Genomic DNA, 576716 nt, shown 5'->3' with positions numbered 1-576716 from the left:
GGATTAAGTAGTACAAATTGTTAGTTACAGAATAGTCACAGGGATGTAAAGTACAGCCTAGGGAAGTGGTCGGCAAATTGCGGCTTGGCAAACTGCAGCTCGCGAGCCACATGCGGCTCTTTGGCCCCTTCAGTGTGGCTCTTCCACAAAATACCAACTTCTGTGCATGGGCCATGAAGTTTCAATCGCACTGTACGTGTGCGCCTGCATGTGGTATTTTGTGGAAGAGCCACACTGAAGGGGCCAAAGAGCAGTATGTGGCTCGCGAGCCGTGGTTTGCAGACCACGGGCTTAGGGAATATAGTGAGGAATATAGTAATAACTATGTATGGTGTCAGATGGGTTTGAGATTTATTGGGATGATCCCTTAGTAACTTATATCATGTCTAATCACTGGGGTGTATACCTGAAACTATTATAATATTGCATGTCAATTGTAATTGAAAAATAAAGAAATATTTTAAAATGTAATTATAGCCACTGATCAAAGGACAGCTTTAACATATAAGAAACTTGATAAGACTCCTGATCTTATTTTAATGTTTTATATCCTACCTACCTGCCCAATAGCATTACGTTCAGGATGCTCTCTTTTAATGAAAAGTTATTTTTTCTTCTCACACTTAGAAGAGTATGCTATATGTCATTTGCATATCTGTATTTTTTTTCTTCTTGAATCGCTCAATTTTCTTTATTAATATTGTACTAATGGATCATAATTTAAAATAATATATCAGGTATGCTAGGGTGACAAAAAGACTCCATTTTCCCCTCTAGATTTACTTTCCACCCTTCTGAGCCTTAACCTGTGCCCAGAAAGCATGACTTCCACCAACTATACCGCCTGGGATCCCTTGCCCTCTGGCTTCCAGTTGGGTTTGGCCAAGAGGAGAGAAAGGTTGGGGTACTATTATCCTTACTCTCTTCCAACTGGGTTGCAGTCTAGCAGGGGCTGTGTTCCTCTGGAATGGACATATTAGAGGGCCCCTGTCATGTGACAACAACTCTCTTCACATTCCAGTGGTAGCCTCCTCCCCTTGATCATGTTGGCCTCATGGTGGGGACAGCTTCCTGTCATTCCTAGACTCAGAGGCTTCGCAAATTTATTTTGGACTCCTTAACCCTGCCATACTTTGGTACAAAGCCTCATTATATTTTCTTAAATTATTCTTACATGTACAACATCTCCTTTCCTTTTAGAACTCTGATTAATGAATTGGCAGAGAAACGCCATTTACTGTAACACCAAATCTGAAGAACCACAAATCTATTACAAGCAAAGTCAATGCAAAATGCAGTGACAACAATCCCACAAAGAGTATATTTACAGAAAGCAATATGGTGTAGTGAGTGTACCAGTACTTGGCTTTTCATACCAGGGTTCAAATTCTCATTCTGCCTCTTCCTAGATCTATGAACTTGAGCATATCTTGTAGCTTCTCAAAAACTGTTTCTTCCTTAATAAGATGAAGATAATAATATCTCATAAAATGTTGCTGGGATTAAACCAAAATGGTTTAGTTTGAGCTCATTGCATGCCAACAGCAATAAAACGAATGGCCTGATAGCTATAATTGTAATAGTGGCATTAAAATGATCTTTCCAGTCCTAGACAGTTTGGCTCAGTAGATAGAGCATCAGCCTGTGGACAGAAGGGTCCCGGGTCTGATTCTGGTCAAGGGCATGTACCTCGGTAGCAGGATCCTCCCCGGCCCAGGCCCTAGTCAGGGCATGTGCATGAGGCAACCAATCGATGTGTTTCTCTCACACCAATGTTTCTCTCTGTCTTTCCCTCTCTCTTCCACTCTCTCTAAGAAATCAATGGAAGGATATCCTTGGGTAAGGATTGAAAAAAAATGATGTTTCCAGGGATGAAATCTTAGCTGAGGGGAATAATCTAAACATTTTACAGATGACTTTTTTTTTAGTGACCAATACTAAGGAACATTAGTAGTACTACTTTAGTCAGTTTACAAATGGCCACAGCATTATTATCACTACCAAAGAATAATAAGTAATATCCTGAATTGTTTTCTCATTTTTTCATTTAGTCTCAGGTCAGAGGAGGTTGCAGTCTTTAAATATCTCCTTTCCCCATGGAGGTAAAAATGATGAAGATGGTGGTGATGATGATAACTCTTATAGAAATTAACTATGTGCCACCACTATTGTAAGCATTTTACATGTATTAAATATTTCAATTTTCATCACAATCATATAGTGCTGTGTATTATTATTTTCTCATTTTATAGATAGAACAGAGGCAAAGATTAAATAACTTGCTCATGGTCACATCTAGTAACATCAAACCCTGGACTCCAGACTCCAAGTCCATGTGATAATCAGCCAGCTCTATTGCCTCCCCCTATAATTTTTGCCCCATTTTTTGATGCTATGGATATCTGGGTTCCATCTTTATAAAAGCAAACATTTTATTTAAAATCATAAGACCACTGAAACATTTTTGTCAAGCAAGCACCTTATAGAGCAAATATCAGTAGGCCAGTTTAATTTATTATTGAATTTCCTCTCCGGCAGAGTTAAAACATTTTTATGTTTACTTTTGTGAAATTATATTCAGCAGGATCATTTTTCTGTAAATTGTACACTGAACAAACATCTGATTTATTGGTCAGTCATTTTGTCTATATCAACTGTGACTGATTGTAGCGTCTACCCTTCGGACTACTCTTTTATGGTTATTATAATAGAGCTTCAACAGACCCACATCTAATTTACATAAATTTAATCAGCTTGGCCAAAAATTAAAATAAATCTAAAAGTTTCAGTGATTTTCCAAATCCACCCCCAAGGGATTTCCAAACATTGAAAGATTTTATGCATGGTGAGAATAGAATCTGGTACTGATTTCTCCATAAAGAAATTAAGGAATTAATTGAGGGAGAAAAATGATGTTGATGAGAAACAGGTTATTAACATAATCCCAAAATATCTCTCTACAAATTATAATTGACAAAAACTATACAGTGGACAAACCAAATAATACTTTAACCAAGTGACAGAAATTAACACCATGAATAAAGGGACAGACAGATATGATTTGCCTACAGGTGTGATAGCCTAAGAAGCATATAAAATCACTTATTTAGCATTCATGCCAAAAAATACATAATCAAAATCATATTATGAGGGAGGACTAGGTAAACGAAAGAGAAGGCATTCTGCAAAATAACTGGTCTGTAATCTTCAAAAATATCAAGGTCAGGAAAGACAAACAGCTAAGGAGCCATCCCAAATTAAATAAGACTGAAGAAACAAGATAACTAAGTGCAATACCTATGTGATCCTGGACTAGATCCTGCACTGGAAGAAAAGTTGTTGTGAATATTATTGGGATAATTGATGAAACTAGGAATGGACTACAAATTATATTAAATTAGTATAGCAATACTAAATGTCCTGAATTTGACAACTAGACTGTGGTTATGTAAGAAAATACCCCTGTTCTTGGGAAACAGGTACTGAAGTATTAGGTGATAAAAGTTAAGATGTATGCAATCTATTCTTAAATGGTTCAGTAAGACACTGTGTGTGTATGTGTATGTGTATGTGTATGTGTATGTGTATGTGTATGTGTATGTGTAGGTGTAGGTGTATGTGTGTGTGTGTGTGTGTCTGTCCCTGTATGCACAGTGAAAAAGCAAAGGTGGAAAAATATTCCAAATCAGTGAATCTGTGTAAAGGGTATACACTTATTCTTTGTGGTTTCAGGAAACTTATCTTCAAGTTGGAAATTACTTCAAAATAAATTTTTTCTTTTAAAATATTACTTGAAGGTCTTAAAGAAACACTGACCAAAACTGAAAAAAAATTATTAAAATCTGATGCAAAAAATAATAATGCCAGAGCTGGCAATTTGGAATTTTCACAAAATTATGTGAACATGTTGCAAAATACGGGAATTACTTACTTGCTGAGTATTGGTCCTTCTATGGAAATGCATATTGCATGTTATCGTTATACATACATATTACTGTACAGCACTATCTTCCAGAATCTTTGTCCTCTATATTTATGGGTAATTTAGGGATTTTCCAGGGTAATTTCTACTGCACATGATTTTCAACTTATTTTAGAACTTAAAACCAGTTTTTAAAATGCTACTTCTGTGTATTTCTAGAAAGTCCAGTTTTTCTAGGTCAGTTTTTGCAGACCTACATTTTTTAAGGATGCAGCTTAAAGTCTGTGTTGATTTTTACTCTGGTCAGCGTGATGGATAGTCTCCTTTTACTCGCCAGATTTGTGTTTCACCTTTTGCTACCCTACTCTGAAACTAGGGTTGCATCCACAATTCCCATCCCCTCCGTTTCCCAGTTTCCCAGTTGGATGTGAACACAGGGAGACACCAGCAGGAGACCAGAGGCTGAGAGCTGGGCGACATTGGGTGTTTATTCCTGGGCCTACCCAGACCTGGACAATAAAGGCTTTATTCCTCTACTATAGAGGCCTCAGCTCCTGTTGGGTGTCCATTGCCTATACTGAAAGCATTTGTACCAGCTTCTTGTAGGAGCTCTGTCAAATGCTGGCTGGTGAAAATATTACCAAGATAATCTGTTGATAAAGCAAAGCTGAGTTTTCACTCATCGAGATAAGACAGATCCCCACCTTCACAGATTCTTAGCAAGGACTTGCAGGAGAATAGAGAGTAAAGTCAGGTCACATGTGAAGTTTTGAAGGTCTGGTTTAAGGTGCATTTTTCAACGTGAGGGCTTGGTTAGGATTAGGCAGAGCTCATAATGTCACAGTTTAGGATTGGTGGATATAGCAAGATGAGGCCTTTCCAGGTGAGTTAAAGAATAAATAATTGCTTCATAAGTGTGGCTGAGCTATCTGTTATCCTGAAAAAGGGACATTCATTCAAGTGAGGATAAGCTAAGTGGGATGGTATTGAGATGAATGATCTTTCAGGAAGTTCCTAAAACAAGCAATAAGGTTATTTGAAATTTCATCTCCCTGGGCCTGAGTTGCCTGAAATAGCAAAGTCATGTTAAGGTAGAATGTAAGCTATGTGGGTGTAGATGCTTTTGTTCTCAGCTCCCATCCTTTCTTGGGATGGCAATGGCCCCACTGTTACAAGCCACGGGGTGCTTCATCCTCCTGTGGTGGGCTTCCTTCCCTGCCTACCTCTTTGTTGGTAAGCTATTAAACTTTTTCAATTACCCCATTAGGATGTGCCATCTGTTTCTTACTGGGACCCACACTGATAAAGCTAATTATGTGTTGGAAAAATGTTTGTTCATTTGTATATACTTATTATGTACTCAACAACTCCCACAGTGTTGCTGTGTTGCCCAGTATTAATCAATGGGATTGCTAGTCCAAGTCAATATCCTCATGTAAGGTTTGTTCACTGAGGGGCAGCCAAATGCAGACCATGGAGTAAAAGTCCGTGCTGTGGGCCTGGATCTATTTGACCCCAACTTCAGAAGTAGTCTCTTTGATCTTTTGCACTCGTTGTGACAGAGGACAGGAGCTACTGGGAATGTAGGACCTGTGGGCTACAGCTCTGCCCTCTGGCCTGGTTCTGAAACTGCACTTCTTTCTGCTTCTCTCTGGGTCTCCACCTCCATCATGATAACCTACTTAGTGACTCCAAGTTGCTTTATTCTTGGCATTCCCTGCTTCCAAGAACGGGAGACTTGACTGTAAGTCCTAGCCAAGTGCAAAGGTGGCTGGCAAACAGCTGACTGACTTGCCCATTGCTGCTGGCCTGTGAGGGGTGCTAGACACTACCACTCCTTGAATCTCTCTCTCCTCCAGCCACCTCCTGGGGTAGGTGACTCTGGGTGTGTGTGTGTGTGTGTGTGTGTGTGTGTGTGTGTGTGTAAACACATGTCTAAGCATATTTCCTATGTGGAAGCTCCGAGTCTTTCTCCTTCCTACCAAGAATACCATCAGTTCGTATCCGAGTCACGGCACCAAAAAACAAAACAAAACAAAACAAAAGGATACCGTCACCTTTAACATACATACCCCACGAACATCTGCAAGCGCTGTAGTGAATTATTTAGGATGGTTTAGTATGGCTATTTGTTCTGTGTTATACCTGCTTGGAATGAAACGAAGGAAAGGACATAAGACAGACACAGAGGAGAACAATTATAGACAAATCACACTAGGCTTCATTCATCATTTTTTGCTTTCATGTCAGAAACGATTTCCATTTAGTTATAATATTCACATTGTATTTATTTCAAGGAGATACACAAACTCATATAATACATATCCCAATACTTACAGAGATAAAAGTGAACTCTACATAAAAACCCGTGTCATGTGCAATTACACTGGCACTGAGAGAGAGAGAGAGAGAGAGAGAGAGAGAGAGAGAGAGAGAGAGGGAGTTTTCTAAAGAACATGTTATGAATACTCAACATATAAGTAGGAAATATGAGATCTCCCTTTGGAGGTCATATTGGACTCTACCCTGAGAGCAGAGTCACTGAAAAACTGGAGTCACTTCAGGGACTCCCCAGGCTTCTCATGTAACACATTACAAGGGGACAGCCTTCCTGCTGAGAATACTTTTAATTTTTATTGCATAAATTATACAGTATGCAATCTAATACAGTGATTAAATGCTTTGCTTTTCAACTTAGACAAACCTGGGTTTGAATTCCAACTCCTAATCTCTCCAGCTCTGTGGGATTTTGCAAATTAATTTATTTCATTAAACCATGGTCACCTCAACTAAAAATGGGGAAACAGCACACATTCATAAGGTTATTGTAAGAATTAAATGAAATAATGTATGAAAAACACAAAGCATGATTCTAGCGCATAGTAAGCACTTAGCACAACTGGGTCATTCAAAGTAGATGTTTTAATATTGAATTTGTACTGGGGAATGGCCAATTTTCATATATCTCCATTCAGAAAAAAAGCCAATAAATAATACTTGCTAACTTCTTCCTGCTAATATCCAAGAGCCTATTAGGGATTTTCATGTGGAAGTTACATCAGCACAGCATAGTCGTTGTATCTAAAGTCAAGTTTAACACCTTCCACCTAAAAACAGTTCTTTCTCCTGATTTACCAACTGTTGTTAAACTGGAAAGATTCCCTTGCTCTCAAAGATAGGCAGAGTCATGAATTTGAATTGATTCAATTAAAGACTAAGGAAATTGGAAAACAGGACTACTGAACAGGCCATTGTTCTTCTCCAGATATAAATGTAAAGTCTGGTCTTTGCTATTAGTATATGTAATGACTGTAATTTATAAAATGTGAAGAAAAATATCAATAACAATTTTTTCAAAAGGTCAATCCAAATTAGAGCAAAAGTTCATCAATATTTAAATTCAGACCTGGCAGGTTTGGCTCAGTGGATAGAGTGTCAGCCTGCAGACTGAAGGGTCCAGGGCACATGCCTGGGCTGTGGGCTCAATACCCAGTAGGGGGTGTGCAGGAGGCAGCCAATCAATGATTCTCTCCCATCATTGATGTGTCCATCTCTCCCTTTCCCTTCCTCTCTGAAATCAATAAAAATATATTTAAAGGACTTATGTGGAACACTAGTCTGATGATTTTAGTGTTGATTCTGAGGAGCTATAAGCAAAAAAAAAAAGAAATTTTTATGAAAAATCAATAAATTCAAAGCCTTTGTAAATTTCTTACGGTTCTCTCAGAATTATAAAAACAACCAAAACTCTTTATATTTGCATAGTACTTTAAAGTTTACCAAGATCTTTCACATATAACTCTTCAAGGATAGGAGAGTTGGGTTATTATTCTTGCTTTACAGATAATAATGCAGAAACAACACTTTAGGTTGGACTATCCGCAAAGCCAATGGCACTGATAAGGTAGAGAAATCTACATGAAGTGAGGGGCAAGTCATGCCGCATTGTGAAGGAAGAACTTTCCAGGGAAAGGGGGCGGCAAGTGCAAAAGTCCTGAGGCAGGAACATGCTTGCTGTGGTGAGGAAATGGCAAGGTGGACATGGGCTAGCACAGAGGTAGGCAGGAGTCCCTTAATGTAGGCACTTGTAGGCAACAATAACAGCTTTTGAATCATTCTCTGGACCCTTCCAAAGAGCTCTCAACTAGAAGATGGCAGGCCTGGAGTATAACTTTGAGTCTTCTAGTTCAGTATCTGAGATGGTGACACATAGAAAGGGCGACTTTGATAAGCAGATAAGATCGTGGCCTGGAAGGCATCTTCATGTACTACCACAAAGTCCTCCTCTACAAAGCAGTATCCAGCATTCTGCCTGGTTCCAGCTCTCCTTTGTACCCAGCCCACATTCTCAGGCATCCCTTCTCCCTCTCCTTTTATTCACAACTGGCTTGTGAGAACACAAGGGATGAAAGAGTGATCCTCAAAGGGATGATCCTTTCCGTATTTTCTGCTTTAGTTACTGGTCAAAATTTAGTTCTAATCCGAACTCTGCCACACTCAAGCTGTGCCATAAGACAAGTCATTCAAACTTCTTTGTTTCTCTCTCTCTGCAAAATAAAGGTACTGATGCTATTGATATTTTAAATGTTGCTATATCTCAGAATAATGAGGTAATAACTGCATAGCTGCATAACTATAAAACTGTTTTGGTCTCTTTTCCAGGAAGATTGTATATCAGTAAGTATTCATTAAGCAACTCTATATTCCAAGCCTGTGCTTGAAGTAAAATCCCCAAACCATGACCACAGAGAACTCAAAATTCTCTTCAGGAAAATAATGTGTCTCCACAAGCAACTAGAGTTTAAGGTTCTTAAAATTAAGAGAGAGGCCCTCGTGGTTTAGTCAGGTCCCTTATGCCCGCACCCTAATGGGACCTTAGAAATCAGCTGACATCAGACTGGGCTTCAGGCTTCTCTGAATTAATAGGAAGCATTGGTCCTCATTCCCCCTTTCAATGTATATAAACTCTTTGTTAAAAGAAAAAATATATCAGGTTTTACAAACAGAATTAGGATGTCAAGGTCAGTTCGTCTCTTCAAGGAGGTCAGGAAGCTAATGCACTTATGTTCTGTTCAACAAGGCAGACAAGTGGCAGTTTCTAAAGATTTCTGAGAAGAACTCAGTACCCATCCCCACCCTCAACCTTTCCCACTGGTCTAAATAAAGTGCTTGCAATTTTTTATTTTAGGGGTCACTCCCTTGGAATAAATATATTTATTGAAAGTCCTTGTTAGAATACAAGCAAGTTAGTGAGAAAAAGTAACCCATTAACTGATTAGCATAGATTAATGTATCATTTTCATACCAAGGAAAAGGGCCTTAGGAGACTACAAATATGAAAGGTTTTGGAATAATGGGTAATATTTGAGAAAACTAGAACAAAGGAACCCAGAATCAGAGACCTAAGACTTTCATGGGTCTAAATAAAAATACATATTTACTGGGTGGAATGCTCAGAAGAGAACAGAGAATGTGAAGAGAAGGTAAGAGCACATAAGACCAACTCAGGGCCCTGGCCAGGTAGCTCAGTTAGTTAGAGCATCGTCCTGATATGCCAGTGCTGTAGGTTCGATCACCTGTCAGGGCACATACAAGAATCAACCAATGAATGCATAAATAAGTGGAATAACAAATTGATGTTGCTCTCTCTCTCTCTTCATGCCCCCCCACCCAAATCAATTAAAAAAAAAGATAAACTCAGAAAACTTTCCAATTTTGTGTAGGGCTGCTCTTGTGTTTTAGAATGAGACTGAACAGAAGAAGCGACCTTGGAGACGCCCTCTTCAATTCCTTCACTTTATGTGTAGAGAAAACATTGTCTGGGACATATGAGTGGCTTGCTCTCATCCACTCAGAGAGTAAGCGATAGAATAAAGATTAGCAATCTAGACTTCTGACTCCATCTGCTTTGCTAAATTAAAAAAAAAAAAATTGGCTGTTCTTAAGATTAGGATCTTCGGTTAGTAGGGTTTTTCCAGATCCTATTTTCAAAGCTTTTCAGTCTTTGAATTAAAGGTTCTTTTCTTTTGTCTCTTCTGAATGTTTATTCAAGAAAAGGCTATTACACAGGGCTCAACTTGGGATTAGCATCCGCAGAAATGAAAAGCCCTGAAAGAGTGCATCTCAAGATTCAGAAGCAGAAAAGTCCTCCTGGATCAGAGGGTGCAGCAATACACAGACACATTTCCTCTTTTCTTCCCACACTCTCATCTTAAAAATAATACCAGACAGTACCAGACATCAAAGTCAGCCGCTGAGACAGGAGGAAGTGACTGTTTAAACAGGGAGGATTCAGCAAGGTAAGTCCCTAACAAGCTCTGCTGATAAATGGGACAAAGTCATCATCGAATTTATCCAGGTCTCCAGAAACATATGGATCTAGCCCACAAACATCATGAAATGTTTTCTGGGTAATGTTGGTGATCAATTCAGTTTTGTAAAAGAATTGTGCTTGATGCAAACAGCTAAAAAAATGTCCCAGGTTTTTTTTTTTTTGTTTTGTTTGTTTGTTTTTAACCTTAAGGGAAGACTTCATGGTAAATTAAAAAATAAGACCAGTGTTGAATCTCATAGAACTATTTTCTCATTGTTTTTTTATGTTTTTTTATTAATTTTTATTGATTTTATAGAGCGAGGAAGGGAGAGGGATATAGAGAAACATTGATGAGAAAGGAAAATCACTGATCAGCTGCCTCCTACATGTCCCCTACTGAGGATCGAGCCTGCAAGCTGGGCATGCACCCTAACCGGGAATCGAACCAGGGACCTCTTGGTTCATGGGTCAATGCTCAACCACTGAGCCACACTGGCAGGGCATTGTTTTGTTTTGTTTTTGTATTCTTGGTCCTAGGATTAAAAAAATATCAAAAAGAGAAGTATGAAAGAGGAAAATCCAAATATTATTTATTTTGCATATTTATCCAGAATGTGTATCTTTCAGAGATGTATAGTGCCTTGATTAAGGGCAGTAGTGAAAAGCTAAGAAGACCTGGAGTCATAACACAAACCTGCTTTTTGCCGGCTATGTGACCATGGGCAAGTGATTAACCTTGCTTCTCTTAAAATAGTAATGATAAAAACCAGTTTATCGGATTGTCATGAGAATTAAAATTGAAAAAAAAATCACATGTAAGGTATCTAGCATAATACGTAGCACACAGTAAACACTGGACAAAAATTTAATTTTGTTAAGCTGATAGACAAAATAGTATTGTTTCACTTTGTATTTTTTTTTGTTATTGAGTTTAACATGTTTTTGTGTGTTTAGTGACTATTTGCAGGGCTTTTGTAAATTGCCTATTCAAATCTTTTACCCCTTTGAGAGTAAGTACTCTCTTTCTGGTGCCCTCACAGGAAAATCAATTATCTACATATATGAAGTAACTTATGAAATATTTGTTTATATATCCTAGCCCTCTAAATATCTTCTCAGTCATTTAAAATTGGAATTATTTGCATTTTAAAAATTTCTTGGTCCTTGAAAATACCACTGAGAGGAACAACATCTGGGATTTTAAGATATGAAAACTGGGAGGCATTCAATTTAAGGGTGATGAAAGTGATGAGATAAAAATGTTAAATCCTTATGTGGAAACAGATGTCATAAGCAAAGTCAAAGATAAATAGCAAACTAGAAGGACATGTTTACAATGCAATGGTTAATAGCCCTACTTTTATTCACAGCTCCTATTAATTCATAAGAAAAATACAAATGTCAATGAAGAAAAGGTCATAAGACTTGAATAGACAACTTACAAAAGCCCTACAAATAGTTACTAAGCACATGAAAACATGTTTAACACAGTAACAAAAGAAATACAAAGCAAAACAATATTATTTTGCCTATCAGGTTGGCAGCGCTAAGGATGTCCGATTGACCGCTTAAGCCCGCTCCCCAGAGGGCTCCCGGACTGCAGGCTGCGAGAGGGTGCAGGCCAGGCTGGGGGACTCACTTCCCCGCCTGCCCCCGCCTGCTGCCAAGTGCACGAATCTCATGCACCGGCCTCTAGTAGATTGATAATATTCAAAAAGGCAAACTTAAAAGACAAAGAAAAGGCAATATAGAAAAATATGGTAATATTTACAAAAAACTAGATGCTTATACCCTTTGACCTACAAGTTCAACCACAGAATGAATTGTAGACCTAATCAATAATAAATATAAAAGCATATTTGCTGCAATACTATTTAAAACAATAAAATCACTGAAAACAACTCAAACATCAATGTGTCTTAGGATGCTTTTGGCTGCAAGTAATAAAAACATTTCAAAGTAGCTAAAAAATAAGAAAGTTTTATTATCTCATGTGGCAAATATTTAATGGGGAAAAGTCTCTACTGTTGGCTAATGTATTAGCTCAATGATGTCATAAAGAACAATAGTTACAATGGTCTTTTTCCTCAGCTTGGCATGTAAACTTTGTTCACACAGTAACTCCACTCACCAACACATGGTACCACAAATCCAGACTTTTAACAATGCTGAGCAGAAGATGAACAGCCATCTTCTTTTTTTTTAACCTAAGGAATTATCTTTCCAAGCAATGTTCTGCTAGACTTCCTCTTATTACCCTTTGCCACAATCATATCACATATCCATTCCTAAGCAAATGCCTAGAGAGGGGAATGGGGTTCCCTTTCTTTGTTTAAGGAAGAACAGGGCTTCCTGACAGTAAGTGGGTTACCCAAACTATATCGGGATCTCAAAGAAATAAGAAGAAGCCATAGAATGGAAATAGTCTATTTTTGATTTAAAAACTGGGTAGTTACCTCTGTTAAATAAGACTGAGAGGTAAACTAATCAGAATAGGAGAGGTGATGCTATAATAACAAATAAGCCTTAAATCTCAGGAGCTTAATGGGATAACAATATAGATTTTCATTCACTCAACTCAATTCTGTGCAAGTTGCCTGGCTCTCCTGGGCAGCGCACCTTCCAAGCAGTGACATAAGGACCCAGGTTTCTCCTTACTTGTGGCTCTACTTAATCTCAAACACGTCTGTCATGCCCAAGTAATTGCAGAAGGGAAAGAGAGCATGATGACTGCACAGGATTTTCTAGGCAGCTTCGGAAGTGGGTTACATTACTTCTGCTAACACCTCATTGCCCAGAACACACTTACACAGTCCTGCCCTAACTGCAAGAGAGGCTGGGAATGTAACTTGTGTGCCCAGAAAACGAAAACAAAATCCCAGTTTGGTTATAAATAACTTTGTCTCCATTAAAGGAGATTTTTAAAACATAGTTTTTATTTTTTACTTTATATGTTTGTCCAATTTTTTTTTTTTTTTTGCAAACAGCTCTTATTACTTCGTAAATTAAAAGTTATGCATGTAAAGGAGAGAACAACAATCCTGGGGCATGCTTTTATTGGGTTCTGATCACTTTAACCCCATTTTTCTTGTATGGAAATCGTCTCTCTTCTTTTTTTCCCATCATGGGGACTTCGATATAGTGAATATTATAGTGAAGAGTCTGTAGGTTATGAATTCACCTCAGAGCATCTTAAACATCAACATTTCAGTATTTGTGGAGACTAAGGAAGTTAGGACATTCTGATCAGAAGTCTTAGGAACACACATGGAAATATGGAAATTGGATTTACTACTTGTTTTTTGTTTTGTTGTTGTTTTGGCTGTTTGTATTTTTGTTTACTTTTTTTATTGTGGTAAAATATCACTGTGACAATTTTAAAGTGTACAACTCAGTGGCATTAAGAACATTGACAATGTGTGTAGTTATCACTACGATCCAGTTACAGAATTTTTCATCACCCCAAATGGAAACCCCATATTCATTAAGCAATCATTCCCATTTCCCTCTTCCCTCAGCCTTTCACAACCACTAATCTGTTTTCTGTCTCTATGGATTTGCCTTTTCTGGATATTTTAAATATATGCAATCACATCATATGTGGCCTTTTGTGTCTGGCTTCTTAGATGATTTAACATAAGTCAGTTATGTGATCATGTGCTAGTTTATCTGAAGCCAGCCCTGTTTACAAAATGGACTTATTTCATTGTGTGGCCCTTTTAAACCATTTCTTTTTCTCTGCACAAAGAAAAATAAGCCCCAGAATAGTTGGAAGAGGTACACATATAAATAGGAAATTGTAGTAGCATATGATAAATGAAATGACAGATATGTATGGAGTGTTTGAGAGGATCACAACTATTCCAAATGGAGCAGGCTGAGAGGGGTTCAATAGAGGTGATACCAGGTTATTACATTAAGAAATGTTCCATGGTGGGTAGTTTAGTTGGTCAGAGGGTCATCCTAATACGCCAAGGTTGTGGGTTTGATCCCCAGTCAGGGCACATACAAGAATGAACGAATGAATGCATAAATAAGTGGAACAACAAATCAGTGTTTCCCTACCTTCTCTCTCTCTAAAAAAATCAATAAAAAAATCTTTTAAAAATTTTAACAAAGCGAAGTGGTCTGGGGAAGAAAAAGGAAGGCTTTGTGAGAAAGAGAAAATATCTTGAAAAAGATACCATGAGAGGCTTAAGCAATAGGCAGCTCAATAATCTCCTAAATGAATTATAACTCAGAGGCAAGGCCCCGGGACATGTGGGATTAGAAGGAAGAATGGTGACATTGGAAGAACGGGTCATGGCAAACCTCAATTGCATCCCCATGAATGTTGGGGCCAATACTTCACACATGAGCTCTCATCTTTCTCAAAATCTTCATCACAATTAATTCACATACATTTTAATGCTTGAGAGCATATTGCCTTGTGGTCTTCTTCGTGTGTGTTATGCACCTTTGTCTGTTCCAACTCCTGGTGACCCTGTGAATGCGGGATGTCCACCATGTCCTGTCCTCCACAGTCCTGGTCAGCTCCTTGGGACTCATCCAATATGGCTTTGCCTATGGAGTCACACCAGCACCTATTTCGACTTCCTCTTTTCCTGCTGTCTTCTGTTTTTCTCAACATTTTTGTCTTTTCCAAAGAACCCTGCCTTCTCATGATGTGCCCAAAGTAGAACAGCTTTAGTTTCATCATGTTTGCCTCCAGGGATGTTTCAGGGCTCATTTGCTCGGGGCCCCACTTGTCCATCTTTTTTTAAAATATATTTTATTGATTTTTTACAGAGAGGAAGGGAGAGGGATAGAGAGTTAGAAACATTGATCAGCTGCCTCCTGCACAATTCCTACTGGGGATGTGCCCGCAACCAAGGTACATGCCCTTGACCAGAATCAAACCTAGGACCCTTGAGTCCTCAGGCTGATGCTCTATCCACTGAGCCAAACCGGTTAGAGCCCCCCTTGTCCATCTTTATTCACACTTCATTTCTGGTTGTCACTAGACGATATTATTTCCTCCAAGGCAGAGATACATACAAGGCATGCATTGGATCATAAAGGAGTGCCATTGTCACTTACAGGCATGTAGAAATGAGTCCATCAGAAAGATGGCGAGTTAGAAATATTTCATTTTACTTTTTAAAATAAATAAATAATACGGTATGTCCTGCCCCATCTAGGATGGCGATTAGTAACTAAACTAAACTAAACAATTGTGACCAATATTTTCTTTGGTTTTTATGGGGTTTCTTGCCTGTGTGGGACATCCTTTTCCTTTGGTAATTTCAATCTGCTTACACTTCCATCAGATCCCATAGCTTTTCTTGTTCTGTCCATCAAGGCTTTTCCCATCCTCAAGCCAAAGAATGCAGACTTGAGCCCAGTAGGCTTTGCCACCCAGAGCCCAGAACTTCCCGGCAACTGAAGGACAGCATCTTCTCAGGGCCACCTTTGGAACTCAGCATCATTAGAGTCACCTTAGGATTCAAGCTTTGGGGAAAGTGCGTGTAAGTAGCTAACGTGGGATCACATGCAACCCCCCTTGACTGCTCAGATCCTAGTTTATCCCAGGGCTACGGCGAACATCCAAGGATGCATTCATTGCTGGAGAAATGCTTCCACTGAGCCTCTATCCTCTGTACCTGCACCACCAACACTTGGAAAAGTTAAAAATCACCTCCATCTCAACCTCTCTTCATGACACTAAGCCCAAACCAGGAATTTCTTTCTCTCTGGCCAAACTCAAATCTCTTGGATATATATATATATGGAAAGTCACTGGTGTGTGCACACTTTATATTGGAGTCATTTTCACGGTTGTACACATGAGAATCCTGGAAGATTCATCTTTTAAGACGAACTAACAATCATCCCCAGTGCACATGGTAACCAACTTCTTTAAATCTTGTTGCTTTTTAAAATATATGAAATAAAGGCAGAGAGACATAGACTTCGTTCTGAGCAACAAAAAAAATGCAGAGGCACCAAATTCTTGGAGAAGTAGAAAAACATGCAGGAAGGAATGTGGAATCTTACCACATATAATAGATTCAGGTAGCTCCAGGATAATATTTTCTTTTAAAAATATTCATTACACTTGTCTGGAGACCAGAATACCATTGTTTTTTGGCCAAACAAAGCAGGGGAAGAATTCTGGATTGTATGTCAACTCATTTCCCTAAGCACATAGTGCTGGATAACCAAAATAAATATTTTAAAATACCCATCGTGCTTTTGGCACACAGAGAAGATAAGTTAATGTGTAAGGGACACTGCTTCTTCTTATAATGCAAATGGGGGGAATATGTAAAATTAGACAATTGGATTCTATATCATTATTTTTTTAAACTCTTTTTAAGATATATTTTTATTGATTTCAGAGAGGAAGGGAGAGGGAGAGAGAAGAGATGGAAACATCAACGAGGAAAGAGAATCATTGATTGGCCACACCCCGCACACCCCCTACTGGGGATCAAGCCCGCAACCCAGGCATGTGCCCTGACCGGAAATCTAACCGTGACCTCCTAGTTCATAGGTTGAAGTTCATGCTGAGCCATATTGGCTGGGCTATATTATTATTATTATTATTATTATTATTATTATTATTTTTAGGTGGAGGAGGGATGAGGTTTTTTAGCAGTGATATTAACATTACTTATAACTACTACCAACACAAAGTGCCCTATGTTGGGTACTGTGGTGGGTAGGACAACAAGCTTTGAAGTTGGGCAAATCTAGACTTGAGTCTGGAGCCTTATTTTCTCACTTGACTTCAGACAAGTTTCGTAATGTTTTTGAGCTTCATTTTCCTATTTGTAAAATGGGGACAATAACAGTATCAGTCATATTGTATATGGATTTGTTGTTATATTTAGTTACTGTTGTGATAATAATTGGTACCCCATAGCGTGTTTGTGAGGATTAAATGAGATACATATATTTTTATCATTATATATTTATCATCATATATATATATATATTGTTCAAATAGATGAACAATAAATGTGTGTTATTATAATTTGTTTTGGTGCCATTGGTCAGGCTGAAAATCTAAATTGCCTTTCTTAAGTTATTTTTATTGTCTTTCTTAAGTTACCTTTCTTGCTATGAACAGGAAGAGTATCTTCTTATCTTCTCTTGTCCCTTCACTGTTATCACTGCTATGGCTCTCCAACACTTTGCAATAAAATATGGACTAATCTAGTGTCAAAAATTCAGAAATAGCCTACGCCCCAATTCTCCAAACATCCTTCTGACAACCACTCTAAGACACAGAGCAATAAAGAATGAAGGGCAGGAAAGAGAGTAGCCATGGATAAACTTCGAAAAGAAACACTTTGTTCAATATAAAAAAAGAATTCTCAAACAACCAGAGCTGTCAAAATATGGAATAAGCAGCCAAAAATTGATAGAATCTTATGGTTAAAGGGGACTCCAGAGGTGTTTATTTTCCCCTTGAGTTTGAATTATTTCTATACCATCATTGAAGGTACACTCTAGTTCTATCTTAAGTGCCTATGAGAAATTATTAAGCACAGAAACTCACCTAGGATGACATCCCATTTTGAGAAAGATGTTCAGAAGTTCAAAAAAATTTTTTGGACAAATATTAAATATTTTAAATTTAAGATTAAATATTTTTTAAATTTCTGGGCCACACAGAGTATCCATTTCTCCTCCTCCTCTTCCTTCTCCTCCTCTGATTTCTTCACTCACAATCTGTTATGGATTGAAAGTTTGTGTCTGCCAAAAATTCGTATGTCAAAATCCTAACCTCCAGTGCAATGGTATTTGGAGATATGACTTTTGAGAAGTAATTTGGTCATGAGGGTGAAGTCCTCCTGAATGGCATTAGTGACCTTATAAGAAGAGACACAAGAAAGCTTGTATCTTCTGTCTCTTATCCATGTGAGGAAACAAGGATAAGACAGCCATCTACAAACCAGGAAGCAGGTCCTCACCAGACACCAGGTCTGCAGCACCTTAATCTTGGACTTCCTGGATTCCATAATTATGACCAAAAAATGTTTATTGTTTAAGCCATCCAGTCTATGGTATTCAGTTATAATAGCCAAACTGATTAAGATACAGTCCATACAAAAACAGCCCATGGGCGAAATCCCACCTGCCATAGTTTGCCAACTCCTTCTCTAAATTGAAATGACTCTTCCCAGAGTTAAGCAAAACCTACCCTCACCACAATATTTTCCTCTCTTAGCCCTACTTACATACAAGTAAATATAATCCTATATAATAAAAAGCTAATATGCAAATTGTCCCTATGGGCGGGAGTTTGACCGACCAGGAGTTCGATGTGCACTGATCACCAGGGGGCGGTGTGGAAGATGGCAGGTGTCGGTGATGCAGCACTGGCAGCGGGCGGCAGTGGAGGCGCTGCCCGCCCTGATGGGCCTCAACAAGAGTGGGACCGCAGTGGGATGGTGGAGCAGGTGAGTGGGCGGTGACAGCCCAAGGCAGGTGCAAAGGGAGGCCCCGACCAGCGACCAGCAGCCAGCAGCCAGCAGCCAGCAGCCAGCAGCCAGCAGCCAGCAGCCACTAGGGCCCCTACCAGTGCACTGGGCCTCTAGTAAAATATATCTTTGAACTACTACTTGGGTTATCATTCTATCAACTCTATGGGATCTATACTATGATTATCCAGGGTATAGACAGGGAAATGAAAACCTAAAGGTATTAATTTGCTTTAAGTTTCCCAGGTAGTTAGAGGGAAAATCCAGGATACAAAGAATGTCTTTCTACTTTGAGGTTCTACATCTGCCTCCAGGAATACACAAAGGCATCAGAGTCCTCTTCTTGGCAGTTATTGAAACACCTATGGAAACTCACAAAATATTATCTTCTTCATGTTAAACATCAACTGATTCCTATTGCTCAAATAACATGGTTTTAACTCACTGTAGTAGTAATTCTCCTTTAAGTACGGTCTTTAAAAAGTTTTCTACCCATCTCTTAATAGTGAAAGCCAACATTATTCTTTTGCTTTCTTACTTAACAATATACTTTTGCTCCATACCCAGTATATAGGATACAGATTTATGAATACATATATCTGGGTATAGGATTATAATAATTTTTCAACCCTGCCTTCCTTTTTCATATGCAAGGCTCATATATTCAAAAATTTGTTTTGTTCTGTCTTAATTGTTACGAGTTTTGCCTGTATAAATTTTTCTCCTCTAAATTAATGTAAATTCTTTTAGATGTGCAGTGGGACAAGCAAAACCACCCTTTAATTACCAGAGATTGCTCAAAATTGGATAATAGATCCTTAAATTGCCACCATTTTTAAACAGAAAATATTTGGAGAAAGCCATGCCAAAGCATGGTAGGCCACCTCTGAGATGACGCTCAATAATCCCTAACTCGACATAGTGGTCATTCACGGCCTTGAATAATCCTCTCCCCTTGAGTGTGGGCTGGGCATCATAATTGCTTTTAACAAACAGAATACAGAAAAAGTGATGGGATGTCACTTCCAAGATTGTTTACAAAAGACTCTGACTTTCATCTTGCTGGATCTCTCTGTGCCTCTCCCTATTTCTGTCTCCCTGTTTCTCTCTCCCTATTTCTCTATCTTTCCCTGTTTCTCTCTCTCTTCTCAAACCCTCTCTCTATCTCTATTTCTCCATCTCAATATATCTCTCTCTTTCTCAGAGTCCTACATTATTTTTTCACTTGCTTGCCACCTGTTCTGATGTGAGCTTCCCTCTGGAGAGACCCACACGGTGAGGAAATGAGGCCGCCCTCTAGCCAAAAACCAGCAAGGAATTGAGGGCCCTCATACCAACAGCCTGCAGGGAATGGAGTCCTGCGAACAGCCATGTGAGTGAGCTTGGAAACTGACCCTCTTCTAGTCAGGCCTGGACATGACTTTAGCCCCTGACACTATGATTAGCCTGTGAGAAAGCCTGAGCTGAAGTCTAAGTTGTATCCAGGTTTCTGACCCCCAGGAACTATGAGAAAATAATGATTACTGATTTAAGCTGCTATGTTTCAGTCATTTGTTAGATAGACATAGACAACCATACAGTAAGTACTTGGTCTTACCAAAGAGTAATAAGACTGCTTAGTGGGTAAGGGGTTTCCTTTTTGGATGATGAAAATGTTTTGGAGTTAGACAGTGGTAATGGTTATACAACACTGCGAATGTACTACATACCACTGAACTGTAAACTTCAAAGTGGTTAAATTTATGTTAATTTTACCTCAATAATTTCTTTTAAAGAAAGCACAAAAAGCTAGGAGAAAAATAGGAAGATAAAAGGAAAAATAAAGTTTATATAAGAACATCCACAAGAAAATCAATGCATCCCAATGAATAAAAACTATGATCAAAATTTGGTATAATTTACTTAACATGATGAATCCATCATCTCACAAACATGAGACAAATACGGACAACAGGGCTCAGTTAAGAAAGGGCAAGATTACAAAAGGAGCTGACATTTACAAAGTGGCACTCAGCAGCAAATGTTAAAAATGCTTTTCTGGCCCTAGCCTGTTTGGCTTGGTGGACAGAGTGTTGGCCTTCAGACTGAAGGGTCCAGGGTTTGATTCCAATCAAAGGCCTGAGGCAACCAATCAATGTGTCTCTCTCACATCGATGTTTCTCTCTCTGTCTCTCCTCCTCCCTTCCACTCTCTCAAAAAGTCAATGGAGGGAATGTCCTTGGGTGAGGATTAACAAAATAAAATTAAAAATGACATTAAAAAATGTTTTCCTATGGGACAAGAAAATGAGATGAGATGCATGAAGGAGCTGCTTTTTTAAAATAAATACTTCTGTAGCCATTTAGCCCTTTAAATTATGTAAATGGGTAACTTGATTCAAAAGTAAACTTTGAAAAGCTGAAAAAAAGTAACGAAAATATTTTTAATTTTATAACCCCAGCAAATTTTTTGTGCACTTAAGTGTATAACTCAGCATAGCTACTTCTGAACTTGGTTTTTTTCTATGGTACCCAAAGCCGGCAATGTACAGTCTGTATTTAGGAATCCAATTGACAAACTGAATATAGAATCTTATCATAATGAGGTAAGATGTTATTTACATCATTGGAGGGCAGGGATAATTTTTAAAATTATTTTGCAATTAGGAAAATATTTCCTCGTCATGGTATGCATTTAGACTGTATTGTCAGGGACGTAATGTTTCCTTCTGGAAAAGGCATGTGCATCTTGTACTTGGAATATCCAAGTCAGGCCTCATCTTGCCATTTCTTATGTTGCTTTTCTAAATTGGTGGTTTTTTAAATCTGTTGTAAAATCACCTGGGAGCTTAAAAAAAATCATGGTCGGACTCTCAGGAATTCTTATTTGGCTGAGCTAGAATTTGACCTGGGCATTGGATAGAAATAGACCATTGTTTCTAAACACAACAGGGAAATAGAACCAAACAAATCTGCGTTCAAGATTGGAAGATATCAGAATTTGGGAAATACACCTCTGAGGATTACATTGTTTCAACATAACCTGGAACTGTGGGTGGGATTGATGGAAAACATGAGCACCAAAGTTTATGAATAATAGGGGATATATAGGATGAATTCTCAAATTGTGTAGTTGGATAAAAGGGGCACAGAGCCAAGAATAGGATAACAAGGCAGTCTGGTGTGTCCTAGTGGGAATTTGACAGTGAGTGGGAATTTGACAGTGAAAGAGATAATTTATGGTGTTTTCTTCTTAAACTATCCACACTCTACATTGATATAATATTTAGTCTATAATAAGTCCTATTTATGGCTCCACACAACATCTCTCATAATAGCCCTTAGTGACTAATTCAGAAGTGTTCATCTCTCCTTAAAAGTCAAACCAAAAGCAAACGGGCTATTATGGGTTGAATTATGTCCCCCAAATTTTATTTTTTTTTAATGTATTTTATTGATTTTTTACAGAGAGGAAGGGAGAGAGATAGAGAGTTAGAAACATTGATGAGAGAGAAACATCGATCAGCTGCCTCCTGCACACCCACCACTGGGGATGTGCCTGCAACCAAGGTACATGCCCTTGACCGGAATTGAACCTTGGGACCTTTCAGTCGTCAGGCCGACGCTCTATCCACTGAGCCAAACCGGCTATGGCTCCCCCAAATTTTATATGTTAAAGCTGTAACACCCAATATCTCTCAATTTGGAGGTAGCTTTTTTTCCCTAATAGAACTAATCAAGTAAAATTAAGCTCATTAATGTGGGCTCTCCAATATGCCTGGCGTCCTTACAAAAAGGGGAAACTTGGACACAGCGATAAGCATAGAGGGAAGAAAAGGACAATGGGAAAAGACAAAGACAGGGCCATGTACAAGCCATGAAGAGAGCCCTGGAAGAGATCCTTCCCTCGCAGCCCTCAGGGGAACCAAGCCTGCCCATACCTGGATTTTGGACTTCTGGCCTCCAGAACTTTGAAACAATAAATTTTTGTTGTTTAAGCTGCCCAGTTGCGGTACTTAGTTCTATCAGCCCTAGGAAACTAACTAAGGGGACATTGGCCTTTTCCTTTAAGTTAGAGAGATTTATTCAGAACAATAATTCCTGGTTTTGGGGGGGGAGGAGATATCAGATTACCTCTAGAATGAACCAAATGACTTATTCCAATGTAACCAAGAAAAGTCTCCCCCCTCTAAAAAAAATTTCAATTTTTAATATCAAAATATGTATAATGGGAAATATATATTTTGTCTTTGTCCCTAGTTCCTGGCACAGAGCTCTTAAAACCCATGAAATTTCCTGAGCGAGATAAGTGTCTTTGGATATTCATAACAAGCCTCTCTCAACCATACCTGAGTTATGTTCAAAAGGGAACTCTTCAGTGACCCTAGAAACCTTCAAGATGGGGGCTGACCCCTAAAAGACCAAGGATGATTAGAAGCTTGATTCCAATCCCATGATCTCTGGGGAGTGAAAAGGGCCTGGAGATTGAGCTCAATCACCAATGGCCAGTGATTTGATCAACCAAGCCTGCCCAATGAAACCTCTGTACAAACTCTTCAACAGTGGGATTCAGAGAGCATCATACTATGCCCTGTATATCTCTTCCTGAGTTCTATCCTTTATCATATATGGATAATAATATAACAAGTGCTGCCCTAGCCAGTTTTCTCAGTGGTTAGAGCCTCAGCCTGCTGACTAAAGGGTCCCAGGTTCAATTCCAGCCAAGGGCACATGCCCCGTTTGCGGGCTAGATTCCCCCCTCCCCAGTAGGGGGTGTGCAGGAGGTAGCCAATCAATAATTCTCTCTCATCATTGATGTTTCTATCTCTCTCCCTTCCTCTGTGAAATCAATTAAAAAATATATTTAAAAGAAAAAAATAAAGTGCTTTCCAGCATTCTGTGAGTCCTTCTAGGAAAGTGTTAAATCTGAAGATGTGGAAACCCCTGAGCCTGTAGCCAAGTCAGATATTAGTACAGGTAACCTAGTATCCAATACTTGCAACTAGCACTAGAAGTGGGAAGTCTTTGGAAATGAGCCCTTAGGTTTGTGGAGTCTAACGTTAACTCCAGGTAGCTAGTGTCAGAATAGAATTTAATTGTTGGACACCCAGTTGGTGTTTGTAGAGTAAGAGAACTACAGTTACTGACATCCATATCCTGCAAGGCACATATGATCATACTGTCACTCATTCATTCACTTACCCTTTAAGGGACACCTACCACATAGGAGGCTCTTGTTGCTGCTACTGTAACTCAATGAGATGGCAAGGAAGGGACACATGCTCCCCAGGAAACCCTATCACACATTCCCTAAGAGTCACCCTGAGCTTGTGCGCCATCTTCAGCCTCCAGCTTCCTCCTTGAAACCCAGCTCTCCCTAGCAGCCTCTGCCTGGGCAGCAGCTGGGTGCAGACAGGAAGAGTGGGAGAACGTGGGGGAGGTCAGGAAGGAAACCAACCTTGGCTCAACCTCCCACCAGCTCTTCCTTTCTTCTCCCTCCTACTCCTGTTCTTCAAGGACTTTTTTTTCTCCCGTTGGACAAGAAATAAAGGTAGGACGAAGTGCAAATTGCTAGTTGGAAGCCACCGCAGTTTTTAAGTCACCCACATTTCTCACTCCCAAGCCAACTAGATTTCCCCAAGTCAATTTTCTCTCGTCTCTTCCATATACTTATCCTACACGAAAACCTCACCCCAATCCACATGCACCCCCAAAGCACAAACGTAAGCCCTCTGCCTTCCCTGCCTCGCAGTCTTCTGCTCTTTGACCTGCTGGGTTGGTGAATCTGAGAGTTGCTTTGCCAGTTTTCTCCTCACTTTCCACTAAAGGTTGGTGCATGTGGAGAACTGTGCAGGCTGGGCCTAGGTCTCGGGCAGGTATGGACTCAAATTCCCCTGTGCTCCTTATTACCTATGGGTCCTTATATAGGTGACTTTAAAGCCTATGAACTACGTTCTGTCTTGTAAAACGGAGATTTTAATCCTACAACCTGATAGGTAGGCAGATTTATTTTGATTGTCAGCTAGGTTAGAGCTGTCATTTAATGTAATCATATAAAGCCATTAAGATCATATCACTTTTAGAAGTAACCTTAGAGCCTAAACTACACCAAAAAAATTCAACTGGGCTATTTTTACCCTGACAATAAATCAGTGTATTATGGTTTGGAAACTAAATATTAAACTTGAATGGAGTAAACGCTACAGCCCAGAAGGAATATTCAGAATTCTACGTTCATCTCTCCTCACCTTTAGAGTTCATATGGCTATGTTAGAGCAGAGCGGTTACATGCCAAGATACCCGCAGAGAGACTTCCTTTGTTCCTCCTTAGGATGTTTCATTTGTAAACTTTAATGTGCAAAGTATTTTATAGGTTTGTATGCTGGAAATCAAGTGTTATGTACTTCATGATATAAGGAATTTTTAATTCTAACTATACCCAATTTTTACCTTATGCAATGATTTAGAATTTCTTTTTTTTTCCATAAATGTATATCTAATATTTAACATAGAACAGAAAACTGATTTATAAATATATATATCCTTTCAGTTTTGGTGTTTTTCAAATATCCAGATTAAGATATTCTTTTTGCTTGTTTGTTTGTGTTTTGTTGTTATTGTTGTTAATCCTCACCCAAGGATATTTTCCCATTGATATTTTTTTTAGAGAGTGTGAAAGAGAGCAGGAGAGACAGAGAGACAGAAACATCAATGGAGAGAGACACATTGATTGGTTGCCTCCTGCACATACCCCAACCAGGGCCAGGGATCGAGCTTGCAACTGACCTGCAACTGAGGTACATGTCCTTGACCAGAATCGAACCTGGGACCTTTTAGTCCACAGGCCAACACTCTATCCACTGAACCAAACCGGCCAGGGCCAGAGTAATATATTCTTATAATATGTAAAAACAACACTATAAAAGAACAGAGAATGAAATTCACTGGATGTTACCACTCAACAAATTCACTGGATGTTACCACTCATACACTCACACTCACTCAGAGAGTAACCAGTTTGGGGTATATACTTTCAAATCATTATGTCATCTAATTTTTACATTCATATAATCATATTCACAGGAGGTTTTTCATTTGTCTTTATTGTTGAAAGTATTAAAGATGTCCCCTTTGTTTGTTTGTGTTTTTCTCCCCAATGATCCCTCTAATAGATCTAATTTAATCTGTTTCTAAAAACACATATATTCACATACATTAAAATTTTTATACATACAGGTTCATATCTAACATTCTGGAAATTTTTTGTTCAGCTTTTATTTTTTTCTTGTTTATTCTTTTTTTAAATTTCCCTACACCTCCCTTTTGCTTTTAAGTCTTCAGATTCATTATATTAATTGTAAGTTTAAGAATTTTACCATATGATTTCTTGTTTCTGAAAGTTTTCTATTTACACCCTTTGTTCACATTCTTTCGAGTTATGTTTTTGTGTCAGTTTTAACCCTATATATTCTTTCTATTCTATAGATTTTAAACTGTTTCCTGCATTTTTGTTGCAGATTATTTTACAAATCTATCATCTATTCATTGATTTTGGTATCTTTTGCCATATTACTTATAATGATGTAGCCAGCAAATTTGGGGGCCTCCTGTCAGATCACCTGAGGAAATCTACCAGCTCCTTGGTCTCTCCAAGCTTTCTAGTGGCGTGGACTCAGTTTCTCTTCAGATGGTCATATATGACAGACCAATGATGACCTATCTCAGGATCTGGCCCCAGTGCTCATCTGTACTGGTCCTGGACACTCATCGTGTCCAAAGCATGGTAAGTCCTGCAAGAGCCCTCATCGTTCACATCCTCCAGGCTCTGGATGCCTTCTTGTCCCAACAGCCATTTGGTTCATGAGGAGAAAGAACTGAAGTGGAATTTGGGAATGGCAGGGAACCAGGACGCTTTTGCCAGCATGTTTTCATAACTCCTTCCTGTCTTTAGAATTTATTTCTAACTAAAATGTGATGTTAATTTGTGTCTAATACATGGTTTAGTCAACATCCCAACCCCCAAGCATTCTCTTATTTGCATGCAAATAGAGAATTTTTGAATGTTGTCTGTAATTAGGATATTTCTGATATAAGCCATATTGTAAGAACAGATGATAGCTGTTGCTGATGTATGAGAATATCAATTTTAAAAAATCTCACTTTTCCTGGCTTCAGTTTTATATCAAATGGAAATTAAAACAAAACAAAACAGTAAGGCAGATGAAGACACAGTAGCACTTTAGTTACTAATTTAAGGACAAGGCTTAAGCATGGTGGTAGCTAGTTTCTAAAAAAGACACCCTCCACCCCAACGTTTGTATCACCTTCTGGTATTAACATCCTTGTGTGGTCAACCCTCCCCTGTTAAATCTTGGCTGGCCGGTGACTCACTTTTAACCAAGAGAATACATCAGAAGTGATGGGGTTAGAGATTAAGTCAGAAGACTTTCAGCTTCCACTTTGGTCTCTTAAAATGCTCACTGTGGGAAAGCCAACTTCCATTTTAGAAATCCAACTACTGATATCACCACAATGTGAGAAAGTCCAAGATAACCTTGTAGTGGCCATGTGGACAGGTAGAAATATCCAGCTAGCCCTAGTTGGTTTAGCCACCGCAGCCCAGGGAAAGTTATGTCAGCAAAAAGCTTGGTCATTCTGGCCTTGGTAGATATGATGTGGAGAAAAATGGAGGAACTCAACGAATGGTTAGAATTAAGGACCAAGATATATGGCTCCAGTCAAGCCAACTGAGCCAATCTAGCTAGTTGAATCAACCTAACCAAGGGCTCTAGTCATTGTAGAAGAGAGGATACAGGTCCTCTTTGCTGTGTCCTGCTCAAATTTCTGACCCACAAAATTATCAACTTAGTAAAATCATTGTCATTTCAAAAATCACTAGGTTTTGAGACAGTTTGTCACACGGCAATAGGTTTTGAGAAAGTCTGTCACACAGCATTAAATAATCAAAGCCTCTCCAAGCACAGTGCCCCAATATAATGAAGGACACACTGGGCCAGACTGCCCTCCATGACAATGAGGAAAGGAACAGGCCAAGGTACTCATACCCAGTTCCGCTCCCAATCTCACCAATCAAATAGCTCACCACACTTTTTGGGGAGAAGTAAAAGGAATGAGGAAACCTAAGACACTAGGAAATTTTAGCAGAATATTCCTTCTCATGGGAAGGAATGGGTACAGAAGACTTTTTCCCCCATCAAGGGTCCCTGATGCCACAAAGGAAGAGGATTCTGGCCCAGTAAGATGTAGCTAGCCAATTAAGAGGAGTTAGGAGGTGTTAGGAGAAGTGGTGGTTTCAATAATGTGCCTGCCACAAGACCTACTTGGATATATGCACTTCAAGAAAACAAGCTCATTGGAAGCTGAAAAAGCAGCCTGTAGAATTTGGAAATTATATTAGTTTTCTAAGGCTGCTGTAACAAAATACCACAGACTGGATAGCTTAAAAAACAGAAATTGATTTTCTCAAAATCCTGGAGGGTGGAAGTCTAAGATGAAGGTGTTGGCAGGTTTCCTTTCTCTGGAGGCCTCACTCCTTGGCTTCTTGTGGCATTGTCCTCACATGGCCTTTTCTCTGTGCAATGCTCCTGTCTCTTCATACATCCTCATCCCCTCGTCTTATTAGGATACCAGTCAGATGAGATTAGGGCCCACCATAACAGCCTCATTTTAACCTAACTGACCTCTGTAAAGACCCTAGCAGTGATGGTGAACCTTTTGAGCTCGGCGTGTCAGCATTTTGAAAAACCCTAACTTAATTCTGGTGCTGTGTCACATATAGAAATTTTTTTATATTTGCAACCATAGTAAAACAAAGATTTATAATTTGATATTTATTTTATATATTTAAATGCCATTTAACAAAGTAAAACCAACCAAAAAAAATGAGTTCACGTGTCACCTCTGACACGCGTGTCATAGGGTTCGCCATCACTGCCCTATAGGCAAATCTGGACAAAAAGATGGGTTTGTTTTAGCATCAGGATCTTGTTTGTCCATCTTGGATTTTATTTCTCATGCAAATTGATTGCTTTGTGACTTATTCTTCAGTCTTGATTTCACTATGACATGACCCTGGATAGCAAAGAAGTGGGGGGCTTCCACTTACTTTCAATCATCAAAGTATTCTTTACCAAAAGAACTGACAAACATGAAATGCCAAATTGTATCACAAACCATCAGCTCAGCTCAGGGACCATTTCAGCTGTATCACCATTTGGTAAGATACAGGTGAAGGGATTTATTCACCAACCCTACCATCTTTACCCAACATACAGGGCCTCTCATCATTATGGGGCCCACTGGATATCATGAAGCTTTGGGGCTATGCCCCATTCCTTTTTCTACTCCCCCTAATCTCCAAGGTGATGGTATTAGGATGTGGAGTTTGTGAGAGATGAATAGGTCATGATGGTGTAGCCCTCATTAATGGGATTAGTTCCTTTATAAAAAAGACTCCACAGCAAGCTCCCTCATCCTTTGCCATGTGAGGTTACCAAAAAAAGCTGGGCTGCCTAGGAAGCAGGTCCTCAGTAGACATCAAATCTTCCAGTGCCTTGATCTTGGACTTCCCAGAATTATGAAAAATACATTTCTGTTTTGTATAAGCTACCTAGTCTATGGTATTTCTATTATAGCCGCACAAGTTGACTGCCAGATTTTTAAGGTTTTTAAAAAGGTATTTAGTAGAGTTTATATTTTAGAGCACTTTTAGTTTTAGAGCAGAAAGTACCCACTCCCAATACATTGTGTATTTTTATCTGTCTTTTCTCTCTTATTTTTAAAAATAATATTTCCATCAGCCCAAAATGATCATTTGAAAAGTTGGTATTCATTGTAGACTGGGAACATATGGGATTCTAGTAGGTACAAGTGATGTTATTGGAGAAGGAGGCACAAGTTAGTATTTGGGTTCAAATGTGGCCTCACATTGGACTCCCCCAGCCCTGACACCTGATCCCCAATGTTGGGGATTAATTGGTCTGGAAGGCAAAATCAAAAGTTACTCAGATGATCCTAAGTGTGTCAAAATTTAGGATCAAGGAGACAACCACATTTAGCCATCATGGGGAAGATCAGGCACAGTTAAAGGTGCTTCCTTTATCCAGCCTGGAGCTTTCTCTCAGCTGAGAGCCCACTGAGCTTGGTATGTATAAAATATAAGTTGAAGTACCTGCAATTCCCCACCCTTGGGGATGTGGACATTAGATCAAGTCCACCCTGGTTCCCTGGCCTCAGTCATCACACACTAACAGTAAGCCAGCCTTACTTTCAATCCTCAGAGCTAATTTCTTCAAATAGAGCTTTGATTTTCCATTTCATTCTGAAAACTTTCTACCTGACTGAAGGAATGGCTTAGGTTTTAGCGATTCTTTCTGGAGCCTTGCAATTGTGAATAAACTAGTTATTGCCTGAATCTCACTGACATCTGCCTCTTTACAGTTTCCAGCTATAAATGGAAGAAGCGATTGAAGAAATGTAAAGGGGATAGTCCATATGACCTCTAAATCTCCATTTATGTCTAAATCCTCTGGATTTCTGAAGCCTTTTATGAGTAACCCCCTGAGGCTTCATATAAAATTGATTCTTGCTTTAGTGTTCTGATAAATTTTGTATCTTTTTTTCTCTCTCCTTTTTTCTACCTGCTTTGGCTATGCCCATTTAGCTGTTGGCAATATAGGACTCATGATCTGAGCCCCAACATTTCTGGCGTTTTCTGAAATTGCCTGGAAAAAAAGTGGTAAAGTGATAATTAAGTGGGATATGGGCAGGACTTTCTCCTTGCTTGTCAGCAATAATAATCCACTCCCACAGTAGAGTTTTTCAGGAAGGGCATGTAAAATGATGGGTTTTGGTCTTGCCATTGTGCAAGCCTATCCCAGATATGTGCAGATGGAAGTTCAGACGTACTGTTTTTGAAACCCTCCAAGTCAGGGACTGGCACTGAGGAAGAAGGCCAAGATCAGAAGTGTCCTGCCCGTATGAATGCATATAAGCATAACCAATGGACATAAGACACTGGGGGGTAGGGATGGCCAGGGGATTGTCAAGGGCGGGGGGAAAAAAGAAAAGGACACATATGTAATACCCTTTGTAATATTTTAAGCAATAAAAAAAAATTAAAAAAAAAAGAAAGAAAGAAAAAAAAGAAGTGTCCTTCCCAACAGATTACTGACCCTTTAAGGACTCAGCACAGAGCCAGCTCTGCAGCATCTGCAGGCACCTCCATCCAGATCACTGCATGCAAGCAAGGCCCCGGTCTTCAACGCAAAGCCCTGATATCTTCCTGTTCTGGAGAAGCTAGCACTGGGTATCCCTGGGCTTTTCAACTCCCCAAACTAGCCTCTCTCTTCTCTCCTTCAGTGAGTGTTCACATCCTTACAAAAGAATTCAAGACTGGGAAGGAGGACTTAATTGCTTCTGAAGGCCTGGAAAGTATTTCTTGGCTTGAGACCAAAGCTGCAAAAGAACTTCTGAGGCAAGGAAGCCTAGCCCCTGTTTGATTCGGAAAATCTGTCAGCATACTTAGGCTAGGGAAAGGAAATAAGTGCCTCTCATTCACTTAAGGAGAACAAATAATCTAACACATCAAAACCCATCTCAGAATGAACACTAACCGCTTCCTCATGCCACAGCCTGTCTTGTCCAATCCAACCTAACCAGCCCATCCAGAGCAGTTACCTTGTGTACTCCTAGTTTGAAAATTCAATCAATTACTTTGGCATTATCTAGTCACATGTATTTGAGTCTTCATTTTCCTCATTGGGATATTAAGTCCCTCACAGGCCAGGAGCAGTGTTTGCTCCATTCTTGCTTATGCATAAAAGGTGACAACAATGACGATTTCCCCTTATACCAGGCACCGCGAAATAAGGACCAAGCCTTTGTACCATTACCAGAGCTAGTTTTATTTCTCTTTGGCTTATTATATCACACAAACATAGAAAATACCTCCAACCATCCACTTCTCACCTGTTCTTCCTCTTTGCCAAAACAAGGGATGGAATCTCCCCCCCCCCCCCCCGATGAATACTCTTTTGGGCTTGGATTTAATTTGATTTAATAAAAAAGGATATCTCTCACATCCAAATTTTACAATTAATTCAGACCTGTAAAAACACATGGACATCAATGCCTTTTTCTCCTAGGCATTAGATGACCCGCAAATGTTACATATCGACACTTACCTGTAAATTTGATAAGCCAAACTCCCTCTCTTTAGACAGAAATTCTCTATATTTTTCTACCTTATCTATAAATAGTGTCAAATATATATGCTGTGAAGTGGAAGATTATGAAACTTTCTATCTTTGTTCAAATATTGTATTGAGAGTAAAGTTATGGTTTTAGCTGATGCTTATCTAATAAAGTTCTATCCCAATCACTGCTTTAAGATTTAGGACCCCTGTCATTCCAGAAAGCATTAACACAATAGAACAATTGTTACACTAATGAAACTATTGCAAAAAAAAACAACAAACAAACAAAAATGAAAGCTAGCATTTGGATCTTAAAGCTAATTCTAAAAGGAAATTCACATAGCATAATGAAGATTTGATTCATATCTTCAATTACTCCCCAGTCACTTACTTAAATGTTCTGCATGAAATAACATGGGATTGCTTCACTTTTATAAAATTTAGTATTGAGATGTTACATTGCACCTATCACTGATCAGATATTTTAAAATTAGGGTAGTAGGCAAGTCCTAATGTTCAGAGGTGAGGCTATTTCTTTAAGTGAAATAATTTGTTTCCTAGTCCACTCCACTTCACTGCACCCACTCATGTACAGCCCATATTACTGCAACTGCATCTACGTGACTATTAGCAAACCCAGTGCTGAGTTATCAGCAAACCCGGTGATTCATCAGTGGGTTTAGAGAAGCTACAATGCTTTAAGTCTGTTCACAGAGCCATTTTTCATCCCCTCCCCTTGTTTGGCTGGAGCAAGAAGGGATAGAAAAAGCAACTTAGGTGAATGTCACAAAAGTACTGATACTGCCAGCTGGTGTGGCTCAGTGGTTGAGCATTGATCTATGAACCAAGAGGTTGTAGTTCGATTCCCAATCAGGGCACATGCCCAGGTTGTGGGCTTGATCCCCAGTAACGGACATCCAGGAGGAAGCCGTTCAATGATTCTCCTTAATTGATGTATCTATCTCTGTCTCCCCCTTCCTTACTCTCTGAAATGAATTTTATATATATACTAGAGGCCCAGTGCACAAATTTGTGCATGGATGGGGTCCAGCCAGCCTGCCCAATTGGGCCTAATCAGGCCGGGCCTGCCAGGGGGAGGGGATATAGGAAGTTGGCTGGCCAGGGGGAGGGGTCCTTGGTTGAACTCCCTGTCGAAAGTCGAGGGAACAATTTGCTTATTAGCCTTTTATTATATAGGATATTTGAAGAGTACTGATACTAATTTCTGTTTTCTTTGGTTGTCATGTAGACTGACCCCTTCTCCAATGGAGTAGAGGGTCATTGGACTTGATACCTCTGTACCAACTCTGTTCTTTGGTCATACTACATAATCAATCCAGCTATCCACTTTAGCTCCCTCATCTGGATTTTGTCCATGGCATGTGCAGGCCACAGGTACCGAGGACAGCCTCTGCCTGGAGACCACATGCCACTCTCCTGTCACTCACCCCCATCACAACCATGAGGACTACAGCTCAGCCAACTATCAGAGAAAGCATAACCATCTATTCCTCAAACCCCCTTCTTGGAAAGACCAGTCAAGAAAATGCTGCAAACTTTTTAAGCTCCACTGGGGTAGGGCAAAAAAAAAAAAAAAAGAAAGAAAGAAAGAAAGAAAAAATGGAAAGAGAAATCTCTTTGCCTCTTCATGCCTGTCCAATGTCACATTGGGAGTGATATCCTTTTGGCTTTATCTATTTAGGGCGTGGCATTTTTGTTCTTGACAGTGAGCATCCACCAAAGCAATGCTCACCTTTGGAAAAATGTTTAACAGATAAGATGGGGAAAGGCTTAGCCGGTCATACAAGTAAGGCATAGGGATGTTTTCAGCTAATACTTCAGATGTCATCAGCCTCCTCATTAACAATCACCTAATCTTTTCCTGTGTTGACTTTATTTGCATACTATAATACTTTCAGATTTACGATACCTGTGGGAGACAGTGAGCTATGCCATAATATCAGAGCTTAGGAGCCAGACAGATCACGTTGTCTTTAACTAGCTCTATAAATACAGGGTGTCCCCCAAAATGTATACACACTTTGAATGATTACAAAGTTAGTGTTTATGAACATATAGTGTTAGTGTTCATTTTCAAAATGTAAAAGAATCTACAGAAATGAATAACTTTCTGCCAATGTCTATTTTCAAACTGATGACTGTTCTGGTCCAGGCACTGCTGATAGGCGAAGCAATGGAATTGCAAATATCAAGAATAATTTTGTTCAGTATTTGTGCGCCCTCAATTTATCAACTCTTACTGGTTTTGTACTGTAAACTTTATCTTTTATATATCCCCATAAAAAAAGTATAGCGGCACTTTAGGAAAAATTTTCTTTGTTCAAAGCTTAGTCTGGCTTCGCCCATTATTTCAAATCAGTTAAACCTGAAAAGGAGTGAAAATTAAGTGAGTTCCCAGCTGTTAAAATGTGCATACATTTTGGGGGGACACTCTTTATAAGCAATTTAGTCTGTCTCACAACTGGTTTGTTCATTGTTACACTGGATAATAATTAAACTAATCTCTTGAGGTTATAAAACTTTGGTGAAGTTATCTTAAGTACTAAGCATGTAGGCACTTGAGAGTAGTTTTTATTTTAAGCATTAATTAGAAATATTAAATTAGCCAATAATCTTACTATTCAATTCAATTGGCCATTCTAAAACTTCTGCTCTAAATTGTCAGTTCTAATATACAGTATAAATTGATTCAGCACTAAACTGTCATTGACCAGGTGTTGGCAAAGCTGTTCAGAAACTGTCAGTCTCATATGCATAGCTCATTGAAAGGAAATTTGCCAGGAGAAAATAAAATCCTTAAATTATGTGCACTTTAACCTAACAGTTACAGATCTAAAAATTTATTCCAGGAAAATAATTAGATCAGTGTACAAAGATGGATGTATAAATACTTTTATCATAGCACTTATACAGCTTTTAGGATAAATAATTGTATATTTATACAAGCTATGTATATTTATAGAGGATATGTACAGAAGGATGATGTAGTTATATGTGTGACTTAAAAAGATATTCACCACACAGTCTGGGTCTGTATATGCACACACAGAAACACATGCTACATGCATATGTACACACATACACACAAACACATGTCACATATGTGATTCCATTTTACATAAATGTTTAAACAAACATGGAAGCAAGGAAGACTATACAATCATCAGTGGTAAACACTGTAAGGTAGGACTATGAATGACTTAGAGTTTTCTGTAGCACTGAAATTTGTGTTTGAGCATGTACCTTGTTTTGAGTTTCCTAGAAGAAGGGATTCTTGTGTAAATGCTTTATTGAAGGAGAGCTCATGAAAAAACATGGAAGAAGGAATCAGGGTAGAAAAGTTCCAGCTTCAGCTTCATTCAACAGAGAGCTTTGGAGCATGAATAGCAATACAGAATAAGACCCATCTCCATGTCAGCGACCAGCCCCTTGTACACCAGAGAGTCAGCCTTTGGTTGCAAGCCACTCAGAGGAGTGGGTGTAGCCTCCTGGGCAAGGCGGCTCCCATAGGTTGAGGGCATCTCACTGGTGAGAGGAGCAGCTGTGAGCTATGAGTAACTAACACTTACGGGAGCTGAGGGGCATCAGAATGGAATACCAACAACATTCTCTGTAATCTATACTTTGCACTGCTCAGAACCTTTTGCTTTCTCAATCTAAGTTTAGTCCATCCAGGCACAGCTTCTCCAGAACTCTTGTTGGAACTACATGCCGCTCTGTTGCTATAGATTCCAAGACCATAACTGATACTCATCATCTCCCTCATCTGTCATCGGTATTAGACTTTCCTCTTCCCCTGAGACTTCTAGCAGCAGGTGACGTGCCTGGTGGTCTGACCTATTCCCAAAGAGCCCGTCCACTGCTTGGAGTGTCCTTATTAGGACAAAGCTATTCCCCTTCCTCACAGTTAAAACTAGTGATGCCTCCTTGGGTCATCTGAGTGCCAAATGTATTCCTTCCTGCCCTACACTATGGAGCAGCAGCCCCACTTCCCCCAAATGATCAGGGTTAATGGCTTGGCTTTTATGGTGGCTCCCTCTTTGACTACTGGCCTGTTGGCATATGAATCCTAAAGCGACCAGTGGCAGCCACAGCTTTGTGCTTAGCAGGGCTCTTGCTGGCCCCTAGGGGAAGTGTCTGCTTTCTGAGGCCCACAGCGCCCAGAGTTGCTAAGGACTGAAGCTCAGACTGTTCTAGTGGGACACTGAGAAGGATCATAAATGAGATTATCCCTGGTTCTACCCTATACTCCTGCTCCCATGTTTAATACCTACCAGAACCTCATTCTATCCATCGTTTTAAGGTATATACCAGAAAAATGGTGTTGTTGCAAATTAATCTGGGTAATATTTTCATCATAAATTCTTTTTTGTTTGCTAGCCCTCACCAATTTAGGGATTCTAAGGCTAATCCTAAATTATCTCATTTTATATGGACTTCTTTTTATCCCCTCCATCTATTGATACCTCCTCTTTATATCCCTGCTCTAGCCGGCCTTTTATGCAAGAATCATTTTTAATGTTCATTTGTGCCTTTTTCCCTACACTGTGAGCACCCAGGTGACAGTCACCCTTCTCAGTTCCTAAAACAGTACTGTGCACAGAGTCACTTCTCAATAGATAGTTGTAATAAAATAAACCATCTCAGATCTTGACTTTAAAGAGCTGATACATGTTTTTAGTTATTTTATAGTCATCCCTTTCACCTTGCCACAATGACAAACTACCTCTTCCAAATTCAATACTCACTTTTTACCTAAACTCATAATTCCCTGTAAATGTTGGTATAAAACCACATATAGGGCAGAAATACAATTCAAGACATTGGGTACCTTGCTTACCTGCCATAACATAAGCCAGCCCAAAACTTTTAGTCTGGTATTTTCTGTCTAGTATTATTTCCTTGAAGAGAATTACACAGTTTATACTTTCTCTGAACACTGGTACGAATCGTCCAGCACTCTGTAGAGTTTGTATTATGGAAATATTTTATCCCATCTGTCTGAAATTATATATTGCTAACATGAGAGTCTATAAATCATAGATGATCTGAAAGAGGCATTCTAATGCTTAATGTATGTTTTAGTATATTCTAAGTCTGAGCAGTACAGTCACAGAAACTGTTTTTGCCATTAACCTTAGCAGTCAGTGACCTCATCTCTGAAGGTTCCCAAAGCATTTATCATTATATTTCACCACTTCCCAACCTCCTTGCCTCCGAATATGTTGTACGTTGTCATATTTTGTTTTCAGGCCCTCTAAGACTGCAGAGTATACAGTTCTCTATAAAAGTACTCAGTATATCATTAATCTGAATGTCTCGATATTTGTCATAAGGGACAAAATTGTTTTATTTTCAATTTCAGCCTGTTAATCTTACCTAGAAGCCTTTGTAACAATCCACACCATTTATCTCCCATCTCAACCTATAAAGGGATCTGTGTTGTTGTTAGAAATTTTACATTTTGTAGCCCTTACTCATAAATCATCTACGTAGGCCCATAGTTAGTTAATTTTCCTCTTCAGGTTACTCTCTCTAGGCAGTGTGAATAAGATTCTTATGTTATGTATTTGCAGGTACTCTCGGCCTCATTCTACTGATGAAGTATCTGAGGCTCAGTGTAAATAGGAACTGAGTGTGAAGATGAATTCAAACCCAGATCTTTCTGTCCCCAAAGCCATGCACTTTTCACTCTGCCACATAGTTTCCCAGGTAACATTTGCCTTCTTTCTGTGAACAGGTGTGTGCACCCAGAAATTCCTGAAGGGCTCACCATATTGGTAGCAATTTCAGGCATACATTCATCTGGCTTGACATATCTTCCAATGAGCAGGTCCATCACCACCCATTAATCAAGTCAAGTAGGCATAATGTTCAACCAGCTATGCAGAGTGTGAGTCCTAGAAGGACTCTGAAATATGACTTAAGAAGACAAGTATTCCTAAGACCCAGTGCCAATCACTACTATTCATGATGAAGTATTATGATCACTAGTGGAAGCCTAACTTGCTTTACTATATCCAGTAGCATAAATGAGACATCAGTTCCTGCTCAACTCTGAGTCAGGTCACTCATCTCTCCTTGGACTTAATAAATGCAATGAATCTTATCTCTATAAATTATTTCTTTATATGGGGTATCAGGGATGAGAGTAGCTTTCTGTGCTCAAAGAGGAATACCTTCTAAAAATCTCCATCTTTATCCCATGGTTCTAATTCATAAATAGGTTTTAGGAGGTCCATGTTTATACATTTTTATACATGTATGCATTTTTCTTATAATTTATACACGCTTTCTTCAAATCCTCAAAGGTAACTGTGGTTCCTGATTTTAGATATCCTAACCTTCAGTGCTTGCTTCATAATTTCTGCTCCTACTCAACTAACCTGAATTACAATACAAAGGATTTGACTTTGTAATTCTAGGTATGTGAGGACAGGAAGCAACATTGGAGCTGTAACTCTCCATCACTACATGTCTAGATATTTGGGAGATCCCCTGGTCTTCATCAAGAAATTGCCTTTGAGTACAGGAAAGAATTGGTATATTAATAATTGATGTTATAAATCAAATGCCACAGAGTAAATGTGACTTCCTTCAGCTTGTTTTTGGGATCTCTGTGTGAATGCAGTAAAAATAGGAAATGTAAAGCTTTCTGTATTCAGTGGCACTATTCCTTGTGACAGCTCTCTTCCCAAGGAATAGTCACTTTCTATCCTTAAAATATTAAATATCTTAAAATTTAAAGAAGCCATAAAAATCCAACTTCCTACCCAGAGCAGGAATTTGATCATACAATATCCCTTGCTGAGAGAAAGTCATCCTACCTACATTGAGGCCCTCTCAATAAGGAGGTCTTGATTTAGTTTGTAAGGCAGCCTCATTGTTTTAGAGAGAGTCTTAGGTATGCAGACCTTCACTCTTTTGAAGTAAAATATGAACCTACTTAACACTAATTCAGTTGATTATTTAATCAAATATTTATTGAGCACCTACTTTGTGACTGGTACTATGTCTGACTCAGGAAATACAAGGCAATTGTGAGAGACACTCTCCCTAAGCTATTGGAGATTATACACCTAGCTACTGATTTTCCTGGAAGTGAGCCAGACTGAGTCAATATCCTCCCTCACAGGACAGTCTCAACATTTGAGGTTACAATCAGGTTTCCTCAAGTTGTCTATTTCTGGGCTCTATGGCTTCATTGGAAGTGTTTTACAGACCCCTTCATTATCGCAGTCAGCCTCTTCTATGTGGGATTCTGTTTCTCAATGGCCATCCGAACAAAGTGTTGCCCAGAATGAAACACAAAACTCAAGTCTGAGACATTGATTTATGGAGCAGAGCCTCAGTTGAAACTTCAAATACTTCCTCCAGATGATACTGATGTTCAATTAATTTCTGATCAGTGACAAGAACAGTGAGATCCATGACAAATGCCAATGTGTCTGTCCAAATACTCAACCAGTCCAAGCACAGCCTACGTTCTCTCCCATAGACACTACTGTTTTACATGATGGTGATGAACCATCACTACTGAGCTCTTATGCCTGCTTCTGAGCCAAGCAGCCCAGCTAGATGCAGGCTTCCATCTCAGCTCCAGACTCATAACCACACCCTCTGCCCAGTCCCACTGTTGTCAGTCACTCCACATATTGATACTGAGAATACTCCCCAATAAAATTCCTGAACAAAACATGTCAGAGTTTATTTCCTGGGAAATCTAGCTGAAGACAGGGGCCCACAAAGGTTCAGGTTTAAGTAAGTTCAATCCAACAAACTTCTAGAGCTAAAATGGCTCTTCAGAGTAGTCCCATGCTCCTACAAGTAGGCCAGGCTTATATTCCCCACTTTGCCCAATCCTTCCATGGCAGCTCCATTTAACTGTTAACAGAGCATGGATTGCTCATAGACCATGGATTCCCTATCTTATATTTATTTCTCAATAGGTTCATGACTGGTGTTTGAATTATTCGCCCCTATTTACATTCAGCAATTCTCCCCAACGGGATCTGATCATCTCTGAATATTTCTAGGCATATCAAAAAATTTCTATCTAACAACACAAAAGTCCCAACCACCAAGGGGATTGAGTATCTAAGCCCTATGAGTGATGATCCAGAGCATCTACTCCAGCCCCTGGGTGACTACACAGAGCAGAGACCCATCTACTTACACAGGACATGTGCATAAATGAAAATAAACCACGTGTGTGTGTGTGTGTGTGTGTGTGTGTGTGTGTGTGTGTGTTCAACACAGAGAGTTCATGGTTAATTTCATGGCCTAGACCAGCCGTGGGCAAATTACGGCCCACGGGCCGGATCCGGCCCGTTTGAAATGAATAAAACTAAAAAAAAAAAAAAACTGTACCCTTTTATGTAATGATGTTTACTTTGAATTTATATTAGTTCACACAAACACTCCATCCATGCTTTTGTTCCGGCCCTCCGGTCCAGTTTAAGAACCCATTGTGGCCCTCAAGTCAAAAAGTTTGCTCACCCCTGGCCTAGACACTACCCTAATAAACTTATTGAACAACTTTGCTGGAGATGAACACATGAAAATGAATGTGAAGCACCTTGTATGATAGGGGCCTTCTCCATCTTTTTCAGTGTATGCACTTCTCTATTCCCTTTATGATGACAGAGTTCCAAGAACTGATTCCATGTACAATGTTCTCTTCCCATTGCTTCCTGACTCTCAAAGTGTGTTCCCTAGACCACCAGCAGCAGCATTATGTGGAAACCGTCAGAAGTACAAATTCTCAGGCCCATCCCACACCAATTAAATTAGGAATCTCTGGGCAAAGGGCCCAGCAATGTGTGTTTTAAAATCCCTGCCAGGTAATTCTGATTCACAGTAAATTTGAGAAGCACACTGCTCTAACTCATTTTCTTAATTGCATAGACAATGTTCCTGCCATCCAAGCCAAAGCTGTGAGATCATTTCATTATCTTTCTTGCTTCTGGTTGCCCCATATTACGCTTTATATTCCTCTATTCTACCCATTTTCATATTATAGTTTACAATTCCTAGAAATGTGTCTTTGCCCGACTATGCTCCCCTCTAGGGCAGGTGTTAACTGTTATTTGTGCATACCCAATGCCTTACCTGGTTCTGACACATAATGAAGACTAAACAAACTCTTTTCATTAATAAATATGCAGCACATGTTATTTTCAATAAATATTTATTTCTAGGCATATTAAAAATTTGTCTATCTAACAGCAAAAGACAGACAACCATGAAAATAAATGCAATTCAGAGATGCAGATGCTATGACAAAATATTATCAGGAATGATTTCTTTGTGTCCAACACTCTCCTCAGTGGTGCGTATGTGTCTATTCACTCAGTCCTCACAGTAATGCCATGAGGTACAAGTCTAAAAAAGGAACACTTTATTAAGGGAAAATATCTCTTTTATGTAGTATTATTTTTAATGAGATCTTTGATTGTACAAGGCAAGACCATAACCCAGTCTGGGATAAGGAAGATAAAACAAAGGTAACTAAAGTGAAAGATAATGTAAAAGGCTGGCCTCCTTGGAGATTGATGTTTTGATGACTGTTGTTTTTTGTTTTGTTTTTTAATCTTCCATGCATAAACTCGGAAGACAGAATAAACTGATATACAGTAAATGTTTTAAAAAATCAATAAACTCTTTGCTCAAAGAGTAACTCTCTAAGGGTGAAACGTTAGACACTGGGAACAGGAAGGGAGACATTGGGGTAAGACAATCAACCTGCTTTACCTTCAAGGTTATCTTCCTGTCCTTTCTCAAAAATACGGAAAACTTCTTCCCCATGTGGTACTTCAATTAACTTTTGTTTTATAACCTGGAAGTGTTGTTGAAACGTAGTGGATTTTACTACTGTTAAAACACAAAAGAATTCTCTGGATTCCCTATTTTGAACTTATTTCTCAATAGGTTCATGACTGGTGTTTGAATTATTCACCCCTATTTACATTCAGCAATTCTCCCCAATGTGATCTGGCCATCTCTGAAAGGCTATATTATCAAGCAAGGAAAAAATCCATAATATTGAGCATCTGAAATGATTTTGTAATTAGCATGACAAGATTTTCTATAATGTCCCATTACTTATAACTATGAAAAAAACTGGAAATAAATTGAGCTCCAAGTGTTAAGTAGATCCTTTTTCAGCATATGTGAGAGAAACTATGCACTATCCATATGTTACATATATCAGAATGCCTATTGGTATCAGAAATGTAAAGCTAGGTACCTTTGAATTACAGAAATCCCAGGAATACAAAGCAAGCAGTGTGGTAGATTGTATGGGTTGTAGTGGATAGGCCCCGTTCTTCACCTCTCCCTCTATCCATACCCTTGGTTATGTGATTCTGTAGTTTGCTCCATGTAACAAAGTAGAGTAAATTTCCTTGCCTTCTGACTTTGTGTTTGGCTAAAAGGCTTGTTTTGGTCAATGGAGCAAAGCAATGGTGACAGTAGTCTTCAGTTCTGAGACTAGGCAGTAAGAGATAGGCCTTGTCTGGTTCAGTTTGCTCTCTCGACCTCTGCCACCTCGGTAAGAAGAGCATGCCCAGACCATAGGTACCAGGAAGAGGATGGGAGACCCAAGGACCAGAGCCACCGCAAGTAGCTGCCTAATCAAGCTTCTTCTAAGTGAGCAAGCACCCACCTCCACAGACATGGTGTGAGAAGTAAATGCTCATGGCTGAATGCCAGGGGTGTTTGATGCTAGTATGCAGCACGACCATGACCACCACTGATTGACACAGGTGTCTATCTGCTTTTGTTCCAAGATAACTTCAAATGCAAACCTGAAAGTGAGCAAATAACGATAACTGAGTTTCACCTTGAAATGTGCCCAAATAGGAAAACTAGAAACAAGGAAAACAGAAACAAAGACTAAGAAATATAAATGGCTCCATGAATTGGCTTTCATTTCAAAGAGAACAGAGAAGAATCTGGTTCTCCCAGTGAAACTCAGGGGCTCCGGCTTGACACTTTTAATTAAAAAGACATTAAAAAATTAACACAGAACGCTTCCCACATTGCTCCAGGGCAGCTCATGAAAGATTGCCGCTTCGCCACCAGAATGCATAATGTCTACTAGTATGTCCAGGCCCATCTGCGTCCTTCCGTGGGAGAGAGTGTGTGTAGGCGCCTCCAGTGAACAACTGTCCTGCGGAGGCTTAATTTCCTCAGCACTGATAACCTAAAAGCGATCTGGCAGAATAGATGAGCGGGTGATTTCAAAACACACATTTTTGATCTTCTGCCATATTCCTGACAGAAATCATAACAGTCAAAATATTTTTCACTACCAAGAAAGGAAAGAGGCCTATTTGAAAAGGCACAATCTTGTTTTTGTCTGAGATGCTGGGGGGCATAACTTCTTGGGCAGTGCTACTAACGCACTAATCTACATACAAATCACCAAGATATCATGTTAAACGTACAGCTGTCCCCGCTTATTTGTCGGGGGGGGGCGGGAAGGTGTTTCCAGACCCCCAAGACCCCCAGTGGACACCTGAAACCACAGATAGTACAGAACCCTCTATATACTGGTTTCTTTTCTATAAATATATATCTATGGTAAAGTTTAGTTTATAAATTAGGCACAATAAGAGATTCACAACAATACCTAATGATAATATAGAACAATTATAACAATATACTGTAATAAAAGTTATGCGAATGTGGTATTAAGTAAAATATGGGTTATTTGAATGCAAGCCCTGTGATACCAGGACAGTCCATCTGATAACCGGGATGGCTACTCAGGGACTGATGGGTAGGTAATGTTTACATCACAGATATGCTGGAACAAGGGAGCATTCCCATCCTGGGCGGGATGGGGCAGGAGAGCTGCAGATTTTATCATGCTACTCAGAAGAATGCACAACTTAAAACTTATGAATTGTTTATTCCTGGAAATTTCCATTTTATATTTTCGGACTGCAATTGACCACAGGTAACTGAAATGGTGGAAAGCGAAACCTCAGACAAAAGACTACAGCAGATTCTGATGCAGTAGGGAAGGAAGGAGTTCAAAGACTGTGAATTTCCTGTGTGTGGCTGGTGCTGCTGATCCAGATATCTCTAGAGGGTTATTCTTTATGTACAAGGAATCACTATGAAATGAAGTTATCCTAAACTTTAGAAATGATTTTAAGTAGTAGGAGAGAGTATAGAGTAGTAGAAGAAAGAGTTCAGAGTCAACCTAACTGGTTAAGTAGGGGACTCAAATTACGCCAATTCATCAATGTGTTGTATATTTTTAGGCACATATCATTCAGCCTCCATTTTTTGGCAATAAAATGGCAATAACCATCGTGGAAAATGATTTAATTTACAGAAAGTCTAGCTAAATGGTTGTCAGTCAATAATGTGAGTTCCCATTTTTAATACAGTAAAATTTCAAATAACCATAATATCACTTTTCCTAATTAACTGTCTGCCATCATATCTTTGGAACGGAGTTTATTCTTATTCTGTTTCATGTTTGTCTGTTTGTTTATTTTGTGACAAAATGCTTTAATCATAAAGAAACATGGAGATTAAGACTTTCTGAGATGTCTGAGATGTTTAAATGCTATCCATTTGATAAAATATTTTATTGATGGCACATTCTTTGCTAAAAACTGTGATAAGTGCTTTGAAGTATACCAAAGATAAGATTTCACACCCTGAGGGAAGCTAAATTCTAGAAAGGATAAGATTGGACTATGTTTGAATGGTGTTGTCCTCCTCTCTAATCTGTTTAAGACTCCCCAGTATTCTGAGACCGAATATATTTTATTAGGATTGTCCCTGCGTTTTTAAGAGGTATAAGTTTTGTAGGATCAATTATTTCCCCATAGAAAGACATTACCAAAGCTGCCTTGATCAGCTACTCTGTTGTATAGAAAAGGTGAAGTAATCTTCATGCCTTTCAAACTGGATTCTTCCGTATCTAAGCAGTCCTAAATGTAAGTCACTGGTCAAATATCTTTTTAAACCAATAGGACAAAATAGAGGCAAATTTTAGCACTAAACAATTCTTAGTGTATATTTCTTAATGGGAAAATGTTGAACTAATGGATTCTTGGAAGTAACTTCTTAGTTCTTGAACCTTGGGCAGATCATGTAACATCAGTAACCCTCACAGCCCTCATCTGTACAGTAAAATTAAGAATACCTACTTTATATAATTTAGGAGGAACATAATAATTGTCCAATAAGTGATGGCAGTTACTTGTTATTCCCGGATCACTTTTTCTTACCCTTTTCATTTAAGGTAGCAGGTATCTTGAGGCGACGAAAGTTAGAAAAATTGGTTCAGACAGTTTTACTTTGCAGTCTCCCATGTAAAACACAAAGATGAATGTGGGGCTTTATTGACCTGGAACTTTTTATTAAATTCAATCATTACTCTTTTGCTTGTCAGCACACTCTCCTTGAGGACCCCCTACTTCCTCACAGAGATCTTATATCCCAGCTAAGCTATATATCCACTTTGCTGTTACAAAGCATCTTTTCCCCCAGAATTGGAAAGCCCCCCACCTACATTCTGTCCCCACCCCTAACCTGTGCCAGCAGCTGCCAGAACTGGTGAGGTGCCCAAGAGGACCTTAACTAATAACAAAGCCTGAAGCTATGAAAAACTCACACGTTGGAAGGCTTCTCAGGAAATGAATTGCAGAGATGTGAAACCTAGGCTCAGGGTTGGGATATTATTTTCAGCTATGAATGCCAATCTTGGGCTTCTCTAAGTTAGCAGCGTTTGTAATTCAATTATGAACACTCATATTATATATCTACAGACTTGTAACTGGATTAAACCAAAGGATAGCCAACCCACGCATCACCTTCTAATATTGGCATGAAAAGGTCAAAGAGAATGTGGGAATTGGAGAATATTTATGTTTTTGTAATAGTTGCTTTTCTTAATGGGTTTGATTTAGATTCCTAGTGTAGCCAATTGCCTCCATTTATGGAGTGCCTACGGTGCTTTATATACATACTTATCTTATTTTGACCCTTAAAATAACATGAAGTAAATACAGTTTTATCATCCCAATTTACAGATGAGGAAACTGAGACTGGGAGTGGCTCAGTATAACTTTGCCCACATCAGAGAACCGTAAAGTGGTAAAGCTGGAATTTATAGTCTCTCTGACTTCAGGACCAGTACTAACCCCAACATATAAAATTGTTTATATATTATAACACCAATATAATATATAAACAAGAGAGGTCCCCCTATTCCACTAGAAAGTGAACTTTGGAATTGGTGAAATAGGGAAAAACAAATAAATGTCAACTTCCAGGCCAGCTCTCATCACCATGATAGCTTCTCCTTTCAGATCTTGCATGAAAATTGCACATAAAACATTTGGCTGATTTTAGTTTCCCATACTACCCATATATCCTTATCCAATGTATAGGGAAAATGGTGAACTAATGAGCAATAGAATATCAAGATGGTTGAAATCAAGGAAGATGACTGGAGAGTGGAGATTTTGGAGAAGATTCAGAAAGTAAGGGACAATTGAGGAATGGATGATTATAGTAGGTCTATAAATTCATGAAAGAAATTGCTACATGAAGAAAATTCATTCTATTAGCAACAAACAATAAAGCCCTCCCTTCAAGAGATCTGCTTTGCTGGGAAATATTTCCTTAAAATCTCTTCAGGACAGGATTGGGAAGGGAATGTGTAGAGGTGAAAGCCAGAGGAGGGGGAAGGTGCCACCCCAAGAGATAAGGAGCAAGAATGTGGCAGATGGAAGGAAAACAAGAACCTACAGATGGAGCTTGAAGACAGGAAAAATGTTGGATGGAGAATGTACAAAATGAGATGGAATGTGCTTTCTGAGGTGACCACAGGCCATTATCTCAAGGCTTTTCAGTAGAGATTTCCAAAAGTACTGAACCTAATGAAGAGGTGGGTCCTTGTGACAATTGATGACGCTGGCCAAGAGAACATCGACTTTGAGTCACATGTAGCTGCTGTCTGGCACCACAAGAGTAAAGGATTTAGACTATACCTGAGGAGGGTGGAATTAGATCTTTGATTCCTCTGAAATGGTCAGTGCTTAAAACTCTCACATGGCCCATGCCTTATACTGTATTGATCACATGGCTCTGTCCTCATCATATAGCTGTGTTCCTCTATGGAATCCTGGTGAATAAAACATTCTCCCCATTCTTATATGTTATTACTACATAATAAGGAACTCTCTGATGGTGAGTTTCATTAAGCCTATAATAGGCTTGCCAGGGCAGCTACTGAGATTTTCTCCTTCTCTAGGGTTCTTCACCAGTTGATGTATATTAATGTGTATGTGCAGAAGGGAACTTGAGATGCTCTATTTCCCAGCCGGTCTAATAATATAAGATCTTGACTTTATAAGAGGGGTCTTGCATAAATGATCTCAGCTAGGAGAAGTTGGATTCACCTAAGCTCTGACAGCTTCAGATACCTAATTAATGGCAAAGACAAGAAATGGGGTTGCCTGACCCCTAGTCCTGTGTGCCTCCCACTATATATTACATTATACCCAATGCCCTAGATCAACCAAACCTCTGTAGAACTCTGATTACAGACCAGGAAGTGCCTTCCTTCCTGTTCAAGGTTGACCTCAAACTTTGAAGTCATTTATTCCTTTTTTGTTCTAAAAAAAAAAAAAAAAAAAAAAAAAAAGGCATCCTTTTCTTTTAAAATGATGCAGTGTTTGGAAATATCCTCATGAAAGTACATTCCTTTTTTCAAAAATAAATCTCAGAGTCTGGTTTTGTTTGTTTGTTTGCTTATTCTTGGTGAGGTTGCTGTTCAAAAGAACCCGATGCACTTGGGTTGTGCAGCCATCTGCCACTACATGCTCACGTACTGCGGTTTAAAAAAATCTGGCTACCCTGCCTTTGATATAGAAGAACCACATGGAGTTGAGTCATATGCTGTGGAGAGGACACAGCTAATTATGGCATGTGCTGGGCCCAGAGAAGATGTTAACTGCTACATAATTACTACTGCAATCCAAGGGGACAGAGTCATGAAAATCCAGTTAATATAAAGAAGTCAACATAAAAATTCTAATCCACAAACTACTGAACTATAGTCCCATTCTTGAAATTTTATTCCCATAAATGTCTAAATTTACGATCTGGTTTTTCATCAGGGATGTCCATGATCTTGAAGTACTTTTTGTCATCAAATAAAATGGTGTTTTAACAATGCAGGGTTTTCATTATTTGAATGAAGATGAAAGGATGTAGCACTAGCCCAGGATACACAAGACCTTGGTTCTAGCCTCATCTCTCTAATTGAAAGGTCAAGAGACCTTGTACCAGTCACTTAGCTTGGGGAGGAGAGGGAGGCTGGAGGAAGGTTAGTTGGAGGAAGGTTGGTTGACAGAATGTCTTAAGTTTCCCCACCTGACAAATAGAAATAGTTCATGTCAAAAAAGTTATTGACCATCAAATTCATGTCTAGCAAGTATTTGTAATTCGAAGATGAATAAACATAGTCTAATAGCCAATTTTGCAAGGTTATTTCACTTTTTCTGACTGTCCCATAATTTAGAAAGCTCATCTATCTATATAATAAAGAGCCAGGGTCATAAAAACCGATTATGACAGAAGGTTGGACCAGACTGGAAGTCAGTGCTGGGTTGCCGTGGCCACCCAGCACTGACTGGGACTGCTGCGGGCACCCAGACCCAGCACTGACTGCCTAGGGGACTGCAGATCAGGCCGGGAGAGAGGCCTGCAGGGAGAGAAGCAGGGTCTAATCCGTAGCCTCTGTGGCAGCCGTTGATCAGAACCTGCCTCTCTTTCTCTCCCAGCCTGGCCAACAGCTGCTCCTCCATTTCTCTCCAGGCCTCCAAAGGGGCTGCTGATCAGCCCCACCTTTCTGATCAGGCCCCATTGATAGGCCCAGAGATGATGACTGGCATAAAAACTGAAAAATCAGAACCAAATCTGGGTAAATGTAAGGAGCCAATGGCTGCCTAGGAGGTGGAGCTTTTGATGCTGACTGGCATAGAAACTGGCCAATAAGAACCAAATTTTAAGGCAGAGGAGGGCAGTTGGGGGTGAGATCAGGCCTGCAGGGAAGGGCAGTTGTCAGGGGAGGGCAGTTAGGGGTGATCAGGCTGGCAGGGAAGGGCAGTTGGGAGCGAGATCAGGCCGGCAAGGGAGGGCAGTTAGGAGTGATCAGGCAGGTAGTAGGTGGGTGGTTAGGAGTCAGCGGTCCCAGATTGTGAGAGTGGTGGGATCAGGCCTAAATCAGTCAGACATTCCCCGAGGGGTCCCCAGTTGCAGTGGGTGCAGGCTAGGCTGAGGGAAACCCCCTTCATGTCACCACTGCTATCAGTTGGAAGCCGCAGCAGTAGCCACCCTTCTAGGGAGACCCCATTGAGAGGAGCTACTCCTCTCCCTTCCTCTCTGAAATCAATAAAAAATATATTTAAAAAAAAATCCAGTCACAGCATATTAACCAAAAAGAGTTTATTTTTCTATTATGTAATAAGGTGCAAAGAAGGGTAGTGCAGGGCTGAAAGAGCTGCTCATGAGAACCCTCAAATAACAAGACTCTTTCTCTCTCTTAACTGCTTGTAGGTGTTGCCCTTTGTGTTTCCCTCATCTTTCTGCCTACAACTCAGGTGAAGGTCGAGCGACCTTCTCACAACCATGAGAATGATAGTGGCACAGTCTGAACCAAAAGCTCTATCCAGTAGACTTCCCCTTACCGTATATTTCATTGGCCAAAAACAGGTCCCATGGCCAGGCAAGGCTTTGCTAAAAGGAATTCTGTAGAGGAAACGAGAAAGTTGTTGCTTCTCCAATAAAAACCAGATTGCATTAATTGGAAGCAGAGAGAACCAATATGCAGGAAACTAACAGTGCCTGTCACCATCCGTCTTTTCATACACCCCCATAGCTAGCTGTCAGCACAAAACCTGATCTAAAATTCATGGATTTTTTTGTTAGGGTACAAGAAATTACTGACTAGTGCTAATTCCAATTCAAAGCTTCCAGTTCTTTTCTATGTTACTCTATGAGGTTGCAACTCAGAAGGAAAAAAAAAGTGTGCAGGTTTGACACTGTAAGTTTTTAAAATTAACAGGCTGCCTCAGACATGTATGAGGCCACTGTAATTATAATGCTTTATGTATAGAACTAGAGGCCCGTTGCAGGAAGATTCCTACAAGAATGGGACTTCCTGCAGCTGGAGCGAAGCAGAGAAGGGAGTGAAACCCGCCGAGGCGGGCTTTGCTCCCGCCTCCACCTCCCCGCCTGCTTCCCTCCCGCCTCCGCCGCCCCGCTTGCTTCTCCACAGCTTTGCTCCCTTCTGCAGTGCTTGGCTTCCTTCTATGTTGTCTTCAGTCTTTGCTCTGCACCTGTGTATACAAATTAACCACCATCTTTGTTAGGTTAATTTGCATACTCATCTGATTGGCTGGTGGGCATAGCCGAGTGACACCAATTTGCATGTTTCTCTTTTATTAGTCTAGATTCCCCATATCCTCCAAAGTGTGATTGGGATGGGTTTGAAAAATGAAGTTATTGTACTTCCAAAGCTTGGCAAACTAATCTAAAATATATAGCACCTTACAAGCAACCATGCAAAGCTGGTATCAGGTTGCCTAAGAGAAGATCAGTGTGAACAAGAAGCTCCAACCAAATATCTTCCTTAAAGTGTTTAAAGAGTGATGGAAAACAGAGAATACTGAGGACTTTCTAAAGCACTGAGTGTCTCATCCACAGGCACTGGGGTGCAGAAGGACATCTGGCTTATGAGGAAGGGACTCTGCAGCATGTTGCTTGGCCCCAGGAGGAGAAAGTGACACTCCAGTATAGGCTTAGGGGATCCCCCGAAAGTTAGATGTTGAAGTCCTACCCCCATATCTCAGAATGTGACCTTATTTGGAAGTAGGGTCACTGCAGATACAATTAGTTGAACTGAGGCCATACTGGAGTAGGGTGAGGCCATAGTCGAATATGACTGGTATCCCCATAAAAAGGGGAAATTTGGACAGAGACAGTCACAGGAAGAGTGGCATGTGAAGATGAAGGTAGAGACCAGGGTGATGCTTATACAAGCCATGAAACTCCACAGAGTGATAGCAAACCACCGAAAGCTAGGAGAGAGGATCCAACTGTCTGTCACAGTTCTCAGAAACCAATACCTTGATCTTGAGGTAGCCCCTCAAACCATGGGAGAAAATATATATCAGTTGTTTAAGCCACCAAGCTTGTGGTACTTTATTACCACAGCCCTAGCAAATGAATAGATCCCCTAAAGAAAGGTGGTACTGGTTGGCTTTGGCTTTTTTCACCCAGAGAACAGATCTAAAGACAGACCTAAGCAAACAGTGGTTTTCCACGGTATCTTCATCATGCACTTTACCTACTCTGATGGTTTAGCAGTGCTTCTAAGTTAGTCTACAAAAGAAATATGAGAAAGTCACGGCCTTGGAATCTGAAAAGACTCTCTAATTTGTGTTTAGTAAATTCCATACGGAAATTGTTTTGGAGGATAGTTGGGGAGGCCATGATTGCAATCAGATATTAAAGTTTGATTTCCTACTATGCTGATTAATTGACTGAAGGACTTTCGCATGTCACCTAATCTCTCTAAAATTCAGTTTTGTTTATCTTTAATTTGGGAATAATATCTAGCCCAAAGAAATGTTCAGAAGATTAGATACAGCAACTTACATGCTTAGTTCTATGGCTGGCATTAGTGACAGTTTAGGAATTATGATAATGTGAATACTTCTGAATTATATCTAGAGGTGGTGTTTCAATAGAAGAAAATATGATTTCTGAGGTATAGTCAATTCTCAATAATCTATGGTAACAAGAAAAGATTTTTGTAGTACGTAATATCATTAATAATCTAAAAATTACTTTTTCCAAAATCAAAATCTTTATTGTTTTTATTATAAAACTTACATATGCTCACTATAAAATTTTAATTCTATAAATATGAGTAAGGTGGAATTTTAATTTTATACTTCCAAACTATAATATTAAGTAATTATTTTTCATATTCCTTTAGGTACGTCTGTATGTATATTTAATAAACATGTTGCTTTAAACAAAATGAATCATATTATATATGCTGTTCTACAGATTAAGTCAGCTCTGTTCAGTAATATATCTTAAACCTTTCCTACCATTACATATTATAAATAATTTCTCATTGTTTTAAAGTATTTATAATATAATGTCCCAATGATATACAAAACAAACAAACAAAAAAAAAAAACACAACTATTTACCTAGGCTGTTTAAACATTTAGATTGCTTGCAATTTGTAAGAATCACAACAGTAAATCACAATAAGTTAAAACTACACTTTGGCGAATAGTACCTATTTTCTCCAATCTTTAGAGAATAAATTAAGGCATTGTTGGAAGGAAGGGGAAAAAAGTAAGGAAAGAAAAAGTTAAAAGTTTGTTAATTTATCTAATAATTTGGTGTGCATAATGTCAAATAATATATTTGAAAAACCTTATGTATAATTTTGTCTATAATTTTTCTGGGTGAGAATTTACTGAAATTGGTGGCACTTTTGGAGTTTGCATAACCTCAGATAAAAGCTATACAATCCAATAAAATTGGTATTCATTAAAAATATGATGAATCTAATCAAATGAATTTAGTCCCAGGTTTCAAATTCTATACAAAAAATTTACCAAATCAAAACATAATGTTATAGTTATTAAAACATTGTGGTAACTGTGTCAGGAATAGACACATAAATTGGAACAGAATATAAAAGTCTCAAAATGAACATATGTAAGAATTTATTAAGTGATAAAGGTGACACTTCAACTTGGAGGTAAAATTATGTGCTACTCAAAATGCAGTTGGAAAAATTAGATATCTACCTGGAGAGAATAAGCGATATGTTTTAATTTAGACTCAAATGAAAGACTCAAATGTATAAAAAAAACTTTAAAATTATTAGAAGGAAATTGATGCTAGTAAGAAAAATAATGATTAAATTAAGAACATAAAGCACTAGAAAAAAAACTATAGGATATACATACATTTCCCATACATAAGAGAAAGTCTTTCTAAGCAACACGCAAAACTCAAAGGACATAAATACAACAATTGGTAGAATTTACTACCTAAGTCATTCAACTTAGATACTTTGAAAGATATCATTAAGATCTTCAGAAAACATGGAACAGTGGGAGAAAAATGTTTATTTAAAAAGTCAATACTTGATATTAAAAGTTCTTACAAATTTTTAAGAATAGAGTAATAAACCACTAGAAAAATGCACAAAAGATTTGGACAGTTCAAATGTACAAGAAGCAAATTACCACTGAACATGAAAAGATACTCAACCTGTAGTAATTAAAGAATTTGGAATAATTAAAACAACACTAAGATACCCATCAGATTTACACAAATTCTACCAATGGTAAAAGTGCAAGTGCAGGAAAATGAACACTTTCATACACTCTATGTAGAAGAGCAAACAGAGCCTTATTGCAGTGTAATTTCATAATGTGCATCAAATTCAAGAGCATTTATACTTTGGCCTAGCAGTCTCACCTTGCAGTTTCTCTCCCATAGATTACTCACTTCTGCTTAAAGATACTTTTTCAAGGGTGCTACAGCAGCATTATTTTCATTGTCACCTGTATGACACATGCCAACTACCGAAACACATAAAATGGGTGACAAGATAACTAGAGGGCTCAGGAGGGCAAAAATACCCAGGAGAAACCTTGCTTGAGTGGATACTCTACTATTCAGTTTACTACTAAAAAGGCTGGAGGAGATGTATGAGAAGGGACAACACTTTTCCAGACACTCCCTCATTTCCAAGAAAGATCCAAATTCTGTATACTGAACATTCATAGTCATGCTTCTATTTTGTACCTTAATCTGTGCTTCTTTTCCATTTAAAATCAAGACCATACTTCAGAAAACTTAAAAGAAAAAGGTATCACATCAGTGCTTTCTAGTCCTGATGTCAAAAGCCAAAATGAATACTGACTACACACTGAAAACTACATACTGAATACTGACTACACATCTTCAACTGAAAACACACTCTTTTGGAGCAGAATACAAAGTCACATATTCGCTAAAGCTTGAGGGTAGAGCTATCATCAAGGAAACAATGTCCTTTTGGCCATGGACAGAATTATATCCTCACCAATAGATGACTATAATAATCTTTTCTCTGCTGTTTGTTAAAGGTCCATGAGTTGTAACTTCTACAGCCATGTTTATCTACCTAATTATATAGTGCAACCTGTGTTTGGAAAGCTAGCTTTGTTTTATTATAGTTTCCCACAGACAAAACAAAAATCTTGGTTGAAACTTATCCATTGAACAAAAAAACAACTGTTTGTTTTCCTATTCAATTGATACCGATGTTGGATTTAAACATTGAAATGATGATAGTGATGCCTGTCTGGCTGAGCAGAGATTAAGAGATCTTAGGTTTAGAACTATCACCATATCCCCTCTTCCAAATGAATTCATCAGTAGGATATGAAAGTCAGTTTCTTGGATCAATGGGTAGATACCATTCTCAGGCCTTCTAATCACACACCTGCTCCCAACCGCTACTCACTCATTTGACTTATCCTTTCTCCCCAAACCAAGGGAACACTATTACCCCAGGATGGCCCAGTAGCTTCCCTTTCTCACAGTTAGCACTCCCACAGAGCTTCTGGATCCCAGCATGGTATACTCCTAGAGTTGCTTGCAAAGAGGGTCTCCACTTACCTGTGTGAGGAAGACTGGATATCCAGGAGCGTAGTGATTAAGGATTGCCATGTCAAGTTGGACTACTGAAGGGAATCCCAACTCTGCCACTCAGCTTGGGTGCCCTGGAGCATAGACTTACCCTCCCTTAGCATCAGTGTCATTACCTGTAAAATGGGAATAATAAAAGTACTATGTAACTGGAAAATCAATGGGTCTGTGCTGCCTGTCACTACCTAAGCCAACTAAGCAGAGACGGGGGTGAATCATATATGAGTGTTTATTCTAATACTGCCCGCAGCGTGGGAGAGCAGCAGGTCATCCACAAAAATCTGCTCTATCGCTCCCGATAAGCCAGCTGCTTATATTGGGTAGAAGGACAAAGATTATATGGGGAAGTAGGCAATAGGTTATGCCAAATGGGCAGTTAACAGGTAATGCAGGCTGGAGATTTACAAAGGCCTGGGGGTATGCAAAAGGCTGGGGGTTTTCAAAGGGTTGGCGGCTCTGGTTTCTGCAACAAAGTTGTTAATCTTTCCTTGATAATAGGCAGCTCCCTGATGGGGAGGATGGGCTGCTCCCAGATCCCATGTCCAACTCTCAGCCAGGTTAGAATGTGCTTTCTTTAATCAGAACAAAACAATCATGGTTTACAGAGTATGATGAACATTTATTACAATTATAGATGGTCTCCAATATTCTATTTCTGCCCCTATCATTTACAGGGTCAGCAAGATTATCAAATAGACTGGTGGTATCCGGTACATAAAAAGTGCCAAAAAATATCGGTTTTCATTCCCAGCATTCTCATTATCTACCTGCACACCCCTGCCTTGGCCAGGCTTACTCAGTAGAATGGTTACACAAATCCCCACAAGGCCAAGGTACTGCTTGCAGGTTTCCTTAGGCCACAGTCAAGTACCACACTGAAGGCAACTCCACCAACAGAGAGGTGAGATGGACGAGTTCCACCCAGAGACCCAGCCATGCCTACACCCCCTCCCCTTTTCCCCCAGCTTCTATTTCATTTTCTTGGGATTCAGATAAAAAAGACGAAAGTTCCATGGCTCTATGCCACTGTGTATACACCCTCCTTCTAAAACCAGGCCCTCTGCAGTCTTCATTGTGCAGATATGTTTCCCTTGGTAGACTGTGACCTTGAAGGAGGAAACAAAGTTTTCTTCTTTGTATTTCTTTGAGTGACTTGTACTGTGTCTGGGGAGAGTTAAGGCTAACTAAAGAATGAATGAATAGTAGCAATATTTGTAAGCAAAACAATGGGACCAGCCTAAGGAAAAAGGGAATTTGCCTCGTTATTTCCCAACTCCCTTTGTTTCCAGCTGTGAGAGATGTTCCCCTCTTGGCTGTCACTGATTTTCAGAATGCCTCAGCGTGTCTTCACGCAGGCTCTGGACTCCTTCCCTCCATCTCTCTGTATCAGAAACACCTCTCTGCCCACTCCCTCTCTCTCTTTCTCCCCCAACCCCAACCCCATGTGGCAATCTGGTGTGAATGCATTAATCAACCAGGTAAGCAGCCCTAAACAAAGTACTAGTCAAAGTACTAATAAATCAAGGTAACAGAAAATCAAAAAAATGTCATCCAAGGAAAGCCTGTCTGCAAAGAACCTAATATGCGTCATTATAATGGGACAATGCCTAGTTCCATACCAGACAGGTGAGAGGAAGACACCTATTTGATCATCCATTCTCCCTGGTATCCCCTGAAGTGGCTCTGAGACATGCTGTTGTCTATGGAGATCTGAATAAGTCTAGGTGGCTGCTGCTATACCAACTCTATCTTCTCTCTTTGTTTTTTTCAGAGTCACCCTTGAAAGAATCTAAGTTCATGCAGAAGGCACTGTTTGAAGTACGGTTTCAGAAAAACTAGAGATAGCAGAAAGGTTATCTAGTTCCTCCTCAGAGGCCAGCAGCAGCATTGTTCCAAATACAATCAAGGGTTTGATTTCTTTGGATGACCACATGTAACCCCTGGAGACAGCCAGTGAGTAAACATGACCTAAGGCCGGTACTTTCCCTCTCGGTTGAAACTTCCAACTAAAAGAATCACAGCAGTTCTGTGAGAAAGTGAGGGGAAAACCCACCAATAACTGGTCAAGAAACGTTCAAGTATAACTGAAGAAATAACTGGGAGGAGAGGCAGAAAACCTAACAAATCACTTGCTTTTCTGATGGCATCTCCGATGGATAGTACATCCAATCACCTAAGAGTTGCCTGGATTGGAGCATGGATTACACTATAATGATTACTCTATTTGATGAGAGTACATACTCTCTGAGGACAAATCTCCCATGGCATAGCAGTAACAGTGGATTCGGTGAGTCACAGTGCCTGGGTTTGAGCACAATGTCTGCTACTTCTATGTCTATAAAGTCTGTCTAGTTATTCCATCTCTCTGGCCTTCATTTTCATTTTTTCAAAATATGGACAATAATACTATCTACCTCATAAGATTATTGTTGGTATAGTATGTACTAAATCATCCATCTAAAACTCCAAGTCCAGGCTCAGGTACATATTATCACTCAATCTCTACCAACTGTGACCATTTCTGTTCTCTAACTACAGAGCCCAGGGACCAAAAAATTCTCAAGTTTTATATGATTTTAAAAAATAAATCCCAAGAGTTGCCCCATGGAGCTGCTACTTTGGTGAATAAATTAGTCTAGACAATTATATCATTACTAGAGGCCTGATGCACAAAATTCGTGCAAGGGGCTCTGCCCTTGCTACATCTGGAAGGTCGTCCGGACAGTCGTTCTGCTGTTTGGACTAATTAGCATATTAGCTCTTTATTATATAGGATAACATATCTCTGCTTACCTTATTAAATAATTATATCTTTTATTCATTCAGTGACATTGTATTAAATCTTGTGGCAACTGTATAGGGAAAACAGGAACTTAGAATATGTTAAGGGAATAACTTGCTTACTCAACAAACATATTTAAAACAGATACAGTTTTCCAGACACTGTGAAAACACTAAGAAATGAGAAAAAGATGTAAGTTTACTTTAATAACATCTTACATTTATTACTCAACATAAAACAGGCAGTGTGTTAGGCTCTTTACCTATATTTGCTCATTAGTATGCTGAAAAAAACCAGCAAGGTGATTATTGTGTTCATTTTGAAGAGAGGAAAACAGAGACTGAAAAAGACTCAGTAACTTGCTCGACATTTTTCAGCTAGAATTTTCCTTCACTTAAACCTCCTCTGTATTTCCAAAGCCTGTTCTTTTTCTACTCTTTTACTATTCCTCTTTCAACATCTCACCATAATGTCAGGCAGAATGAAATAAGTAAGTGATTGTGGAACCCAGGGAGGTAATAATGAATTTCGGTGGTGGGGGTAAAGAAAGACTTGATTCAGGGCATTTAAAAGTGAACCAGGTAAGTGAGATTACAGAGGAGAAAGAAGAAGAGGAAAAGAAAGAGGACTCTAGGAAGTAAAAACTATACCAACAAAGGCCCAGCAACGTCAAACTCCAGGGAGAGTAGATGCGTGCTGGTACATAGAAAATAGGCTGAAAGTAGGGGCACATTAGATATAGATAGAGGAGGAATTTTCAGTGTTGGAAAACACTTTTCTTAAGAGTACAGAGAAAGTCTTCCTGTATTTGCAAAGCTTGTTGCATAACTGAAGCAAAATGAACTTGAGCCCTGCCTTAATTTTGGAGAACCATTACAATTCCTATTTCAGCAGGTCTGACTTAAAGATGTTTGTACATATCACACACACATGTACACACACTCACACTGATATTTAAATAATCAGACATTGGTCATTCACTCTCCATTCATATTATGCCATCAGGCAAATTACCCAGAGATTATTCTCAATTCTACAAATAATCTATGAGAAAATATGTATGAGAAGTCAATCTGTTGTAAGACCTAAAAGAGAGAGAGTTGGAGAGAGAGAGAGAGAGAGAGAGAGAGAGAGAGAGAGAGAGAGAGAGGGAGAGTTTGCTTTATTGGTGGCCCAGAGCAGCTGTTTTAAGCAGCAGATAGGGTTTAGGAAATGATGGGCCTGTGCATTGCTATGCAGCATGGGGCAGGGGGAGTATGGAGAACTGTGGTCCTTCAAGATGGTCTATTTCCCCCAGTTTTACAGACAAAAGGTTTAGGAAGCTCTGGATCTACACAGGGATTTAACACTCCGGTTCTTCACCATTTAGTGGTTCTGAGAGTAGGGGCTCCTGCCTCTAGAACACGCCCGTTTGCCTCTAAAGGGAAGGCTTTTTTTGGCTACAAAGAAAGGAAGGTGGGAAGATAAAACAAACTTTAATTCATCTGTTCTTACTCATAGGCTTCCCATCAAGGACGGGTTTTATCCTTATTTAGAATCAATACTAAGTAAAGGAAGTATAAATATACCAATTGAAACACACTTTCTGTGGATGCCTTGGCAGCCACAGTTAAATTTGCTTGAGGTTCAGAGACACCATGCTCTTTCCCTAGATCATATTCTGAAACTCTCAAGTGTTAAACTCAATCATTTCCTGAGATCCTTGATACAATAGCATCTATGATCTGCTAATAGGTGGTATTGTTTGTGGGGGTTTTTGGGGGGGGATGGGAGGGGAGAGAGTGGAGTTATAGATCTGGGACAGAGTTAGGTAAATCCCTAAAAGACCACTGGAGTTTTTAAACTCTGACTGCTTATGTTGAATGTTTCCCCCAAGAGGTAAGAGCAGCTATATTTAAGTTGAGCATTATATTTCTGCAGAGTAAGAGGATCTAAGTGAAAAGGGGGAACTTCCCCTGGGGATTTCCCATAGGTTAGCCTCTTGTGAAGGGAATCAACCCTCAGGGTGCTCCTGGGATCTCTGTATGCCACCAGAGGAAGTGTCACAGACTCTGAACCAGGTGATTTTAATTCTCTACTGTCCCTCACACTAACCAGTTCTATGACTCAAAGGAAAGTCAAACTTCAAAGACAGTTGAGAGTCTTCCTCTGTAAATTAGGAGACCTGAACTGAAGTGTTTCCTTAGGACCTTTCTAGCCCTAAATCTACTCCATTTCTTTGGGTTGCCCTGGGAAAACACAACATGAGCCACAAGGTAAAGGCTCAGTGTTGAGTATTTTGAGAAAATAAAAGGGGTATACATATTGGAAATCCAAAGTGTTTATGGCTGCATTTGTTCCTAGTTTAGGAAACCAGAAATCCTTTGGCCAATTTATTCTCTGGGTCAGTGAGTAGCAAAAAGGCTCACTCCATTGAGAACAGTAGGAGTGGACTTATTTTCATAGAAGGTGGAACCAAAACAGCCTTGGGTGATGAGCCCAGGTCTTGGACTAGTCTCTGGTCACTTTCCCACCACAATATACTGCCTAGATGTCCTCCTCCAGAACTTAAAGGAGAAGAGGTCATGGAATGAAAAGCAGATGATCTGGAAACCATCAAACCATTGTTCTCAGATTTCCAAAGACTAGCTCCAGAAGATGTTGCATATGAAAATGTCTCAAGGTGCAAAATGAGGAAAACCAGAAAATTCATTTCTATTTGGAGCTTCAACATTAGCATTTAAAAAGCTCAGTAAGGCCCTAGCTGGTTTGGCTCAGTGGATAGAGTATCAACTTGCGGACTCAAGGGTCTCAGGTTTGATTCCAGTCAAGGGCACATGCCCGGGTTGCTGGCTGGATCCCCAGTGCGGGGAGGAGGGGCGTGCAAGAGGCAGCTGATCAATGATTCTCTCTCATCAATGATGTTTCTATCTCTCTCTCCCTCTCCTTTCCTCTCTGAAATCAATAAAAATATATTTTTTAATAAAGCTTAGAAAGGTCCTACTGCAAAGAGTCCTGTACATCTTTTTAAACTAGCATTTCCTAACTTATTTGGCCAATGAAGACATATTCTACACAAATCACTAATTATCACTTATATGATTTGTAAATACATGGAAGTGATTACTTGTACAGATGTATGGAAATGTCATTCTCCCTGCAGTGGGAAATGATCATGTCACTCGTCTTAACATGTGCTCATTTGCAACTCTTTTTCATAATTATCTCACTCAAGTATGAAAGTACGAACAGGTTTGGTTTTCAGTACAGTATTTGACAGCCTGCTCCCAGTAGTCTTGTCATTCCAGACTTTGGCCTCACACATCAAAAGGACCTAGCAAAATACCTGCAAGCCAGGTTTACTCAGTCACTTGTGATGATCCTGTAACTGATCTTTACAAAATATTTAGTAATTTTAGTCAGTCAAAGGTAAAGGTCCAAGCTGATCACTTATATGTGGTATAATCGACTTCTACAGCCTTTGGTTTTGTGGATATCATCCAATGATGCATACCCAACCTTTCATATGCCAGTGAGAGGACTGCAGCAAGTTAATCTTCACTTAACTATAAACCCAGAGTAAAAAGAAGCCGCAAAAATCCTCCCTCAAAGCCAGTGTACACAGTCAGGGTCAGCAGTTAAAGGCACATGTTCATCTGCTTAGTGACCTATCTTTACCCTTGGGAGTTGGTTCAGTTCCAGATAAACCCCAGTGGGGAGGAAGAATGGTCCAGACCAGAGTGGCCAGAGGGTCCATGTGGCCTGGAGTAGCTCCATGCAGTCTGGCCCAGCTCCAGGCCATCCTTGGCTGGAACCCCAAATGATAAGGTCACAGCCAATAACAAGTAGAAGATACAAATGGGCACAGGTAACCAGCCTTAGTCATATGCATATGTTGATCAGAGGGAATAAAAACAAATTATTTAAGATGAAATATGTTGGCGAGTACAAATATATAGATGGAGAAATTGGATCCCTTTTACAATTGTTGTGGAAATGCAAAATGGTATAGCCACTATAGAAAACAGGTGGGGGCTCAAAAAATTAAAAATAGAACTACCATATGATCCAGCAACCTCATTTCTGTTTATTTATCCAAAAGAATTGAAATTGGGATCTCAAAGAAATAGTAACACATCTATGTTCAGTGCAGCATCATTCACAATAACCAAGATGTAGAAGAAACCTAATTGTCTATTGACAGATGAATGGATAAGGAAAATATGGTGTACATACACATACAGTCAAATAATATTCAGCCTTTTAAAAAGTAAAATTCTGCCATATGTGACAACATAAATGAACCCTGAGGACCTTATGCTAAATGATATAAGCTAATCACATAACAATAAATACTGCATGATTTCATTAATATGCAATATCTAAAATAGTCAAATTCATAGAATCAAAGAGTGGATTGGTGGCTTCCAGGGACTGGGGAGTGAGGAAGGGGGGAGGGAGAAATGGGGAATTATTGATCAATGGATGTAAAGTTTCAGTCAAGCAAAATGGAAAAGCTCTAGAGATCTGCTGTACAACATTGTTCCTAAACATAGTCAACAACAATGCACACTTCAAAATTTAAGAGGTTAGCTCTCATGTTAAATGTTCTCACCACAATAAAAAATAGTTAAAAGTTGAAGTAAAAGTACTTGGGACATTGTAGGCTCTCAACACATCGCATTATTATTCTTACTCAGCGGGTTCTGACAAGAGGGCATATCTTTGTGAGTAAGAGGGTTTAGAATAGAGTCTGGTACACTGCATCCAAAATCCTCCTGATCCCTCAATTTTATCATCTATAAAATTAAAATTAAATGGAATTCTATAGGACAGATAGCATGTCAGCAGTATGTTAAATTTAAAAAAAAAATAGGATAGTCTAAAGGCCTCACCACTTTATCATTATTAGCTGGTCATTCTTTGAAGTTTACAAGCTCCAGATGACCTCGACACATCTCTCTTGACTTACTCCACTTTTCGCTTTTCTTTCTCTCCTTGTCTCCCTTCTCATTTCTCTCTCTATTTCTTCTCTTTCTGATCTCTTATATGCCAAGTCAACCATAGTCATTCAAATGCCTACTCCCCTCCTGTAAGAGAGAGAGAGAGAGAGAGAGAGAGAGAGAGAGAGAGAGAGAGAGAGAGAGAGAGAGGAAAACAATGTCCCTGTTGGGGAAGCAAGTGAACAGGTTCCCTTTCTATATATGCTAGCCATAGAGTGAAGAAGAGGGACAAGCTCTGGTGATAGAAGGTGCCACCCATTTCAGAATCCGAGGGACAATGGGATAGAGATCATTTTTCTTAATCTACAAAAAATTCCGGTAACGTACCCCACCACTCTCCTCCTGAACTCATTAGCAGTGCACTCAGAGCACTTGATTCTTGGCTTAACTGCCTTTGATTGTGATGAGGGTGCACATCAGCCCCTAGTACCTAGGGATCTGTCCAACTGCTGTCCAAGACATACTGGCTCTTTCTTTTACCTGGAAATTATTTACTTAACAAATATCCCCCAGAATTCATGTCAGGCAGCTACTAACAGGAAAAACAGGCAAATACAATTGCTTAAAAGTTTTTATGGATCCATAATAATATATATGCATGCGAGCATCTCTCTTATGGACATAAACAATGTATAAGTCATCTTTTTTAAATTAAGTGAAAATGTATATAGAAAAAAAGCACAAATTACAACTTCACAAAGGGAACACACCCATATAACCATCACCCCAACCAAGAAATAGATCATTTCAAACATCTCAGAGTATCCTATCACTCTTTCTTTCAACGACCACCCCTCCAAGGGCCACACTATGCAGAGTTCTGTAATCGTGGATGAATTTGTCTGTTTTTGAACTTCATTCAAATAAAATTACTCAGTCTATAGTCTCTTGTGTTTGACTTCTACTTCTCAACATGTGGCTACATGCAGCAAAAAGCCATTTGTTTCATAGATATAGATTAGTCCTCACCTGTAGATTTCAATTAACTTGATATATCAATCCTGGCATACTTCCGAGTGCTTATAAGCAGGCGATATGTAGAGACAAGATCAACAATTTCCTTAATTCAGACAGTTCTACTTATTCTTTCTCAGAAAGGCTTCCACTTGGCAATAGCCTGAAAAGTATTGTCAAATTATATATTTCTTGTCTCCCTTTACTAAGCTCTGCCCCACCAGTTACTGGACACCTCCCTCCACCAGCTCTTGTACTCCACTCAGAAATTCCCAAAGATATGAACATCAGGGAGTCTGAAGTGTAAAGTTCTCCTTCACTATCAATATAGAAAAAAAATACATGGGCAGAGAATGTCGGACACTTTTCAACCACTGGCTAACTGGATCTTCACGCTCAAGATTCACTATTTACCTGAGGTGCCACGGATGTCCACATGATTATATATAAGAAGCATTTGTTATCACATAAAAATTATTTAGCGTTTATCTGTACCAATCCTTTTTCTACCAGCTGTAGTAGGTGAAGATAAATGAGATCTGACTGTAATGAACTAAAGTCAGGGTAAATATTACACCAAAACAAACGGATGCTCAGAGACCATGTATGTGGTTCACTCAGCCATGGAAAAAACCCTGGGGTATGAAAGACAGACACGCTAAAAATGGAAACGAGAGAGCATACCAGGCAATACGGCCGCTCCACAATGTCATTCTTGCCCATCCACAAGGGGCAAAAATAGAAGTATTTTGGAACTTAGCACCAGTGATATTTAAGCCTAATTTCCAGCAAGGTCAAGACTAATAGTGCGCTATTTGTTTTACTAACTTAGGTTGTGAGCGCCTTGGGCGGATCCGGTGCCTTCTTCTATATCTCACTCAGCGCCAAGAACTCTGTTAGCCATCAACAAAACCATAATAGACCTAGAGTCTTCTCCAAAGGCCAATAAAAACACACACGCTGAGCTAATGGAGACATTTACAGGCTGAGGAGCCCAGTTTCCTTTCTGAAAATGCCACCAAGGCAGCCGAGCTAATTAGGTTTTAGTAAACGACACTGACTGACCGGAATGGCCCACCTGTCTGGAGCTCGGTGTGTGCACCAAGACTGTTTTCTACTTGTTTTTGTTTTTGTTCTTCTATTTTTGGAGTTTCAAAAGGTGCTCTCTGAGATCTAGTCTGTGAGTTCACAGTAATTTCAGGAAAATGGGAATATAGGACTTAACACTGCAAAGGATAAATTTATTCATTTGGGACTGTTTGATCATTCTTCTCCCTCCCCTATTATATTCCTTTTGGAGAAACCTAAAAAAAATAATTTTGCCCAAGGCCACTCTGAAATGCAGTGACAATTCCAGGAATGAAATTCAGATGTTTTGTGCAGCCTTGTCTGTGACCCCGCCTTGGAGTAGTCATAATGTTCCCAGTATCCTTACCATAAGTGTTCTTTAACGGTCCAGCTCAACCCTTGTTTGTGTTTCTGAAAATAATGCAAATTGATGGAGATAGGGATCACAGACATGAGATACCAACACAGACTCAAAAATTAGCAGGACTCTCCGTGATCAAGAATGACTTACACCCAGAGAAGGAAAGACCACATCTGATAAATGCGAATTGCTGAAAACTCAGTGTTTTAATGGGGTTTCTATTATAAATACTTAGAACACAAATGTTTCTGTGTCCCTCATATTTTCTTCCTCTGACATATTAGTAGAAAATGATACAACTGCAAGTCATGGCCTTTACCCACCAAAAATAAATAAACGACAAGTTTTAAAGGAGTCAAGATATACTGGCAGAAAGCATACCAGAAAGTTGCAATGCAATATGAGAGGGCAGAGAGAGAATGAGCCACGGAGGCAGGTAAACCTGACTGCCAATTCAAGGTTTTTACAAGTTTTGTAGTTTTCTAAGCCTCTCTCAGCTTAATTTTCTCATCTATAGAACTGGGATTAATATATTTATTCAGAGCTCTTTTCAATTGCACATATCAGAAACTTAAGCTAAACTTGCTTAAGAAAAAAAAAAAGTAAAACTAAAAGTAATGTATTGACTATGTAATAGAAAAGCCAGTTTCTGGCACACCTGATTCAGGTGCTCAATACTGTCAGGAAGTGACCTTTCCTATACACCTTCTTTCTAATGAAATGGCTGAATTTTTAAGAAGGCTTTTCCATAATGACTGTGCCCAGAACTCAAGAATAATATCTTCCCAGCCCCAAGTCCTGTTCAATGAAAACTTGTCCTGCCAACAGTTTAAGAATCCAACCTCATTCCGATCATTTATATGTCCACACCAGAAAAGAATCCCAAGGTACCCCAGACTGCTATTACCTGGATAAAGGTAATGGCTTATAGAAAGACCAAAGCAACCATTGTTCCCTATAATGCAGCTCAGGGTTGTAAAAGCAGGTAAAACTTAACCCAGGACCTATAATTTCCATTAAGATAATAATAAAGTAATTCTTATAGGTGACTATTTGACATCCAGGAAATATTTGCCTGTATTGACACCTGCGAGCATACAGCACACTCAGTAGTGAAATCTCCATGATCTACACAATATTCTGCCAAAATTAGGTGAGGCTGCAAGGGTGAGACTTTAGATGGATTGAAGGGAGCAGAAGAATGAGCCCAGCAAAGAACAGAAAGGTCATTCTAAGGTGAAATAAAAAAACAAGCTAATGACTATATATTTTTCATATAAGAAAGAATATTGTGGGTAAGATGAGCATTCTAACTAATAGGAAATGACATATTACAACCTAAATTTGTAAATATTAGTAGGAAGAGTTTGCATACCCAGAGCAAAAATAATAGTTGCAGGATTAGGTTGTATAAAATGTCATTAGCAAAGAAAGATATGTTTGAAGTACTCATTCAACATAGTTCTTTGAAAAGATACTCGTCTATCTTAAGCTGGTCTGCTCTCAGTGAGTAGCCTGTGTGCAAACATAAATTTTACAAATGATGTTCAGACCTCTTCATTATAGAACACAATCAGCTCCTTCCAGTAAAGATGAGGATTTATTGGTGTAAGCATGTTAATAAAAGCCTGGCTGCAATTGAGAAACAGAAAGTAGTTTCAAATGAGAAAATTGCATTAATATACATGATGTGGGTTCTAACTGGGGCCAAAATGAAAACTATTTCCTGGATTTCAGATAGAGGTCTGTCCAAAAACAACCTTATTTTTAGCATTTTGAAGGGAGACTTCAAATAAATAACGAAAAGCAAGACAGGATATTTAACCAAATGTGAAAAGGGGTTTTGTAAACACATTGGGCGTGCCAATTATAAATAATTTTTGCAAGCAATACTAAGCCAGAGTTATCATCCTTCCGGTAATGCACCTACATCAGGCACCAAAAATCTTTATTTCTGGCTATGACGAATTCAGATAAGTTATCCCATTCTCAAAAAGATGTCTACCGGAGGCTCTGCTGCCTGCCAGAAGCAGTATTCTCTCAAAATAAAAACCTCTTCTCAGTTTGACTTATGTCTGTTATGATAATCTCGGGGAATTTACCAGTCTGAGAGATTTATTGCATGGAAATGAAGTGTTTTCAAAGTTTGAAGAAATTCACTCCATATTTCGGGAAATGAACATGTGATGCATTTTGCAGGTTGTTTTAACAGAGGCAATAGCTCTTTCCACGGGACGTTATGAGTTGCTGATTATAAACTGTGACAGGTTCACAGTCAAGAAGCAAAAACAAAGCATTAAAATAAATGAATATAATAAACTAAAATCTTGAGAAAACGAGGGCATTTAAAGGTCATAATAGCATCACCACGTTAGGTTCCAAAACAAAAAATTCAGTGATTCATCCAATTACTAGTATATTTTATTGGTATAAACTTACAAATATGAACACACTGAGGAGTGTCTCCACCAAGTATTACTGGATTCTATGATGCCTCCCAAGCATCTCTGTTGCTATGGGTCCTATATCTTTGTGTTTGCAGTCTACAGGAAAGGGACCATTCTTCAACTCTTTCCCCAGCCAAGAGCTTGGAAGCCAAAACAGAGTTAACGATGTGGCTCAACAAACAGAAAATTTTGATTATAAGAAGAGTGTGCACGGCTTTCTGGAGTCTGATTAGCTACAGAAAATCAAGTCAGCCTTGGTGTATTGCTCATAGGAGAGACACCTAACCTGGTCTCCAGAAAATGGGGAGGCTGCTATGAGCAGGGGAAATGTAAGCCAGAGCCTAAAGGAAGAAGACGAGGAGCTATTCAGATAAATAAGATGGGACAGCCATGTGCAAATAAGCATTAGCCAGGGGAGACATGGCTCTTTTGGGGAATTGGTAAGTGTTTAATAGAGAGAAAGAGCGAAGTACATAATGGGAAAGCCTGGGGAGAGAGGATGTTAGAAATGTAAGCAGAGACAATATCATGCAAAATCTTGTAGGTCATGATCAGGATCTGCACTTTATTCTAAGAGCAATGGAGAGTTATAAATCATCAGAAAACCGTACCATCCCTACATATAAAATGTATGCAGAATTGACCATATTTTTTACACATTTTCATCCCAACATGGTCCAAGCCACTACCAGCTCCTGCCCAGAGTCTTACAGTTGCCTCCTAACTGACCTCCCTGCCTTCCCTGCTCCCTTCAGGCTCTTCTCCTCTGAGTACTCCCTACACCTCGACCCTGCAGTACTTTTCTCCAAAACACCATCTTCTATATTGACTTAGAAGTTCCTCGTCTGTCTCTGCTGCCAGAGGGCAAGAATAAACCCATTTTGTTCAATGCTATATCCTTTGCTTTTAGAGCAGTGACTTGCACAAAATAGATGCTCACAAAAACTTTGATACTCGAGGATGTGCTTATGTTTCTTATATTCAGAACTGGCTTACCATTTCACAGTTGTGAAAAGTTAGAATCTAACCATGGCTCCCAGGGCCCTACAGAATCTGGTCCTCCTGCCTCCTCTCAGCTTTCATCTCCTCCCAATTTCCCACTTGCTCCAGAGATGCCCTGAGCTTTCCATTCCCTGACTACATAGCAAGCTGGCTTCACCTGCCAGGGCCTTTGCACTTCCTGTTCCCTCTTGTTCAACAGAGCTGTGTAATTTGATTCTATACTTCCTTCAAATATGCTCAAATGTCACCTGCCCAGAGAGGCCTTTCTCTACCACCCCCATAAAATAGCAGCCCCTTCCTGCCACCTACTCTTCTATTTCTCCTTACCTAGTTTTATTTTTTTTCATAGCAATAAAAAAATAAGCATAATGCATATTTATGTGTATTGCCTCCCTTTCTCTACAAGAAGATCTATTCTATGAAGGCAGTGGATTCATTTAGGTCATGACTGTTTGCTGGCACTTAGTACTATGCCTGATCCATATTAAGTAACTGCATTACTGAGGAGCCAACTGGGAATCAGGAAACATCAGTTATGTGAGGATAGGGAATCTACACTAATAAAAGACAAACATGCAAATTGACTGTACCTTCGCTATGCCTTAAGCCACGCCCACCAGCCAATCAGAGCGATTATATGCACATTAACCCAACCAAGATGGCGGCCGGCAACCACAGAGCTGGAGCAAGCAGGAGGCTTGGTTGCCCCAGTGATGGAGGAAGCCAAGCTTCCCGCCTGCTGTGGCTGGCTCTGAGCTCCACTCAAGGCAACAAAGTTTCACTTATAGAAGATAAATAAACCCCAGATACCTGCTTTCAGCCGGCTGTGGCCACGGAGCTGGAGCAAGCAGGAGGCTTGGGTTGCCCCTGGTGATGGAGGAAGCCAAGCTTCCCACCTGCCCTGGCAGGCTCTGAGCTCCACTCAAGGCTACAAAGTTTCAATTATAGAAGATAAATAAATCCCAGAATTTAAAAAAAGAAAAAAGAAAAAAAGGAGAGGCTGGGAGCTTCCATCGCCGGGGGGCTTGGCCAGCCCGAAAATGGCCATCAGCCCCTCACCCAGACTGGCCAGCGACCCCAGTGGGGACCCCCCACCCTAAAGGGGGTGTGGCCAGCCTGCAAACAGCCATCAGCCCCTCACCCAGGCTGGCCAAACCTCCATGGGGTGAGGGTCCCCATTGTGGGGGGCTTGACCAGCCTGCAAACAGCCATCAGCCCCTCACCCAGCTGGCCAGGCACCCCAGTGGGGACCCCCACCATGAAGGGAGTGTGACCAGCCTGCAAACACCCATCAGCCCCTCACCCAGGCTGGCCAGGCACCCTAGCGGGACCCCCACCCTGATCCGGGACACCCTTCAGGGCAAACCAGCTGGCCCCCACCCGTGCACTAGGCCTCTATCCTATATAATAAAAGGGTAATATGCAAATTGACCCTAACAGCAGAATGACTGGGAATGACTGGTCACTATGACACACACTGACCACTAGGGGGCAGATGCTCAATGCAGGAGCTGCCCCCTGGTGGTCAGTGCTCTCCTACAGGGGGAGTTCTGCTCAGCCACAAGCCAGGCTGATGGCTGCCAGCACAGCAGTGGTGGTGGGAGCCTCTCCCGCCTTCTCAGCAGCACTAAGGATGTCTGACTGCAGCTTAGGTCTGCTCCCTGCTGGTAAGTGGACATCCCCCGAGGGCTGCTGGGCTACCAGAGGGATGTCTGACTGCCAGCTTGGGTCCGATCCCCCAGGGAGCAGGCCTAAGCCAGCAGGTGGACATCCTCCGAAGGGTCCCAGACTGCAAGAGGGCATAGGCCGGGCTGAGGAACCCCCACCGAGTGCACAAATTTTTGTGTGCCAGGCCTCTAGTTTAATATAAAAAAGTGTTGCCCAGCCGGCATGGCTCAGTGGTTGACGGTTCAATTCCTGGACGGGGCATATGCCCAGGTTGCAGGCTCAATCCTCAGTGTGGGGTGTGCAAAAGGCAGCCAATCAATGGTTCTCTCTCATCAGTGATGTTTCTCTCTCTCTCCCCCTCTCCTTTCTTCTCTGAAATCAATAAAAATACATTTTTTAAAAAGAAGTGTGAACTATTGTATGATTATTACCAGAAAGGATACAAAGAGAACCCTCAAGTGTCCCAGAAGTAAAAACAGCAGAAAACAACTACCACCCCTCAGTCTGGACAAAAGGAAGATGTTGGAGTTATTAAATCTTAGAAACCTGGAGGAGGATCCTTGCAGAGCTGAAAATCGGGGTTCTGAGGAGGGGTCTCTCCATGGGTGGTGCCTCTGAGCTCCAATGAAGAACATGGGCCCCAGATCTTTAAGGAATGGTCTCTGCAGGCTAGGCAGCTAGCAAGATGGCAAGTGTGATGAAATGGGCTCTGTTCGAACTGGAAGAATTAACTGCATGTTGGATCCAGCTGTTGAAATGATAAGGAAAAACTGCTTTGGAGTGAAGAAGTATTGTTTGAGTGATTCTACTGGAAGCTGGGAGGAAGACTATCCCTTCTTCCTCTTCAGGCCTTGCCGTCTCCCTCTGTTGCCCCTTATTGGTGGAGCCTACCATGGAGCCACCTGGCCAAGCCAAAATATTTGCACAGTCCCAACTCAGGCAGCATCACAAAGCTGAGTATAGAAACATGGGTTTGAAACTGAGACACAATAACGTAATAACTGCACAGTTCTCAGTAAATTTCTGTTGAAAGGAGCAATTGGAATGTCTTCAAAAATTATTTTAATTCCTTAAAAATTAAACACACTGTTGAAAGTCATAAACAGAAATTTTAAAAAATTATCCAAAGGACACAGCGGCAAGTGAGGCTTGTCAACAGGGTAGGCTCAAGTAGAATAATCAATTTGTATCGCAGGTAGTGACTACATTCTGTTTCCTGGCAGCTGAGTCAAAAATAGAAATTTCCCATGCATTCAAATTTAATTAGAACAGTCTAGAGAGAGCAGCAGGGAGGTGTAAAAATAATTTTTTTTCAGAGCAAAGATTTGATTCTTTCAGTATGTCTATTTGTTTGAAAGCTTAGAGTTCAAAACCAGGCAACATAAAATAAGATTTAGTCTTGTTTAAGGTTTATCTTACAGAACTGTGTGTGTGTGTGTGTGTGTGTGTGTGTGTGTGTGTGTCCAGCTGCTGGCCTCATCTATAAAAGAACATCAATAAATAAACTAGCAAAGATCTCATTTTAAAAACTAAGATCCTCAAGACCCACCAGGATGAATTAGGAGCAAAATGCATGCTTGACTAAGAGAATAAATCTACTTGTACACTAGGAGGGACTAAATCCCTACAAAAAAAAACCAACAACAACAAAAAAAAAAACCCAGAATAAATTGACGTGTTGCCTGAGGATATTTAAAATTGAATGTCTACTAGATATAATGATTTTTTGTTTTGCAGAATTTTATGCTGAGTTGCTCCTTATGAAAATACAATATCAATAGACCCATACTTCTTCTTACGTTCATTCTGAGTGAATAGGACAAGGTTAACACATAAAGGAGGACACTTGTAATTCTGTTACAACAGGGATAGTCAATTCATTTCATACCTGTACTATGCTGATAAAGATTGAAAACAGGTGCTAGAACTTAGCCCTATGTGACATTGCCTCAGACTAGATTGCCTTTCATCATGAGAATATTTCTTCCTACTCCAATTTTGGAAAATATAATGAATGAAAGAGATAGAAATAGCTGAAATGGACTGTCTGCGTTGCATGAATTGGCCCATAGACAATTGTTGTCCATGGAATCAGAGGTGGATGATGGAGCAGTGTTGAGGTTTCCTATATTCAACTATAATTGAATGTCTAATGGAGCAGACATTCAATCTCAAATATCCAAATTCAAGCCTTAAGAGGGTCTTAAAATTGAGGCATATCAGTGCAAGTGCATTTAAATAAACAGTAATATTTTCAATTTCAAAAACATGGTTTAGACCAGGGGTGGGCAAACTTTTTGACTCGAGGGCCACAATGGGTTCTTAAACTGGACCGGAGGGCCGGAACAAAAGCATGGATGGAGTGTTTGTGTGAACTAATATAAATTCAAAGTAAACATCATTACATAAAAGGGTACGGTCTTTTTTTTTTTTTTTAGTTTTATTCATTTCAAACGGGCCGGATCCAGCCCGCGGGCCGTCGTTTGCCCACGGCTGGTCTAAACATTATGTCCACAAAAGTGCACATGGATGTTTACAGCAGCTTTATTCACAACTGCTAAAATGGGAAAGCAACCAAGATGGCCTTCAGTAAGCAAGTGGATCAACTGGGCTATATCCAGACAATGGATATATTTGGTGATAAAAAGAAAAGATCTATCAAGCTATGAAAAGACATGAAAGAAACTTAGATGCATATTATTAAATGAAGGAAGACTGTAACAAATATACCACTCTGGTGTGGAATGGGGGAAGTCAAATGTTGGGGGGGGGGGAGAGAAAGATTATGGAAGCTCTATATTTTCTGCTCATAATTGCTGTGAACCTGCCTGGCCAGTGTCGCTCAGTGGTTGAGTGCCAACCTATGAACCAGGAGGTCACGGTTCAATTCCTGGTTGGGGGCATGCAGGAATTGAAGACAGCTGATTAATGATTTTCTCTCATCATTGATGTTTTTATCTCTCTCTCCCTCTCCCTTCTTCTCTGAAATCAATAAAAAAAATATACATATATATTTAAAGTTGATGTGAACCTAAAACTGCTCTAAAAATTACAGTGTATTAATTTTTTTAAAAGCATGGATTGATTGGCTACTACACTGAAACTCATATTTTATCATGACTTGCTTTCTTCCTCTCTTACTTATGGGGGAGGAGGTAGTGGTCCAATGTGTCTATTTCTCACCTGTAGACCAGCTGGCTCATAACTTACTCTATTTTCCATCATTTCCTTCATTCTATCTCCTATACTTCTGTTAATGACATGTGTTACATTTTTTTTTTAAATTGCTCCCCTGGATAGCAATAAAAAGTTTTACTTGAGCCATAACTGGTTTGGCTCAATGGATAGAGCGTCAGCCTGTGGACTCAAGGGTCCCAGGTTTGATTCCGGTCAAGGGCATGTACCTTGGTTGCGGGCATATCCCTAGGAGGGAGTGTGCAGGAGGCAGCTGATCGAGGTTTCTCTCTCATCAATGTTCCTAACTCTCTATCCCTCTCCCTTCCTTTCTGTAAAAAATCAATAAAATATATTTTAAAAAAGTTTTACTTGAAAAGTGACCGAAATTATTTAAATTGGTGCCCTGGAGACTAACTAGTTAGAACTCTTTAAGAAATTCTGATCATGCCAGCCTTGCCAATCTCTCTTCTCATTATTCATCGATTCCAAATTCCATTAATCCTCTTTCCAGAAGTCTTTATAAGAAATGCTTTCTGCTTCATGGTATTTCTTACATATCATTCAGTCGGCTTGCCCTCAGGAGGCCTGATCCCAAGGTGAAATGGGAGAGAGAAGGTGAGCTGGTCAGATATATTCTATCACTCACAGGAGCACCTTGTTGATGATCATAACAGCTACCTGTTATGAATCATCAAGCATGTGTCAGACACTGTGCTGGGTATTGAAATGAAAGTAAGTATTGTGTCCTTTGTGGTTAAGGAAACCAAGGCTCAGACCTAACTTTTTAAAAGGATATTAACCTGGGCTCATTTCTGGATCCTCTGTTTGCAAGTGTCAGAAATAGGATTCCAATTAATTCAGGCAAAAGGGGTAAAGTTCGACTAAAAATTCCAAAGAAGTTTAAACAAACAGACTGAAAGAAGGTCACAGGTCAGCAGGGCCTCAGGAAGGCACAGAGCCAGCAGCTTGAAGCTTCCCAAGACTTTGTCTTGCTCCTGCCTGGACTGCTCTGCATGGGTCTTTATTCCCTCATTCCAGACAAGTTTTCTTTTGTGGCAAGAAATGGAGCTATCGACAGGTCCAAAAATTTATATCTCAATTGTTTGGCCCTGGAGAGATACTAACTCTCTTTGCACTTATCAGTTCAAAAAATTCTGGCAAAAAAAGTTATTTTTATCCTACGTACCCCACTAGGCTAATAAACTCATCCTACTCCTAAAGAAACCATATGGATGTCAAGAAACGGGAGTGGGACGAGAAGGAAGATCCAGGTAAATTGGAAACAATTATCATAAAACAAACTCTCAGAGATGCTCACTACAAAAACCATGACGTAGGGCCTGCAAGTATTATTCTCATTATGCAGATGAGGAAAATAAAAGCTAAGAAATTCAAAGAAATTAAAGTGTGCCCAACACAACCCAATAAATAAGTAGGTGGACTTCACACAATTTTCTGTGTTTTTGTCTCTATCTGTTTCCAATTCTAAGAAGAGAAAATGGTTCAGAGAAAGCTATTGCTAGAGGGGTGATGCACAGAACTTCACAGGACTAGCTGATGCCAGTGGAACTTAAAGTCCACATGTTGGATTAAAGTCCAGTTCCTCTGACATCCATGCTGTGTGTATTTATCCTGAATTACAAGACAAAGACAGCCATGCAGAAGTCTGGGTAGGAGGTGAGGAAAGGGGAAGAAGAATGGGATCGTTCCAAAGAGAAGGAAGTTCAAGTGCAAAGACCTTTCAAGTGCAAAGGAAGTTCAAGTGCAAAGAAGTGCAAAGAAGGAAACAAGCCTGACCTGTTCACAGGGCTGAAATAGAGGAAGGATGATTATATCTCAGCAGCTGAGTTGAGAAATATGAGAAGAGGTTTGACAGGTGAACATGATCTGGATCCTGCAGGGGTTAGTAGGCCAAAGCCAAAAGCTTTACATGTTTAATGGGAAGTCATTGAATAGTTTTATAGGAAAGTAACATAATCTGATTTGTAGTGTAGAATGATGACTCTGAAGGAAGAATTGTGTGAGGGGAGGACACATGTGGAGGCTGGAAGCCATTGTAGAAGAATAGGCAAGAGGTGGTGGAGGCTTGAACTCAATTTTAGCAGTGAGATTTGTGACCAGTAGACGGATTCCAGACACATTTTGGAGAAAAAGCTCACATTGTGCATAGAGTGTGAAGAAAATAAAGTAACCAGCTCTCTCCTAAATCCTAGATATTTGGCTATACAACAGGTTGTGTGATAAGGACATTTATTGAGATAACAAAACTTTATGGTAAAGCAGATAGAGTGGGTGAGTGGGTGGGTGGGAGTGGATACTTCTGTTTTACTTCAGTGTTATGACTAGTATGCCTACTAGACATCCAAGTGGAGATGTCCTATAGGTAGTTAGGTATATGAGTTTACAATTCAGGAAGGGGCTGGAATTGGAGAAGCTGTAAAAAGCCATAGTCTTCAGTTTATAGATTTCCCTGGAATGAATGAATTCCCTAAGGAGACACTGTAGATAAAGAAACCAAGAGAGGGCATGTGCCAGGGGGTAGGGGAGGCCAGGGAAGGTCAATGGTGAAAAAAAGGAGACATATGTACTACTACATGTAATACTTTAAACAACAAAATAAAATAAAAATTCAAAAAAGAAACCAAGAGAGATAAGGGTAGAGCCTTGTGTCACACCAAAATTTAGAAGGCTGGGGAAGAGGGAGCAGACAACAAGTCACTCAAGGTATAGTGTGTTTGGTGGCAGAAAAAGGGCTTCAAAGTCAAAGAACCCTAAAGAAAAAAAGTGTTTCAGGACGGAGGAAGAAGTCAACAACAATAAATGCTACCAAATGCAAGAGATCAAATAAATAAGGACAGAGACATTTGGATCAGAATTCTTTCTGCTGCAAGCTACAGAAATCCAATCAAGATTACCTTCAACAATATGGGGCTAGTTATCTCACATATCAATATATCTAAACCATGAGTTGTCTATATTTCCTTTATTCAAAGGATCAATAACACTACCATGAAACAGATACTTTCATCTTGTTTTTCTGCTATCCTCAGAGTGTGAACAATGTCTTTTTATATGCTAGCAAGATCTCATATAGATATAACCACATCCAAGAAAGGAGGGTTTTTCTTTTATGCTTCTCTATTTAATAGGAAGTGCCCATATATGCCCCATCAGACCTTTACTCAAAACCCATAAGCTTAGTTTGATCTTAAACTAAAGTCTACACCAGTCATTGGAAAGAAAAATTACCCCCTCCTTTTATATTTTGCTTAGATCAATTACAATTCACATTCCAAGGAATAAGAAGGGGTTTGGTTATCTTCCCTTATCTCATGAGGGGGGAAAAAAGTCCAAATATCCTAAAAGTCTTAACTAAAGTAAGTAGAAGATGAAGACTAAAAAGAAGAAGAGGTTGAGAAAAACAGAGGAGGAAGAAGAAAACAAACAGGTGAAGAAAGAGAAGAAGAAAAGAAGAGGCAGGATGGAAATATATTTGGGATAGATAACTAACAGTATCCACTTCCACAGTTTTATAAAGACAATGTCAGTGGAGAGTGGAACTAAAAATTCTATTAGAGAAACTGCAAAGAGAAGGGAACGTGAAGAAGACAGTAAACATAAACAATATTTTAAGAAGTTCTAATGTAAAGGGAAGGTCAACCTAACAGCTTCCAAAGAAGGATATAGTCAAAGAAATTTGGGGTTGGTTTTAGTTATATTTTTAGGGAAGGTGATTTAGTGGCATTTTTGTATGTCGGTATGAATTACCCTAAAATGGGAGAAAATTTATGTAAGTAATGTGACAACTGTAGAAGCCAACTCCTCCAGAAAATGAGATGGAAAAAATCTGAGACGTTAATAGAGAGTTTGGTGTTAGTAGCAAAAATAAGCCTGTCCTTTTAATAGGATGAGTAAGTCAGTAGTTGAGTACAAATGTTGACAGGCTCATGGAATATTTAGAAGACAAGGTTGTTCACATCCAATTGTATCTAATTTCTCCATAAAGTGAGCTTCAATATTATGGAAAAAGTATGCAGATGAAGAGGGGACGTTTGAAATTTGGGGAGAGAAGATAAGTGGGAGGCTCTGAGACCGAGGAAATGCATTGACTATTATGGGGCAGGTAGGAAGAGTTCAGATTTTCAAAATAATTTTTACTGTTACAACACTGGCAATGACTTAGTGGATAGTTTGGTTTGGTTGGGATGGGATTTTTCCAGATAACAAGAACAGTGGAGGGGAAAATGAAGCAAAGGAAGTAAGAGCATTTTCAAGAAGGTGTTATAGTACTAGATCATGAAATTTTTAGGCTAAATAAGAAGAGAAGTAAGGCCAATGCTTTGAAAATCTGAATGAAGTCAGATAATGTTTGTTGTGGGAGCAGTAAAAAAAATAAACTGAAAATGTAGAAGGTGAGTAGAAGATAGTCAGAAAATGGTAGGTTTGAAATTAAAATTTTGAAAGTGGGCTAACTATTGATGATGACAAGACAGCTGATAGTTGGAGCTAAAGACACCCAGGATCTGGGGGTCTAGGATGTCCACTTCCTGGCTCTTCCACTTATTAGCTGGTGATCATGGATAAGGTACTTTACATCTACATGTCTCTGTCTCTTTATCTAAAAAAGAAGGATAATAATATAAGCTAATTCACAGAGCTGTTTGAAACCTAAATAAGTATGTATATATATATATATATATATATATATATATATATATATATATATACACACACAGTGCCTTCAACAGTGTCTAGCACATAGTAAGCCTTCAGGAGGTATTAACATTTAGTACTGTCTGTATTTGTATTATATATGTATTACTTTATGTTTAAATGATAACGAAGATTATGAATATATTGAGTATTCACTCTATGACAGGAACTGTTCTAAGCACTTATCTTTTAAAAAAATCTCATTAATCCTCACATGTCTTTACAAAGTTGGTACTATTTTAATGCCCATTTCATAGTTTCAGAGACAGAGAACAAATGGGAATGGTAGAGGCAGGCTTTGAACCAAGTTATGTGATTCCAGGTACTCTGCCCTTTGCCACCATCCTATGTGGTGAATTACAGGGAAATAAAAAAGGCCAGGAGGAGGCAAGGACACAATGAAAGAGGAGAAGCCATTGGAGGTAGAGACATGAGAGCTACGGGAAGGGCTGTGGGTAATGAAGTCCAGGATGTGCACTTCAAAGAATCTGGGGTTTTGAGAGAGGAAGGAGGCAGCCTGAGAGTGACAGTGAGGAGTAAGGCTTACAAGGCACAGAAGCATTTCAAGCATTTCCGACCGAAAGGACAACAAGAAAAAAATAACTTCAAATATGGGCATCCAGAGGACTTGGCAGTTCCTGAGGGGGCTGTCCCCGTCATTGTATTTTTATCCCAGGGAGAGGAAGTGCTTGTCCTCTGGTCCCATCTTGCTGAGAATCATACTCGGTTCAGGAGTGAAGCTACCAAGTTAACCAAGAGGATACCTAGGCATCTTTTATTGTTACAGATCCCAGACCAATACCTACATAGAAGTATTTTTGAAAAAACACATGAAAAACTCTAAAACTTGGGACTTTCCTGCCATGTGAGATGTTGCAAATAATGTGATCAGGTCCACATTTTCAAATTCCACTCCCCAAGACAGATTTGAAAACTAACAAACAAATGGATCGAACACTTTTCAAAGTAGTAGGTATCAGCAAGGTGTAGTCCAATGGCCAAGTCTTGTCCATCACCTGTGTTTCTCGGGCCTCAGAGCTAGGAATGCCTTGTACAGTTTTAAATGGTAGAAAAAAGTTAAAAGACAAATAATATTGAGTGACATGTAAAAATTATAAGCAATTCAAACTCTAAATAAAATAATTAAAATCTTGTTAAATATCAGCATTAACACAGTATTTGCAAAATATTCTTATGATAGGGAACCCAATTAAACAAAATGCTATTTCCCACCCCCCAAAATTATCTTTTTTTTGTTCTATACTGTTATTATTATATTTTAATCTCATCAGTAAAATATAGTAGAAATTTGTTTTCCCTCATGTGACATAAGCACCTACATAATATTCTCAATTTTATCTCTTAGCCTAACAAGTGTAAAGTCTTTGCTATCTGGTCCTTGATAGAAAAATTTTGATGACTTTTGGTTATAAATAATGGGTAGACAAAGTTTATTTTACTGTAGGTATCACAATGAAAAACATATTATGATTGTGATATGTGGACATCTGTATATGTGGACAATTGTATAGCCATTCAGCCAATAGACAATTATTGAGTACCTACTATATACTAGAATCTGTCTTGGTTGTTGAGCATATAAAATTGAACATAAATAGTAATTGCTCTCAAGAAAATCAGTCTCACTATTTTATTGCCATCGTAATTCTAGTAGAATTTAAGAAAAACATAGGATTTCTACAGAATTCCACTTCAAATGAATATGCCCCCCTCCCCCACCTCTTTCACTCAGTTTTCAGCTACTATTGGTTATTGACTTTCATATTTCTATGTAACAGTCAAGTGGTTCTCTGTTTTCTGTTCAAGGATAGAAAACAGGAGTTATAGCAAATGTGAAATCTCTCCCCCACCTTTAACTCCACTGGAATGCTTTTTGACCTCTCCTTCCTATGCTTATTCCCTATTATGTCATTTAATTTGTTGGGGTCCTGGCATGCCACTTGGATTAAAGTCACTCAAGGCATGTGCCTCTGCCAAGCAGAACTGAGCTGATGTCTATTGCCATAGCAATTGCATTGCTCATCTACCGACAGCAACAAGACCCAAAGCCATTGCCATATTTTTCAGTAGCTAACTCTTATCCTTTTCTTTCTAAATTGCCCCTGACATCAATTGCCCAACAGGATTTCAGTGTGGGTTTAGGTGACTGAACAGCCAATGAGTATGGGGCATTCTTATAGCATGCAATCATAACTTGTGTTTAGCTTTCATAACAAAATCTTATCCAAAACCATCTCAAAGAAGCCAAAACCAATTCAAAACCACTTCCTAGGTCCACATTGCATAACAAGTGGATATGTTCTTTCCCACATCATGGCCAAGGGCACTAGGTAACTGGTTGTCTGGTCATATGAATGGTGAAAGTATTTATCTATTATGTTTAAGCTATAAAAATTGCAAGCTATCTGGTTCCGTGTTGTTTACTAAACATTTTTTCTATTCATATTCATTGCTATTCTGTCTTTGACTCTTGGGAAGAGTATGCTGCTCGCTCTCTCTCTTTCCTCACATCCTGGCAAAAATATAACTGTGGGGAGTAGAAGAACGGGGGATGTAAGGCTTTCACTGAATACCTACAGATTGAGAAATAGGGGAGAAAGAGAATTAATACGTAAGAGGCACATTGACAGGAAGAAAAAGAACCAAAGACATTCAGCTTTTTAACATTAAAACATGTTTCACATTTCTCAAGTATCTTACTTCCCTGAGCTCTATCAACACTAATGAGCTTATGTGTCTGGGAAATAGCAAGGATTTGGGAATGTTTACTTGGTTCAGTAATCACCTCTCCCCCAAAATGTCTTCGTTGGTAGCAGTAGAAATTGCCAAAATCCTGAGTCCATGGGTAAGAAATCTTCATCCCTTTCCTTTTAGAGAACAAATACACAGAGCTGGGGCATCTCTCCCGATATAGCCAGTGCACTTCCACAGAGGGGAGGGTTTGGGTTGTGCTGTAACAGGAAGGGATAAAAGAATGAATTAAAAGCTAAAGTGTACAGAAATTAGAGGGTTTTTTTGTTGTTGTTTTTTAAAGTGAGAGACAAATTAGGCTTGCAGAGAGGGCGGGATCCCATGTTAAACCATGATCAGAGGTCAGATGATGCAAATCGGTTCTGAGTAGCTCTATATAGTTCCACCCCACCATTCAACCAAAAGAACATTTCTGCAGTTGATTTATCATGGTCTCTGAAACTGGCAGCACGTATTTTAACTTAGTGAAACCAATCTGATGCCAATTTGGTAAGAAAGGAACATATGAACCGATTAATGATGTTCTGAGCTTCGGTTAAACCTCATCTACACCCACCACTATCAAAATATGAATCTTTAATCAACTCCACTTTCTGCATTCCACGTCTCTGGGAAGGCACTAACCTGCCCTACCCTTCATCAGAATCCTCCATCTCCCTCAAGCCTAATTTGTCTCTCACTTAAAAACAAAACAAAAAAACAACCCTCTAATTTCTGTACACTTTAGCTTTTAACTCATTCTCTTATCCCTTCCTGTTACAGCACAACCCAAACCCTCCCCTCTGTGGAAGTGCACTGGCTATATCGTGAGAGACGCCCCAGCTCTGTGTATTTGGCATACAGAACCACCAAAACGTGCAATTTGTACTTCCTAAAATATCTCACACATCCGCCCCCTCATCTCTATCCACACTGCCACCGCTTCAGTCTATCTAGGCATCCCTACCTCTCACCTGGATTTCTGATATAAACTAAGTGGTCTTACTCCCTGACTCTACTTAAATGGGAGACTTTTCTAAACTGCAAATCTGATCTGGTCACCTTGCGTAACTTCCCTGTGGTCTCCCACAGTCCTCGGGATAAAGCTCACACCCATCTCGGTCTCCACAAGTACTCTTGCTTAGTGGCTTTTCCAGAACAACTCCAAGCATGTGTATAGGGCTCTTTCATTCTCTGCCACAGTGACATTTTCCCCACTGTTTATGCTGCCTCATGCCTTTGCATCTTCATTGTGACATGGGGTAGTCTTATTAATCTGTCTCATGAAACTGCTCCATAAGCAAAGGGACCATGTCTTGTTTACTAGTGTAGCTTGTGACACCTGACACAGTGTCTGACACAGGATAGAATAAGACAAAGGACTGGCAACTTTTAAAGAGAGTTGACAATTCCCAAAGGAAGCAGCAGTGTTTCCTAGCTGAGTGCAGGTACCACAGTGATGACGGTACAGTTACCCCTCCCAAATTTTCGAGGGGCCTGAAAATTTGGGCCCTAGGGGAGAAAGATAGGGTGAGTGATGGGCACCAGGGGGAAAAGGAATGCTTAAAAACAAACTGTCTACTGCATAATTTTGCAGAGGGCTGGCCCTGATGTGAAGGGTGGCTCAAAGGGAAATTACTGCCCAACACAGGAGTCAAGAATACCAATTATTTTCCTCTTAAGTAGGGCCAGACCAACGCAACAGAAAACCAGAGAGAATGGGCATTGCATTCCTGGAAGGAAGCTGATGGTGTTGGTGCCATCAGCCTGGTTGACTAAGGAGACATGATCCAGGAGCCACCCAGCAGAAGGCTGGTACACCACAGACAGACATGCTTCTTGGAAAAGACCTGTGGCAATTAGGAATTCAAGCTTAGCCCCAACTTTTCAAATGAAGCCTTCTAATTTTCCTTTTCCCTCCCCTAAGCTTCTTCCAGGAAACTTGCCTTGTCCTACTGTGGTCGGGAAAGATCAAATGTGCCTTTTACCGAAAGGGCAGAGCTCTCCTCTCCTCCCTGCTCCTTCGTGTGTACCCACATGTGACAGCTCATGCAGGGACACTCCTGGGGCCTCCGACACGGAGCCTCCTCCACCCTGTGTCTATGACCTTTTGTGTAGAGTGCAAGGTGGGAGGCCAGACCTGCTATCCAAGACAGTAAATGATGGTAGAATAATGTGACTATAAAAACCACCATTGTGAATAGAATGTTTCTGTGATATACTGTGCGCTCAGATATATTTTGTGCCATAGCTTCATATTTTCACTTATGCTCAATAATTTTAACCCACACCTTACCAAGAGAATTAGAAAAAATCTGAAAAACCACATGGCCTATCCTACCAAGTGGAAATAAAAAGTAGTTATTAAAATGGGAATTTGACTCCACCTTAGTACCCAATCTTTTCTCCCAATATCCCAAAAATACCTCCAAATTCTCCCGATGTTCTCTATTTACTTGCAATGGAAACACAGTATAACTTTTCAGTAGGTCTCTTCAGTAAAACCACTTTCTCTATCCTGCCTGATGGTACCAGTACTTATAACCCTTAGAGCACAGAACCATTCCCCTTCCACTTCACTCCTCTCATCATCTTGTGGATTTTTGGAAGATAGAAATTCATCTCAATTATCTTAATTTCTCATCATTAGGTCACACTTTTCTTCCAAACACTCCTTCCTATGTATGACTCTTGGCTATCACTCTTCATGGGTTGGGATCATGGCTGAGTTCAGCATTTAGGAGATAATACATAGGTACTGGTTGCAAATACACTGCTGCCCCTTTCTGAAACCTTCATTTTCTCACATTAAGTTAAATACTGCAGCCCCGCCGGCGTGGTTTAGTGGTTGAGCATCGACTACGAACCAGGAGGTCATGGTTCAATTCCCGGTCAGGGCCCATGTCCAGGTTGCGAGCTCGATCCCCAGTAGGGGGCAGGCAGGAGGCAGCTGATTAATGATTGTTTCTCATCATTGTTGTTTCTCTCTCTCTCTCCCTCTCCCGTCCTCTCTGAAATCAGTAAAAATATATTTTCTTAAAAGTTAAATACTGCAGGTGGAAAGATTTCATCATTTCCTGGTGTCAGCCCCTGAAAGGGCTGTGAGGGTGCAGGTGTTAACATTTCACAGGATATTGAATTTTGAGGCATTGGATGGGTGGTGATGGTCTAAATCAGTGGTCAGCAAACTGCGGCTCAGCAAACTGCACCTCGCCAGCCACACGCGGCTCTTTGGCCCCTTGAGTGTGTCTCTTCCACAAAACACCGACTTCTGCGCATGGGCCACAAAGTTTCAATCGCACTGTACGTGCGAGCCCGCATGTGGTATTTTGTGGAAGAGCCACACTCAAGGGGCCAAAGAGCCGCATGTGGCTCGTGAGCCACAGTTTGCCGACCACAGGTCATATCTCACTCAAAACACTCACAGCAAAACTTCCACAGAGCTCAATCAGCCCCAGTGAGGCTGGGCAAGCACTAGTCCTGGAAGTGGAGAGACCACGGGGTCACTACCAAACAGTCAGGAACGGAAATGTGCTGTGTTTTATAAATCATAGGGTCCCTGACCCAAAGAGCAACTCAATTTCTCTGACGATCCCACAGTATTTTTAGCCATCGAGCTGGCTGGTTCCCTGTCTGAGTAATATTCCTCTCTTGTTTGGTCGATCTTAATTCTTCCTTCCTTCCTTCCTTCCTGCTGTGAAGTGGTATGTTTACTATGTACTGCTAAATCACTACCATATTTACTTGTATTTTTATTGCCAAGATGCTCACAACACTTTTTTTTCCAATCTGGAAGGAAAAACCATAATTTAAAAAAAGAAAGAAAGAAAAATGTGGTTCTTACATGAACAAAAATGCTTCACTTTATTTTCTACACACATTCTGAGCACTTCCAGGTTATCAGGTATCATCATTAAACACTTAACACATATTATCTCATTTAACACTCACCGCATTGATAGATAAATACCTATCGTTATCCTCAGTTTTATTTATGGGGAAATAAGCACAAAGCAACTTTCCCACAGTCATCTGCTTACATATGGTAAAGTCGGAATTGGAACCCAGGTCAGCAACACTCCCACATTTAACTTGGCTACTAATCTCTATGACTCTGAAGTCTGTATTTTCATTCCCTATAGCTCCTTCCAATTCTGGCCATGTTAACCAGTTTCAAAAGAACCCCTACCGTAACAGAATTGTGTATCACACAAGAGCCCAGAAATTATCGATTTCTTCACATTGTAGATGATGTAGCAAAGACATAAGGAATTTAAATGACTTTCATAAGATGGCAAAGGAACTTCATGCGATCTCAAATCAAAACTAGGTTTTCTTGTCCTGTGGGTCTTTTATCCGTGTTACAACATGGACTTCTTGTGCCCTCCCCCTGCCCTGGCTTTTTACTATGGTTTTCTTTTCCTTCACTCAAGAAGCTCTGTTTGGCAAAGGAGAATGTGACATCTCAGAGCGAGCGATCCAGATACATCATTTGGAGCCATCATGCACCACAGTGGATACATGAAACCTTTCGGAGGCTTAAGACATCTTGGTTGTAAATGAAGATGTTAATTTATATTTTCTCATTTTATAAATTACCCACAGGAATCCACTTGGCTGCTGGCTCAGACTACCAGGAAGACCAATGCTAGGCAAGCTTCAAAGTAGGCATCTATGTTGTGGGTGGCCTGCACTGCCCCTTCTACCCTCCTCACCTCCCAGCATTCATCTTCTTCCCTGCTCATCTGTCACATGCCCAAAGCATCTCACTGACATGGCTACCCAAGCACACCTTATATGAACTTCCCCCTGCCCCTTCTCCATTATCCTTCTCTTCTTCTCTCCTCCAAATTCTCATTCCCTAAGCTGAATGATCTTCAAGGTTTTGAGGGCCTCTATCATTCTTTCCCATGCTTTCTCCTGTCCCCCTTTCTATATTCTGAGAGCATCTGTGGCCTTCCTATACTTCCTTCAACCCAATCCCTACAAAAGGATTCCACCAAAACAGGGCAGTGTTGAAATTCTGGGATATTTCCAATACCTCGTTTCCATGATGACCACCCGATCAACACTTAGTTACCTGAATGCCATTTCTTTATGTCCTGCTCTTTCCTGGTCTAGACCCTCTTTATATTCTACCCTGTGCTATTTGTCCCCTCCCTTTCTATTCCCATTGAACCCACTATACCCCATACATGGTTCTATTATCAGCACACACTACATTAGTTCCCAACTACTTACTTTTGGTGGGGCTATGTAAAGGCAGATATTTCATCCCATTCATCTCTTTGCCTATCCAAACATCAATAGATTTTAAACTTTTAAAAATATACATATTTTTATTATTAATTTCAGAGAGGAAGGGAGAGGGAGAGAGAGAACATCAATGATGAGAGAGAATCGTTGATTGGCTGTCTCCTACACACCCCACACTGGGGACTGAGCCCGAAACCTGGGCATGTGCCCTGACCGGAAATTGAACCATGACTTCCTGGTCATAGGTCGATGCTCAAACACTGAGCCACGCCAGCCGAGCAACATCAATATATCTTAGATGAATGGATAGACAGTTGTATATCCTCCCCCATCATCAGGATAGCTTATTCATAAACAAATCTCTCAGGTTTCATCCCCAGCCACCCATGGACAGAGAGATGAATCAATAAAAAACTGTGCTTTCACTATACTGAAAACTCAAATCAGTATAGTGAAATCATCACAAAAAGTTCAAGCATTCTACTACTCCTTATGTGAGTTCCTCTCAAGGATGGTTTGCCCACACTATACCCTGTCCTGACAACATTGTGTACATTGTTATCTAGTGTGTGAAAAGTGGTCAGAAGTATATGTAATAATTGAATTAGCAATGTCAGGCAGGTTCTAGGAGAAAAAAAAATTCAAGAAAATAAAAAGCCAAGTTGGAAATAGTTTAACTGTGGGGTGTGTGAACTCTGCGGAGCTGTTTTTACATTCCTGGAATCATAAGAATGCGATAAGGCAGCAGGGCTTTGGGTCCAGTCAAAAGTCTCTAAAAAGGTGACACTGTGCCTGGCCAGACTGAACGGTCCCTGGTTCAATTCTGGTCAAGGGCACATACCTTGGTTGCAGGTTCCCCAGCCCTGGTCGGAGGAGGCAACCAATCAATGTGTCTCTCTCACATCAATGTTTCTCTCTGTCTCTCTAAAAATCAATGGAAAAATATCCTCAGCCAGGGCAATAGTGCTGACATGGCTCCGTTGGTGGGGCATTGTTCCATGCACTGAAAGGTTGCTGGTTTGATTCCCAATCAGGGCACGTGCCCAGGTTTTGGGCTTGATCCCCAGTAGGGGGCATTCCTGAACACATCCGTGTTTCTCTCTTTCTTCCTCTCCTTTGCTCTCTAAAAATCAATTTTTTAAAAAGTGACACTATCTATGTCTGTTCTGCAACTAGCAGGGTGGTCACGAACATCTGCCCTCATCAATGATATCATGGAAGAGAAGCCCCATGCAAAGGAAGCTAACAGTAAATTGGATGCTTTAGTTGGTTCTGCCTCAGGGCAGTGGTGGGGAGATTTGGGAGAGATGTAGAGGGACTCCCAAGTATAAGATCACCAAGGTTTAGTCTTGGGTTATAAGACAGGCCTCCAGCCCGCTTGTACAGTGCAGATGTCTGCCTCGGCCGGTCAGGACAAGTAAATTAAACCTTCTCACATCCGTGTTGTGATGCCAGCTGCCCCCAGTGGCCTTCCGTGCATGGGAGGAAATCCCGGAACTGGGAGGAAGCTCCTTCCCCTGGCATGGCTTTGTTTCCTGGAAAGTAAGGCAGCCTTTGGGCTTGACTACTCTTGGTGGGCCGTGAGGCCACCGAAGAGCTAGACAAGAGGCTCAACCTATATCTTTAGGTATAGAGAAAAGGGTTCTTTCTACACTGTTAATATTGCATTGCATATTCAACTATGTACTTAGAGTTTTTCTTTTTCATTGTATGAGAATTCTTTCCCTTGTCAGAGCCTCTATTACAATTTTCCTGATGCCTAGTATGCACTGTTGAATAAGTAAAAACAAACTGAACCTTGAAAACAACGTTTAAAGGTGGCATATATGAACATTCAGGCTGAAATGAGTAGGAAACTTCTATGAAACATTAAGTAGAGCGGAATAAGATAAAGTTAAAATGTATTGGGTAGGGTGGGACAACCTTACATGCCAGGGTTTGAACTTTAATCTCTCTAAACAACACGCCCTGTTTTAAAGCACTAAAGGCTTCACTTTGTTTCTTGCGATGCTTTTCAACTTCTGTTCATCAGAGTCCAGGAATTAATTATGCAAAGGTGACTTAGGGTCCCAGGAATGTCTGGGGTGGGCTTGGAGTGGAAGCTGAGTTCATAAAAAGAGCAATTAAATAATGTTTCTGACTGCCCATGCCTACTCCAACCAGAACAGCTATGTATATATCTATTTTTACTCTATTGGTTTGCATAGAATCTTGCATTTGGAAAGAAAAAAAAAAAGCAGTTCACTTGCTTGATTTGAAAACCATTGACTGTTTAGCTGTACTCTGCATGGTCAGGAACAGGGAGGGACTGCGGAAACAATATTCAACAAGCTATCGTAACAGTAGAAAGTTGCAGGAATAGCAACTTGAACACAGATGGAGGGACAGAGCTGACTAGTTGCTAACCAAGCTTGCTCCCTCTTCCTTGTCATACAGAAAGACTATTTCCCAGCCTGCTTTGCAGTTAGGTTGGTACCAGGTGGCTGGATTTGGCCAATTCAATGAACTTGGGGTGGTGTATGTTATTTCCAGGCCTGTCCATTAGATATCTTGCTCCATATTCAATATTTTCTCATCCCCATATCTCCTTCCCCATGTGCTAGCTGGATGGTACCAGGGCAACTCTGAAGTGACAATGTTATAGAGACTCAAGATCCTGTGTCCCTTAGTCTACACTTGCAGAAAACCACCAAGGATTGACGTCCAACCAGGAATGTCCATATTGACTTTCTGCTAACAAGATGCAGATTCTAACTGGGGTAAGCCATTGAGATTAAGAGTTTCTTTGTTACTATAGCATAGCCCACTGTGATGAATAAATATGGTAAAAGGCCAGTGGTCTACCTAGCATAGTTGATATCCGCAGGATCATTTTTAATACCCTCTTCCTCAACATGAGAAAATTGTTTTGACTTACAACATGAAAAATAAAAAAGGTCATAAAATAGAAGCAGAGTGAATTTTTCTATTTCATATAATTCTTTATATATTATGTCTTAATTTTTAAACAAAAAATAAAATAAGACAACATAAAAAATCATTTTAATTGCATTATTGTATTTTTTAAATGGCAAAAGTATACACCTACATATTGATCTAGTCTAATAATAAGCAATAAAATCATAGCCTCCATTTTTCTAGGTTTAATGTTCTATAAATTTGTCAATGATTTTGTCAAAATTAATTTTCTTCATCTATTTCTGTTAATATATAGATTTGTCAATTTGTGTTCACTAATAGTTGATAGAAAAAATACATTTTTATCCATTTCAATGTCATAAAGTTTCTTTCACATGAAGCAACATATACAAACAGCTAAGAAATCTCTTAAACAGCATAAGCCTGGCCAACTTTCATAAAAATACCATTTCTTAATAAATTTCAGAATTTGCATACTGTCCATGTCTTTGTTCTTTGGTATTAATTCTAGTTACTTCCATTTTGTTATAGTCATAAAAGTTCTACTAAAATACTTTCACCAGAAATTCATCTTAAACTTCTATTACATTTAGTAAAATGTAAATGTAAATTTGGTTTTCTTTTTCTGCTTTAGAACTTGTGTCTACATCTTGGTGAAATGATCAGGTGTTGCTGTTTTATTTCTCCAACAATCTAAGCTTAGCATCTTTTGTTATTTCTCTGAGTATTTTTCTTCTAACTTGATTCATTTTTCACTGTGAAAGTCCAATTTCTACATTTTGCATAGTTAATAAATAGCCTTTCTCACCATGTCTGTGCACCAGTCTGCAAGGAACAAGCTAATATTAAACTGATTCTGGCTGTTTGCAAATATTTTTATGCCTGATTTCTTCACACCAGGCAAAAAAGTATAATTCAGAAAAGAAAAATCAAGTACAGTTATCTTTGTTTATTCCAAATGTACTGTTTGAATGCAGGAATATAGGGTGCCACGGGAGTTGGGAATATAAACTGTACCGGAAGCAAGCTCCAAGGATTCTGAATCATTAGGGTTTCCTCTGGAAATGAACTTGGTGGCTGAGTCCACATGTGTTGGAGGCCAATTACCCAGCTGGGAGTTCTCTAAATTAACTTTCATATAGAATCCAGTGTTTTTTTTTAAAGAGGTCATTTAAATGTGCTGATTTGAAGCATAAATATATGTTATTGAAACTGTGGCAAATGTTTCAAAAGTAGACCACAAAAATATTTTTTTTTCACTGACAGTGCTTAAGAATTGCTGGGCATGGTGGTAATTTAAAAGCAGACCGACTTTTAGTTTCAGTGTGTTTTAAATTCTCCACGGGTAATGCACCCCCTAATTGTACCCCAGGTGGATCGTGCATCCAACCCCTGCCCAAATACGGATGGATGATTATGTAACTACCCACTTACTGGAATGGAAAATGTGAATAGACAAGAGAAGGGCAATGGAACCAGGAATCTGTTAACACCTCTACTGATGCCTGTATGCTTGAATCTGTGAAGGTTTTGAGCACATTTTTGTGGATAGCTCTGTTACTGTGTATTCCAGGGTCTCCCTAAAACGTTGAGTCAGAAACAAAACTCCGAGTTTGGATAGTTCTCTGGGAGAGAAAACATTTGCAGAGATTCCTGATTCAGGTAGTCCTTTTCCATGAGAGCCAAGCCTTCTCCTTAACAAGAGATTGTGGCCATTTTCCTTAACCAGAGCCTCATTCCCACACCATCCCTGGGGAGACACACTCAGAAAACCGAACTAAACATAAACAGAGACAAATTGCGCCCTTTGCTCAGACAAAGAAAACACACTGTGGGTGGAGAAATAGGAATGTCCTTTGAATGCCAGGTAACCCTTGTACCTGTCCCAAAGTCGGCACACCTTCTACAGAGAGCCAAGCAGCCCCTTAACAGGTGGGAAAAGAAGAGAGACCAAGACCAGCTGGGTGTGGCGGCAGCAAGTCAGGGAAGCGTGATGAAGTAGAAGCTATGATGATAGCAAGGCATGCAATGTCTCCCTTCTAGCTGGAGAAAACTCCTATTCTCCCTGTAAAGAATTCCTCTGGAAAGATCATCCCTATGGAAGAGAGAAAAGTTCTTCTAAGATTTCTAGTTTCATCTCTGAGTTTCTTGTATTTTTCCCCCGACCCTGTTCGGTTGCCCAGAGCTCAGTTAACCCTCCTCAAAATAAAATACTTTTGCAGTTGTTTCCAGCCTATTCTCTTGTCCATTATGTTTTCACGCCAACTCCTTGAGTGTGATTACATTGACCCATGAATCATTGAAACAAAGCCCAGACTAAGCCCAAGACCTTGGGATGTTCACCTCGTGGCTCATTTTGACAGATTTATTTAAGGAGTTTCTGTTGTTGCTGTTGTTTTACTTAATTTTTGTTTCCTTTTCCAACTAAGTCTATCTTCCAATTCAAGGCCAACTTCACATATTTCTGTAGTGGATTCCCTGGAATTAGTCTCCATACAAGTTACCTCTTCTTCCAAGGCAGAGACCATTAGACCCTCCCTTTGTGGACAGGACGAATTCTCCCTGTTCAAAGCTGCACCTGAATGCCAAAGCGCAGTGTGGTGTGCCTGCCATCTGCTGGCGAGGGGCTGACATTACAGGATGGACCACCATGCACTCTGTGGCAAAAGAATCTAGTGGGCACTTGTTGCAAGAACAAAAGCTTTCTCTGAAGAAATGAAAACCATTTCTTCATAAACCTCGTCTATCTTCAGCACCAAAATTTTTTTTACACTGGAAAATCTAAAGAGGAGTAGAAACTTCGTTTATAGCAGACCTCCAAGTGCTAAAAACATTGAGACAACAGGGTTATCCTAGCCTCCTCACGAGGCAGAAACCATTATCATAAACCCAGAGGCAAACCTCATCCAATAAGGCAGCAAGTCCCTATCCTGAGAAGCCTGCTCTGGGCTGACATTAAAACCAGCTGCAGGGTGAGTATCCTCTTCAGATAATGACAATTACCATGACCAAGTTCCCTTTAAATGAAAAGATTTTGTTTCTTAGAACCCAAATGATTGAAACGTAAGCATTGGCGTGTGGACAAGGGAATTGTTTTCTCATTATAAGAGCCATTTTCCAGTGTTTAAGAATAAGAATCATGCTTTAGAAATGTTTATACAGGCTCACCCTCGAAATCAGAGCCAGGCCCTTTTTCTCAGCCCTGACTCTTTTCCCAACTCTTATCTTCAGGATGTGTGGAACTGCACGATCCACAGCCAGGGGAGCCAAGTCCCTATTGCTGACCTCAGTGGGTGTTGCCACTCATTTCCATGTCAAAGAATGGGACCTTGTGTGATTTTGAATAGTGGACTACAGGGAAGAATTTCCCAGAGAGAATACCCTGATGGAGGAATAAAACTAAACTTCTTGAAAGGACCTTATTCATGGTAGGAGCAACTCATTCAACACTGAAGGCACTGTCTGCTATGAATCAACATAAACTTCTTCATGAAAGGCCATGGGAACCAAAACAACTTTCAAATTTTATAAAACTAAAGGCATATGATAAATATTGTATTTTATACCTATACGAATATGACTTATCCCATCCCCCAAGCCTGTTTTTCCATCTCAGTCAAGGGCCACATATCTGCTCAGTTGCTTGACCCCCAAATGCATGGAGCCATCATGCAAGCTCTATGCCCTCCAGAGTGGCTCACAGAGCAAGAGATTGCCCTAACGATGGCCCCTAGAGGCATGTGAAGGTCAAAGCTCCAGGAAAATGTTGAAACTAAGTGGAATACCCTAAAGAGGAAAGAGATGACGGCTTTACATCTTAAAGATTGGCAAGGGAAGCTCCCAGACTCCTGTGAGATATTCAATCCCTGGCTTGAATAGAAAGATGATGCAGAGGCTCTTCTCAAGGCCTGGCCCCTCTGAGGTGAGCCAGTCCTCACCAGGGCTGTCCCTGTGCCTGTTTATCGGGACATGGTGTTAAGCATGTGGCCTCAGGAACCTCAGCAAAGACGCCCTGTGGTTGACGTGGAGAAGACCAAAGTAGAGCAGGCAGAAACAGCTCTCCCAAGATGAATCACAAGACCAGGGCAGCAGTACTCATGTGGAGGGATGACCAGGGCCATAGCCACCCCAGAGCCTTATCAAATATTAGAGGCCCAGTGCACGAAATTCATGCACAGGTAGGGTCCCTAGGCCTGGCCGGTGATCAGGGCCTATTGGGGCCTTCCGGCTGCCAGCCAGGGCCTTCCTTTGTTCTGTGCCACCCCCTGGTGGTCAGCACACGTCATAGTGAGCGTTCAAACTCCCGGTCTCTTGGTGGAACTCCTGAGGGGACACTTTCCATATTAGCCTTTTATATATATAGATAAAAGCCAGAGAAAGCAGGAGAAAGGGTGGGCTTTCCATCAGTATTAGCAACAAGAAGCTGGGAGCCATATTTGATTTGGTTTAAAGGGACATGTAAATATGGCATTATCTGTATCCCAAGCAATGCGGAGTAATTACAAGTGTTATTTTCATAAGGCTTTGGGAAAAAAATGGTTTTAATCCTTTAAAAAAAATGTTAGACAAGCACTCTTGTTGGACCTTGCCACTCCCTCTGACCACATGACACTCTATCTGCTTCAAGGAAGGATTCCATTGACGAAATTCTCGGTTCTCGTGGGTTCCACATCTGTAGGCGACACACACGCACAACTCTGCCAAAGTCTAACAGCAGGAACCACGAGGGACATTCTAGGCCCCTGCAGTGAGGGAGAGAGGAAAGTTCTGAGACAGGGAAGAATCAGAGGAGCAGCATCCACAAGGATACTGAATACTACACCTTCGGGATAGCTGGGTTTCATTATTGTCTAGCCACTCTGCTGTACATCTGAAACTAATGCAAAATAATACTGACCGTAAACTGTAATTAAAAAAATAATTTTAATAAAAAAAAACAACAAGCTGCGTTCCAGTAAACTGAAGAATACCTTTTTTTCTCTCCTTCATCTCATTCCCATCAAGCTTTGTTTGCACCCTTAGTCTTTTTTAAAATGGTGAAAATACACTGGAAAATATGGCAAGCCTTGGATTTTCACCCTCTGATTATTTCCACCCCAGGAAAGAACTGCCATGAAATGCAGCTTCTAGTGGCTGAAACTGAGGCCATGTAGGAATTAAAATAGTCCAAGGAAAATAAACAGCTGATAGCGCAAGTCTAGCGATTAAACTCCCATTATCACTTTTGTAAAAGTTCAGGGAAAAGTGTGGAGCGGCGCCACTGAAGCAGAGCCAGAAGCCACTCTCATTGCAGAACAAGCAGCTTCTGCTGCTTTTTTCTTGATGCAATTTATCATGAAAGCCTGGCTTCCATGCCAAGGCAGAGGGGAAGCTGGGAGTCGATGTTATCCACCTCATTTGAAAAGGGTATCATGAGTGACCAAGGGAATGAAAAAAAAACAACCATACCTCACACCAGGAAAAACAAGATTCAGCAGCATAAAGGAGACAAGTACCACTATTATGTCTGGAATTAATGAAGACGTGGGGCAGCCTATGAAGTTTTTTTTTTTTTTAGAGAACTCAATGGGATGTTAAGTGACTCTTTTAATAACCAAAGCAAGGTAGGCACCCCTTCTCTAGCACGGTGGGCACAAGGAGAGGTGGTCTTCCTTGATTATGTCATCTTCTTTTTAAAAATATATTTTTATAGATTTCAGAGAGGAAGGGAGAGGGAGAGAGAGAGAGAGAAAAACCTCAATGATGAGAGAGAATCACTGACCAGCTGCCTCGTGCACATCCCCTACTGGGGATTTAGCCTGCAACCTGGGCATGTGCTCCAACCTGGAATCAAACCATGACCTCCTTGTTCATAGGTCAACGCTCAACTACTGAGCCACTGTGGCCAGGTAATTACGTCTTCATTTTCAATGAATTGTCTACATTTGTGACCCAGCTCCCTGGGCAAAGTGGTAGAGGGTTGGAAGAGAGAAGATGGATTATTTCAGGGAAAATATGTCAAGTTAGATACTTGCCTCACACATAACATTTAAAATAAAGTCCAGGTGGATTAAAAAGTGAGATGCAAAAAAAAAAATAGCAAGACCCAGAGAAAATAGCTAATGTAGTTAATATTGATAAAAATGTTATAAGCAGAAAGCACAAAGGAATATTTTAATAGGATTTGTTACATAAAAATTTAAATTTCCACATATCATGAAACATTGTAAATAAAATCAATAGGCAAATAACCAACACAGAAAATATTGGAATGTTTAAAATAGACAGAGATACGTATTTATGATATATAATTAGTTCATATAAATCAATACAAGAAACCTCTAGGGGGGAAAACAGACAGAGGAACTAAATATTCAACTCTCAGAAATTCAAATTATCAATAAGCATATGAACAAAACTTCAATCTCATATATAATCCAAGAAGTATTGACTAATAAATAATATTCTAACCAACTGGCAAAGTTTGTTTTGAAATGATAAGTTCCATACTGATAAAACTTGTGAAAAACAGGTCATGGAAAATGGTTAGAAAACTTTTTAAATAAATTGAAGAATTTATTGTGTAATAGAAGACCAGTTAGAGAATTAGGAAAAACGGGTCCTGCCAAGTCACGGGAAGAGCAAAGTAAACTCTGTGACATTGTACCTCCAACACAAGACCACACTGCTCCTGAGGACTCACTTTGAGGCAGGGGTGTGAGTTTCCCTTCATCACTGGTAGGGTATCACTGCCTGAGTCATGTAGCAATGGTTAAACTTTACATACACCCCATCCTATAGGAAGTATATCATGATAGCCAGTCTTATGTGTCTACGGAAATGCAGGAGAATGTCACCCTAAAATATGCCACTTGGCATATCCTATCTAATAAAAGGGTAATATGCAAATTAACCATCACTCCATCACAAAGATGCAGTGCCAATCCTCTCAGCCCCACTGGAGTCCCCCAGTCCTGGGGGTACAGCCACTGAGAGCGGGCAGCATGAGTGGCCTGGTGGAATGCTTGCTTCGTCACCATGGCGATGAGGCAAGCGTTCCACCCCGGCTGCGGAGGGCCTCTGGGCAGTGGGCACAGAGCAGGGGCAGGGGGAAACACTTGCGTTGTTGCCCCAGTGAAAAGGCAAGCTTTTCGCACCTGGCCACAGAGGGCCTCTGGCCAGGCCAGGCATGGAACACTTGCATCATTGCAGGCTGGGCTGAGGGACACCCCCCTCCTTCATGAATTTCATGCACCGGGCCTCTAGTTTTGAATAAAAGGCACTTAATAGCTGGTACAAGGACACTCTGACCCTCCTGTCCTCCTGAAAGCAAGAGCTAAATCTCCCTCATGATAGGTTACCTCCGTGCCCCAGGAGGAGGAAAGACATTCCAATCACCAGAGACAGGGGATTTGGGGCTGAGAAGTCAGACCAAACTAACCCTATCTTCCTAGTTACTTCTTTACCATTCACCACATCTAGCTCAAACTCCCTTGTCTTGTCAATTCCTCACAAACGTATTGTCTAAAAGGTATAAAAGCTCCTTGCTCTGGTTTCTTCAGGTCTTCATTCTCTTGTCAGGGCTACCAGTCACATATTAAAAATGAATATAATGTATATGCTTTTCTCCTGCTAATTTATCTTTGTCCACTGAATTTTCAGACCCAGCCAGGGACCCTATGAGAGCCAAGGAAAACTTTTTCCTATGCCACAAAATCTGGGGCCACTATCTTAGGATACCCAGCCAGGAATGTCCACAGCAATGTCTATTACAAGCCCTCACATTAGCAGACCCAGTAATTCCACTTCTGGAAAACTGACCTGATGACATGGAGATGCAAACAAAGAAGTCCTGCCCAGGGCATTGATGGGAGTGCTTTCTATTACTGAGAAAAACCTGGAAATAATCTTAATGCTTTATACCGAGGAATATGAGGAGAAACTCAAATGATGAAACACTAAATAATTAAAAATAATGTTTTCAAAAAATATTTCATGATATGTGAAAGCACTCAAGATATATATTAAAAGAAAAAAGTCAAAATAATAATTTTTATATAGTTGGATTCAAACAAACAAAAAAACCCCAGAAGGGCCCTAACTGGTTTGGCCGAGTGGATACAGTGTTGGCCTGCAGACTGAAGGGTCCCAGGTTCGATTCCGGTCAAGGGCATGTACCTTGGTTGCAGGCACATCCCCAGTAGGGGGTGTGCAGGAGGCAGCTGATCGATGTTTCTCTCTCATCGATGTTTCTGACTCTCTATCCTTCTCCCTTCCCCCTGTAAAAAAAAAAAAAAAAATCAATAAAATATACATTTAAAAAAAAGGAAAAGTAACAAATTGTGAATGGTTGTTTTGTCAGATACAAGAGATTAATGTTGCTTTGCTTAATTATAAAACTATAATTTTAAAAAATTGTGTAATTATAAAAGTAGAACACGACAGTTAAAATCAACACAAGGAGCATATAAAGCCACAAGTAAAGACCCTGGCACCTCCACTCCTCATTACTGACTCACTCGAAGCAAGAATGTAACAGTATACGTCCTTCTAGATGCTTCCCTGGGTAAACTCCACTCATTGTATTTTAGGAAAATACACATTAAGAACGTATCTAGTGTCCTAAAAATCACTTTTTATCACTCCAAAATACTGGATATCTTCCATGAGTGTGCCAATAGATAGATATGCTTGGTCATTTTTTAACAGCAAGCTAAAGGACTTTATTTAATCTTTAAAAAAAATCATTCTTTTATAATTTTACTTTTATCTTAATGTTCAAAACCATTCTATTCAGATATTGCTCTTAAGATTAGAAAAATTTATAAATATATTTTTAAAGAAGTGGAATCTACTGTATTAGAAAGAGTGAGAAGTTAACTCCCTGGAAATATCCCCTTGCCATGTAAAGGAGGGAAGCAACTACTGGGAAGCCTTACGTAGCTTAGCCATGGAGCAGATGTCGATGGAGGACCCGCTGTGTGCCAGGCACTACTGTGGGCACTGGGGAGACAGGGCATGATCCGAGTGCCTGACTCTCAATAAGAGACAAAATTAAACTGTGCGGCTGCTGCTGAAATGCAGCGGGGAGCTCCCCACCCCCAGTGAGAAGGTTAAAGGGGAGGAAGGGCTTGGAGTTCTCCACAGTTCACTGATTCTTCTGTGAATGCCTACTAGGGATGAGATAAATGCTTTCCCCTGCCCCCAGACTCTGGTTATTTAGTTTGACTTAGCAACCAGTTTGTAGTCTCTAAAGTAAGAGTGATAATGGGTAGGAATTAAGGGAGAATTGGGTGAAATGCCCAGCAAGGGCGTGATACATGGTGCATCTCAATGAGTGACTCCACCCAGAGTACCTTCCCATCTCCACCAGCTCTGCAGGGAAAACAGCTCTAACTAGACCTGAGTCCTCACTCGGATTGTCGCTGAAGTGCCATGTTCAAAGGGCTCGGATGCTGAGTCTAGGCCCAGCGTGACTATACTACCATAGGCACTGGAGAAGGGAGTGGAATAGTTATTTGTTCTCCCCAAACCCAGATACGTGTGTAAGCTTATTTTAAAATTGCCCCAATGCAAATAAAACAGGAAAACAGTCCTGTTACTATGAAATGATATTTAAGTATAGTTATAGGATGTAGGATTATCTGCAATTTTGGCTTATAGGCAACACCTTTCCTACTATACCGCACATATTTCTCAGAGCCACACTTGATGATGAAAATACAGAAAAGAAAAAAAAAAATGCTGAGTTAAGAGATGAGCCTAAATGGGACTAAGAAAGTGATTTCAGCCTGGCTTTGAATCAAACCTACTGTGATCACTTGGATTTGTTTCCCCAACTGTCATCAACAAAGCCAACAGTTTAGCATTTTATTGACCACTGCTATTGTTGTTAAAGAACATGACCTAAGATTGGATCAGGAAAGGAAATAAGTTCTTCCACTCAAAGTGAGATTGATTCTTTCACAGGGTTGCAAATGGACTTAAACAAAAATTTAAAAAGCAGTTCATTAAAAGGATGTAGAAGACTAAGAGCCACTCAGCAACCCCAAGCACATCAATTTTGTTTGTGAAGATGAGTATGCCACTGAACCACTTTGCAACTAGAATTCTGACCTATACAATCAAGAACAGTTTTGTGTAGCTATCAAAATCACATCAGTGGGGTTTATCCGGAATCAAATGTTTCTATATTAACAACCACCTGTATGAACTTCTTAAATACCCGAGGCATTTAAAAATAAAGCTACTAATTTCTTTTTAATTCTCACCTGAGGATACGTTTGTTTGTTTTTTATTGATGAGAGTGAGAGAGAGAGAGAAACATCGATCTGTTGCCTCCTGTACCTGCCCAGATCTGGGATCAAACCCATAACCTACGCCTGTGCCCTGACCAGGAATGGAACCCTCAACCTCTGTGTTTGGGACAATGCTCCCAACAACTGAGCCACCTGGCCAGGGGTAAAGCCACACACACACACACACACACACACACACACACACACACACATTTCCTCTTTACTGAAGTCTTCTTAATGTCACTCAGATTGGAGTGGTCTTGCCCTGCTCTGAGCTCCCATGACCCTGCATTGATCAGTGTCCTGGCTCACACCAGGCTACAGCTTGTCCATAATGATGTGTGCGTGTGGTATAGTTCTGCTGGAACATACGCTCTTTAAGCAAAGTCTATGTCTACTGTCTTCAGGTCTCCGATTGTATTTAGCTTGGTGCATAGCAGATGCTTGGTAAATGTTTATGAGATGTGTAAAAATGAATGCATACGCACAAACCACTCCAGACAAAGTATGTACAGCCTCTGTCATACTCACCCTAAGCCAGGTTTCCTTCACCAACTCAAATGTCGACCTGAAGGGGCCAAGCAGCTGGAGTGAGTGAGGAAGGGAGGAAGGTGGGCCTGCAGTGGGGCATTTCAGTGAATGGGGGGGTGGAGGGGGGGGGTAGTGGAGGGGCAGGGCACTGCTCCTCAGCTCTGCATAATGGTTGCTCTGCAGGGATTTGCATGCAGATTTCCCAGATCTTCCCCTTTTTCAGGAGCTAGAAATGTTGACCGATGTGAAATCTTTTGGTTTTAAAGTGTTATTAGCAGGACAAACACAAGCTGCCGGCAGTCCAGATACTGACCACAGGCTGCCAGCTTACGCCCTCTTTATTAGGTACACATGTCACCATGCCCTGCACCCACACAATTTTCTTGTTTAGCTCTCCCTACCCTGCAGCCTATAAACCTGTACCCTTGTCTCCCCCATTTCTGTCCACTTCTCCTGCTGGGAGGGTTATCTCTAAGACTGAGTTTGTTACTAATTGGCTGCCTTCCCCTGCTTTCTCTAGTTAGAACAAAACACAATCTATGCCTGTTGCACCTACCTTTTAAATAACTGTCTTTTTGTGTTTTTACCAAGTGAAGGCCACCTTTTCTCTTTGTAACTCAAACCACTGAGAATGTCCTTTTAAATCTAATCTTTGAAATACATCGATCTCAGCGAGGCTGAGTTTCTTTGATTCTACTTTAACGTGAGTATCCTTTTGTGTCAATCAATCCCTGTCTATATTTGAAGCCTGGGTTTTCTCCTTGGCCATTTTTCCTTGGGAATAGTTTTAAGGCTTCATGTTTCCCCTGGAAACTGTGCCCTTGACTACATACGCACCAGTCTAAAGGTTCACCGGTTCCCTCCTTCTAGGTGGGCGTGTTCATCCACTGTGGGAATATTTGATGAGTAGCCATGCTGACTTCCACAAGACACCATGCAACATACTGCAACCCTGATCATCATGTTATCAATATGGTGTGACTCTTGGGACTCAGAGATGGCATCGGTCTGTCCTCACCTTAAGATGTCTCTAACGCTCTATCTCTTCTGTGAACACACTGGAAGGGGCAATTAATTCTGACTCCACTGTTTTTAGCAAAAAAACAAAAAAAAACAAAAAAACAAACAAAAAAAAACCAAGAGCTTCTGGGCAAAGTGTAATAGAGACATACAGAATTAAAGTCTTCCTGTATGATCTTGTCTTATTTGCCTTTTCAAAACCTTTCCCCTGCTCCCAGAGCCATACCTATCGATACAACCTGCCATATTCAAAGCCAAAATGTTGATACTCCCACTGAGATTCCTGCTACTCAGCTGAAAAGTCTTTTCACCCTTAAATACTTTCCTGTCCTAATACAGATGGCAAGAGACCCAACTTAAAAGTCTCACTGTTCCTATCAATGAAAGATGGGTCACAAAGAACTTCACATGAGTGGGCTTGAATATTGGGCTAAATAAACAGGTTTGGTTTTTTTTAAATCACAAAGAATTAGAGATGAGCTAAATGAAGACAGACATATTTCATGGCATTTTTAAGCACACAAAGATAATATACAATAATCAAAATACCATCCAATGTAGCCTGTAGGAAAACTAGCCTGCAGGGAACATAAATCATCTACAACAGTGGTCGGCAAACTGTGGCTCGCGAGCCACATGCGGCTCTTTGGCCCCTTAAGTGTGGCTCTTCCACAAAATACCGACTTCTGCTCATGGGCCACGAAGTTTCAATCACACTGTACGTGCGCACCCACACGTGGTATTTTGTGGAAGAGCCACACTCAAGGGGCCAGTTTGCCGACCACTGCCCTAGAGGATGGGAAGATATGTCACATTTCCCTAGTTTATTTGACCACAGAATCTCTTTTTTGTAGAGATTATTTTGCAGTTTGCCGACCACTGATCTACAACACTCATTTGAGGATACCTAGAAGATAGGCAAATGTCCTACATACTCATTCCATAATTAGTCTGGGCTCAGTTAAATGAAACTACAATTTTTGTCAGAGAAAAACAGATAACTCCAGAATGAGATTAAAGGCAGTAGTGGGGAGTGGAGGATAAAGGGGGTGCAAATTGAGAACTGGTGACCTTCTGAAAACTATCTGCCAATATTTGAGCTTCAAGTGAAATTGGAGCTTGGTAAACAGAAGTGAGGTTGTGGGCAAATTTAAAATCAAACATCTACTCAGCATATAGCTTAAGCATTTCTGAAGAGCTCCCAAAATCATTTAAAAAGGAAACTGAACATCACCTCTTAACAACTCTCCTCTTCAAATACTGAATTCTTCAGGAGTCTCAAAATGTCTAAGCCACTGAAAGAGTTTATTTGCCCAATTTCATTCCCAAGCATACAGTCTAAACTATCGCAGAAAATTGCAATTGTTTGTTATGGCTTATTACCAATTCTACATCTGGTTTAGTGGTTCAAAGAACCCCCTCTCTGGAGAAGCAAGAACATCTACCTGAGAACTCACCCGAGCCCACTGAAAATGTCAACTTGTCTTGTCTCCAGATCAAGAGTAATTATTCCATTTCCCTAGGCACCACAGAGATGATTTCTAGTGCTGACAACAACTGCTGCTTTTATTTATTTTGAAATTTTCTTTTTTTAAAATATATTTTTATTAATTTCAGAGAGGAAGGAAGAGGAAGACAGAGGGACAGAAACATCAATAATGAGAGAGAACTGATTGGCTGCCTCCTGCATGCCCTCCAGCTGGGGATCAAGCCTGCAACCCAGGCATGTGCCCTGACCTGGAATTGAACCGTGATTTCCTGGTTCATAGGTCAACACTCAACCACTGAGCCACACCTGTTTGGTTATTTTGAAATTTTTCTTCATCCTATCTACTCTTCACCATGAGAAAGTAACTTGGGTTTTAAAATAACAGACAAAAATTTTCCACATATGAAAATAAATCAAAATATTCCAGGTTAAAGCTATGTTCACTTTGAAGCAACTTGAAAGTGTCTTTTATTTAAGAGTGACTCTCTTCCCGAAATCATGTTAGCTCTAGCTTTTAGTTTATAGATTTTGTGTTTGGTATTCAAGGTTAACTTCTTAGTTGATTATACGTAAGCCAATATTAACAGCAATGACTGCCACTGTGAAAATGAGATGCAGCACAATGTTTGGTCTTAAAAGTCAAGAACCTGTGCGTTAACTCGATGATCTAATCTAGCTTCAAATTAACCACATTAAAATAAATTAAATGTTCTTTCTTCTTCATGTTGCAAAACATTTTATGTCATACTCTGTAATTTGAGAATGACTGCTCTCATTTGATTCGGGAGATGGTGTGGTGTCTTTAATTCCTTTACCAATATTATCCCAGACCAACAGATGGAAGATGAAGCAATAAAGGAGAAATGAACATGTGCTATACTTATCGTGTGCTTTTCCCCCTGAAGTTTGCTTACTGCTGGCTGTTTTCCCATATTCATCAGACAGGGGTATTTGCAAAGACAAAATTAAAGGCCTGAGAGAAATCTATGCTATATCAGAGAGGCAGGGACAGAGGACAAAGTCACCTCTCTTTTCTCAGTCTATTCCTCTGTTGCAAGATTTTTATTCTAACAGACAGGTATCCAATAATCCTTGAAATTTTTCCTACATGAAGAAATTGTGACCTAGATTTTGCCAAGATAGGAAGTCAGTCAGAAAGTATTTATTGAGCATCTATTATATGCTGAGCACATTGCTAGGTTCTGTAGACACACTGGTGACACACAGATAATGGCCCTGCCTACTAAGGGAGCCAGAAAACTAGTGCGGAAGACATATATTAAGGAAATCATTTCACTTATTAAATATAAAAGGAATGAATTTAGGTCACAGCTCTAAGGATCAAAACAAGTTACATGCTGTATTACTTTGGGTCTCAGCAAGAAATAGCACTTAGATAGCTAAATGAAAGATTTTAATAAACACGCTATTTATAAAGGTGTGGGCAGGATTTAGTCCCCTACAGGAATCATGGCATCTTTCAGGGTAATAATAAGAAATGGCTAAGTATCCTAGCAACAGCAGGGAGCTAGTTATTACCCCCAAAGCCTTCTCTCTGGCCCCCACTCTCACCCCACCTACACACTTAAAGGGGTAAGAGGACCATACTTAGGGGAGCCCGGAAGAAGAACTGTATGGCGAGGCCTGACTGATAGGAACCATGGTCTCACTGGAGGAATGCAACCAACCCTCAGTCACCAGCAGGGAGGGCTGAGGATTACATACCCCACCCTCACTCTCCTCCATCCTGACTGTTATTGGTGAATACAGGGTCAGGACTAAGCACAAAATTTAAGGAGGCTCTGGGGACCTTGCTCCTTAATCTGACCCCGAGTAAACCCCATTAAACCAGAGAGCAAGACAGCTTGTGGATGTGGTCATGTGGGCAGGCTGAGAGAAGACAGAGTAAATTCACAGAAGAATATGTGGAATATCATGCACACCTAATTTTTTCTTCTCTATTACAGTATACCTGCTTTCAATCTCTTTGGAGAGAAACTTAATTTCAGTAAATGTTTGTCCCCCAATCACTTCCTCCATGAGATTACAGAGGAATCCTAGGCATCTGTGGCAGAAATATTGGGAGAGGGTCCAGGTCTTGGTGGTTGCTGCCATCGTTAATTTTGCTCCTTGGCCAAGTCAATCTTTCTTCCCTGTTTTAGGGCATTCACGTATCTAGGAACAACCTAAATAATTATTTTCTTGATCTGACCTTCAAATCAACATATTTCATCTAAAAAGGTAATGACCATAAAATAACAGTTTTAATGTGCAAGGTATATGTATTTCCTACATGCATTAATGTAAATAAATAAATATCGCCTGACACCATCCCTCACTGTTACCACTGTTCGGGCATTTTTGGCTTTCTCGGTTTTTCAGTGCATCCTCCCAAGTACAAATGCCCTGGACAAGCTCAGGGGTGCATCTCCTAGGAGTCCCGCCCTCTCCCCCAGACTCTGATTCCACAGCCTCCCCCTCCCACAGAGACACAGCAGGGTCATGTTCTTAGCCTCAGAGGTCTTTCTAACTCTGCCCATCTGAGCACTGGCCTCCTTCTCTATGGAGAAACCTACCCTTAATCCTTCTGAACAGACCAAATCCTCAAAAGCTTCTAACTCTTCCCTCTTCCACTCCAAGAGAACTCAGACATGTAGAAGCATGGTGCTGGCTTCTCTCTCCAGTGCTAGGAGGGGAGAAAGGAGTCATTCACATCCCTTAGACCAGTGGTTCTCAACCTTGGCTGCACATTAGAATCACCTGGGCATCTTTTTAAAATCCTGATTTCTGGGCCTCATCCTCCGGAAATTCTGTTTCTTTGCTATGGGGTGGGGCCACAACATTAGTACCAAAGAAACAGAATTTCGGGAGGATGAGGCCCAGAAATCAGGATTTGAAAAAGATGCCCAGGTGATTCTAATGTGCAGCCGAGGTGGAGAACCACTGCCTTAGACTCTGTTCTTCCTCATCATTCTCTTTCACTAAATAATAACAACTGTTACCAGGAGACAAGCAGCGGTGAAGAAAGTTGCCCGAGAGGGAGGGGGAGGGTAATGACCTGTATAAACTACCAGCGAACTGGCCGCAGGCAGCCTAGAGAAAGGTGTCCTGAAGTCAGAGTGCCTGAGCTTGGCAGGCATCTCTGCTAATTTTGCAGGAGACCTTCCAAGTTTTCTTGGTATTTAGCTTCTCAGCTCTGCTAATGATGACAAACTCAGGACCCATAGCCTACACTTCACATTGCACAGGGGCTCATCACTGTTAGCCTCTAAAATATCTGGTATAATATAAAAACTCACAGATGCTGTTTTGAACCTGAGTGACATCAACATATAATTGACCAGGTTTTGGGGGGAGCAGATCTCCTGAGAAATGTGTAACAAAGCTATGAATTTTTTTTTAATTGAAAATAAATTTGCCACATGAGCCAGCGCTCTTATGGTCCATGTTTAGAGTCGAACTAGTGAGAGATTTGAACTCAGAGGAGGGACTATGGGGCTGGGCTGTAATCACAAAATACTGCTACTGCACAGTAGGGGCACTGACGGGCACTGACAGACACTGGGAGGCAGCAGGGAAGGACTTGGCCAATCTCTTTCTCCTTTCACAAGCTCACTCCCTTCTTCTTATCTCCCATTAGCTGAACCCAGTGAAGGCCAGCCAGAAGGGGGCAGGGAAATGCAGTCAGCCTTGCGGGGCACAGAGCAGAGAGGGGATCAAAGTGGATGGGCAGTGGGATGATTAATTTAGTTCTTTTTCTCTCCTATATTCAGGCTCTGAAGATCCATTTAGTCATTTGAACCTGACTGGCATCAGAAATATGGCTAGCAGAGAGTAGAAAAAATGGTTACTCCCTGTCAGCAGAGTCTACAGAAGTCATGTTTCTTCTACAACTTTAAAGGTAACATACTGACGTGGCTATATGATTATGATATAAAGACTTAATAGGAAGAAATGTGTGATCATGAGACACATTCAAAAAAGTATTAAAGGAACCTTTTATTATGGTTTTATTCCTTTAACCCAGTGGTTCTCAACCTTCCTAATGCCACGACCCTTTAATACAGTTCCTCATGTTGTGGTGACCCCCAATTTCATTGTTACAAATTGAACATAATTAAAGCATAGTGATTAATCACAAAAACAATATGTAATTATATGTGTGTTTTCCGATGCTCTTAGGCAACCCCGTGAAAGAGTCATTTGACCCCACAGGGGTCGCAACCCACAGGTTGAGAACCGCTGCTTTAACCACTAATGGTATAGGTACTGGATACTGGGTTAGTAGAGAATATTCCATAATAGGATAGCAAAATGGTATTTCTAGAAAATTGTTTCTCCATGAGTACTCCTTTCAGGTTATGCAGAACACAGTGAAGGATCATCCAGATTCCTCAGCAGGAGAAAGATCTTATCGCCCCACCCTGCTACCCCCAGATGCTGGAAATGGTGTTGGCCAATGGTTCTCAACCATCGGTGCCCTTCAGGGACTGCCTTAGTTTGAAGAAAGACTTTCACCCAAGGTCATGCACATCTTCCCAATCCCAGAACAGTGCACATCCAAAGACTGGTTAAAACAGACCTATAAAGGGCCAGGCCTCTCGGCTCAACTAGGGAAGTTCTGAAGGGCAATGCCATCTTCAGAACTCCCCTTAGAACTGCTGAACCTTCCACTGAGCCTGCCTGAACCTGACTTCTCCCTCTGCATATTCCTGCTTCTTCCACTTCCCTTCCATAGGTTGATCCCAGGAACACTCCCTAATAAAAGCCCTCCAAGCTAATCTCCATCTCACAGTCTGCTTTTCTGGGACCCAATCGGCATCACAGAGGGATTATCTGGGAACAAATAAGCACTGTATTTCTCTATGTTGTTCAATGTGCCTTCTATGGTGACACAACTAAACAAAGGAACTATTTTCCTGCCAGTATTTCATTAAACTTTCTGCACATTAGCCTCCCTTTCCCAAGTTTCTAGTTTAGCTCTTGAGTTGTACTTGAGAAAATGAATAGACCTGGATCCTTTCAAATAAAACCCAAAGCACATGCAGTCTTTTGCCAGAAAACCAGAGTAGAGGGCAAAAAAGGAGAACCAAGGGGCATGTTAAAAAGAGATGAAAGACTTAAGAATATCTAGTAGATGAGCTAGACATACAATAAAATATGTTTTAAACTTTGGGGAAAAAGGAGAGAGTATAATAAATTCACAGACTTACACATCTAATGAAAAACACAAAGTGGAAAGTGGATATCTGGCCCCATGGACTTCTTGCACTGGAAACCTACCTCTGTTTAGAATCAGAAACCCTTTTCTTCTGTGGCAACACCACAGGAGCACGCAAAGTTCCTCCACACTTTCTGAACTCCACCCCCAAAGGATATCAAGGCCAGTGAGGTCAAGACCCTTCTTTAGTGGTTGATGGGAATGGTCAGCCCTGCAAAATGATAAGGCAAACATATCTGTGACAACAGAAGAACAGCTAAATTTGAAGTGTTATGCATGTACAAGGCACTGCGTTAAATGCTTTAATAATATCTCCTTTAAGGAAAAAAAGAGGAGATGCTGAGAACACAAATCATGTGTTGGGTCATGTCATTTATTAAATGACTGTGGGAACCAAAAGAAAGAAAGAAATTAATGAGGAGGTATAGTGGCTCGGCAAGGTGTTAGGTTGGCTTGACAGAACAACATTTCCCCAAATTCCTTTTCCTGCATGTTTCATGTTAGCTTAGACCACAGGAGGTTCTTTTTTTTTTTAATATATTTTATTGATTTTTTATAGAGAGGAAGGGAGAGAGATAGAGAGAGTTAGAAACATCGATGAGAGAGAAACATCAATCAGCTGCCTCCTGCACATCTCCTATTGGGGATGTGCCCGCAACCCAGGTACATGCCCTTGACCGGAATCGAACCTGGGACCTTTCAGTCCACAGGCCGACGCTCTATCCACTGAGCCAAACCGGTTTCGGCCACAGGAGGTTCTTGTAAGAGATTCATAAGGAGGTCAGTCCTTTCATAGCTCATATACATTGCTGCTGGTCTTCTTGTTGGCATGAGATAGTGGCTGGGCCTTCAACTGCTCCACCTTTTCCTGGATCCTCCAACTTTGTTGTGGTTCGCCCCACAGAGGTGGGATGGATCTGCCTACACATAAATTTGGTTCAGACATTGGGATTACACATGTACCATAAGAGGCCCATTAGGCACATAATTAGATTTTTCTGGATAGAGCAAGGCAGGCTTTCAAGCAGGTTGGAAAATGGCTTGAGAGAAAGCAAAGAGATTCGCTTAGGGTTTTATGGTGATAAAGGGTGGAGCTGGGGTGATCACTCCCACAGACAGGCTAGGGCTTATGTGGTTCCAACTTCCCACAAGTGCCACCTAGGCTCTCTTACCTGCTTGCCCAGCTATGTGGCAGAGGGGACAGGAGGGGGGGGCGGGATTGAAAGCTGTCAGCATAACAACAAAAATGGAGTCAATCTCTTTATCAGAAGTGTTGCTGACTCCTGGGCCAGGTGTGTGTCTTTTACCCCATGACAAAGAGCTGTGGCTTCTGTAGAGCACTCACACCACCAAGGTCAGAGGCACTAAGTACCAACACAGGTTTCATTCAGGCAATAAGAACAGACACAGGTTTCATCCATCCTTGTGGGCTCCAGCTTGATCTTGCTTGACCCCACTTTATATCCATAGTCCATCAGGATTGCCTGACTTCAAGCTGTAGTAGCAGGTGCAAAATAACCACCTTAAAACAATGCTTAAGCAGCTCCCCAACCCCACTGCATAGGACCAAGTCCCTGGGAGAAATACATGTGCACACACTAGTGGATTCTGCATCCCTGCTTAAAATCTGACTGATACAGGAACCCAAAACCCTACTTTTTTGGGAGATGGGAATATGGTTGGAGACAGGTTTAGAGCTCTGACCAAATGATATGCCTATTCAATATATTTAATGATTCTCAATGGGCCCCTAATAAAGAATCCAGGCGTTTAAGGCCCATGGGCCTAATTTATACCCTGTATTGTAGCCGAACTGATCAGATAGCCATAGTCCAGTGGTTCTCAATCTTGGCTGCACATTAGAATCACCTGGGAATCTCTTTAAAATCCTGATTTCTGGGCCTCATTCCGGAGGATTTTAAAAAGATTCCCAGGTGATTCTAATGTGCAGCCAAGGTTGAGAACCACTACCATAGTCACATACCCAAAATGCAATGGCCTGGGAGGAAGGCCAACCCCAACCACCACCAGATGAGAGACTTTGGCCAATCAGACCCTGTCAGCCATGATTACCTTATGTGTATGGTAGTCCTTGGGTAATCCTCAACTTTTATCAGCCTCATTTTGAAAAGCATGAGGTTGTGTTTCCAACTGGTGAGATTGTTTTTAAAAAGAAAGACTCTATACACGGAGACTGTCTTAATTACCATTTTTGTTAGAAACCAATTCTCAAGGCACTCATGATGCAGAGTCCTTGCTAACTTTTTGATCACAGGGTCTGTCACAATATTGACATGGGAATTAATTTCCTCCCTTTTGTTTTTCTTTCACTTCCTTTACTTAACATATTACCATGGCTATTTTCTACAATGCCCAATTTGTGCCAAGTGAAGATTTTTCATATTTTCAGATAGGACTTAAAAGTGCCAACATTTAAAAGCTTAAGTTCTTATCAAGGTGAATAATTATAGTCATTTGTGTAATTCTTGCTGACAGTTTTCTTTAACTTTGGTCTCCATGTCATAAAAATTAATGTCTATAATTTGCTTTATGGTTCCATAGAGAGGGACCAGCAAAAGCAAAAGAGAGAAAAAAAATACCTGTTCTGTTAGAGAGTATGGCCAGAATTGATCATGTGAGTGAAAATCTAGAATAAAATTAATGCTACTAAGAGACAGAAAAAAAGGAAGTAGAATTTAAAAAGCATTAAACAAATATACCAAGGGAGAAATATAAACTCTACAGAAGACAGGTAGGCTAATAAAAATATAGACTGTTAAATTATTATGGCTTGAAACTTAGCTGAATGATAGTAGTCATTTTTCAACTCCTATTTACCAAGTCAAATTAGAAAAATAAACTAGCACAATAAGAATAATGGAGACTCTGCAAAATAAGTATTGGCAAAGACCAGGTGGGGAGTGCTTAGAGTAAATGGGAACATAAACATTTGGTCTGGATAATATGCATCCCAACATAATAAGAAAATTAGCAAACATCTATTGAATTGCTTATAATTGTTTGAAACACAAAGCACTCGAGACACACCGTAAGATTAGATACAAACAAATGTGGTATCATTCCATGGAGCAGGTAAGAATGGCTGAGGCAGCTATTATAATTCAGAAACTCTACCTTAGCAATATCATGAAGCAAATATAGTAAGATGAAAAAATCTTTAAACAGTTAGAAGAGAATGGGATCCTAAGCAAAAGATAAGATGGGCTTATAAAGAAAATATCACGTGAGGCTGAAGTCATAGATTTTTGCCAACAAATTAGAAAATCAATGACTGAAGGAAATGAAATAGATGGTTCATAATTGGCCTTTGCTGAAGCTAGACACAAAAACCTCATAAAATTCTATTTGTTAGATTGGTTTGAATTGGCTCGGAGATTAATATAGTCACCTGGACTGAAAATTGGTTGCCTTGTTGAAGGAATATGCCTAGAAGGCTCTGACAAGGATGAGTATTTATATTTTCCAATGCTCCTAAATCTTCCTTCTTCCTTTCAAGGTCTCGATGAAAATGAGGGTAAAGTTACAGATTCAGGTACTACTCACATACAGACATTAAATTTCATAGTTTTTGTCAACTCAACATTAGTGCACCCATTTGAAGAATGCAGATGTAGAAGTAAATCAAGGAATAGAGTAAAATGAAATACTTCTGATGAAATACAAAATGTTGGCTGTTTCTGATAACATATATGCAAACAAGTGCAGATAGGGTTTGTTTGGGCTTTTTGCTTTACTTTGCTTGAGTAATCATCTCAACCAAACATTGCGGAGTAAAAATAGCTGGAGTCTATGAACTTAACCCTTGAATGATTCCCTTCTTTTACTGCCCAGCTACACTGCTTCCCACCCTCCCACCTGAAAATCCTCCCTGTCAATCCCATAGAAAAAGAGTTGCCATGGGGAATCTTCCAAAGAGGTGCTTTGGATAACAACTGAGATAAGAGCGCTGCTCACACAGCTATTTTGACATGCAGCAACTTGAAGGATTCCCAAGAAAATTATCATGAGTGAAAAAGAGCCAATCCCCAAAGGTTACATATTGTATGATTCCATTCATATAGCATTTTTAAATGTCAAAATTTTAGAAATGGAGAACAGATTACTGGTTTCCAGGAGTTAGAGATAGAGGGGGAAAGCAGTGAGATGCTGTAAGAAAAGTGTGGCAAATGGTGTCTTTGTAGTGTTGAAATTGCTCAGCATCTTGACTATAGTAGCGGATACATGAACCCATATAATGTAAAATTATATAGAATTAAATACACATACACACATGTGAAAACATAAATGAGCACAAAAAATAGTGGGGAATTTTGAATAAGATCAGTGGGTTTTGCCAATGTCAATATGCTACTTGTGATACCATGCTACCGTTTTATATAATGCCACCACTGGGGAAACTAAGTAAAGAGTACATGAGTTCTCTCTGTATTATTTCTTATAACTATATTAGAGGTCCGATGCACGAAATTCATGCAAGAGTAGGCCTTCCTTCCCCTGGCTGCCAGCACCGGCTTGGCTTACCTCCGGCATCCAGGACCCAGGATTCCCTCCGGCACCCGGTACCTGGGCTTCCCTTGCAGCCCGGGCTTCGTCTGGAAGGATGTCTGGTCTGATTAGCATATTACACTTTTATTATTATAGATGTAACTCTAAAGTTATATATACAAAATTTTCCATTAAAAACTTGTTTGACATGCCAAAGATACCATATTTTTCCATGTATAAGATGCCCCAATGTACTAGTATAAGATGCTCCCCACTCAGTGTATCAGATGCCCCTTGATTTTCAGTCTAACGACTTTAGAAAAAAAATAGCGTCTCATACATGAAAAAATATGGTACCTCTTTGCATAAGGAAGAGAATCTATCAGAGCATGTTTAAAGGCAGAAATATAAAAAAGATAATTTCCTATTTTCACCACATCAAGTCTAATCAGTTCTATACACTGTTATATCACATCATTCCTCATTTATTTTTGTGTACTTTGATGGATTTATTTTTGCCTTATTTTACTGTAAGCTTCTCTATGGCAGGACTATGGCTGGTTTGCTCATTATTTTAGCTCTAGGACCTGACAGTTATTAAGTGATCAAATATTAATCAATAAATTAATTAAGTTTTAAGAGATGATGTTAAGAAAGCAAAACCTAACAATCATAAATATAATATTTTAAGCAGTGATAAAGCAAGAACTGTAAAGGAAGTACACCTAAGTGTCAGACTGCCCAGGGTTCACATTTTGCCTCTGGCACTTGTCTGATAGGTGACCAAGTAAGTCACATGGTGACCAGGAAAGCTTCAACATCTTGCTTTCCTCATCTTTGCAGCATGAAGGTATTAATGGCGTCCATCCTAGAGGGTTTGTGAGAATTGAGATTATATTAGTAAAGCACAGTAGCTGAGACACAGAAGGTACTCAATAAATGCTGCTGCTTCCTCTATTAAAATTATTAATACCACTATGCCGAAACCGGTTTGGCTCAGTGGATAGAGCGTCAGCCTGCGGACTGAAAGGTCCCAGGTTAGATTCCGGTCAAGGGCATGTACCTGGGTTGCGGGCACATCCCCAGTAGGAGGTGTGCAGGAGGCAGCCGATCGATGTTTCTCTCTCATTGATGTTTCTAACTCTCTATCCCTCTCTCTTCCTCTCTGTAAAAAAAACAATAAAATATATTTAAAAAAAATATTAATACCACTATCAAGACTCATTCTACAAACGCAGTTATCCCAACTAAAGAAAAACTGATAATGGCCAGAGGGTTTCAGACAGATAAAGAGATTGTTTTTCAATGTGTCTTTCAATAGTGAAAGTGTTCTATAAGCACATTTTTTAAAATTGGGAGATAGCCCTAACAGGTTTGGCTCAGTGGATAGAGCGTCGGCTTGTGGACTGAAAGGTCCCAGGTTCGATTCCGGTCAAGGGCATGTACCTTGGTTGCGGGCACATCCCCAGTAGGAGGTGTGCAGGAGGCAGCTGATCGATGTTTCTCTCTCATCAATGTTTCTAACTCTCTTCCCCTCTCCCTTCCTCTGTAAAAAATCAATAAAATATATTTTAAAAAATAAAAATAAAATTGGGAGATAAAAATAATAAATTAGTTAAATAAAATCATTTAAAAAGTTTAATATTCACCACATTCTGTGTCATAAAATATAACAACAATTTTTTTATTGAATGTATTGGGGTGACATTGGTTAATAAAATTATATGGGTTTCAGGTGTACAATTCTATAATACATCATCTATATATTTTATTTTGTGTTCACCATGCCAAATCAAATCTCCTTCCATCCACTTATCCTTCCATACCCTTTTCTACCTCCCTTTAACTCCTATACCTTAACAAATTTAAAAGAACAAAACTCATATAAAGTATGTTCTCATCTCACAATAGAATTAAGCTAAAAGTCAATAATAGAAAGATAGCTGGAAAACTTCCCAAATATTTGGAGTTTGAACAAGAAAAATAAAAAAGTACTTTGAACTAAATGAAAAGTGAAAACCCAACTTAATCAAAAACTGTGGGATCCTCTGAAAACAATGCCTAAGGGGAAATTTATAGCATTGAATGATATTAGAATTGAAGAAATATCTAAAATTAATAACTTAACTTTTCACCTTAGGAAACTAGAGAAAAAAGAATGTATGTCTAATGCAAGCAGGGGAAAAAGTAATAAAAAGCAAAAATCAATAAAACTGAAAACAGAAAAACAATAGAGAAAACTCAATAAAACTAAACATTGGCTCTTTGAAAAGATCAATAAAATGGATAAGTCTCTAGCCACGTTAACCAGGAGAAAAAAAGGGGGAAGACACAAATGTACTAACATCAGAAACAAACAAAAGTATCCTCACTATTGATACAATGAATATTAAAAGGACAATAAAGAAATATTATGGCCAACTTCTTTATGTCAACAAATTTGACAATTTAGATGAAATGAACAAATTCCTTGAATGACACAAACTTCTCAAACTTACAAAGGAGAAATAGGTAATCTGAATAGGCCAATATCTATTAAATAAATTAAATCAATAATTAATAACTTTCCAAAAAGAGAAGGCATCAGGTCCAGACAATTTCACCGGTGAATACTAGCAAAATAGTAATGAGGATGTGACACCAGTTCTCCATAATCTCTTTCAGAAATAAATGTGAATGGAAAACTTTCCAATGCATTCTCTGAAATCAGCACTGTAACCCTAATACCAAAACCAGATGACATTACAAGACAGAAAAACTACAAACCAATTTTTCTCATGAATACAGATGCAAAAATCCTCAACAAAATATTAGCAAACAAAATATAATGATGTATAATAATAACTATACCTGAAAACTGGGATTTATTCCAAATATGAAGAACTTGTTCAATATTTTAAAAAATCAATGTAATCCACCAAAACAACAGATAAGAGTAATATATATATATATATATATATATATATATATAATATATACACACACACACACACACACACACATACACACACACACATACACACACACACACTAGAGGCCTGATGCACGAAATTCGTGCAAGGGGCTCGGGCCTCACAGCCCCAGCTTCGTCCAGAAGGTTGTCTGGACAGTCGTTCCACTGTTTGGCCGTCCAGTCTAATTAGCATATTAGCTCTTTATTATATAGGATATATGATCCTATTAATATATACAAAGAACTGGCAAAAGCCAACAACCATTCAGAATGCAAACCCTCAGCAAATTAGGACTAGAGGTGAACTTTCTTATCTTGATGAAAAAAAGGTACAAAATACCTATAGGTAACTTACATCATATTCAATTGTAAGAAATTAAACTCTTTCCCCTAAGATGGGGAACAAAGCAATAATATCACCTCGTACCAATTCTATTTAACATCATATTGGAAATCCTAGAGAGTGTGATAAGACAAGAAAAGAAGACAAATAATATACAGATTTGAAAGGAAGAAATAAACAGTCTTTATTCTCAAGTGACAAGATTGTATTTTCTATGTAGAGAATTCCAAAGAATCAGAGAAGGGACTTCTGGAACTAATAAAGAAGTTTTGCAAGGTCACAAGATACAAAGTTAATATACAAAAGTCAATTGCTCTCCTGTATATTAGTACTGCACAACTGGAATTTAAAAAACAATACCATTTATAATACACCAATGAAGAAATCCATATAGGTATCAATTTAACACATGTACTGGGTCTATATGAGAAAAATTATAAAATTCTGATGAAATAAAGGAAGATCTAAATAAATGGAGAGATTTTCCATTTTCATTCATTGGAAAAGTCAGTATTATTAAAGTGACAATCCTTCAAAAATTGATTTATATATTCAATGATCCTAGTCAAAATCCAAGCCAACTTTTTGTAGATATTGATTCTAAAGTTTATATGGAAATGCAAAAGGCATAGACTAGCCAGCACAATACTGAAGAACAAAGTTGAAAAACACTCACTACTTGAGTTGCAGACTTATGATAAAGTCACAGTAATCAAGACAGCGTAATATTGATCACAGAATTCAATCTCTAGAACAAAATAGCTCAAAAATAGACTTATACAAATATAGTAAACTGATCTTTGAAAAAGGAGCAAAAGCAATGCAATGGAGCAAAGACACTGTTTTCAAAAAATGGTGCTGGCCCTGGCCGGTTTGGCTCGGTGGATAGAGAGTCGGCCTGCAGACTGAAGAGTCCCGGGTTTGAATCCGATCAAGGGTACAAGCCTGGGTCACAGGCTCGATCCCCACAAGGAGGAGTGCAGGAGGCAGCCGATCCATTATTCTCTCTCATGGATGATGTTTCTATCTCTCTCCTTCTCCCTTCCTCTCCGAAATTAATAAAAATATATTTTAAAAAATGATGCTGGAATCATTGGATGCCCATACGCATAAAAAAAGAATATACATAAACACAGATCTGACCTTACACCTTTCACAAAAATTAACTCGAAATGGATTATATACCTACAGGTAAAATGCAAAACTATACAACTTCTAGAAAAGAGCAAGGAAGAAAATCCATGTGAACCTATGCAATGGTGAGCTTTTAGATACAGCACTAAAAGCAGGATCCATGAAAGACAAACATAGTAAATTGGACTTTATTAAAAAGTTTTGCTCTGTGTAAGATGCTGTTAGAAGAATGAAACAGCAAATTACAGCCTGGGGGAAAATATTTAGAAAACACCTATTTGAGAAAGAACTTGTATCTAAAATATACACAGAATTCTTAAAACTCAACAGTAAGAAAACAAACAACCCAACGTTTAAAAATGGACAGAAGATCTGAACACATACCAGAATAGAATGCATATGAAAAAATTCTCAACATCACTTGTCATGAGGGAATTTCAAATTAAAACATTAGTAACTTTATAGTTTAAAACCCTGTCAATCACACTTAGCCAAGTGATCTAGATCAACATCAACAGGAAGTCATATTGTTAGGATGTACACAACTCTGAGTCTAATCATTAGAAAAGCATCAGACAAATCCACATAAAGAGAATTCTACAAAATACTCAACTAGTTCTCCTCAAAACTGTCCAAATCATCAAAAACAAGGAAAGTCTGAGAAACTCTCACAGCCACAAGGAACCTAAAGAGACATCAAACTAAATGTAACGTTGACCTTCAATGGGATCTTGGAACAGAAAAAGGAATATGAGGTAAAAACTATGGAAATTTGGAAAAAGTACAAACTTTAGTTAATAATGTATCAATATCATTAATTGTCACAAATGTACCATATTAGTGTTCCATGTTAATAACAGGGGAAATTGGATGTGGATATACAGAAATTCTCTGCACTATATCTGTAAATATGAAATTATTGTTTAAGAAAGTTTGTTTTTAAAAAGCCTTGTGTAAAGGGTATGAAGTTGTTTAAAGGGTATGAACTTTTTCAAAATGAAAAAGTTCTGGAGTTCTGGTATACAACAATGCAAACATACTTCATATTGCTGACTTGTACATTTAAAATGGCTAAGATGGTTAATTTTTATGTTATGGGATTTTTTACCATAATTAAAAAATGTAAAAAGCCTCATTTTCACTTTTAGCTATATAGTTGAGTTTCTCTTCAATCACCTTAATATTCAATATTAATTGTTACAATATTATAGTTATTACTAGGGGCCCACTGCACGAAATTCATGCACTGGGGGGGGGGGGGGGCGGTGGTCCCTCAGCCCAGCCTGCCACCTCTCACATACTGGGAGCCCTCAGGGGATGTCCTACTGATGGCTTAGGCCCGATCCCTGCTCCCCTTTGGGAGCGGGCCTAGGCCACAGTCTGGCCAACCTTTGTGGGAGGCGACCGGGCTGATCAGGGGAAGGCACCAGCCCCATCACCCCACTGCTGCAGCCACTGCCAGTCACCACAGCCACCAAGGTGTTTTCATCAACACAGACTCCAGCCCCTTCACCATGAAAAAATTACAACTTTCTTTAGGCATTTTCAAGATGTGTCTTTCATAGGATATGACATGTCTTTATTATTATTTTGTATCCTCACCTGAGGATATGTTTCCATTGATTTTTAGAGAATGTGGAAGAGAAAGGGAAAGACAGAGAGAAACATCAAAGTGAGAAGAACACTTTGATTGGTTGCCTCCTGCATGAGCGCTGACCTGGGCCCCAGCCAGGGAAGAGCCTACAACCTATGTACATGCCCTTGGTCAGAATTGAACCCAGACCCTGTGGTAGGCAGGCCAAGGCATTATCTACTGAGCCAAACCAGCTAGGGCAGGATATGATATTTCTTAGCCCCTCCAGCAGCAGACCTTTGTTTTTTTCTCCAGGAGTGAGGTGGAAAAACCCTACATCACCTTCTTGGATTCTTATTACCCAAGTTACTAACAATATTACTAGTGGCATACAGGGAGCTTAGCCAATGTGTGGTCAGAAAAGGTGTTTCCTCTGTAGTTGACACCAATCGCCAGTTTGGCCCCTGCCCAGGCCTAAGGCCTTAGGCTGGGCATTAGGCCTGGGCAGGGGACCCCCAGCCCTGTGCGATCGCCAGCTCTGCCCCTGCCCAGGCCTCAGGCGTCTGGCTGGGGTGTTAGGCCTGGGCAGGGGACCCCAAGCCCGCTCCAATCACCTACCCAGGCCTCAGGCCTCTGGCCGGGGCGTTAGGCCTAGGTAGGGACCCCCAACCCTGTGCGATCACCAGCTCTGCCCCTGCCCAGGCCTCAGGCTTCTGGCCGGGGCGATCACAGGCTCCACCGCCCCGGGTGGCATCTGGCACTGTCCGCCCCGCCTCCCCGGTTCCCAGTCTGCAGCCCGGATCCTGCGGGTGGTGTCTGGCGCTGCCCGCCCCACCTGCAGTATGCAAATTTAACAGCCATCTTTGTTGGGTTAATTTGCATACTCTTCTGATTGGCTGGTGGGCATAGCGAATGTACGGTCAGTTAGCATCTTTGTCTTTTATCAGTGTAGACTAGAGGCCCGGTGCACAAAAATTTGTGCACTCGCGGGGGAGAGGGGGTCCCTCAGCCCGGCCTGTGCCCTCTTGCAGTCTGGGACCCCTCGGGAGATAACGACCTGCTGGCTTAGGCCTGCTCCTGGGTGGCAGAGGGCAGACCCAATCCCTAGGTGCAGCCCCTGGTCGGGCTCAGAGCAGGGCCGGTTGGGGAGTTGGTGCGCCGCCCCCTGTCATGCACAGAACAGGGCGGATCTGGAGGTTGTGATGCCATCCCTAGTCACGCTCAGGGTACGGCCGATTGGGGGGTTGGGGCACCGCCCCCTGTCACACTCAAGGCAGGGTCGATAGGGAAGTTGTGGCACCACCCCCTGTCACCCACAGAGCAGGGCCCATCAGGGGGTTGGGGCTCCGTACCCTGTCATACACAGAGCAGGGCGGATCAGGGGGTTGGGGCGCTGCCCCCTGTCATGCACAGAGCAGGGCCCATCAGGGGGGTTGGGCTCCGTACCCTGTCACACATAGAGCAGGGCCGATCAGGGGATTGAGGAGCTCCCCACTGTCACTCACAGAGCAGGGCCCATCAGGGGGGTTGTGGCACCGCCCCTCATCACACACAGAGCAGGGCGGATCAGGGGGTTGGGGCGCCGCCACTCTCACACTCAGGGCAGGGCCTATGGGGAGGTTATGGCTCTACCCCGTCACACACAGAACAGGGCCCATGGGGGGGGGGGGGGTTGGGGTGCCACCCTCTATCACCCACAGAGCAGGGCCAATCAGGGGGTTGGGGTGCTGCACCCTGTCACACACAGAGCCGCAGGGCGATCAGGGGCTTTGGGCGCTGCCCCCTGTCACGCTGATCCCGGTGCCCTGAGGCCGCGCGGCTCCGCTGATCCCGGTGCTGGGAGGCATATTACCCTTTTACTATATAGAATAGAGGCCTGGTGCACGGGTGGAGGCTGGCTGGTTTGCCCTGAAGGGTGTCCTGGATCAGGGTGGGGGTCCCACTTGGGTGCCTGGCCAGCCTGGGTGAGGGGATGATGGCTGTTTGCAGCTGGTCACACACCCTTTAGGGTGGGGGTCCCCACTGAGGTGCCTGGCCAGTCTGGCTGAGGGGCTGAGGGCCGTTTTCAGGCTGATGGGTGACTGAAGCTCCCAACCGCTCCTGTTTTTCTTTTTTTTTCTTTTTTTTTATTCTGGGCCAGCTTTAGCTCTGAGGTCTCAGCTGCTGAAAACAGGTTTCTGGCCTTTGTTTACCATCTGTATTTGATACAATGTTGTGGTCTGGCTGGCTGAAGCCCTGCTGAGTAAAGCAGGTTTCTGGGGTTTTGTTTATCTTCTATATTTGCAACATAGTTGCTTAGAGTTGCAGCTGAGAGGCGGGCAAGTCAGGTGGGGAACGTTGGAGTCCTCCGTCACTGAAGCAAGCAAGCCTCATGTTAGTTTCAAGCTGCCTGGCTGCCGGCCGCCATCTTGGCTGACAGTTAATTTGCATATCGCCCTGATTAGCCAATGGGAAGGGTAGCGGTCGTATGCCAATTACCATGTTTCTCTTTTATTAGATAGGATTAGTGTAGCCTCTAGCATTGATAGAATGCTTAATGTATATAAGAGCTGTGCTAGCATTTCACAATAATTCTTCAGTTGAATTCTTGCAACTCATTAGGGTCTTAGTATTCTGTTTCCCATGTTACAGGTGGTGAACATGAAAGTCAGAAAATGTATGTAAATTGCAGTAGTCACATTGCTAGTAAGGGGTTCTAATTTGCAGAGAAACTTGACTACAAAAATCCACATTCACAGCTACTTTGCTATAATTGCAAACTTCATTTGAAACAGTTCAACCCACACCCCCTGCCCCCCAGTCCCAGAAACTGAAAAAAAATAAATAATGAAAAACAAAACAAAACAAAAAACAGGAGAGTATCAAAGGAATAAATGCTAAGCCAGCAGGGCAGCCTGCCACTTGAGTGGCTTTGAACTCCTATGCACTTCCCATTTTATGGATTACAACCGATATTGGCTGCTGTGATATAAACCATACTCCTTATCACTCACTCATATTCAATTCACTTTATAAAAAGTGGGAGGGGGAAAATGCTATACCTTAGAGACCGGAAACATTCTAAAGGATTTTAACAAATGCAGCATTAAAAAGAAAATGCTAGGAAAATTAGGCCCCAAGAGCTCCATCCTAAATGTCATTTCCCTTGTGGGGAGGGAGAGTCTGAACAAAGAGAAGTAGTGACCCTAAGAAATAGCTTAATCCTTCATTTTGTTTAAAAAGACCTGTGTTTACCTGTCGAACTAAAAAGCGCCATGCACTTGTCAGGCATGGGTTGTCACTGATGGAAAAGCTATTTCCCTGCTTTTAAAATTTCATACTGCTCTCTTGGCATTTTTTAAAAGGCAGAAAGCTAATATGAGTCTACACCGGATAGCTGCTTGCAGGTTAAAGTTGGAAACCTTTGAGGAAAAATATTTCAAGCTCGGCCTGATGTAAAAATCAGCACCAACACTTACTTTTAATATGGAAAGTCATAAATTGCTAGAAAAAAATCTGTTTGGGATGGGGCAGGCCATGTGAATGGAACATGGAAAATGCATAAATAATTTTGAGTAGGAAAAGAAATGAACATTTTCCAACTTTCAAAGTCCTACAGGATGTTAATAAGCCAGGGTTCAAGCTCTATGAGTTTTTTCCCCATCAGCTTTCACTAATTTCCGTTCCAAAGACTTTCACGTGAAAGGAAAGAATAACCTCTCTTATCAGGGTTCACATTTCAATACAGTTATTAGCTACACATTATTGGTGGTTTGTCCTCTGGCATTCCCAGGATGGAGACAAGTGCATTAAAATCTCTTTTAGTGTGTCTATTTCTCATCTCTAGTAGTTTTTGCTTTTTGAAAGTTGTTGCTGTATTATTGGATGAGTAAATAGTAATTTTTGCACCTTCTTTATAATTTACAATATTAGTATTATACAATAGCCTCCTTTATTTATTTAAATACTTTTGGCCTTAATTCTATCTTGTCTATATCAAGACCACTGTTTGTTTGTTTGTTTTTATTGTATTTGTTTATCCTTTTATTTTTAACCTTCGAAATCATGTGGATTTCTTTTAAACAGAGAATAGTTTTGCCTTTTGGGGCAATCTGAAAATGCCTTTCCCCCCCTATATAATAAGTGAGGCAACCCTGTTATATTTGTTAATATGATCTATATGTTGGTCTTTGTTCTGTCATATTGTTTTATGATATTTTTATTGAATACAAATAGTGGTCCTTTTTCTTGCCTCCTCCCTTTTTTAAGATCCAGACTGTAAAGTATTTGATAGTAAAATAATATAATGTCTGGGGTTTACTTTAAAATACATCAACATAAAAACATGGTAGTGGCAGAGGAATAGATAGAATATGTACACATATTGTTCATGGTCATTAAAGCTAGATATTGGAGTTTATTTACATCTATTTGGAAATTTTTGTTTTCAAAAGTGTTGTACTTGAAACAGTTATAAAAAATAATTTCATCTTTTCATGTCATACATAAATTACATTTTTTAAATTTACTTTAATAAAAAGCCAAGTTATATCTTCTTGAACAGAGATCTGAAATAATTAAAATTTAAAAGCTTCATAAAAAGAAGTGTTAGTCTCTAAATCAAATAAAGACCTTCTCTACTGCCTCAAGTTCTGTAGTAAATTATACATACTGTAAATGAACACAGCTTCTTTTAAACTTACAAGAAACAATTTTGTCTTTGTGAGAGTTTTATAACTACACCCAACAGCCTATAAAAAGCCTGTCTTGATGCGGTTCCCATGGTGACAGGACATAATATATGTGTCCATTAAATTTGGAAATGTAATGAAGTGTAATAAAAAATCTACTTCAGAAAAATACACTTCTCAGCATATTTTTATTAATTAAAACATTGCATTGAGCATTTTTCATGTCTGCGTGCCTGACAGCAAATAAAAGCTTTGCTACAGATTAACTGTGACTCAAGTTCCATCCAATATTAATTGGTACAAAATGGAAAAGGCATCTTTGCAGAGAAAATATTTTGACTAGTGGCCCAGAGTGATTAATGGGTAAATAGTTATGCTCCCTGAACTGTGCATATACCATTTCAAATATCACCAGCAATATGGATTTTGACATTTATGTCCACAGGGGCAGAAACAAACTAGAAAGTGGATATCTTTAATCCTTGGAAAAGAAGAGTTTTTTTGTGTTCTTTTTTTTATTGCCTTGCAGAGAGTGACTATTTTGCTTGTGGGGGAGGCATGGTGTTATAAAGGCAGTTAAAGAAAACCCTGCATCAATTCAACTAACAGTAACAAAAGCAAAGATCACAAAAGCCATCTCAGTACATCAGTAGAAGCACAGGAGTTGCAAAATAAATAAATAAAATGGGGTTAGGGGAGAAGGAACCAGGGAGTAATGAGCCAAATCACACTCCCATTCTACTTTGGTTAGTTAAAATTTTAAGCAGAATCAGAGGAAAGAGTTTTATTCTCAAGATGATTAGCCACTTATCTTCAGATGAGTAGAAAGCTCTCATCAGCTACTTCTGAGTTCCTCCCTGTGTCTGTCCTCCCAAATGAACAATATCTGAATGATTTTGACACTGAAGTCATATGGAAAATATGACTGGGGAAAGTGCACGTAGCTTCTGCCCACCCACCTCCAAATCAAGAACAGCATGAATTACCTCTACATATTAAATTCATCTGAGAGGCATTTGCCTTTTGAGTTCTTATGTCACACTCAAATGCAATAATTATATAAATCTTCACTGTCCTGGTTGCTGTTCCATGAAGAGCCAGATCGACTAAATCACATTGAGCAACTACTCAACTGAAGAACTAATGAGATGGACTTCCTGGGTCATAAACTCTCCCAAAAACATTTAAAATAAATACTCTTACAGGAGGCCCATTACTCACCCATACTTCAATCCCCTGCTCATGTTTTTGTTTGTTTTTTTTTTTAATAATGTAAAACACCTAAAAATACTATTTCCCCCCCCCCCCACTTCTATAGTGCCATACTCAAAAAAAGGAAGGATACACTAGAGCACAATTTTGATACTGGAACCATCACTGAGGGCAGAATATCAATACTATGTCACTACTAGATGGTGCAGACTTTTGCCTACTATTGCAGTGAAAAGGCAATCGATGGCAATCTACAAATGTTTGGAAGTTCCCCCAAAGAAATATTTTTTTTCTGTTCTGACTCAGAGGTTTTTTTGGAAGTGGGAAACTGTAGGAGCTGCACATAAAACATAAAATGGGAGGCAAAAGAAGTGAGAAGACTGAAGGCTTTCCAAATCTGGAGGCTCCTGGAGCCATAGAGCACAGCCAATTGCCAACAGCCACTCCCCACTTGGGGAGGCAGGAGATATAAAAGCATGCTCCTTTCACTAACCAAGTGAAGTGTTTCTCTACCAAAATGCATCAGAGGGCTCTTTGAGAGTTAGAACTTCTGTCAGCTTCCTGATTTCCAGCAAATTCACTCCAGCTCCTGTCTGTTCCAGAGTTTCTCTAAACTGCCCCCCTGGTCCCTAATGCTTCAATTCACACTGAAGTGCTCATCAGACCATCTTTAATGGTCTTGTCTGTGAGCCCCTCGATGGAGGGAATGCATCTTCCTCTTTTTGGTAGTCCACCCTGTTGAATATTGACCTCATAAATGTTGATTTATATAGATGGAGAAGGTCTTAATGATCTGTTTGTAGAATATTGTATACCTGTGCACACTAATTTCTCTCAAATAATTCAAGAACACACTGTCTGGATAGTAGACACATAGGAATGCTTATATTGTTCTCTGTACTGTTTTGACTATTTGAAATATTATTGAATTATTAAATTTGAATATAAAAAAAGGAAAATACACATACTGGGTCACTACCTCTGCCTATTTGTAACCATTCATCCATAGTATATATTTTTGAGCACCTATGAAACACTAGGTTTGTAGAAATGCCCTTTGGACCCCTGAGCTTACATTCTACTGTGCTTTGGAAAAGACAATAAACTAGTAAACAAAGAAAGGTACCAGGCAATCTCAGGTTGAAATAAGTGCTTATAGAGAAAATAAACCAAATGATAGAATGACTGGAAGGAGGGAGAGGCTGCATTCATAGGTAGGCAGGAAAGGCCTCTTTGAGGTGGTAACTTTGACCAGGATAAATGTAGAATGAGGGAAGGAAGTGGAGTAGCCTATGAGGTCACAAAATGTGCTGGGTCAAGCTTGTAGAGAACGCTAATTTAAAGAATGCTACAAGGACTTCAGATTTGATTGCAGTGCTATGAGGGGCCACTGAAAGATTTAAATAGGAAAGTGACAGCATCCTATTTTTAGGAAAGACCACTATGCCTGCTGGGTAGACAGTGCCTGCCAGGAGGTGAATTGGAGGATCTTTTAGGAAAACTGGGCTACATTTACTCTGCATTTACTCTAATGGTTCTCAGTCAGGAGTGACTTTGCCTCCAACAGGACATCTGGAAACATTTCTATTGTCACAACTAGGAGAGAGGGGTGCCACTAGCAACAAGTTAGGAGGGGCACGGATGCTGCTAAACATTCTTTAATGCACAGGACAGAGCTGCTCAACAAATAACTATCCACCCAATGGTGCCACGGTTGATAAATCCTGATTTATCTATGCAGATCTGCTCTTTGACTTCTGGATTACAAGATAGAAGCAACAGGAAAAAACAAGCTATGTAAATTCTAAGCTGTGTGTGTTCCTGGGAAGCAAATAAGCAAACTAAGCTTAAGAAGCTGTAAGGCCAGACTCAGAGTCACTCCAAACATGAAGTCATTCCAACATCTTTTGTACCAAAAACAAAGATTCTTTGCTCTTGAGACCAGTTGAACTCCCTTTAATTTCAACAAGGTGAAATTATTTTCCTTTAATTAAATAGCATCCATTTAGATTACATTATATTGACACTGGGAAATCCTTGATGAATGGCATTTCTTGTCCTTGGATGTCTTTCTTTCTACAAGTTGATCACTTGCCTTCGGAAATTGAGCATTTTACTAGTGACAAGAAGCCTGGTGCACGAAATTCGTGCACTTGGGGTAGGGGGAGGGGTCCCTCAGCCTGGCCTGCACCCTCTTGCAGTCTGGGAGCCCTTGGGGGATGTCCAACTGACAGCTTAGGCCTGCTCCCCCCAGAAGTCAGTCAGACATCCTTAGCATTGCCTGGAGCCTCTCCTGCCACCGCAGTTGCACTCAACAGCAGTGAGCCCGGCTTCTGGCTGAGCAGCACCCCCACTGTGGGAGCACACTGACCACCAGGGAGCAGCTCCTGCATTGAGTGTCTTCCCCCTGGTGGTCAGTGAATGTCATTGCAATTGGTTGTTCCACCATTTGGTCAATTTTCATATTAGCCTTTTATTATATAGGACAAAGTTTAAAACTTTGTGACAAGACCTAGCCTTTTCCATGAATATGTGTAAAAGTAGACAGTATTCCACAATGGGCAGTATTGTCAAATACATTAATCTTAGTCAAGTTGGACTTACTTTTTCATAACGAGAATATTGTGTCAGGATTCTTCCCACAAATTATTATGCTGAGTCTCAGAAGGTTTCACACTCAAAGGGAGCCCCGAAGAAGCTATTATTACTCTTTGAAGGACACTTGACTTTCACTGAACATCTGCCTTGCTTAATGTACCTCTACTAAGTGTGAGCACCTGAACTGAATATGTTAACCAAGGAAAACAACCAGCAAGAAGCCAGTTTGAAGACCTGCTGCCAGTAGGCTACAACTGAGATGCTTAAAAGAAAATCCCTTCAAAGAGGTTTTCAGGGGTTTTCTTTGAAGTCTGCATTTCCTGGATGATCACATTTAGTAAAACTCAACAAAAATTAATGGAAAACAAAGATTACACATTTGTATAAGAATGTGAAAATTAAACATACTAAAATAAAATATGAGGCAATATATAGGCAAACAAATATACTAAAAATATACATGAAAGTACAGGTTAATAGGATGGGTACACTCATACTCTGCTGCGGGGACAGAGTTTATAAATTATTACCATCTTTCACAGAAGCACCCGTAAACAACTTTTTAAAAATCCGATAACTACCCTTTTATCTTGAGTGATCAAAAAAGAACACAAAGATTTACAAATAAGGGTACTTGTGGCAAGATTTCTAATAATAGTGTGAAATGGTAAAAACAACATCCAGGAATTTGCTAAATGAATTATAGTTAACCTAAAATTTGAAATACTAGTAAGTCATTAAAAATCAGGTTTTCAGGAAAACATTCAAAATACCGTTTACCCTAAATGTATCCCTAAAAATAGTGCCTGGTACATGATATTAAGCCCTCTGGATACTTGTCAGGTGAAATAATATAACACTGAATAAAAGAGGGTACAAAATCATTTTTTAGTATTATCCAAATTCTCACATAAGCATAATTTAGAAAGACAGACAGAACCCTACCCATGCATAGAAAACAATCTGAAAGGAAATACTCCGAATTATTTACAATGATTGTGTTTGGATGGTAGATTTGTGAATTATTTTTATGTACTTTAATTTTTAAAATTTTATACAACAAATATTCATGAGTCCTATGAAAAAGAGAGCTGTTGTTAGTGACAAAAGGCATGTGTGCATTAGAAACATAAGTCACTATTCCTTTTGGCGGTGTTTCTTGCTATACTTGACCCCATTTCTCTAGTGGAGTTCCAAGTGTTTATGGGATCAATCAATTAATTTAGTTTAACAAACATTTGTTGACACCCTGTTAAGTATCTGCCATAATCTGACATGCATGAACAGTACATTTCCTACTCTTAAAAATAATACCGTGCATATAAAGCAATATTATTTAGTTACATATTTAATACAAAGATACTATGGTTAAGAGAACATTAAAGAAACATTCCTCGTTACCTGGGGCTAGTATTATAATGGAAGCAAGTGGCATAGGCCACTATGGAAGCAAAGAGCAAGGGTGTCTTCTTGAACCTGCGACCAGAAGGAGCAGTTAAAGCCATAGCAGAAAAGCTATGAGTGTAAGCAGTTACAGAAGCCAAGGAAATAAAAGGAGCCTAGAAGGAAGCCAAGTTGGCACACAGCCCAAAAAACAAGTAAGACAACACCTGGGATGTGAGCTAAACAGCATGTAGCTTTGCTTTTTGGTGTGTATTCTAGTCACATCTTCACTGCTACCCAAGGAGAAATGATAAATGACATGTCTACTGCCTTCTCCAACCTCAAGGCCGATTACCATCCCCTCAATCTGACTCTCATTTGTGAGTAAAACTCCCTTTCTTGGTTATGTCTCCACCACCCTGATCACTCCATTCCCCACTCCTGCCACATCCCAAATCTTCCAGCCCCCTTCCCTGCTAAAGAAACACATTCTATAACACTTTCAAGATTTTATGACATTTTAAGACAAGAGAAAAGCAAATTAGGACAAGGAATTCAAGACTGAGACCAGAGAGAGGGCCAATTCAAAGGAGATTTAAGTAACTGGTAAGATGATAACTTTCAAACAAGTTATATTGCTAAAACCAGGAGCCCTTTCCTGCTGGTTGTCAGGTAGGGCGCTAAAGATGAATGGCCTTAATACCAGGCCCCTTGTGTTCATAAATACCAGGTCCAAAGGGAATGGCCCAAAGAAAAGGTATCTCCAGCAAGCTTCATACCAGCATGTACTTTATTCAACAGCCACACAGATATAACAATTCCCAATATAAACTGTGTGACCAGTGAGAGCTTAGTCCACTTTGTGATGAAATGTGTAGATAAGCAACTAATATGAGAATTTCCTTCTTTAAACACAAATTACAGAAACAAATCAACAAAGCACAAAGCAGCAAAACCAATGTGTAGAATGCAGAATGCTAAAGTTTTCATGAGATCATAATCACTGTTATAAATGAGGATCCTGGTTAAAAATTCTGGGAAACTCTAAATAAGACAAGCTCCTTCAACCATTGTCTTTAGCATGTCAACGTGAAGTCAATTTCCCCTAGAGCAGTGGTTCTTAACCTTGGCTGCACATTAGAATCACCTGGGAATCTTGTTAAAATCCTGATTTCTGGGCTTCATCATTAGTAACAAAGAAACAGAATTTCCGAAGTTTATTTGACCACAGAATCTCTTTTTTGTACATTATTTTGCAGGTCTCGGGTTTTCTTAGGGAGCATAGCTTTAAAAATCATAGAACCAGGTTACATTTTTAAATTACAGAATTAGATTAGAATAGGTCTCTATTCTCATTCAGAAGTGATTTTACAACAGCTGTCCTCAATTAAGTCTGTGCAATAGAATTACCTGAGAAATCTTTAGAATCCCCAATGCCTAAACCTTACTCCAGATTAAAGAAATCAACATTCCTGGGACTAGGACCCAGGCATCAGTATTCTGTAAACACCCAAGGGAATTACAATAGACAACCGCATTAAGAGCCACTGCCATCTAGTCTCCCACAAACACAGGCTCCTTAATATCTTGTTGTGCTAGCTCATCACTGTGGGGAACCTCTGTGGCTCCAGGAGACAGTGGCACATTCCTCTGCTATGTTAAACACAAGATGAAGTGCATTGTGTCTAAGATAACACTTATCTCAGTAATATCTTGTATTGCTAAAACTGTGGGGCACATGCTACATTCCTATCTTCCATCAACAAATGAATGGCCAATATTTTTCCCCTTCATTGTTTGAACCTAGAGTTCCAGATAAAATTTGCACATAGGGGAAAAAAACAACAAGCTTCAAATTTATTAATAAAGTTCTAATTGCAAATATGGAAAAGCACATATCAAGACAGAGAGTACAGAATATTAACTGTGACATGTAATATTTAAGGGCAGAAAATTTTTATTAATATGTACATACCTAATATGCACAATCTAGAAATCTAAAGAGCAGAAATGCATTTTACATTATGCAGACATAGGCCTAGTGAATCTAACCAGCCTGGAGAGCACAGAGTAAGGCTATTTTAGAGGTAGGAGCTGACAAAGTCCCATTACCAATCTCTGCCCTGGTAGAAACCTTAATTAAATTTACTTACAGTTCTCCCAAGTACTAGCTTGCTTCTTCTCAATGAATTCCTTAGAACTCATATGTGGTTGTAAAACAATGCTTTCAGTTGGGTAATTAAAATAAAAATACTTGAACTCCAGAGATTAGCCACACAACCATTCAAAACTTGGAACCTAAAGAAAATAGCTTTCGCTGAATGACACTCTACAAAGCATTGTTCTGATTTGGGGTGAGTCAATATGTTATAGAGGTCTTAAACTTACATAACACAGTATAATCCCTTGCTACCCATGGGTTTCATGCAATGTTTGCATCAAAGAAAACAAAAATACTGAGTGCTTTATCCTTCAGACTGGAAAGGTTTATGACAAGGGTGTGATGGTATTTATTTGAATAATATGATAGAGCCCAATTTCAAACCTGACTTTCTAAAACAAGCTATCTGATTTTAGAGTCGCCAATTTTATTTCCTTCATAATCCAATTTCCTTTGCTTTGCTAATGACTGTTTTGATTAAGGAATTAAGGATAGAAATGATAATGCTGTATAATTAAGTATGTAGATTTGGAGCTTTTTGCTTTTAAAAGCAGTGTATTCAAAGAGCCAGACACAGTACGAGATAATTTGTGAAATTACATATTGCATTAATGATGTGCTGAGATAGTTAAGGAGCCACGAATTTCAGGATTATCCCAGAGTCAATGGCTGGTGGCCCATAAATATATCAAGTGAATCTAAGTAGGCCTTTAAAAAATCCAATTTATTGAATTAAGTATGAGTTTTAATATCCCAATAAAACATCACTGAAAGATAAATATTGCAAATTACATTGCCCAATTTCAACATAGCAATTCATTGAATTTTATCTCTCTAGGAAAAAATAAATATTATAATTAGTTTTCATGACAAATTTGTATCTAATTTAAATTATACTGCTTCATGAAGCTGATAGTATCTATAATAATGGACTAAAGGTACCTGCTGTTTCCAACACAGTTTGTCAGGTGTTTTGAAACTGAAATATAAAGAGGGCCTAAGGGAATGTGCAGCACTTACGTTAAAAAGAGGGAAGGCAGGGAAGGAAGCTGAGAAGGTGGGGGAGTTTATGGCTGAGTTTAATCTTGTGGTTGAGCTGCTGTCATTGCTGTCATGTATAATAGGGATTTGATCTCGATGCTCTTGAGGGCTAGAGACCATGTAGAGATAGATTACAAATCAATATCAGGAAATATTTTCAAGCAGTCAAAATTATTTCAAGACCAAAAAAATCCCTAAAAGGAAGTGAATCTTTTATTAATAAAAGTGATTAAGTCTAGGCTTGATAAACACAAGCAGAAATATTAAAGAAGAGGCGTAACAGCAGATTCAAAGTCAACTGGATTACTGTGTGTGTGTTTATTAATCCTCACCTGAGAATATTTTTTCCATTGGCTTTTAGAGAGAGTGGACAGAAGGGGAAGAGAGAGAGTACCATGGATGTGCCTTCTGGACCTTCTCCAACTCTGGCAACTCTCTGGGCTGCATGGACTTGTTCCAGCCCAGTGGCTATATCTACACCTCCCTATCTATTGAATCAACCACTCTAAATCTCATCCAGGTCCCAGTAGATTCCATTTATGGGTCTTGGTAGAAAAATAGTTTATATGTTCCCTCCCAACAGCTGCAACATCTTCTCTTCATGCATAGGAGTTACAGTGGAATAGGCATGTAGCCACCATTCACTTTCAGAAGTGTGGTTCCCCCTGCATCCCCTCTTTGCCTTCCCCAGATTGGGAGACCGGTGGTTACCCCTCGCTGGAGCACCCAGAGCTCTCCTCCTTTCACGCCTCTGCTTTCCGAAACAGACAAGGTGGGACAAAAGGAGGTTTACAGTTAATCATATCTGAAAATCTAACTCCATCAATTCCGGAGGATGAGGCCCAGAAATCAGGATTTTAAAAAGATTCCCAGGTGATTCTAATGTGCAGCCAAGGTTGAAACCACTGCGTTAAGGTCTCTGCTGAGTGTATACTCAGGGAGGCCTTCTTCCTCTCATTCTAGATAAAATAGCATGTCATACCCATATCACACCTTGTTTCCTCATCTTGCTTTACTTTTCCTGATAGCGTTTGTAATTTATTTATTTACTTATTGCCTGTCCTCTCCCAGAGGATGCAAACACCCTGAGGGTAGGTAGGGACTTTGTATTCTCAGCTCTTTGCACGGTGCCCGATACAGGGCAGGCTCTCGCTATATATTTATGGGTGGTTGATGAAATGAATGAAGGGTACGCTTTTGTTCCCAGGCTTCCTCAGAATGGAAGCCTGCATGTTTGTAACTCTTTGCCCATCATCTGGAACACATCAGACCTTGATCCAGGCATTTACAGTGTGCCAAAGACGGAAAATCTGGAGCTAATTGTCCTTTTCAAATTGGCACTGCCCCGTGGGCATTTTGTCACCCTTCTAACCAAGACTGCTGGAAGAATCCAGACTGAGCAATTAGCATGTTCTCCTATGGAAGCCATTTGCTGTTCATAAAACTCTAAAAAAATAGCATCTGGGGAACAAAGAGGCTGATGCAGCGTGGAGATACAGTATCCTTACAGCTGACCGTGGCTTCCAGGAATGGGCTGGACCGAGTAATCGCACAATAAGCCGTCCATTTCTCATTAAAAGGAGACCGAGAGAGCAACAGGCACCCGGCATTTGTTTTTAAAGCTCTTTCGTGGAGTTGCTCTCATAGACACTAACTGCGGGCTTGACGGAGAAATACAAGATTCAAAAAGAACTTCTAACACCTGGGGAAATCGTCAAACTATCCCATGCCTTCTAAATGGGGATGAGACAACGAGGTAGTGGAGAACAGAGGGGAGAAACTGCTGCAGGGAATTCAGCAAGTGGGTTTCACACACACCTTTTACGTTTTCGGAAGGAACGGACTGGTTCCGTGCAGCCCGACTCCAATCAATTGTTGCTCAAATAAACCCTTAATATTCTTCATATGCCTCGGTTTCTCTTTTAACAGTTCTGGTGTCAGAACAGGGAACTGAAGTGACCCCCACCCCCCAAGATGCCCAGGAGCAAGGAGCAACCAAGGGCAGGTACCTGATGAGGCCCCAGGTCCCTGCTTCCTCGCTGCCTCTGCGGGTGGTGGCAGGTCCTGCTGGGTCCTAGGTCCTAGCTCCACAGCTTTGCATTAGGCACTTTCAGACTCTCGGAGCATTTCTCTGTCTGAACTGGGTGCAGAAAGCGGCTGGAATCCACGGGTTCCAATTTAGAAACTGGCCGGTCCGGAAACGGACTAGTTCCGACTAGAAACCAGGCCAGGTCCAGGAATAGACTGGTTCCGACCAGAAACCGGACCAGGTGCAGTGCGAGGCTTCAGTCTTGGGACTGGAGTTTGTGTGTGTGTGTGTGTGTGTGTGTGTGTGTGTGTGTGTGTGTGTGTGTGTCGGGGGCGTTGGGGGCGGGGGTTCATTCTGGACCCTGCAGGCAACATCCTGGGCAAACTTGCAGAAGCCGAAGCCGGCAAAGGATAACAATTCTTGCCAACGTCAGCTTTCCAGGTCTCTCCCTGTGCTGCCTGGTCCAGAGAAGAAGAAGGACTGACCTTGAACCTCTTTGGAGGGCACCCTACCAGGTCCCCTCACTACCCAGACAGCAGTCAAGCTTCAGGGAACTGAACATTGGGTCCACATGCCCCAATCAGAAAGGGCTCCTCCAGGCTCTTGGCACTGCATACCAGCCAGGGATGCGAAATTAAAATTGACCGGGCAAGCTCCTCCCCAGAAGCTGTTAGAATCTTGAAGGGGACAGCTCTCCTAAGATTTTCATCTCCAAAATGAAACCTTCATTCCTTTTCCTTTTTTCTCACTTGCTTTTTCCCTCTGTTCAGGCATGGAAGACAATGATCCTTAACTCTGGCGACTGTCATTGAATCTACTGCTCTGGCCATAGCTATACAACAAAAGGCCTTAGGCTTTCTTGCTAAGTTGGCTTTAGTAATACAATTGCTTTACATTATTTCTTAGCTGAACAAAAAGGTGTCTGTGCCATAGCACATACCTCTGGTATTGTAGCGAATACAGAAAATTAACAAACAAGCCACTTGGCTAAAACAGGTTAATGCCCTTCCAGGCATATCCTTGAGTTTATTGGATACCAGTTGATTTGATTTATGGGGACCCTGGCTAAGTCTCTTGGTATGATCCTCCTAATAGTCATCATTACCATGTCGCTGGTGCGTTATGTTTTCTCAAAGGTCTTACATGTACATTCACAGCCATCATCAGGACATCAGCCAGGGCACATATAAGAACCAACCAAATGAATGCATAAATAAATGAAACAACAAATCGATGTCTCTCTCTCTCTCAAATAAACAATAATAATGTCATAGGCCATACATAGATTTCCCTGCTTCATACCTGATTTTGTCTTATTAGTTATGAGTCGCAGAATCTTGGCTTTAGTAGAACCTAGGTAAGAGACTGGAGGGCTTCCCAGAAATAAGAATTCAAACAAGAGACTGCATCTTAATATCCTGTTATCAACAAATACCAAAAATTACAGCTTTAAAAAGTTAGATACTAATGATTGAACCAATCTTAAGAGACTCACTGGAATTTGAATAATCAAAGTCAGTTCTAAAGTTGGATCAAATCCACTTATCCATCCTGATTTAAAGCTTATGGGTTTCATTCTTCTAAGGATCTGTAATCCAAAATATCTCATTTGGGGCTCCTGGGGGAAGGTGCAATAAAGTGTAGAGAATGCTAGGAATTCAAATGGGGAAATTCCTAACTCCTTAATTAAAATTGCAGGACTAATGCTTTCTGCATGAATCGGATTCATAAAAGTATAATAACCACCATAGATTTATAGCCGGACAACAGATATATGTCATAACTCTGAGTTACAGCTGTGAACAGAGTTTGTTTAAGCTGAATTATGGCAAATGCCTTCAACTGAAAAAAATGTATGCATAAAATATTAGTGGCCATGATACACACTTATAATAAAGACAGTTTCTTTTAAAGGCTATAAATTAAGAATGTTTCCTTTTGAATGAATTACAATGATCACTTTCTTTTTAAAAGTGGCTGAACATGTATCTTGTGCCTATCTCCTATTTAAAGGATAAGTCCTTAACCTTAAATTTTCCTGTAACTTTCTCTAGGGTCCCTGGATTTCAGGCACAATGCTACCATAAAAATGAGAAAGAAATACACCTCAGCTATTACAATCAGTACTTATTATGTTCACTACCAAGCTGCTTTATACATTCTTTGATTCAGTAAGCACATTTATAAGTATTCAGAGCACTCCCCCCCAACCCATTCTTATTAGTTCAAGAAAATCCAGATAGGAATTGCCTAGGACATAAATATTCCTTGGACACCCACCATGAAGGCATATTTCTTCCTCCAAATCAGGAGATGAGAGGAGAAAAATGTTCAAAGCATTTGAAGGTACATTTTCATTAAGAGACATGGGGATTTGAGAACATAACTCACCCCTCCAGGATAGGGAGTGTGTTGGGGGGAAAGGGACCCCACAGGCTTGCAAGGGGCTCTGTCACTTAGCTGTCAGGTGATGGAATGAGTTTTGCTACATCCAGCTGTCAGATTTGCAATAACATTTATTCTTTGCAAATTACTTTAAATTCCCAAGATCATCAGTCTGTAGTTGGTTGTTGTATCTTTCCTCCCCTGACACTTAGCTTTGGTACCTACTGGTCTCCTGACTTGAGTTATTGCTGAGTTTATCTAAAACTCATCAGCTTTTGCTTCCTCACCTCCTGGCCAGGGTGTGATTCACCACTTCAGCCACTTCTCCTTAGCTTTCATAATATTGGCTTATTTTAACCTTATAATGCTGCTATTGTTATCCTTATTTTATAGATGAGAAAACTGAGGCAGTCAGAATAAGTAATTTCACCAAGTCACACTGTAGGTAGTGGAAGAACTGGGCTTTAACTCAAGTAAATGCTCCAAGCTGCCTGCTAAGAAAAGTTGCCAGGCTTTTCATAAATACTGTCAATTTTTATAAAGATCATATACTATGCAACTACGTATGAGCAATACTTTACCTTCACCAACACTGAATATACTGCTATTAATGTCAACTCCAAAATTTTATATTTTAAATTTGCATTTATTTAATTCAATCTCTTTTTTATGAATTACATAGATATTTTTGCCCTTTGAGAAAGTAGTACTTTGGACATAGTTGGAGTTCAACCAAAATTTGTTAGTTGATCGATTAATTAGTGAATTGAGAAAAGACAATTAATTCAAGCAGATCAATAATACTGTTTCAGACTACTTGAATATAGGATAGCAGGCTTGAAAGAACAGACTGGCCACCTGATCTGTTAAAGACAAGGCAAATATCTGATAGTGTATACAGAAAAACTCACAGCATCCATGCTTCCATTCAGTGGGGTTCATTTCTTAACTCAGACACAAGCTGACAGATGCTCCTTCAAGAAGCTTATCATTCCTGAAGGGTCAGAGAGAAAGCAGTTGAGAAATAATACAAGATAGTACCCAGTTATGAGCTAAATGAAATCAAATGTTATAGTAGATCTGAGAAGGGAGAAAACTTGCAAAGGCTAGAGCTAGACCCTAAGCTGAACCCTGGCAAATGCTGTGAGATTTGTCTTATGTGATGATACTGAATTGGTTGAGCAATAATAAGCCCACTCTTTTGGATGAAACCTAATTCAGGAAGATTAAAAATGTTTGCAAATGGCAATATTTTTTACATTTTTATTCATTTCAGAGAGGAAGGGAGAGGGAGAGAGAGTTAGAAACATCTATGATGAGAGAGAATCATTGATCAGCCGCCTCCTGCATGCCTCCCACTGGGGATTGAGCCAACAACCAGCAATGTGCCTTTGACCAGAATCGAACTTGGGACCCTTCAGTCCACAGGCTGATGCTCAACCACTGAGCCACACCAGCTGGGCGCAATATTTTTTTTTTATTCTAAGTGAAATAAATCAGACAGCGAAAGGCAAATACCATATGAATTCACTCACATGTGGCAGCAGAAAAAAAATAAATGAACAAATAAAACAGAAACTCATACATACAGGCAACAAATTGATGGTTGCCAGATGGGAGTAAGGTTGGGAAGATGGGTGAAAAGTTGAAGGGATTAAGAAGTGCAAATTTCCAATTATAGAAATAGTCATAGGGATGTGAAATATAGCATAGGAAATATAGTCAATGATATTGTGATAACTATGAATGGCGCCAGGTGGGTATTAGATTTATTAGGGTGATCACTTCATAAGGTATATAAATGTCTAACTACTATGGCATACACCTGAAACTAAAATAATATTGTATGTAAACTATAACTGGGGAAAAAGCAAATGGCAATATTTTAATTGCCTTTTATTTTCAAGCAGGAAACAGGGTATCTACAACTATACATAAATGTTTTCTAAATTCACTATCATCAAAGTTGTTCATTTGGGTTTAATTCATTTTATTTCAAAAGGATAGAAATAAGCCAGTCAATGAAGGAAAAATACCACATGATCTCACTCATTCATGGATAATAAAGACCATTATAAACTTATGAACAATAATAGATACAGAGGCAGAGCTGCCTCAAACTGATTGTCAAACTGCAGCGGGAAGGCCAGGGAGCATTGCGGGGCGGGAGGGAGGGGGGTAAGAGATCAACCGAAGGACTTGTATGCATGCATATAAGCATAACCAATGGACATAAGACACTCAGGGGTAGGGGAGGCCAGGGGATTGTCAAGGGTGGGGGGGAAAAAATGACACATATGTAATACCCTTTGTAATACTTTAAGCAATAAAACAATTTTTAAAAAAGTATAGAAACTATATAAATAGGCTGATTGTATGCTGTGCTTCTGAACACATTTTGAGTTTGATTAAGATATAGTGATGTTGCCGAAACCGGTTTGGCGAAGTGGATAGAGCGTCGGCCTGCGGACTGAAAGGTCCCAGGTTCGATTCCGGTCAAGGGCATGTACCTGGGTTGCGGGCACATTCCCAGTAGGAGATGTGCAGGAGGCAGCTGATCGATGTTTCTCTCTTATCGATGTTTCTAACTCTCTATCTCTCTCCCTTCCTCTCTGTAAAAAAATCAATAAAATATATTTAAAAAAAAAAAAAGATATAGTGATGCTCATGTAAGTCAGCCAATTATGAAATGTGGCTTGTTCTAGTTGCATTTTTTAAAAATGTGTTCTCTAGCCCTGGCCAGTGTGGCTCATTTGGTTGAGTGTCATCCCATGCACCAAAAGGTCACCAGTTCTCAGGTTGTGGGTTCGGTCCCTGGTCAGAGGCAACCAATCAATGTCTCTCTCTCTCTCTCTCTCTCTCTCTCTCTCTCTCTCTCTCTCTCTTTAATAAAAACATTTTAAAAATAAATAAAATAAGTGATCTTTAAAATGAGATTATTTTTTGCTGCAGAGGTTACTAACAGTAGATTTTAAAATATAGGACTCTTTATGTTTATGGAAACATGGGCTAATTTCTAGATGCTTCTTGAGAAAAAATATTTTAGCAGTTTAATGCTATACTACTTGTTAATTATGTTTTATAGTTGTTAAGAAAAATGTAATTATAGAAAGGTTAAAATTTTTTAAAAAGATTCAGATACAAACATCCATTTTTTCCACTAGGCACCAAATGCACGATACCTTAGGTTTATAAAAATTTCAAAACCCCCACACACAAAAAAAGAAAACAAAAATATATTGACTCTAAAATTGGAAAAGAATATTGTAAAATAGGAATTAAGAAATGCTATTAAACCTACAGAATGCATCATTTTGTTAACTATTCAATGATAATGAAATCTTAAGATGGTTATATATAGGCATACATGTGTCACTTCCCTTATTATTATTATATACACACACACATATATATGATTTATATGTGCTATATATAAACTATATATTATGTAGGCTTCCAAAAACAAGAAAGGCTAAGAAATGAAAAGATCTTAAACTGGCTCTAAGTTTAAGGTACTTCTGTCTGATCAAGCTGTTTTCAAGCACTGTTCATTAAACATGGTTTTCATTTCTCCATTAAGTAACATAGATTATACCTGGTATAACATACCTAAGGTTCACTTAAGATATCACATTTCTACCTTAATTAATAAACGTCAGTTGCTTGAAGCATTTGCTTGTGGGAACTATATTATTTGAGATGTTTGCAATATTCTTTTCTCTATTTTAGTCACTGTTTCTTCTTTTTAAAAAAATATGTTTTTATTGATTTCAGGGAGTAAGGGAGAGGGAGAGAGAGATAGAAACATCATTGTTGAGAATCACTGATCAGCTGCCTCCTGCACACCCCCTACTGGGGATTAAGCCCGCAACCCAGATATGTGCCCTGACCAGGAATTGAACCGTGACTTCCTGGTTCATGGGTTGATGCTCAACCACTGAGCCACACCGGCTGGGCAATTCTTTATTGAATATACTAGGGGCCAGTATACGAATTCGTGCACCTTAAAAGGAACTGTGGGCTGCAAGGCTGTGATGGGCACAGGGGCAGGTCTCAGCCCATCCTCCATGCCCCCGTCCAGCCCCTCCCACAGTGGCCCTTGGTTCCCTGCCGGCAGTCCTGCTCCAGCCACCACCACTCCCACGCACTGGCAGTGCTGTCCCTGCTCGCACCCGATTACGGCACGGAGCAATTGGGGCTGGTGCCAGCAGTGGGTACAAGCGGGACCGGGGCTATCAGAGGGTGCGAGTGGCAGCTGCTGCCCCAAGTGCCCCTCAGGAGCAGGGGGCGGTGGAGAAGCCCTGAGGGGTGATTGGGGACAGCAGCTGCCAATCGGACCCGCTGATGCTGAGAGATCAGAGCTGGCACCAATCACCGGCAGTGGGTGAGAGCGGTGGCTCTGGCACTGGCAGCAGGTGCGAGCACCGGGCGGGATTGCAGCATGTGGGAGCAAAGAATTTTCAGTAACCATCAGAGGCTCGCCTCGATGACAGTGACCGGTGCCCCGCCTTGGTCTGGCACCCCCTCTCACCTGCTCCACCATCCCACCATGGCCGACGCCTGCCATGTTCCGCATGCACCTCTTGGTGGTCAGCGCACCTCATAGCAACTGGTTGTTTTTGTTGTTCCACTATTTGGTCTATTTGCATATTAGGATTTTATATATAGAGAGATAGTATCAACATTCTTTTGTTCAGAACCTGGAACAAACTATTCGTTGCTCCTCCCCAGTGGGCACCAAGTTTTTGGTACTTTGTTACAACAGCCTTAGCAAACTATATTTTGTCTCTAGTTTTAAATGGCAAATTCCAGCAAGAAGAAAACTAGTCCATCTTAGGTCAGGTGTCCTTGTCTGTTTTAATCAACTGTGCTCATGGAGGCAGGATTATAACTTCTGCAGGACAAGTGTGCATGTAAGACAAGGAGGGGTCTTAGCCTGTTCCCCATGGCTATAGCTTTGTTTTTGTTCTTGCCTTTCATTTGTATTAACAATTTCCATGGAATATCAGGTTTGGAAGGTGTCTAGTTTTGGGTTTACTGACAGAAGAGTTTCTATAGTCCTTTTTTTATTTTAATGTACATTTCACAAAATAACTAAAACATCAAATGTGCAACATCTAGTTTCTAAATAAGTATATCTAATAAAAATGAGTGAATCATGTAAAGAAAATTATTCAATAAATAATTACACAGAGAGCATTAGAGCAAAAAAATGTGGGGTGATTCACAAAAGGAATTCACTCATAAATCCAATCTTGAATTACTTGTGCAACGAGCAAGATGCAGTTCAGCTGCCCTAACCGGTTTGGCTCAGTGGATAGAGCGTTGGCCTGCGGACTCAAGGGTCCCAGGTTCGATTCTGGTCAAGGGCATGTACCTTGGTTGCGGGCACATCCCCAGTAGGGGGGGTGTGCAGGATGCAGCTGATCGATGTCTCTAACTCTCTATCCCTCTCCCTTCCTCTCTGTAAAAAATCAATAAAATATATTTTAAAAAGTCAATGCAATATATTTTTTTTAAAAAAAAGATGCGGTTCAGCTTGATCATGAACACCTCCAATAAACAGTTTCTCCTTACTACCCTTTCCCCATGCCTTAACAGGTCTTATTCCTGTCCTCCACCCCCTCCCCCCTGTTGGTCCTGACTATTCTCCAGAACAAAAGTCATACAAAAGTGTTCTATAGTTTCTTCTTCATGGCTGTCCTTTAAATACTTAAAGTCAATAATCAAAGCCTTCTTTTACGGTATTCAGAGCTAACTATTCTTATGGCCCTTCCTCATTTTAAAACTTTATATTCTCTTCTCTGTCATTTTATGAACAAAGAGAGAGAATGCCCACATCTCAGGAGCATGTATTTTTAACACAATCTACTTGTGAAGACTTTCAGGAGAATAATAAGCCTCGGCATTTCTATGTGGCCACAAATTTTTTAAATTCTTACATAAGAATATCTCACTTGATCCCCTCTGTAACTTTGCAATGTAGATGGGTAATATTTATATAGCCTCATTTATTGGAGTAGAAAACTGGGGAACAATAGCATTGAGTGATTTTCTTTCATTAGAGGACAAATAATAAAATTTCTGAGCATCAAAACAGAGCCTCCATACACTCAGCCTGCTATTTATATAGTCTCTGGCCTCATGAAGTTCACACCCAGCATGTAATCTAAGGCCCACAGATAAGACAGAGGGAGGACTGAACCTGCATCCCTGGAAAACAGAACCACAGAAAATGGAGAACAAGAAGGAAAAAGTAAGCCAGGAAATTAAAAGAGAAAACATATGGGATCTGGAAAAAGGCAGATGTGCAAACCAGAGGAAAATGATGGGTATAAAAGAGGTATGCTATTATATTTCAATATTTTAGAGTGGATTGTCTTTCTTCATATTGGCTCCCGAACCTGAGCTCCCTGAGGCCATAGCCTGCTGCTTTTGTGGTGATAGGGATGGCACTAAGAAAAGAAAAGAAAACAAATATATTTCCCCTAAGAAATAGAAAACGCCTCAAGACCAGGCCCAGGTTTGATGATTTGCTAAGAGGAATGACATGACTCAGGATATAGTTTTACTCGTGGCTTAGATTTATTACAGTGAACGAATATAAAGCAAAACCAACAAAGGGAAAGGCTCATAGGACAAAATCCAAAGGAAACCAAGTGCAAGCTTCCAAGACACCTGTCCTAGTGGAGTCACACAGGACGTGCTTAATTCCTGCAGCAACAGGTTATACCACACGTGTGAAATACTGTCTGCCATGGAGGCTCACTGGAGACTCCAGGACCAACGTTTTTATTGGAAGCTGGGCACCTGGGCACCACTGCCTGGCATGTAGCAAAATCCCAGAATCCAAGTTGAAAAGCAGGTGTTCAGCAGGAATTATATAATTTATACAGACAGTTTAGGCACAGTAAACCAATCTTATCATTTGGAGGCAATTTTATATCAGTGCAGGGAACTATTCACCATTCAAGTTCCTAGATGCCAGCCAAGGCGGTCTCCGGTCTGCTATATTAACTTTTTGTTGTTGTTAATCCTCACCTGAAGATACTTTTACATTGAATTTGAGAAAGAATGAAATGGAGAGGGAGAGACACACAGAGAGAAACATCTATGTGAGAGAGACATGTTGACTGGTTGCCTCCCGCTCATGCCCCAACCAGATCTGAGGCATATGCCTTTGACCAGAATCGAACCCAGGCCCTTTCAGTCCTCGGGCCAAAGCGCTATCCACCAAGCTAAACCAGCTAAGACTACTATGTTAACTTTTCTTCACACCCTGTACATATTCCACCAAGCCAAAAATTTTATTATGGATGATTAGGCTCTATGACAGAATTTATTTTTTCCTCTTAGGAAAACAAAGCCCAGAGAGTTCCTATATATCAGTGGTTCTCAACCTTCCTAATGCTGCGACCCTTTAATACAGTTCCTCATGTTGTGGTGACCTCCAAACATAAAATTATTTTCGTTGCTACTTCATAACTGTAATTTTGCTATGAATCATAATATAAATGTCTGATATGCAAGATGTATTTTCATTGTTACAAATTAAACTTAAAGCATAGTAATTAATCACAAAAACAATGTGTAATTATATATGTGTTTTCCGATGGTCTTAGGCGACCCCTGTGAAAGGGTCGTTCGACCCCCAAAGGGGTCGCAACCCACAGGTTGAGACCCGCTGCTATCTATGAATACCAGTCGTCAGAAATATACTGGGTTAGTAAATTCAGGAGAAAGAGTCAGACCATGTAGCAAATAACTAAATCCACTGATGGATACACAACTCTATAGTTTCATTGATGACCACTAAAGAACATTACTTCTCAGGCACTTGAGCGTTAGTACTGGCAACTGAGATATTTCTGCCCCTTCAATCTAACTTAAATCTTTCCTTCTTGTTGAACAGGGTCATCCTACTGGGCTTAAGAAAGCCTTCTCTATTTCCTGTGGAAGCTGAGTTGGTGGCAGCAGCACAGATCATGGGGCCATGGTGACGTCTGTGTTGAGGCATATCAGGAAGAAGAAAGCATTTTGATCCTCATGTCAAAGGAGCAGGTTTAGACGCATACACATTTAAAGTAAAGTAGTGGATTCTGATTACTTTAGAAAAGTGTGTCAGGAGATCTGACTGCCTTCAGAGAAAACTTAGTCACTCATTAGCTGTGTCTCTTTGGGCAATTAAATGTCCAAAGCTCCGTTTGTTTGTTTTTTTTTTTGTTTTCATCTGTAAAATGAGAGTGGCAAGTTACAAGGCCTGCAAAGTCCCTTCTGACTCTCAATCTCTGATTGTGTGGGTTACACAACACTGTCATACACAATACCATCGGCATCATTAAAAAGTCACAATGTGCCCTAACCGGTTTGGCTCAGTGGCTAGAGCGTCAGCCTGCAGACCCAAGGGTCCCAGGTTCGATTCCAGTCAAGGGCATGTACCTTGGTTGCAGGTACATCCCCAGTGGGGAGTGTGCAGGAGGCGGCTGATCGATGTTTCTCTCTCATCGATATTTCTGGCTCTCTATCCCTCTCCCTTCCTCTCTGTGAAAAATCAATAAAATATATATTTTTTAAAAAAAGTCACAATGCTCTTGACTCAAATGCCTTTTATCCATTTAAGTTCAGGGGTAGAATGGGCAGCAGCCAAGGAGGTGAGGTTGGGGAGGATTGACATCGAAAGAGAAATTTGTGGGGATTAAAGAGAATCTGAATATCAAAGAGGCTCTTCCAAATATTCTCCATGAGCAGAAACTTTTATTTGGATCATAGAGAACTATTTCTCTGTGCTCCAGCTGAAGTTCCCCTTCTTGGTTTTTAATAATAAAGAAACCAGCACATTAATTTTTAAAATAGGAAATGATAGGGCAAAGACTCCATAAACAGCTGAAATGTTAATCACACAAAGGCTCCCAAAGCAATTTCACTGTGGACTCTTCATGGTTATGCATTACAATAAGAATTTTCATCAGAGCACTCGCTCTAGGACAGGCTGCTGGGCAAATGACACCTGTGGCTGCCTGAGTCCCTGAGCTGGCTCTTGCAGGGGCAACCAGGGCAGAATGTGCCAGAAAAGCCATAGGCACAGATGGTAGTGCTGGTGGGGCTGAGGCAATAGAGGGGGTCATTACTCCATGTTGAGGGACTATGAGGTACCCTGCATATATTATCTCAAGTGATTTCAACACCAACCCATGAGTGGATAGGATTATCAGGTTCACTTTACAGGTGACGAAAACGAGGTTCAGAAAAGGTAGGTAACTTTCCTAAAGTAACACAAGTGCATGGTGTGTTCGTTTTCCATTGCTATGTTCTTGCTGCAGAATAAATTACCATACTCTCAGAATCTTAAAGCAACACAATTGTATTATCTCATAGCCTCTGTAGATCAGGAGGGCAATTATGAGTTAGCCGGGTCCTTTACTCACATCTACAGGGCTGACATCAAGGTGTTGGCCTGGGGTTTTAATTCTTGTCTGAAGTTTGTGGTCCTCATCCAAGCTCACTGGTTATTGGCAGGATTCCTTTCAGCTAGTAAAGGTCACACACTTCCTTGCCACATGGCTCTAGTAGGCAGTTCACAACTTGGTTATTTCCTCCCCAGCCCAATCTGGCCCATGCAGGATTATCTCACTTTTGGTTAATTAGAAGGCTAGTCACCTAATCACAGGAATGCTAACCAATTGTATTCACCGGTTCCACCCACACTCAGGTAGAGGGCAGGGAGATTATGCAGGATGTGGGGCACTGAACGTCATCTCAGAATTCTGCCCACCATAAGTATAGCCAGCAAATGGCAGAGCTAAGGCATGACTCCAGGTCTGTTCATCTCCAAAGCATGATCTTGTCTACACACCTGAGCCAGCTAGGGTTGAGGTGGGAGTCTAGACAGATATTCCCAATAGTGGCAGCTGTTCAGAGAATTAAAAGACAAGGGTAAAGTCCCAGTTGGCTGGAGATTACTCAGAGGAAGGGGTGGTGGCAAATCCTAGTTCTTAAATTTCCCTGCCAAGTGACACCTCTGAATGGAATCATTCTGAGATTCCTCAAAAACAAATGTTCCCAGTTGTAAAGGCCCCAGACCATCAAGTGGAATCTGGTTGCCCTGCATCCTGTGGCTAAATTTCCTTACCTGTTGGATGTCCCCAAGGCTCCTTTCCTTCTGCTCATCATCACTGTCGTTTTTATAAGTGTCTTCTGCTATGAGCAAGAACACCGAGAGTCACCCAGGAGGCACAGATGAAGAGACAAGGCCCTGCCCTCATGATTTTTAGGTCTTAAATATTGGGAAAGGGATGAAAGTGCAAAAGTATAACATAAATGTGTTCAGGCAGATATACCTAGATCCATATCTCTGTAGCTATCTATCTACTACCTACCTAAAATTAGAGAAGAAGGAGATATACGCCTGGAAAGGTTCCATAGAGTTCAATCGGATTCTTAAAGAGGAACAGGTTGCTGAGTAGATTAGGTAGGGAGTATAGGGGTTGGGCGGGGAGGGCATTCAAGGCACAGGAAACATCTTCCTTAAAACTCTTCAGTGATTCCCCATTGATTCTTAAGATAAAATCCAATGCCCCAAAATGATGTAGAAGATCCTACATAATCTGGCTTCTCTTTCCTTTCCAAACAATGCCCCATTTAATACCTGCTGTTTAGACTCACCACTAATCTCACACGTGTGGGTTCCTGAAACATTCTTTACCAGTGTACTGCAACCACACTTAATTCCCTAGCCTAGCTATACACACACACAGCATTCTACTGTTAATTAGCATTTGTTCTTCAGGTCTTGGATTAGACATCACTTACTCTGGAAAGCCTTCCTCAATGCCAAAGCTCTGATTTACAGTGCTCACTGTAAGTGCTCCCATAACATTGCATGCATTCCCTAGTACAGCATTCATCAGGGTCTTGTACCTGTCTCCTTGAGGCTAGTGGAAAATACAACACAACCAAGTTAAGGGACCAGGCCTATCTTTTCACTCTTCTATCTCTAGTGCTTACCAGTTACTTAAGTGCTCAAAACATTTGTTGGATAAATAGTTAAAAGGCATAGAGGAAACACTTGTCCATGGAAGAAATTTAAAGGTATAAGAAACTAAATAAAAACTAAATTGTTCATATCTTCCAGAGCCTAGTGCCTGCACTGGGGTACCTGATATGGGCATTGACAAGAATTTAGATAGATAGATTATAGATATAGGTATAGATATAGATAGATATAGATGATATAGATATAGATATAGATATAGATATAGATATAGATATAGATATAGATATAGATATAGATATAGATATAGATAGATATAGATGGATAAGATAGATATAGATATATAGATATATAGATATAGATATATAGATATATAGATATATAGATATATAGATATATAGATATATAGATATATAGATATATAGATATATAGATATATAGATATATAGATATATAGATATATAGATATATAGATATATAGATATAGCTATACTTCAGTGAAGATCAGAGGGAAAAAAAGACTTCTTAAAATAAAAGTTTGGAGTTCTGATTTTCTGTTGGAATCATCATTAAGAAATCAAAACTGCTTTTCATAGTTGGCCAGTCCTAGAATACAGGTATGTCAGTCAGGAGAAGTGAGGTTTTGCTGTGGTATCAAATGGTCCCCAAAATTGCAGTGGCAAAAAAAAACAAAGGGTTATTATGTCTTGCTCCCAATACACAGTCATTAACTGTTCCAAATGTAGGTCACCCTAGTCTCAGGCTAACAGAACCTCTTCTATCTCTGATATATCTACGGCCAACAGAGAGAAAAGACATGATAAATAAAAAGTGTTAATCTTGACCCTGGCTGGTTTTCTCAGTGGTTAGAACATCGGCCTATACAGCAAAGGGTCATGGATTCGATTCCCAGTCAAGGGCATGCATCTTAGTTGTAGTCTCAATCCCAAGCCATGTAGGGGTGTGGGGGGGAGGCAATCAATCATCAATGTGTCTCTCTCACACCGATGATTCTCTCTCTCTCTCACCTACCTCCCTTCCACTCTACCTAAAAGCAATGGAAAAATATCCTTAGGTGAGGATTTTAAAAAATGTTACTGTTGGAAGTGACACACTGAGTATTCCATTGAGTAAAGCAAGTTCACATGGCCAGTCCTGAGTTCAACAGGGCAGACATATAAATCTCCCTTAAGAGGGGTCCTTCAAGGAGGGAGTGTAAAATATGACAAACAGTCATATATAGTCTATTCCAGAGACCAGCAGATGGACATTTGGACTGGCTTTTCATTTGTCAGCAATTAAACGTTACAATACTTCCCTGCAGTTGGAGTACAGAATACAACGTGAGATTCTAGAGGAAGGAGAAAGAAAGGATCTGAATGCTCAAACTGGAAAGATCCCTATAGCATACATAGTCACAGCACCATATTTTATGAATGAGAAATCCAGCTCAGAGAAGCTGATGGCCTTCCCCAAGGCAACCCTGCGTCATGTGAGAGCTAAGACCAAATCTCAAGCCCCTGGTCTCAGGACTTAGAATCACACATCATTGCCTACGTGAGATAACGCAACTCTCTATCGAATGTCTACAAGTCAGACCAAAGCCTTTGCATGGCATGGATCTGCTTTCTGCCCTTGAACATGATTTATGGTGCTGCTGCGAGAATCCCCCTAGTGCAATGAGTTACAATGGAGATTTTCTCAAACCAATTCTCCTTGCTCTGTTGAGAGAGGCTGTAATTACGCTCAGCTCTTTGCTTGTTTTATAGCTTAGTACTGACATAGTGAGAACATCTACAATAAAAATGTCTATGGGGCTTTGTTTCCTTTTGTATAAATTCATTGTCTAAAATCTAGTAAGCCCATGTCTTGGTGATTTATCAGAATTAGGCCATTTAGGAAGGAGTGTTTTTGCTCAACTGAAATCTGTTCTTTTTGTTTTATCCACACACTGGTATTGTCATGTAGCTTAACCTAAGCTCCGGTATCTATTTTAAAGTAAAAACGCACGCACCAAAAAAAGCCCTCTCTGGCCCTCACTCAGTTGTTCTCCTAAAGCCTCTCTATGCCAATCTTCATGTTTCTTGATTGTACAATGAACACTATTTCTTCATTGTCTTCTTTCCTACTGACATTCCATGTAATTTGACAACATGATCTGATTGGCTACCTTCACTTATGAATTGGTCAAATCTTAGAAATGGCAGAAAATGTAATGAAACAGAGAGCCATTTTAAAAGAACAAACTGAGTTTTATTTAGACTTTTGTCCTCAGTTTTTACTATAATGTTTTTAATATATCATGGATTTTATGACCTGTAAATTTTCTACGTAAAAACAAGGAGCACATACACCAATGTTCTCAAATCCTTAAGAAAAAGATACATGAATATTAATGCATAATTTTAGCATTTTGTTCACTCTCTGAGTTTTAGTCCATTATTTTACTACCTCTTGTTTTAGATATTTTTTCATAAATTTATGGTTGCACTTTTTCTTCTAATATATTCATGGTATTGATGTACAAGGTTTAGTGCTAAGAACTGAGCAAACAGTATACATGTGAAGAAGTTTAAGGATAGAGAAATTGGGCTATTATAAGAAATGGAATAAATGTTTACTGCCTGCAGAGATATTTAAATCTAGATTTTAAAAAACGGCTCCTGACACTTTCAGAATTTGGAGGTGAAAAGGTTGTTTTGGGGTTCTCCATTCCCCAATTGGATTTTGACTGGCATCTCCTTATTTGCTGACTCCAGCAAAGGGTGCATGCATATGAAGAGTTTATGTGGTTTACCTTTAAACAGCTCCACGGACTGGGAATTTGATAAGTGAGTTCTCCTTCTAAAGATTTGTTGTTCTGCAGTTTATATCCACACACACAAACATATATAACACAGGTGTAGTAGTCCCCTGAGGGTTCTCCAACATCAATAAACTAAATGATGTAATGTCTGGCAAGAGACATTCTTCATAGAAAGCCAATGTGGCATACAGAATCCAGACATGGGGAGCACATATAACCAAACTGGCAGACTGTGTGCTAAAATGCTGCTTCTCTGCGCCAGGGTTTGGAAAAGCTGAGAAGTTGGGCTATTGGGTAGGACTATTCCTAGAAGACGTCATCAATTAGTGGAAAAGTGACTGGGCTAGGATGAGGAAGATGTAATTATATGCTAGAGGTCATGGAACTTAATCTGCTCGGTCACTTAATTTCCACAGCTCAGCCTCCTGTGATTTCTGTCATGTCCATGTGAACTACACTGTGACTCTTTCTCTCTTTGACTAAAGCAGTGGTTCCCAACCTTCCTAATGCCGCGACCCTTTAATACAGTTCCTCATGTTGTGGTGACCCCCAACCATAAAATTATTTTCGTTGCTACTTCATAACTGTAATTTTGCTACTGTTATGAATCGTAATGTAAATATCTGCTATGCAGGATGTATTTTCATTGTTACAAATTGAACATAATTAAAGCATAGTGATTAATCACAAAAACAATATGTAATTATATATATGTGTTTTCCGATGGTCTTAGGTGACCTCTGTGAAAGGGTTGTTCGACCCCCAAAGGGGTCGCGACTCACAGGTTGAGAGCCGCTGGACTAAAGTGATATTAAATCTACTGTTAAACATGACAATGCTAATCCACAATATCTTTTATATTTTATTTATTTGCCTTCATATAAAAGTATCACATGTTCACTGTAGAAATATTGGAAAATGAGAAAAGTATAAAGAAGAAAAATTGCATGTAATCCTATTGCTCCGAGATAAAACTTCTAACATAGTTGTGTATTTCCTTTCAGCCTTTTTTTCTAGGCTGTCTCCATCTGTATTCCCATATCTACACATCCCACACACAGAACCCCACCTCCAACACACACACACACACACACACACAGGCATCCTCCATCACTTATTGGAAAATCACTTGTCACTCCTTAGTTTTCTCTTATCTGTAAAATGCAGATAAAAATAACGCCTACTTCATGGAAGTCGTGTAAGGATTAAATGAGTTAGTTTATATAATATCCTTACAGCCTTGTCTGGCACATAACAGATACTTAATACATGCTGGCCACTATTACCTTAACATATATACATTTTTATTTCCTTTTTTAGCTTTATAAAATATACTCAAATTCTGTCTCTCCATCTTTATAACCCTAGTCTAAGCCAGCATCATCTCTCCATTGAATGACTGCAATGATCATCTACTTAATGTCCCCTCTAGTCTCCGTGTAGCAGATATGATCATCTGTTACAAATATAAATCTGACATATAGCTCTCCTGCTTAAAACCCTCTGACGAGTTCCAATTACACAGAACAAAATGTAAATGTCTTCCTAGATTTATTACTTAGGGGTTGGGCTCCAATTCATGTCACGGAACCCCCGGTGAGAGTGGCCAGACCTCACGGGGATCGGGAGGCAGTATTCCAGAATGAGTGTGACAGCCACATGATGCCCTCAAGATCCCAGGCACTTTTATCTTCCTGCCCCAAGCCCTTGGCCTAAAGCAGTGATGGCGAACCTATGACACGTGTGTCAGAGGTGACACGCAAACTCATTTTTTTGGTTGATTTTTCTTTTGTTAAAGGCATTTGAATATATAAAATAAATATCAAAAATATAAATCTTTGTTTTACTATGGTTGCAAATATCAAAAAATTTCTATATGTGACACGGCACCAGAGTTAAGTTAGGGTTTTTCAAAATGCTGACAGCCGAGCTCAAAAGGTTCGCCATCACTGGCCTAAAGCTCCCACTCTCCTGGTTGCAAGGCATTCCTCCATCCCAGCATCGATCCAGGTTTCAGAGAGAAAGAGAAGAGACATGCTAAGGGACAAAAGTCCAGGAAGATGAGCTGCAGAATCTGTTTCCTTTGCAGGAGCCTTCCTAGAAGCCTCCCTCCACACACTGATATCATCATACAACTTTACTGGCATGGACAGTGTCACAATGCCCCTAAACATGACTCAAGCTGTGAGAGACACCAGGAAAACTGGTATCTTAATGATGCACACTAAAGTGGTTGCCTCTGTAAGAAAGAAGGCAGATGGGACATTAGGGGGAAACAACTAGCAGTGTTTGCCACCCACTGGCTACAACATTCTTCCTAGTGCCTACCTGCCCTCTTTCCCTCCTTGCTCAGTATGCCCAGACACACTGGCCTGAGCCTTTAGACACACCAGTCTTCTGCCTGCCTCAAGAAGGGTGATGGCCTGCCCAGCCAGCGTGGCTCAGTGGTTGAGCGTTGACCTGTGGACCAGGAGGTCCTGGTTCGATTCCCGGTCAGGGCACATGCCTGGGTTGCAGGCTCGGTCCCCAGTGTAGGGCATGCAGGATGCAGCTGATTGGTGAGTCTCTCTCATCATTGATGAAAATATGTATTTTTTTTAAAAAAGAAGGATGATGGCCCTTGCTTACTTTCTGCCTGGAAGGTTCGGCCTTCTGGTCTGTAGGTTGCAGCCTTCTCTTCATAGGGTCTTAGTGGAAATGCAACCACTTCAGAAAACCTTCCTTGATTTCCTGTGCTCCCCCCATTTGCTTCATGGCACTTAATCGCTAGCTGGAATTACTATTTATTAATTCATTCACTTGTTCACTCTCTCCTTCACTAGCACATAAGATGCCATGGAGCTGGGCCTTTGCCCTGGACCATTTCCCCAGTGCTCTAAACAGGACCTGGAACATATGAAGTGTTAGATCTGCTGAACAAATGCTGAATGAATTATAATTTTTTGTGTTCAGTAAATGATATTCAAGAGATTTAATGCTGCATAGCATTGTGTTGCATAAATATAACACAACCACTTCCTCTGTTTTGACATTGTAGTAAACTGAATAATGGTCCTCCACATCTTAATCCCTGTGACTGTGACCTTAGATGGCAAAAGGGACTTTGCATATGTGATTAAGTTAAGGGTCTTTTTACTTTATTTTTATTACATTTTACATTCAATATTATTTTGTATTAGTTAAGAATCTTAATTTTATGAGATTGGGATTAAAAAATGAGGCTATTTACCCTGGATTGTCTACATGGACCTGATATAATCACAACAGTCCTTTAAAAGGGGCACAGAAGACAATGTGAGCACAGGAGTAGAGGCTGAAGTGACACCCTTTGGTGATAGAGGAAGGGGCTCCGATGAGCTGAAAAGGCAAAGGAGCAATTATTCCATCAAAGATCCCAGACGAACCAGCCCTGGCCCCTGGACATTAGCCCAGAAAACTGATGTCAGACTTCTGACCTCCAAACTGTAAGAGACTATATCTAAGTTATTTAAGCCTGGCGGGTATGAACACGGACCTATGAACCAGGCAGTCATGGTTCAATTCCAGTCAGGGCATATGCCTGGGTTGTGGGCTCGATCCCTGGGGGTGGGGGAAGGCCAATGGGATAGCCTATCAATGATTCTCATCATTGAGGTTTCTCTCTCTCTCTCCCTTTCCCTTCCTCTCTGAAATAAATAAAAATGTATTTTGAAAAAAGGTTATTTAAGTTTGAATTTGTGACAGCAGCAACGGAAACTAACATAGATATTCAGGACTTTTTCTCGTGATGCTGTGAACTTCCTTTTACACGTGGTCTGTCTGCCTTTCCAGTGATTTCACCTTGGATCCTAGAAGCAGAGTTCCTGGAAGCCTGCACCACCTTACATCTCCATAGGTGGCTGGGCTAATCCGTGAGCAGCCTGGCTGTCTAGAAGAGTCTGCTCCTTGGAACCACAGCCACAGGGCTTACATACAATGAACCCACTTTATGCAACAATCTCACGAACACGCAGATTGCTTACCACGGGAAACCAGGCATATAGGAAATAAGGAAAACACAAGGGTGCTTCCCCCGCCCTCACTCTCTCTTTATTATTACTGTAACTAGAAGGGTAAGCAGGAAAGGGTTAACCTTTAAGACCAGAAAAAGCTGCAGTTCCACTGCAAAGATCTATACCAGTGGTTCTCAACCTTCCTAATGCTGTGACCCTTTAATACCGTTCCTCATGTTGGGGTGACTCCCAATTTCATTGTTACCAATTGAACATAATTAAAGCATAGTGATTAATCACAAAAACAATATGTAATTATATATGTGTTTTCCGATGGTCCTGGGAGACCCCTGTGAAAGGGTCGTTCGACCGCCAAAGGGGTCCAACCCACAGGTTGAGAACCGCTGGTCTAGACACACCTTTGAAACCTGCCAGAGGGCCCTCTAAAGTGCTGAATAGGACCAGATCCCTAAGGGAAGGCTGACACAAGCCCCAACCTGTGAATTAATCAGAGAAGCTGATTTGAATTCTCTTTCCTTAAATCATTTCCTTTAAAAATTTTAATATGAAAACTTCAAATATACACAAAGGATTAAAAGGGAAAGAATAATGAGCTTTCATTATCCATCATTCAGCCCCAAGAATTATCAACATATTGCCAAACTTGTTTCATCTATACCTCCCACTCTTCATTCTGTGTTGGTTATTTTTACTTAATAGCTGTATTGAGGTATAAAATTCATAGAATTCACCCATTGTAAGATAATTCACCCATTGATCTTTTTGGTATATTTAATAGATGTGCAAATATCACCAAAATACACACTTTTATCACCCAAGTCCCCCCAGCCTAGCTCCCCACCCCCCACTCCGCTACTTGTTTATAGTTGATTCCTGCTCCCAGTCCTGGCCTTGGCAAGCATCAATCTGTTTTATGTCTCTATAGATTTGCCTCTTCTGGACATTTCATATATAGTTACCCAATATGTAATCTTTGTTTCTGAATATCTTCATTTAGCATAATGTTCTTGAGGTTCATCCCATGTTGTAGTGTATATAAGATGTTCAATTCTTTTTATTACTGACAAATATTCCAATATATGGATATACCACATTTTGTTTAAGCATTCACAAGTTGATGGGCATTTGGATCTAGTCTGGGGGTTTTGTGTTATAATAATAATACTATGACATTCATTTAAAAGTCCTTTAGTGTACACATTTTCATCTTTTTTGGGGGGGAGGGGCGTAGATACATAGGTTGGAATTACTGAGTCACCTGGTAGCTTTTTAAGAAACTAGAAACCTGTTTTCCAAAATGGTTGTACCATTTTCACCCCTCCCAGCAATGTGTAAGAGTTCCAGTTTCTCCACATTTTCCTCAACACCTGCTTTTGTCTCTTTTTTATTATAGCCATTCCAGCACATAGAGGGTGGTATGTATTTGTGGTTTTAATCCGCATATCCCTAATAACTAATGATGCTCAACATATTTGCATGTACTTGCTAGCCCTTCATATATCTTCTAAAGTGAAAAGTCTATTCAGGTATCATGGCCATGATGCAAGAGTTTAAAATATAAATATATTCATATTTATATTCTGAACATAAGTCCTTTATAAGATAGATGATTTATAACATCTTCCTCAAGCCAGTCTGTGGCTTGTCTTTTCATTTGATTAATGCCATCTTTTCAGCCCCTCTGACCCTGAATGGTTATAATATCTGCTCACTCAGGATATACAAGGGCCTAATTTCATTATTTTATCTGTAACATATGACTGGGAAGCCAATTTCAACTGGAATTTTTCAACCTTTACAAATTACAAAGATGTGAATATAGAGAAACTAACTCTTGGCCCAGTTTCTAGCTAATGGGCCTCTCTTGTGAGAGCAGAACAGCAAGGATGCCTGCTAGAATTTTCATAGTGACTGAGCAGAATCACCATCTTCCAGTACATAATGGGGATGTCTCTTCATTTATTTAGATCTTTAATTTTTGTCACCAATGTTTCAGAATTTTCAGTCTACAAATCTTACACCTCTGTTAAATTTACTCCTAAATTATTTTATTCTATTTGTGTGCCATTGTGAATGGAATCATTTTCTAAATTTCATTCCCAGATTGCTCAGTCAGTATATAAAATTGCAATTGATTTTTATAAATTGATCTTGTATCCTGGGACCTAACTAATCTCATTTATTATTTCCAGCAGTTTTTCTTTTTTTCTGGTGGATTCCTTAGGATTTTCTATGTCACACACGGGTGACATATTTTGCACTCATGTGTTTGTGGAATAAGATTCATAGCAACCTAATTTTAAATTAAACAAGTTAGAATGCACTCAAGATGATTGGTGTTATGGTGCTGTGTCTGTCTACAGAGTAGAATGGGGAGGTGTCCCTGGGCCATGCTGGGAACCCCATGTCACTGCAGCCGGTCTTATCTCTGCTATAGCAATGGGGACAGCTTCTTAGTTCAGAGTTTTATTAAAATGTGCTTAAACCAATAGGAATGTGTCAGACAGGAAAATCCCTGAGAACTGCTGCATTTGAAGTGTGCGTGGCCTGAGACGTGTCCTTGGAGAAGATTCGAGGGAAGCACAGAAGCAGCATGGCAGAAAACCAAGCGGACAGCAGTGCACTTTGATGCACCCGTGTGAAAAGTTTAAGAAGAGGCCCCTTCCCTCCTTCACACAGGGTAAACAATGGTGCCAGAGCAGCATTGTGAGTCCTGGACAGAGTTTACATTTCCAAGAATTAGATAAAGGCAGTGAAAAAAAAGAAGAGGTGTGGTAATGGCTAAATTGTTGCTGTGAAAGTCACAAAGTCCTTACATTGTAATATAATTGAATCCCAACCTATGACTAAGTTAGTGTGCCCAATGAACTTAGTTTGCTTAATAGCAAGTGCTCAATAAATAGTAGCTGTTTATATTATTACTATTACTTTTAAAACTGAAATTAGCAGCGTTCTGTGACTCTCTCCAGCCAGTATTTATAATGCTAAGGCAGTTCCCTGCTCAATTTGATGGTCATTTCAGAGACAATATCAGGGGACTTTGGAAACAAAGAAGGCAGCTCGGGACAGAGATGGGCTTCAGAGGAGAAGGTGGCAAGGAAGGTGACAAAGAGCTTTTACAGAGTGCTTTTCCTATGTCCACTGTGCATAATGCACAATAGTGAAGCTATGGAAACAAGGTGTTCATCACAGATGAGTAGGTAAAGAAGTGGTATATGAAACCACAAGAAATAAGGAAATCCTACCATTTGTGATAACATGGATGGGCCTTGGAGGCATTAGGTTAGGGGAAAAACAAATATTATATGTAGAATCTGAAAAAGCTGAACTTGTAACAACAAAGAATAGAGTGGTGGTACTAAGGGCTGGGGGTTGCGAGAATTGGGGTACAAACTTCTAATTGTAGGACAAATAAGTTCTGAGAATCCAATGTACAGCATGGTGACTATCTATACTAATAAAAGGGTAATATGCTAATTAGGGTGGACGTCTTCCAGATGACCTTCTGGATGTCCTTCCAGACAAAGCCGCCACAGCTGCAAAGGGCTGAGGCGCAGCTGTGAAGGGCCCAGGCTCAGGTTGGCAGTGGCAGCAGCAGCAGGGTAATGGGGGCAGCACCTTCCCCTGATCCGCCAGGTTGCCTCCTGCAGAGGGAGGCCAGACTGCGGCTTAGGCCAGGGCTGAGGCAGAGGTGGTTAAGGGTGATCAGGCAGGCAGGGGGGCAAGTTAGGGTCAATCAGGCTGGCAGGGGGGCAAAGTAGGGGCAATCAGGCTGGCAGGCAGAGGCAGTTAGCCCAAACTGGCAGTCGGACATCCCCTAAGGGGTCCCAGATTGGAGAGGGTGCAGGCCGGGTTAAGCCCCGCCCCCTGCACGAATTTCATGCACTGAGCCTCTAGTTGTTAATAATACTGTATCATATACTTGAAAGTTGCTAAAAGTAATTCTTAAAAGTTCTCACCATAAAACCATGGCAATTATGTGATGTGATGGAGGTGTCAATTAACTCTATGGTGATAATCATTTTGCAAAATATGTCTATAAAACCAACACACTGTACACCTTATACTTACACAATGTTACCTGCCAATTATATCTCAGTAGAGCTGGGGGAGGGAGGGAGACTACAAAGAGCTAGTGAAGAAACTAATGAATAAACCTGAAATGTGTACAATTTTACCTGTGGGTATTTATATTTAGAAAATCTATTTTGAACCCTAGCCAGTTTGGGTCAGTGGCTAGAGTGTTGGCCTGCCGACTGAAGGGTCCCAGGTTTGATTTCAGTCAAGAGTGTGTACCTCAGTTGCAGGTTCCCCGACCCTGATTGGGGGTGTGCAGGAGGCAACAAATCCATGTGTCTCTCTCACATCAATGTTTCTCTCTCTCTCCCCCTCCCTTCCACTCTCTCTAAAAATCAATGGAAAAATATCCTCAGCTGAGGATTAACAACAACAAAAAAATCTATTTTGAGCTTATCTGTAATCTTAATTAATTACATCTTTTATTGCCAGATTAAGAAACAGGCTCCCTTCTCACTGAATTTGAAAACCTGACACTGGAAGTGCCTGTCCAAAAGGAGGCCATGAAGTGGCCAGGGACCACAGCCTGAAGGGGCAGTTTCAGAGGGAGCCTTCCTCTCTCCGCCCCACTCCTCCCCTCCCCTCTCATCCAGTCCTCTCCCCTGCCCTAGTTATGTGAAGTCATCTGACCCTAGAAATTACAGTATCACTGATTTGGGGAGAAGGGTTCTTTTATTTTATTTTTCTCTGTCTCTTTCAAATCACTTAATTTTAAAATTATTTTTTAAATCTTTATTGTTGAAAGTATTACATAGGTCCTCCTTTACCCCCCATTAATCTTTTCCAGCTCACTCCCATGCCCCTCCCCCGCCCAAGACCCTCACCACCCCACTGTCTGTGTCCACAGGTTATGCATATACGCATACAAGTTCATTGGTCGATCTCTTCCCACCCACCCTGCCCTACCTTCCCTCTGAGGTTCAACAGTCTGTTCATGGTTCTATGTCTCTGGGTCTATTTTTGTTCATCAGTTTACTTGGTTCATTAAATTCCACACATGGGTGAGATCATGTGATACTTACCTTTCTCTGACTGGCTTATTTCACTTTAACTACATTTAGTTCATTTGGCTGCAATGTGTCAGCCAAAAACCAAGCTCAACCTGGTAGGAAGGTTTTTAGACACTACAGAGCACAGCTCCTGTGCTCCAAGGAAACCCAAGCCAAAGCTTGTCTGATAGGATGGCTCAGGGCAGGGCGCCCAGAAGAGTCCTGAATGTGGTCAGAGGGCAAGAATGCTCAGGCGGCCACTCCATCAGGAGAAACAGTGTCAGAGCTCCCTGGTAACAAGGAATTCCCTGCCCATCTGGGCTTCTCTGTTTCTAAGCAGACAGGCAATCCTATCACCAGCAGAGAGAAAGGCCCAGGTTGCTGAGGGAAGCAGGGAGTGGGTCCATTAATTTCACCCCCGTGTGATCCCTGGCAAATGTGGCTGCAACCTCAGCTGCACTGAATATAACTAACATTCTAGAGACTCACTGTGCCACTTGGCAAGTCCTTTCATTTCTCCGAGCCTCTGTTTCCCTTTCTGGATAGCAGAAATGTAATAATTCCTACCTGCGGGGCTGCATCAAGGATAAAAAAGAACATGCTCTAGAATGGTCTGTGTGAGACCCAGAGTACCACACAGATAGGAATCAAAACATGACAGGCCACCTGTGTTGCTGTGCCTAAACTTGACCCACATATTAATATTTAATTGGCTAAAAGCTGGGAAGATTTTCTCACTGACAAGTCTTGTAACAAAGGTAATTTAAGAAGTAAGAATGTTATTTTCATAGAATTCCATAATATTTTCATTTGGAAGAAATGAGTATGATCATAAACGTGTTGCTGTTGTTTTCCTGACTGGGTCCCTTGTACAAAAAATACATTGTTTATCATGGCTCTAATTGGCTCCCTTGTTTCAGCCTGACACTCTCTTAAATCCATCCTTCACTCTCATGCCAGCCTGCTCCGGCTCAAAGACAGCACTGAAGCTGACTCCTCTTCTTCCCAAGACTCAAATCCAATCAGTCAAGTCTTATGGATTTGGCGTCCATCATATCTCTCAAATCCACCCATTTCTCTCCATCCCACCTGACATGTCTCAATATTAAGTCACCATCGCTTCCCACTGGAAACTAATGATTGTTGATGGCTCAAAGCCATGTCCCTGGCTGGGCAGTGCCCTAGGCTACACAAAAAACCCTTCCTTGCTCCTGGTTAAAGTCCTTCTCAGAGACCCTGGGCCACCAAATAACCATGGCACAAATGTGCAAAGGCCTGGCCTCCTTGCCTCTGTGAGATCTCTCTAAAGGGTTATCTCAGCTCCAGAGCCTTGAGTAGGAGAGACTAGGCCTCAGTCACAACCACATTCAGTACCTGCTTCTCTCCCCACCCATTGCTGCCATCCTCACTTTCTTTCAGGTATAGCTCCCAAGAGTGTTCCCCCAATAAACCTCTGCACATGACGGATGATTCTCTTAGAGTCTATTTCTGGGGAGTCCAGTCTAAAGCACTCCCCACCACCCAATATAGTACCTGTCATATAATACCTGGCACGTAGCAGGTACTCAGAATGTACCTGATATATGAACAAATGAATGGACAAATGCCTTTAAAAGCCAACTCTCAAGAGCAGGAAAAACCTGTATCATGTGACCATTTCCAGTGTCCACCACAGGGCCTGACTACTTATTTGCTTAAATGGTTCTTCAAATGTTCTCCTGATAAGGGGGCAGTCTTCTGGAGGCAAATGCCTCCTTTCTTTATCGACTAGGCTCAAAGTGATACAAGCTAAAAACATGGAATGTATGTAATATTACTCTGCATAATAATGAAATGTACTGCTTTCAAAGGAAGAAAATGCTATATTGCAAATTACAAAGCAGTTAGAAAATACCTTGCTTTTCATTAAAATTTAGAGGGACTGTGTTCTCCCTGTGGATTAAAATAACTCTAGGACAAGCTATGTGCTAATAGGACTTTTTAAAGTCAGAAAACCAGCAAAAAGATCTAACTTGCCAGGGTTGGGAGGCATGCCCACTGGAATGATGCTGTAAGATTTGGAGGACCAAGACCCTCTTTCTGCCTATTCCGGTGGTTGGCAAACTGCGGCTTTCGAGCCACATGCAGCTCTTTGGCCCCTTGAGTGTGGCTCTTCCACAAAATACCATGTGTGGGCGCGCACGTACAGTGCGATTGAAACTTCGTGGCCCATGCGCAGAAGTTGGTATTTTGTGGAAGAGCCACACTCAAGGGGCCAAAGAGCCGCATATGGCTCGCGAGCCGCAGTTTGCCGACCACTGGCCTATACCATTCTGCAGCTCTTTGGGTGATCAGAAGAAATCATCAACTGCCCTAATAAAAACTCCAGGATGCTATTTGGGACTCAGTGACTTGGACTTGGGGGAATGTCCTCAAATGGGCCTTGGAAGGAGCCAATAGGTAGGAACTGGGGTTTTCCAGAACAAGAATGGGAACTTCAGTGGGGAAGTCTAGAAGATAAGGCTCGCTGGGATAGAGGGCAAATCCAGGGGTAGGGAAGTCAGATTAAAACTAGATGCGCTCGCTGAAACCGGTTTGGCTCAGTGGATAGAGCGTCGGCTTGCGGACTGAAAGGTCCCAGGTTCGATTCCAGTCAAGGGCATGTACCTGGGTTGCGGGCACATCCCCAGTAGGAGATGTGTGGGAGGCAGCTGATCGATGTTTCTCTCTCGTCGATGTTTCTAACTCTCTCTCTCTCCCTTCCTCTCTGTAAAAAATCAATAAAATATATTTAAAAAAAAAAAACAAAAACAAAAAACTAGATGCGCTCAACCCCCATCTACTGAAGGGCTGACTTCTTAGCAACACAGACACATACACACACACACACCTTTGGACCCTTAGGAAGGTATATTTAGTACTAGGATGTAAATTTTTTCTTTTGAAATAGGCTTTATTTTTTAGAGAAGTTTTAGGCTCCTAGAAAAATTGAGTAGAAGGTACAGAAAAGTCCATATACTCCCAGCCTCTATGCATGCATAGCCTCCCACATTATTAACCTCCCCTGTCAGAGTGGCACATTTGTTGCAATTAATGAACTTATACTGACACATCATTATCACCCAAAACCCATAGTTTCCATTAGGGTTCACTCTTGGTGTGTTGTACATTCTATAGACTTGGACAAATGTATAATGACATGTGTCCACCATTATAGTATTACTAGAGGGCTGGTGCACAAATTCGTGCACGGGTGGGGTCTGGCCAGCCCGCCCAGGTCAGGACCGATTGGGCAGAGCTGGCCAGGGGGAGGGGCCGCAGGCAGTTGGCAGGCTGGCCCCACCCCCGATGGGGGTGGGTGTTGATCGAAGGTGGGGCCAGCTGGGGGGAGGGGCCGTGGACATTGGCCAGCCGGCCCCACCCCTTGCCAAACTCCCTGTTGAGGGAAAAATTTGTATATTAGCCTTTTATTATATAGGATAATATCATACAGAGTAACTTATATGCCCTAGAAATAATCTGTGGCTCAATTGGCTTTTAAAATCGCACAGTCTTTCTGTAAAGAGAATTATGTATATGTATGCATACACAAACAAACACATCTTGGTATTTTGCAGTGGTTACTCTGAATTCAGGAGGCTGAGGGTTGGACAGTAAAGGAGAAGCAGAACAACAGCCTATCGAGAAATGGCTTTCTGTAACTTTCACATGTTCAAAGGGAGAAGTGCCTGGGGAGATGCACAGTTGTAAGACACAGCTTTCAAATGGACACCCTGAAACCTGTGCTTGCCCACACAAGCCAGAGAGGGAGAACTTCAGGATTCACATGTACATTTGCATATGAGTCTTCAGGACATTCCATCAATACTGGAAACTACTCAACTTTTCAGACTGTATTCTCCAAAAACCATCTATTGATATGTACTAATATCTGTCTGCGGTCCTCCATGGAAGGACTGCTACACAGCCATTGAAGGGCTTGCATTTAACACTGGAAGGGCATCACAAAAGAGGATATTCCTGGAGATTTATGTGATCACGGGAGATCATTTGGAGGTAAGAATGACGGGACTTGTTGAGATACTGCTAACGTTTCCTTTCTAGTCCTTATCAGTGGCTAATGAATGAGAAGAGGGCAGTCAAGAGAGAAACTGTTAAGGAGGGACTGGTCTTGGTCACTAATTTCTGTAAGAATTAGGAAGCAGGAAGAAGGAGGACTCACACAATCATAAAACTTTAGAGCAGGAAATGACCTTAAGGTCACCTCGTTTGGTGGTTTTTCAAACTTGCATTGCTCCTTAGGACCTTCATACCTCTAAGATGAGAATATCAAGGCCAAAGATGGTAATTACTTAATTTCCAGCCAGCCAGCTGGTATGTGGTGAGAGGCAGATTTCAAAGCCAGGTCTGTACGCTTCCAGGGACCTTCAATTTGCCTCCAAAGGCAGAGTCAACAAAGCATACCGCACCTGTGAGGCAGCCTCCTAAGGAACCAGGGCCATGGGGATGCTTCATGGTTACCTTTGTTCTTTTCCTGAGACCAGCCCAGGAGATGAGAATGAAGGGCCCCAAAGGGGTCCACCTTAACAATAACACCCTGCATCACTGAAGACACCTAACAGATACCACCCCATCAGCCTTAAAAACAATGGGGCAAAATTCAGCTCACTATTTACCCACCCCCATAGAATTTGCATTTCCTTGAATAAAACCAGACTGCACAGAAATCCCTTTCACATGGCACATTTTCCCCTAACAGTTACCAGGGGCTGGAAAAGGCAAGGTGGGAGCAAAACCGGGGCCTGTGCCCGGCGAATGGTTGCCTTATCTCACAAGGCACATCTTGGGTGCGCTGCATTCCTTCTCTCCCAGGTGCAGTCTAAATCATGTCCTCTGTCCCCATTTTTCTTTCACTTCTTTGAGTTTGGCAGACATTAGGATTGAGCCCTAGATCATGCCTTCAGGTTTATGAGGACAGTAATCTGTCATCAGCACCTGCAGTGCCTTTACTCGGGCACCGATGGCATGAATTCCCCCAGACTCTCACTTTCTGACAAGTGATGGACCTCTCTCATCTCTAATCATGAAGGCTCAACTCCATCCTTTTCTTTTGTGACAACACAATATGTTGGGGTTTTTTTTGTTTGGGTTTTTTTTCTTTCTTTCTGGCTCTGGGAAAATAACAAAGCACAGAGTTTCCCCAAAGAGAAAAGGCTGCAGAGGTTTTATCCATGTTACTCACCCGCCCTTGAAGATGAGAGGCACAAGGAGATGCTCCTTGGGGACCACACCTGATATCCACGTATCCAGCCTCTTGCTTTGACTTTGGTCTGCCACTCTCCAAAACTGCCTGTGGCAGAAACACGGTAATGTGGAAAATAAGAAAGACAGCATAGTGTAGTGTTTAAGCACATGGGTAAACTTACCATATTTAATAGACTTAGACTTAGAGTCTAAGGACATATTCTTTTTTAAAATATATTTTTATTGATTTCAGAGAGGAAGGGAGAAGAGGGAGATTAAAAACATCAATGATGAGAGAGAATCATTGATAGGCTGCCTCCTGCATGTCCCCTACTGGGGATTGAGCCCACAACCCGGGCATGTGCCCTGGACCAGAATTAAACCCAGGACCCTTCAGTTCTCAAGCCAATGCTCTATTCACTGAGCCAAACCAGCTAGGGTCACATATTCTTTTTTAAAACTTTTCATTGGAATGTAACACATCCACAAGCATGACCAACTTCCACAAATCATGCATATTCAGCTAAATATATATTCACAAGCATTATACATAGGTAGAAATAGCATCAGCTCAAGAATCAGAATACCCCCAGATGCCATCACAGGGCTTCCTTCCAGCAGCTAATTAGGCCCCCTTTTATCACCTCCTCTACACTAAGAAGAACCACTATTCTGACTTCCAATGATACAGATTAATTTTTTTCTGGCCTTTGAACTTTATAGAAATAGGATTATACAATATGTACTTCTTTTTGTCTGGTTTGTTTTGTTCAACATTCTGCTTGTATGTTGTGGTAGGCAGCTGACCCCTAGTGATCCCACCTTTGGTTCATTATGGCCTTATCTAATTCTCTCCCCCTGGAAAAAGTGTATCTATTAGAAGATGGCAACATTGAGGAGGTGGCATTTCCATGATTAGGTTGTGACTTCCGTCTTGCTAGCAGGCTCTATTGCCTTCTTAGCTCGCATGCTTTGATAAAGCAGGCTGCCATGTTGGAGATGCCCTTGTGGCAAAGTGCTGAGGGGGGGCTCTCGTCAATAGCCAGAAAAGAACTGAGGCCCTCCACCCAAGAACAGCCTGTGAGGAGCTGAAATCTGCCAACAGCTATGTGATCTTGAAAACAGATCTTGTCCCCATGAGCCTTCAGATGACTTCAGCCCAGCCAACGCCTTGATTATGGCCTGTAAAAGACCCGGAGGCAGAGGGCCTAGAGAAGCTGTGCCCAAATTTCTATCTCATAGACATTGAGACAATAAGTGGGTATTATTTTAAACCACTATATTTGGGGGCAATTTGCTACCAGCAATAGGTAACTAATGCATATGGTTCAACCGTGTTTTTTGTTGTTGTTGTTTTAGGGTTTTTTTGTTTGTTTGTTTTTAGAGAGAGAGAGAGAGAAAGAGAGAAAGAAATATCAATGATGAGAATCATTGATCAGCTGCCTGTTGCACACCCGCTCCTGCGGATCAAGCCTGCAACTCAAGCATGTGCCCTTGACTGGAATTGAACCCAGGACCCTTCACTCCACAGGCCAACGCTCTATCCACTGAGTCAAACCAGGTAGGGCTCAACCGTGTTGTTTTATTCATTCATTCTAATTTTATGTAGGGTTTGAAAAACCTTTTCTCTATAAAGGTCCAGATAGGAAATATTTTGGGTTTCGCAGACCAAAAAGCAAAATTAAGAATATTATGTGGGTATTTCTTTATAATTTTTATGAGTCACAAAATATTCTTCTTTTGATTTTTTTGGTAACCATTTAAAAATATAAACACCACCCTTAGCTTATGAGGGGGTGGCTTATGAGCCATACAAAGATAAGCAGTGAGCGATATTTGGCCCCTAGGCCATAGTTTGCTGACCCCTGCTATAGAGGATGGTTTGGTTATACCACAATTTGATTATTCAATCTATTGTTGATGAACATTTGGGTTGTTTCCAGTTTGTACCTATTCAAATAATGTAGCCACAAACATTTCTGTTTACGTCTTTTGGAAAATTGTATGCATATATGTTTGATTGAAACTGCTGGATCACGGAATAAGCCAATATTCAGCTTAACATGCCAAATGGTTTTCCAGAGTGGTTTTATCAGTTTGCACAGTATACATGAGTCCTTACTGGTCCACAATCTTGCCAAGAGTTGGTATTTCCTGTCTTTTTCTTTTGACCATTCTACTGGAAATGTGTTTGTTGTTAAAGCTTCCCAGGTGCTTCTAATATTTATCCAGAATTGAAAACCCCTGTTTAACTGCTGTTTATCCTTCAGTAGGTAAAAACACATAAAATTGCTCTGTTTATAGATTTTTTTAAAGTTAAAAAATATTGGCTATTTCATATGGTTAAACAAATATTTCCTTCACATCTTATGTATGTTTACACTAAATGAAATTCAAACTGTGTATTGGTTGAGAGAGCTCTTAAAAACTTCAGGTGAAATGATGTCTTTATTCCCGACCTTAGCCTAAAGGCTGAGAAGCAATGAAATGAGGTTTTTAAATTAAAAATTAATTTCAATGATTTTCACATTTTAGTATCACCCAGATCCTCAAAGGCTTGAGAGCAGACCAATAGTTTTTGCCCTCGCTACAGAGTAGAATCACCTGTGGATTTTTAAAACTTTAGTGTCCCTACCCAAACCTCAAAAATATCTTCATTCTGTAAGACTAAGGCTGGGCTTAGGAAAGTGTGTTTGTAAAGGGCTGATGAGCAACATTGAGAACTCTTGATGTTGCCTCTCCTCCCATGACTTTTTTTCCATTCATTCAATCTAAGGAAATGAATGCTTTGGTCATTTTGTATACTTGAGAGGAAAGACAGCACCTGGATTTCAGTTCCTTCTAGAGTTTTGGAGAGCTTGGTTGCATATGTGGTTGGAAAAATGGCGCTGTCTCACTGAACAGGTCTCTTTACCAAAGCTGGAAGCCTTGGGTTTGATGTGCACAAACTCTCCCGACTCAGAGTCAAAGTATCATTAATGGATGCACACAGGTCTTTTGAAAAGACTGAGACACAGCTATGCTACCTAATAAGAGGGCTAAACACATAGGTACTTAGCGGTAAAGAAAAAAAAAAAAAGAAGAAAAGAAAGAAAAGAAAAAAGAAAGAAAAAATATTATGACCAAGACAGAAAAAGAAAATTTGTCATGATAAGGGGAAGAATCAGATCTTTGTACTTCCTTAGAGTTATTATTTAGTTTGTTCATTCTTTCTTGCTTTCTTTCTTTCTTTTCTTTTTTTTAAGTATATATATATAGGAGGACAGAAATGCTAGGGGCTGGGTGGAAGTGAAGTGGTACCATGTACAGTTCCAAACTCAAGGCCTTTCAAAGGAACACTGCAATCCTGGGTCCATTTTATCCCGAAGACCATTCCCTCACTCTCTACCAAGCCATACGTGCATCTGTATTTCCACATGCAGGAGGAAAAAAGTTTGCGAACTTCCACTCTGGAATTCTACGGCCCTCCACGTGACTCTCTCTTTCCTGTGTGTTCCAGGTACCCCAGCACCTGTAATTGGGGCACAGGTTCAGAAGTTGAAAGAACACTAATTCCGAGGCACTGTTCATTATTAGGCCCCATCACCGACCACCGACAGGCCCAGGGCCAGGCAACTGGAAAGCTTCCTACCTTGGAAGCCAGACAGGTTTCCCTCGCTGACATCCTCGGGTGGAATCCTGGTTCCCAGGTATTGCTCCTTAGGAATGATGCCTGGTTAGGAATTTTAGGCCACCCGCCAACCCTTTGCTAAGTGTTAGCCACCTGAACCACACTTGCCAGCATCCAGCCAAACCCCACAGATCCCAGGGAGCAGAGGAACAAGTTTCAACAGCACCCTGTGCAATGGCTCTCTGACCCAGGCGATGAACCACAGCCCGCTGGTGGCTCTGCTGTCCTCATTAAGCGGGTGGCCTAGGAGGCCAGAAAGCAAGCTCAGGAGATCACACCACAAACCCTGCCTCCTTCCGCCTCCCACTCTAGCCGCGCCAGGTGCTTACTCCCTTCTAATTGAAGGGAGGATCTCAATCAAGTCTCTACTCTAAGTGCGGAACGAAATCCAGCTCAGGGCATCTTGGGAAATGTAGTCCCTACCACCTCCAGGGGGTCCCCCTGTCCGCTTACGAGACCCCCCAGGAGGGATTTCTTCGCGTGGATCAGCTGAAACCATAGCTGCAGTCCGAGTGTGGAGAGAGGGTGCGCCTCGCTAAGGACTCGGAGTGTTTTCGAGGGTCGGAGCGAAGGGTGGGAACTACATTTCCCATGCGGCCTTGCGCGGAGCTGGGAGCCGGCAGCCTGTCTGCGTGACCGCGGCAGGTTGGTCCCGGAGCAGATGAGCGCAGAATATTTAGGCGAAAGCGCACGGAGGGGGGTTGTGCGGGGAAGGAGGAGTACCTCGGCCAAGAAAATTATGCATGCGTTAGGGAAGCTGTGAGAGAATGGCTGTGGAAGGTAAGGGACGCTTGGGCATTTTATGCCCCCTCTTAACCCGCGCACCCCAATACACACATCCCCGGTGAATCTTGGAGAACGTGGGGAGGAGAGGAAAGAGGGTGGTGGCGAGCCGGCCCTTTCCTCCTTCACCTCTTGGCGCTCACCTGAGCCACGGAAGGCTAGTAGGCGCTTTATTCAGTTGCTTTGGAAAGACACGTAGGTGCGCAGGACTTGACGCTTGCAGACGAAGTGTCCCTAATGTGAAACGATGTGCCGGAAATGGGGGGAAAGCCTGAGAGACAGGCAGGAGGTCTTAGCCCCGAGGTGCCCCTTTCGCGGTCCCCTCCCTCTGGGGCCGGCTAGCTGGGTGATCAGCGGGGCGGCCACTGGGCAGGGGATGCTCGCTTGCGCCCCACACCTTGGCGAGGACCCCGGCAAGGTGCGTCATCAGGAAGCATGCACTGCGATTGGGTCGAGGAACCCAGGGCCCCTCGTCGTCTGCACAGGGCAGGGGCAGCAGCAGATGTGCCCAAGGGAGTAGAGGTGCCCCTACACCTGTCTCTGTTGATTCAACCCTCCCGGGATTTCAAAGTTTACAGAAACGAAATGGAATTAGCCAGGGGTAAAAAGGAGAACCAACCTATTGGATTTGGGTGAATTCCACCCCCAAAGACCACCTGCCTCTTTCCTGGTATAATTCTGAAGCCTTTGGCTTTGCAGTTTGGGCTCAGCAGTCCTGCCTCCTTTAAACTTTCTGGTTGAAAGCAGGGATAGGCGGTTTGTGAGGGATCCCATTTTCATTTCAGATTCTCTTAGCTCGGAACACAGGCTTTCTTGTGGAGGGCAGTTTCTGGGGGGAAATATGTAGACCAGGCATGGTTGTGATGTCAGATTAGAGGTCAAACTGATAAAATGAAGAAAAAAAAAATCATGGGACTAAAGGGAGCCTAGTTCACCCACAGAATTGTGGTTCCTGAGTGTGGCTCAGGTCAGAGGAGAAGGGGTTGGGGCGGGAGGTAGGAAAAAGAGGGCATGCCTGCTAGTTGCATCAGGCTTCCTGCCAAGGGGAAATGAGCCTGTTCCTTGTAAACTGGAGGCAAGAAAGAACCATAAGGGCTTGCTTGCTTTCCTCTCTGCTCCCCACCCCAGGTGAGAGAAATGAAACTAATTTGACTCTTGCGCTTTATAATTACTTCACCTGAAGTAGCAGCAACCCAGCTCCTGGGCTCAGCTCCCACAAATGCAGGAAACTACGGCCTTTGGGCTATCTCAGGTTCAGAGATCCCCAGCTGGCCACCTCTGGATATCTATCTATCCATATCTAATATATTTATTTCTGTATTTGTTGTTTTTAATTATATATAACATATATGCCTTTGAAAAGAACAAACCAATAGCCAAAGTCGTTTCTAAGTTTTCTGTGCAAATGTAATAATAGGGTAAAGATCTGGCTTTTTAAAAAATGTATTTTTTTAATTGATTTCAGAGAGGAAGGGAGAGGGAGAGAGAGATAGGAACATCAATGACGAGAGAGAATTATTGATCGGCTGCCTCCTGCATGACCCCCACTGGGGATCTAGCCCCCAACCTGGGCACGTGCCCTGACCAGGTATTGAACCATTACCTCCTGGTTCATAGGTCAACACTCAGCCACTGAGTCATGCTGGCCAGGCAAGATCTGGCTTTTTGCATGTTAGAGTTGATGATAAGTGAGACATGATTTCAGATTAAACAAACTGACAAAAAACACACACAAAAAACCAACAAGGTAAAGTTCATCCTGAGCTTGGGGTCAAGGGTATATTGGCCTATGGACACCCCTCTACCTACCTCATTCCTCAGATGACATTATTACCTCTTCTGTTCCCCACTTTTGTGTATCCCCAATGAGGGACACTCCACAATGTGCTTGAAAGCAATTTCCTGCTCACTGGAAGAAGTATAGAATTAGTCGTATTTCTTGTCTGATGAGTTATTATACCCACAAAAGCAAGGGCCTTGGAAGGAAATACACATGGACAGCGGATAACTTATAAGGAAGATAAATCTAGTGACTTATTTGGTTAACCTGCCTTTCTAGTAAACAGGAGATCCTGAGTTTGAATCACAATGAGGTCTCCACTTGAAGAATGAAGTAGTTTAAACTTTGGCTACAAATATGATTCCTCTCTTCTCTGGTTTTGCAAAGATAGTTTTCTCTGCCCAGACTGGGCCCTTCCTGGCTACTTTCATTTGGTCTTTCGACATTCCTCTGGGAACCTGTCCCAGCCCTCCTTTTTGTCTGCCTTCCAGCACTCTGTCCTATCTATGGGAGGTGCCTTCTGCACTAAGCATCCCTACCCAACACCTGTGCTTACTTCTGTCCTAACTCTTACCATACTTAATCTCTCTCTCACTAGACTATGAGACTGTAACCTCTTGGGGATTGGAACCATGCTGTCTTTGACTTTATATTCCCAGCACAGTACCTGACCCATAATAGGTACTCAATAAATGCTCTTGGAATGCATGGGAATAAATGCACAGAGCTTTTGTAAATGACTCCACGGAGCATGGGACTTGCTTTGGATTCCAGAGTTTGAAAGTAGGGGGCACTTTTAAAGGATGTGCCCCGCTCTTTGGTATTGTGTCTTGATACTCAGCCTTTTAGACTAGTGGTTCTCAGCTGAGGGGGCATTGCCCTCAGGGGTGTGTGGATATGTAGGGACTGCTGCTGGGGTTTGCTGTTGGTATTTTGTGTTCATGAGCCAGGGATGTTAACACTCCCTCCAGGCAGGGTCATCATATACAAAGTTCCCAGCCCAAGACCAACTAATGACCAGTGTCCACAAGCTCATTGAGAAACACTGAATCAGAGAATAAGAAATTTTTCCAGAGGAACTGGAATCGGAAATATAATGTATGTTAATTAACACCTGAACTTTAATTTTTGCATCTGGAAAAAAGAATAGGTACATTACTATGTACTTTCCAGAAAACTAGTGAGGAAAAGGCTTGTATGAGGGTGACTGCAACATCGATTCTCAACAAATGTTATCTGAACTCCCTCCCATTCTTCATTTAAAACAACAACAAACCTATTTGGCACATGTTTTTTAATCCTAAATTCTCACTTATTCACACCAGTCTTCCTAATTACTAACAAATTAGAAGGTTCTTGGGGTATGTAACCTGTTTTGTAAAGTAAACTTGAACTTGTAAAAGTGTTAATAGCAAGTAGGGAGCTCATTCATTTTGTTGAAGCTTGAGTTTGAGAGGAGAAAAAGGTGCCCTTTGTTTATTGTTTGATGGATACCTTGATTTGTGTTTTCTTCTTTGAATTTATTGACAACAGCCTACTTCTCTGTTCCCTACCCTGACCAATCAATGCCTGTTGCACCTATGGGCATCTGGGCACCTTGGAGTTGTGCTTTCTAGCCATAGGACATGTGATGGTCTGCATTCACATTGGGATTATCCTGGAATCCAATGTCTCTTAAAAAACAACAACATTGTATTGTAATAAAGTACCCCAAATAGCTGGAGAACTAGGACCACTAGAAAGAAGGTAGCATGCAGAAGTCACAAGGCGATTCACTGTCCGTGGATAGACGGTGTGTCCATTGAGGCATTGTTGAATAACAAAAGTGGGTTGCAGTATTATACAGGGAGAAAAAGAGTGGATTCATTAGGGACTGTGTTGTATTCATCTCATTACTCCAAGATTGGTGCCTGGCACTTAGAGGGCTGCAGTAGTTGTTTCATGAATGAAGTATAAACGCTCCTAAGCAAGAGAAGGGTTTTCCAGGCCCTTGTCCCCAATTTATCTCCTTGCTTCATCCACAGAGCTTCAAGTAAAGTGAAGCAGATGAACATGTACATAGTGTTTCTATTCCAGATCTAATAGGATAGCCCCTCTTACTGGCAGAAAGATAATTTCTAATATTCAGCATCCTCCGCCTGCCCCCCCCCCCGCCCCCCACTAAGCAAAGATTGCAATCAGAAGGCTATGTGCTCTAAATGACATCTGTGTTAGGGAATCAGAATTTTCCATCTTAAAGTGAACAAATTGACATATCAAATGGTCTCTTGATGAGTCATTCAGTGCTCAGGTTCTACAGTTTTTCTCCTGTAAAAGAGTGAAAAAACTGCCCATTATCAAATATTGTTAAGATATGTAATGACAGCAGCTGGGAATAAGAGCAGATGAGAGAGACACTTGCAGCGGTTGGAAGCAGTTGGAAATGATGGTTCTGGACCCTGCTTGAATTCAGAACTGAGTCACAGAGAGTGACAATAGGAGATAAAAATGTCATGTTTATTGCAAGGCCACATGGGTCATTTTTTCTGGCTTTGGGTTGAATGATAAAGTGGTACTAATATTGTACCTCAAGAGTGAAACTACCCTCACAGAAGTGCCTGACTGTGATACTGACAGCTGGACAGCAGAGAGAATGGGGCTCCCACAGCAGGCGGGGGGACCTCAAGGGAAGGAGGGAGGCCCCAGCCACCTGTGCTTCGTTGTCTTCTCCTCTTTTGAGCAAAGCCCATAAGGGCGTGGAGAGAGACCAGAAGTGTCATTCTCATGGCTCTCCCCTTGTAGGACGAAGGAAGGAGGAAGATGGCTGTCTCGGTGCTAGCACCCCTGTGTCTTTCTAACTACATTTCCTTGCTGGGAATTATTTGTTGGCACCTCTTCTACTTGGTGGTGGTTTCTGAGGGCGGCACTATGTCTTAGGCCTATGGTAGACCCTACATGAAGTTTGTTGAATGAATGAATGAATGAATGAATGGGTAGGATTATGGGTGCTTCTGATTTCCACAGAGCCCCCTTTCACCCCTACGGTAAATTCCCAACTGTGTTCATCTACAGAATAGATGTTGTAAAGCAGTGGGACTATGGACAAGTTTCCCTAGCAGGTACTTATGGTGTTACTATTCAACTGACTGCTACCCCATTTCACTTACACCAAGGTCTTTTTTACCCTCTTTCTAATTTTTATTTTGTTCCCTAGCCCCTAAGATCTGACCCTCCCTCACCAGCAGCGTCTATGAACCACTCTTTAGGGCATGAGAGTGGTGGATAGAAGCCCATCGCTGACAATTCCTGCCTAGTGACTGAGCAGTGGGGCCTCCGACTTGCTGTGGTGGTGGTTTCTGCCACTCCCCTCTCTTCCTGGCTGGGGACCTCACAGCCAGTTCAGACAGGGCTTCAGGCTAACCCCACTGTTGCATTGCCCAGCCCAGCCCAGCCCAGCCCAGCCCTTACTAATTCCTTTCAGCCCACCCTTCCTTTCTCATCCTTCTTGCCTTACTCATACACCAGAAGGAACAAGGGCTGGTGCTAATAACGGGAGATTGTGTGGAACCTTTGCGGGTGTCGCTGTGGTCTGGAATGCTGAGTCACAGTGGGTGCGGTGGGGGACCTGTTACAGGAGGGGCCGCAGGGATCTGAAGCTGATCCCTGGTACTTGAACTCTGGGGAGTGTCAGATGTGCATTTAATGAACCAGGAGAGAGGGGTGGGGGTGGATTGCAAACTCTTCCACTGGCTTTTAGGCAGGTTTTGCATTTTCTGTTGATAAGCAGTAAGAGTGCTGCCTGTGTGCAAGAAACTAGTAGACTGAGGCCAAATCTAATAACTAAGGGAGCTTAGCCCACTCTGCCCCACCCCCACCCCCTTTGGTGAAGGAGACAGAGAAGCAGATTAGGCTGGATGATATAAGTGCTAAATAAAAGTCCAAGTGGCATAATGTGGGAGGCCTGAGAACAAATGGAGCATTGAGTTCTGGGCTGGATGGGGAAGCCTAACCAAGGCAGTAGCGTTTGAGTGAGCCTTCAGTAGGAGATGGATGGGGAAATGGGAAAGGGCATAACAGAGGGGTGTATGTAGAATATGTTCTACCTAATGGGTTTCCCCCCACGTCCTGATGTTATGGTGGCTTAGCCCTTTATAGGTAGGAGGGTGAATGAGGATGCTCCTAAGTCGTGTCTAGAACATTCCTTTTCCCACAGGCTCGATCCTCTGCTGGGCCAAATCGTCAGCACTCCCAGGCCCAGTTGGATCTTGCCTATAGTCCTCTGGAAAGCAGGGGAGCAAGCCAGGAAGCTTCTCTCCTGTAAATCAGGCCGATTCCTCCCCAGTTTTCTGAAGAGGAATGCAGCAGCTCTACCAGCTCTGAGCTGGCTCAGGAGAGCACACTTGGCTATATTTAGTCTGATTTTACTAAAGTGTGGGTGCAAGTAGCTGCCTGTACAGCTCCATTCCCGATGAAGAGCACGGAGGGGCGGCAGCTGTCGGGTGACAGGGAAGGCCGCCTCACTGCCTCCAGCAGCCCTTTTCCAAGGGCACTGGGGCTGGGAGGAGCCAGCTGGCAAGCTCAGGTCCTTTGCTCCCCGGCTGCCCTTGCTGCTGTGGAAGGTGTTTGGTGATGTTCTGCCCAGAAAATCCCACGTCTTCAGTGATTTGACAGCTGTTAGAGGACTGGCCATGGGGTATGAGCCTCAGAGCTGTGGCTGACTTGGAGAGCTGGGGCCCAGAATGGGCTCAGGACAGCTCACTTCGCACTGTTGGGGGGTGCATACCACTCGCAGTGCTGTCTTTAAATGTACAGGCTCTGCAGCCAGCCTGGGTGTGAACCCCATCTCTGCTAAGGACCTGCTGGGTGGGCCGAGGCCATTCACTCAACAGCTGGGAGACGCCTTTGCTCATCTATCAAATTGGAATGTTAATAATATTCATAGGCATGTTGAGAGGTTTATATTAGTGTCAATAAAGCTCTTAGGACCCCTTCTGGTAGTGGCTCAATAAACACTCAGTAAATGTTAGACAAAATGATGGTGATGCTGCTATCTGTCTCTCCTTGTCTTCCTGCCACACTTAAGAAAGTATCTAAGTCATTTTTATGGCCCCCTGGTGATGTAGCGTCTGGTATAATAATAGAAGATACTCAATGAAGGAATGTAGGCTCTCAGAGTTGGGATAAAACCAACAAAATATATTTGTTAAACTATAAGGCATTCTTACGTTTAAATGTGTTACTTGATTTATAAATTATCTAATTCCTGCAGTTATGAGGTAATAGTGGGAAGTAAATGTATTTATAACGAGTATATTCATGAGGACTCATCATTTAAATAATTTTACACTCCAAAAATTTACCTGCCCTATAACACCCACAATTTTGTAGGCCGGGCTCTCTTTGATAGTCTGATAATCACCCAACCATACAGTACAGTATGTATGTATATTGATTGCACAGAGAAAGGTTAGGTCTTTCAAAAGAGAAAAAATTCCATGGTCTCTATGGAAGTGACTTTGGAAAACAGGTGGAATCATACAGCTGTGACTCAATATCTGGCTAAGTTAAACCAGAAAACCATTAAAGAAGAGAAAATTGAGGAGAACCAAGATGGCGGCATAGGTTAACGCCGGAGTTTGCTGCCTTGAACAACTACTTCAAAAGTGAAACTAAAAAACGGAATGAACATCACCCAGAACCACAGGAACGCTGGCTGAGTGGAAGTCCTACAACTAGGAGGAAAGAGAAACGCATACGGACACTCAGAGGAGGCGCAGTGCTGAAGTCAAATTCTGAGGTGCGGAGTGCGCGGAGCAGGCTGGCGGCGGAGGGCGCGGTTGGCGTTTTCAATCGGGAGGGAGTCGCAGACTCTGAGCTCCAGATCCGGGCGAGTCTTTAGGGACCCAGACTCAAACGGGAGAAGCGGGACTGTCTGGCTTCAGTCAGAGCGAGTGCAGCTTTCTCTCCGAGGTTTGCAGCGGGTGCTGGGACTCAGAGAGGCAGAGCCCCTGGGGACAGGACTGAGAGCCGCCATAACTGCTCTCTCTGGCCCACCCTGTTGATCCTGTGCGACCCGCCCCGCCCAAGCCCTGCACACAGGCATTTCCCGGATAGCCTCAGGCAAAGGCTAGATTAGCACCTCCCTAGAGGACAGAAGTTCTCTCACTGCAGACACAGCTGATTCTCATAGCCACTTGGCCTGGAGGTCAAACCCTCCCTGGTATTAGCTACAACAATCAAGGTTTAACTATAAGCTGCGCACAAAGACCACTAGGGGGTGCACCAAGGAAGCATAACAAAATGCGGAGACAAAGAAACAGGACAAACTTGTCAATGGAAGATATAGAGTTCAGATCCACACTTTTAAGGTCTCTCAAGAACTGTTTAGAAGCCGCCGATAAACTTAATGAGATCTACAAGAAAACTAATGAGACCCTCGATGTTATATTGGGGAACCAACTAGAAATTAAGCATACACGGACTAAAATAACGAATATTATACAGACTCCCGACAGCAGACCAGAGGATCACAAGAATCAAGTCAATGATTTGAAATGCGAGGAAGCAAAAAACACCCAACCGAAAAAGCAAAATGAAAAAAGAATCCAAAAATGCGAGGATAGTGTAAGGAGCCTCTGGGACAGCTTCAAGCGTACCAACATCAGAATTATAGGGGTGCCAGAAGATGAGAGAGAGCAAGATATTGAAAACCTATTTGAAGAAATAATGACAGAAAACTTCCCCCACCTGGTGAAAGAAATGGACTTACAGGTCCAGGAAGCACGGAGAACCCCAAACAAAAGGAATCCAAAGAGGACCACACCAAGACACATCATAATTAAAATGCCAAGAGCAAAAGATAAAGAGAGAATCTTAAAAACAGCAAGAGAAAGAAACTCAGTTACCTACAAGGGAATACCCATATCACTGTCAGCTGATTTCTCAACAGAAACTTTGCAGGCCAGAAGGGAGTGGCAAGAAATATTCAAAGTGATGAATACCAAGAACCTACAACCAAGATTACTTTATCCAGCATAGCTATCATTCAGAATTGAAGGTCAGATAAAGAGCTTCACAGATAAGGAAAAGCTAAAGGAGTTCATCACCACCAAACCAGGATTATATGAAATGCTGAAAGGTATCCTTTAAGTAGAGGAAGAAGAAGAAAAAGGTAAAGATACAAATTATGAACAACAAATATGCATCTATCAACAAGTGAATCTAAGAATCAAGTGAATAAATAATCTGATGAACAGAATGAACTGGTGATTATAATAGAATCAGGGACATAGAAAGGGAATGGACTGACTATTCTTGGGGGGGGAAGGGGTGTGGGAGATGTGGGAAGAGACTGGACAAAAATCGTGCACCTATGGATGAGGACAGTGGGTGGGGAGTGAGGGCGGAGGGTGGGGCGGGAACTGGGAGGAGGGGAGTTATGGGGGGGAAAAAGAGGAACAAATGTAATAATCTGAACAATAAAGATTTAATTAAAATTAAAAAAACATTAAAAAAATAAATAAAATAAAAAAAATAAAATAAAATTTCATGAATACAAAAAAAAAAAAAAAAAGAAAATTGACATCAGATGCTGACTTGATAGGCACCAACAAAAAAATGTTAAAACCAACTAAGAATTAAAGAAGTCTTTGGTTAAAAGTGATGCCCTGAAATATTTTTTGGAGGGGAAATGATATTTTCAAATGGGCTATGGAAAGTCAAGTCTGAAATGACAAGTGTCTTGTCCTGTTGACATAAATATTATTGCAGAAGTTATATACTTTTTAAGAATTGATTTTTATATGTTTTTATTGATTTCAGAGAGAGAAAGGGAGAGGGAGAGCAAGGTAGAAACATCAATGATGAGAGAGAATGATTGATCAGTTGTCTCCTCTCTCCCCCCCCCCCACCCTTACTGGGGATCAAGCCCCCAATCCAGGGATGTGCCCAGACCAGGAATTGAACCATAACCTGGCTCATGGGTGGATGCTCAACCACTGAGCCACAACTGCAGGGCTAAAAAAATGGATTTTTGTTAAGAATGAACACACAATTAACTAAGTTTGGTCAAATAGGAGATAATGTAAATTCAGTTTCTTGTCTCAAGATAAAATATTATTCAACATATTTTACTATTAATTTTGAAACTTGAATTCCTATTTCAAATATCCTCTCTCTGTTCTGTATTAGTATTTAACATTTTCTTTAATTTGGTATAATTTACATACTATAAAATGTACCATTTGTGGTTGCATTTTGACAAACATATAAATGTATGCAGTCTCCTAAGCACCATACAATCAAATTAAATTCCTACACCCCAAAACGTTTCCTTGTGCTACTTCACTATACCCACACTCCCTGACAATCACTGCTTTGAATTCTGACCCTATACTTTTGCCTTTTCCAGAACGTCACATAAATGATATCATATATTATGTTGCCATTTGAGTCTGGCTTCTTTCACTTTAGTGTAATGCATGTAAGATTGAGCCACATCCTTGCAGGTATCAGTAGCTGAGTCCTATTAATGACTCTGTTTTATTTCATTGAATGGATGTACCACCGTTTAGCCATTCACGAAGTACATTTGGATTGTTTCCAGTTCTTGGTAATTGTGAATAAACCACTATAAGTAGGTGCATAAAGGTTTATTTATCTTGTATAAGTAGCTAGGGTGGGATTCTTGAGTCATATACCGTGTTTTTAACTTTTTAAGAAATGGCCGGCCAGCCTTCTAGAGTTACTGTGCCTCACTCGTATTTCCCTCGATGTGGATTTTTTTTTTTTCTCTGTATTAATCATCTGACCTCACAAAAATGAGAGAATGACATTAATGGGGACTGTGCAGGCAGTCGGGTGGGATGAGAAGGAAACTCCTTTGCAGAAGTGGGTTCCTTGAGCTGCATGATAGACGGGCAGCTTAGCTATAGCAAACACACACTGGTATCAGGCCTTCATGCTGGGATATAAGCCTGAAGTACCACTTGTTTTGCCTCCAGAAGAAAGCTGTTACATTCCCTTCTCTAATAAAAAAAGAAACACACCAGAATTTGTCCTCAAGTTCTGGATATTAATTTTTTGTGTGTGTGGTGGTGGTAGAAAAACAGGTAAGGAAAGCAGCCCAGTTCGGGGAAGAGCTTACCTTGGCAGAAAATTAGGCAAGAACATGAAGGTAGGAAGAGAGAGACCATGTCTGAGAGGCCACTAACTGTGAGTTAGAGGGGGGAGTGGCGCGGACCTTGACCTGCCCTTGAAAGGAATTGCTTTTGCCTGCCCAGGGGATTTATGGACTTCCTTAAGCAAAGCCTGAAAGGTTAGTTGATTCCATCTCTAGTGTGATTTAAATTTGGAGGATGGCAGAGGCCAGGTTTGTTTGCTGCCCAGTGTGGTTCTGACTTGGGATTTGGTGTTTCATCAGCTGTCCTCGTAAACAGTGGGAGAAGTGCTCAGTTCATAGGCAAGACCCATTGTTAGCCACAAATCGGGTATAGGGCCTGACTGCAGAATCTGCTATTGCTTCCAAATGCAAAGGACAGGCTTGGTTGGGGATACAATTTGGGTGCAAACACACAGGATTTCCAGGATTTTCCATGGTCTGTGGAACCAGGGGATAGAACATTGGAATTTGGAATTGCTACTGAACTCCTAGATACATGGTTGCCTTCACTGTAAAATGTTGAGTTCAGGGTTTGTTGCCTTTTTTAAAATTTTTATTTATTTTTGAGGAGGAGGCACCTGAACATTATATGGAGGTAAAACTATGATATCAACCAGGTTTCCCTAGATGTACTTTACAGGTGACTTTGTGTGGAGTTTCGTATTGCCTCCTTGATGACCAGTGGTTTATAGGTGCAGAGAGCAACCAGTATTCCAGAAGTGGAAGTGAGCGCCTGGCTTCGCTGAGTCATCACTGAGTCATCGCCCTGTCTCCCCTTCGCTCTCAGAGAGGAGCCGCAGATGTGTCAGGATTTTCAGATGCCCGAACTCTTGCTTCCTGTTTCTTTTCTGCTCTCTGGGAAACTTAGCTTTTTAACTTTGTGGTTGTTTACTAAACATTTCTGCCTGGGAAAACCGTAGGGCTGACATTTGGTGTTAAAGTCCTCTAGGAAACTTAGGCGGCTATTGCGTTTACTTCCTGTAGCTTAGAAGTGGAATATTCTTCACTTTTCATTCACAAATAATGTATTGAGAAGCTGTGTGCCAGGCTCTAGTAGAGTTTGATTTACTGTCCTGCAATAGGGTGGGTCAGCTTAGGAAGAACAGGTGTGGAGACGGATCTGCATAGATCTTAGTTCCTGAATGATGAGATTGCCCTGGGCCCTAGATAACATCTGCATCCCTACTCCCTCCCTTTGGTTGGTTTGTTTTCTTGTAAATCAGAAACATGTGCAATTAGTCACTCTTTTTTTCTGTTAAGCGTTGCCACAAACCTTTAATATATATATATACCTATAAAAAACAAAGTATCTGTGAGGCACAATGAAACCAAGGACAATAAACCGAGGTTTGCCTATACCTCTCTTATCTATGACCTTAATCATTTTTTTAAAATATATTTTATTGATTTTTTACAGAGAGGAAGGGAGAGAGATAGAAAGTTAGAAACATCGATCAGCTGCCTCCTGCATATCTCCTACTGGGGATGTGCCTGCAACCCAGGTACATGCCCTTGACCGGAATCGAACCTGGGACCTTTCAGTCTGCAGGCCGACGCTCTATCCACTGAGCCAAACCGGTCTCGGCATATGACCTTAGTCATTCTTAATAAAATCTCAGCAAATCCCTGAAATAGGGGTTTAATCTAAGATCACAAAAAGAACCTGAAGGTTTCGTGAGGTCCTTGACCCCCTTACAACTGTATGCACGACTTGTATATGGGCATTATGTGTGTTCTTTATGAGGGAAAGGCCTAGGCTTTCATTCTATTCTGATGGAGGCTAAGGATGAATCAGATGAATTCCATGGGAACATGCATTTGACTTTTTTATTGTCCGAAACATCCCCAGTGCCTGTAACCCTCTCTGAAACACAGAGAGCACTCAACTGTTGGTTGAATAGACAAGAGAACTAATGTTATTTTGTGCCTATGCTCAGCCAGCCTCTTGATGTCCAGTCTGTAAACATGAGTCTTCATAAGGCAGTAGATAAGTGGTCCCCGCCTCTCCTCAATCATTGAAAGACTTTAGGTCCAGAGAAGGTAAGACATTTCCCCAAGGCCACACAGCTAATTTGTGGTACAGCTGGGCTTTGTTGCCAACTCGGCCATATTCTAGAGCCCTTGCCTTTTCACTGTTGTGTGTTGCTTTCTGGTTTTGGTTTTGTTCCAGTTTGGTCGTTTGGTTCTGGTTTACTATGTCTTTAGGAAACTTTGGTAATTTAAGAAAAAAAAATTATAATAAAAAATTGTTCTTCAATAGGGAAAGTTCTTTTAGGTTTTTGGATCAAATCTCTCATAAGGCGTAGATCTCAATATTGGCTCTCTACAGTTTTGCTTCTCTCTTCGTCAGGAGTCCCAGGTCTTTGAGTTTTTGTTCTTGCTGCTGTTGTGTCATGCTGTCTTCTGTGTTCATTGCCCAGCACAAATGAGTGTGCATTTCTATTTATATGGTAATAAGTTTTCATTGTGCACCTGCTATAAGATAACAGCTGTGAACAGCATGGAGAGATGTAAAAGAATCTAAGGCTATGAACCCTCCCCTCAGGAGGCTTACCATTGAGTCAGATTCCAGGCTCTGGTTGTAAATGTAACCTAGTAAAAAAGGTATGGACTCCGGCAGGGTAGGCTGTGTAGGGGTTTCATCAGGGGAGTTGCCAGGCCCCCAGAAATGGCCTTCCCGCTGAGATAATACAGGAAAGAAAAAGAACAGGGAGAAGCAGATGTGAGAAACACTTCATAGGGGGGTAAAATATAGGATTTGGGATTGTTTAAATTCTAGGGTATGGCAGACACAGAATTGCTCCCAACTCTGCAGCAGCTCTCCACTGCCAATAAAATCATGTCCAAGCTCTCTAGCATGGGTCATAGGGGAACTATGTCAGAATGGACTGTGTCAGCATCGCAGGATGCACAGCCAGCCAGCAAGGCGTGTGCTGTGAAATGCCCATGGGTCTGGCAAGTAGTAAAGGCATTTTGATGAGATGGGGAAGCAGATCCATATTAGAGTAGTTTAGAGACTAAATGGGTAATCAGGACACTACTCCTGAAGTAAATGTATAGAAATGGAAAGAAGGAACTAGATAGAAGTGGAAAGAAGGGAGAAATAGTTGGAGGAAGAGAGAGATCAAGGTCAAAAGAGTTTTATACATGATGAGAAATTGGAAGAAGGAAGACAAAGGGCCTTGCCTAGATGGGAAACAAATTCAAAGAAGCTCATATAGGAAATATATGAGAGTGTTTATAGACTGTGTGAGTTGACCTGGTAGAGAGGGAGATTTTAAAGACACAGAGGATAGGAGGGGTGACTGTTAGAACAGGACCATCAAGAGTTTAGACATATTACCTCGGAGAAAGTGCTGCTCTTTTTGGAAGGGATGAGTGGTGCAGATAAGAAGTGTTGTTAACTGTAACATAAACACATAACTAAAAATAGTAATGCCTGGACTATGTGCTAGGTGCTGTTCTTACTGCTTATCTATTAGCTCATTCTTCTTCACATCAGTCCTACCAGGTAGGCCCATTAGCATCTCTTATAAATAACAAAAGGGGCACAGTGAGGTTAGTAACTTGGCTGTGGTCACTCAGCTAGTAAGAGGCAGAGCTGGAATTGGATATAAATAAAAGGCACCCATCCAATTTCCTAGTTAGGACACTTTGGGGAATACTGGATTAAGACATCAACTTCAGAATTTTCTTTAAAAATTAGACTATTAAAAGATGACCTACTATTATACTATTATATCAATTATATCTCAAATAATTTTTAAGGATGACCTATAAGAACACGTGGGTCCTTGACAATTTCTTGTGTATTCATTTATTTTGTAATAACTGAGTTAAGGTGAGACAGGGATGAAATAGGAGGACCTCCAATTATTAAATGTTGGGGGAGGGTATAATTTTCGGAACATCAGTCATTTTCTAGAGAGGTTAGGCCTTGGTGGGTGCTTGCGTGTGGAGCAGGGGTTGGGTGCATAGGCCAACCAGCAGGCACCACGAGGGAAATCTGACCCTACAGCCTGGGTTCGGGGTTTCAGGAAACCAACAGCAAATAGGGCTGATGTCAAAAAGGAAAGGTGAAATGTGCTGAAAATAAACTTGGGCAACTTAACCATTTTGCCAAGGCAAGAGCATGCTTCCCACACTCTTATCCTATCTCCTGCCCCCATCCTGCTTTTGAAGGCCTTAAGAATTAGGTTTCCAGGATGCTGAGGCATTGTCCCGAGTCTCATAGTGAGGGAGAGTGATCTTCCCTGGCTGATGCACGGTCTGTTGCTTGCTAAGTGCCTCTCTACCACCCCAGAAAGCTCCTGCCTCCCTCTGGCCTGCTTTGCTTGGCCAGGGTTTCTTAATTGAAACTCAGTAGCTGGTAGCTTTGGCACCCGCATGTTTGCTGGGGCTCACCCCAAGGCCATCAGCGTTGAAATCATACCACCCTGGCTTTCCATAGCACTGTGCTTTCCAAAGTACAGCTTCTCATTGGAGCCACGGCCGATCCAGCTGGAACAGGTGCCCTTGTCCCCATTTCATAAATGAGGATGTGAAGGCTCCTTTGCCCGAGGTCACGTAACTCATTAGTGGCCGAGCTTAGTTTGAGAACTTGAGTCTTTTTATTACAGCATCTGTCATTGCTGCTATGATTGGGAAGAATGGCACAGTGCCTTCTTAAAGGGGTTTCCAAATGGAATGTCCTAAATGGGATCAAGAATTTTTCTTAGATATTGGATGAAAGCGGCCAGAGTGGGCCTGTGGCTTTGTAGATTTCTGGCGGTGCCTAATCCTTGGCTCAAGGAACAAGAGATTAAGTTTCCTTTTTTTTCTTCTCCCCTTATTTTCTTGATTCACCATCACTCTATCTTCCAAGTAGCTATATTAAAGTAATATTTAAAAACATATTTGTCTGGGTATGAAAATCCTTTATTATTTACCATAGGAAGAAAAAATGACAACACAAATAAGAAACTAGTAACAATAACTAACATTTATTAGGCATTGAACTAATATTAGCATATGCTGTACTGTTTGTTGATAGCAATGAGTGTTCTGATGGGTTGGGGTTCAGGCCATACTAATAATTGTTTATTTCGAATATTCTATCTGTTCATGATAATCTGGTGAAACAGTTATTAACCTAACATTAATATTATGTCCATTTCCTCCATGAAAAAAATTAAGGCTGAAAGAGATACTATCTTCAAGGTCACCAGTGGTTTTGGGTACCTTTTCTGAGGCCACTCAACAAAACAAGTTAGGAGTGAAGCCTGTGTATGTATGTACAGTATGGTTAAAATCATCACTATTTGCCAGGAAGTATGATAAGCACCTTATAAACTTAAAATTTGTATTTTATTTTTATTAAAGTTATGTATGAGCATACTTTTAAAATTAGGCATCTTTAAAACGCTGCTTAATAATATTTTACTGTTCTTTGCTTAGTGTCCAATAAACTTACCACTAATTTTAATCCAAGACTTCTCAGTTAAATCTCCTCCCAGAAATTCAAACATTAGGTATTCTATGATTTTCTTTCAATTGAAGAAATTTTCCCAAAAGAATTTTGACTTGTTTCAAATAGGTCTAGTTGTTCTCTAGACTTGCTTTAGGGCTGTTGTGTTTAGGTTTTCTTTCAACTGTTCTTGGGTGCCTTTCTTGGTGTGAGATCCCCTTTTCCCAGGATCCTGAGTATTCCTCTCACTTTCTTTTAACCTTGGTTTTGATGGAGCTCATCTTCCAGTTATCTGCAAAGAAAAGGCACATGCATAACTATATCTGAAAAAGTATATCTTCTACCCTTGTACTTAATGATTTGAGTAGATTTTCAAACGTTGGAAATTATCTTGTCACAGTTTTGAAGTCTCTACTGAAACGGGGAAATTGAACTGTAACGTGGTGTTCCTCTGGGCAGGATGGTTCCTGAATTCTTGTCCAGTGGAGTCGAAGAATGAAACCACGGACGAAAGGTGGTATAGTAAAAGGTGGAAATTTATTGAGAAACAAGCACAGGCTCCCACGTGGGAAGGGGGAAGAGTCCCACTAAGTCACTTTTTTCCACAGTTTTTAAAGGCTGCAGTTTTTTGTGCCTTGATATCCCTTCTGATTGGTCATTATCCCCTCTTGATATGGTCACTAAAGCAACTTCAGAGCTCAGACCTCTGAAGGCTCCCTCCTCCTTCTCCCTTATTGTTTTCCTATTCCCTTTGGGCATTCCTCTTCTCTCTCTAAATGAGGGACTTCCTTCCCTTCCCTTTATTCTATAAATATATACCTTTTGCAGCTCCTAGCTCCCTTATTCTATGGAAATGTACCTCTGCTATTCCCAGCTCCCTTATTCTATGGAAATGTACCTTCTGCAGCTCCCAGCTCCCTTATTCTATGGAAATGTACCCTTTGCAACTCTATAGCGCTGTGCTTTTTCCTTGGGCCCCTTAATTCCTAATATTTCCTAAACCTGCCTATTTCACCCCTAAAAACTTCTTTCAGTACTATGTTCAATTTTCCAGTCTTATTTTTGAGAAATCCGAAGCCCTTCTGATTCTTTATCTTTTGTATGAAATATATGTTAAAAAAATTTAATCTTCTTCCTATCCCTGTATTGAGAAATGTAATGAGACTATGCTTGGTGTGAGTCTGTTTTCATCCATTGTATTGTGTATTTAGTGGTCTTTCCAAATAAAAGCGGTCTTTCAATATGTACATTCATTTCGGGGAATTTTTATTGAATTATTTATTTGATTTTATCCAATTTGCTCTGTTCTTTATTTCAATAACTGCTATTTTTGAAATGATAAATTTCCCAGACTGGCTCTTATTTTTGAAGTGTATGTTTCCTTATGTCTCATGCTGATTCTTTTTGTCCTGTGTTCTGGTAGATTAATTTTGTCTTTCAAGCTTCTATGGCACTTTATAATTCCTATTATTTTTAAAGAGATTTTTTTTCTTTCTGAAGTTTTTATAGCACCTGATCTTATGTTGTGGATGTAACCTTTACATATTTCACTGAGGATATTAATGCTAACTTTTTTATTTTTTAAATAAAGTTTACTTTGCTCTCCATATTTCTTTCTTCCTTTCCCCCCCAATTTGTTTATTTTGGTTTCCTTTTATGTTATATAACCTTAAATGTTTGTGTATAATAGGCTCTCTGCTCATATTTGAGTAGCTTATTTAAAAAAATGGAAAGCTATCTATGTTTGAAGGGGACCAGTTAATCATGGTTTTCATTGTAAGATGAACTAACTGGGTATTTTTAGGACAAGAAGAGGTATCTTCTCCCGGCAGAATGTTTAGGTCTTTTTTTATTGGGTTGGTTAATTACTGAGAGAAGACCCAATATTTAAACTCCAATTCTGATTCCATAGTATGTTCCCTTATCCACTCATTTTATTAACTTCAGATAAGGTTCTAGGTCTGGGTATATTTCATTGTATTATTTCTAAGAAAGTTGGCAATCTCAATGTAGATATTCTAGAAATTCTCATTTCTGAAGATGATTCTTTTAACCAGAAATTTCCCTTCACTACAGTTATAATCTCCCCCCTCCCCCCTTAAATGTATTTGAGCACCCAGAAGAACAGCTGGTGCATAGTAGGTGCTTGGGAAATAATTGTTGAATGAATTCATATTTTGCTTAGTGCGTCAGGCTTTCTGAACAATATGTAAGAGGGCGGATAAAAAGCCCAAGTTCCCTAACTCCCATTGTAGTGCTGAGTGTACGTGCTCTGATTTGCCAAGGGCAGCCATGCAAACCAGAATAGATTCAACACAGGAAGAGAGGTTTCCTATTTATGGAACTTCTTGGGGCAAGGGTATATTTCTTTATATTTGAGATTGGAAGTTATTATTGAGGGGGCATTGACCATAAGTTGGCCGGAAAAGAGCAAGTGTGAGAGGGCTGGCTGAGGTATAGAACTGGTCCTTTTAGGGACTTGCGCGTACTTGTGTGTTCAGATGAGGCATTTTTGGATCTCGATGTAAGCATACGTTCTACTAACTGCTTCCTGGAGACTTTCCCACCTGCTCCTTTCTGCTGGCGGTGTCTTTTCAAACTTAGAATGGAGACATGTCCCCAAGGGTCATGCACAGCTGCCCTCTTTCCATCCCAACTAGCTTTTCTCCTCACTTCCCCCCTGTGTCTACCCATTATTGGAGTGGGAATGGGGGTCAGAGCGGGATAATGCTGAGCTGGCCTTTTTGGAAATGCCAACTGTGAAACCAAAAGGACTCAGCTGTTGGCACAGCCGCTGCTCTGTGGTATTGCCTTTGTCCTCTATTTTGACATCTGGGCTCCCAATTTCAGGGAGAGGTCAGTGGGGTCAAGATTTCCTGAAAGAAACAGGAAGAGAGCAAGTCCACAGCTCAGGGAATTCTCTCCTGATGAGCATAAGGCAACCATTTTTTTAAAAGATAATTAATTGTCCAGAAAAACTTGAACTTATGATACTCATTCAGCCAACCATGGTGGGTTTATTTGTCAGGAAATGAGAAAAAAGGGTGCAGTACTGGAAAATAAGATAATAGTGAGGAGGGTATGGTGTCTTGGAAATACTTGAAGAAAAGTCATTCACTGAGCATGAAGGAAAAAATAATTTATCCAGCCACAAAGCTATATCAGCTATTTATACCTGAAAGCATACTTCATTGTAACTGTAAAGATCTTCAAAATTTTTTACATAATTTTCTGATAATATTTACATAGTGCATTCTGTTAACATCCTAAAGCAAGATACATTTTAAAAATGCAATATAGTAACATTTTTTTTAAAATTAACCTTAAAACATAGTAATAATTACATGCTTGGTATATATGTCCTCTGGAAAGTAGAAAAGAAAAAAATTTCCATGGATTTACCTTCGAAAGCCACTGTTAGTGCTTGGCATATTTTCTTCTAGCCTTTGTCTCTTTGTATGGCTTTTGGTTTTGCATAACAGTCAAAAGGCATTTTGCTTGCCTGTTAGTGAGATTTATTTATTTATTTTTTGTCTTCAATTGACGTTGACTCTGGTTACGTTCTGATAATGCATGGCTGTGATTTATTCTTTTCATGAGACTGAGTAAGCCGTGATTTAGATTTAGTTCTTGGCTTGAATAAATTCTCTGTGTGCTTTTCACATAAAACATTATTCAGATTAGAAAGTGAATAATCCTTAGAGCAAAGAAATAATGATGTATGTTTCGTGGCCACTTAAAAAATATCAGATCTTAAAAAAAAAAAAATCAGAGCACAAAAATGGCTTGGGGAAATGTGTATAACACTGATAAGACTTTAAGGTCCCTGCAACGGGAGACAGTCTCTCAGTGGTCCTAGGACACGTGATAGATGTCTAGTGATATTTATTAAATACTCAATAATTAATATTACATGTAATGTGGTGGTCTCAAGGCAGAGAGAGGAAAGATCTTTTTATCTAGAGGTATTGAAGAAAGGGGTGCCATGACCCCAGAGGGAGAAACTTAGGTTTTGTTTGTGCTGCTAACTAGTCACCACCTCAGAGTCTCCTGCCTTCAATATCATGACCAATGAAATGAGGCTGTTGAACTATGTAATTGTAATGAGTTCTGATCCTCCTCTGACATTCAGTTGACTCAATGAATTGTTGATTCTGGGACCAAACACTTGTGAACAAAAAGATCAAAAAGCCTAGCAGCAACCTTGACTCTTTAGTTCCTTCCTGCCGCCTTTCTAGTCAGTGACCAAGTTTGACCTACTTGACTGTCTAGATTAGGAACTGGCAACCAGCCACCTCTTTTCTTAAAGTTTTATTAGAACACAGTTATGTTCATTAGTTTATTCTCGCTTTTGTGCTACAGTGGAAGAGTTGGGTAGTTGTGATACCGTATAGTTTTCAAAGCTTTAAATATTTATCATCCAGCCCTTACAGAAAAAGATGGTCAAACTCTGATCTAAATTATTTGGAAACTCATCTCTTCTCAGTCTCACTACCTTTGTTCTAACTTAGGCCTTAATCTCTTCTCCCTTGCACAAACCAAAAGCCTCTAAACTTAGTTTTTCTGACTCCAGTTTTGAGCCTCGCAAATGTACTCTGTACAGAAACAGTGTAATTTTTTTTAAATATGCTTTTATTTGCTTTTTTTTTATTTTTATAGAGAGAGAAAGGGAGAGAGGGAGAGACAGAAACATTCTTGAGAGGGTAACATTGATCAGCTGCCTCCCGCACATCCCCTTACTGGGGATGGAGCCTACAATCTGGACGTATGCCCTGACTAGGAATTGAACTGGCAGGCTCTTGGTGCATGGGACAATGCTCAACCAACTGAGCCACACCAGCTGGGTGAAACAGTATAATTTTTTAAAAAATGTTGAAACACTAGTTTGCTTGCTTAAAACCCTCAGGGCACCTGTTGAACTCAGGATAAGACCCACATTTCTTACCTAACACACATGGTTTGAAAACCACTGCACTTGACATACCTGAAGACCCTGTTGGTCATAAAAGACAGGATTTTGTTTGACATGACATACGCTGTATGAACTGCAAGTCTCAAAAAAGCCAATCCCTCTCAAGTGGACTTTAGTACAAAGAGATTACATGCTAGCTCAACTGAGAAACGCAGGTGTTGATCTAGCTCTTGGAAAGGTGTGATTCAGGTTCCTAATTGTCACCTGGACTCCATTTCTTTCTGTTGGTTCTTCTTCTGCTGCATTAGCCTTATTCAAACAGAGGCATTTGTCTGTGGCAACGGCTATAGCATTTACTACTTCGTATCTTTCTGTGTAGCCCACTGGCAGGAGATAGAACAAATCTTGTTTTCAGTAATTCTCAGAGTGAAGAAGGTCCTCTGATTGGACAGCATTGGTCATGTGGTCAAGGGTAGTGGAATGTGCTGATTGGCTTAAGGCCAGCTCACACACTTAAGCCCTGGATTTGGGATGAGATCCCACCTGAGCAATTAGGACTGGGAACAGGGGAGGGATTATCCTCAAGCTAATATTGGGCTTTTGTGGAAACAGGGTGAATGGAGGTGGCCTGGACAAAATAGCCAAGATTCACTGAGAGTATCATGAGTGGGAGCCTTTGACAGTCAGATGCAGTAGCAGTTGCCATCAGTACCTGGGGAAGCCAGCAGTCAGAGTATCACAAGGTTTGGGAATTGTGGTTGCTTCACTCAATGGTTCTTAATTCCGGCTGATGATTAGAAGTACCGTATGCCTGGCTTCTTTGGGGACCAACTAACTTGGTTTGCCACATCTGAGTGACTTTACAAATTCTCCAAGTGATTCTAATGTACAGCCAAGATGAACTATTGACTGGGTTTAGGTCTTGACTTTATTTACTAGTTCTGTGGATTGGGAACAGTCCTCTTGATCCAGCAGAATATTGGGAAAAATAAATGAAGTGATGTGTGTAAGGAATACAGCCTACTTAGGTGCTCAAATAAATGGTAGTTTTTATTAGTGGTTCTTAACTGTACAGGGATATTATATCAGATGCCTTGGGCTGCCATCACAAAGTACCACAGACTGGATGACTGAACCAACAGAAATTTATTTTCTCAGTATTTTGGAGGCTAGAAGCCCAAGATTAAGGTGTTGGCAGGTTTGGTTTCTCCTAGGCTGGGAGATTGTCTTTTTTCTGTGCATACACATCCCAGCTGTCTCTCCCTCTTTTCATAAGGACACCAATCATATTGGACTAGGGCCCACCCTTATTGGCTTCATTTAACTTTACCTATTGAAAGGCCCTATCTCCAAATATAGTCATGTTGGGGATTAAGACTTCAACATATGAATTTGGGGAGGCATAGTTTAGTTCATAATAGATATGGATTCCTTGGTTCTCTGATGAAAATTAGGATTCTTTTCTTTTAAAAATTTATTTTTATTGATTTCAGAGAGGGAGAGAGAGAGAGAAACATCAATGATGAGAGAGAATCATTGATCGGCTGCCTCCTGCATGCCTCCCCACTAGGGAGCGAGCCATACCAGCCAGGGGAAAATTAGGATTCTTTATCCAGAAAAACGTAGACATATACAAATTAAACCATGTGCACAGTGATAAGACTTTGCAGATCCTTATTAAACAGGAACATCTGAAACAGAGGAAAACATACCAGAGAGAAGGATGTGTCTAAAAGAAGAGGACATTCCATTCTCCTTCGTTTATTCAGGTGTTTAACAATTATTCCCCGAGTGCTGCCAATGTGCCAGGCACTGTGCTGCAGTTACTAGTATAACAATGAACAACTCAGGCAAGACCCCTCCCTCTCATGACTTACAGTTTTTGTCTGAGGAGATAGACAGTAAACACATATGCCATTCAAGGGTGAGCATACCAAGTACCATGAAGAGAATTAAAACAGAATGATGGGATGTTGTTTGCCTGGAAAGCTACTTAGATTATGTGTTCAGGAATGTCCCCACTGAGGAGATGTTTAAGTGAAGGCTTGAATAAGAAGGAATCATCCATGCAGATGGGGGCAGAGGGTTTATGGCTGATGAAATGCCTGTTACTCTCTGGTTTATTTTAGAATCCGCTGGCAGAGCCACCTCCTCTCACACCAGCTGCTTTCCAGATTCAGTGTTGCTGCCTACAGAGTAAGACTTTAGGGTCTGCTCTGAGCCAGGCATGGTTACTGTGGACTGCTCCCCTAGCTGCGGATCTTTCTCTCATCCTGTCTCTGAAGTGCTTGGACATATATCCAGAGGAATAAGACCTATCAATTCTAACATATGTTCCTCTCATTTTTCTTTGACATGACCAGAGTTTAATCACTGTTGTCCTTTAGCCTGAGTTAGAATAAGCATTATGGAGGGAGAAGTCAGCATTGATGGTATGATAAAGGCATAAGCAGTAATTGTATCATAGTACATGCTTCTACGCTAGTAGGCTGCACCTCTAAAGGATCACAGACACCAAACAGCATCTGAGTAGAATGGAGAGGACTTCCCCTAGAAGCTTCATCCTAAATGTCTCCTATGTCCTTATGAAAAAGAGCAAAATCCTGCCATGGCCTACATGTTCCTGTGGGTCTGACACCTGACACACTGTCCGGTTCTCTCCACCTCCCTGCCAAGAGAGGCTCATCTTGGCTCTAGACTTCGGGTTGGGGTCATTTTTGCTTTGTGTATCTCATTCTGGGGTCCAGGTTGAAGGGGCAGCAGCCCCTGGGCATGCTCTTTCCCTGGTTACTACAAGTGCATGAGAGACCAAACCAAACTATAAACACACATTTAACTCCTCGGCTCACATCTTGTCCACTCAGATCCACTGGCCAAATTCACTCACATGGCCAAGGCCAACATCATTGTACAGGGGCACACACTGTGCTCCAAGGGGAGGGGAGTGACTAGTATTTGTCAAACAGTAATTTGATTCACCCTAGCATCTAAATTGCTTAGAATAGTGTCCATACAGGTCTTCCCAAGATATCTATATATATAAAAGCCTAAGTGACTGAACAACCGAACAACTGGTCAACCAGTTGCTATGACTTGCACTGACCACCAGGGGACAGATGCTCAATGCATAGGGTTGGGCTCTCTCCTGTCAGGATCAGGCCTTCGGGGATCGGGCTCCCTCCTGTCTGGATCAGCCCTGCGGGAATCAGGCCAAAACCAGCTATCCAACAACCCCCAAGGGATCCCGGATTGTGAGAGGGTGCAGGCCAGGTTGAGGGACCTCACTGGTGCACGAATCTGTGCACCAGGCTACTAGTCCTATATAATAAAGAGATACTATGCAAATTGATCATCACTCCATCATACAAGATGGCCGCCCCATGTGGGCACAAGATGGCCAGCAGGGGAGGGCAGTTGTGGGCAATCAGGCCAGCAGGGGAAGGTAGTTGGGAGGGATCAGGCTGGCAGGGAAGTGGTTAGGGGGTGATCAGGCTCCAGGCAGGCGAACGGTTGGGAGCCAGAAGTACTGGATTGTGAGAGGGATGTCCGACTGCCTGTGTAGGCCCAATCCCAGTGGGACATCCCTTGAGGGGTCCCAGATTGGAGAGGGTGCAGGCTGGGCGGAGGGACACCCCCCCCCCTTATGCACGAATTTTGTGCACTGGGCCTCTAGTAGACAATAATGTACTTTTTTTTTTTTTTTTTTTTTTTTTTTTTTACAGAGAGGAAGGGTGAGGGGTAGAGAGTTAGAAACATCAATGAGAGAGAAACATCGATCAGCTGCCTCCTGCACACCCCCCACTGGGGATGCTCCCTCAACCAAGTTACATGCCCTTGACTTGAATCAAACCCGGGACCCTTCAGTCCGCAGGCTGACGCTCCATCCACTGAGCCAAACCGGTCAGGGCAATAATGTACTTTTAACAGTCTTACTCTAGGGAAGGGGAAAAGAAGGGAGTGGTTTGTTAATAAGTGAATAACAAGAGCTAGGGAGGATTATTAGAAAGGGCAAGATTTGAGCATGTTAATAGACTTATGGGAGGAGCAAGAGGGCTGGTCGAAGATGGAGGGCAAATCTTGAGGTTTCAGCTGAAATTTGGAAACTAGAGTGGTACCATCTTCCTCATGGCTATTGCTATCAGTGGCCAAGGAAGCAAGAGTGATAGACTTTCTGTGATCTGAGCTTTATGTACTTGATTTTCCCCCTTTCTCCCTAATCTTAAGGATACATTTAGATGGTAACAGTTGGTGTTTACAGTGCTTTAATGGCTGTCATATTGAGAACTGACTAGAAGCATCTTTAGAAATAATTTATAACACCATAAAATGAATTGCCAATCTTTCAGAGTGTATTTTTTAGAGTTGTTTTTGTTTTTGTATACCAGCCAAGAAGATCCAGAACAGTGAAGAAACTGGTAAAATATTTTAGAAGCATCGTCTGATTTGAAAAGCTAAGTAGGAATATAAATCCTCTCTCAAATACGTAACCACACACTCTGCCATTTGCTTGTGGTTGTTTCTTTAGTTGGCTCTTAGGACCCTGTGTGTGTGTGTGAGATTCAGATGTCCACAGGGTGCCTGCCTGCCCACCAGTGCTCAGCTGTAGGACTCATAGGTGGGATCACAAGGGCTATGGAATATGTGTTGGCTTGTCATTATTTGACCCCTGTTATGGGCCCAGTATTTAAAGGGACACAGGGAGTGATGTTGATAATTAACTACAATAATATGATTTTATTGGGTGCCTAATTTTGTGATGGTGACTTGATGAACTGATAATGTGCTGTCCTATGTAGTGCAGATAAATGCTTTGGGAGTTCAGATTAAGGAAGCTAGGTATGTACTGTAATAAAGGAGAAGGTTTTTAATGAGACTTAAATTGAATCTTGAAGGATGCTCACATATCACCAGATGGTTATTGTCATTATGTGTTTATCCATGTTACTGAGACACAACACTGTCTAAGTTTCCCCCTGCTTGAAACATTTATTGACTTTCCAACTGTTTAGTGAAAAAAAAATAATTCCAAATTTCTTATCCTAATACCCCAAGCCCCACACACTCATTGCAATCTGCTCTCAGATTACCTTTCTCTCATTTCCATGATTTTTTTCTTGTGCTTTAAATTCCAAATGATTTGCTCTTCCTTGTAAATGCTCCAAACTTTCTTCATCTGTACCTTCTTTTAAATTGGTCCCTTTGCTTGGACACCTACCCCTGAAATATAAGTGCAAACCTGGTCTGACTTCTTCAAAACCTATTTGAAATGCCAGGTTTCTATCTTGCCTGATGTATATGTAGGTGTGTGTGTGTGTGTGTGTGTGTGTGTGTGTGGCTTGGAAGTTATCATTTACTTGTTCAGTTTTTGGAACCTCTCATCATTATTTGCTCTGTAGCTCTTATTTCCCCCATCTCTTACCCTCATATCATCTGCAGATAATTATTGGCCTGCTTATTTTGGGTCAGTAGCGTGGAAGTTCTGCTCGAACCTTGAGCTTTCATAGGCAAGTAATTTTTTTAAACTGGGGATCCTTAGTTTCTATAACTTTTATTTTGCTAACATTGAAACTCATGTGCATAGATACATACACTCACCATATCTTATCTAATTTGATAAAAGATAGGCAGTTACCATAAAAATTCCAGGAAGGACAAAATCAAAATAACATATGGCCAGTGGAAAACTCACAAGGCTGTTTTTTTTTCCATCTTGCTGAGGACCAGTGAAATTTTCATCACACGTCTCAGTTCTGGGCAGACATTTGGGAGCCACTATTTTGGTAGACGGCGAGCTTTGCCAGAGCCGACTTGTCTCTGACTCTCACTTGATCTCTCTCCCTCAGAGATCGATAACCTGGGGTCTCCCAAAGCTTTTAACAGAAAACAAACTGATTTGTGGCACAGAAGCAGCCAGGTTGGGAGATAGGTTATTCCAAGATCTGAAAGTTGTCTAACTAAACAGAAAAGCTCTTGCTGAAACGTGTGTGAAAGTCAGACCTAGACACGTTACAAGGGCTGTTTATTCCCATAGAGCAAACATGTTAGTAAACCCCTAATTCTGATATTGCATTTAATTTTTCTTCTTATCTCTAAAAAGTAGATATGGATATTTACATCACTAAAACCAATTAAATGAATGTAGAAAAGCAAATAATTTCTGATGTCAAATTATTGCTTTCTCTTCTTTTTCAAGTAACATGTATTGGGAAGAAAGAATGATTTTTCAAATTGGTGCCATCCAGTAGATCTTTCGGGGATGATTGAAATGTCTCCAGTCATCTGCACTGCCAGTGGGGTAGTCACGGCCTCCTGTGGCTGGTGTGACTAAGGAACTAAATTTCCAATTATATTTAAATATCATGAATTTAAAACACAATAGCCAGGTGTATCTTTTTGGCTCCCACATTGGACAGTGTGGCTTCACAAACGTGACCAAGGTGCCCTCAGGAGTATTGACTTGCAATCTGGGATGCCAACTTGGATGGCATTTGATCAGTTTTCTTAGTAAATTCGGGAAATTTTAAAAGGACCACTTTTTTTCTCATTAAGGAATCTTTAGCAAGTTATATACCTATCAATGGCTCCATTGAATTTTGAGCTATTTTTTTGTCCGTAAATTAAGTTATATTTCCTCCATTATATTATAACTCTTCTTTTAGAGAATGTGACCTTTGATTTATATATACACACATATATATATTGCATATCATATATATTACTGAAGATCAAGTGAAACAAGGAATAGGGTATGTTAAATTTGAATGTTCCTTTAGTCTGAGGAGCATTTACTGTGAATAGAGAGAGTGAGCAAATGAAAATGCCCACTAAGATGACCTTGCTTTGTGTACGGACACGCCTGCGTGTGCGCGCGAACACACACACACACACACACAGAAAGGGAACACTAACATTCATCAAGTCAAACCAGAACCTATCAAGCCTTTCTCATGTTTCTGTGACTTGACAGATAACTTAGTTTTTGCTGAAATAGTATTCTTTCTCCCTTAGTTGACAGGATACCCCTTTCAAGAGAATGTTAAGCTTCTCGTTTTTTCTCAGATGCCTTTATCTGACCCTTTATCGCCTCCACTTTCCCTAACCACCCTGACCAGTCACCTCTTGCTTTTTTTAGTGGAGCTGTCTGTGCCTGTGCATTTCAAGGGTCAAGGTGTTTGCTTTTGAAGAAATCAGTGTCATTAAGATGATATGAACAAGAACCAAGGAAGAAATACCTCTAGCTATGGTATACCATTTGTTGAGCACTTAATTAGTGCCAGGCATTGACAAAGCACTTCAAATATATTTTCATTGGTTTCTTCTGAAGCTTTATTTTAAAAAGTGATGATTATTCCAATTTTATAGGTAAGACAACCCTAACCTAAAGCTAAGTAACGTGCCTGATGCCACACAGCTAGTCGATGGTAGAGCCAGATTTGTTAACTCCAAAGCCCATGATTTAGAGGGGAAAATTGTATTCCCTGGAGTAGCTTGGTGTGGTGGGAACAACATGGAACATGAGGTGAAACAGCTCTTGTTTACATTTCCTCCTTATGATGGCCTTTAAGAAGTTGCTTAGCATCTCTATGTCTTTCCCTCCTTCTAATATCGAATTCCCTCCTTCTAATATCTAATACCATAGTGATAGAGGATGAAGAGGCCTCCACAAGTGTTAGTTCTGTACTCCCTCCTCTCCTCCTGAAATACCAGGTTGTAATATGTCAAGTCATTCTAAACAGAGTCAGGTTTGTTTCATTTGCTGGTTTCACAAATAACAAAAATACAGTCAGTAACGAGTATGTTACAAGGGGCAGGCACTTGCTTTTATCTTTATTTTTAACTTCATTCCTCAGTTCTCACCAAGGTTGTTTATATAACTGTAAAGCTATTCTTTTCTCCACTGGCTTTATTTATTTTTATTTTTTTTCAAATTGTTGCTTATTTTTTTTATTGCTTAAAGCATTACAAAGAGTATTACATATGTCTTCTTCCCCCCCCCCCCCCCCCCGCACCTTGACATTCCCCCAGCCTCCCTTACCCACCAGTGTCTTGTGTCCATTGGTTATGCTTATATGCATGCATACAAGTCCTTCGGTTGATCTCTTACCCTCCTCCTCCCACCCTTCAACCCTCCCCAGCCTTCCCACTGTAGTTTGACAGTCTGTTCGATGCTGCTCTGCCTCTGTACCTATTTTTGTTCATCAGGTTATAATGGTCTTTATTATCCATAAATGAGTGAGATCATGTGGTATTTTTCTTTCATTGACTGGCTTATTTCGGCTTTATTTATTTTTAATATTTTTACTGAATTTCACTTTAATTTGCCCTCCTCACTTGGATTGCCACTTGGCATTTTTCAAGTCTGTACTTGTCCTTAAAAACTACATGGCTACTCTTCCTGTAGCGGCCTGAGGTGACCTCTCAAAATGGGTCGCTCGTCACTTGACCCAGAAAAACCCACAGAATTATGCAAGTCAGGAGGTTCAAATCTTCTTGTTCACTTTAAGAACACTTGTGAAACTGCCCCGGCCATCAAGGGTATGCATATCCGAAAAGCCACCAAGCTTCTGAAGGATGTCACTTTACAGAAGCAGTGTGTGCCATTCCGTTGTTTCAATGGTAGAGTCGGTAGGTGTGCCCAGGCTAAAGAGTGGTGCTGGTCAGAGGGTCAGTGGCTCAAAACGAGTGCTGAATTTTTGCTGCACCAGCTTACAAATGCAGAGAAGAGTGCTGAACTTAAGGGTTTAGACATCGATTCTCTGGTTATTGAGCAGAGCTCACGGGTAGATTAACCCATAGTGAACTGTCCTTGACGCATGGAGATGATCTTACTGAAAAAGAGCAGATTGTTCCTAAACCAGAGAGGAGCTTGCACAGGAAAAAAAAGATATCCCAAAAGAAAGAGAAGAAACAAAAACTTATGGCCCAGGAGTAAATCCAGCATAAAATAAATGCCAATAAAATAAATTACATGGCTACAATTTTGTTTAAAATTTTTTAAAATTGCCCTAGCTGGTTTGACTCAGTAGATATAGCATTGGCCCATGGGCTGAAGGATTCAATTCTGGTCAAGAGCACATACCTCAATTGCAGGCTCATTCCCTGGCCCTGGTTGGGGTGTGTGCAGAAGGCAACCAATTGATGTGTCTCTCTCACATCATTGTTTCTCTCTGTCTCTCTCGTTACCTTCCACTCTCTAAAAATCAATGGAAAAATACCCTCAAGTGAGGCTTAACAAAAAAATTTTAAATTGATGCCAATTATTCCTCCATTATCACGGAGGAGGGCAATAGGATAAAATGGAAGATTGATGTTCATGAAACAGGTGCTATCAGGTATTTTTATGTGCTATCTTTATCAACACAATAAAAAAGTGAGAATTAATAATGTATTATTGGTATCCCCATTTTATGGAAAAGAGGTGATATTGCCCATACATAAGTACACTCAGCAGGAAAGTGGTAGAGCTTGGACTTCAATTGCTGTGTCGTTGCCTCTTGGGTGGGGGAGAGGGAAGTGGATGAAAACACGTCATTCAAAAATCACTCATAAATTCTTTCTAAAAGTAATGGAAGCATATCCAGTATCTCCATTTAATTGTTTTTGTTACATTTTAAAATTATTTTCTACGCAATGGAAAGCGCATATTTCAAGTGTTCAGTTCATTGAGGTTTGATACTTTTCAGTATTGTATAACCCATGCAAGATGTGAAGTATTTCCATTTCCAAGAAAGTTTCCTTTACCCTTTCCTTTATCTCTTCCATTCTGCTATTGAGCCATCCACTGAGCTTTTTATTTCACTTATTGTATTTTTCAGTTACTGTATTTGTTTTAGTTCTAACATTTCTATTTGGTTCTTCTTTGTCTTTTATTTCTTTGGTGAGACTTTCTATTTCTTGGCTGAGGCTTTCTTTTTTAAAAAAACTCATGTCAGTTAGTTGTAATTGCTTTTTTATTATGACTGCTATAAATCCTTTGTCAGATAATTCTGTCTCCTCTGTCATCTTGGTGTTGCTATTTATTGATTACCTTTTCTCATTCCATTTGAGATCCTCCCATTTCTTCATTATGAGTGATTTTTAAATTAAAATTTAGATATTTCATGTCACAAATCTCTGGACCTTTAATCTTCAGTTTCACTGGCGAGGCTTTCTTTAACACCACTCTGGCCCAATGGAGTTAGAAATCCAGGTGCCCTGCTCTGCCTCAGTTGGTACTTGGGCGGAGGGGTCTGTTATCACTTGGTGATAGAAACAGTCATCAGGTTCCTCTGACACCACCTCAGGAAGGAGGAAGTCCTGTCTCCATGCATTACCTCAGCTGACACTGCAGGGATGAACAGGTGGCCTTATTAATCAGATGGCAGAAATGAAAATCTCCTTACATGGCCTCCTATGACACCAGCCCCTAGGGAGTCTCAAGGTCCATATAGCCTGGAGAGGGTAGAAGTCTAGGCTTTCCACTCAGCCTTCACTCAGTGGTTGGGTCATATTCTTTTCTGTGATGTTGGAGCAGAGCGGTTTTTGTCTAAACTTTATCTTGCCAGGCTGCCCCTCTCATGGCGCTTTGGCTAGAGAGGGCAGGCTTTTGTTGGCTTGTTTCTGTTCTGTGCCCTGTGGCATTTCTAGGTTGTGGGCTGTTTCAGCTCCAAGCCTAGAATAGATGAGGTGAAAAGAAAGCCCAAGGAATTTACCACCATATCATTCCGTGGCTTCCAAGCTCCCTTGATATCTTCCTTCTTCTACCTTTCAAAGTCATTTTTGTGTTATGGATAATGTCCAGCATTTTTATTTGTCCTCAGTAGGGTAAATTAAGAAGAGCATGTCTATTAATTTTTCAGAAGCATCGAAGAGGTACTACTTTCTATTAAAAAATAAAGGCTATACAAAACCTTAGAGTAGATCATCTATAGTAAGTAAAGGAAAATATTGTTCTATATAAAATCTCCAATTCATATACATAGATATAAATGTTTGGGGGCACTGGTTCACAATGGAATCTGGTTCAGATAGTATCATAGTTAAAAATGTCTTAAGGTCACCTGTGTCGTTCACTTATCTGACACCTGAATCCTGTCTAAAATTTCATAGAAACTCTAACTATATCCACTTTCGTATTCTCTTCATGAATGTTTGTGTGCCTTAGGGAGAGCCTTTCCCCCACTCTCCCGAGGTTGCAATAGGTAAGTCCAGCATTATTTTACTTTCTGCTATACTTAGATTATCTAGTCCAGATATCATGGGCAGGAAGGGTGAGTATCACCTATAGTGATTACTCTTAAGCAGACTTTGGGGAATGAGGAGCTCCGATAGCAAACTGTGACAAAGATAAAATTGTCTCTGTAAACACCAAGCCAGAGTGTGCTTCACGTGGCACAGAAATGCAGTGTTGTGACACAGATGCACGTGGTCTGAACATCTGGCTGGGACAGAGTCATCCAGGCCCAGCTCCAGTGCCCACACAATGGACGTCAGGGCTGCCATCTGGCAAACGGGTGAGGATGATAGAGTGTGCTATTTTGGGGTCCAACTCTTCACATTCATGTATTTCTTCCCCAGTCTTCTCATTGGCATTTGAATCCAATTGAATAGGGTAAGTCACCTCCATTGATGAAACCCATATTTGTAGAATGTCTATTAACGGTATATTTTATATGAGAGAGGTATGCAACATGGGCTAGGGATTTTATCTCTAGCTAGAAGCAAGACATACCCATGAAACTGTACACAGTGTATCTCAGTTCTAATAGCTAATAATGGGATTGGAATATATGTGTTTCTAAGGGCATTCATTCATTTAATAACATTTATTGGGTGCTGAATATGTACAGCTGTTTAGTCGTTGCGGGCACACGGACACACAGGGACTGTCTGCTCAGCAGAAAGCAGTCAGGTAAATCAGTTTCAGGACAGCTCTACGGTTCTGTGATTTAACATGTTCTTGGTGAATTACACAATTAGATTGGAAGCAGCTTTTAGTTGTCCTTTTGAAAAAGAGATGTACATTGCTCAGAAGAAGGAAATGGCAGTGAGTAGGACTGAATCAGGCTCTTTTCAACATACTTCAGCCCATTCTGTAAGCAGTGACTGAGCACCTACTGTAGGTTAGTCACTTGGCTAGAGGCTGGGTTTGTAAAGCTTAGTCAGAAGTAGTCACTTGCTTCAGGGGGTTCCCAGCCATAGACTAGGCAGACATGTTTGTAAATATTTGCAGTACATGGTACACACACACACACACACACACACACAGAACATCTAGTAAGAAAAAGAGTGATTGTCAACATTGCTTAGGAGGCTATAATGGGTGCAAAATCAGTTAAAGCTCCATAGTAGAAAGGAGAGAGCCTTTGCTATTTCCTGAAAAGTTATCCACAAAAATAGGAAAATGTATATTCTGTACAAAGATGGGTTCTGACAAAGCAAAGAAGCCAGAACATCTCAGGAGCTGCGAGCAGTTCCTATGTGATGGTGGAAGCCCTCAGTGCAGGGGCCAGCGCAGCCTCCAGACCGGTAGGAGTGTTTTCCCCCTGTCTCTGTGTACAGAGAAGCTCAGGATAAAGGGGCCTTCAACTTGAATGAGGCTCCATCCCTTGTTTCACTGCAAGGAGAGTGGGGTGTGGGTGGGGATCAAAAGGACTTCACAGGAAGCTGGGTGACTTCTTGGCAAATAAGAGACACTCATTCCCCCGAATGGATGCAGCAACACCAGCACATCTTATTTCTCTTCTCACATCATCTTGAGGAGAGTAAATGAGGCCTGGAACTCCGGGATAGTCTGTGACCTAAGGCACGTGAGAATGGGATCCCTGCGAGGTCAGGGTCAGGTCCAGGAGGGCCAGGCTCCCTTCCAGCAGTTGAAGATGCTCTCTGCCCAGCAGCCTGGGACTGGTTGTGAGAACACGCCCTTCCTGGGGAAATTTTAAAGGACTCCATTGAGCTGTCATTATTACCATTTTTTTAAAAAGTTCTAACTGAAAATCACAGTGAGATTATCAATAAACTCTCAAAACTTGAAACAAAGAAAATATCTTTGGAACTTCTCTTTTCACTTATGGAGGCTGTAGAGGGATGAAATGAGTGGGTGTAGGGTTTTTATTTAGTTATTTTATTGTAGAATAAACATAACATAAAATTTACTATTTGAACCATGTTTAAGTGTGGGATTCAGTGGCATTGAGCACATGCACATTGTTGGATCACTCCTGTCCATCTCCAGAACGTTTTCATCATCCCAAACAGGGCCTCTGCGCTAAGCAATATGCCCCTTCTCGCTCTCCTCCAGCCCCTGGTCACCCCTGATTTGCCTTCTGTCTCCATGAATGTGGCCAGTCTAAGTATTTCATATAAGTAGGATCATACAATATATTTGTCCTTTTGTGCCCGGCTTATTTTACTTAGTGTAATGTCTATAAGGTTCAGCATGTGTCAGACCTTCATTCCTTTTTAAGACAGAATAGTATCCCACTGGATGTACCATCTTTTTTTTATCCAAGTATCTGTCGATGGACCTTTTGGCTTATTATGAATAATGCCTATGAACATGGGTGTGCAAATATCTCTTTGAGTCCCTCCTTTCAATTCTTTGGTTGAGTGGCTGGGTCAAATGGTAAATTCTAGGTTTAACTTTTTAAAAAATATTTTTGTATTGATTTTTAAAGAGAGAGGAAGGAAGAGGGATAGAAATATAGAAATATTGATGAGAAAGGAACATCATTGATTGGCTACCTCCTGCACAACCCGTTACTGGGGATTGAGGCCACCCGGGTATGTGCCCCGATAGGGAATTGAACTCTGACCTCTTGGTTCCTGGGTCAGTGCTCAACCACTGAGCAACACTGGCCAGGCTAGGTTTAACTTTTTGAGGGATCACCTGACACTTTTCTGCAGCAGTTGCACCATTTTTATGTTCACACCAGCAATGCATAAGGTTGGAATTTCTGAGGAAGTGGGTTTTCACACATGAAAAAGAGATGCCTTCAAATGGCAGCGCAAAACAATGCTAAAACATGTGCATTTGCAGTGAAACATTTTCCTGTTAAATGTAAAAGCAATATTTAAGAAGTCTGTTTTGATTTTCAGCTCTTCATTTTGAAGTGCTCAGTATCAGCAGCATCAACATTAGAGTGACAGCACTTTAGGTAGAGACCGCAAGCAGCTTGGAGTGTCTGTTCAATCAAGATAAAGACATGAGACTGGTCGTGAAGATCAGGGGAACATGAAGAGGGTCTCTAAGCCGACTTGTGAGCTGCAGGGCCCCTACAATGGAGTAAATAACTTTATTTACTTCATCAAGAGGGGCATTGATGAAGATGGAAAAGAGAAAACCAACTGGGGCACCTTTTACATGATGTGCAAAGAAATGGCAATCGCAGCTTGCAAGAGGGCATTTGAAAGTTGTTTGATATATAAATGTTAGGGACATGAAATTTCAGGGAAAACAAAGCAAAGGCTGTCAGAAATGGTTTTAAATATACAAACGCAAGCACAGAAACCTAAATCAACTCCCGGGTTTGCAGGTGAGGCAGGAACAGCTCCTATGGAGGATTAAAATATTTGTGTGAGGAAGGCGGCTACGTGTGTAGAAAATCAAAATACCGCATTCTGCCTCATGTTTATAAGATCCCTTACATTTTGAATGCTAGGTATTTACTAGCAGGGAATAATTTCCCTCAGACTTAAAGGCATGGTTGTGAGGAAAAAAAGAGGAGATGGCTGGTTCATTCAGCAGCTGAACAAATGTTTCTTAGATGTGTACTGTGTGCCAGGTTCTGGACTGAGGGGTGGCGGTCACGGAGATGAATGAGACGTGGAGCCTATGTGGAGGAACTTGCAGTTGTGGCAGGTGGGGCAGACAGATCAACTAGGTAGACATCCTCATTACAGCCAGGAGGTCAAGGTCCAGGATACTGTGTGCATAGAGGCCTGGGGCTTCTCCCTCTGGGAGCCAGTGACCCCTAGAAGAAGCCGTCTGACCTGACACATGGGCTGAGGAGGAGCTAGCCTCCCAAAGAAGGAAGTGGGATTCAGAGGGAGTAGAACTCTTTCTAGGAGGAAGGACCAGCTTGATCAAAAGTGAAGGATGTATTAGAGTCTGATTTGGTGGGGAGGTGATGGGGAGGGAGGACAGGAGGTCCTAGAACAGCCGTGGGCAAACTACGGATCCTGCCCGTTTGAAATGAATAAAACTAAAAAAAAAAAAAAAAAAGACCGTACCCTTTTATGTAATGATGTTTACTTTGAATTTATATTAGTTCACACAAACACTCCATCCATGCTTTTGTTCCGGCCCTCCGGTCCAGTTTAAGAACCCATTGTGGCCCTCGAGTCAAAAAGTTTGCCCAGCCCTGTCCTAGAAGCTGCCAGCAACTCAGTGGTATTGCTAAGCCATGAATCGCAAGACAGGAAGAAGTCAGGGATCAGGCCAGAGAGAAAGATTTATTTTTCTTTTCCTCATTAATGCTTAAATCCATCCCACATTAATCCCCCATCTCCCCCCATGAGCACACCATTTTTTAGTAATTACAATTTTAGTTTTATAGGTGATGGAGTGTTCAGTGTAAGTAGGCTGTTCTTTGGAGTTGGGGAAGCTCGTGCTCTCATGGGCTTTGTCCTCTTTCTACCACGGCCTGAATTAGGCATTGTGGTTGTGTCTCCAGCACCCATTTTGTTCCTGCCTTGTTGAGTAGCAGCAGTGAAGTTTTGGGGATTGCCTTTAGCTGAAGGTTGGCTGGTTTAAGGGTGATCCCATCTCTACTGAAAAGTTTCAGTTCACTAATGGGCGTGTGATTCACGAGAACAGAAGGAAGTTTGGAGGAAAGAATGACCAACCAAGCGGTTTCTTTTGCTAGATGAGAACCAGAAGCTTGTAGCTCGATGTGCCCTGAGGGGACCTAGGCTGTGGGTAAAGGTCACATTATGGATAGCAGAATGGAGAGATTTAAACATGTACATCAGAGTCCTCAATGACCCTGTTGAACTGTGAAATAGCTAACTCTGAGCTTTTGTCATTACTGAACTTCCTGTCCCAAAAGCTAATAAATTGTCTTATTATTTAATTCACTTTGGGTTTGTTCATCTGAAACTTGAAATTATCTGCATCCTACATGATACTTGATCATTGTAATCTTTAGCAGACACCTGTATGACTTTTTGTGAAAGTCTTTGAGCCTCATTTTTATCTGTGAAATGAATGTAATTATGTCTCAGTGTTTCATGAAGGTTATTTGAGATCCAGCACAAAGCCTAAGGGCGGAGCCATGGACTAATATATGTTGAGTGCCTACTACATACCACATAATAGTCTGGTCCTTAGTTTTAGGAACTTTAGGGACTAGAAGAGAAATATATGGATAATTTCATATAAAGTGGTATAAAGTGACATGCATATGGACCACTGTACAATCGGTTTCAGATCATCCAACATTTGTTGAATACTACTTATTCCAGGCACATGATCTAACATGGGGTGGAGGCAGGGGTGGGCTGAGAAAGGGGATTATGGGAAGGCATATCCGAAGAAGTGGTATTTAAACCAAAACCTGAAGGATGAGTGGGAGTCAGGTGAAGAATGGGGAAGATCATTTCAGGCAAAGAAACTTGGACAAAGTCCAGGAGGTGTGAAAGAACTTGGTGTGTTTAAGGAATGTGTGGTCAGAGTGGAGTGAACAAGGAATAACATGGTGGGAGATGAAGGTGGAAAGGGAAAAAGAGGAGAGGTAATGCAGGGCCTTGTTGGCCATGTTAAAGGTTTCTAATGTTCTAGGTACAAAAGAAAGCCATTAGAAAGATTGAAGCAGGAGAGTCTCATGATCTGGCCTCTGCGCTTTTTCAATGAGATGTCAGGGTTTGAGTAGGCAAGAGCAGTTGGGCTAGAGAAGTTGATGGGTTTGAGCAGCATTTGGGTTAGTGCTTACGGAATCTGCTGATAGATGGAAGGGATGTGAATCATGGGGAGAGTGAGGTCAAGAATGACTCTTGAGTTTCTGTGTGAGTAACTGGAGATGACTGGAAAACATGCATTGTTTTCATAGGAAAACCAAGGTTCAGTTCTGAACATGTTAATTTTATGATACCTGTGATACTTTGAAATTGGGAAGTTGAGTGACAGTGTTACTTGTGTCTGAACATCACAAGAAGACGTTCTAGGATGGAGTTGAATGTTGAAGTCACTGGTATGTTGATTTTATCAAAAGTGAAGGGAATGAGTTAAGGAGGGAATGGAAGGTGGGAGGAGGACACCTTAGCTCACTTTGTCTGGGAAGCCTTCTCTCACCTCTCAGGTGAAAAATATTTAGAAGCCTGGTAAAGAGAAAAGGAAGCCCTGACCTGGATGGGGAGCTGAGTAAAGGAAGAATTTTAAGAATCACAGAAGTTGGTTGAAGGGGGATAATGATGAGAAAGGGCAAAACTGAAGATAATTGGCTAAAATGAATTTATCAGTGAAGTAGAACCCTGAAGGGGATGGAGTGTGTTTGTGTGGTGGTGGTGGCCGGCGGGGGTGGGGGCGGGGGTGATTTAAGGTCATGGCTTTAAATCCTCTTGACACCCAGGGAAGGACTTAAAGATGGGAATTTAACTAATTTTGAAGGTTGGGGATGCAGGAAGGTGAGATAACTTCCTACTAGAAACCTCAAAATACACGTAAGCCATGTGTGTGCATATACACACCCACACACCCCACATCCCTGGTCATGCATGGGGGTCATTTAGGTAGAATGTATGGCTCCCATAACATTCCCTGCTATTTCTTTGGTAATTGTGTGTACATAGGAGGTGCTCAGTAAGAATTTATTGACTAAGTATGCCCAGGAAATGGGCTATACATTTGATTTATGGGAATATTGATGTCAGAGAACATGGAAAGATCCATAAAATTAGAAGCCATTAGACTTGACTCCCTTGTACCTTCCACTCTGCTTTTCTTGTCCATGTAGTAGTTATCACTCTGTTTTATTGATTGATTGATTGATTGATTGATTGATTGTTATTGAACTTATTGAGATGACATTGGTTAATAAAATTATATAGGTTTCAGGTTACAATTCCATAATACATCATCTGTATATTGTATTTGTGTGTTTATCACCCCATGTCAAATCTCCTTCCATCACCATTTATCCCCTCTTTACCCTCTGCTACCCTCTTTCCCTTTGGCAATCACCATACTGTTGTCTATATCTGTGAGTTTTGCTTTTTTTCCTTTGATTTATCCCTTCACCCTTCTCACCCAGCCTCTAAACCCCTCCCCTCTGACAGCTGTCAGTCTGTTCTCTGTATCCATGAGCCTGTCTTCACTTCGTTAGGTCATTTTGTTCATCAGATTCCACATATGAGTGAGATCATGTGATACTTGTCTTTCTCTGACTGGTCTATTTCACTTAGCGTAATACTCTCCAGGTCTATGCATGATGTCGAGAAAGGTAAGATTTCCTTCTTTCTTACAGCTGACTAGTATTCTATTGTGTTAATGAACCACAGCTTTTTTTATCTACTCATCTACAGATGGACACTTGGGCTGCTTCCAAATCTTGGCTATTACAAATAAGGCTGCAATAAACATAGGGGTGGATATCATCTTTTCAAATTAGTGTGTCAGGTTTTAAAATCACTAGGTCACTGTCTTTCACCTGCTTTTTCACTTAGATTGTGAGTTATCTGATGTAACAACCGTCATATATCCTGTATCCATGTTTCCAGAATCATGGGCTGACATGTAGTAACTACTTAATAAATATTTGTTGAGTGAATGCATGAGGGTGGTGGGTTTGAATGGACACTTGAAACAGAGAAGACTCAGAAGGGGGCAGAATGAGCACTTTTTCAGATAAAGGAAGAGCTATCAGCTAACCTGCAAGGGTTGAAATAATTAACGAAGGTGCCTGATTTGGTATTCTGGTGTGCAGTGTGATGATCAGTAACTTGCTGAAGGTCCAACAACTTGGAACTGATGGTTTCTGGATTTGCACTTTTGTCTTTCTGACTTCAGGGTTTCCCACCCAACAACACTCCTTCCTCCCCAAATTTCTTCCCATAGTTACCAGACCACCGCTCAACTCGCTGCAGCCTTGTCTCTTCCCACTTAGGCCAGCTGAAATATTGTCTGCCCCAGACACCACCTTCACATGATTTGTTTTCTGAATTATAATTTTTCCCTCTTGCCTAGCTCTCCACTGCGGTTTGAATCCACGGGGTATTGATCATCCTGCTCATACTGAAGGCATTAAACTGCAAATTGAAGGTGAAGGTGTTGAGTCTCAACCCATTAAAAACAAACATTTCCAGAAGGTGCTTGACCAAAAAGGAACCCCTAAGCGACTGCAGGCAGAAGCTGAGACGGCTAAGGTAAGCAATAACCCGATACATTAAGGAGACTCTGAAACTGCAGCGTTGCTGCTCTGTGGTCAAGCCACAAAGAACTGATGGTGCTCTCACTAATCACAATTGTCCCTTCAGTTTAACGAACACTGCTTCTGGATTATAATAATCATAAATGAAAATATTGACTGCTTCCCCATTGGGGTGAAATCAAAACAGAGTTGTGGTCAGTCTCATAGCATGAGATTCTGAGTATGGTAGAGAATGGGCTATAGTGAAGACCGCCTTGAACTTAAAGCTGAAAGATTCGTTTGCCAGGCTCAGATTTATCATTTTATGATGTTGGGCAAGTCCTGTGACTTTCCAAGCCTCAGAGTCTTTATCTATAAAGAGTGTATCATAAAAGCTGCCTCCCTCATCAGGTTGAGCAGATGAAATAATACAGTGTGTCTGAAAGTATTTTGAAAAAGGCCCAGTTGGCTGCATGAATATTGAGGGATTTTTGCTGACAAGCACTGTTAATAACTGACATTGGAAAATAATTTTTACTTGATGGGGTGAGGGAGACTTATGCGGATTTAGCTTAGTCCACTTGTACTTCTGTAACAAAACACTTTGACTGGATGGCTTATAAACAATTAAAATTTATTTCTCACAGTTTTGGAGACTGGAAAGTTTAAGATCAAGGTGCCACCTGTTTCAGTGTCTGGTGAGGGCCCACTTCCTGGTTAATAGATAGCTGTCATCTTATTGTGTCCTCACATGGTGGAAAGGGACATGGAGCTGCCTGGGGTCTCTTTTGTAAAGGCACAAACCCATTCATGGGGGGCCCCACCCTTGTTATCTAAGCACTTACCAAAGGCCCCACCTCCTAATACCATCACATTGGCAGGTAGGTTTGACATGGATTTTAGGGGAATGCAGACATTCATTCTCTAGCAGTCTTTATGTGGGAACATGAGTGTGGTAATATTTAAAGTGGGGAAGGGACGAGAAGGGCAGGTTACTGCACAGCACGTATAGCATGTTCCTGTTGATGTAAAAATGCCTTTCACTGCATAAGGGCATCACTGAGTCTGGAAGAGTTTACTCCACAATTTGAGCAGCAGTTTATATCTGGAATTGAGATTATGGAGAAAACGTTTTGAGTTTTTTTTCCCCCCTTAAAAAATTCATTCTTTTAGCCCTAACCGGTTTGGCTCAGTGGATAGAGTGCCTGCCTGAGGACTGAAGGGTCCCAGGTTCGATTCCGGTCAAGGGCATGTGCCTTGGTTGCGGGCACATCCCCAGTGGGAGGTGTGCAGGAGGCAGCTGATCGGTGTTTCTCTCTCATGGATGTTTCTAACTCTCTATCACTCTCCCTTCCTCTCTGTAAAAAAATCAATAAAATATATTTTTAAAAAAATGCATTCTTTTAAGAATGGTATTTATTTAATGGTATTTATTTACAGATTGCCCTATTAACTTAGTAGCTCAACTATGGCTTTTCCTGTTTGGTGGGTCATATTCTGCCTTTTACGGTGCTGTATTTCCTCCCATGGCTTCATATTCTTGCTGGTACGTTATTGGCCAAGGGAGAAAGTTATCTTGGGGACTCTGAATGGTGGGTGAAAGCCATTTGATTAGGTGTCTTTTGGTATTTGTGCTGCTGAAGCGAGCACTGATGAGGCGTTTTATGCCTGTCTCTTCCTGAATCTTTTGGGATGGAACATCTTTGACCAGGTGTTACATTATGTTTCAATTTGACATTCTGTCTCTTGGCTACTGACTGACTATGCAAATCAGGTTCCTTCCTTTGCACTTTCCCATTTGCAGGCTTCACACTGGGAACTTGGTCCCCACTCCCTACCATGCCTGTAGGCTCTGACATTGAGTCTAGCCATGTTGGGCTTTGAAACCAATCAATCCTTAGCATGTCAACTGTTCCAACCGGCACAGTGAGCTTTGTGCCTTCTCACTGCTGTGCTTTCCTGGTGTCTAGAGATTTCTCTTCCTTGATTTTAAGCATGGTATTACATACATTAAAAATATTTTGTAAGTATCTTTTAAGTTTTGAGAGCCTCAGGGAGGGTTTGTAGCTTGAGCTTAATCTAGCATCTTGATCTTGAAACTTGTATTACTTTCAACACTTAAAAATGTATCCCTCTATATCTACAGGGTGAAACAAAAATAGGTTAACAGTTTTTCATATGGAAAATAATATAATAATTAATAAGTAATAATACAAGAATAAATTCTGTGTTTTGTGTACTCACAACTGTAAACCTTCTTTTGCCCCACCTTGTATATCCATTTTGGGAAGAATCACCCTTTTTGTCTCTCTCTTAGAATGTGGCTTTGGCTTCAGTTCCTCAAAAGGCTAGAATCCTAATTCTGGAAGGAGGTTGTCTGTACCACAAGCTGCCTCCAGCTCTCATAGACCAAAGGCAAAGCAATGGAGAACCAAGCTCACTTTTAAGCCTTTCAATCTAGTTGGGGGAAGAAATGGATCCAATTGAAATGCTGATATGCAAAGGTTATTTGCCAATATAAGTCCTAAATGCCTATGAGCACTTGGGAATCCAGAGAGCGTGTGCGCCATTCCACAAGTTCTAGATGCAAAACTGTGTTAACTTAGCTTTCAGGTGGGTACAAGGCAAGAGAGAGAGGAGGTAAAGCAGGTTCATCTAATTGGGAGGCACAGAAGTTATGAAGGTACAGCTTCCCACCCAGGGGCATGTACAACTACCCCAGATGAGAGCCAAAGTAGGAATGAGTCTCCTTGACACAGAGAAGGCACAGCCTCTGTTTTCCATCAATCTCTATTTATCTTTCCAGTCATGGAGGCCTGAAGGCAACTCACAGCTCCCAAAAGACCAGATGTAGTTCCAAAGAACTAGCCCTGTGATAGACTGAGGTCCTTCTTGGATTGGCCAGGCCTGAGGTTAATGAGCCCTTTCCTCACAGAGGAAGTAGGGATGGGGCTTGCAGTAAAGGTAGAACTTGATCTGTGTTGTGAAATATGGATACAGTTCAAATACACAGCAACAGGAATGGAAGGTGCGCTTAGCAATGAAGCCTAAATACCTTGAGCTGGGGTGTGGCAGCAGACATCCTCAGTTGTGCTCAGCAGTCAAGGTTCCTGTTGTAGAAACAGGATGGAACAGTATGTTGGAGCCAAGTTGTATGGGATGTGAATGCTAGAATGAGGAACATGGATTTATTTTCTACCAAAACAGGGCACTGTCCAATATGGAAGCCACTAGCCACGTGTGGCTAGTTAATTGTATTAAAATAGAATAAAATGAAAAAGTGAATTTCCTTGGTCATCCTAGCCAAATTTCAAGTGGTCAGTTGCCACATGTGTCTCGGGGCTACTGTTTTGGATAGCATAGACAGGGAACATCACAGAAAGTTCTGGACAGCGCTGTTCTGACCTGTGGGAAGCCATTGATGGTCTCTGGTATGGGAGCAAGATGAAAAAAGGAAAATGGTGTGGTGTTAACATTCTCCCTGACCCTTGTCCTTGGTCCTTGGAGGACATGTGCCTCAGGCATAAGAAAAATGCCAAAGTAAGAGTCTGCTTTGAAAGTGATATTTCTAAATGCTCTAAAGGCTGGAATTGGAGTTTCCACAGCAATTTGGAAGGTGACTATCATCAGGAAGTACCCTGGTGGTTCCTCAGCTTGGAATGCTGGGATCTGTCCTTATACATGGCCTAAAGACAGTCTTGGGAAGTTAGAAAATCTAGACTTCTAGATTTGATTTTCTTTGTTCTCACAAGGAAACTTACCCTTTCTATGTTTTTATCTGTAAAATACAAGTTTCATAAGGTTACACCTTTTTTTTCCCCTTGCGAGCAATTTGCCAGAGCCTGTAAAGTGGTGAGTCAGAATGACAGTCAAGAGTCTCCCTGGCTTTTTGAGGGTGGCTTTTGAATGTCCCTTGTATATGTGAGACTGCCCCATACTTTTTGTTTATAAAATTTGTATCCCAGTTTTATTGCTGAGAAAATAAGGAATTTAGATGCCTTGCTTAGTTTCTCATTAACAACTAGAGGAAGATGAATTTCAGATCAGAATCTAAGTCTCATGACTCCAAATCCAGGCATTTCTCGTTCCCTTAACATTAAATGTACAAATGATTTATTTATTTGAAAAGAAAATGTAAGCTGTTCTCCTGAGAATCTGGCCTACTAGGCAAAGAACAGGTTAGAACGCTGCGTGTCGCCTTTCTAACTCGAAGAGAAACACGGAAAATCGTGATTGCTGTATTATATAATGGAGAAGCCATGCCAGCATCTGAAACAGTGAATAATGGCCCGTGTTTGGCTTTGGGATGCATCATGCAAATCTTTGGCAGCAGATGGCCTTTTCTCATTAGGCTAATATTAGATTTAGTTTGTATTCATTTGGCACAGAGTTAAAGGAGCCGGCCTGGAACCTGGTGCTGGAGGCAGGAGGAGGAGAAAGCCTGGTGCTTTGGATAAGCCACAGGCCGATAAATGCGAGTTGACTGGAGGGCAGCTTGTAACAATGAGCAGGAAGCATTACTCTGGGATTTGAACAGAAAGCTAAAAGAATTTTGACTTGGGTTAAAAGATGAAGGGTGGGTTGTACTTAACCTTGATCAAATTACATTGCTCAGCTGTATCTGAGAAGGTCTGTGGCACTTTGGGGATAGAATGATCTAATTCTTGGCTATCTGTGTTGCTTGGCTCAGGGCGCAAGTGTCTCTCCAAATGAAGCTGCCAACCCAATATAATGTCACTAATGATATGAAAGGACATAATGCACGGGTAACATAATGAGCACACACTTTGTTAGGAATTGTCAGAAGGGTCAGGACAAGTAAGGCAAGACCAAATGACATCATCCTATGTGAATGCCAAGGCCCCAGTACACATACGCTGGGCACTTGGGAAGATCTCAGCGAAAATTACAGCAAACCCATGTTTGAGAAGGTAAGCATTTATTACTAAAGAGTTGAGCTCTGGAAAGGGTTTCAATAATAGGGTGTATTTGAGCCATAGTTTCGTGGTATAGTCAACAAAGAAAGGAACTTTAGCATTCTTCTGACCTTTTATAATTTGTTTTATAGATAAGTGCACTGAGACTAAGATGAGATGAAATGGCTTTTCCAAGATCTTGACACCTAGAGCTTAGTTCTTCTAACTCATGGCTAGCGCTTTCCACTCTATTATGCAGTCAAATCTATACAAAACAACAAGTGTTTGAAGCCATTTGGTTAATTCGACTTTTCTGGTGAATTAAGACTGAGGTGTATGCCACTTAAGGATGCAAAATGGATAGTGGGCCCTAGCCAGTTTGGCTCAGAGGATAGAGCATTGGCTTGTGGACCAAAGGGTCCCGGGTTCAATTCCAGTCAAGGGCATATACCTTGTTTGCAGGCTCCTCCCCACCCGGGCCCTGGTCCCGGCATATGCAGGAGGCAACCAATCGATGTTTCTCTTACATCGATGTGTTTCTCTGTCTTTTCTTCTCTCTTCCACTCTCTCTAAAAGATCAATGGAAAAATATCCTCGAGTGAGGATTAACAAAAACAGACAAACAACAACAACAAAAATGGAAAGTGGTTGGTGTTCAAGGAAATGGAGCCCCTAACAGTGGGTGGATCAGAGCACAGGTACAATTCCATTGACAGTTTTGACACCTCAAAGACAGGCCTCCGGAGAAAAGGGCATTTGAGTTCTAGGGAAGGCTTATCTGGCAGCACTCTGCCCAAATGCTTCCCCAGCCCGAAACTCTGAAGATCAGTAGGGAAACCTTCCAACCATGTGGCAGCAGTTAAAGAGGCATTCCAGTCAGAAGTGATTGAGATATTGCAGGATTGCATGTGTCTCTATAAAGACATAGGCAGCTTGTACCTAAGAGACAGACACGACAGCAGTGAGCTTAGTCTGTCCTTGGGATGAAAAGATTCCCAGTCCGTGATGAGTGATTCTAGGTATCTATCTACAAGCCCTGGTCAACCAAGCCAAGTGAAGAACTCAAGGAGCAGATAAAGCCAGAACCGTGAGGCAGAGTAAGGTAATAGCCAAGGGTGGCGGAAGAAAGTGGGTTTTGGCCTTTGCCTACACCAGCAGTTCTCAACCTGTGGGTCGCGACCCCTTTGGGGGGGTCGAACGACCCTTTCACAGGGGTTGCCTAAGACTATTGGAAAACACATATATAATTACATATTGTTTTTGTGATTAATCACTATGCTTTAATTATGTTCAATTTGTAACAATGAAATTGGGGGTCACCACAACATGAGGAACTGTATTAAAGGGTTGTGGCGTTAGGGAGGTTGAGAACCACTGGCCTTCACCAAGCATGTCAAACTCATGGCCCAGCCCACAATGAATTTTTTTTCTTTTTTTTTTTAAATATATTTTATTGATTTTTTACAGAGAGGAAGAAGGGAGATGGATAGAGAGTTAGAAACATCTATGAGAGAGAAACATCGATCAGCTGCCTCCTGCACATCTCCTACTGGGGATGTGCCCGCAACCCAGGTACATGCCCTTGACCGGAATCGAACCTGGGACCTTTCAGTCACAAGCCGACGCTCTATCCACTGAGCCAAACTGGTTTCGGTAACACAATGAATATTTTTGTGGCCCAGCCAATATAACGGTATGTAAGAAATATTTTAATAAAAATTTCGTAATTTAATTTTTACAATATCTTGTTATACATAATTATTAATAATGAACTACAATGTTCGCTAATGACTGATTACTATAATCGTGTTGCGTTCATTTTCCTTATGCGCCTTAAGTGCAGCCACACCATTTCTCTCCACTAATACCAGCAGCGAATATTTTAGCAGCCGATTGCCACATCATTAGTCTTGTACTGGCTTGTTTGGTGTGCGCAACAGGAAATATTTCGCTTTCAGAGAACAAGAAAAATAGGTTTATTTGCGTTATGCTTTTTAATGTGTGCAGTTTTTCAGTGTCTGGTAAGTTACTGTTCAAGAAAAAAATATTAATTTTTATTAAAATGTTCTATTATTTTATGTTAATGATTACTCATTTATTTCAGCTCTTTGTATTCAGCATGTCTTTATCAAAATAAACCTGTTTCTATGAAAATTGAAGCTTTTTTTTTTTTTTTTGCGGCCCACATAAACTTAAACCTTGTTTATTTGGCCCATGTTAGCCTTTGAGTTTGACATGTTTGGCCTACACCAATAGCTAGAGGGCTGATGACAGTTCCTGGTGAGAGCATTATAGCTAAATAAATAGTCATCATCTCAAAACATGCAGTTTCCACACACACTAAAAGATCTTCTTTATAAAATGAACATTGTTTAGTAAGGTTTTCAAGTAAGTCTTTGCCTTGCTTTTCCCCAAGTAGTTGCTATTGAACTGTGACTACTTGGACTCAGGTGTCCCCTTAGAACAGATTTGCAGAGATTTTCGGTAAAAAGGCAGATGGTAAATGGCTCTACATAGTGGGTGTCACTATTCCCACATGACTTCGAGGAAGTAGATGCATTTCACTGAGATAGTAAGCAGTGAATCTGTGACTTTGATGCGTGTCTGCATATCTTCACTATTCTGCATCACCTCTGCTGTGTCTCAGCTGATGGGAAGTCTAGACAGCTTGACTTTAGATGCTGCACACCCAGTGCTAGGGAGAATTGTGGGGAGGGCTGGGAGGCGGGAGGGGTACTTCAAATCATTGTAAAGGAACACCCTACCTTCTTTTCTTCTCTGTGAATACACACATATCCATAGCTTATGGTCTAATTGGGTTTAAGTTGCCAAGAGTTTATGACTGCAAAGGAAAAACAAAACAAAACATGGTCATGAGTAATAAATCATTTAAAATTGCCCTGGTATCACTCATATATTGAGAAAGAAAAAGATTTTGTAATATTGATTGAACTGGAAAAAGATTATTCCATCATGAACAAATATCCAAATGGTAATTCTTTTGTTCTTCTTGGATTATTCATCAGCAGGTCATGTTGGTTCATTCTACCCCCACTGTGTATTCTGGAATCTATTCACATTCACGGACATCACGTGGGTCCATCTCACCATCTCTTCTCCCACAGACCTCATCAGTAGCCTCTTACCTGGCTTCCACCTCACTCTTCCCCTCCTGTGATCCATTCTACACACAATAATCTTGAATCAGAGGATGCTATTCACCTGCTTAGTGTTCTTGATGGTTTTTCAGGCTCTAAAAGTAAACTCCAGATCTATTATCACAATTGTGAAGAACCCATGACATTTGGGCCCTGCTTACCTTCCCAGCCTTGCCTCATACCAGGCTCTCTTTTCATTGTCCGAACTCCAGACATACTTGCCTTTCTGTTTCTTGAATACACCAAGGTCATTCTCTCTTGAGAGCACTGGCAAATTCCCATGATCTCACCCCATTTCCTTGAAGTCAAAAACTTGAGGGAAATGGAAAGCAACAGCTTTTCCTTACATGATGAGGATCAAACCACCAAGTACCAATCAAACATTATTTCCAGGGCTGTATGAATTAGAAATAGTTTTCAGATGTCACTTTCACACATAACCCTAGATATATGCTATCATAGCTTGGGCTGCTGTACAACATACCATAGACTGCATGGCTTAAACAACAGAAGTATAGTTCCCACAGTTCTAGGAGGCTGGGAAGTCCAAGATCAAGGTACCAGCCCATTTGTTTCAGGTGATGGCCCTCTTCCTACAGATGGTTACCTCTGGCTTTGTCCTCATATAGTGGTGAGAGATTGAGCTTGGTTCTCTTCCTCATCTTAAAAGGGCACTAATCATATCATGGAGAACCCACCCTCGTGACTTCCTCTCATCTTAATTATCTTCCAAAGACCCCATCTCCAAATACTATCACATTCAACATATGAATCTCTGGGGGCACAAACAGTCCATAAAATATACCAAATACGTATTTTGGCCAAACGGCTGAGCGTTAAATCACCGTTAGGCTGAAGTTCAATATCATCATCATATACTGAAAGTCTGGCCTACAAGAATACACCTGTAATATTAATAAGGATGCCTACTTATTAAAACAATTAAAATTATACCAGTCAGATTTTTTAATGGCATTATAGTGCAGTGGTAATAACCTCTCAGAGCTGTCAGTTCCTGTGGTTTTTATATTGTATGTTTACCATGTTAAAAATATGCTCTCTGTCAACTGAGGTCAGCGAAGGAGCAACAGATGTATTTTGTCAAACTGCCACTACAGGGTCATGCTAATGGTGATATCCCACACCCTGCCACCCACCCTCCCAAAGTCATGAAGTCTTCTTCCTCTCTAATAATAACTAAAATAAAGACTTCAACTCTTGAACTTGCCATCTTGATTCCAAAGTCATGATTCAATTCTATTGAAGCAATCCCATAAATTAAAGCTTTGGGCTATACCGAAACCAGATGCTTTTAACAATTCTCAAAATCAAGCTAAATTTTGCTGCCCTATCTTGTGATTTCCTTCTTTGTTTTAAAGCAATGCTTTCACAGTATTAAATGGAAAACATGATTCTCACTTCAGCAGCCAGAATGACCTTGTTAACGTGCGAGCCAGATCATGTTGTTCCTCTGCTCAGACTCCTCTAATCACGCCCCATTTTCCTCAAATGAAAAGCCAAAATCCTTCCAATGCCCTACCAGGATCTGCTCTCCTGGCGAGTCACACATGTCCTCTGCTATAGTCTTCCATGCTCAGGCTGCTCCAGGATTAAAACTAGGTATCATACCACCTCAGAGCCTTTGCACTGGCTGTTCCCTCTGCCTGCATTTCCCTTTCCTCAGGATGCACAAGGGGCACTCCATCTTCTTCAAATCTTTCCTCAGTGAGGCTTACGTGGACTATACTGTTTAAATAATGGCATCTTCCCCAGTGCATCTGATCCCCTGACTTGTTCTGTTATTCTCCTCTCCAATCCCCCAAAACCACTGACCACTTTCTAACGGTATATTATTTCCTTGTTATATTTATTATCGTGTTATGCCCTCATCCACTAGATTGTAAACTCCACAAGGACTGGAACCTGCTGTGTTTAATGATGTATCCTTAAGACTCAAACCATGCCTTATACCTTGTAGAGGCTCAACTCTTTGTTTAAATGAAATCTTGTAATAATCAGTATGCATGTAATCTTCATCTAGCCAGTGGACTTAGTATATAAAGCAAACCAGGATAATTTCACTCTCTAAGTTACATCTACAATGCCCACTTTTCTTGGAAAGGGAATTTTTATATAGTGACAGGAAACCCAGAGGACATCCCTATTTGTGTTACTAATAGTTCTACAATGATCAGATAAGTAAATAACCTGTGTGCTCAAATAATCATTAATTGCACCCAACTTCAGGGTTGCCAAAAATATAGTTGAAAGGCATTTGGCTCCTTGGACTGCCAGAAACCAAGGTTGAAGCCAAATCCTAATAGCCGATTTTTGGCCCAGTGCCACAACCAAAGCTGAGCTTCAGTGCCTCCTCGTTCTTTATGTGATCACTCTGTTTAATTTTAAATGTTCACATGTCTAACTTGCACATTGTGTAATCTGCTTTTTGGGGAAATCTGATACCAGCCTTTTTCCATGTTGTACTAAATAGAAAAAGAATGGTTAGCCGTACACATGCCCAGATAATAGAAACCTCTTGGGTCAGTAACAGGCCAGAACTGTAACAAAAGGAAGAAAGGGAGGCATCAAAACTTGGATTTGTTATCAAGCAGAATGTTTTGGTCGAGGATATGTGATTTGACTGTTTTGCTTTATCTTCAAAATACATAGTAAAAAGTCGTGCTCTGCCGCTATATCATCTGGTGCTAATTTCTTGACTTATCTCTGCCTCAATGTCTCTCTGTCCAGTAGGGAGTAATCACAGTATCTACTACATTGGATGATGTTAGGATGATTGGAGAGCATACTAGTATACATGACATGCTTAAAACAGCTCTTGGCATATAGTAGGCACAATATAAGTTTCCTACTATGGTTATTCTTAATATCATAATTACCCTCAGAAAACATTTTGGCAAGATAGAGAAAAGAATATTCTATCCCTCCCTCCCTGTCTCCCTCTCCCTTCCTCTCTCTCTCTCTCTCTAAAAAAAAAAAAAAAAAAAAAAAAATCAATAAAAGAACATACTTTAAATGTGAAAAATGCAGTCATGCCAAAAGCTGGGAACAAGAACACTTCACAGACTGAGTCAGCTTGCGCCCAGACCCTGCAGTAGGGAAGACTACATCCTGCTTAGGAAGAACAGAAAGAAGACCACAGTGGCACGTTTAGACATGGCTCAGGATGGCAGTGCAGAGCTATGTGATTTTTTTCTGAATTCTATAATTAGCACAATGGAAAACCAATGAAGGGTATTAGATCGGGGAGGGACTTACAACGAGAAGAGTCCAGTGGTTCTTCAGAGAGTTGATTAGAAGCTAGTGAGAGTAGAAACAGGAGATTAGGAAGTGACTTGGTGTTTCTGGAGTTGTGAAGTCATGGTAGCTAAGTATAGAATTCAGAAAAGATCGCATAGCTCTGCACTGTCATCCTGAGCCATGTCTAAAGGTGCCACAATGGTCTTCTTTCTGTTTTTCCTAAGCAGGATGTAGTATTCTCTACTGCAGGGTCTTGGTATAAGCTGACTCAGTCCATGGTAGCTTGGGCTAGGCACAGAACAGTTAATAGAAATGGAGAGAAATGGCCATATTTGAAGTTTATTGTGAAGCCCTGGTAAGATGTTATGAGGTATAACCAATGAAACAAAGGGAGGAATCAAGGTATGACTCCTGAGTTTCCAGTTTAAGCAGTTAACTGAATGTTAGTGAAATAGGGGAAACTTGACGGTGTTAATAGGGGAAGCTTTGGGGCAGAATCAGAAGTTTCATGTTAATTTCATGGTTTTTGAGTTCCATCCAGGAGAAGATGTCAAGTGGGCCATGAAACTTGTGATCTAGGTTTTCAAGGGAGGTCTGTCTCAGTTACAGATACAGATTAGAGGTCACACCTGCCACTCTGGGGGTGGTGTGTGAGGTAGACAAGGAGTGTAGAAGTCAAGGAATGTTCATTGATTCTTACCTCTAGGAAATGGTAGCCATTTGGTTTCCCTGCCTTTGTTGCTGCTACTTCTTGATTCTTGTTACCCTTGCCTTGTCATCGTTGGACTTTGATAAGCCTGAGGAATAGACATCAGATTGAAGGATATTGACACAGCATGAAAGCAATTAGATAGAAATATCTCATCCTCATTTTTTTCTTTTCAGCCTAATTTTTGGCATCCACTCTCCCATCATGCTCACCCACTGTGAACTGTTTTACACATCCAGTGAAAAGAGGCCGGTGCATTTCATGGACAGTCAGAAAAGGGAAAGAGAAGCTGGTACCATCTTTTGGATTTAAACTTACTAACTTTTTATAGGGATGTGAGGCTGTATTCACTGTCATGGCAGATGTCACAGTGTTCACTCTTTTCCTCCAGAGCTCATGGAGAAATGCACTTCCCAATCTCCCAGACTGTTTAGACAATGGCCTGTGACAGAGAGTGCCATGCTGCGCTGGTGGGCTAGGAGCTTTGGTGCTCACTTCCAACTCCTTCTGGGAAGTGTGTTGGCTACAGGTTCAGGTGGCAGTGCAGAAAGTCAAAGGGACTTTGATCCCCAAGTCATCAGGTGGAGGACAGCTGCCCAAGAGCTAAGCACAGACTTTGTATACGTCAGAAATAAACTTTTGTTATTTTTTGCTCATTTTGGTTCTCTGTTTTTAAGACTTTGAGGGGTGTTTGTTCGTAAAAACCTAGTCTAATCCAGGCAGCATCTTGAAATGATACAGTAATGCTTGCTCAAAACCCAAGCTGCCCACAAACAGGCATCTTGCTGAACATCAGGCCAGGTGCAACCCCCAGCAAAAAATGGGTTTGCTAAACTGTCGCCCTAAAGTCAGTATTGATTGTGACTCTCTTTTGAATAGGTGTAGACTGTCAGAGCTCTCTTTACTCTGAATTACTGAACTGCCAAAATGAAAATCACTATTTGAAGATGTGAAGAAGCTTTCTCCTGGGTCTTTGTGATTGTTACCCATGTCAGGGCATTCTGGGGCACGCCTCTTCCTAGTGCCTCATTTTGTGTTTGTCTGAAATTCACAGCAATTAGCTGCCATTTCCATCTCACTTCGATGCTGTGATTTCCTTTCATGTGACACATGCTTTTTTCTAGAGTGTATCACACAAGCTCAGCACGTGTAACTGGTCTAATTGTTGGGCTTAAAAGTTAGAGGTGAATGTTGTTTTCTTTTCTGGTGTCGTGTGTGTGTGTGTGTGTGTGTGTGTGTGTGTGTGTGTGTGGTTTAATCCACTTAAGCAATTATTTCGTTCTGCAGAAGCTGACCTGTTTTGCTCTCCTGAATGCAAATCTGGGCTACACATCTTACCATGTACACATCGACTTTCTGAGACACCAGTGCTTCTCCTTGAATGACCCTTTTCCCTCTAGGGCAGTGGTTCTCAACCTTGGCTGCACATTGAATCACCTGGGAATCTTTTTAAAACCACTGCTCTAGGGCTTACTTGGCTAATATTTATCAACAACATCTGGGCTTGAGTGCAGTGAAGTTACAGCAGTGCTTATCAGTGCACATCTGCAGGTCGTGGAAGTTGCTAGCCAGCTCCTCCATCTCATTGAGGATGGCCCTATGGAGCCCTGAGATTGGCCGCTATTTCTCAGGAAGCAGAAGGCTTGTGTGCCTTGATGAAAACTCATGGACAACATAAGGGAAAGGAGCCATTACAATTGGAATGGACATTAGGAATGATCTGTTCCAGCTTTCTCATTTTACTGGTGAGAAAACTGATGGACAAAGACGTAAAATAACTTGTAGAAGCCTATAAGAAAGCAATTACAGAGATGCAGACAGGACTCCGACTTTTGATGCTCCATCCTGGCTTTTCTTTCTTGATACTTTATTCAATATTTAATCCAGGATGTTTATGGGGGGAAAGGTTTCTTTGTGCATAGATGCTTTCTTTCTTTTTTTTTAATCCGCACTTTAGGAAGTGGTTTAGAGAAAGGGAGGGGGGGGGGGGGGGGAGAGAGAGAGAGAGAGAGAGAGAGAGAGAGAGAGAGAGAGAGAGAGAGAGAGAGGAGAGAGATATCAGTAGCCTTTCTGTTAGCTCCCCGAATGGGGATCCAACACACAACCCAGGTATGTGCACTGACCAGGAATCCAACTGGCAACCTTTTGGTGCATAGGACGATGCTCAACAAAATGAGCTTGCGGGCCGGGTGTTCATAGATTATATCTTAAATTTTCTTTCAGGGAAGAAAAATATGAGAAAAGTCATGTTGTGCTTGGTTGGTTATTTTCAGCATTTTCAGGGTGTGTGCACCTTCCTCCTGGAGAAAGTCTCTTTAGAGCCAATGCTGGTTAGGGCAGGGCAGGCTTTGCTTTAGCCTTATGCTCTGGGCAGGTACAGGGATGGACGCTGGTAAGTATGGAATGAAAGGGGATGGCAACTCCAGCTGCTGCTAACAGTGACTCCCAGGCCCATGCATGTATTTCCACTCACTCTTTTAAAAATATATATGTAATATTTAGTGCATACAGTAGCATATAAAATGTGCGTATGGCTAACAGTAAAAGTAACACTGGTGAATCCACCACCAAACTTATGAAAGTCTGCTTCCTTTTAAACTCATCCTCTCTTGTGTTTTCTGGAAATGGCTCGCTTAGCTACATCCTTTTTTTTTCTTTTTTGCATTTTCTCATCCTATAAAATGTGACTGAGGAGATATAAGTGTCTTGTCTCTTTAAGACAATGATAATTACAACACTATTTTTTATTTTTAAACTGTACTCCTCAACTATAGTGATTTTCAAAACTGCCATCAGCCCGAGTTTGGTCTTTTTTTTTACCATTTCCTTCCGTGGCAGTGCGTAGGCAGATGTCTCCCGAGGCCGACTTCGTTTCTGCTGCCTGGTGGACAGTCCACTGGGACTCACTGCAGGCACGTCAAAGGCCACATCCAAAGGAGCATCCCCAGGGAAAGGTGCCTCCCTTCGTAAGCAGCTTGTAAGCTTTTGACACAGAAACCAAGGAGGAAAAACCTAGTGTTTATTGCAGCGGTTCTCAACCTGTGGGTCACAACCCCTTTGGGGGTCGAACGACCCTTTCACAGGGGTCGCCTAAGACCATCGGAAAACACATATATAATTACATATTGTTTTTGTGATTAATCACTATGCTTTAATTATGTTCAATTTGTAACAATGAAAATACAACCTGCATATCAGATATTTACATTACGATTCATAACAGTAGCAAAATTACAGTTATGAAGTAGAAACGAAAATAATTTTATGGTTGGGGGTCACCACAACATGAGGAACTGTATTAAAGGGTCGCGGCATTAGGAAGGTTGAGAACCACTGGTCTATTGTATCAGGTGGCAGTTCTCATTTAGGAAGTAATTTTCAAGGAAGGCATTTCCTTTTAAGAAATCTTGCACAACTACTTTATTTGATTACCATTCACTTTTCCAAGTCGTTTTCTTTTATACTCAGCGACTGAGTATCAATTTCTCTATTTGTAGACTGAATAAGAATTTATTCTTAAATTTTATAGGTTTCTGAATAAAATGTATTAATCAGTTCCATGAACCATAAACTTTAAGATACTATTTTATTTTTTTTTACTTCAAGCCAGGTTGAGAGCTGTAATTTAACATTTGGCTTCTTTTATTGAAGAAGGCACTTTTAAGATAATGATTATAACCACTGAGTTAAAGTTTGAGATGTTTAAATGGTTTTAATTCCTATTTTATGTGAACCTGACAAAGGAACAATGCAGGTATAACTTCAAATATAGATGTATTCTAACCAAATAGATAAAAGGATTTATTTGCTATGCATTATAAAAATTTTTCTTTAACATTGAGCCCCAAATCTCACTATTCATTATTTCATTAAACGTGTTTTTATAGTCACTTTTACTCCAGTTGCTTCTGTTTTTGTTTTTTTCCCTTAGTACATGCAAGTCTTATGGGGTCTGACACTTAGATAGTTTTGGAACTTTTGCTATAATATTTTCAATAAAAAAGTTAATATAGTATGAGTACTATTTTAGAATAATAAGTCAGAAACTTTGCAAATCTAAAGGAGCTGAAAATATCACCAGATCCAGTTTTCATTAACTGATTGACATGCCTCTGTAATACATTTTTTTCTTTATGTTTTGACTTCCTGCTCATTGATTGCCTCTCCCTAAAACATTGATTTGTGACGTTTTCTAAAGCCATAATAGAAAGATAATTCAATGTTCCTCTGTATGTTTGGCTAAAATTTATTGGTATTATCAATATTAGGAATCACATCACATGACCTCTCATACTTACTAATTATAGTATTTGCTATAGTTCTGAGCCCTAAAACAGGAATTATGATCAATTCTATTTCCTTTGGCTCCTATAACAGGAACAGATAAGGTGTGTTTGTAATTGTCTGTGTCGTACTGTCAAGTCTGTACTATAGTTCTCCTTTGACTTGGTGTCTCTGAGAACTAGGTTCTCAGCTTTCAGTTTTTCCATCCCTAAATATTGGGAGAATTTCCCAAATACTTGCTCACCGCTTCATTACATTTCAAAGCCTGCTTCCTCACTACACCTGTACCTCTGGTACCAAATGCTGCTGCTCCTGACTCTGACTGAATCCATGCAGGCGGGAGGGTTGTAGGAATATTCTTGGAAGGCATATACTGAAACACCTACTAATAACTATGACTAGAAATAAATTAACCATAGGATACCATATAGACTACATAAATACAGCTTATTAAACCCAAACTAAATGTGATTCCATCTCAAGTTCTCCTTAGCTGGATCCCCACAATGTCTGTTGCCTTTAGCAACACTACCCAACATGAGGAAGGTGTAGAAAGAGACCGTTATCTTAATTGACTATGAATGCAGTACTTTAATCTTTGCAAATTTTACAAATTTTAACAAAATATATGATCATATGATGCCATTGGTAAGACCCTTTCCTGGCCCTGAGTGAATGAGGGGTCCTTAAGCTTCCCCAGCTTGAGTTACTGTATATTTGCCCTTATTTAGCCTTAAATGTATATGACTTCTAGAAAGCATTTGCTTTCTGAACTTCAGCTACTTTAATTCATAGTTTATGATATGGCATTAGCTTGTTTTGTCACTTTGAGGTTTTATTATTAAACTTGTGGTTTAAAAGAAAAATGCAGTGTTCATTGAAGTCACTCCTCCCAACAAAGAGCACATAATCAATTTAAAATTGAATTTAAAAAACACCAGTTTACTTGACAGGTATTAATTAATAGTAAAAGGCGTAGTTTGTGTTATCATTCAGTTAGTACAACACACTAGACTTGCTATGTGTGTTACTTCTACATAAAGAAGGAGAAGGGAGAGAATTTTAATTACAGCAAGCACTTGTATAGCAGTTTTCATGTGGCAGGTACTGTTCCAAATGCATGTCCTATGTCACCATCTCTCATCCTGGTAGACAAACTGAAAGCCCTCCTGTTACAAGTCTCAAGAAATGCTAAATGAAATATAACAGAAAATCTAATACATGCCTGGCAGAGCTCATTAGGAAGTAAGGGAAATCACCAGCTGCTAGAAACACAAAGGGGACTGAACAGGAGGAGGTGAGAGAATGGGGAGGGCACTATGATGCCCTGGGTAGGAGGTTGACACTTGGGTTTTAATATTCAGGATGTGATTTCTTCTTTTCTTTTTTCTAAGCCAGGCAGTAGAAAGAACATCCCTTCATAACTGGAGAACACATTGGAAATTGCCAAATACCAGGGATTGGTAATTGTGCCCAACAGGTCTTTTAAAAGTTAAAATTACTTTGCTAAATCCTGAATTGACCAGGAGCCAGTCACACCCATGACCAGTTTCAAGTTGCAGCAAGACAAGGACTGTGTTGGTTGGGTTACCTATAGAATAAAAGACACTTTCTTATGGTTTGTTTCTCTGTTCAGTAAATGCAGTGATGAACACATAACACAGCCAGGAGCTGGTCTGCTCTCCATTGGCACTATGTGTTATTTAGTGGAAATGGGAAATTTACAATGTGCCGATGTGCAGAGTACAAGAGAATTCATTTAAATTTTATGACATTAATAATTTTGAATATTGATTTGGCTGTCAACATGGGCTATAGAATTCATTCCCTTATTTGATTCATTAGCAGAAGTTTTCTATCCAGAGTCCTTGTGATGGTGTGGAAGAAGACAGGCTCATTGTTGTTATGTGAGTAATACAAAGTGAGACACTAGAAGAAACCCAGCTGGCATCACTGGGACTGGGGGAATGAAGAAGAGGAATGCTGTTGTTTTAGGGAAATGGATTTGCTGTATTGTTTTCCTGGCACCCACTCAAAAAAGAAAAAGATACCATAAACAAACTGTGAATCTTGAGTAAGAGTGTCTTCGTTTTTTTTCTGTTAGTGATTTAAACAAAACAAAGAATGGAAATCAAGTGTAAAGATAAATAACATCAGGAAAGCGATTCTCCAGTATGTGCCCCGAGAAAGTCATAATGGAAACTTATTTATAATTAATTTGTGGAGCTACTCTGTGTGTTGCTTATTTTGTTTGATTCTCACATTTTCTGTGTTAACAAACAACAGATGAATGCTAGCTTTTTTTCTTTTTGTAGTTGTTGAATTATTGATCCCCCCTCCCAATCCCTGATTGGTCATCTTTAGGTATGAGCCCCCCTTCCTGCAAATGCACAAACATGGAAAAATATGGTCTATTAGTCAGTGTTGTGTAGAGAAACAAAACCAATAAGATGTATAGGTATAGGTATAGGTATAGGTATAGGTATAGGTATAGGTATAGGTAGGCATAGGTATAGATATATCTTGGAGGTTGGCACATTTGAAATCCACAGGGCAGGTGGTTGGCAGCAGGATGGAAACTTAAGCAGGGTTTTTATATGTTGCAGTTTTGAGACAAAATTCCTTCTTTGGAAAAATCTCAGTCTTTGCTCTTGAGGCCTTCAACTGATTGGATGAGGCCCACCTATACCAGGAAGGTGTATTAGAGTTCTCCAAAGAAACAGAATAGTCTGTGCATGTTTGGTTTATTATAAGAAATTGGTTTACCAGATTATGGAGGCTGGGAAATGCCAAAATCTGCAGTCAGCCAGCGGGAGACACGTGAGTGCCAATGATGTTGTTCCAGTCCAAAATCCGGCAGGCTCAGCACCCTGGCAGAGCTGGTGTTTCAGTTTTAATCCAAAAGCAGGGGAAGACTGATGTCCCGGCTCAAAGCAGTCAGATGGGAAGGTTCTCTCATACTCATGAGAGGGCCAGCTTTTTTGTTCTGTTCAGAGCTTCAACTAATTGAATGAGGCCCACCCACATTAGGGAGGGCAAGGTGCTTAACTCAGTCTACTAATTCAGATATTAATTTCCATGGAAACCACCCTCACAGAAGCACACTCAGAATAATGTTTGACCAAAGATCTGGGCAGCCAGGTGACATAAAATTGATCATTGCAAAGGGTAATCTACAGTAACATCAACTGATGTTAAAAACACACACACATTCGCAATAGCATATATTTGTCCAAACTACTGGGCCTAGTCATGTTGATGTATAAAATTCACCATCACATGTGGTGTATTCATTTTTATTTTTCCATTACAAAGTACTGTAACCACATTGTAAGTTAAACCAGGAAGGAGAAAAACATTGTATATCCATTACAGTAGCAGGTGTGTTTTATTTTCTAGGTGGTCTATTTCATAAAAGGGTATTTTAAAAAAAATCTTGAAAATATTTTCAATAATGTGTCAGATGTTTGGGATTTATCTGTTTCTCCTATTTGTCGCCGTTGTCAAAACAAAACATTAAAATGGGAGTTGGCGCCCTCGATGTTTGTCCAGTCTCTGCCACTCACTCACTTCATCAGTCAAGAAAGAAATAGAACCCTCCTGAACCTCAGTGTTCTTATCTGTTTATGAATAGTTTGGGCTTGGCAATATCCAATGACCTAGCAGCTTGCATGTTTTATTAAGCCAGAATTTGTGAAGTGAGGTACATGTACCAGTCTTGGACTATATGCAGGAGGGCTGGAGGTGGTACATACATGAACAGGGTTGAGTTTAATAATTCAATATTCTAATGTATACTTGAAAAAAATTTAATTAGCACACAAATCATGACTTTCCAATCATTGTGGCTTAAGGCAACATGAAAACTAACAAAGGGACTCATTTTAAAGAAAAATATTAAGAAAACACATGTCTTAGACTGATTTGGATAAACATTAGGAAATGAACGAAGCTTAGGACATATGCACTATCAATCCATGAATCTAACGTGATGTGCTCTCATGCCACTTTTTCAGAGAACCACAAAGACTTCAGTTCTCTTAGCAGAGAGCTGTGTAGAGTGTTTTTCATTTAGCATGCTGCTCAACCTGTATCAAGTACATCCTGCTGGCACTGTGCCTGGTGCAAGGATCCTGGGGTGAATGGGATGGGACTTTGGCCTTGGGTAGTTTGTAGTCTACTGGGGCATCAGAAGTATGAATGATGAATTCTAATCCAGTGTCATATCTGCAGTAACAGAACTATATACTGTGGGATAACACAGAGAAGAGAGACTGACTCTGTCTTGGGGATACCAGGAGAAGCCTCATTGAAGTCATTCTTGACTTGGCCAATAAATTGGGGATGGGCATGCTAGCTACAAGCACGAGGATATCCAGAGGCTTTTGGTAGACTCTTGGGTGTGTCTGATACATATGTATGTATGAAGAGTCTGCTGAAAGTATTCCTTCTCATAGGAATTGCCTCTACATAGAAGATGATCATTTCCAGGTCTCTCCCCAGTTCCAAGTGGCAAGCTTGAACTAATCTTTCCACATTCATGGATTAGATTCTGGGATCTTTGCCGATTCTGTGCTTACCTGTCAGCTGGTTTGGGGGCTTCTATTTCTTTATTCCCGAATGAGACTCAAGCAAAAGTCTGCATATCTTATAAACATTCCTTTGCAAAAAAGAAAAATGATTTTCAATGATCTTGGGCGAGAGAAAACTTTGTATCCCTAATTAAATGCCTGAGTTTGGTTTTGCATTTGCTGGGAGCCTACTGTAAAGCAAACCAACGTGGCCTTCTGTTCTGTTCCAGGCGCCAAGAGCTTGCCGGGCTGGGTTCCCACTGCGTCTGTGTAATGCATTCCTTCTGTCCCACCCCCTGTTGCAGATCTGCCGAGGTGAGGCTGACATCATCACCTTGGCTCATAAAGCCATTTCCCAATGTGTTACCAGTTGAGCTGCCTAAATGGAGGGATGGAGTAGGGGTGCAGAGGGGCTTGCCAATTAGTTCAATATTTCAATATTTGCTATCCTTAAAAAAGATTCTTTAGAAATAAGAGCGATTACACATTTAAATTTAAAATATTTTGCAGGACTAATTTCTCACTCCATTGCCATCAGCCCTGCAAGCAAATCAGGTCATTGGTTCCCTTGACAGTGCTCCTGATTTAAGTTTGCTTCCCCTCCAGATGGGCCTCATCTGGACACCTTGGGAGCTGGTGGGATGAATGGGCAAAGTGGGTGTGGGCTCTGGGAAGAGCTGTGTGCCACAGTGTTATTCTGGTTGAGAGCAGGAGAGTGTAGGCCTCTTCTTCCCTATCAGGGTTGGGGTTTACAGAAACCACCCCCGACCTTACCCCCGCTGCTTTGGTAGCAAAATACTACTCATCATTGTTAAAGCCTCCTCTGAAATGTCCTTTAGTTCAGGAGCTTTCCGTGACCACCTAAGGTGTGAGTGAGCCTGGGTCACATCCTCTGACTGCACCCTGTGCCTCTTGTCTCATCACTCTTGGTTGCAGTGACTTTCAGCTCCCTCGCTGCACAGTAGACTATGTGAAGGCAGGGATGATAGTGTGTTAAGAGCTTCCTTTGTGCCAAGCCTGGTTCTGAATATTTTTTGTGTATCCCATGAGGAGGTATACAGTAGAGGTTGATTTCTGGCCCTAGATCCAGACTGCTCATAGGAGCTCTGGGGGGTGAAGAACAGCAGTACTTCGGCTGAGATTGGACATGGTGTTATAAAGGGGCCTGGCTTTAGAGTCAGGAGCCCTCTTCACTTGGTCTCTTACTTGCTCTAAAACTCTGGGACCTTAATCTCAGTTTCTAGGCATATAACCACAGATTAACCTTGACATTGTTTTTTTTTATGCAGAGGGGACCACTGAAGTCTTTCAGAGCAGGAGACTGATGGAGTAAAAATTGCATTTTGTTAACAAACATTTACCTTCGGTGGTTTGGAATGGGGAGATGCTGGAGAAAAAGTGATGAAAGATAAAGACTATTCTAGAAATTCATGAGTGCCTAAGATTTTGAATGCTATCATAAGGGATGGAAAGGGATGAATGGATGCTAACTTATGTCAGGATGAAAGACTCTTTATTGTTGAGGGATGTGGAATCAAGATCCCTGAGGTTTCTACCATGAACTGAAATAGGGGTATGGGGAAGGGAAGCTGGCTGAAGGAAAAGGTGAGCTTTTGTTGGATCACCTTAAGGGTTGAGATGAAGGTGGCTGTTCTACAGCTGAAAATTGGAGATACAGATTGAGAGACTAGAACAGGGGTGGGCAAACTTTTTGACTCGAGGGCCACAATGGGTTCTTAAACTGGACTCAGAAGAAGGAGCTGCGGCCGTGTTTCCCGACGTTGCCATGTTAACACTGCTGCTGGTGAAGGAGCGGAGGGGTGAGCAAGAGAACCCTCCGCTCTTTCGGCTCCGCGGGCCGGATAGAACAGCCGAACGGGCCGGATCCGACCCGCGGGCCGTAGTTTGCCCACGGCTGGACTAGAAGATGGATCAGTGATAGAGATACAGGATTTGGAAGTTGTACACATGAGGTGTAGTTGGAGTTATAAGTGGAGAATGTGATTTTAGGACTAAATGCATAGACTCTGGGGATTGCCCAAAATGAAGGCAGGGGACAAGTACCAAATCCACAGGGCTCTAGATGTGGAATAGCTCATTCAAGGTTCTCTGTCATCTTACCGTTTTTGTTTTGTTTTGCTGGGATAGCCCTTTTTTCTTTATTTGTAGGCTGTGTTAACTCTTCTCTTTATTTTTTCTTCTCGTTTCATCTACCCTCCCACTAAAAAAATTTCTTACATTTTATTTATTTGCAACTTTATTGATACATGTAATTGACATATAACATTGTAAGTTTAACATGTACAGTGTGATGGTTTGCTATACATTGAGAAATGATTACCACACTAAAGTTAGTTAACACATATATCACCTCACATAGTTATCCTGTGTGTGTGTGTGTGTGTGTGTGTGTGTGTGTGTGTGGAGAATATTTAAGATCTATTCTCTTAGCAACTTTCAAGTGTGTGTACCATACAGTATTCCTCCAGCTTCATTGAGATATAATTGACATATAACATTGTATAAGTTTAAGGTGTACAACGTGTTGATTTAAGACATTTATATATTACAAAATAATTATCACCTTAGGGTTAACTAACACCTCAAACACAGTATATAATTACCATTTCCTTTTTGTGGTGAGAACACTTAAAATTTACTCTCCTGGCAACAATACAGTGTTGTTAACTGTAATTACCATGCTGTGTGTTCCATCTCCCAAACTCACTCATCTTGGAACTAGAGTCACCATGCTCATGTTAGATTGCCTTCTTTTTCTCTTTTTTTTAAATTTCCTTTTTCTCCTTTGCTTCTTTGATTCCTTTTTTTTTCTGTTTCTCTTTGGCTTCCTTTCCCCTAGTCTTGTGCAAAGATGCCTGATCACTTAGGTGTAGGGTAGGAACAATCATGGATGCAAAGGAGAAGAGTGTAGGCAGAAAGGAAAATATGGACAACCTTGGGAAGTCCGTGGTTCTGTTTTATATATTACACATAAGACTTCTTTGTCCAAGAGAAATTATTCCTCATAGTAGAAAGAAAAGGCATTATTTGAAATGGTGTTTACAGGCAAAATCATTAACTAAATGTTTATAGGCTCAGAAATTAACTTTCACTTGGATCTAGTTAAGTGAAAGCGACTGTCATAAAATTTGCCCTTTTTTGTTCTCTGATTTCTTAATTCTGGAAGACCGGGGACAACTCCCTTGTATTCCCATCTAGTGATGTTGGAAGTTGAAGTCAGAATGCCACCTCCTTCTCCAAATGCCCTTGGAAACATGTTCCCTTAGAAACCAGACTTTAAAAAGTTATATCTAAGATTGTATTCTCTTATTAGTACAATGTTTTAAGTAAGAATTTATATTTGTAGCAAATACTATTATCTCATGGGAATTTTCAGTTATATCTTAAACATTCATGAGGTGATTTAATTTTAAAAACAAATGCTGTTGGAAAATTAGTATTTTCCCACTGAAAATGAGATGATCTAATCATATGTACACCTCTCAAAGAAAGAGGGTATCTTTAGGGGGTAGCATTTTCTTATCTTCCTATTGCCAGGAAGTACCTAACATCTATTCTTCATGCAGCCAGCATAGCCTGTTTCTCACTGGCTTAACAGTTCTTTCATCCATGCAAGCAGTAAAATTGACTGCCCCTTTTCGAAGGACATATGCCCTCCTAGCATTGCCTGCTCATTTTAGTGCTTTTGAATTTATTGCCAATGAGATATTTGAAAGCACTCATCTTCAAGAGTCAAAATACTCAAAATTATTATGAGTTAACATATCAATTTAATTAGTACATTTGTGTACTTTGTGTCTGGCAGTTTGTTGCTGAAATAAGTGTGTGTTCGCATGTGTTTGGTCATGGGTAAATTATAAAACAATATAGAACAATTTACCATATGGTATTTGTCTATAAGGAATTTACAGTCTGGTTGCAGGGTGAGTAATAACTTGAACAGCAAATTACCCATAGGCAAAATCCTACCTTTTCTCACTACCTATTTTGTAAGGAAAGTTTTATCAGAACACAGCCACATATGTTCATTTACATGTTATCTGTGATTGCTTGCACACTGCAATAACAGGTTTGAGTAGTGTTGATGGAGATTGTATGGCCCACAAACCTAAAAATACTTATCTGATTCTTTACAGATGAAGTAGCCTTGACCCCAAGCTTAAAAGCACTAAAGTATGAGTCAACTGATGCCCTAAGGCTTGCCAAAGCCTCATGAGTAGATATTTTCAGATTGGCTACAAATTTATATACAGTAGTCCTCTTTATTTGTGGTTTTGCTTCCCGTGGTTAACTTTTGTCAGCCACGGAAATATTTAATAGTTCCAAAGATTATTAACTGGAAAATTCTAGAAATAAACAATTCATAAGTTGTAAATTGTATGCCATTCTGAGTACTGTGATGAAATCTTGCATCATCCCATGCAGGACATGAATCGTGCCTTTGTCCAGTCTCTCCACACTGCATATGCTTCCTGCCCATTAGTCAGCTTAGTAGCCTTTTGGGTTATCAGATGGGCTGTCATGGTTTAACAGGGCGTGTGTTCATATAACTCTTATGTTACTTAATAATGTCCCCTAAATGCAAGAGTGGTGATGCTGACAGTATGTTTGTACTGTAAGGGGGAAAAATATAGTATTCAAAGGGTTTGATACTAACTGAGGCTTCTTTCATCCACTGGATAATGGGAGGACTACTCTAAAACATTACATACCGTCTTGGAGGACAAGCCAGAGAGACTAAGACAGAAAATTCTGCTCTTCTGTTTGCTGATTATATGAGTTTGGACAGGGACTTAAAGTCCTAGTTTCCTTATCAGAAAAATGCGCTTAATTGCTATCTATTTCCCTTGGTCGTAAAGGTTTAATGAAATAACACATACCAAGGGGTAATTTTTCTGGGTTGGCTTCATTCTCTGGGAAAGACAGTTCCTTGTAGCTCTACGCTTACAGGATTCTGCTAGTTGAGGTTTGAGGACACGTGTGCTGTCATTTCAACTTCTGATTGGCCCACTGCAGCCAAATGCCCACCCCTTGACCAAACACTGCCCTACCAGGAACCTATGGCCTGAGGGAGAGGCATTTCTCATGAGAAAGGGATGCAACCAAAAAGTCACATGTTAAGATTTTGTACGAAAAGTAACATTGTTTTTACCTTTGCTTGACCTTATTATTTGACTTTACCCAACCTTTGTTGGAGATACATTTTTCCAAGGGCTAAGGACCAGAATCCACGTGGACACTTACTGTCTGGCCAATTGCAATGGTGCGGACTTAAGGAGTGGAATGCAAGAGCTGCATTAGCCACAGCAGCTGCTTATTGGGCTCCTATGATTTGTTTAGAATTCTGTGAAAGACACAGTCTCTGTAATTCTTAACCTTCCATCTACTTTGAAAAACAGTAGGGATGGTTTTCACATAACTAACATACCCCTTTGTACACACCCATGGTTATGGCTGTGGACAATTTCTCTTCCACCAAGAAAATATATGGGAATGCAAGTGAGGATGACATTATTACAGATGACCTTGATTCTTCTTTGGAGGGGTTGGGAGGGCCGCACAATCATAAAGCACTAGCCAACTTTAGTACTTCGTTATAATTTAAAAATTAATGATATACCTCATAATGATCACAATACACTGGGGACCTGTGTCATGCAGTTGAGAACCATTACCCTAGAAGAACTTGGAGTCACCTGAGGGTGATTGAAGAGGCCTATAAAATGAGTCTTGATACAAGGAGATGGATTGAATGCCTAATAAATGGAACAGCATCTGGAACAGCTGAGCATATAAAAATCCCACAGATAAAGGATTCTTGTATTTATGTATCTGTATAAGTTATAGGTCTCTGGTTAAAACAAACAAACAAACGAACAGAAACCCCTGCTACTAGCTTAACCAAAAAAGAAGAATTTATTGTAACACAATATATCTTCTAGTCTCTAGTTATCTAAAATGGTGTCTGGCACATCTTAGGTGCTCAGTAAATATTTAGTTATGAATGAATGATTCCAACCATAAAGTCATTAGAAACCCAGATAGTAATCTTATCTCTGCAATTCTTATCTCTGCTTCTCTGTTTGTAATATTTCATTTGTCTCCTCTTCCCTGAAGCTAGTACCTCTGCTTCCCAATCTATGTGTCAGCACATGGCCACCCCATAGCTCCAGAGTTGATGTCATCTGGTTTCAGCCATTTGATGAAGCTGACTTCATTCTTTGCTTCCAGCTCTAACTGCTAGTGGAGAGAGAATCTGATTGGCCCAGTGTGTGTTAGGGATCCACCCCTGCTCAATCACCTGTGACAGCATGGTAGCCAGCAGCATAATACCCAGGATCCTGTGGCTTTGGGTTGGGCAGTATGGGGAGCATTTCCAGACACAAAGAAATCCACTGTCAACTGGGAATGGACTCCATTAGATTGATGAAACAGAAAATATTAAAGCCAACTCTCCATGTAGCTTGCTGCAGGATGGGATTTGCTTGGGATTGGTGGCTATACCTGAAGTCAGAATAGTTTGGCTTCCTGGTCTTGGATAGAATGTCAACCTACTCTTCTTCCATGGTTATTATCACATGTTCACATCAGCCAAGAGAACATAGGATTGTCTTGAGAAAGTTTCAATGTGAGCAATCCTTATTTTTTAGTTGAATTTATTAGGGTGATATTGGTTCAGAAAATCATACAGGTTTCAAGTATACAACTCAATAAAACATCATCTGCACACTGCGTTGTACACTCATTCCCCCAAGCAGAGTCTCTTTTTGTTCCCAGTTATCCCCCTTTTGCCCACCTCCACCTACCCCAACTTCCTTTCTCTGGCTATCATCACACTGTTGTCTGGGTCCATGTGCTATGTATGTATGTTTTTTGGCTAATCCCATCACCTTATTTCATCCAGCCCCCAATGCCCCTCCCCTCTGACAGCTGTCAATCTGTTCCATGTATCCACGCGGCACCCTCATTTTCATGATAGCTAGTTGGTGCTGAATAGTAATGGGATTCTATTCCTGGACTTCGTGATTTCATCTCTGAGCAAATGCAAAGCAGATCTTGGCAGGTGTCTCTAAACATGATCAGCAATGCCAAGGCACCTCTCGCTGCTAAAGCAGCACAGCAGACGTGAGCGACATTTTTAGGCTTGTTTGTGCTGAGTGTTAAGTAATAATAAGGTCTTAATGTGGAAAGTATCATGAATAGCTCTTGGGCGATGGCTTGGTTTGGTAGAAAGGGCCAAACAGGTAACATTCCAGGCAAGTCACTTGCTACTACCTCTGAAATATCAAGCAAGTTTCTTAACATTTCTGAGTTTTATTTTTGTCATTAGCAAAATTGAAATCGTGACTTTTCAGGAGAAAGAAAGAAAACAGAAATAGATACCTCTCTTTGTACCATACACAAGTATAAGTTCCTGATGAGTTAAAGCGCTAGTGTGAAAAAAACAAAGTTTCAAAGGTTTCAGAAGGCAATATAGGGGAAAGGCTTTCTTAAGCATCATAAAATTAAGGGTTTCTAAATACAAAGCCACTGTGAACACAGTTAAACATAGTTGGCAGCATGGGAGAAGATACATAAATAGTAGACCTTGAGTTAATATCTATAACAGACTTAGTAAAACTCATATCCACAGCAAATCAGTAAGACAGTAGATAAATAGGCTAAAGGAATAAATAGACAATTCAGAGAAGAAAATTTTACATCATAATAAATGTATAGAAAGACTCAACCCCATTAATAAAAAAGATTCATTTTTCAAAGAATGGCCTTCCTTTGGCAAAAATGAAAAAGCAAGTTATGTGGGACAAGGAGCACTTTCATATAGTATTCATAGAGGCATTTTTAAATAAAGCTTCTGTTTAAGTTATATTGGCAGTAATTCCAAGATGCAAAATGTATATACCCTTTAACCCAGCAATTCAGTTTCTAAGAATCCATCAAGAATTCTTCAGTTGTGCACAATAATATATGTACCAAGGATTCTTGTTTCACAATATTTTGTTGTAGAGAAAAATTAGCAGCAACCTTTATGAAGAGGAGAGTAGTTAAATGATGGTGCATCCATTAGGGTGAAAAACTGGAAATAAACGAATGACCATCAAAAAGGGCTAGCTGGTCAATCATGGTATATTCATTCTGTGGAATGTTTTGCAGATATTTAAATGAATGAGGTAGACCCACAAATAATATTATGGAATCATGAATAATAGAATTATTAAGTATAATATGATCCAATTATGTGAAACGTACTTATATTTATGTACATACATATACATGTATGGGAAGGGACAGGGAAGGATCACACCAAGTTAGACAGTAGTAGCCTTTGTAGAATGTCTAAATGTGTGGGTGAAGGATGATAATCACACTTTCCTATATTATTGTATTATTTAACTATTTAGTTGATGGTCTTAATTTTTCTTCTGAAACATAAAGTAATACATTATTTTTAAAACAGCAATGATGTAAGGATAAAGTATTAAATACAAAACACTTAGGACAGTATTTGGCAGGTAATAGGTCCTTGATACATATTAGTGTTTTCTTTTAATCCTTCACTAGAACAGATGAGAATTATATGAATTAAAAAATATTCTAGTTAGTGCCTTTAATATGTCCTGGGGAGAGCTTATCTCTAAGGACCTTCCAATCTGCTTATGAACATATGACAGATTCTCAAATATTTCCAGTAGTGATTTGGATGAGTTCATGCACTCCAGTAATGTTTATGCCCATTATCTATGAGCTGTCATATACTTCTGGCACAACTGCATTACTTCATGTTGGACATGTACAGTTAAGTTGTTGATTTGATACTATTTAGTTAGCTACATTTCTGATCATTTTTTATTCCTCTCTCCCAAAGAAAACAAGTCCATCCTTTCATGCACATCCTTTCCTTTCTGCATAGCTACTCGTTAAAACATGTCTTATTTTTCTGGGTCTTTATGGCTAGATTTGAGAGTTCAAAGGAGTCAAAGACAATGCATGTTTGTTCATGGGCTAGACACCTGTGCCAGGCCCAGGACTGTGAAATGAGTGGTTGATGATAGCGTAGTATGAACATTCACATGTTGAAGGTGTACAGAAGTATAGAAGTACGTCAGAAGAACATGGAACTGGGAATAGTGCTAACAGGTTTGGGCAAAGGGACTAGAGGTGAGAAGGTGTATGAAGTAAGATAACAGCATTGCTGTAGTAAAGAAGACAGCAAATGAATAGCAGACTATATGTCACAAGACCAGTGTAAAATGAATGAAGAGTTGAGAGAGATGATGCTAGAGACAAGGCAGGAGCCAGATGAAAATGACTTTGTAAACTCTACCTTGGAATTTGCCTAGGAAAATGGTGATACAGAATCAGGTCTCTGCCACCTTCCTTCCTAATTCCAGCTTAATTGTTTTCTGTCTCCTGAGTGGAGTAGGTATGGGTTAGGCAGGAGCACCTGGGGATTTTCTGGAATCCAGAACCAAAGGGTCATGCCAGGAGCCAAGTCAAGCATGGGGTGCGGTGGGGGAGGGCCCCCGGGGACTATTTGGAGCAAGCTGGTCTACAGAGTGCTGTGGACCTTGGATGAAGGGCACTACCAGACCAAAAGTGGCACTTGGAAGACCTTGACCCTCAAAGAGCTATGACGAGGAATGAGACTACCTAGGCTGAGTCTTTTATTTCCATGTGAGCAGGAGAATACCAGCTCTATCAGCTGAGGGATACAAGAAGGAAACAATTCCATGCCATGGTATATTAGTCCTGGTAGGCTTGGTTTAATCTGTGGAAACAAAAATTCCCCAACTCTCAGTGGCAGAAATACAGCAAGCATTTCTTTCTTTTTCATATTACGTGTCAATCACCCATGATCTGAGGTTTCTGCATGAGGGACCCAGGCTGATTGAGGGTCTGTCATCTGGAAACTCAATAGTCACTGTAGCAAGAAGGAGGGAAAATGAGTATTTTCATGCTGACCTTTAAATGTTTTCACCCAGAAGTGTTGCATGTCATTTTTTCTCATATTCATTGGACAGAACACTTCACGTGGGTACATGTAGTTTTGGAAGTTGAGGAGGAGTGGGATTCTTTCTATACCAGAGTTAGAGGGAACTGTATAAAGGTGAATAGTGGAAATGTCTGCCACATCTGGGACCGGCAACTGCCAACCTGGCCATTGTTGGTTCGTAGGTGCATTGTGCCTTCTGCCTCTTAGCAGATTCTTGCTTAAAGGGCCTCAGCTGCTGGACCTGATCTGAGGGTGAACAGAGCCCCAGAGGGGCTAAGGAAATAACGTAAAAGGGTCCCAGAAACCAGAGAGAGGAAAGATAGGCAAATCACTCAGGATAGATAGCAACTCCTCCAAGGTTGGCAAATGACAGCCTATGGACCAAACCCAGACCAACCACTTGCTACTGAATGGCTTTCAAACTAAGAATCGTCTTACAGTTTTAAATGGTTGCAAAAAAGTGAAAGAAATATAACACATCAAATGCTTTATAATGGGTCATGCCTTCCTCTAAATCTTTTCATTTATCTCCTCCATGAATCTTTACAACCCTGTTGTACAGATGTACTAGGAGTCCTTTTGTAGATTAGGTGCCTGGAGCTTCTAGATGGGTTAAGAAGTTAGGTAGAGCTAATGGGTCATTCAGCTGGCATTTGAGTCCAGACAGTCTGACCTCAGACCCTATACTCTTAATCTGCCTCCCTAAGTGAAAAGTTCAGTACAGTATTTAAGGAACCAAAGAAAAGAAGATGCAGGTAATGCATTCTGCTGCGTACCCAAGAGAGAACATCACTGTATTTCAGAGAAGTAAAGAAAGGCTTTCAGAGAGGAGGGGCCACATTTCTACCATGATGATAGATAGGAGCTTTGAACTAACTTTGAACCTCAATTAAGCAAAATTTACCCATAAAAGAATTCACTCTTCTAATTAGTAGATCTTAGGCTTGTATTATAAAAACTATACTTGTATTATAAAACTATAGTAGACCTTAGGCTTGTATTATAAAAACTATACTTGTGGCTCAGTGGTTGAGTGTCAACCCTTTGAACCAGGATGTCACGATTTGATTCCTGGTCGGGGTACATACCCAGATTGCAGGCACACTCCCCAGTGTGGGGAGTGCAGGAGGCAGCCAATCAATGATTCTCTCTCATCATTGATGTTTCTATCTCTCTCTCCCTTGCTTTCTGAAATCAGTAAAAATATATTCTTAAAAAACTATACTCAATTCTTGCTATTCTATATTTTGAATTTAGCCAACAAAGAATTTATGAGAATTGATTTTTCTCTCTTGCTATATATGTAATTACATAATATCCTCAGTCTTGGCTCTTGGCCCTCAAAGCCTGACCTGTTTGCCATCTGGTCCTTCACAGAAACAGTTGCTGACCTTGACTTAGTGCTATGGAAGTTCAGGAGGAGACCACCAGTAACATCAATGAAAACAATAACATAAACATGGAGGAGGTTCAGTAACAACACAAAAGCCTTTGTATTAATAAAAAATGAGTTTTTCCTTAAACTTTTAATATGAAATATTACACATACACAAAAGCTTTTTGTTTTTTTAAAAAATATATTTTATTGATTTTTTTACAGAGAGGAAGGGAGAGGGATAGAGAGTTAGAAACATCGATGAGAGAGAAACATCAAACAGCTGCCTCCTGCACACTCCCCACTGGGTATGTGCCCGCAACCAAGGTACATGCCCTTGACCGGAATCGAACCCGGAACCCCTGAATCCTCAGGCCGATGCTCTATCCACTGAGCCAAACTGGTTAGGGCCACAAAAGTGTTTTTTTTTTAATGATAAAATGGACTCCCAGTTACCTGATACTTAGTTTCAACTAGTATATAGTTTTATGTATTGGTCTAACTATTCTCCCCCTTCCCCCCCCCTCCCGCCCCCCCCCCCCTGCACACACACACACACACAATGTTGGGATGTTGTAAAGTAAGCAGGCATACTATAATTTCATTGAAAAATATACTAGTATGTAACTATAATAAATGAGACTTCTGTTTTTAAAAAAGTGTGTAGCCACAATAACATTATTATACCTAACACAAAAACAACCTAAGTCCACATTCAGTTTTTCCTAATTCTCTCAAGAAAGACAGAACTTAGACATCAACCAGGTTACAAATGGAGGAGGCAGTGAAAGATAACTTGACTAAGCCAATAAAAAGAGGGAAAAGAGAACATCACAGTAAAATAAATAGTGGAAGATACAAAGAATGGAATTGTGTATCAGTTGCTTATTATTATGAACATGAAAAATTCCCTTCTTATTTTATACAGATTCAGTTAAAACTCAGCAACATTGAAGCACTTTAAAATCAAAGAGATGAAAAATGGTTTAAATTACAGTAATGTGCATGTAGATACCAAGAAAAAAAGAGATTATAATTTTAACAGCAAACATGGGGATTGAAGGTAAAAAGCATGAACACGATAAATAAGGACATTACTTAATTATAATAGGCACAATATAAAATAAGATATATTAGTTATAAGCATAAATGCACACATGAAACTGAAAAAATACAAAGCAAAATTTATTAGGACTTGATATTAATAAAATTTTAGTGTGTGATCTTGCTACGCATCTTTGAGAATTAACCAGAGTCAGTCAGACTATGTATTTTAATAAACAAAATTGAATATATTTAACTTTCAATTCTATAAGGAGGAAAAGTATATGTATTTTTGCATATCTGTGGGATATTTCCAAATATTATGTTCTTAGGCCTAAATTTTCATAGGCCATGTTCTCAAATCATAATCCAATAGCTAAAAATAATTCTAAAAAGGAAATCAGTGCAAAAGTGAAGACCATAAGGCTCTTAATTACGTGCTACTAAAATTCTTCTAAATTATCCTTGGATCAGAATAGAAGTCAAAACTTGAATTATAAACTACCTAAAAAGCAACCAAATTTTTTTCTACCAAAATCTATGGGACATATTAAAAGCTGAACTCAAGAGAATGCTATTGCCTTAAACATCAATATTTTAAAAGTGTAATAAAGGGACATAAAATATATCTTAACAATTTAGAAAAAGAACATAAAAATAATACATGTAGAAAAAGAGAAATATTAAAGGGCTGAAATTGTTCAGTTAGAAAATTGATGATTTATAGAAAAGCTAAATGTGTCCAAAATCTGGTTCTTTGAAAAGACCAATAAAATTGATAACTTCTTTTTTATTGTAGTTGAGAAAGAGAGACACCCAAAAATATACATAATTAGCAAGGAAGATGAATGATAAGACCACAGATAGAGAATGGTAAAACATTCACCCTTGTGACAATATATTTGAAAGCCCAATATGAAATGATTTGGATGCAAATTATGTCGTTTCTGGTGCTGGCCAAGACCCAGAAGCCCACCAAGCCCGTTTCTTCCACTGATGACAACTATAAGTCCTGGACAGAATACCCAAAGCAATGACCTGAGGCCTCTGAAAAGGAAACTGTACACCTTTTTGGCCAAAGGGAAAGGAAAAGCAGGCTCCCGTTGTGGTCCATACATGACTCTGTCATTGACCAAAACTTACAGAGCTGTATGCCAAAAAAAGAATGACTCTTTATATAAATTAAGTTTAAACTTACATATTTTCTTCAGGAAGAAGAAAATTTGTATAAGATATAGATGATACTAGAAATGCAATTGAAGGTCTACCATTTCAGAAATCACACGGACCAGACAAGCTAAGATCTCTACCGATCAGCAAGCAGTTAATCTTAGTGTTACTGTACTATTCCAGACTTTAAAGGAAGACAGCATAACAGTTATAGCAAAAATGATAAAAAATAGTATAAAGAACAGAAACTACAGACCAACATCATATGGCTATAACTATCAAATAATATAATTGTGTCAGTGAATAATAAGCTGTGACTAAGTAGGCTTTTTCCAGAAATGGAAAGATATTCACTGTCAGGAAATCTATCCATGTAATTCATTTCTACAACAAAATAAAGGAAAATAATGATATTGTATTAAAATGCTCCTAAAGGCAATTCCTAAACTTCAGCAGGTATTCCTTATTAAACAAACAAGTTCAAGGTTAAGTAGGAATAGGTGGTAATTTCAGAATATAATAAAGGCTATTTACCCCAAAACAGTGGCTAATATTGTTTTAAATGGCAAAACACTGAAATCATTTCAGTTAAACTGAACCAGACAAGGAGGGCTACTATCACCATTATTATTCAGGATTGTTTTGGAGATTCTAATATAGTAAGGAAAGAAAGTATAAAAATTGGTATGAGTAGTAGAAAAATAATTCAGTTATATCATCTTTTGCTTATTATTAAATTGTGTGCCTAGAACATGCATGATCGATGGACTGATAAAACACCAGAATTAAAAAGCCTTCATCCACAGTAAATATGGAAAAATCAAGTGTTTCTCTGCATTAGCAAAAATGATTGAGGAATGGAAATGAGGAAACATTTTGCATTCACAGTTGGTGTCTGCAGTTTACCTGTATGCCGCGGGGGAACCAGTGCAGGATACAAAGCCTGGGAGAAATAGGATCAGGTTTGCATTTTGAAAAGAATTGCTTCAGCAACTCTGAAGAGACTCGTTTGAACCAAGGAGACCAATTATAAGGCTCCTGCACAGATCCAGGCAGAGATGATGAGGCCTCAAGCAAAAATAGTCTTGAGAAAGAAGAGAAAGGGAAGGAGCTGAGATAGCAAGTATGGAGAATCCAGAAGGATTTTCGATCAACTGATGGGAAGGAAGGGAGAGAGAAGAGATACAAAGACTCCTTGATTCCGGCCAGGAGCCTGGGGTCTGTTCGTTGGGTGGGAATGCCGGAGGATGGGCAGGCTGCATGTGCCATGTCTGTGGGATACAGAAGTATTCAGCAGGCAGTGATTGTATGAGTCAGAACTGAGAGGGAAGGATGCCTGATATGCCCAGTGCAATTACTGGACCAGCATACCTTCCATAGGAAACTGACTCAAGTGGTGGGTGAGCACAAGATGCTCCTTCTAGCCCTTCAGATAGGATACATCTCCTTTCTCCACATTGCTCCAGACCTCATGAGGCTGCCCTTATGGCCTGTAGCCAGGCTCTCTTGCTCTCTGGTTTCTGATTGCCTTTGGTCTTGGATTGAATGCTCAAACTGCCAGGCTATCTTCTCTGGCAGCTGTAGCAACTGTGCAACCTTCTGGCAACTTCTTCCTCACCTGCCCCTTTCAGCCTAGAGGTCTGAACAGCTCTCTGTGGGTATTCTACTCTACCTTATCCCAGCCTGCGCCTTTAAAGTGGTCCCCTCATTAAACTCCTCCCAATCTCCCCCATTTGGTGTGCTGTTTTCTGTTTGCTACACCTACCTGGCCAGTGAATTGGCAGCATCAAAATCCCTTGAGGTGTCTATTAAAATATGGCCCTTAGGGCTTCATCCTAAAGTTAGCAAAAACGATTTCTAGGGGTGAAACCAAAGACTCTGTAATTTCTCAAGCATCTCAAGTGATTCTGATCTGTAGCCAGAGTGGGGAACCTCCCTGGTCTTCTTGGCAGCCCTTCTGAGGCAAGATGGTATCATGAGCCAGATGGTTGAGGTTAAACAGCTCAGTCCCAGGCTCTGCCACTGTCACCGTGTGACCTTGGCCATAATTATTTCACTTGTCTGAGCTTTGGGTTCCACAAATGTAAAGGGACTTCATAATTCCTATCTTATGTTGTTTTTCAGATGCTTATGTGAGATATTCCATGTAAAGCAACTGGATTTTAATATGCTTTCAGCAAGTGTTATTTATGATCTGTTGATCGTATCCATTTAATCTCTATAAACTTACTCAGATTTTGCCAACTCTAGGTCAAATTAGACTGGGTCCCTGTATTCCATTTTGTGAAGGACATAGAGAAGTAGAATAATTATAATAAAATGCAATTAGATGACCCAATATTTACAAACTTCTCATTTAGGAAGTTTCACTGATGCCAACAAAGCTGTGGCCCAGAGCAGATGTTTGTCATCTCTGTTCTCCAGGAGACAGGGTTATGGATTTATGCACCTGACTTCATCCATGGAGTTGTTTTCTAATGAACTGCTTTGGGAGTAAAGGAGAGGTCGGGAGAAGCAGGCAGGTTTCAGAGACATTTGTGAAACGTCACAGGCATTTTACGCTGTCCATCCAGAGGACAGGGAGGCAGGGCAAGTGTTCAGACAGGGACTGGCATATGGAGTGTATGGATGTGAGCGTGTGGGATCATTGGGAAAGGCACAGCTTGGTATGATGGGAACACAATGTGAGAGGTCACTGATGAACTCTGTGGCTATTCTTTCATTTAACTAGTAGTTATAGAACTTCTACTCTGGATCAGGCAGGCACTGGCCTGGGGGCTGGCGACACAGACACGTGCGAAATAATCATTGTCTGTACCGATGGAGCCTACATTCCAGTAAGAGTTTTAATTGATGAACAAACAAGTAAATGCATAATGTGAAATGGTGACTATTGTCATAGAAAAGTATTATAGAGTAAGGTAAAGGGAGAAAGTGGTGTGGGGTAGGATGGGTGGAAGGGATATAGTATAGGGTGGCCAGGGAAGGGGGACAGTATAGAGTGGCCAGGGAAGGCCTCTCTAGTAAGAGGGAATACAGGAGCTAGTTAGCCACATAGATGTCTGGCAAAAGCCTTCCAACACAATACAAAGACCTGTGTCAAGGAAAACCAGCACGTGACTTGCTGGAGAACCAGCAAGCAGCCTGTGTGGCCTGCACAGAAAGAAATGAGAAGAGGGATAAGAGACGAGATCAGAGAACTGGGTGGTGGTTGTAGCCCATGTAAAGCCTAGGAGGCGATTGTGAGCATTTTGTTTTGACTCTGAGGGAGTTCGTAAAGCGAGCTTGGGTTTTGATATTATCGGACATCCGTTACTGACTGCTGTGTCGAAAATAGACTGTAGGGGAGCAAGAGGGAAGAGGGCCACACCACTTAAAGAGCAATTGTCTTCATTCAGGGGGCAGAGAGTGGTGGGGCAGCGTGGGAGCCGCGGCGATGGCAAGGACGGGTCAGAGGTGTGATGTGTTTTGAAGATTGAGCCAAAGCCTTTCGAAGATGGATCACATATAGGTGTGTGCATGAGAGATAAGGAGCAGTTAAGATTGACTCATGGTTTTTGGCGGGAGCAATTGGAAGGTCATGGTAGTTATTAACTGAATCGAAGAACTACAGGAAGAATCGGTTTGCGGTGAGAGAATGGGAATTGGGGATTCTCCGTTAGACGCTCCCAGTGGGAGGCGTTGAGCAGGCTGCTCGGTAGATGAAGTTCCGGGAGAAGTCCAGGCTGCGGGTATACATTTGGGAGGCATTCGTGTGTAAATGGTATTTAAAGCCTCGAGACTGGGTGAGTTCCCTTGGGGAAGATATGCAGGGATTGAAGTGGGGCATCTGGCACTGAGAAATTGGGGAGGCTGGAAAGAAGCAGAAAAGAGTTAGAGAGGGAGCAACCCGTGTGGTGGGAAGGAAAGGAGGTGGATGCTAAACCAAAGTGTTTCTAGCAGAAGGGATGGGAGAAGCCAATGTCCCTGATGGGTGAGGGTGACTGAGAATGGGCCCGAGGGTGTGGCAATGTAGAGTCTGTCACTGGGGACCCTGAAGAGCTGTCTCAGGGGAGTGGCGAGGAAGAAGCCTGATAGGAGTGAATTCAGGAGAGGCTGAACCCTGAGGATTTGAAGACCAAGAGCAAGGGCAACCCTTTGGAGGCTTTTTACTCTAAAGGAGGGAAAGAGAAATGGAATGGGAGCTGGAGGAGGATGTGGGGACTTGGAGTGAAGATATAAAAATCCACTGCTATGGGGATTGGAATGACCCAGTAGAGGGGGTGGGGGTGGTGTGTGCCGGTGTGACGTCCTGAAGTAGGCACGAGGGTGTGAGGTCTAGTGTAGAAATGGACGGTTTGGTGTCACATAGGAGCATCCTGAGCTACCAGACAGAAAGCAGAGCAAATGGCCCAGAGACAAGATGGCAGGACTGGCACAGGGAAGCTCTGTCCTACTGGCTCTTTTCTCAGAAATAAGAATTGGAGTTTCTGCTCCAGTAAGCCCAGAGAGTATCTGCGGGAGGGGAGTGGGCACATGGTTAGATTAGGGACCTGTAGCAATGATGTCCAGGAGCCCTAAGGTCCCCTTAAGTTACTGACCTTGAATTTCAAGGGACACCAGTCACAAGGCTTGTGTATTATTCTCTAGTCTGATTCTTTAGTGGGGCAGCTGGAGGAGTTGAGTAGACAAAGTTGAATGTATCTAAAGTGGGGTTTTGCCAGGCAGGTATATGGACCAAATAATGAAAAGGGGGCAAAATATGCCCTGTGAGAAGTTGAGTTCTGCTCTCTGAGCACCGGGAGCCGTCTGTGATGACACGTGTGTTTTATAACTTGCATCAGATAGGTGTGGAACCCACATTGTGGCAGCAGTTGGCTGCTTCCTCATTGCTTCCGTGTCTGACATTGGTGTCTGCTTTCAACTTGGTGAACTCTGCAAAGGCTGGACCTGGCATTAGACATGTATCTTTTTGTCCACAGGCAAATAATAACTTCCATTTCCACAGGAGGTTGAGGGAGCATCCCCACCCCCCAAAACACACACACACACACACACACACACACACACACACACACACCCTCCCCTTCTTGCAGTCTTCAATGAACCATGTGCTATGTCAGCTGACTCTGTAAGGTTTGCGGTTCCCAGAGCTAATTTTAAAAGTTTTCTGTATCACAGCACACATGTGTTGTGCCACCCTTTGGCTCAACTGGGCCAACTATTTTCAGGTACAAAATATATTTTATGAGTTAGATATCTATCTAAAGAGTACATTTTGTAAAGCCCGGTAAAATTGCATTTTCAGCCAGAGAAATCTCAAATATCAGAATGACCTCCAAGGACCTAAGCATCCAGGAACATTGTGTATTTTATTAAGTAGAGAGATCTAAACAAAATCCATCATGTGGGTATGTATAAAATGTGTTTACACCAGAATAATCTATCGCGGGATGACCTTCTCATGGCTACTTGCCTATGCCCTCAGGAGCAACACACTATCTTAGGGTTTTTAAAATTCATGTAAATAAAGAAAAAAATTAAAAAAACTATTTATTCCATTAAGCCAGCGATTTTCCATCTTTTTCATCTCATAGTACACATAAACCAATTACTAAAATTCTGCGGCACACCACAAAATATCTTTTTTGCCGATCTGACAAAAAAAAAGGTATAATTTTGATTCATCCACACTGATGGCTATTATTGTGTTGGCTGTTGTCATTTTTGCATTTAACAATCTTGAGGGAAAAGAGGTCAGTGCCCCTGACTAAATGGTAAGGTATAGCATGTTTTAAAAATTCTGTGGAACATCAGTTGAAAATTGCTGCATTAAGCTGTGCAGATTTTGTTCAAATTCATTTCCTGTCTATTCATACATTTGTTTCTCAATGTAACAAATCAGAAGAGCCCTGCTGACAAAGTTTACATTTAAACTGGATGTTAAACTCCTTAATCTAGAATTGTCACAAATAGAGTAAAAGTTTATAGCAACTTTAAAAAAGTGTCTCTTTAGCCCAGCCAGTGTGGCTCAGACCTATGAACCAGGAGGTGAGGAGTCAATTCCCGGTCAGGACACATGCCCAGGTTGCAGCCTCAATCCCCAGCGTGGGGCGTGCAGGAGGCAGCTGATTGGTGGTTCTCATCATTGATGTTTCTATCTCCCTCTCCCTTCCTCTTTAAAATCAATAAAACTACCTTTAATAAATAAATGTCTCTTTAAATAATTCTTTGGTTTTTTTCTTTGATGGAAATTTCATTAAAGCTTATGTTTGCTAACTGAAGATGATAATTTATTACTGAACTTTGTATCAGTCTTTCAGGGTGGGCATTCATTTGGAACTTAGTTTGGTATATGAGTGTTTGAGTTACTCTAAACCTAGAACGGATGTGTTTAAGTCTCCCAAAGACTGCTGAAAAACTTTCTTTTGCCCCCTCTCCCCCCGCCCCTCAACCTAGTAGGAGTGACCTCTATAATGTGAATTATAAACGTGGCAGAGTTATGGGAGGGCACATTCTTATCCCTGAGAGCTCACAATGTGGGGAATGTGGGGCAAATTGTCGTATGTGGATTAGCATGTAAATGACAGACCTTGTTAGTTAACCAGCACTTCCTTGGAACAATGCATTTTCTCTTGACAAATATGTATAGTAAGTCGCTTTAAGAATGAGCAATCTGCCCAGCCAATGTGGCTCAGTGGTTGAGCATTGACCTATGAACCAGGAGGTCACGGTTCCATTCCCAGTGAGGGCACATGCCTGGATAGCGGGCTGGGTGGGACGTGCAGAAGGCAACCAATTGATGATTCTCTCTCATCATTGGTGTTTCTGCCTCTCTCTCCCTCTCCCTTCCTCTCTGGAATAAAAAATATATTTTTTTAAAAAGAAAAAGAATGAGCAATTCAAAGTGAGCTTGAAAAACTAGGCAAAAATAGCCTCACCCAGCCCCACCCACACAATGAAGGCGGGGCCTTCTGCCTTCGCTCAATACTTCTGAGTCTGGCTGAAGGACAAGGAAAGGAAGTGGTGACAAGGATATGCCATTTAATTACCTGGGGAGAAAGAAGCCTAATAAATTCTTGACCTTGTCACTTAGCATTATTATTACCCTTAAGGAAAACAAGCACCTGGATAGAGGTCATCGGGGCGGCTAGTCTGGGGTGGAGCCCACATGGGTGGATTAAGCACAGGAAGCGCCCAGGGTCACGCATCCGTCACTTCAGCCATACGTGCGCGTATCTGGTGCTATAACACTATCAGCAATAACATTGTCAAATATGCAGGCGGCGGGAGGATAAATAGGGACGTGGTGTGAAAGGTAAGAGCGAGAACGGAAGACTAAATGACAGTGAACACTTATCTCTCAATAAGAGAAATGATTTCAGATGTGCCCTCCTTCAGGCCAGCTCTGACAGGTCTTTAATACAAAATCCTTCCCCCAAGGCTCCGCATGGCCTGCATCTGAGAGCCACAGACCCGTGCCCAGCCACCTCTGTTCAGCAGGGGGATGAAGGAAACAGACATGGTGTGAAAGGAGCTTAGCTCAGAGGGAGGATCAAGGGAAATGCAGCGGACGGGGAGTGCTGGGGAGAGATAACAGCTGCGGGATGGATGGTTAGAAAGGTGTGAAAAATGGGACAGTGCAACAAATAAAATGGAGAGGTGGCAAGCCCTACAATCTTTAGATTAGCATGCACAGAGATGCCAGTTTAGGCTGAAAGGGAAGAAAGAGGCCGGCAGGCCTTCTCACAGACCTGGACTAGGTGACATGAAGGAAGAGGAAATGTATACATATGCAGTTAATGTACATTTTAATTATACGCATACACAGAGCCCAACAAATCTTTAGTGCCTGAGCAAATACAGATTGACAAGACTGATGGTGAGTCTGTGCTACATAATAGGTTTACCCTTGTCCTAATTATTTTTTATGGATCGCTACCCAGAATGGATATAAAAAAGAATGGCTTTAACCTTTCTCTCGGGCTGATTAGAGTTTTACTATCTTTTTCGTCTTCTCCTTTCTAAAGCAGTGGGGCAATGGGGGGGAGAGGGGGGGCAGTAGGGGGGAACGCTTGTATAAGAAACAGTAAATTGAGCCACTCTGATCTTTTGATATTTGGACAAAGCAAAAATGGAAGTGATTATCTTCAAACATCTTAATGATGAGTGTTCAGACGAGAGGCATACACCACCTGCTTTTCTGATTACTTTTCCTGGGAATCTAGCTCTTTATCACTTCACATTTTACCGTGGAGAGCCTATATGTTCATAAACAGGTTATATATTTTCAGAAACAGTGAATTCATCTAAGTGTCCTGGACTTAAATGGGTTACTCTATAGAGTCCACTGAGCATTTACATTTTAAAATTATCTGATTTGTACTCCCTCTACCCCCATCGAAGTAGGGAGAAAAATTGGCTCGTGTTGCGTTCAGGCGCTTTTTCTTTCCTGACAGCAGTCACGGCCGTGTTTGGAAATCCCTGGCACCCGTTCAGTGTGATCTCTTGCCACGCCTGCCAGTTCAGATGTCTCAGATGTAAAAAACATTCAGGTTAGGCTTCCACACGGTTTCGATGGACTACATTTTCTGAAAAGTCGGGGATGTGAAGATGGGAGAATTTTTCTCTTCCTTGAAAAAGCTGGTGCTGTCTATGTCATACGCGGTAACTAAATCTTCAGAGTCTAGCCTGGTGTTTATTTTAGAGCAGCGGTTCTCAACCTGTGGATCACGACCCCTTTGGGGGTCAAACGACCCTTTCACAGGGGTCGCCTAAGACCAACGGAAAACACATATATAATTACATATTGTTTTTGTGATTAATCACTATGCTTTAATTATGTTCAATTTGTAACAATGAAATTGGGGCTCACCACAACATGAGGAACTGTATTAAAGGGTCGCGGCATTAGGAAGGTTGAGAACCACTGTTTTAGAGAATGAACCAACCAAATCATACTGGGAAGCTCACCCTCCCTTCCTCAGCTCCGCTCCCAGCTCTGCAAGGCCTTCCCCAGAGTAATATCCAGTGTGGGACCACAAAAAGCTCTTTCATATTGCTGACAATTACCTGAAATTATCAGTAATCATACAAGAGGCAATTATAACTCATAGAAGCACCAACATAATTATTACATGTTGTGCAGTGCTCTGAACTTGAATGCACTCTGATAACTGGAGCACAAGTGATGTTGCTGTGGCTCTTTTTTTTTTCTTGGTCAAATTATCTAGAATACACAGACTAGATACTCAATCACTTTTTTTTTACCTGGGACGAACGAAGTCCCCATTTTAAATGTACAGCGTGGTAGACCATCTGTGGACCTTATTCCTTTTTCAAATTGCTGCATGTTCGTTAAGCTCATGCCATAAAGCAGGTCATCTTTAGGTAGAACTTATCATTATAAGGCATGCAAACCTGATGTACATCCGCATCCCTCAACTCACAGATACAAGTATCAACTATTGTATGGTGCTTGAAAGCAAAGGTGCAGCCACGAAACCTGTACACATCTACACATCATCAAAAAGCATAAAACTGTGCTCCATGGACTTTAGAATGGACATAACTCCATTGATTGGGAAAATAGCTCCAGAGGACTTGTCGATTTTTACCCAGAGGAAAGAGTGCAAGAATGTCAGCCATATTTGCTTTACAAGTCTGACATCCCAGGCTCACTCCTAAGCTGTAGTCATTTAGACTCGTCCTTGTTAATGATTAATATGACTAAAGATGTGAGGTGCCTGGCAGAATGCCTGGCATAGTGTATGTGCTCAGTAAATGGTAGCCCATGTTATGTGTAGAGTGCTGTTGGAGGAATCCCGAGTTTTTCAGGGGTGGGAAGATGAATGTAGGGGTGTATAGAGAACCAGAAATCTCCTAAAGCTCAGGGAGCAGGACCCTGGGAAGGTGTTTACTCACTGAGAGTCTAATTGAGGAGGAGACAGCCCAGTGACACCCTGCAATTGGGTTTCTCTTATACCCATGTGATGGGTTACTTTGTTAGTATAAACCAGCCTGGGCCACACTCCCAACTACTGTGGATTATTGTCCCCTCTGAGTTCATAAGTCTCCTGCCTCATAAAGCTGGCTCTGTTGGGGTCCAACCCCAGCAGGTCCAGGGGTCCCCAAAGGTGTGGACGGAGTTGGCGAAGAAGGAATGACATGGGGACAGCGTTCAGTTGATCAGCAGCCTAGCCAGGATCTTTAGCCAGGATCTCCAGCCAAGGTCTCTCTTTTATTGTCTTGTTACATCTGTATTTATACCAGTTGATTTTAATCCTGTCATCTATTCCAAAGGTTAAGGTTAGGGCATTTTTTATCTCCATTCCAGGGAGTAAAGATTATGTAGCTTAAGGGTGATTGTTTATAGTTAAAGTGATTAACTACCCGCCTGGCATTTCGTTAAGGGGTTTTATCCCCTCCCTAACTTCAGGGAAAAGTCCCTACCTGGGGAAACAACCTTTCTCAGAGAGGTAACCTTGGTTAAAACACATAGCACTAAGGGGAGCAAACATATTAAGAACAGTATGCTATATATGCCGGGTCCCTTGAAACATATGTTGTGCAGATGTTTCTTTCCTGCAGCGACTGTGTCAAGCAGCAAGGATGGACCGGCTTCCGGCATGGCTCTGTTGTACGAAGCTGCCATCTTGAGCCCTCGGTTTCCACGTTCCCCTTCTTGAAGAGTTCCTGCTTTTCTTTCCAAATGCTGTGTATCAGACCTTTGTGTCTAATATGGGGGATACTGAGATAAAAAAAGACTCAGCTGTGCATTCCAGTAGCATGCATCCCAGCTGTGCAGCCGGATGAAGGTGCGGTGGTACTTAATGATGCTGTAAACACACTTCCTTAAGCCTTTCTTCAAGAGGTCAGAGGTGCCTGCAGGGTGGTGGTGTAGTGGAATGTTCTACATGTGTAATGCAGTGAGGGCTGGGAGAGGTGACCGAGGCTCCCATGTTACTGAGTGCTTGCCCTTCACCCCCAGTTTAACACCACAAAAGTTTCCTGATAACTTAGAAAATGGCAGGCAAGTCCTGTGCTAAATGCTTGAAATACAGCTCTAGGTAACACCTTTGTCCTTCTGATACCGCTTAGGCACAGGGACACGTGGGGAAGATTGGAGGAAGGGATCGGATCAAAGAGGCGATTTTCTGATTTATCAAGGTACCAATATTGGTCCCATAGCTAACAGGAAGTGGAGTTTCATGGGGAAGTGCCCTCTACTTTGCTGCTTCTCGACACTGCATTCTTGCCTTGGGGATGATGCTTTTTCTGTGTTACCCATTGAAAGGGACTTGCATTGGTTCGTCTGTCCATCATCGTTCTCCCATTCCTGTAGTAACACATTCCATGCCGTTTGGTGGAGCCAACTGTCCCCCGCCCATTGCACTGATGTCCCCACCATGGAGTGGGTCTGTCTGTGCACCTGACATAGACAGGTTTTGGTTTTGGTGTATATTTGTTTGGAATCACTTTAGGTAATCTTGCCCTTGCCTTCCCAGCTCCTTTTTTTTTTCCCCACAAAAGACTGGTATATCTAGTACCCCCTCTGAGAGAGGAACCACTCAGAAATTAAAATGGTTTCTTCCACAGTGATTATTTGTCAGAAGGGAGACCCACCCATATAAGGAAAATTAGCATCAACCTAAAAAGAAGGTCCTATATGTTCTTGAAAGATGAAACCCGTGGAAATATAGCCTCTGCACAAATCCTGTTAAAACGTCAATAGTTTGTCTTTGACAAAGAAAAATGTCAACAATAGCAAAGTGTCACGGACTAGATCTAAAGAAGAAAAAAAATAGGTCAACAGGAAAAGAAAATTAGAACCAGAACATTTATAGTCCAACAAAGGAGGAGCAGACACTTCAGGGCTCTTAAAAACTACGCTGCCCTTTTGCACCAAGGGGACCTGAGCTTAACCTAGTTCATGCCACCAGTCCATCAAATCATGGGGTGGACATCTTTTTGGCTCACAACACTGAAAAAGCCAGTCATATCTCGGGCATGGAGGATCTAGGGCTCACCCCGTGTCCCGAATCCCATTTTTAGGTCTGTTTTGTCTGTCTTTGCTTTCTCTCCAGCTAGGTCTCTGCATGTGGTAACCCCAGCCTCAAGCCCAGTAGACAAATGTCGCCTTCCTGGAAGTTCCTGCCTGTCTTCAGCGTTAGGGAACCACCCTGACTGCATCCACTTGCCTGCCGGGGTCCAGCCCCAGCGGGTCCAGGGGTCCCCAAAGGTGTAGACGGAGTCGGCAAAGAAGGAATGACATGGAGACAGTATTCAGTTCATCAGCAGCCTAGCTAGGATCTCCAGCCAGGATCTCCAGCCAAGTTCTGTGTCCATGTTGTCTTGCTAGGTTCTCCAGCCAGGTTCTGTCCAGGTTCTCCAGCCAGGTTCAGTCACCAGGTTCTAGTCAGGTTCTTTTGTCAATTTCTGTAGTCAGGTTCAGTCCAGGATCTTTTGCCATGTTCTCTCGCTAGGTTCTGTCTCTAGGTTCTGAGGCCAGTTTCTGTTCAGTATCTTTTGCCATGTTCTCTCCAGCGAAGTTCTTCTGTCTCTAGAGAACGTTCTGTGTAGGTTCTGTGCCTAGGTTCCGTCTCTCTTGGTTCCGTATTCTAAGTTCTGTCTTGCTGTCTTATTACATCTGTATTTATACCAGTTGATTCAATCCTATCAATCTCTATTACAAAGGTTAGGGCGTTTCTTATCTCCATTCCAGGGAGTAAAGATTATGTAGCTTAAGCATGATTGTTCGTAGTTAAAGTGATTAATTACCCGCCTGGCACTAGTTAAGAGGTTTTATTCCCTCCCTAACTTCAGGGGAAAATCCCTACCTGGGGAAACAACCTTTCTCAGAGACCTTGGTTAAAACACATAGTGCCAAGAAGGTGAGCAAACATATTAAGAACAGTATGCTATATACGCCAGGTCCCTTGAAACATATGCTGTGCAAATGTTTCTTTCCTGCAGCGACTGTGTCAAGCAGCAAGGATGGACCGGCTTCCGGCACTTGCCCACTTGAAATGTGGACCTGGGGCTGTTAGAGGTGTAATCCTTCGCCCAGCTGAAGGAGTGGGGGCACAGGTGGAAAGTAAAAACTGTCCACTCCAGTCTCCAGCCTTCTCTCTTAGGAAGGTCCCACCACTGACTTACTTACTCATTTACTTTCTTAACTTGCTATTGATTATTGCAAGCTCAGATTTCATAGAGGAACAGAAAGGCCACCTTTGATCTGTCAGTCCGTCTGTCCAAAGAGTACCAACAAGTGTTTGCCAAAGGCCAGTGCTTTGTTCAGTACGAATGTGGCTGTGGCCCTGTATGTGCTATTCCACACCAAATGGATACTTTTAAAGTCACACAATGAAAAATGATTTCACTACAACTGAAACATGTCTGTTCAGTTTCCTACTCACTGATCTACACGGCATTGTAAGGTTCATGCAAACTTCATTTTGCTGTGGGTTTTGAGTTGTATTATGTCGAAAAATATTTTACATTGTCGTTAGAGCTTTCTATAGAAGCTTGAATGCAGGGTTTTAAGAAAAACTCCTCTTTGCCTGATCTGCATGGCTCAGTGGTTGAACATTGACCTATGAACCAAGAGGTCACAGTTCGATTCCCGGTGATGGCACATGCTTGGGTTGTGAGCTTGATCTTAAGTAGGGGGTATGCAGGAGGTAGTTGATCAATGAATCTCTCTAATCATTGATGTTTCTAACTCTCTCTCCCTCTCTCTTCCTGTCTGAAATCAATAAAAAATATATTTTAAAAAAGAAAAAAGAAAAGCTCATCTGTAACTGAAGCTGTGGGGCTGCGAGGGCCAGCAGAGGTTCGGCAAACACTGTTCTGAGGTTTGCATTACCCAGTGTATCCAGATTTTGCAATCTGGAAAACCTCTATTTAAGCACTTTTTTTTTTTTAACATCAAGAGATTTCTAAATTTGTCAATTGACCTGCTAGACACTGCATATTAGGTTGCCTAAAATAACACCGTAAACTGCGGGGGAAAAGTGGAATTGTCAAATCACCTACAGTTTTTAATGGTTTTCTCTTTCATATGAACATTTCAATTTCAATTGCTGTCAGTTCCTCTAAATAAGAATCGATCTTTTTTTTTTCTTCCTATTCCCATCATTCAGAGTGCTTTCCAAGGAAGTAGCCAAATTAAATGAATCTCTGCAGCTTTGAGTTTTTATATTTATTCTTTTCTAATTTGGTAAGTCTATTGCACAAAGACATTTCTTTTGTTAACAGTTCAATTTCCTTCTACCGTTCTAGATGAGTTGTCAATGATAAGCAAAGTAATATTCAAATTCCAGTAGGTTCTTTGTGAAGAAAAATAAAATATCCTAGACTGTTACAGTCAGTTTATTTTTCAAATGACAGCAGTGTTGTTAATACCTTTTCAATTGAATTTCCTGAGGGACTTCGAGCTTCACTAGTTTTAAAATCAGCAGAAAAGTAACCACATTCATACTTTCATTGCTTGCCCGATGTTTTGTTATTTTTTTGTAGTGCTGTGGTTTTTGGAGTGGTTGGAGAGGTTTGGGGCCTTTAGTGCCTAGTACAGCTAGGCTGTTGTATCTAAAACTAGAGGCCTGGTGCACAGAATTTATGCACTGGAGGGAGGTCCCTCAGCCTGGCCTGTGCTCTCTCACAGTCTGGGAGCCCTCGGGGGATGTCCAGCTTTCCACAGGAAGCAGGCCTAAGCTGTCAATCGTACATCCTTAGAGCTGCTGCAGAGGTAGAAGAGGCTCCCACCACCGCCGCTGCACTCACCAGCTATGAGCCTGGCTTCTGGCTGAGCAGCACTCCCCCTGTGGGAGCGCACTGACCACCAGGGGCAGCTCCTGCACTGAGCGTCTGCATCCTGGTGGTCAGTGCGCGACATAGCGACTGGTCGTTCCACCAAACACCTTTGTTCAGTCTGTTTGCCTTTTATTATATAGGATAGGATGGACCAGTAGGTGCCACTCTTCGACATATGATGCCTCCTTGTCCTTTGACCGTGGCTAGAGTGTATACTGCATGATGGGAGTGGGGGACTTTCATTTGATTTATCATATGAATGAGTCCTCCTGGAATTGTCTTGCCAAACCTTTCCCTCAAAGTTCAAGATTGTAATTATTACAATCAATACATGTAATGATTACGCTCCTTCCTAGGCAGTAATGGGATATTATAAGAGAAACCTCCCTCAATGTGCAGTTAGCTCCCTCTCTGGTTTTTAAAACTGAATGTGGTAGGTTGTTCAGTACCACATGAACAACTCACTGAGGTGCCTCCTTGTTTCTTACATGGCTTGCTTGCCACTGAAGGTCCATCCCCTCCTCCTCACCCCACTCCCCATCCTCCCACCCCGGCTCCTAGCCGAGCCTACTCAGGCAAACTATTTTTCTTGGGGAGAGTGTTAATTTCCAAGCTTCCCAGGGTATTCTGTAAAAAAAATAAATAAGTACAAAATGAGAACCACTGTTATAAAAAATTACTGATGATTGTAAAGTACTGGCCCAATACACATTTAACACAGTGGTTTTCCCATTAAAATGAGGGGAGTGTGAAAAGGAAAGGAATATTTTATTTCTTTATATATGTATATGTGTGTGTATGTGTACATATGAGTATATACGTATGTGTGTGTAACTACTGTAGCTTGCAGAGATAACTCTACCCCCCACAACATTATCATTGCTAAATATCAATGACAATATTATGCACTATTATTAAAGTAACTTGTTGAATGTTAACCATATATAATGGTATACTTTAGGGTAGGTTAATACATTATTATACAAATGGCACCTTTCTATCAAGATTTATAATCTAAGATAAATAGTAGTCACTGTTGGATATTTAGGATATATTCTAAGAACAGAAAGCAAAGAAATTAAATATTTAAATTACATATAAATTAAAGCTGTTAATGACGTTAAATTTTAATTAAAAATAATTAGCTATAATCTGGAGTAAACAATACAAAAGGTATCAGGGAAGATGTGTGTGTGTGGGCCTTGGTCTGTTTGCTTAGTTGGTTGGAGCATTGTTCTGTACACCAAAAGGTCTCAGATTTGATTCCCAGTCAGGGCACATATCTAGGTTGTGGATTCGATCTCCGGTCTGGGTGCATACTGGAGGCAACCAATCAGTATTTCTTTCTCACATTCAGTGTTCTCTCTATTCTCCCTCTCCCTTCCTCTCTCTCTAAAATCAATGAGGGGGAAAGGCATGTTCTCAGGTGAGAATTTTTTAAAAAGGGTGTGTGTGTGTATGTGTATAATGTTCAGTTTTGTGTTGTGTGGAAGTTGTATCTAGGATTTTTACTAAATCATATACTTCCCCATTTCAGAAATAGAATCATTTCAGAAACAGAGCATGTATAGATGTGTCCATACCTGCCCACAAGGAGTCAAAGTCAGGTTTGTGAAGACACAGTAAAATTTCTGTTTCTTGGGGAAGTAACTTCTGAAATGCTCAGGCTGTTTTGCTGTAGTTCAGGTGCCACTCAAGCCCTCCCCACTGCCTGCCCCAACCTGATCTAGTTTGTGCGTATAATCAGCATAGATAAGGCCACTGTTCAGACTCTGAGTCACTCTTTAGGGTTAAATATTATTAAACTTTAGAGTTGCCAAATCCATGCACATAGAACTTTTAAAGTTTTAATTATTTGGCACTTACTGGATACAAACACCCGGAGGCACATTTCATGAAATTTGTGATCTTTTGCACCTTCATGGAAGATCAATTCAGAATCACCTAAGAAAGTAATGCTGTTATTTTACCAATTATTGAACCTTAAGGGAAGAAGGCTAATATTCTTAATATATTTTTTATCATCCTCTGGTCTCCCAAGTGGCAACTCACTATCAATATTTAGACGAGGGTGTTATTAAGAATATGAAATGTTATTACAGAGCAGATTTCACATGAAATTTGATCCATTACGTAGGTCTGATCCCTGACTTTCAATCATGTTGTAACATTAAGGTTCCATTTTTAAGGTTGAAGAAAACAAGATGAGTTTGGGGGGAAAAAATTCATCCCTTTCATTCATATCTCCACCTCAGTCATGCTCTGCCTACCTTGCTGACTGTTCATAGGAATTCGGTTGAAAATAAGACAGTGTGAATTGATTGAGCACATGCTGTGTGCCCAAAAGTGCCCCCATATTTAACAGTAATAAAAATAAGCAACCCTTTGCCCCAAATAAGAAAAACTAATACAAATCAGTGGTGATCGTGCAAGTGATACTGAAGTGAGAATATAAGAACACACGGAGATGTCTTTTTCCCTTTATTTCATTAGACATGCAGAAATCATGGATAAATTGAAGTGACATTATCAAGTCAAAGTTCATTATTGTGAAGATGTTGACTTCATCGATGGCAAAAACAAACAAAACACCTTTGGGAGAAGACTGCTTTAGTCTTTGTACATTCTTTTTTTAATAAGAGAAAAATAATTTATTGTCTGGGAGTTTGTTCAGCTAAGCAGGCCTCACGTTCCTTTTGAGAGAAAATAAGATCTTTCCTCAGAGAGTACTTCTCTCATAAATTAGAAGTTTGGGTTGTTTTCCTCTTGTTTCTGGGTCTAGGTCTACTATATTCTATAAAACAGCTAATATTTCATTAATTCTTACTGTTGGTCTTGTAGTTCAGAATTCAACTCCCAGTTATTTATGGGGCCTTGGCCAAATCACCTAGCCTTTCTAAGCCTCCAATTTTTCATCTACAAAATAGGAATAATAGGTAATAAATGGGGTGATGATTGCACCCTGCCTGGCATCCGGCTTGGTACATAATAAGCCCTGAAAATGTGCTCCGGAGTCGATGTTGTCTGTGTTCTGTATCCCTTTAAAGAGGCTACAGTCTAGCAGTTAAGATGGGACATGGATTTATATTGTTATCCTTTAATGCAAGGCAGAGTTCGGAAGGAGGAGAGGTCACCTCTAACCTACAACATAGAGGAGGATGTTTCATTTGACCTGAGCCTGAATAAAATGAGCCGTATTTCAGCAGCTTGGGAAGCCTTTCTAGGGAGAGGGAATTATACAAGCAGAGCTGGAAAGGTGGGGAAGCATCACATACCAAGGAGGTCCTCCGTGTGACTGCATCGTAGAATGTGTGAAATGCAGCAATGGCAATGAAGCCTGGGAAAATGAACTTAGTTGTAGCTAGACTGATTATGTGGGACCTGGAATGCTTTGTGTTCACAAGTGTGGTCTCTAAGCATGGAAAATGCATGCTCATCTGATCATTTGGAGGGTGCATGGCCAGCTCATTACAACCACCGTACTCACCCACCACTGAGAGCCCCAGCCCACGGAGCTTCATGGTGGCCGACACTATGTGGCAACAGGCCAATGGTTGGAGCTTCCTGGGCAGCTCTGGACTTCGGCGTTATCCAGGTGGTCACACTTCCCACAACACCTATGTCATCATCGAGTACCAGATGCCATATTTTTAGGTTGGCTGAGCTAAAGGCTAACGTTTTCTAAATTGGCTGTGACTGATTTTTTTGTAAATAGTGTCAGCCAAGGAAACCAGCAGAGAAATGGGACCCTCGTGCCTGTCAGCCAGCAAAGGTGACAATATCAAGTATATGTGACCCTTCTTACATCAAGTTATGACTGAGTGCTTTTTTTACCCATTTATGGTTTGAAAAACCCAGACTGAGAGATTGTGTAGCTTTTTCCAGTTCTTGTAAACATCATTGACCTAGCAGTAGGGTTGATTTGTCCAGTTTTCCTTTTCCACATGGAAAAGTGGGGAGGAATGCTGATACGTGGAAGACCCAGAATGTCAGGCAAGCCGGAGAAGGTCAGGAGTGAATGGGCCCCTCCAAAATGGTCTGTAGTCTTACCTGAATTGGGGTTCAGAAGGTGTTTTGCTCACTAGATACCAAAGCCAAAGTAGGAATTCAAAGCTCTTAAGTATTCAAGGCCATAGAAAAATGAGTACATTATTAAATTTAATTTATAATCAAGATATTAAAAAGCTGAAGATAATGCCTGGTTAGTGTGGCTCAGTTGGCTGAGCATCATCCCTTGCACCAAAGCGTTGCTGGTTTGATTCCCAGTCAAGGCACATACCCAGGTTGCAGGTTGCAGGTTCAATCCCTGGTAGGGTTGTGTACAAAAGGCAACTGATCAATGTTTCTCTCTCAGATTAATATCTCTCTCTCTCTGTGTCCTCCTCCTTTCTCTCTCAAATTGGTAAAAACATATTTTTTAAAAAAACTGAAAAAGACAAAAGGAAAGCCAATGATTAGTGGGCAGATATAATCAGGAGTAGATAAAAACAGGAGTTCTGAAGATATCTGGGAAAGACACGGTATCAGTGTTCAAAGCTGGAGCGTGGTTTTCTTCATGTTGGTGCCTCCTCCGCTCCACCCTTGGAGTATACAGGGACCTGTGTTCTGTTCTGCAGTGTGCTGTACATAGGCCATAGGTGTGCCCATGGATGTGACCCTGGGTGTGGGTATTGAGTTATTATGATGAGAGCAGTAAGGAAAATCACTAACTTTCACTGGAAGCTTCTATCATGATATCTTTATAGGGATGACAATGATATTGGAGTATTAGTGAATGGTATTATGACCAAAGCACCAAGTAATACTCCATACTTGTTCAGGGACCTGAGAGAGACACTCTAGTGACTGCAAAATGGGAGGCAACACAGTGCATCTGGGGCTGTGGGTTCACCTCAAATCCTGATGTAGCGAGCTTTATTAATTGAGCGAGGGCACAAAGATCGTTCTCAGTTTTCTAAGCCGACAGCTAAATAAAGTTTGGGGCATTACCTTCACCCAGTATGGCCGACTTGCAAAATTAGTGTTACTGCTCCCCTCTGCAGAGGGTAACAATAAAAAAATTTTAACATAAAAAATCGTTACCTTCTGCAAAATCACCTCAATGAACCATTCTGTGAGAAGATTAATTCTTACTTTAGTTCTGGTTTATTTATTTAATTAGATTTTACTTGGAGCAGAAAAAAGAGGTGGTGGTTATGGATGAGGGAGGATTGACTTGAGAGAATAGGGTAGAGGGTGATGACAGCAGTGCTGTGATGCCCCCTCCTACCACCAGGTGGCGCTTGGTTTCTGCTGGGTGTTCAGCCTGAGAATATTGTCTTTCTCCTCAATTTCTTCAGAAGTGATGAAGGCAACATCATCTTGAAACAAATGATCAACTGTCTGTGGACTCTTTATGCCTTGAGGGTAAATTTCGGCCTTAAAGAAAGTTTTCTAATGTCATCAACAGGGCTTGGCAGGACGAATCTTAGTAGTGCTGTTGGCTATTGGGAAGGGAGCAGAGTTATTCTCTTGTCTTGATGAACGCTGGTTAAATGAATAGGTGACTCTAATACCTTTCCACTAAAGAACCTACCCTACTAAAGACTCAGTTCCAGCCACAGAAATAATCACTTAAGTTTCTTAATTTCCTTTCATAATGCACTGCTGGTAGGAGAGCTTTATTTCTAGCATTAAACCGACCCAACTCTACTGCATGATGTATTTCCTTTCACTTGCAAGAAATCCCCACAGACAGCATTAATGGATTTATTTTAAATTGTTGTTTGTAAAATGAAAGCAAACTCCAAATAATTATATAAAATCGTTTTTTAATGTTTGCATAATTTTTTCATCATTAAAAGCTACCAGGCTCTTTAATATTGAGACAGAACCATCCGTTGAACATAAAAAATTGTTACCTGGATGCTTTTAATATCTCCGCCTCACACACACACAGGCCTTCTCTGCTCTGCATGGTGATGTATAGTGCTGGGCATGCTAGTGGCTTACTCTGAAAAATGTACTTTTGGGGGATGAACTTTAGTAAGAGAGCGGGGAAAATCCTAATCCTGAAACTTCCTGGAAGCCAAGCCTGTGGGCTCGGCCTGCTGTAGAGAATTGGACAAAGGTGCTACGCTCATGTTGTCATTGCAGGGCCCATAAGTGATGCTATCCTTAGCCCTTCCCTGTTTTCACAGTTATCCTCTGCATAGGCCATAACCCATTGCTGGAAAAGCCTACAAACTCTACTTGGTAGGATCCAGGTGTGGGTTTTAAAATACCTTCATCCAAATTGCAGCGGAGGCTCAGGAGTTCAACAGACAGTTGCTTTGAATTTGGTTTTATATACATTTTTACCCACTGAACACTATAATGAAAATATGCCCTTAAATGTCTTCTTGATTAGAATATCCTGGAGACAATTAGTGCCTTAACTTGCCCTGGCATTTACACAAATATTAGAAAAAAAAAGCTTTGCCTGTCATTTCTGTTTCATTGACACCTAACCTAAGATTGTAAGGCAAGCTGTTAGGAGCTGTAAATGGTTATTCTGTTTTGTCTCTATGAATCAGGACTTTCATCCAGATGTGCGAAAATAAGTACTAATGCTAATATTCATTTTGTCTTAACATAACCTATGACTTCAAATCTTGCATTTATCAAAATAACCTCACTGATATTTTGACTTAACTGACTTCACAATTAGAAATGTTACAAATTTGAATGTATATAATCAAGCTAATACGATATTGCTTGTGTCTATGATAAGAGGCCTTGGAAGACTTTGTTTTAAAATAGCCTCCTAATAAACAAACTAACAAAACAGCTTAAAGGTGTGGCCTTGCTATTCAGAGTGTGGTCTATGCACCAATAGCCCGGAGGCTTGTTAGAGATGCGCACGCTTGGACCCCACCCCAGACGTACTGAATCAAAGTCTGCATTTTAATAAGATCCCGGGTGATTCATATGCACGTTAGAGAAGCACTGCACTGGAGTAAACAGCAAAAGTTTCTGCTAAAAAAACAGACAGTCTATGGGAGTCACCCGTTATTACCCGTGAACACGTACGTATTATAAAGGTGTTTCTCAAATGTCACTCAGAGGGCCAGTGTCCAAGCTGGGCAGATTCCCAGGCTGCATCCTCAAAATGATGCTGTAGTAGGTCTGTGAGAAGGAGAAATCTTCATGTATCTATTTTACAAAGCTTCCCAGGCAATTGTGCTGAACAGCTAGTTCTGTAGAAAGCAAGTCGTTGGAAAATGAGATATAAAACTCACAGTTTTTCAAGTTTGGTTGAAAGGAAAGTTCATGTGGCAAAAAAGAAATCTCCCTAGGTTGTCTCTATAGTACCAAGTACTGATTAGTGAGGGGCCATTTGAGAAGGACGAGAGAAAACAGAAATGACAGAAAAAGTGGCTAGAGCAGTACTCCATCCACCCTACACTTGTTGGTGTCTTTTTTTTTGCAGACCACCATGCTAGACAGTGATGGACAGTGAGGTAAGTAATCAGATACTCTCTCTGCCCTCAAACACTCTCTAATAGAGTGGGGGAGACAAGAATGTCAATAACTGTGATCCAAGGAAGAAGGAAATAAATATGAAAACAAGGTAAAACCATCATATTCTCTCCATAGAGGAAGGAACCATTGGCTTTTGCTAAAAGCATGAAGAATGGCTTTGCAGAAAGCAGCCATCCCTGTGTTCCAGGCATTGTTCTAGTTGCATTTAGGAAAGACTGATGTGGAAAGAAAAGCTGGAGGAAAGGATTCAAGGACAGCATAAAACTTTGAGGCATGAAAGAGATTCTGGGGCCCAGCTCGGCATCTGCGCTGAGTGGGTGGAGAGGAGGCAGCATCCGAGAGCACTTGGTGGTGGCAGCAAGGAGGACCATGGGGCCATATCAAGGATGGTCTTCTCTGGGTGCTGGCTGCAACCTTGTTGATTCTTTTAATGAGACTTGACCACAAGGAGGTTAGCACCCTCCACTTTTAGTTTAGTTTAGTTTAGTTTAGTTTAGTTTAGTTTAGTTTAGTTTAGTTATTACCCAAGGGAAGAAATGCTTGAAGCTCCTGGCCTTCAGCTGAGCAGTCTTAGGGTCTGTGGTCAGAGTTTGAGTTTTGATCACACTGATCTTTTGGCAGCTCCAGTGTTCATCAGGTTGGCTAGGACATCTGTATCATCCCTGAACAGCTAACATCAGAGGAGGAAGAAAGGGATGAAGCCTCCATGTCATTAGAAATTCAGTGCAGGATTCCCCAGCTTGATTCGCTGATATGCCTGGAGCTCCCCACGCATGTCTGGGAATGTTGTGGGGTAATACATGTTACAGGTGTAACATGCCGATCTAGTCCATCTTAAATGAAAGAGGTCAGTGTAAGTTCTTTATATTTCATTGAAAACACTATCTTACTCTTCTCCATCTTTTATAGACTACTAGTATGCCAATGAGCCTTTATGCAAGGGAACAGTGTATGGCTCTGTAAGTAGCATCCTTAGAGACTGTTTCTGTGACTGGGTGGTCACTGAAACATTAAATGGCTTGCAAACACCTTCCTTTAAAAGTGGAGGTAACGCTGTCTCAGCTGCCATCAGGAGCTTGCTGGGCCTGAGAATGGTGTCTGTGTCCACCACCTTATTTCCGTTCATTAACTGTTTCCAATATTTATGTTTAATTAGTCCCGTGTTGTTTTCATTTTCCTGCTTCCTGACTTTCTTCATTTCTTTCATGTTCTCCATCTGTTTCTGTCTTTGAAAACTTCATTTTGGTCTTTAAATTTAATTGATGTCTCCTCTAACATTTCCTAGTTCATTAACATTTCTCATCAGATTGGTTTCATTCAGTTCAACCACTTTACATATCTAAAAAATGTTAAACCCTTGATTAAGGGTATTGATCCTCAAAAAGCCATCTTTTTTCTTTAGTAAATAAATATTCCCAAATGCTTGTGATTCTTATAAAACTTTTCTATTCTCTTAAATCCAAAGTAGATGGCCCATAAGATAGTACAAGTTGTGTTGTTTCAAAATATAATTGATAGTAGTAATAGCTAACATATTAGGCATTTTCCTATGTGCTTTGTACTTATTATCTCATGCAATACTTACTAAAGAGGTCAGTGCTATTGCTATCCCCATTTTACAGATGAGGAAATTGTGGCACAGAGAATTTAAGTATCAGTAACTGTGGAGTCCAACCAGGCGTCTGGATCCAGGTCTCATTCTCTTAACCTTTATCCTATATAATAAAAGCCTAATATGCTAAATGTCCAGCCATCCGGTTAGCTGTTCAACCAATCAAAGCATAATATGCTAATGATAAGGCCACTCAACTGCTTACTATGACATGCACTGACCACCAGGGGGCAGACGCTCCAATAGGTGAGTTTGCTGCTGGGATCTGGCTGATTGGACTAAGTGAGACATGCCAGTCACACCCTGGAGCCCTCCCGCAGTCCCTCTCCAGCTGGCCAACCTCCTGCGTCCCTCCCCAGCCCCCATCATGCACCAGTGGGGTCCCTCGGCCTGGCCCGTGACCTCTCGCAATCTGGGACCCCTCGGGGGATGTTGGAGAGCCGGTTTTGGCCCAATACTGCAGGCCAGGCTCTAGTAAAAAGATAAAGAGTCTGGGTAAATAATTGGTCAGAAATACCTACAAATCTTTGAGGTTTAATTATCTTCCTGGTAATGTCAGATTTTATTAGTTCATTAATTTTCAACTGGTCACTATCTTTACATTTATTTATTGGCTGAATTGATCATGTAAAAATCATGCCCAGCTGAACGTGGAAGAAGAGAAGTGTTTCAGAGTCAAAATATTTGAAACCGTTTTTTAAACTGGGCGAGAGCATGAATGTCGTGATGTTGCACTTCCCTGAAGCTTTGGGATGTGGGGTGCTGAGACTCACGTGCTGTGGCTTGCTTGATGCCCACAAGCCAAATCAGCCCTATATCCACAGGAGCACAGACACCTCAGGACAATCTGATGACCTCAGTTGACACAGTTGGTTCTCTTCCCATTTGGTGCATCATTGCCTAAGCTCACCATGCATTCTTTAATATCTCCTGCTAATGACAAGAAGCCTGATGACAACTAACATTTACTCTAAACTCACTTGTGCTATGTACCTTCTTAGCATTTTCTCATGTGATTCTTCAAACAACTCCCTGTATATACTGTTATATCTCCAGCCTATAGGTGGGGCAATTGAGCCTAGAGAAGTTTATGTAACTTGCTGAGGGGACGCAGAAGGGAGACTGCAGGACTGGGCAACCCCTGTTCTCACCATCTGTGATTTGGGGTATATGGGATGCATTCATTCATCAGACGCTCATTGTACTGTGCTTTGTGGTGGATGAGCTGAGCACTCAGAGGAAGGAAATGGTGTTTGTCCTTACAAACTTGTAGTCAGACATGCACACAGATAATTATGAGGTAAAGAGATGAATGGTGCTAGAGAAGCACAATCAAAAGACTGACCAGTTCCAGGAGAGGAAGCTGGGAACAGCGCTAATACAAGCAAACCTCATTTTGTTGTGCTGCCTTGCTTTATTGCATTTTATAGGTATTGCATTTTGTTACAAATGGAAGGTTACAACTTGCTTTATTGCAATGCTTGCTTTATTGCGATCCTTACTTTATTGCGGTGGTCTGGAACTGGACCCGCAATATCTCCAAGGTATTCCTGCCTATTTGATAATTAAGCATGAGTAAAAGAAAGGCATTAAAGACTAAGGGAAACCACGTGTAAAGGCCTGAAGTCCTTCACTGATGAACTCATCCAATATTTTTGAGTGTACCCTACAGTGCAGGCCCCAGGAACTGCCCTCATGGACCTTATACTCCAAACACACAACAGCATTGTTTGGGATTTCATGGTCATGCATGAGATATTTAGCTACAGCTGGGATTATTAACTGAAGGCAGGTGGGGCTGTGTGGTAGTTTCCTATTGCTGATGTAACCGATTACCACAGGTGCAGGCATACCTGGGAGATATTGCGGATTTGGTTCCAGACCACCACAGTCAAGTGAGTTTCACAATAAAGGGAGTCACAGATTTTTTCTTATGAAGGGTCTGCCTTCAATTGGTAAAAATCACATCTGTGAAAAGCAGTAAAGCAAAGTGCAATGAAATGAGGTATGCCTCAATAGTAGCTTACAACAGCACGAATTTATTATCTTATAGTTCTGGGTATTAGAAGTCCAAAATAAGCATTATGGGCTAAAATCAAGGTGTGGGCAGGGCTGTGTTTCTTCTAGGGCAGTGGTTCTCAACCTTCCTAATGCCACGACCCTTCAATACAGTTCCTCATGTTGTGGTGACCCCCAACCATAAAATTATTTTCATTGCTACTTCATAACTGTAATTTTGCTACTGTTATGAATCGTAATGTAAATATCTGATATGCAGGATGTATTTTCATTGTTACAAATTGAACATAATTAAAGCATAGTGATTAATCACAAAAACAATATGTAATTATATATGTGTTTTCAGATGGTCTTAGGCGACCCCTGTGAGAGGGTCGTTCGACCGCCAAAGGGGTCGCAACCCACAGGTTTAGAACCCCTGTTCTAGAGACTCTAGGAAGGAATCATTTCTGTTTTGTTTGTTTTCTTTTCTCATTTTTTTGTAATCCTCACCTGAGGGTATTCTTTCCATTGGTCTTTAGAAAGAGATTGTAAGGGAGGGAGGGGAGGGAGGGAAGGAGGGAGGGAAAGAAGGAAGGAAACATTGATGTGAGAGAGACATATCAACCGGTTGCCTCCCAACACACACCCCAACTGTGGCTGGGGATCGAGCCTGCAACCCAGGTATGTGTCCTTAACCGGGAATTGAATCCATGATCCTTCAGTCCACGGGCCGACACTCTAACCACCGAGTAAAACCAGCCAGGGCAGGAATCATTTCCTTGTCTTTTCTAGCTTCTGAAAGATACCTATGCTTCTTTATCCATGGCCCCTTCGATCATCTACAAAGTCAGCAGTATAGTATCTTCAAAATTCTCCCACATTCACACTCCTACCTTCTCCTTTAAAGGACGCTGTGATGACATTGGATCCTCCTGGTCAGCTAGGATAGTCTTCCCTTCACCTTAATCATGAAGTGCCTGCTAAGTCCTGTTAGCCATGGAAGGTACACACTCACAGGACATGCTCACCTTTGGGGGCCTGTTAGAGGCAGGTGATGGAGAGCTTCATTTGCTGTATTAGGATCTGGGCTTCGTTTAATAGAATCATGGGAAGTGACCGGAGCACCAAGGGCTAAGAAGAGAAATGTTTAGAGGTTCTGCTGGTGAGCACTGATGAGGGTTTGAAGTAAGGCACTATCAGTGGGAGAGGATAAGAGTAATCAATTTGAGAGAAATTCGGTACATATTGCACTTGGCAAATAATTGGACAGGTGGATGAAGGAGAGAGAGAATTCGGAGATGACCCCAATTTCTCACTTGGTCAGCTGGTTAGCAAATGTTCTTAATTTTCTGCTTAAAATGATATTTTTGTGAAGTATTCCGTGTCAGCACAAATATTCAGGTTAGTACAACATTAGCTGCATCCACTTCGCACAAATCACCGGTGAAGTTCTTTCCTCTGTTGTAGGCTGTTCTTTTTTTTAAAGATGCTGGCGTACCCAGATGTCTTCCCAACAATATTGCATTTCAGTGTAGTATCTTAAGCTATCCTGTGTTTGGAGCCTTTAAGGCAGCGGTTCTCAACCTGTGGGTCGCGACCCCTTTGGCGGTCGAATGACCCTTTCACAGGGGTCACCTAAGACCATCCTGCATATAAGATATTTACATTATGATTCATAACAGTAGCAACATTACAGTTATGAAGTAGCAATGAAAATAATTTTATGGTTGGGTCATAACATGAGGAACTGTATTTAAAGGGCCAGAAGGTTGAGAACCACTACTGTAAGGCACGATAAGGCTTGGTACGCATCCCTCTTTATTGTGGCTCTTCATGTGTATACGAAAGTCATTTTTGACCCAGTAGTCCCATTTCTTGGTATATATCTAAAACAAATAAAATCACTTTCTCAATCAGCTATCTGCACTTCCATGTTTATTGCAGCATTATTCACAGTAGCAAAGATATGGAAACAACCTAAGTGTCTGTTGGTAGATATGAATGGATAGAGAAAATATGGTATGTGTGTGTGTGTATGTGTGTGTACATACAGTGGAATATCATTCAGTGCTAAAAAAGAAGGAAATTCTGCCATTTATGACAATATGATGAACTGGGAGGACATTTTGCTAAATGAAATAAGCCAGACACACACAAAAAATATTATATGATCTCACTTCTATGTAGAATCTTTTAAAAAATTCAAAATTGAACTCATAGAACAGAGTAGAATTGTGGTTCCCAGAGGCTGGGGGGAGGGGAAAGAGAAAGATATTGATCAGAGGGTACAAACTTTCAGTTATAAGACAACTAAGTCCTAGAGACCAAATATACAGCCTGGTGACTACGGTTAGTAATAATGTATCGTATACTTGAAATATGCTAATAGACCTCAAGTATTCTTGCCACAACACACTAAAAAGGGTAACTATGGGATTTGGGTGAATTGTTAATTAGCTTGATTGTGATAATCATTTCATATTTCATAATCATATACATATATCAAAACATGTTGTATACCTTAAATATATACTATTTTTATTTGCAAAAAATATTAAGTACTTGTTATAGGTGAATGAACCCATTTCTATAATCTACAAGTAGGACACTGACTTTTAAATCTAGTTTATACATCATAATCAAAACATACTAGACATGAAGAAATCATCAGAGCCAGTTAACTCAGAGTATTCCTCAAGTTCTCTCTGTAAGTCTAGCATCATGTTACATATATTTGTAAGATAAGGGAAAGTATATGTTTCTCTTTTCAAGTAACTTAGGGATACTGGACACATGGTGATAATGCAAGTGAAATGGTTGAAGGGATGTACGAAAAGTGTCCATCCTCCATGAATAGATGTCGGAGCAGCAGAGAGAACCTGACAGCAGCTGGAAGTCACGAGGCCAAGGCATGGCTTGTTCAGTAGAAATAACTTCAGGCCCCCACACCCACCCCAGGCAACCAACTTCCATCCCTTTCAACTTCATTCCATTTAGATTTATTAAATCCTTACTGTAAAACACTGTGTTTGCCCAAGCAGAGAGGAATATGTGAAATGTATATACCTGACAAATTGCTTGTATTCAGAATATATGAAGTGGTCATGCAAATCAATAAAAAAAGAACGAACAGCACAACTTTTAAGCTGGAAAAGACTTGCACAGACACTTCACCAAAAAAAGGTATTGAGCCCGGCCGGTGTGGTTCAGTGGTTGAGTGTCAACACAGGAACCAAGAGATCGCCGGTTTGGTTCCCGGTCAGGGCACATGCCTGGGTTGTGGACTCATGCAGGAGGCATCCAGTCGATGATGTTTCTGTCTCATTGTGTTTCTATCTCTCTGTCCTTCTCCCTTCCTCTATCTTTCAAAAGCAATTAAAACATTTTTAAAAAGATATTGAAATGGCCAATAAGCTTATGAAAAAATATTTAATGTCATTAGGGAAATATAATTTAGAACCACAATGAAAATATATTCATGTGTCGTTAGGGAAATATAAATTGGAAATACAGTGAGATACTACGTCACGCTCCTGGAAGAGGTGAAACTTTAAAAAGTTCAGCAACACCAAATCAGGGATGGTGAGGGGCAAGCAGAACCCTCAGAGAGTGTGAGGGAAATGGAAAATGGTGCTGCCCCTTTTGGGAAACTGTTGGCAGCACCCAATCTGAAACATACTGGTAAACACATTAACTATACACTTGCCCAGTGACTCAGAAACTCTACTCCCAGGTACTTCCAAGAAAAATGAGGACACAGAGCCGCACAAATACTTGTGCATGAATATTCATAGCAATTTTATTCACCCTATTCTTAAAGTATAAAGAACCCACTTGTATACACAGCAACAGGACTGACTCTTACAAAGTCTGTGTTGAATGAAAGAAGCCAGACCCAAAAGCCTAATATGCTGTTTGATTCCACTTCTATGAAGCACAGCGACAGGGCAAACCAATCTATGGTGATAGAAAATCGTTGCTGTAAGTGGTAGGGGTTGACATGAGGGAATTTCTTGGGGGGATAAAAATGTTCTATCTTTGGGGTTACACTTCTCAAATCTCATTAAATTATATTCTTAAGGTATATATATTTTACTACATGTGAATTTTACCTAAAAAAAAATAAAAATAAAAATAAAAATTCTGTGCTAGGTACTAGGAATGCAATGGTGAACAAAATAGACGAGGTCCCAACTTTCCTAGATTTTGCAGTTGAATGGGTAAAAAAGACATTAAGAAATCACTTGTGGGATTAAGCCTTATATGGTGCTGTGGGGGCATAAAACAAGGGAAAACACTCAGGAAAGGTTAGTGGCCCCAGAGAAATGACATCCAATCAGACTTTTTTTTTTTTCTTATGAATCATCGATCGGCTGCCCCCCTCTGGGGACTGAGCCCACAACCCGGGCTTGTGCCCTTGACCGGAATCGAACGTGGGACCCTTCAGTCCCCCGGCTGATGCTCTATCCACTGAGCCAAACCAGCTAGGGCTAAGCAGACTTTTAAAGGATGAGGAAGAGTTTCCAAAGACCTTGGAAAGTGAAAACAAACTCACTTCGTCAAGGACATGAAGATGTGTAGCATGGCTGAAGGAAGCATGGAGAACGGTGGGAGAGTGACAGATGATGCAAATAGAGTATTCTTTTCAGTTTCTGAGAGCCTCTAGGAGAGACCTGGAGTATGCCCACCTTCTTCATTTCCTGCTGCCAGGCACTTGGACGTGGCCTTGCACCTTGAGGATGCTGGCCACATCCTAGGGTTCGATCCTGAGGGCCTCATGAAGGAGAGCTTACATGGCGGCCTTGCGTTGCAAACCCTCAGACTTTGATGGGGAGAGGGGAAAGGAGGGAGAATTTTTTGTTCCTGCTAGGTGAACCTACCTAACTGACAGCGGCGGGTTTATATTTTTAAAAGACCATTCTGGCTTCCCTGGGATCCCTGGACACAAAGTTTCATCCACTTTCCTATAATTATTTCGGTTTCTCTTCTGTTCCTTTGTCCCTTAGGGGTGAAGGTGATGAAAATGAAGCCATCCTTCGTCAACAGGAATAACATTCTGGGGTTTTTACTTTCAGTTTCTGCCAGTGGCTGGTTTAAGGTGTAGAAAAATGATAGACAAGATGCACAATTATAAACTAATTGCCAAGAACAGGAGACCCAAATCTCAGTAAATGGTTCCCCCGCCCCAGTTCATTTTGAAGCAAAGTTGATTAGCATCTTAAATAGGAAAGTTACATGCCTCTCATATCTGAGCAGCTGCAAAATATTAGCATTTGGTAATGATGTGCTACATCAACAATAGCAGGCCCCTTATTTTTGAAATGCCTGGCTAGCATGGACTTGACTCATTTTACTCCATAAAGGTTTTCTCTATCTGCAAGGAGGAAACATAAGTAGGGCCTGTGCAGAGGGTGGATGCACAGGAACCATTCCTCCCCATACCAATCTGAATTCTCCAGGATGTTTCTGGAGCACAGAGCTGCCTTCTTCCCCTCCCATCCCCCGACTCCCGTGTCCACCAGGACCTCAATATCCTCATAATAATCAACAATGTATGTAGTTGTTTTGACCAACTAAATCATGTTACTCCCCTTCAGTATATAAGACAGAAGGAAAACCTAACATTAAAAAAATGCATACAATAAAACAAAAGCCATTGCAACAACTGTACTTAGAATAGAAGGAAACTATGATCTAAAAATGTTTTAAATTGGTTTTTAATGTGAAAATTAAAGGCATTATAAATCCATCACATCAACAGGATTGTAATTTCCAGTCGATATAAAGAGAAAGCATCCTGATAGCAGGGTTTTTAAAGCACCGGAACAGATTAGGGAAGGAGATTTGTCAAGGTGGTTTCTCAAGAGATCTTTAAAGGGAAAGCAGCTCATCTGTCTTATTTTAGAGAAAACTTGGTAGAAAGCAAGAGGCTGAAATTGCTGGCGCTGAAGTTCTCTTCTGCTAGAACATTTAAACAGGCCTGTGCAAAAGAAATGTTTTCATGACCTTGGGGTGGGCAAGGATTTCTGAACCAAGGTACAATGAGCAATAACCACAATCAAAATAACAAGCGTGGACGTCATTAAAATTAAGAACTTCTGATCATCAAAAGACATAGTGGAATGAAAAGGTAAGCTACAGATTAGCTGAAGATATTTACAATACATAAATAAATCCAGCAACTCTTCTATCTAGAGTTTATAAAGAAATTCTATAAGTTAGTGAGAAAAAAGGCAAACACCCCAGGCAATAAGCACATGAAAAATTCAGCATCACTGCTAATCAGAGAAATGCAAATTAAGAACAAAATGAGGTACCATGGCATCCTTACCAGAATGTCTGCAATTGGAACATCTCTCAGTACCAGGGTTGGGTCAGGATATGGAGCAACTGGAACTCTCACACATTATTGCTCAAGTGTAAATTGGTACAACCTCTTCAGGAAACTGTTTGAGAGATTTTTTTTTAAATAAAGTTAAATTACCCTGTGATACCACAGTTCCACTGCTAGGTATTAGAAATGAAGGCGTGTCCAACAAAAGACTTATGCAAGAATGTCATAGCAACTTTACTCAAAATTGCTACAAACTGAAAACAAGGATGAAAAACTGAAACCAACCATGGTATAGATGCTGCACAGTATTAAGGAAGAATGAACTGATACGTGTAACAACAAGCATAAATCTCACAGACTGTGTGCCCAGCAGCGGAAGCCAGGCACAAAAGAGGGCATTCTGTATCATCTCATTTCCATGCAGGTTAAGAGAAGGCTAAACTTGTCCTGGCCAATGTGGCTAAATGGTTAAAGCATTGCCCTGAGCACCGAAGGGTCACAGGTTCAATTCCCAATCAAGGGCACATACCTGAGTTGCAGGTGTGATCCACAGTCAGGGTGCATGTGGGAAGCAACCAGTGTATCTCTCACATGGATGTTTTTTAGCCCAGCTGGTGTGGCTCAGAGATTGAGGTCAACCTATAAGCCAGGAGGTCATGGTTCAATTCCCAGTTGGGGCATATGCCCGGGTTGCACAGGAGGCAGCCAATCAATGATTTTCTTCCCTCATTGATGTTTATCTATCTCTTTCTCTCACTTCCTCTCTGAAATCAATAAAAATATGTTTTAAATGTTTTTTTAAATGTGTTTTTTAAATGATGTCTATTTTAATTGTGTATGGTCTTCAAGAGCATAAGTCATTTTTCTTTGTTATGTAGAGATATTATTATGGATTTAGGAAATATTAATCATCTAGATCTGAGTTGTAGTAATCAATTTTTATTATTGAGACAGAAAATAAAAGTTGGCCACTTATTATTAAATAAGACATTGTAATGAAATCACTAGATGGCAATCTTGGTCTCAATATGGCAAGAGTTGAGTGATTGACAGTTCTTATTTGTTGAAGCAAATTGTAAATGACCACATTAGATGACACAAGCAGAGCACTAAATGGAGAAAGTGATTTAAGGCTAGGTTCTTCTAATGTCAGTCTTTTTCGATTTACAAATCTAAGTGGTGTGTTTCTCCATAAAAAGTTCATGTTAATGCAAAAGCGTGTCTCGAAAATGTCAAGTGCCATGAATTACTAAGATGTTGCTGATGGTTTGTGTTTTAACCTCAAATACTCCCAGTTATTGTCTTGATTGTTACAAATAGAAGGTATGCTCTCTGACATGATTATTACTTTATTAAATAATTTAGCTTAATGCCCTTATACTTCTTCCACATCTCTCTAATAATTTATTCAGGAGGCTCATCATATTGTGCATAAAACTAGCATGATTATATCTGCACCTGAAATTTTTTTAGATTGAGATGGATGGCAGAGATCAGATACTTTAAAAGTACTTTGGTGCACTGCCCTCTAATTGCTAATTTTACTGAATGTGAAAGGTATTTACTTTCTCTTCACTCTGGCTTCCCTGGGAATAATATTCAAGAAACCAAAGACCCGTTCACTGCAGAGCAGGCATGCAGGTGGGTCCCGCCTGGACCCCTCCTGGAAGAGTTGTGTTGCAGAAGTATCATAAAGCCTTTATTCCAGGGGAGGAGACCTCCATGCACGTCCTGAGTTACTGATCCTTAGAGAGCTTTAAAACAAGCAGGAAAGCATATGCGTATTTTCTCTCCTTTGGTAGCCAGTCATTCAGGAAAAATCGGAGTTAAAGTGTTGTGAAGGGGAGTGAGTTGTGACAAGTTAAAATGATCTTTGTCTCAAAAAGTCTCCATTACTCTAGGTCAGTGGTTGTCAAACTCATTAGTCAACAGAGCCAAATATCAACAGTACAACGATTGAAATTTCTTTTGAGAGCCAAATTTTTTAAACTGAAACTATATAAGTTGTTATTAACTTAATTAGGGTACTCCTAAGGCTTAGGAAGAGCCACACTCAAGGAGCCAAAGAGATGCATGTGGCTTGCAAGCCACAGTTTGCCAACCACGGTTCTAGGGCAGTGGTTCTCAACCTTCCTAATGCCAAGACCCTTTAATACAGTTCCTCATGTTGTGGTGACCCCCAACCATAGAATTATTTTCGTTGCTACTTCATAACTGTAATTTTGCTACTGTTATGAATCATAATGTAAATATCTGATATGCAGAATGTATTTTCATTGTTACAAATTGAACATAATTAAAGCATAGTGATTAATCACAAACACAATCTGTAATTATATATTTGTTTCCTGATGGTCTTAGGTGACCCCTGTGAAAGGGTCATTTGACCCCCAAAGGGGTCGCGACCCACAGGTTGAGAACCGCTGCTCTAGGGACAGGATTAGAATGACTGACGGTGCTTATTTTTGGAAGGTGGATATAATCTTGTATCAAGTGTATGATTTGCCACGTCAAACACTCATATCATGTCATTGAAGCTATGGGATCCTAGACCTATTGAATTGAGAAGATATTCTACTCTTGATTATTTTGGGGGAATGAAAAATAATGGATGATCATTTAAAGAATATCATTGGTCATCCTTCTTGGAGGGGTAAGGCTCCCTGGATTGGAATCCCTGTTCTTCCGGTAATTAGCTATGTGATCTTGCCTCATCTGTAAAAGGAAGATGATACATTGGGGTTATTGAGGGATCAAATGACAATATATGAATGGCTCTTGGAACATTGCCTGGCTCAGGATAGACGCATCTATACGCGTCTTCCAGGGATACTGGTGAGCCTGCTTCCTCTGCAGACCTTCTCATGTCTCTCTCCTCTTCCTGGGTGCCTATGGGATTTGTTGTCCAAACCATATAGTATTTGAGGGCTTTATTATACTTAATGGAACCCCTCATTATGCCTCGTTTCCCCCCATTTATGTCAGTCAGTCTTGCCCACACATCTGTAAGGCCGTTGAGGGCAGGGATAGTGATCGACTATTTTAAATCCTTCCTGTACCCCCAGTAGCACAGAACTGGTTAAGTCTTTGACTTCAGATCTTTGGTTGAAAACAGATCAAAAAGACCCTCCACTGTAAAATCTGTTAGGTTCTCATTTTCCCATCTCTTTTTATTTTTTTATTATTTTTTTTAGCATTATTTTATCTCCTGAAACCGATTTTTTTCTTTCTTCCATCCTTCCTTCCATCCTTCCAACCAAGCTAACCACCTCTACAGCTCTTCCACATTTTTTAAAAAAAACCTCTTGCTATGTGCCCAAAACAGTGCTGGGTGTTCAGTAAACAAACAGTCAATCTAAAAATAGCTCATGTTTTCATGGCTACTTTTTAAAATAAATGTTTATAATATATATTTAAAATTTAAATATATATATACTAGTATATGTGTTACTTTTTAAAAAGTATATATTTTTATTGATTTCAAAGAGGAAGAGAGGTGGAGAGTAATATAGACACATCAATGATGAGAGAGATTAATTGATTGGCTGCCTCCTGCATGCCCACACTGGGGATTGTACCCGAAAAGGTATATGCCCTGACTGGGAATCAAACCATGGCCTCTGGTTCACAGATTAATGTTCAGCAGCTAGCAAGAACAGAGTTCCCTGAATGAATAACAAGAGAGACCTATTTTTGTTGTGCTGTTGGCTGCTCTGAGGAAATGATGTTTAATGAGATGTTAAAGATGAGGTGAAACCACCGTGCGAGGGTTGCTGGGGAGAAAGGTGAGGAAGGCATGGCAGGTGGAGGGCCCTGTATGTGGGGAGGCAACAGGGCCTTCGTGGAATGTAAAGGGCTTCCTGGCCAGCACAGCAGGAGCTGGTGAACTTGGAGGAGAGCAGGAAGAGGGAAACCTAAGTATGGCTGGGGGCTGTCCCACGGAGCCTTGCGGGCCACATCAGGGTCCAGATCCGAAGTGTCACGGAAGTCAGTGACAGGGTCAAAGGTTACATTCCTAATTCCCATTTTTTAAGTTTTTCTGATTGATCTGTGGATGTTGCTTTGGGGGGAGCCTCACACCAACGTGAGGAGACCTGGAGGCTATTGCAACAGTTTGTAACTCTGGTGTCTATTAAGCACATTGGGTTACACTAATGATTGGTTTACTCGGCTCCTCATGTTTGCACCTCTGGGTCCTAACATCCTGCCTGATGTGTGGTGAGGTGTGTCTGAAAGTGTCGAGGGGATGAATGCCTGAAATAAAGGCCACCCTTGGTGCAGGCCAGGGGTTGGGGGCTTGCTCTTTTGGTCTGTGACCTTCTCCTTGGCTCGTGATGCTGGGCTCGTCTGCTGTCTCCTACTTAGGGCACCTGGCATGTGTGCTGCCTAACCCCACAGGCACCAGTATTGCAGTACAGCATGCCCTCCTCCTGCAGTGGCCTCGGAGAGAAACCACCTGCTTCTCCTTGCCTAGAGGCGCCTTCAATTACCCAATGCTCAAGTTGCCAAAAGTATACACCTAATTTTGCCTCTGCTTTTTTTTTTTTTAAGTATGTGTGTTTGTGGTTTTCTTCATGTTCTTCAAGGATTTTTCCTATTGAATCTAAATAATCCTCTGGTGCTGGTGTATACTTCACTCCCTTCTACCTTTTTTCTTTTTTATACTGTTTTCAGGAGATAATTTGCACAACTACAAAGTAAGAGGTGCTGTAGGGATGAGGCTGTGGACACAAATATAAAAAATGTCTGCTTTTGCCAAACTTACTTTCTAGGAGCAACTATATAAGAAGATGATACGTATTATGGGGCGGGGGGGGGGGGGAGGGGGGGGCGGGGCGGGGGGAGAAAAACTTGCTCGTAGGTAAGTTCATGGTCCAAGAAGGCAACATTTCAGCAAATACTTGAAGACAGGTGTCCTGTGAGGATATTAGAGTGTTCCGAATGAGGGAAACAGCCAGTGCAAAGGTCCTGAGGTATAGTGTGCCCAGCAAATTGGAGAAAGTGCAGGGAGGCCAGTGTGGCTAGAGGGAGGTGAGCTAAAGGTTACTGATGGGAGATGTGAACTGTGAGACAATTTGCAGAAATAGATGGGGAAAGGCATGTGGTCCAGTATAAGGAATTTTTTTTTTCTCTGAGGGAAATGGGGTGCACAGTATGACCAAAGGAATTACGAGTGGATTGACTATTAAGTGCTCATTAAATGACAGAGGGAATCTGTTTGTCTTGAAATTGGCGTCTCACATACGGCATAGGAACTTGCTGACACCGGCCTTGAGTAACTATGACATATTGTCATTGCTTTGGTAGCTTCAATTCAAATGATGGAGTGTCAGCTTTTTGCTAATGAGGTCCTGGAGCTCCTCCTCCCTGCTGGAGAGAGAAAGTCGGGATCATGAGAAGCAGAGACGAGGATGACAGAAACTGCCCCAGGCAGCTGGTCATTAGGAACAGACTCACACGTGACTGAAGTGGAGAGGCAGCCCAGGGAGGGTTAAGAGCAGGGGTTCTTAGGCCAGGCTGCCTGGGTTGGAATCCAGTTCAGCCATTTGCAAGCTGTGTGATGTAAGTTAGCATCTTTGTGCCTCAGTTGCCACAACCTTGAAATGGGAATAATTGTGGTACCGCTTAGAATTGCCATGAGGGTTAGTTAGTTACTACCTGGAAATTGCTTTAAAATATCATACATAAAATCCACACATCCTCCCTCCCTTTTTGGGGTTTATGTACCTGGTTTATTATTTTGTGACTCAAGGAAATGAGACAGCTCCCCACAAAGCCCTGTTGGCACTTCCCTGGGTCCCTGTGTTTTCCCTTCTGTCTTTGGATGGTGGATGGTTTGGCAGGTGAGCCTGATAGTTCGGGGCTCTCCTTCCATCCTGGCCCTGGAACCGCAGCTTTCCTTTAAGAGGAACACCCTGTTGGAAGAAAATACATTGGCCAAGCCATCATGCTAATTATCTAAGGCTGAAAGGAATTGATTTTCGGGTTGTCATTGAGCTTACTGCCTTAAAAAAATAGCTTATTAAATTAATGTGGTATAAAAGGATTTCTATTTAAGTAATTGGATGGCCACTAGAATAAAAATGAAGGCATATTGAGAACTAGAGGTACAGGGTATAGCAGGCAATGTTATTGAGCATATAGTCTCCATAGGTTCTCAGGACTGAGGAATTGGCATCCATGTGATGCTATGCTTAGAATAGTGTCTGGTTCTTTTTTACTCTAGAATTAGGTCATTATTGAGAGAAAATATGATCAGCTATTGAGTACTATCCTATTCCAGAGGCTTAATTTTTTTAATATTTTTTTTAAAAAGCACCAATATTTATTGCTGATGGAAATAGAGAGAAAAATGTAATTTCAAACATTGCTATTTGAAATAAAAGTGTGGTAGCCTTTGGAGAAAGCAACCTGGGAACTTTTATTTTAAAAATGGTTAGCCCAGTGGTTGTCTCAGTGGTTGAGCGTTGACCTATGAACCAGGAGGTCACTGTTTGATTCCCAGTCAGAGGACATGCCCTGGTTGTGGGCTCAGTCCCCAGTGTGGGGTGTGCAGGAGGCAGCTGATCAGTGATTCTCTCTTATCATTGATGTTTCTATCTCTCTCCGTCTCTCTCTCCCTTCCTCTCTGAAATAAATAAAAATATTTTTTAATGTTTAAATGCTTCACAGATCCTTTGACCCAACAATTACACCACAGAATTTTTCTCCATACAGATAAAGACACTCGTATGTATGAACATATATAAAGGATTCTTGTGTGCAGTGTTATCAGTGGTAGCAAATGCTGAAAACAAAGTGAATGGCAACCAGTGAGGTAGTGGCTGGAAAATTATGGTGCAGACAACTAGAAAAGGAAGAGTCACCTGTAAAAGTGCAATACCATTCAGGTGCTTTTTAAAAATGATCTCCATTCATCTTCACTTGGTAGATAGTATTACCTTGACTTACAATTTGAGGAGACTGAAGCTGAGAGATCCACAGCTACAGTTGTATAAATGGTGGAGCCAACATCCAGAACCTTCTATGTCTGCTCCCCAATATCCCATTCTACCCACTGCACTCTCCTGCCTCCCTTGGTAAGTCACCGCTGGGCCTCAGGAGTCCACGGACTTGATCTCTCCCATCCTTGTAGGTAACATTAATGCTGCCCTGTGAGAATTTTAGATCCCTGCAGCCAATATTCCTAGAATTGGCCTAGGAATCAATAAATCCTTGTGTGTGTCCTGGTTCCAGTGTGGCTTGGGACTTACAGACTTTTGATGGGTTTTCAAACCAAAGGATTATTTTAGCCATTCCAAGGAAGGCAAAAGATTAGAAAAATAGAGAAGCAGGAAAAGTAAGTCATTCAAATTAATATCTCTGGTTGTAACAAAGGAACTTTTACCAGCTGCTAACTCTGTAGGACTGTGTCTTAGAGAATGAGCAGGGGTTGCTGTTTGAGGATTATGAAACAGCCATCATGCATTGGCATCAAACTGACCTCAGAATCACAGTGCTCCACTGCAGGCTACAGCTCATCAGGGTGATGAGAGAGGCCTGCTGAAGTGGGCGGGTCCAGGAGGTGAGGTGTCTGGTGGGGACCAGTGATGACAGGTTCGCCAGGAGACTTGTATTTCATCTATCGCCCGCAATAGGGAAGAGGCATTGAGCATTCATTGTTCATGTGCTGGCAGAGATCGCTTGAGCTAGAAGAACAAATGCTGTTTTCTGAGCGCTAAGGTTTCTTGGCAGAAATCTTTGATAGTTGGAGCTGCCAGGAAACGAATTAGGGCATGAAATAATTTTAGTATTTATTTTTAAGGATCTTAAGAACATGCCTGGTATTGTCTTGTTCCTAGAGCCACCTGTTCAGATTTGTTGAACTGGGATGGAGACAGAGCCAGGCATCTTTAGTCTCCTGCCGAACCACTTCAAGGTCCTCCACATGACTTCCATCCATCTCTTGTGTACACATACAAAGAGCCCTGTTGGCTCTTCCTGGGGTCCCCATGTTTTCTCCTCTGTCTTTGGATGGTTGATGGCTCTGTAGGTGAGCCTGATAGTTCAGGGCTCTCCTCCAGTCCTTTCCTTTAAGAATAACACCCTGTTGGCAGAAACTGTCAGCCATGTAGTGGACCAAACTGCAGTCTGGGAGCTTTGGAACTGTTGAAGGGCTTGGCACAATTCAAGATGCCTTGCTTTTCTGGGGTAGACTCTCCTAAGATGACAATTTCAGATATTAAGAGATAGAAAATATCCAAAATGTATTTATTCTCCCTTTATTCCTTAAAAAATCAGAATATCCAGCAAACCCCAGAAATTACCTATACTGCTCCTGCTCTCTATATCAAGGTGAGAATCCTCCCTTACCTGCACGGTCGCCGTGGTCGGCAAACCGTGGCTCATGAGCCACATGCGGCTCTTTGGCCCCTTGAGTGTGGCTCTTCCACAAAATACCACGTGCAGGCGCGCACATACAGTGCGATTGAAACTTCGTGGCCCATGCGCAGAAGTTGGTATTTTGTGGAAGAGCCACACTCAAGGGGCCAAAGAGCCACATGTGGCTCACGGGCCGCGGTTTGCCGAGCCGCAGTTTGCCGACCACGGGTTTAGGGCATGAGAACTGGGTCAGTGCACCCAGGCTTTGGGGTGGATGGCAGTGGGCACACCAGCACATGCAGCTGGGACCGTGCCATCCAGCATGTGGTGGTTCCAGTGCGGAGAGCTGTTTTGACTCCTCTTCCACTCTCCTCAGGTCAGGAATTGAATTGTGACCACTGGAGATAGGTCCGTTTTCCTGATGCTTTGGGAGCAGGTCTGATAGTGACACATAGGCACACTATTTGGGATACCAAGTGGCAGATTTTTTTATACTCTTGCTTAAAGGATAATTTCTATAAAAGGGAATGACTTTTCACAGGAAATTTATAAACTTAGTATTGCTGCTGCCTACCTTGTGGCAGATTCAGTTAGTCTAGTGGGAAGGGAAGACCCTAGCAGTGCCTTGCTGGAGAACATTGACTGATGTGTTAATTCTCGATTCCATCTGCTTCTCGTGAGAAGGGGAAAGTCACATGGAGATGTTAGTACATATCAAGACTCAACTAGGACTCCCCCTAAAGTCTTCTATAACTAGACTCAGCCATGACCTCTTTATAACCAAATCGACATCTAGTAAGCTCACTAGCATTTATTAAATAATCCAACAATGCTTAATTAAGTACCTACGAGAGGTAGTAGAGAATGGAGTTTAAGACGATAGACTCAAGACCTAGACTGCCTAGATTTTAACTGTGGCTCTGCAGCTTGCTAGTTTTATGATCTGGTTGATTTACTTAATCCTTCTATGCTAAGTTTCTGCATCTGTCAAGTGGGGGTAAAATTAAAATCTACATTATTGGGTTGACAGGAACAGTAAATGAATTACTGTATCAAAAGGATAGAGCTCAAGCCACCAACAAGACTGCTGGGGAACAAGGAGTGAGATCCTCTGTCCTCCCCCTTTCCCCACCCTCACCTCCTACTAGTACCTTCTGTCACTGACCCCAGTGGAAGCAAGAGAGCAATGTTAGAGGTCTGCCTCCTGGGGCCCAGAGAATGACTACAAATAGACCCAGCGAGAAGATGGGAAATAACCAGCACCTCTCAGGACAGACCACTCAGAGACTATTTTAAGTATTTTAAGTTATTTATTTGTTGTCTGTCAACATCCACTGCAAGACAATAGCTATGGATAAGATAGGAATTTGTGAAATTTTCCAAATCACCTTCCTCTTCAGTATCAGAAAGTTGCATTAGGCCACTTTATTCCATTAGGGCATTCTCATGGGAAACCACTGAACAAATACCATAATGCCCCTCCCTCCTTCCCATTCATTGAGATTCATCCTTGTGACAGGCTCTTGAGACTTATCGCCAATCCTTACCACAGTATGAAAGGTGGTCTATATTACTATTCACATTTCTCAGGTAAGGAAATAGGGATAGAGATTTTCCAAGGACACTACAGCAGGAACTGTATTCGGATGAAACTGGGATACAAATTCAGGTTTTTTGTATGTGTGTATTTTTGTCTATACCCCACTGCCTTTTGGCAGTAGAGGTTCTTTTGGAAGGTGACCAGCCTGCTTTGGGAAAGATACTGGGACCTGGATCTCTACTGTCCTCACCATCACCACCATCCTCACCATCACCATCAACAACAAAGCAAAAGCAACAAATAGACATATAGTGCCAGAGGCAAGATTTGTGGACACTAAACCTGAACATCTTAAGGACAAGACTTATTTTGTTTTTATTTTTTGCGTAACTCTGGTTTTGTTTTTTTAATGACAAGTTTCAATTTTGACTTTGTGAAAGGATTTTTATCAGGTGTCGCCCTGCAGGTATTTTCAGTGGTGACATATTGCTTATAATTTGGTGCTGTGAGGCATTCCAGTGGGATCATTGGCTTAGCCACTACTTTACTATTTTGATGCCACTGAAATGTCTGCACCATGGTGCAAGGTGAAATTGCCCAGGACTGTCCTTCCGTTCTCTCCCCAAATGGTGGCAGCTACAAGCCCCCACCACGGCAGACGAGGTAATTGAATAATTTGTATACCAAATTAAGGCCCAAATGATGCTTTTAATACCATAATTATAATTACTCATAATGAGGAAAAGGTCAGCATTCGCCAGTAATTATCCATTCTCTATAATTTTTAAAACATGAAAAAAAAAATGCTGTGGCCAGCACATCCAAAGGGGAAAAGGCACCATAAAGCATCCCTGGTATGGGAGAGCCACGCTCCATTATTAAATTAGTCATTTCATTTGAAAGACACAATGTATAATTGATCAGCTAATTTCTCCTGAAGCCTTTCATTTAAATACCATATTTCATAGATACTTAAATGCACATTTTCTTTCACATTTTCACTTTCCAAAATCATGCCTCATTGTGTGATATAGTTTCTTTAGCATCTTTCTTTGTCTGTCTTTGTGGGACATAGATAAATGCCTATCTTAAAATCAGCAATGGTAGCCACCCTGCAGGTTTCACCCTCTTTCATGAATAAGACAGACTCACCAAAACGTACACATCCAGTTAATGCCAAGGGCATCTGGATGACAGGGGCGGTCTTAAAAGGTCAGAGGAAGAGAAGGAGACTTCCAGCTGCTGGGGGGTGGGAGAGCAGAAAGCCTCGGCCTGCCTGGCAGATGGGTAGCGACATGCTGGGCTGCAGCACTTTAGGCAGAAAGAATAGTATGTAGCAAGGCCGGACAAGGAGAGGAGTGTGGGATCCAGCTAAAGCCCCCCAGGTCTGACAGAGCGGCAGCCTCTCACTGTTGGGATTAAAACTTCTGCTTTGTTGCCCTGCCAACGTGGCTCAGTGGTTGAGCGTCGACCTATGAAGCAGGTGGTCACAGTTTGGATTCCCATGTCAATTCCCACACATGCCCCAGTTGCAGGCTCGATCCCCAGTGTGGGGTGTGCAGGAGGCAGCCGACCAGTGATTCTCTCTCAGCATTGATGTTTCTATCTCTCTCTCTGCCTCTCCCTTCCTCTTTGAAATCAATAAAAATATATTTTTAAAAAATACTTCTGCTTTTTTTTTCGTTTGCAGCTCACTAGTCATACAGTGAGATAAGCCTTTGCTTTCTGCACCTCACTTCTCTGCACAGTGACAAGAATCACACACCCATAGACAGGCTCCCCAAAGCCCTGCATATTCCTCTAGTCGGGAATAGTGCTCATGGAAAGTTTAGTGACATAGCTGGGGCTGGAGTGAAAAAACCTTGTCTGTTGTTGTAATGAAGCTCCATTTCAGTTCAACTCACCTGAGCTGCTCTGTGTCCAGCATCCTGCCAGGCGAATACAGAAAAGAAAAAGTGAAGAGGACAAGAAGGTTATAAAACCAACTCTCAACCCACTAAAAGCTTTCATAACAGAAATAGAATTTTGTTTCATATCAACAAAGCCCTGTGAAGCGCCCAGTGCCTCATCAGAATCTCCCTCTGCAGCGGGTTATTTTCTGAAGGTATTTCTGCACTGATGGAAATGATAGCAAGGTAGCTGAAAGACATCTGGGCATTTGGAAGAAGGATGCTGCCTGCCAGTGGGGGGGGGGGTGTTTTTGTGAGCATGTAAAGGTGGTGTTGGTTTTCAGAGGCAGTTGGCTAAAACCCATCCCTCCTTGCTAGTTCATGTTACCACCTGGTGACTCTGCCAGAGATCATGATGATACACTTTTTGGCCGGCTTGCTGCGTCTCTGCCCACCATCTACATCCATTTCATATTATTAGCAGTCAGGCCTGGGGGGCAGTGTACCTGTATGCATACTTCCTGTACTGTGGCACTGTGCTTTATGTTACTGTTCCCTGCTTCCCATATTTGTGCTATTGACATATTCTCTAGTTATGTACCACAAAGAAAGAACTGTGGTTTGCAGGAGTGGTATTACTGAAGGAGAAGAAGTTGTGGCTTATAGCAGGTCCTAATCTCCCACTGGGAAGATAAAGTGATGTGCAGATGGTACCACACCAGCCCCCATCCTTGTGCACCCGTAGGGCTTAGAAAGCCACTGTTCTCATGATCTCCTCAAGGACTTTTGAGCTCTTGAATTGGAACAGTATCTTGGTGATTTGAATGAGTAGTTTAGGTAGCCACTCTGGGTCATAGATAGATTGACCTCATCATAAATGATTGAGAACCGTCTACTCTGCATGTTTGCCTCACACTGTTATTGACGGGGCAGGATTTGAACAGATCCTTACTTAATAAATTATGGTAAATACACAGGATGGAATAGTCTTTATTAGTGTGTTTGGCCTTTGCCCAGCTCTCAACTGGTTAGGAGCTGCTGAGCCCAAGGCTGTCCTAGATTGAATGCCCAACAAGCCTTAAGATAAATGGCTGTGGTCTAGATGTCTTGATATTCTCTACTTTCTACGGAGTCTAGATTGCAGTGAAGATCAAGGCCACATATTTTTCTAGAGGTGGCACACAGGATGGCTCTCCCACTTTTCTAACTGAACCCAGATCTGAGATCCTAACTTTAGAGGTAGGTGCAGCATTTGAAACATAAAAAACAACCGAAACGGCAAAAAGAATAATTATTCATATCAATTTTCCAGGCAGTGGGCATTACTCTAGGCAGTCTACATAGAATATACTACTTAATCTTTCAGCAACACTATCTATGAGGTTGGTACAGGTATGCCCACTTTACAGACAAAGAGACAGAGGTGTGTTAAGATGATATGCTCTGGGCCATATAGCTATGGAGTGGTGATGTGAGACCAGTCTGTCTGACTTTAGGATCCACGGGTTATAATTAATGATAAGGATTGAAAGGGGCCCAGAAGTAGCCATATGAATAGGGAAGTATAGATAGAAGCACTTGATGGTTGGCCCGTTGCCTCTGAATAGATGACTCGGGAAAATGCAGTCCTGTCATGTTCTGTTCCCAACAGCCTGGTATCTTCCTCTGTGATTTTACTAGGAATCATCGATTACCGAAAACGGTTTGTGACACGATGCAATTAAGTGAGCCAAGAATTACATGTCAAGTGTTTCCATCTTTATTTGTTTATGTCAAGTGGAGTCAGAGCTCTTCTGCGGTCAGCCAAGCAAGTGTACCGTGGTTGATTTATTTCCTTTAAGTTTTGTCAAAATTGGTGGGCAGGGAATCTAATTTTCAGTTTAATTCCTTTTCCTAACACACACAACTCCATTTTTATTTTCATTCTTTCTCTCCTTATTACTGCTAGCCAGAACACATAATTTGTAGGTTCGCTTTACTTGAATGTTGGTTGAAAATATGAGTCTGAATCCTCTGCCTTCTTATCTTTCCTTTAAGTAATTTGTAAAGGATTGTCAGTTACAGACCAGTTTAAATGACATCAGCCATTTTGAAGAATGCCCAACAAAGCAAGAAAATTTTATTAAATTGTCCTTTAAAAGACTTATAATTCCCACACTGAAAATTTTTTGTGGCTAGTGATAGTTTTGTGTGGTTTTTATGTCTACTACGGGCTGGACATGAAGGAAATACAAGGGTGAATAAAACCTATACTATAGCTTTAGTTTTCTCAGATATAAAAGGAAGGTGATCATTAGATTTGTTCCATAGAATTCTGATTAAATGCCGTACTCTGAGTACTCAGTAAGGTTTATCTAGGGCCAGATGGCCTCAAGGTTGTCTTGATTTCTGATTCTCTAACCTAAAACCAGCAGACCTGCCCTGGTTCCTTGCTCTCCAAGCTCCCAGACCTGTATTGAGACTCCTGCTGACTCTTTTCACATTGCCAATGCCTGAACTGTGACTGGTTTCAATCCTATACTGAGATTTCATGCATAGAAGCGCTGTGCTAGGTGTTAACTCTGAGCTGTGCAATGGAGTGTTTGCTGGTTTCTCTGTATTAATGTTGAGGAATTGAGATTTGTGAGATCAAGAACATCTTTAATTCCTCCTCAAATCTACTTCTTTCCCTTTAGTTACCACTAGGTGATCAATGTAGCCTCCTTTATAAAGTAGACATACCTTAGAAAGCAAGGGTTATTCTTGGGATCACCAACTCATTCTGCACTTAGCACTTAGTCTTGAGTCCCAGGAACCCACCATGGTATAGTTTCCTCATGGGTTCGATTCCCAGTCAGGGCACATACAAAAATCAACCAGTGAATGCATAAATAAGTGGAACAACAAATCTCTCTCTCTCTCTCTCTCTCTCTCTCTCTCTCTCTCTCTCTCTCTCTCTCTCTCTCCTCTCTCTCCTCATAAACTTTTAAAAAATAAATAAATAAAATTAACAACCCCAGTTTCCAAGAACCTCCTGGGTCTCAGCCAAAAAGGGATGTTGGTCACCCTAGGTGCAGAAGACCGACTGAGGCAGTCTTCACGAATGCATGCCTCATGTCCTATTTGTATGTAATTATTTTTCCACAATAAAAAAAAAGGAGATTAGTTATTCCCTTTCAAATGCAGTAATTGCCTTTTAAGTTCCATTTGTTACAGAGGCTAGTCTATTACATAGCTCTCCTGAGGGACCCACATCATATCTTCTGCTTTGTATGTACCTGAAGCCACATATATCCCTTTCTCTCCAGTTAAACAGATTCTGTCGGACTTTTGAGAATAACTAGACAATTGACAAATGAAAAGTCCCTTTTATTGATTTGAAATCTAACTGGCAAGCAGGTAGATTCCTTGGGACAATGGATCATCTTATTTCTTTTTTTTAATCCTCACCTAAGGATATATTTTTTATTGATTTGAGAGAGAGAGAGAGAGAGAGAGAGAGAGAAACACCAGTGTGAGAGAGAAGTATCTATCTGTTGCTCCTGTATGCACCTGGACCAGGGATCGAACTCCCAACCTAGGTATGTGCCCTGACCTGGAATCAAACCCACAACCTTTTTGGGGTACAGGGTGATGCTCCAACCAAAGTAACCCACCCAGCCAGAGCTGATCATATCCTTTTTGTCCCTATGAAAAGAGTCAACCTCGAAAATAAAATAACCATAAAAAGGTTGCTTGTTAATCATGGTACCCACATTGAGTAATCATATTAGAAAGCCATCAAGTTTTATGAGTCCGCTTACCCATCTGAAAGCGTCTATTAATTCTCAAGCCTGGCTGTGAAGTATAATCATTGCTCGTGGGTCTGTTCCTGAGAGACTTCAAGTTAATTGGATTGGGGTGAAGCTCAGACATTGCTCTTTTTTCAAATCCTCCAGATTATCCTAATTTTTATCCGGGCCTGCAGCTAAGCATGTAGGGAACTCACTCCCCTGCTGGCCCGGGGAGCCTCTCCACCGAGTGGTACCAGACACACAGAACACCACGCAATTCTCTGCTTTAACTCCTTAAAGACCAGTTCATCTGTTAAGACACACAGCAGAGCATAACATCCATTGCTTTCTGTTCTCAATTTCTGGATTCTGTTTGTCGTTTCCTCAACCAGACTTGGGGATGTTTACAAACAGTTCCTTATAGTGAGATAAATCTTTGGAGTTTCAAATGCCCTCCACTTATAATGGATTCTTATTAGCTCCAGTTTTAGAGAATGCCATTTGCAAATCTGGGTCCCCACGCTTAGAAGAGCAGCCCCACTGGGAGCTTCTAATAGATGCTGTATTCGCTCAAAATAAAGAAGCTAGAATAGAATAGAGTAGAATAGAATAGAATAGAATAGAATAGAATAGAATAGAATAGAATAGAATAGAATAGAATAGAATAGAATAGAATAGAATAGACTAGACTAGACTAGAATAGAATAGAATAGAAGCCAAATAGAATCATTTCTGGGTACCCTAGACTCCACTTTCAGAAGACTTCCTTTGTACCTTCCTGACTTGCCTTTGGAAACTTTTGAGGGAAGCCTTTTATTCTTAGCTAAATAGCCAACATTCCACTAGTGAGACTCCATATTAATACCATCTTCCCAAATATAAACAGTTCTCTAGTTCTTCTGATTCTTTCCCTGGTTCTAACTATTGTCAACCTTTACTACCCTTTTTACGGGAGCCACCTTTTCTCCAAAGTGTTCTCTGTAGTGATTCCAATCCAGCCGTTGGGCCAGGGGGAATACAGAGACGCTTTGTCCCTGCTGTTCTCATCTGCAGGTTCCTTCAAGGTAAACGGCTGTTATTTTACCCTGTTTTACAACACCGCCAATTTAGGCTCAGCAAAGCAAACTCCTTCACCTAGTGTAAATATAAAACAAGTGCATTTCTGTGCGGTGATTATTTAAAGGCACTTCTCCCATATCTCCTTTATTTTTTTCTTCAAGGCCAGAGGGTGAAGGGCATTATGTAATTAAGGGGTTGACTGATAGCCTAATCCTTTTAGCAACTCTGTTGCTGTTTAGGGTTTCTCTTGGAAGCTGCCTCTGAAATATTTCAATTTTTTAGATGTAGAAATTCAGAGTCTCACAAAGAGATTAAAAGACCTCCCCGAGGACATTCATTGCTAGTCTGAGGTTGATCCAGTAATCTAATTGAGGCCGTTTAATTTCAGCAGTGTTGCCAAAGCCACACTTTGCCCTCCTCCTCCTGCCAAACACAGTCATTGAGTACGTTGACTCGCCTGGCCCCCTGCCCTGGAAGCCTTCGATGCCCACAGCTGAAGACATTTGACCACACGTAAGGGTCTGTCCCAGGCCAGGGTGTAGGGTGATCAGTGGTCACTAATCAGAAGGAATTTTAGGAGCCATCCTCAGGAGTCAGGTCTTCACCTTCTTGGTAGTGACACAGCCCCATGCTGTGACCTGGCACTGGGAGCCCTGGGAACACCTAGGGTCGCTGTTTGGTTCCCCTTGGTTGGATTCTCCCAATTGCCCTCCAGTTCCTGCAAGACTGGGAAGCTCTGTCCTGGTGCCTGGCCTATCTCCCCAAAGTCCATGTTCTTTCGCTGAACCTCTGCCAAGCAGTGGGAGCCCTGGTTTCTCCTGCCCACTCACCATCTGCTCGCCTCCCCCATGATGCCTGCTTTCTCATGCCATTTTCCTGGATACAACTTGACCTCTAGTCTACACCTCCTCCTCTGTTGGTACCTTCCTGGACCACTGTGTCTCACTGTATGCCTAGCAACCATACTGCCCTGCCAGCTAGGGCTTCTCCCCACTGCCAGAGCTGGGTCTGCCTCGCCTCTGTGAGTCTGTCCAGGTTCAAGGCTCTGGTCTTGCCCACCATCTGTGAAGTTCCAGTTTCTTGGCCTGGAAAGGAGCCATCCATTCCCTCTACCAAGTGAAGATTCTATTTGGACTCCGCACTTTCCTCCACTTTTTATTTATTTCTCAGAAGATTTAACCTTTTATCCTGGCATCTGGGTGTAACCAGCGATTGCCTTTTGTCTTTCCAAGGGCTGTCTGACCTCTGCTTTTGATTCTGTAAATTGTCCTCATTTCTCATTGTCCTTACTGTTCGGCCGTGGTGTCAGGTTTGCTTTCTTTCTTGCTTTCCTTTGTTTCCTTCTTACTTGTTTGGTTTTGTGGAGGGTTCTAGTTGATTCGTCTTTCACTGCATCGATCTAGCCAGCAAATGGATGGGTGATGGATGGACAGAAGAACAAATGTGCAACCATTCTGTGTATTTCCCTTTTCATGATCTATGGCTGCCACACCCAGGGTACCTGATATGTGTGAAATGGAGCACTGGTCTTTGTGTTTTATCACTGTCTCCTCCACTGTCCCTTAAATGTGGTTAACAGTCAACCCATACCTGTTATTAATAATAAAGCCAATACCATTGTCTTGCCAGACTCAGGGTTGGTGTTGGAATGCAGGAGAGCCTTGTACAAGTTTACAAGAACAACCCTATCCTTCTCTTTGTATAGGAAGAGAAGCAAGACAGGGCTACTACAGTAATTAATGTTTCTAGAAGCATCCCATTATCAGATATGCCCATAAACCTGAAGTGCAGCATTTGAAATATTAGAAATCACAGATCTTACAAAGCAGCCTTAGAAAGGGACAAACATGAGACTGGAGCAGTGGTTCTCAACCTTCCTAATGCCGTGACCCTTTAATACAGTTCCTCATGTTGTGGTGACCCCCAACCATAAAATTATTTTCGTTGCTACTTCATAACTGTAATTTTGCTACTGTTATGAATCATAATGTAAATATCTGATAGGCAGGATGTATTTTCATTGTTACAAATTGAACATAATTAAAGCATAGTAATTAATCACAAAAGCAATTGTAATTATATATGTGTTTTCCGATGGTCTTAGGCGACCCCTGTGAAAGGATCGTTCGACCCCCAAAAAGGTCACGACCCACAGGTTGGCGACCCACAGGTTGAAAACTGCTGGACTGGAGTGAGAGAAGTTAAATTCATTTAATACCATGTACCCAAGATCGACAGGATAAAATACAGGAATTCCACGATTTCTGAAACTTATTTTAATTTAAAAATGAAAATGATTGACATTGAAAATCCCTCTGAGTTTTCACTATTGCAAATTCCATAGCAGTGCCCATGTCTATGTGCCCTTTTATATACAGGGGTCTGTGTTTCCTCTGCACAGAAACCTTGACATGGAATTGCACATTGGAAACTGCTAGGAGACATTGATTAGCACTTCAGAAAGGCAAATGCAGTCTGAGAGGCAGCCCATTTCCCACCGGGTGTTGTCTGTCTTCTCAGTGCTCACGTTTCTTGAATGAATACTATCATGGTTTTCTTTGCATGTCTCTGTTTACTAGTGAACACTGGACAGCAGTTGGAAATAATGAGCTGAATCTGTATGGTCCAGGTTGGAAAAGATCTCTGAAATCTGTTGTTAAGTTTAAAAATTGAAAAGCAATGCATATGGTACTGTTCCATTGGTAGCAATGGGCCAGGCTCAAAATAAACTGTATCTTCCTATTCTGGATATATACTAGTACAAAATGCATAGGGAAGGAATGTGCGCAAAGCTACACCTCAAAGTGATCACAGCTTCTAACTCTGGGAAGAATGGAATTGGGAAAATATGAAGCTCTTCATACATCTGTATCGTTTGAGTTGTTACAGTGGGAATGCATTCAAGGATTACCATGTATGATTTTTAAAAAGTAATGAAAACTTCCATGGTATAATGTCTCCTGTCTTGGGTATAGGAGCCTTTGTTACATGACTGCTGGGATAGCAAAATATATGATAGCAAACATTTATATAATCGACACCTACTATGTGGCAGACTTGTGTTGGCGCTGTGAAGGGTAGGAAGGATGGGTAGACCTGTCATTACCCTTGACATGTTTATGGTTCAGTGTGGGAGCAGACATGTAGACAGATAATTAAGCCTCACTGATTAAGGGACTTGAATTGGAGAATGTTACCAAGAACTATGGGAACAAGGCAGGGAGGGTTGGGGAAAGCCTCCAGATGAGGCTGTATTGGATGTGGGTTTTGAAAGGTGTGCAGGAATTGTCCAGGCTGAGATGGTGAAAGTGACACTCAAGCACCATAAACTGTTATGTGCAAGGGCACAGAAGTACAAGGGGCAGGTGTTCATGTGGCTGGAGAAGTCCCTCTGGGGACAGGATGAGTGAGGAAGCTGGGAAGCTGTGTTGAGTATGAATCATGTCTGGCTTCCCAAATGGGACCAGAGAGATGGGCCTCTTTCCCTGTTGCTTCACCAGCACCCAACCTAGCATACTTGGAGAGCACGCATGCCTGTGTGCACGTAATATCCCTACCGAGTGTGGGAACAAAACCCCATCACTGTTCAAGGCTTCATCATCCCTGGCCAACTCCAGCTCTGCTCCTATCATCCTTGTATGTCCTTCATCATAGTGTTCCTTTCTCAGAATCTTCCAACTCTCTTAGTCCTCTGGTTTCTTCTTTTCATCTCATTAATATCCTCGGGTGCCTCTGTCTTAAAAATGACAGTGTTGGCTCTACCTCCTAACTGACTCCAGGTCACCTTCACTCATGCAGGCAGTGGGCTGGGAGCCCTCTGTGGGGGCTTTAATCACCCACTGCATGCCTCTCTCTTGCACTTCTGCCATACACTGCTCTTACTGCGTTATCTTTCTCTCTGTTCTTTAGTTTCTTTTGAAACCCTTGGCCTCAAGATCTGATTTTTTCATTTTTATGTCCCCAGGAGATAGCACAGTGCTTGGCATATAGCAAGTGCTTAATAGATGTGAATAAATGAATGTTCCCTCCATTTGATACTGGGTTGTTGATTGTTAATTTGTGCTTTTATACCTGGCCCATCACCACACAGTATAATGTCATGTGTGCCTATTGGACAATATAGTTGTGTGGTTATAAGATGATGCAAACCATAATAATTCACGGAAGTAAAAGTAATGGGAGTGGAGCATTTGTGAGGAGCAATATCATGAGAATATAGAGCAGGTTGGAGGCCATATTATTAGTGGAAAACACATTTCTATTGAAAAGTAAAAGCCTTTCAATAAAATCAGTGTTGTGTAACACAATTTTAATTTTCATGTTCTCACACTGAGGTTTATAGATGTTAATTTTTTCAAATACCTCCAATTTGTATGAGTTTTTATTTCAGTGACTAGTTGTGATCTGACATACATGTAGCCATCCCATGTGACATAGCAGATTCCTCACAGTGCCTCCTCTGGGTCCTGGCCCCACGTTCTCTCCAGACCCAGTTTTATTGTATTCCTGGCACTTGGCACCATTCAGTTGCCGACTTGTTAATGTCTGTGTCTTATGCTAGAACTTAAGCCATATGTGGGCAGATCCCTCTTCATTTTTTCTCCCTGGTGCCTCCCAAAGTGCCTTCCATAGTGCCTTGCGCTTAACAGATACTTGATTAAATATTTCATGCGTGGATGAATCTTCTCATTATTCTATAGCAAAATCTATTGAACCATTTGCCTGCTGTCTGATATTAAAAATTCATCATATTTAAGTGTTGTTGTTTTTTAAGCCTTGAGGAGTTAGCCAGGGCCACATATTCTGTGGATGTAAAAGCCTTTGCCTGCAGCTGACACTATAAAATAGTCATCCATGGTGATTAATGATTGCTTGCTTGTTTTGAGTGGTTTTTAACTAATTTGAATGATGTTGTACAGGGGCATCTTCTATTCTTTTAATGCTGCCCGTCTGTCCAGTCCTTTGTCATCTGGATGTACAGCTGACTTGTTTAAAGTAGAAAATAAAAAATAATGTAGAGTCACTACTGAATATGTTAACCAGGGAATCAGACAGCTTTGCAAATAGGAATTGCAACACTAATGTGATAGATTATAAATTATTATTTGACACCTTTTCTGTGTAGCAGATTTTTTTTAAAAGAGCACTATATTAATATTGTAAAAGCTGGAGCCATGAACTGAATACACACACGCACATATATTTACATGTATATAGCTGGAGACTTAACTACTATTTGCTTTGAACAGTGGAGCAAACAGAGCATAAAATTAAGTGTCGGACACATTAAATCTGCACATTTTAAACTTTTTATATGGCCACTTTTCAATAAGTAATAATAACTTGAAAACTAGTTTGACTCTAAAAAGTATTAGAGGATAAAATACATCTGATGAGTAGAAATAATATGATTGAAAGGGTAGCGGAGAGAGAGGCTGGAATCACCCTGCTTGCTGTATGAAAGATTTTTGCTGCTTCATAATCAATAATCCCAAATGACTCTGAAGGGCTCCACTGATGTATAGACGGTACAGAAAAATAATGTCATGGAGGAGTAGAGAATTGGTGGAAAATTAGTTTGGAATCCATTTTTTGGGCTTTTCTTTAAAGGATCAGGAAAATGCCCTGCACTCAATTCTCTCTGGCCTGTATATCAAATGTGTAACCCAGATATTTTTATTATTAAGATAATGTGCTTTCGAATCAAAGACGGCGAGAAATGCAGAAGAAACCTTTGAACCTCCAGCCTCCTTCTGCACCTGCTCAGAATGCCTGCTGGCTAAAAGAGCAGAAGTAGGCCCCACGATAGAAATGGAAAATAATGTTCCTGCCCAAGCAGAGAGCAAAGGTTTTTCAATTCAACAAGCTGTGTCATTTCAAGGAAAAATGGACATGGGAGAAGGAATGAAAAGGGGGAGCTTATTAGAAGGGGATAAACAGGAAACAGAAAAAAATGAAGACATGAAGGAGGGTTTTCGATGATTTGTGGGGAAATGTAAGTACAGTTAGCAGGGGAACTGCATTGGTGGTATATCTCTTACGGCATTATTCGTTCCTGCAGACTCTGGATGATGCTTGGTTAGTGGGAGAGTTCCTCTTGCTTTGGATTCGTTAAGCACTTCCATAGGCTCCCAAGTTTCATTGTCACAAGTAAGACTCTGAGCCAGATTTCTGTTTATGTCCCCGTATGATCCTCCCTAGAGAAGGTCAGTCAGCCACACAGACCAAAAAGACAAGACATATTGGGAGAAAGACTGAGAAAGTGAAAAATGCTTCTCTTATGCCAAGTGTGCATGTACTGATTGGGAGCTGGAGTTCATGTTTAATTGGGAATCTGTGGCCAGTCAGAGAGGATTCTGTGATTTCTCAGCAACAAGCCCAGTGCAAATACACAAAAATCAAAATCTGGTAGCTATTATCTTAATTTTTAAAAAATTCAAAGACAGCCCAGCTGGTATGGCTCAGTGGTTGAGCCTCAACTTATGAACCAGGAGGTCAGGGTTCCATTCCTGGTCAGGGCACATGCTTGTGTTGTGGGCTCGATCCCCAGTAGGGGGCATGCAGGAGGCAGCTGATTGATGATTCTTTCTCATCATTGATGATTCTATCTCTCTCTCCGTCTCCCTTTCTCTCATCTACACTAATAAAAGAGAAACATGGTAATTGGCGTACGACCGCTACCCTTTTCATTGGCTAATCAGCGAGATATGCAAATTAACTGCCAGCCAAGATGGCGGCCGGCAGCCAGGCAGCTTGAAACTAACATGAGGCTTGCTTGCTTCAGTGACGGAGGATCGTTGGAGGAAACCAATGTTCCCCGCCTGCGGCTGCAGGCCTCAGAGCGGGCAGTTTAAGAAACATTGTAACAAATACCGCTGGACTGCAGCCAGCAGATTCGCAACATTGTAAGCAAAGGCCAGAAACCTACTTTCAGCCGAGGCCTAAGAGCTGGAGCCAAGCCTCAAGGTAAAGCTGGCCCAGAATAAAAAAAAAAAAAGAAAAAAAGGAGCAGTTGAGAACTTCAGTCACTCCCAGCCTGAAAACAGCCCTCAACCCCTCACCCAGACTGGCCAGGCACCCCAGTGGGGACCCCCACCCTGATCCAGGACACCCTTCAGGGCAAACCAGCCGGCCCCACCCATGCACCAGGTCTCTACCCTATATAGTAAAAGGGTAATATGCCTCCCGGCACCGGGATCAGTGTGACAGGGGGGCAGCGCCCAAACCCCCTGATCGCCCTGTGGCTCTGTGTGTGACAGGGGGCGGGGCCCTAACCCCCTGAGCAGCCCTGCTCTGTGCCTGATAGGGGGAGCTCCCCAACCCCCGCCCCCCCCATGGGCCCTGCTCTGTGTGTGATGGGGTAGAGCCATAACCTCCCCATCGGCCCTGCCCTGAGTGTGAGAGTGGCGGCGCCCCAACCCCCTGATCGGCCCTGCTCTGTGGGTGATAGAGGGCAGTGCCCCAACCCCCTGATGGGCCCTGCTCTGTGTATGACGGGGGCAGCGCCCCAACCCCCTGATTGGCCCTGCTCTGTGCGTGACAGGGGGTGGCGCCCCAACTCCCCAATCGGCCCTACTCTGAGCCTGACCAGGGGCTGCACGTAGGGATTGGGCCTGCCCTCTGCCACCCAGGAGCAGGCCTAAGCCAGCAGGTCGTTATCTCCCGAGGGGTCTCAGACTGCGAGAGGGCACAGGCCGGGCTGAGGGACCACCCTCCCCCCCCCCGAGTGCACAAATTTTTGTGCACCGGGTCTCTAGTAAATCAATAAAAATATATTTTAAAAAATTCAGAGACAAAGATATAAATCAGATATTTGCAAGAAATTTACAGATAAAGTCAAATATGAACAAAGAGAATATTTGAAGGAAAAAAAACACCTCCTTTAGAAAACTTTAGTATCCTCAAAGAAATTCAGAAACATACTGCATTCATTAAAAATTGCATCCATTCAAAAAAGTCCTGGGTGCTTTTAAGAAGGAACACACCAGAGAATAAGGCAGCCCATGGAAAGGAAAATGCAAGTTTTTAAATAAATTTTAACATGTAGTAGACGATTTGGCAGATGAAATTGAGAAAAATCTCCCACCATATAGGGCAGGGGTTGGAAAACTTTTTCTCTGAACACCTAGATGGTAAATATGTTCAGTTTTTCAAGCCATTCGGTCTCTGTCACAAGCATTCATTTGGGCTTTTTAACATGAATGGAATGGTCATGGCTATGTCCCAGTAAAACTCTGTAAACACTGACTTTTGAGTTCCACATACTTTTTATGCATAACATATTTTTAATTTTTTAAATCACTTACAAATGTAATAACTGTTGTTATTTACTGTGTGGACCATAAAAAATTAGGCAGTAGACTGGATTTGGCCCATGGGGCCATAGTTTATTGACCCCTAATGTTGATGAAAAATATGGATGATATATAAGAATATAAAACTAACTTGTGGCATGAGTTTAAACAACTCCTGACTTATAAGAAAAGAAAATCTCTTTGATTTTCATGTTTGGGAAGCTCCTTTGAGATTCTCAGCACTTCTGACATTGGGCTTCTGAGAATGTAGTACAAGAACAAATAATCCAAACCAGACTAATTGGCCCAGCATTTGAACAGTGTTTACACAGTTATTAGTAGGTAAATGCAGCTTCTTGATTTCTTTTTTTAACTTTGAATCAATTCACAGTTATAACATAGCAAATCAGGTAGAGGGTGTAGGATGGAAAATATTTGCTATTGACCTTGACCATATAAAAACAATGCTGTGGATGACAGAAGATGGGACTTGGCAAGAGAGGAACAAATATAGAAAACATAAAAAGGGAAATAAACACATATAGCAAAAAAATAAAAAGGAGTCTCTATTTGGAAAAACATATATTTAAATATATTATTTAAGGTTATAAAAATAAAAAATGGGCAGAGGACCTGAATAGACACTTCTCCAAAGAGGGCATACCGATGGTCAATAGACATGAAAAAATGCTCAACATGACTAATTGTCATAAAAATGCACATTAAAACCACAATGAGATATCGCCTCAAACCTGTCCAAATGGCTAACAATAAATCCACTAACAACAAGTGCTGACGAGGATGTGGAGGAAAGGGAACCCTCTTGCATTGTTGGTGGGAATGCAGATTGGTGCAGCCACTGTGGAAATCAGTATGGAAGTTCATAAAAATAAATAAAAATGGAACTGCCTTATGACCCAGCTATTCTACTTTTGGGAATATATCTGAAGAAACCCAAAACACTAATTTGAAAGAATATATGTACCCCCTATGTCCATTGTGGCATTATTTACAAGAGTGAAGATATAGAAATAACCCAAGTGCCCATCAATAGACAAGTGGATAAAAAATTGGGGGTACATGTATACAGTGGAATATTACTTGGCTATAAAAAAAGAATGAAATCTTACCATTTGTTACAATGTGGATGTACTTAGAGAGTATTATGCTAAGTGAAATACGTCAGTCATAGAAAGACAAATACCATGTGATTTTACTTATATGTGGAATCTAAATGGCAAAATAAATAAAATTGAAACAGACTCATAGACACAGAGAGTGAACTAGTGGTTGCCAGGTGGGAGGGGGATTGGCAGACTCGGTGGAAAAGGTGAAGGGATTAAGAAGTACAAATTGGTAGTCACAAAATAGTCACAGTGATATAAAGTACAGCATAGAAATGCATATTAATGTATGATGGGTACTGGAAACATGAGAGGGACACATTGTAAAGTATATGATTGTCCGACCACTATCCTGTACACCTGAAACCAAAACAAAATAATATTTAAAAATAAATTGCATGACAAAAAAATAACCAATTAAGAATTAAAATTAGTAATACCAAGAGCAAACCAAAAAGCGATGAGGTAGGAGCTACATAGGATATGTGCTAACTTCTGACCATTATCATCGAAGTATCCACAAACAATTCTCTAAAACTGATAAAGAGTCTGAAAAGAGAAACTACTAGAGGTTGCCCCTGAAAATTGCACCTCGGGTTGGAGAAGCGAGATATTAGAGCTAGACCAGACCATGTGTGTTTTACTTAAAAAATAATAATAGTTTCCAGTGAGAAGAAATGGGACCAGAGACTGGTAGTTTTCACCACAACTTCTTTTGTATAACTTATTTTTTTAATATATTTTATTGTGGTGTTTTTTACAGAGAAGAAGGAAAAGGGATAGAGAGTTAAAAACATCGATGAGAGAGAAACATCGACCAGCTGCCTCCTGCACACTCCCTACTGGGGATATGCCCGCAACCAAGGTACATGCCCTTGACTGGAATCGAACCTGGGACCCTTCAGTCCGCAGGCCAACGCTCTATCCACTGAGCCAAACCAGTTAGAGCTGTATAACTTATTTTTTAAACCACGTTCGTGCTTTCTTTGATAGCCATAAGAAGATTAAAAATAACCAGGAAAATTATAGAAGCATAAACATTACTAAAATTGTTAAGCAAATATTTTGTTCAGAGTGGGATATGCCCATAAGACATGTGCGTGGACATGGATTCTATAAAAAAACAGTTTAAAAAATAAAGGTAATTTTGTTAATGAGTAAAATTTTCTTTAATTGTATAAAAGGCAGTGTTTGAAATGCAAATATATAAGAAAAGTACATTTTCTTTCTGTTGTCTTAGAATTCATCTCACTTCCAGTTGATCCTCTTCTCTATTATATGTATGTGGTGAGATTTCCAAAGCTTTATCAGCCTTCAATTGGCGTACTATTTGGCGAGTTTATGAATTTACCAGTTTGTCTGAACTCGAGTTTGCCCCTGTGTTAGTCCACTTGAGCTGCCATAACAGAAAACTGTAAACTGTAGGGTTTAAGCAACAGACGTTTATTTTTTTATAGCTTTGGAGGCTGAAAGTCCCAGGTCAGAGCACCCCAGCCTGGTCGGATTCTGGTGAGAGCTCTCTTGTTGGCAGACAGCCACCTTCTTCTTGCATCCTCACATGGCAGAGAGAGACAAAGAGCTCTCCAAGGTCTCTCCCAATATAAGAACACTAACCCTATTGCATCAACATCCCACCTTATGACCTCATTTTACCCTACTTATTTCCATAATGGCCCTATCTCCAAATACCGCCGCTTCGGGGGTTAGAGTTTCAACACCTGTGTTTTGGAGAATACACACATTCAGTCCGTAACAGCCCCCATTGGATTACGTTGCATCTGGCTGCATTGAACATATGGACAAATTGTTTTTCCATGGAGACGTCATGGAGCCGGGCAGTAGCTATGCTTCGTGTGGACTTAATTAAAGCCTCGGAAGGCTAGCAGTGGAAGTTTTGCAGAAATGGACCCCTGCCCTCACAGATTCTAGAGTTCATAGGCTCTCCAGACCCCAGAGCCCACTCCCTGCCCCTGCTCAGTACAGCAAGCAGCATTTTCTTAGTGCTTTTGTTCCTCCTGCGTGCCAACAGCACGGTGGCCCCAACTTCCCTGGGACCCATCAGCCTCCTCTTTTCTGTCAAGTCATGTAAAGTAAACACTCAGCTTTTCAATTATTTCATTCGATCTTCACAGAAACTGTAAGATGGGCAGTGGTGATTCATTCACATGTTGCTGGTGCTGTAACTGAGAGGGATTAGCACGGCCCTGTTGTAACTGCAGGGCATGGATCTCCTTCCATGATGAGGGAGTGGAAGGAGCTCCGGACCAGGCATCTGACGGGCTCTGTGCCTGGCACACCCGGGTTAGGTCAGAGGCAGGGTCGTTTTGGTCAGATTTATCTTGACTGATTCAATTAGGGAAGCAATCCAGCACTGGAATTCTCAGGAAGACAGCTCACCTCTCTTTCCCCTGTGTGCGCCAAGCCAGAGTGATATCATGAAGGAAGCATGGAGTTTTACCTCACTGGCAGTGTGGCCTTGAGGGAGTTGCTTCCCCACTCTAAGCCTGCTTCTCTGTGAAGAGGTAGAAATAATTACATTGTAAGTTGTGGAGAAGAATATAGATGATTGATCTAAAGTATTTAAAACAATTCTTTCCATGTACTGTGTTACAAAATGTTAATTTTATGTATGTCTGCAACTATGTATGTATGTCTGGAGCTAAGTATGTATACCTGGAACTATGTATGTATGTCTGGAATTATGTATGTATGTCTTGAACTGTATGTATGTCTGGAATTATATATGCATGTATTGAACTGTATATCTGTCTGGAACTCTGTATGTCTGTCTGGAATGTGTGTCTGGAACTATGCCATGTCTGTCTGGAATGGCATTCATAAGCTGTCGGGCCACCTTCCCAAGCCTGATTTGGTCAGACTTTCCCAGGCATGTTCTCATAGTGACTTCAGAGGAGCAAGAAAGAATTCACAAACACAAAAGACCTCTTGAGAAATCATCTCACACCTGGCTCATCATCTCCTCACAAGGCTCCCCTCCCCAGACCTTCAGACCCAAGCAACAGAGAAATAGGTGCCTCCTTATGATTGACAGAACTCAGGTCATATTACAGAGGGTCATTTTGCACTAAGGACATTTTTGTTATCGATCTACCACATTGTTATTCCAAAGGAATTGTTGTAGCGATATGAAATGATGATCAATAACCATTTTTATGGTTCATGTTTGTTTCCATTTTGGCTTTTGTCATGCTTTCATTCATCCAACATTTGCACAGGGGTTTGCCCATAGGTACGTGCTCAGAGTGTGGGGGCAGCTTTGCACCTTGCACACACGGCATCTCCCACAGTGTGCCCACCTGGGCAGATGAGTGATGGGTTTTTCTGCTGTACTAGCACAGAGCAGACACAAAGTACACTGTGATGCTCTCCCTCCATATTCCTCTTGACAGGTGCAACAATCTGGGCTGATGGGAAGAGCAGGCCTGGATACCCAGGACCATCTGGGATGCCAGAGACATCTTGTTTCCTGCTGACTGCCTGCGCAGGTCTCTGTATTCCCTCCGTGAGGTCTGATTGTTAGAAACCCCAGTGCCCAGCGGCATGCATGTGGGAGACAGCAGATCCTCCCAGCATCGCATGCCAGTGTTCACTTCACAGCTTGCGAGCAGCAACATCTACACATCTGGAAGGTGCTCTTTTATAAACAGCTCCATCACCTGGGGAATCTGGGATGAATCTTTGACACAGGATTGGGGAACTTTGCCAGAGGTGGCGCCTGGGGACAGGCCAGGCTCCGAATGGGAGGGAAACCACTGAGATGACCAGTCACTGGAAGGAGAGGTGGTATTTGTGCAGCAAAGCCCAGCCTGGATAGGAGGAGCATCCCTTTACCTCTCCTAATTTGAAATGTTTATCTTTCCATCTTTCTTTTCTTCCCTTTCTCTATATTTTCTCACTTTTTTTTTCTTGTTTTGATACCCACCTTTTCCACGGGTGCGTTTTACTACTCCTGTCTTATCAATTGCTTTTCTTTGGGTCTGAGCACACTACCCCTGGCCCTCTCTCACACTACCTGCAGCTCAATTCGAGGCAGCTGAACTCCAAAGCCCTGCCTGTCGTCTGTGCTGCTCTACTGCTTCCCCTCAGCAGGATCTGGGGTCCAGCAGCAGCCATGCTAGAGATGTGAAGATTTACTTTCCTGAACACATAAGAGATGGAAAACACTTTTAATGTGCTTTGTTTGAACCATTTCTAACCCTTCCACAAACAACAAGATAGGCACTATATCCTGTGTACCAATGGCCATGTTTAGACGGGTCCAATCGCTGGCCCAAGGTCACAGTGACCTTCCACAGCTGGCCTTCCGTTCAGGTCTGCGTGCTTGCAAATGCCTAAAGGCCTTTTTCATTACATCACTCCTGTGTCAACGTAAAAAGAAGAAAATTGAGGACCAGAAATGTGAGCTATCTTGCTAAGAACTGTAGTGCTAGAATAGCCCTGCTCTTTTGGCTCAGCATAGGAGAAATCTAATCAGAGCAAAGGCTGTTTTATTCCCAACCTGGGAATGTTAAGAACACAGCTGGGACTTGAACCGGTTTTCTGACACTCAAGGATAGAGGAGCTGTGATATATGATGACCTACCAGACAGTTCTTTCTTTCGTTTGACAAATAATTATTGAGTGCCTGCCATGTGCCAGGCACTGTCCTAAACTTTGGGATTCTTCATAGAATAAGAAAGATCCCTGCCCTTGTGTAGGTTGCAAGGACACGGGAAGAGACAGATAATAAACAATAGACAAAGTAAGTGAGCTGTGTTGTTTGTGAGATGGTACTTGCTGTAGAGATGGAGACAATAGAGCAAGATGGTAAGTATTGGAAGCGTCAGAGAGAGGAGTGTCGCATTTGCTAAACAGGGGAATCAGATAGGACTTATGGAGGAGGTAGCATTTAAGCAAAGGCTTGAAGGAAGTGAGAGAATTAGCCATGTAGGTATCTGGGAGAAGAGTATTCCCTGCAGAATAAGAAGTGGGGCCTGGCAGGCATGGCTCAGTGGTTGAGCATCAACCTGTGAACCAGGAGGTCACAGTTCGATTCGCTGTCAGGGCACATGCTCAGGTTGCGGGCTCCATCTCCAGTGTGGGGTGTGCAGGAGACAGCCGATTAATGATTCTCTCTCATCATTGATGTTTCTATCTCTCTCTCTCCTTCTCCCTTCCTCTCTGAAGTATATATGTGTATATCTATCTATATTTTTTTTAATTTTTAAGTGGGCATAGTCAGCAAGGGCAAGGAATAGTGGGAGCAGAGTGTGTTAGGGGAAGGACAGTAAAACTGATATCAAGTACTGGGTAGCCAGATTGCTTGAGGCCTTGTAAACTATTTTAAACTATTTTAAAATAAGGGTAAGGTGAAATCAGAATGAGCTTAGGTGTATTAAGTACCTGTATGAAGTAACTAAGGTGTATCATGATAGTGTGTCTGATCAGGATTGTAGCACTGTTAGTGGTGAAAAGAGATGGGAGTGTGGATATACTTGAAGGGAGACCCCTGAGGTTCTCCCAGTAGATTAGATGTGGAATGCAAGAGAAAGATGGAGTCAGTGATGAATCCACAATTTGGAGCTTCATCAACAGGAAGTACAGAGTTTCAGGTGAGATGAAGGCAATTTTGAGAAGAACAGGTCAGTTTTGTACATATTGAATCTGAAATGTTTACTAGAGATGCAAATGTTAACTGAAGTCATCAGCTGTATGTATGATTCACTAGTTTGGAGAGAAGACTGGGCTGGAGATAAAATTGGAGATTCATTAGCATATAACATGGCTTTAAAAAACACACGCATGAGACTTAATGGGGAGTGCCGATATGATGTGCGGAATGGAAACCGGTGCAGTGGTTGGTGAAATTTGTCTTGTATTGCTCCAAAGATAGGACTCAAGAATCAGTGAGAAAGATGATGGAAGGTTGATTTGGGCTTCAATACAAAAGACCATTTAAACCACTAGAACGTATTAGCAATGGAATGGCTTGTTTCACAGGATGTGTTTTCTAATACTGCAGATTTTCGGGAAGTCTTGAATCTAGATCGTTGTTTTCCCAAAGTTTGTTCAAATATCCTCTTCCCCCCACCCACAAAAAAAAGTGAAAAGAAAAAATAGTAATTATTCTCTATTAGAAGATTTATATTTAGTCTTTATTTATCCAAGGAAAGTTGTTTACATACACACACACACACACACACACACAGTCCATTAAAACCTGCTAAAATAGACATTGATGAGTTGTTGCTTGTTCTTCCCCCACGCCCTTCCCCTCCAGTCTCCTTCCTTTTTTCAATCTTAAGTAAGATTACACAATGAGCCCGGCCAGAGTGGTTCAGTGGTTGAGCATCAACTTATGAACCAGGAGGTCACGGTTCCATTCGACGTCAGGGCACATGTCCTGGTTGTGGGTTTGATCCCCAGTAGGGGGTGTGCAGGAGGCAGCCGATCAATGATTCTTGCTTATAAATGAGACACTGCAAATGTGTTTACCACTTCTTGATATTTGGCCATAAAGCTTTCTTTGTCCTTCTAGTGGGTGTAAACACTCTATGCTTTCTCTATTTTTCCACAATCAACTCGGCCTCGTGTAAGCTTACCCAGTTAAGAGTTTGTACAGCCATCGGGAGCTTAAAATTGCAGTGTTCTCTTATAAATCAAAACCCAATAAATTAAAAGGGAATTTATATTGCAAAACAGATAAGGGGTAATTGGGTTACAAAATTCAACTTTTAAAAGTGTTTTGTATATGTTTTTTCCATAGCAAACTTCTTTAAAGCATTTATTTTATTAGCAGAGAAGCTTCAGGTTTACCTCAAAGAACTTAAAACTTGAGAGTTCTTTCTAGTTAAATACAAATCAGAAATTACTGTAAAGCATAGCTGAAATTGTTGTCTAAAATGGAATCATTTGCAGAAAAAAAAAGTAATTTGTAAACAAAGATGTGTCTTTTGCATAAAGTGAAGTCTTTGTGTAAAACAGACTTTCAGCTTGTCTATAGAAAAGCCGGAACTGACTCAGAAAGGAAATCCCTGCCGTCCTGCTTGGAGTCAGGATGCATCGAGGTTAAAATAACAAACTGCCTCCGGCCTCCCTCGGGGCAGCAAAAGCAACCAAAATTGCCTCCAGAGCTGTAAACACAGAGAATGCTGTAGTAGACTGAACATGGGGGGAAAACTGGGGCCAATGTTTTTCTTAATGTTTGCCTAGGTGCAGGACTTTTTATTCGTTTATTTTTTCTAATAAATATGAAATACTATTTCTTTGTTTTATGAACTATTATTATTTTGGTTTAGGCTCCTGTTGTGGGTGAAAAAAAAACATGGCACATCAGACAAAATTAATTATCTTCCTTTGGGCGTAAAGAGAGGTGTGAGTATTGGGTGGCAAGGAAAGGTTCAAAATAAAAGTTCAAGTCACAATGGAACTGTTGAGATTTGACTGCTCTGCACCGCCCAGTGGGACAATGTGGAACATTGATTGATGTGAGTTGAACAAATGCTTGGCGTTTCAAATTGCACATAGAAATAAAGGTTAAGCTTTTTAAAGGAATGAGGTTATAACATTCACGCCCCCAGACTTGGTTGCTGTTGGGGATGGGGGATCCTGATAGACTGGAGAAGTCCTGAGGGCACCTGTGGGGGCTACACGAAGAAGTTCGGGCAGAACAAATGAGTGCTCTGAGGATCCAGACTAGGGCAGTGGGAGTCACCGTGGCTCTTAATGTGGAGCAAACTGATACCAATTCCATAATAAAGTCACGGTAAAGAATCGGCTCAGAAATGGAGCCAATACGTCTATCACTGTCTGATTGAGGAGAGATGAGCAGTGCTTATTCGTAGTAGAAATCTTTACTCCTCCCCATGTTATTTTCTCTAGCAGTTTATGTGGAGGTATATTCCTGTAGGTTTACACAGTCTTAAAAATCTGTGTCTAAAGCTCTGTGTCTATTGCCGTCCAAGCAACTGGTAACCAAGTGACCACATAGCAAGAGTATATTCTGAAGGAAAAATGAGCCCGCTTTTTAAGTGTTAGCCTTAGAACACCTGGATTTGTGATAAAAGGAAAATTTATAACGAAAGCAAACCTGGTGGGCTGGTGAGGTTGAGTTCTGAGATGACTTGGCATGTTTGAGTTCATCGCCCCCTGGGCCTCCAGTTGCATGGGCTTCTCTTGGTGTGAGGGTGCTCTGTTTCCTAGGAAATGAGAAAGTTAAAGAATGACCCTCCAGGACGTTTGGTATATCGATGTGTAAGTAGCTTTATCCTCTTGCCTTTCCCTTCCTAATTTACAGCTTTCTGGGTCTGGTTTTAGGAGTTTTCAAGAGATGTGATTAGCTTGACTTGCAGGAAACTTGCAAGGGGTTGCAGGGTAATGATGTGTCAGCTATGAACTCATTCAGCTAATCTGAAGGAAATTTTTAGAGCAGGAAAGAGCCATATTCAAAGGTGCTGACTTGTGAAATGTGGTAAGTGCATTTCTAGCTAAAGGAGCCAAAAGTCTAGTGTCCTAATCATGCAAAGGAAAGGAGGCGATGACCAGCAAACAGGGAAAAATTGAGCAACAACAAAACATTTACTCATTTGTATCATCCATGCCAGAGGTCCTCCTCTGTCATCAAAATAAGGAAAGCAGAGGGCAGATGTCTGGCAGCATCTGACTCAGGGATGGAGGGTTGAAGGAAGAGGCCACGTTTGACTAGGAGCCACATGAGCACAACGCAGGTCGGTGGAAGGCAGCAAGGGCTGGACTTGAAATTCACTGCTGAATAGTCAGCAGGTCTGTGAGCCCAGACTCAGTGAGAGCGGTTTCATGTCATTAATTCATTCACTTATTCATTGCGTCTGTATGAGCATCTATTAAATGCAGGGCACTCCGGAGAGCTGGTGTAACAGTTCTATCCTCCCTGAGCATATAACTTAGTGTTCCAGTTACTAGAGTTGCAAAGTAAATTACCCCAAAATTTAGTGGTGGAAGGCAGCTGTTGATGATGCTCATGGATTATATCGGTCAGGCATTCACTTAGGGCTCAGCAGGGCTCACTTGTCTCTGCATCATGGTGCCTGGGGGCCTCAGCCGGAAGATTTGAAGGCTGGCGGCTGCTATCATCTTGAGTTTGTTTGCACCTTTGTCTGAGGAATGGTGTTGGTGGTTGCTGTCAGCTGTGACCTTAGCTGGGTGATTGGCCCAAACTCCTGCACATAGTCTCTTCATATGGTCTGGGCTTCCTCACAATATGGTGGCTGGGTACCAAAGAAGAGTGCCGGAGAGGGTGAGCCAGGCAGAGACTGTCTGTTTCAATCATCTCGCTTCAGAAGCACAGATAGCGTGAATTCTGCTGTACTGGATTGGTCAGGATGGTCACAGACCCTGGAGAAATTCAAAGGGAGAGAACATCAACCCCAAATATCAGTGGAGGAAAGCCAATCATGATAAATGAAAAGCAGATAGGTATATATGTTTATAAGTGTGTGTGTATATGTGTTCATATATAAAATCTATCCCATTTAATAAGGGTGGAAGAAATATTACCAAAGCTCAAAATAAAAAGTGATGCATTTTTGTGATTGCTTTATAAATAATGGCACAAAGAATCATACAACTGAAAATATACCGATGAAAGCTAACACCTGAGCACTGTTTTCTAAATTTGAATCACGTCCACTATTTTTACGGTTATCTTATTATTTCTACTGTTGTGTCCTTACTCTTTTTTTTCTTAAAATTGACCTACTCAAGTTTGTTTTAAAAGCGAACTAGACAGTACTACCAAAATAAGATTTCTTTTTTGCCATGATTTATTTGCCATAAAATAAAAGCAACCTTAGATATAATAAAAGTAAAACAGAACAGTTATTAGATGATAAATTGACTGCTGTCGGTTGAAGGAGCTGAGGCTGAAGGGACCCCTCTCTTTGTCAAACACATGCTGGCAGGTGTTAGAAAGGTGTTAAATCACACTCAGACAAAATTGAGGCTCTCCCCTTGACTTACTCCAAAAGATTGAAAGAGAAATGAAAGCAAATGATCCCCAGTGAGAAGGTCAGTGATATTTATGGCCAGGTCTGTGTGCCTCCCCACAGCTTTTAAAGAACTATCAATATTATAATCCTACTTTGTTGGCAAACACTGATACAAGTGCTAAAAATTATAGATAGCTGGCCGGCTGGCGTGGCTCAGTCGTTAAGCATCGACCTATGAACCAGGAGGTCACGGTTTAATTCCCAATCAGGACACATGCCCCAGTTGTGTGTTTGATCCTCAGTAGGAGGTGTCCAGGAAGCAGCCGATCAATGATTCTCTCTCATCATTAATGTTTCTATCTCTCTCTCCCTCTTCCTTCCTCTCTGAAATCAATAAAAATATTTTTAAAAATATAGATAGTTAAGCTTTGATGTAGGTTCAAGCAAGTTCCTGGGATCCATGAGGAGGACCAGTGTCTAGCACAGTTAATTGTTGATAATCTACAAATGTATTTGTAACCCGCCATCTTTCAAAGGCTGGGGGTCCTTGTGCCTCTGCTTGGTTTGGTTTTCTAAACACCTTGAAAGGTCCAGTGAGCAGTAAAGGGCCTTGGTTAGTTGGCTTCTACAGAAGGTCTAGCTGCTCCCAGTACCTTATTACCTTTCCCCACATGTTGGCAGAATTGACTTCTTGCTCCCTCACTGTGGCATAACTAATGTTCCTACACTTTATAGAACCGCCTTCAGCCAGAGCTGCCAGAGCGACCTGCACTTTTTACTATGCAGTATTCCTGCAACATTCATTTTAGACATAATTATTAGCATCTGCCAGGACCAGTGTTATACTAGGCCCTGGAGATACCAGAGGACAAGCGGTGGACACTTTGGAATACAGAGAAAGGCCACTTGGAGGCAGCTATTTTCCCCCTAAAGTTTAATTAATTGCTTAGCAACACCATTGCCTTGTTGTTGGAGTATTCATCAGAAAACACTGCTTCTTGGAGACTTTTCCCCGTCGAGATGATAACTTGAGTATAGGTGGGCTTCCCTGCCTGGAGCTTTTCTTTCTGGTTTCCGGGAGTGTGGAGAAGGTCTGCTGAGGTTAGGAGGACAAGGGCCAGGTATTTATGTCTGGAGACTCCAGCTGGCAGCCTTTACCGCATTCTAGGACTCCTGATAGTAGGGCCTTTCTAGGCATGGGGCTGGCTTTAACAGACCTGCTTTTCCTTCTTTATTTATAGTCGTCTACGGTGAAGCTGTCAAAACCAGTGGCTCTGTGGACTCAGCAGGATGTCTGCAAGTGGTTGAAGAAACATTGTCCGAATCAGTATCAGATCTACAGCGAGTCATTCAAACAGCATGACATAACTGGTAAAGTATGCGGCATCCGGAATATTTCTCTCCCTCTCCCCTTCGCGATGGCCTTTCTCATACCCTTGCAATGAGACAGCATCTTCGTGCTGAAATTTTCTGGCACGGGTTTCCTTTAAAAGGGGTGGTCAACTCCAGATCCCAGTGAGCCATGCCACTTAACAAGCATAAGACATTGTTGTAGAGAACCATGGATTGCAAGTGTCCAATATAAAAATATGTGGAAATCAGGGTAAGGGGCTCAGGGATTTTAGAGAAAATAAAAGCAATCCTAGAAAAAAGAAAGGGAAGAAAGCTTTCAAATCAATTTGGTTACAGGATCCATCAGTAAATATTCTAAGTAGGAAAATTTAGAAGTAAATAGAATATTACTAACTACCCCTGAGATGAATACCTTCAAAGCACAAATTAAGACTCTGTTTAGATCAAGGGCCTTTGAGATACGTATGTGGTGATCAAGAAGCACTTAGAAGCAGAAAATATGACAGTATAATAAGCTGGAAAAGCCCTCAGGATCAAGTCTCTCAGTGGGAGAATGAGGTGGCAAGGGAGAGAGGACGGGCCTACTGCAGGAGCCCATCCGAGTAAGGTGTCTCTTCCAGACCTCACTGGCCCGGCTGCCCTGAGAGCCTCTTTCCATGGCAGCCTTCCTCCCCACAGCCTTTGATCCCAATCACTGTGATCAAAGATGGCACTGAGGAATGTGCTCTGTGCTTCAGGAGGAAACAAACATGAAGAAAGTTCTGATTCTAATACAGTCTTCCTTTAAAAAATTCTATATATATAAAAGGCTAAGTGTCCATCCAACTGGTAGCTGTGACATGCACTGACCACCAGGGGGCAGACACTCAACGCAGGAGCTGCTATGATGCGCACTGGCCATTTCAAAAATAAACGGCACTGTGGACCTGGCGCCGACAAATCAACACTCGGCTTCCCCCAAGTGGGACACAGGCCTGGAGCAACACCCCACCACATTTTAGCCAATGCTGCCAAGACCCCATGGCACAAAATGCAGCCCACAGCCCAGCCCAGCCCAGAAATGGTCGCTGTGGGCACTGGGTAACGGCGTCACATAGCGATGCCTGGCTCCCTTTCCCTGGCAACTAGCCTCCTTGGAATTTCTTCAGCCCAGGAACCTGACTTGCTTTATAGCCAGGTGCAAACATTTTACAGTTTAACCAAATATTTGTGATGCATTTTCCTGTGCCTCATCTCATTTGATCCTCACAAAAGTCCTGGAGTAGGTGGATAGGAGACTCAGTAGAACCCTATTTTCTTTTCATTAGCAAGACACAAATAGCAATATTAAAATATTCCTTCTAATTAATTTCCTTTCAATGTGCACAAATCCGGGCCGTGTGTGTGTGTGTGTGTGTGTGTGTGTGTGTGTGTATGATTTCAGAGAGGAAGGGAAGGGGGAGAGATATGGAAACATCAATGATGAGAGAGAATCATCGATTGGCTGCCTCCTGCATGCCCCCCACTGAGGATCAAGCCTGTAACCTGGGCACATGCCCTGACCAGGAACCGCACTGTGATCTGGTTCATAGGTCAGTGCTCCACCATGGAGCCATGCTGCCCGAGCAGAGTCTTCCTTTTTCCTAAGAAAAGAACTGATGCTCTAGTGGGAAAGTGGCTTGCTCTGGAGGAGCTCAACACTCTAACTGCCCAGCCTCTTTACAGACTCCTCCTCTCTCCTGAAATCTAACCTTTCTCTATAGTTTCTATTTACTCCTATTACTTTGGAAAGGGGTGCGTTAAGCAGAAGGTATTTAATTTTGCAGTTTGGTGTTTGCCCTGTAACTTTGAGAACTGGGGCAGATCCTACCTCCCTAGGGCAGGACTTGATGGGTGGTTTTGAAATGTGCTCCTTGGAGCCCTTATATACACTCAAGGCTGCCCAGGGGATAAGAGTGTGCTGGGGGTAAAGGTGGGCATTCAACCAAAGCAGCTCCCTTGTCTGTTTTATATGTTCGAATTGTTTAGAAAACTAGATTTGCAACAACCCTGCGGTTTAAAAATTGCTAAGCTAGATTATCATGGAGTCCTGGTGACCAAGTGGATAATGTTTAAATATATAAGGAACACACCCAAGTGTAGCTCAAGCTGAGTTAACAGAGCGTAAAATACCTCCCAACTTAAGCATAAAAAAGGTCCTTAATTCACTTCCTCTCTCCCCTCAACCGGAGGTAATGGCCCATTTGGATAACATTCCTGAAATCCTGAGGACAGAGGTAGAACTTTGCTTAGAATTCAGGTGTTAGATTGTATTTCTTAGTTCCCTCCCTTAAGAATATAAGAAAATCCCGTGTAAGGTCAGCTGTTCCGCCCCTAAAAGCGATCAGTCATTTAGGAACCATTTGGCTGATTATGGTAGCCTTCATCAGGTAATGTCCGCTAATGTTTCTTAATGCCTGTGATGGCCAGGGCGAAGCCTTTTTCGTGATCTTATTTGAAAGTAGTGTTATCTTTCATTAAGGGTGAGAATTATGAGATACCCTTGAGGGAAGGGTAAGCATTTATAATGGTTTGAAGAGGAGAAGACTATTGCTCCTCGGAAATGAAGATCTCATGCTTCAAGGCGTGTGGAGCGAATGGTCCCACTTCCCAAGGCTCTCTGCTGAGTGACGTGAGGGAAGGGGAGGAGATACGTATTTCAGGCAGCTGTCCCATTGCTTTCTGTGGCACCCTCCTTGGGCCCTTGGGCAAGATCCTGGCAAGGATTCTGAGCAAGTTCTTTAACCCCACTTCTCATCCCCAAAATGGAGGTACTAATAGTAACTGCCTCATAGAATCATTGTGAAAATTAAATGCAATAACAGAAGTAAAGCCATTTATTGACACCTTTTTCATGCCGTCTTTGAGCTATTATTTAGGTCAAGTTTCATCGGACAAGTCTAAAATCATACTATGACTTCATTCTAAGCTGTTTTCTGGCAAGAAAAGAAAGGGAATTATTTGGGGACTAATGGATCAGAGGTAATGACTTCAGATTAACATTTGGTCCACTTCTTTTTGACACTCACCTGTTCGAGGCCTCAGAAGACCACTCCCCTCTCCTGTTCTCTGGGCCAAGAAAGAATGTAAAATTCCCAAGTGATCACAAGTGCCAAGGAGCCAGGAATTAGCTCTCAGAACTTGGGCCAGCCTGCAGTTACCAGCTCTGTGGTGCTGGAAGCTGAGGGAATCCTAGTGCCCTTTCAGGCTGCAATCAACAAAGCAAAAAGGCTAATAAAATATCAGGACATGTTGACAGAACCCACCTCAGCAGCCTGTGCAGACATAGAGTGACTCAGGGACAGGTCAGAGCAGTGGTTGCTACGACCAAGCTGTGTGATGTTGTGAAGGTTACTGGATGCTCTGTGGCTTTCTCCAGCTGTAAAAGGGGGATGAGGATCGTCTCCGCCTGATGTTGCTGGGACAGCGGTTCCCGGTCATCGTAAACATGCAGTGAATGTTAGCTGCTGCTGTTTTCTGAGGTGCTGTCCTGACTTCTATGAAAATAAACAACACATATAAACAGTGTTGAATCCGTCGATCTTTATTCTCATGGGAACTGGGAAATGAGCACCTAATCAGGGGAGGGAAGTAATCCGGGCTGGTAGCTATGCCGTGCTTGTCTGCAAGGCTGCAAGAAAGATGCTCATATGTATGTCTCCTACGTAGGCTTAGATTCTTCTGAGTGATGCTGTTCCCTTGTCTTCCTTAAAGCCAGGATCTCCAATATCATGCTCATCAAGGAGATGTGGTATATTAATGTGACATATAAACAGTCTCTTAATTTAGAGGCAAATGATACAGTGACTGTAAATAAAAATAATATACTGGGTCAGACCCTTCCACCTTGTCCTCCACCCTCAACCTTGGACACATAATAGCTGTGTAATGTCACACAAATTTCTCATCAGTGAAATGACAATGATATTTATCTCAAAGTGTTACCGAGAAGATTAAATGGGATGATGCATGTGAAGGGCCTAGCTTAGTGCATAATAGACATTTATCCATTTAGCAAGTAATTATGAAGCCTCTATCCTGTACCAGGTTTGGGGAATATAGCAATCAATAAGATTGTCAGTGGTCTGTGTAGGTAAAAAAATTGTGCTTCCGTGGAAAACGATGCATCGCCAATAGCACACTGTTTCGGATGACCTCATTCCGTGTCTACAGAGTTGCTTTACAACTCTGTAAACTGATAGCCATACAAAATAATTCTTGTTGTAGACATGTAAATCCTGTTGCACAGTTTCGGGTGACATCCCTAGCTACTGTGGGAAAGGTGAGTTTTGCCTTCCATGCACACATTCATTTTCCACTCTTCTTATTCTATAACTATGTCTGCTGTCTAGATCCTCTTTTGAACTGGTGGTAACATCGTTTTCCTCAATGACTTAAATAAAATCTCAAACCATGTGCTCACTTATGTATTGACGATAGTCATGATTTTAGCTTTCTTTGGAAATGTAACCTTTCACCTTGGTAGTTTAATTTTTTTAATTTATGTTTTAGCCAGTAATGTCACTATGTCAACATTTTCTGGTTGCCTTTGTGTAAAGGCCATGAAGCCCTAAACAAACTGTGCCCCCAGTTTCTCCAAAGTCTAAGCAAACCCACCAGCATGCAAAACCTTCTGCAAATTTTCTATTAGAAGTTCTGAGAATTGCATTGTGTCCAGAAGGTTCCTGCTATTTTGTGGCAGATGTGTTTAATCAGAAGAGAAGCTGCTAGTGTTAACTCCCTGCAGAAGAGCTCTTAAAAAGGCATAAGATGGTTAGAACACCTGAGAGGCATTAGGGGAGATAGATTTAAATCATCAGATTAGGCTTGAAGGAGAGAAATTTGTCTATTTCCCTGTGCTTGCGAGATTTCTCTCCCCGGCTTGCGGAGGCCAGGCTTGCATGCTGATGAGGAAGCTCACTGGGTACAGGTGTAAGCTCCCAGACAGCTTTTCAGATTCTCTTTTATGCACAGTTAAGAATCTTTTCAGCTCTGAGGCGTTCAGCCCCTGACTATGCCTGGTATTCTTCCTGTGGTGGTTGCTCAAGTCAACTCACCTCCTTCAGCCTCACATCCTCCATCTGCAAAGGGTTCTTTCCCCTGCCAACGTTCAAGACGTAGGTTCATGGGCTAAGCACTCCGATCTCCCCAAAATACAAAGCATTTTTAAAGCTATTTTGAATGTGTAAAAGGTTTGCGTGTTTGCCTCTTTGTGAGCAGCAACAGGAATCCTTTCGATATCTACGTGCATACAAGAATAAACAGTTCTCATGCGGGTATCCCCTGCAAATAGTCAATATTGATCTGTCCTATTTCTCCATGGCCTTCTACCAAAGAGATGAGTATTTCTAGTCCTTTTTGTGCTTCAAGCACTACCCGTTTGTACCTCTTTCCCTCTTCAAAATACTCTGCTGAGATGTAGCCCCTGGGATGTGGCAGTTCTGCTTATGCTGTTGAATAAAGGGGAAGCCTTTTTCTTCTTTTCAGGCCTTCAGACTGTGGCTCTGTGTATTTGCTAGCATCGTTCCCATCAGTGGGGACTTCTCCGAGCTGTTCCACCCCTTTATCCTTGTGCTGTTTTGTCTTTTATTACGGTTAGAGTTCCCCATGGAGACCAGTGGGGTGTGTCGTTAACAGGTGTCAAAAGAAGCAGAATAATTACTTTCTGTGATGCACCTGTGAGAATACTACTTACAGAATCCAGGTTAGCCAAATAGAGTGTGGGTATATTTACCACTGTGCCTCATCTGCACATTTTCTTACTTTATTGGTTTTCCCCTCTGGATATTATGTTCTATTTTTCTATATATTTGTATTTTTGTTACATTTCTATTTTGTCTGAACTGCTCTACATTTTTTTTATTGAACCTCAAGCAGCATAGGAAAGTTTCTGATATCACCAGGGCCTACATTTCCAATAATAGAATTCTCCAGGAACAGAAAATTATTCTTTGTTTTTAACCCCTTCATCTCTAGTGGGCATCTTTCTTCTGTCATGCTGAGAAATTATAAACTATCTGGTGAAATATCCCTACAATTTTTAACTTCTATTTCATCTATGTCCTCCTTCTTCTTGCTTCAGAAAATATGGCCTTGTTCCCTTCTCCAGGCATACCTGGGAGATATTACAGTTTTGGTTCCAGACCATCACAATAAAGAATATCGCAATAAACCAAATTATACAAATAAATAAAAGAATAATTAGTAATAGTACAGGAATAAACTCGGTGTTTTGCTTACTCACAACTATAGACCTACTTTTGCCCACCCCTGTATTCTATTAACTATGTGTGATTTCAGATGGGTACTGGAAATATCAGGGGAAACACTGTAAAGTATATGTTATCTAACCACTGTGCTGTGCACCTGAAACTAATACAAAATGATATTGAATGTAAACTGTAATTGAAAAATAAAATTTAAAAAGAAAGAAAATAGATGAAAAGGGGAGCACTTTCAAACTCATTTTATGAGACCAAAATAATATGATACCAAAACCTGACAAAGATATTACAAAAATGTTATGGTATAGACCAAGATCTCTCATGAACATAAACCTAAAAACCTTCACAAAATACAAACAAATTGAATTTAGCAGTAGACCAAAAGATTACATCATATCCATTTGTACATAGGAATGCAAGGTTGACTCAGTTTGTGAAAATCAATGTGATTCATCATATCAAAAGAATAAATGAAGAAAGTCATATGTTCATCTCACTAGATACAGAAGGCTGCTGGTTTCAGCTCTGATATGTAAACAGCTTGGATGTCATCACTCAGATCTTCACTGTAAGAAAGGCTGGACAAACTGCAATTTAATGATTTTCTTTTGGACCCATCAGAGAATTGATGCCACAAGGCCAGTCGTCACCCTGACATCTGGAGAAGAGGGCCCGTGCAGGAATAGAGCCCTGAAGACTGGCTTAGCTGGAACAGAAATCAACCCAGTATTAATGGACAAAAGATTTGGACACCTTACAAAGATTTAAAAATGGCCCATAAACACATGAAAGTGCTCAGCAATATTCATTGGTCAGGAAAATGCAAATAAAACCATAGTGAGGTACCGCTTTTCACCAACTAGAATGACTAAAATTCAAATAAATGCCTGTTAATACCAAGTGTTGCTAACAATGTGAGCAACTGGATCTCTTGTATATTGTTATTGTATGATATGTTGCCACCTGATTTAAAACTGCCCATTTCTTGTACAGTTAATCACACACTTATTAAATGTTCCTGGAATTCTGCTCTGGGGTATTTACCCAACAGCATTGGAATCATATGTTTATAAAAATTACAGTGCACTAATATCCAAAGGAGCTTTACTCAAATTAGATTAAGTTCCAAACAATAGTTAGGTCCATCAAAAGTAGAATGGATAAACCAATTATGCTGCATTCATACCAAAAACACTACTCAACAATAGGAAGGAAGCAAACTACTGATGCATTACAGCAACATGAATGAATATCACATTGTGCTGAGTGAAAGAAAAGACAAAAGACTACATAGTATGTAATTCCAATCATATAAAATTCTAAAATAGTCCAAATTAATCTACAGTGCAGATCAGCCCAGTGGTGGCTTGGAGTGGGGGGTAAAAGGGAGAGCGACGGTGCAGAGGAGCAAGGGAACTTTCTGTCCTGAAGAAAATGCTTTCGATCTTTGTCAAAAGGCATCTGATATTCAAATGTGTGAAATGTATTGCATATAAACTATAACTCAATCAAGTCATTTTTAATAACAGGTGCTTCCCAAATTTCCTGAAATAGCATGCTATTTTTTAAGAGGAAATCATGAAAATGTCATTCTACATCTTCCTCACTGGCTATTGGATCATTTATGTTAAAGATCATGATAGATAGATGTGGTTTTATATTCATCTATTATCTATAGATATGTATTTATCTAGATATAAAGCACTTGAGTTTGAAAATCCATTTGATGCAGTTTTCACTGGAAGAATAACCTGAAGACACCAGAACATTTGTATGAAGAAAAGTCATCTTACCTGTCCTTGGAAGATTGCCCCTGACCAAAGGGAACAATGTTCTTGCCTCAGTGAGATTCCACTTGTCTGAATCTACACCAGCGCATCCAAGGCTTAGAATTCAGAGATGAGTCTAATTTCAGAAAACATTTTGAAATGGTGTAGAGTTGCCACTTCAGACTTTTATGCATATATAAAAGTTAAAAACTACCCTCACCATCATTTTATAAAACAAAAGGAATATTAGAATAAAAAAATCTCATGATTTAAAAATGGAGTAAGTTTTACTTTCAGAAAAAAAAAATACATTATTTTTATTTCTTCCATTTTTATCACAGGGCAGTGCTGCTTTGCAAGCTATCATAAGGAAACTGTTGCTCTAAGCCCTTTAAATACAGTTCCTCATGTTGTGACCCAACCATAAAATTATTTTCATTGCTACTTCATAACTGTAATGTTGCTACTGTTATGAATTGTAATGTAAATATCTGATATGCAGGATGGTCTTAGGCGACCCCCGTGAAAGGGTCGTTTGACCGCCAAAGGGGTCGCGACCCACAGGTTGAGAACCGCTGCTCTAAGGGGACATGTATTGATATTCTAAATGCAACATTTATTTACTATTACAGACAATATTTGACAGGATAAGACTGAAAGTTGTCACCAAATGAACTGTTTCATAGATCATAGAACTAAAATAGAAGGAATACCTTTTTTTTTTTTACCTACAAAATCGACTCCCATATACTTCCATACAGTCCTCTCTATCACCTTTTGACTGCCCACTGTAGAATTATTATAATCAAGGCAGGTGGGAGTTTCCTACGGTCACATGATTCAATTTTCTCTTGGGTAATAGTCCCCTCCCCTCACCACTTTTACGGTTTTGTTTTGTTTTTCAAATATATTTTATTGATTTTTTACAGAGAGGAAGGGAGAGGGATAGAGAGTTAGAAACATCCATGAGAGAGAAATATCGATCAGCTGCCTCTTGCACACCCTCTACTGGGGATGTGCCCGCAACCAAGGTACATGCCCTTGACTGGAATTGAACCTGGGACCCTTGAGTCCGCAGGCTGACGCTCTATCCACTGAGCCAAACTGGTTAGGGCTACTTTTATGGTTTTTGTAAACTAAGACTGAAGGGCAGGTTTTGCCTGGGTCCCATGACCAAGAAAAGGAGAGTTGGGGCTATTAGCTTTCTGAACCCTTATCCAGCGACACCCCTGTCACTCACCAGACACCCTACTACTGCCTTTCCACAGCCAGCCCCACATAGCAGAGCCCAAGCCAGAGACTTCTGAGACCTGAGAAATACCAGTGCCAACCAAAAGGAATACCTTGTTACTGCTTTAGAAGACCCCGACATCATGAACAGTGCTCATTTTTTCTTGGAGGCTTTCTATGGGCAAGAGGCTATGCTGAGAACTATGTGTGCATCATAAGAGGATTCCCAGTTGTTCCAAGCTAGCCTATCAGTAGCTCTGATAATCTCGCCAGCTGTCACAGATGAGGGAGCCAGGTTGAGTTCAGTTGGGTGACTTAAGGAAAGTCCAGCGGCTGAGCACTCAACATCAGCTTGTTGAGAGATAAGAGGAATTCAAACTTGGAAAGTACTTAGAATAGTGCCTAGCACATTGTAGGGCTCAACAAATGTAACCTGCCACCGTCATTATCCATCTATGTTTAATGAATTATAAGCATGTAATAAGTACCACTGTGGGCCATGCACTGGGCTGATTATAGCGAGATAGAAAGGCAGGACACTGTTGGTCCCTTGATACCAGACTGGAAGGGACCTTATCCGCCTCCTGTGATCACAGGACTAAACAGAAGCCTAGAGCTAAATGAGTTGTGCAAGAGCATACAACTTCTCAGATTACCCGAAAATATTAAAAACTAGGTCACTAGCTGTGGGAGATCAGGAGACCATTCTTAGGAGAAGGCCAGCAGCATACCTTACTTACAAGTACCCAGAACAGGGCCCTGAAATGGGCAAGACAGTCTTTAGTGAACGTGTTTCCCACTCCAAACTCCAGGAACAGAATGAAAGTTTTATAGCCACAAAATTCAATCTCTTCCTTATTTTCTACCAGATCCCACGGCTCCTTCTTTTTCCTCCTCTTTTTCTACCTCTGTAGTCCCCTTCAAGAATGCCACAGGATTCTAAATCAAATATGACCGAAAGTCTAACTTCCTTTGCTGCTTGCTCTGAACCCTGGGCATTTTACCCTATCAGATAAATTAAGATGATTAAGCACAATCTCTTTTGATAAGTCCTCCTTTGCTTTTTAGCATCTGTATCCATTTGATGTCTTTTTTTTTTAAACTGATGACTTTGTTAATTACTGTGTCTGTTTCATTTTGTGTGTTTTGGAAAAGCACTGAAGTCAGATTGCAAAATTGGAGTTCCCCTCCCCTTGGTTTTGCTCCCATTTCCTGTTTGAAAATTAATACACTGTGTACTCTCTTCCTGTCAAATCAGGTGCCTCATCCCTACGGAGCCCCAGGTTGCACAGGCTATCACTACATTCTACTGGGGGACTGGAAATTACGCCCTTTTAGAGGCAGCCTGCTAAAATTGTCTTCCTTCAGATGGTATCATTTATGGTGATGAGTGTGTTGCCAGTCTTCATAATGGAGCAAACTGAAGCCCACACTCCTGGGATTGATTATATTTAAGATCTCGTGGTCTTGTTTTGAATGAAATGCGACTGTCCTCAGGAGTTCTTGGCCAGTGACATTTTAGGCCATTGTGTTTGGACTCGCATGTTCCTCATTCAGAGTCTCATTAGGTGGTTTCATTCCCACGTTAACTTTAGGGTGATATAGCTAAGCATTTAATTGCTCTTGCCAACCTTCATATCTTGGATAGTGAGGAAAGATTAGAGAAAGCATGGCCTGTAAAGACTGGGATGGAGTCCTCTCCACGGATTATACACTGTGTGTGGCCTTGGCCAAGTCTAACCTCAATGAACCTCTGTTTCTCTTTCTCCAAAATATAACTATGTGCAACTTACAAAGTTGGTATTAGTTATTATTGATCTGTACTTTATGGACATCATTAAAAAGTTTTTAAGAAGCAAAGAATAGTATAGAAATCACTTTGCAAATGGTAAAGAATTATTTAAATCCATACCTGTGTCAGTATCTATACATAAGTGTGTATACATATGAATATGTGTATATTTAGTTTTTGTTTTCATTGTTTAAGAGTATCCTAGTTCTCTAATTGGGGCCCTAAAACCCATCAGCAGTTTCAATTTTCCCAGCCCACCAAAATTTTGCTTTGCCCAATGCATTTTTTAGTAATGGCAATTATTGTAAATAAATATCAATTTATCTTCCAAATATATACTTACCAGCAAATATTCCAAAGATATGTCTCTAATAACTTAGAGTCTAAAGAATTCAGAAGATTTTATTCTTGTCCTTAAAGAAATTATCATGTTGGGGAAAGTCATACATTTAAAAAATATTTATTGAGTGTTTATGTGCCAGGCACTCTTGTAAGTATTTTGCATGAATTATTTAATTTTATCTTCACAATAACACCATTATGATCATTCCCAATTTACAAATGTGGAAAATTAGACTCAGAAAATTTAGTTTATCTTATCATGTATCATACAAGCCAAAAAATGGCAAAGTCAGGGTTATTACCCAGGATTGTCTGAATCCAAAACTCATGTTTTCACCTCTATACCATGAAAGATAGCATCTTATAAGTTTGAGTGAGACAGAAAGTAAACATGAGGTTAAGTACCAGATATTTGAAAAGTAACTAATATCTATGAGTCTGGTTGATTGGGAAGTCTGCTTGGAGGATGCTGAATTTACCCTGTAAAATTTTAGAAGAGAAAGCCCCTAAAATATCAAGTTGTGTTCATATATTTTGTTTGACCTTCAGAGAATTCGAAAAGGATCTATAATAGCTTTTGCGCCATGGACCTCACCAATCCCTATTGCCTCAGACCCTGCCTGTTTTCCTGCTTTTGTTTCCTGTCTGAGCCTGAAAGCACTGGGTTTCTGAATCTTGAGGAGGCAACAGATCAGAAGAATGGGTTGAGAGCTACAGCAGAAAAGGCTTTAAGTGTCAGGCTAAGGAAATTAGACTTTCCTCTCTTGAGTGTCAGTCAGCACTCGTTAATGATATTTAATGAGTGACATGACAAGTTCAAAGCACTCTTGGGGGGAAAAAATCAAATAAATGTGCAGATGAGAGACATCACCTATATCTGAGTTGTTGGCACAGGTGGGTCCTGAAGCTATAAGATAATTTTTTAAAATATATCCTTTATTGAGTTTATTTTTACTAAGGTAACATGGTTTGTAACATTATATAAGTGTCAGGTGTCCAACATTATAAATCAATGTCTGTATGTACTACATCATACTCACTACCAAAAGTCTACATTCCACCTGTCACCATACAGTTGAACCCTTTGCCCATTTTACTGTCCATCTTCCCCTCTGGTAACCACCAATCTGTTATCTACCTCTGTGTTTTGTTTTATTTGTTCATTTGTTTTTTTTTTCACAATTCCAAAGATAATTATTTTACCTATCTCTAGCTTGTTCCCTTTCCCCTTCTCCAAAGGTGGTTTCATACCTAGCTCCACAAGGCTCTCACCCCTTGCCCCTTTCGTTAGTCTGAGAGTAGAGATTAATAGTAATGAATTTCCTTAACATCCTCCCTGCAGTATTATTTGCATTTTTACCCCTCCTTACCTGCTTCCTTTATGTCTCTAAGGAAAAGATCTCTCTCCCAAGGTTGCTACTCTAACCTGTGCTCTTCTCCAGCCTTTCCAGACTCTCCCTCCTCCCACACCAGAATTTTATTCATCTGCTTTTCAGAAGTAAGGGTCTTCAGACTCTCTGCCTCTTCTTTTGCATTTGAGTTTGAAAACATGTGATATCCTGGATACATCTCCCTTCACGCTACTCTTACTGCCTTCCTTCTGGCCTAGGTTTTTAGTCTCTGTCTCGTAATGATCCTACTTCATGACGCTCTAGGAAAGTATCTATTCTTTTATCTTTTTAAATCAGAATTGACCAGATTACTTCCTGTTTGAAAAGACTTCAATGCCTGGATAAAGTCCAAATTCTTAAGCTTCATATCTGAGCCCTCATAAACATTCCTCAGCTTCATTGTAGCCTTTTCTCATATCCATCCTATCCAGACACTACAGTAGACCACTCTGCTTCTTACCCCAATACCCACCTAGTAAACTTTTGGTATTTCAAGGCCTAACTCAAATTATTTTTCTCTTCCCTCCCCTCCTTGGGCCTTTCCAAGCAGAATTGATTTTCTGTACATTGTTTGCAATAAATGAATGACAGCTATTATTATTATAACACTTATCACATTATATTAGCATTACTTGGTTACATGTTTATCTTCCTTCCACCAGCCCAGAAACTCTCTAGGGTAGAAATAGCACCTGATTTATTTTACTATCTCTAAGCTGTGTTAACCCAGTGCCAGGCATAAATAGGCATTTGATAAGTGTTGATTGGATCAAATGGAGTTTGTTCTTCCTTTGATAGGCTTAACACTGAACTTCAATCTTTTCTTCATTTCTGTTGATAAGAATACTTTGATTACTCCTTCACTTTCCTGATTTGCCTGCTTTCCATGAGCTTATCCTATACTTTCCTACATGCAGCTCCTTATAACTATATTCCATTGATGTTCACATCTGTCTTGTTTTCTCATTCTTGGAGAAACCCTCTTTTACTTTTTTAAAGAACTCCTGTTTGGGAACTGTACTAAGCCCCCAAATGATACCTATGAGTGCCCTTGAATGACCCGCTCTTGAAATTCCACAGGATCCAGAGTCCCACATTCCCATCAGGAAGATCTTCCCAGGCGGTTTGGCTGTGCCTGGCCTCTGCTCAGTGCCAAGAGTGAGCGTCACTGTGTTGTGGCCGCTTGCTGGGCCCACGGAAATCCAAGAGACAGGTGTTGCTTTGTAGGGTGGAAAGAGGATCATTCATCTGAGAAGCTTCTGCTATGGCCGCAGAGCCAGAGCCCAGAACCCGTCACACCATAGATACATTTAGTGCTCGTTTGCCTGGTTTCACAAGTAACAAAGTGCATTACAAATATAGCATTATGGTTTCTGACTCCCAAATGCCTTCGTGGCAAATGAGCTAAACCCAACTACCTTAATGACACCAACACTATCTGAGAAATGATAACTTACACAGAAGAAATGAGGACAGTGAGTGGCTAAAGTATAACATTGCTAACGTTGGGCAATTGCAGAAATGGCAATTTCATTAGGTTTCACACAGCAGTGAATGGTGTATCTTGTATCAAGGAGGTAGATAGTAAGTAGGATAATGTTGTTGCGAGTTTCCTACTGAGGCACTGTGTTAAGCAATTTTTGTGATTAACAGCGATGAGATGAGTTATCCTTTTCTTTGTATATGGAGACACTGAGACACTGAGGTTATAACTTCCTCAGGCTCACAGAGCCTGCAAGGTGCAATAGATAATCCAGTATCTGGGGAAGAATTCGTGTAGCCCAGGTGTTGGCAAACATTTTTGGTAAAGGGTCAGATAGGGACATTTGGTTTTGCAGGCCAAGTGGTCTTTGTCACAACTCCAGAACTCTGCCTGTGTAGCATGTAAATGAACGAGGTGTCTGTGTTCCAGTAAAACCTTATTTACAAAGACAGGCATTAGGCTGGATTTGGCCCATAGGCTATAGTCTCCTGACCCCTGTTCCAACCTCATCCACCCTCTGCCCAAATATGTTTTCTCAACAATGATTATGAAAGAAATTTAGAAGTCGCCATGTTTTTTTAAGTATTACTTTTTTCCTTTTTGTATATTAGTAAAATTAGAAAATGTAGAAAATATACATACACAATAAAGAAAGTCATGTAAAACTCCCCTCTAATTCCAACACCCAGAAATAACGCCTGGTACCAACATTTAGGTGTACGTGCTTTCAGATTGGTGTCTAATGCACCTGTAGTTACTTGTAAGAATGGCATCATGCTTTAGCAAGTGCAGTAGCCTTCCCTTTCCACTTAAAAATATGTGGCAAATGCATTCTTATGTCAGCTGTTAGATGAAAAATGTTTTCTTTGGCTGTTAGTAGTTATTCTCTGGATGTTGTATGTATTTCCATTGTTCAGATTAACTGCATATCTGGTGCCATATGCCTCCCCCTTCAACACCCCACCCTCCCTTCCCTGGCTGTTCCCGTCGTCCTATATTCTTAGTTGTGTTCTGAATTCTTCTCCCTCAGACTCTAACACACACATACAGAGACTCTCAAAACAGCACCTCAGAGCCCCTGTATCTCCATGTCAATAGCCCTGAGTTGTGAGGCTCATTCACTTATCTCTCTAGCATTTGTGCCTCTGATACTGATCAGATTCCTTCACCTTTGCCCGGGCTGTGGCCAGCGACAGTAGTAGGTCTGGTCCTGCAGGTAAATGGGCACCAGAAAAGGAATACATCTTCAAATCTCTGCCATTGTCCTCTGTAGATGCCACCCTTGGGGGCAATGCAATTTCTTTGAATGTTTTCTTTCTGTCGGCTTTCCTTTCCCCGAGACTCCTCCAAGAGAGAGGCTTGCACAGCTTTTTAAAAATTCATTAAATTTTTAGTGTCTTTCCCCAGTGGTTGGTACACTGCAGGTAACACAAGACGGGAGGACATTAGGATTCCTTCCGGGGAGAGGACGTACTGTGAGCAGTTTCAAAAGGTCGCATGTTGCCACGGTACCCTTCTTTATAAATCTTTCCCAGGGCGGGGAGGCGTTTCCAGAGCAGGGAGGCTGGGACTGCTGGAGTCATTCTGGAGGAATCTTAACCCCACATCTGCCATTTGGTAGTGAGCTCATAGAAAAGGAGGAACAAGATAGAGTTACCTGTTTTTGCAAAATATGCCCACACTACATTCAAGTCAAAGACTAACCTCTCTTCCAACAAAAATAGATGGTTACAGGGTAAAGGATGCAGTTATAGCTGGACACAGACAAAAGAAAAGCTGCTGTAGAATATGAAAGGGAGATCTCTTCGTTTCTCTAAATGATTTCCTGAATGTGTTCAGTTAACTATTCTGAGGATGTCCCCAGAATCTTATAGATTTCATTACTCATAAGAAATTTCCCACTAATATTTGTGTCATACTTGAAATTTATGAAGTGATATTTTGCACGTCATCTAACCTCAGAACCCCATTGATATCATGGTAGATGAGGAAGATAAAGCTTAGAAAAGTTAAAAAAATTGACTCAGCCCACATGGCCAGTAGATGGCAGTACTCAGTTCCTTGGACACCTTCATCTCCATTTTTGGTTCCATTTTTGGCTCCATTCCATGGCAAATTCTGCCTTCCTTACTCCCATGAATTGGCCATTGTTAATTAATTGTTAATTGGCCAGTCATATCTGGCTGTTACCATTCAAAGCTGTTCTATGCTATAGAATATGCAAACTATAGGGGAAATTTTTTGAAACCAAGGGGAATGTTGTCTTTGCAAACTCAGAGCTCTGCAATGATATATATCCCAAGCATGGTTGTTCAAGATCATTTAACACTGAAGCTCTTCTTCAGCAGATGGTATTGGCACCTTTAACTAGAAATAGAAGGGAAAGACAAATCATACTGAACACCACCCCCCCCCCTTTTAGATAATTAGCAAAATGTCAGGGGCAGGTGAACTAGAAACTATGGAAAAACATATGTTTTACTTACTTTTCTATTTGATCATGTCTTAGGTACTGCAGTGACGTAAACCTGTTTCTTGGTTAGAAAAGTATCCTTACCATTTTGTCCACTTTTTATTTAAGAAACTAGCTGGCTTTCTCTTGGAAGTACTTGCCATCTGTATCCCTGCCTCTTTATCACCTCTGGCTGCACACATTTAAGTTGAATTTCCTTAGGACATTTAAAAATAAATAGAATCTACAAACAGGGCTGCTTTGCTTCTTGGACGCAGCTTCAATAGAAATGATTGTTTCCTGCTTCTCTCAGGGTAAAACCAGGTCAGGTTCAGAAGGCGATCGATAGTAGAGTGCCTTTCTTTGAAACTTCATAGTTTAAAAGGATAAGTGTTACAAATATACCCTTATATATCGGGGACCCACTTACCTCTTAATTCACAAATATTGACTCAGCGCATAAAAATGACACATACTCGGCCCTGAAGAAATGGGGATTGAGTTAACGTTAGTGGGAAGAAGGGGAAAGGGGAAAATAGGAAAACAACACTGCAGAGAAGGCCAGCTGTGCTAGCCAAAGAAACTTGGGCAGGTCATACATCTGAAAGGGGGCTCAAATCCCTCATTGACATAACAATGGGGTTTGAATAGAAAACCTCTCAAGTATATTTTAGCAGTGAGATTCTAAATTGGGCAGTTAGCAGTTGAATATTAAAGAAATCTCTGTTAATAATAGGTTATTTTGCAAGATGGCACAGTGGGCTTGCTCTGCTCACTAATTTATCTGATTTTTTTACAGCCCCCATTTATAGCTTACAGTGTTTGAAAATAACATTTCTTTCTGTTGCAAATATGCTATAGTTTAGAGCTTTAATTTTTAGGGTTCCCCTTTTTATTCCAGTAATTTGTTTACTTACTGAATATTTTATCATTGTCTCTATTGAAGTTTAATTATTTACTGATTAACCAATTTGTAATTTATTATAAATTGCTAATTTACAAATCACTCATTACCTACTAATTGTTCAATTATCTTTAAATTAGTGCTCATTAATTTACTCAATAAACATTTGCTGAGCAATTACTAGATGGCCGGTGCCTGCAGAATGGAGACACAAGCATGGAGAAGGAAGTTGGGCTCCTTCTGGTTTGTCTGTTATTTTCTTATTAATCCTCACCCAAGGATATTTTTCCATTGATTATTTTTTTTAGGGAGGGATAGAGATAGAGAGAAGCATTGATGTGAGAGAGACACATAATGAATTGGTTGCCTTCTCATAAGCACCCCAACTGTGGCCAGGAATTGAGCCTGCCACTGAGGTATGTGCCCTTGACCGGAATCGGACCTGGGACCCTTCAGTCCGTGGGCTGATGCTCTATCCACTGAGCAAAACTGGCCAGGTTTGTGCCCCATCTTTAAAGAAGAGATCCACTGTGTTTTTCAGGAAACTGAGTCTTCTTTAGTGCAAACACATATGTTCACAACCTCTCTTTATTAACCTCATTCTCTCTTTAGCTCCATTTTTAAAAAATCCCCAAAAGGGTGCCATGTAGAAACGTTTATCTGCTACATTTTTTTTCCCCAAGATTGATCAAATGAAAAAAACCTTTTGATAATCTTGGAACACTGAAAAAACAAAATGCACAGTTTATTGAATCACCAAAATCAGATTTTTGTATTCTACAACTACAAATAATATACATATATTTTTCATCAGATAAAGATAGATCTTGAGTATTTGAGGGGTGAAATAAGAGAGATGGCTAGAGATACTGAGGGAAATAAATACAAACATGGAGGAGTAAGATGGGCTTAAGGATTATCCTTGAATCTCGTGTGCTGATTGTCACGGGTGGTACTGGTCAGGCTAACCAAACCCAAGGGAATGAAATTGTACACCACTGAATAGTTTGGTTTGCACACCGGACAATTCCTTCAATCTGGGATTTTGGCAACTGCAACATTCTCTTCAACAGCTAAATGCTATTTTAGATGAAACCAACTCTTTGTTATTTGATTCTGCCCAAGTTTAAAGTTTTTCTTGATTTCAACTGACTCCCTAGGGCATGTTAGAGATATACTAACTGAAAGTGCACTGTCATTGATTATCCTTTGCCAGAATTTGAGGAACATGCCCTGCAAAGAAAAAATAATAATGAATGCCTCCTGGCCTGAATTCTCTTCCTGGTCTGATTAACTTTCTGTAATTATGGGTAGTAATCATAGCTAATATAGTTAATAATAATAATATAAGCTCATCTTTCCTACAACGTGTTCTCTGTATCTTCCCTGCATCCACTTTGTTGCCGTCATTCGGTGGTTTAAATGGACAATGCATATTACACCCTGCACAGTGATTCCACTTCAGGAGGAACGATTAACTTGTTACTGGAACGGAGCTTGCCTGATCTCTAGAAAGAAAGCCCGATTCTCCTTTTGTAATACCGAGCATTGATGTCTGTTCTTCATTGTGCTGAGAGAAATGTCTCCAAAACCTTTAAAGAGAAACTGGGAAAGCCACACCAGATAAATAAGAATATTGAGACAACTCGAACGGCTGAACCATTTGAGGCATCTGAGGCCTCAGGCACTCTTAGCTGACAGAGCCCTCTCTTCAGCTCTAGCACAAACCGGGCAGATCCCGACTTGTGAGCTGCCATTTCCGCGTGTGGAATGTGCCCTGGAGACTTGCTTATTTGACTTACGTGGGCCAACTGGATAGCTCATTCCTAAAGCATACTCAGAAAAGGCGCCTGTTTATGCTGACGGAGAATGGATACTAGAGGAGACTAGACGAGACTGGAGCCTCCTAATTCTTTCGCAGCCTCAATCAGGGTCAGCTTGCTGGTATGCTCATCTGGAACACAAAGCGAAATCTCCAAGTTCTCATTCACCCACATGATTTCTTTTCAATTAATTATAACCTTTTGTGAAGATGTGTCTTTTTCCCTCATGTCATTCTCAGTACAGAAAACAACTAATTATTGTCAGCAGTCTACACACAAAAATATGCCTTAGGATGCAGTTATCTTTCTTTCTTTCTTTTTTTGTCATGGTGGTTTTTTCCTGGAGGTGGTTGAAAGATGTCTGGTGACAGGGTAAGATGGTGGTATGGTTTATTGTATGCCTTCTTTCATTTTAGAGATACCAGTTAAATAATAAAATACTTTAGATTGAGGCAAAAAAAGAAAACACTTTTGTAGAATAGCCTTGGACAGGAATGTTTGTGAAGGATGTATTTTCCTTTGTCCTAAAGGAGTGCTCAGCCTTTTCTTCTGATGGACAAGAGCTGCCCATGTAAATTTTCAGCTGAGTGTTGCAGTTCTCTTGAGCTCCTCAAGGGGGAGCGTTCACACAAGCTAACTGTACTGTACTCACCTCTCAGCTTGGATTTGGACTTTGAGTGGGTATCTCCTTACCCATCCATTTCAGTCCTGGTAGGATTCTCCCCTTTGGTATGCAAATTGTTCTGTTTTAATTGACACAAGGGAGGTGACAGGCAGCCAATTGCAGTCTCTTAAAAAATCCTATCAGGTTGTATTTGGATGTAAATTCATCAGCTTCAATGTTAGGCGTCCCACTGTATGGAAGGAGAGTAGTCAGTTTGGTCAGCATCCCCACTAGATGAAGAAAGCAAATGACATTTACTTTTAATAAGAGCATCTTTGTGGATAGGGTTATTCAAACCTACCATTTCATATTGCCACAGAAGTAGTACCAGTTTTTTATGATTAATATGAAAGGGATTACTCTTATCCTTGACTCAGGAAGAATTCCCCACCCACCTCCAATCCCTGTCCCTTCAACACAAACCTATTTCAGTGCAAGTACATATTTGTCTTTATTTTTAATGCCTGGATGTAAGTCCTACTCAGGCTCCATTTTCAAAAGTAAGAGGAAAGATAAATTAATAACTGTACTTAACCTTACTTGCAGTTGAAATTGGGCATAAAGAAGACATTTTTTTAACAAACAATAAAAAGTTATTTCCCTTTGCCTTTTTTAAAGAAAAAAATCAGATATGGTACATTTCTACTGAAATGTGATTTTTGGCAGGCGATTATTTGCTCTAATTCAGTCTCCCCATTAGCCTCAGAGGTAATTTCCCTGGGGGGAAAGTTAGACAAAGAGAAGATGCAGAATAACACCTCTCTTTATGATTCTTGGAAATATAATGCCCTTTTACAAGAAATACAATCTTTTACAAGAAAATGATTCTTCTGTTGTAACTACAGTGGGAGGATTCCTGTGGCATATAAATATTTGCAAACCCTTTATGTAAGCATGCTTTAACCAAACACCTGGTAAATGTTGCACCGTTTATTAATGACTTGCAAAACCTCCAAGTTGGGAAATACAGCTATGCTGTTGTGATCAGTCATTTGGCAGATAGTCAAGCCCGACAGCAACTGTTTAATACCTTTTTACCCATAAAGACTCTGAATCACCGAAAACATCTAAGATTTCAACAGATTTCCCTCCCACCCCTGACCCTGCACCAAATTGCTCAATTATCTTCCATAAAGAGTTCTATTATTCTTTCAAAATTGAAGTAATAGAAAATGATAGTAAGCCATGTTATAAAATGTATATTCTGTAGTTTCTACATGTCTAAGACCCTTTCAAAAGCAATTGTGCAGTCTTTGCTTTCCTACTATATTCAGCACCTGTGATGCACTTGAAACTGGACTACATGCTCTAGGGGTTAGGATGAAGGGTGGGAAGCAGTATGACACAAGGAACCACCCTTCAGAGATCTTGAACTATAAATAGGGAGAAATGAAACACAAAGCTAAGTTAGGTAGCATCTCACAGCAACAGATGGTTCATTATTAAGAAGTGATTCAGAAAGGAAATTCTACAGGAATCAGAGGTAAAGCCATTGTGGGGTGGAAGGACCCAGGTTGGTTCTAGGGTTCCAGAATTTAAACTAGGCTATTAAGGATATGCAGGAATAGGAGAGGCAGAAAGAGGGTAAAGGTCATTCTGGAAGGAAAGGGCAACATGGGGAAAAATGGCAGGTTGAATATTCCAAGTGTTTTAGGAACTGTGCAAAAAACTGTATAATTAGAAAGAAGGTGTTTTTATTAAGGAAGTACCTTGAAATAAAAACTCTCTTGCATTGATGATCTCTTACTACTAAAGGTACATAATATTACACATACACATCCTCCAGATGAGTGGCTTAAAATAATCAAAATTTAGCTCAAAACTTCCTAGCCTGGTGATTTAGGCCAGGTGAGTGGTCCTTCTGATCTTGCCTGGGCTCATTCACTGATCTGTGAGCCAGCTGGCTCTTCGTTTGTGTAGGGCAGACTTGACCAGGTTGACAAGAACAACTGGGACCTCTGCTCTGATGCTGCATCTCTCACCTGCCAGCAGCTGGGCCCAGGAATACCTTCTCACAGCAGTGGTGCAGATGCAAGAGAAGAGAGCTTCTCTTACAAGCGCCATTCAATCTTCTGCTTGTGTCACATTTGCCAACCTTCCATTTACCAAAACAAGTCACATGGCTGGATGGCTGGGTCCATAGCACCAGCCCACCCTGAGTCTATCCTGTTCCAGTTATCTGCTGCTGCTTAGCAAAATACTCCAAAACTTAGTTGCTTAAAATGGCGACCATGTATTAAGTCTCACAGAGTTATGGGTCAAGAATTCAGGAAGGGCTTGGCTGAGCAATTCTTTTGATTCTAATGTCATTTGTGGTACTCAGCTGGTAGATGGACTGGTCTGGAGAGTCTGAGGCAGCTTCACTCACATGTCTGATGCCTTGGCTAGTAGTCTGGGCTCAGCTACCCAGACTGTCAAGAAGAGTGGCTGGACTCCACTCCAGCTTGGTGAGATCTTGGGGACCAAAATCCTTACAAGGCGAAGGCACTTCTTAGAGACAGCCTCCCAAAAGGTCTAAGCAGAAAATGCATGACCTTCTTTGACTGAGCTTTGAAGTTCGTGCAGTAAGCTCTGATGTACTTCAGAAGTCAGAGCAGACACAAGCCCTCCCAAATTCCAGGAGGGGGACACAGATGTGTGAATTATACTCAGTCCCTCAATAAGACCACTCACACAGAGACCCATCCTATCTACACTAATAAAAGAGAAAGATGCAAATTGACCATACCTTTATGACACCCATCAGCCAATCAGGAGTGGGTATGCAAATTAACTCAACAAAGATGGCAGGTTAATTAACATATGCAGGCACTGAGCCGCCGGGGGCTGGGGTGGGACGCAGGCATTCCGCATCACCCCAGCCCCGCTCCAGGCCTTTGGGCAGCATGGGAAGGCGGAAAGGTGGCTCCTGCCAGAACGAAGGCGGTACAGACAGCCAGAGGAAGGAAGGCCCATTCTTGCATGGATATTTGTGCATTGGGCCTCTAGTTATAATATAAGGCTCAGGCACAAGATCCGGGATCGTATCTAAACCAAGTGCAAATGAAACTCCCACCTCAAGTGCTATTCCTTGGGTGTGGTTCCTTTTGATCTGAAGATCGATCAATGAAAGAGACTAGTTATGTGACTTCTAAAATGGTGGAATAGGCATTGGTTAATCTCAATTGATGCAAGTCCATATTAGTTCTGAAATAAAGCCAGGGCCATACTCCCAGTTCTGTGATCAGGGCCCATTATTTCTCCCTGGGAATGATGCTCTATGTTTCTTGGCTTCATCCTCTAGGTCAGTGGTCGGCAAACTCATTAGTCAACAAAGCCAAATATCAACAGTACAACAATTAAAGTTTCTTTTGAGAGCCAAATATTTTAAACTTAAACTATATAGGTAGGTACATTGTTATTAACTTAATTAGGGTACTCCTAAGGCTTAGGAAGAGCCACACTCAAGGGGCAAAAGAGCCGCATGTGGCTCGCGAGCCACAGTTTGCCAACCACGGCTCTAGGTAAAGGTCAGTACATGTTTTCTATAAGGGGCCAGAGAGTAAATACAGGGTGTTCCCCCAAAAAATGTATACACATTTTGAATGATTATAAAGTCAGTGTTTATGAACATACAGTTCATTTTCAAATTTTAAAAGAACATACAGAAATAAGTAAATTTTTTTGGTCAATGCCTGTTTTTAAACTGATGGCCATTCTGGTCCAGGCACTGCTGATAACGGAAAGTAATAGAATCACAAACATCAAGAATCATTTGTTTCGGTATTTGGTTCAATTCATCAACAGTTGCCGGTTTTATATTGTAAATTTTATCTTTTATGTATCCCCATAAAAATAAAACTCTAGTGGCACTATAGGACAAATTTCCTTTGTTCAAAGCTTAGTCTGGCTTTACTCATTATTTCAAATCAGTTAAACCTGAAAAGGAGTCATAATTAAGCGAGTTATCAGCTGTTAAAGTGTGCATACATTTTTTGGGACACCCTATATTTAGTCTTTCTTTGCCACATATAGTCTGTTGAATTTTTTTTTTAATCTTTACATAATGTAAAGACATTCTTAGCTCTGTGGGCATGTAAAATCAGGCTGCCACCTAAATTTGGGTCATAGTAAATTCTGATACTACTCTTTGGGTCACTTTTTCTTTCCCATTTAAAGAGACCTGTATTGGCAGAATACAGCTAGAGTCAAAATGGTCAAGTAACAAAAAGAGAGCTTTGGACTCTCTAAATTCTATGAACTTAAAACAAGCCGAGACAACTAGTAGAAACCTTATTGGAATTCACTCTATTAGACAAGACTCACATGCATTTAAGTCTTTGAAACATGGCCTTCCCTATCATAAGTCCCCCGTGAGACTGCTGTGGGACAGTACTCTTAAGATTTTTTTTAGAAGGTCTGTTGTTTAACAAAGAAAGTCTGTAAGGCACACTCTTAAGTTCCTTCTGATGTTTGCTTTTTGTTTTGTTTTACTAAAACGGTCTATGAGAAAGCGCCTCAAATCTTCTAAGGTGTTAAAAAGTGCCTTTATATTGGGATCATATTTTTTATGAGACCACACCTTCCTCACAACATCCTAGATTTGATCTTTGCCCTTACACCCTTTCTTACTTTCTTACTTTGATGATGTTCTACTAAGAGACATTGGAGTTGAGAAATAGTTTTATTTTTGAAGTAAGCAAGTCTGACTCCTTTATATTTCCTCTAAAATCTGCTTGAAAAAGCATATTTCCATTTTTAGCTCATTTCCCTTTATCAGTAACTTATAAAGCAGTTAAAAGAAACCAAGTGAAATTTCTGGTATTGTGCTATTGTGCGGGGAATTTACTTAGCCGGGTTTTTCAATTTGTTAATACGTTTTTGGTTTTACAAGATACTACAGGGGTTGTGTTTTCTAAACTTTCTAACACTGTGTAGGAGGGATCTTTTTTCCTCCAACTTCCAACAATATTGTCTTCACTTTCTGCTAACCTAACTGAAAGCCTCCTCAAGGTCTCTCTATCTTTTGCCCACCACCTATTCTCAAAGTTAATAAAAATAGTTTTTGTTATATTAGCTCCTTACTTCGGATAACAAGTTTTATTACAGTTATCTATTGCTGTATAGCAAAGAAGCCCCAAATTTTGTGGCCTTAAGAAAAACGAGTCCTATTATCAGATATCAGAGATTTAATGTTTTAGGAATTTGGGCAAGGTTCTGTGGGCGATTCTTCTGTACCTTGTAATGTTAATTGAGGTCATTCACTGGTATTCACCTGGCAGATAGACTGATCTAGAAGGTCCCAAATGGCATCACTTACAAGTATGGCTCAGAAAATTTGTCTCAGCCAGAACCATTCACTTACATGTGTCCTCTTCACCATGGTTGTCTTAAGGTAATTGAACTTTTTACATGACAGGCATTTTTGTCCATAGAATAGCAAGCATCCCAAGTGCCAAAAAAATGATGAGTGGCTTTTATTGACAACAAACTCTAGGGGAAGGGACATAGTCTCTACCTCTCAATGAAAGGAGTGTTAAAATATTCAAGTTCATATTTTAAAACTACCACATAGACTGTTCATGCAGGTAATATTCCATATGAGACATTTTTCATAGCACTTGTGGATATATTTGGACTTGGACTTGACTTTGTATTCAGTCAGACTTAACACCACTCTCTCTCTTTTAACCTTCATTTCCCATACTAGTTTCATTCATTTTGAATTTTTGGGTCACACACTCCAATGTAAAACACTTTTGAACATGTATGCCCAATATGTGTAGATACTCTTGTATTTATACTTCATAAATAAATAAACTAATGATTATGCTCATTAAAGATGAAAATGATTGCCAAGACCGGTTTGGCTCAGTGGATAGAGCGTCGGCCTGCGGACTGAAAGGTCCCGGGTTCAATTCCGGTCAAGGGCATGTACCTGGGTTGCGGGCACATCCCCAGTTGGAGATGTGCAGGAGGCAGCTGATCGATGTTTCTCTCTCATCGATGTTTCTAACTTTCTATCTCTCTCCCTTCCTCTCTGTGAAAAATCAATAAAATATATTAAAAAAAAAAGATGAAAATGATAAAAAAATTATTCTTAAATATCTTGCTAATCAAGACAAAAAGAAATATTTAAGTTAACAATAGTAATATATATTTAAATTAGTCTTTTTTTATAATTGTTCATTTAGAGGCCCTTCTCTTGTCAAAATAGTATATTATTGTTGTTTTTACCTCATGGTGCAGCTAAGTAAATGTTTTTTATTCAAGTAAAAAGTGCCAGTTTCACAATTTTATTGGTTTTTAGGAACTGTTTAATTTTCTTGTCTATTCTGTGTAAGTCCATTTAAATCTATTTAACCAGACACTTATCAATAGTGTGTGCCCAGGACATTGATCAGAAACTAGTGAGTGTGGGCAACACTGCTATCCATCAAGCCTGTGGAATTCTCACTTTTCTCTTGGGATTACTTTAGGCACCCCATGAACTTTCAACTAATGGATTCTTATTCTTTTATATTAAGAAAGTAAATGTGAATATATATTCTAAGATTTTCTTATCACACCATAATGAGTCATCTGGCACACCTGTAGGGTACGAACACACTATAATAAAAGTAACTGATATAATGGACATTCAATAAGTATATGTTGCATTACCAGTAATTTTTTAAAAGTTTGACACAAAAATAAGTAGGCACTAGATATTTGTTTAATGAAGAATAAAATTGCTGTATCTATAACAAAAAAAAATTGCAGAAATCTCCATCATTCTCAACAATTCATCTTGTCAATGATCTAGTCAAAACATTGTGGAAAATTAGAACATATTTTTCTATGAAATACATTTCTACTGCAGGCTAATTTGAAAAATTAACCTTTTTTATCAGCGAAGATTAACAATTTTCCTCCCCTGCACACCCTTCCCATTTGTAATGCCACCTTGATGTTTGGGATTTTACATTTCATAACAGCCTCTTAAGTCATTTAATTTCCTTCAACAATTAGCTGAGCTGAGTTTGCCATGTTAATCTATTTTCTGTTCTTTTTAATGGGAGAACTAAAGCATACAGTGTTGAAAATTGTCGATTAAGGCCACATAGAGCATCGGTGACCATGCTGGGGTTAAATTTAAACTTTTTACTCAGACGCTTTACCTGTGTTCCTTGAAGCCTCTATGGCCATTTGATCTTAGCTTGAAATAAAATAATTCTTGATCATTAAGTAAGTACACTTTCTTTCTAAATAATGGAGCTTTCAAAACTAAAAGCAGTTAGCACAGCACATTCAGTAAGAGTGATATTTTGTCGAACAGAAAAACAGCCTGTTAAGTTGGAAAAACCAAAATACCAGACTACTTGGATTCTTCCGGACTCCTTTTTAGGAAGGTGTAAGATAAAAACTTATCTACATTCACCCCAAAGCAATCTGTTAGTTGGTGTTAGAGCAGAAATTGAGAGAGTTCTCTTCTGCCAACCCAGGTTTGTCTGCAAAGCAGAACACTTCTAAGTGATGTTGAGTAGTGGTTGGATAAGGAGAGTGGGATAAAGAGGAATTTGGAATCACAGCAGCACAGAAGCGAGAAGAGATTCCCAGAAAGAGAACTCTTTGGAAGATCCGAGAGTCCAGGTGAGGATGGAGACCATGACTTAGCTTATAGTAGCAGTAGTCCACACCCGGCTGCAACTTCTCTTCAGTAATGTGTAAGTTGGCACACATGAGAAGGCAGATGGTCAGTGTTATCTGTGACAGTTTGCTAGTCTTTTGCACATAAGCATAAGGGACACTAAATTTGAAGATTTGTCAAAGGGGTCTGCTATGCAATTAAGTACAGGATTGGAGTGAGAAAGTGAGCTCATGTGAAATTCATAGACATGGGGACAAGGGAGGTACAGGCACTTGAGTGTGCATAAGGTTAAAGCTGGAGTATGAGAACTACTGGGGAGAGAGGAGGTTGGTGATGAAGTTTAAACTTTAAGAGCTCAGATAATTCACAGCGATGACAAAGTCTAGAGCAGTGATGGCAAACCTATGACACGCGTGTCAGAGGTGACACGCGAACTCATTTTTTTGGTTGATTTTTCTTTGTTAAATGGCATTTAAATATATAAAATAAATATCAAAAATATAAGTCTTTGTTTTACTATGGTTGCAAATATCAAAAAATTTCTGTATGTGACACGGCACCAGAGTTAAGTTAGGGTTTTTCAAAATGCTGACACGCCGAGCTCAAAGGGTCCACCATCACTGGTCTAGAGTGTTGCTATGAGGGTGAGTGAGTGGAGTAGTGTAATAGTAGAGTAATTGATTAATTTGTATAGTAGAGAGTAGGATTTGCAGTTAAAATGAGTCCAGGATCCAGGTTCTGTATTCCTCAAGGGATGTGGGTGAATGACTGAGAAGATATAGATAAGGGCAAGAGAGGTAAAGATGTAATTGGAGGATGGCATGAACATCAAAGGCAAAGGGTGTCTATTATGAGAAGAGCAATAATCTAGAACAGTGGTTCTCAACCTTCCTAATGCCACGACCCTTTAATACAGTTCCTCATGTTGTGGTGAACCCCAATTTCGTTGCTACAAATTGAACATAATTAAAGCATAGTGATTAATCACAAAAACAATATGTAATTATATATGTGTTTTCCGATGGTCTTTTTTTTTTTTTTAAATATATTTTTTATTGATTAAGATATTACATATGTGTCCTTGTCCCCACGTTACCCTCTACCCCCCACCCCCCCCACCCCCGCTCATGCCCTCACCCCCCCGTTGTCCATGTCCATTGGTTAGGCCTATATGCTTGCATATAAGTCCTTTGGTTGATCTTTCCCCCTTACCCCCACCCTCCCCTACCTTCCCTCCAAGTCCCGACAGTCCAATCAATGCCTCTCCGTCTCTGGATCAGTCCTTGTTCATCAGCTTATGTTGTTCATTATATTCCACAAATGAGTGAGATCCTGTGGTATTTATCCGCTCTCAAGTTCCATCCATGCTGTGGCAAATGGTAAGAGTTCCTTTTTCTTCTTCCTCTTCTTAAAGAATACCTTTCAGCATTTCATATAATGCTGGTTTGGTGGTGATGAACTCCTTTAGCTTTTTCTTATCCGTGAAGCTCTTTATCTGACCTTCTATTCTGAATGATAGCTTTGCTGGATAAAGTAATCTTGGTTGCAGGTTCTTGCTATTCATCACTTTGAATATTTCTTGCCACTCTCTTCTGGCCTGCATGGTTTCTGTTGAGAAATCAGCTGACAGTCGTATGGGTACTCCCTTGTAGGTAACTGACTGTCTTTCTCTTGCTGCTTTTAAGATTCTCTCTTTATCTTTTGCTCTTGGCATTTTAATTATGATGTGTCTTGGTGTGGTCCTCCTTGGATTCCTTTTGTTTGGGGTTCTCTGTGCTTCCTGGACTTGTAAGTCCATTTCTTTCACCAGGTAGGGGAAGTTTTCTGTCATTATTTCTTCAAAACGGTTTTCAATATCTTGCCCTCTCTCTCCTTCTGGTACCCCTATAATTCTGATGTTGGTACGCTTGAAGTTGTCCCAGAGGTTCCTTACACTATCTTCATATTTTTGGAATCTCTTTTCTTTTTTCTTTTTCGGTTGGGTATTTTTTGTTTCTTTGTATTTCAAATCTTTGACTTGATTCTTGGGATCCTCTTTTCTGCTGCTGGATCTCTGTAAATTATTCTTTATTTCAGTCAGTGTATGCTTAATTTCTAGTTGGTCCTTTTTCATGTCCTCCATGGTCTCCCTATACTTATTGAGGGATTCATTAAATTTATCGGCGGTTTCCATAAAATTCTTGAAAAACCTTATAACCGTGGCCTTAAACTCTATATCTAATCGTTTGCTTTCCTCCATTTCTGCCATTTGTGACCTGTTTCTTTGTCTCCGCATTTTGGCAGCTTCCCTGTGTTGATAGAGTGGCCCTGTGCGCCAGGTGTCCTGTAGGGCCCAGTAGCTCAGCCTCCCCAGTTACCTGGGGTGGACACTCTTGGTGCACTCTTGGTGCCTTGGTTGTTGTAGAATCACTGGGAGGAATTGACCTCCAGGCCAATTGGCTGTGAGAATCAGCTGTGTCTAAAGTGGGAGAACTTCTGTGCTGAAGACACCCTTCTGGGGCAAGACTTGCTTCAGTGGGGCTTTGGTGCTCACTGAGTCTGCTCCCTGAGTGCGTCCCTTATGGATCTGAGGAGTTGCAGTCTGGATGGACCCCCTCTGACCACTGGGTACAGTGGCTCCTGGATCTAAGGAGGTGCTAATTCAGCCTCTGCCTGAGGCCACACAGCAGGAGCCACGAAGAGGCTCAGCTGTGAAGCAATGCAAGCCTCTGCGGGGCCTTGGGCCTTCTCTTGGAAGTTCCAGGTCTGCCTGGTTCGGCTGCAGTTAGGTACATTCACATGCAAAAGCCTCTGCCGCAGCCTGGGTGGGGCGGGGTCTCAGGGAGTCAGAGGGCGGAGAAAGCAGCCATGGCCGATTCTCCGCCCGGAGTCGCGCGTCTCAGTGTTCCGGTAACGGCTGCAAGCACCTCTGAGGGAAAGCCGCCCTCAAGTTCGCTCGCTGCCGGACAGACCAGCTTCTCCCCGTATGAGACCTGGGTCCCCAGAGACTTCCCGGAACCGGAGTTCAGAGCCGTCGGGAGTTTGTGATTCAAAAAGACAGCCGCGTCCTCAGGCGCCACCCCCTTTCCTCGCGCGCGCGCGCGCCGCCGTACCTCTGCACTTCACCTCCGCAGCGCCTCTGGCTCTCAGCGTGCTTTTCTTTCCTTCTAGTTGTGGAATTTACACTCAGCCGGCCTTCCTGTTGTTCTGGATGATGTTTGCTCAGTCCTTTGCGGTAATTTTCAATTGTTGTGTGAGGCGACAATTTCCCGGTGTTTACCTATGCCGCCATCTTAGTTGCTCCAGTCCCGATGGTCTTAGGTGACCCCTGTGAAAGGGTCGTTCGACCCCCAAAAGGTTGCGACCCACAGGTTGAGAACCGCTGATCTAGAAGCAGCAATAGAAAACTGTTTCCATCAGTCACTCTAGACCTCTTCACTCTCTCTCCCACCGGTGACACTTGGCAAGGAGGGGACATTCCTTTTTAGTTATTTTTAAAAGAAAAAAAATTTAAATTTAAAATTTTTATCCATGCATTGTCCTTCCTAGTTTAATGAATGCAAAATAGTTTCCCCTCTGAGTTTTTCATTTTGTGATTTCTTTTTTTTTTTTTTAATATATTTTTTATTGATTAAGATATTACATATGTGTCCTTGTCCCCACGTTACCCTCTACCCCCCACCCCCCCCACCCCCGCTTGTGATTTCTTTTAAGAATGCATAATGTTTATTTTAACGTAATTGTCTCATAAGAAATTTTGGACCCAGCTCACTTCAGGGAAGGCCTTGTGTGTTTTTCCTCTTTAAGTCTCTTCTTCTGATCAGAGAGAAATGGTTAAACCTGCTTGAGTCCAGCTTATGTAATCTAGTTAAACCTACATGCTCTGGCCTCCTGAAATTATTGAACCTTGTTGTATTTATTCATGGAAAATATTTTTTGTGACTGATCATAGAATGCCAAAAGAAAGTCAGCAAGATTTTTTTGCTATCTTTTTACACATGTGCTTTCCATCGATTGTTAATATTTATTAACAGGAAATATTTTCTTTATCTAGACTTTCTTTATAGTCTGTGTCCATGATGGCTAACAAGGAACATAATAAAATCTGTTAAGTCATTGATGGCAAGGACCAAAAGACTTATTTTCCAGATTTTCAAGTTCTAGGACAAAGCAGTTTATCTTTCTTTCTCTCTTCCTTCCACTCTTCCTCCCACTCTTCCTCCCTCCCATCCTAACTTCCTTTCTTTTTTCATTCTAATAGAGTCCTTTGTGCCATACCCCAGCTGATTACCTTCAGAGTGAATCACCATTCTGACTTCTACCACCATATATTAGATTTATTTACTTTTTACAAAAAATTCCTTTATGCTTGGCTTTTTCCTCTCAAGATTTTCTCCTTGAGATTCATCCATATTGTCAAATATAACTGTGGTCTGTGGTTTTTCATTGTTGAATAATACATCATTAGATGACTATATCCTAAACTTTAATATTCCCTTGTTGAGGAACTTTGGATGATTTCCACTTGGGGGCTAGTTTGAGTAAAGCTGCTAAGCATGTTCTTGTACATGTCTTATGGTGGAAAGAAACACTCATTTCCATACCCAGGAATGGAATTGCTGGGCCCTATGTATGTTTAGCTTAATAAATACTCTAAAGTTTTCAAAAGTGATTATTCCAGTTTACACTTTGACCAGCAGTTCATGATAATTCAAGTTCTTCCACATCCTTGTCAACACTTGATATTATCAGTGTTTTTAATTTTGGCCATTGTAGGAGAGTTGTAAGAACAGTTCATTCTTGAACTAAATTAAGACAATTTTAATATATAACAAAGGAAGTATAGGTTCAGGCAGAGGGTCATTAATCTTACAGAACTTATTGGAGTGCCACAAGTAGAAAATAGTAAGGCACTTGTTGAGCTGATGTTTCTCTAACTGTAACCATGATATCACCTGCCTCAGCCTCATGCAGGGTGCTTATAAGTGCACATCATCCCAACCTCACCCCAAATCTACCAAGTCATAATTCCTGTTTCTGAATTCTACACACATACCAAACTCCCTTGGTAATTCTTATAGACATTAAAGTTTGTATGTACATACTATGCACATATTTGAATGACAGAAACTTCAAATGGCAACTAAGAACTATTGGGTTAACTCTGTTTACTGTATTTCCAGGCTAACAATTGAGGTACTCTGAAATCAGGAAGGCCTCAAAATACCTCAGCTACCCTCAGTATCATTGGGAATTCCGGAAGGAAAAGAAAGAGAAAATGAGGCCAAGAAAATATTTGCATTTTCTTTGGGAAGCCAAGAATTTTTCAAAATTAGTGCAGTCACCAAACCACAGATCCAAGAAGGCGTTGAGAACACCAAGTAGTATCGATACCAAAAATCAGTCAAACGAACAAATCACATCACACCACGCTTATCATATTGCTGAAGAACAAATGCAATATATTGTCTTTGTTCCAAAGGCCTGGCAACATTTTTGTCATCAATCACCAATGGCCTTGTAAATTCAAGTTACAGGTTCTTCCTTGTAAGAGGATGGCACTGCTGTTCATGTCCCTCACCAGAGCTTCCCCTCCCTCTGATTTATTTCTTAGGTGCACTTTATTTTTTTTATTAGAACAAATTTTTCCTTTATTTTTTGTTAATTCTCACCACTGATTTTCTTTTTTAGAGAGTGGAAGGGAGGGTGAGAGACAGAGAGAGAGAAACATTGGTGTGAGAGAGACACATCCATTGGTGGCCTCCTGCATGTGCCCCAACCTGGGATGAGGACCAAACCTGCCACCAAGGTACGTTCCCTTGACCGGAGTCAACCCCACAACCCTTCAGTCCATGGGCCAGTGCTCTAACCACTGAGCAAACCAGCATGGCTGGTGCACTTTATTGTATTATATCATAGTAAGCCTGTCAGATGCCAGCCATTAAATTTGATCTGTTGTGGTCAATATCCTCATGGCAACATTATGATATAACTAGTACTATTATTATCCTTTCTTTTTCTTAACATATGTAGAAACTGAGGATACAGGCATTTAAAACAAGTAAGTGAAACAGCTAGAATTTACACTCAGGCAATCTAACTCCAGAATGTTTTTTCCACATTTTTATTGAGGTATAATTGGCAAATAAAAATGGTATATATTTAAGTTGTATGAGGGGGTTTTGAGATATATATATATATGCTACTCTTAACTATTCTGCTGTACTGTCTCAATTTAAACACACACACATGTAAAATTTATCAAAGTATAGAAGACCTATTCCCCATTACCACTGATATTTCTAGCCCAATTTGCTCAACAGTTTAGATTACATTTTATCTCTTTACCTTTGTTTTCATTAGCCCAGTTGCAACAGCGACCTGGCTGAAATGAACAAATCCTCCAGAATTCTCAGTTGCCTTAAAGGAATTGGCAGGCTGGCCAGTCACCTCCGCAGGTAGTCACCACAGTGTATGTGGAGAGATGCAAGAAATCAGGAGAGAAACTTTGTACCCAATTCCCAGGGCAGGGCGTGTGGGTGGACTCTTGACGAGATTCTGATACATTTCAGAGATTGCTCCCCAGCAGTTTCTTTGAACCCCATTTCTCTATGTATTCTGGAAGGCTTCTCTTTTTCAAGTGGCTTGTAGCAACTAGTTACTGGTGTCAGGTTGTTTTTCTAATGAAGAAATAAAAGATCAACCGGACTCTGGCTTACCAAAGATTTGTGTTATTGAAGGTCATGTGGTGAGATGTGAAGATACTTAAAGATTTGGAGAAGTCTGCTGACTTGGCAGATGCCAGCATCTGTTCTGTATGTGTTTGCTTTATCAGTCCCAGGGCCCCTACACCCATTACCCCCACCTCCACCCCCACCCTCCCCAACACACACACTCAGAAGAATGTTTACTATGGGCCTTTGCTCTTCACTGGAAGGAAAACAGAGCAGGTTTCTAAGGGTTGTTACATTCCTTAGATGAAAGGCTGGGGTTTTACACACAATAATAACCTTTAGCCTTTGACCTCTCTGGCTTTCTGGCTGTGACAGGTCCCTTGTAAAGCCCATCCCTGGACACTGTCAGCGTGAATGTCACGGCTATCATACATGACTTCCTCTCCATCTAGAGAACTTTCCAATCAAGTTGTATCTCCTTGAGAGTTCAGTGTCATCGCTCCATTTGCCTCTCCCCGGCATCTTACATATTTCTCTCTGATATTTTGATCTGTGAGGACTTGCCTTTGATTAAGGGCTCTGCTCCTTAAGTGTTCTTTTTTAGTTTCTCCACTTTATCAAGAGATTAGAGGCATCTCGGGTGACCCAATATCTCTGGCATATTAAATCTGGGTATCAAATGCATGTACTTCTTTTTTGATTGATGACCTAATAAGCCTTTTCCATCTCTAATTTCAATGATTTTGAAATACTGAATTATTTCTTTTTGTGGGCATATGATTTTTTTTCACCTCGAACTTTCCTGTGTTTTAATAATCACATGCGGTGGATTGTTTAGAATCTAATCTTGGAAATGTGTCTTTTTCTTATGGGAAGACAAGGACATGGAGCTTCATAAATCAGAATATTGAGCTTAAAATATAATTTGTGGGGAACAAATGAACAAAATGTAAATCGCGCTCAAGAAAGGCTTACTTTCATCTTAAAAGCTGGATTGAAAAAAAATCACATGGATACATTTGTAAGTGGTGGAAAGGCATTCTGAAAATAAAATTTCAAGGTTAAATGTAGAAGCATTTACTAAATATATGAACAATCCCAATATCTTCAGATGTTTTATGTGTGTGTGTGTGTGTGTGTGTGTGTGTGTGCACGCGCGCGCTCGCACGCGCGTGTGTTCCCAGCAATGAATCTTATGACTTAGCTCATTTAAAAGGTGAATCATCATAGGGTCTGACTTCCATATCCTTGTTAGTTTTTAATGGTTTTGTACTTCAAATAAAGCCTAATGGTGTAATAATCCAATCCAGAAAATACACAGGACGTAGGGCTTAAAAAACCTTGAAGACTATTACTTTATCATCAAAGAAAGTCTGAAAGAAGTGTTATAAATTCAAATTTTCATGTGTCCAATTTCATATCACTCTGTGATTGAGGGAGAACTCTAGGAATGCTCACTACAAATACTTATGTTCTTTTTGGTAGAAGCACAATACAAAAATGGTCTAGATGGCTTGGACTGGGATGATGGTGCACTGGGAAATGCAACCCAAACCAATGGAAATTTCCCGTTCTAATAGAGATTTATGATTTCAGACCTGGCAATCCCATAAAGCCATTTCTAAGGATGGTGTCATTGAATTCTTCAGCTTAGCCGCATTTTGAAGCTATTACTCGCTGTGATAGTGAAGTTCTAACATTTGACATTTTTATGTAGAAAACCTAGTTTAACCAATAGAGTTTTGATTGAAGTCAAGCTGTTGATGTTATGATAGCAATACATTTATCAGTTATGAGATGTTTTTTCCATCTCAGTTCTCTTTTTAGAGGCTGATCAATATTCAATGGAATCAGCCCTTCCTTTGACAGTGCACATCTCCTGGCTTCTGAGGGTGTGTTCTCACAGTCACAACTTGGTGGAGTGTATGTTGGCTTACAGATTCTTGTAGCTGAAGGTGTGTATGCTGCGATGCTCCATTACTCTGCATAGAAAGGATTATAAAGCGAAGCTCACGAGAAGATGTCGCTCTTACAAAGGACAATGTGATATATTTCCCAAAAGCTTGGTGACTTTCACCTGTTTGTATTTCTTGGTGTCTCCTGATTTAAGGAAATATTCACTACGTAAAATCCAAGTATATAAAATGAGGAACCAGTGAGTCTCATTTTGTTTTTGTTATTCTTTTATCAAATTCACAGATTTTTGTAAGAAATTTGCTCAAATTAATGTTCAGTGTGGTGTGGTGATTAAAAGCACAAGGGACCTGTCACAGCCAGGAAAGCCAGAAGTGTGGTGGTCCTGGGTTTGAGCCAAGGCATCAACTTTCTAGCTGGGAAGTCTTTATGAGGATCCCTCTAGGCTTTAATGTTTGCATCTAAAAAAACAAATAGAAGTCATTGTGCCTCCCTCTCAAAGCCCAATGAATTAACTCCTATCAGGCATGTATCATGGTGCCTGGCATAGAGCTAGCCCTCGGTAAGATAAATTATACATGCATGTTCATATGTGTATGGAAATATATGTGTGCATGCATATGTATATGTATTTATGATTTACATAGTGCTCAAACACAGTGTACTATGATTATATAGTGTTTTATGGAAATGAGGCACACTTATAAAGTCAATAGATGATATACACAAGAATTTTTAGCAGCAGAATTATCTTACTAATTATTTACTGCAGAGGTCACTGTAAAAATTCATTTTCATTCCCTGCACACACATCTGTGAAGGTAGGTGACCAGAAGCATGCCGGATGGTACAAGGAAGCCACCCGGGCTGTTTTAAAATCACTACAGGCAACCTGTAAGGTTTATGCCAGGGAATCAGTCGCCTCCCCCCGCCTTTGTCCAGCAAAAGCCTGTCACAGTTTGGGTCCCCCAGAAAGCGGGCTCAGAGGAGATCTGCGAATTGGACATTTACTGGGTGGTGTCCTCAGGTTCAACACCTGTGAAGGAAATGACAGAAATAGGACTGGGCAGAGGGAAGGGTTGGGCTGTGGTTCTGGAGCTGGGATTGACCTCTGGAGTGCTCCCAAGCTGGGTCAGTGGCCCTGCAGGGCTGGATCTTTGTACCTTCTCCTCCCCGCCTCATGCACCATTGATTTTTAGTAAGTGGATGCTAGTCTGACGTGTGCATAGCCTTTCTAAGCAAAGACACTTTGAATTTGAATCACATGTCTTGGTTTTCATCTTTCCCTGACAGTTCCTAGCCCTGTGACTTTGGGCCAGTCCCTTCACTTTTCTGGCCTATTTTCTGGTCTTTGAAATGGGGATTATATAATTTCTTTTCTCTTTCTCATAGGGCCATGTATTCATTCAGCAAAACTTTAGTAAACATCTACCAACTGCTGAATCTGGAGTTACTCAGTTAACTGAAACCCACATTCTCTTCATAAAGAGCCCAAAATTTGGGAGGGAAGACAGGCATGTGAACAAATTCATGATTATATTATAACTAGAGGCCCAATGCACGAAATTTGTGCAAGGGGCTTGGCCCTCACAGCCCTGGCTGCCTCGGCCCTTGTGGCTCCACCCCCCACCCACTGATCATTCCAGAAGTTCGTTCCTGAAGGTCGTTCTACCCTCCAGTCTAATTACCATATTAGCTCTTTATTATATAGGACATAGTAACTATAAATATAGAAACCCGAACAAGACACACCTTGTTGTAACCTGTATGTTTAATTGGAAAAAACTGTATTGTGTCAAGCACTATGCTAGACTCTTTCAAATTTGCTACCTAATTTAACTTTCACATAGAAAAGTGACTAAAATCATTACTCCCCTGTTACAGATGAGGAGGCCCTGCCTCCGGTGCCCCGTCTTAGTTTTGGAGTGAGCTACACCACTGCCCATCTGATGTTGTGTGTCCTAAAAGTGGCAATGATACTTTCGATTCTGCCTACTTCGTAGAGTACTTAATCGGCACAGCTTGGGAGAGAAGGTGTCATTTCTTCCCCCAATTTACAAGTAAAGAATCTGAAGCCCAGTGAGGTGATCATCACAGTAACCATGTAGCAAATAACTGGTTAATCTAACTCTGACTTTCAGCTCCAGAACCAAGGCCTCTTTCTGTTTTTTCCAAAGCTTTCCTATTAGATCTCATGGCCCTCATGGTCTTTGCTACAGGTTTTATCACCTACAGCAGGTTCTCAAGTAACATCATTTTGTTCGGCATCATTTCTTTATAACATTGATGAGATGCCACAGGAACTTAACCCTTGTTTATATCAATTAGCCTATGGTAACGTTGGTTTCATTATACATTGTTTCACTTAAAGTCACAGAACCTCTCAATGGCATTAAAGGAGGGTGTACTGTAATTGCTTTTAGGCCATTTCATGCTTGCTGATCTCACATCTGCAGGTAATTTTTTTTTAGCTCTCTGAAGGCAGGAACATTGTTTTCATCTCTTTCGCTGAATGTAGCTGGAGCTGGGACAATGCTCACTTGTTAATTTTTTCTACTAAAGAAGTCCCTGATATGAATAAAGTTAAACATTTAATAAAAGTTTAAGGAAAAACAATTTCTAGGATTCAGGAAGAGAAAGTCAAAGTAGCTTTGAAACTTTTTAAATGATACTTTGGAAATGGGTCACTAGTTCAAATTAATTCAAGGATAGCAGCCAGCATGGCCGTGTCTGTCTCTTCAGCGTAGGCACACTTCATGTGTTGGCTGTGATGGCCATCAGAAGAATATCGAGGGGGAGGAGGAGGCTTGACAATAGGCATCTCGCATGCCTCTTGGTAATTAATTTTAAAAGATGTCTAATGTACAGTGGGTTGCTCATATAGTGACACTGGATTAACAGAGAATCCCAGAACAATGCATAAACATGCTAACAAATAAACGCCAGCATACCAGGAGTTTAGGTCCACCTGTCAGGAACAGAAAAGACCTTGAAGGTTGTTTATGATATCATCCATCTTCGGCTATCGTCTGTGTTATGTTGGTACTAGACTTTGCTTGAAAAATCTGCTCTGAGGTACAGAGGAAGTAATTACTGAGTCTTCCCAGGGACTGAAACAGAATCTCCAAACAAAATGTTTTAGGGTTTTCTTAAATTAATTTTTTTTGGAGGCAATTTGGTAATTCTGTGTACTACAGGCAACATAAAAGGATTTAACCTTGATTTTACTGTTTGGAAGCTGTGTAGTCTTTCTTGAAGGGCAGAAAAAAGCAATGCAGGGCCACATTCTCTCTCTGTTTGAAAAACACTGTAATATCATTTCTTTCTGAGTTTATATTTCAGGTGGGAATTCATTATTAATATCAGCACTTGAATATACCCAACCAAAAAACTAGATTGTCTAAAACAGTCTTTTTACCCAAGTCTGGTTTAAAAATATCAATATTCAGTTCTCATCAGTATGGTGAATTACCTACAGTAACCACAAAGCAAATTTCCATTAGCCCTTCTTCCCCTCAGCCCAGAGAAGGGCCTTCAGGTCACTGCTCGTTGTTGTAAATGTCACCAAATGAGTGAACGGCCTTGGCTCTTGGGCTGTGAAGACTGGGCTGTGCACTCAGGTAGCAGTGAGAGGACACGTATCGGTCTTGGAAGGTTTTGTGCACTTTCCTGCCAGGAAATGAGGCAGTGGGCTGGCTGACCACGGAGTCCTTGTTGGCTCTGGCACCGGTGACTCACAGTCACCCTCAGGAAATCAGGCATTGGGCCGGAGGGTTAGTTAGGAGGCTGGGATTACAATGCGTGTCTAGGTTATAAAAAAACAAGAGGGCTCGTTCAAGCTACCCTTGGTCTTGTTAGCTGTTCATTTAGAATAGGTTACATACAGAATGGACTCACACAGCTTCAAGTCCATTCCTAAAGTCAGTTGAAACCCTGAAGGCAAGGCTGCCCAAATCACTTTCCATTGCACGTGGGAGGGATGTGGCAGAAAGAGGGTTAAAAGTCAGATGTTGAAAGTGGCAACCTGTGAGCTGAATGTGACCCCTATACATGATTTCTTTGGCTCTCAGAGGATGGAAAACATGGGCAATTTTTAAATTGGGAGATTTCGTAAAACTTCTGGATTTTCAGTTCTTAAAAAAAGAAGTGGCAACACTTGGCCTGTTTTCTAGCCTAGCAAAAGTAGGTGGGAATTGCTCATTTTAGGAAAACAAAACTTTCTAGTCTACTGTGGTCCACCTGCTCCCCTACTCCCTTAGAGTGGTTCTCCTCCAGCCATTATGTCATCCGGACATTTGAGATTGTGATGTTGGTGGAACTGGATCAGGAGGTTAGCCCTGGTGTATCAACCTTACAGAAGTATGCAATCGGAATTAAGGTGTATTCCAAACAATTTGTAAGGAATGATCATTAAAATACCAGAATTTTCCAATGATTAACATTTTGGGAACAAATTACTGTAGGTTCATATCATTCTTATCACCTACACCAGGATGGGCTTTCTTGAAATAGGAGTATGCAGGACGGTACAGTGAGTCAGCTGGGAATTATACGTAAGCTGAGATCTGTAAGTCAAGATTGTCTTGGGTGCAAGGGCTACAAATGAGCTCAACTCACTCACTTCCTCCTCCCAACGTTGCCATTCATCAATGAGAAACCCAGGGGTATCTGACTTCAGGCAAGACTCTACTCAGGAAATGAAATGTCCTCTTATCTTTCTCCTTTTCTCTCTGCCTTCCTTCTCTCACCCCCTTTTTTCTCTTTCTGTCTTTCTGTTGTCTTAATTCTCTAGCAGAATCTCTCCATATGGTAGCAAAGACAGTCATTGACAGCAAGTCTAGGCTTATATTGTCCCTGGAGATATGATCTAAGAAATACAATGCCTCTCTGAGAAACCATAGCAATTCTAGTAAGATATTTTATTTGCCCTGTCTGGGTCACACACCCAGCATTCATTTAACAAATACTGTGTTTATATAGTGCCAGCATGGGGTCAGCCCTAGCTAGGTGCATGGGAACTTCAGTGAAACCCTGCTTTTATGGATCTCCATTGTGGGAGGAGGCAGAATTAAAAATGGACTTGATAAGCAAGAAAGTTGCACAGTGCTTTAGAAGTGAAAACTTCTACAGGAAAACTTTTTTTTTTTAGCCCCCAGATGCAAAAGAGAGAGTCTTTTACCATAAATGAGCAGGGATTGGGTATAGGCAAAAATGAGTTATTCATAATATTAGTTCTGCAAATGGGAGTTGTGAACATCATCCCTGTGTCTCCTATGTGCTGCTCTGGGGTGGGGAGGAGAAAAAAAGTAAGACTGGTTTACCTGTCAGGTGGGCATCGTAAATGTCAGGTCAGACCCACACATGTTATGCTTCCCGCCTCACACTTCATACTCAGCCCTATGCAGTTTCCTAAATGTACGATTTGGTTTTCATAGCCCTGTCTTTGCCTATACCAGTGGTCGGCAAACTGCGGCTCGCGAGCCACATGCGGCTCTTTGGCCCCTTGAGTGTGGCTCTTCCACAAAATACCACGTGCGGGCACGCACATACAGTGCGATTGAAACTTCGTGGCCCATGCGCAGAAGTTGGTATTTTGTGGAAGAGCCACACTCAAGGGGCCAAAGAGCCTCATGTGGCTCGCGAGCCGCAGTTTGCCAACCACTGGCCTATGCTGATCCCTGTGCCTCAGTTGCCCTTCCTCCTCTTTCCTGACTCTTTGTTGTTGTTGTTGTTGTTCAAGGACCCTAGCTAAGTTAGGTGTCCCACCTATGGACTCTTGAAGAACCTGTGTTTGTCCCCCTGGCAGGGAACTTATTTACCTTTCTTACTTCCTAGCAATGTGACATGCTCAGCCCAAGGTCTAGATGTAGATAGTCTACATCAGGGGTCCTCAAACTTTTTAAACAGGGGGCCAGTTCACTGTCCCTCAGACCATTGGAGTGCCTGACTATAGTTTAAAAAAAAAAAACTATGAACAAATTCCTATGCACACTGCACATATCTTATTTTGAGGTAAAAAAACAAAACGGGAACAAATACAATATTTGTATTTGCATGTGGCCCGCGGGCCATAGTTTGAGGACTCCTGGTCTACATGATAAAGGAGTGGACGAATCAGTCTAAAGCCTGCTCTCAAAGACCCCTCTGTCTCCTGTCATACTCCACTGAGTGAAGACCAAATACTGACGGCCATCACAGGCTTGTGCATCATGAAGTTATGCCACTGTTTGCACTGCTCACCTCTAAGTCACCAAAAATGGTGACTTCCCTGCTCATCAGTCTCTCGCCTGCCCTGGTGGGGCTGCCTATGTGAGGGTTGACAGAAATGGGCTTGGGGAATACATAAGGTCTGTTTGAAGAATTCCTGGGCAGAAGTTTAGGAGGTGGTTCAGAGCGTGTCTCTATGCATATCTGTATCCGAGATCTGCAGTTTAGTGCATGTATGACCTTCCACTGTGTACAGTAGCTCGTAATGGATTGTAGTTAGTATCTTCAGAGAATTGTTGAAAATGAGGTAGTCCCTGGAAAGCTCTTTGGACAGTGTTTAACACACAGTAACTGCTTAATAAATATTTGCTATTATAGTCATTGTTGTGATGAGGAGAAGAAGGAGGAAGCATTCTCAGCCATCCAGAGTGGTACTACCCAAATGGCAGCTTCATAGTGACTCCATTTTGCAAAGGGCATGTGTGTTATGTCATTTGATCCTCACAGTCGCCCTATAAAATAGTGTCCTTTTCATCCCCATGGTAGAGATGAGGAAATTAAGACTCCAGTGTGCTTTTCTGGGCATATATCTCTACCTTTCAACTCCTGACCCCATGCTTTTGCAATTATATCTCTCTCCCTATTCCTTTGTTTCACAAATTCCAATTTTGGAATAGTGGTGAGATGAAGAAACACAGGTTCAGGCTGTAGAACACAGGTTATATGCCCAACACTTGTCACTCTCTTTCTCTGGCCCAGCCAGAACTGGAGTAGAGCCAGGGAACTCTACACCTTGGGTGATGCAGGCCTTTACCTGAGAGCAGGTTTGGAGCTAACCCAGTAAGTAAGTGGCCATTAGTTTGGTAACTATATAGTAACCTCTGTAATTCAGCCTCTTCTCTGGGAAATGTGGACTCCCAACCACTTGCAGTGGTACCAAGACTTCCCAGTAGGGTATGAACTAAAGGCACATCTTCCAGCTAACCCTGAAATTTCCGACTGTGCTTTACAGCATGCGATCTTTCATCTTGAAAAGCTATGACAGGGCTTCTGTGACAGTTCTCTGAGCAGAAGGTGGGGGGCACATGAACTAGAGACCAAAGACCAGATTGGAACTTAAGGTCTAGACCTAAATCTTCCCCTTATTTCCTGGGCGGTTTTAGATGAGTCCCTTTCCCTGAACCTCCGTTCTCTGTGTGGACACCCTGAATCCTGGGCCACACTCAGAAATCTCAGAGGTTCCCTCCAGCGTGTAGTAGACTGAATAATGGCCACCCAGAGACACCTGGTCCTCATCTCTGAAACCTGTAAATGTTACCTTATAAAGAAAAGGGGTCTTTGTATTTGTGATTAAGTCAAGGATCTTCATGTGAGGAGATTATCCTGTTTTATTTAAGCAGGTCCTACATCAAATCCCAAGTGTCTTTTTAGGAGAGAGGCAGGGTGACATTAAACACCACAAGAGAGGGTGAAGACAGAGACAGGGATTAGAGGATGTAGTCACAAAGGAATGTGGTAGCCAGCAAAAGGAAATGTTCCCTACAGCCTCCAGGGGGAGTGTGGCTCCGCCAACACCTTGATTTCAGCCCAGTGAAACTGATGTTGAGCTCTGGCTTCCAGAACTCTATGGAATAAACATCTGTTGTTTTAAGCCGCCATGTTTGTAATTTGTTATGGCAACCAGAGGAAATGAAGGCACTGCCCTCTGAGTCAATTGTCTCTCACCTGTTCTCCCTGCCCGTCTATCCAGCAAGGCTTGTAGTCGCACTTGATGCCTGTTCCAAAACAGAATAAGACACGTGTCTTTCGTTAAGCCTGCAGAAAGGCGGAGCGCTCCTTTAGTCTCAAGTTCTCTATTTCTTTACTTGGCACGTGTTTTCTGTGGTTGCCACCAACACAACGCAGCTTCCTCCCTCTACGACGTCCAGTTTCTCATTGTTGTTTTCCTATCTAAGAGTCAGTTTCCAACGGAGTACCTTGCATCAGAAAAGACAGTAATTTAATGACCTTGAGGTCATCAGTTTGTGAGTAACCAAGACAACATTCATTTTAGCAGCAAGTATATTCATTTAATAATATTTCTTGAGCATTACTCTGTGCCAGCCGTAGGCAACAATAGGGCACCTGGGACAATAGGACACCTGACAGGAAAAGTACTTATTCTAGTGGAGCTGGCAGTGGGGTGAGTCACACACGGTGAAGCTTAGATGTATGTAATCAAGCTTCAGTTGCAGCAAAATTCTAATTTTCCAAGATTGTTAGCAGGGCACCAGATCCATGTCTCTGCTGGGTGAACTTCTTCACAGAATATTCCCTGGCTTGAACTTCTATAAAGAGTCCTGGGAAATATTTTTAGCACACAAGAACTCTCTTGGGGCCAAGAGAGCTTGGCTCATAACAGACTCTTCTTATTTCTCTACATTCCACCAGGTTATGCCTATGCTACCCCTTCAACTCAGAACTCTGGGCTTTGAGTAGAATGCTGAAGGAATGAAAATACTATGGGGATGCCCTCACCTGTGTGGCTCAGTTGATTGGACATCATCCTACGCACCAGAGGTCACCAGTTCAATTCCCAGTCAGAGCACATGCCCAGGTTGCAGGCTCGATGCCTGGTAAAGGATCTGCAGGAGGCAGCTAATTGATGTTTCTCTCTCATCAATGTTTCTCTCTTTCCCTCTCCCTTCCTATCTCTTTCTAGAATAGATAAAAACATTTTAGAAGAGGAAAAAACCACTCTGGGAAAGAGAGAATATTCTGATTGTCTTCCCTTGTTTAATTCTATCCTTTTCATCCCTCCAGATCTGAAGTGCTCTCTAAAGAAAAAAAAAAAAGCAGAAACACTAATGGGATTTCCTCCCTCCCACACATCCTTCTTTGGGGCAGTGACTCAATGTCCTGTGCTGAAATGGTGCCCCCTGCCACTGGGGGCTCAGGTGGACAACCTGAGTCATTTCTGATGTCTGTTTTTCCTTCATACCCCACCTCTAAACATCCCAGTGTCATTCAAAATATACCCAGAATCCTACTACTTCTTTCTACTTCTTCACCTCCACCTGTGTCCAAAGCACCATCACTTCCTGTTTTGATTTGAAAAAGAAAAGAAGTAAAAGGCCAGGAATACAATCCACGGAAAGGACTTGAAGCTTCTTTCAACTCCAGGAATCTAGGTGTCTATGAATGGCCCAGCAGCCTAGATCACCTGCATTGTGATTTAGGGTCTCAGGAAATTTAGTTGGTGCTGCTCTCTTGAGATTGAGTTGACTTTTCCCTCCCGCATTTCTTCCTGTGTAGGCAGTGGACAGCAGAGCACACCGAGTTAACCTGGGACATAGTAAATGCTCAATAAATGTTTGTTGAATGAGCAGTTGGATTTTTATGATAAGCAACAAAATATGACAATATAAATTGCAAAAAAAAAAAGGATGCAATTGACTACCTATCACTCCTGATCTAAAGCAGCACCGCACTTAATTGGGATACCTTAGTGTGTGGTCAACATGGGGGGGTGGGATAGGAGATCGATGGGACATTGGCTCCTGGAAGTGATCTAATTATTGTAAGGGTTTTTCGGAATCTCGGACATGGGTGGCACTATAGAAACCATCCAAAGAAAATAGTGAATCAGATTTTGTCCATAAGATTCTCGGTATACCCATTAACCCCATCTTCTGGCTATTTCATTTCCTTTATAAAGAGGTAAACCATTTATCTTCTGAAATGTATATGCTGTGATCCCCAAAGACTTACCATTGATTACACGTAGTTGCCTCTTCCTCAGTCGAGGAGAGATCTGCAGTGTGATGACTGGGGGTATAGGGGGGAAGCACACAGGGTGGTGCTGTGGGCCTTTAACAGTATTCATTCTCTGTATTTCTTGCTCTCAGCTCTCACAATAGACCTGTGCTTATTTCAAGGCAAGCACAGAGAAGGGAGAATTTGAGAATTTGATGGAGACCAAATAACAGCAGAAGCACCTGACATTCCAGGGAAAGAAAGAGGCTGAAAGGAAGCCATGCAGGGCTACCTAGGGTCCAGAGTGTCTACACACTGCAGGCATGCACACCCCAAGGCTCCTTATTTTGCAGTCTGTGGAAGCTCTCACTCCCCCTCCCCATCTCACTCTCACCCCTCAGGCCAGTGATTGGGAGGAAGCCTTCGCTCCCACCAGCTGGACGTGGAAACCTAGCCCAGCACCAGGGGTGTAGCAAGGAGCTCATGCTGCAGATTAAAACTGGAACTCTAAATACATATTTCACCGAAACGTTATTGTAACCTGCATTAAACGTCTTGGAGTTTCTCTCTAACCACAGTTACAGCATCCAGGTCTTCAGCTGAGTTGGCAGTAACATGGGCTCCTGTGGGCCAGCCTCAGAACCCATCATCCAGCGAACAGCACTGTTTCTATGGAAACCTGCAGTCTGTGATCCAAATACCCAGGTTAAAATGTTGCTGTTTCATTTCACTCAATGTGTGGGGCAGTTGGGGATTGCCAATATTAGATAAAAATTGGGTTTCTGGCCCAGCCAGCATGGCTCAGTAGTTGAGCGTCGACCTATGAACCAGGAGGTCATGGTTTTCAATTCTAGGTCAGATTGCAGGCTCGATTGATCCCCCGTGTCAGGCGTGTAAGAGGCGGCCTATTGATGATTCTCTCTCATCATTGATGTTTCTATCTCTCTCTCCCTCTCTCTTCCTCTCTGAAATTAATAAAAATATGTTTTTTAAAAATGTGGCTTCACCCTGACCAGTTTGGCTCAGCGGCTAGAGCATCGGCCTGTGGACTGAAGAGTCCCAGGTTCGATTCCGGTCGAGGGCATGTACCTTGGTTGCAGGCACATCCCCAGTAGGGGGTGTGCAGGAGGCAGCTGATCGATGTTTCTCTCTCATCAATGTTTCTAACTCTCTATCCCTTTCCCTTCCTCTCTGTAAAAAAATCAATAAAATGTATTTTAAAAAAAAATGTGGCTTCTTTTTTTTTAATGTGTGGGGTTTTTTTCATCCGGATTATCCATTCCTGTCACCAGAATCATGGGGGATCCTGTATTCTGAAGAGTCTGTGTTTAGATGGAAACTTCTGGTATAAAGAATTAGCCAAGACTAAGGTGGAAATCCTTCTCCAGCCCTTGATTATGTGCTTCTCCTTGTATTTCCTGAACCCCTGCAGGGCGAGCTTTGCTGAGACTTACTGACAAAAAGCTTGAGCGAATGGGGATTGCCCAGGAGAACCTCCGGCAGCACATCTTGCAACAGGTGCTCCAGCTGAAGGTGCGGGAAGAAGTCAGAAACCTACAGTTACTCACACAAGGTACCCCGCTCTTCCTAGTGGGTGGATGGAAGGGGAGACGGGAGGGATACAGAAGAGCCAGGGAGAAACTGTCATTGTTTTTGTTTCTGTTTTGTTTTTGCAACATTTTCTTTATTTAAAAAATAGATTTAAAGGCCACTTCCCACCTCAAACTTCTCTTTTTCGTAGCTCACTATGGGGGAAGGATGCACAAATAAGTAATGGATGGGTGAACAGTATTGCCTTAGCTAATTTCAAGGTCATCACATACTACTATGTAGGTTGTGCACCGCTCCACCCCAGAGAGTACCCATCACAGAGATCAGGGTACGATTGCACTCCCTAGAGTTGTATAGCATACACAGTCCGCACAACTTATAGGGCAGCCCAGGCTATCTTAGTCTGGGAGAGCCTTGGAATTTGAGTGATTTCATAGTTCATATGACCAGTGATGTAAGTGGGATTTTTGTTGTGTTATGTTTTATTTTGCCCTTCACTGACTAAAGGGAGAAAAACATTTTACAGGTATGTGTCTATATGTATACACACACACACACACACACACACACACACACACACTGTAGTGTTTGTGAGAACCCTATTTAGAATCTTGAAAATAGAACCATTTAAAAAAATAGACTACAAGGAATTTAAAACTGGAATGTTAAGTCCATATAATTCTAAACAAGAACCATTAATAACTTCAATATGTTGAGAGCACTTAAGAGTTCTATAACTGGAAGTGACAGCGTAAAGCTGGAATGTGAAGAAAACCTTAAGTGACACTGTATGGAACTTGTATGTCTAGATAAGAGTTGGTTGCTATCAACCTCCATTGGCTATAACCTTTTATTTATTTCATTTTAATGCCCCTTGTATATTGTTTTAAATGAAAGGATAATAAGGCATGTATTTTTGAGAGTCTTGGGTATTTTTCAATCTTTAGAATATTGTCATTGCATGCATACTGATATTGGAGAAATCTGGGTCATCCAAGTTTCACGTTATTACATTTAGATTAGCCCAGTGATATGCTCCATTTGCCTAGAGGAACTAATGCACTGCCTGAAAGATGACTGCCCAGAAGGATAAATGTAGATTTTGAGTGGTATGAAAATAGTATTGTTTATTTGATGTGCATTATTTGTACTTGTCTCCAGAGACTTCCACTGGTAAATGGATGGGTACATGGAGTGATTTAAATTTGAATTTGACACACTGATACACATTTAAGTTGCTGCTAAAAAGTAAATAGAGATTCATCACAAGAAAGTCCAATGCAGTGCCATTTGTGAAACTGAAAAATTAGAAACCACCTAGAGGTCCAGTAATATGGAAAGGATCAAATAATTCTGTTTAAATTCATAAGATCCAGTATCATGGATCATTCACATTACACCATCAAAGAATATATAACAACATGAGAGTGTAGTCAAAGAACTAATAGGAAGTGGGGTAGGGGGGAGGCCATATATAAAATTTTCTTTAAACGAGAGCCCAATTTTATTAAAAAAATATATTTTTATATGTACATAGAAAAAGGAATGCAAATGAACGTGCCAATATTTTGATAATGGTTCTCTCTGGGTGGTGGGATTGTGGGTAATTTTAATGTTTTTCTTTATATTTTTCTGTATATTTCAAATGTTCTAGTATAAATCGATTTTACAGTTATAATAAGAAAAAACACACGCATTTTTTAAAGCTTCAATTGGTGTCTGAGGTTTCCTCCACTCTTTTGTTTTCCTCCTATGATGATATATAAGAAATGAGACCTAAATTTATTATGTGTGCCTGGGACGTGTTTTTTTTTTTTTTTAACTCTGCTACTGTCAGCCTGCAGTGTGTTTGCTTTGCAAAATCATTTTCTACAGCTTTCATTGCCCTAGATGCATAATATATAAGATTTTTTCTGAGATAGTACTCAAGTCTATTAAGCTAAATATATGTTTGTGTTCTGGGAAGGTAATGCTAAGTTCAGCCTTTTCAATTCAGTTGTTGTCATTTCCTTTAGCTTTCAAAAGCTGTGCATTTTGAATCCTTGCCTTCTATTCCCCTTAGGAGAGGTCACATTCTACAGCTCTTGGATATTTTGTCTGCACTCATAATACTGTTTTTATTGCTTGTCCTTTACATGTTAATGTTCAGACTCATTTTATGTTAGGCAGCCTTTAGAAAATCCATAGCCTTATTGAAAAAAAGTTTTTTAAAAAAACATAAAGCAAAAAATTTGTTTTTGTTTTATTTTGTTTTGTTGACTGATAACAGAAGTTCTAAAGATAGCTGGGGTTCCTTAAAATATTTTGGGTCTAGGTTTGCTATAGAAGTATGGAAATTGGGACTTTTGGTGGTGAACACGCTATAGAATATTATACAGATACTAGAGGCCCAGTGCACACTGGCGGTGGGGGCGGGGAGTGTCCCTCAGCCTGGCCTGTGCCCTCTCACAGTCTGGGACCCCTTGGGAGATAACGACCTGCTGGCTTAGGCCCACTCCCGGGTGGCAGAGGGCAGGGCCAATCCCTAGGTGCCTGCCCCACGGCTCCTGGTCGGGCTCAGAGTAGGGCTGATTGGGGAGTTGGGGCGCCGCCCCCTGTCATGCACAGAGCAGGGCGGATTGGGAGGTTGTGATGCCACCCTCAGTCACGCTCAGGGTAGGGCCGATTGGGGGGTTTGGGCACCGCCCCCTGTCACACTCAAGGCAGGGTTGATGCGGAGGTTGCAGCACCACCCCCTGTCACGCACAGAGCAGGGCCGATCAGGGGGTTGGGGCGCTGCCCCCTATCACGCACAGAGCAGGGCCCATCAGGGGGGTTGGGGTTCCATACCCTGTCACGCACAGAGCAGGGCCGATCAGGGAGTTGGGGAGCTCCCCCCTGTCACGCACAGAGTAGGGCCGATAGGGGAGTTGGGGCACCGCCCCCTGTCACACACAGAGCAGGGCCGATCAGGGGGTTGGGGCACACCCCCTGTCACACTCAGGGCAGGGCCGATGGGGAGGTTGCGGCTCCACCCCGTCACACACAGAGCAGGGCCCATGGCAGGGCTGGGGTGCCACACCCTGTCACACACAGAGCAGGGCTGATCAGGGAGTTGGGGCACCTTCCCCTGTCAGGAACAGAGCAGGGCAGATAGGGAGGTTGTAGCCCCGCCCCCTGTCACACACAGAGCTGCAGGGCGATCAGGGGGTTTGGGCGCTGCCCCCTGTCACACTGCTCCAGGGGCCAGGAGGCCTCGCGGCTCCGCTTGACACCAGGGCAGTGAAGCCTCACTGCTCCACTGATCCCGGTGACGGGAGGCCTCACAGCTCCGCTTGACACCGGGGCAGGGAGGCCTCACGGCTCCGCTGATCCTAGTGCTGGGAGGCATATTACCCTTTTACTATATAGGATAGAGGCCTGGTGCACAGGTGGGGGCCAGCTGGTTTGCCCTGAAGGGTGTCCTGGATCAGGGTGGGAGTCCCCACTGGGGTGCCTGGCCAGCCTGGATGAGGGGATGATGGCTGTTTGCAGCTGGACACACCTCCTTCAGGGTGGGGGTCCCCACTGGGGTTCCTGGCCAGTCTGGGTGAGGGGCTGAGGGCTGTTTTCAGGCTGGCGGGTGACTGAAGCTCCCAACCTCTCCTTTTTTTCTCTTTGTTTTTTTATTCTGGGATTTATTTACCTTCTATGGCTGTCACTGGACCTGAGAGCCGGCTTTAGCTCTGAGGCTCGGCTCCAGCTCTGAGACGTCGGCTACTGATCTGGGTTTGTTTGGGTTCTATAATTGAAACACTGTTTCAGCTCCAGGTCCGAGGCCAGCTGGCTGAAAACAGGTTTCTGGGGATTGTTTAGCTTCTATATTTGCAACATTGTTTCTTAGACTGCAGCTCAGAGACCGGCAGCGGCAGGCGGGGAACCTTGGCTTCCTCTCCTCCGTCACTGGAGAAAGCAAGCCTCCTGTTCGCTTCAGCTGCCTGGCTACCGGCTGCCATCTTGGCTGGCAGTTAATTTGCATATCTTGCTGATTAGCCAATGGGAAGGGTAGCAAAGTTATGCTTAATTACCATGTTTCTCTTTTATTAGATAGGATTGGATTATAATGTTGTATACCTGAAACATATATAATGTTATAAATCAATGTTACCTCATTCTAAGAAAAAGAGAGAGAAAAATTACCCATTAAAAGTCATTCTCCATGTCTTCCCGACACCCCGCCACCCCCCAACCCCAACCACCAAAACTTGACTACCGCTTATCTACTTCCTGTATATTTGCCTATTCTGTACATTTTCTATAATTGGAATTATTCAATATGTGGTCATTGGTGATCGGCTACTTTCACTTAGGATAATGTTGTTCAAGTTCTCCCATGTTGTAAGCAAGTGCCAATATTTTATCTCTTTTTATTCCCAAATAATATTCCATTGCAAGAGTGTAACGTTTTATTTATCCATACATTAATTGGTGGACATTTGTTTTGTTTCTGAATCTTGGCTATTATCAAAAATTCTATTTTCAACATTTGTGCTCAAGTTTTGTGTGGACCTGTTTTCATTTCTCTTGGGTATATTCCTCGGAGTAGAATTGTTGAGTCATATGATAACTCCATATGTAACCATTTAAGGAGCTGCCAGACTGTTTTCCAAAGCAGCTGTATCATTTTACGTTTCCACAAGCAATGTATGAGGGTTCCAATTTCTCTACATCCTTGCCAACATTTGTTATTGTCTTTTTTATTATAACCATTCTGATGTGTGTGAAGTGGTATTTCATTGTGGTTTTGATTTGCATTTCCCTGATGGCTAACGATGTTGAGCTCATTTTCATGTGCTCGTTGACCATTTGTATATGTTCTTTGGAAAAACATCTATTCAGATTCTTTGCTTATTTTTTAATTGGATTATTTGCTTTTCTCCAAGTTTTATTTTTGACCCACCATGTTTCACTATGCTTAATTACCCACTTTATTTACAAGATCTGGAGCTAAATAGTTGGCTGCCATTTCCAAAGAGGAACCCCATCCTCAAAGGGGGAAGTCTGGCCACCACTGGAGACATTCAAAAGAACCTGCCACAAACTTGGAGATCAACTCCATAATGAAATGAATAAATAAACTCTAAATATTTTCTCTCAGGGAAACATCATTATTTTGAATGTAGAAATTAAACACACACACACACACACATCAAATTAATTGCATCCGTTTATAATCAGACCTCCAGATAAGATACACCCATCTGCAAGCTCAGTTTACCATGTTTCTAGAGGAAATGAAATAATAGATAATTAAGCCTACTTTTCCAGCTTTTGGTTGCTGTTTTAAAACTTGCCTTAAGCTGTTAATTCTACACCAGTCATTTTCACCGAGTTGGCCAGGAGCCCCAGGACAGTAATAGGACCAAGATAGACAGAAATGGACTGAGAAAGCTGGTCCCAGCCAATGGGAGTTACCTGAGCTCAAGGAAGGTGAAGGCTGTGTCCTTTTACCTGCTCTGCTCCTTCCGGATGCTGACCAAAAGACGAGAACGATAAGGCATTTTAAACACCGTGGATGCACAGTGAATTTATCTGTTTTGAGGCACTATTAAGGCATCCTGACTGAAATTCCTGAACCAGCTCATCATCTAAAGTCAGCTGCCTTTCCACTGAAATTCTGGCCTCTGGTTTCCCTGCCTTTATTCGCCATGGCCCTGTAACTGCCTGACATTTGCCAGCAACATAAACAATGTTTGGCCCTGCTTTAATGTCTCCTTTGGTGCCTTTGAAGCAGTTCCTTCCCCCGGGCAGCCTTTTGGTCTTCTGTGTCCCATCAGTGGCGCCGTGGGGATGTCGATCTGGTGGGCTTGCTTGTAGGAAAGTTCGCCCTGTTAGGGCACCTTCAATTTTCTCTTGGGAAATGCAGTGCAGAACTGGAAACATCGTTATTATCCTTTCCTTTGGCTTGATTCATGAGAGACTGAGGAAAAGGTGCCTTATGTAACACAGAGCAGTGGTGCAGACTATTTTGGGATCCTTCAAATTAATCCGTAACCAACCATATGATGGGCATCATTAGTGTTTTATTAATGGACAGTATCTCTAGGAAGAAAAACACCCCAGGGATACTGAAAGCTTTTCTCATATAGCTAATGAGTGTTAGATGCATACAATAGACAAAGCATTGCACTAATTGTCACATTGACTCCTACTCAGTATTGGTGTTGGCCCCAATTTACACATGGAGAAACTGAGGTTGGAGAATTTAAGTAATAAACCCAAAGTCAGACAACTAGTAAAAAGCATAGTGCAGGTCTGTCTGACTCCACATGAAATCTTTGTCCATTACATTTCACCATCTCTGATGTGTCAAGTGGGAAGAATAATTCCTATTTCATGGTGGTGCTAAGATGATTAAGTGAGATGGTATGCAGAAGCCATACAGCATAGTTCAGGGCATATTTTATGAAAGGGTGTTGGCACCTTTTCTGTGTAAAAGGCCAGTAAGTATTTTAGTTTTTGAGGGTCATACTGTGCAAAAATAACCACAGGCAATCCTAAATGAATTGTTCATAGCAGTGTCCCAATAAAACATTATTTACAGGCATAATTGCTAGTCACGGTTTGTGGGCCTCTACTTTACAATGTTTCATCTTATTTTCATCAAGATTATTATTTTTTTATACTTAGTATCTTCCCTTTTGAGCTATAAATGCTTTCTTCAACCCGGATAGAGCCACTCCTGGCTCCTTTTCAATGTCTGCCTTGTCTACAAATTCATGGATAGTGTAACAATGTAACAGCAATTATGAGCCTTCAGTAAATTCATGCAGTAGAAAGCAGTGTTCCCACTGGAGGATAAAGCAGATGAAGGTAGTAAAAACATCCATCTTCAGATGCCTTTTTAATTAGTGCCTACAAAATGAAAAAATAGAAGCGCACGATTGTTTACTGAGGCCAGTTATAACTCATTAAACATTAGTGTTTCCCAAAAGACTTTTTCCACATTGTCCAAATATATGTGTCAAATTTTAATTGCGAATTGCCTGACCAGATGGACTTTCCCAAAGCTCCATCTTTTAAAACAACACAAATTAGAAATACCACTTTCCAATCCAAGAAGACTTTCAGAACCATGTGTACAGATTGTGTATTTTAGTCCAGTCACCTCCGCAATGATAACTCAGCAACTGAGGTAGTTCGTTTGAATTGAAATAGGCCATCTGGTCTACCACCTAACTTAAAAAAGGACATCTTTATAAAACATGGCAATAGACTCTGAGAAATTTACCAATCTTGTTTTGCAGATTTGGTCACCAAGATCCAAAGAGGATTAGAGGATAATCCATGGTTACACAGCTAGTTAGTGGCATAACTGAGACTAGATACAAGGTCTAATTCCCAGACAAGTATTCTTCTCCTCACTGTTTTTGTTTTTGTTTTTAAATATGTATTTTTTTAGAGAGAGAGAGGAAGGGAGAGGGCTAGAGAGGTAGAAATGTCAATGAGAGAGGAACATCATCGATCAGCTGCCTCCTGCATGGCCCCTACCAGGGATTAAGCCCACCACCCAGGCATGTGCCCTGACTGGCAATCAAACCATCAATCTCTTGGTTCCTGGATCGGCACTTAACCACTAAGCACACCGGCTGAGCTCTATTTTCAAGTATAATTTACATGTGGTAAAGTTTTCATTTTTAGTACACAGTTCTGCAAGTTTTGACAAATGCAAACAGTTGCAGAACCACCATCGCAGTCAAGATATAAAAGTTCCATACTTCAAAAAATACTCTCCTTGATACCCCTTTGTTGTCAACCACTCTCATTACTCTGAGCCTCCAGCAACCACTGATATGTTTTTCTGGCCCTTTAGCTTTTCCCTTTTTAGAATGTTATGTGAGTAAAATCATAGAGTCTGGCTTCTTTCATTTACTACAATGCATTGAGATGTATCAATACTGTGGTGTTTACCACTGGTTCATTCATTTTCCTTGCTTAGTATCCCATTGGATGGATACACCACAATTTGTGTATCCATTTTCCTGTTGAGAGACATGTGGGTTGGATCCAGTTTGGGCAAGTACTAATAAAGCTGATATAAGTATTCACATACAGGTTTTTTTTTTTTTTTAATATATTTTATCGATTCTTCACAGAGAGGAAGGGAGAGAGACAGAGAGCCAGAAACATCGATGAAAGAGAAACATCGATCAGCCGCCTCCTGCACATCTCCCACTGGGGATGTGCCCGCAACCCAGATACATGCCCTTGACCAGAATCGAACCTGGGACCCTTCAGTCCGCAGGCCGACGCTCTATCCACTGAGCCAAACCGATTTTGGCTCACATACAGGTTTTATATAAAATCAGTTTTTACTTCATTGGGTAAATACCTAGAGGTGGGATTGCTAGGTTGTATCATACATATATGCTTAGCTTCAAAAAAACCTGCCAGGCCAGTATTCTTAGAATAAGAAAAGTAGATTAACAGTATCAGAGAGTGGCTTTAATACATATGTATTAAAGTTTGTATTGGAGGTTTTCTGAAAATTACTGTACTTTTGTACAAGGCCTACCTCACACTTCTTGGAGGCATCACCACATTAAGCCCCTGTTTTCTTGGAGTTTCTAGCCCATTGTCTCAAAATAAGTTCAGGTCAGACATATGTAGTTTACTTATTCATTTGATTAAAGTTTTCTTAGCATGTTTGTACAGGTAATAGGATATGGCTTTCCTCAAATGCCATTGAGAAATACTTCTGTTGTCTCCCTTCTGAGGAAGAAAATCTCATAATATTTCCAGCTCCTAGGGAAGAAAGCGTGAGCCAATTGGATTCCCTTCTATGCATATGGAAGTATGCCTGATGGCCTTATCTAGTGTCTCTCAAATTACAACACTTGAATTTCCCCGCTTCTTGTATTTTATTTAGTTGTGCTACTGGTGTGACAAATCTGGTGTTCACATCTCAGTTCTTGTCATATTCAGTTCTTCTGTCTTATCGTTGGGTTACGTTGAACTATTCCTCCTTGGTACTTACCTGTTTTCATGAATATGATAATGACCCTCTTGGTTCCCCTCTTCTCTTTCTAATGTCTCCTGAAGTTGGTGGAAGTCTGCCTTTCCCTGCCACTCCCCAAACCTCAATGTTCCCTGTCAATGGGTCCTCTTAACTCTTCTCATTTTTTCATGCTCTCTGGGGAATCCCATCTACTCCCATTGCTTTAACCATTCCCTACTTCATAGTGACTCTCAAATACATTTTGGACTTCTCTGAAACTTCAGTGCCTCATTTAAATCTCCCCTAAATATTCCACTGCCATCTTAAAAATACCCAATGTTAACCCCATTGTTTTTCTCACTATCTCCCTGGCCTTTCTTCCCCCATATTTCTTCTTGAGGTTAATAATGCCATTACCTAATATAGAAGCTCAGAGTCACTGGTGATTACTCATTTCCCTTTACCAATTAGAGTAATCAGTGACTAAATTCTCTGAATTCTTCTTATAAAATGGGTTTCCAATCTTCTTGATTCATAATCACCCTTGCCACTGTATTAATTCATTCCTCGTTAGCTCCTTCATAATCCATAGAATAACCTACTAATTATTATTTGACCTCTAGTCTCTGCCCTGACCCATTCATTCTCCTTTAATTAACTTTCTACTTATATTGCCAGAGTTAATTTTTTAAAATATATTTCTGACCACATTATTTTCCTCCTTAAACCATTTGATATCTCCCAGTTGCCTACAGAATAAAATCCAAACTCATTAGCATTCCATAGAAAGCCATTCTGGGCATTTTATAGATGTATTAACTTTGGCCAAGTCACTTATCAGAGATTAAGATTTCTCGATTGTAAAATGGGGAGAGGCTCTATTTCACATAGTTGTTATGAGTATGATAGAATAAAGCTCACAAAAGGACCTGGCCTTTACAAGACAGCACTTCTTTTGAGAAACCTTACACCTTCTCTCATGCAAAACCAGTCATTCCCTCTTCTGCATCACTAAGCACGTTGTTCATGCTAATAATGTTGCCATTACACAGTGTCCTTTTGTTTTTCCATCCAATGAGTGCAGGCTCTGTGGTGAATACTAGGGATAAAAAGGAGTAACCAGTCTAACAATGAGGATAGGATTGTATGCCATTGCAGAGATGCAGAGATGTTCAGAGCTGGAGCATAGCATCACCTGGGAATCTGTATATATAAAAGGATAATATGCTAAGTGTCCATCCAGGTAATGATGTCATGTAGCAACTCCCGGCTTCCTCTCCCTAGTGACTACTCTCCTTGCAGTTTCTTCAACCCAGGAACACAACTTGCTTTATAGCCAGGTGCAGACATTTCACACTTTAACGAAATGTCTATGAAGCTTTTTCCTGTGCCTCATCTCATTTGATCCTCACAGAAGTCCAGGAGTAGGTAGATAGGAAACTCAGTGGAATCCTATTTTCTTTTCATTAGCCAGAAAACAGAGATTTAGAAAGCTTAGAAACTTGACCTGACTGAAAAGAAGTAAGAAATGGTGGACCTTGAAAATGACTTCAGGTTTTCTCACTGTGCAGAGTATAGTCAAACAGCACTGCAGTTAAATATTTTACCCTTTGTTCTCCCTGTGTGATCTACAATAATAATCTGCTTTGTCCCTAGACAGTTTGGCTCAGTGGATAGAGTGTCGGCCTGCAGACTGAAGGGTCCCAGGTTCAATTCTGGTCAAGGGCACATGCTCGGGGTGTGGGCTTGATCCCCAGCGGGGGGCATGCAGGAGACATCCTGTCAATGATTCTCTCTCATTGATGTTTCTGTCTCTCTCTCCCTCTCCCTTCCTCTCTGAAATCAATGAAAATATATTAAATAATAATAATAATAATAATCTGCTTTGTGTTGATATTTACTGCTGTGTTGCTGACAATTACATGAAAGAGAAGTTGGGGTGCTTCACTTGGCTGGAAAAATTTTAGCTAAATTAGAAAGCAGATCAAACTAAGCAAGTTTATTCTATATCTATAAAAGGCTAAGTTGACTCGTGCATGTGCAAGATATATATAAAGCTCTCGCTGGCACCAATCGCACACATGGGTTTCAATCTGTCATTGTCAATCGTGAATTTGGTTGACACTTGTATTATAGAGGAAGGGTGAATAGCAATATTAAAATATTTCTTCTAATTAATTTCCTTTCAGTGTGCACCAATTCATGCACCAGGCCACTATTTGGGGGGGGGGGGGGGTAAAGAAAGACTTGCCAAAGGTATAATATATGAACTTGATCTTGAAGGATAAAAGTTTGAACAGATGGGCAAGGGCTGGCATGAGGCAGAAGGAGGAGCCTGCAAAGGCACAGGGACACAGTGTCTCTCCATCTTCCCTGCAGGTCATCTACAGCCTTATTTGTCTCCTGATTTTTCTTTGTGCTCCTACATCCTAGCACAGTACCCAGCCGAGAGTGGTTCCTCTTTTTTTTCCTGATTTTAATTTAATGTTGCCCTTTTTGTCCTGTTTACTGACTCTATTTCATTTTCAACTTAATCCTTTCAAAGCAGTGGATGCAATATCAATTTTTATGAATTCGTAATTAAAAAAAGAGAGTAGCTACAAGGCCATTTTGAATACTCTTTCTCCGTGAGCAACATGACCCAGAACCTCTTTTATTCCCTATGATCTTTTTGTGTTGTGTCACCATCAATAAAGATGATGGTGAGGACTCTTAAATATAACACATACCTTTGGCAAGAGCCCTTAAATATGTAAGCTACCCACTTGCCTTGACTTGCTTTGCCTAATATTTTCAGTTCTTAAGTGCTCTTCTGAGATACACTTTCAGGTGACATAAAGTGAATTTTTTCTCCAAAACCCATTTAATTGTGCAGGAGCTCATGATAGATGAGGATGTTAGATCAATAATTTTATAGGACTTATTGTATATTATTCTTCTTGCATTTGGGGCTTTCATTACCATTTCTTCATTCAGTGTTATTGCATTATGATTTGCCAACCAAATGTTTCTTCCCTATTGCATCCAAGATAGCATTTCCTCAGACTGCTACCTTTGAGCTTTCTCTCAACACATTTCAAAAATCTTCACACTCTGTCGTGCAAGTTCTGTGACCAGGAATATTTCTAACTTTCTCTGAAAGCTCAAGTACTTGAGCTTTTAGAGAAATGTTCTGTAGTCTGAGCTTTATATTTAGAAGCCTACACACAGACGTCTTTGTGGGTATTATTAAACTCACATGTCAGTTTATCAGCAGCAGTTAGCATTGTGCCACATGCACCCTCACTAGTATCCACTCCTATTTCATTTTCATTCTGAGAGTTCATTATGGCCAGTTCATTCAGGTGTTTTGTTTAATTGGGTTTTTTAATATTTATTTATAAAGTTGATTGGGGTGACATTGGTCAACATGAACATTTAGGTTTCAGGTGTGGGTTTCTATGTTACAAGATCTGTATATTACATCATGTGCCCATCACACAAAGTCACATCTTCTTCTGTCACCTCATATATTAGAACCCCCTTCTCTCTGGCAATCACCACACTGCAGTTTGTGTTCACAAGTTTCAGTTTTATATCCCACATATGAGTGAAATCATATAGTTCTTACGTAGCTTTTCCTGACTTTCACTTAGCACGATGTTCTCAAGGTCCATCTATTAGGTGTTTTGTTTGAAGTGGGGCTTAAGGTGGACCCTTGCTTCTTGACTGTTATATTCTTCATGATAAATACCTGCCTGTTCTGAGTGCCGCTGATGGCCCCTCCAACCAGCATGTGGAAGAAGCCTGGCACGTTTGCCTAATTTGGACATGTTCTATCAGTAGTAACAGTGATCCTTAATATTACTTCTGTACTCAGTGTTTAATGGGATTTTTTACATAGTGGAGGTTAACCTTAGGGAACCCCAAGGATTCCAAACACTTCATGCCTGCCTCTGCGGAAATCACCAACCTCAGCCTTCTTTACCTTTGATCCCTTTGCATTAAAGTGTTATAGATGAAATAAGTTATAGATGTGATGCTTCTTGCTTGGACTGTTCAAGATGGCCAGGAGATTGCATTGTTATTTCACATTGACCTTGTGGTTTGACTGTGGATTTGAAGGATCTTAAATGACTGATACTTACATGGATTTTCCACAAGTGATATTGATTACTTCAGGGTAGGTCTAACCCCTGTAGTCTGGGCTCTATGGTATTCAGATCTTCTCTGGGCTTTTTAGAAAGGCAACTGTAGTAGGACAATGACATGCACACTAGAAGAGAGAAAATCACAGCCATTTTCAGGGAGACACTGAGCTCGTTTGACATTTCTGAGAAGAAATAGAGAAATATTCATGTGCCTTAGAATGTCTCTTCCTCGTATTATATATTATCTGCTTTCTCTGTGGCCATTTTTGTGGGAGGTCACCAATTCCCAGTTCCTGGAGTAAAGCGCTACACAGTGTAGATATTCAAGGCTCTCCTTGCATCCAGGTTTCTACATGACTATTCCAGAAGGCACCACAGGCATGGGCTACACTGTGAATGGCCCAGTCTTGTGCCCCAGCCAAGAATGAAAATCTGTTCTTCTCGGAAATAACCCCTCCATTCTTAGGATCCCCCTTTTTATATATCCCTTTACAAGAGTAATCACACAGTCATTCATTCAGTAATTCATCCAGAAAACATTTATTGAGATCCTACCATGTACACAGCACTGTACTAGTATTTTAGGGATAAGGGGATGAACAAGACAGTCCTTGCTCTTGAAGTCAAGTGAAAGAGATGCAAGGAAAGACAAAGGTAAATGTTAGAATTCTAGGATTATGTGGGAATGGCAACCAGTCCACAAGGAATACTAGTATATTAGGAATATTTTCAAGAGTAAGTGAGCTCTGAATTGAGCCAGATGCTATAGTTAGCAGGGAGTGTTTATTTTTTCTTTAGTTACCATATAAAATTGCCAAGACAATAGGAATCTTGGAGAGATCTACCATGCCATAAAAGTACACTTATTAAAAAATGGTATATTTACTGAGTTTCTGCTGTCTGTCAGACCCTTACTGGTTTTGCTGAAATACAGTAAGCCAGAGAGACATGATTCTCAAGTACATGGATTTTGCAATTTAATGGGGAAGATGCTCATCAAGCAAGGAAGCATAGTAACATAGTGAATGATGGGAAAAGGAATGTTAATGATACTTGGGAAATTGCATAAGCAGAGGGACGTCCATGACTCGGGGGATAGGGGACATCTCCCTCAGGAAACTAAGAACTAAAAGAGGCAATGTGTGCATGAGGCATTAACTGGGGCAGGGAGGGAAAATGTCCCAGTTGAAGGGAACAGTCTGGTCTGAGGCCAAGGTTGAAGAGGGGGCTTGGTGCATTCCAGAAATACGAGGAAGATTAGCTAGTATGGTTGGAGGGTCAAGGGTGAGTGAGAAGGAAGGGGAGAAGGCAGAAAGTGAGGCGGGAAGGGTAAAGGAGGTACCCAGTGGTGAAGTGAATGCCTATTTGTCTACTCTCCTTAAGGAATTTAAAGTTCCTTAAGACAGTGGGGAGCCACCGAAAGGCTGTGAACCAGAGACTGTCCTGATTAGATTTGTATAACAGAAGATAAGGGGATGCACTGGAACAGGACGACACAGGCCAGATACCTGGTGAGAAAGCTTTTGCATTAATCTGTGTGGGAGATGCTCACAGCCTGAAGGAGGGTGGTTGCAAGTGAGGACGGAGAGAAGTCAACTCAAGACTGGGCAAACCTGTGGTAATAGATGAAAACACAGTAAATATTAAGATGTCTCTTAATAGCTTCCTTAGCACACCGTTATCACTCCCTATTCTCCATTATCCATTATTTTGGGCTGCTGGGAATGGGAGGTGTGCGGTTTTGCTGAGCTACCTCGTGCATACCAGATACATTGGGACACTGGGAAATCAAATGTGTTTATCTCCCAACTTGACATCATAATGAGGCAGAGATGCCAGTCTAGATTTCCCGATGCCCTCGAATATCCTGAGTAATCTCAGTCTTGTTAGATCAATGACTTGACATTTTGCTAGTTGCCATTTTAATTGATTTAATTGAAATTGATTTGGCATAAATGAGTACACGGAAAATTATTAAAAGTGACCTCGAAGGTTGCAAATGCCTGCTGTGTAAGAGCTGCTATGGCTTTGATTTATACATCTGAAGGCTCCCTTTTATACACGTTGTATCAGAGAAATGAAATTATTCATGTGTACGGTATACTATATATGTCGGCACTTATCCTTACTTCTGAGTGTCAGGACATTCGATATTTCTTTTGTCGTTTGTGTCCCTAAAATTCAGACCATACTGTGGAAAAGAGGGGAAAATGAAATAATAGCAGAGCAAATTTCATTGACCTAAATTCGTTGTTGTTGTTTTTAAATGGATCCTCTCCTGAGACTTGGCTATTTGTTTTGTTACACAAAGAGTTTTCCTGTAACAGTTTCGGTCTGGCAGAATTTAACATGTACTAAGGCATAAATAAATGGTCTCTAATTTTCTTTCTGTTTTTAAAAGTTTAAATATGCATTATCTTTTGTGCTTCCTCGCTCCCTTTCTTTTCTCCTTGTCTCCCCGACGTCTCCTTCCCTCCCCGATGTGCTGCTTCACTAATGAGTCTTCTCAGTCCACAGAACAACTATTAGAAATTTATTAATTAAGGGCCTTATTTCTGCTTCTTTGTCAGTGATAATCATTTATTTTAGAGCTGATTTTCTACTGTAATTAAATGAAAATGTCACTCAGTCAAATGAGTTCATTTATACTTATTTATCCAGTTCTCCAGGCTTGAATTTCTTAGAGACTTGAGCTCATCATATTTGCTCACAGAATGAGCTGAAAAATGTCTCTGTAAAAGGCTCACAAATGATTGCTCCTCCCCCATAGAAGTGCTGTGTAAACAACGCCAGGATTACCAAATATGCCAATGGTTATTTTCTTGTGTCTGTGTTATCTAAGCACATAGAAGAATATGTATTTGAGGATGTTAGTGTACCTGTGTGTTTGCTAGAGCAGGAAAGTGAGCAACACCCATCACTACAATCTCGTAGGACTTGAAGAAAGTCTCCAAGGTAATTTTAACCATCTGTGTGCCTTTATTTGTCTTTTAAAAATGTTAATTCTTGGTGCAATTTTTAAAGTCTACCCAATCTTTCCCTTCAGAATTTTGGAAGGGATATTTATTGAATATGGTCTGTTTCTAACATTATAATACACTGGAGGCCCGGTGCACGAATTTGTACACAGGTGGAGTCCTTCGGGGTGGCCTGAGTGGGTCGGGCTGATACCAGCAGTCCAATACCGCCTGCTGCTCCTGCCTGCCGCTCCCACTCATCCTAGCCCGCTGCACCTGCCGTGGCCTCACACCCAGTCAGTCCTGACCAGGAGAGGCTCCCACCTCCTCAGTGGTGCTCGCCAGTTGTGAGCCCTGCATCTGGTGCCTGTGCCAGGGTCGGGGGGGGGGGGGGGGGGATGGGGGGATGGGAGGCTGGGGCATGATCGGCCCTCTGGAGGGGTGGTGGGATGCCCTTGCCAGCCTGGGATCCGGATCTGCCCTGCTGATGTTCGCTCCGGTTGTCGGAAGGCACCTGGTGGCCACTTTCATATCATTTCTTCCTTGCAGAGAGTCTAGGGAGGGGAAGCGGCTGCAGTGCCCAAAACCAACTTCCAGGAGGCCAGCAGCACTGTTGGGATCCTGCTGGCAGCGCCAGTCTGTTGGTGCCTGGCCTGTTCTCCAGAGATTGGACCTGCAGGACTACTGAGGGAGTGAGTGGCTGCCACCAGGCCGGTGGGCTGCTGGGATGGGAGCGCACTGACCACCAGGGGGCAGCTCCTGCATTGAGCATCTGCCCCCTGATGGTCATTGAGCGTCATAGCGACCAGTCTTCTGTTCATTCGGTCACTTAGGCTTTTATATATATAGACTAGGGGCCCAGTGCATGAATTCATGCACTTTGAAAGGAACTGTGAGCTACAACGCTGCGGTGGGCACAGGGCCAGGTCTTGGCCCATCCTCCACACCCCTGCCGGCTCCTCCTGCCACGGCCCCCGGTTCCCTGTCTGCCAGCAGCCCTGCTCCCGCTGCTGCCACTCCCACACACTGACAGCACTGGCCCCGCTTGCACCCACTGATGGCGCAGAGCAATTGGGGCCAGCGCCAGCAGTGGGTGTGAACAGGGCTGGCGCCATCAGCAGGTGTAAACAGCGGCTGCTGCCCAGATCACCCCTAAAAATTAGGGGGAGGTGGAGAAGCCCTAAGGGGCAATTGGGGCCTGCAGCCACCGCTCATACCCGCTGATGGTGCTGAACGATCGGAGCTGGTGCCAGGCACCGGCAGCGGTTGCGAGCGGTAGCTCCAGCGCCAGCTGTGGGTGTGAGCAGGGCTGGCACTGGCAGCAGGTGCGAGCGCCCGGCGGGACCATGGCGCGTGGGAGCAAAGAATTTTCAGTAACCACCAGAGGCTCACCCCAGTGACTGCGACCGGCACCCCGCCTTGGTCTAGCGCCCCCTCTCACCTGCTCCACCATCCCGCTGTGGCTGATACTCGCCATGTTTCGCACCCTGCTGCCTGCTGCCAACGCCTGCCATGTTCCGCATGCGTCCTCTGGTGGTCAGCGCACCTCATAGCAACAGGTTGTTTGGTTGTTCAGTTGTTCCGCTGTTCAATCTATTTGCACATTAGGGTTTTATATATAGACTAAAGGCCTGTTGCACGAAAAGATTCATGCAATAGGCCTTCCCTTCCCCTGGCTGCCGGTACCAGTTTTCCTCCGGCACCTGGGACCCAGCCTTTCGCTCCGGCCGGAGCCACCTTCAAGCCTTCACTGCTCCGGCCGGAGCCGCCTTCAAACCTTCACTGTGCTGGTTCGCGCCTACGTATGCAAACTAACTGTTAATTTGCATATCTTGCTGATCAGCCAATGGGAGGCATAGCAAAGGTACGGTCAATTACCGTGTTTGCCTATTATTAGATAGGATGCTTTAAGATGTTCAAAAAGACTGAGCATACTTAGTCACTCACTCATTGGACAAACTTTATTGCATACTCACTAGGTATTCACTGGATGACAAACAACGTATTCCTTGAAATTGGCAAGTAGGCTGGCTGCAAAAGATTCACCGAGGTCTTTTTGGCATGAGCAAACCATGTTCACTCTCTGGAAGGCCAACACACTGATTCTTAGGAGACCTACTCTGCTCTCCAGAACCCGTATTGAAAGGGGGAAATGTTACCTTGAATGTTACTTCTCAGAAGAAAATTTCAGTTAAAGTAGTTCTCTTTCTTATTAAAAGGGGAGAAATGGGCACTGATGCCCAACTAGCATGGTTAGATTTTTACTTAGACTTTCTGGTGATCTCACCACCCCAATATGATCTCCTTGGTCACCCACCCTTTGCAATAAGATCCCTGTGGGTACAAAGATCAGTTCTGAGGGGTTGTGCTGAACTGGCTCCCTCACACACACACACTGCCATTTTTCCTTCTGTGGTATGAGCAAACTTTCACTTCACCTGTTTGGTTTGGTTTGGTTTTGACTTTAAATGGTCTGGAGACAAAACTGGGTTTAAAGGGCTTAAAAGATGAGTTTTCAAAAGCTTAATGAGTTACTCCATAAAATAGGCACAATTTTAATCTTTAAGTTATCCTTTGTTGTCTTCTCTGCATCATAATAAGAGTTAAAATTCTGACAGCTTGGCAGTTTCTATTGTGAGAGACAATTCTACTGGGAATCAGTTGGTCCCTTGGATTAACCTGGCACTGTGGTTAGGAACTGCCAGTACTTGAGTTTTCTCATCCTTAAAATAGCTCCTGGTAGGGACTGCATGCTGTGACAGTAAAGATAATTGCAATAATCACTACTTAGACTCTAGGGAGCCTATTCTATTCAAGCCCTGGGCTTAGAAAGAAAAGGTTGAGAAAGAGTTGACCTTTTTGTCCCTTGATACTGATGTTGAAAGTGTTGACTCCAGCTGAAATCCCACTGCCCAGGTGGAAAGGAAGAGATGAATAGGTTTCTCCAAAGGTAGGAGAATGGCTTCAAGTTAGAAGCTCCATCCCAATATTATAAGGGCAGCTAATAGAGTTTTTAATATGATAAACATTTATTGAGCTTCTATTATGTGTGAAATACTGTACGAGGCCAAGACAGTCCCTACCTTAAAAGATCCTTTAGACCAATGAATAGTCATGGAGTAACTCATTAAGCCCTGGAACATGTTCAGCCAGTCAGCAGACTTCCTTAATATTCTCAGTTAATTGCACTCCCTTGCTTATGTTTATTCTGCTTCGACCTCTCTTCCTGCCTTTTGCTTTGCCAGCTGGTGACCAGTTTTGACTATATGAGTAGAAGAAAAGCGAGAGTGTTGGAACTGCAACAAGAAAACTCAAAGCTGAAACCGGTCTGGCTCAGTGGATAGAGCGTCGGCCTGCGGACTGAAGGGTCCCAGGTTCGGTTCCGGTCGGGGGCATGTACCTGGGTTGCGGGCGCATCCCCAGTGGGAGATGTGCAGGAGGCAGCTGATCGATGTTTCTCTCTCATCGATGTTTCTAACTCTCTATCTCTCTCCCTTCCTCTCTGTAAAAAAATCAATAAAATATATTTTAAAAAAAAAAAACTCAAAAAAGTATCAATGTAGAGAATCAAATTTGCTTTTTATAAAGACTCAGCTTTGCTTTTAAAGAATTTAAAAGCAGAGTATAAAGTTAAGTAGGATATTAGGAATTACTTGGACCTAATGAAAGCCAACATGAATATCATAAAATCTGCCCCTGATTGTTGGGGAAATCTATGGTGAGAGGGATGTGAGACTTCGTAAGATTTGGGAGAGAGGCTACCATTCTTCAGTTACAGGGAGGGATCTACAGTCTGTGGCACCTCTGCTGCACTGCCCCCTGCAGCATTGCTCAGGGAGCATGTTTCACTCTGGGTCCTCACCACAGGAAATGAAATTGTGTGTGTGTGTATGTGTGTGTGTGTGTGTGTGTGTGTGTGTGTGTGTGTGTGTGTGTTGTAAAATTGCGTTAAGGATAATGAAGGAAAAATGTAAAATGGAATGAGAGAGGTCCTCACTGGGGAATTACAGTGCCATTTCAGTGGTAACAAGGAGAAATGAGGGTTGCTAGGTAAAGAGTAGGGAAAGAGAAAGCAGGCAGATGGAAAGGCATGTGCTAAACTCAGAGGCACACGAGAGTTTATTTAGCTTGATCTAGGGATTAAACAAAGACCACATGTTGGACCACAAAACTCAAGGGCATGTGGCCTGGACACAGCAGGGGCCAGATCCTTCAGGACCTTGAAACCACGTTAAAACTTTGGAATAGGGTCTCATTAAGTGTAATAAGACCATTAAAGGATTTTTAAGCAGAGGAGTGATGAGATTTCATTTACCTATTTTTCCCTGTTATACAAATATTTTTATTGAATCATGTTGATAAAATTAGATAATAGGATAATCTCAAATGAAAGATTAAATATAATAAAATTAAATTTTTTACTTTTAAATTATTTTTTAATTTTGAATTTATTGGGGTGACATTGTTCAATAAAATTATATAAGATGGATCTTGAGAATATCATGCTAAGCAAAATAAGTTAGAAAAAGTCAAGAACCATATGATTTCACTCATATCTATAATAATAAAAGCATAATATGCAAATTGACTGAACGACCAAACAGCAGAAAGACTGTCTGGACGACTATGCTATGACACACACTGGTGCCAGGCCAGCCAAGGTGGATGTGGGGCAATCAATCGGGGCGGGGGGGGGGCGTGCTCCACAAGGGAACCAGGCAACTGGGGGTGTGTGGCGGTAGACGCAGGCAGTGCCAGGCCAAGGCAAGTGCGGGCGGAGGGCAGGTCTGGGGCTGCGAAAGCCTGGGCTGCGAAGCTGAAGCCATCAGCCAGGGCCTGCGAAGCAGGCAGCCGGGGGAAGGAAGGCCTACCTACTTGCACGAATTTCGTGCATTGGGCCTCTAGTGTGAGATATAAAACTAAAAGCAACAAATAAATAATACAAATAAAAATTCATAGACACAGACAACAATATAGTGGTTACCAGAGGGAAGGGAGATGGAGTAATAAAGGCTAAAGGGGCTCAAATGTATATTTGTTAAAATTCTGAATATTTGTTAAAATTCTGCAATAATCTCAAGCTGGTGGTGGAAAATGATTTGACTTTGGATGGTGGGCACACGATGCAATATACAGATGATGTATTATAGAATTGTACACTTGAAACCTGTATAATTGTGTTAATCATTTACATTTTTAAAAGATTGCTTTTGCAACTATGTGGAGAATACTAGGTAGATTGGATGAGGTAAGGGTGGAACTGGGGAGTCTACACATTGATTTCTGCAGAAATCCAGCTGAGAACAGATGATAGTTGGAACTAGGGGGGTGGCCGCTGAACTGAATGGGGATGAATCTGTTTGCAGATAGAATCAACTGGACTTGATGATGGATTGGATGTGACCAGGAGGGAGAGAATCAAGACTGAGTCCAGGTTCCTGGCCTGAGCTGCTACATAGATTGAGGAACCTGTGCTGAGCAATGTGAGGAGAGGCCTGACTGGGAAATGAAGAAGTTGATTGTAACATGTTAACTTTGAGTTCCCTTTGAAACATATAAGAAAGCAGTTAGATGTCTTAAGTATGGAGATCGAATGGGGATTGGCGCTGATCATGTAAATTTAGGAATTATGCCTTGAGAGTGGTCCAGTCGCTTGACCACTAAGCAGTCTTGACCTTTATTCACATTAAAATTTATGTCAATTAAGAGAGCTAGAGGGACAGGCTCCAAGTGTCCCCTGTGTGCCTCCCTCACTGAGCCACCATCAGTGTCTGTGCATATCACTAGCCTCTTCAGATGAAGGCTTGTTCAAATGAATATCAGAAATGGCCTTGAGGGGGACAAGCAGCTGTAGGAGGAGAGAGAGCATGATGAGGCGATATGCCCTGTCCTGTCCTGTCTACATTAGGATAAACTATCACACAGTGACCCTAAGCATGATCTTTGGCGTGCTATCTCAGCTCCATCCTTCACCACCTATTTAACCTGGGGTTAATGAGGTATCCTCTCGGAAAGTAAGATTTTTCTATTGTAAAATAAGAACAAAAATACCTGAGTTCACTGAGTTGCTATGAGGATTAAAGGGAGATTTTACAGAGTGATTATTAGCACATATCTGAATACATGGTGGATAAGAAGTAGATCTACATCTAAGAACACATTCTTTCCAGAGATAAGCAGCAGGCTGAAATGTGTATTATATAAGGCTGTTCCAATAAGTCAGACACTGCATATTTGTTAAAATTCTTCAATAACCTCAAGCTGGTGAGATGAGAGAAGGCACTGTATAGGATATAGAGCTGTATCACTTCCATGACATTGCTTCTGACACAGGCCAGTTTCTCTGTCAACCAGAATCACAGTCAAAAGTGTACCAACACCTTAAGACAGTCTTTCTTTGTCTATGAGCAAGTCCAGAGGATGGCATAGAAGCTTCTATATATAATGTGCCTTTGAGTCCCTTTGATGATTTCGTTTGATCAGGGTACGTAACTTGTTAAAGAACCGCCCTCAATATCTTATATAGATTCTATATGATTACATATGTAGGACATTTTATAGGACACAGAGCTTTTGCCTTTATTATTGTGGGGACTAGAAGAATCCCTGCCACCACGACCTCCAAATTGTCCAGTCTGTACTCTCACTATACCCTTGTTTTAATTATTAATACTTCCTTTAATGCTCATCAGACAAATCATCATGGTCATTACCCAAGTCAACAAGTGCATTTACTATCTCCTTGGGTGCCCAGCACACTTTGGACTCAGAATGAAGAAGGCAGACTCTTCATTATTATTCTTTGACTCTGCAACTGGAGAAAAATAGTTTATAATTTAATATTCATTGGAGTCATCCGTAATCAAGTGCTCAAGAACAGCCCTGTCCAATATAACTTTCTGAAATGATGGGCATATTCTAGATCTGTGTTATTCAGCACAGTAGCCTGAACACATGTGGCTACTGAGGACTTGAAATGTGCTTAGTGTGACTGAGGGGCTGAATGTATAATGTAATGCCAGTTTAAGTGGCCCTATGTGGGTACTGACTACTGAGGAGAGATGGTGGTGGTTCCAAGTGTTCAGGAAGGAAGCAGGACATCAGCTTGAGCTTAGGAGTAGGGAGGAAGCTAAAGGACCACTCTGTCTATGTAGCAGTGTGAGCAAAGGCTGCAGGGAAGGGGGATGTATGTGGTTTGTGAACATTACAGAGGGAAGGAAATTGAGGGACATTAGATGAGTGAGACTTTCTGAAATGTCAGGGAAGAAGTTGGTAGAATCTTGACCACTCCTCCATTTCACAGGATTGGTATGAGTATTTTACCTGCACCAAGCCTCTGGATATTTAGCATAAATCAACATAGTGTTCATTTTGTTGTGCTTTTTATAAATAAAGGATATTCTCAGAGTTATACCATGTAATATACACATTCATTAAAAGTTTCAGTACACATCAGACGGGAATGTAAAGATTATTTGAAGAAACAGTTACTTAGCAGAGGAACCCACAAGGGTTGTTCAGTCACCAGGGACTAACAGAAGAAACCAGAGGGAGTAAAAGGAGGGTCTGTGTTAAACGAGTCTGCGCAGAGCGGGAGTCATGGAGGAGGGGTCAGCTGACAGAGCTCCTTGCTGGGTGCTCACACAGTGGGGTGGGGGGGGGGGGAGAGAGAGAGAGAGAGAGAGAGAGAGAGAGAGAGAGAGAGAGAGAGAGCACTCTGTCCTATAAGGGCGCTAATCCCATTCCTGAGGGATCCACCCGTAGGACATAATTAACTCCCAAAGGCCCTACCTCCCAATACCATCACATTAGGGATTAAAGCTTCGGCATTAGGGCTTCAGAATTTTAGGAAGACACAAACATTTAGTCCATAACATACAGTAAAATGGAAACCATATAAACATCTATTGTGTTGGTTAAATTATTGCAAAACCATGCAATTGAACATAATGCAGCATTGAAATTATATGTAATGACAAAGAGAAAATCCTCACTAGATATTAAATGAAAAGAAGCATATGAAAATAGCATATACAGGAGGGTCAAAATGTTATTTTTGAATAGTGTATAAACAGTAAAATAAGAGTGTATATTTACACTCCGGGGGGAAAAAACTGGAGAGAAACACATCAAAACGTTAACAGTGGTGTCTCTGGATAGTGGCTTAAGGGTGCTTTCTGTTTTTTTCTTGACTCTCTCCTGGGTGTTTGAAATTTTCTAAAGCAACATAATTACTGTATTTTCTTATCTGGAACAATGTTTCTATTGTTCTTTTATCTGAGGTATGTGACGAAGCTCCTTTTTATCAGTTGTCCACTGGCTTGACAGTGAGCTTAAGTTTCATTATGTACCCATTTCTGCGCTGACAACAGGCACCTGAGCTACACGTCTTAGTGCATTAAAAATGGGACGAGTCAATAAAATGCTCTCCTTTTAAAATATTCTGCTGAGAAACCCACAGTTCCTGGAGTATGGCCTGGTTTCCTATTGATCTTTTTATTGCCTCAGTCATTTTCTCAAACACGGTTCGTTAATTCAGATCCCACCCACCACCTTTCCCCGTTGTCTATTCCATTTGCTCTCTGTTGCATATGACTCTCCGGTGGCACTTCCATTATTAAATTGACAGTTGCATAAAGCTTTATTGGCATCTGTAGGAACACAGCACATTTCTTAGGAACCATGGAAGTGGTAGCCATTTCTTTTTTTCTGAACCAGTTTTTTGTCCTCCTGTAATCTTCAGCTTAAAAACAGCAATCCATCTGTTTCACTGTCCTATTCTTTCCTGGCAGAAAAACATTTCCCTGTACTGTCTTACGGATGTACAATCATCCAACCTTGATGGACTCTTATAGATGGAATCATCGCCAGTGATTTGATGACTTCTCATATTAGTTAATCGTTTTAGTTAGACTCTCTCTATGGCTTGCCTTTCAACCTCCAGCTGCTGTGCAATTATTCGTTCTTGGATGGCTGCTCCAGCAGCATTAATCCACTCCTTGCTTGTAGGAGATATTAATAATACTAAACAGTTTGTAAATGTGCACAGTGTTGAATGCATGTAGGGACTATTGCTGATAACCCTAACTGTAATCATAGTTTTGCCGTTGGGTTAAGTTAGGCTTCTTGTGGTTCCACAGAACAGAAAGATGACTTCAGCAAAACCGTGGGGCTTGGTGGGGCTTTCCTGAGATACAAACAGAAGTCTTTGGCAGGGCTCAGCACCAGGAGGCAGCAGGACCTTGGGAAGAAGCAGACTGTGAATTGGAAAACCAGCAGGGATCCATACAATACTCAGCCCTCTCTTTCTTGTTTCTCCTTTTATCTCTTTGCTTTGTTCCCTATGCATGATATCTCTGTGACTCCTGTCACGGACTGGCAGATGACTTCTCACCCCTTTCAAGTTTTCTAACTATTAGGCTAGAGACCTCACACCTCTCCCCAGTGCTTTCTCAACTTCTCATCTTTCTGCTCCCAATTATTTTCTGCCCCTCCTCATCCCAGTTGCATGTTCCCTGGACAGGAACTTTGGTTGTCCCAGCTTTGAGCCAATCAGCAACAGCCAGTGGCAGAGCTGTAATGTCCTTTGCTTGCTTCCCAGAGACACCCCTGTGGTCATTGTGAGGCAGTCAGACACCCTAAGGAGTTGACCACAGTTCTTAAGTAATTGGCAGTTTCATTGTACTTAATCAATGACAGAGATTTACATTTATCAAATTAATATTTTTTGCATCAGTATTTAGAGGAAGGAGCATATAGCTTATAAAGATGGAGTTGTGGGAAAAGGGAGTTTTGAAGAATTCTTTCCTACATGGCAAGAAAGAGCATTTTTGTGTTCTTGACTGTCACAGAGACATGTCAAGGAGATGATAGGGTGTGATCAAAGGAACTGAAGTAAAATATCAGAACTAGGTATGACACCAAGAAATGTAAAGCAAGGAAGGACAAGCTGGTAAGAGGCAGGCAGGTTTCCCATAATGAATCTGACTATTTTGGTACCACATTTCAGAATCTACTACTCTGCGGTCTAGACACCAATCTACGCATATTTTATGAAGCTTGCATCCTAGAAATAAGATGTGTTTTGAGACAGCCAAAATACAATTAGCTTTTCTGTGTGGTTCTTTCTGTATTGGTCCTCACATTGAGACATATATGTATGTATTCATCGAATAGACATTTGCAGGATACCCACTAGCCTCCAGGCAAATCTTGGGCAGAATGGTTAACAAACGAACATTTACATGAGTCTAAGTATTGATTAAGCTCCATGCTGGGTACTTGAGTAAGCACTTCATGTTCTGTAACTCAACCAATTCTCACAAGAAACACCGCCAGTGCTTCTCCCATTTTATAAGGAGGAAACCGAGGTCCTGAGAGAATGAACTGACATGGTCAAGGGGACAAGGCTAAGGTTTGGAGAGGCTGGAGCTTGACCCAGATGTGTCTGACCACAAAACCCTTGGTTTTATTTTTTTCAGGGTTCATGTTACATCGTGTTACATGGGTTTTTCAACGTGTTCTATTGATTGAGGAACAACATGAGTAACATCCCTGCCCCATCCCAGATAGCTCCCAGGCTAGCCCTCACATGGACCAAGGAGTGGTTAGACCATGATAAGCCACACGTAAGGTGGTCAATACTATGAGTGAGGCAGCTAGGGAAACGGCATCTGCTAATTCCTAGGTATGGAACCCTGGGCAAGTTGCTTTCTTCACTGGGCTTTGTTGCCCTGCACCTGTCAAAGGACCTACCTTAGAGGTGATTGTGTGGGTTAAAAGAGTTGATGTCCTTAAAAGGCCTGGAGCAGTGCCTGAAACAAACTAGGTGTTCCCACAATGCTTTCACTATTGCTCACCTGGTGCTATGTGCTGTGAGAATTCGTACTCCTTGGTGGAGGCAGGCAGGGTTCAGAGAGGAAAGAGGCTTTGACATAAGATGTTGCTGGGTCAGGATGGGGCACATATTGGGTATTTAAAGCAGAAGGACGGGTGAACAAATACCTTCATTTATTCAACACACATTTATTTAGCATATACTGGACGCAGGCACCCAGCCAATGTTAGTGATGGATGCATAGGCATGGCACTAGGAAAGTATATGGAATGTTTTAGATCCTGACTTCAAAAAGAGGTGAATCCTAGGGAAACAGCCACAAGGAATTATCTGTAAGAACAATTATGGATATGACAAAGCTAGGATTATCTCAAGGACATATCAGCTGAATTTCTTCACCAAGCCCTTTCAAAATTCCTTACTCAAGGAACTGTTTGAGCACACCCTAGTGCACCCAGGGGTCTGACACACAGACACACCTTTTCCACCCACCTGTATCTACCTACACACTGCAGAATACATCACTGCCCTTCGCTTAGCAGAATGACGCTGCTGACTCTTCATATATCTCGGTGAAAGATGGCTCCGTTATACAGAACATTCCTCAGCTGGAGATAGCTTGAGGACGGATAGAGAGGAAGTGTTAAGGCATATTAAACATTGGCTTTCTCCTGGTAGCAGTTTGTCATTTTTCAATTTGGCATCTTGCCCTGTTCTTTTTTCTACCATGTGGATCTGCATGAGTCTTGATTCAGAGGGGATTTTCTTGCGAGGTGTCTGTCTTCAAACATATGGACTGAATTGCCAGGTGTAATTGAGGGAGGTTTAGAGTCTTGCTCTATTTACAGTCAAAAGCAGTTCGCTTCTGTTGTTGGTCTTGGTCCTAGACTCCCAGGAAATTAATATGCCTCTTGGCCTGTGACATCTGCCTTTACTTCCTGGAGTTGGGCTCTGGCTTTGACTGGCCTGGGGTGTCAAGGCTTCCAGTAACCTGGAGGGAGGTCCACCTGGCACTGTTCTGGCTCCCTCGGGCCACCTCTACCTGAGCATCCCCTCCTATAGGCTCCGAAGCCACTATCTATTGTCTGCACCTTACCGTGATTCATAGCATAGGAACGGGATCTAAACTCTGAGTTGGAAAGAACTTTTTATTTAAATAGTCAACAAGCACACTGGAAGCTCTTACTAGGTATTAACCACTCAGCTCATAAGGAAATGGAGGTGCACCCTGGATAAAAAAGCTGTCCTAGAGCTGACGACAGGCGAAGCCGGGAAACTAGTTCAGAGAGTGAAATTCCCGGCCTGCACTCTTAACCCGAATGTGCTGCGGTACCGTGCTCAGAGGTCACCTAGTCCAGCCTCTTACTAATTGAATGAGTTGTGGCACAAAAACCTCCTAACACACAGTAAGTGCAATATATGTGCGAGCTGTTGTTATTCGTGTATTTAATAAGTGGTGAAGAGTGGAGGAAAAATGGCGGCGGTATAAACGGACGTGTCCTGTGCCTTGTCCTGGAGCAGATAAGGGTGAGCAGCTGAAACGGGTAACATGCAGCCCGAATAAGCAGAGGATTTTCAGCTGAGAGACTGTCTGCAGCTAGGAAAGACTGAGAACCCCCAGGAAAAAAAGGACGGTTGGAGACTGCGGCTGGAGCCTCTCGTGGTGCGCCAGCTAAGCAGTGGAGACTGCGCCATCTTGGGTGGTTGTTGCCAGCATCCAGAGACCAGCTACTAACCTGGAAACAAGGGATTCAAGCAGCGTCACTACCTGAACTCAGACGAGCACTGCTTCTTCTCACGGAAAGGTTGGACATCCCCTAAAGGTGCGGTTTGAAGTTCGGGTTGGAGGGAGGACCGAGCTCGCGTGCGCGGGGCGGAATCTGCGCCCCACAGAGTCTGCAGCCGTTGGGACCAGCGTGACCCGCGAGTGGGGAAGGGGCCCCACAGGGCTGCTGGCAGAAGGGAACGCGAAAAATGAGCCCATAGCTGGACTGGATGTAAGGGAGCAGCCTTGGACTTTGCCAATCTGCTGGCTGCTTGGTGCCAGGGGCGAGTGAGCGCGCGGAGACTGCGCGCGGAGACTGTGCGCAGACCTGGAAGGTGGAGGCTTGCGAATTCGCACAACTATCAGGCTCTTGTTACAGTTCCCCTTAGATCCGTGCATTTGATTATTAAACCCAGTGCATGGGATTCCCCAGTTGGGGTCATTCGCAGAGCCTGTAGGGGAAAGTTCTTTTTGGGGAGCCTGGGAAACAGCGGGCAGTGGCAAGGAACCAGCTCTGGGCAGTGGTCTTTCCTGAATCAGTTCCCAATACCATAGAGGAAAAAAACAAAAAACAAAAAAACCCTACTGATAGAGAGGACTTATAGCCTCGGAGGTCAATCCAGACACACTGCCACCCAGAGGCAGAGCCACGAACTGTCTCTTCTGCGATCACAAATAAAGGCAGTCTGGTAAACAAATACAAGCTGCCTTAAAATCAGGTCTGTGGTTTACTGCACGGAGGGACAGTGTATTGCAGGGAAGTTCAACACTCCCCTGAATGCCTGGCAGGACTGAGGCGTGCCAAAAAGAAGAGTGGAAGATCTGAAGCACCTTCACTTCCCAATATTTTTATATATATATATATATATATATATATATATATATATATATATATATTTAATTCTTTTTTCACCATTTCATTAAGAACCTATTTTATTTTATTTTTTTTTTATTTTTTATTTTTTCATCACTTGATTTTACCTTTTTAATTACTACATTTTTTTAACCAGTATTATTGCTATCCTTTTACCATTTTTTCAAGTGTCATTTTATTTTTTATTATTTTTTTAATTTTTCTTTATTTTATTTTGGGATTAGTGTTATACACACTATTTTCATCGTTCCTTTAGCATCATTTCTCTCTAGCTCACATTTACCCTTAAGCCAAAACTCTCTTCCTCACTTTTCCCCTTTTGTTGTCCTGTTTCTCTTACCCTATTCCTGCTTTGGATTTTACCTATTCCTTCTTTCTAACCACTGTCTAAATTTCACCCTACTTATATATCTAATTTCCAATCCCTCGCTCTCCCCATACAAATAGCCTCTTCCCCACCTCTATTTCATTCTCTTACTTTTTTTTTTTTTATTTATTTTTGTTTTTTTTCTTCTCTCCCTTTTCCCAATCTCATTTAGGCACTCCTTTTTGTTTTTTATTTTTCTCTTTAATCTTTTTCTCTTTTTTCTTCTATATCCCCTAATTCTCTTTGCTCGGGGGGTCACCTTTATTTGGGGTTATTAATATTGTGAATGCATTTAGTTTGTTGCCTTGTACGTTGTGCCTTGTTGTGTTGTATTTTGTGCCTTTGAATCAGTGCAGCAGAGAGAGAACTACATAACCAAACACCTTGAGAAGAGAAATCATGGTGAAACAAAGAACCAACCCAAATATGAGAGAAAAACAGGCATCATCAGAAAAGGAAGTAAACGAAATGGAGGCAATGGAGGCAAGCAACCTGTAAGAGAAAGAATTCAGAGTAATGGTCATAAGGTGGATGAAAAAAATGGAAGACCAATTCAACAATATGTGTAGGAACCAAGAGGAAATGAAGAAGAACCAAGAGGAAATGAAGAGAAACCAAGAAGAAATGAAAAACGACATCACTGCCATAAAGAACTCAATAGAAAGCATCAACAGTAGACTAGAAGAAGCAGAGGACCGCATCAGCGAGCTAGAAGACAAGGTAGAAAAAAATACCCAAACAGAACAGCTTCTAGAAAAAAAAATTAAAAAGCAGGAGGAGAGCCTAAGAGAACTCTGGGACAATGCTAAACGAAACAACATCCGAATAATAGGGGTGCCAGAAGGAGAGGAAACTGAGCAAGGAATAGAAAACCTGTTTGAAAAAATAGTAACAGAAAATTTCCCTGATATAGGGAGGAAAAAACTCACACAAATCCAAGAAGCTCACAGAGTCCAAACAAAATGAACCCGAAAAGACCGACACCAAGGCACATAATAATTAAATTGGCAAACACCAACGACAAAGCAAGAATCTTAAAAGCAGCCAGAGAGAGACAGAAAGTTACCTACAAAGGATCCCCCATCAGACTAGCGACCGATTTCTCAACAGAAACACATCAGGCAAGAAGGGAATGGAATGAAATATACAAAGTCATGCAAAGGAAGGGTCTGAATCCAAGAATACTATACCCAGCGAGGCTATCAATCAAAATTGAGGGTCAAATCAGGAGCTTCACAGACAAAAACGGTCTACGGGAGTTTATTACAACCAAACCAGCAATGCAAGAAATGCTACAGGGTCTGCTGTAAATAGAAAAAACAGGAAACAAAGAAGGAACGCAGCGGTAAAGAACAAAAATGGCGACCAACAAGTTTCTATCAATAATAACTTTAAATGTAAATGGATTAAATTCCCCAGTCAAAAGGCATAGGGTAAATGAGTGGATAAGAAAACATGACCCATATATCTGCTGTCTACAGGAAACCCACCTCACAAAAAAAGACGCACACAGACTGATGGTGAAGGGATGGAAAAAGGCTTTTCAGGCCAATGGAAGTGAAAAAAAAAGCCGGGGTAGCAATACTTATATCTGACAAATTAGATCTCAAAGTGAAGGACATAAAAAGAGATCAAGAAGGCCACTTCATAATACTAAAGGGAGCAGTCCAACAAGAAGAAATAACTCTGGTAAATATATATGCACCCAATATAGGAGCACCCAAATACGTAAGAAATCTTCTGGAGAAGATCAAGGGAGAGATTGACAGCAATACAATCATAGTAGGGGATCTTAACACCCCATTATCTCCACTGGACAAATCCTCTAAACAGAAACTCAGCAAAGAAACATCAATCCTAAATGACTCACTAGATCAGATGGAATTAATTGACATCTTCAGAACATTTCACCCCAAAGTCACAGAATATACATTCTCCTCGGGTGCACATTTGTCATCTTCAAAGATAGACCATATATTGGGTCACAGACAAAGTCTCTTCAAATTCAAGAAAATTGAAATCATATCAAGTATCTTCTCAGATCACAAAGGCATAAAACTGGAAATCAACTACAACAAAAACAATCCAAAAAAATCAAACACATGGAGACTAAATAGCATGCTATTAAACAACGACTGGGTCACCAGTGAGATCAAAGAAGAAATAAAAAACATCATGGCAACAAATGACAATGAAAACACAACAATCCAAAACCTATGGGACACAGCAAAAGCAGTCTTGAGAGGGAAGTTCATAGCTCTACAAGCCTACTGCAAGAAACAAGAAACAATGAGAATAAATGACCTAACTCTACAACTCGAAGAATTAGAAAGAGAGCAACAAAAAAAGCCCACTGTAAGCAGAAGGAAGGAAATAACAAAGATCAGAGCGGAGATAAACAACATAGAGACCAAAAAAACAATACAAAAGATCAACAAAACCAAGAGCTGGTTCTTTGAAAGGATAAACAAGATTGATACACCTCTAGCCAGGCTCACCAAGAAACAAAGAGAGAGGACCCAAATAAACAAAATCAGAAATGAAAGAGGAGAAATAACAACAGACCCCATAGAAATACAAAGGATTGTTAGAAAATACTATGAACAACTCTACTCCAACACACTAGACAACCTGGAGGAAATGGACATATTCCTAGATAAATACAACCTTCCAAAACTTAACCAGGAAGAATCTAAAAATCTCAATAGGCCAATAACTATGGAGGAAATCGAAGCAGTAATCAAAAAGCTTCCAGCAAACAAAAGCCCGGGGCCAGATGGCTTCACAGGGGAGTTTTACCAAACATTCAAGGAAGACCTAAAACCTATCCTCCTCAGACTATGTCAAAAGATCCAAGAGGAAGGAGCACTTCCCAGCTCATTCTATGAAGCCAACATCACCCTAATCCCAAAACCAGATAAAGACAATACAATGAAAGAGAATTACAGGCCAATATCCCTCATGAACATAGATGCCAAAATCCTCAACAAAATCCTAGCAAATCGGATCCAGCAGTACATCAAAAAGATCATACACCATGACCAAGTAGGATTTATCCCAGGGATGCAAGGATGGTACAATATCCGCAAATCAATAAATGTGATACATCACATAAACAAATTGAGAGAGAAAAACCACATAGTCATATCAATTGATGCGGAAAAAGCATTTGACAAAATCCAACACCCTTTCTTGATAAAAACTCTCAGCAAGATAGGAATTGAGGGATCATACCTCAACATAATAAAAGCCATATATGACAAACCCACAGCCAACATCATAATCAATGGGCAAAAACTAAAACCATTCCCCCTAAAAACAGGAACAAGACAGGGATGCCCCCTCTCACCACTCCTGTTCAACATAGTACTGGAAGTACTAGCCATTGCGATCAGACACGAAGAAGAAATAAAAGGCATCCAGATTGGAAAAGAAGAAGTAAAACTGTCCTTATTTGCAGATGACATGATACTGTACATACAGAACCCTAAAGACTCCATCAAAAAATTATTAGACTTAATAAATGAATTCGGCAATGTAGCAGGATACAAAATTAATGCTAAGAAATCCATGGCATTTCTTTACACCAATAGTGAACTTACAGAAAGTGAAACTACAGAAGCAATCCCATTTACCGTTGCATCAAAAAAATTAAAATACCTAGGAATAAACTTAACTAAGGAGGTAAAAGACTTATATGCTGAAAACTACAGGACACTGAAAAAAGAGATAGAGGAAGACATAAACAGATGGAAGAATATACCGTGTTCATGGATTGGTAGAATCAACATCATCAAAATGTCCATACTACCCAAAGCAATTTATAGATTCAATGCAATCCCCATTAAATTACCAACAGCATATTTCACAGATCTAGAACGAACGTTCCAAAAATTCATCTGGAATAAAAAAAGACCCCGAATAGCTGCAACAATTCTCAGAAAGAACAAAGTAGGTGGGATCTCAATACCAGATATCAAACTGTATTACAAAGCCACTGTTCTTAAAACAGCTTGGTACTGGCACAAGAACAGACATATAGATCAATGGAATAGAATAGAGACCCCAGAAATCAACCCAAACCACTATGCCCAATTAATATTCGACAAAGGAGGCAAGAACATACAATGGAGTCAAGACAGTCTTTTCAATAAATGGTGCTGGGAAAATTGGACAGATACATGCAAAAGGATGAAACTAGATCACCAACTCACACCATACACAAAAATAAACTCAAAATGGATAAAAGACTTAAACATAAGACGGGAAACCATAAAAATACTAGAGGAATCCACAGGCAGCGAAATCGCAAACATATGCCGAAGAAATTTCTTCTCTGATAATGCTCCTAGGGCAATGGAAACTAAAGAGAAAATAAACAAATGGGACTACATCAAAATAAAAAGCTTTTGCACAGCAAAGGAAACCATCAACAAAACAACAAGAAGACCCACTACATGGGAGAACATATTTGCCAATGATACCACCGATAAGGGTTTAATTTCCAACATTTACAGGGATCTCATGAAACTTAACAAAAGGAAGATAAACAATCCAATAAAAAAATGGGCAACGGACCTAGATAGACACTTTTCGAAAGAGGACATACAGAAGGCCGAAAGACATATGAAAACCTGCTCAAAGTCACTAATTATACGAGAGATGCAAATCAAAACGACAATGCGTTATCATCTCACACCTGTCAGAATGGCTATCATCAACAAACAACAAGTGTTGGAGAGGATGTGGAGAAAAAGGAACCCTTCTGCACTGCTGGTGGGAATGCAGACTGGTGCAGCCACTGTGGAGAACAATATGGAGCTACCTCAGAAGACTAAAAATGGAACTCCCATTTGACCCAGTGATCCCACTACTAGGAATATATCCCAAGAAACCAGAAACGCCAATCAGAAAGGATATATGCACCCCTATGTTCATAGCAGCACAATTCACCATAGCTAAGATTTGGAAACAGCCTAAGTGCCCATCAGCAGATGAGTGGATTAGAAAACTGTGGTACATATACACAATGGAATACTATGCTGCGGTAAAAAAAAAAGGAACTCTTGCCTTTTGCAACAGCATGGATGGAACTGGAGAGCATTATGCTAAGTGAAATAAGCCAGTCAGAGAAAGATAAATACCACATGATCTCACTCATTTGTGGATTATAGAGAACAACATAGACTGATGAAAAGGGACAGACTCAAAGACTGAGAAACAGCAATCAGGCTATCAATCCCCAGAAGGAAAGTAGGGGAGGGCGGGGGTAAGGGGAAGAGATCAACCGAAGGACTTGTATACATGTATATAAGCCATACCAATGGACATGGACAACAGGGGGATGGGAGCATGAGTGTGTGTGTGGGGGGGGGGAGGTTGGGGGTTAATGGGGGGGATGAGGACACATTTGTAATACCTTAACTAAGAATAAAAAAAAAAAAAAAAATAAGTGGTGAAAGCTGAGGCCAAACAGGTGATGCATGTGTATATATTTAGTTCAGAATTTCCCAAATGGTATTCTGTAGAATGTCAGTATCCAAAAGGACACATATATATCTGGTGTCCCCCAAAAATGTGTACATACTTTGAATAATTATTAATTCTAATGGGTTAAATCTGAAAATAAAGAAAATCATTTTGGGTATACACACACACATACACACACACATACATATATATATATATATATATATATATATATATATATATATATATATGGAGATAGAGAGATAGATATCAAATAAGTTTGGAAAATATTGACTTAAAAAAATAAAACAGTCTTTTAAATTGCAGTACTTCTCAAAGCCTTTAATAATCACCAAAAAGTGTCTGTGTTACATAGGGCTTGTTGGAATTACTGGACCATCATATAGAAAAAGCTGGCACAGCAGACCTGAGGCTGTATTTCTTAGACGGTCCTGCTTGCAAGGTTGGCCCCCGCAGGTGTCAGAAACTTGGATTCCAGGGGAGGTCCCACACTCCTTGATCAGAATGGCTCATGTGCCTAAACTGTACAAATGCTTTCCCTCTGGGAGCGTGGAGATGGGGTACATGGTTGGCAGAGGATGCCTGTGTGATCAGTCCCCAGTAAAAACCCTGGGCACTGAGCCTCGGGTGAGCGTCCCCGGTGGCCAACATTTCATGCGTGTTGGCTTTGCTGGAGGAATCACATCCTGTGTGACCCCATGGGGAGCCATCTCTTGCAAGTTTGTGCCTGGTTTCCTCCCAACTTCCTGCCATGTGCCTTTTCCCTGTGCTGATCTGGTTCTGTATCCATTTTCTGTAATGAATCTTAACTGTGAGTACAATTGCATGGTGAGTCCTATTGGTCCTACTAATGAATCAGCAAACCTAGAGATGTTCTTTGGAATCCCAGTCACAACCCAAATCCTTTCTTCACCAAGCCTTTGAAGCATCTTGTGAGTCCCTGAGGCTCTAAAGCATAGTATAGGCAATGATGAGCTGTTCAGTCCCCCAAGGTAAAGCCCTCTGGCTTTTTGGTAAAAAAATATTACGGTTCCTGCCCTGACCAGTTTGGCTCAGTAGATAGAACGTCGGCCTGCGGACTGAAGGGTCCCGGGTTGTTTCCAGTCAAGGGCGTGTACCTTGGTTGTGGGCACATCCCCAGTGGGGAATGTGCAGGAGGCAGCTGGTCGATGTTTCTCTCTCATCGATGTTTCTAACTCTCTATCTCTTTCCCTTCCTCTCTGTAAAAAATCAATAAAATATAAAAAAAAATATTACGGTTTCTAAGGTCTGAATGGAGGTCATTACCAAGTAATGATTTTCCTCCTAGCTGGGACACACAGGTTAAATATATACTAACAGAGAAGAACTTTTAGAACACTTAGGTGTGAATGGTAAGGATGGAGCCAGTGGCCTCATTTTTAGACTTCGCTATTTAGCCCAGGATAAAATTATTTGTATAAATTTATAGGTCACATTATATTAGCCTTTATATAAAAATATATTAAGTTACATAAAATTATATATGTACATAGGAATTTTTTAATACATCTAGTTAGACAACCCTACCAAAGGGATTTGATGGCTTGCTGAGCCTGTGCCTTATCCCTTGGAACATATGACTTCTCTGAGTTCATTGTACAGAGTAAACAGATGCACCAAGGGTCTCCTGAGAGCAGGAAGGCTGCTGTGGTGCATGGAAAGCCAAATGGAGAGGGTGATCAGCTCCAGTGTGTGTTCTTCCCGTACCGCCCCGGTACTCCTCCTCCTCCACATTCTTCATGGCTGACTTGCCCTCCTCTATGTTTTTCACAGCTGCCAACAGTTATATTTGCATATCCTCTGCCCCGGGTGGGGAACTGTGCTTCCTGTGATCCAGCCCACTCCAGTTGACTTCCTTACATCGTGTGTCTAGACCACCCTGGCCTGTTTTCCTTTGATCTTGTTCTCACAGCCCTTGTTGACCTGTTGCCAAAGTAGCCAGTCTACACCAAGAACCTACCAGTTATGAGTTGGCTTAGCTGGCTCCTTGCCAAGCTGACTAGCAGGCAGATAATTCTCTAAGCAGTCCATCCTCCGCACGATCTCAGTACCTCAAGCTTATGCTGCAGCATGCCTCCATTGATCTGTGTCTCTGTCCTCTGTGCTTTGTAGGCCTCTACAAATCCCAGCTCATGCCCTATGCTGTCCTCCATGAAGCTGGCCTTCTCCATTGCACCCCTGGGGACCTCCTTTGACCTTGAATCCCTACCAATATATCCATGTGTAGCAGACTATTGGGCACCATCACCCTTCTTAGCACTTGTCTTTTTCTTTTTTTCTTTTTTTTTTTTTTGCTTATATATCCAACACACAATGGTTGAACTCTCACTTAAGAGCCACTCTTTGCACTAGAAAATAGAGATGCTAAAAAAATAAATAAAAAATGAAGCCAAGTCCCTGCCTCTGGGGAGCTTACTGTTCAGCTGATCTGCTCTACACCACACTACACTATTACTCCCACATTCTGGTGCTGACTGTTCTCTGCATCTTTAAATTCCCTGAGAACAGTGGCCTATACTTGGTTTTTTATTGCGTTTCTAGAGTCATGAATGTTCAATAGTAAATAGTGGTTAAGAACTCGGGAAAAATCCAGTTCCTTTCCCATTTCTAAAGTCCATGAGCCATATTGGCCTCTAGTTCCTCACCTGTAAAGTGGGAATTGTTGTATCTACCTCTTATAGTGTTGAAAGGATTACTTAGGGATTTTACTAGAGCAAGCATGTACTGATCACTTTACTAAAGATTTGCTATAATTCTTACTAAGCAAGCCTATGACACAGAGTTTGTAATATTTTTTCCTGGAACTTTGGCCTCAGAGCAGCACTGGGAGGTGTTGCCTGGTGGGCGAGATCCTGGCATTGTACTATCAACCTTCGCACATTTGGTCCAACTTGAGCAGGATGGGAGGAATTAAAGGAGAAAGCAGTTGTGAGTCAGAACATCAACAATGTGTTAAAGACCTGCCCAGCTTCCTCTGCACAGGAATGTAGATTTCCACATTCGTTTTTGGCCTGAAGGATGCTGTCTTAGCTTGCTCTGTTTCCTTACAGTCATTTAAGGCAGATTGGAGGCTGGAAAGAAGGAAAGAATTTCTATGTACTGACTGACTACTATGAGCCGGGTGCCCTACATACCTTCTTCATCTTTACAACATCCCTGTCAAGAAGGTGTTCTTATTCCCATTTTACAGATGGGATAACGGAGACTTAAAGAGTTTAAGTAACTTGACCAAGTTGCACAGCGAACCCACCACTGGTCCGAAGCTTTTGCCCTTTACATCAAATACCCTTCAGTAAATCAAATCTGTGGCAGCTCTGGCCTAGTTTGGCCTGATCTGTCTGCTTTTCCCCCTTCCACAAAGACCCACTCCCACTCCACACAGTGGGTCTGTGGTAGAGATGGCAACTTCACAGCAAACATGCAACTCCATTGTCATAATACAACATGACAAGTGAGCCACGTGGTGTAAGCTGTAAGGAGGGTCATATGTGTGCAGACCACGATTTTGCTCATGCCGACCCCAGCCCTGTCCTTCTTGCTCATTGTCCCAGTATTAGGATTTGCTAGAGGAAACCACACCAAGACCTCCATCATGTAGATAATCAGATGGGCCTGGGAGTGGCTGGCAGACTGTTTGGCAGCCTCACCCTTCTCAGGTGGCACATTACCACTTCTGTATCACTCCTGCCCCAAAACGATTTGCTCTCCTCCAAAACTACCTTTCATGATTTCCTTTCACCTGACTTTCCCTCCAAAACTGTAATGCAACCAAACAAAAAGGAAGAGACCATGGAGATCCTCTTCCAGGGCCACAAAGTTGGTCTGGACCCATGTGTTCACACTGATGTGTTGGAAATAGCTGGGTAGATGAGAACTATGAGGCCAGGCCAGGGCTTGGTGGACAGAAGGTGCTCTGGGTGAGCAGAGTTCACCGTGAACACAGGATGTGGGCAGTTGTGCTTGTCATTGTTGGACCCAGGCCAACCCTCCTCATCTTACAGAAAAGGAAACTGAGGCCCTGGGAGGGGAAATGACTTCCCTGAGCTCAATTAGCTAACTACTGTAAAATTAGGGTTAGAAACCCTGTCTTCTACTCTTAGTGCATTTTCTTCCCCGAGTCAGAGAAATGGAGTCTACTGTATACATTCTTCTCTTGGATCCATCAACTCCTAAAAGGAGGCATGATTAGTACCATAGCTGGGCCCAGTTTTGCTGACTCTCCGAACCTGTCCCTGTAATAGAGAACAAGCAGTATGGTTCAGGAACACCTACCTCAGACGCATCTAGAGTATTGATTCAAAACACTGAGTCTTGGGACATTCCCTAGGTCAGAGTCAGAAAGTGATCCGGTCACGAGAGTTTAAGAAGTTCTAATGTGGAGTTTGGCCTGTTTCTACTTCTTATTTAGTTTCTGGGCTTCTCTTTGTTTTTCTTTCCTTTGGGGCCTTCAGTCAGTACCTCCATCATTGTCTTATATTTCCAGTTCTTAGTCAAATTCAATAAGAAATGAAAATTACTGTACTTTCCATCAAGCTGTGATTTGACCAGGATAGAAATGGGAGAAGGGAATTCTTGGAATAGGAGACATGCAGTTTCTCATGTGGGTCGAGATAGAATTATATAGAAAGATCCCTTATTTGCTTACTGGTCTGTTTTCAATAAAAAAAAAAAAAAATCTGTCAAACATGGTGAACAGCTCATAAGATCTTCATTTTCAGTTGTAGGCAGATATTTCCAAATACATGTCAGTGTTTTCTGAAAACTCCTTTATTGCCGGGAGCCGGTCCATCCTTGCTGTTTCAAAGGACCTGGCATATATGGCATACTGTTCTTAATATGTTTGCTCACCTTCTTGGCACTATGTGTTTTAACCAAGGTCTCTGAGAAAGGTTGTTTCCCCAGGTAGGGATTTTCCCCTGAAGTTAGGGAGGGAATAAAACCTCTTAACTAGTGCCAGGTGGGTAATTAATCACTTTAACTACGAACAATCATGCTTAAGCTACATAATCTTTACTCCCTGGAATGAAGATAAGAAACGCCCTAACCTTTGTAATAGAGATTGATAGGATTGAATCAACTGGTATAAATACAGATGTAATAAGACAGCTAGAACACAGAACTTAGAATACAGAACCAGGAGAGACGGAACCTAGGCACAGAACCTACACAGAACGTTCTCTAGAGACAGAAGAACTTCACTAGAGAGAGAACATGACAAAAGATCTTGGACTGAACCTGACTACAGAAACTGGCAACAGAACCTGACTAGAACCTAGTGACTGAACCTGGCTGGAGAACCTAGCAAGACAACATGGACACAGTCCCTGGCAGGAGATCCTAAGCAGAACCTCTCTGGAGATCCAGACCAGAACTTGGCTGGAGATCCTGGCTAGAGATCCTGGCTAGGCTGCTGATCAACTGAACACTGTCTCCGTGTCCTTCCTTCTTCGCCGACTCCGTCCACACCTTTGGGGATCCCTGGACCCGCTGGGGTTGGACCCCGGCACTTTATAAACTCCTGGTTTAGTGATTGGAGCAAAGGTGAGCATGGGCCGTGTTTGCAAGTATGTGGCGTGCCAGCGTTGCAGAAAATTTGAATGAGTTGCCGGTATTTAAGAATCAGGATATTTCACATTTTTAAATATAAATTTTCATCTTTTATTTAAATAATTTTAAAATATTTCATCCTGGGCCGCAGTCTCACAATACAACAACATGGAATGCAGTACCCTCTCTATCTGGGCCAGATCATGGCACATTCAAGATGTTTGTAAATAAGACAGTAGTCCTCCTATGGAGAGGTGGGGTCTGGGCACCCTCCCCTGGAATCTGGAAATGCCTCATCACTTCTCTGACCAGTAAAATATGGCAGAGGTAGTGCTGTGTCAGTTTCTGGCCTAGGCCTTCAAACACCAGCAGCAGCCACCTCCTGTCCCCTGGGACCCTTGCTCAGGGGAATGAGCCACCATATAACATGTGTAACTGCCCTGTGACAAGCCCAACCCCATGAAGAGGCCGTAGAAAAAGAGGCACCACGTGGAGAAAGACAGAAGATGAAGGAGCACCAGGTACCAGACGTGTGACAAGGAAACCATCTTGGCAATAGGATCTCCGTCCCTAAGAGGGGACAACACGTGCATCAGGGATGAACCCCCATGTGAGCCCCCCATGAATTCCTAACCAACAAAAGCATAAGTACAATAGAAATCATTGCTTTGAGCCTCAGATGTGGAGTCGGTAACTGAAACAAGGTCACAAGTTTCCAGCTTATGGTAACCCCCATTCTACCCACTGGCTTTTGACATAAATTATTTTATATCCGGGCTCCTGTAGGAATTTGGGGTCACAATTCTTATTTAAATCATGGTCTGGGGAACCTTGAATTATGTGAAATTTGGAAATTAAAGTGTTAAATATAAAGAAATGTATATCTAAGACAAAATTAAGATGTGAGGTTTGGAGGGATTCCGAGAGCAATGGAAGTTTCTACTTGAAGTATTTTATCTCCCATGGATGACCTTGCTCAAAGTAACATGTGTACAAGTTCTAGGATTGGTCAGCCCTTCCTGAGAGTTGGCTTCCTTATCTATAAAAGCGGGTCCCATTCATCTTCAGCCTTGGATGAGTCTATGAGCAAGATCTCTCTGCTTTTGTATGATTGATTTCTAGTGTGTATTGTGTATCTCGTAACATATTAGGAAGTATATTTATTCCATGGCAGTCCAGCCTGGGGGGCAAAAGAAAATGTCTAAGCCTTTGTGAAGTCTGTGCCTTTCTCATCTCGTACCTCCAGCGCTCAGTAAATATTAGTTGAATAAATGAATGAACAAATGAATGCGTGTTATTCACCGAGGCTACGAAGACAAATGAGACATGGTCCCTGCCCCTTGAGGAGCTCACAGTCTATCGAACACAGGCAGCAAATTAAACACTGGTTCTGCCTCCTGGGTAGCACATTCTTTCATTCAGAAACACCGTTTTATCCGTGTCGAGCTGCTGTTCACATCCCAGCCCAGATGAAACGACAAGCTCAGGAAATATGCCTGGGAGGAGCCCCGAATGGGGCTGGGGACTGCAAGCCACCCATCCTGACGAGGCAGCCTTCTCCCGTTGAGGTTCCGTTTTGAGCAGGAGGAAGGGAGGAACGGCCCATCAGAGCTGTGGGAGCCGAGGCTCACTTACTCAGAAGCGCCCTGAGGGACCCATCAGAAAAGCAGAAACAGAATCACCGACACGCCATTCCATCAGGCTGTGTGCGCACCGGCTGCAGAGACGAGACGGCAGCGAGGTCGCTTCATCATCATGGCCCTCTGAGCTGTAGCCTGAGCTGGAACAGGCAGGGTCGACGCCAGAATTTGGTTTTGTTTTTTGAAAGAGATGGGAAGAAGGCCCTGATTTTAATCAGCCTGTCACGTATGGGCTTCAAGAATGGTCTTTTTTCCTTCCCAACTTATGTTTGGAAAAATGTCAGTTTGGGCATTTTCCCCCTACCTTTCTTTGTAAGTGAGGACTTTGTGAAGCCAGCCAGGGGAAGCTGACCTTTGTTTAATATGAAAGATAAGGGGCTTTTTATTCTTTATTCTCCCAGTGAGATGACTGTCAGTGTCAATATATGGATATGATCAGCATCGTACAGAGTGTTGATGAAAATGCATTTGGGTTTGGGAAGATTTCTTTTTGTTTATGTTAAATAGCAAACCGTGGAGATGTCAGGAAATTGTTGGGGAGCGGTGCCTGGGTTCTCTTGTCAATTTCCCAGCCAAGAGACTGTGTTCCAGGCTGGAAAGCCTAGCCCTGCAGGTGGCAATGACTTTCTGTCTGCAAAGCAGAACCTGGTAAAATAGTTAAGCCAGTAGTTAATTTGCTGTGTTTGTTCAATAGACTCTGAGCTCCTTCGAGTAGAAATCCTACAAGAGAAGATAAAAGCTGTAACAGCAGCAACAAAACTTCTCTCTGCCTCAAAGTTTAAAGCTTTTGTCAGTGTCTTAACATTTTGGAGAGGAAATGTCATCTTCAACGCGGTTCATTTTCCTTTTTAAAAGGTAGCTTTTCATGATTTCAACATTGGAATCCAAAGTCAACATAAACTCACTGTCTTAGTAATTTAGTAAAATGATAAAAATAAGTTAAAGATATTATCCTATATAATAAAAGCCTAATATGCTAAGTATCAGGTTGTCTGTTCAACCAATTAAAGCATAATATGCTAATGATATGCTAAGGCTGCTCAACTGCTCGCTATAACATACACTGACCACCAGGGAGCAGACGCTCTGACTGGTAGGTTAGCTTGTTGCTGGGGTCCAGCCGATTGGGACTGAGTGAGACTGGCCAGACACACCCTGGAGCCCTCCCATGGTCCCTCCCCAGCCCCAGTTGTGCACAGGTGGGGTCCCTCGGCCTGGCCCGTGCCCTCTCGCAATCTGGGACCCCTAGGGGATGTCGGTTAGCTGGTTTCGGCCCGATCCCAGGCCTCGAGTTAAAGATAAAAAGCAACTATGAAACCATCAATAGTAAGTGCTAACTAGCTTGCTTGTAATATGGCACAGACTTGTACTTCATCCGATTCTGGCTGAAGGTGCCCACTTTCCAACGGGGCAGAGCTGTGGCTCTTCGTGCAAACATCACCTGCTTGCTAATTTTTGTTTCTGTCCTTGTCAGTTTCGCCACCTTTCTTTGATCTGGAGTTTCTGGTGTGTCGCCCTTAGCTGCTGTTTCCTGTGTGATCTGGTGCTCATGGTGATTTCAGTCTATCATGGCCCAAGACTCCTGTCTTCAGGCGGGCCTTATGTTATTAAAGGAATAGCCTAACCTGCTGGAGGGAACTGGAAGGTGGAATGAAATGAAAGAAAGCATGTCAAGAGAGTGTGCTGGGCCTCCCTGCTTCTAATGCAATGGTTCTCAACCTTGGCTGCACATTAGAATCACCTGGGAATCTTGTTAAAATCCTGATTTCTGGGCCTCATCCTCTGGAAATTCTGTTTGTTTGTTACTAATGATGAGGCCCAGAAATCAAGATTTTAACAAGATTTCCAGGTGATTCTAATGTGAAGCCAAGGTTGAGAACCACTGTTCTAATGGGTCTGAATTCACCCAAGACCTTGGAACTCAGGGCATGAAAGACACACTGGTGTGTAAAAGCAGAACTAGCATGTGGCATGGCTCACTGATCCAATGCCAGCCATTATGAGAGTCCAGCTCTATCGCATAGTCTTGTCCCTCAACCTAGAGAACCGAATATTTCTAATGAGGCCTTCATGGATAAAATCCCTGAAGCACAAGGGTCTTTCTTCCTGAATTCATTAAGACTATTCTATGATCATAAAAACTGTAGATCCAAAAAGGAACTTTGAAAGACTGTATTATCCTCACATAACACCATGCATAACCCATCCATAAAAGATAACGTGCCTGCTTTTAGGCCTCCATGAAAATGATAATGACCAGCTTGTTTTTGGTAACCTATCCCGATGCTTCATTACCTCCCCCAGAAGTAGAATCCTGGTTGGCTTCAGAGTCAGAGAAGGCTGAGTTCCAGTGTCTGAGCTCCCTGATTAATGCTTCATGCTCAATATCTAGTTTTGAATAAATATATCAACGGAGATGTACAAATAAATTCTAATCCGATGACATAATACTAATAGCTGCCCGGTACTTACTGTGTTTATATTTCTAACTATGGGAAAAGTAATTAGAGTGTTTTGCAGAAGAGTTGGCATTTGAGCAACATCTTGAAGGATGAGTATTGGTTTGCAGAGTGGGCATGAAGGTATGGGACCTGCATGTGCGCATGAGAAGCGTGGTGCTGGGCTATTTGGACGCTGAGTATAGCGTGATGGGCATAGAGGTTACAGAGTAGGAAAGGTTGAGAGGGCCAGTGATCAGAGAGGAGGCAGAGGAGTACATAAACCCCAATTCTTAGAGTATCTCTTGAGCTCTAAATGTCTGTGATACTTTATTTACTATAAGTCAAGTCTTCCTGCAGTTGATACTCTCTTGACCTGTCCTGAAAATAAGACATTCCTTTTTGCGTCTTCATTTTAAAACAAAACAAAACAAAAAACAATCATTGTTTGTTCATACTCCAATAGATGGGCATGTGAGGTGATTTTCAAGGTGGGAATACTCGCCAGCTGCAGGAGCCATTTGTGAAGATCCTTCCTTTCAATAGTGACACACTCAGAATCATGCTGAGTGAGTGTGGTGTCCCCTTCTTTCCAGAGAGTGGTGGGACTTCGTGTAGGAGGTAGATGTGAGGAAAGCAGGAGATAGGCTCTTCAATGAGGCCCCAGCCCTGGAGCACAGCATTTGCCAGAGAGCCCCTGCTAATTTATCAGATTGTGTGAAAAAGCTCATCTATGTGTGTAGGGATTGTGGGGGGAGCTCTGTGGAGCCCAGAAGCTAGAGAACAAGCCTCTGGTAAAGGCTGCCTCTTAGATCCTAGGATCTCCCCCACCAAAACAAGAGATGCAAGTGAGAGAAGAAGGGGCTGGGAGCTGAAGGGCATCAGCTGACAGGAGCCCTCCACGCATTAACTGTCTGTTGAGTTCCTTGTGTGTTCCAGGCACTGTGCTAACGGTGCAAGGCAAATTCATCCATTCCCTGCCAGCGAGCATCCTGGGTCTTCCTCATGAGACAGGCATTTCCTCTGCAAGACAAATTACTGAGCAGTCACAGTACAACAGGAAGGGCTAGGGAGAGGGCATTGTGGTGCCTGTAAAGGGTCCCTAACTCCCCCTAATATGGTAAAGCATTCTGGGCATGGCAGCAAGATTTAAGAAATGACTTACTCGGTGTGGCTGGAATCTGAGGTTGTAGTGGGGCAAGTATGAGGGCTGAGACTGAGTGCAGACAAAAGGGTGGTGCTGAAATGTCATCAGTCAACCCTCACAGCCCAGAGAGGACCCGGGTTCATTTGGCTGTGAGCCAAGGTCCCCCACCTTCTGCACACACACATGCAGAGCCATCGTTCAAGGGCACTTTCTACCACTGCAACGGTTCTGTTAAGAAAACCAGGGAAGAGCACAGTTGTAAAAAGTAAGCAGTGTTGTGACTAAATAAATGAACACCACCTGTGCATCTCTTTGGGGAAATGAGTCAAATTCATGAAACAAATTATGTAATCACAGCAAATGCCAATCTCCGCCGCTGTGGCTTTGCTGGTCATTTCTAGTTTCCATGAGTGGCTTCCTCACCAGTGCTCATTCAGAAGAATAAAGAGAACTTTTAGGTCTATGTTTTATTTTCAATCATATATGTAATATGGAATCATTGCCAGAAAATAATAGTCATGCCCAAATAAGTTAAAGTTACTCCAAGCTCACTATGCTGAAACAACTGCCAACATTTTGGTGCATATAGTTGCAGACTCATAAGTATATATCATTTACAAAAGCTGATTGTTTTATTTCTTCTGTTCTCTTAGTTTACATTTGACTTTTCAATATTTTTTGTTTCTTGTGTTCCTTCCCCACCCCCCATTTTTTTTAAGGGGAAGGCCTATTTTTACTTTGATTCCTTTCCTCTGCCCCATGCCACCCCAAGAATTTGGAAAGTATGCTTGTTTTAGGTTCCTCTGATAGGAACTATCTAATGATGTTACTATCTAATGATTAAATAATATTGATATATGTTTAAAACCAATTATCTAGAGCAATGTTTCTCAAATTATTAATATCAAGAATAAAATAGCCTGGCCAGCGTGGCTCAGTGGTTGAGTGTCAACCTATGAACCAGGAAGCTACAGTTTGATTCCCAGTTAGGGCACAGCCCAGATTGCAGGCTCGATCCCCAGTGTGGGGCTTGTAGGAGGCAACCAATTGATGATTCTTATCACTGATGTTTCTATCTCTCCCTTTCCCTTCCTCTCTGAAATCAATAAAAATATACTTTTTTAAAAAGAATAAATCAGCATCTATTGACTCAGCCCTGTGCACAAATGAAAAAGGACCCCTCTTCCTTCATCCAGCACCCCCACACACACACACCACCACCCCCTCCCAGGTTTATGGGATTCTACTTTGGGATTTTTGTTCCAGTCTGTAATAGGTAAATTGTTGATTCTTATATCCTTGGACCTCTTGTTTCAAAAATGGTACCATTTTCATTTTTCTTAGAAACAATGCTGTTGAACAATGTTTGTATTCCCCAATCTCCAAATTGTTGGTTAATCTCCATTACCGTAGAGAATGTGAGCGGCATCTCATTGCCTTCACTCGTTACTGGCAGCATGGGCAGATAATAGTATTTGGAGATTATAACATAGCCATTCTCCCTGACAATGAGGACATGTTCCAGTGAAATCTTTTTCTTTTCTATGTGATCTATTTCTATTTCCTGGATTTGGGGAGATTCATTTTTAGACATAATATTCAGTAGATCGAAATGTGTGCCATTTTTCACAAAGTCCACAGTGAAACCTTTTAAACTCGAGGTGTTTCTTTTTATTTCAAGATTTTCTTCACTATATATTTTGAAATTGGTTCCGTTGCCTTGGCTCCGACTGCTTCCTCACTTACTCCCATTGTGCCTATGATGCATTGACTCCTCGTTTCTAGCCCATCGTTTTCTCTTTAATCATTTTCAGTTGCCTTTTTTTTTTTCTCCCTCTGAATGCTCAGTGATTGTCTCAAGTTCACACTCACCTTAATAGTTTCTAAACCAGATTGATTTTCAAAATCACTTCAGGGCATTTTCGGAAATACAAATTTCTTAGCTTCCACCCAAGACCCACTGAATCAAAAACTCCCATATCTGACCTTAGCCATGTCTATGTTAAGTATACCCTCTCATGCCTGGTTTTGGAACCACTGTCCTATTTCACTGGTCTAATTCCATTTAATTTAGGGGTGATTTTCCTCTTTACTGCTTTTCATGCCGTTTTAAATTCTGCATTGGTATTATTTGCTGGCTTGTATTCTTCTTATAAAATCCCTTTTTATCTCTGTCTGTTGCCTCATTACCTCTCTTTTAGCAAGTTTGTGTTTTGAGTAATTACCTTGAGAATACAAAGTAGTTATTCCCTTAAACTTTTGTCTTTCTCATGAGGCAAATCCTTTTCCAAAGTATACTATGCTTTTAAATCTTTGGCATGTTACATTTCCTTCCTGTCTTTCTAATATGTTTATAGTTTGTGCTGAGAGCTCCTCTTCTTCCATGCTGGGGGCCTCGCTGACAGCCCATTCTTCAGGGGTGCCTTCAGTGACTCCTCTGTAGGCCAGGGAATTCTTTTTATTTTTATTTACTTTTTAAATTGTTATTGAACTTATTGAGGTGACACTGATTAATAAAGTTATATAGGTTTCAGGTGTATAATTCTATAATACATCATCTGTATATTGTATTGTGTGTCCATGACCACTTATCTCCCCTATACTTTCCTTCACTTCCCCCCACCTTCCTTTCCCTATGGGAATCACCAAACTGTTGTCTGAATCTATGAGGGTTTTTTTTTCCTCTGCTCATTCCCTTCATCTTTGTCACCCAGCCTCCCCAACCCTCCTCCCCGCTGACAGCTGTCAGTCTGTTCTCTGTGTCTTTATTTACAATAGCTAAGGTTTGGTAGCACCCTAAGTGCCCATCAGTAGATAAGTGGATACAAACGGTATGGTACATTTACACAATGAAATGCTACTCGGCCATAAAAAAAAAAAAAAGAAGGAAATCTACGGACACTCGTAATTTGTGGGCTGCCTGACATGCATTTGCATAGTAAGTTGGCCATTCAGCAGCCTGAGGAGTATGGAGAGGAGCCATTTTCATGAGTAGAGCCAGCAGTAGAACTTTACATTAAGCAGCACTTTCTACATATCTGGGAACTCTTGCATCAAGACCCATCTCTCCATATCTTGGATACGCTTCGCCCCATCCACTATCCTGTGTATCTAGTGTGACTTCCTCTAGTCTCTCACATGAAATGTCTACCGGTGTGCGTGGAGTAGAACTTATCTGTCTAGTTCCAGAATGTTGGTGCTCTTTTTTTCAGGAATTGCCACACATTGGTGACAGTTGGTTAGAGAAAAGCCCCCACCTCACAGGAGTTCATTTGCATTTCGTCCCCACACTGCATAGTCCACATTGCTCCATATTAGCGAGTCCCTCTACCTCCTTTTAACTGCACTCACCTTCAGATCTCAACCCCCCGTAGTAAGAACCTCTCCCCTGGATGTAGGAGTAAGTCCACACAAAAAGCAAGTAATAGCCCCAAACTGGAAATAAGCCCGTTGTCCATTTGCAGTTATGGTGCATAAGTTGTGCTGTATGTGGACAATGGCACGCAAAACTAATAGCCACATGCGTCAGAATGGACACACATCAAAAACAAGCTTGATCAAGAGTTAAACAGAAGACGCCAGACAATTGTGCTTCATTCTCAGGAGGCGAGGTTGCATGTTTTCCCTCTAGGTGAGGCCATTGGATGCAGGTTCCCAGTGCTGGTAAAAGGGTTTTGCTAGGCGACCTGGTTCCGCACTGAGGAGGGGCTGTTCCCTGTTCCTGCTGCTCTTTGGATTTCTAAGAAGAGGAAGGTGGGAAGCTTGCTTTCACGTGAGAGTTTTTCCCAGAAACACATAGAGAAGAGCTGGAGCGGGACACAGGTGATATTACTATTAGTTCATCTGTGAACAGTGCGGAGCATCGTGTTCAAGCCCCACTGTGAGCACATTGTCTTCATAGGGAGGGTTAGTGCTGCTAGGCTTACAGATGAGGGCAGCGAGCCTGGGTGAGAGAAAGTGACTTGTTTCTCTTGTTGTCCGGCACAGAAGCTGAATTCAAATACAGTCCTAAGTCTGCCCACTGCATCACAAGGCCTAATCCTACAAGTCTATAGTCAACTCAAGTTGAAAGATACTTTCATTCATTCAACAAATATTTATTGAGTAGCTGTTATGTGCTGGACCAGGTTTTTAGGACACAGAATGAACAAGACAAGTCAGACCTTTTCATTGCTGTCATGACATTGAAAATATAGAGTGGAACACAGGCATTAAAGAAAGCTTTGCACAACCCTAGCTGGTTTTGCTCAGTGGATAGGGTGTCGACCTGCAGACTGAAGGGTCCTGAGTTCGATTCCAGTCAAGAGCACATGCCTGGGTTGCAGGCTCGATCCCCAGTAGCGGGCGTGCAGGAGGCAGCCAATCAATGATTCTCTCTCATCATTGATGTTTCTATCTCTCTCTCCCTCTCCCTATCCCTTCTTCTCTGAAATCAATAAAAATATATTTTAAAAAAGAAAGCTTTGCACAAATAACTGTTAAGTGACAGTTGTGAAGAAGTTGCTGTATGAATGTATACATAAGGGGGAATCTAGTGTATACGGTAAGACAAAGAACTTCTTAAGGAAGTGGCCAATAAAGTGAACCCAATGGGTAAACAAGTTAATCAAGCAAAGAAGCAGGGAGGAGAGCAATGCAATAGAGATAGAACCTGTGGGAAGAGTCCAGAGGCTGGAAGAACTAAACTAAAGAATTTAGCTTAAAGGCACAGAGAGGAAGGCAGACAGTGGCCAGGGATGAGGAGCAACATTCTTTGCAGAGTTGTGTCTGCCATGATAACCAGGATTTGGGTTTTATTCTAAAACAGGGGTGGGAAACCTTTTTTTCTGCCAAGGGCCATTTGGATATTTATAACATCATTCGCGGGCCAGACAAAACTATCAACTTAAAAATTAGCCCCCTATATTTGGTCAAACATAACTCACCCCTAATGCTTTGGCAGGGCCAGACCAAATGATTTCTCAGGCCTTATATGGCCCGCGGGTCGGACGTTCCCCATCCCTGTTCTAAAAGTAGGGACACGTCTCTACAGGTTTAAGGAGGGGAGGCATGGTTAGACCCATTACTTTGTCTACTAAAAAAGAGGGTGAGAAGAGCAAACATGATCATTCCTGAGCCAAAGTATAATGGGGAATAATTAATATACACTAATTACCTGTTACGTTATTATAAATAGTGTCTCTAAGACTCTTTAAATAGATGAAAATATGCCACTCTCAGTCATAGATCTGGCAGACCTTCAAATACATTCACAACATTTCAAGTTGAAGCTTCATTTTGAAAAGATGTCAGAATCTTGATGTAACCCCCATCGATCTTGCCGCACTCCACCCTCGCCTGTCAGACTTGCCTGCCCTCCTGCCAACCAAAGGTTGGGGCCACAGGCCCCGAAGGCTGCTTAGGCTCTTCAAGTGGCCAAAGAAATGTACCACATGGAAAATAAACGGGCCTTTATTTTAAGTCAACTGTTATTTTTATAGATTCTAATTCAATGACTGTAAAGGGCCCATTCATTCTGTCCTGTTAATAACAGGGAACTCATTTCAATATAACTTCACTGGCTTGCCTACCAGGCTGCCCCACTTAGAATGACATTTATCCATTGTTCTTCTACAAACTGGGGAATAACTGATTGCTCTGCAGAATAATGCCACTTGGAGTGATGAATGGTCCAGTACACACTGTTTATTGAGTACCTGTGGCATGCCGGTGCTATGTGTCATGCTTTGGAAATGGATGGCAAAGATGAACAAGCCCAGTTTTCGACCCTGAAGAGGCCTCCAGTCTTAGGGGAGGAGGACAGAGGATAACAATGACCTGTGCTAGAAAAAGTGCTGCCCAGTTGGCTGACACACTGGGTTTCCAGGAGCAAGAGAGAAACCAGGCGCACTTTCAGTTACTTGGATCTCTGGCCGTGGGAATTATTTTCTAGGAAGTTGTTTTAAAACATATCTGTATCTCGAAGGCCAATACTCCTGAAAAATTAATCACAGCAGAGTCCCAGGCAGTCCGTTCAGGTATCCCTGTAAAGTTCCTTCACTGAGTCAGTCTCTTGAAGCCGATCTTCTCTGAACCTGCAGGGCACCTGGGATCACTCCTGTGCATGCTGGCAGGCCACCGCCTGGTTCCTCTATGGAAGGGACCAAAACAGCTACTGTCTGCTTGTTTTCATTTTGATTTGCTTTACTGTGTGATGTAAAGCTGGTGATGCTGGGCCAATTATTCCTCAGCTTTCTATTTTACTGCTAAGTAGAACCATGCAGAAGGCTTCTCCCCACCCCAAGCAGAATGGAACGTTTAACCACAATAACCCCTTTTACGTGACATGAGGCACTTTTTTTATCCTTTAGGACTTTGTTGTCATTAAAGTATCTGACTAGCCAGGGAAATATAGCAGGCCCTGCAGAACTATGTTGCGTTGGATAGTCAGGAAAAAACACCCGGATGCCATAAAGTAGCATCTCCTTCGTGAGGGGGAGTGGAGGCGGTGATCTCCACTAAATATCAATTCTAACACAGATTTACAAATGGTTATACTCCTCACAAACAGACATTTCTAAGTAGGCTCAAATGGTTCTTTTCCCCTCTACTTGGTACTTGTCATCCTCCTAGACATCTAAAGGAACACAGATTACACACTCAGATCATCAGAACAGTAGACTCTGACCTAAAGTATACTTTGAGTATGAAAACACATGTTCTTCCCCAAGCCACCCCTTAGCCCAGGACCCTAAGTTTTTGGCCCCATTTAGGAGGTGACATTTCACTGCTTACCCCTCAGTTTATGGTAATTTTATGCCAATCCAGGTCCAGGGATAATTCCTCCCAACTCTTTATGAGAAAAACTCAACTGTCATTTGCATTTTAGATCCCTGCAGTGGATTGGCAGGCATTAAGAGTTAATCCATTCTTTAGCTGTTTTTTTGATATATATATATTTTCACACACACATATACACACACATTTTCATTCTCCAATTTGACACAGTGCTGTTACTGAGAAATTGAAGCACCAGGTGTGATTAAATAAGATCACATATTTCATTCTCCCTTTAATTTCCCATCACTTTTCAGCAGCTGAATCCATGTGCGATCCTCCCCATCCTCACCCCAGGGGGCCAGCCCGCCCCGTGAATTCTTGGTGTGCCCAGCAGAGCAGGAGCAGGCTGTTTCCACAGTACACCACCCTGCTGGGCCGTTGTGAGTCCAATCTGTTTTTGCCTCCAAATTATTCAGGATTGTTAGGTCTGGTTTATGAATCCATTCATCTCCCTAGAGAGTGAGACGTCTGGTACTCTTACATCATTGATGCCCAAGTTCAACCACAAGGAGTTTCCAAACATAAAGAAGAACGGAGTCCCAGATAAAGAAATACTTAGATGTTGTCTTCATCGCCTTCCTCTCGGCCCCTCCTCTTGTTTCTTTTGCAGCTGCGTCATCTCTTTCCCCACGTACCCTGCTCCTCTGCTTCTGGGACTGGGAGTTGGAAATGGCATTGACACAGTTCCTCTGAAAGCATGTCCTAAGAAGTTACATTCTTGATGTCATTAAAAAATGAAATTGAGACAAGGGGCCTTTGTCAGATGAAGGTTCAGTGTGTCTGTCCCCTGCTGTTTAGCAGCAGGCAGTTCAGGAGCAACAGGAATAAAGCGGCGTCTCTGCATTGAGAAGCAGGTGGTCACGTGGATACCCAGCGTGGCAATAAGCACCATCACAGGTGAGTCCCTGGAGAGAGGGAGGAGAGGCTGTCCCTTCCCAGCTGCGTGTGCTCTTCCTTTGCAACCAGAGTCCAATGACTGTGACCAGTAATGGGCCAACTGTGCAGCAGGGTGTAGGTTAATTCCTTCCACGCGTACCGATGGAATGCCTGTGTGCCAGGGCTGTCCTTGGCAGCGCGGAACCAACACCGGCACTGCTCTGCTGACCCTTGTCCACTCTTCAGGGTCTGACCTCTGCTTACTTCTCAGTTCACCCCCAGGGTGTGCTGTGAACAGCCAGTCAGGTAGAGTGACTAGCAGTCCCATGAGTATCATGCTTCTCCTTGAGTCTGTTCGTTCTGGTCCATGTGCATGGGGAGCCTGGACTTCTTTCTACCCCTTTGCCTGCCTAACTTCCAGCCAGACGTCAGGTCTGATTTCCTCCAGGCACTTCCTCTGGTCTCACCCTGCCTCTGGGCTCACCTGAGACATGCCTTCTTGTCTTTCGTCCCCACTTTCACTTTTCAAGGTTAAAGATTGTGTCTTATTCATTAAAGTCCACATTCTGCCTAACACATAGTGGGCACTCAAAAAAAATATTTGTTGAATTAACCATTGAATTCATTTATATCCTTGTGTAAGATTCATAGGCAATCATTTTCCCTCCATGTAATTTTTACAAGACCCACACGATAGTTCTTAAATAGAAAGTAGAGAGATTGTGACATTTGCAATCTTGCTCACCCTAATTGTAGTGAGAATTAACACCCCCATGTATTAGGGAAGTCACCTCCTCTCTCTGTATGTTTTTTAATAAGCATGGAACCCCTTGGCAAAACTAAATTGGAACTGTTAGAAATATTAGGTGGTTCTTTATTGGAACCAGTTCTGGAGAATTACCATGCCTATGCTTTCCTTACTGAGTACAAATTAAAATTTATTTTAAAATAAGTAGCAGATTTACAAGTATAAAACATAGACATGCATACAGCTAAAAGTTTGAAGGCACTGGGTGGGAAGATTAAGGGTTTCTCTTTTTCCAAAATGTTCTTTAATATTTTATAATTTATTTTTTATGGAAAAGTATCAGAAAGAAAAACAAGAATCCTATTGAAAGAAGCTCATATTGAGAGGTTTTTGCTTTACTTGTATGAGCTCAAGTGTAGCCATCACAAATGTTCTCTGAGCAAACAAATATCTTGGCAATGCTGTTGCGTTGTGTGGAATATTTTTTTAATCTCAGGCTTTTTTTTATCAACAAGATGTTTATTCTTTCATTCAACACAGAAATATTAAATATCTACTATGCGTCAGGCAGTCTAACATGCACTCATTTTCTCCATATTAATAATAATGTTGATTCACAATGTATGCATGCATCAAATCACCATGTTATACACCTTAAACATACACAATGTTGTATGTCAACTATCTATTTTATAAAGCCTGTGGTCGTCACACCATCACGCCGTAACGACCAGTCAGCAAGAGGCTGCGTGCGCGGGGTGGGCGGGGACTTGATTCTGGAGGACTTGACCGGAGGCACGGGTGGGTTTCTGCATTCTGCCAGGGCGGCAGGTGGGTTTCTGGGTCCGGCCTCCCACAGCGGCGGCAGTGGTGGTAGCCCTGGGACTCTTTCTGGGTCCTGCCAAGCCTCAGGACTCTGGGTCCTGGGTCTTGCGCAATTTCGTGTGCTGGGCTCCTAGCACCTTAATAAAGCTAGAAAAAAAGTAAAAATACAAATTTTTATAGCACTCACCTCCCAAAGCTCTTTCCTCTACATTAGAACTATTATCTCTCACAATTCTATAAAGTAGGATATATGAGTTAGTCCAAGAAACTCTAGCTGCTGTAACAAATATGTTCCTAAAAATTGGTGGCTTAGGTTCTGTCTTATGTAACATTCCTAGGTAGTGGTTACACAAAGCCACACGTGTGATAAAATCCGATAGAAATACACACACATCTTTATAAAACAGATGGATTGTGCCAAAATCAGTTTCCTAGTTTTAATATTGTACTATAGTTACACAAGATGTTAGCATTGGGGGATGCTGGGTGAAATGCACACAGGGATCTCCCCGAACATTTTTCTGTAACTTCTTCTAAATCTATAATTATTGATATTGATATTATTGATATATATATATATATATATATATATCAATATATATATTGCATCAAACAATAGAAATTTATTCTTTCACAGTTCTAGAGGCCAGAAATGTCAAATTTGTTTCCCTGGGCTGAAATCAAAGAACTACACTCTTTCCAGAGGCTTTAGGGGAGAATCTGCTTCTTGTCTCTTCCAGCTTCTGGTGTCAGCCAGCATTCCTTGGCTTGTGGTTGCATCAATCCAGTATCTGCCTGCATGTTTCCCATTGCCTTCTTCTCTTCTGTCTGTGTCAAATTCCCCTCTGCTTTCCTCCAATGAGTACACTTGTGATATATATAGAGTCCTCTTAGATAATTCAAGATCTTATGATCTTATCATATGAGCCTATCTTAAGATCTTTAACTTAATCTCACCTGCAGGATCTCTTTTTAAAAAAGGAAGAAAGCTGATAAATTTTATATCATCATGTTTCCATTGGCAATAGAGTTCCACTATCCTACTTTAAAAATCGTATTTATATTTTATTGTATTCTATTGAATTTATGAATTTAAAAGTGTAATAGATACAGAGGCAAAAATGGTACAGGTGTCAAACCAACATCTGTTCCTGCCACTTAGTTTTAACTTAATAGGACGTGTCAGAGGTAGGATATAGACATTTAAAGATGTTTGGAATTATATTTTCTTTTACATTTATTTCAGCAAGATTAAAGACAAAACTTAACTTATTAGGAACCTTCATCTTTACAGTCTTTCAAGAAAATATTCAGAATTATTCATTCACATGGAATTCCTTCTTTTCTCTCTTCTTCACACTCTCTTTCTCCCTCCCTCCCTTTATGTATATATCGGATAGCAGTCAAAAAACAATAAGCTACATTGGAACCTAGATAATTACTAGTTATCAGGAGTGGAAGTCTTTATAAACTTGAGCATTTGTTGTTCCCATCAAATCATATAAACCAGGAGTGACTATTTCAAACTTAGGGGGACGTGCAATGAATGAGGTCACAGGAGGTGTTTTGCTCAAAGTATGTAAGCTGACCTCTGTGCTTCACCCCTGTCCCAGCCACCACCTCTGCCTGGAGAAACCATATTGCTCTTTGAAATCACTTCTTCTATATCCTGTCTACTACCCCAAATGGTCCCAATATAACATGCTTTCCATAGAAAAAGAGAACAAATTATCCACTAATTTCTATGTACTTCTTGGTAAACATTGGCACTTTCAGGTTGCCAGTAGAGTCACTGAGGGAGGTGCCTGCAGGAAAGGAGGAGAAAAGATTGGCAGCTCTCACATTTACATCTTGGACGAATTTCATAACCATCACCTCAGCTGTTGTTTTGTGCTTGGCCAAGTGGAGAAATGTAAGTGAAGAAAAGCCAGAGTACCTTCTCTCAATTTATAAATGAGCAAATTACCAGCAGATTATTTAATTTCACTCCCTGCTGCTCTCACACCTGTGTGCCATCAGTGTTTTGAACTAATATGTCAATGCAGGGGCATGAAGACCTTTCTGAGCTACATGGATTTCTAGCTTGGCTGTGTGAATGCTTATGGTAGAAAATATCTTCCTTAAACCCCACAGCAGGCATGTGACAGGGAGAGAATCTCTTAACTACCTTCATCGATGGTTTTGTACCAGTGGCTCTGGATAAAGGGAAAATTGCAATTTTGAGATCTGTATGACATAACCTACTCTTAGTGGTTGCAAATTCAAAATTTTTCTTTCTATGATTGCCTCCCATCAATTTGGTTCAGTTATCTTAAGAAAGAATAGGATTTCTTAGTGGGAATATGGGAATACTGTTTTTTATTTAATACCAAACTAAGGTAACTAAGTTTCCCTGTGCTTATTCTGTGTGCCATCTGTGAGTTGAGTCTAGAAATAACAGGTTTGAAGTTAGCCCAGCCTTTGAACCTAGTTCTGATTTTTATTAGATGTGTCACCTTGGACATGTCATTTAACTTTCCTGAACTTCAATTTCCCCCAATTATGAACTTTAGGTAAAATTGTTACCATAAAGGTTCTTGTAGTAGATACAATATTTTTTAAAAGTAGAGCATGTTCTGCATGGATATTTATTTTAAAATAGTTTAATAGAAGCTGAAAATAAGAAGTGAAGCTCTCAGACAACACCTTGCATATAATAAGTGCTCAGCCATTGTCATCATAATTGTCATTATTTCCTCCTCCTCCTCCTTTTACCTCTTCTTCTCCTACATCATCATCATCATCATCATCATCATCATCATCATCATCATTATGATAATCATCTCCAGGGGAAGGGAGTTAGGCTGGCTAGAGGAGTGGGAAGAGGAAAACTTTGGAGCCAGGCCAACTGTATCAGTCAGATCCCTGGCAGGAAACAGATATAACACTCAAAAGGGCTGATTTGGAGGAGAATTTAGTAAAGAAACAACTGTATTTATAACATCATGGTCAAACTGTAGGGAAACAAAAGGATTAGCATACTGCCCCCTCCTAGTTAGAAAAAAGACAGGAAGGAAAACAATTATCAGTCCTAGGTTTGAAGGGGCAAGAAGAGTGAATCATTACAAGAACTTGGAAGGAGACAGTCATGTGTTAAGAGTCACTGACAAGGGCTGTGACCTTGCATCAAGGGATGTAACCTAGACAGTCTGCACCGAGGGAGGCTGGGGGAATAAATACCCTGGCCTCACTCTCCTCCCAACACCCAGTCTTTTTTAAAAAATATAGTTTTATTGATTTCAGAGAGGAAGGGAGAGGGAGGGAGAGAATGAGACATCAATGACGAGAGAGAATTATTGATCGGCTACCTCCTGCATGCCACCTACTGGAGATCGAGCCCAAAACCCGGACATGTGCCCTGACCAGGAATCAAACCGTGACCTCCTGGTTCATAGGTCAGCACTCAACCACTGTGCCACACCAGCCAGGCACCAACCCCCAGTCTTCCCAGCACTTCCCATAAGAACCCTGCCCAACAGGAAGCTAGAGGGCAAGTTGTTCTGAGTCAGTACATAAACATCAGTGTCTAGGGGTACAGAGCATGATGGGGAGGGTACAGAGCAAAACTAGAGAAATTAACAGTTAACTGCCACATGTCCAAAACCGAAACCATCCCCACAAGCCACGATATTTTGAATTTAACTTAAAAAATCAATTTGCAATGAATATTATAAAAATAAATATATTAACATTCGGGTTTTCTTGAATATTTTTAGTTGGAAATTCTCACAAAAAGTGATTTTAAAGTTAGTCAGGGCTGCCACTTAGGGAAAACATTTTTTTTTTATAGATGCGTGTGGCTTGTGGGGAAGGTCTGCCCCTTTCATCCTCAGATGCTTGTGGCATACAATGGGTTAACAGAATATATTCAGCACACACAACCCAGCTTTGAAGCCGCTTTGTAACTTTAAACAAGTTGTTTAATTTAATTTTTCTGGGCCTCGGGTTGCTTGCTGTAAAACAAGGGTAATAATAATGGTTATCAGGTAACTGTAAGCCTAAACCAAGATGATATCTGTGAAATCCCTAGCAGAGTAGCAATTCGTGTTCTCTAGCCTCTACCCCAGCTGGTGACAGCCCGCTCCACTGGCGGCCGCTTTATAGCCATGAGTTCCCTAGGAGCGGGATCTCTCCTGGTGTGGCCCACAGACCATGTGCTTTAGAGGCACCTGGGGTCCCTTTAAATAGGCGGGTCACAGCCCCCCACCCCAGTCCAGCTACATCCTGAGCAGAAGGGTGGGATTCTTCCCCCAAGAGATTTTCACGCGCAATAAAGTTTGGGAACCACCGTCCTGGAAGTCCGTATTTCTAATTGATGCCCACTTGGGTAAAATACAGGTGAGATTTATCTGTGCGTGGCAGCCATTAGGTCCAGTTACAGCCCATCAGCTCTGTGAAGAGGGGCTGTTGGACAGGACACTGATGGTCTGTCGTGTGGTGTTAGGCCACGCTGATTCTCCATTTTGCTGGCTTTATTAACACCTAAGGAACAATGTTCCCAGGCTTTTAATTAAAAATTCTCTAACATCCAGACTCTGATCATTTTCTAGGTTGGATATGGGCTTGGTGAGTAGCTGGAATTTACACCCCTTCCAGAGAAAACTTAATAAGCAAAGCAGAAGCTGTTAAAGGGAATAAAGCTTTTTGAAAGCGTTGTAGATGAGAATAGGTCAATTTTGAGTATAAACAGAAGGAGGTCGAAACTTAGAATAAGATCAGAGGATAGGGGTCCTTGCTTTAATTTAGTAAGGAAAGGTCTGAGAAAATTCATTGGCGGTCTGGGACTGACTTTGGGGTCATGATTTGGGTCTTAAAGTTGTTAGAATAGGTTGGCTGCAATAAACAGAGACTTGAAATAGCAGAGCTTAGACCAAAGAGAATTCTCTTTGCTTTTCATGTAAAATCGCAAAGGTAGGAAGAGCAGGGCTAGGGTGGTGGCCCACGTCCTCATGCTCCAGAATGGAACCCAGTCAGTTGTCACATCCGTGCTCCGAACCACAGGAAGAAGGGAAGACGGTGCAGAGTGTGGAGCAGTGAACTTTCAGAGAAGGTTCAGAACCTACCACACAGCTCACTTGATCACATCACTTTGGCCAGAACTGATTCTCATGGCCTCGCCAAACTGCCAGGGAGGCTTGGAAATGGAATGACAGTGAAATATCCTGTAAAGTGGGTGATATGTTGAGGGCAGCTAGAAGTCACTGCCGTAGGTTCAGCATCCTGAGAAACCGGTTCTTTCTTTTCCCAGTAGAATGGTTATCAGTCAGGAACCCACAAACCATCCCAGGTATATTTAGAAGAGGGAACTTCATAGATGGAATTGGCAGCACAGGTGAAAGAAGAGTTGACTATTCAAAGTGCAAAGGTGAGGCAATATAGCAAGAGGAGGAATTCTAGCTTCCCTGGAGCAAGAGGAACAGGAGGAAGCAGAGCTTAGTGGTCAGGGTTGCCTGGCGGAACGTGGAACCACCGTGGGCTCTCCTGGGGAAGATGCAGCCACTGTCCAAGATGCCACAGGAATCGGAATGATAGAGGAAGAAAGATACTGGCCTTTCCCTTTTTCTGCCCCTCATCTGCCTCTAGTGCAGCAGTTCTCAACCTGTGGGTCGCAATCCCTTTGGGGCTCGAATGACCCTTTCACAGGGGTCGCCTAAGACCATCAGAAAACACATATTGAATAAATAATTACATATTGTTTTGTGATTAATCACTATGCTTTAATTATGTTCAATTTGTAACAATGAAAATACATCCTGCATATCAGATATTTACATTACGATTCATAACAGTAGCAAAATTACAGTTATGAAGTAGCAACGAAAGTAATTTTATGGTTGGGGGTCACCACAACATGAGGAGCTGTATTAAAGGGTCGCGGCATTAGGAAGGTTGAGAACCACTGCTCTAGTGCCTCACATTGGCTGGAACTACCTGGAAGCCAGAGGGCAAGGGATTCTGGGAAATGTAGTTCTGTGTAAACAGAGCAGCCAAATAGAATAAAGCATGGATCTGAAATCAAACAAGGGAACTGGAGTAGCTCCAAAACCCAAATTCTAGACCAGGATAAATTACTAATGATTGAAACATTGCTAGGCAGTATTTCTGGATGAAGCTGAAAAATTTGCAAGACAAAAGAGGGTCCTTCTGTTGAAAGCTAGGACTCAAATTGATTCATGTACATCATTGTTCACAGCAGTATTATTCACAATAGCCAAAAAGTAGAAACAACCCAGATGTGCATCAACAGATGAATGGATAAATAAAATGTGATATATTCTGGCACATACTACAACATGGATGAACCTTGAGAACATTATGCCAAGTGAAACAAGCCAGAAACAAAAGTAGAAGTGTTGTATGATTCCACTTATATGAGATACCTTGAATTGGCAATTTCATGGGGGAAAGAAAGTAGAACAGATGTTACCTGGGGCTGGGAGTTTGGGAACAATGGAGAGTTACAGTTTATTGGGGACAAAGTTTCTATTTGAGATGATCGAAAGTTCTAGAAATAGATAGTGGTGATGGTTGCAAAACATTGTCAATGTACTTAGTGCTGCCACATTCTACATTTAGAAATAAAGTAATATTTTTTAAAAATACAAAAAAATTAAAGGTAAAGCATACAAATAAAGAGAATCCTTTTACTTCTTCAAGTATTTACTGATTATAAGAGCCCTTTATGGAGAAGTTGCCTGTAATGAAGCAATAGAAGTTGACTAATAGACAAAACAGTGTGATCAAAAGACCATGAAGACTTAAACACCAAAACTCTGTGGCCAAGATTGGTTGTGAAGTTACAATAACACTTTCTGAGGGGAGAAATATTGCTTCCCCTTTCTCAAACGGAACTTGACATGGTCATGGAGCATAAGAATAACTCATAATGAAAAGGCAAAGGCAAAATTAGAGGCATATGGGTAGAATTGGATGATCTATAATAATAAAAACATAAAAATGCTAATTAGGCCAGACAGCCAAACAACCTTCCAGACATCCTTCCGGACGACCTTCCTGATGAAGCCAGGGCTATGAGGACCAAGGCAAGCTGCCATATATATATATATATATATATATATATATATATATATATATATATATATGGCTAAGTTGACTCGCACATGCACAATACATATAAAGCTCTTGCTGGCCCCAATCATGTGTGTTTCAATCTGTCATTGTCGATTGTGAATTTGGTTGACACTTATATTATAAAGGGTGAATAGCAATACTAAAATATTTCTTCTAATTAATTTCCTTTCAGTGTGCACAAATTTGTGCACTGGGCCACTAGTATGTGTTATAATCTGAGAACTTGGAAATAGCTCGTTTGACAAAGGAAGAAAACAGGAGAAACTCCAGAAAGCCTGCAAGAGATCCTTTGAAGAATGGAGATAACAGGAAAGGTTTCGTTTCCAAGTCCTCTGTTAATAAGGAGTGGAAGAGTGAGGATATACTCATCTGTATCAAAAGCAGGCCAGAAATATCATCAAGGACAAGCCCTTGAAGATGGCTGTTGGCTTTTGCTCCCAAGAAGGTCATTGGCTGTGTAGTGAAGCCCATTTCTATGAATGGACAGGGAATCCAAACTGGGATGGGACAAGCACGGTCGTCTTTTTTGCATTTCTGCCATTTGCTGGTACAACAGAAGCAGTAACAAACCCTGTTCTCAGAACTCTGCTCTCAACATTGATGATGGTGGCACACAAACTGAGAGGGAAACAAAAAGCCATGTTAATTTCAAGCTCCATTAGAAACACAAGCAGGAAAGAAAAATCAGTGTCTGCCCCATGTCAAAGGTCACAACTGGAAAGGAAATAAACTTTCTTTTTGAGATCTTAAGACGGTATTACCAACATTGAAGACATTCTCTTTCCTCTTTGACTTTTGTTCCTCATTAAATTTTTAAAAAACTCTCGTGTTGATATCTCCTCCAAACAGTTATGTGAGGTAATGGTATTTAAGTTGCATACACTTTCTTTTGGAAAAGGAAATCATTCAGTGTTTGGGATCTAGCCACAGGATTCCATTCCAGAGCTGTCTTCTATTTTATCTGTTGCATATGATATTTTATATGAACCTCCAATAACGGTTATGGCTTTGGCATAATGCGTAAATATTATTCTTTTGATGACTCCACCACATAAGTTGCCTCTGACGTGAAATCAACACAAGATAGTCTTGTCTAAGAGACCTCAGCCCTTTAATCCCTTTGTAAAACGTGTTGCATCCCCCAGATCAAGTCCAGGAAATGCACACATGTCTTTCTCTTCGGCTTGTGTTGAAGCGGGTAACACACAAATGAAAACAGATACCGCTCCTAAATTCTGTTTTATGTCATGGCAGTGAGCATTCTGGGTCTTTGGTGATGGATGAGTCTTCATTTGTAAATTTAAAGCCATATGCATTGATTTAGCTTGCTTCCAAGCATTTTGTATTAGTGAGCATCACATATGGCTTTATAATGCTTCCATACCAGATGCCTGGTTATACTTTGATTCAATATATGCAGGAAGAGAAGATATATGAGGATGTTTCTGTAACTTTTTGGCTAAGTAATCGGTCAGAAGTTTCATCCCACCTGGAGGCAAGGAATTGGCCCTGCTGATTTCTCAGGCTTCTCTCTCTAGATTTTATGATCCTGTGACATCTTTTCCCAGAGGCAGTAAATTTGAAGAATCAATCACTAAGTGCAATCAAATCCACCCTCCCTCTCCCCCAAACTAAATAGGTATTTTTAAACACACACAAATGCACATTTCAAGAACAAAAGAGTTCTCTTTTGAGAATGCAAATACAGTCATTGCTCAATTACATTATTGGACTGAACTCCAGTATCAGTTACAATGAAAAGGAAAAATTGTAGGAGACGCTTTCTTTAGGACCAGAACATGGATTATGGCCTGAAGTTAATTGTGTTGTTCATGGCACCATGCTAACTGGCACTAAATTATATTCAGTTTATCTTTTTACAAACCATCTCTTATTATTCTCCAAATGTTTTTCTTGGATGTTCATCCTGTTCTCCCCAGCTCTGTGGTAAATTCTTTGAGATCAGAGCTAATGCCACACAGTAAATACTCAATAAATAGATCGTAAATAAATGAATGAGCAGAGGCATAGATGAATGTGGCTGCAGATTCAAGATGCCAGTATTCACATTTCAGACGTGACCTGAGAAATCCAAAAAGAGTGAACAAGTGCGGATGTTCCCTGGTCTTCCTTGGAAGGCATCCAGATTCTCCTCCTCAGACTTTCATGAATAATACACAGATTTAATCTGCTTCCCTCTGGCCCTTTGCCCTTTTAATCTACCCCAGCAAAAATGTTCATCTTTATGGTACTGGGAAATATTATGAAGAGCTTTACCATATTCCAGCATCTGTGTCTTTATATACTTGTTTTGTTCTTGATCTTAGCTTGAGCTTTTTAAACTTCCTCAGTTTCCACTGTCATTTTCTAAGTGTGTTGTCTTTGCCTTCTTTGGGACAGCTTGTGAAGATACCTGTTTTAAATGAGATCTTCCTAAAATACAGGTCAAGGATTCTCTGTTGGTAAAAATGTCTCTAAGAATAACATTAGGAATTGGTGGCAGTGGTCATATCTGGGAAGTAGAGAAATGCAGAAGAGAAGAATGTGTACTTTCCTCTCGGTAACCATCGGTATGATCATTTTTGTCCATGAGCCTGTGTTACTCTTATAATTTATAAACTGGTTTAAAAAAATAAGAATATCTATATTCATCACAACATACACCATTTTAGCAGGTCGTAAAAGTTTTAATGAGATATGAATGCCATTTGTTTATGTAGATGTTTATTTTAAACAAATGAACACTCATGTTGTTTTAAGATACAACACCCAGTGAGTCCAGTATCCAGCTTTTGCAGTATCTCTGGGTGTCAGTAATTAGATACTGGCCCATCATTCATGCTGGCGCCTTTTATGAGTGGATGATGGCGGAGCTGCTGTTGTATCCATAGCTTTTTGCTTTGAATGACAAGCACCCAGTGAGCATTTTAATAATAGAGACGGTGTTTCAGTCAGTAGGTCACAGCTTTTCATAGTTGTATTTCATGTTTTCCTCTTGGCAGTGTTTTCCGTGGTAACACATTTCACATGTTGGGGGCCGCCCCCTCGATTACAGCTTGCTCATTATGCACATCCAGCGGCCCCACCCCATTTCACTCTGCATTTCCAAAGTTCCTCTTTCTCTTAAGCTTTTCCTGTCACTTTTGTCTCTGGGTTTTTTATTCCTATGTCCATCTTCCTGATCCTGCTCCTAATTTGCCATTAGCATTTCTACTCTGGCTTGTTTGTTTTTTGGGTTTATGCAAGCGGTTCAGCCATGGTTAGACATCTTTAAACCTGTTAACCTTTGAATATATAAATGCTTACAGGTGCATAAAATGATTTGACTCTGTAAATGAATGTTCAAAAATGCAGGCAGTTCTTATAAACATATTTATGTATTGTATTAAGTTCAAAATCAGTTCCCATGTTTGTTTGCACATTGTAGGAACTGTAAGCTTCAATCTCAGTAGAGAACATGTATAAATGCTCAAAATACATATGATTCACTGAACATGTGCCATCTGTAATCTGTAACATTTAAAAATTAACAAAAAATTTTTAAAAATTAAAATTAACCAAAAAAAGACTGAAAGAGATTGGCTAAGTAATGCCCTTCCCCAGTGGTTCTCTGACTTTCATGTGCATCAGAAGAGCCTGAAGGACTGATTGAAACTGATTGCTGGGCTCCTGACTCCTGGGTCTGTGGTAGAGCCTGTGGAGTTTCTTTTCTAACAAGATTCCAGTTGATTTGGATTCTGTTGATTTGGGAACACACACTGCAAACCATTGCTCTCCCATTTCTCCTAAGCACACAGAAACTGCATTTCCCTGCTGAGCTTGAAGTTCAGCTGGAGCCACATGACCGGGGCTCGGCCAGGGGCAGGAAATTCCCTGCATGGTTCTCCACTCTCCCCCCTTCCCTGGGCACCTGTGGAAGCTGCATGTTAAAGACAACGACACCTAGATCTATAGGTGTGTGCGTGGAGGAAAGCTGCCTGCCTCACACAAAACGGTCATGTGGGAGAGGATGAGCCTCTGGGACATGCAGTCACTGAGGGCAGGGGCATTGCCTGACTCACCCTAAGACACAGGACAGACGTTCAGAACGTGATCATGAGAGGAACCATGCCCGGCTCCCAGGCAACTTTTATTACATCCATTTGCATGAAAATTAAATCCATCAACCAGGCACTGTTCCCATTCAAAAAATATACACAGTAGATACTTGAATAACATCCTTTGGTTCATTGTCGTTTCATTATAATGCTGATGAGATGCTGTAGGAACTTAATTCTTGTGTATGTCAATTAGCTTATAGTAAAATTGGTTTCATTATACATCGTTTGCTACAGTTCCAAGGACATATTGATGCCATTAAGTGAGGACTTACTGTATTTACATTGATTAATGTTAGAGCCATATGTCTGTAGGCCACAAAGTGACTTTGGCCAATCTTTCAGAATCTCTGCTAAATTCACCTTCCTGCATTTTGGGTGGGCTTTCATCTGAACTTTTCCAACTGCCGGTTCCTCGGACTCCTATATTCTTATATTCTCTAGAGCAGCAGTTCTCAACCTGTCAGTCGCAACCCCTTTGGGGGTCGAACGACCCTTTCACAGGGGTCGCCTAAGACCATCGGAAAACACATATGTAATTACATATTGTTTTTGTGATTAATCACTATGCTTTAATTATGTTCAATTTGTAACAATGAAATTGGGGGTCACCACAACATGAGGAACTGTATTAAAGGGCCGCGGCATTAGGAAGGTTGAGAACCACTGCTCTAGAGGGTTCTATCTGCACACCTTTTGCTTCATGTTGGATGAGACCAAGGTCCTTTTCCTCTTACTCAAAGCCAATTACAGACGCTCTGCCTTGCTTCCCTCTGTGCTTCTCCTACCTTGTTCTGCCGATGTGGTCATCCCAGAATTTCTTACCTAACTTGACTGGGGTAGAATTTCCCCTTAGGCAGCTTCACAGTAAGGTCAGTAGGCCCAGAGTGACCCACATCTTTCATCACAGTCCTAAGTGGGGAGAGCCTTTCAGAAGGTTATTCCTTAACCCTGTTGCTGGTATTACTTTTGCTGAATCTGAACATCACCCTTTCTCTGGACTCTGCCTAGATGTCCATGTCTGTCCCTCTTGTCCCCACTAATCTTGCTGAATTTGACCACTTGCCTAAGATCATTGTGCATTGGAGAAATGGAGGAAAAATGAGTGTCAGAAAGCAGAGTGATGTGGAGAGCATTGGGAGATGAAGCTGGTGAGGTCTTGGTAGCTCTCTGCTTATGAGAATGGACAGACACACTGGGCTTGGTAACACCTACCTGAGAGGGTTATTCTGAGTATAAAACATGTGTGTGGCTCTTTGCTTAATGTCTGGCCCATGGGAAATGCTCAGTTATGGTCCTTTTCTTTTCCTCTTTCTTTCCTTTTATAACTTATATTTGGAGTTCATTGAGAGCAAGAACTTGATCTTTTATTTCAATGGATCACCTTAGTGCCCATCCCAGTGTGAACTGACTGGTAAATGCACAATACATGACAACTGGGATTATCATTATTATTACTAATCAGTCCTTTGAATGCTAGGAGTTTACATATACTTTCTTACTTAGGTTTGTATTTAATTTAAAAATCGCTGTGGCTTAACAATACCAAGATGAGTTTCTAGCATCTTATACTTTCCTATGTGGAATATGCATCTTTGTTATTCATTGATATTTGGGGTTTTATTGTGTAGTTTGGACATGGCTTTGTTTCCCAGTAAGTGGATGTTGGTTATTTCAAAGCTTCAAAGCATCTCTAAGATGTAGAATGATGAGAAATATAATCCATGTACATATTGAAATGCAACATATATTTGCATCACAGCACTTTTCTGATAGCTATTAGAAAAGTATATAAATACCTAGATTAAACGAAGGCATAAAAGTAAAAATATCCCTTTACCAATAATTTGCTGTTGAAGAAAAACAAAGCAATCATTTAGAGCTCTGACCTTTTAATTCAGCTGAGTCAAGGAATCCAATTCTCTTTTATTTCATGTTATATTGTATCTAATTGATGAAGAGATCTAAGTGAATCCATATGCCCAAAACTGACCTAGACAAACTCCATTTCTTTTGTGTCTAGATGCGTTGGATGCCCAGTTTATTCAATTTTCTAGTAAAAAAAAAAAAAGTTTGTTTTATTCTAACTGTTAAACTGAATATTAAAACTGTTTGGCAGCTAAAGTAAATAAAACAAACTTTTATTCTCTTTCTCTCTCACATAATAACATAATAAAGTTCCTGCACTCCAGACTTTGCTGATAATTCTGTTAACAATACACAAGACAAAATAGAATGCATCCCAGCCTTCCTTAACTAGATGAGCCTAAACACTTACAAAAACTCCCTTTAATCAGATAAGTGTACTCAGACCCAACCATGTGCTCAGAAAGCAGATCAGAAGAGAAAGCATCCTCTTTTGTTGCGTGACTCTACATGATTTTTTCCCAATGGTTGACGTTAGGTACAAGATAATATTTATATTCCATGTATTACTCACAAAAGGCTTTTTGTCTTTTCCATTCTTCAGTTTTTATTAAGAAATTAAGTTCCTGTTTATCCCACCCCTCCGTAGCTCTTACAAATACAGTCTTGTGTAGTGGTCTGTTCATAAATTATTAATGTCACCTTTCAGCAACATGTAACCAGTGGGGATTTCAGCTGCGTCTCCGGGTGCCTGCAGCCTGCCCTGCTCCTGGGGAAACAAGCCTCTGAACCTCTCCCTTCTCTAGAGAAACAATTAACTTTGTGTTCCATTTGCCGATGGTGGTGCGCACCTACATCGCTCATGTGTGTTACACCCCTGTCCGTCTTTTCAGCCCAAGCAGCTAAGGGGAGAGTCAAGATGTATAGCTGAGCTCCTGGGCCTTGGAGTAGGAATGAAAAGATTTGCACTCACCGAGGAAGAAAATGGCATTCCTGGCTGTCAGTCTGGAAGGAGGAGCTTTCTCTGACATTGCACGCGGGCTCTGCTCATGTCCCTGAATGGCAGCTCGTGCCTCATTGCTGACCAAGCGTTTTCCCGCCTAAGCTGGCAGGCAGATGTGTTTGACATGCAAGCAAGCTGCCCTTAGGTTGGGATGTAAGGATACCTCCAAATTAGGGCCAGTTCTGTTCAACTGCGTAGGTCGTGCTGAATCTTACTTCAGTGTGGGCTTATGACCAGCTTTTGATGTGTCTTCAATGCCTAAGAAGTTGAGGGTGAGGATGGTGTGACAGAGCGGGCTTGTGTCTGAATTCCTAGTGAGGGGCACATGCCTTCCTCCCTGGGCATCGCCTGCCCTTTCACTTCTCCTGGCCACATCTCATCCGCGGCTGGAAACCTGAGTGTGTGGGAGGGAGCTGGGATTTCTTGAAGAAATTGACACTGAGCCCTAAGGGTGGAAAATATCACCAGGTGGGACCTGTGATCTGAACGCACTGTAGGGGTGTTTGGGGTTTCACATTTTCAACCGGCTTCTAAAAGTACACATCTGCTTCCAATTTTCACCAGTTTTTTGTTTCTTTGTTTGAAAAAGGCAATCCAAAAGGAGATATAATATAAATCTGTTGAAGAGAATGGTGTATTTCATAACCAATCATAAATTGACTTACATATTTTCTGTTTACAATTTTATAGATTGTCCTTCCATTGATTAAATGCCTGTCGCTGGCACCACTAAGACGAGCACAAACAGATGTTTCCCCGGCTTATAAGAAGCTAACCATCCGAGTATCAGTCCTTCAGTTATCATGAATCATCAGAGTTGACTGTATGTGAACCCATAGCCTCAACACTTCACACTCACTCTTTTACCTTGTCTCAATATCTGATGGCCCTAAATTTCAGCATCTCGTGTGTAAAATGGGGGAATGGGTCTGGTTAATCCTTACAGCACCTAGAAAACATTCAGCTGGCCTCTCCATGGGCACCTGTGTGGCCTGAGAGACGCTGGTTCACCTTTCTGAGTTTCAAACACTGCCTAAATAAAATGAAATCATGCTCCATTTTCCAGGGGTTGGGTTTTGTGTGTGTGTGTGTGTGTGTGTGTGTGTGTTTTTAACAGCATGAAAATTAAAGTCTAGCCTGGCCTCATAGCAGTGTAGAATAGGAGTATTTATTCTTGTATTGTTGTTGTTTTTCTATGCATCTGTAAATACTGCTTTTGATTCAGAGATTCCAGAATGTGTTTTCTTAGATTGACCCAAATCCCCTGATGCAGACTTGCTGGGATTTATAGTAGGCAACACAATTCTGCTTCTAAAGCGTCACCCTGTAGCATTTTTCTTCTTTTATAGGCCATATGCAAGGGCAGGGACGGAAAGAGGCCAGTGCGTTCACTTTTGCCTTTAAAGCAGGGCATGCCTAGGATGCATTGCCTTGTGCCTAACAAGTTGTCACCAGAGTCAGCTGCTCCACGTGAACCTGATCCCGAATTCTGAGGTCACGCTGCTGTGGTTTCAGGCCAAACCCATGACAGTCTGCATGGATTTTCAGGTTCCTCTAGCTTTTTCCGTCCTTATTAGAAAAACGGCAAAGATCTTTCTGGGAACGAAGTGGTAATAGATGATAATAAGGAAGCTCCAGGACATTAGTACATATTTCCTTTCAGAGCCAGGGACACGAGGCGCTGAAGCCTCTGAAACATCAACCAGACGCTGGAAACGCGCCTGATTTGGTTTCATTAAAAATACCAGAGAATCATTAGACCATGAGGGGAATTCTGTTTTCCATTCCCTGGGGACTATGATTAGGAAGTGACTTTCCAGTTCATTCTTTATTTTTTTCCACTTCCTGTCCTCCCCCCCCCACCCCCTTCCCCTTTGAGACCCTTTGCTAAATGATAACAGCAAATGGAGTGGGGGTATCCACACCTCCTGGGCTTCTCGGCCGACCCACGAATACTGCCAGGTTTTCATTTCCATCCACCAGATCTAAGCTCTTCTGCAGGCCTGGGTGGGAGCTCTCTTTTTCTCTCTGTCTAGACAGCCAAAATGACAGAACTTTAAGATCTTTTCTTTGCATTGTTCATCTTAAAAAAGAGAGAGAGAGAAAGAAATTAGAAAGCAAAGATGTCTGTGTAGTAATAGTTACTTTAATTGTTTGTGCCCTTAACAGATAGACACGGTGAAACACTGTCACAAGTAGGAAGGACGCTTAAGGTTTTCATCGGACCAGGAAGTGTACACAATTAACTTGAAATATAAATGTAAGCCAGCATTTTAGTTAAGCTGCTTATTAAAATAATTAGGGCAGTGAAGCGAAGAGCATGTAAGCCAGGGAAATTGTGAGGTTTGATTAAAACGCTCCCTGCATGTATAGGATTGAGTGGAAAGGAATTGTAAAGTCATGGGTTTGTTAAATAAAAACTTCTACACGGAAAGCCAAAAGGTACCAGAAAGGGGCTGAAGAACAGATATTTAGAGATTTGTAGTAATAGAAACCCTGACCCAGAAGGGATGTTTGTAAAACCATTTCTAAACTGGCCACTGCCAAGCTCCCCTGTAAAATGTGCTTTTTCCCATGAGTTCTACTTTTTGAAAGATTCTCTTTACAGTGTGTGCACTTATGAAGTAGTACTTGGATTGATTTCCCACTGAGTAAAAACAGGATCCTCCAATTAGAGTATTGGATTAGCACAAAATAACCAGTGTGACCTCTTTCAGGGAATATAATTGAAAGCAAAACTCGCGCGTGGAGGCCCACTGCCTCCTTTGAGGGTGACTGGTTGGGAACCACTGTTTACTCCAACCCCTTTATTCAGGGCGCGTTTAATGACTCGGTTTAGCACACGGTGAAAGCTACAACACAGGTCGCTCCTTTCTAGCGCAGAGCTCTGCTCAACCACACCGCCACTTTATAAAGGGGTGAGGCTGAGCAGTTTTGAGTGCTGTTAATTCCAAGATTTTGGAAGTACAACCGCATTTGAAAGACTGTAGAGGTAGCACTTTTATAACCCATTTTCTTCTCTGGCTTTCCCCTTAAACTTTCTTAACATCACATTGGTCATTTTTCAATTTGTCTCGTGTGCCATGCTTTTATATAAGGCCCTAATCTCTCCTTAGCTGATCCATTGTTAAGAGCTCGTGAGTCATGGAATCTTTCTTATTTGAGCTCTTGAGTGTGCCACCCTGAAACCTTATCCTGTTGATGATTTAAACAGATAAGACCTAGAAACGCTCCAAAGACTCCTCTTGCAAATAAATAATTGTGCTGAGGTTGCTTCTTTCTGATTAGAGCTACATTTGGAATCCAGCTCTTTACTCCCTGTATCCTAATGCAAGCTGGCCAGTGACTCAGATGTGCTGTTAGGGACTTAACGAGTGTTTGAACAATATTTGAGTCTATACTAAGTATGCGCAGGGCTGTAGCCTTTTAGCACTGTATGCAGACTGGAGTTGGCATCAGAAAAGTGATAGCATTTAAAAAATCAGTGCAACCAAGAATTGGAATCGGTGACAGCCACTTAGGAAGTGTCATGCACCCCTCAATGCGGTTAGCTCTATTGTAAGCGAAGAAGCCATAGTGAATGGCCATTCCATTACATCCAGGAACATTGCCTTTTTCGACCATCTGAGCATGCAGTGAATACATGGAAGGTTTACAGTTGCTTATCAGAGATCTCTGAAAAGTGTGGGCTCGCCGAATGCCACTCAAGCCCCTCGGATCATTCAAATTATATTTGGGGCACAGGACATGTAACTGCCTGCCATTCTGAGCTCCTTGCTGCCCGGCAGCCCCTATCCTGAGGTTGCTTTGGGGGGATGTTTGCGAGATCTAGCAGGTGTCGCTCAGTCCATCAATTAGGAGGAGAGCAGAGGCAGATGTGATATATCAGATGGCCCTAAGATGGATGGCTCCGGAAAAATTTCATATTGGCAAGAGTGATTTGAGTTGCCAGGAATCCGCAGTTTGCCACGTGACATCCCCAAAAGTCTGACAGGGTTTGACTGGTTTACTCTGCTAAACGAAACTGCTGAGATGACTGTGGCAAGGTGATGAATAAACTGCATAAATCTTAACTAGGGGAAGAAAGAAGATGAATTGATGCACGCACATATTGGAAATGTAATGAAACCCAATTAAAGCGACCAGGGGTTGCTAACACATCACAGAGAAACAATACCCTGTTTTGTGTTCCTCACTGGTCTTTTTCTGTTGGTCTCATTTCAGAAAATGACCAGGAGGACATGTGTGGTTTTATTTTTTTATTTCTCTAGCATAAGAGGCCTGAACTGGCAACAGAGCAGGGACGTGATCATGACATAGTACATGAGTGCCCCTAGTATCTTTTATTATTTATTTCCCATGTTAATGGAGCTAAAAAAAAAAAAAATGGTTCAAGCTTCCCTCAAAGCAGCTAGTGAATGCTGTTAGTAATCATATATGAGGTTTTGCTGGTTTTCAAAGTAATTAGAACCCCAGAGCAAGTAAACACTATATGGGCTTTCATCTTTGAAGCTATTTTTTCAAACTAAATAGCTCTGCTCTGCTATAATTACATACTAGTCATTATGAAATTAAAAATCATTTTAAGTAAATGGGTGCTTTTTTAAGAAGCATTTGTTTCTTGCTAATTATTATGAACTAATTGTAGTTTATGATGATCTTCAAGAAATCAGAAAGCACTGCCTTAGAGCCATACTCCCCAGTGGCTGAAAGTTTCCATTCCAGAAAGGGGGTGGGGAATGATGGGAAGGAGGATTCAACACAGTCAAAGTCTGAATTTTTAGGACTTTGAAAAGCTCAACTGGATGAAGGTCATCACAGGCACCTGTGCAGGGTGATGGCGTCAAACAGCTGTGTTGCCCCGTGGACCTGAATCTCATTCCAGCATCACTGGAAGCTTACTATGACCTGTGGTGTGTTAGTTAATGTCTCTAAGCCTCAATTTTTGCATTTGCAAAATGGGGACAATAATACCTACCTTACAGCATTGCCTGAGGGATTAAAGACAATGTTTGTAAAATGTTTCGCACAGAAGCTGGCATCATAGTTATTAGTATCATTGCATATCATCATTCCCATTGCTATTTTTGTGATAGGAGCATCTACAGCTTCTCAGAGGCCCAAGCTTAGTCCTCGGAACAGTCAGTCCATGGTGTCTGTGACAACGTCATTTTCGATGGCAGGCTTGTGTCTACCAAGAACACGGGATTAAAGTGAAAGAGTCCAGAAAAGCAGAAGTTTTCTTTGTTATTTTCCAAAGCCAGGTTAAGTGTGGGTAGAAAGTGTGACTGGACAGACCATATATTTATTAGGGGCTTTCCCATGAACCAGCAAGTTCTTAAAAGCCCACTCATTCATAATTTCATGCAAGTCCACACTTTGCCAATTTCTCCCTAGGACAAGAAGGAAAACAAACTAGGGATAAACAACAATAACAGAAAACCTGGCATCAAACAATAAGAAAAACCCCTATAGGCGTGCCTCTCAAGTGACCCCTTCCCCCTAATCCTCTCTATATTCTTTATTACAAATTAATAACATGAGTCATACAAGTTAGTAAAAACTGGGCGTCAGGTGCTTCTGTCAGGAGGCAGAGATGATGAATGCCGTGTTCAGGTTTTCCCTCTAACTCCCAGACTATCCCAACGTTTTTCATTAATAACCTGCTTCCTTTTATTGTCCTTAGCTCTTGGCTCTGACTTCTTGTTTTTCATTGTGTTGTTGATTTGAAGAACATTCTTTCTGAGATTCTTGGTTCCAGGTACTAAGTTTGTTTATAGCTTCTTATATTCCAGGCACAGGATGCTTCCCATATGTTATCTTAATTGATCCTTAAAACAATTCACTACACAGCTGAGAAAAAAATAAATAAATGGTAGCATCATAGAGATAGTAGGTGCTGGAGCGATGGCTTGAGTGAGCTCTTTCAGGTACATTAGACCAGACTATCTTCCTAGATATGTTCAACGTGCTGGGCACAGACTGGTGATTTCAGATGGAACACCCACCAAAGAAACCAAGTTTTGCTTCTAAATGTAGATGCTATGGTAGGTACTTAGATGGTGGATCCCTGAACTGACTTCTCCATACCTTCCTTGCCATTCTCACAGCTCTACCCAGTTCTTCCAGTGCAGGGGTGTTACTCTAGAGCTGCAAATCCAGCTGATTCTCAGAGAGCCACCCCTCCTCCTTGGATCCATCCTGTTCACGCTCACAACTTCTTGGTCCCACCAGCCTAGCTTCCCAGTTCAAAAGAACAGGAGAACTCTGCCAGCTTATGACACATTGCCTTAGGGGTAAAGGAAGCAAATGTTCTCATCTTCTTAGGGGAAGGGAGTGGTCGTGTTAGCCTTTATTATGTTCCTTAAAGATGCTGGGAAGAAAACAAAGGTTGGATGGGTTTCAGAAGGAAGGAGGAGGGATTGATGAGAAACAGGAAACAAACCACATTCAGAAATGAATAGGCCCCCAAATGACAAGAAAATGCACAACATCTCAGAAAAAGAAGTCCAACACGGCTTTCTAACGTAGGCTTAATCCCAGCCACCAAACTCAGGCACCACGGTGATACCACCAGCCATGCCTGTCTTTCTCCAAGTCTCCAACAAGGGTTTTCTCAGGGTCAGCTACCAGTTATTGTCCATGCACCCTGTGCCAGATACCAGACCATCTCTGCAATAACTCTGTGACATTGGTAAATTCTCATTCCCAGCTTATCGACAAGAAAGCCAAGACTGAACAAATTAAAGAAATTGCCTGTTGTCGCATAGAAACAGGCTGATCTGGTGTTGAAACTAAGCCTTGTTGTCTCCAAAACCTGTGCCATTTCCACTGTGCCCATCCTCGGTAGTGGGACAGGTTTTCAAGTGTGCCATTCAAATTGGTAGGTCCCCTTTGGAGGGATGGTGATGGAATAGGGAGAAGGTTTACAGGGAAGACTGTTGATGCCGCAGTGACCTGAGAGAATATGAGTTACTTATTTTTTAATGCCAACTCAGGCACCACAGTGATACCACCAGCCATGCCATGTCTTTCTACAACAAGCGTTTTCTCAGAGTCAGCTACCAGTTATTATAGATGGAATAGGGAAAAGGTTTACAGGGAAGACTGTTGATGCCACAGTGACCTGAGAGAATATGAGTTACTTATTTTTTAATGCCAACATTCATCATAGTTTATTAAATACAACAAACCTTCAAGCTGCTAGATGGGTTGTTGGACTTTTTCTGCTTGCCCACTCCTTTAAAAAAAATCCCTATATTCTCCCAGGTTGCAAGATTGCTATATCATGGGGCTAGCAGATATCTGATGGAAAGTTGATGCAAGACTCGTGAGTGCCCATTGTGCAGTTTGGGCAAAATGGATTTACAAACTGCTCAGATTTGGGAGATCCAGTCCCGAAGTACATTCCTACAACTGATATTCCAAGCTCTTTCTTTGACCTTCCTAAACAAACATAGCTAGGAGCAGAGAAATGGAGTCAGATATCAGAAGGCGCCTGCCTGAATATAATAGGGTATGGCGCCCGTCCACACACTTCTGCACCCACATGGGAATTAGGAGGAACTTTGGCCAGGTCATTTATCCGCCTGTGATCATGTCCTTTTCAGCAACAGATGAATTGTTATCCAGTACTTCTCTAAGATTCTCCAAAGCCTATTTTCTAGAAGACAATGATGCTGAGTATATATTTGTCCCCTCCGGCAATTTCAGGAGAATTTAATGAATTTTACACCATCATTTCCCTTAGATAGAAAACATAAGAGGAACCATTTCACACTCCTTAGGGATAAAGATCAGGCAGCCAGAGTAATTCCTCAATCTAATTGTGCAGATGTTCAAAACAGGATATGCTGATTCTTGTCCAGTTCAGTGTGAAAATGTATAGAATGCTATTGCTTGAAGGGAAGATACGAGGTCATCCTAGCCAGTTCTACCTCGAGCCAGGTACACACCCCAACTGTAAAAGGCGGAGATCGGCTTATTCTTTCATCTGTTTTCAAGAAGTGCAAGAAACCTGGAACTTCCTTCATTTTCTCATCCAGGGGAGCAAGAAGTAACCATCTGAGTTGCTCATAATGAATCCAGAGGACTGTATTTGGGGAGGCTTTCTTTAATGAGCTTGGTGGAGGGATGATTTGGCAGTATTTTAAAGTCACCTTTAGTTTACCCATTTTATTGGCACAAAAAGTATGACTCAGAGTCATCTTTGTTCTTTGAAAATGAGCTCACACACCTTCCAGAATATGATACATTTCACTTTTGGGTGCCAGCAGGCATCCACAGACCAGATACCATTGGTTAGAACTTATGAATGGAAATATACCGTAGTAGGGGAAGTTTCTGAATGAAATGGGCAGATAATGAACCCTACTCTCTAACCCCTTTTCCATATTCATATTCATATTCCATATTCATTTCCTCTGTCCACACATCTACTCTTTGGCATCTGTTCCTCTGTTTTCCTCCATCTCTCCCCAGTTCTAGCCGTTTGAACAAGACCCAGTGGCAACCCTTCCTCTTTAGAGAAGGTCATCACTGGGGTTGAAGATGTACCTACCTCCCTTCCCAAGAGTTTAGTGCTTGGTCATTTTTACTCTTGTCTTTTCCTTTGTCTCACAAATCAGTTCAGGTATGGTCCATGGGCTGCATCTCACGTGCTGTTTCGGGTTGGGTATGGCTGGTCAGAGGACAATCACAAGGCCGCTTACAGAGTCTACGAGAAGGATGCTGTGATGGATTAGCAGCCTCTTTCATGGGTTTAGCAGCAAGAAATAGACCATTTGGGCTATGTGCTCACTGTTCAAAACTACCCGTTAAGTACCTAGAGAATAAGAACCTCTCACTTAGGATTTTATATCCCTTGCATGCCTGGTGTGGTTGTGACCTCCTAGCAAGAGCTTAAACCATATTTGTTGATTGATGTCCCAAAAGGTGCCATTAACACATCAGGAGGAAGATCTAAAGGTGTCTGGAAAGCAGTATCTTCTTTTTACGCAGAGACAACATTCTCTCAAGGGGAAGTGCTAGAGAAGGAGCGCTGTGTGCTTTTCTCCGTGAGCCCCCGCCAGACATCAAGATAAAGTGGAATTCCACACGCAACCACACTCAGAACTAGGTTTTATTTGTGATGTATTTAGGCTCATTGAATTTTTATTGTTCATGTATTTTATCCATGAGAGCAGTTGACCAGCTCCTACCTGATGCTTAATTTAGGCTTAAATGATATGCTTAAAGGGGAAAAAATAAAAATATATATATCTGGCTACTATAAAAATAAAAATAAAAGGTTGCAGGGAACCACAGCTAATGAAAACAGTCTGCATGCTAAAAATAGTCATATTTGCTTTGAAAACTTGCACCTCGTCCCTGAATTTCCAGTCTGGATGGTGTTGACTGAAGCATCCAAATGCCAATTCCTGTCCTTTCAGCCAATTCCAATCATGTTTGAATTGTATTATTTCAAATATTATTATTCTTTATGTCATAAAGAATAAAAAGCTCCCCTATAGTTACAGCATTTACTTACTGCCAGGGTTCATTTGAATTTCAACTTTAAATTTCTGCAAGCTTAGAGTAACATAGTGTATGTTTGTAAAGCAAGAGAAATGAATGGCAGGAGACTGACAGGTTGGGTTTACACAGAAGTTCTTTGGACCATGGAAGGAAAAGGCAGCTGCTGGAGCCCAGCTTTCCACCTGCTCAGCAGGCAACCTTCACACTGGCCTATAGAGAAAGGTCAGAGGAAGAAAGTCCTTACCTTCCTTGGACCTCATGTCCTGAGGAAGATGGGAAGAACAAGAGAGAAGCCTGGAGTTCAAGCCCTCCCAGATGTTGACCTTGAGATGTGAGGTAGCCGCTCCAGACCTTGATTTCTTCTCCGGAAAAAGGAAGTAATCATTTTTACTTAGACCATATGGTCACAAAGAAGTGAAGGACCCAATAAACTGTAACCAAGACAAATTAGGCTATTACCATCTACTGTCACTCAGCTCCAATGGCTCATTCCTTTCTCCAAGTAACTTGTGTGAAAACTGACATCATGAATGGCTTTCTTCAGTTGTATTGACCTCACTTCTGCCAAAAGCTCCTGAAGGATACAACTCCTGTGTGTAACAGTGGCTTTCTCTACCTAAATGGTAGGAGAGGAGACACACAGTTGACCCTGAACAAGGGGGTTTGAGCCTCATGGGTCCACTTTATACATGGATGTTTTCAATAAATATTATAAATGTATTTTTTATTATCTTAATATTTTCTTTTCTTTAGCTTTATTATAAGAATATATCATAATACAACATACAAAGTATGTGTTAATTGACAGTTTGGGTTATTGGTAAAGCTTCTGATCAACAATAAGCTATTAGTAGTTAAGTTGGGGGGAGTCAAGGGTTATATGCGGATTTTTGACTGTGTGAAGTGGTTCAGTGCCCTAAACCCCTACATTGTTCAAGGGTAAACTGTAGTTTGAAATGACCCCCTGGTGAGGACCATAATGTAGCCTGTAATGTAGAAAAATGGATGATCAGCCAATTTTGGGGAGGATAGAGGAGAAAGTGGTTTAGAAATTTGGGGAGCATTCTTAACCATTCATAACATCATACTCAGCAGTAGAGTCTGTAGTTAAGGTCACCATGGTTATTGCTACTCACAGTAGTCTAGCAGCTTGTCTTAGGCCTGGTTCAGAACCCCTACCCACCCAACTGAAGTTTCTAAGCGACTTCTAGGTGAATGACATCATTTGTAGAGACAACTGGCATGTAGATGATATATCCTCTCTTCTTTCTGGTTTAGAGATTGTCACTTTATGCCAAATGTCAGCAATCTACTCCTAAAAGGCCTAGTACCTAATTAGAAGACCCGCACTCATTCACCTGGCATTATTGCCTACCTGGCACAACTGGGCTCTGTGCTAGGAACTGACAACAAAATGGTGAGCAAGAGAGAAGGAGTCCCTGCCTTGGAGCTTTTGCATTGCTGGGCCTCCAGCCACTGCACACAGGAACATCCTCGAAGGGAGCGGACCTCCTCTCTAGATGTGTGTCATGCTACATTTTAAATGAGCACTGGATTCCGAGTCTCTGTGGAATCTGTTCTCTCTCTTACTAACTCACCATGTGATCCTTCTCATCCTCTGTTTCCTCATCTGATAAACAGAGGCCTAAATGAGTTCTCTTAGGACCCTTTCAATTCTAGAATAACCTAATCCCTTGACCTCAGTGCCTCAGTTTCCATATTTGTTCAAGGGAAATCATGGTATTTGCCCTACTACCACCACTAACTGTTTTTGAAATTGAATGTAGATCACACATGAATGAGTTTTAACAATACAAGGTATTCGTAGAGACACAAGGTACTGCTAAGACCAGTGGTTCTCAACCTTCCTAATGCTGCGACCCTTTAATACAGTTCCTCATGTTGTGGTGACCCCCAACCATAAAATTATTTTCGTTGCTACTTCATAACTGTAACTTTGCTACTATTATGAATCGTAATGTAAATATCTGATATGCAGGATGTATTTTCATTGTTACAAATTGAACATAATTAAAGCATAGTGATTAATCACAAAACAATATGTAATTATATATGTGTTTTCCGATGGTCTCGTTTGACCCCCAAAGGGGCCGCGATCCACAGGTTGAGAACCGCTGGCTAAGACTATGATGAGGATGTACCCATTAACATGGGCCAGAGGAGGGTGGCCTTGTAGTTTCTGCTTGGGGACCCCGAATGTACACCTTTGCCACTTCAACCGACAGAATGGAGATCCCTGCCCCTGTGCAGTGTCTAAGATAGCCTGAAGTTATTAAGAACTGCATTTCTAGAGGACCTCCCCCTCCCCCTAAAAGTGCTTGAGGCACAGTACATAGGTGGTACTGTAGCTGAGATGCCTCAGTTGCCTAATGAGAAAATAACCTCCTGTCCCCATTTATGTTTGTTTCCTAGAAGCTAGGATCCAACTAGCTGCTTCTCATTTCTGAAGAATGCTTGAGCCCTTTCTTTCCTGTTGCTGGTGCTTGGGGCTTGCTTTAGGAAGCAGGGCTACAATTTTTTATTTCTCCTAAGCTTGATAGTTCAGTGTCATAGCCCCCTCCAGGTCATTAAATACGATCAGCAGCATCCCGGCCACCTTTGCCACATTCCTGTCGAGAGCTATATCTCACCCAGGAGGTATCAATGACAACAATTTTGTCCTTGATTCTATCTGGAACTCAAGTTTATCCTTGCTCTTGTAGCAGAGAGTGGGCGATGCGCTGATTGGAGATAAGCCCAATGTGCTTTGAGTGATTGTGCTGCTCTGTGAGTTGCTTGGCTACAAGATGGCACCAGGGGGAGGTTTTGCTTTGGTTGTAACACCATAACAACTGGACTCAGAAGTATATTTTGACTAAGAATGAAGACACTGTGCTATCATTTACACAGGGACTTGCTTTCGGAATTCCTTGCTCAGCTAAAGAAAATGTTATGTCTATTGATTTTGTGGTTTACGTGGGTACTTGCAACAGAGCAAAGCCTGCAAGCATTTATTGTGCCCCCCGCCCCCCGCCCTTCATCACCACAGTCCCATGTACAGGTGGAGAGAAAGGGCTAGGGGTCAACTCTGAGTCTCAGTAGCATTCTTCAGAAGGGAAATATTTGCAGATGAGAAACTTGCCAAGGCAAGTCAGGTATGTCTGTGTGTTTGAGTGTGTTGTAGTCTGTGCTCATGTTGTCTTAAACACCCACCTCTTTGGTGAAAGTCAATGCCACAGGCCAAACTGCCCCAAAAAGAAACAAATCTCAGTCTCACAGGGAACAGGATTTGTGCTACATGGGACTCAAGAAATGCATCAAATACTCATGTCCAGATTACAGTGTTAAAATCAACTTTCTATTTCTTCCCTCTGACATATAGAGAGCACTGACAGTGCACCCCACAATGTCAAAGCAAGGAAATGGTGGGAGAATTAGTTGTTTTGGTTCTGTATCTGACAGCTACAGTCTTTGCCACAGTTCAAACCATAATTCAAATGTGGACCAGAAATGGGTGATTCAAACCAAGTTTAAAGAGACACCGTGTTTGCACCACTTCTCATGTAACCATTTCCTATGAATCTTCATCACAAACATTAACGGGAAGATGGTAATGTTTGGTTATTCCCTAATATTAAAATACACCAGGGCACACCCCAGTTTCATGTAGATATCCATTCCAGTTTAAAGGATTGGAAGGTGTTAGGGTATTTTTTTATTTTCGTGTGTATTCAATCAGTAATAAAAGACTATTGGTCTGATCAGTGGAAGGTCTTAAAAATAATAAAACTAACACCAGATGATTGCAATTTATATTTTGGAAAAACGTTATGTTTTTCATTCCAACAGGAAAAAAATTGTCAGGGGTGAGCACTGTTGAGCTTTTTGATCACTTGGAATTCATCTCCATTTTTGCATCAGAGGTTAAAGCAGCTCCAGCCCCAGATGTGCACTTGATTTTTGTTCAATTTCAACTCTTAGGGGAAAATTACACAGAATTGTGTAATTTTTTCCCCTAAATTCCCAGATTATATAAACACACCCATTTCATTTTCACAACAGAGCTAGAGACACCCACTGGGAGAGCATGCTAATACTTTGTTTTTTTTCTAAAGTGTATTTTGGGGCCAACTTTGCACAAAGAAGGATTTAGCACAGCCTTTGGTAACCTGGGGTATGGCAAGATCTTATGCACCATGTTGCATATACACACGGCTACATGTAATGGAAACAATGCACCCTACTTCCCTTCCCTTCCCTTTATACTGCCACATGGGCCCCTTTGATCATGTATGAAGCCTCGGAAGAGAAAACCTGCCTGACTTGGTTTTGCATTTGTGATCACTAACCTCCAAATTATAGTGATCCGAACTCTAACCCCTTCCCATATAGCTCCAGAGTGAACTGTCTCTGGTTATGCTGCTTCCAACCTGGTTTTAAGTAGAAATGGTTGTGTTTCAGTGGTGAGGCAGCCAGTGACAATGAAAGCATGCCCGCGTGCTTTGTGTGGTTTGTTCTCTAAGCCACTCAGATACTGGAGCTCTCCTGGACCCACCTTAGACATTCAAGTTCAGCTAGGGGAAGGGAGACATGTGGGAAGACACAGAGAGCCTTGACCGAGCCTGTTGCCTGTGTAAGGTCCCAAGTGAGAAAGCACAGACATAAAATAAGATTGGCTTATCTATGACACTCTTGGGTCATCCATTAGCCCTGGCAAGGTGGCCTCTGATAACAGCCTAGGCTTAGCCTGCAGGGCCACATATGCTCTTGCATAAACAGACTCATGATTTTATGACATTTAGCATGGGAACTGACATTAGGAGGTTTTTTGTTGGTTTTTTGAAAGGCTTAATTACTCTCAGAGGTTTATAGGGTGTTAAATATGAGATATTTGGTCAAAAGTAAAAATGGTAATTAAAAACAAAAATTGCTTGACACTAGGACCCAAGCAAAGGTTTGGCTTTGAAAGCATTTGTTTATGTTTTCCCACAATCTGGACTCCTTTTGGAGTTGATAAATAGCATGCTTGCCAACAGAATGAGTGCTAGCAATTAGCAGAGTTCTGACCAATACTGGGTAAATAGCTGCATTGTTTGCTATAAAAATTACCAGTGAAAGCCTAACTGGGATTGTTCCTACCAGCTCTGAAAAGAATCCCTCAGAGCTCTCTGTTGAAGGCAAGGCAGCATGATTTGGGGATAAAGGGCATGGGCTCTGGAATGAGACAGGCAAAAGTTTGAATCACAATTCAGTAATTTAAAAACCTTAAAATGTGGTCTCAGACATCTCATCTATAAAATGAGGATAGTAATAACCTATGGAGTCATTACAAGATTAAATAAAGTGAGACTATGAAAATAATATACATAGTGTAAGTAAACCATTTTATTAGGATTAATTCTTTTGATTTCTTGATCCCTAAATATCATCTGAGAGCAGAATTCTTCAAATTTTTCAGGAGACATACAAATCAAATATATTACTTTTCCCCCTTTGTCCCAGACTTGCATAAACCTGTCAAAACAACATTAGGAAATGATTGCATCAGAACCAAAGCCTAGTCTTCTAGCAAGATGAATGGCTAGATGTTCAGTTTGCACTTAAACACTCTAGTCCAGGGGTGGGCAAACTTTTTGACTCGAGGGCCACAATGGGTTCTTAAACTGGACCGGAGGGCCGGAACAAAAGCATGGATGGAGTGTTTGTGTGAACTAATATAAATTCAAAGTAAACATCATTACATAAAAGGATACGGTCTTTTTTTTTTTTTTTTTTTTTAGTTCATTTCAAGCGGGCCGGATCCAGCCCGCGGGCCGTAGTTTGCCCACGGCTGTGCTAGATGGTAAATAGGTGATAGGTAGATAGATGATAGATAGATAGATAGATAGATAGATAGATAGATAGATGATGGATAGATAGATAGATAGATAGATAGATAGATAGATAGAACAAAATCAAAAAGCATCCAACCTGGTAGGTATGGCTCAGCAGTTGAGTGCTGACCCAGGAACCAAGAGGTTACCGGTTTGATTCCTGATCAGGGCACATGCCTGGGTTGCAGGCTCAATCCCCAATATGGGATGTGCAGGAGGCAGCTGATCGATGATGTGCCTGTCTCATTGATGTTTCTATCTTTCTATCCCTCGCCCTTTCTATCTAAAAACAATGAAAAAAATACTGCCCTAGCCAGTTTTGATCAGTGGATAGAGCGTCCGCCTGCTGATCAAAGGGTCCCAGGTTCGATTCCAGTCAAGGTCATCTGTGTTGGTTGCAGGCTCCTCCCTTCCCTGGGCTCTGGTCAGGACTCATGCAGGAGGCAACCAATCCATTTGTTTCTCTCACGTCAATGTTTCTCTCTGTCTTTCCCTCTCCTTCCCCTCTCCCTAAAAATCAATGGAAAAATATGTTTGGGTGCGGATTAACATAATTAATTAATTAAAAATAAAAATATTTTTTATTTTTTTTTTTATTTTTTTATTTTTTTTTTTTATGGTTGGGGGTCACCACAACATGAGGAACTGTATTAAAGGGTCGCAGCATTAGGAAGGTTGAGAACCACTGACCCTAGTCTATCATTGAATATAAGTAGTAATCAGTTAGCAACTGCTCCAGCTGGGGCTGAAAGTGCCTGATGGGCAAGGCATCTTCCTCCTTGAAACAATTAGCTCATGAAATGTCAAATACTTTGTCCTTACCAACTTAATCGTTCACAATTAGCTCACAATCAGACCACACATGCTCTCTCCATGAACTTTCCTTTTCTTTTCAAGATACACTCACAGTCTAAAGATACCAGAAGAAATTTGTTTCAGGAACAAATTTACTGAGTGACAAATAACCATCCACACAGGAAGAAAAAAGTTGGTGAGGCTGGAACTAAATAACAGACAGATTCATCAAATGGTTCAGAGAAGGGCCTAGTTTTCCTAAGAGTCTGATTCCAAAGTCAGAAATGGGACACTGGAGTGTGAAAAGATGGCACATGAGACTCCTCCATTAGAATTCCAAAACGATGGTAACTTAGGTTCAGGTCCAGTCAATTCAAAAGTCATAACAATGCTTGAAGATGAAGGGAACAAATTCATCCTAGGACCCTCCAGCTCCAGATAAGATCAGTCTACTTCTTCAATGGTGGGGCCCGTAGCAGCCCTCCCAGGTGCGCGCCCAGTCCCACAGGCGGGCCCGGTGCATCCCTCCTGGTAGAGTTTTGTAATGACTGGGTTACACACCTGCTCCAGTTCCTTTCTCTTGTGATCAAACTCATCTTTCTCAGCCAGCTGATTAGCCTCCAGCCACGAAAGAACCTCACTGCATTTATCCAGAATTTTCTTTTTATCAGACTCACTAATCTTACCCTTCAAGCCTTCATCACTCACAGCACTCTTCATGTTAAAAGCATAGGATTCTAAGGCATTTTTTGCAGCAATTTTCTCTCTCTGGATCTCATCTTCAGCTTTATATTTCTCAGCATCCAGAACCATGCGCTCGATGTCCTCCTTGCTCAGGCGGCCCTTGTCATTGGTGATGGTGATCTTGTTGGCCTTGCCGGTGCTCTTGTCCATGGCGGTGACGTTCAGGATGCCATTGGCGTCGATGTCAAAAGTCACTTCGATCTGAGGAACTCCCCTGGGTGCAGGAGGGATTCCAGTCAGGTCAAAGCGCCCCAGCAGGTTGTTGTCCCTCGTCATGGCCCTCTCGCCCTCGAACACCTGGATCAGCACCCCCGGCTGGTTGTCCGAGTAGGTGGTGAAGATCTGTGTCTGCTTGGTGGGGATGGTGGAGTTGCGCTTGATCAGGACCGTCATCACGCCCCCGGCTGTCTCCAGGCCCAGCGACAGGGGCGCCACGTCCAGCAGCAGCAGGTCCTGCACGTTCTCAGACTTGTCCCCCATCAGGATGGCCGCCTGCACTGCCGCCCCGTAGGCCACCGCCTCGTCCGGGTTGATGCTCTTGTTGAGGTCACGGCCATTAAAGTAGTCCTGCAGCAGCTTCTGCACCTTGGGGATGCGGGTGGAGCCCCCCACTAAAACAATGTCATGGATTTTCGCCTTATCTATCTTGGCATCTCGAAGAGCCTTCTCCACAGGCTCCAGCGTGCCCCTAAAGAGGTCTGCACACAGCTCTTCAAACCGGGCTCTAGTGATGGACGTGTAGAAGTCGATGCCTTCATAAAGTGAATCAATTTCCAAGTTGGCCTGCGTGCTGGACGACAGGGTCCTCTTGGCCCTCTCGCAGGCGGTGCGCAGCCGCCTCACGGCTCGCTTGTTCTGGCTGATGTCCTTCTTGTGCTTGCGCTTGAACTCCTCCACGAAGTGGTTCACCAGCCTGTTGTCAAAGTCCTCCCCTCCCAGGTGGGTGTCCCCGGCCGTGGCCTTCACCTCAAAAATCCCATCATCTATGGTCAGGATGGACACATCAAATGTGCCTCCACCCAGATCAAAGATCAGGACCTGTCGCTCGCCCTGACCTGCTTTATCTAAGCCATAGGCAATGGCAGCAGCTGTTGGTTCATTGATAATTCTTAGCACATTGAGACCTGCAATCACGCCTGCATCCTTGGTGGCCTGGCGTTGAGAGTCATTGAAATAGGCTGGCACAGTGATCACAGCGTTGGTGATGGAATGGCCCAAAAAAGCCTCCGCAGTCTCCTTCATCTTAGTCAGCACCATAGAGGAGATTTCTTCAGGGTAGAAAGCCTTTTTCTCCCCTTTGTAGGATACCAATACTTTGGGCTTGCTTCCTTCACTGATTACTTGAAAAGGCCATAGTTTCATATCTGATTGTACTACAGGATCATTAAATTTTTCTGCCAATCAGGCGTTTAGCATCAAAGACAGTGTTCTGAGGATTCATGGCCACCTGGTTCTTGGCCGCGTCCCCGATGAGCCGCTCGGTGTCGGTGAAGGCCACGTAGCTGGGGGTGGTGCGGTTGCCCTGGTCGTTGGCGATGATCTCCACCTTGCCATGCTGGAACACGCCCACGCATGAGTAGGTGGTGCCCAGGTCGATGCCGATGGCCATTCCCTTAGCAGCAGCCATGGTTTTCCGAGGCCTGTTCTCCCGTCGCCTTCGCTCCAGTTTGGTAACGTTCGGACTGCGAAGCCCCAGTCGGTGGGAACTCCCTCAACATCGATGGTGCGCAGCCGGAGTCCCCCACCCCCCACCCGCCCGCCCGCCCGCCCGCCCGAAAGCTTTGAGCGGCTCAGGCCTCTCATCCCGCTTCCAGACCAGCCATGAGGTCAGAGGCCGCCTGTCCATTGTAACGCGGCTGCGGGGAGTGGCGTCAACACCGCCACCCGCTCCCGCCCCTTCCCAGCGTCATCACTGCCACCGCCCGGCCCCCCCACTTCCCTGGGCCCCCCCTCTCCGGGCGCCTCAAACCCATCGGCTCCGCCTCCCCCCGCGCCCCCGCCCCGCCCCAGACCTGCGCCCAAAAATAAAAATATTTTTTAAAAAGGCATCCAGAATAGCTCTACTTCACAGAGATAAGCAAATCCTAGAGCTGGCATTTTGTGTTTTAGGTTTTAGAGCTATGCATTGTGGGAGAGAGATGGGCAGGAGTGGAAGCCTGGACCTTGAGCAGCATGGGAGGCTGAAACTGGTGTCCTTACAGAAATCCAAAAAGCAAGAGCCCAAAGAGTGACACTCTTAGTTGAATTTCTTTTTGTGTGTGTGGGGGGAGGGCAGCGGGGGGGTGGGGGGAGGACTATCACACCACATAAGACTTGTTTCTCCTGGCTCCAAGTGATGGGAGGTGCATATATCTATAATTTCTAAGCTTGTAGAGGAAAAAAAGAACTGCAAACAGAGAGAAAATTTCCCCAAAAAAATCCTCACAAAATCAAGAAAGAAAAGTAGTAATAGAAGAAATACAGGAAAAGGGGAAGAGATACCACAAAATAAACTTGTAGAAATGAATCCAGATATCTCTATAACAAATATCAATGCAATTTATTACTCTTCCCTATTAAAAGGCAGATATTGTCAAACTAGATTAAAACACACACACACACACACACACACACACACACACACACACTCTATCAGACAAAATCCAACTATATATGTGTTTATAAGAGACACACAATGGTTGAAAGTAACGATTAGGTGGGGGGGAAAGGTATTCTAGGAAAACATGAACCTAAAGAAAGCCTTCATTAATATAATAATATCAGCCGAAACCGGTTTGGCTCAGTGGATAGAGCGTCAGCCTGCGGACTGAAAGGTCCCAGGTTCGATTCCGGTCAAGGGCATGTACCTGGGTTGCGGGCACATCCCCAGTGGGAAATGTGCTGGAGGCAGCTGATCGATGTTTCTCTCTCATCGATGTTTCTAACTCTCTATCTCTCTCCCTTCCTCTCTGTAAAAAATCAATAAAATATATTTAAAAATATATATATATATACTAATATCAAATAAAAATAGAATTAAAAACAAAAATAATATGCCAGGAATAAATCAGTATGTGGAATTTTCTTAAGAGTTAATATTCCTCAGGAAATTGTAATAATGTTGAGTTTATATGTAATGAACATATAGCTTCAAATATGAAAAACAAATTAACAGTATTACAATGAGAAATATAAAAATTTACATCAAAGTAGGAAATTTTTACTTACAGTTTTCAGTGAAATATGGAAAACTATAATAACATAATGAATAAGCTTGACTTCAAGGACTTATGTAGAATACTGTTCCAACAATTAGAGAGTAGAAATTCCTTTGGAAGGAGACACGAAAAATTTATTAAAATTAATCATATTCTAGGGTATAAAGCAAGTCTCAACAAATGTTAAAGAATGCATTTTATCATACAGACTATAAACAAATCTGTTATAAAAAGATAAATCCATGCATATGGAAATTTAAAAATCCACTTTTAAATAACCTAAGGGTCAAAGAATAAATAATAATGGAAATTAAATGATAATATAAGTACTACTTAGCAGAATATGTGAGATGAAGCTAAAGTAGTACTTAAAGAGAAATTTATAGACTTGAATGTCTATATTAGAAAAATATGTAGTGTGTTAATCATTAACTTTAAAATTTGGGAAAAGAGCCACAAAGTAAACCCAGATATAATGGAAAAAATTAAGATTAAAAAATGCTGCCGAACCGGTTTGGCTCAGTGGATAGAGCGTCAGCCTGCGGACTGAAAGGTCCCAGGTTCGATTCCGGTCAAGGGCATGTACCTGGGTTGTGGGCACATCCCCAGTAGGTGTGCAGGAGGCAGCTAATCGATGTTTCTCTCTCATCGATGTTTCTAACTCTCTATCCCTCTCCCTTCCTCTCTGTAAAAAATCAATAAAATATATATTTTTTTAAAAATGCTAATAAGAGAGAAAACCAAAAAAGAGAGAGGTTCACCAACATCAAAAGTTCATTCTTTGAAAAGAATAATGAATTAACAAGATTGATGACAAAAAAAGACATTATAAAAATAAATATACAACTTCTAAATGTACAAGAAGTTAATTGATAACAAGGCCAAATTATAAATTTATGTAGATAAATTTTAAAATGTGGATAAAATGAACATTCTATAAATATAAGTTATCAAAACTAATTTTAGAAAATAAATAGAAAAGATGATTTTATAACCATGGAAAGAATTATGGTCCTATAACCATGAAGAAAATGAAATCAGTAATTTAACATTATTTCTACTGGAAAACACAAGACCAGAAGATTATGCATATAAGTTACACCAAATATTCAATTCCAAAATATACAAACTCTTTTAGACAATGAAAAAAAAAAAGAGGGAATAGTTCCAATTTTTTCTACAAGCCCAATATTACCCTTGGATCTAAAACTTGACACACAGTATAAGGAAATAAAATCAGACACCATTCAAATATCTAGAACATTAACAAGTAAAAAGAACATTTGCAAACCAAATTAAGCAATGGGTTTTTAAATGATGTATCATAAATTTTTGTTTATCCCTAGAAGCATTATTAGAAAACTATTTAATGTAATTCCTCATATCAACTGATTAGAAAAGGAACATGTATGTCATCTTAATACATATCAAAAAATCATTCAATAAAATTCTACAACCATTCATGAAAATTCTTAGCAAACTCAGAATAGAATGGAACTTACTTAACCTGATAAATGGTAAACATCACATTCAATGGTGAAATATTTTTTAAAGCTCCTTGAAAATCAGGAACAACATGAGGATGCTAGGTCATCACTTCCATTCAACAAAATTTAGGAACTTCTTGAGAAATGTAAGTAACTTGTATCCTGAGAGACATGGACCAGAACATTCATAGCAGCTTTGATTTTAATAACAGAAAACTGGAAATTAACCAATTATCCTTTGATGTAGAATGGATAAATGAATTTAATGGCCTCTTATACAGCAGGAAAACAAATGGGCCTTTTCTCTGTGTGCCCACATGGATGAAGAATGTTAAACAAAAAAACTAATCACAGAAGAATAAATACAGAGTATCTGTCCATTTATATGAAGTTTACATACAGTTCATAAGAGGAAATGTTTAATTTATATTTAAAATACACATATATGTAAATTGTAAAGAAAATTAAGGAAATGATTAACACAAAATTCAGAATTTTGGTACTAAGGGGAGCATGGAGGATGAGCACAAGGATGGGCTTGTATAAGATCTTCAAAGCTATTAATAGATGTACAATTATCATTATTAGATATATGCTACATTTTGTGTTGTCTATATGATACTTCATAGTGTATAAAACAAAAAAAATTGTTCTGACTGTGGGTGGAATAAACATTCTTCCTTGTTATATTGTCCTTTCTCCCATCAAAAGCATCCATTTTAAAAAACTGCAAATATCATGTGCAAGAAACCTCACAGAATAATTATTTTACTGGTGGGATTTTTTTGCTACTTGGTCTATGGCCAAAATATTTTATTTTCCTTCACATTCTTCTAAAACTACCCTTTCTCTCATAACAATAGGTTTGTGTCATGCCACCCTTATAACTAACTACATACTCACTTGGTTATTTGCTGATTCCTTAACTTCCCTCAGGTACTTCCTCATCTGCAAGGCAGAAAATGCAATGCCTGCCCCATACCATGGGGGTAAGGATTAAATGAAATGATATCAGCCTGGAATTTAGAAAGTACTAAATAAACGTTAACTATCACTGATTGTTGTTAAGAAATGAAATAGCTTACACAGAGTTCCAAGAAAATGTTGCACACAAAGTAAGCATTGAACACATCACAACCACTCTTCATATCGTGGTTCCAGGCCTTATTTATTTCCCTTTGATGATGACCTCCTGAAGACAATTGCCCCTGCTTCCAGGACTATGTCCACGTCTATGACACCCAGCCCTATTTCCATAGGATGTATTCTTTGAGGCAGGTTCCCTATTTTCCCATCTATGTATCTGCCTTGCCTATTATGACTCATTGTTGGGTGGGATGGGGCTGGGGGCAGGGGTGGGGGTGGGGGGCGGTGGTTCCTGAATGCTGGATTTCTTTAAGGCATTGTGTTGGCATCTGTTTCACAGTTGTCACCATAGGGAAAGCTCATCATAGGGACATCCTGGAGTGCTTCCCTCTCCTGGTCTCCTTAACTCGGAGCTGTACCATCCTTTCTCTCTGGCTGACCAGTTGACCATCTACTTTGTCTAGCAAGTCATCACAGTGAGATAACTTATAAAAGCTGCTACTACAAGATGACAGTGGAGATCCTCCTCAGAATTATTTTGTTCCATGCCCTCTCTCCTTCACACTCTTTCCTTGCATTCAAGTGGTTTTCAGAATTCCAACAGTGAATCCTGGCTTCCCAGTCAATTAATAAGTGATGTGATAGCTTACCCCTGCTCCATTTGCTTTAAACTTGAATCTCCTGTGACCCCTGCTTACCCATTAATTACATTCAACTAATGCAATTACCCCTTGGCCTGTTCATGGTATAAATATTATATTTTATCTCTTCTTTGTCCTTGTATGTTCTGTTTTTGCACTGTGTTCTTTTCTCTCTGTAATCCAGGATATACATCACTGTTGTTGTCTTTTGGATTATAAGATCTAGAAGGTGGTCAAGGATGTGCAGAGGAGATTGCTAGGAAAGACTGTCTTATTGCTGTGTCATTCATTTTCCTTCTAGTGGCCAAGCTCCAAGAAGTACTAAAATTCAGCACATAGTATGTTCCATAACTCCATAACCTCTAAAAAAACAAAAACAAACAAACAATCAAAAAAACAAAGACCAAATAAAAATGAGAAATGTTTTCAGTCAACGTGCTGTGTGGCAATGCAAAAATTGTAATCCAAATAAACATTTAGAAAGGAAAGATGAAAACTCCAGCAAGACCGTCCTACCCTCTGAGGGCGCATAGTCTAAATATGACAAACATAAAGTGAGATAGGAGAAAAGAAAGTGGGTGGTTATGATATTGCTGACACTAATGTCCATTTAGGAAATGGAAAAATACAGAAAGAGGAGTCAGCTAGTTCTTGGATGTTGGTGAAAGGAAAATACACAAACATATAGAAGGAGAGGAAGGTCACTTTTATAACATTCTACCTCTGATTTCGGGTGGTTACACAGCTAGCCTAACTCTGCCATGCCCAGGATCCTGGAGTATTTTGGCCAACGTTCTTGGCAATGACCATAAACTCAAAGGTCAGTGCTAAGTGGACATGAAAGAATAGTCATTGTGCAAAAAACACACAACTACCTATAAGGAGCAGAAAATTCATAAAAATTTGGGAAGCAACCTGGTTATGTTTCTATAATAAGAAATATTGGTGACTGCAGAAAACTAGGCAGTACTTTCCCCTCTCCCAGCACCACTAAAGGCAGTCACATTCCCAAAAAAAAATTCTTGTGTGAGCCACACCATGTCTGCTGATCCCAGTTGACCATGGGATGCCAGTATGTGAGCCTTAACAACGCCCATTGCACAGGTGAGACATATCTATAGTCATAATGATTTACCTAAAATCACAGAAGCGGAGGCAAAGATGAGTCTAGGATCCAGATCGGTTCGTGCTGATGGGCTCAATCTGAAACTAGGAAGAAAGTCACCTGCGGGTGTTTTATGCGAACAACTTTGCTAGCTGGAATAAAACTAGATGAGAGGACTATAGAAGTTTTGTAAATACCTCCAAGTATTGGGATCGATAGAAGAGACCCAAAAGTTGATTGAATAAAACATCTCGCTTCCACCTCATTGCATCATCCTTGTCCATATTGATCAGCTGTAATGGAGCAGTACAGAGTTATTGATTGACTGAAGCGATTCTCAGGTACTTGGGACCTAAAAGCAAGCCAGAGACCATCAAGAAGGCAGTGCTCTGCAGAAGCCTAGAATGGGGGAGGTTAAGTGGAAAGGGTACTGGGCATAACGTATTCTGTACTAGTATTTATGTCATCTAGCCAATGATATACTGGAAGAAGAATATGCCTCATTTATTTACCTCTAAGTTACAGGTAGGCGTATATTGGTTACTGTCTAAAAATAGCTGTTGGTGAAGTGTCTACTTAATGTATTTACCTGGGTTTTCCGTAAGATTGATTTCTAAAATATTCTCAAAAGCAGATCGGATGCATACTTCTACATTTGTTCCCAACTTTAAAAAAAAAAAAAGCAAGGGAAAATGGCAGTGCTTCAATTTTGGAAGCTAGAAAGCAGAGGGACACATGGGAAATACATTAGCAGACCCAAGATATTAGTAGCTGAGTTAAAATAACGAAGATCGTTGGAAAATTTGAGAAGCAATCATCCCCAGATCCCTCTCCCAGTCCTCACATTTGGGAAACTGCCATGCATTCACCATGGCCAATGTCTGGAGCTGTATTCCTGAAGAGGGCAAAACAATATCTGGGAATGGGTACACCAGGCACAGTTGAGAGCAAGGCTCCAGACTAGGCTTCTCCAGGGAGGTGAAAGTGATCGAATACCTGAAGTATGGAACATCTCCAGAGTATATTTACACAACTGGTGACAAGTTTGGGGCTGAGTTAGTGATAAGTATTGAGAAAACCAGACAAATTTAAACAGAAGATAATTATTGCCTCTCGGAAAAACAATAACCATGCACGAAAGGAACTGTGATGGGTAGTTGACTCCATGCTGAATATAGCATTTAAATAGTATAGTATTGTCAACACTGGATATTGATTCGAAAACAATTATGGTATTGTGATGAAGAGGGGATAGAGAGGAGAACATGGGAGACAGGAGTAGGGGAGGAAGGAGATTTGAGTCATGTTCAGAATGGGTGGTCAAGGTTTGAAATTCAAAGTTCGACTTTTTTTTAAGTAGCAATATAAGAATATGATTTAGAGATATGGAGGCAAATGCCAAAATAATCAGGGAAGAAAGGAGTTAGGGAGAGGGAAGAGGGATAGTGTAGGTTTTTTAATAGCCAGTCTTATAGAGCAATTCAATTATTTAAAATTAGGCCTAGATATATATATAATATGTTGGGGGGGTCTTAGGGATAAGTTCCTTCTGCATGAATTGAAGGAGTCTGTACACTATAGTTACTTCAATATTTGTTTAAATAGGCTATAACATCAAACATCATAAAAATGATATGAAATCAAGTATTTTTATTTTTCAGTTTATATGGATTGATGTATTAAAAAATAATGACTATAAAAAATCTAATCTCATTGGCAAAGGTATATACACTGTAATACTAAACCTATTATGCTATTAATTTTCTTAATTTTTATAATTTCTCAAGGTTTTTGTCAAATGTCAGGTGAAGGGTTACCTTTTTCTTAAAAGATTGGTGGTCCCAATGTCAAATTTCTTGGAACACATAGCTCAATGATAGATGTTCTATGAGCTTTCATCTTATTGTATTTAATGTCTGCTCTGGTAAATTAAAGATTTTGTTCAGAGGGGAGGGGGGAAACCCTTTACAACCTGCAATATATATATCTCAAACTGATTAATAAACATAAGGTGGAAATATGGGCTGAAAGCCAAATTAGTGAGAACATTATCTCAACAGCCAGAGGTGAGGAGGAACAGAAAGTGTTTCACCCCTGTTTGCGTCTTTCGTAGCAAGCCCGCTCTGTCCACATGCTGTTGTCATGCCTTCCTCTTGAGCTGATGAAATGATGTGCTCTAGCTTAGGATGCATAGGAAGCAGCTGGCCTTAGCCTTCTCAGGCCATCTCATTTTAACTGCTTTTATTTATCTCCCACTTTGGGTTGTATTTCTTTTTTTTTTTTTTTTTTTTTTTTTGTCTTAAAGAAGAATTTGTGTTTATTTATGTTTTAGTGGATAATGGTGAGTATAAAATTGCAAAGCTATTGTGATTCAACTTGATGCATTTAAAAGAGTCATGTTGCCAGGGTCCAACCCCAGTAGGTCCAGGGGTTCCCAAAGGCGTAGATGGAGTCGGCAAAGAAGGAAGGACACGGAGACAGTGTTCAGTTGATCAGCAGCCTAGCCAGGATCTCCAGCCAAGTTCTGGTCTGGATCTCCAGAAAGGTTCTGCTTTGGATCTCCAGCCAGGTTCTGTGTCCATGTTCTCTTGCTAGGTTCTCCAGGTTCTCCAGCCAAGTTCTGTAGCCATGTTCCCTTGCTAGGTTCTTCAGCCAGGTTCTGTCCAGGTTCTCCAGCCAGGTTCAGTCACCAGGTTCTAGTCAGGTTCTCTTGCCAATTTCTGTAGTCAGGTTCAGTCCAGGATCTTTTGCCATGTTCTCTCCAGCGAAGTTCTTCTGTCTCTAGAGAACGTTCTGTGTAGGTTCTGTGCCTAGGTTCTGTCTCTCCTGGTTCTGTATTCTAAGTTCTGTGTTCTAAGTTCTGTGTTCTAAGTTCTGTCGGGTTGTATTTCTTTAGGACATTTTTGATCTTACAGATAGTAAAAATTATTTTCTGAGAATCATAGCTGAAAAATTCTCTGGAGTTTATGAAGTCTCTTGCCTCCCTTCTTCAGAATTATATAATATATATATATACCTGTAAGTAAAAGGGCTGGGTGGGGAGAGACAGTCACTGCTCTCTCTAGTGCCTTTGTATGTCCTCAGGTCTTAGATATGGAGCTCTGTGGTTCTTAACCTTTTTTGTCAAGGGGTTTTTGATCTTGTTAAAGCTATGGACCTGCTCTCCAGAAAAATTCCTATATCAGATTTTGCATTCACTTTAGGAAAATCACAGAGTCCCGGATGCCCATTCATACACCACTGAAGTGTCTGTGAACCTGTTTTGAGTTTGGTCCATATGGCTTGCTGTGTGGATAGGTTCTATGTAACTGTTGAATCGATTGATTGAATGGACCCAAGAGAGGGACTGTAGTTCCAGCTGATGTTTTAGGTGAAAACAAGGACACACAATCAGTGCCCTGCTTTATTTTGTCTTGGATTTTCCTCTTGGAATATGGAGATTGCTTTCTCTTCTTGCTCCTTGGACTCTGTCAGCCCTTGTGTCATCCTCTATCCATCCTAACGCACTATGTAAAGAATGTTTTCTCTACTACTTTGACTCTTGAACTTCTAGCCTCAACTTGTAAAAAGTGCCCTCACAGTATGTCTTGCCATTCTGAAATGAATAAATAAATAAGACTTCATTAGGCGCAATTTGTTCTACATATTCAAGGCTGCCATATGGCTTCAGTGCCTGTCTAGTGAAAATACATTAAATATCTCATAAACCCCACATAAAGATGTCAAATGCCCATAATTAAAGATGAATCGTCTTTGAGATATCGCTTTACCAATTAGCCACCTGGAGCTGTCTGGCCAAGTCCTAATCAATTAGCCAGCAGTTGTGGAAGTCTTGAAGATGTGCAAGTCCTAAGGAGAGTTGGGAATACTTAGCAAGTTTAGTGGTGATGACCGTGCCAGGGTATATGGGTTCAGGAGACTCTCATGATGAAATGCCGCATTGCAGACCATTTGTGCTCCCTCGGGTAATCACCATCAGAAGTAACTGAGCAACATTACCTGCGCCCTGCCCTTTGCAGGATAATGAAACTTTCAGTGGCCACGTGAAGAGCAATCTGGCAGAGTCATAGGAAGGTACTTGGGGAATTAACCTTACTCTGTGAGTGGTCCTTTCTATTCTACAAAGGACAGTGAGTCTCCATTGAAGTCCTCACCTTGTAATGTTGCCAGGATCACAAAGTTTCATCATCATTTCCTTCTTCGATTCTCCAAGCAGGTGGGGACAGCCATGGGGGATGTAAATGTTGGTGTGTCTCTGAATCCCTCTGGGAACACAGGTAAGATGATGCAGATGCCCGAGTCCCAGTCCCAGAGATTCCAGTTCTCTCTCTAGTACATTTGCTTTATTTTCTGTCTTCCTCTGGCCTTCTGCCTTTACCCATTTCACACTTGAGCACATGACAGTAATCTTATTTTCACTCTAGTGGTTTTCTAACCAGTGCTAGAAAATAACCAGCTATGAGAATCCTGAAGACTTTTCAATAGGTCACCAGGACTTGCAGAATGTTTTCTATTAAAACAATTCTGTCTTCCCTTTTTGGCTTTGAAAACCAAAAGACTACTCCAAGACATTCTTGATGTCATTAAGTTGAAACATAAAGACACATTTTAGGGTGGAAAATTTAGTAAAAGCTGGCCAGAAATCCAGGAATCAATCATATCTTTTTGTGGACCTTGGGAGAGACAGAGAACGTGTTAATGTTGATATTACAAGGACAGACACCTCAGAGGGTGGTAAAGGCGCCCATAGAACAAACACTATGGGCGTGGTCACCCAGGAACCACTGGCCTGATGGACAGAGAGTTAACTAGAAGAATTGTTTTGATTTTTGCAGATTTTCTTAAGAAACAGAGTAAGAACTTTGGACTTAAACTGAAACTTGCGTTAAGAAACAACAGAAGGTAGTACTATTTTAATAGCAATGGAATATGGCTTCAGGTTCACAAAGCACAGGAAGTCTCACATTACATGCTTAAATCATCTTCTCCAGGCTGAGGCGTGGTTGGTGCATTTGCACATTGCCCAAGCCTTTTTAGGACTTTTTATGCCCAGCGTGTCAAACTCAAAGGCTAACAAGGGCCGCACAAAAACAAAAGCTTCAATTTTCACAGAAACAGGTTTATTTCGATAGAGACATGCTGAATACAAAGGGCTGAAATAAGTGAGTAATCATTAACATAGAATAATAGAACATTTTAATAAAAATTAATATTTTTTGAACATTAACTTACCAGACACTGAATAACTGCACAAATTAATAAACATAACACAAATAAATCTATTTTTCTTGTTCTCCGAAAGCGAAATATTTCCTGTTGAGCACACCAAGCAAGTCAGTACAAGACTAATGATGTGGCAATCAGCTGCTAAAATATTCGCTTTTGGTATTAGTAGAGAGAAATGATGCGCCTGCGCGTAAGGGAAATGAAGGCAACATGATTATAGTAATCAGTCTTTAGCAAACATTGTAGTTCATTATTAATAATTATATATAACAGGATATTGTAAAAATTAAGTTATGAAACTTTTATTGAAACGTTTCTTACATACCGTTATATTGGCTGGGCCACAAATATATTCGTTGTGGACCACATGTGGCCCGCGGGCCATGAGTTTGACATGCTTGGTTTATGCGTTACCATCAGACTGAGGGCACTACCTTCTAGGCAGCACCAACTCCACCCCACCCCGTGGTGCGGCCTATGAGCAGGGCCAGGTAGTCAGCATCTCCTAAGCATTCACATGTGACATTCTTCCCTTGTGTTTTCACATACGCTCCTCTTTGACTCTGTTGGGATCTTTCTCCTGTTCTTCCTCTGCATTCACCCTGGGAGTCTTAACGTCCTGGAAGCTAGCAGCAGTGCCTTGTGGGGAATGAGGTGTGGTGCATATAGGGCAATACTACGAATAAAAAGCCAGGCCTTGACATGTGGATTGACTCACTGATAGATTTTTTTTTTTTTCTGGGATACATAGTTCTGTGCCTCCAAACAGAATTCTGTTGCTTAACTTCAGTTAATGTGTGTCGGAAAAGTTTCATATTTTCCAGTAGCCAATATTTAAAATAATGCCATATCTCTGAAAACCACTGATGTTCCTGTCCTGTTTTATTCTGTTCCCACATTTGGCAATGAACATCTCATCTTTGCACACCCTCTGCCATTGTTTTCATGTGTCCACACAGAAGGATTAAAATGATCATTTGCATGGTACTTCCCTCAAGAAGGATTCTGTGCATAACACTTTGTAGCTTTTCTTCCCAACATCAATCATGGGAAGTAGGCACATTTTACAAAAACAGGGAAACTAAGAAAAAGCACTTCAGCAGGACTGCTTTAAAATACCAAGAAAGCCCGGCTGGCGTGGCTCAGTGGTTGAGCTTCAACCCATGAACCAGGAGATGACTGTTTGATGCCCGGTCAGGGCATATGCCGGGGTTGTGGGGTGTACAGGAGGCAGCCAATCAATGATTCTTTTTCATCATTGTTGCTTCTATCTCTCTCTCTCTCTCCCTTTCTCTCTGAAATCAATAATATATATATATATATTTTAAATACCAAGAAAAATCGTAGAGAAGGAATATGCGTTGAAACAAGAGTGACAGGCATGGCTGGTTATTGAAACTGTTTGGCGGGGAATGTGGGTTTGTAGTATTAGTCTCACTACTTTTGTATATGTCCGGAAATGTCTATAAGGTAAACATTTTAAATTATTAAAATAAAAATAAGTCCATCACTTGTCAGGAGAAATAACATCTCTTCATCTCCTCTTTGTGTAGAATTATTTGGGTGCCTTCTAATAGCTGAACTCTATGCTAAAAACCCATTGAAATCCTGGGTAGTTTGTCTCCAACCATAGCCCATGGCCTTAAAGTCTTCAGATTTCCTGTAGCTTCATCCTGAGTAATAGACAGAGGCCTATTTGGTACCCCAGAAAGACATGGGGGTGCTATTTGAAACGCCATGGAATAAACTCTCAACTCTGCTCACTTGCAATCACGTATGCATTCCCCAGTAAGGTCTCTCCAGAGTAAACTGTCTTTTCCCTGTCTGTGCTGCACCTCATTCTCTTGTTAACTGAAGAATTGTTCATCTCTATTAGGCTTCAGGTCTGCAACTGCATTATGCTTTCCATCTGCTCTGCGTTGTCGTTTCATAGTAATAGATTAGGGTCTGGGTACCATTTAAAGAAACAGTCGAGTTTGCATGAGCCTTGAGTTTTCTGTCTCTTAGTTGGGGACGTTTCTTAGACTATAAACAGAAATATAATCATGGGTTTTGGTTACCAGGTAGAAATCCCATTGCCTTTGACAATTTATGGAATTGTTTTTCTTGTTTTTAATTTTTTTTCTCTTTTGCTTTTTGCTTAACATCATCCCAAACTCACTCTCGGAACTAAGTGACTTGGTCTCCCTGGCCAGACTGAAGGTCAAACACTTCCACACCCAGGGAACCAGTATATAATAAATTGAAAAGAAGTCCCTCCATCTCCATGTCTCTATGTATGATAGTAGAGGTGAGCAGCTCTTGATCAGAGCAGGCAGTTTCCAACCTGTGCCTCTGAGTCAGCAACTCAGCCTCATCCCCACTCTGCAGGGAGCCTCGGCTTTGCCCTCTGTAGCTCGGCAGAAAATAGCTACCTTAGAGTATTGTCATGAAGATAACCCGTGAAAAGTGTCCAGTGTGTGACCTGCCAGCTATTGTAAAGACTTTACAAGTGGTCAAAAGCTATAATTTGACCACTACAAGTCACGGAGAGCATAGGAAAGTACTAACTGTGGACTGGAATTGCCACCAAAGAAGGGAATAATGTGTTTTCTTGGTTGCCAAATTAAGTTGAAACCAATTTTCCTATTAACAGAGGCATGTGCTAGCTTACTAGTAGAAAACACAGCTACCAAGGAAGTTCCAAAAGAAGGTCATCGAGACTGATGCTCATTTAATGTGCCCTGTCCACTTCAGACAAAAACTTTTGCTGAAATGTGAGAAGCTTGGCAATGTATTACCTTTTCCCCTTTCTTGTCTGCCCAGCTGTCATGATGTGTATCCTCAGAGGTGGAGGTTTTCTGACCAGGGCTTGGTTCGGACAGAAGTTTGTTGCTTTGATTTTGTTTTGTGTTTGAGGTTAGTGATGAAGAATTCAGGAGAAGAATTGTTGATGCTCTAGGGAAGGTAGAGACGTCACCTGATTTCTTTTTTCTGTAAAGTTGAAAATGACAAAGCACAGCAATGCTAATAATAAGTGGTACTGTGTCTAGCCATGTTTAAAAAAAATAGAATTCACTACTTCTGAGGAAATAGAAGCCTTTGATGACAGCAGGTTTTTTTGACATGAAAAATTCTGACAGTAAAAATTTTTTGTAACATCTGGATTCATTCATTTACACTTTTAGCAAACATGTATTGAGCATCTTCTTTGAGCCAGGTGTATTGTTAGACACTAGGATACTAAAATGAGTAGGCTGCTGTAAAAGGAGAGAAATAGCTCCATTAAATTCTATCATTGGGGAGAGTTTCAAAAGGATAGACTGGGTTTAGATAAAGTCACAGGGATGGTGCAGTACCCTAGGCTTCGTGACAGTGGGGAGCCATCACCATTGGCTGAGCCAAATGAACTAAGGGAAGGAGTGAGTCCTGACACCCAGAGAGAAGGTAGTATGAGTCAGTCATTCTGGGAGATGCAGCCAAGGACCTGGTGCAGTGAGCTACACCCGGGGAGGGAGCCAAGGAAGAGAAACGCCAAGGTCACTCCTCTCCTGCCTTCTGACACTCCTGCCGGAAGCCAGAGGGACTGGGAACCCATGGGTGTGGTGTACAGAGTCAGCCTCCCAAGGCACCGAGCACAATGGGGAAGGAGCTGGAAAGAGCAAAGGGAAGAATCCAGCACAAGTATGACCTCCCTGAAGAGACTCAGTCGAGTGGTAGGAGATTGACAGGCAAGCAGATAGAGTTTACTGCCCATAGTAATTAGCATTATACTGATGCTTAGAAAATAGTGTGGGAGCCAAGCTGACAGAGCTTGCCAGCTGTGGTGTAAGGGAGCATTTATTCTGGATCTCAGAGAAGGAGCATGAGCTTGCTGGATGGAGGCAGAAGGCCATAAGGGGTAGAGGAAAAGATAGGAATATGAATCACACACATATGCAAAGCTGGTTTAGAGGTCATCAGCACGGACACCGAGTAAGTTATATGGAGCACAGGGAAAGGATTTGGGACTCTGGGAGGCTTTGTTTGGATTCTTGGAGAGCATTATCCAGAGTCACCAGAATGTGTCTAATCAGCAAGTGGAAGATACTTCTGGCCCGCAGGCTTGGTGAAAGGTCCCCTTTGTTCACTATGGTAGTGCTTGGCCCGTGTTCTGTGCCCAATTACTCTTTGAAGAATAAATGAACAAGCAAACAAAAGAACTGCTATGTGGGAAGCTAAGTCCCACGACTTCGTTGATTTGTTCAAATAAAATGTGATATATATTAGCAAGTGGGACTATTTTGACTCCTCCTTTTTGTGCTAGAAATGGGTAGATCTAAAGAGCAGTGGCTGGGGGAAGAAGCATGAGCTGGGGAGTCAGGATGTCTCTTCACCATTGGAAACATCCATTAGCTTTCCGTTCCCAGCTCCCCTGTCTCTACAGGTGGAGTGGTGCCCGATCCCTCAGCCATCTCGTAAGATCATCATTATGTTGATCAAAGGTACCGGACATATATAAACAGCTTGACAGATAAGATACAATGTTGGCTCCTTCTCCTGCATCAAGAGCAACTGAGATGGCCTACATAACTGAATTTTTCAAGTAATTAAATCGTGTTCCATGAAACTAGAGTCTCTCAGTGTCAGGCCTATGCACATATTTGTGCCAGAATACTTTTCTGTTGTGGGGACTGTCCTGTGCATTGTAGGATGTTTTGCAGCATCCCTGGCCTCTACCCATCAGCCGTTGGCACTCTCCTCCTCCAAACAGCCAATGGTGACAACCAAAAATGTCGCCGTACTTTGCCAGATGTCCCCTAGAAAGCAAAACCATCCCCTGATTGAGAACCACAACATGAATCATTTTTTTTTCAATGTTAATCATTCTGTATGAAAATTTTTCTAAAATATGTTGCTCACATCCTGGCCTGTTAAACATGGACTCCTGGGTTGCTACACTAGAATACTGGCTGTGACAATTATAACATCGTTAAGACATGTTAGGATTAGTGTCCTGCATCCCTGATCTCTTACATTTTTGTAGACCACGTCATGTTTTTTATGTCTCCTCCCTCTCTCCCTGTGAGGCTGACAGCTGTTATTTTCCTGTAATCATCAAAGTATACTAATTTGCTCTTTCTAATATGCTGAGGATTTAAAAAGCGGTTAGCCACTTTCATAGAATGCACCTAAAATGAGAATCAACAGTCCCTGAGCTTGGGCCCCGGGTGTGCAGGAGCCTGGCAGATGGACCTGGTTTATGCAGAGGCTTTCTTTTTGTTTAAATATATTTTTATTTTAAAGAGAAAGGGAGAGGGAGAGAGAGATATATAAACTTCAATGATGAGAGAGAATCATTAATTGGCTGGCTCCTGCACGCCCCCCACTGGGGATCGAGCCCACAACCTGGGCATGTGCCCTAACTGGGAACTGAACAATGACCTCCAGGTTCATAGGTCGATGCTCAACCACTGAGCCACCTCAGCCAGGCTGCAGAGGTTTTCTTATTCCTCGGTTCTCAACTCTTCTCTGTTTAGGGACATCTGCCAGGTATGTGTAGTGTCATCAGGATGATTATCAATATGATTGTATGGTCTTACATCAACTTTCCCATATCCTTGATTTAGGATAAGAGGATAAAAATAATTCAAACATTTCTAAGAGCAATTAGTTTTTTATTTTCTTACAACCCTTCTCATGCGTGCTTCCATTTAGAAATCAGATGAGAGGATCATATGTCATTTCTGTTGTCTGGGAGGCTGCACAGAGGCTGGTAGCAGGTGAGCCAGTAAGATGTTCTTTGAAATTTTGAGTGAAATAAATCTCTAACGTCTTAGCACCTGGTATAGTGGCATGGTATAACTTCCCTTGCCAATTGTCAGGATAGAAAACCTCATGTAAGGGATGTCAAGCCAAAGATAAGGACTTCAAAAATCCAGATGAGGAAAGTGGTTTGAAAGGAAAGCAAGGCTAATCTTTCATGTCACAGATAATGAGGGAATTGTAATAGTCCTAGAGGGAGGGGGAAATAAAATGATTATATGCCAGCCCACTTCCTGTTCCGCTGCAGTTCTCTTTCAGATTTATAGACTGGGGATGGCCCAGCAGATCCAGCTCCCCAGACAAATGCAACTCCTTTTATTTTGCCCGTTGCAAATGTCTCTGTTCTTCATTGCACAGGAAGAAAGGTGTGAGGCCTCTCGGTGTCTGCAGGACGCCAGCAGAGAGAATCTTAGGCATCTCAGCCGCTTGCTTGTCCAGGTTGTTAGGCTACTTCTATCTGCTGTGGCTCAGAATAATCTCTCACACCAGAATAAGGGATCCTGGAGGGGAACTCTTACCTGAATGGTGTGCAAGGTTAGAGGGAAGCATGTCATTTAAAAAATGGCTCGTAGAGAGTAACAAAGGGATCAGTGTCCAATAAGATTCTGAATGGCATTTGACTTACTGCATTTTCTCAAGGTCAGGACAGGTCTTAGCCCCCATGGATGACAGGTTTCCAGAGGGTGATTCTGGACCAGCCAGACCCTTGAGAAAGAAGGCCAAGACTGGCCTCCTTTCCACCTGGGAGTATGAAATCTGAGATCATGCTAGTAGCAAGATCGCCCTAAGGGCTTGGCCCAGAATCAAGGCTAGCCCCTGTGGGTCCCCCGAGTGCAATGAACTCAAGGATGCTGTGACTTGTACTTGCACATTTCATCAGGTCATTTCAGTGAGGAGTTCTGTTGAAGAAATCAAGGCAGCATGACCTGGCTAAACTCAAGAAAATAGCCTGGCCTTGAAAGATAAAGAAATTCTTAGAAAACAGTAACCTTCTGTTTGTAGTTTCCAAAAGGCAACATTAGTCAGAAAAGATCTCTGTGTCTCTTAGGTTCTGTAGTCTCGACATTTCAGATAGGTCACTGGTTAATTGGGCTGGGTTAATGGTGCTTTTTATTATGGTGACTTTTGACCATATTTTGGCAGAAGGTGCCTGATTAAATCATGGGCTGCTGTGGGAGAAAGATACCGATTCTCTAGCATTTAGTCTCCCCAGTGCAGAGCAGGAGTCCCATGGAGTGGCTTTGGAAGACAGTGGGTACTTAGCTTTGTTTTGTCTACATTCATAACAAAGAGTGGAAGTTTGTGGCTACGAGTGCGTTTTCTAATGAGAGAATCGCACCGCAATTTCTTGAGGCCACTGTGTCTAGAGCAGGCGCAAACAGGGAAGTGGTATAAGATGAGCTCATCTTGGACACGACTCAGGATTAGTAACCAATTAGGAAATGAGGGATGGGGGATGTAGGCAAAAGTGGGAACAGTGCAGTTGTGAAATTCTGGGTTGAATTCTTGCTATGAGTTTGAATCTAAAGTATCCTCAAAGACTCACTGAACAGTGGGTTCTGTGACTGAAAAGGACATCTAAGCAGAGACTTTGAGTTAAGGAGGTTCTGCTGCCCATTTTGTAATTGTTTATTGAGTCCTTGCTATGTGCTGGCCATGTTCCTATAACGTGCTATAAGATAATTTTTATAAGGCTTTCAGATGTGAATTATTATGTTTATTTTCAAGATGGGAAATGGGCTGGTCATTTTCAAATATGTGATTTAAGAGAGATACCTTTGAGATATGAATTATTATCTTTATTTTAAAGATGGGAAAATTAGAGCGTATGCCTTATTTGTCTTACACAATTTGGACTGAAACTTGACCTGGAACAGGGCTTTATTTGGGAATGGCAGAACTAAAATTAGAAAATGGGTTTTCTGAATGTCTTGTCCATTTTATACTAGGCAAAGTTCTTCTTATGCTTCATGGGTTAAATTAATTTTTGAGGTCTAGCCTGGGAAACTGAACTCCAGGAACAGTACTGTGTCGATGTGGAAATGACTTCTCAGAACAAATGTAAAAAAGAAGTTGTTAAAACACAACCTATTTGTAACCTGTAGGCTAACTACATATATCAGTGGTAATGAATAAGCTCTATGTGTACTAAGTATTTGTGTGTGTGTGTGTGTATATATATATATATATATATATATATATATATATATGTGTGTGTGTGTGTGTGTGTACACATGTACGTATATAGTAGTTATTTATTTGATGTATCCTATATCCACTACACCCAGAAATATTTCAAAACAGTAGATATTAAAATGTTTATAAAAGCCATCTCTAAAAGACAGGATTTAAGGTCACTTCCTTTTTTTTTCTTTTTGTGATAATCTCATTTTTTATACAGTGGGAATGGAGCACAAATTATATTTCGAAGGAAGACAAGAAATAGAGGAGCAGGCACACACCTGGCTCTTTGAGATTCAGGTGTGTTTGGCTTCCCCTGCTCTGTAGTCCATTCTCCCATCGGTATTGGTGTCATCACGGTGATGCAGCTTACTTGATCAATCTCAAGGTGATCCTGCAAGCTTACTAATTTCAAGTTTGTGCAGGTATCCAAATACCAAAGGCATCAACTCAACAAAATTGAGGTACAGCATGATAATTAGGATTGAGAGAACATTTGGGCAAGGCACTGGGGAGGAAATATGAGAAACCAAAGGGAAGGAGTACATTATTCCTGATCTATAGGACCCTCAAAAGCAGGAGAGGTTGGTTTGGGAGACGGGGTGAGCAAGTACAGGGGAAACTAACAACAGAATTGCCCCTCACAACCTCTGCCATCAAGCTGGGAGTAGAACAAAGGGTGGATCTCGAAGCACAAGTGGGGCCTTAGAAAGATGGAAACACCCAGGCCCAGGAGATGATGTACAGACATGTTGGAAGCTGTGTGGTGGAAAGTTTGAGCAGCAGCCTGGCCGAGCAGTGGGCACGGGTGTGTTTGGAAGGCCCATCCTGTGGTGTGGTCCCATATGAAGCAGAGGGACTCCCATGACTCATTTGTCATGGGAAAAATGGGGTGGGGATGTGTGGAAGGTTTGAGGCCCCCAGGACAGAGGGAATGGAAACAATTTAGATACATGTTATTAACTATTGTCTCCAAAGAGCCTGGTGTGGCAAGATGGATGATGGCAGAGAGGGCATTGCTTAAATCCTTTCCGACATAGCTCACTGTCTCTTTCCATGGGGCATGAGTCATGATCCCTGGAACTTTCTTGTTTCCAACAAGGAGGCTGCGGTGCTGATAAGGGCTATTGGGAAGACTGAGTGTTACATCACTGCCACTTCTGCAGCTGTTCTTCACCCTGCTGTCCGCCCCGTCCTGAAAGACCCCAGGGTGGAGACACTGCCACCGAACGCCTGACATATAGGGAGTTGACTCTGGAATGATTTTTCAAAGCTTTAGTCAGATTCTAAAGTGAGTGGCTTCTGACTCCCATTCCCACCGCTCTCCTTGGCATCTTTCATCTTTTGTCCACAGCAGATGTAGCCAATTTTCCCACAGGTGGGGCCTATTTTACTTGCAAGCAACTATGGTTTCAGCACTATTATGGTTATAGTGGTGGGTGTCATTGTCACTTAAGCTTTACCTGTTTCTAAAAGGTATTTGAGCCCTAGCCAGTTTTGCTCAGTGGATAGAGCATTGGCCTGTGGATTGAAGGGTCCTGGGTTTGATTCTGGTCAAAGGCACATGCCTGGGTTGCAGGCTTGATCCCCCATGGGGGCATGCAGGAGGCAGCTGATCAAGGATTCTCTCTCATCATTGATGTTTCTATCTCTCTTTCCCTCTCCCTTCCTCTCTGAAATCAATAAAAACACATTTATAAATAAATAAATAAATAAATAGTGTGTGAGAGAATTTTCTTGGATGCAATGGAATATTTCAACAGGATTGAAATGTAAGAATATTTTAACAGAAGGCAAAGTTATAATCTGAAAGCCTTAGTGTTATATTTCACCTTCAGGGCACTTCTTTCTTGGTGTATAGCTGGTACTCGACAAATATTTTGAAATTAAGAATAAGTAGGGTTTTGGTTTCACATAAATCATCTCTCTGTTGCCTATTAATGGTCTATCCATTGGTCAGATTATCTTCTTTTTCTGGGGCCTGGCCTGGGTTGGTGGATAGGTTAGTGGGTTAACTCATTTATTCATTTAACTAACTGAACATATGCTAAATGTCAGGTTATGTGAGTCATAGAGAACACATCACTATTACATGTTCTCATCTCCACACCAACAATATCAAGAACATAAGCTTCACAAAATACCTGCTGTCTATCGCTCTGGCCAGGTAGTTCAGTTGGTTAGAGAATCATCTCCATACACCAAGGTTGCAACTTCAATCCCCAGTCAGGGCACCTACAAGAATCAACCAATAAATGCATAAATAAATGGAACAACAAAATCTTTACCTATCTCTCCCTCTTCCTCTCTTTCTCTCTCTCTTTCTTTCTCTCTGTTTCTCTCTCTCTCCCCACCCCCTTCTTGTCTCTCTATAGAAATTTAAAAAAATTTTTACCCTCATTGGCAATGATGCCCAAGACAAATTGGGGCCTACTGTTTACCAGGCATCTTGTTAGGCCATGAGGTACAGAAAATATGTAGTGTATCCTTATAAATAAAATTTAAAAGTAGGACATTCTATTTAAAAATAATAATACATTATAGTTCATCATAATTTAGTATAGATAATTTATTTAACCATTTGCACAGAAATGGTGCAGAATATAGGTCTTACCACTATTCCCATTTTGGCATGAGACAACTACTAGAACCATTTATGTTTGTCCAGCTTCTCCAGACACACAGAACCAATAGGAGGGGGGAGGAGGAATACATATTATAAGAAATTGAAATGACTCATACAATTATGGAGACTGAGAAGTTCAAGAACTGTATCCAGCAAGCTAGAGACCCAGGGAACTAATGGTGTAGATCTCCAACCCAGTCTAAGTTTGAAGGAAGGAGAAAACCAATGTTCCAGCTCAAAGACAGCCAGAGAGAGGGAGAGGGGGAGGGGGGGGAGAGAGAGCCATGTTAGGGAGGGCCATCTGCTTTCTTCAGTTCACTGATTTAAGTGGTAATCTGATCCAGAAACACCCTCACAGACACACTCAGTTTGACCCTACACCTGGGCACCCTGTGGCCCAGGACACATCAGATTAACCATCCTAGGTGCTTTACCAGAAACTGCACATCCATGAAGAAGGAGATTTCAGACTGCACTGCCTTCCACAGGTTTCTCATTGAAATACCCGCCACACCCAGCTCCACTTACTTTTGGCAAACACAAAAATTGGTAACACACACCAAACAAAATATGCTCGGGTACATGTTATCAATAGCTTATTCACCAAGAAGTATCCAGGTTTCGATCCATCTCTCACCAAAGCAGCTCATTGGCCAGGGGTCCTTCCTACCTCCCTGCTGGGCTAATAGCTACCACCATTCAAGCTGTTAACAGGCCTGTGAGGTTCCTAGACAGGCGATCAGCATTTGATTATTGAAAGGGATGGTGAGAAAGTGGGGAGAGGGCAAGAATGCGGCAGAGGAAGAAGACAGAAAATAGAGAATGAAAGAGTGAAGGAAAAGAGAGAAGGAGTGAGGAAAAGAAGAAAGAAATGAAGAAAGCAAGAGAGAGAAAAGAAGGAAGAAAAAGAGAGAAGCAAAGGCAGCGAGAAGGGGTGCGGGAGCTGGACAGGGGCGGGGGTAGGGGAGATGACAGCTAGTGAAGCTAGAAGTATACTGCCCAGGCCAAAACAAAATCACGGGATTCTTCTAGCTCTTGTCTGAGCTGCAGGACCTCCAACAAGGTGCCAGGCATTGTGGGCCATGAAGGAGACCTTATTTGTAGCTGGAGGGAATCAGACAGGGTCATCTGACAGCCCTTTTTACAGGAGCCAGTCTCCGTCCTGTTCCTCCAAGGACCAGCGAAAGTGGCTTGGCAGCCACCATCCTGACCCAGTCTGGTTCCCTTCACTTCCCCAGTATTCATTTCGTATCAGGCGCATCGTGCCCTAAACGTTTGGTAGGGAAGAACACACACTGCAGTTTCCGTAGGAGCTCAATTGCAGAACAGAGAGAGGATTCAAGAAGGACAAATCTTCTCTCACTCGCCACTTCTCAAAGCCAAGATCCGTGCAATGCCAACCTCGGGTCCTGCCCTCTGCGGGACCTGGGCAGAGCCTGACTAGGATGCTTCAGAACAGAGAGTGTAAAATGAAATATAGATATGGATAATTGAAATTTCTTTCCCCTGGGTATCTCTCTCTTTTCTTTTTTCTTTAATGAAAATGCAGCCAGGTGAATATTTGGTTCCCCGAGGACGAGTCCTCAGCTGTGGCTTACACTGCACACAAGGGGAGAAACTGTAACGCCCGCTCCTGGCTCATGACCCCCTTGCTTGGGGTCAGCAGGAGACAAGATCTTTGAGGTCAGCCCCTCTCAACTGTGAATTCGGTATTAGGTCCAGAAGATAGTGAGAAGCATTTTGTGGGCGTCTGCACACCGAATGGTTGCTGGGTCCAATTTTATACATGTGCAGGTGTATCAAATACATTTAATTTCCCCATTGAAGGCGCTTGCTTTTAATTCTGGGGCCAGCAGTGCAGAACAGTTTTGAAGATTAAATTTCTATTCCAAGAAATAAGTAGTCAGGGATAGAACATCTAAAGCAGGGGTAACCAAAAAGCCGGAGTTTTTTTTTCGGTGCCCACAGAGAGGGTGAAGGTGTAAAAAGACCGGGCGGGCACTAGACAGACAAGAGACCTTCTGGTGCAGGCCCACCTCTGCCACCTCATTTCAGATCAGATGATCACCGTGTGTATAACCAAAGCAGAACCCGCACTGATGCCCTGACTGTAGCAGCGGGGACCCTGCGGGCACCTGAGACACCTGCTGTCCCTCTGTGTGTATTATATGTGGCTGCCCAGCTTCCTTAACAACTACAAAATGCACAGGAGGAAGGTACAATTTTAAGACCAGACTGAAAGGTTTTAAAGAATAATCCTAGATCCCTTCTCCCATGAAGCCTTTCCTGATTCCTGTCTCCCACCCACCACTCCGTCCTGGGTCTCCCCGCCTCGGACCCTGTGCACATTGCTAGGACTATAGCGGTCATATGAGGTAGTGTTGCCTAAGGGTAAAGTCCTGCAACCTCAGGCAAGTTACCTAACCTCTGTGCTTGTTGAGTTTTGAACATTTTATTTTTTAAAATATATTTTTATTGATTTCAGAAAGGAATGGAGGGATAGAAATATCAATGATGAGAGAGAATCCTTGATTGGCTGCCTTCTGCATGCACCCTACTGGGGATCAAGCTTGCAACCCAGGCATGTGCCCTTGACCGGAATCGAACCCGGGACCCTTCAGTTCTCAGTCAGACTCTCTATTCACTAAGCCAAACCAGCTAGGGCAAGTTTTAAGTGGTGATAATAGTAATAGGGTTGTGGGGGTTGAATGAGCAGTACTTCTCTCAGCACTTGGCATGAGGGAAACTAGCATAGGCCTGTGGGGGACGCCCCCGTCTGATTCTCAGGTCAGCCCAGGGCCTGATGCATTTTCACAGCTTAATGGGAAACCCAGTTTATTGACTGACTTTTTATCTCAATTTTTTACCTGCCTAGTATTTCATATTTTAAAGCTTGGGGATATTCGTCAAACTGAACAAACTTAGGTTATTCCCATTTATTGAGTGCCCACTACCTGCCAAATACTGTTTCAGATTTGATATAAAGTATTCTACTTCATCCTTCTGTAACCCTCTTCTTTTTCCCATTCTAAATATTAGGACAGTGAGGCTCAAAGGGTTGAAAGAACTTGCTACAGGTGGTAAGCTGGTGATGAATGAATCAGGATTCAAACCCATCCCTCCAAGCTCATGCTCTTTCACCTTCCCTTCACCTCCTGCATGCACCAGGGACTGGACAATTTTGTGACCTGCCGGCACTCTCTGGTGTCCTCTGCCTACCCACACACACTGCCCTCCTGGCACCATCCAGGAAACCTCTAGTCAGCCTGACTGGCTGCCCCTCCTGTCCTACAGGCCAGGAGCTCAGCCTGGGGTTCAATATGGGGAGGGCTCCTCAGCTGGTCCTCCAGCCTCCCACCCACAGCCCGGAGTCTGGGCTGCCTGTGTTCACTGAGAGGCCACTGCAAGCTTCGGGTCACCCACCTCGTGATGAGGCCAACAGCACATGGGGTCTCTGACTCCACAGAGGTTCATAGTGAACTTGAAAAGTAATCCTATTTAAAGTCTACATTTCATCTGAGATCATTCTAAGTTGCTGTAGCTGCTGCTTAAAACAAGAGCAAAGGGAACCTGCTGTCTTATGGACAATGCACAGAAATCCTGGGATTACTGCCTGTCTTTTGTTAGTGAGAAGCTACCTATCATTAGAATTATCTTTCTTGCTTTCTAAACTACAAAATCGTTCAGAAGGTGCTATTGTAAGGGATATCTAAAATAATTTATGAGAACAGAAACTGCTGCTAAAGAAAATTATGCGCACATACACACACACACATATATACTGTATATTCCTTTTTCAAAAAAATATCTTTATTAATTTCTGAGAGGAAGGGAGAGGGAGAGCGAGAGAGGGAAACATCAACGATGAGAATCATTGATCAGCTGATAACCCGGGCATGCACCCTGACTGGGAATCGAACTGTGACCTCCTGGTTCATAGGTCAGTGTTTAACCCCTGAGCCACAGTGGCTGGAATGTATATTCCTTTTTATGTAAGAAAATAAAATAATTGTCAGTTCAAATAGTATTTTGAAAATAGGAGCAGTTTCATTCAGAGGATGGTCCTTAAACATGAACAGGTTCTCATGAATAAGCAGGTGCTCATAGCTGTATTTATCTTAAAATGGGTTTGTTTTAGTGAGTGGGGTATTTTAAGGAGAAGTGCATGTTAAGAAGTTAAAAGAGTGTTTTAATAAGAAAGCTTTCTGAGGCTTTTGTCAGATAGCACTGATCATATTTTAATTAGCTTCCAATTACTGCACCTATGTTTTCAGAAGAGGGTGGGCATCTTCTAATCTTTAAAAAAAAAAAAGCCACCTACTCATTAATCATTGTATCAGAAGTGCCCACCACAAACACTGGGCTAGGACCAGGTGAGCAAATATATACCATTGTGATTGCCATCAGGTCCTGCCTGTGCCCATGGCAGACAGCAAAAATCAATCTGAGCAATCTTAACATTCTTCTCAACACCACCATTCATACAGCCACCACCAACTCATTGCTGCTAAGCTAACAGTCCTTCTGTGTCTCCATAGTCAGAGCCAAGGTTCATACAAGAGTAAGAACAGGTTGCCATATGGAATAATAAAGATGGAAATATTCACTGTGGAAATCACACCATGTGATTCCTGTTTTATGAGAGGAAGTAGGATAGTAGCTTTTGGTGAAGGAAAACAATTTATTATTTGGAGTTAGGTTATATTTAGGGTAAGTCAAGCACAGTTTCCATTGTATATACATTTCATACCTTCTGGTGAAATGTCCCTACCCATCTAGCTCCATAGACCCCGAATCATTCTGCTTCTTACCATCTCTTACCTGAAATTCTATGATAATCTTAACCAGTAGTAAGCTTCTCAAGGGCAGGGAAGGTGTCTGTTTTCCTTATCACTTATTGTATGTGAGTTGCCTAGCGCTATTTGGCACAGTGATTCCGTGTGAGTGAATTAGTCCCCATTGGAGCTGCCTCCTTCCATTGTATCCTCCATTTTACAGCCATGTTTAAATCTGTACACATCACTCCTCTGCCTAAAATCTTATCTCCTTTTCACCTACTGAGTGGAAGCCAAACTTCTCTCCAGCCACATCGGCAGCCAGCCAAGCTTTGCACTTTGTCATCCAGTAATACCAAACAATTCCACGTTCTCCACAAATATCATATAGTTCATGCCTTTGTGCCTGCACTCATGCTGTTTGCTCTCCCTGAAACTCATTCCTCTCCTAGCTCTAGATCATCCTTCAAAGCTCAGTTAAATCATTATTTCCTTAGAAATTCTCCCCTGTAACCCAGAGTTGGAGTCAGTACCTTTTCTCTAAAACCTCCTATTTTTGTGTTGATATATTTATTATAGCACTCACCATGTGATATTTTAATGATCTATTTTTATATCTTCTTACATAATTATGTTTTTGCTACACGTTACAGGGTATATTGGTTCACATCAATAAAAAGTGGGATCCAGCTTCAGGTATTGTTTGATCCAGAGGTCCATAAGATCATTGGATTTCATTTTCTCATTAATATCCAAATAAGAAGGAAGAATTGTCACCAGCAGATAAAAGCTCTTGAGTTTTTATGGATTCACTCAGTAAATGACTTCTGCCCATCCCTAAATCAACCATTAGTGCGAAAGAGATGAGAATGAGATGATTGACTGAGATTCAATGGCTGAAAAGATTAGGTCCTTGTAGGGATGAAGAAAGAATAAAGATACTTTGGAGGCCACCCACAATATCCACTATACTTTCCAATTAGACCAGGCTCCTAGTGATCACACATCCCCTGCCATGTTCATTCTTGGGTTCCCAGCATGTAGCACAGTACTTGAAGCATGCAGAGTAGATAATCAATACATATTTGCTTAACTGAAGAGAACTGAGCATGCTCAGAACTGAAAAGCATCTATGTCCACATCCACATTTGCCCCCATTAGCTCTACAGATCCACCTTCATGCTGGCCACCTCCGACAGCCACTTCTCACCCTTCCACTGTATGAATTCTTCTGCCTAAAACGGATCCCATTTCCTTGTTGTAGGTTATCTTTTCTCAATCAAAATTCACCCTTTAGCCCTATCCATGGCCACCCCAGTCCCAGAAAGATCTTCCAGTTTGGAGGCTCTCTAAGACTTCCCCTACAAGTAGAAGATTCTGTAATAAATGCCTGACCATATCACCAGAAATGATGGAAACATCAAAAGAGAATGGTTTTTTTCAGTCAGCCCTTTTTTTGTTAAATATTCCCCAAAGGCAGCTGCTATGTGTCTTTTGATTGTTCCTTCAAAAGAAAGAGTATAACAGAGTAAAAAGAGACTAGACTTTACAAACAGGTCTGGGTCAATCCGGTACCATCACCTCTTAACTCTATGAAATGTTGGGCAAATGACTTAATCTCTCTGAGTTCAGCCCCCTCCTATGTATATGGGGCTAATAATACTCACCTCCTAGGATTATAATCAGGGTTAAGTAAGATTAGCTGAGTAATATGGCTGGGACGGTACATGGCCAATAGATGTAACTTCCCTCCTCACCCTGTAGCATCCAGAGTGCAGTATTGAAATGCCTAATATTTTTAGTTTCAGCATGCCAATTTCAGATGGTCCAGACTGTTGAAGAAACTGTTATATGTGAAGCTCTTCTGAAAGCTAGTCTGGCCTCACAGTGTCTAAGCACAGGAACTGGGCACTGCCTGGCAATCTTGGATAACATGCCCCGATCCCCAAAATGGCAGTTGTCTGTCCGTGCCCTCATTTTGTTTTCCTGTTGAAGCAGAAAATACAAAGCTTTCCAGCTGTAATCACTCTGAAGAACTAGATAGGGCGGTGCGAAAGTGAGGATGGCTGTGCATCTAAGGAGCATTGAGTGTCCTCAGCATTTCTCTAACTCTTGCTTCCACGCATGCTGTCTCCGTGATATAAAACCAAGCCTCCCCGCCTGTTTCCAAAAATAAATCTTACTCACAGTGTGTGACAGGGAAGGGAAGTTCTTTGTAGACCTCCAACAACTTCAGAATTATCTTTCACTTCCCTGTTTATACTGTAGAACCCCACATGGGCTGTTACCTGGTTATTCCTTCAGATCTTTGTACCTCCTCATGGTTCTTCTCTTTCTGTTTCCTTCTCGTCCTTTTCCCAGGGTTTGCATCACTTTCTTTTTGGAAACAAAGCAAAATTCCTCTCACTGTCTCATTCAGGGCATTTTATTATCATTACCTTTGTGGTTTTGACTACCACTCTCCTCTACCCTGTAGAGCTCATGAAAACTTGATCAAACAAAAATAGTTCCCTCCCTCAGAAGAATTCTAATATCAGCTATCAATAATCATTGTTAATAACACTCATTTCTTATAGAAATGTGAATGGATTTTTTCCCCCTGCAAAAATGTATAGAAAGGGCCACCCCATGGAAAGGACTGCAAATGTTCCAAAATCCCAGTGATTAAAAAACAAAGCCATTGAGCCCTAGTCGGTCTGTAGAGCATCGGCCTTTGGACTGAAGGGTCCCAGGTTCTATTCTAGTCAAGGGCTCATTCTTTGGTTGAAAGCTTGATCTCTGGCCCTGATTGGGGCGTGTGCTGGAGGCAACCAATGGATGTATCGCTCTCAAATCAATGTCTCTCTCTCTTCTCCCCCTCCTTTCTACTCTTTCTAAAAATCAATGGAAAAATATCCTCAGGTGAGGATTAACAAAACAAAACAAAAACCACAAATCCAGTGACATTATTTGATATCTGAATGGGAGAAGGGTGGGTAGTTTAAGTGTTCCTTGCCAGTGGATTTCTAACCAGGAGAAAAGGCCTGGCAGCTCTTAGAGACATTTTTTAATCATGTCCTCTTGTGTTTCTTGAGGGATCCAACAAAAGAAAATAATTGCCCCCTGTGAGCCGTTTTCTCTTGTCTTCATGCAGAATATTTTCTTTTGGTCAATATGATGGCCGAAGTCTCAGCTCTGGAAAATTTTACATCTCTCCATTTTCATGAGAACATCCAGAAACAAGAACTTGGAGTCATCTTTCAGGGACACAGGTCTTCAAAGCCATACACTGTGGGCACGTGTACAGGTTACTAAGACAGAAAAGCATAACATAGATGAGGATTTTTAAGCAAAGTTCTTTTCCTTTGCACAAAAGGAATGTATGCCTGTGGTATAAAGTCTTAGGATATACAGATAAGCAACAGAATATGAGTCACGTCTCATTCCAACACCCAGAAATAACCAGTTAATATTTCATTGCAAAGGCTTTTGATCTTTCTGATATGTTTGTACCTGGGTGTATGGTTTTTACAGAAATGCAATCCTACATCGCATGCAGGCCTTCTCATTGGACCTCAGGTGCCCAGGTTGAGTTAACTGTACTACTTGATTCATGGCAAACAATTTTTTCAGCTCTTTCAAGACACTGGTGTGGGTTTCTCCTCTCTTTTTTAATTTTCCAATCCCCACCCACTTAAGCAAAACTCCCAGTGTTTTTAACATATCATTTAACATTGCTTTGTGTGTGAATGTGTTTGTAATCCACACAAATAATACTGTGATGTAAACCTCAATTTTTTTCATTTTTATCCTACACTGTTTTGAAATCTAGCAATGTTTCTATGTTTATATCTAGTCCGTGGTTCTAATGGTCACATATCATTCCATCACATTTTCTTAGCTACTACCCTAGCCATATACATTTGGGTTGTCTCATACAGAGACCTGGGAAGAATTTGTCTGCTCTAGACCAAAGATGGAGATTCTGAGTTATAGGGCACCTTTCTGTCTAATTTTACGAAGTGCTGCTAGACTGCAACCTATAAGGATGAACCAGTGTACATTCCCTTTGAAGAACATGGTATTACCCAGATTTCTAATTTTTGCACCCAATCAGATGGGTGCAAAGTGCTAGCTGGCTATTTTAACTGGCATTTTCTGATAATCAGGGCATAGCTCCAAATACTTCTTTGCCACCAATGCTTCCCTATTCTAAGATTAGCCTGATCAAACCCTTAGATTATTATGGGCAGAATGTTCCCTGCCTCTTTTTCATTTATTTGTCTGACTTTCTTGCAGATTTAAAATAATGCCTACTTTAAGGTTTTTGGTATTGCCTGTATTTTGAAAGTCTCTTATCATTGTCCTAACTTTATATCATTGTTGTTTTTTTGCCAAACACAAATTTTTTTATCCTTATAGTTTGATTTACACTAATAGTACATATCTTTCATGTGACTTTGTTTTGTGTTGGGGTGATGTGCTGGTTAAACCTGGTTTGTGGAGTTTCTCGTTACAACTGGAAAGTTTATACAAATTGAAGGTCCCTAAAATTATTCTTTTCAGAGAACTTTTATTGATATCATCTCATGTGATCTTTATAAAAACGCTGAAATCTAGAGAAAGCAGGTATTATTCTCCCATTGTATCAATTAGGAAAATGATTCGACTCAGAGTGATGTAGTGGCGTGCCCAAGTTTCACATGGCTACTCGGTGACCAAGCCAAGATCAACAGTATCGTCTCCTGTCTCCCAGCATTATCCCCATGGGCTTATTAAAGAGTCCGATTGTTTCCAACAAGGTCCACTCATCTGAAACTTCTCCATGAGAAAGTTGTTCAACACCGGACTAGATCGTCACATGAACCATCTGTTTTAATAAGCCTGGATTAACCTATCATTTCCATCAAAAAAGTGAGCCAAATGGTCTTCTCCAAAAAGGCAGAGGTGCCAGTGTGTGGAGGGATCATTCATCTCTTTGAACACTGTTGTGGGAGATAAGTCTCCTTAATGAGTCCTGTTCTGAAGGTGGTAACTGCAGATAAATTATGGTTTCAAGGTGAGCAGTCTTCTAATCCTGCCCTCACATGACAGAGAGGAAATGAACCATTGGGCCAAGAGGAACAGAAACCTAGATATGAAGAATGGGAAGTAGGAAAAAGTTTCTAATCACTCACACATCAGAATATGTTCTTTCAGCAAATGACTATATAGTTCATGTTGACCTCAGTGCAGACTGTCAAAAGGCAGAGTTGAAAGAATATTGGACTCTGGCCCTAAAATCAACAAATACTATTCCGGGCATAGGGATTGATAGCTGGAGGTCAGGTGATTGTAGGGGAAGGGGAAGCCCAGCTCTTGGCTCTCACTGGGAAAGAAAAGGGTGATTGAATGATGGGGTGATGGAGGACTCATTCTTCAGCGTCATCTTAATTACATTACAAAATGCTGTTAATCAGCATTTTGTTAATCTTGCCATGTCCTTCAGCACCACAGGCAACAGCAGGCAAAACTTGTGTTCTCTGACCGAGCACACCTTACTCATAAAAAGATTCCTTTTGCATAATCCAATTGAGCAAAGCTTACAGTCGGTACTTTAAGAAGAATCCGTATTTCAGAGATTTGCCAAACGAGTGCAGAAGGTTATAATGGCAATACTAATTATATCTTCCCAATATTGACTGCTTACTATGTGACAAGCACTTTGTTTAACAAGCATTTATTCTGGGGGTGGGAGAAACGTAGGGCATAAGTGCAATGAGTAGCTCCATTTTGCAGATGAGGACATTGCGGTGTAAAAAAGTGGAATGAGTTGCCCCAAATTAAAAAGCTAATAAGTGGCAAAACTGGAATGCAAATCCAGAACTGTCTGATTCCAAGGAGAATGTCTACGCACCTAAATTTGTATTAGTTATCCATCACTGCATAACAAGTTACCCCAATGTTTAGCTGTTAAAACCAAACAGTATTACCTCTTATGAGGTTGAAAAACCAGAAGTGGCTTCGTTGGGTATTTCTGGCTCAAAGTCGCTCATGAAGTTTCAGTCAAGGTGTCCACCAGGGTTGCCTTGGTCACTCCTGTTCTTTGAAGCTCCCAATATATTCAGACAGAGGAAGAGAGAAAAGGAGAGGAATGGGGAAGAAAGATACAAACAGAGAAAGGGGGGGAAAAAAGCAATATTTTGCTGGGGTTTTAAATCTTCACATTCATTATAATTGTGTGGTTTGAATAATAACGAAAAATACCTTATTGAGCAACAACATCATATGTCCCAATTGAGGCCCTACAAAATTGGGAGGCCTGAGCAGTTTCCAGCCTCTGCCTCCTCCTTCCCATACTCTGGTTCCTCCCATCAAGAGAAGCTGTGAGTGACATTGTGATGCCTCTCAGGTGGCTCATGTTGGCACACCCACAGACCATAGATAAGGCTTCCGGGACACCACAGCGAGAGAGGAACAGCAAGTGCAGGACTTCCAACATATCACAAGTTTGACAAGACATAGCTATTAAGACCACAGTCCAAGAAGGGTTGCTTTCCCCAGTCTATTCTTACGGACTTGACTGATTCTTAAAATAGTTGCAGTAGTCATAGTCATAATAATAATAGCAGCTAACACAATGGAGGCTGACCATCTGTCTGATAAGCACGCTGTACACAAGTCATTCCTTTCTCCTGGCAAGGCGGTAAGGTGGGCACAATCATTAGTCATCATCTTTCTCCATATGAGGAAACAGCTGCACCTAGAAGTTATGGGAATTGCCCAAGGTCACTAAAGTTCTGCAGGTGCGAGCAGAATGTTTGAAAAGGGCTACCATTCACCAAGCACTTTCAGTGGAGCTGTTGTAAGGATTGCATGGAGTAATGCATATAAACATTGAACCAAGACCCTCACACCAACCAGGTGGCAACGGCCTTATGACGACCATGCTAAATTTACCCCTGGGGAAAGCACGGCGTAGGGAAGGTGAGAAACTGGCTGAAAATGCACAGTTCGAGCTGTGGGGTCTGTCTTCTGCCAGAGCACAAATGCTAACTTGCCCTCACCTCTGACCTTCTCGAAAACTAATCACAAACCATGAAGGTCAGCTTCTGACTGTGCTGTTGAACCACTTTGTCTAGTCACCCGAGTGGCTCTGTGCCATGAACTGCTGTTGTGTGTTGTTGTTATTGTTGCATGGTGTTTTGTTTGTTTGCTGTGTGTGTGTTTTCCCCAACCTGAGTGAAGCATAGGGGAGGGTTCCAATCTCCTAAAACATGTCTTTTCATCTTAAGGGTCAATTTTGATAATGAAATGAATTTTTCAATTTAGTCACTATGTGAGATTTCTTCTAGAGAATGGATATGGTTAACAATGCCTCTTGCAGGCACCGGTTACAATTGATTAATCTCTCCGTGGAGCAATGCGGAATGATTCCAGGCAGCCGGGGCAAGGTGTTCCCCATAACGTGCCTGTAATCATCCACCGTTTTATATTTATTTCATCAGTTTCAACAGTTCACAAGAACACCCATAATCTTAGATGCAGTAATCAACTGTTTCGGAATGGCCCGTCCTAAATTTAAACCTTGCACTTGGTAATTTAGCTAGCGAGCTTCATTGTTGAGTGCCACTCTTTCACGGATGAGGGAAAGTGCTACTATTTGGGCTCTACTTAATACTTATTCCGCACATTGTGCTGGATTCCGCGGAGTTTAATAATGCAGGGCGTGATTGCTCTCATGCTAGGAAGGAGCATGGCTGCCGACACATCCCTCGTCTCTGCTAGGACTCTCTCATAAATGGGACGCATTGTGGAAGAATCAGTTAAGGGCACGAAGTAGTCACCAAACAGAGCTTTTTATAAGTGCTAACATACGTTGGTTGAGGTCACACTAAGTGCCTGGCACTGTGCCATCAGCCTGTTTCACTTCAAACAACCCTAGAAGGTGGCTACTATTACTATCCCATTTGCAGCAGCTTGAAGGGATTCCTCTGTGGTAGGTCACAGTCCGCAGTAGAAAATGCCTGCTCCAGAGTCCAGGGTCTGCAATTTCAGTTACATTGTCTTCCCAAAACAGGCTGCTTGCAGTTATTTTTGCAAAGCATTAAGGATGGGCTGAGAGACACAGAAATGTGTAATTTCAGATGATCATAAATGTTATGACGAACATACAGCAAGGTTAGGAGGTAGACAATGCCTGCTTTGGGAAGCGGGGTAGTCAGGAAGTCTTTTGAAGGAGATAGTATCCCAGCAAAGATATATGAATGAGACAGGATGCTCCAATCCCTTCTGTGTACGAACGCCTCACAGAGCAATCGGGGAAATAATACTCTCCTACCTTCTTCCACCACCACCTCCCCCTCACCCCCCACCTTACGAGGAAAGGAGAGAGCCCCAAATGAGTCACATTCTGGAGGTTTATTTGCCTGTTTCCCAGGCAGACTGTGGTGGCCCTGACTGCCAGTTAGTGTTGTCCTTCTTTTTGTCTGCCTCCCCTGTGCACTTTTCAAATGGGACCCAACCACCGAGAGCAGAATGAATTTGCCTCTGAAGTGTAGAGCATCGTATGAAGTTGTGTCAATTCCCACTGCTAAGGTACCTTTCACTTTGTAGCAAGACACATTTGATTGCCTCATGAAAGACAATGCTTTCTTTATCAGAGTGTTTAAACCCTGTGGACACACACCAACATACAGCTCATCACATTTATTTAAAGTGCTTGTAATACATATGTTATTTGTTAGTAGATGGAAAGTGACATCTTACCCTAAAATGTGAGGTTTATAGATCTGAGACAATTGAGCAGCTTTTTAGATAAGTGGTGGTAGAAAATGACAGCTTATCTGGATAATACCTCCTGAATACCAAGAAATGGGATGAATTTCTAAAATGTGAAAACATTTACCTAAATGTAAGTTGGGATTCATTGATCTAACACGGAACTTTTTTGACGATACTTATATAATATAAAGTGGAAAAAAAATCAATTCTGCTTCCAAAAGTACTTTTAAACCAAGAAAAAGTGACTATATTTGCTGGGGAATTATCTATTTTTAATGTCTTATTTTAGAGCAATAATTAAATGTTTATTTTACTTAATCATCGTCCTAGGCGATAAAAATACTAGTAAGTACAGCAGTCCCTATACACAAATACACATGCTTTTGTTTGTGGCTTCATTCGGTGAGCATTTCTGTACCTCACATTGTGCACCAGGGATCCGCTAGCAATCAAGGTGCAGTGCCTGCCATCACAGGTGCACTCCACTGGGGGAGACAAGTTATGAACACAAGACCAACTCGAAATGTGTAATTACAGATGATGAGAAATGTTATGATGAACATAAAGCACGGTTAGGAAGTAGATAATGCCTGCGTTGGGGGGCGGGGTAGTGAGGGAAGTCTTTTGAAGGAGATAGAATCCCAGCAAAGATGTATGAATGCGAAAGGATGCTCCAATCCCCCTGTGTACAAACTCCTCAGTGAGAACAATCAGGGAAATAATACTTTCCTACCTTCTACGCCCCCCCACCCCCATTTTCTCCTAGATCTGTTTTGTTTGGAAAATATTTACCTAAAATGAAAAGATCTCTGTCCATCTTTCATTTAACGTTATTCCCAAAGTGAGGCCGAAGCATTTCTCTTGTCCTGAGGTTGAACCAAATTTGAGCAACTCTGCCCAGTGCCCCAGTTCTAGTAATAATTAGCTTTCAGCCTGGTTTTTTAATTCTATTTTTCAATTACAGTTTATGTATGCATTATTTTGTATTAGTTTCAGGAGTACAGAATAGTGGTTAGACAATCATATGCTTTATAATGTGATCCCTCCAATATTTCAAGTGTCCGCCTGGCACCATACATAGCGATTACAATATTATTGACTGTATTCCTGATGCTGGATTTTACAGCCCCGTGACTATTTGAAGGCTCCTATGTGCTTGGGTCTGCTTCATCCTGTGGACTCTTCAGATACCTGCTCCCTGCAGGAAGCACCTTAACATTTAACATCACACACACCACTGGATTTACTTGTTTGCCAGGTCTGATCGTGTTACAGTACTTCCCCACCCTTTATCCAAGGAGGACAGGATCCAAGACCCCCAGTGGGTGACTGAACCCACAGAGAGTACTGAACCCTGTGAACTATTTTTTTCCCATACATACTTAGCATTTCACTTAAAAGAAGCATTTTTTGGCTTCTCTTTGGCACATCCAAATTGGCACCATCACTACTCTGGTGGTTTGGGGTGATTGTTAACTGAAATAAGGGTTCCTTGAACATAAGCACTGAGATAGTGCAACAGTGGACCTGATAACCAAGTGACTGACAGGTGGGGACACACAGTGTGGAGACTATGGACAAAGGGATAAGTCAGGTCCTGGACAGGACAGGGAGGGGGATGCATGAGATTTCATCACGCTACTCAGGACCTAGGCAGTTTAAAACTTATGAATTGTTTATTTCTGGATCTTTTCGTTTAATATTTTTGGACTACAGATGACTGTACATAACTGGAACTGCAGAAAGCAAAACCCCGGATTAGTGGAAACTATGGAGGTTTCCATTTTATGCAGCTGGGAGTAAGAATGATGCTGACTAACCGTGTACCAACCTGAAAACAATCTTTGTGATGCTGTCCGGGGCTTCACAGCCTCTTCTCTCAGCCCTTAAGAGGAGGAGGAGGAAGAGAATGAGGAGGAGAAGGGGGCTGGGGGTGGGGGGAAGGGAAATGCCATGTGTTAGGATTCTCCTGAAAGGCAGGCGCTCTCCCAGGCACTTGATACACATTACCTGATCTAATCTCTGCAGCTTACCAGGGATGTCCTCATCTCACAGGAGAGAGAAAGTTGAGGCCTTGAGCGTGAGTCACTTCTTAAGAGTCACCCAGTTCCTAAGTGGTAGATCTGGGACTTGGTTCCATTTCAAATCCAAAACCATCTCATGCTCTTTCTACAACGTAGGTCCAGAAAGCTGACAGCATTCCTTTTCCCAGAGGGAAATAAATATGGAATCTCCCACTGCTTGGCAGGCCCAAAAACCTTCTACCTCATTCTCATGGTCAGTGCCCGGAAAATGGGACATCAGAGCGACAAATTAAGGTTCCAACCAAAGAAAGTTTCTAGAATACATTTTTCAATAAGAGAAGATATTTCAGTCAGTAAACTGACTACCTTACCAATGGTGCCAAAACCCTACGGGCGATTTATAGAGAAGTTGAAATAAGGAACAGAAGTACATTTAGACTTGACTGAAATCCTCACCATGTGAGAGGAAGAAAAATATTATTCCCTGGGAATGGGGGGAAAATAGATTCATTCCTCTCTACTATTGCATGGGTCCAGCTCAGCAGTAATGCACGGCGAAGCCAAATGCTCTGATCAGTTTCTCTGAGCTGTTATTAAAGTTTGCAAAATATTACTCAGATTCTTCCTGGCAGGGTTTCAATATTGTCTGTTTAAACTGGAATTGGGCTGGTGCTCTTCATTTCTGCTAATCCTGCCAAAGCTGGTGATCCCACCACACAAATCTCCCGGCCCCGTGGCCTGCATCCAGCACGGGCTGGCGGCACCCTGACAGCCAACACCCTCTGTTGGCTCTTTGATATGACTCAGTCCAAAAATGACGGAATCAACTTGCTTCCTCCCCTTTCTCTTTGCCTCCCTCTCTTACCCCAACGTGCACGTACACACACGTACGCACGTGCACACACACACACACCCATGCACACACACTTTGATTATACAGAACAGCAGGTCTCTGAAGGCATTCCTCCAGTGAAGTTTGGGCCGCTGAGCCTGCTATTCTAAAAGGGACATGGGGCCTTTCTTTTCCTCTAAGTCTAGTAGATGATCTGAATGCTCCAGCAACATCCCTTACCACTCCCCAACTGTGCCCTCTGACCTCCCTCTGGCCACACTGAACCTCTTCCATTTCCTCCAACACCCAGTTCCTTCTTGCCCCAGGCTGATGGGAATGCCCTTTCCCCCTCCCCTCCTGATGAACTCTAGTTTGACCTCTAGGTCTCTATCTGAGTGGCATTTCTTTTTCTTTTTAAAAAATATATGTTTATTGATTTCAGAGAGGAAGGGAGAGGGAGAGAGAGACAGAAATATCAACGATGAGAGAGAATCATTGATCAGCTGCCTCCTGCATGTCCCCTATCAGGGGCCAAGTCAGCAACCTGGGCATGTGCCCTGACTAGGAATCAAACTGTGACCTCCTGGTTCTTAGGTTGATGCTCAACCACCGAGCCACACTGGCTGGGCTTGGGTGGCATTTCTATGATCACCCAGGATAATGGCTTAAATGCCCCCGGTATATGCTCCTGTGGGTAGGTTATCTTGTCACAGCCTTGATTGTAATTTGTCTCCCTAATGCAGCTGCTGGTTCTGAGACACACAACAAGGTCTGTCTTGCTCACAGATCTCTATGAAGGTAGGCCAACTGCTAGAACAAATCGGCCAAAAAGGGTCTAAAAGCACAAACATGGTTGACTTTTATTTCTAGCATGGATAACAGTAGTGGGCAAGTTTGACAGGCAAGATGGTCCTCATCCATGTGATTGTTCAGCAACTCAGGTCACCAGAGGCTCTGCCATCATTGGTAAGTGGCTTTCTAAGTCTTTCTGGAGCTGTTTTTTTTTTTTTATTCAATCCAGCCAAAAGGAAAAGGAGTGTGAAGGAGTGCCTGATGGGAGGCTTTTCTGGACCAGAGCTAGAGGTGTGTACATCGCTGTTGTTCACATCCTATTCTCAAAAACTCAGTCTCCTAGCCACACCTAATTGCAAGGGATGCTGGACATGTAGTCCTAGCTAGGCAGCTCCTCCTAATAAAAGTTCTATGAAAGAGAGAGCACAAATTTTGGTGATGAGGTAGCCATCTAATACATGGTAGCCAATCAATAAATAGTTGCTAAATAAATGAATCAATGAGTGAAAAAACTTAGGGCAAAAGACATCCTCTTAACATATTCTAAGCTCTGTGGTACAGGATCACCTTCTCACAGGTACTTCAAATTAAAAAATCTGAGAACTCCTAAAGGGCAGAGTGGCAGGTGAAAATATCGATTGCCTTCGCCATCTTCAATGTTCACTAGCTGAATGGCCATGCCTGTCACAGGACCCATCATATAGTTTATGCTCAGTGAATATCTGTCAAATGAATGAATGATTGGAAATCAGCAACTATGGAGATTAGAAGTGATTTAAACATCTCCATGTTTATATTTTGCTGGCTAAGTGATCTCCAGTCCCCACTTCATAGGAAATACAGTCATGTCCAAAGTACCACCTGACATCTTGGTATTAACAACCTTGACTGTTAGAAACTCTTCCATTGAGTTGAAACCTGGACCCCCTGCACAATCCCCATGTTGGTACCAAATCTACACCTTCAGGTCAGACAAGCATGTGTCCTGCAGAGGTGCTCAAACCTGACTGCACATCAGAACTACCAAGGAAGCTTTTAGGAAATTCCATGGCCCCAGGTGGTGCCACTAGAAATTCTGGTTCTGTACATCCTTTGGGTTATTCCATTTGAAAAGCTACCAAGAATGATCCTTATATATAGCCAGTCTAGGAAACCATGTGTCTGATATTTCTCTCTAGGTTAGAATCTTGCTTCTGTCACTTGCTAGCTACAGTCCCTTAAACAAGTCACTTAAGCCTCTTTATTTGTCACCCCTAAAACTGTGACCAGAATAGTACCTGTGTCATAGGTTTGTTGCAAGGACTGGATGAGTATTCCAGATAAAGCTCTAAGCACAGTGCCTGGCCCATGGAAAGCCGTCATTAAACATAGTTGCCACTGTCATCATTACCCTCCTATTTCTTTTGCTTGTCCTCAGCCTCCTGAGCAGCTTTGCAGGTACGTCAAGCCAACCATTACAAACACCTCTCTTCCAGGCCAGGTCCCTCAGCTTTTTTTGTTCTTTTTTTAAACATTATTTTTCTGCATGGTAGATTCATATTTCTCCTCTCACAGACAGATTGCATCCCAGGAGGAGGTGCAGTATTCTGCACCCCAGAACTAGTCAGGATTGAGGCATCTGATGCAATAAAGGTAGATAATTGGGTTTCTGCTCTGAACTTCAGACGGTAGTCATTACGGTCATAGTAGGGTAAGTCTTCCCACAGGGGAAGCTGAGATGTGCAGAGTCTGTAATGAAGGGGGAAACCAGAGAGAGGATCTGGGAGTTCATTTTCTGAATGCTTTCATCCTGAGATATGCTTAGTTGAGAGTCAGAGCCCAGCCCAAGTTAACTCATTAGGTTACCAGTGTTTGTTGTAGATTGTTCAGCCTTTAGTCATCATAGTCAACACTGTAGGAGCAAAAATAATGAAAATGGTGCCTGGGGAAGTGGGAAGGGAAGGTCTGAAAGTCCGCTGTGAATTTAGAAAGGATGGAGAGAAAGGCCAAATGTAAAAAATAAAAATGAGCACTAGTTACTGATAAGGGACGGTGTGGATTTGGGGAAGACACAAGTGAGGGAGAAAAAAATCTGAACATTGTACAGGAGACACATTTTCCTGTCTTATTTGTTAATCATGGATCTTTTCTTTCCCTCAGTGTTGAGACCTGTCCTTATATGGTGAGGGACAGCTGGGAAATGGAGAGGATAAATTCACTTATAATAATAAAATGTTTTTCTGAAACTCCATAAATGTTCAGTCACACCCTTATAAATAGCAGTATTCTTGTCTCATAAGTGAGGAAAGTGAGTCTCAAAAAAGCAAAGTGGCTTCCCCAGTGTCATACACCCATGTTGTGCCAGGCCCAGGGGGGAAACCCAAGTCTTCTAATTCCTACTCCAGTGTCCTTCACTCCTAATGCAGCCAGTGGTTTCTGCATGTTCCACTCATTCACTCTCATACTATTCCTCAGTTTTTACACACACACACACACACACACACACACACACACACACACACACACTGAAAGCTGCCATGTTCCTCTAAGCAGCACACATGTCACCTTACATTACATGTCACCCCCTCTGGAAGTTCTTGACTCCCCCAAGCTGATATTTACTACCTTCTTCCTCTGTGCACACATAGAATTACTTCTACCTCAGTTATGATATGCATATCACTGAATTCTAACTATTTTCATAAGACGTTCCATGTATCACCAGCATCTAACATGGTGCACAACATATAGTGGACCCTCTATAAATGTTTAGTGAGTGGTTGGTTGGTTGGATGGATGGATGGATGGATGGATGGACAGATGGATAGAAGTTCTTTCAAAGTTGAGATTTAAAGAAATACATGAGAAACCAGCTTGCTGTCAAGGGAGGGCTGTCTGGACTTTTGAAAGAGACAGAATCCTTCTGGTGCCTTTGGTTTAGATCCTCTGCCATACTTACTTATCCATATTCTGCTAGAAGTTCCACAGCTGAAATATTTCTTTGGTATCGATCTTCAAGGTACCCCGAAGGGAAAGAGCTAGTTCCAGGCAGCAGTGTCATAGGAATAGCATAGTCTCCAACAGCCACGATTCGAATCCTGGTTCACCAAGTTGTTGAGTATATGAATTCTTGCTAGTAACTTAGCCTCCTTATTTCTCAATTTTGTCATGCATTAAAAGGGAACAATGATGGTGCCTTCTGTACAAATGGTTTATGGGAATTAAATGAGATAATAAATGTGAAGTATCAGCACTTTGGGCAGTGCCTGGCACAAAGGGCTTGACTATCTGTGAACTCTTCCGTCTTCCTACTGCACACTATGAAGCCTGTGACCCGAAAAGCTGGCTGAATCTCTTCTGTATCTGGACACCCGTTCCAAAAAGCCTGAACATGTGATTGAAGCTACACAGGCTCTAATTCACTGCATCCTTAGCCAACGTACTTCCCTTCTCTGGGCCTCAGTCTCATCACCTGGTCTGATAGAGTTGCTTTGATCTTTCAGTGAGCTGGGGACGGAAGCTCTAGTACCCCTGCTGGCCCAAGGTGTGACTTGAACTGTAAACTCCTTGGAGGTGGGTACCTTTTAATCCTCCTCCTTCCACATCTGGGCCAACTCGCTCCTCAGGAGTCCCATCATAAAGTTTTGCTGAGTTGAAATAAACTTGCCTAAATTGCTTAGCATGCTCTTTGGGGGACTTGGTTGAACTCCTGAACACTGAGCTCCAGAAAGGCTCTGGCCCATTAACCCTATTCCCCTGCAAGCAGTTAGTGAGCGTAATGATTCCGCTGCCCCAGCCTGGCACTGAGCCCATTCCCTCTCAGATTGCTCCTGGATCCTCTGGGGGAGCCAGAGGCCTTCGAAAGCCCTGGCAGCACCAGGTTCCCTGCAGCTTTTGGGAAGCTAGGCCACGTTCTCAGTAGAATTCATGGAAGGACCTTGTTTTGGGTTCCGGGCAATCCAGCCTCTCTCTGGAGTTACGAGCCTTCCTGAGCCTTTATGTCTGTGCCCACCTACCTAGCACAGCACCTGAAACTTAACAAACACTTAACATATGGTGAATAACTGAGTAAATGAATGAACGAGGCATCATTTTTTACTAGGATCAGCCTCAAGATGTGTAGCATTTACCTAATACAAGAAGAAAAGTAGGCAGAGCCTCTTTTACCATTTTCTAATAAAAAGTCTTCTCCCATGAGTGATTTTATGACCTCTGTGAGCAGAGGGCAGGAGGAAGCAACAAAATCTTTTGGTCATTTCAATATACCCTCACGTCAACCCTGTGCCCTTTCGAGAAGTCTCATTTGAGAAATGTCTGTAATAGGTGAGCAGTGATAATGTCATTGAATAAAGATTGATGGAAAACGATATAAACTCAAAATGTTTCTAGTACCAGAAATACTGTTTGCTCAACAAGAAGTTACATCAAAGGACGCAAGCGTTTCCCACAGAGGTCAGCAGTTCTGCCAGATGCTCTGAAATTCACACCTCTGCCAGAAGCCTCTGTTTCTGGCACGAAGAAGAAAAAAATCAAATCTGTTCATGCCAGTACCCAGAGGGGGCAATTTTGCCTTTCTGATTATTGTTCAGGTGTGTCATTCTCCATAGAGCCAGCCTCTGGAGGCTTGTTAGACTTATCGAATCTCTTAAAAATTATATAAATCCATTTTATTTCTCTCCTCTCCTCTCCTCTCCTCTCCTGGAACTAAAACTCGCCCGCAGATGTCCTGTGTGAATCTTAAAGGCACTTCTATTTCTGCAAGCAGCACTATTGTTCCCATAATTGGCCATATCTTGAGGCAAATTACCTGGACTGAACTATCACTTTGGTTTTCTTTGTGATTTTAAAATATTGTCATTTGTCACTCTAGTACCTATTTTCTGAGAATCATGCTTTTGAAGTTAAAGTATTTGAGGTTAGAAAATAAAGATCTGAATAGTCACATTTGAGGGCTAAGTGTTTCTACTTCCCCTCATTGGGTCATCATGACAACCTATGACGTGAGTAGATTATTATATTATTTGTTATGAATGAGGGGAGTCACTAGGCAGCAGTGTGCTCCCCCCCACACTCATGCTCCAAAGTCACCTCACCCGCTCTATGTGTTTTCCTTTAACATAGCTCCTATCAACTTCCCACATACAAACTAACTTATTATGTGTATTGTTTATTGCAAGTTTCATCAGTGCAGGAATTCTTTTTTTTTCTGTTCTGTTCATTGATGGATCCCATGTTCAAGAACAGAGCCTAGCATGTAGCAAGCCTTCGCTATACATTGCGATTCTTATCATTACCTGTTTGCCTATTGTGCCATGCCACATCTACCCATGTGCCACTGGTGGGAAAATGGAGGCCAAGAGCCACTTGGTGATATGCTAATGATGACACAGTGAGCACGTTGGCAAGAAAAAATAAAATCTTACCGCCAGTCCAATTCTTTGCCTAAATCCCAGTTCAATCTTGCCACACTTTTATTATGCTATAAAATGAATAACTGTTTATGAGTTCATTCCCAGGCACATTATTGCTTTTATATCACATCAAAGAACTTGAGACAGGCAAAAGATATAGCCCTATTGATTGTTCTCAGAAACTCAGCGTTCTCATGTGGTGAGGAATCTGTGCTTGAGGCTCATTTGGAGGGCAGGAGCCCGTCTCTAGCAGAAGACTGTCCTCAGTTAGTCCACCTCCATGTCAGCGCAGAGCCACTGTGGTGGTCGCGTTTAGGAATCTTGATCAGTCATCTGAATGGAAGACCCTTTCCTGTTCCTATCCACCAGGCTCTTCCGGAGCCTTACAAGTGACCTAAAGTCAACATGCTGAGATGCTTTCAGCAGGTCTGTCTTCTAGGGAAAATCCAGGTGCTACCAGAAATAGCATGGGAGCTACTTGTCGCTGCCTGAACCAGGCATCGGATCCATGGGCATAACGTCAGGGTGAAGCCCTAGGTGAGAAAGTGACAACGTTAGAAGTAAGGGTGTGTTAAATAAGGTATTTGTGTTTGGCTTTCTGAAAAGAGGAAAGACTTCAGGGCCTGTCAGGAGAATACATTGGTTTGAGCATGAATTGTTCTTGTCACTAGCAACAGAGCACACCTTCTAATCCTCCTGTTAATATCTCCTCGTCCTGTTTAAAATGGAATATCTCACTCTCAGTACAAGACATGTGGAGAGAGATTTTTTTCCTACTTCTGCTGATGTGCCTAGACTGCTCTGCTGTTACTCTCATTCACCAGGCTGCTGGCCAAGGGTGAGGGACCTACTTGTAAGTTTTAACAAGTCAGGGGTCCATATGCATTAAACCTATGACCTTGAGCGGACTAGCACCAGGCTCTTTTAAGGGATGCCCTGCAGTCTTTTAGGGCAGTGATGATAATAACGGTGAGTTCTCATAGAGCTCTGCATACTTTAAAAAGCATGCTCTCACACACTATTAAAGTTCAGATTATTATAAAATCATCCTGAGTGAGTTATGGCAGAGATTCTTATCTTCCACATTTTATAAGTTAGAGACCCAAGAAGCTAATGACATGTCCTGAGTTAAGAGGCACAAATCCCAACGCTGGTAAATGAGTAAGCCAAATCCAAGGTCCTCTGGCTTCTCCACTTTCTTCACTATAGCATTCTGCCCCTGCCCTCATGACATCTCCACCTGAATATCCTGTAGGCTTCTCAAATACGTGTCAAAACCCAAATTCATTATTATCTTCCCCTCTCAAAGCAAACCACTCCTCTTCCTCCTGCTTATTTAATTACTGCCCTCACCCCACCCACCCCCATTGCCCTCCCTGGAAACTTTCGAGTCCCCCTTGAACATTCCTCCTTCCTCCTGCCACATTTCTTAGAGTTAGTCTGGTTTTCCATTTTTGAAATGTCATTCAAAGCTCTTCTTTCTTGCCTGTTGTCACCGGTGCTGCCCAATGCAGGCCTTCATCACCTCCTGCTTGGCCTACACTAATATTCAATAGTTTGATTCATTCAGTAAGTCATCCTTGAACCTCTGCTATGGGCTAGGCTCTGTGCTTGGTCTAGGGAGACTGCTCTGAGCAAAAGCAAACAGGGACCTTGTTTTCACCGTGCTCCGTTCTCCAAATAGTAGCAATCAAATAATCACTCCAACAGATGTAAAAGGGCAACTTATGACAATTTTCCCAAAGGCAAATACATGATCACCCTACCAGCAGTACCCATAAAGAGTCGTGTTTCTGCCGAAACCAGTTTGGCTCAGTGGATAGAGCGTCGGCCTGCGGACTGAAAGGTCCCGGGTTCGATTCCGATCAAGGGCATGTACCTGGGTTGCGGGCATATCCCCAGTGGGAGATGTGCAGGAGGCAGCTGATCGATGTTTCTAACTCTCTATCTCCCTTCCTCTCTGTAAAAAATCAATAAAATATATTTTAAAAAAAAAAAGAGTGGTGTTTCTAACCCATATATATGATCTCGGCACACCCTCTGCTTTGAACGGTTCCTAACTGCCCATTGCCTACATGATAAAATCCAAACGCATTAGCCTGGTGTACGTGTCTCTTCATGATCTGGCTCCGAACACTAGGTTATGTTGCAAGCCACTGCACTCTGCTTGCTCCCCCACCCCTGACTCCGCTAACTCACCCTGTGACTAAGCCGTAGCTAGTCTTTTTCCACGTCTTGCCATTCCAGAAACAGCTCTGCTCCTTCTCTCTTCCACGGCCTAGCTTCAACAGAACTAACTCTCTCCAAAAATGCTGATGCTTTAGCTGCCGGAGACACCTGCACACACACCAGCTCAGCTTGCATGCCCCTTCCCACCCCCTGCATGTAATTAATGCTTCCTAAAGGTTTCTAACACATTTCCCCATCACTCATCTAGCACTTCTCCCGTTGGATTAGAGACAGTTACTTTCTTTCTACCTCCCTTCCCATCAGATCGTGTACCATTTTAGGCAGAGATTGTTTTAATTCATATAGGTTCGAATGTATGTTTATTCTATTACATAGAGTGGAACCATAAATACACCATAGTAAGGACAAACATATTTTGTTCATGTGCCATTTCTTTTCACCGCGAGTTTCTAATTGGTCTTGAGTGTTTCTTCCCTCTCCTCCCCAGCCCCTGTTTAACTTCAAGAAGTTTGTGTTCTCTCCTGTTATTCCAGAGGTCTTTGTATCATCATATTCTACTGTGTGTGTATATCTTCCCTTTTCTGTGCACAACATGTCCCCCGCCCCTCCTGCTTTTTCAACCTCTGGCAAAGGACAGGCCCTTCATGTTTGCACAATCACTGGTTAAATGATTACAAAGTGGCCACAACAAAATATGGGAGAGGTGTTCTTTGGGAGGGTTCAGTCTGATTGTGTAATGGGGTAAAGTACTGGGAACGGATGAAGTAACTGTCAACTCTGTTCCCATTACCTTTCCAAACTTGGCCAAGTCTAGATCTTGTTTCTCTGCTAACGTAGCTTCAATCATGATTATTGTCAATTGGTTCCCAGGGTTTGCAACAGGAAATTGAGAAACACATGAGAATAGTTGAGAATAGTTCTTTGGGAAACTGCTTTTACAACATGATAAGAAGGATAGAAGGAAAAAAACAACAACGTAGTGATTAATTGAAAACAGACTCTTGGGAAGGAGGTAAGCTTTTATTAAAAATGTACACTTCTTGAGGACTTCAAGGATCTGGCAGCTGAAATGAAACATTTCTCAGAGACTATCTAATTTCCTATTCCACAGCCTAATAGTCACAGAAACAAAGTCATAAAGTGCAGGATCATGGCCAGATTATTTATGTATATCAAAATAACAGATAGATGCCTTTGTAAAATATAAAATAAAAAATTAATAGCCCAGCAGAATTGCTGTAGAGAACAAGAACATTATTCACCATTTCCATATGAAAGGACATGACAGTGGAATTATGCATAACCACAGTGCTCACTCACCCTGGTGAATGTGCCAAAAGATACTGTTTCTCTCAGCCTTAAAGGCAGAACTCCCACGCCAGTCCCTCCATCCATGAGCAGCCTAAAACATTTACCCAGAAGGCCAGACAATCTTTATCACTTTCAATGTATATCTTTTTTTGTTCATTCGTTTGATTTTTTTAAAAATATACTTTATTGATTTCAGAGAGGAAGGGAGAGGGAGAGAGAGAGAGAGAAAGAAACATCAATGATAAGAGGGAATCATTGATCTGCTGCCTCCTGCAGGTCTCACACTGTTTATTGAGCCCACAACCTGGGCATGTGCCCTGACCGGGAATTGAACTGTGACCTCCTGGTTCACAGGTCGACACTCATCCACTGAGCCACGCCAGCCAGACTCCAAAGGATATCTTAATTTTAGAAAGTTAAATAAGGACTTGAATGTTGATCATAAGGATGCCATCTGGGTAAACAGTAGAAACTTTGGGGTAAATTGTTTCGTTTATTTACTGCTATGTAACACACTACCCCCAAAACTTAGTGGCTTAAAACAGCAACTATTATGTCACAATTTTGAGGGTTGAGAATTGGGGCAGATCTCAGCAGGGCGACTTTTGAGCCTCATATGGCAGTGAATGTGGTTCCTGTGTGGTCCTCAGGTGGTGGCAGGGCTGGTCCAAGACCGCTTTCCTCACATTCCTGGTGCATTGGCAGGGATGGCTCAGCCAGGTCCTTATTCTCTCCATAGACCCTCAAGACTTCTTTTCATCATCTCTCCTGCAGGGCAGTCAGACTTCTCAACAGAGCACATGGAAACTGCCTGTCCTTACAGGCCAGGCCCGGATCAGGCATAGCATCATTCCAGCCTTCTCCACTGGCCAAAGCAGTCAGAGGCCAACCTGAATTCACGGGGAGGAGAAACAGACCCTCATCTCTCACTGGAGTGGGTGTCAAAGAATGTGTAGCTGTTTCCCGTCCACCAGAGAGTGTAACCGAAATTACTTTGTACATTTGATGTAGGATTTGTACTTAGATTTATAACCTAGCAGAATAGCTCATTTCTTCATTCAGTTATTTAAAATGTCCTTATTAAGGACTTGCTTGTTATATGTGCTGTCCATTGAGAGAGACTGAGAAGAAGTACAGGGCATGGTCTCTCCCCCTCCAGGAATGTGCATCTCGATGTGAACCCAAGATAGATGCACAAACAAGCAATTAGAATATGTAATAATGTAATTAAAGCAGCAAGATGCACATCATAGACCAGTGTGGCCAACACAACTGCCTGCAGGGTTCAGGCAAACACAAAAGGAGTGAGGTGAGCTGTTCTGAGAGCAGCTGGAGGTGCAGTGGGGACTGCAGAGAACTGGAGAGTTCATCTCCTATCTAAAAAGGCAGATCTCTTGAGCTGCAGCCAACTATTGCCACTTGTAGATGTGGGACAATGATGCCACAACTGCCAACTTTTTCAAAGATGTATAAATCTCCCAATTTCAAATGTTGGCAGTGAATGCAAATTAATTAACTCAAACAGCCCACCAAGTTTTTTTGTTTGTTTTTAAAATATATTTTAATTGAGTTCAGAGAGGAAGGGAGAAGGGGGGAGAGAGAGAGAGAGAGAGAGAGAGAGAGAGAGAGAGAGAGAGAGAGAGAGAAACATCAATGATGAGAGAGAATCATTGATTGGCTGCCTCCTCCATGCCCCACACTGGGAATCAAGCCCACACCCGGGCATGTGCCCTGACCCTGAATCGAACCATAACCTCCTGGTTCATAGGTTGACACTCTACCACTCAGTCATTCCAGCCAGGCAAGCCACCATGTTTAGCCCCTAAAATGGACAATAAGTTCTTTAAAGATTTATGGGAAGAACAGATGTAGTTGACTAGAGCAGTGCTGTTTAAAGTGTGGGCTGCACACCAGTGCCAGGCTGTGAACTATTTGTCACTGATCCATAGTGGAAAACGTAAATGCGTTGAGAATAAGGAGTTAGGCTCTAATAGCAATTTAATATCCAAGCCTGTGATTGGTGTGCTTGTCTTTGGGATGCAGGTGAGCTTTGGTGTTGTAGAACGTGGGCTACAAGCTGTTTTTGGTGTGAGTGTACAAGTAGGACTATATGTGACCAAGCACTGGAGTAGAGCCCCATGATGAGGCCCCATGGAGAAGTTGGATCTCAATTAACAGATGGCATTGAGGTAAACATAGGGAACAGAAAGCTTTCCTAAATGTTAGGAAGGGCATGCCCAAAACTCAGAGTCAGAAAGGCACCAAGAGTCATCAGGAGAGAATTTATTCATGAGGGATGGTGGAGCTGGTGAGTGGTGATTATAGAAAGCCTCAGATACAGCCCTGTACAATAGAATTTATCCTGTGAGGCATGTGGAGCCCTAGGAGGTCTTCCCATAGAGATTGATATCACTAACTTCCCAGAATCCCCTTCCCCCTCTTTCCTTCTTTCTTTGAAGGCCCAATTCAAACTTTACCCTCTCTACAGGACCTATCTATGCAACAGCAGTCCCTATCTTCTGTAAAGCCCAATAAACCTTTTTTCTGCATCCACTATAGGGATATTGTCATTCCTCCTTAGTATTTTAAGCACTTTGTGGGCAAAAACTCCCTTATCCAGCTCTGAGTCTCCCTCAGAATCTAGCACAATCTCTTGCCATAGTGGATATACACTTGGTATGTGCTGATGAGCAAGGCAGGTAGTTTTTTAGGGAGACTAATCTGGTAAGAGTGTTTTGAATAGATTAGAGCAAAAGAATAGAGAGGAAGAGATTAGATAAGAGACTATTGCAAGGGCCTAAGAGACGAACGCTGGGACCAGGGATTGGAAGGGAAAAGGGAATGTATAGTGAAGAACAGTATATATATATATATATTATTCACACAAACTCATATCAGTGGTTCCCTGAAGTCTCACACCATATTTATAGGTGATTGATATTTATCAAGAAACATTCAGAATAAGCTCCAATACTTAAGGGTGTTCAGGTTACTGAGTTTCTCTTTTAAGCACCTAAATAAGTTTTTTTAATCTCTCCTTGTGCACATCAGTTTATTAGTTATGCTATAGTACATATGCTGCTACACTAAATGGCTCCACACTGATGCAATTCAGTACTTTTTCTATGTCTTCAGTCCTCTACCAACTGCTACTAATTGGTACTGCCTATTGGACCTTGGGCTTCTATCCTGCTAGCTTCCTCTCAGAACTTACGCTGAGTGAGGATGCAAGGGCACTTCATGCATTTCCATGGAATAGAGAGCACTTGGTAACATCCATTTTTCTTGCAATATATAAACTTCTTAAAGGCTTTCATTGATATTTAGATTTATTTCCATACTCTGTATTAGTAGTTAGCAAACTTTTGGTGGGAAGGAAGCACGTAGTAAATATTTTAGGCTTTGTGGATCATGCAATCTCTGTAGCAAGAAAGAAATAGGAGCTTTGTTGTCAACCAAAAAGTCGTGGTAAAGAATTACAATTTCGTGAGTGCTATAGCTTTCATGCAAAGATAAACCTGGGTATTGAATTCAACACCACATTTACTTACTATGCTCCAGTAATATGCCCCTACACTAAATAGCCCCAGACTTCTGCAACTCAGTACTTTTTCTGTACTTTCCCTCCCCTTTTGATTTCGGAAAGAAATTCAACGCCACATTTCTAACGAACATCTCTACCCATGGTAGATAGCATCCTGCATATACACCTGTTAAAATGCTTCCTGCTTCAGTGATATTTGGAGTTTCTCTGAGACAAAAAAGGTCTCTCTCCTGAAGCCTCTTTAGATGAGCATGGCCCTGCAAGTAGAAATGCCTGACAGTGTTGCCTCTTTAGACCTCGATGTCTCTAACAAGGGCACCCACTCTTACCGTCGGCTCCCACACGCTGCAGAAACCACAGCCTCGGCACACTGGTGGCTAGATGTCAAAACAAAAGATCTTGACATCCTGGCACAGAAAAGTAAGCAGCAATGTGAAATTCTCGTAGTTGCTGTTGAAAGTGAGACTGTGGTCAGCCAGACTTCTGTCCCTAAGTGAAGCCTTACTGTCTCAAGACACATGATTCCGTGTGTCTCTACTCTGTCAACAAGTAATCTATGTCTCCATCCTGAGTAACCCATGACTGAGATGACTGAGTCCCCAGTGATTCTTGCTTGTTTCCACAAGGATGTTATTCCTTGAGGCCACCACAGGGTATCCTAAAAAGCTTGGGCATATCACAAACACATTGGTGCACCTAATTCATGAGCTCTGCTCCTAAATTCCAAGCTAGGTTTAAGATTGTGTGTGTGTGTGTGTGTGTGTGTGTGTGTGTGTGTGTGTGTGTGTGTTATACAGAAACTTTTCCCTCTTAAATATTTTTTTAATCCCTATTTCTTTCCCAGAATTGGCCTAGACTCATCTCATAATACGGTCAGATGTCAGCTAAGGAGTAAGACGACAGTAGGAGCCCTACAAGCCATGCTTATACCTTAATAACTTCAGTGTGTAGAATAATTATGCAAGGGTCTTAGTCCAGGAGTCAGAAGATCTAGATTCACTTCCAGGTTCTGCTCTTTGAGGGTCTAGACTAGGTCTAGCTTAGAACATCTGTGAAAATTAACAAGGTACTGAATTTCGGTTATCCATTAATGCATAACCAACTACCTCATATTTTAGAGGCTCAAAACAACAACAGCCATTATTTGGTTATGATCTTGTAATCTGGGCAAGGCTCAGTAAGGTCCTCTTCTATTTTCCCCACATGCTGTCAGCTGGAGCTGAGAGAGCCACATCCAAGATGACACACTCAAAATGTCTGGCAAGTTAGTCCGGACACATGGCTGGAATGTTAGCTGGGAGCCTCAATTCTCCTCCATGGGAGCCTCTCCATGCCTCTCCTTGGCTTATTTATAGCACAGCCACTGAATTCTAAGGAAGAGGAAGCTGACATTTCCAATCCTCCTAAAGATTAGACCCCACCCTGGCCCAGTGCCATCTGCCATATTCTATTGGACAAAGCAGTCTCAGGCCTGGCTCAGATCCAAGGGGGTAGGGAAAAGACCCCACTTCTCAATGGGATGTAGGGAGAGAGGCTGCAAAAGAGAATTTGCAGTCATCTCTCACATAGTGTTTGGAAAAATACATTGATTTCTCTGGAGATCATTCATGGTTTTCTAGTTTCTGAAATATAAATGTTATCCAGCATTTTATCTCTTTGCAAAAATATAAGCCCAGCCCTCTTTCGAGGTTCGCCATTCTACATTATTTAATGGGAAGGGATTTGAGATTTGTTGGGCATCTGTTGGGTGCAGGACCCATAGTATATGCTCCTTCATTTACTGTATTTCATTGCATCTGAAATGCACCTTTCTTTCCCTATTTTAACAGTTTTAAATTGTACATTTGACAATGTAGGCAGCCTTATAATCACTTTAGGTCATATGGCAGCCATGCATGCATGAGTTTGGCTATGATTATTTATATTTTCATCACTTCACTCATGTTATGTATGCTATTAAAATTTCCCTTGTTGAGTTTAATTGCTATTTTAAAATGCTTGAGAAGTATTACACTATAATTTGACATTGAAACGAAAATTTATCTTGTATGTCAAAAGTTATAGAACTAGAGAGCCATTAGTGAGGCACATGAGTGAAATTGGAAGCGTGACCTCAATTTCATACATTTTTGCAAACCAGCAATAGTGAGTTTCGCATTCCTTATGCTCTCACAAGTAGATGAAGGTGTGTTGAGTGTTACTACAGGCCTGCATGAGAAAGGATCGCCTATTGTGCATAAGCTCATGCCTGAAGACAGAGAAATTGCCAAAAATTCAGGTCCTTCTGAATAGATGAAAGGAGAAAAACAACAAAAAACTATTAAACAAAATGCATCTTGGTTACAATGAAAAATAGTAGTTCTCATAAAATCATCTGCAAAACATACCTGAATTCCCTCCTTTTACAGATGAGGAAGCGGCGGCTCAGAGAGGTTCAATCACTTACCTGGCCTCACAACTTACAAGTAGAGGAACCTGTTATTTTCAAAATTCCCACACTGATTCCTTCAAATGATAGGGCCGCACAGGTTGGTGTTTCTGGGAAGATACGAATGCTGCGTGGTGATAGCCATTGCACCTGCTGTCCCTAACAAACCTCACAAATATGAATGAAACACTGTTGCAGTCTCCTGAAACCAAACTTGAACTCACTAGAGAAAGCTTTCCATGGGGTTAGGCCCGTGGTCGGCAAACTGCGGCTCATGAGCCACATGTGGCTCTTTGGCCCCTTGAGTGTGGCTCTTCCTAAGCCTTAGGAGTACCCTAATTAAGTTAATAACAATGTACCTACCTATATAGTTTAAGTTTAAAAAATTTGGCTCTCAAAAGAAATTTCAATCGTTGTACTGTTGATGTTTGGCTCTGTTGACTAATGAGTTTGCCTAGCCACTAGGCCTTTGCCCAAGATTCCCTCACAATCCTGTTGAGAAGAATAACCAATAAAAAGGCCTATTTGTGCAGAGTTTTATGAGGGGTCACATAATCCTAAATAATTAGAATAGCTACTCTGAAATAGGAATCATTTTAAATAAGAACTATTTCCCAACCCTGGGGATCAGGAGTAGGTTTGAGGAAGACTTGCAGGAACTATACTAATAATCCTAAGGCAGTCCATTAAACTTCCCTCGGCCCCTTACAGAAGAAAACAGTGGTTTGGGCCACTGCTGCACACTCACCCTAAGGAAGTAGCGGGAACTTCCCCTGCTCTGATTGGGTCACCACCATGGGCAGCAGCAAGGGTCAGTATTTAATATAGACTTGCTCGGTTTAGAGATGATGGTGATTGCTCAGCAGCTGTGCAAAGATGCATAAAACACAAACATGAAGTTTCCCATGTAAGGCGTGGGGAAGATTCCAGCATATCTGTAAACACCAATGAACAACCCCCACCTCTTCTCACTGCTCCCCTGGAACCCTGACCTTCTATGATAGCATGCGGGGATTTATGTAGTAGTGTTTTCCTATGTCCATCTCTCCATTAGACTGGGAGCTTCCTGAGGACAATGAAGCTTTGTTTGTTGTCGCTTGTTAATCCTTACCCAAGGATATTTTTTAGAGAGTGGAAGGGAGAGGGAGAGAAAGAGAGAAACATTGATATGAGAGAGACACAATGATTAGTTGCCTCCTACGTGGGCTCTGACTGCCGCCTGGGATTGAGCCTGCAATGAGGTATGTGTTCTTGTCCAGAATCAAGCCCTTCAGTTTTCAAGCCTGGTGCTCTAACCACTGATCCAAACCAGCTAGGGCAGGGCTATTTGTTATTCATCTTTATATCCCCAGTATTTCGCATTGTCCCTGGTACCTTGAAGGAGAAGTGATGTCTATTTATTCCATTGTTCACCCATTCACCCCACAAACTCATTCATACAGTCCAGAACAGGGAGGCAGGCTGTGTGTGACTATGGGAGCCTTCTTGAAGTGGCCTGTGAGCTGGCCCTGTAGGAAAGGGAAAACTTGGGCAGGAGGATGAGGAAAGAAGGAGGGACCATGTAAACAAAGGACCAGCAGTATGGGAAGAATTTCACCAATTACTATGCCTGAGTGCATAAGGCTGGAAGGAGAGGCTGAAGCATGGTCATAAAGGCCCAGGAATATTCTTACCAAGTGGGATGTATTAAGCAGAATGCCCCTCTTCTCGGACATCAGGAGATGGTGTTGTCCGGAGGAGGACAGCAAATAGGGATACAAGTTCATCTCATTAGAAAAACGTGCCTGGGATTTTTCTTCCATCTCACAAATGATGGGAGATGCATGTTGTATTAGCAAGAACAGCCTCCAGGTCTTGTCTGTGATGCTGATGGTATTTTCATAGGGAGGTGGCAGTGCATGGTAACTAAGAGCCAGAAGGCCAGCTTCCATCCTGGCTCCTTCAGATATTAGCTGGGTGATCCGCCTCGAGGTGCCGAAGGTTTCTCGGCTTCTAAGTGGAGCTGATAATCGTATCGACCTCAAAGTTGTTATGAGGCTTAAAGGCAATGATGCACAGAAACGCCAGGGGAACAGTACTTCTTGGCACATAAGGGTTCCACAAATGTTAACTATTATTATCCCTTCTCTTCTGTGTACCATAGTTTCCTCGTCCAAATAAAGATAATAGTGCCTGTCCCAGCCCATTCCTCCTGAACCCTGACAGTATAAAATGCAATTAGTTGTGTGAAAGCAATTTGGAAGGTAAGTGCTGCATAGTGCAAGGTGGCAGTCAGGCTGTTAATTACTGTATCCTTGGCTGAAAGTAATCCTAAGAGCCTGGGCAGGAAGGTAGGGAGCTTGTGTGTCTCCAGGCTATTGGCCACAGGTGCGGTCCCTGAATGACCTCTCATAGGTCAACTTGAGGGCCTTAGCATTTGACTGGTCCAAGATTACATAAAGAAGGGAACAGGGACATCTACGAAACAAGAAAGAAATAAAGTTTAAGCCCTGCAGCCTTGTAAGCAGTGTTATTTCAAACATCATAGTCTTGGACATCTGGGCTCTATTACCTGAAATCCCATTAAACCTTCAGTCTCATAATTCTGCATGGAACCTGGTAAATTGCAAGATCATGCTGATGGCCACCAGCCAGTTCAAGCAATTAATCACTAGGGTCCCCAAGCAGGTTAGCAACTCCTCCCACGTGGGTTCTTTAAGGGAAAACTGTGTACACAAAAGAAATAGCCCAATTCATGCAGTTTTCATAGCAACGTGCTTTGTAGCTCTGCCAACACAGAGAAATTATCTGTTATCATTAAGACATCCAAGCCTCATAACTTTTTCCTCAATGGAAATTAGTACTCACCAGCCCAGGGAAGATCCCCAAACCTTGTTAGCTGTAATATAGATTACAGACTGCTGTGAGCTGACGGATCCAGTTCAGACAAAACTAAGCCCTACCCTTTCCCCACTCTCAGCATTTTCTCATTTGGGGGAACTCAACTTGAACTGAGCTCTCTTTCCTTTTAAACTTTTCTAGAATGTCTGAACTATTTGCATTTTTTCCCTTGTTCCAGGCCAAAGGGCCAAAACCCAGAGCAAAGAAATAAGCTAGGAGCCTGTCTTCAGAATCCTGGGGGACATACCCCAAGGTGAAAGGACCATAACAAAAGAACTATTTCTCATAAGATTTTTTGCTTTGTTTTGCCAAATCAGAGGGTTCATGTAAACGAGATAATGTTCTGCACTTCAGAATGTTTACGAAGTCTTTCCTAATTACTATTTGTTTATAGAGCGATTCTGGGAACATGCTGGAGAAAGAGGGGAAGCCTGGAGCCCTCCCTAGAGAAAGCAGGAAGGAGGAGAGAGGGGCTCAGAATTAAATTTACTACATGGGTGCAAAGATTTGGGGCTTCACTTGTCTTTTAAGGTTTCTTCTTTCTAAAACCTTTTTACCAAATCTTTCAGTCTCAGTTTTCAACTCTACAAAGATATGCTGTTCAATATGGAGGCCATTAGACCCATGTAACCTGTAATTCATTTCAACTTAAATGAATTAAAATTAAATAAAATTCACTTCTACCAGGTACTAGCCACATATCAAGTGTTCAGTAGCTACATGTGGCTAATGGCTGCCATATTGGACAAAGCAGAAGACTCCACAGGACAGGGCTGCTCTAGATTAAGGAACGCTATGGCCTTGCCACTCATAGACAAGCATTGTGTCACCTGAGAGCCCCTTAGACCTGTGTGATCTGCATTTTAACAAAATACCCAGGTGACTCATAGTCATTTTAAAATGTGAGAAGCACTGTTCTAAAATACCCTCCCACTCTAAGATTCTGTATGGTGACATCCGTTATTGTTAGCAGTATTATTTGTTCCTATTTATTTAGCTTGTATGGCATTGTTTCAAAGAGATACTTCTAGCCCCTTGAGACTTGGCATGCCAAAGGAGAAACACTAAGTGTACCTTGTATACTCATTAAAAAGTGTGCTCTTCTCTTTCTCTTTGAAAAGCTGCAGGATGTGCAGAATTTTGGGGGTATTTTTTTTTTCTAAAGAAGTGACTCTTAGGGAATATTTTTCCAATAATGCCATTGCCTTGGTCAACAGAGAGGCCTCTGAAATTAAATAAGATTAAATAGAAACATAAGGAGGGAGATAGATGAACTTTAAAAAATAAAAGGAACTTGAATTATTCATGCAGTTGACGAACACACAGGGTACCATGCTCTGTGACCGAGTGAGGGGGAGTACAGAGCAAGGCTAGAAATGAGGACACAATCACTCATAAGATCATCTTCCAGCTGGTCTCACGTTGTGGAGATGGGGAGGAATTTCTGTCGCAACTTGGATTAAATGTCCAATTGTATTCTTATGCTCTCTCATGAGATTCATTGTTGCTTGAGCCAGTGGACAGAGTTTTCTTCTGGAAAGTCCTGTAGGCTTTTAGAGTGGCTGTTGGAATTTAATGACTTGAGATGCTTGTCTCTGTCCAGTGCAGAGAAGTGAATCACTGGAGTTGCCTCTAATTGGCTGTACAAATGTCTCCATGTTGAGAGCATCTGGTCTGGATACTTTCTTCCAGAAACGTATCATCCCATATTCATGTGGTGCAAGGTGGTAGCTACTATTGTCAGCAGGCTTCTGATTCAAGATGTCCATACTGTTGGGTGAGGTTTTGCCTGGAGAAATCATGACTTGAGACTAAATATGACAGGTGTCCTATATTATCACCAAGAATTTCTAGAGTTCAAATTCCTAAACCAGTTCTCATTAGAGAACAATGCTATGGCCCCCAAATAAATTCTTCCCTTGCTTTAGAAAACTGCTAACCTCACACATTTAGCTTTCACCATTCATTCATTCAGCAAACATTTCAGAGCACCTTCCATATTCCAGGCATAACTACCACACCCTTCAGAAAGAAGAAAGAGGCATACTTGTTCCTGAAGAAGCTTGGGGTAAGGAGCAGTGGTGCTTGAAGAGTGGTCCTCAGACTAGCAACATCGGTGTGCCCTGTAAGCATGTTAGAAATGCAAATCCACAGAACCACTCAAGACCTGCTGAGTCCGATTCTTTACACTTGGGGCCCAAAATCTGTGCTTCATCAAGCTCTCCTGGGGATTTCTAAGTATAATAAAGGTCAAGAAGCATTAGTCTAAAGACAGACATGTCATGAAGGGATTCTGATATAGTATGATGAATGCAATGATCAGTTCAAAACTCGCCCAGCCCTACAGGCCCCAAGGCAACATTGAACATTTTAGTAAGTGCTCAGTGGAATACGTGTTGCTTCCTTGCTTGGTTGATTGATGTGTGAATCAACCTGTAGAAACTAAACAATACTGGGATGATGGAACATACCTGATCCCCAGGATTTGGGATGGTTTGGATAGCTTGCTCAGGTCTTGCCACTCCTGTTGGTACCCCTCTAAAACCCAGTGTTTGGAGCACTGCATTATATTTATCCGGGTTTCTTGGTATTTTATTGTATGACGTGAAAAAGACTATAAACCAGTTTCCCCACTGTCTACACACTTTTCTTTGTCTAAAGGACAAATAACTACTATCTAAGCACTGGGGAAAAGACATGGATGTTTTTCCCATGGATCTGTGCCAAGCTGGCTTTATAAAAATCACAGAGCTGCTTGTTAAACATAGAGAGTTCCAGACCTCCCTCTGGATGTTCTTAATCAATGGAATTGGAGAGAGGCTGGACAAAATAAAAATTGTAAGAACCTTTTTGAGATGACTCTGATGGGCTCAAGTTTGAGAATCTCAGAGTTTTTAGAACCCTGGAATCCAGAGACTCAATTTAATCCAGAGGAACCAGAGTCCATTTCCAAGAGGATTTTGAGCCGCATATTATAGACTAGCAGCTCTACTTGTAGTTGAACAGTAAGAGGACAAATATAATGTTATTGGTTTGTGTGTTTTCTTTCCTAGGGCCGAAAAAAAAAGGAGAGGGACAGTTTGCACAGAAGTCCATTCTTTTATCTCTCACTCAGAGGCGGTGTGTGCCTGTGTGTGTGTGTGTGTGTGTGTGTGTGTGTGTGTGAGTGGTGGTGGTGGTGGTGATGGTCAAGCTTCACTCATTTAACACTCCCTAAAGAGAGGTGTCAGCCCAAGCCAATGAGGACTGCAGAGCCACTCCATTCTGCAGAGGACTGCAGAAAGACTTGTTATAATCAGGAGCCAATCACCTTCTAATTGAAACAATAAACTCTCTTAGGGCTGAGAGAGTAGGGGACAGAGGTCAAGGCCTTCCTCTCCTGTCTAGGTATAAATGACTCCCTGGAAATGTCCCCATGGGCCCTTGAGATCTCATATTTCCTGCTTAGCACTTCTGGAATCTGGGCTCCTGACATGTCATAACCAGATCAAGGGTCACAGACTGGCCTACAGGCTGCAACCTGTGTTAGGTCATTTATCTCTCCGAGCCTGACTTTCTTAATCTGTGTACAGGCACACCTCATTTTATTGCACTTCACTTTATTGTGCTTCACCAATGTTGCATATTTTATAAATCAAAGGTGAGACCCTCTATTTATTTCAATGCTCACTTTATTGTGGTGGCCTGGAATGAACCCCACAGTATTTCTGAAGCATGTCTGTACTGAGGTCATGGTATTTACCTCCTCAGGTTGCTGCAAAATGGACACAGGTTCTTTGTAGGAGGCTAGGCACGTGGTAAGTACTAGGTTGATGATAGTGCTTACTATTTAGTCATTGTTGTCTACAGACGCTGTGTTAGTTGGTGTTCTCCAGAGAAACAGAACCAATGGGAGATATTGGTTCTCCAATAGAAGATATATGTATATATCTATAGATAGATATCTAGAGAGCAAGAGAGAGGAATTGGCTCACACAATTATGGAGGCTTAAGATCTGCACCTCAAGATCTTTGGCCAGTAAAATGGAGACCCAGGACAGCTGATGGTGTAAGTTCCAGTCCAAAGGCAGGAAAATACTGATGTCCCAACTCAAAAACAGGCAGAGAGTCAATTCTCCCTCACTCTATCTTTTGTTCTATCCAGGCCTTCTGTGGATTGATTGAGGCCCACCCACATTAGCAAGGACAATCTGCTCTCCTCAGTCTACTGATTCAAATGTCAATCTCACCCAGAAACACCCTTACAGACACACTCAGAATACTGTTTCACACCCCAGCTGGCATGGCTCAGTGGTTGAGTATCAACCTATAAACCAGGAGGTCATGGCTCATTCAGTTCCCAGTCAGGGCACATGCCCAGGTTGCAGGCTTAATCCCCAGTGGGGAGCATGCAGGAGGCAGACAATCAATGATTCTCTCTCATCATTGATGTTTCTATCTCTCCCTCCCTCTTCCTTCCTCTCTAAAATCAATCAAAATATATTTTTTAAATAAAAGAATACTGTTTTGCCAGACATCTGGGTACCTCATGGACCAGTCAAGTCCACACATAAATTAACCCTCACAAGGTTAGGAAAGGTCACTGTTTGTATGTATCACCTTTTTTATTGCCCTTACCCTAATCCCACTGCCATCCTGATACCCATTGTGTCTGGGATGCTGGCCACAGTCTTCATGCAGACAGGGGGGTAGGGGTAACTTCTTACTCATACTTCTTACTCATAACGTCCCTCCACTTGTTGGGGGCAGGTAGTAACAGAAATGAAACCAGTACAACCGAGAATGTGTCCCACTTCTCCCACCAAAGTACTGGTAGCAAGTTTAGTTTTATTGCCACATCAGTCTTCCTTTGTCCTTCTTTTATCTCCTAACTTCTCCCATACATACTAATTAATTAATTGAGCATACCTGTTTAAATCATCCAATCTTGATTCTTATAATAGCTTGCCTGTGAGGGTTCTAAAAGTTAGAAAATGATTTAATATTAGAGGTTTTGATGACATTGAATATAAAATCAAATAAAATGAGCAAATGATGAATAGAAGAGGGGAGTGAGGTTTGAAATTAGCCATATTTCCTGTACGCACAAGAGGCACACTTATGTTGGTTTTTATCTTGGCCTATTTTAGGAGTGATATATTTGGCTCACAACCAGGGGTAGAAGATAAACAAGGACCTGTATCCTCTATACCAACCTCACACTATTGACATTTTGAGCCTGATAATTCTTCAAAGTAGGGGGCTGTCCTATGCATTCTAGGATATTTTAAGCAGGGTCCCTGGCGTATACCCCATTAGATGCCAGGAGTACCCCTGAAGCTGTGACAACCAAAAATGTCTCCAGCATTGCTGTGGGCAAAACTGCACTCCATTGAGAACCACTGCTCTAAACATAGGGAATACTTTAGACTGTTAAGTAAAACCTACTTTCTCTAGGTCACACCTCTCATTTATGGTACTTTATGTATAGGATTCACGTTTGATGGGCATTCTTCTAGCTATACAAACACAACTACTTGCTTTCTCTCCTGTGTTCTCATTGGAACAAAGGAATTTGCTTTTCCAACACATTTCTTACCAAGCCAGGAAAGCACTGTGGTGAGAACGGGTCTGGTTTCTAGTCTCCGCTCTATGCATTCTGGCAGTATGGCTGTGACAAGTTAATGAACTTGGTCTCAGTTTTTCCAGGAGTGTTATGAGGATAATGCAATTTAGGGCTCAAAGATGGCGGTGAGGGATTCAATGAGTGGCAGCCTATAAAACTGTAGTTGGCCCATTGTAGCTGCTCAGTAAATGTTAGTTCTGCTTATTACTGACTATTCTGTGGGGGCCACCGTGGGTGTCACTCCTTTGGAATGTGCATCTCACACCTTGTATAAATAGTCCCACATCGAAGTGCAATTCAGGCCCACCCCAAATTCCTCAAGCCTGAGTCACATAAAATACACAGATGGAAGATATGGCTCTTCTTTTTGAATGGGAGATACCACACAGCCTTTTCTAGAGGTGAAGGCTTACTTCTTCCCTTCAGCCCATGGGAAGCAAGGCCTCCTGCACACAGTAGCTGTACTTCTTCCCCAGACACGCCGATCCCTTCAGCCCCTGCAGCTGGAGCGGGGAAAAGCGGAGTGGACACAGTCAGTCCCAGAGCTGTTCTTGAACGCTCTGCAAGGCCGGCATTGCCTCCCAGGCCAGCCCCTTCCTGCCTTTGATGTGAACCCTCCGTATCAAGGAACTGTCTGGTAAAGTCTGCGCTCATCTGGGGGAGAGTGGGAGCCAAGGTGTGTGGACCGTGCCCTTGGCAGGCCAGGAGTGCTATCTCTTGGAGGCTGCAAAGGCTTGACCTCCAGGCACATCGTGTCTTTTTCCTGGCTCCCAGCTTTGGCATTAGAACACTGCCCCATTTGTGTCTCTGGTTTCTCTAGGAAATCTTCGGAATTTGTAATAATAATAATAATAATAATAATAATAAATAGTAGCCATCACTTAGCAGATATTTAGTATTCACCAAAAACCACACAAAGTGCTTTTTCTACCATCACAGCAGCCCAGTGAGGTGGTGATTACGATCACCATTTTAAGGTGAAGACATTGAGAAATTCATGTTTCAACATCATATAACTAGGAAGTGATGAGTTTAGGATGTCAACGCAGATCCTCCTGATTCCAAAGCTCTTAGTCACTGGACTCTAACGTTTCCCTACCCATCTGGACGTCCAGGCCACGGGGCTACAGAGGAGCTGGGTTCCCAGAAGCCTAAGTGACTAATGTTGGCTCATCGCACAGAGATTTAAAGGGAACGTATTATAGAACCACAGGTGAAAGAGCCTTAAAGTGCAATGGGCTCAGCTCGTGTTCCATGGCTACAGGGTGGTTGCTGAAGTGAGATACATTTGCTTGGCATCGGCTACCAGAGGCTCACATGGAAAACAGGGTTATTTGGAGAAGCAGCAACTGCGATAACTGTTCACTGACCCTGACTTGGGATGCAAAGCATAGTCGTTAAATAGCATTCACTCTTTACCATCATTATTCATTTTAAAGTTTTATTTTACAGGTTATTCTTAATCCTACTTTTCTAGAGTCACACATTTTCCAGAGCTGACTTGAGCAAAGATCTTAAGGAGGCTGGACTGTGTCAGGTTCCTAGAAATCTTTCCTGTTCCATGTACTGCTCCCCTGCAGGTCGCCTTGCACGGAAGGCTTTTACTCATGTGTTTTCTAACCCCCCTTCAATAGTACTAGAGCATTATCTCTTAATGCAGTTGTGAAGTATTTATTTTCAAGGTACTATTCGTGAGGGAACACAACCCTGGATGCTTTAGTCAGTCAATGCTCACAGGTCAAATCTGCATCCTTGTGAGCCTAATTTTTGTGGTTGATTTGCAAAATATTGTGATGAGAATAATAAAAATTCTAGTGTTTTCATTATTTCACTTCCAGTGCTTTGCTATGCATATGTGTAAGCTTTATATTGTAGTATATCATAACTGTTTACCGTGTTGCCCCATAATCATCATAATTATTACTTTAGTGCCCATGCAATCATCCATCTTGTTAACACATCATCATTTAGGAGACTGGTTGTTTCCAGTTTTTCCACTATTATAAATAACCTCTAGGTTACGTATTTGTGTGTACAGCTTCTTTCATTTTTTGTTATTATTTCCTTAGGATATACTCCTAGAATGGGATCACTTCGTCAAGGAATGTGAATTTTTAATGGTTTCTAAATAAATTGGCGCTGTTTCTCCAGTTTGCAATGCCACCAGCAGTATATTAGTATTTCACTTTCATTACAGGCTTATCGGTAGTGTGTATTATTATTTTATATTTAGCATGCTTAAATAGTACCTTCCTTTTGTTTTTGTGTTTTCTCCAAAATAGTGAGCTTTAATCAAACATGTGCTTATACATTGTGCATGCTCTCCTGTTTGAACAGCCAGTTTGAAAACAGAGTAGATTTGTTTTTAACCTCAAGAACCCTTGCCATCCACTCCCACTGCACAATAACTTTGTGTATTACACAAAGCTAATGTTAATAGTTTTCTGAGAAAAACATTATATCGCATGCCTATATTAACTACTAAATGAGGATCTGTGTACAGGAACTGTAGGGAGAACCCAGATAAAATAATGGAAAAATTTTTAAATAAAAAATTAGAACATCAAGATCTGCACCAGCATTCCCAAGGCCAAAAGCAGGGTTGCAATTCAAGTAGCTCAGTCTCTGACCAGATGTTGATGCCTTTTTCTGTCTGGTCTCTAACCTGCTCAGCCAGCCTGACTTTTCAAGTAGCAAACTCGGGAGCCCCAGCCACAGTGCCTCCAATAGTTCCTTCTAGGTTTCAGCCCAGGAAAGCTTCTTGATGGATGAACCCCTCCTCCCCACCCCACACCACCCCAAATAAAAACCTGCCTTCACACCATTCCCAACCTGATCTCCTTCCAGATTAAGTAAATGCTTGAAACCTTACCATGTAAGAAAAAGTTTCCCTAACCACAGCCCACCAGGGCTGAATGCCAAGTCCAGAGATCTGGTTTTGCCCTCACTTCCAGGTGTCAGAAACTAAGAATGAACAGAGCCACTTTAAAATAGAGCTGGGGCTGCCGTGCCTGAGGAGCTACCTTGCACATCTTAGGCCTCAAACCTTGGAATCTTAAAATGGAAAATAAACTCTGGACTGGGCCTAACACAACATCGTGCCCCAAAGAACTGTTTGCAACGATAACAAGAAACAGAGCTGATGACTGCTCCCTGATGACTATAGGACTGAAAATTAAAATCCTTATTTGGAATCAGCATCGCTCTGTGAGCTTATCGGCACCAATAGAAATGCCTTCCTTCTATTGATGTAATTGTCCCCCTTCCCTTTCTCATAAATATCTACTGCCTTTGCCTGCTAGTCGGAACACTATTTGGGCTTCTGCCTGAATCAGTGCTTACCTGAATGGCTATTCTTTTTCTTTTAATCTCACATAAATGCCGGTTGCCTCTCCCGTGGGAAGGCGTTTTATTTTCAGGTGAACACAGGCCACCTGGCCTATTCCTGCGATGAACGTCTTCCATGCTCCACCAACAGTAGAAGGACATTTCAGGAATCCAAGCCACCCTTATTTGTCCTGGAGTTGAGTGACCAGTCTCTTCGCTAGAACTTTCTCTTTCACCTAAGGATGTCAGGGCGTGTTGCAATAGTATGACTGCTGCTTCCTACCAGAACCTGGGGACATAAAGTAATAAAGTATTGTGTCTTCCCCTGTTTCTTCTTGCAGCCTCAATCGAGGGTTCTCCATAAACGTGGTGAGCCTTCCAAGCTCCTCTCCTGCCAGTGGATATGAACACGACCTGCTCCTCCCAGAGAGACTAACTCGTGGCCCTGCCAGACGATCCCCTTGGAGCATTGACAGATTAACCAGATTAACTGCGGGGGAAAGCACCCATCCAGTCAAGCTGATGGGCTTTGGAAAATCTTAGCTTGCCGTGGATTTGAAAACGAGGTGCATTACATGCAGTGCCCACTCGTTGCAAGCGGTCATCGGCAGACGATTAGCTGGAAAATTGCTTCCAGTTTTCATCACTGTGCATCACTCCGGCCCCCTTCGGGGAGCTGTCTGTGCCCCTCCCTGGAAGTCCTGTTTCTGCATGGCATCTACTGGATTCTCTTACTATGTGTGCAGATGGCATGATGTGTTAGACAACAATTACAGCAGTTTTGCAATCTCGGTGGAGGTGTTTACCATAGTGTGCCCTGGTAGGAATGTCCACATGTCTCCATTATGTTAGGTATAACATCTAAAAGTATTCTGTCCAACTCTTAAGCACTTTATAGGAGACACGAATCAGCACGTTCAGTACCTGTGAGAAAACAAGTATTTTCTTTTTTGTTTTTTTCTTTATAAATCTTGTCTTATTTCTGGCGCAGACTGTCCGAGACAAAGTCCACTCCTAGCATATCCCCAGTTGTTTATGGTAGATCAGTGTAAATATGGCCACAATACTGTTAGACTTAACCTCTTGACACTTTCCTGAACAACTGGATCCCAAAGGAAAGTAGAAGTGGGCTGATTGTAATACCTTAGCTCCTGGCTCCTGGCTCCTTGCACTGAGGCACAACGTAACCACTTGCACATACAACCACTCAAACACAGGAGGCTTCTCCTTGGCCAGCGTGCATGCTCTCGAAGTCTATAGAAGAGTTCTTTCAAATCAAAAACAGGGAAATGGCCTTCTTTTAATCGAAGACCATGCTGGGTGGATGTTAAGGGCAGCAGAATGCAGTTTGCCAGTGGTCTGACTTTAAAACCGTGGAAGACTTCCTAGGTCAAGTTCAAATCATAGCTCTCTGGGGAGAAAAACCAGCAAGTGACTCCTGGGTGCCTAGAGAAGGAAAAAGATCCAATTGCACATGAGGTTTTCTCCTCAATAGAGAACCTGCTAGTCCCTGTTAATTCTTTCTAGGATTATACCCACAACTAGTTTTTTGTTTGTTTGTTTGTTTGTTTTACTGTCTTACAACAAAGCACAGATCTGGGGAAAAGGTTAATCCAGTTATTGCTTATCTTTAAGCATTAGAAAATTGTCCAATGAACTGACCCTACAGAATGTTTTAGCATTTTTTCCCCTGAAAATATAAATTTGGCTGAATCAAAAACTCAGCAAAGCATTTCTGTGTGCCCATGGTCTCAGCCTGGCACTGACAGGCATGGAATAATTTGCTATAAATACATGAAACAACTCTGGGACCCTTCCAGCACAAGCAAGCTGTGCCTTTTAGGGGGTCACCAGACACCCTCTCCCGCGTTTTGCTTCCCCTGGGGTCTCAGGAAACCATAGCCCACTGAAAAAAAGGGCTTATACTGAGATTTGGAAACCTGACAGGGAAGAGCAAAGAGGTCAAAGGTGATGGGGGTGAGTAGGGTGACTCACCCGTCAGGTTGTGGTGCCAAAGAAGGGGGCTTCCAAGAGGGAACTCAGAGGAGTTTCAATATCCCCAAGAGCTGACCCTCCAACATGTTAGCAATAGGACCATCAGGCCCCCCAGCAGACCACAGTTCTTTACAAACCCTGCTGCCAACTCCTCTGGACATAGCATGCCAATCTCCTCTCACCTCCTCGGTTTCAATTCTAAGAGCAGGGTTTCCTCCTTTCCTTCCTCCCTTTATTCAGCAAGGATTTGCTGAGCACCTACTGTGTGCCAAACATTGTGCTGGGGCAGCAACAGTGTACAAGGCAGAGTCTCTCCACCTTTTGAAAGAGCTCCTTCTCCCGAACACTGTCCCCACCCCGTCTTTTTCATAATGATGCCAGCACTGGGACAGCATTCACCCCCTGCCAGAGTAAGCTGGGGAAATGCCTGGAAAAGGGGGCAGAGGAGGAAGGGGTGGTGGACGGCATTGAGCCACGTATTGGCACCCTTCATGCATAGCCAACTCTCCCAGGGCCCAGATGTAGCTGGGAAGAGCTTCCCAGAGCAGCTCTCCATTGGTTTCTTTGATGTCTATCCTGGTCACCTATATTGCCATCCTTTTCAGAGACACAAAAACCTCCTTGCTGTATTCTCTGAAACTCCAATTCCATAATTAGTCCTGGGGACACAGAATTGGACCTGATGCATCCAAGAGAACTACTGCCAGATGCTGAGAGAGCGTAGCTGGGAATTGATTGGTTTAACCAGGACTTTCTGAGACCACTGCGAACACCCGTGGAAAGCCAGACACGCTTGATGGTGCAGATGTTCATAAAATGACGATGGTTCATCTTCATCCTTACTTACTCTGGCTTTTGTGAAATACATTCTGAGCAATTAAATAAGTTGAGTTTCCTAGCTTTTTTCTTTCAGTTAAAAGAGTGCTGGAACATGGTGGTGGGTGAAGTTGGAGCTGGGGAAGACGAAGAAGACAATGGAAGAGCCCAGTTGAAGATGGAGACGGCTTCTCTAAAAATGCCTTAATTCCTGGCAAGTACCACATATTTGCAGATGAACTACAACTGCTTACCAAACTGTCCACCTCTGTTTGAAATCACTTCGGGGGATGCTTTTGAAAACATGGGAGCATCAAATCTGAGTTGTCACGAGCTGAGCCAGCAAAATGGAGCAATGATGCCATTCCTGGGGCCCAAGATTCTTCGTTACGTGTTGATGCAGTTTCCCACAGTTCCTTTCTGCTGTGCTGTACCTTCTTTCTGAGATGCATATGGGGAATCCGACCTCCCGAAGGTCAGAAATGGCTGGAGTGAGTTTTGTTTAGTAGGAAGCAGGAGACAGGGAGGTGTGGGATAAATACGTTGCTGTCCCAAAGCTCCAAGAATTGTAAACTGTTGACTTCTAACTCTTCCTTAAACCTGTGCTACACCTTTTATGAAAAGGCTGACACCCACAGTGTAAGGAAAAGCACTCTTAGGAATGAACAGAAATAAATAATTACCAGACTCCCCTGGGTGCCATGGAGATTAGCTTTTTCCAACTTCAGAACTGAATTTAAATATGCAGAACATCCAGGTTCTGCTAGGGTGAAAAGCAATCACTTCGGTAGATTATGACAGACCTAGTGGGGTAGAGACCCCAAGAGCTTTCTTTGTGGGTAACGATGCATCTTCTCATCTTCAAATCCTGCTCAGGCTCTGTGCGGTGTGTTACCACACACCTGATGCTACCTCCAAAATATGGGTAAACAGCACACAGGTCTCTGCAGAAACACTTCGAAGTTGCTCACACAAAGGCTCGGAGACCTTAGTTCTGAGGGAATTCTGCTGTTTTTAATGTTCAAGAGGAAAAGGAATAAATTCGTGAGGATATAAACTCAGGATAAACTCAGACAGATTTACCCCCTCATTACTTGCCAATGTGCTTTGCCTGCAAACGTCGCCCAATTGATTTTGGGTAGGAACACTAGAAGTCTCAAGGAAGAAAGATTTTTGAGACCCCCCAGCACTTTAGTTTCACCAAAACCTCCTCTTCCCGGAGCATTAGTAGCTCCATTCTTCGTGGTGTTTTTCTCTACATTCTTTAGGGCAATTTTGTTACTTGACAACTAGACTTAAAGCTTCCATAGTCTCTTTTTGAACATCTAATCTTTGAAAATGACATATATTCCTTGATGCACTAAAGGCTGTTTTTATCCACCTTTCCCACAGTCCCCGCCACCCCACTTTTTTGCTTTGTTTTGTGATTTTGTTTTAATTTCTACTTTTGACAGTGTTCTGTGGGTAGATTTCAAGTATTCTATAAAGAACTCAAACAGAAAAACATAGTCATCCCTCCACCCCCACGCCCTGGCCCAGTACTGACTAGTAATTCCTTCTTAAGCTTGGTCTCGGTGAAATCTCGCTGCCCAAACCCCAGTGGGACCTATCTTTGGGGGATGGCTGGTCATTGCTACTAATTAAAACGAGGCCTCCCTGGCCAGTGTTGCTCGGTTGTTTGGGCATCACTCCATGCACCAGGAGGTTGCCAGTTGGATTCCCTGTCAGGGCACATGCCCCGATTTCGGACACAATCCCTGGTAGAAAGAAGATGTACAGAAAACAGCTGATCAATGTTTCACTCCCACATTGATGTTTCTCTCTGTCTCCCTTTCCCTTCCTCTCTCACTTAAAAAAAAAAAATCAATAAAGAAGAAAAGAGGCCATGAGATCATGGAAGAGGACAGACCAGAAGCTGCTTTGGCTTAAGGGACAGGTGTGTGTGTGGTGGGGGCGGGGGGGAGGGGGCTCTATTTCAAAGACATGCACTGCCCCTTAGTCTTCTTAGATCTGCATCTAACCCTGTAGCCAGAAAACTATCTTAGGAATTCTGCTTTATCAATGTGCATGATTTCTGGCACCACTGCTTAACTTCAAGATCAAAGAGAATCACATTTCCATTATGTTGCTCTGGTGACTTACTCCAGTGGGGAGACAGGGAGCATGCTGTAGAAAGCTGACCACCTGTGGGAAGCCTAAGGAGGAGCTGGCCAAGTGCACAGGGAGGTTCTGCCACAGAAAGAGCAAACTAGATACTTCCTTGCAGATTCTCATTTGGGAAGGTGGCTAGAGGGATGGTCTCCTTGGTGGTTTTCTTTGGGCCATCAGGGAAAGAGCTGGGCTGAGGGCAAGCACTGCTTCTGAGGTCTGAAATTTTTAGGGTGAAATTCACCTGTAACAATTGGAAAGGGGAAGTGCCATTGAGTATTGTTCCAGTTTTATACCCCCTGCCCAACAGCACGAAGACTGGGAAATGACTTGCTTTGGTCAATCTGGAGTTTCATTCGCCATGTAGGGTTATTTTAAAATCTTGATGCACTCCAAGCATTCTTACTTCAGGGCTTCCTTTCCCCAATTCCATCAAGCACCAGAAGTGACCAGCAACATACACCTAATAATGAAATTTCAAAGGAACCATATGATTTGCATTGAATTGCAGTTGTCTGGTTGACATAATATTAAGTGTTTGGGGTAGTTAGACATTATTTCTGATTACACAACCTTCTTTTTACTGGAGCCAGTGGTTCAGGCATTTCATTTGTTTAATTACTTGTTTTGTTGTTGTATTCCAAACTTTAAACATTTACAGAAGCCTTAGAGGGGCTCTTTAATGCAGGCCTTTTTGCCTAAAGTGCAGAGTGAGAGAAATAGGAGTGATGAGGAGATGGTTAAATTAGTGCAAAGTTGGAGATCTATACCTAAAACATTTAAGACATTGGAAATTCTGCTTGTCACCTCCTGCATTGTTTCTAGCCTTCTAATTTAAATCATTTGGATCCCAGGAAATAAAAGGGCTGCTTTCCTGTGGCTTTGCCACATTAGCACACACACACAGCTACCACATGTGGAACTCTAAGCTGGATTGATGCTCGTGAGCACACGAATCTGTTTTGTGTCCTGTATTTAATTACCACCACCACCACCACCCAAATTCTATAAAAATGTATTCAGATGCTTTACCCTTTAAAAAATTGCAAAACGAGTCCAGCCTGTGTGGCTCAGTGGTTGAGTGTTGATCCATTGAATCAAGAGGTCACTGGCTCGATTCCCAGTCAGGGCACATACCTGGGTTGTGGGCTCAATCCCTAGTAGGGGGCGTGCAGGAGGCAGCCAATCAGTGTTTCTATCTATCCTTCTCCCTTACTCTCGCTCTAAAAATCAATTAAAAAATATTTTAAAATTGCAAAATGAGAGATTCTTATGAGATCATTACTTCTCTTGGGGTAGGGGAACTGATTTTGTGATATAACCTTAAAGGAAAGAAAGCTTGCTATTAAATGCCTTGAGTATCTTCTGGTCGCTCCTGTCCCATTCCACACACTGATGGTGATCTTCCATCTCCCCAGAGGTTAGCCTGACCTCTCTCTAAATAGCACAAATGCCATGAAGACACCTTCTGAAGCTCTAAGTCAGCGGTTCTCAACCTGTGGGTCACGACCCCTTTGGGGGTCGAACAACCCTTTCACAGGGGTCGCCTAAGACCATCAGAAAACACATATATAATTACATATTGTTTTTGTGATTAATCACTATGCTTTAATTATGTTCAATTTGTAACAATGAAAATACATCCTGCATATCAGATATTTACATTACAATTCATAACAGCAGCAAAATTACAGTTATGAAGTAGCAACGAAAATAATTTTATGGTTGGAGGTCACCACAACATGAGGAACTCTATTAAAGGGTCATGGCATTAGGAAGGTTGAGAACCACTGCTCTAAGTAAACTCTCCAAGCATCAGTCCAATAATATGATTTGGATTGAGTATGGTCATGGTCCTTGATTGTATGATCCCTAAATCAATTCTCATTCTTTATATGTATTTCCAGGACTTTTTTACCCACAATCAACTGCATTTGTGTTTGCACTGGGAGCTGCATGCTCACTCTGTGGCTGCTTTGGACAATTCCCATGCCTAGTTCCCACACAGGGCATTCAAGAGAAGACCAAGAATAGGTTTCCCCTCACACCAGCTGCAGAGGTTTTGAAGGCAATACCAGGTTTACATCAAAAGACTCCTCTTTATAGATGTGGAGGAAGGGATATTCATGTTTGAACACTGGCACTTTTTGTCTTTTTTCATTGTAATTCACCTCCCACCCCCAATCATCAGAAAGAGAAGCTGTAGCCCCTTCAGTGAGTGTTGGCCCCAACTGGGGGTAGTTGGGGCTCCACTTGTTCAACCTTATACTTAGGCAACTTGAATGATCTCTCTGCCACTACCATTTCTCCACCAATAGAAAAATGCTATCCTTATGTGGCCATATTTGAGGAGACCATGGTTGAGCCAGTGCAAGGAGCTCACATGGCAGAGCCGAATAATGCCATCCTCATGATTTGACCCTGTTAAGCCTCGGTCATGGTGGGCACAGAAGCAACTCATCTGCTGAAAAGCCAAGCCAGCATAAGTGTTTTGAAACTAATTCCACCCAAACTCTTGTGTCACTGAATCATACTACTGTAGCTCCAGTTAATCTAACTATTTAATATTTTAGGCACTAAATGAAACAGCTGCACACAAAATTTTAGAAAAGATCAATATTGTTACAAAATTACATATTTGCCATCAAAAGTACCTGAGAAAAGGAAATATTGATCTGTTGTGGTTTATATACTTGAGTTATTCTTGGGACTTTGTGGACACTGCACTGCTCTGATAAAGAGGAGGAATACACGAATTCAATAGAAATTGCCCATCGCCTTGGATTTCTGCCCTTCTGGTTGGGATGCCAGCTGCCGTTCCTTAGCAGACAGGGTTGTTTGCAGGCTAAGATGAGCTAAGAGAAGCTGTCCCATACCACCAGTCTCTCTGTAATTCTCATGGTGACCAGGCTACAGGCTTTCGTCAGTGAGCCTTTCCCTTTACTTTCTGCCTTCTCCTCATAGCTATTATTACCAAGGCTCCATTTGGGGATTTAAAAAAATAAAAGAAAGAATGATAACAAAGTAACAATCACAGTTTTGCCCACACATGCTTCTTCCAATATTTGGGGGCTGGTCTACAGAGCCCACAGCCAAGGCATTCATTTAGCTCCACTTCTCCACTTCCCAAAGGGTTAGAGTAGTACTACTTAGCCAAGGGAGAGAGCCTTGGACTTGGCTTAGTGCCAGCAGATGGCTGATCTCAGGGTTTGAGAAGACCAAGGCAAGGGTGACATTGACAAATTGATGGTCACAGGAAGCACTGAGCCATATCAAACTTCTTGAGGAGCTATAGTGTACTAGCAACTGTTCTAGGAAAGAAAGAGGAAGAAAAACAATGTGAAATGAAGATAAGACCAGTGCTCTCAATAGTGTATGGGGTGGGGGGGGAGAGAAATCAAATTAAACTGGTTCACTCTTTTACAAACACTGACAAACATGATTATACAAGCACATTTCATAACACAAAGCCTACGTAAATGGTAGACATTTCTCTAGCTTCCTTAAGTGGGTAGTGAAGCCAGCAGTCTGAATTCTCTTAGTCCCCTAAGAGTGGTTAATTGAATAAGTATTTTCTTTATTCATCACCCACAACTGTGATTTTTTCCTCTATGCACCCTGAAAAAAACCCAGGCTGGACTTAGGTGAACACAAACACGTTAGGTGGTGAAATAAGAGTGCCTTTACTGCTGGATGTTCATTTTTGTTCCCTGGATTTCCAGGACATACAATGTTTAGAAATGTTTTCTCTAAACATAGAATTATTGTGCACCACAATTTTGAACCACCAATTTCCATATCTTACTAGTAAGCAGCTATCAACTTGCCAATTCCCTTTGGGTCTCCTTTATATTTTCTTATAATGTTCCCTTTAGTTTTGGGCTATCCTCAAAAACAATTGGGGGGGGGGGACATGATTCTTTTTAAATTGGTAGAAATGAAACTGTACAGATGTTTGCCCCCCTGTATCTGTGAGCATGATCTCTATCAGGCCTGAAAATCTGCTTTATCATTTTGTACATTTGACTATTTTGTATCCGCATTACTTGATTCCCTATGTGCATGGTGGTGTATTAAAATGTGGGATTTCTATTACTGTGTAAAAGTGTTTTGATTCTGGTTTTCAACATGCATCCTTGGGAAAAAATTATATTAAACTTTTTATTTCTATTTTCTTCAGCTCATCAGCTTTGAAGAAGAAAAAGAAAAGTTAACAGCATTTCACTTTCCCTGTGTTAGCTAATGATGCAATTCATGGTGGAAAATTGTCCTCAATTATGCTGTGTTTCCTAGAGAAATAATATATGTGCAATGAATTGGTGGCCTCCCTCCAGCTCCCAGCGCACAGAATTCCCCCAGCACCAAATCCCACCAGTGCAATTGCCATTACTGTTGGATGCTTTAGTGTTGAGCACAGCTGGGAAAAACACACAATTTTCATCCCCAGATATGGTAACACCCTTGAAAGAGATGGAACAGCAGTTCTTGGGCCACCGATTTGCTCTCACCCTCAAGAGTCTTCAGGGCATGTAATAGCATGATTGATGGCAGTTCCCAGCACCGCCATCTCCATCTCTCTCAGGGAGTGACCAAGGATAAGCTATCTGTAGTTTATCAAAAGAGACACTGACCTGCAAATAGCACCTGCTCAGGAGATCTGGGATTAGAAACCAGTTCCCCCCAATACATCAGAAGTTCAGCAAACATCTGGATACACTCCACTCTCACCACATATTTAAAAGATGTCAAACTTTTTTCTAATTAAAAAAACACACACACACAACACTGATTAATATGAGGCACCAGATATAAACAGCAGACCATTTTACCTACTCCAAATCACCATTTTACCCTCCCTTTCTTAAGGAGGCGTCGTAATGAGTACTTGTAGCCACTCTGACTTTTCGGAATATGATGAATTGCCTCAACTTGTACTGGAGACACTGCTTTCCCAGAAAGGAAAAGGCACTTATAAATTGCATGAAAAAGAAAACACCCATGTGTTTTTTATTACATGTTTACTGCAAATCTAGTTTTGGGGGGGAGTTTTTCCCCCAGAGAATGTTTCCAAAATCAAAACTTGTATTATCCTTTTAAGTTAGCTTACAATTTAATGTATAAACCTTCTAAATCTGTCTGCATACCTAGTAACTCTAAAAGTACAGTTTACTCCCAGTTTGTTCATAGGAACGAAACACAGAAAAATGGAACAAAGTACCCTCTTTAGAAGATGTAAAACTAGAGCCCAACCCCCAATATTCTCTTCGTCTTGACCTTTCTTGGGTCATTTCTGACCATTCCTTCTCTTCTTCTTTGCTCTTTCTCTTGCCATTTTCTTTCTTTCCTCCATAAGTTCTCTGCCTTTGACTTATGTCTCCCTTTCTGTATGCTTGTCTTGTTACTTTTTTTGCCTTACCTTCTTCTCCCCCTGTCTCTTCACCTTCTCTCTCCCTTTTTTCATCCCATCTCAATCTCTCTCCCCCAACCCACCTTACCCTTCTCTATCTTTTTCCTCTCTATAGGATAGGACACATACTATTTGTAATTGATTCCCATCTCTTGGCACATAACAATTGCTCAGTAAATGTTAGGTGAACTAAATTAAACTTGGTGCCACATGCTTCCCACCTTACTTTCCTCCTTCTACTGAGCCTAGTAACCCCTACTAAGGCTGCATTAAGCAAATTAACTCATAGCAATAAGACTGAAGCCAAATGTGTTTTCTGAAGTAGGTGAAAGATTTAGGTAGGAGGTTACCTAGGTAGCTTAAGGTAGCCCATGATAGAAGTGGACAGATTCCCTTAGAAACCACTTTGCCGGTACAGAGAAAAGTTTCCTGGCATCTCAGTGTTTTGAGGACTCATACTTGCCTGAGTAAATGCAGTGGCCATATTTGGATCAAGGACAGTGATGTCTGGAGAAGCTTAGTGGAGGCCACCAAAATAATTTGTTGACCTGAGATCACTCCGAATCTTAGAATCTTACAAGACCCCTCGTTGGCATCTAGTGAGTGTACACTGCAGTGCAGGGTATCCTGTGCCAGAGAATGCTGTCCCCAGTTGAGGAGGTTTCTTCTGGTGATTGATCCTCCAGTGTGGGGCCTGCAGGAAGCAGCCAATCAGTGATTCTCTCTCATCATTGATGTTTCTATCTCTCTCTCCCTCTCCCTTCTTCTCTGAAATCAATAAAAATATATTTTTAAAAATAAATAAAATAAAACCATAGCGACTGTCAATACTTTCTCTTTCATATAAATCTATTTTATGGCAGATATATGTATATTATAAAACAGTTTTTCATTACTTTTCATGATTTTGTACATATAATGAAAAAATCAACTAAAAAAAAAAAACGTTAACAAAGGCAACAACATTCTTCTATTTTCCTGTACAGTTGGGGGATATAAGGTGGGAGTGGGTCATGAAAATTGTATACAGTTGTTTCACAAGTGGTGATGACCCCATTGTCCAGGTTCTCCCATTGCCTAGTCTCTAGAAGGAAGTCCAAGAGGGAAATAAAAATATATGAAAACATTTCCAGGTTTTATTTCGTCCTTCATGAAACTTCCATCGTAGAGTGTACAGGTGTGGGTATGTGTCACACAGAAACTATCTTTTAAACCCTTCTTCCCATCTATGTCACCCTCGTTATCCATCCAAAGGTGGCTGCTTCCCTTCCTCCCCCCAAATATTTCTCCCTCTGCCACTCTCTACTCTCAACCTAGAACTGTCCTTCCACCAGACTCTCCTGGCTCTCCTCTTCCTCTCACCCTCTGTCCCTCCAATCCCATCCTTCTCTTCTAAATCTCAGCCCTTTCCCCTGCAATGTTCCCATTTTGCTTCTCCTGCTGTGCTTTCTCACACCTCTTACCCTGATTCTGCCTCGCAAAATGCTAGTATCAGCTTTTCTTTATTGAGTGAAGGAGAAAAGATGTAGTAATATAATATTTTTTCTTAAGAATTCTATTTATCAGTTTTTGATAGGCCTTGTCCCCGAACTGTAGTGAGATGATCAAAACATGAAGAGTAACAGGAGGTTAATGTGGTTTCCATTGATGGCTCAAATTCTATGTCCAAAAGTAAGTCTTACGGGACTTGTAGTCTGTTTTGTTTACTCATTTAGCAAACACAGATGGGTCTTGTGCTATTTGTCCTTGGAAATGACCATGGTACCGGGCTGGTGACTCAGAGATGAAGGATGTTTTTTCCTGCCTTAAGATCTTACATCCTAAGGTTGAGAAATAAGGAGTTCAACAAATAGCATTTGAAACCCTTATGAAAAAATGCAAATGCCTTTGGAAGGCTCGTAACTTAGGCCCCAGGCATCCTCAGATGCTGGGACCATGGAAAGATGCAAGAATGTCCCATGTCAAGTAAGCTCTGAAACTACGATGTAGGTACTTGACCCCACTCCTAGAGACACACGACCAATGCACATCAGTATATTAAAGGCTCTGAGAAGTCTTGCAGGAAATAATCAGACCCATCTGTTCAGTGTAGCATTTTCAAAATTCATTGGACCATCAACTGTTTCCTCTCAGAGAATACTAACTAACAATCCACAGAATAAGCACTTTGGAAATGCTATACTAAGGTAATCATTAGCTCGGCAATGTATTATCTCAACCAGGTGAGTATGAAGCCCTTCAGGAATTGAGTGGTACCAAAAAAAATGGGCTCCTAAGAAGGTAATGGAGGCTCATGAGCCAGAAAGTAAGCTAAAACCAAACTTGCTCATTTCTATCAATAAAAATAATGGAACGGTTACTACAGGTCAACCATGTGAGCCTATCATATCAGAGCTCTGCTACCAGCCATGGAAGGAGGAGGGGACAACAGCAGCATGATTTTGGCCAAGGAATACCATCGGGTGGAATGGATGGACTCCAATATCCCCTTGCAGAGCAAAATTTTAAGCCCCATTATAAAAGTTTACCGCCTTATCTGCAAATTTGCTTTCAAAGAGAAGTAAGCACACATTTAAAAATCTGGAAGCCTCACACACTGTAGTTTCCTTTCCTTAAGACTGAAGAAGACTTTTTATTTCACATGGTTTTTTGTGTTTTTCTCACAAGCATCATGGCAGATTTTCAAAGGAAATGAGAACTTGGACCACAGTGTGAACAGTCACACAAGCAAAGAGGCCCACAATTGGTAACTTCACCGACACAGAAAGGTATTGATTTTTATTGGTTAAGCCAAAAATCTTTAAAAATTATTCTTGGATGCAATGGAACTAGGGGGGGGGGGGGGGGGAAGAGAAGTCATTCAAAGCATTTGAAATAAAAGAACAAGGGGTCTTAAACTTGACACTTAGGGTATTCTTCCCTGAATGACACCCTATTCAAAAGTTAAATTAGGAGAGTTAGAAAGAGCCTGAGTTCAGAACTCTATTTTAAAGAAAGATTCAGAAATATTCCCACTAACTATCAAGGATATTTCTGAAAGTGTGCTGATGTATGTGTTACATACTTTTTCAGTGGGTTCTAGGACCTTCTCATTTTAAGAACTCCTGCCTTCAGTAATGACAACAAATTTAATTGGTAAAGAAGAGATGGTAGCAGAAGAAGCAGAGGCAGCAATGACTTACCCCTCAATTCACAGCAAAGTTCCTCTCACAGGAAGAGGGGAGCTGGTCATGATTCATTCCTCAAGTGGTTACTGTGTGCCTCCCGTGGGACATACCATGGTAGCTGCTGGGAATACAACAAGAAATTGTGCAGACAAGGTTCACTTCTCATGGAGAATGTTGTTCAGAAGGGGAGACAACTAAGTAAACAGATCATAGATTTGTAGCCTTCATTCTGCATTTCTGAGTTTCTCAATGCTTTCTTTCAAAAGTCTCTGAAAGACCAGCTAACTCATTTCTGGATATTGAAAAAGATATTGCTGTTGCTCAGTTTCTGTCCTAATGTGTGAAGTTGAAAATACAACTAGCACCTCTATTTGCAAAAATATTTTTATTTATTGCCTTTGGTAAAAGAAGACGGCAACGAAGGAGGATGAGAAAGAAAATGGACCCATTCTTTCAAGTGCTGATCCAACATCTAGCCTCCAAAATCAGTATTAATGTATTCCCTTCAAATTAGAACTTTTGATTTTCTGTGGATAATAAGATATCGACTGTGCCTTTTTTTGGTGCCATTTCTGTTAAAATTGTGAACACCTTCTCTTTGCTCAATTGTTGCTCAATGCAGCTGAGGTTGAGGGTAAGATGTCTGTTAGTAGGAAACCAAGTACACATTCTGTGTCTTTCATATGGTATCATTTCAAGCTTGTCAATTTTTTAATGTTTCTATGAATGCTTTTATTTATTCATAACCCATTTATTTCCACAAAGTAGTTGAGACAATTCACAAGAAAATATACCATAAAATAGAAAGCCATAAATATACTAAAATCAGTATCAGAGAAATTGTAGAGCAATTAGAAGATCAAGACAAGGATATAGGTTGTAGCCTCTATACTTTGGCTGTCATTATTAAAGAGGAGCCATAAATTTCATGTCAACCTTGGAGGCAGTCAAAGTGATCTGCCACAGGATTTACAGCATCCATAAAAATAAACATGGATGTCTACTGGAGAAGAATACTAAAATCATGTGAGTTTTTTCACATAAATCAGAAGTTGTGCTAACTGTGCTCAGGGCTATGCCTCCATCCCGTGGAGGATGAATGAGTTCAGTCTTCTCTGATGATGAGGGTAAAGAAGTTACAGAAGTATCACTTTGGAGGAAGTCGAGTTTTCCTCCCCACTTAAGTCTGAGCAAAATTTCTTAATGCTTCTTTCTAGGTGGGCCCCTGAGTGAGCAGTCGACAATGTCCCCATGGCAGGTGCAATCAAGGTTTGCAAGTAGCTGCTTTGCATGATGTCCCTCAAGCGCAGCAAAGGGCACAGCAACTGTGTGCAACCAGGTGGAAGAAATGCTGCGGAGCCCAAAGGCATGTGGTCACAGTTTATGAGCTCATCAAATCGTATGGTTACCAAAAGGATTGAGAACGGGGAATAAGAAAGATAATGTGCTCATGGGGGGAGCCCCTTAGCCACCAAACTCATAATAGCAATCATGATTGGAGTGTTGGCAATGTAGCAAGCACTTTAATACAGTTTTGTTTTAACCCTTATCATAACTCTCAAGGTAGTATTATTGATCAGGACTCCTTCAGTTGCAAGTGAAAAAAGCCCTCCTCAAACTACGGAGAGAGAGAGAGAGAGAGAGAGAGAGAGAGAGAGAGAGAGAGAGAGAGAGAGAGAGAGATTGGAAGATGCATAGAAAAGCCCATGGCTAGATAGAACTGTGGCTCTCTCTATCCACTTTCCACTCAGTATCTACTTTCATCTATGGGTGGAGAAGGTGACATCACACAGATCCTCTCGTACATCATCAAGCCAAAAGTAGACTCCAATTAGCCATTGTTGGATCACTTGCCCACCCCGTGGCCCAGTCAGTGTGTCCAGAGGATGTGGCCCTCTAACTGGCTGGCCTGTGGAAGGAAAAGTGAGTCCCTGGATTGACAGCCCAGCAAGAATCTCCTGGAATTAGAGGAGGAGGAGGAGAAGCATTGCCCTGGCGGAATGGGTGCAGGGCAGACAAAAATATCAGACAGTCCCTGCAGTACCCCATTTTACAGATGAGAAAATGGGGGACAAAAATAGCAAATACAGAGCCAAGATGTGATTGTAAGTCTTGCATTAGTCCTCCTTGCTTAGGTTATACTGTGGTAATCAGAAATAAAACCTGAAATGTCAATGGTTACTATACTAAAACATTAATTCCTACTTACTGCCATACCTGACTCCCACAGAACTCAGGGATCCAGGTTGACAGCAAAGGTTCTAGCATGTGAAAGCTTGAGTTCTGGGCCCGTGAAACAGAGAAAGAGAGAAGCCTGAGACCCTCACACTTGTGTATGCAACAGTGTCGTTACACCAGATGGGAGCATGTAGCTGGGGTGAATAGCTGCCACTGAAATTATGTATTTATTTGTTTTATTGATTATCACATCTTCTTCTCCCAGTGGAATGTAAGCTCCTGAGAACAGAGCTTTTTATCAGTCTAGTAAACCACTTTATCCCAAGCACCTAGACCAGAATAGCTCTCAATTAACAGTTCTTGAATGAATGAATGAATGAATGACCATTCAGATATCCTTACCCATGCCAATTCCTAGCCTCCTTATAAATGAGTCAGGGAAAGGTGCTTTGAACACTTCCCATCTGCCAACAACCAACAGGCCCCTCAAATGACCAACAAATCAGCAACTCTGATCAGAGTGTTCACACTCACCCCTGCCTAGCTACAAAAACAGAGAGATGTCAGTCTCAATGGAGACACGTACAGGTCCACCCAAAACAAAGACGACTGTGAGGCCCCTTTTCACTTTATGAAGGCACTTTGGTGAATCTTGGCTCAATGAATCCTCCGTTCAGTCCTACAAGACAGGTAAAATTATTAGTCTATTGACAGAGCAGGGCACCAAAGAACAGAGAGGTTCACATGACTTGCCCAAGGTCTAAATGGCAGAACCAGGATTTGAACCCTGCTTTTCTGACGCAGAATAATTTTCCCTTTCCACTGTACATTTCAAAATATTACAATTACTAGCAGACAGTATTTAATTATATATATTATATATATACATATATGTACATATATATACATATATATGTACACACACACTATTTGGGATATACAGAGTGGTCAAAAATACATCTTGAAGTAGTTTATCACCTTAAAAAAAGATTATTTGTCTAAAATATAGAGCCTTGTGATGTACAATGACAAGTACTTATTTTGTCACTGAGATGAAGGTTCAAGACATACAGGTTTTGAGCTAAGCCTCTGGGCCCTTTAAGGCAAGTGCTTCTGTTTCTTAATCCACCAGCTTGCCCTCCTGCACTTTCAGCTCCATAAAGACAGAGCTTTAACGTCACACCCTGACAATACTAGTGTCTTGTAAGCTACACAGAACCTGGCCTCAATCAATACTTGGTCGGAAAGCAAAAACAGAAAAGAGAATTCAGGCATCACAGGAATAGTAGTGTTGACTCAGGAAGTTGCTCTCTTAGCCATGAGTCAACACTGCACCATTTGGCCAACAGAAAAAGAGGGCTGATTGAAAAGCATCCTTCCTGTCTTATGGGAGGAATCAAAAGGCTGATTCCTAGAAGCAGCACTTAATAAAAATCCAATAGTACCTTCTAGTTAGACCAGCATCCCTTTTGATCAAGGTTCAACTCAGGTAATTACATTCCCATCCAAATTTCCAGTGGTCTCCAATATGCTCAAATAGGCTTCCATACATTGACTGCTATAAAACAGTGTCAAGCTAAAGCAATACAATGTTCAAATATATATTTTAAAAACCTACCCTAAGGAAACTGATTATAAAGTCTACATTCAAGATCTGTTTGCTGGGCTAGGCCCTTTTTAAATTTGGTTGTCTTTTCATTAAGCTGTAAGAGTTGTTTATATATCTTGAATACAAGTGCCTTATCAGATATATGATCTGCAAATATTTTCTCTCATTCTGCCTTCTCATTTACTTGATAGTATCATTTGCAGCACAAAAGTTTTAAATTTTGGTGTGATCTATTTTTTCTTTTGTCACTTGTATTTTCATTGTTGAGTCAGAAAAACTCACTGTTCCTACTGTGGGGTTTTTTTTTTCACACTACTCACAACACTTCTGAAACAAGATGTGTAGGGTGTGTTGTTGTTGTTGTTGTTTTCACACCAAGTAATTATCTGATACCAGCTGGGTGTCCTACAATTCAACTCAATTCTGACACTGTCTACCTGAGGATAGTGTCAGATCCCACTGGCCAAGGGGTCAGTCCCATGAGACTGAAGTCCAGGTTGTTACCTGTTCATCTGACCAACTGGCTATACATTGGAGGTTCCCACAATCTCCTTCTTGGATTCAGTTAATTTTCTAGAGAAGCTCATGGAGCTCAGAGAAATATTTACTTACGTTTTCTGGCTTATTATAAATGGGTATGATAAATGATACAGATGAACAGCCAGATAAAGAGATACAGAGGGCAAGGTCCGGAAAGTGCCTGAGCCCAGGAACTCTGTCCTCCTGGAGTTTGATGTGTCAGCTCCTGGTATGAGGATGTGTTCTCCAAACTGGAAGTTCTCCAAAGCCCATGCTTGGGGGATATTCTTTTGGAGGCTTCATCACATAGGCATGATTAATCATTCACTCAATTCCCAGTCAAGTCCCTCCTACCTAGGCAGTAGGGGGTGAGACCAAAACTTCAAGTGTCTAATCATGGCTAGCTCTTTCTGCTGACTAGCCCCATCCAGGGCCCACCAACCATTGCCTCATTAGAACAAAAGATGCTCCTATCACCCAAGAAATTCCACAGGATTTAGGATCTGAACAGAAACCAGGATCAAACAGTAGAACAAAAAATGCTCCTAGTCTTGTTATCACTGAGGAAATGACAAGAGTTTCAGGAGCTCCGTGCCAGGAAGCAGAGGCAGAGACCGATGTAGATTGTGGGGGCTGGGGAAATTTCTCCATTCCCTCTTGGTTCTTCTGGCTGGTAGAATTATCAAAGTGATATAAGGCAGATTAACTGGAGAAAATCAGGTTTTAATATGTGCACCTGGGGAATTCATGTACACACGAAAATTCCAAAGATAGCAGGGCAAAATGAGATATATATGACATTCCAGACCTGGGATGGGGAGGTGGGGGTTTAGGACTTCAAAGTGAAGTAAGGCAGATTAGAAGGGGATGAGAAAGAGTTAATGTTCAGGTAAAAAAAAAATAAAAGTTTGCTGGGTCATCTTGAAACAATGGGACACAGGGAGGGTCTTGATCAAATGGGCTTTGCTGGGTTCCTCCCTGTCTACCATACCTACTTCAGCTTAACCTGTAGTTATCACTGATGATACCTCCCTCCCTGGAGCAGTTCCTTTACCTTAAATTCTTTTAGGCAGTAAGGGAAGGCCAGAGTTTCTTCTGAGTCTTCTGAGCCTTGATTGTTTTCAGCTCAAAATAATCTGCATGTCAAAGTGGCACATCTTGGGGAGACTTGTCCTGAATACCCACTGTATGTGTGTATATATATATATTCATTCTATATTCAGGGTGAGCCAAAAGTAGGTTTACAGTTGTGAGTACAGGAAACCAAGTTTATTCTTGTATATTATTCATTAATTATTGTATTATTTTCCATATGAACTGAAGTATGGTAGCAATCATCTCAGGTAGAAGCTATAGTTTAACTTTAACCCTGCTGTTTGGTTTCTATACTTATTTGTTTGCTAAACTAATAGAAAAGTTATTTTGATTTTCTGAATTATAAAAATTATCCCATTCGATTAAATACTCTATTGATTGTAATGTGAATATCCCAAGGGTTGTGGTCATACTGCTCTTAGAAAGCACATTTTCCTTCACCTGGGAAGGACAGCACAATTATCCCAAGGTCAGAGGGCTCCAGACCCAAAACTATAATTTAGGTAACATGCTGCTTCTGCTTCTGTAAACTGCTTTTTTGCAAACCAGGTTCCTCATTCCAAACCTTGGGATGTAATCAATACCTTTGTGATCTTTGCCTATATAAATCTGGTGTTGCAGCCATCTTATCACTATGAGATCTGAGAGAGCGAAATGCCCCCTCCTAGTCCCGGATTTGCAATAAATGTGACTCTTTAATTTGACTTCTTGAGGCGTCCTTGTGTGACTCGTGGGGTACATTACAACAGAACAACTGTAAACCTATCTTTACCCCACCCTGTGTTTGTTCTATTATTTTATAGCTGTCTTAAGCAAGAAAGTGTTGGCCATGGCCATGAAGATTTACTCCTATGTTATCTTTAAATTTATCTTAAAAAATTAAATTTGGTTTTTTTTAATATTTTTAAAATTTATTTCAGAGAGAGGAAGGGAAAGGGAAAGAGATAGAAACATCAATAATGAGAGAGAATTATCGACTGGCTGCTTCCTGCACACCCCCCACCAGGGATAGGGCCCAAAACCCAGGCATGTGCCCTGACCAGGAATTGAACCTAGACTTCCTGGTTCATAGGTTGATGCTCAACCACTGAATCACACTGGCCAGGCTTTATTTTTTAGTTATACTTGACATACAATATTATATTAGTTTCAGGTGTAAAACATAGTGACTAGACACTTATAAACCTTATGAAGTGATCACCACGACAAGTCTAGTACCCATCTGGCACCATGCATAGTTCTTAGAATATTTTTTACTATACTCCCTACATTTAGTCTGTGACCCATTCTGAGTTCATTTGTGTGTGGTGTGAGGTAGGAGCCCAACTTCATTTTCTCTCATGTGGATATTTAGTTATCTCAAGACCGTTTGTTTAAAAGATACTTTCTCCATTGAACTGTCTTGGCATCTTTGTCAAAATCAATCAACTAGAAATATAAGGATTGGGCTTATTTTTACAATAGCATGCCTTACATGCACCTCTAAAAGTTACAGTTATTTAAATTGACCTGTTTTATTGTTTGGGAAATATTTGATGTGTTCCTAGAAAATTTGCGAAGTATACATAGACCCATAGTATATGACATCTTAAAGATGCCTTTATGCTCCTTCCATAACTTACAAGGAATAGTAGTTTTCAAATCAAAATATTCAACTAATATATCTGCAATAATTATAAGAATAATAGTAGCTAGCATATATTGAGCCTGGAGCTGTGCTGAGCTCTGTAAGTATGCAATCCTTACAAGAATTCAAAGAGTTCATTGTACAGTTGTTCCCCAGATGAGGAACTGAGGCTTAGAGGGGTTAAGAAACTTGCCTCACACAGCTGGTGACTCACTTGTGCATTTCAAAATCTCAGATGAACTGACCACCCTTTGTAGGGTTATAACTCTGAGGTATTGCCTAATAGCAGATATGAAAGTCTACATTTTCTATCAAGGTCCGAGAGCATAGCCCAAAGCAGCCCACTGCAAATCCGAAACTTCCTTAGAGCCCCCATGTTCAATCTTTAAAATCATGCAAAATTTCCATCTCCATAATATATGTGCTTATTTAAAATACAGCTGGCTCCTGGAGGTAACCCATTAGAAGTAGGGGATTCCTTTGTGGTCCTCCTCATCCTTTCTTTTTAAATTACAATTTAGATGTTCCAGACACTGTACATATTCCTCTTCTAAACCCTCTAGCACTATTCTTAGCCTCCCTCAGAGAGCTCTTGGGGTCGGGATTCTGCTGGTAACATGGATGAGCTGACTGATGGGCTCCACATGCTTCTGAGGCATGGCTGTAAAGCAATTTCCTTTAAGTAAATCTTATTTTCATACTGACTTACATTATGCAGTGGAGATGTATTCCCACAGGAACAAAGAAACGTAGCCCCAACATGTAATTTTGAAACAATTGCTCTGCAGGGAAGCTTTTCAAAATCACATATTTAAAAAGAAAGTGCATCATTTTTGATAAAACAATAATAAAGCCAAACTAAGTCACAGGGAGAACAAACAGTGTGCTAAAACTTCAAATGCTGAGCCAGGATCGGCACTTCCTTATGGAGTAGCATGCAGAAATGGAAATTGGTCTACCATGTTCCCTGGGCTGTATAATCAGTCTATTACTGGTTTTAAGAGAAAAAAATGGGCAGCCGGGTGAAAAGGCAAAAGTATTAAGCAAAGAAAAAAACAAACCCTCATAGACACAACAGTATGGCGATTGCCAGAGGGAAAGGGGGGTGGGGGGAGTTAGGAGAGGGTAAAGGGGGGACAAATGGTGATGAAAGGACACTTGATGTTGGGTATTGAACACACAGTACAATATACAGGTGATGTATTATATAATTGTATACCTGGAACCTATATATTTCTATTAACCAATGTCACCCCAATAAATTCAATAAAACTTCTTTAAAAAATGGAAAAAAATGTGTTAAAATGCTTGCTATTTAAAAATGTGTTAATTAAAGGTGATTTCTTAGGCATTCCATGGTTAGAGCTATTGATGTGTTTACCTATTATTCTTTGTATTTTCTTTATCGTGAAAATGAATTCATTCAACACACACGTCTTCATAATCCTGAAGTTTTGCCTTTGGCACCTGATTTCCACCACAGATGTGCAGTGTGCTGACATCATCCAGGAAAGGAGAGGAAAGACATGCCAGTCCACTGACCTTGAAATGTCATCATTTCTGAAGGTCTTTTCTAAACCTGTTCATGAAGCTTGGTAAAGCAGCAAAGGGAGAACTTGTCCAAGTTTGCTTCTGCCTGCCCTATCTGGGATGTTCCTGACAAGCTGGCAAAGCAGGCAAGCCAGGAGGTCTGTTAGCAAGAGGACTGCAATATCCCTCAGGAAGAGCCATCCTAAGAGAAAAGGGTCAGAGCATCCTGAGGAGAATCCAGTAAGGAGGCTGCAGTCCTAGCAATAAATCGACAGCACTCTCAAGTTGGATAGTTGATCTTTTAATAAAGACACTATTGCTCGGCCAGCATGGCTCAGTGGTTGAGCATCGACCTATGAACCAGAAGGTCACAGTTGGATTCCTGGTCAGGGCACCTGCAGTAGAGGCGCACAGGAGGGAGCCAATCCATGATTCTCTCTCATTACTGATGTTTCTATCTCTCTCTCTCTCCCTCTCCCTTCCTTTCTGAAATCAATTTTCAAAAAAGATATATTTTTTTAAAAGACACCATCTGCAAAGGTGTGACTCGACATTGGGGAAACCAGCAAGATCGGTAGTAATGTGTCGGGGCTCACAGCACAGGGGAAGATGGTGTGATCACTGGCATGTTGACAGAGGATGCATTGACTGGAGGGCAGAAGCTGAGGGATAGACATCGCACTCTCCTCTAACCCTTGATCTTCTGCTGGTTCCTCTCATTGGCCAAACCCAACAAAACACCAGTAGCAAGGGAGCCCATTTTGTCCACTTGGTTGGCAATGCCCTCCAGCCAAAAATCTCCATGAACACAGCTGTAGTTGAACAGTTGAGTTTTTGCTCATTGTAGTTGACAAGAATGCACACCCTAGAGAACCTTGAGAAATCTCAGTAGAGGGATGTTTGAGGTCTTATTGCCAGGATTTGGGGTTGAGAAAGGAGAGGCTTTGCTCTGGGTTAGATGCTTTTGGAAAGTAAGGCGACAGCAGCTTCTTTATTCATTACAGCTTTTGCCTCATTTCGTTGCTCCCTCATTCTAGGTAAGATTTATCCAGATTCCCACTTACTGAGAATATCTTTCTCTTCTAGCTACAGTGGTCGACCATTTTGGGGGCTTGGGCAATGTTCACATTTTTTGTCTGTGTTCTGATGTGAGTAGAGTGGGCTTGCTGCCTGGATTCCTGGTCACACAGAGTGGCCTTGCCTGATGTTTAGGTTCTGTGCTAGATACCATGCTCTGCCTCTCCACACTCTGGGAGTAAAGCAGCCCTTCTCTCCAGGACCTGGCTGGATATACTCAGCTAGATATTGGGGTTCTCCCATTGAACATAAAATTCTCCCAGAACCTCAGCATTGGCTAAGACCACTGAAGATGCAAAGTTCTGAGTCCGAGGTGATGTCCATCATCAGAGGCTCCATCTCTGAGCCCAGCTTTCCATGGGGAACAGTACTTTCCATGGGGTACAACTCTTGGAAAGAAACATCACTGACAACACACTAGAGCTCAAGATGCTGTGCTCTGGTCACCACCTTGTAACAGGATATGACACAAAGGGAGAGCCTCCTCTACCACGTCACCGAAGGTCACTGCAGAATTAACTGTGCCCCTAGGTGCAGCTTGGGCACCTGGGGGCACAGTTTAATTCTGTGAAAGTTTCAGGCAGAGCAATGAGGGGAAAGTACATTCCAGCCCCTGATTGGAAACCGATGCTCAGTGAAGCGAAGGAGGCCCAGTAGGCCTGGATAGCCCCTGAGCACAGAAGAGCTGCCCACTGATCCAAACAGTGGCCTTTGCAGGAAGCTGAGATCTTAAATTGTGTAGGAGGGAAGACCCAGAGAAATTGGAGCTTATCATTATGATAACTTTGTTAATATCCATGGTCTGTCGAGGCCTAGAAGAATCCAGTGTGTGTATTTTTAAGCACCAGATAAACTAATTTTATAGGTGTTTAATTAGAACGATCTTCTTCTTGAGTTTGGCAGCGGTGCACAATGCACTTTTAACAGCTTTGTGCATCATTCCCAACCTGTAAGTGTGGGTAATCATGCTTACTTATTTATAAAGTTCTTTGAGGTTTTTGGATGAAAGGCTCTTTTAAAGTACAAAGCATTAATTTCTGTGTGTGACAGAGCAGTATGTGAGAAATGAACATGAAGCAATATAAAATGGTTTGTGTTCTTTCTTGCTCTCAATTTTTAGTTGCTTTCTTCACAGAGACACAAAAGCCAGCCTCCAACAAGAGATCTGGGGTCTGAGATAACAGAACTAATAAAGTGTTAGAAGTATAAAATCCTAAATAAGCTGCCATCGGCAACTCCTTTTGAGAATGTGAGAAATAAACTGATAGACAAAGTCGTTTGTACAAATGAACTCATTTCAGTAAGTCGCACTGATAATCTTAAGAGTATGTAAATGCACCTCTATTTATAGACCTGTTATATCCATTTTTGGCCACCGTGAGCCAGTGAAGCCATAGCAATAGTCAGTCATTACAAGTAACTAGACCACAAGAGAAAAATGTGCCAGTTGCTAGGTGATGACTTTCAATCTATCACTTTAGGCAATAAATATAAGATGAAGTTATGAGGAAAGAAGCTATTCATAGCTAAAACTCTAGCTAAAATGGCTATTATTTATTGTGCGGAACTGAAATCGGATGAAGTGGAGAAACCCAACATACCAACCCAGAAGCCAAGATACTACCCAAGCGGACGTATTTCAAGGACACATCCAAAGGTAAGTAGAAAGCAAGGATTTCAGAGTTGAGTGGAGAAGATAAAAGGATTTTTTTAAAAAAACAAACTGGGCTGGACTCTGTCACTTAGTATCATGTTTCAAACCAGAAAAGTAAAAAGGAAAAATTATTTTCCCGAACTTTCTCATTTCTAAAAAACAAGAAAAGTTCATCAGCCCCTATCAATTAGTTAGCCGGTGCCTATAAGGAGTTTGGCACAATGACTCATGAAATGCTATGCCATACCCTGTGTTCCTGCCCTCTGAGAGCATGGAAATTAGTTTGGAAATAAAGGTAATGCAAATGAAATGACCAGAGAATAACCTAAGGCAGCAAAATCCATTGGTTAAAACCTATGCCTGGCATAAAACAAGCACTCGATCAATGTCAGCCAAATAACAAAGAACTGTATCGTGTAATACATGCTATAAGAGGCTGTTTTTTGCTGGCTCTACAAGGTGGAAACTGTGTTTAATATCTCAAACACAGTTGAGAATTACAAGGCATAAGAAAAAGCCTTTTCTCATTACCCATTTGCTTGAGCAAGCCCAGCAATCTCAACCAGTGGTTCATAGCTTAGCGGGCTTCAGAATTACCTGGAGAACTTGGTGAAGCACAGACCACTGGGTCCCTGCCACAGGGTTTCTGATTTAGTAGGCTGAGCAGGATAATTTGCATTTTTACATGTTCCTAGGTGATCCAGATACTTCTGACCTGGGAAGCACATTTTGAGAACTACCGGTCTAAAAGAGTGTAAGTAAATTTAAAAGCATGAAAGAGGATACGAATAGCAGCTACCATTTACTAGTACTGTATGCCCACAATACCACTATGTCTCAATTTCATAGGTAGATGGATAGATAGATAGATAGATAGATAGATAATAGAGATTATAGAGATAATAGAGATTTATATAGAGTCTCTAATTTTTATATATGCACAAATATAAAGATAGGCATTATTTATTTCTGCTTTATAGATAAAGAACTAGAAGTGGGCTCAGCATAATTAAAACACTTGCATGTAAGAAGGAGACCACAGACATGAGCCCTGGCCTATCTCAAAGCACATACTCTTTCCACCATAACATTCTGCCTCTCTCAGGGGCAGCCAGTTACCTGCTCATAGAAAAAAAAAAAAAAAAAAAAAAAAAAACCTTACAGTGTGGAAGAGCTTGAAAATCAACCAAAACCAGATAGAACACAAAATGCACAGAAGCCTAGGGTCTTCCTGACAAGACAATACAGCCCGACCCTCTACAGCCTAGAGACAAAGGAGCAGGATTGGGCTGCCCAGTTTTATTGCTTAGGAGGCCCCTGGACAGTGGTGTAGGTGGCTGCGCCTCCCTGACAGCCCTGACTTTGTTACAGCTAAAGCTGCTGGGTGACCTTCAAAACCCAGAGAAGGACAAGAGAAGATGCTTCAAAATTGCATTTTCTCTTTGAAGGACTTACATTTCCCCCACTGACCTTGACCTCAAACAGTAATTACAAGGGGAAGCTGAGAGGCTAAAAGGTGTAGAAAGTATCTCCTGACCATAGCAAACACCGAAAAAGATGGGACAGGAGTGTCTCCTCCCACCTGCCCCTTCTCTTCCTCCTTTTCTTCCTCTCCCATGAAGAAGAGCCATTTGTTTTGTATATTTTATATATCATGGGTGTCTATGTAACATCGCCTCTTGCTCTCACTTTGAGTAGATTGAAGCCCCCAAATTTTGCTCCAAGCTGAGATTCTGATTTGACCCATGAAGGTACCAGTATTTCTTCAAAGCTCCCACAGGGGGGTCTACTGTATAGCCAAGTGTGAGAACCACTGTGCACTAATGTGTCCTGACTTGTGTCTGTAGTGTCGCCTTCTGTTGCTTTCTCCTCCTCTAAAAACGTGCTCACATTATTCCAACGCTAAAAAAAAAACAACACATATTTTCATTGACCCTGCATATCCACAAGTTACCTTGTCATCTCTGTTCTTAAAAATTAAGTGAGAGGTTGAATATGCCTGTTTGCTTAAATTCATTCAATATTCAATCCTTTCGAATCAGGCTTTAGTCTCTAATAACTTACCTGAGCAGGGGTTTTTGTTTTTATTAAGTTCAGATAATAATACTACTACCTTTTTCTCAGTCCTGCATCCTCCTCAACTTTAATGATGCAGGTGGGTGGTGAATTGTCCCACAGTTGGAAACTCTAATCAGACTCTTCCTCCCCTTTGTTGAAATTAATGGACCATGTATGTCTGGGTCCCTCTCTTTTGGTTCCTGGACTCCATTTTGCATCACTGATCAATTTGTCCACATTGTTGTTCATATGACACTGTCTTGATCACTGTAACTTCATGATAAATCTGGAGAGGAGTGTGAGTTTTGTTCTTCATTTTTTAAGGTTGCATTGGCTATTCTACTTTTCATAATTTTTTTTTTCTTAATCCTCACCCAAGGATATTTTTCCATTGATTTTTAGAGAGAGTAGAAGGGAGGGGGAAAGACAGAGAAAGAGAAACAGGGACGTGAGAGAGATACTGATTGGTTGCCTCCTACATGCATCCGTGGTCGGGGCCAGAGTCTGCAACCGAGGTACCTGCCCTTGACGGGAGTCAAACCCAGGACCCTTTAGTCCATGGGCTGATGCTCTAACCACTGAGCAACCAGCTACTGCAGTTTTTAATGAAATTTTTATATTGACCGGAATTGTGTTTAATTGATAGATCAACTTAGAGAAACCTGCTATATGGCAAACACCATGCCTTCAGATCTATGAGCACAGTATAGTTCTTCATTTTCAAGTCTGCTGAAATCTGCCTCAGCAACAACTTAGAGTTTTCAGGATAGTAGTCCCCCCTTATTCATGGTTTTGCTTTCTGCGGTCTGAACATATCCCCTAGAACCGTGGTCGGCAAACTGCGGCTCGCGAGCCACATGCGGCTCTTTGGCCCCTTGAGTGTGGCTCTTCCTAAGCCTTAGGAGTACCCTAATTAAGTTAATAACAATGTACCTACCTATATAGTTTAAGTTTAAAAAAGTTTGGCTCTCAAAAGAAATTTCAATCATTGTACTGTTGCTATTTGGCTCTGTTGACTAAGGAGTTTGCCGACCACTGCCCTAGAACTTTCCAGAAATGAACAAGTCACTCGTTTTAAATATCGCGCGGTTCTGAGTCACCATGATGAAATCTCGCGATGTCTGCTCGGTGGGCGCGAGTCCTCCCGGTGTCCAGAGTCTCCGCCTGCAGCTCCGCCCGTTGGTCACTCGGTGGCCATCCTGGCTGTCCGGATAGCAGCCCGGGGCTTGTGGTCCCGAAAGGCGTGTTTTAATTGCAGCCCCAGGCCCAAGAGCAGCCACGCTGGCCACGCGGACACGCCCACGGGAAGCCAGCCTTAAGGTGCTTCCTTGCAGTGAAAGCTCTCGACTTAGTAAGAAACGGAAAAAAAACAGCCCTCTGCTGAGGTTGCCAAGGTCGCGGGTACGAATGCATCTTCTGTCGTCGAATTGTGGAAAAAGAAAAAGAAATTCGTGCTAGTTTTTGCTGTCGCACCTCCAGCCGCAACATGTAGGCCACGGTGCACGGGAACTGCTGGTTCGGATGGAAGAGGCCTGAGCTTGAGGGAGGAGGACAGGAGCAGAAGCGAGTTCTGGGTGACGCCCCTGGTGCACCTGCAGGAAGACTTCCGAGGGGGAGCCCTGGGATGAGGGACCCCAGGCCACCTGCTGCCGGAGGGCTGGCTGCACAGGCTCAGGAATGGGGTTGGCATCCTGTCATTTCACAGCATCGCACGAAGAAGGGTGAGTACAGAACAATAAGATATTTTGAGAGAGAAAGACCGCATTATTATTATTATTATTCACATCATTGTGTGAATAACTTTTATTAAAGTGCGTTGTCATAATTGTTGTATTTTTTGTTGTTGTTGCCAGTCTCTAACTGTGCCTAACTTATAAATTAAGCTTTATCATAGGTATGTATGTATAGGAAAGATATAGTCTATATAGGATTCAGTACTATTCGAGGGTTCAGGCATGCACTGGGGGGTCCTGTCCCCCTGGTAAGGGGGGACTACTGTACACAGGTATTATTTATCTTTTGTTAGAATAATCCCTAAATAGCATGAGTTTTGCCTCGTTGGGTTCTGTACATTTTTATATTCCTATAGGTATTTGTGAGCTTTGTTCTGGAATATGGTGACGTTACTTGGAAATTGGAAACAGTTTGATTCTCCAGGGTCTGGCTAGAAAGCTTAGTTAGGCACAACCAGAGCAGCACTTCGTGCAGGATTGGTTTTTCTCCACTAGCGAAGGAAAACTCTTCTGAGCACGCTACTTCATGCCTTGTGAATTACAGCATTTTCTATTCTTGATGGTGAGAGCATGCAACCTTCCCGGCCCTGTGTGAGATCTTAAGGGCTGTTTCCTCTAATCCAACCATGTCAAACTCACAGCCCCAGAGCTGCACGCCTCATTTATTTGGCCCGTGTTAGCCTTTGAGTTTGACATGCTTGCTCTAATCTTTTCAGATGATGATTTTCCTGGTCTCAGGTAGTTTATTTACGTGCAGGTGCTGATCATTCCTCAGGTGAACAGGCAAGGGGTCTCCTCGACAGACCCCCAGAGTCCTCTCTCTGTGCAAGTCTCTCTCCTCGGGGATTCTCCCATTGTAAACTCTAGCCATGTGGGAGCATGGCCTCCCTGGCCTCCCATCTTTGTCCCCTCATCTCAGGGGGACCACTGCCTCCACCGAGTTCCATTTCCTGCTCTAAGGCCTGGAAACTTTCTTCAGGCAGTAACTGGGCCATCACAGGTTCACCTCATCTGTTTCCCATCTTTCTGGGAACACTGTCCTTCATTGTCTCATGTCCACTATCCTGTAAAACTCTGTGTCATATATGTGCCCTTTTTTCCCCCAGCTGTTTTTCAAGTGGGAAGATAACGCTAGTCCCTGTTATTCCATCTGGGCTATAAGCAGAAGTCCTCCCTGCCCTATAATTTTATTCTGCCATTTTTCTTTCATCCTCTATTTTCTATTTCACTACCCTCATTGTCACATTGTAAAAACCATGATGAAATAGCTTTTCTTTATGAAACCCTGTATGTGCAACGGCTTGTAGCCCTCACTTGATAAATATTATACCCAGCAACCATGACTGCAAGTTGGGATCTTTTTATTTATGAAATATTTCAAACATTTAGAAAAGTTGAAAGTAATATAAATGTTCTCAACACCCAGAATTGACAATACTAACCTTTGGCCGTAGTTTCCTTTGAGCTGAAGTTTCCTTTGAGCCTCCTCCCCCAGACCCATCTACTGCTTTCTCTCCGTGTAGGTGGCCATCATTCTTACTGTGGTGTTCTTCGTGTCCGTGGACTTACACATTCAAGGCAGGCTAATTATCTCCATTTTACTGCGGAGGAATCTGAGGCTCCGAGAAATGAAGCAGCGTGCACGGGGTCATGCAGTTTAAAACTGGTGAAACTCGTTTTGAAGCCCAGGTCTCTCTGGCCCAAAGCCATGTACTTCACGAGAAAAACACATTCATCTTCCTGAAGCCCTATTCAGGTCATATCACTCCCAATTTTGATTGCTACCCTTGAATTAAATGTAAGTTTCTTATCTTGGCTTTAGAATCCTGACAAAGCATGACTTCAGTGTAGCTCAGCCACTCCTACTCTATGTAAACTTCTTTTCCCGTCATACAAAACCATTTGTTGCCCCAGTATTACCGTGGATTTTCTTGCTGCTGTGTCATTGCCTATATTTTTTCCTCTGTCTGGAATGTCCTCCTCTCCCCATTTCTATAGGTCAAAATCCATAGGGATCGCCCTAACCGGTTTGGCTCAGTGGATACAGCGTCGGCCTGCGGACTCAAGGGTCTCGGGTTCAATGCCGGTCAGGGGCATGTACCTTGGTTGCGGGCACATACCAAGTAGGGAGTGTGCAGGAGGCAGCTGATCGATGTTTCTCTCTCATCGATGTTTCTGACTCTCTATCCCTCTCCCTTCCTCTCTGTAAAAAAACAAAAAATATATTTTATAAAAATCCATAGGGATCACTCATAGTTTACCTGACAAAATGCATCGTTGATTCATTGATTCGTTCATTCACATCAAATATTTTGTTGTTGCTGTTAATCCTCACCCGAGGATATTTTTCCATTGATCTTTTAGAGAATAGAAGGGAGGGGGAGAGAGAGAGAGAGAGACATCAATTTGAGAGAGACACCTTGATTGGTTGCCTCCCACATCCACCCCAACCAGGGCCAGGGATTGAGTTTGCAACCAAGTCTGGAATCAAACCCGGGACCCTTCAACCTGTAGGCCAATGCTCTACCTACTGAGCCAAGCCAGCTAGGGCCATGTCAAATATTGATGACTGCAAAGAGCAGATGACTGTTTGAGTCTTTGCATCTTCCCTGCATGTGGTTATTCTGTCACTCTACTCAGAATCCTATCGCAAAGCATTTTAAATCTCTCCCCCCAGTACTCCGCCATCCTTTACAGTATTTTGAATACATACCCTCCTTCTATCTGGTAACTTGCTCTCTGTATTGCCCTGAATGTCTACCACAGTGCCTTTGTACATAATGGTTACCCAGCAAATGCTTATTAAATTGATTGTACACCCCAATTTGGATATTCTGGGAAATGTAGGGAAATTGATAAATTAGTAGGGTTTTTTTATTTTCATTTACTTTCAGCTATTAAAAAAAAAATGGAGTACATGGGGTTTCTTGGATTGGTACGTACATAGAGTCTTTTTAAACCCTTCAGTGTTCTGTCCCTGCAGAACTTTGATAGCCAGTGTTTCTCCACCAAATCTCTGAAACACGAAAGGAAGTCTCAACTCTGTCCTTCCGCCCACAGTAAACGGCATTAACATCTTAAAGCAAGTTGGCTGAAAGACATTTGGATACAAGCAAGCAATATTAGGCCAAATTTCCGCACTGATACAATCTGATGTTATGGTATACTACAATTGTTTTGTTCTTTGTGGCTTGAGTGATTGTATGTTGTTATTATTATTGCCATGGAAAGTGCCACTGAAATGAAAGGTGTTGCTATCAATGGGCCTTTTTATGGGTACTGAGCTGTGGAGCAACCCTCTTGAGCTGGAATAAAAAAATACAGTAGATTCCCCAGCTAATCCCATGCAAGTTTAGTACCATTTTAGAGCTCCCTCTGCCTTCAACTAAAACAGAACAGTGACTTTGAAATTATTCATTACAGAAGGCTGAAAATAAATCATGTATTAATGCTACATATTATGGAAAAAAAAAGTGTGCTTTGTGATATAAAAAGAATTTGGCACTGGATAGAAATGCTTGGATTTACTTCTGTGCTTGACACATAATTTCACTCAGCTAGGGGGATTAACTAAAGAATGAGAAGGAAAAAATACATATACCTAAAACCAGAATAGAAACTCCATGCTGCTTCCCCTTATTCAACTCTGTGACCAGGGACCCTGTTGATTCAGACACACACCATTTCCTTTTAATTACTCATCCTCCTGGAAGCTGGACAGACTAGAAATGTGATCAGGTGGGGTTGTGAAAAGGTAATGAAATCTTTGCCATTGGCACCATTCCCACCCTGTGCTCCATTCACTAGGTGTAGCAACTCAGAGACATCCTGTGGCTCCTGTCCGAGGAGTAGCCCAGCATCGCCCTCCCTCTAGCACATCCATTTTCAGTCAAGACCAGGGTGCATCATCAGTGGGCATCTTTCTGGTGCCAATGCAGTTTAGATCAGTGAGCACTAATTGAATACCTAACTGGATGCCTGACACAGCACTAGGTTCTAGAGTAGAGCCATTAGGATGCCTGATTTTTCAGCTCTCACCACTGAATAGCACTATAAAGAACTGTATTAGGAACTGTAATTGCATGTGGCCCACCCAAAAAGGAAATATGTTCAGCTACCTCATTCTGTAATGATGTATTGGGTCTGTGTGCTCTTACCATTAGATTGTTGATTTTATATAGATTTGGGCCCATTCTACCTTGGGTAAAAATCCAACAGGATTTTCTGCGCAGGACTTAATAAAAACAATAAAAAGGATTAAATAGTTTGATTGGACCCACAACTAAAAATATATTAGATACACTAAATAGATACTAACAAATATATTTTTGTTGATTATACAGTATTAAAGTATGTATAAACAGTATTAAAGTTTAATAACTAAGCCATAACTAATATGCAGAGCTCACTAAAATTTCACTATAATGTGAGCAGTCTTGCTAACAGTGTCACCCAAAGGAAAGTCATGTCCATGGTGGGGTCTGGTTTTTATCAGCTTCTCTTCAGGCTCTATGTCAGTCTTCGAAGTTTCTTTGGTGTCCAAAACTGGTCTCATATTAAGCCATTTGCTTACTTTTTTATTCTGGAACTCGCGTACATTTTCAAAGAATTATCATTCTCTTTTTCCTGTCATTGCTCTCAAGACTCAGGCTTTACGTCTTCACTAGATATTTCCTATATTCCAAGGTATTATTGTTCCTAATTTGCTATTGCACAAGCCTGGCTGGTGTGGCTCAATGGCTGAGTGTTGACCTATGAACCAGGAGGTCACAATTTGATTCCCTCTCAAGGCATAAACCTGGATTGTGGGTCCTATCCCCAGTGTGGGGCATGCAGGAAGTGGCTGATCAATGATTCTCTCTCATCATTGATGTTTATGTCTCTCTCTCCCTCTTCCTTCTTCTCTGAAATCAATAAACATATATTGTAAAAAACTATTTGAAAAATAAACCCTGACAGGATAGCTCAGTTGGTGGGAGTGTCATCCTGATGTGCCAAGGTTGCAGGTTCAGTCCCTGGTCAGGGCATATACAAGAATCAACCAATGACAAACCGATGTTTCTCTCTCTCTCTCAAATCAATAAATTTTTAAAAAATGTTCAACTTCATTATCTTTATGTAAATGCAAAGTAAAACCACAAGGAACTATCACTTCACATCTACTAGAATGGCTACAAAAATATATATACAAAAGTATCAGTGAGAGCATTGATCAGAACGTCAAACCTCAGAGGAAAGGTAGGGAAGGGGGGGGTAAAGGGGGAAGATCAACCAAAGGACTTGTTTGCATGCATATAAGCCTAACCAATGGACACAGATAACGGGGGTGAGGGCATGAGTTGGGGGAGGGGGAGGGGCGCAATGGGGCGATAAGGACACATATGTAATACCTTACTCAATAAAGAAAAAAATGGTTAAAAAAAAATAAAAGTATCAGTGAGAATGTGGAGGAACTGGAATTCTCATGAATTACAGGTGGAATGCAAAATGGGACACCCATTTTTAAAACTGGCTTGTGCTTTCTTAAAAGCCTTGGCCAGTGTGGCTAAATTGGTTGAGCATCATCCCATGCACCAAAGGTTGCCTGTTCAATTCCCAGAAAGGACGCATGCCCAGGTTGCAGGTTTGGTCCCTGGTCAGGGTGTGTGGTGGAGGCAGCCTATCACATTGGTCTCTCTCTCTCTCTCTCTCCCTCCCTCTCTCTCTCTCTCTCTCCCTCTTCCTCTCTCTCTAAAGTATCAATAAAAAAGATCCTTTTAAACAGCCTGGCCAGTGTGGTTCAGTGGTTGAACGTCGACCCATGAACCAGAATATCATGGCTCAATTCCTGGTCAGGCCACACGCCCGAGTTGCTGGCTGGGTCCCCAGTGGAGGACGTGCAGGAGGCAGCTGATCAGTGACTCTCTCTTATCATTGATGTTTCTTTCTCTCTCTTCCTCTCCATTCCTCTCTCTGAAATCAATAAACATATTTTTTTAAGTTAACATACATTCACCATATTAACTAGCTATTCCACACTGAGGTATGTAGTCAAAACAAAACAAAACAGATTTGCACACAAATGTTCATAGCATTATTTATAATTGCTAAAAGCAGAAACAATCCAAAAATTGTCCATCAACTGGGGAGTAAATAAATAAAATGTGTATGACCATATAGTGATTCATGCTACAACATGGATAAACTCAAAGGCATTATGCTAATTGAAAGAAGCCAGATGCAAATGATCACATATTACATGATTCCATCTATATGAAATATCCAGAAAAGGCAAATCTGTAGAGACAGTATATCAGAGTTGACTATGGCTGAGAATAGGAATGGGGATTAACTGCAATATGCATGAGAGATTGGGGTGTGGGGGGAAATAATGGAAATATTCTAAAACTGGATTGTAGTAATGGTTGTGTAACTCTTGAGATTTTCCCCAAATCATTGAATTGTACAGTTAAAATCGATTAATTTTATGGTATGTAAATTATGCCTTAGTGAAGCTGCTTTTTTCAAATTAATGAATATTGTATGTGCAATTTGGCATTTCACTTTTTTCACTTAAAACCATACCATCAATATTTGTTAATGTCATTAAAGATAATTTGAAAACATTTTCCTAATAACTACTTAATATCCTTTTACATACACATGCTCAATTTACCTTAAAGTTTCCTTTTAGATTGTTTGTGATCTTTTAAAATAATGTTTTGTTAAACCTCTTTGTGCATATTAATGGTGTGACCTCAGACATGTTATTTAGCTTCTTTCAGGTTTAATTTTCTGATAGGAAAATGGGCATAATTAATACTTCCTACTTCTTAGGTACAACAAGGTTGTTCTGAGCCCCATATAAAATCAAGTGTGAAGCACTTAGCACTTGGTAACGGCAGACACCAACTTGATGTTAGCCATCACTATTGCTCTCAACAGCAATCATTATACAACTTTAAATTTCTGGTTATTCCTCAGCATAGAATCATAGATGTGAAATCATGTTTTTAATAACACTGCTCTCTGAATTGGAAGTAGGCAAACACATTCTTGGCTCTTCTCTACCCCATTTTCTTTTTTTAATCTTTATCTTTAAAAGTAATACATATGTCCCCCTTTTCCTCCCATTGACCCCCTATAGCCTGTCCCCTCCCAATCCAGGTCCACCCCATTTTCTGATACGGGGAACCCAGAGTGGTTCTTCAGATTCTTGCTCTGATGCCCTGCTGTTTTATAACTCTAAACTTCTCAATCCCTCCAACCCAAACCCATCCATCCTGTGATTTCTCTCCCTAGTGTGTGTGTGGAGGGGGGGAGGGAGGAGGGGGTGAATTAGGTGAACTTGGATAAAAATATTGGGCAAAAGTGAAAATGGGTAATAATAAATTACATTATTCCTCATAGGTAATATAGTTGCCTTTTCAGGGGGATCACTAGTGTCTAGATAAATACAGAGAATTGGAACATGGGGTCTTGACGATTCTCTACTGACAGAACAAAACAATGTTGGTAATTGCGTGTTCAAACCGCAGACCATTTTGTTTGTGGTTATGCTGCCCAAATTCCTTAGCACAGCATCTGACTCTTCATTATTTACCTCTGTTTACTTCTCCAGCTCCAATTCTTGCTACACCTCTCCCAATGTGATACTAAAATCATACTGTAGATCTTGCCATTCCCCGAAATGTGCCATAGTTTCTCTCCCATAAGGCTTGGTGCATCGTAGTTCTCTGCCTTAAACACTCTCCTCCTATCTCTACCCACTTCATTTGACTAACTTCTACTTATAACCCTGGCTTCAGCTTAAATACTTGGAAGTATTTCCTGTCCCCAAGATTGAGTTAGGTACTCCATCTTTAAGCTCCCATGGCACCCTGTCATTACCTTCCTGGATTTAAATTGCCTGTTTATTTGCCTTCTTCCTGATCACACTATGTGGCAGCCATGGGGTTGCATCACTTTGATCTCCCTTCAAGAAAGAACTTGCTATTTAACTGCAAGGAGTGCAATTAGCAGACAGCCTCTAGCTGTTAATGCATTCAAATCTGCCTCAGCTTTCAAACTGGGGCCACAGTCTTTTGGGGCAGCCCTAGCCAATGACTGAGCATAATGGTGGTACTAAGACTAACTCAAGACTTTTAGTGTTCAATCATGGGGTTGGCTGAGACTTTGTCAGATCTGCATTGTGATCTGAGGTCTCTACCTCATCATACTTCCTCCCTCTTTCCTTTAGCAGATGTTGTATCTGCTTTTTGGTATGAAGGGTTTCCCTGCAGAATCCTGCTTCCTCTTTCACTTTCATGCTGTTGCTCCCTGATAAAGCTCTCAGTTGTCACTACATCTGTTTTTTGGTTAACCCAATTAGCACGGACTATGAGCTCATTGAAGATGAGGGCCACATTCTTATTCAAATTGTGTCTTTAGCTCCCAGAACAACGCACAGTAAATAAATCTCAAGATAGTTTTCAACACGGAATCATGTCTTGATCTTATGCAATTCACAGATACTGGTCAACATTCAAGAACATTTTGATTTGAAAACTCAGATTCACATATGAAATGCACTGTAGGAATGACATAATTGTGCATTTTCAACTGGGTATTTTCCAGTGCTTACGTTTATACCAAATATATAATTTACCCGTAGGATATTCCCATGGGCTAGTGTAACTGAGTATGAGTCATAATAGATATTTGTACTTGAAATTACACAATAGCTATAAAATTGTTATTTACTACCCAAATAGCAAATTTTAAATATTACTGCTTATGCCTAGAAATCTCATCTAAATGTTGCTTTATAGAATAAAATCCAAAAGCATTAAAAACCCTTTAAAATCCAGGCCCTATTTATTTGGCACTTGTCACACTACCATCTATATGAAGTGTCTACCTAGCTAGCTCCCCCAGTAGACAAAACTTCTTGAGGTCAAGCAATTCTGTACCCCATCTCTCCCACCCTAATCTAAACCCCAGCATTGACAAGGGCTGCATTGTACTTGCAAGCAATAGATTTCAAATACCTTAGTTGAAATACTAGTAAAAGCTCCATCTAATTGTGACCTTCACCTTCTAAAATTCATTCTTGTTTTCTTCACCTTGAACCCCATCTTATAAGAATTAGTAGTGAGATTTGGAAATATTTCTTTCCCTCTCCTTTTTCTCTCTCTTTGCTCTCACTCTCTCCTTCCTTACCCCCATCTTCTTTCTTCCCTCCCTCCCTTTCTTGCTCACCCCTTCCTCTTCCGATTTTCCTCCCTCCTTCCCTTTATTCTTTCTTTTATTCTCCCAACATTCATTAAAGGTCTGCTATCTCCCAGGCACTTGCAACCATGATTAAAGCAGGCAGGGCTTGTGTCCTCCTAGACCTCCCCAGTCAGGCACTCCCTGACATAGGGCACTGTGATGTGGTATAAATAGCACAGGTGGTCATCATGAATTCTACATTTTTATTTTTTGTTTACTAACCTTAGAGAGGGAGAGAAAAAGAGAAAGAGAGAGAGAGAGACTTGTTTTTCCACTTTTTATGAATTCATTGGTTGATTCCTGTATATGCCCTGACCAGAGATCAAACCCACAACCTTGGCATATCAGGACAATGCTCTAACCAACTGAGCGACTGAGTTGTACATTTTAATTCAGCTTCTAATGCATGATCTTTGGTGGGTTATTTAGGTTATTTATGTTTCAGTTTTCTCACGTGTGAAATGAGGGTTTGGGATGGGTTTCACCCTGAAGTTCTCTTCTGGTTTTAAAAATAATCATAATTTCCATAATCATATGTTTTTATATTTGTGGAAAAAAATTATGGAAATTGACTTTGGGTCCTTTACAACTAATTCTGTAAATGAAAAGTTCTACAAGGTATAAAATCTAAAAGGAAGAGGATTTGAACTCTTAGATACTGTGTGTCTGTTGGTTTTGCCCAACCCAGATGATTCCCAATATCAGATGTACAGGTAATCACAGGTCTTGACTTGGCTGCCAAATCATACAACTCAAGTCAAGCATTGGGAATTCACTTTTTTTTTTTAATGTCATGCGTTTTATAGTGTCATATTTATAAGTACGTTTAAACAGGTAGTATAAGCTAAGATATTCAACCAGAAGAGGTTCACCATCATACTTCCTTAATGAGACTGGCAATAAACAGGCCCTAGCCCATGCCTGTGATGGATTATTCATCATTCTAACAAATCTCTGGGTCTATGCTCTAGGCAGGCCAAGTCTAAACAAGCCTCCTCTTAACTTACTCACCTCTCACTTTCTATCTCTATATGACACAGGATAATATTAGTCACTTATATACATCACTAGATAGTAATCAAGCAGCCTACATCTTTGCCTGGTACTGCAGGAATCAGAAATGTACAAGACATGAGTGGTTCCTCCCATCAAAGAGCTTACCTATGCCAAGGTAGCAAGCCTTCATGTCAGCAGTGTATGATAAGGGCCAGCATAGGGTTACTTAAATTTCTTGTAGAAGCAGAGAGCAGAAAGCAAATATTCTGGTCTGTTACACTAGAAGTGTAGCAGACATGATAGAAGCTGTCTCTATGATAGAAGCTGTCCAACTTACCATTATGTTCCCAATGCCTACCAGTTTGTCCACCACATCAAACACTCAGTAGATATGAATTGAATGGTTAACATGGTCTGAAGTGAGTAAGGATGGTCAGGGGAAGGTTCCCAGGAGACAAGACAGTTGAGTCAGGATTTGAAGAATTGAGAGACATTAGATGCTATAAGGCAAGAGGAAATTTCTGGAGAGCTTATAAGCAAAGTTACAGAAATCGAGATAAAAGTAGGACTTGAATGCAAAATTAATGCTGAGACTGATCCTTAAAAAGTTGATGTCATTTCACTTAATGGCTTATAGATTGTCCAAGAGCCAGAGGCTGCTTCAACATTTGTTCATTTGGGCAGTGGAAACAAGAGATTCAAGGACCTGGGAGAAATGCATGGCCTTTCTGTGTGACTAACTTTGAAAAACTCGCCTAATCAAGTGTCAAGGACTTTATGTGTCTCTAAAACCTCTAAGTACTGGGATAGGCAATAGTAAGTTTACAGTTGCTCGTATAGAAAATCACACAGTAATTAATAAATAATAATAATATAAGAATAAACTCTGTGTTTTATGTGTTTACAACTGTAAACCTACTTTTGCCGACCCCTACGTATACTTGGAAACTTTAGTTGGGGCTACAAGTTTCGTGTGGCTATCAGCTGCTGAGCCTAAGAAGGTATTGTTTCATGGTACGATGAGCTGGAGTTGTCATCCTGGTACATATTTCATTGAGAACAACTCCAGGGCAAGGCAAATTTCCCAAAATGTCCAAAAACAGGCATAAAGTATGGCCAAGACCATGTTTACAACCATGACCTTTTCTAGCCCTTCTTTATTCTTCTCCTTGGGTTTGGTTTTCTATATCTGAAAGTCCATATCTGGTCTTTCTTCCTTGCTTACATCCTAGGAATTGTCATGGGGTGAGGTGCATAGCAAAGATCAAGTAAGTATGAAGAGTCTCCATTTAAGGTCCATATGGCTTCTACCACTCACTGAATAAGAGCTAGCATTCTTACTTTTTATGTCAAAACTATTCACCACAGTTCTTTGGGCTACCTGATTCCTTTCCCCTTAACCTACTTCTCAGTTTCTGCACTTGTATTTTTGCACCATGGAAAGTTAAACATCAGACTGTCTATTGGGAGGCTGCTGGGTGTATAAGACATTGGCTTCAAAACTGAAGACCTTGGTTCAAGACTAGATTCTGTCACTAAGGAGCTCTCTGGTCCTCACCTGCCTAAACTTTATTTCCCACCATGGTAAATGGAACCAGTAATACCCAACCTTCTCACAGGGTTCTGGAGAAGAAGCTACTGAGGTTATGCATATGACAGCTTTTGCAAAATATAAAATAAATAAAGGTATAAGGAGTTATCACTTTTGAGTCTTCTCTAAGCATATGGCAGTCTCAAGTTACCAAGTATTTCTGTTCCATTGTACAAATAGCTCCTGAAATCCCAAGACTTCATAAAACAGGGTTGACAATGTCTCTTGAATATCACATTCTCTTAGAATTTGCTTCTGTAATTTCTTATCTTTTTGCCAGGTTCTAAATTTACTCTTGCCCCTGTGACTAATACTCTGGATTTTTCAATAAGTGTCTGTTGAATTAATGTATTAATTACTCAGTATTTATTAATCAGGATAGTCTAGGCCAGTGGTCGGCAAACCGCGGCTTGCCACAAAATACCACAAAATACCATGTGTGGGCATGCACGTACAGTGCGACTGAAACTTCGTGGCCCATGCGCAGAAGTTGGTATTTTGTGGAAGAGCCACACTCAAGGGGCCAAAGAGCCACATGTGGCTCACGAGCCACAGTTTGCCAACCATGGGTCTAGGGCAGCCGTGGGCAAACTACGGCCCGCGGGCTGGATCCGGCCCGTTTGAAATGAATAAAACTAAAAAAAAAAAAGACCGTACCCTTTTATGTAATGATGTTTACTTTGAATTTATATTAGTTCACACAAACACTCCATCCATGCTTTTGTTCCGGCCCTCCGGTCCAGTTTAAGAACCCATTGTGGCCCTCGAGTCAAAAAGTTTGCCCACCCCTGGTCTAGGGTACTGCAATAACAGATGAACCCTGAAATCTCAGTGAGTTGCCCAACAAAACTTTATTTCTCATTTGTGTAAAATCTAATGCAGATCAGTGGGGCAGGAGAATGCCTCCAATGACTCAGAGGTTCAGGGTTCTTCTGTATTGTTGACATAGTTTCCAAGGTTGCTGCAGGAAAAGAAGATAGAGAAAGCTCAAAGCTTCTCTCTTTTTTTTAATTCTCACCCAGTGATATTTTTCCATTGATTTTCAGAGAGAGTGAAAGGGAGGGAAAGAGATAGAGAGAAACATCTATGTGAGAGAGAGACACATGGATCAGTTGCTTTCCACATGCGCCCCAACCAGGGTCAGGGCTTGGGGATAAAGCCTGCAACTGAGGTACATGCCACCCTTGACCAGAATCGAACCCAGGATCCATCAGTCCACAGGCCAACGCTCTCTCCACTGAGCCAAACCAGCTAGGGCGAAAGCACAAAGATTTTAATTGCCCTACAAGTGACACATGTCATTTCCATTCTCGGCTAATCACCAGAACTTATAATACAGCATAACTGAATTGCAGAAGAAGCTACAGAATATAGGGGAGTAAGGGCTGGGTGTCAAAAATATTTGCTGAGCACCAACTTCTCTGTGACAAAAGGCCCTCCCTCTCAACAAGAGTCATTGCGCCCCAGATGGTGTGGTAGGCACAAAGAAGCACAGCAATGCTTACCAGTAAGACAGAAACATTCCTTGGTTTTGTGGAGGCTATGTTGAGGTGGAAGAGTGAAAACATTTTGGCTGCGCTCTGGTTTTACAGTATTGTCTCCTCTCCATTCCTCCACTCAGCCATTGTTCATTCTTCAGCTGTGCCATTTTCCAAGGTGTTCAAGTTTGTGAAAGAACAGGACTGAGATCATTCTAATTGCTCTGTGCTCCTCCCTAGGGAAGTGAGACTTGCTTCTTCTGTTTTAGCTCATGTCTGCTGGTCCTGAGGTTCAAAAGCCCCTGTGGTTTTAACTGGAAGAAGGAAGGAAGGCTTGGAGGCAGCGCCTTCCAGCTGGACTTGTTTGGATTGGCACCGTCTCTGTAAGCAGCCGTGACTCCAGAGCTGCTGGAAAATGTACTTATCACCCTCGGGGGTTGAGCAGGAAGGGGAAGGTCCCAGCTGATAGAGTCAGAAAGAAAGCTAGTGGAAAGGAGCCTCAGCTTTTTGGTGGGTAAGCAGGAGGAAGATAGGGGGTCCAGCTTCAGGGTATGCACAAGCTGTGATAGTATCTTCACTCTCCTAGCCAGATGGGATGGAAGCCATTATTAGTTTTCATTGAATGAATGGAAGAGATATGCAGTTATGTTTCCTTTTTTGCCAGTTTCTTGTGATAGTCTTTTCCTTCTATCACTGGAGCTTAAAATAAATATTTTTTTTTCTTATCTGCCAAAACCCTGGCACCAATCTCTGGGCTGACTTCACCCAACATGACTTGATCCTCTAATGCAGTGGTTCTCAACCTTCTGGCCCTTTAAATACAGTTCCTCATGTTGTGACCCAACCATAAAATTATTTTCGTTGCTATTTCATAACTGTAATGTTGCTACTGTTATGAATCGTAATGTAAATATCTGATATGCAGGATGGTCTTAGGCGACCCCTGTGAGAGGGTCGTTCGACCGCCAAAGGGGTCGCGACCCACAGGTTGAGAACCGCTGCTCTAATGCAAACTAGCCTTTCTTGAGCCTCTGCACTACACTTAATACTTGTACTAGGTATTCTTAGCATCCATTTCTACCACCTCTAGCTCCACTTTGCCTTATATCACATAGGCCAGAAAGCTAAAAATTACATTCGCAGTCTCTCCTTGCTGTTAAGTCTAGATGCAATGTAGGGCCCGCCAATGAAATGTACTCTCATGAGATTGGAAAGCGTAAGGGAAGAGGATTTCGATTCAGTGTCATTGTTGACTGATGCACACTGTCACCAGATGGGAACTTTTGTAGTGACCAGGGAAGCTGGTCTGGGAACAAGAGTTGAGGCTGTGGGGCAGTTCGGATGGTGAAAGTGGTTTCCTGCAGCTTCCTAAGAGAAGCCTTAAAGCTTGGTGGCACCCCCTGTGTTCAGTACCTGCCACTCTCCCTATCATTTTGTAACTAACTTCCCTATTTTACGTCCTATTCTGTATGAAATACCTTGAGTTGTTTCTATTTTCTTACCTACTATGCAGTGCTTCTATACACTATCTCACATGGATAGTCATTGACGAGAGCATGTCCAAAGTCACTCACTCACCAAGAAGTAGTCATTAGATATATTCTAAGACCCATGCTCTTATTCCTTCCTCATGCCACCTCCTTCCTTATGTTTTACGGACCAAATTAAGTTTCACCTCCATTCTCACCCTGACCCTGGTTCCTCATTCCAAGCAGATGTCTATCCCATGCCTCTTCCTGTTGACTCATGCTGCCTAATATTAATATTTAATTTTCCCTTTTAATCCTGGCTCCACAAAAAGAAAAGAAGAAAAGTTAGCTCCTATGGAAAACGAAATGCTTTCTAGTGCTTCTGCAGCCACCCTTCAGGTGTATTCTTAACATTTGTTCATGGCACAGAAGGCCTCTGTTCTTTAAGCTGATACTTCTCCCATCCTCATAGCTCAATGTCTGTAGGACAACTACAGGCACTACTGGGAGACGGATGCACATTCTGGTGGAGGCAGGAGCCCTATTTCCAAAGAAATGGGGAGAAAGAGGAGACAAGAAGAAACTGTCTAGGGATTTGCCCACACAGGAAGTCCTGGGTTTTCTTCCTTTCTGACTAATCACTCATTTGCTTTATTTTTCACATCTAAAGTCTCCTGCCATTATTTCACAGCAGACATCAAAGTGTCTCGCTCTCTCTTAATTTATATACCTGCAGCTGGGGTAGGGGAGTCAGATAGAGGAGCAAAGACATCAGCTGTGCATGCCACCAACTGCCCTCAAAGAGAAACTTGGAAGTCTTTTCAAAGGTTAAAGAAAACTTGCCAATCTGGAAGCTGCTGGGGAAATCCAACACATACTTGATTTCTTTTCAATCTAAGGAGAGAGCCTAAGTCAGGGGTCTCAAACTACAGCCCGTGGGCCACATGCAAATACAAATATTGTATTTGTTCCCGTTTTGTTTTTTTACTTCAAAATAAGATATGTGCGGTGTGCATAGGAATTTGTTCATAGATTTTTTTAAACTATAGTCCGGCCCTCCAATGGTCTGAGGGACAGTGAACTGGCCCCCTGTTTAAAAAGTTTGAGGACCCCTGGCCTAAGTGATGGGGAAACTGTAACTCATTGGGAGAGCCCCCAGGGACATTAGAATTCAATGGGGAGTAACTGGAAAAGCTTCTCTAGGTAGTAAAAATGGATCTTCTCCTTAAATTTTACCTTGTGACTTTCCCACTAGACCTGTTTCAAAGTTTTGGTCCTGGTATTGGCTGTTCAGTTCATGAGAATTGACATAAGTCCCAACAGAGAAGCTAGCTTCAGATTGAAAGGACCAAGCAGGTGAACAAAGTATATATGGCTGGGGGTGGGGTGGTGGTGGAAGGAAGAGTGGGGTGTCACAGGGAACTCACGGAGAAAGAAAGCAGAGATAAAGAGCATTTCTGCAATGGAAATATCCTTGTCCTACCTGCTTCAAGACCCAACCTGACAAACTCTTATAATATTCATTGTTTAGATCACTCATGTTGTACTGACCAACTAACAAGCCCTTTAATTATTTATATTTTCCTGTGTATAAAGAGGTCCTTGAATAACAAATAACATCATTTTGTTCAACATCATTTTATTATAACATTGATGAGATGCTAGGACCTTAATTCTTGTTTGTGGCAATTAGCCTATGGCAGTGGTCAGCAAACCACAGCTCGCGAGCCACATGCGGCTCTTTGGCCCCTTGAGTGTGGCTCTTCCACAAAATATCATGTGCGGGTATGCACGCACGGTGCGAAGTTGTCTTAAAACTTTAAGTAAAGTTTATTAAGTTAATTTTAGGGAACGTTGTGGAGTGAAAGAAGATGTAGTGTCGAGGACTGAGAAAGGTATGTTGAGATGGTTTGGACATATAGAGAAGATAAACGAAAGGAGATAGACAAAACAAATATACAAGACGAGTGTGGACGGGAGAGTCGGAAGGGGTTGACCTCAGCGAACGTACCTCAATCAGATTGAGGACGTTTTTAGCAAAGGCCAGCTTAGGAGTACCCTAATTAAGTTAATAACAATGTACCTACCTATATAGTTTAAGTTTAAAAAATTTGGCTCTCAAAAGAAATTTCAGTCGTCGTACTGTTGAGATTTGGCTCTGTTGACTAATGAGTTTGCTGACCATTGGCCCATGGTAACATTGGTTTCATTATATGTCATTTTGCTTCAAGTCACAGAAGCCACTGACAACGTTAGATAAGGACTTATTTTACTTGGCTTTACAGTTAGACTGCTGGCTCCTGCACTCACTTTTTCAGTGATTTCTGGGGGTCTTTGGGCCAGCAGCCTCTCTGGGGAGCTTGTTAAAAATGCAGAATCTCAGGCCTCACTCTCACCAGGCTAAATCGAAATCTGCAGTTTAACAAGATTGACATATGAGTCGTGTGCACATTAAAGACTGAGAGGCAGTGCCCTACAACTCCAGAACTGATGAGGAAGAGAGAATAGTGAGTGAGGGAGTGAGGGAGGATGGTAACTGGTATCCCTGCTGGTATGAAGCAGTGTGCAGTTACCGTGGCCTCTATTCCTGGGAAGACTAATGGAGGTTGAGTAATAGATGAACTAGTCGTGGGCCAGCATAAACCAGGAATCCTTAGTTCTACCCTAAACCAGCGAGGTCTCAAAGTTCAGTGTGCATCAGAGTCATGTGGAGGGCTTGTGAAAGCACAGATTGCTGGATATGCACCCCTTCCAGAGTTCCTGATTCAGTAGGCCTAGGGGGGCCTGAATCTGCATGTCCAACCAGGGCCTGGATGATGCTGGTGGTGCTGATCCAGGGACAACACTTGAGAACAACTACCCTAAGCAATAAAGATACTGAGATTAAAGACTCTCCCTTCTAGTTCAGCTGGTGTGGCTCAGTGGTTGAGCATAGACCTATGAGCCAGGAGGTCATGGTTTGATTCTAGGTCAGGGCATGTACCCGGGTTACAGGCTGGATCCCCAGTGTGGGCGGGCAGGAGGCAGTCAATCAATGATTCTCTCTCATCATTGATATTTCTATCTCTCCCTTCCTTTCTGAAATGTATTTTTTTAAAAAAATAAATAAATAAAGATTCTCCCTTCTATAAATTATTTGGGATAATTATGGTCTCAAATCCCCTTTTGAATTTGCCATTGGAGACCAGGCCATTCCAGTGACTTCCAGAAAGAGGCCGTCCTGGGAAAGCCCTGATGCATTTCCACCAGCTGTGTTGGGTTGAGAACTAATTAGGAGGGGAGCTAGAATGGTCCTGCTTTCCCAGCCGTGTTATCCAGCAAACCCAGAGACAGTGGGTTGGTAAAGAAAATTATACAGAGGAGACCCGGAAGCTGCCATTTCATCAGGGAAGGTTTTGCCTTTTCATTATAAGAGAAAGCTAGCATTTCCCATCTTTCCTTCCACCAAAAGTAGACAACCATAAAACCAAAGTCAATTTCTTACAATTTAGTAACCTCAGTGCCAGCCAATTATATTCTGGGACATGAGAAACAGCTGTTGTAACATTAGAACTTGAACAGTTTCATCTCAGCTATTTAAAGGGATAAAGGAGCCAATATTTTCATTCCCCTGTGATATTATCAAGACATGATAAACAACCAAGACTATAGTATTAATTACATTAATTTGGAGAGGAGAGAGACCACTTTAATTGCTCCAAGCTGGAGTATAATTTTTTATGGGCAGACAGTCATTCCATAAATTCACGTAAGAAAGGGTACTCTGTCTTTTTCTATCAGCAGCAAAACTTCTGGAAGCCAAAAACACAAAAAACAAAACCAATTACCATCCCGTTTTAAGGTGGATGTCAATAGAAAAAGAAACTCTGACTGATCCCATCTCTCCTTTATGGAACCCTGACATGTTGAGGTATTTGATAGAAAGAAACCTATGGGAACATTTGTCTTGAAATAATTCATAACCTAAAATAGGAAGTAGGACCTTTACAGCTAGATTTAAATACTCTCTCATACATAGAATGGACATAGAGTGGCACCTCCCTCTCAGGGTTAAAAAAAACCAGATGAATGATGGATATCAAAATGTAAGCTGTAACAGCCTATAAAAGCAGAAAAGGAAAGGGAATTATCATTTATTGAATGCTTCTACATAAGAAACAGAGCTAGGTGCTTGACTTATATGATCTTTAATATTCATAAGAAATCTTAAGAGAAGTAAAAACATAAAAAGGAGAGGATGTAACAGATAGGTAATGAACATGCCAATTTTGTCAGTGTGGGAATTCTTTAGATAAACCGTATGGCTCAGATTAAGTAATGTGATATATACTATGCCCTACAGGTATTCTCTTTCACCCCCAAAACACACAACAAATACGGTCTGACTAATAGGTGGACACATTCTGAAATCACCCAAACTTACACTATACTTTTGGAAATGAAAATATACCGTAGAAAACTAAATCTATCTACTAAGGCTTCTAGGATTAAAAACTCCTCTAGGCTCCAATGGTTGTGATGGAAGGGGAGAATTTAGGGTGGAACCAGGAAGTAGCTCCTTCTGAGCTGTTGAATGCAGCATTATTACCGTGGCTTTGGACTTGCATTTGTATTGGGGGCCCAGGGTACTCCATCCGGGTTTCTAGCAGTGCTTGGTCTAGAAACTCTCTAAGAGCACTGCTAATATTGTTGCATTTTGCCTGATATCCCTGCAGATGCCTCCAGACTTACTATGGAGCATTTGTGAGGAATGGGTGTTTTAGTCTTCTGAATGCTCTGGAAACTTATTTAAGGATAAGAGCAGGTTATACTCAACTAATAATGTAGAAATATTCTCCTAACTTAAATGTCCAGTAGGAGATAGCTTGAGCAAATGTGGAACACTATGTGAACACAAAAAAATCATACAGTAAAACTGTATATATCAATATGGAATCATGTGTGAAATATATTGTCAGCTTCAAACAGTAGTGTTCAATGCAATCTCACTTTTACTTAAAAATGGACAAATATGAATGAGAAAATGGTGGATGTGTATATATAGAAATTTTAACATTAGTTATCACTTGATAATGGAATTACAGGCAATTTTTATAATCTCTTTGCTTACCTACATTTTCTAAATTTTCTATAGTAACATAACTTGCAAAAATAAAATTTTTCTGAACAAGCATTGTTTTATCATCGAGATGATAATAAATAATATTTATTGAAAGCCTACCACTGTACACAGTGCTTTATCTTTGTTAGGTCATGTGCTCCTCACAATGGCATTATGAGGTTGTTCTTTAGTGGAAGAAAGTATTACCTTAACAAAGCAAACAAATTGACATTAATTGGAGAGTTTTATTTCTTTTTACTCGTCCTTAGTCATCTGAAAATCCAGCTTTCTGGCTTCTATCGATAGCCTTCTTTTGGGAAACAGGCAATAAAATCAGGACAAGGATGATTTGGGAAGGAGGATGCTGGTATGCATAAGGAAAGGACTATAGATATAGATATAGGTATATGCTCATGCCTGTTCCAAAGTTCAAGCCACCTTGACCAAAAAATCTTTTTCTAATTGAAAGCAAATGGAAGATGTATAAATACTAAAATTGCTTTAGAAATACCTTTATTCTAATTTAAATATACAAAGATGGATGAAATAGGGTATACTAAAAAAGTTAGACACTCTGAAGACCCAAAAAGCAACTAGACCTCTGGCTAATAAATCTTCTAAGAATCCTCAAGCATGACCATACTCAAATGATCCCCCCAAAATGCCACTTACTCTTGTTTTATGATGATCCAGAGAGATTATGGTATGACTAACATCCACATTTATTTGGGTTTGTTCTTAACCAGGTTTTAAAAGCTTGATTTAAAAAAGCAAAACAGCCCTAACCGGTTTGGCTCAGTGGATAGAGCGTCGGCCTGTGGACTGAAAGGTCCCAGGTTCGATTCCAGTCAAGGGCATGTACCTTGGTTGCAGGCACATCCCCAGTGGGGGCTGTGCAGGAGGCAGCTGATTGATGTTTCGCTCTCATCTATGTTTCTAACTCTCTATCCCTCTCCCTTCCTCTCTGTAAAAAATCAATAAAATATATATTTTAAAAAAATAACAAAACAAAACAAAACACAGAAATCACTGCAGAAGAAATTCTGTGACCTATCCAATATCTCATCTTTCTTCCTGGTTAACACAGTCCAAATTCTGTTTGGGTTGAGCAGGAGCCTGCAAGGGAAAGGAGGCTCAGCTCTGATGGGTTATTCTTGGTCTAAGCCAATACAGTGGTTAATTTTATGTTAACTCGATTGGGCCATCGGGTGCCCGCACATTTGGTTAAACTATAGTAAGTCTGTGAGCTTGTTTCTGGATTAAATTAGTATTTAAATCAGTAGGTTTAATAAAGCAGATTGCCTTCCCCAAGGTGGATGACTTCGTTCAATCCGTTGAAGGTCTGAATCAAACAAAGAGGCAGAGTTAGAGACAATTTTGTCTCGACCTGTCTTTGACCTGGGACATCAGTCTTCTGCCTTCAGATCCAGACTGGAACTTATGCCATAGGCTCTCCTGAGTTTCTAGCTTGCTGAGTGCAGATTTTGAGATGTCTCAACCTTCATGATCATGTCAGCCAATTCCTTCCAGTAAATCTCTCATTATAAATCTTCTCTTGGAACCTAGACTAATGCAGCCAATCATGGCCATTGGTCATTGTTTTCTCTTTTGCTGATGACTGGTAGCCCTGTGACCCAGTTCTGGTGTGAAATGTAGGAGGACCGCTGGTGGGGGATGTTCTGGGACAATTATCCTCTTCAATAAGAAAAAGACTAGCACAAGCAGAAGCTGCCGTGCCTTCCTGTTCTCCCTGATTTGGATCAGGGTTACGTGACAAGATGCCTGGAGCTGGGGTAGACATGTTGCAGCATGACTGCAGATGTCCCTGGCACATGGCAGATGGCAAAACGGGAAGCTGGGAAGACTCTGGATTCCTGTCGATGTTGCTGACCTGCTTCACCAACCAATGTCGCTCTCCAGACCACCTGTTAAGTGAGGAGCTAATGATCAGACAGACGTTTATTAAACCACTTGGTGTTTGCATGGGCTATTACTTGCATCAGAAACTAGCCAGAGAAAGAAAAAGTATAACTCTCCACTATTATTATATTTTGTTAGTTAATCTGTTTTTCAAAGTTTGTTCTATATAATCATTTCAGCCACAAAATAAGAAGCTTTAAAAAATATATCATTTTTTGGTTGGCCTCCAGGACTCTGAATGTTGAACCTGCATGCGGATATGAGATACCTGGAAAGGTAGACCCCTTCTGACATGAAGTTATATTCATATTGTGGTTGCTTAGTACATACTTGCATTTGGAGGAGTGAGTGGGAGAAAAGGACCTCTTTTCTGTTGACCACAGATAATATCCATGCAGCTGCATGGCTCCTAGACTTCAGTTATTGTTAACAGGGAAAGGAGGCTCAGCTCTCATAGGTTATTTTTGTTGAACAAGAATGATTGTTAAGACAATCATTCTAGCTTCCAAAGGGTAAAACAGTTTTCTTTGATAGGCTAGTTTTATAGTAAATGTTATCTTTTCTTGTCTCCAACAAAAGAAACCTTTTTTAAAAAGGGAAACAGTTTATTGATATCGTTGTCTTTGAAGCCAGAGGAGACAGGCGGGCACATGTAGCTGTGGCAGCTGACCTCCCAGCTCTACCACCTCCGCAGGGCCAGAAGGTGGCTGGGATGCATAACTTGACAATGGTTGCTTGACCTTGGGGCCCCTTTGTTACTAGAGGGACAGTTAATGACCTCTCACGAGAGCCAAAGAAATTGAATACTTGGGTGAAGGATTTGCTCTTGAAAATGAACCTCAGCCAGTAGTACACCTATTGAAAATAGGGCAAGTGGGCTTGTAGAAATGAAAAGCTATTCTAAATGTGTGCCTCCTTTTACTGATTATAAGCAGCACTGGAAAATGAGTGAAAATCTACTTACTGTAAAAAAAATCTCATTCTCCTATTGGCCTATATCACGTCAAAGTTGATTTTTATCAGGCTGATTAATTTTTAAGTGGTATTTGTGTCTAATCCTTTCTTCTCCCCAAACTCGTAGTAAATTTACATTGTTACATTACATTAGGAATTGACTCATTCCTTCATTCATTTATTCAGCATACATTTAACAAGCACTTAGTGTGTCAGGCACTGTGCTAGGTGTCCTGGACACAGAGGTGAACACTAGATCATCCTTGTCCTCATGAAGTTAATGGTCCTTCTGAGACTTCTGTGTGTAAATCAACAATTGAAATAAGACAGGAGCAGCATTACTACAGGAGTATGAACAAGGTACAGGAATGAGTCACACCTGGTGAATGATTCGCTTCACAAGGTGATTCAATAAAGGAGGACTTTTACTTTATAAATGTTTCTTCCACAGCACTAATAAACATTGTGGAAGTGCTCCATTTTTGGTCAGATTTCAATAAACCAGTTTGTCCTAAAGCAGGTCTTAGCTTAGACAATATATCTGCTCTAAATTATTTTCATTAGCTTTTCTTGAGAATATGGATTTATCTATTTTGCTATTCACTCAACAAAAATTCATTGCATTCTTTTATGTTTTGGGGAGATAGGGACATTCTGGCTCCCAGTGTGAGTGAAGGAAAGAAGAGGTAAGGATTAGCTGTAAGGAGAGGAATGAAGGGAACAACTGTGGGGCTGGGTCAATTCATGTTGGTGGCTGAGAGAATATTTAAGAGCCTGGGCCTCATGAATTTGGAAATCAATTTCCCACCTTCGATTAAGAGACTAAGTGGTGCATGACACTTTCTTTTCAATTAAGGAAAGGCTCTCAGATCTCCATGCTCCATTCATATTAGTGACCGAGTTTAGACACATCCCAATCCACACAGTATTAATGATCTAATTTAAGGCCACACGTCTGTACACACACACATGTTACATATAATGTGTTTATGGTTTTCTGGAAATTGATTTATGGTTGAGATAAAAATGACAGAAAGCACTGATACCTTGATGACTGTCTGCATATTAGAGAGACGCTTCCCTGGCCATCTCAGGCGTGTTACCCTGAGTTCCACCTGAGAAAGGCTGGTAGGAAAACAAGACTAAGAGACCCAAGCAGTGTGTGTAGTGGGACTGGTAGGATGTACCAGAAGCTGTCAGAACAAGAGGGCATTTATTTTAAGGGTGTGGGGAGAAGAATAAATTAGGCTGCCATTGGATGCTTCTGTGGGGGGCAGGACTTGAGAGGTGCCCTGTGCTTGTGTAAGAAATTTTTTTTTTTAAAAAAAGAACATCCAAGTGGAGAACAAGGAGATATAATTTTTCTTGACACACCAATGTACAGTAAGAACATATATTTAGTAACATTCACCTCCCTGCACCCTGGGCAGCTGTTCAGCTGCAGTACACAATCCTCCTTCCAGGCTGGGAAGGGCAGTGTGCTGCAGGACGCTTCTTGAGTTGCCAGTAGAGCCAGCCAGCATTCCAGAGCCTCCTCCTCCTCTCCAGGCGGCAGGGGGTCAGGGTCAGACACAGCCAGGGGATAGGAAGCAAAGGCAGACAAGTTGCTCCAAGGGAAGATCAACTACAGAGTCCTGTTTACCTTAGGCAGGAAAAGCAAATCTGCTTTAATTTGGCTGTCATTCTGGGGGTCAGTTTCTTAAAGGCCCCAGTGGAGTTCAAGTTCATTCCTCTTACTAAACCGTCTTACAAGAAGGGAACAGGAAAGAGAATCTCTTTAAAATTACGTCTCTTTGCTCTGTGAGACTATAACTCACTAGGCAAGGTTTTTTGACTGCCAGGGAAATGTTTCTGTCCCCTGGAGGGGAGACTTACAGAAAGTGGAAGTCAGGGTGTATCCACTTCCGGTCAGGCCATTGTTTCCCGGGGAGTGACATAATGGACATCTGGTTTCCTGGGATCATAGTCATCTTCTTGACAATTTTTTACAGGACCCTTGGGGGTACAGGTGGCAGGCAGTGAGGACTGGCCTGGGTGGAGAAAGGATATGTGTAAATGTAATATATGGTCTAGTCAAGGATTGGTTCCCTGGTTTCCTTCCTTCTTTCTTTCTTTACTCCCTCCCACCCCCCACCCCCCGCCCTGCTTCCTCCCTTCCTCCCTTTCTCCCTCTCTTCTTTCTTTTTTTCCAGGACAGTGTACTGGCACAGCATTATCACTTGAGAGCTTAGTAGAAATAACAGATTCTTCGGTCCCACCCCACACTACCTTGGTAGACGAACCCTAAGTCTAGGCAAAAGTGATGGGATGTCACTTCCTAGATGAGGCTGCAAAAGCCCTCTGTGAATAGCCTTTTTGGAGGCACATGTGGCAAGAAACAGATAGGCAACCAAGACCTGAGGTCAGCCAACAGCCATGTGAATGAGCTTGGAATGGGATCGTCCCCAGTCAAGCCTTGAAATAACAGCAGCCCCCTGACATCTCTCTCTCCCTTTTTTAAAAAAGGTTTTATTGATTTAAGAGAGAGGAAGGGAGTGGGAGAGAGAGATAGAAACATCAATGATGAGAATCATTAACCAGCTGCCTCTTGCACACCCCCTACTAGGGATTAAGCCTGCAACCCAGAGATGTGTCCTAACCTAGAATTGAACCATGATTTCCTGGTTCGTGGGTCCAAGCTCAACCCAATTGAGCAAGCTGGGAAGCCCCCCAAATCTTGATTGGAGCTTGTGAAAGGCTGAGCCAGAGAACCTACCTGAGCTGTGACCACATTACTGACTCACAGAAATGGGGAGATGATAAATCTGTATTGTTTTAAGCTTCTAATTTTGGGTTAAATTATGCAACAATAGGTAAGTAATGAAACTACTCAATCAGAAACTCTAAGTGGGGTCCTAAAATGTGTATTTTAACATGTTCCCTAGGGATTTTCATGCACAGTAGTTTGAGAAGCGCTGTAGTAACTAAGCTAAGAGCAGGGGCTTTGGAACCAGATTGCCTGGGTTGAAATCCTAGCTCAACTACTACCCAACTTTAAGAGCTTGAGTGGGATACTTAACCTCTCTGTGCCTTCACTTCTTCAGTAAAAATGTCACTAGCAATAGTACATACCTTTAGGTAATATAAAGAGGACTAGTTGAATTACTATAGTTAAAGCACTATGCATGTTGCCTGGCAATAGTAAGTAAAATAAATTTAGTGGTCATTCATTCATTCAACAAACATTCATAATATATCAACTAAGGGCCAGGTATTGTGCTAGATGCTGGTGTTACAAAGATTAATAAGATTTCTCCTAGGACTATTGTCCTATAAGGTAGATGGGCATTGAAAGAATAAATACAGTAATGGGTTATAGTGCTGTCATTGACTTCTGGAGCTCAGAAGATGTCAATTCCACCGTGGATGAAGGCATTAGGAGATGCTTAATAAGTGGGATAGTTGAGTATGGCCTAAATTCCCCCCAAACCTCACCTCAGTTCTTCTGAGTCTCTGTCTTCCTTTTTATGTAGAAAACTGGCATCAGACATAACAGCCTCTTCAGACCAGAGCTGTTTGAACGCAGGGCCTGGGTGTCTTTTTCATAAGGTTTTAGCCACTTGGTCCTGCTTTCTGCTCCTAGAGCAGGCAGCCTAGTTTATCTGACCTTCAGGTGTTGGCATCTGCTCTTCCTTCTCTCTGAAAGCTTCATCCCCTTCCCTGCTCTCCTAGCAAAGCAGGATCCTTCTTATCCTTCAAGCCTCTGCTTAAATGCCTCCTCGGGGAAGTCTTCCTAATCTCTCTATTTAAATAATGCCTCCATTTCAGTGCACTTTATATCTCCTAAGCAGCACTAGCATTTGGATCTTGACTTATTTACCTGTTACCATGTCTCCCTGAGTAGACTTTATCATCTCTGAGGGCTAACACTTGGTCTGTCTTACTCACACGGTACACGCCCAGTGCCCAGTGCCCTCCCTGGGACAGAGTAGGCATTTAATAAATATTTGCCACTAAATGGATAAATGAATGAAGGAACATGTCCTTCCACAGCCACGATAACAATTCAGCATGCTTTGCTGAAATGTCGATCTTCATCACGAAGGACATTAATTCAAATTCTGGAAGATAAAACTGCTGATAAACAGAATGTGAAACCAAGTCACTTTAACGTTAAGGGGCAGCTAGGGAACTGGGAAGGGATGGGAGAGAGTGGGAGGCCATTATACTAGTTAACATTTACACAGTACCTCCTCCTAGGCGCTGGGCACTATATTAAATGTTTTATATGCATCTGAAGTAGTTATTATCATTATGGGGGTCAGATGGGGAAACCGAGGTGCAGAGCCCTTCATTAACGTGCCTAACATCACAGGCAGTCTAGTGTAGAAGCACGACTGAACCCAGCTGTCTGATTCCGAAGTTCTTGTGTTTAACCACTCCACTCTCCTGCCTCCAGCGGAATGAAGTTCATTAAGCAAATATTCTGCATGAATAGAAATGTACACGGTTGAACAGCTAGATGATACTATAATATCAGATCCGACCAGGAAATACCAGAAAGCTTTCTCAGGAGACCATATCCATGAATGTGGGAACTGGACAAGCGGTAGTTCATTCATGGAGGCCCCTTCCCCACCCCCGGGTCCCACGTTGTTGGGAAGAAAGGTGCTCAGGACTGCAGTGTAGTGTCCCACCACCTCCAATTGATGTGGGTGCTCTCACCCTTAAAAACGGGTTTCGTGGTCTCTTCCTAAACCCCAAAGGATTAGCATTCTCTTCATCAAGCATATAATTTACAGCAATTGGCAGTTCCTGTTGCAAGGAATTTCAAGATCAGAGGGGCCAAGGAGGGTGACAGGTCAGATCTGAGCTTAGATGGAGAAGTTATTGGGGAAAGGGGTGGTAGAGTTTTACAAAGCAATGGGACCTGCCTGCATTGTGCCTGAAGCAATCTTTGACTAGGGGTTCCCATCAGTAACAAGTCTCCACAGGCCTAAAAGAACAAGAGAGGAACCAGGCCGATCCAGTCTTAAATCAGGACTAAAGCCTGCATTTTCCCCGTGTGATGAGGAAGTATTGGGCCAGTGGTGAGGGCGAGCTACTCCCCAGTAGGGGAGAATGATTAGGGAAACTGAGAATTATGCTCTTGTGGGCAATTTCCTTCTCAAGGCTTACTTACAGCCAGCATGTATATTTTTAGTCTGCTTTTGTGACATTTAAGTATTCAGATTTTCTAAGAGACAAAGCCTATGCTGAAATTTACATGTAACTGTATTGAAATATAGTTAACTATTAGCCTTCTTCATACTTTTTCCCTTGAGTTCCTGAGCGGTCTGCAGTTCCGCATTGGGGCCAGTCTCTGGGAAATGAAGAATACCAGTGTCTGAAGAGACAGAGTTGAGGCAGAATTGCTGGGAGGGTGATATACTAGGGTGGACCTAAAATTACATATAGTTTATAATTTGAGGAATGGTTTTGTTTGTTTAGATTGCAAGTTTTCCAAATGATGGCTTATGTGGGCCAAAGGAGAGTCCCCAGTCATGCAGACTTTTGTAGACAGATGGTGCATTTTATCTATTTAGACAGGCTACAGGCTCCCCAAAACTGACCTGGTGACTTCCTCGTAAAACCCCCAAAATCCAGGATTCATAGAAACAGAGGAAATTTGATCAAAGCAACAGCCTTGGACCACCCAGGGATCATTTGGATAACTAGCTCTGTAGTTCACCTTATCATCATGCTAATCGCAAGTTACCCCATAGCCGATACACGGATCACCGACTTTAAATAATTTTGACAATCATGAAATACACTTAAACCACTAAAATGGGACTTTATGTGGTTTAACTTTACTCGAGTGAGTTGGCAGGTACCTTAAAATTCTGCAGGGTCTCTGATTGTCATTGTGAGCATTAATAATTATTGTACCATAGTAGCACAGCAGTGACAGAGGATAACAAATGTTCAGTGGGTAGCATATAAGACAAACTTGATTCTACTGGGCATCAGAAGTTAAAAAAGAAAAAGAATGTCAAGGGAGCATTGATAGACTATTACATAATAAAAGGTGTGACTATCTAATGAAAAATCGGCTTGCATTGTGGGTGATTTCCTGGTTTCATCTTCAATACTTGACATTTTCACTTCCCATTTTCTCTCAGTTACTCATCTATAAATGGATCTACATGCTAATAGGGACCCACACATATTTAACAAATTTAACCACTTCCTCCTCTGAAATTATACCACGGAGCCAGTTTTATGCTTATTACTTCTCTCCAGGTCTGTTTCTCCTCCAGAAGTTTGAGTCCTTAGAGAGCAGGAGCTGTGTAGCACATGCATTGTTAAAAGAAGGCAAGTCTTTGGGGAAACAGAAGCTACCCACACAAGCATGTAGGGTGGAGCACCTGTGTCTTCCACCAGGGGTCAGTCAAATTTTTATAAGATCCTAGGATTGCAGACTTAGCTAAGGGCAACTTCTTTGTCATCATTTGTCCCTTAGAAAACACTCACCAGCAAAGGGGGGTCCTGTCACTGAAAATAGCAGCCAGTACCAACTTGATAAACACACACAAAAAAGACATAGCTTGGGTGATATCAAGCATGAGAATTAATGTCGTAAAAATGTCAATCTGTAAAACACTAGAGTTAAGATCATAGAGAGAATTCTCAATGTAAATGTGCAGTTTTGACAAATACTAAGACAAGCTATCCTGCCTAATTCGCCATCACAGGCTAATTGTCCAGTGACTAGGGCTTATTGGCTTGACTCCGATGGACATCGTTTCTGCAGCAGGAAAGCAGCACCGGAAGTTTCCCTTCTCTCCTTGCCTTACGATAGTTGTTTCTGTGAGGAACAAAGACGGTCAAAAATATGTCCTAGATATCTAAACTTGACTCCCTGCTTTCACTTTTGCCCTACTAGAGGGAGCTGTTAAAAAGTCATATTACTGCGCCGCTTAGAATCCCCTGAAATGAAATCCCACCACTCGGCCTGGCCTGCAGAGCCAGGGCATGTAACGTTTCCGCAGCTTCTCTGCTCTCATCTCCTGCCCCTCTTCCCTGCACTCAGCACCCTTCAGAAACAGTATGCCTTTGGTGATGCCACAACTCAGTGGGCCTCAAAGTGCGGTCCCTAGATCTGCAGCATCGGCATCAGCTGCAAAGTTAGAAATGCAAGGCCTTGGGTCACACACAGAATTACCGAATCAGAAACACTGGGTGAGGGCCCCAGCAATCTGTGTTTTTACCAGTCCTATAGTGATTCTGATGCCTGCTGAAGTTTGAAATCACTGTTCTCCTTCTTCAAGTTCACATCTGCCTCAGGACCTTTGTAGTGACCAGACCCCTTGTCTGGCCCACTCTTCCCAGAGCTCTTCTAGCATCATTCAGACATCAGGTGAAATTTCAGCTCCGGAGAGAGAACTTCCCTGACCATCCTATTTAAGGTGAGCCTCCCTGCTCCTTCTCATCCCAGTCTATACCATTATCCTTTTAATTTCTCCATAAAACTATCTAAAATGATCTTGTTTATTTGTTAGTTTATTATCTTCCCCATTAACATGAGAGCAGCCATCTATTTTTCATACCATGGGTCCCCAGTGCCCAGAATAGTGCCTTGCATAGGCTATGTTCTTAATCTTCTTAATGTCTATGAGATTTTTTTGACCAGCCTGCCTGTGGAAGAGAGAGAAATTAGATTCTCTAAAGGAAGCTGCAGTGTTGTGGCAAGTCCTGGCATGGAGTCAAAAGATGAGGGTCAAAATCTAAATTTTCCACTTGAAAATCAGCTGACTTTGGGTAAGTCATTTAACTAGATTAGTGGGTCTTACGCAGGGGTGACTTTGTCTCTGAGGGGCATTTTGCAATGTCTGGACACAGTTTTGCTGTCACAACCAAAGACACAGCGGGGAGTGGGGAGTGCGATAGTACCTAATGGGTAGAGGCCAGGATGTGGCTAAGCATCCCACAGCGATGAGAATTTTGCTGAGCAACGTGCTAATAGTGCCCAGGTTGAGAAAGCCTGACCTGGAGCCTTAATTGGAGCCTTATATTTTCATTTGTAAAATAGGGATAATATACTCTTCCTCCCTCTCAGGGCTCTGATGACACTCAAGCAAAATTCTTCTCCTGCAAGTGTTTTGTCAATGACAAAGGACTGTGGACAGATACTCTCCATGTCTGGCACCATGCCTTATGCAGAGTAGTTGCTCAATAAACATTTGTTCAGGGAATGAATAAATGAATTGTCAGGAGCCCCTTCCCAGGATTGAGTTTCTGTTTCGCCATTTGTGACACGGGATAAGGACAGTACTTGTGTCCTAGGAACCTTGTGAGGGCCACAGAGACAATGGATATAAAGCACCTGGCTCAGGACTTGACACATTCATGGAGAATTGTCCTCATTTCTCCCTTGGCTGGCTTTCTTGCCTGGCTGGCCTGCCGAGGCCTGATAGAGGCCCTCACTTCCACTCGTCTTCCTCCCTTCTCTCTGGAGTTTCTTCTTCCTGCCTCCTGAGCACCTCTCTTCCTTTGTCCCCTTGGTCTAAACAGGACATCCTTGACTATTTCCACGGTATTACCAAGACCCACCCTGCATTTTTTTCTAAGGAAACTCTCAAGGCCTGACATTCAGAAGCAGGCTGCTCCAGGTTTCCTTGAGTTCCTGGCAGAGAAGGAACTGGAAACCATGCTTCTGTCTCCCGCTTGGGACTCTCTCCATCCTCCATGACGTCCCAACTTTCCTTGGCCTCCTTGTCTTTCCCCACCTTGCACAACCAATCAGCAGAGTTTCCCAGCCTTTCCAGGACCCAGGGATGCTCTCACCATTAGAGAACCCATCACATGTCATCAAAACACTGCAATGTTTTATTTGATGCCCACATCAAATAAAAATCTTGTATAACTTTATGAAGATTGGATTGCCTTGCCAGTCAACCTAGAGTTACATTTTAGAGAATTTAAACATTTGTTAATTTTAATACTTTGTTTCCACATTTTGGAATAAATACAAATACAGCAAATATAATTGTAGGCCCTTGAAAAGCATGTGTGCCTTTGGTGCCTTATACATTCAAAGTTTTCTTTGATTTTTGTCCATTGGTGAATTTTCCTTCTTTCCTTTTCCTGTTTGCTGACAACAGTCTATGACCATTCCAGAGTCTGTTAAGCATCTGGAAACTTGTGTATTTTTGGTGGGTGATATTTCTTGTATGTAATGCTGTTGACTTACAAACGTGATCTCATGCCCTTGTGACCATATTTGTCTAACAGTGTGACAGTCACGTCCTACATTTGCTATGTGCATTGTGAACTGCAAAGGGCCTTCACATGTATTATCCATTTCTTCTCAACTGGATTCTCACACTAACCCAGTGCTAGCTGACCCACAGTATATCTTATATTACAGTTATTCCCAATTTTACCAGTGACAATCCAAAGTTGAGGAAGGTGAAGTGACCCATTCAAGGTTATAGAGTGAATGGCAGAGACAAGATGAAAATCTACATCTTCTGGGTTTTGTGTTTGCCATACTGTTTTCAGGTCTTTAATCAGCCCTGGGGAAGAATTACTCCTGGAAAAGGAAATTAAGCAAGGCTTGAGTCACTGGGATAACTTAAGCGTCTCTCTCTCTCTCTCTCTCTCTCTCTGGTAAAATATAATTCTAGCCTTGAATATTCTCTACTTGACCTACCAACAATAGGATCAAACTAATTAATTACTTCAATAAATACATTACTTATTTAATGGGCACTGTTGTAGGTGCTGGGAATATAGCAAGGAACAAAAAGACCTTGTCTTTGCCTCATGGAGCTCACAGTCTAGATGTAATTAATAAATTAACCAGTCAATATATTGTATGTCAGACATTGGTTCGTATTAGGGAAAAATATAAAGCAGGATGAGGGGATAGGAAGATGGGGGAGGATTTGCTATTTTATTTAGAGTGGGCAAAGAAGACCTCAATAGTAAGGTGGCATTTGAGAAGAGACTTCAAAGAAGTGAGCAGGTGTGTCATGTAGATGTTGGCAGAGGCAAGCATGTGCAAAGGCCCTGAGGCAGGGGTATGTTTGGCATGCCTGAGAGACAGCAAGGAAACCAACCTGCCTAGGGAAGGGTGAGTAAACTGGGCTGGAGGGAGAGAGTTACCGGCAGGAAATGATGTGAAAGGGGCCAGGCAAGGAGAGACAGAGGTCCTTTGATGGCTTTGAACAGAAGAAATCATGATCTAACACTTGTTGTTAGAACATTTATGATGGACTGATTTGCCATCTGTGAAGATATTCCTGGCTGGTAATATTTCCACTAGAACAGGAGACTCAGTCCTGCTTTAGGAGATGACCACGGAGGTCTTTCTTTTCAAGCGTGATAAAGTGCGGTGGGGAAGCCAAATTTTAGTAATTTGTTCATTCATTGGAATCAGTGATTGAGCTCCATCTAAGTGTCAGGAACTACCCTGGGCCTTGGGGATTCAGGAGTGAGTAAGGCAGACAAGGCTCCTGCTCTCAGGGAGCTCTCTTTAGGGAAGAAATACAGACAGTAAACCAGCAAACAAATACGAGATTCCTGCTAATGAGAAGGGCTAGGAAGAAAATAAAACAGAGGGAGATGCAATTGTAGGGGCTACTTTAGATTCCAGTTGTATTTTGAAATGGGGAACTTAGGCTAAAAATGTTACACAGACAGAGCAATTCCCAGTTTACAGATTCAAAGAGGCTGGGAAGAAAAGTATTATTCTGACTTTTTCCTTGAGAAACGGAGGTTCAATGAGATTGAGCCACATGCCCAAGGCACTAGTAAATGACAGAACTGGGGTCTGATTCCAAGTTTCCTCTAATTTTCAGTGCTGAAGTTTTTCTCACAATATGCACCACTGTGGAATGTGAGAGCAGGGCTGGGGCGCACTGGGGCGTGGGATGAGGGAATAGTCAGCCAAGGCCAGAAACATGTTCCAAAGCAGGAAGAGAACGAAAAAGAGCAAGGATAGTCGCCGGCTCCCCCTAAGGTCACACAGGACAACTGGTTGGATTTAGAGGGGCTGCAATCCCCACAGCCCCAACGTCCACAGGGCCCAGATAATCTAAGTCCTAATCTCAACAGAAGGAAGCCTTGGATGGCTGCTCTCAGCCACCAGGGGCTGGGGGTTGGGGAAGCCCTGGGTCACATGTGGTTCGCATTTATCTGCATTGTTGTCATCGTATTTAGAAGATGACTGAATTCTCATTTCTGTCCCAGGCATCTCCACGTTGTGTGGGGATGCAAATCAAATCTGGAAAAGCTACCTCATCTTTGGCATGTCAGCAATAAGGAGAGGCTTCAGGAATGTACAGGAATGCCCCACCCATGCCCCTTCCCCACTTTATTAAAACAAATCTGAAACAACAAATGTTTAAAATTTTCCACTTGATCATTTCACCCAGACTTGTTCTAACCATGGTCTTTGTCCACGCCCACTGGAGTTTTTTTGCAGCCCGA

At 41.4% G+C, this 576716-nt stretch overlaps 2 protein-coding genes across 5 annotated transcripts; one reads left to right on the top strand and one right to left on the bottom strand.

Moving 5' to 3' along the window:
- The first annotated feature begins 167674 nt into the window (after nt 1-167674).
- Nucleotides 167675-516931, top strand: SAMD12 (sterile alpha motif domain containing 12). 4 transcript variants are annotated; one of them, XM_036338127.1, is made up of 5 exons: nt 167675-167828; nt 208268-208446; nt 312399-312528; nt 360153-360293; nt 514248-516931. In XM_036338127.1, the coding sequence occupies exons 1-5, from the start codon at nt 167816-167818 to the stop codon at nt 514268-514270; spliced, it is 486 nt and encodes a 161-aa protein (XP_036194020.1). In that variant the 5' UTR covers nt 167675-167815; the 3' UTR covers nt 514271-516931. The 4 variants fall into 4 exon arrangements, with proteins under 4 accessions (XP_036194020.1, XP_036194019.1, XP_036194017.1 ...); XM_036338126.1 differs by lacking the exons at nt 167675-167828; nt 514248-516931 and adding exons at nt 206124-206276; nt 379560-379665; XM_036338124.1 differs by lacking the exon at nt 167675-167828 and adding an exon at nt 206125-206276.
- Nucleotides 446114-448462, bottom strand: LOC118670762 (heat shock 70 kDa protein 1-like). Its single transcript, XM_036338123.1, is given in 2 exon segments — nt 446114-448125; nt 448127-448462. Coding segments are annotated over 2 exon segments (1926 nt in total). The 5' UTR covers nt 448361-448462; the 3' UTR covers nt 446114-446433.
- Nucleotides 516932-576716: the final 59785 nt, after the last annotated feature.

Source organism: Myotis myotis, unplaced genomic scaffold (assembly GCF_014108235.1).
Source record: "Myotis myotis isolate mMyoMyo1 unplaced genomic scaffold, mMyoMyo1.p scaffold_m19_p_16, whole genome shotgun sequence".
Lineage (NCBI taxonomy): Eukaryota > Metazoa > Chordata > Mammalia > Chiroptera > Vespertilionidae > Myotis > Myotis myotis.
Note: the sequence above shows the minus strand (reverse complement) of the source record. Positions and strands in the feature narration are given on the sequence as shown.

Excerpts from the sequence above, each read along its gene's own strand:
- SAMD12 (XM_036338124.1), top strand. The coding sequence starts at position 206,252 with ATGGAGTTGAATGTTGAAGTCACTG. Across the intron at positions 208,447-312,398 it reads CAGAAGCTGAGACGGCTAAG|TCGTCTACGGTGAAGCTGTC; the intron begins GTAAGCAATAAC and ends CTTTATTTATAG. Across the intron at positions 360,294-514,247 it reads CCTACAGTTACTCACACAAG|CCTCAATCGAGGGTTCTCCA; the intron begins GTACCCCGCTCT and ends TTCTTCTTGCAG.